This window comes from Aquarana catesbeiana, linkage group LG04, assembly GCF_042186555.1.
Source record: "Aquarana catesbeiana isolate 2022-GZ linkage group LG04, ASM4218655v1, whole genome shotgun sequence".
NCBI lineage: Eukaryota > Metazoa > Chordata > Amphibia > Anura > Ranidae > Aquarana > Aquarana catesbeiana.
This window is the reverse complement of record NC_133327.1, coordinates 556,172,503-556,658,730: the sequence shown is the minus strand read 5'-3', so window position 1 is coordinate 556,658,730 and position 486,228 is coordinate 556,172,503. Positions and strand designations below refer to the sequence as shown.

At 43.3% G+C, this 486,228-nt stretch overlaps 4 protein-coding genes across 5 annotated transcripts; 1 reads left to right on the top strand and 3 right to left on the bottom strand.

Moving 5' to 3' along the window:
• Nucleotides 1-17,253: 17,253 nt before the first annotated feature.
• GINS1 (GINS complex subunit 1) lies at nt 17,254-65,602 on the bottom strand. Its single transcript, XM_073627991.1, has 7 exons — nt 65,031-65,602; nt 61,123-61,187; nt 56,229-56,327; nt 37,912-38,002; nt 27,318-27,434; nt 26,547-26,621; nt 17,254-17,408 (listed from the first exon to the last, which is right to left on the bottom strand). The coding sequence occupies exons 1-7, from the start codon at nt 65,103-65,105 to the stop codon at nt 17,340-17,342; spliced, it is 591 nt and encodes a 196-aa protein (XP_073484092.1). The 5' UTR covers nt 65,106-65,602; the 3' UTR covers nt 17,254-17,339.
• ABHD12 (abhydrolase domain containing 12, lysophospholipase) lies at nt 65,392-284,060 on the top strand. Of its 2 annotated transcripts, none has more exons than XM_073627987.1 (13): nt 65,392-65,573; nt 186,331-186,455; nt 204,995-205,100; nt 211,683-211,802; nt 215,352-215,382; nt 219,456-219,501; nt 258,547-258,676; nt 259,455-259,492; nt 262,000-262,079; nt 266,182-266,264; nt 266,784-266,862; nt 269,853-269,980; nt 277,293-284,060. In XM_073627987.1, the coding sequence occupies exons 1-13, from the start codon at nt 65,407-65,409 to the stop codon at nt 277,324-277,326; spliced, it is 1,167 nt and encodes a 388-aa protein (XP_073484088.1). In that variant the 5' UTR covers nt 65,392-65,406; the 3' UTR covers nt 277,327-284,060. The 2 variants fall into 2 exon arrangements, with proteins under 2 accessions (XP_073484088.1, XP_073484089.1); XM_073627988.1 differs by lacking the exon at nt 65,392-65,573 and adding an exon at nt 141,591-141,921.
• A 14,743-nt stretch (nt 284,061-298,803) lies between these two features.
• Nucleotides 298,804-316,067, bottom strand: LOC141140610 (heme-binding protein 2-like). Its single transcript, XM_073627990.1, has 4 exons — nt 315,861-316,067; nt 309,874-310,003; nt 301,459-301,630; nt 298,804-299,181 (listed from the first exon to the last, which is right to left on the bottom strand). The coding sequence occupies exons 1-4, from the start codon at nt 316,011-316,013 to the stop codon at nt 299,007-299,009; spliced, it is 630 nt and encodes a 209-aa protein (XP_073484091.1). The 5' UTR covers nt 316,014-316,067; the 3' UTR covers nt 298,804-299,006.
• Nucleotides 316,068-330,000: 13,933 nt separating this feature from the next.
• Nucleotides 330,001-483,623, bottom strand: PYGB (glycogen phosphorylase B). The gene is made up of 20 exons (XM_073627986.1): nt 483,282-483,623; nt 441,035-441,136; nt 409,662-409,740; nt 401,553-401,656; nt 398,386-398,517; nt 395,852-395,963; nt 376,530-376,612; nt 376,246-376,389; nt 374,109-374,201; nt 373,584-373,730; nt 371,471-371,634; nt 366,627-366,741; nt 365,350-365,451; nt 364,980-365,127; nt 362,028-362,086; nt 361,632-361,773; nt 360,195-360,402; nt 349,205-349,339; nt 345,358-345,424; nt 330,001-331,700 (listed from the first exon to the last, which is right to left on the bottom strand). The coding sequence occupies exons 1-20, from the start codon at nt 483,522-483,524 to the stop codon at nt 331,548-331,550; spliced, it is 2,532 nt and encodes an 843-aa protein (XP_073484087.1). The 5' UTR covers nt 483,525-483,623; the 3' UTR covers nt 330,001-331,547.
• Between the last annotated feature and the right edge of the window lie 2,605 nt (nt 483,624-486,228).

The following is a 486,228-nucleotide window of genomic DNA, read 5'->3' as shown; positions in this document are numbered from 1 at the left end:
TGGGATCACCCAGATAAACGTTTTTTTCCGCCGAAAAAGTTTTCAACACTTTATCCTATGGAAGAAAAATTTATTAAAATGTGGGGAATACTGGCCATTGATGCCGCCATTTCCTCCGTAAATAATAGTCTGACTTGTCCTGTAGACAATTCTCAGATGCTCAGGGATCCTGTGGATAAAAAGATGGAATCCCTATTGAAGGATGTTTTCTCCTTAGCAGGTTCAGTGGCTCAACCTGCAGTAGCAGCGATTGGAGTCTGTCAATACTTAAGAGACCATGTTAAGCAGGTCATCAAAGTTTTACCTGAACAGCAGGCCCAGGGGTTGGCTAACCTTCCAGCGGCCTTATGTTATGTTGTTGACGCCATCAGAGATTCTATCATGCAAACCTCTCGTCTTTCACTGGGGTTGGTGCATATACGTAGAATCCTATGGTTGAAAAATTGGTCAGCCGAAGCACCATGTAAGAAGCTGCTGGCTGGGTTTCCATTTCGTGGTGAAAGGTTGTTTGGAGAAGACTTGGATAACTATATCAAGAGAATCTCTTGTGGGAAAAGCACTCTCTTACCTGTTAAGAAGAAGAGTAAGCATCCCTCTTTCAAACGGACTCTTTCCCCAGCGCCTGGGGCTTCAGCCTCCAGGCAGTCTTGACGGCCTCCTCCGTCTGGGTCAAGAAACAAGAGTCAACCCCAGGGACAAAAGAAGTCCTGGGGGAAGAAGCCTACTAGGCAAGACACTAAGACCTCTTTATGAAGGGGCGCCCCCGCTCGCTCGAGTGGGGGGAAGACTGCTACAGTTCTCAAGGCTCTGGCAGGAGGACTTCCAGGACAGATGGGTAATCTCCACGGTAACCTTAGGGTACAAGCTGGAGTTTAAAGAATTTCCCTCTCCTCGTTTCCTCAGATCAAGTGTCCCCAGAGATCTAGAGAAAAAGCAGTCTCTCCTTCTAGCGTTAGAGCGACTTTTGTCGCAGGAGGTCATTATGGTGGTTCCCACGAGGGATCAAGGATTGGGCTTCTATTCCAACCTTTTTACGGTCCAAAAACCAAATGGGGATGTCAGACCCATTCTGGATTTAAGGGATCTGAACCGATTCCTAAGGATTCAGTCCTTCCGCATGGAATCAATTCGGACAGTAGTCTCTATCCTGCAGGGAGGAGAATTTGTGGCATTGATAGACATCAGAGATGCATATCTGCATGTGCCCATTTTTACTGCTCATCAGAAGTTTCTGCACTTCGAGATAGGAGGGCGCCATTTCCAGTTTGTGGCTCTGCCTTTTGGGATAGCCACTGCACCTCGAGTGTTCACAAAGATCTTGGCTCCTCCTCTGGCCAGATTAAGGGCTCAGGGTATAGCTGTCATAGCATACCCAGACGACCTGCTCTTGATAGACCGGTCGGTAGCCTCCTTGAACGGGAACTTGAGGACCACAGTCAAGTATCTGGAACACCTAGGTTGGATCCTCAACCTAGAAAAATCTTTCCTAAAACCAGTAAGAAGACTGGAGTATTTGGGTCTGATCATAGATACAAGCCAGGAGAAAATATTTCTACCTCAGGCAAAGATCACTGCTTTAAGGGAGCTGATTCTGGCAGTCAGGACCAAAAAGGGTCCTTCTGTCCGCCTTTGTATGAGGCTGCTAGGAAAGATGGTGTCTTCATTCGAAGCAGTTCCTTATGCTCAGTTTCATTCAAGACTGCTGCAACACAGTATTCTGTCGGCCTGGAACAAGAAGGTTCAGGCATTAGACTTTCCGATGCACCTGTCTCATGCTGTGCATCAGAGCCTCAATTGGTGGCTAATACCCGAAAACCTGCAGAAGGGGAAATCCTTTCTACCGGTTACCTGGACGGTGGTAACAACAGATGCCAGTCTGTCGGGTTGGGGAGCAGTTCTGGAACAGTCTGTGGTTCAAGGGGTATGGTCCAAGACCGAGAGGACCTTACCTATCAACATTCTGGAGATCCGTGCGGTATATCTAGCCCTAAAGGCCTGGACTATTGGGCTACAGGGTTGCCCGGTCAGGATCCAGTCCGACAATGTCACAGCAGTGGCTTATGTCAATCATCAGGGAGGCACCAGGAGCCGAGCTGCTCAAAAAGAGGTCAACCAGATCTTACTCTGGGCAGAGAAGCATGTGTCATGCATATCGGCAGTTTTCATTCCAGGGATAGAGAACTGGCAGAAGGACTATTTAAGTCGCCAGCAGTTACTTCCAGGGGAATGGTCTCTGCATCCCGACGTCTTTTGGGCCATATGCCAAAGATGGGGGGTTCCAGATGTAGATCTTTTTGCATCCCGATTCAACAAAAAGATAGACAGATTTGTGGCAAGGACAAAAGATCCTCTTGCATGCGGGACGGATGCGTTGGTGATTCCGTGGCATTGGTTCTCACTGATTTATGCATTCCCACCTATTCTGCTACTGCCACGACTCCTTCGCAGGATCAGGCAGGAAAGGAAGTCAGTACTTCTGGTGGCCCCCCGCTTGGCCCAGAAGGACTTGGTATGCGGAAATAGTAAGGGTGACGGTGGGTTCCCCGTGGACCCTACCGGTACGCCCAGACCTTTTATCTCAAGATCCAGTGTTCCATCCTGCCTTACAAACGCTAAATTTGACGGTTTGGCTATTGAATCCCACGTTCTGAAGAGTCGTGGGCTTTCAGGTCCTGTGATATCTACCTTGATCAATGCAAGGAAGCCAGCTTCCAGAATGATTTATCATAGAGTCTGGAAAGCTTATGTATCCTGGTGTGAATCCAGGGGTTGGCATCCCAGAAAATATGTGATAGGTAGAATTCTTGATTTTCTACAATTGGGATTAGAGATGAAGCTGGCCTTGAATACCATCAAGGGCCAGGTCTCGGACTTATCAGTATTATTGCAACGGCCACTTGCTTCGCATTCTTTGGTCCGAAACTTTATGCAGGGGGTGATGCGTCTTAATCCTCCAGTTAAGGCGCCCCTAAACCCCTGGGACTTGAACTTGGTTCTGTCTGTGTTACAGAAACAGCCTTTTGAACCAATACGTCAGATTCCTTTGGTCTTGTTGACAAGGAAGTTAATTTTTCTGGTAGCCATCTATTCTGCTTGAAGAGTATCAGAATTAGCAGCTCTTTCCTGTAAAGAGCCTTATTTGATTGTACACAAGGATAGAGTGGTATTGCGCCCTCATCCTAGTTTTTTACTGAAGGTGGTTTCAGATTTTCATCTAAACCAAGACATTGTTCTGCCTTCCTTTTTTCCAGATCCCTGTTCTCCGGAAGAAAGATCACTACATTCTTTGGATGTAGTAAAAGCAGTCAAGGCCTATCTGGAAGCAACTGCTCAAATTCGCAAAACGGATGTTTTGTTCGTGCTGCCAGAGGGTCCCAATAGAGGACAGGCAGCGTCAAAAGCTACCATTTCTAAATGGATTTGACAATTGATTATTCAAGCTTACGGTTTGAAACAGAAGATTCCTCCGTTTCAGATCAAGGCACATTCCACAAGGGCTATTGGTGCTTCTTGGGCAGTGCATCACCAGGCCTCTATGGCTCAAATCTGCAAGGCCGCAACCTGGTCTTCAGTCCATACATTCACCAGATTTTATCAGGTGGAGGTGAGAAGGCATGAGGATATCGCCTTTGGGCGTAGTGTGCTGCAGGCAGCGGTACAGGGTCCTCAGGTCTGATTGCACCCTACTTGGTTGTGTTTCCCCCCCCCTCAGGTGGCATTGCTCTGGGACATCCCATCAGTTATTACTGAGGCTCTGTGTCCCGTGATGTTTGAGAAAGAAAATAGGATTTTTTTTTATAACAGCTTACCTGTAAAATCCTTTTCTTTCGATGGACATCACGGGACACAGAGGTCCCGCCCCTCTTCTAATACACTTATATTGCTTTGCTAGAAAACTGAGGTATCCCTGTGAGGGGAGGGATTATATAGGGGGTTGAACTTCCTGGTTAGGGTGTGCCAGTGTCCAATCACCTAGTGATACCTATATAACCCATCAGTTATTACTGAGGCTCTGTGTCCTGTGATGTCCATCGAAAGAAAAGGATTTTACAGGTAAGCTGTTAGAAAAATCCTATTTTTTTTTTTTTTTTTTTACAGGAAGCCAATGTTTAACATTTGATTGCTGCACAGATCTGGAAGAAATACACAAAGATTCAAGAATACACTTGACTGATGTATTTAGACAATATTTGCTTATCTTGGAGTTCACCTTTAAACCCTCATAGATCAGCTACCCCTGTCAGAGTACCCCAATAGATCAGTAGATTCAATCCCAGTGCCTGATCAATATATCCCTGAAGACAGGCAGGCAGGAGAAACATTTTCAGGGGGCGAGGCATACACATGACATCATTGACTGCTGCTCAGTGGGGTCCAGCGCTGCTGACAATCCAGGCCATTTGTTGAGCAGCCTTCAGTAAATTTAGTGGACCATAGCGCTTGAGTGAGAGGCGGAGCCAAGGACAATTTGTGGGAGGCAGAGCTGAGCACTCCAGTGGCTATTACTTTTATAATTTATTTTTAGAACTATAAACTAAAGTACATTTCGTGAACATATGTAAAATTACATGTTTATATTTTAGTGTAGCACAATTTTTAATAGGAGTCAGGGACTTCACATTCACACCCGAGTGATTTATGAATGCATGCAAAATCGCATGGTCTTAACACTCATTTATGAAACGTGCAGAAAAAGGGGTTTGTGCGTGAGATGCAATTCATTGTTAATGACACCTCAAATGCAGCAAAGCTTCCTCTGGCTGAGTCAGAGGTTGTGACATCATCAGTCCAACTCAGCCAATCAGAGGAAGCTTTGTATTCACTGCTAGAATACATCACTTTCTCTGAATGGCGTAGTGCCGAACAGATAGACTCTATTGTGTTCCACGTAAGAGACTGAAGGTCTCGTCTCTGTATGCTGCAGTTTATACCGCACATCCAGCGGCTTCACGTTAGTGAGGGACATAGTTTGTTTGGGCCACCTTGGCCCAAGTAAACGATGTAAAGTGTTTTAAAAGCTGAAGTTTAGCTTTAAGTGCACCATAGATCCTGCGTAATAGATGGAGCCAAGGACAAAGTGTGAGAGGCAGAGCCGAGCACTCCAGTGGCCATCTTTGTTATGGTAAAAAGACCTATTTACTTCTATCTGATGTGGACTGCTGGGAATTTAGAGCAGTAATAGACACCTTAGATCAGTGGTTCTCAACTCCTGTCCTCAGGACCCACTAACAGGCCAGGTTTATTACAAGATAACAAATGCATCACAGGTGATAGAATTTGCTGCCCAGTGATTGCAGTATTCTAGTCTGCATCTCCAAAAGGTAATATTTAAAATCTGGCCTGTTAGGCCCCATTCACACTAGCGCGTTTTTTGATGCATTTTGCATTTTGCAGAAATGCACGGGAATTTTTTAACATGGGTTCCTATGGCACATGTTCACATCAATGCTTTTTTGTATCTCTGCGTTTTTGGAAAGGGTCGGGGACTTTTTTTCATGCAAAAAGCAGCGTTTTGCATGTAATGGTTTTCAATGGACAAGCATCAAAAACGCAAGTGCACCGTTTTTGCAGCGTTTTTGATGCGTTTTTGGTGCGTTTTTGCCGTTTTTTTTTTTTTTGTAATTTTTTTTTAAGACTGTAAAAAAAAATGAAAAAAAAAAAAAAAAACGCAAAACGCAAATCGCGGCAAAAACGCGGCTCAAAAACGTGGCAAGCATGAAAAAAAAAACCTCCAAAAACGCTCAAAAGCAACATGCATAGGTGTGAATCGAGCCTTAGTGGGTCCTGAGGACAGGTGTTGAGGACCACTGCCTTAGATGGACCCGTAATGGCTTTTGGGCTGATTATACATGTATGAATGCAGATTTTGCTTTCAGTTTCAAAGCTGCTAACACAGCATTGAGGGGGCAGCGCTGAGCACCTCAGTGGCCATCTTTATTATGGTAAAGTGACCCCTTCATGTATTTTCTGAGTGTACATAATGTATGATTTTGCATTCGTTCACAAAACGCTTAGGCAAGAATGAGGCCTGCTGAGTATGCTAGCTACTGAAGATCCTAGTGTCTGTAACCCTGGAAGAGAATGGCAATTCCACTCCATAATGAGAACTTGTGCGTTCCTGCACGTCATGTTTAGGGCAGCCCATTAACTACTTGCTGTCCATAGTATATCCTCAGGTTTCAGTAGTTATACCAGGAAGATGCCTGTAGCTACAGGCATCATCCTGGTATGGATCTTTTCAGCTGGTGATTCCCTTTGTATCAGAAGTAATTAGCCCCTTGATCGCTTCTGCAGGTGACGGAAGAGGGTCCCACCCCCCTCTCGGGCTCTACCGTCCCATCGTGGAGCCTGGGAGCGATGCGGCCGGCAGTGAAAAGAGAGAGGAACTGACCTTGTTCCTCTCTCTCTGTAACCCTGGAGCAATGAGTATTTCTCTCCATAACGAGGACCGGTCACGGCCCATGCTGTCACAAGGGATGTTGTTCATCCCTTGTGATAGCAATAAAGTTAATCCAAAAAAAAAATATTAAAAAAAAAAAATGTTAAGTGCCCCCATCCCACCGTGCTTACGCGCAAATGCAAACACATACCTTACACATACGCATATGTAAACGGTGATCGCTAACCTGCTGGTATATTACTGGGCGGCCATGTTGGTCACAGTTAGGTGGTGGTTTGAACAGTCTAGGGCCAATGCAGCTGTCTGTTTGGAGGCAGCTATTGTGGGTTCCCTGAGGGAGCTAGGCAATCTGGCATATCGGGGAGTCTCCTCCAGCCCTGCCCTCCCAGGTCCCACTAAAGTTACTTTGCGGATATGGGGAGTGACCAGAAGGTGAAGGCGGTTTCTGTCTCCCAATCAGTGCTCCCCCTATTGTCCGTTATGGGGGAACCCAGCTCTCCCCCATTTTAGGACAATCCCTGACCCACAACTCTGGGCCCGCTATGACATTAAACTCCTGAAGGATATTGTTTCCGCCGGGCCCTTGTCCCCTTCCAGGACCTGGTGGGGAGACGCGGCCTTCCTGCGGGGATGATGTTTTGCTACTAACAGTTACGACACGCATTCCGTGCACAGTTGCCGACCTCGAGACTGATGTGGTCGAGGAATTACTGGCCCAGGAATCCCTGGATAAACCCCTCTCTGAGCTGTACTTGACATTACTCTGGACAGATTCACCCAAGATGGACACACTGTGGGACAAATGGAGGGCTGACATTCCGACCCTAGATAGAGAGACTTGGGAGGAATGCTTTGAAAATAGTTCCCAGCTAGTTATATCATCCAGGGATAAATTAATACAAACCAAATTCCTGCACAGGATTTACTTCACGCCTCAGCGACTGCACAGAATTTACCCACAGCGGTCCCCGAACTGCCCACGATGTCAATCTCCAGACAGCAACTCTATCCACATGTTTTGGGCCTGTCCTAGACTCTTCCGCTATTGTTGAATTTATTAATATACGTCTCCAGTTGGAGATACCCTTGACGGCAGAATTGGCACTGCTGGGTAGACAAGATGATGACCAAAGACCGAGGTACACTAAACTACTGCTTTCATTGCTGCTCTTTTATGCCAAGAAGGAAATCCTACTCAAATGGACTTCCTCCCTGCCTCCTACATTGAGGTCATGGGAGAACTCGATTAATGCCATTTTGCCAATGTACAAACTGACCTATAGGAGTAGAGGTTGTCCTCAGAAATTTATGAAGGTATAGCAGCCATGGACTGACCCCATGTGAAAATGTGTAATGCCTGTTCTTGGTCCTTGTCTTGCCTGCACGTGGTGAATTATATATGGTTGTGCTCTGTGCACCTCCCCCACCATGTGGCTGGCAGCTCCTCTTGTCCCTGCCCTGAGTAATGTATACCTACGATGTCCTATTGTTATCTTGAATGATGAGTATTGCATCTTTGTTGTTCTTCCATCTAAGTATCCACTGCAATAATTTCATGTCTTGCAATGTATTGCGTTCCATTTTTTTCAAATAAAGACCAACCTTGTTGTTTAAAAAAAAAAAAAAAAAACAGTGATCGCAAGACACATGAGGCATTGTCACAAATGTCAGAGAGCGCAATAATTCTAGCACCAGACCTCCTGTGCAACTCTAAACTGGTAACCTGTAAAAGCATTTTAAGCTTTGCCTATGGAGATTTTTAAGCACCGGCGTTAGCCACCATTCCATGGGCAGATGCAATTTTAAAGCGTGACATTTTGGGTATCTATTTACTTGGCGTAACATCTTTCGCATTATACAAAAAAATTGGGCTAACTTTATGGTTTTGTTTTTGAATTCATTAAAAAGTATTATTTCCAAAAAAAATTGCGTTTATAAAATATAGGGCCTCTGCAAAAAAAAAATTATATAATTTATTTATTGAGGGGTTCCAAGTAAGTTTCTAGCAAAAGAAAGAAAAAAAAAAAAAAAAAAAAAAAAAAGGTTGATTTTTACATGTAGGTGGGGAGCACAGTGCCAGAAATGACCCGGATATGAAGAGGTTAATTTAATTCGGCCCAATTGGGTACCATGGGGTTTTGGCGCACACAAATGTACAAGCATTAGCATGACACATGAGGCTGCATTAGGAAATGCCCTTACATGTTAGCCAATGTGTCCATGCACACATAGGCTTTTTTAGAAGAGTTTAAAAGGCAGAAAAAAAAAAACCCAGTGCATCCAGGAGCAGCGGCATTTTGCCAGAAAAAAACACTTGACGCTTGTAAACGTGTCTAAACACTCGGTGAATTTAGAGCTTGAGCATTCTTTTCCAACGGCTAGAATAAATTATTCTGACCAATGGAACAAATTAACGCTCAAATGCTTGCTGCAGGTAAGTGCGGTTAAACACTTTTACAAGCGTCAATCCTTTTTATGTCAAAATACCACTGCCAGGAAGGACGTTTATGAGAGCGAGAGTGAGGTACCGTGTGCATGAGGCCTTATACTGCCTCTCTACATCGCTGGGTCATCCTCAAACAATATACCCAATATCCAGCTGCCACCATCTTGTATACTTACATCATCCAGGGACTGCTTTCTCTTCCTTGTTTTTGTATTCATTCCCCCTGATGGCACGCATGCGGCATGGTGCGTCATCAGGGATACAGCTGCAGGAACCAGGAGGACACCCTGATGATGCCCAGCAGGTCATGTAATGCGCTGAACAGTACCCCAAGGCTTCCTGGGATGCTGATCAGTATCCCAGGAGAGTCTTACCAGTACCAATTAAGAAAAAAAAAAAAAACAGAGTTAGGTACCTGGTAAATCTTTTTCTAAGAAGTCTACCAGGACAGCATCCGAGAGATAGGCTCCTCCTCCCTAAAACAGGAAACACATTAGTCCACCATTATAAATTTCACAGTCTTACCTGTGTGCCTCAGTTATGTTAAAGCACCGAAGGAATTCCCTGTAAGCTGCAAGCTCCCCCGCTGTACCTGGTTTTTGTCATTTCAAGGGTGGGAACTAGTGCTGCCCTGGAAGACTTCTTAGAAAAAGAGTTACCAGATACCCAACTCTGTTTTCTCGAATCGTCTTCCAGGGCAGCATCCGAGAGGATGTATCAAGCAATACTTACTAGAGTGGGGTTAGAGACTGGAGCACTTTGCGACCAAATGCTTGGTCTTGGTCAGACAGCTGGTCTATCCGGTAGTGCTTTGCAAAGTACTGAAGCTCGACCATGTCGCTGCCCTGCAGATCTGCTCCGGAGTTGCCCCTGCTTTTTCTGCGGCCGAGGTTGCCCAGGCTCTAGTTGTGTGCGCTCTGATTTCACTATGTGGAGTGAGATTCTGTGCCTTATAGGTAATCTGTATGGCCATCCTTATCCATCTGCTGATGGTACTTTTTGAAGCTTGTTTCCCTGTGTTGATTCCTGCATAGGAGGACGAAGAGGGAGGTCGTTCTACGCCATTCCTTTGTTCTTTCGAGATACGTTATGAGCGTGTTCCTTACATCTAGTTTACTGTAAATGTCCCTTTTCCTACTGTCCATTGTTGTTGGAAGTGAGGGTAAGACGATGTTTTGGGTCCTGTGGAATGTAGAAGAGACCTTGGGTAGAAAGGCGGGATCTGGAGAGAGAATTATCTTGTCCAGATGTATTAGACAGTATGGTTCTATTGTTGACAGAGCTTGGATTTCACTCACTCTTCTGGCGGATACTAGGGCCAGAAGGAGCGCAGTTTTTAGCGTGAGGTTTTTGTCTGAGCTATCCTCGATAGGTTCAAACAGAGGGGAGAGAAAGCCCTTAAGTACCGTGCCCATGTCCCAGGTGGGAGTTCTGTACATTTTGGCTGGTTTAGATCTTTTAAGTGCTATGAGGAATCGTCTTATCAGTGGGTCCCCCGCTAGTCTAGTATCCATGACCGAGGAAAGTGCTGCAACTTGTACCTTCAGGGTACTAGGTGATATGTTTTTGTCTGCACCATCTTGTAGGAAGTCCAAAACTATTGAAATTATCCCACCGTTGGAGGTTGGTCTGTCTTTGTACCAAGAAACAAATTTTTTCCTTATTTTCTCATAGATAGCTCTCGTTACCAGCTTTCTGCTGTTTAAGATGGTGTTGATTACTCTGTCTGACAGGCCTTTGTTCTGGAGTTTTACCCTCTCAGTAACCAAGCCAAGAGCTTCAGGATTTTGTGGTTCGGGTGGTTGACTGGGCCTTGTGACAGTAGATCTGGGCGGTCCGTCAGTGTCAGCTGAGGTTGTATGCTGAGGTTTTTCAAGTGACTGAACCATGCTCTCTGGGGCCAGTGTGGTGCTATTAGTATCACCGTTGTTTTCTCTGCCTTGATTTTTTGGATTACCTTTGGGATTATGGCAGTTGGAGGGAATGCATAGCACAGATGCCACTTCCAGTTTTGGTTGAAAGCATCCACCCCGCTGTTGCCATCTGTAGGGTCCAGGGAGAAGAATATCGGAGATTTTGCATTTGCCCTGGAAGCGAATAGGTCTACTTCGGGTATTCCCCACTTTTGAGTGATTTGAGTGAAGGTTGTTTGGTTTAGTGACCATTCCGTTTGTTTTATCGTTTTCCGGCTCAGGAAATCTGCTAATGTATTGTCTGTTCCTTTCAGATGAATACCGGATATCGATCTTGTGTTCGCTTCTGCCCATAGTAGGATTGATTGCGTCAGCCTCATCAATTTTTGGGATTTTGTACCACCTTTTCTGTTTAGGTATGCGACGGTCATGGCGTTGTCTGATTGTACTTTTACATCTCTCCCCTGTAATGCTGGCTTGAAAGCTTTTAGCGCTTCCCCCACAGCTTTCAGCTCTCTCAAGTTTGAGGAGGCTTGTGACCATTTGGATGTCCATTTCCCTTGTGAGTACAGCCCTTCCATGTGGGCTCCCCATCCCAGGGCGCTTGCATCGGTGGTGATCCTGACAGGATTGACTTGAGCCCATCTGCGCCTCTCGATGACCCGAAGTGGGTTCAGCCACCAGTAGAGTGTTTGTTTGACTGTGGCTGGGACGAGAATGGACTTGTCTAGGGATGCTTGCCTGCCACCCCACTGGGACAGAATGTAGTTCTGTAAGGGTCGCATGTGAATTTGCGCCCAGGTAATGGCTGGAATGGAAGACGTCATCAGTCCTAGTATGGACATTCCGTGCCTGATTGTTGTGGAATGATTCTTTAGCAGGGAGGTAATTGCTTGTGTAATTTTTTCGTCCTTTTCCTTTGTTAGGAAAATTTTTGACAGTCTGGAGTCCAGCACATATCCCAAGTATACCACTCTCTGGCTTGGGATAATTTGAGATTTTTCTGCGTTTACAATCCATCCCAGGTTTTGCAGATAGGTCATGCTTGTGCGCAGATTGTTTTCTAAGATTACTGCCGAGTCCGCAAAGAACAGTAGGTCGTCTAAGTATGGTATTATTCCAATACCCTGCTGTCTCAGACCTTTTAGTGCTTCCGCCATTATTTTTGAGAATATTCTTGGTGCTGAAGAGATTCCGAAGGGGAGAGCTGTGTACTGTAGGTGCAGAGTAGCTGCTGGCCCCTGAATTGCGAACCTCAGGAACTTTTGGTGATCCTCCCTTATGGGGACATGTAGGTAGGCATCCTGTAAGTCTAGTGTTGCCACGAATGTCTCCCGCGGTAGGATGTTCCTGATCGAATAGATAGATTCCATTCTGAATCTCTTGTATTTTATCCCTCGGTTGAGAGGTTTGAGGTTTAGTATCAGCCTTAGTTTGCCTGATGGTTTTCTTTTTGCGAAGATGTGTGAGTAGAAGCCCTTTTGTTCCTCCTCTTGAGGAACGTGACGAATCACCTTCTGATCCAGCAGTTTCGGCAGGGATTCTAAAAACACTTTTGCTTGATCGCTGTCCTTTGGTAGCATGGTTGCTAGGTATTTGGTTGGGGGGCGGGTGGAGAATTCTATTGCGTAGCCGTCCGTTCTGGTGCGCAATATGAATCTGTTTTCTGTTATCTCCTCCCATTGGTGGGAGAAAGTCGCCAATCTGCCCCCCACCTGAAGGCAGTCATTGTTTTTTGTTCTTTTGGTTAGTATGCTTGAAGATGAATTCACCTTTGCCTTTCTTGTTTTGTTGACCCCAGTGCTTTTTTGCCCCTGGCTTGTTAAATTTCTTGAAATGCCGAAAGGGCGCCTTCCCTTGTTTCTTCTTGATTTGAGGGAACCCCTTATTTTTTGCTGCAGTCCTATCCAGGACTGTTTCTAGTTCAGGTCCAAATAGTAGGTCTCCAGTGAATGGGATCCCACATAATCAGTTCTTGGAAGGGGCATCCCCCCCCCCCAAGATTTCAACCACAGAGCTCTGCGGGCCGAGTTCAGTAGTGCCGTGGTCCTAGAGCAGTGTTTCTCAACTCCAGTCCTCAAGGCGCACCAACAGGTCTTCCACTATTTTGCACAGGTGATTTGATCAGTTTCACTGCCTTAGTAATTACCACAGCCGTTTCATCTGAGGGAAATCCTGAAAACATGACCTGTTGGTGCGCCTTGAGGACTGGAGTTGAGAAACACTGTCCTAGAGGATATTCTGACAGTTTCTGCTGAAGCATCTGCTAAGAAGGCTGCCGCTCTAGTTAGTGTGGGGATGGTTTTTATTAGTTCTTCCCTGGGCGTGTTGTTTTCCAGTAGTTCTTGCAGCTGGGTTAACCAGATTAGCAAGGTTTGGGCTGTGCAGGTGGAAGCAATAGCCGGATTTAGGTTTGCCGCCCCTGCTTCCCATGCCCTTTTCAGGAGGGCTTCTATTTTCTTGTCCATGGGGTCGCTTAGGGTCAAATGCCAAGTCAGATTTGTTCGTAATTTTTGCCAGAGAGGCATCCACCTTGGGGCATTTAGCCCAGGTTTTGATGTCTGCTTCCGCAAACGGGTATCTGCGTTTGATTGTGGCGGGTATAAAAAGTTTTTTCTCTGGGTCTTCCCATTCCTTTTTGACTATGTCTTTAAGGGTTTGGTGTACAGGGAACGTTCTTGGCTTCTTGGGCTGTAGCCCCTTGTACATCCTGTCATGTATAGTGAGTTCTGCGGTTTTCTGTTCTTTAATGCCTAGAGTGTCAGTGATGGCTTTAAGAAGACTGTCCGTATCCTCTGAGGGAAACAGGTTGCAGTCTGTAGTGTCATCTTCCTCCTCTGAGTCTGAACAGATACTGTCTTCCGATTCAGATTGCTCGGATTCATCTGAATCCACCTCTTGTTCTGCCTGTACCTTGTTATCCCTCGGAATGTATGTTCCGCTGGTAGATGGGATACTGGCCTGAGCGACACTTAATGGTGTTTCTAATTTTTCAATAAAAGAATTGAGCAGGTCTTTTAAAAATCCCTGTGATTCTTTGGCCACCATTTTGTCTATGCATTTCTGACACAGGGGCTTTTTCCAATCTGGGGAAAGCCTGTGGCTGCATGAGGCACATGTTTTGCCTTTCACCTTCCCTCAGGGGTCTTTGCCTAGAAGCAAGCATAGTGAACAAAAAATCCCCGCGAGACAGGTGGTCAAAGACTGCCTGTAGGTAGGCAGTCTTGTAGAGAGGTTAAGACCGAGATAATTCAAGAGTATTCTGGCTTACCTTGGAGCTGTCCTGACTTGCAGGATCTGCAGGGCAGGGCAGGGTGGGGAAGCGTCAGACATGATCAGCCACCAGAATCCTCTGCTTAGAGGGCCTTTTTAAATGCTTCCTGCATAAGCTCCGGCCCCGCCCCCCGCTGACCCCGTGCAGGTTGGTGGACACACCTGCACATGCCGCTACATTGTAGTATATTCCTCCATGATACTGGTAGGGAGGGTCGCATCAAAAATTAATTTGTATTCTTTTTTTTTTTTTTTTTTTTAATTCCTGCCCCTGGATGTCCCGCTCTATCTCCTCCTGGAGATAGGCTACGGGAAAATGGCCGCCACCCAGAAACAGAACCTCCTCCCGGCGCCATCTTGGTACACCCCCAGGCTCCATGTAGCAGCCTGTGTAGCGGCAAGGACGCCACTGCGCCGCACGGAGAGCGGGCGCCGGCCCGGATCAGTAGCCTGGCTAGGGGTAACGGCCGCGGCCACCAGGGACCTGGATGGAAGGAAAAAACTCACCTACCTGATCTGGCGGCGGTCATCTAGTGCATCTGATGTATCCCCCCTGGCGGGCCCCAGCGGAAAGCCAGTGAGGGGGGTGCTCTGTTAAGCAAGCACAGAATGGCAGGCCCTAGAGCAGCAGCCTGGGGGGATGACTGCAGACCCCTCAGTAGGGGCGAAATCTCAGGCTTGAGCAAAGTTGCTCAGTGCTGCGCCTGCTCGCCCTCCCAAGGCCCATTGGGCTGTATGGGATGCTGGCAGGGGGTCTCCTGCAACAAGCACAGAGACAAGTGACAAAATAACAAACGTTTTTGCAGCTCCTGTGGGTCCGGAGGAAACACAAAACAACTGAGGCACACAGGTAAGACTGTGAAATTTATAATGGTGGACTAATGTGTTTCCTGTTTTAGGGAGGAGGAGCCTATCTCTCGGATGCTGCCCTGGAAGACGATTCGAGAAAAAGTTTTAATGAAAGAATGTAGAAAAAATAAAAAATAAAAACAGGGGGAAAAAAAAAAAAAAGTCCAGTTGTGAAGCAGTGAAGAGGTGAAGCCGAGATTTCAGGCAGGTAAAGGCAGGTGGTAAAGTGGCCAATTCTTTTCTAAGTATAGTGTGGGCAGCTGAAAATGTAGTAGAGAGCAGTACACCCCATAGGGACCTATAATGGCCCAATAACATACCAAATAATATGCCAGAGAAGTAATTAGCTGTGCTCGGAGCAAGCCAAATGTAAAAACACAAGAACTGAGGGTATACCGTGGTGCATACCTTAAAATCGGTGGTAGGCAACCTCGGCACTCCAGCTGTGGTGAAACTACAAATCCCATCATGCCTCTGCCTCTAGGAGTCATGCCTGTGATTGTCAGGGTCTTGCAATGCCTCATGGGACTTGTAGTTTCATCACAGCTGGAGGTCTGAGGTCGTCTACCACTGCCTTAAATAATGTGGATTATGTGTTTCCTGTACTGGGTGGGAGGAACCCCTCTCTCTCGTAGCCGACCTGGAAGATGACTTAGGAAAAAGGTTTAGGCTTTAGAACCCCTTTAAAGTAGTTGTAAACCTAGTTACATCACTTGTACCTACAGGTATGCCTACACTAAGGCTTAACTGTAGGTACTGTAAATATCTACTAAACCTGCAGGGTTCAAGAGATATTTGAACAGTGTATGGGTGTCCCTCACGCTACTCTGAGTAATAGGTGGATGAGTGAAAATAATACGTGAAAAGAATCTGCAGCAAAACCGAATGGTGTACACAGCACCTAACAATGAATAAGATAAATAAAGTGATCTCGCGCAGACTAGCAAATATACAAATTCCAAAAAGTGCAATGTGCAATCAAAAGGAAGTGAAAACTTCATATACAAGTTGAAAAAACTGTGCAACAATAGGTTACAACAAGGGACATGAAAATATAGACAATTGAAGACAACTATCCACTAAATAGGCAAAAACGCAAACCCCCCCCAATACTGGGCAACAAAATCGCAACAAGGGACATGAAAATATAAACAATTGAAGACAACTATCCACTAAATAGGCAAAACCCCCCCCCCAATACTGTGCAAAGTCGCATGTGCATTACAATACATGAGGTGAGAGTTCTGGGAGAATGATTGTTCGGGAATGAATCTGTGCACGCTCTCATGAACATTCATCACCCTTATACTCTCCATAGAAGACGAGTATTATCTCTCTGTCCCTCCAAAGTGAACTATTTTATGTGCCCCATACACGCATTTTGCTGGCGTTTTTTGCACATGCGATTCATTATACTTTTTAATATTTTTCATACATTGACTTTTAGGTTTGACTTATTTCATATTTGCCATTAGTGTTATTCAATCTTGCACATGCGACTTTGTTGCACAGTATTGGGGTTTTTTTTTTTCACTTTTTGCCTATTTAGTGGATATTTGTCTTCAATTGTCTATATTTTCATGTCCCTTGTTGTAACCTATTGTTGCACAGTTACTTCAACTTATATATGAAGTTTTCACTTCCTTTTGATTGCACTTTTTGGAATTTTTATATTTGCTAGTCTGCGCAAGATCACTTTATTTAGCTTATTCAAGAGATATTTACCATATTACGCTTGCGCCGAAGACATCAGTGCATGCGCACTGAAGAAACAGCTCACTTGTGCCGTTTCTTCAGCAATCGTGCCGTGACCGGCGGCTCCCGTGCACGGGAATGACGTCATCGCAGCTCCGGCCAATCAAAGCGCTGGAGCCCACAAACCCAGAATGAACTCCGGGAGACAGGTCGCCGGTAACAGCGGTGTGCGGGGCCGCTGCAACATCTTAGATCCAAGGTATTTCATAATGAGCTAGTATGTGATGCATACTAGCTCATTATGCCTTTGTCTTACAGGTTTGTTTGTTTTTTTGGGGGGTTTACAACCACCTTAAGTACAGAAGTGGAGCCTGCATGACTGCAAGACTGAAGCAAAAAAGCTGGAGATTCCGCATTAAATGTTAATACTGATGAAGCAGACTTGAGCACGTTCTATTACAAATGTGGACAAGCACAATCCACTTTTACACAAGCAAATAGTTAATTCTGGAGTGGAATGCTATCCATGAACTTCATCAGTACATAACTTACACAATGCATTTTTTTTAGGCGAGGGAATATATTTTTTTTGACTGGTAGTATCCTATGGCAGCAACAAGTTTGAAAGGTTGTTTTGGAAAGTTGACTTTTAAAAGAAAGAAGAAAATGAACACCAATCCCAAATTGATTTTTATCAAAGTACAAATCCATATTTACAAACTATATAATACAGGACAAATTACTAGAAAAAAAATGCAAATTTCTAGGATAACACATGCTCTAGAACACCTTGTCGGATCAGCTGCTCACATTTCCATCTTGGCAGAAAATGCTGAGGGGGAGAAAAAAAAAAAAAAGGAACCATTAAATGACATGATCAAGAACCAGCATCCAACATACAGTATAGGAAAATGTACTTGACTGTATAGCTACAAAAACCATACGTGATACAGGCCATATGTAGTGTGTGTGTGTGTTCATATCTAAAGACTAAGACTAAAACTAAACTGGAATTTGACTAAAAAAAATTAACACTGGTCTGTAGTGCATGTTCATACCTCAATACCATAAATAACAACACATTACAATTTCCAAACTCATTATATACTGCTGGAGTGAAAAATCTAGAGAACTTTTAACTAATGCATTACAATTTAATTACACCCATTAGATTTTAGTCGACTAAAATGTACTGGAGATTTAGTTGACTAAATACGACAAACAATTGCAGAAGACTAAAATGCCATTTTAGTCCTAAGACTAAAACAAAATCGAAATTTGCTGCCAAAATTAACACTGGTATGACTGGATCCGACTTTGCCCTGCGACTTTAATGAACGGGGATCAGACTTTGAACCCTGAGAATACCAGGCACTGTCTGTTATGAATCTTTAGGGGGAACTCCATGCAAAATGTAAAAACAAAAAAAACAAAAACACGCACACAGCATGGGTTCCCCCTCCAAAAGCATACCAGGCCCTTTGGTCTGGGATGGTTTTTAAGGGGAACCCCCCCCCCACTCCAAAAAAAACTGCGTGGGGGTCCCCTCCAGAATCCATACCAGACCTTTTTTGAATACACAGCCCGGCAAATCAGGAAAGGGGGTGGGAACGAGCGGGCAGCCCCCTCACTCCTGAACCGTACCAGGCCGCATGCCCTCACCATGGGGGGGGGCCTGCGTCCCCCAACCCAAAGCACCTTGTCCCCATGTTGATGAAGACAAGGGACTCTTCCAGACAACCCTGGCCATTGGTTATCAGGGGGCTTATCAGATCCCCAGATCCCTCTTTCTCACTCTGTTGTTCTTCTGATGTTGACTCGACGCTCTCTTCCACTCTAATGCTGGATGCGCAGTGCGGCAGGGCCCCCCCGCCCCAAAGCACCCACCCCCCATGTTGAGGCCTGCGGCCTGGTATGGTTTGAGGGGGGGGGGGGCCTCGCTCCCACCCCCTTTTCTGACCTGCCGGCTTGCTCGGATAAGGGTCTGGGTATGGATTTTGGGGGGGACCCCCACGCAGTTTTTTGAGCGCTGGGGTTCCCCCTAAAATCCATACCAGACCAAAGGGCCTGGTATGCTCTTGGAGGGGGAACCCATGTCTTTTTTTTTTTTTTTTTTTAAATATTTGGCGTGGAGTTCCCCTTCAAAGTAGTGCAGGGAGGACTTTCAAAGTCGGACAGACTTGTGTCGGACCAGCTAAGACGGCTCCCATAGGGAAACATTGATTTTCACACGTCATGCAACATGAGCTTTCAATGTCGGAGCGTTTGTCCTACCAGTGTAAATCCGGCCTTAATCAGTACAGTTTGTGTGAAAATACAAATACACTATAACACATTACATCACTTCCAAATTTAGTAACCTATTCCTTTGACATGGAAACTAGCATAAAAAAAGGACGGACGATCATTCTTCCGATAATCTCATTGTGTGTACTAAGCTTATCTTATAGGTTACTGTTTGTCTCCCACAACTGGTATAACCAATCCTTTTTCATTTCACCGCATTTCTGAAGAGGCTGCTTTTTGCCACCACTAAAGGACGCTCCAGAGAAATAGGGACCTTAGGCTGAAAGAGCAGCCTGTTACACTGCACAATGCAAAAAAAAAAAAAAAAATGAAAAAAAAAAAAAAGGACTACACAGATTTACAGCCATTAACAGGAAATCATCTCATGAGAGACATAAAAGTAACAGACTACTGGCTCTGGGCAGTTATTTAGGTATTTGTAAAATACATTCATCCACGTCCTTATGGAAGTGATCTGGGAACCCCTTGTGCTCAGTTGTGTTTGCAGAAGTATTCTCAAACACAACCTTCAGACTCCTTCTGGTCTTTCATACACTGTATAATGCTTGGTGTCTCCAACTGTTTCTCACATTTACTAATCAAATGTAAAAGGCCTTTGATTGCGATACATATATGCTTATGGCTTCTCTTTAACCCTTTTACTAGCCAGGTCAGTAGGCCAAACTGACTGCATTCCCTTCTGCTATAAGCTCAGGATCGCTTCAGTGACCATGAACTTTTGGCAGAAGGGTACCCCAAACTCTTCAGATTAAATGAATAGCTGTGACCAGCAGCTGAGAAGCTAAATGCCCAGAGAAATTCACTAAAATTCTCATGTTTACCAATCTTACGGTTTCCTAAATGAACACCAGAGTGATCAGTACTGAAGAGACAGCACTAAAAAACAAGTTTACCATCTGTTGCATTTTTGAATGAACACACAAGAGTACTCCAATATTCAGCCTTAGTGAGTGCAGGGTTACAGAGATCGAGGACTGAAGCTTTTTGTTGCAAAACGAATTCTTCCCCAAAGCCCATTGACAATACAGTTTTAAAAAAGAAAATCAAAAACACACCCCCACACAAATTAAACACATTGTGGTAATATATGTTACATGTATTGGTATATTGCACTCCATTCACACCAGCAGGTGAACGAAAAGGGTGCATTTGCACTGCATTGTTACAGCTCATTGAAGTGCTTAATTTATCTTACAGTACATTTAACTATTTGTGGCAGTATGTTATGCGCTGCATTGCATTAAAATGTTACCTGCATCATTTTATTACAACACACAGGGCACATGCAGACTGGGGTTACCACAATACATTGGTCCAAAGCCAATCTCCAGATTTTTGGCACATGTTCTTATTTACAGTTTTGCACACCTTCAATTACCACTGCTTCGCAAAAAGGCTCAATTTAAAAATGTACAAATATTTATTCTATATAAATTTCTCCCTCTTATGTTTTTCAGGAAGATTTCTCTTCACTTCCCGACCTTTAGATTTAGGCTTCATGCACAATGGATGTTTTTATAGCTGCTTCTAGGGGTGTCTGGCATTTTTTTCCCTGCCTCAATCTTCCCAGCATGTTAGCTTATGTGTCCATGCACACACAAGTTTTTAGCAACGTTTGGCCGCAGGAAAATAAAAACCCCACTGCCAGTGCATCCAGGAGGCGCATTTAGCACTTCAGCGTTTATTTCAGTAGCCAGAATTAAAAAAAAAAAAACACTAAATGCGTGTGTGCATTTGCTTGAGGCCTTAAAGTGGATGTAAACCCGATTCATGAAATTTGAACTGAGCACATATCTGTAGGGTTTTCTTATCTCTCGTCAAATCACTGAGTCCCATGCGTTTCTTCTGTTCTGTAGCTCTGTTAACAGCATGATAACTTCTGACAAGTTATCCAAAAAGAGATAAAAGCAGCCTGAAGTTTTTGTGTCTGGGAGGTTGCTATAAATAGATTAGGAGAGAGCTTGCCTTCTCACAGCAGAGCTCTGTACATTACAGCGATACCTCGGTTTGCGAGTAACGCGGTACATGAACGTTTCGCAAGAGGTCCTGGAGTGCTGGTGGCTCCCAGCGCTTCCTGGAGAACTTGGAGACACTCCCAGCTGGGTGGGGCGGCGTAACGTGCGTCGGAGCACCTGAGGGTGTCAACAGTTCCCGAGTGTCTGAGGGTCACCAGCGCCCGTGCACCTCTGGCCAAATACAGTACTGCATACACCAGCAGTGGTTGTGAAACAAATCATCTAAGTTTCCATTATTTATTATGGGGAAACTCGTTTTGATATACGAGTGCTTTGGATTACAAGCATGCTTCTGGAACGAATTATGCTTGTAATCAAAGAGTATTACTGTACTTCCTTTCTTTGCCAATGTGGAGTTGGGGGGTGTCTGCCTTTCCTCCAATCAGCTGTCTTAGCTGTATGCCAATAATACACTCCCAGTGCTGAACAGGAAGAGAAAATCTGTAACAGGATGTGCACTTCCTAAAAGATATAAAAAGATGAAGACAGCAGATATACATGTAAAACTTATGTAGGGAGATTTGTTTCATCCCACTGTATCATCTGGGGCTGTTCACTTTACTGGGTATATGTGAAGGTCTACATCCACTTTAAAAGAGAGGATTGTCTCCCATGAGGGGTTTTCTAGGCAGCAAAAAATATTTAAAAAAATATCGTAATTGAAATTTTATTTATAACAAAGTATCAAAAATTGCTGCTTTGGACATAGTCAAAACATGAGCTATGGTACACAAATAATAACGTCACTGACATGACAGTATACAATGATCAAACACCATGGAGAAAAATGGTACACGAGTCTTGTATGTGAAATCTGACGCATTTCGACCCCAACGGGTCTTCAGAGGTTTTTGTAAACTCTGAAAATGTTAACATATATTGAAATTCTTAATTAAAAGATAAGAAAAACAGTAATAGGTATTTTCGTATATTTACCGATCACATTGTATTAAGCCATATTAAGTAGCCTCTGTGTGAAAACCCCTTGCTCGATCCCAACGTCTCTAAATGGTCGGCACAGTCAATAAAGGAGCCTGCTGCTCATGCGTGCCTTACGAGCAGTCACACTAATGGTAATCCCAAAGGTTCAAGGAGGCTGAGGAGAGGAATGAGCAATATTATGTGTAATGAATAGACAGCTCAAGGGGATAATTCAAGAATTTTCCTATGTGTTTATATATTATCTATACACTATAAGTGTGCTGGGTATCAAATATTGCAACTAGATGGTCTGAATCAGAGAGACAGGAAAGGAAGAAAAAGAAGATGGGGAAGAAAACCAAGGTGAGGAATAACTGGTGGGGAAAGGAAAAAGAAGGTATGGGTGGGATGGGAAAAAAAAAATAAAAAATAAAAAGGGGGAAGGAAAGGGGAGCTGTGGTGTAAAAGTGAGGGAAAATAAGGGAGAGAAGAAAAAAGACACAGACCAGATCTAGTAGCAGTGGATTGAATATAAGGTTAAGAAAACATGTGAAGGATGAGGGTAAATGACTGTATGAATATGAAGAGACCAGGTGAGGATGAAAAGGAAAGTGAAAATGGAAGTGAGTGCGAATGAGTGTGCAGATGGGGGAAAAAAAAAAAAAAAAAAAAAACAAAAAAAAACGGCAAGCCGTGACCGACCACACCAACAATGAACAATGAGCCTCATACAACAAAAACACCCAGGGAAACGTGAATCTGGAGAAATGTGAAAGTGGAAAAGTGCATAGGGTAGATAAATTACAATTAATTTACCTTGGTGAATGTAAGGATAATAATTCCAATTAAGGAGAAAGGAGCACCCGTGGGTGTTCCACCTTAGTGTGTGCATGGGACGATCTACAACATCAAAAATTATATCAGTGAGTGAATTATCCATAATATAAAGTATGAATTCATTGTAGTTTATCTACCCTATGCACTTTTCCACTTTTCTCCAGATTCATGTTCTCTTGGGTGTTTTTGTTGTTGTATGAGGCTCATTGTTCATTGTTGGTGTGGTCGGTTACGGCTTGTTTTTTTTTTTTTTTTTTTTTCATCTGCACACTCATTCGCACTGTCACTTCCATTTTCACTTTCCTTTTCATACTCACCTGGTCTATTCATATTCAGACAGTCATTAAACCTCATCCTTTACATTTTGTCTTAACCTTATATTCAATCCACTGCTACTAGCTCTGGTCTGTGTCTTCTTTTTCTTCTCCCCTTTTTTCCTTCCCTTATTTTCCCTCACTTTTACACCACAGCTCCCCTTTCCTTCCCCCTTTTTTTTTTCCCCCCATCCCACCCCATACCTTCTTTCCCCTTTCCCCACTAGTTATTTTCTCACCTTGGTTTTCTTCCCCATCTTCTTTTTCTTCCTTTCCTGTCTCTACCATTCAAACCATCTAGTTGCAATATTTGATACCCAGCACACTTATAGTGTATAGATAATATATAAACACATAGGAAAATTCTTTAATTATCCTCTTGAGCTGTCTATTCATTACACATAATACCTCTACCACAGGCATTGCTCATGCCTCTCCTCAGCCTCCCTGAACCTTTAGGATTACCGGTAGTGTGACTCCTCGTAAGGCACGCATGAGCAGCAGGCTCCCTTATTGACTGTGCCGACCATTTAGCTCATGTTTTGACTATGTCCAGAGCAACAATTTTTGATACTTTGTTATAAATAAAATTTCAATTACGATATTTTTTTAGTATATTTTTTGCTGCCTAGAAAACCCCTCATGGGGGACAATCCTCTTGATATTCTCATTCGGGGTGTGCAGCTATTTTTGTCTTCCCTCACATGAGTGTCTTCTATTCAATTACATCCACTTTAATGGGAGGCAGGAAAATCTTACTAATAAATGGGAAACCCCCTATTTAAGTAGCGGTCACAGGAACTAGTATTTTGTTGGAAGATTTTCCCGCAGTTCCTGGCAACTCCATTTTGGATTTCACTCCCAATGACATTGGTTATCAGGACAATTTCAGAGTAAACCTCCTTAACGGTGACAAAGACAGCAATGAAAACCTGACAGGGGTTTTAAACCCATCGCCACTCTCTTTCTAAAATGTGTATAATAAAAAAAATACCACTATAAGACTGAGTACAAGTACCGATACTTTTTTTCAAGTACTCGCCGATACCCGATACTTTTTTTTATGTCATGTGACAGTGGCACGTGTGTCACTAGTTTTTTTGTTTTTACAATTTTATTTTGTTTTTTCAATGCTTTCTTTCTTTTTTTTTTTTAAATCATTTTTTTTTTTTTTTATTGCAATTCTTTTTTTTTTTTTTTAAATTATTATTAGCCTTGTTGGGGGGCTTTGGTAAGATATCAGGGGTCTTAATAGACCCCTGACATCTCCCCTTTGAGACAGGGAAAGGGACTGAGGACACGTTTCCCAGTCCCCTTCTCAGCAGCCTCAGCTGCACTCAAAATGAATGGAGAGGAGACAGAGGCTCCTCTCCATTCATAAACTGCGGCATCGTAAACACAGGTTACGATGTTTCAGTTATGTGAATGGACAGTCAGTTATCACTGACTGTTCATTCAGGAAAGGAAGAAGCCAGATTTACTGGCTCCTACCTCCGCTCTCCATCCTGAAAGATCGAGGGGGCAAAGGAAAGGGGGGAGCGGGGCAGCAGCACAGAGGGGGGCAGAGGGGGCCAGCGGCGCAGAGGGGGACAGAGGGGGCCAGCGGCGCAGAGGGGGACAGAGGGGGCCAGCGGCGCAGAGGGGGACAGAGGGGGCCAGCGGCGCAGAGGGGGCAGAGGGGGCCAGCGGCGCAGAGGGGGCAGAGGGGGCCAGCGGCGCAGAGGGGGCAGAGGGGGCCAGCGGCGCAGAGGGGGCCAGCGGCGCAGAGGGGGCCAGGGGGGCAGAGGGGGCCAGCGGCGCAGAGGGGGCAGAGGGGGCCAGCGGCGCAGAGGGGGCAGAGGTGGCCAGCGGCGCAGAGGGGGCCAGCGGCGCAGAGGGGGCAGAGGGGGCCAGCGGCGCAGAGGGGGCAGAGGGGGCCAGCGGCGCAGAGGGGGCCAGCGGCGCAGAGGGGGCCAGCGGCGCAGAGGGGGCCAGCGGCGCAGAGGGGGCCAGCGGCGCAGAGGGGGCAGAGGGGGCCAGCGGCGCAGAGGGGGCAGAGGGGGCCAGCGGCGCAGAGGGGGCAGAGGGGGCCAGCGGCACAGAGGGGGCAGAGGGGGCCAGCGGCGCAGAGGGGGCAGAGGGGGCCAGCGGCACAGAGGGGGCCAGCGGCACAGAGGGGGCCAGCGGCACAGAGGGGGCAGAGGGGGCCAGCGGCACAGAGGGGGCAGAGGGGGCCAGCGGCACAGAGGGGGCAGAGGGGGCCAGCGGCACAGAGGGGGCAGAGGGGGCCAGCGGCACAGAGGGGGCAGAGGGGGCCAGCGGCACAGAGGGGGCAGAGGGGGCCAGCGGCACAGAGGGGGCAGAGGGGGCCAGCGGCACAGAGGGGGCAGAGGGGGCCAGCGGCACAGAGGGGGCAGAGGGGGCCAGCGGCACAGAGGGGGCAGAGGGGGCCAGGGGCAGAGGGGGCCAGCGGCACAGAGGGCCAGCGGCACAGAGGGGGCAGAGGGGGCCAGCGGCACAGAGGGGGCAGAGGGGGCCAGCGGCACAGAGGGGGCAGAGGGGGCCAGCGGCACAGAGGGGGCAGAGGGGGCCAGCGGCACAGAGGGGGCAGAGGGGGCCAGCGGCACAGAGGGGGCAGAGGGGGCCAGCGGCACAGAGGGGGCCAGCGGCACAGAGGGGGCAGAGGGGGCCAGCGGCACAGAGGGGGCAGAGGGGGCCAGCGGCACAGAGGGGGCCAGCGGCACAGAGGGGGCAGAGGGGGCCAGCGGCACAGAGGGGGCAGAGGGGGCCAGCGGCACAGAGGGGGCAGAGGGGGCCAGCGGCACAGAGGGGGCAGAGGGGGCCAGCGGCACAGAGGGGGCAGAGGGGGCCAGCGGCACAGAGGGGGCAGAGGGGGCCAGCGGCACAGAGGGGACAGCAGAACTGAGGAGAACGGAGGGGGCAGAGGAGAAGAACGGAGGGGGCAGAGGAGAAGAACGGAGGGGGCAGAGGAGAAGAACGGAGGGGGCAGAGGAGAAGAACGGAGGGGGCAGAGGAGAAGAACGGAGAACAGCAGAATGGGGGGGGGGGGTAGGCAGAGGAGGAGAACAGAGGGGGACAGCAGCACGGAGGGGGACAGCAGCAGAACAGAGGGGGACTAAAGGAGGATACAGGGACAGTCAGCGGTGATCGGTGCGGCTTTGGGGGCAGTTACAAGCACTGATCACCGCTGTGTAGATTTCACTAAAGCAGCTGATAAGGGGGGGGGGGGGGGGGGAGTGGAGAAACGACTGTCAGGCTTTATTGAAATCGGTGCTTGTAACTCCCCCTCCACTGTCTAGGTATCAGGTGAAGCATCAGAGCATTTGCCCGAGTACAAGTACTTGGGCAAATGCTCGGTATCGGTATAACCCGGTGCTTGTAACTCCCCCTCCACTGTCTAGGTATCAGGTGAAGCATCAGAGCATTTGCCCGAGTACAAGTACTTGGGCAAATGCTCGGTATCGGTATAACCCCCCCCCCCAAAAAAAAAAAAAAAACCCACACACAAAAACGGCCTTTAGGTAAACTTGAAGCAGCATTTTTATAAGTTGTCCAGCTTATTCTATGCATTCCTACCTGGCTATTTTTCTTTAGCAAAATTGTTGTGCCATCTTCAATTTCAAATTCACCATAATCTCTTAAGCAGCGCACCTAGAGAAGAGACAAATAAAGCTGAACCAAATAATTACACTGATAACTATAGGGTAATGTTATAATACACAAACAGCAGGATTGCACCAAGAGTTGATGTCCAATCAAGTCACTAACCAATGTTTGCAAGTATAAATGTATTTCTGACTCAAATGTTGTGCCAACTAGTGAACAGAAGCAGAAGAAAACCATAGCCTTTTCATTTAGCTCTATAAAATAAGTAAATACAAAACGTGTAAAATTTCTGATATTTAGGCCCATCTTTATCCTGTGATTAACCTCAGCATTGCCAAACTGGAAAACTCTCACATCAGCCAAATTACTAGCAACTCTAGTATGTTTCCATAACTTTAAAAACAAAAACAAAAAAAAGGATTTCCAATGCTCATTTGAACAGGTTTTTTTTTATAAGTGATATACACAGACAATCTTTAAAATAGAAGCCAATTTTTCCCCCCCCCCAGACAAAAGCACAGAGGTAAAAACTGCTGTTGAGTTATTACCTTTTGTACCACCGGCCTCTCCTTTTAAATTTAAAGCTCCCAAAAGCAACCCTATTGAATCAAATTGTATTGCAAAACACCGGCGCTATACAAATCCTGTACAAGAACAATAATTCCCCAACCGTGCACACACACTAGAATTACATGAATTCATTTTCTCCATCATTTCTCACAATGATTTTTATCTATGTACCTCTATGTATAGGCTTTTAGGAGGCTTCATATCTTGTGTTATGTCCAGACCTTCTTCGCCTCCCAGAGACCTCATATAGGTTGCCAGGGATTTCTTATACTGATTAAACCAGTCAGTCTATTCGAAAGGGAGAGAACAAGAGTTTTATGTGCAATAAGCTGAAGACAGTTTCCTGTTAAAGTACCACAACACACCAAGTCATTTAGCTCCCCAGATCAGTTCACCAAAAGAGTATTTACAGTGTCCTATTTCTCAGAGGGTCCAAAAAGCAGGACTGGAATAGAATGTGGTGCTGCGCTAATCCCAATGAGATAGGCGTATATTGGCTCTGTACTAGTGAGTATCTTATAGTACACCCAAATTTAATCTTTGCAACTGTAACAGAGCAGTGGAAAAATAACCTAATGTGACAGTTGTATAATTATGTGCTGATGGTGTGTATGATCAAATAATCGTAATATAGATACACGATAAGTGCTAATAAATATAGCGTGCAAAGTGATCAGTGCTTGAACATCATGGTAGCAAACATAAATATATAAGTGAATAAATATAGCATAAATAAATATAGCAGCTGGCTCAAACTATCGCCAGTCGCCAACTGGCTTAATTAAATATAAATCAACACATTCACAAGTGCATATATAACCAAAGTGTTAAAAGTGCATACAGTGAAGGTTAAATGAGGCTAAGTGCTTGAAAGTTCATTAATATGCATGCAAATCTTGCGTGCAAAGTATTATCAGGTGCAGTGCTTCGTACGGCAAAAAAACAATCAAAGTCCATAAAAGTGTAATCACTTCCGTGCTGAACATGGGTGACAATGGTGGTTAATCTTCATGCAACAACGTGCACATTGGTGGGCAGTGGCCCCTTACCTGAGGGTAATGGGGTAATCACGTTTAGCCATTTAGAGGCATGGCAGCCTTTGTAGAGACCATGGGTATAATCTGCTGTGAAGGATGGTAGAAATATGGTCCTATCCTGATCACTTCTCTTGTAGGGGCGTCTGGTCCTTTCAAGTAGTGTCCCGGGGTCACCCAGATAGATTAAGAAAGGAAGCCCACAATAGTGTAATATTGTATGGAAGCGTACCACTTTTATTACAATATAAAATTCTGTACTCACATAAAACGTATAAAACCGGGTGGAGATCCGACGAGCGGCGAGCTCGTAATGCAATAACTGTCAGAGAGTGCCTGTCCCGTCCCTACGCGTGACGTCACGATCACGTGACTTCTTCAGGGGATACAGGGAGGCACCATCGATGTCTTTAAATAACTCCCCATAGACTATAATGGGCGGCCATTTTCCCGGAGCCGCCAGGAAGTATTCCGGCGGCCATTTTGCCTGGGACTGGTGGGCGCAGCTGGGATGTCAGTCGGCCAGTCACAGTGACAGGGGCGGGCGCCTCACAGTAGCAGCCACGCCTCATCTGGCCAGCCCACATACACATCCCTTGTAACTGTCATCAGAGGGGGAAATAGGCATAAAATACCGGCCAACCAAGTGACCGATCGTCTGTGTATGGCGGTGGATATCTCATCAGCCTACACAGATCGATAATCGGGCAGGGGACATGGAGCTTCAGACATGTTTTACAATTAGGACATATTAAAACAGGTTAAGGTAGAAGATACAGATATGTAAATACATTAAATGGCTGTATTGTATGTCCATAAAAAATATATATATAGAAAAACGTATATTTTATTAAAAAATATTAAAAAATTAAAAAGATAAAAACGGAATGGGGAATTAAAATGATTGTATATATAAAATATATACAAAACCGCACGGTCTGGGACAGGCATCTAGACACACTAGAACAATATAAAAATGGATACAAACTAACATATGCATAGTCTCATCATACAAAAGCTAATACCAGGTAAAAATATAATGACTACTGGTGTTGTGTGGACGTATGTGGCAGAGAGAGGTAATCCATACATTGATACACCTAGGGATATAGAAAGAGCGGTGGGTGTGTATAGCAAATGCTTCTCTATTTGGCAGTGGTGGGATTCCCTACGTTATGTGGTCTCCACCACGCGCCTACATGCCAGCATTGAACCCTATGTGAGGCACTGGCGGGGGGGACACAAGGTTAGGACTTTGAGCCAAATGGAGTCCAGGTGGATTTTCACCATGGACACCTTCTCGCCAAGAGGCCTCAACATAGAATTTGACTTAAATTGTTTCCCGAGTAATTTTTAAATGGTAAATTTTAATTTGTCCACTTTGATGAGTTTTTTATATCCCCTCTACACACGCCGCCAGCATCCCCATACAGTGCTGGCATGTAGGCGCATGTACCTCTCTCTGCCACATACGTCCACACAACACCAGTAGTCATTATATTTTTACTTGGTATTAGCACTTTTGTATGATGAGACTATGCATATGTTAGTTTGTATCCATTTTTATATTGTTCTAGTGTGTCTAGATGCCTGTCCCAGACCGTGCGGTTTTGTATATATACAATCATTTTAATTCCCCATTCCGTTTTTATCTTTTTAATTTTTTTATATTTTTTAATAAAATATACGTTTTTCTATATATATATTTTTTTTTATGGACATACAATACAGCCATTTAATGTATTTACATATCTGTATCTTCTACCTTAACCTGTTTTAATATGTCCTAATTGTAAAACATGTCTGAAGCTCCATGTCCCCTGCCCGATTATCGATCTGTGTAGGCTGATGAGATATCCACCGCCATACACAGACGATCGGTCACTTGGTTGGCCGGTATTTTATGCTCATTTCCCCCTCTGCTGACAGTTACAAGGGATGTGTATGTGGGCTGGCCAGATGAGGCGTGGCTGCTACTGTGAGGCGCCCGCCCCTGTCACTGTGACTGGCCGACTGACATCCCAGCTGCGCCCACCAGTCCCAGGCAAAATGGCCGCCGGAATACTTCCTGGCGGCTCCGGGAAAATGGCCGCCCATTATAGTCTATGGGGAGCTATTTAAAGACATCGATAGTGCCTCCCTGCATCCCCTGAAGAAGTCACGTGACCGTGACGTCACGCGTAGGGACAGGACAGGCACTCTCTGACAGTTATTGCATTACGAGCTCGCCGCTCATCGGATCTCCACCCGGTTTTATACGTTTTATGTGAGTACAGAATTTTATATTTTAATAAAAGTGGTACGCTTCCATACAATACTACACTATTGTGGGCTTCCTTTCTTAATCTATCTGGGTGACCCCGGGACACTACTTGAAAGGACCAGACGCCCCTACAAGAGAAGTGATCAGGATAGGACCATATTTCTACCATCCTTCACAGCAGATTATACCCATGGTCTCTACAAAGGCTGCCATGCCTCTAAATGGCTAAACGTGATTACCCCATTACCCTCAGGTAAGGGGCCACTGCCCACCTATGTGCACGTTGTTGCATGAAGATTAACCACCATTGTCACCCATGTTCAGCACGGAAGTGATTACACGTTTTATGGACTTTGATTGATTGTTTTTTTGCCGTACGAAGCACTGCACCTGATAATACTTTGCACGCAAGATTTGCATGCATATTAATGAACTTTCAAGCACTTAGCCTCATTTAACCTTCACTGTATGCACTTTTAACACTTTAGTTATATATGCACTTGTGAATGTGTTGATTTATATTTAATTAAGCCAGTTGGCGACTGGCGATAGTTTGAGCCAGCTGCTATATTTATTTATGCTATATTTATTCACTTATATATTTATGTTTGCTACCATGATGTTCAAGCACTGATCACTTTGCACGCTATATTTATTAGCACTTATCGTGTATCTATATTACGATTATTTGATCATACACACCATCAGCACATAATTATACAACTGTCACATTAGGTTATTTTTCCACTGCTCTGTTACAGTTGCAAAGATTAAATTTGGGTGTACTATAAGATACTCACTAGTACAGAGCCAATATACGCCTATCTCATTGGGATTAGCGCAGCACCACATTCTATTCCATTTCTTTTTAAACCGGGGACAGGCTGTACCCCCATTCGGTGTAGGCTGCTTTTCCTTCTTTTATTGAGATTGGGTTTCCCTCCTCCTTTCTCCCTAACCCCGTTCACGATAGCGCAGGAATACCCCATAATTATTTCAAAAAGCAGGACTGCCTGTGTTGCCATGTTAGTTCTTTTTCCGGGGTTTTTTTTTTTTTTTTTTTTTTTTACAAAAAAGTCTGGATGCCAATGGCAACATCGGAATCTGTTATTTCAGGCACTTTGATAATTATGTAAAACCAACATTTCATATTCCTGATATGTGGCTGCTGTACCATGTGCTTGAATGAGAAAGTATCCTGTTCTCTTCGTATTGCTTCAGATGTGTGAAATCCCTGGTGTTCCTGCCAGTCCCTTGCTTTCCAATAAAAGCTGACCACACTAGGCATGAGAGCACAGCATGGTAAGTTATCTGGCTTTACTGCAAACTCAGCCTGCTCTCCTCCAATGATCAGACTTGTCCTTAAACACCTCCCCCCTGCACAGTCATTCACTGGGAACATCAGTGTGCTGCTTTTTCTCCTCCCCTCAGCTCGTGCCACTGAGAACAGAAGGAATGTGAACACTTATTATTATTTATAATAATAATAATTATTTAAAAATAAAACCAGTATTTATAACTTTTTCTTTAAATTTTATACACGTTTTGCCTTTCATTTCTATTTTAAACTGAATGGGTTGTTTTACAAGGTAAGAAAGCAGGAGTAGTTATGGCGCTGCCCTTATGGAGATAGAAAAGGATTTATTTCCTTATAATGAACAACAGCTCTATGTGTTACCTGGTATACATAATTCTTAGAGTATTACTTCTAAAGGTGGTTATTATAAACCTGTGTGTGCCAAAAAAAAAAAAATTAAAAAAGTGAATATTTTTATATTTAAAATCTGTGACTGGTAAATATTTTTATATTTAAAATCTGTGACTGGTGCTAGATTCTTACTAATAAAGGTGAAATTGCAACATAGGGTGCTTCAATCATTCAACAAAGTGCATTGTGCAAAATCAATAAGTGCCATAAAGTGACCAGTGCTAAATAATTCAAATTCATACAAAATTATACAAATTATCCAACATAAATAGTGACTGATGTGTTGTAACCAGTATTATTGGATAGGAAAAGTTCCGTTTGTGAGAAAAAAGTTCTTTTTGGAGTGTTTTGAGGTGTTCAATCTCTGAGGATCAAATTTCTGTAGGAAAACTTCTTATCCAGGTGCTAGTTCTTTAATTAGTGCCTTATCTGCATGCTCTGACAATGCTTGCACTCACCGGATTTTCTTTCCCCTGCAGGGGTATAGGCAGTCACAGTGTCTGCCACTGTGTAGCAATCAAGGATGTCCCCCAAACTTTACTTGCATGTTGTGGTGTGGTATTTACATGTGAAGGAAAGAAGGGATACCCATCGCGTAAAACCGTAAGAGAACTTTTATTAAAGCTTAATAAATATTTGTACCCACATTTCAAATGAAAAACCGAGCATAAGAAAAAGGTATCAAAATCCCTTTGTTAGAGGTGCTGCAAGATGTCTGTAGCCCGCCCTACCCGCATTTCGTCGTCAGACTTTTACTGGGGCGTTCATCTTGCTACACCTCCTGAGTTTAAATAGTGTGGCCCGTAATAGGTGCAATTACTAATGAATCGGCGGCCATTTTTGTAAAGGTTTTGGGGACCGAAGCCTAATGGAATTGTCCAATTAAGTTGTTATTGCGGACATTTGCTTGGGGATATTGTGGACCAAAGCCTGGGTAGCGCGCATGCGCTTTGGTGTTAATGAGAGAACGTGAGGTCCGAGCTGTCAGCAAAGGACGTCACCGTTAACGCTCGGCCGCATGCTTTCTTTTCCCACTTCCTATTGGAATCTAAGCCAGCATCCGGGTCGGTGACCCCCCCCAAGACACTAATTGTTTTTTTTTGGAAAAATTTATAAATATGCACATACTGGTCCCACTATTAACCTGTATTCTAACGGCTCAACATATACTTTCCAGAGATTAACATTTTTAATATTGCAACAAAAATGAAAAATAAAAATAAATATAATACATCAAAAAATGTGAAAATATATTATATATATATATATATATATATATATATATATATATATATATATATATATATATATATATATATATATATATATATATATAACAAAGGGGAGCTAAGGGAAAGGTGTCCTTATACCACTTTTGCATCATTGTTTATTTATGTGTGTATATTGTATCTGGTGTTTACATATTATTTTATTTTGGTGTAAAACTTTGGTTGTTAGTGCTGGTTCACACTAGACGCGGCACGACTTGCAGGTCGCCTCACCAAGGCGACCTGCACACGACTGCCGGGGCGACTTGCAAGATGACTTCTGTATAGAACTCTATGCAAGTCGCCCCCAAAGTAGTACAGGAACTTTTCTTCTAAGTCGGAGCGACTTGCGTCGTTCTGATTAGAACGGTTCCATTGTACAGAACGGGAGGCGACTTGTCAGGCGGCTAGGTCGCCTGACAAGTCGCCCCCGTGTGAACCGAGCCTTAGAGAGAGGCCCTCGGTGTGTGCCCTATGGCTAAAAACGATGATAGGTTCTACATTGAATAAGGGAAAAAGGTAATATATTACATATGATTATATATATATATATATATATATATATATATATATATATATATATATATATATATATATATATATATATATATATATATATATATATATATATATATATATATATATATATATAGTGGGGGGCTTCATATTCTATCCTGTATATGTACTCCTAAGTGGCCTTAATTTAAATTGGAGTAAGAGTTGGTTTTCTTATGGAGAAAAGAGTTGGAAAAATTTTTTTTCTTGGAAAGTCAGGATGCATGTTTCAGATCTCAAACGATAAAAGTAAAAATTGAAAAATATATAAATAAAATTAAATTGAAATTAAAAATCCTAAAAATGCTAGAATGCTAAAAATTAAGAATTGTTTGTGGTTCTAGAAATTTGTAAGGAAACAATTTAGATCCACATCTATGTTCATTCCTGCCGGTTGGAGGGTGTCCAGCAGGAAGATCCATTTGGTCTCATTTTGTGAGATTTTGATTTTTTTTGTTCTCTCCCCTCCAATGTCCTTTAATTTTATAGATCCCATAGAATACCATACATGACAGATCTTTATTGTGGTAGTCTTTAAAATGTCTTGAGACGCTGTGTTTATGATATCCATTTTTGATGTTTGTTATGTGTTCCCTGATTCTAACGTGTAACTGTCTTGTCGTCCTGCCCACGTATTGTATGTGGCACGGGCACTCCAGTACATAGGTCACATGGGTACTGTTGCAGGTTATGAGCTCTTTGATGTATTCTTTACCATTGTTTGCTGATCTGAATGTTATTTTCCTATTTTTTTTTTTTGCTGCTTTTACAGGGTAGGCATTTTCCGCACTTGAAAAAACCTTTCAGGTTTTTTATTATTTTGATCTGTTTTGGTGGATCCAGAGCGTTATGCACCAATTTGTTTCTGAATGGAGGGGCTTTTCTATAGTTGAAACTGGGCTTTTTTGGTAGTATAGAGTTTAGAATTTTATCCGATTGTAAAATAGGCCAGTGTTCCTTGATTATGGATTCTGTAATTTTATATTGTCTATTATAACCCGTTAAGAAGGCCATGCCTATATTTTTGTCCTTTTTCTTGATGTTACCAACTGGTTTTCCTTCTATTAGTGTATTTCTGTCCATTCTTCTCACCTTCTCCTTTAGGTTTATTAGCTCCTGTTGTATCCTTTTTCAACAAACCTATTGATTATAATGTCTGCTTGTTCTTCATAATCATTTCCATTGCTACAGTTTCTGTGTATCCGCATTAGTTGTCCCTTTGGAATGTTCCCAATCCATTGTGGATGATGACAGCTGCTGGTTGGCATGTACCCATTCCTGTCGGTGCTCTTAAAGAAGGTCCTAGTGTTTAGATATCCATTATTTTTGTAAATCTGTAGGTCTAGATAGTTAATACTTTGTTTGTTCCAACTACCCGAAAAGGAAATTCCGTATGCATTACAATTAATTTCATCAAAAAAGGCTTGTAATTCTTCCTCCATGCCCCTCCACACAATAACTATGTCGTCTATATATCGACTGTATAGTTTCAGGTTTTTTCTCCTTGTGCTAAAAATTTGTTCTTCCTCCCATCTGTTGAGAAATATATTTGCTAAGCTCGGGGCACACTTTGCCCCCATGGCCACTCCCTTGGTTTGGGTATAATAATCCCCTTTATGCCAAAAATGTTAATCTCTGGAAAGTATATGTTGAACCGTTAGAATACAGGTTAATAGTGGGACCAGTATGTGCATATTTATACATTTTTCCAAAAAAAAAACAAACAATTAGCAGTGTCTTACCGACCCGGATGCTGGTTTAGATTCCAATAGGAAGTGGGAAAAGAAAGAATGCGGCTGAGCGTTAACGGTGACGTCCTTTGCTGACAGCTTGGACCTCACGTTCCCTCATTAACACCAAAGCGCATGCGTGCTACCCAGGCTTCGGTCCACAATATCCCCAAGCAAATGGCCGCAATAACGACTTAATGGACGATTCCATTAGGCTTCGGTCCCCAAAACCTTTACAAAAATGGCCGCCAATTCATTAGTAATTGCACCTATTACGGGCCACACTATTTAAACTCAGGAGTGTAGCAAGATGAACGCCCCAGTAGAAGTCTGACGACGAAACGCACGTAGGGCGAGCTACGGACGTCTTGCAGCACCTCTAACAAAGGGATTTTGATACCTTTTTCTTATGCTCGGTTTTTCATTTGAAATGTGAGTACAAATATTTATTAAGCTTTAATAAAAGTTCTTACGGTTTTACGCGATGGGTATCCCTTCTTTCCTTCACATGTAAATACCACACAACAACATGCAAGTAAAGTTTGGGGGACATCCTTGATTGCTACACAGTGGGAGACACTGACTGCCTATACCCCTGCAGGGGAAAGAAAATCCAGTGAGTGCAACCACTGTCAGAGCATGCAGATAAGGCACTAATTAAAGAACCAGCACCTGGATAAGAAGTTTTCCTACAGAAATTTGATCCTCAGAGATTGAACACCTCAAAACACTCCAAAAAGAACTTTTTTCTCACAAACGGAAATTTTCCTATCCAATAATACTGGTTACAACACATCAGTCACTATTTATGTTGGATAATTTGTATAATTTTGTATGAATTTGAATGCTTTAGCACTGGTCACTTTATGGCACTTATTGATTTTGCACAATGCACTTTGTTGAATAATTGAAGCACCCTATGTTGCAATTTCACCTTTATTAGTAAGAATCTAGCACCAGTCACAGATTTGAAATATAAAAATATTTACCAGTCACAGATTTTAAATATAAAAATATTCACTTTTTTTTTTGGCACACACAGGTTTATAATAACCACCTTTAGAAGTAATACTCTAAGAATTATGTATACCAGGTAACACATAGAGCTATTGTTCATTATAAGGAAATAAATCCTTTTCTATCTCCATAAGGGCAGCGCCATAACTACTCCTGCTTGCTTACCATTTTCTAATACATTCCACTTAGGTGGCATTGTATCTTTAGATGCAGCAGCCATACCCATAGCAAAACACCTAACCATTGCACGGATTTATTCCACACATCTATCATTGTTTTACAAGGTGATCATTTACATATACGTTAAACCACTGGAACAGTAAATTTCCAAACTAGGGATGCACCGAAATTTCGGCCACCGAAACTGGCCTTTTCGGCAAAATGCAGAAAAGGAAATCACGCCCCTGGTGCAGCTCAGTACGAGGTTGTCGTTTCTGGAGCGTCCCCGTCCAGTCCAGTCCTCTCCTCCCCTTCCTCCTCCACGAGGCCGCTGAAAGCAAAACAGTGCTCTATCTATGGAGGAAAGCTGTCAGAACACAGCATTAAGGAGCAGCTTGTCGGTATGATCAGGGGGAGGAGCATTATCAGTGTGCAGGACTTGTTGTTTGACATGCTGTTAGAAACAGTGAGGTTCACAATACACAACTCAACAGGCCTGACAGAAGATATCAACTCACTTCTGCAGTTTCCTCCATCCCAGCAGGGCTGGCAATACAAGTATGTTTACTTACAGATACATCATCCAAGCCAGAGCACAGAACACATGCAACCACCATCTACACAAACCCATGTCGAGTATTCTTAGAGTAACAGCTAGACCTTTCAGCTGGGTATATCTGAACCAAAAATCCTCCGGGCCAGTAGGAAATGTCTGAATTTCACTCTGTATGTACTTGTCTTTTCACCAAAAGCTGATCCAACGATCAGCTTTTGTTGAACAGTCCTGCTGGAAAACCAGCATTTGATCATTTGTAACCAATGGCTGCAGCGCTCAGTGCATTCTGATGGGGGAGGTCGAATCCTAGGTATCAGAATACAGTAGTGCAGTAGGAGAAATCCCTGCATCCACATTGCAGTATCCCTCCGTGTTCCCATGAGATAAGCTAGTTTTGAATGTGTTCTCAGAAAACACACACACAAACCGCAGCATAGTTTATTATAGGTGTGCAAAAAAAAAAAATCCAACAAACCTCTTCTGCTGACATTTGAAACCTGAGGGCATTTGGTAGCACACTGCCATACTCCCAGCGAAGAGCTTGAATCCGAAGCAGGCGGTCATAACTGAAAAATTGAAAACCATACAACTGAATAATGCACGTTGGGGTGACAGAAATGACAGAAACCTGCATCACTCCTCCCAAATAGCAAATCTTTTCAGGCTAGCACATTAGAAACTGCATCTGTGTTTTAATATATTTAAATACTTTCATTTTAATTCAAACAAAACACACGATTTGATTGGAGAGACAGTGGTCTGGGGTACTGGGGCGTGAAGGCTACTCCATCCTACTGAAGAAGCCCAATCAGGTGGCGACACGCGTATAGGAGGGAGGGGCCCAGCCCATAGCGTCACGGTGCCACGCCGACCCAAGCAGAGTGGTGAGCCAGGTGACAAAGCAATCATAGGAGTTTTATTTTGCATTTCCTGTAAGTGTGTTTTTAATGGGGCTATCTTAATAAAAATGATTGTAGCAGAGAACACTAGATGCTTTTTGTTGCATGTGGTTTGAGTGAGAAAGTGCTGTGCATCAGGAGTGCTTTACCCCAAGAGGAAATCTTATTGAGAGTACGACAGGAGAGGCATAGGAGAGCCTGGATTACTGGCTGTGAGGAGATCTCTATCCCAGGAGGGAAAGGACACCCAAGTTAAGGTGATTTGTGAGGTGAGCGGTGAATTCACCTGGTGGTGGTTGTTCAGTGGAATACTGGATATTGAAGAGCACTGTGGTGGATTGTTTATTGAAAGACATATATCTTTTCTAAAATATTTATTACCGTAAATACTTGAGTATAGGCCAACCCGAATATAAGCCGAGACACCTAATTTTACCACAAAAAAAACTGGGAAAACTTATTGGACGCGAGTATAAGCCTAGGGTTGGAAATGCAGCCTGCCAGTGCCCATCATGTACAACCTATCAGTGCCCATGCAATGCAGCCTGCCAGTGCCCATCATGTACAGCCTATAAGTGCCTGGTAATGACATGTCACGCTGTGTGTCCGAGCTGGATCTGAATCACTGTGCAGCCGCGGTAATGATGTCCCGCCTCCTATGACACAAGGCACAATGATTCCTACCATTGGATCAGTGTGCCGGCTATCACAAGATGCGGTCTAAAAGGCGGGACATCGTTACAGCGGCTGTACGGCGATTCAGAGCTGACACAGCATGGTGGGGACTGAAAGGGGCGGATACACGTGTGGCACCCAGCGGGACGGCCCCGACCCCTTTCAGCTGCATTTTTGGGACATTTTTTTCTTAAGTGGGACATTCACTCCAGTAAAAGCCTGAGGGGGGAAGGGGGGGGGGGGTTTAGCCAAAAAAAAAAAAAAAAAAAGCTGAAAAACTTGTATATACGGCATTTCCAACAAATCTTGTTTGTGTCACACTGGACATAGTATTGGTTTTGCTCAACAGCGCTGCACTATATATAAAACACAGTATATTCATTTAGTGGGGTAGAATCACTAATAAGTGTACAGCAGCTATTGAATATTTTTTCTTTTGTTAATAGGAACATATTACTGCAGGTAGCGCTGATTGCACATATTAGTAGTATTTACACTGCTTTAAAATGTGGATAAAATATTTAATATATAGTGGGTATAGAAAACAATCACCCCCTTTAAAATAATCACATTTTGTTGTTTTGGAGCCTGAAATGAAGACAGACACAGTTTGTTTTATCCAGCTGTATTTACTCAGTGCAATTTATAACATTCAAGTGAAAGATAAAACAACACCAACATGTCATTAAAAAATAAAAAAATTCAAAAACCGAATCACTGAGCTGGAAAAAGGATCACCCCATTGTGTCAGTATTTTGTTGAACCACCTTTTGCTTTAATTACAGCCCTTAGTCTGTTGGGATATGTCTCTACTAACTTTGCACATCTAGACTTTGCAATATTTGCCAACTCCGCTTAGCAGAACTGCTCAAGTTCCGGTAAATTTGACGCTGACTGTTTATGGACTGCAGTCTTAAACCTCATTGAAAATCTGTGGAATGACTTGAAGTCTGGGCTCTGACTAGGCCATGCAAGGACAATCATCTTTTTCTCCAATAACGGTGTGGTCTTTTTGTTGTGTGCTTTGGGTCATTGTCATGTTGGAAGGTAAACCTTCTTCCCATTGACAACTTCTGGCACAGGGCAGCAGATTTTCCTCAAGAATTTGATGGTACTTTGCCCCGTCAGTCTTTCCTTCTATCCTGACAAGTACTCCTGTACCTGCTGCAGTGAAACACTCCCATAACAGGATATTACCACCTCTAAGCTTTACTGTAGAAATGATGTTATTTGGATGGGAAGCCGTGTTGGATTTCTTCCAGACATATGTTTTGGTGTGGAGGCCAGATCATTTAATTTTAGTCTCATCTGGCCACTACACATTTTTCCATGTGGCCTCAGAATCTTGAAGGTGCGTTTTGGCAAAGCTAAGTCGTGACTGCATGTGGCCTTTAAGGAGTGGCTTTTTTCTTTCAACCCTCCCATACACAACCCGCATTTTTGTAAAATATGTGATATAGTGGTCATAGGCACACAAATGGCCATGGTCATAAATTCCTGCAACTGCTTCAGAGTTGCTGTAGGCCTCTTGGTAGCGTCTCTGACAAATTTCCTCCTGGCTCTTTCATTCAGGTTGGAGAGACGTCCTGATCCAAGAAGGGTCTGTGTTTTACCAAACACCTTCCACTTTTTAATAATAGACTTCACTGTGCTTCTAGGCATTTTGATAAAGTCTTTGAAAAAAATGTTGTAGCCATCTCCTGACTTATGCCTGTCTACAACCTTATCCCGGAGATCCTGGTGACAGTGCCTTGCCACCCATAGTTTTCTTCAGTTGCACTACCAGGGACTGAAATGCTCCAGAAAAGTGCTTTACATGCTGAGTTAATCAAAAATGACCACAAGCTGATCACAGTTGAAAATCAAATGTCTGTGTGTGCCATCGATAAGGTGATTAGTTACACCTGATTGAGTTTACCAGTCATTTTTAGAAGGAGGGTGATCCTTTTTTCCATTATTTCGTTTTGTTTTTTTACATTGACATGTTGGTGTTATAGCTTTCACATGGATGTTATAAGTTGCACTGAGTAAATAAAGCTGGATAGCACAAAAACTGTGTTTCTTCATTTCAGGCTGCAAATAAACAAAATGTGATTTTAAAAAGGGGGCGATTGTTTCTATACTTAAAGTTGCCACCTCATCCCTTTAAATTACACAGGTTCTGAGGCTAATTAAATGCAGATAAGGCACCAAGTATAATTACCACCTTAACCAGCCACAGAACCTGTGTAATTAATATGTGTTCGGGTTTAAAGGGATGAGGTGGCAACCATATCTATACCCACTGTATATCTACATTCATGCCCAAACTCTGGGTGCTGCAAGAAAAGCATGACTATAAAATACAGTTCTGGTGCAAAACAAAAAACTGATTTTTAAACTGCAGTATTTATTAAGTGTAGAAAACTGACAACATATCTCAACAGAAGGCCTGAAGATGCCTTTGATACACCCATAGCAGAGTCCTCAAATCCTGATCATACTGTCAATGTAGGCCTTGATTTCAGCTCCAATTAAACCAAAGCCCTGTGCCCCACCAGAGCTAAACTGTAAACCAAGTGATTCACAGCTTAATGCAACAACCTCTTCTGGTCACTCAGGCTTTGGTATTGTGTTTTGGATTGTCAGGAGTTTAAAAAAAAAAAGGGGAGGGGGGGAGAGTATCAATCAAACCCTGTGGATCACCATGTGCACAGGAGACCTTTTAGTTTCTGCTCTTAAGCCATACTGTTCTATATATTAAATAAATGTTATGTGTACACTTTAAGGGCAGCTTCTGTTGCAATTTACAAGAAAAAAAAATAGTGTACATAAGCAATGTGTAATGGTAATGTCCATCTTGCCTTATGCTAGCCAAACACACAGATTTCCCCATCCAAACTAAACTTCGTGGACAAAGCAATCTCTGCCTGAATACCCAAACAGCAATCGCATCTGAAAGGATGCAGTCACTGTTCAGCTGATAATTTTCTACCCATCTTCTTCGATTTTTTTTAACCACTTCCATACTGGGCCATAGTAAAATGACGCTGGCAGGAACATCTCCTCCGTCTGGTGGACATCATATGACGTCCGCCGCTCCTGTGCGCCCCCAGGGGCACGCAACACGGCGATTGGGGATGAGGCAAGTTCCTCGGGACACACAGCCCACCCCCCGACGAGGGTAAAGAGCCCATAAAAATGTCTCAACCTACCACATGACCGGCTGTGTCCAATGCAGCCAATCATGTGTTGTGCACGGTCTCGCCTCTTGTGCGCACCCCGGGGGCGTGCAGCGTGGCGATCGGGGAAAAGGCATGTCCGTCGGACACAGCCCATCCCCGATCATGGTAAAGAGACAATGAAATTGGCTCTTACCACGTGACCGGCTGTGTCCAATCACAGCCAGTTACAAACGTCAACAAACGTCTGTAGTGCCATTTCCAGGTTCTCCTTCTCAGTGTGTGAGGAGGAGACCTGGAAGAAAAATGTACAGTGATGTGCCCGATTGCCCCTCAAATAAAGAGGACCCGTCACTAGTCCATCAGAGTACCCGAGTCCCTATCTGCAGCCCAGAGTACCCGTCTGCAGCCCATCAGAGTACCTACAGTGCCTTGAAAAAGTATTCATACTGCTTGAAAATTTTCCACATTTTGTCATGTTACAATCAAAAACGTAAATGTATTTTATTGGGATTTTATGTGATAGACCAACACAAAGAGGCATATAATTGTGAAGTGGAAGGAAAATTATAAATGGTTTAACAATTTCTACAGATAAATATCTGAAAAAAGTGTGGCGTGCAATCCTATGTAGAACCACTTTGTAGCTCTGGCTGTATGTTTAGGGTCGTTGTCCTGCTGGAAGGTGAACCCCCTCTCCCCAGTCTTAAGTCTTTTGCAGACTCTAACAGGTTTTCTTCTAAGATTGCCCTGTATTTGGCTCCATTCATCTTCCCATCAACTCTGATCAGCTTCCCTGTCCCTGCTGAAGAAAAACATCCCCACAACATGATGCTACCACCACCATGTGGGGATGGTGTGTTCAGGGTGATGTGCAGTGTTAGTTTTCCAGCACAGATAGCGTTTTGCCTTTAGGCTAAAAAGTTCAAATTAGGGTCTCATCTGACCAGAGCACCTTCTTCCACATGTTTGCTGTGTCCCCCACATGGTTTCTCACAAACTGCAAACAAGACTTCTTATGGCTTTCTTTTTGCCACTCTTCCATAAAGGCCAGATTTGCAGAGTGCACAACTAATAGTTGTCCTGTGGACAGATTCTCCCACCTGGGCTGTGGATCTCTGCAGCTCCTCCACAGTTACCATGGGCCTCTTGGCTTCTTCTCTGACTAACCACTTGCTTACTGGGCACTTAAACCCCCCTCCTGCCCAGACCAATTTTCAGCTTTCAATGCTGTCACACTTTAAATGACAATTGCGCGGTCATGCAATGCTATACCCAAAAGAATTTTTGAAAAAAGGAAAAGGAAGATACGTGAAGATACACGTTTCATAGTTTGTTATAAAATTTTGCAAACGGGTTTTTCTCCTCATTGATATGCGCTGATGAGGCTGCATTGCTGGGCACTGATAGGCACAGATAAGGCAGCACTGATGGGCCCTGATGGGTGGCACTGGTTGGTGACATTGATAGGCACAGATGACTCCACAGCTGCTCTCCTAGATCGGGACCGATGTCCCTCTGACAGCTGCCGGTGATCATTTTTTTCTCTCCTCACGCTATCAACGCGAGAAGAAAAAATAGCCGATTGCCGGCTCTGTTAACATCACATGATCAGCTGTTGGCTGACAGCTGATCACGTGGTAAGGGGTCGGGATCGACCCCTTACTCCGATCAGGCGAGTCTCAGACTCGCTGATCACAGAGAGCGCTGTGCACGCCCTGCAGCAGGCCACTCAAGTATGGGAGGAGGTCTATTGACGCCCTCCCGGCAAAGTAGGTCCGCCCTGTAGCAGCCATTCGGCGATAGCACGGACGGGAAGGGGTTAATGCTGTGTTTGCCTGACCTGTCAGTTTAGGTGGGCGGCCATGTCTTGGTAGGTTTGCAGTTATGCCATACTCTTTCCATTTTCTGATAATGGATTGAACAATGCTCCGTGAAATGTTCAAAGCTTGGGATGCGGTTTTTTAATAACCTAGCCCTGCTTTAAACTTCTCCACAACCTTATCCCTGACCTGTCTGGTGTGTTCCTAGGCCTTTATGATGCTGTTTGTTCACTAAGGTTCTCTAACAAACCTCTGAGGGCTTCACAGATCAGCTGTATTTATACTGAGATTAAATTACACATAGGTGGACTCTATTTACTAATTAGGAGACTTCTGAAGGCAATTGGTTCCACTAGATTTATGTTAGAGGTATCAGAGTAAAGGGGCTGAATACAAATGCACACCACACTTTTCACATATTTGTAAAAAATGTTGAAAACCATTTATCATTTTCCGTCCACTTCATAATTATGTGCCACTTTGTGTTGGTCTATCACATAAAATACCAATAAAATACATTTCCGTTTTTGATAACAATGACAACATGTGGAAAATTTCAAGGGGTAAGAATACTATTTCAAGGCACTGTATCTGCAGGCAATCAGAAATCCTGAGTACCTACTTGCAGCCCTTGCCTTAAAGATATACGCTGGGGTGTGTGCTTTTCAAAATGGTGTATTCCACTGTCCTGGTGCTCCAGGACCCTCCAAAGTGTGATAGGTAATTAGGAAATGAGATGTGTAATTCATGCTCCTGGAACACCTGATGGTGCTCACTGCATATTGGGCCTCTGTATGTGGCCAGGCTGTATAAGTCTTAAACATGTGGTATCGCCATACTCAGGAGTAGCAGAATGTATTTTGGGGTGTAATTTTTGCTATGTACATGCTACATTGACAACTTTGTGTAAGAAAAATAACCTGACAATTTTGTGGCAAAAAATAAAAAATAATTTCTTACATATTCCCAAGAATTGTGGGGAAAATTTTTTTTTACAAAAAACACTCACCATGCCTCTTACCTTGGACTGTCTACTTTCCAAAAATGGGTAATTTAGGGGGGTATTTGTACTGTCCTGACATTTCAGGGCCTCAAGAAATTAGACAGGTCGTCGGTACATAAGGTGTAATCAATTTTTAATGATTTGCACCATAGCTTGAAAACTTTCACACAGACCAAATAAAACACACTTAATATTTTTACCAAATATATGTAACAGTATAAATCGTGGCCCAAATTTATGAACAAAAATTACTTATTTGCAAAATTTTATAATGGTAACAAAAAATAAATAAAAACCAAGTTAGACTTACCGGTAACTTGTTTTCCAGACGTCTTTCAGGACAGCACCTGAGAGATAGTGACTCCTCCCACCGGACCATAGGAAACACCTTCCTTCCTCCAGAACTTTAAAAGGGAGGCACCTCCCTACTATACCTCAGTTGTAGAAGAGAACCTCCAACCCCGGATGGAACACAAACACATAGGTTAGTCACAGCATAGTATATCAAACACAATAGGGAGGGGATGTTGCTGTCTTGAAAGACTTCTGGAAAACAAGTTAACGGTAAATCTAACTTGGTTTTTCCCAAGGCGTCTTTCAGGACAGCACCTGAGAGGATAACAGAGACTTACCCCCCCCCCTTAGGGCGGGACAACAGCTTGCAGGACCTTTCTGCCAAATGCCTGATCGCTGGCAGATGTGATGTCCAGCCTGTAATGTTTTACGAATGTGTGAAAACTTGACCGCGTTGCCGCCTTGCAAATCTGTTCCAGGGTGGTACCAGCTCTCTGCCCAAGTGGCCGCCAGTGCTCTGGTTGAGTGTGCACAAACTCCTGCTGGTAGAGACAAACCTGCATGCAAATAAGCTTCTAAAATGGATAATTTCAGCCACCTCGCCAAAGAAACTTTAGAAGCCTTGCATCCTTTCCTGTTGCCCGAAAAAAGTACAAATAGTGAATCTTAATGTCTAAAGAGCCTTGTCCTTTCCAAGTAACACAACAAAGTCCTCCTGACATCCAACACGTGGAAAAAAAAAATCCTTCTCCGCTGCAGGGTTAGCGCAGAAGGTTGGAAGTACAATGTCTTGGGCACGATTCTGTACTGAAGCTACCTTCGGTAAGAATTTTGGGTCTGTCCTTAGAATAACTATCTGGAAAAATAGACAAATAAGATTCCTTAATTGAAAGAGCGTTTAGCTCACTGATCCTACACGCAGAGACAATGTGAATCAGAAACACGGTCTTAAAAGTGAGATATCTGAGAGTCGCTTCTTCCAAAGGTTCAAACGGACTCTGTTAGAGATTGCAGGACTATCGACAAATCCCATTTAGGGAAAGCCCTAAGTGGTGCTGGTTTAGATCTCGTAAGAGCTTTAAAGAATCTGATTACCAGCGGATTCGAGGCCACAGATCTTTCTAAAACTGCTAGTGCAGCAACCTGCACTTTCAGGGTACTAACCGCTAGTCCCTTGTTTGCTCTGCTTTGTAAAAATTCCAGAACAGAGACAAGGCTTCCTGGGTCCTGGGCAGAAGAACTACACCACATATTATAATCCTTCCAGACCTTAGAATAAATGTCCATTGTCACTTTTTCACTACTTGACATTAGAGTTGCAATCAACCAGTTGGAAAAACCCTTGCTTCTTAGTAGCTGCTCCTCAGATACCAGGCTGTGAGGGCCAGACTGGCCACCTCTGGATGATTTACAGGGCCTTGTAACAGTAGATCGTGCCTGAGGGGCAGATGCAAACAAGGTTTGACCGTCATTCTCAGAACGGTTGAAAACCAGGCTCTTTTTGGCCAAAGGTCGTGATTAGGATGATCGGTACCATTTACTTCGGAATTTTCCTTAATATAAACGGAATTAACTGGAATGGGGGGGGAAGGTGTAGCAAAGATGGAATTTCCATGGATACGCCAAAGCATCTGTCCCTAGTGAGCCGTCGTGAATGCTCAGGGAAAAGAATTGAGGAACCTGAGCATTCTCTTTTGAGACGAACAGATCCACCTCCAGTTGCCCCCATTTTTCGGCAATCATAGTGAAAACCTCTGTGTTCAGTGACCATTCTTCTACTTGAATGGGGTTCCTGCTCAGGAAATCCGCCACCCTGTTCAGGGTCCCTTTTAGGTGGACTGCTGATAGAGACAGCAAGTGTCCTTTTGCCCACCGAAGAATTTCCATGGCTAGTACCTGGAGTAACTTGCTCCTTGTACCCCCCTGCCTATTTATATAAGCCACTGCTGTGGCATCGTCCGTTAGTATCTGAACATGCTGACAGTGAAGATCCTGAGCAAACGCCTTTAGAGATAAGGCGATCGCCTTGAGCTCTCTCCAGTTTGAGGACCTTGTTGCCCCTTTCTTGGTCCAGCTCCCCTGAGTGAAACTCCTTCCTAGATGGGCTCCCCAACCCCAGGAGCTGGCATCGGTTGTCAGTCTTTTCTCGACCGGAAAAGCCCAGACTAAACCCTTCGATAGGATATCCTGCCTCTTCCACCACCATAGTGACCTTTTCACCTGAGATAGAATTTTTACCTCTGTTTCTAAGGATTCAAATTTGTGATCCCATGATCTCAGAAAAAAGGCCTGTAGGCACTTGAAGTGTAGCCTTGCCCACTGAACGGCCGGCATTAATGAAGTCAGAACAACCAAAGCTGACATAACCTGTCTTACCGTCAGCCGCTGGTTGGCCTGCAGAACCGACACCGTATCATGAAACCTGTCCTCCTTCTCTAAGGGAAGATAGATCTTTTGATCCACAGAATTGATTAGAAATCGAATCTCCCGAGATGGGTCTAGGGAAGATTTTTGGAGATTTAAAATCCACCCCAGAGACTCCAAGTGGCTGCGTGCTCTGCCTAAATTGCTCTGCAATTCCTCCCTCGAGGGGGTGAAAAATAGCAGATTGTCTAAATAAGGAATTACTGCGATTCCCTGAAGACGAAGTGGAGCTAAGGCTTCTGCCATCACTTTGGTGAAAATTTGGGGTGAGGATGACAGACCGAAGGGTAAGGCCCTGAACTGTAGATGATGAATCACGCCTTTCATCCTTACCGCCAACCTGAGATACCTCTGGGACTGGGGGGAGATCGGAATTTCTGACTGAGAAAATTGAGTCCATCTTGAACTTCCTGTGTTTGATGGATTCATTTAGAGGCTTTAGATTGAGAATCAATCAAAATTTTCCTGTTGGTTTTTTTACCAGGAAGACATGAGAATAGAACCCCTCCTTCCGTTCTTTTAGTGGCACTTGGATTACTACACCCTGCTGCATCAGTTCCTCTAGAGAAGACGTCATGGCCAGGGCCCTTAATGGATCTCGTGGGGTATTTGGTATCAAAAACCTTCTTGGGGGCTCTCGGCAAACTCGCGAGTGTAGCCCTGCGAGAGAGTGGTCAGAATAAAACAGACTTGAAGTTAACCCTGACCACTGCGGAAGAAACTCTTGTAGTCTTCTGCCCACTCGCAGGGACAAGTCATTGTGATTTCTCGGGCTGTGCAGGAGGACGGAAGAGAATGCCGTCTTCACCTTTTGTGCGGAACAATTTTTCCTTCTTCCCTGAAACTTGCTGTTTTGCTCCTGAGCTTTTTGAGGTCGAAAAAGCCATTTTGGGCCCTGCTTTTTCTTTTTGACCGGGAAAGACCTCTTTTTATCGGCAGTCCTGTTTAGAATATTATCTAGATCAGGGCCAAAAAGAAGGTCACATGAAAAGGGAATCTCACAAAGCTTGCTTTTTGACGCTGCGTCACCTGGCCAGGTGTTAAGCCATAGAGCTCTTCTTGCAGCATTTGCCAACGTTGCTGAATAGCTGACATTTTAATTGCTTCAGCCGAGGCTTCTGCAATATAAGCAACAGCAGAGATCAGGGTAGGAAAAGAATCTAAAATCTCTTGTTTGGGGAATCTGCCACTAGCTGGTTAATCCAAAATTCTACATTCCTTGCTACACGTTGTGGCCATTGCTGGCTTTAAATTGCTCACGATTGATTGCCATGATCTCTTGAGCAAAAGATCCATGTGTTTGTCCATTGGATCCTTCAGAACCCCCACGTCTTCAAAAGACAGGTCTGTGGATCTTGAGACCTGGGAGAAGGCCGCATCCAACCTGAGCACCTTACTCCACACTGCAGAAGGGTCCTCCTGAAAAGGAAAACCCTAGTTAGACTTACCGGTAACGGTATTTCTACGAGTCTTTCAGGACAGCACCTGGAGAGAGCGCAGCTCCACCCACTTTCCCAGGAAACACTGCAGTCAGTTTCTTTAAAGACCGGACACTTCCACCATGGCCTCAGTTGTTCATAGAGTACCTCCAGCCATGCTGAAATTAGATAAGCAGAACATAGCAATAACACATCTTATAACCTTAAAACTTAGGGCGGGTCATCGGCGCTGTCCTGAAAGACTCGTAGAAATACCGTTACCGGTAAGTCTAACTAGGGTTTTCTCCCTTCGTCTTTCAGGACAGCACCTGGAGATGATAAAAGAGTACTTACTCTAGGGTGGGACCACCGCCTGCAGGACTTTCCTGTCGAATGATTGTTCCGCTGTTGATAGCAAGTCCAACCTGTAGTGGCGGGTGAAGGTGGAGAAACTTGTCCACGTGGCCGCTTTACAGATCCGACCTGGGGAAGCCCCTGCCCTCTCTGCCCAGGACGTTGCTACTGCCGTTGTTGAATGGGCCACTACCCCCTTAGTGGGGCTCTGCCCCTGAAGCTCTATAAGCTTCACTGATGGCCATTCTTAGCCATCTACCTATGGTGTTTTTGGATGCACTGTACCCCCTACGTGGTCCAGAGAAGAGAACAAAGAGAATTTGATCTTCTAAAATCTTTAGTTATCTCTATATAGTGTAATAAACACCTTCTCACGTCCAGGGAATGGAAAGACCTCTCCTTAGCACTGGACGGGTTAGGACAAAAAGTAGGGAGAACCATCTCTTGTGCCCTATGAAATGCTGTTGACACCTTTGGCAGAAAACCCGGGTCAGTTTTTAGCACTACCCGGTCTGGAAAAATATAACAAAAGGGTTCTCTTATGGAAAGAGCTTGTAACTCGCTTACTCTCCTAGCTGAAGTTACTGCTACTAACAGGACTAGTTTTAGCGACCATAGCCTGATTGATGCTTCCTCTGGAGGTTCAAAAGGCCCTTTGATTAGACCCTGCAGAACCACAGACAGGTCCCATCTAGGAAAAAACTTAAAAGGTATTGGCCTAGCTCTGGCCAATGCCCTGAAAAATCTAATAATGAGCGGCACCTTAGATAATTGTCTCTCAAGGAAGACCGACAATGCAGCTACCTGCACCTTTAGGGTGCTAGCTGCCAACCCAATCTCCATTCCCTCATGGAGAAATTCTAATACTGGAACAATTTCTTGTGGCGAAAGCATCCTAGCTGAGCACCAGCTATTAAATCGCTTCCACGTCTTGAAATAGATGGCTCTGGTAACCTCCTTACGACTATTCAGCAGGGTAGAGACCAGCTTATCTGAAAGGCCCTTATTTTTCAACATCTGCCCCTCAGTAACCACCCTGTCAACCTGAGGTGCTGGGTATTTGGATGATGAAGGGGCCCCTGCATTAGGAGATCCTTCCGCAGTGGAAGCGCCCAACAAGGTTCCACCGCCATCCTCTGTATTGTTGCGAACCAAGCTCGTTTGGGCCAAAAAGGGGCCACTAGAATCATACTCGTGGTCTCTTTTTGTAGCTTTTTTAAGACCAAGGGAATCATCTGAAAGGGGGAAAAGGCGTAGCACAACTGGAAGTTCCACGGATGCGCTAATGCATCCAATCCCTTCGCCTCATCCTGCCTGTTTAGTGAGAAGAAGGCCTCTACTTTTGTATTCTTCTGGGATGCAAAAAGATCTATTTGGGGTACTCCCCATCTTTCTGTTAATTTTTGGAATGTTCCTGTGTTCAGACTCCATTCTGCTCCTAGTATTCTTTCTCTGCTCAGAAAGTCTGCTAGAAGGTTCAAATCTCCCTTCAGATGTATTGCTGTTATGGACTTTAGGTTGTTTTCTACCCAGGCTAGAATTTGGAGTGCCAAGGATAGCAGAGTCCTGCTCCTTGTTCCTCCCTGCCTTGATATATATGCCACCGCTGTGGCATTGTCCGATAAAACTTGAACATGATGGCCCCGAACTGTTTTCTCGAAGGCCCATAGACCTAGGAGAATAGCCCTTAGTTCTCTCCAATTGGAGGACCTTCTGGGTTCCCAGTCTGTCCAACTCCCCTGAGCCATCTGCTCGTCCGGTGGGCACCCCAACCCCAGGAACTTGCGTCTGTTGTTAGTCTTTTCTCCAAAGGAAAGCCCCAGAGTAGACCCTTGTCCAGGTTTGAGTGATTTCTCCACCACCAAAGCTTCCTCTGAACCTGCGGAGACATTTTTATTAATTTTTCCAGGGACTCCCCATAGGACCAATTCATTAAAATTGCCTGCTGGAGCTCCCTTGTATGTAGACGTGCCCATTGCACTGCTGGTATAGTCGCAGTGAGTAGCCCTAGGACCGACATAGCTGCTCTTATGGAGATTGGCATATTTGTCTGTGTCTTCTTTACCGCACCTTGAAGTTTCTCCATTTTCTCCTCGGGGAGAAAGATTCTCTCCTGGATGGAATCTATAGTATAGCCCAGGAATAGTATTGTCTGTGATGGAATCAAGTTTGATTTCTCCTTGTTTATTATCCATTCGAGACTTACCAAGTGTCTCATTGTCTTTTCCAGATCCCTCACTAATAGGTTTTGGCAAAAATTAGTAGATCATCCAGATAGGGTAGGACTGATACTCCCTCTACTCTGAGTGGGGCTAAGGCCTCTGCCAGGATCTTTGTGAAAATCCTCGGAGAGGATGACAGCCCGAAAGGGAGAGCTCTGAACTGGAGATGAAGGGTTGATTCCCCCAACTTTATTGCAAACCTTAGGTGCTTCTGAGATGCTGATGCCACTGGCACATGTAAGTATGCATCTCTCAGGTCTATGGACGCTATAAAACAGCTTGGGGTCAGGAGACTCTTTACTGAGAATATTGTGTCCATTTTGAATTTTTTGTACCTGATAGTCTTGTTGAGAATCTTCAGGTTAAGGATGAGCCTGAATTTTCCCGAAGGCTTCTTCACCAGAAATATGTGCGAATAGCACCCCTGTTCTAATTCTCCGGGGGGCACGCTCGTGATCACCTTTTGTAGCATCAATTCTCTCAAGATAGCTGTCATTGCTACGGACTTTTCTGGGTCTCGGGGAGCCTGGGTTATGTAAAAACGCACAGGTGGAGGTTGAGAAAATTCCAGCCTGTAACCCTCCATAATGGTCTTGAGGATAAACTGGCTGTTCGTTATAGTCTTCCACTGTAAAAAGAAGGTCTGTAGCCTTGCTCCCACAGTTGGATGACAGTCACTGGGTTTTTGTGTTTGTTGTCGGGGGGCGAAATGGTACTCCTGACCTGCCCCTCCCTCTTTGAGATTTCCAAGGCCTTTTATAGCCTGCCTCTTTGGTATCTGGGGTTTTCCGAAAAGCATGAAAATTCTTGTTGCCTTACGGAATCACCTTTTTCTTTATAGGGAAAGCCTTCTTCTTGTCAGCTGTTCTGTCAAGTATAGCTTCAAGCCCAGGGCCAAACACCAGATCACCTTCAAAGGGTAAACCACACAATTTTGTTTTTGAGGCAGTATCCCCTGTCCATGTCTTGACCCATAAAGCCCTGCGAGCTGAGTTTATCAGAGCTGTGGATCTGGCTGACATTCTGATTGATTCCGCTGAGGCATCTGCTATATACCCTACCGCCTTTGATAACACCGGGAGCGTATCTAGCAGATCTTTACGAGGCGTCCCTGCCTCAATATGAGCTTTCAGCTGCTCCAGCCAGTGTTCCAGATTTCTGGCTACCACCGTTGAAGCCATGGCAGGTTTCAAATTTGCTAAAGATGAATACCATGCCTTCCTTAATAAGGAGTCTGCCTTTTTATCCATGGTATCCTTAAGAATACCCATGTCCTCAAACGCCAGGTCAGTATTCCTTGATACCTGGGAAAACGTTGCATCAAGTCTTGGTTTTTTGTTCCAGATATGCGAGCTATCCTCGTCAAACGGAAATCTCCGCTTGAGGGATTTAGAAAAGAAAGGGGCTCTTTCTGGATCCTTCCACTCCCTTTTAATGGTTTCTGATAGAAACTTATGTACTGGAAAAACCCTGTGTTTTTCCTCCCCAAGGCCCTGAAACATCCTATCGTGTAAGGATAGCTGAGTTTTATCCTCTGTGGTGTTAAGGGTAGTGTGTATTGTTTTTAATAGATCATCCACCTCCTCAAGGGATAGTTTGTACCTTGAAGGAGAAGAAGCTTCATTCTCTTCTTCCGCTTCCTCGTCAGAGTTTAGTAACACGTTACATTCTTCCTCCTCTGAGTCGCTGCCCCCTCTGGATGCTGAAACAGAGGATTGAGAACGCGGCACCATACTGCTATGCGCCGTTGGGCGCCTATCCAGATAGGATCTGAAGGACTCAAAAGGTGTCCACCAGTTCCTTCCTGAAAGAGCTCAGCAATTCCCCTTGCTGAGTTGCAGGACTAGCAGGAGCTGTCTCCTCCTTAACTATGTCTGCAATACATGATTTGCATAATATTTTGGTCCAGGAATCCCTCAGTAACCCTTTACATGATGGACATTTTAACAATAGGGGAGACATGCTTGGTCTTTTCTTTAGCCTTCTGCAATATCCCAAGGGAAAAAAAGACATTTGCTGAACCATATTTCACCAAAAACAGTTTACATGCTGTATAAAAGGAACACAGAAACCCACAAGGGAAGTTAACCCCTTAACCTCTATATCTTGTTCCACAGCTGGTGAATCACCCCACAGATCCACCTTCAACAAAAGTCAATCACTTATCCTTGTATTAGTACTCAGGAAAAGTGATCTGCAGGCCCCCCCCCCTTTTTTTTTTAAGGAAGGGAATGTATATATTCTATATATACCACAACTGCCCATAGAGTAAGAACATAACAGCGACCAATGTCCCTGCTTACCTGGGCCTGGCTGATTGGTGTGGCTCCTGCTCCTGCCACCGCCGTCTGATCGTCCTCCATTGCTGACAGGACTACAGCGGCGTCTGTGCTCTTTTATTCAATTTTCCCGGGCCGCTCACCGCTGTGAGGGCCGGAAATTACATCAGCCACAGAGACCGCCCCTTCCTCCTGCGTTCCAGCGGCCGGAACCAGAAGCCTCGTCGCGCCGCTCGAGGCCCCGCCCCCTGTCGGAATGACGCGCTCGTCACCGAACCCGGAAGGCGTGGGGTACAGCAGAGCAGACGCCGTTCGCTACTCCACAGCCCTGCCGCCGGTCTGTAGGAGCGGGACCCCCGCAGCCTGGCTCTCGCCGAGCATGAAGAGGAGGGGGCGCCGGAGAATCCCCCACACGTAAGGGAGGATGCTGGGCTGTCTTCTGGAAGGAAAAAAGCAAGTTCAACCGGTATGCCCCATACTTTCACCACCTGGAGAAAGCGCAGCACACCCCTGGTTCCCTGCAGCGCTTCCACTATGGCTGAGGAAACACTTTTAATGGCGTCAGAGATGACCGAGTGAACCGGGATTGTCCGCCCCTTAGGTTCGTTTAACCCTGCATACATGCGGTCATGAAGAGATAATTCCTTACTTTCTTCACTCAAGCCAAGCATAACATGAATAGCTTTAAAGGAGCCCATCTACCTCTTCTAGGGATAGCTTAAATTTAGAGGGGGCCGCTTCAGCCTCCTCAACCCCCTCTTCTGAGCCTTTAACGGAAAGAGCAGGGGACTGTTTGAAGGGTCTTAAGGTAGAGCTTCCAACACCGGGATAGAAAGGGAACCCTGGGAGGACTCTGAAGTGGAAGGCTGACTAGCAGCTGGATTAACCAATGAGTCACCAAAAGTTTGAATCGTGACATATAGCTCTTTCTTTACAGAGGCAACCAGGTCATCACAAACAGAAGCCGATTTCTCCTTAACTAAAGAAGTGATGCAAGCACTGCATAGGGCTTTTTTCTGATTTTCTCCCATTTTGGCCCTGCAAGGAGGACATCTCATTTTTGGGTCAGAACGTTTAGCCTGTGAGAAAAGACAAAAGAGGGAAAAAAAACAGGGGACCTTTTAGTGAGACCCAGTCTCTGCTTTCAAAAAGGACCACCACCCAGGTGCACTAAGAAAAAAACAGTCAGCCTCCAGTGCCCAGACAGGCTCCTTGTCACTAGGGGGTAAGAAAAAGAAGGGAGACCAAAACCACAGGTAAGGAGAAAAAAGGCAGACTTTAACCACTGCCTAATGAACCTAAGCCTTGCTGGTGCCTGTGCCCCTACCGCTGCAGATGCCGACTCCTCTATGGCAGGTGTGCAGCTCCTCACTCGTGGCCTCACTCGCCACTTCCGCTCTTATAGTGCCTCTGCACCGGACCGGAAGCGGGCACATCTGCGCGGGAAATTACGCTTACGCCGACCCAGTGACCCACTCTGTCACTTCCGGCGCGATCGCCGGAAATATGGCGGCGGCGCACGCGCACCGCCACACTGAGACCGTGCGGGCCACCGAATATTCGGCTCTCATCGAGCACCAGGAGGGGGAAGAGGAGCCCGATTGCTGCTGATGCCTAGGTAGGACGGGAGGACAGCGGGTCTCTTTCGGAGGGAAAAAAAAAGGAAAGGAAGCCCAGTCTCTCAGGAGCACCTAAAAGATACTGACTCCCCTCTCAAAAGATGTTCCCTCTGGGCCGGAGGAAACACAAAAACTGAGGTATAGCAGGGAGGTGCCTCCCTTTAAAGTTCTGGAGGAAGAAGGTGTTTCCTATGGTCCGGTGGGAGGAGTCACTATCTCAGGTGCCTCTCTTGAAAGACGCCTTGGGAAAAAAAGTGTTTTTTTTCCCTAAAATTAAAAACCCAGTGGTGATTAAAAACCACCAAAAGAAAGCTCTATTTGTGTGTGAAAAAAGAATCAAATTTTGTTTGGGTACAGTGTTGCATGACTAAGTAATTGTCATTCAAAGTGTGAGAGGGCTGAAAGCTGAAAATTGGTCTGGGCAGGAAGGGGAGTATAAGTGCCCTGTATTGAAGTGGTTAATTGAAGGTTGTTGAGTTGTATAGTGCTGATGACCTGGCCGAAATTCAAGATGTGTATAGCAAAGCTTAAATGTCTCCTCATATCTTCTAATGTCAACTTAAAAAACAAAAAAAAAAAAAAAAAAAACCACAAACAAACACATTTCTGAATGTAACTTACAGATATGCAACAATGCAGCGTCGGTTTCGTAATAGGCAGCAATGTCTGAACTTAATGGTTGGTATTAATTCACTTCGACCTTCTGTTTTTGCTTCATTACTAGGTTGGAAAACAAATGAATGTATTATATAGATTTCAAATCCATCAACACATGCATGCTCTATGCATGAAAAGTTTTAAAATGGAATAGTTAATGAGCTAAGAACAGTTTGGGACTTTATATGAGACGCATGCACCCATGCCACTCCATCCCTATATACGAACACAAAAAGGGGGTTTTGGGACTTTAAATGCGAGCTGTATACCAAAAAGCAGTCATTGCAAAGAACGTTTACTGTACCTTATGAGGTCATATACAGCATACTCAATGACAAAGTGCATACACAAGATCGCATAAACATAAGGCATGCCAAAAAACACATATACATTGACGGCATGGTAATTGGGCATATCATGGGGTGAAGACAAGTCCTACAGAACACAGGTCACTGGAAGGGCTGGAGGGTATTTAAAAAAGTCTTAACAATTTAAAAAACATAAAATCATCTGTATGGACATCATGCATCTAGGTAGCCCGACGTGTTTCATTGGGGTATACCAACTCTCCAGGGGCGAATGCAATGGTGATCTAGAAAGAGACATAACCATATGGTATAATGTTGTAGCTAAATAAGGGTAAGTAATGGGTATAAGGGACAGAATGGGCATCCCTAAACATACCCATGTCAACTGCATAGATGTGAACAGAGGATCGGAGCTGTTTGAGATGTCTGGCATGAGAGCTGAAGTAGAGGCACGTGGACAAGCCGGGAGCGCTGTGGATTTCCCAAAGACAATGTGCAAGTAAAGGCGACAATGAGCTAACAATTCTTTGGATTCTAATCAGTAGTATATATTGAATGTATAATGGTATTGATAAGTGTGAAAAACCCATACACCAGGTCAGATGGAGGGAAAAACTAAGCATGAATGAAAGAACAGATACTCAAAAAACGAGCGAGTATGAGAAAAACAAACAAACAAACAAAAAAAAAAAAAAACAACACACAACACACACACACACAAGAAATACCCCCTGGGTGAGATGATATAGAAACCAAGCCTTGCCTTCCTTGCCATGCCCACGTGACGCTGGGCGGGACACGTATCAGCTGGGAGCATTTAACTTGCTTCATTTGGTGTCTGTGTCTCTTCCTGGAAGCACCTTACATGCAAGCAGTCACTTGTGATTTTGGTTTCCAGTTCTATGTGAACCAACAAGGTAAATCACCATAGGCTTTACCTATATTTTTAGCATTATGTCTTTCTTGGTTTCTATATCATCTCACCTAGGGGAAAAAAAAAAAAGAAAAAAAAAAAAGACACCCCTTTCTCATACTCCGAGTATCTGTTCTTTCATTCATTCTTAGTTTTTCCCTCCATCTGACCTGGTGTATGGGTTTTTCACACTTATCAATACCATTATACATTCAATATATACTACCGATTTTAATCCACAGAAGTGTTAGCTCACTGTCACCTATACTTGCACATTGTCTTTCGGGAATCCACAGTGCTCCCGGCTTGTCCACATGTCTACCTCAGCTCCCATGCCAAACATCTGGAGCAGCTCCGATCCTCTGTTCACATCTATGCAGTTGGCGTGAGTATGTAGATGGATGCACATTCTGACCCTTATACCCATTACTTACCCCTATTATTTAGCTACAACATTATACCATATGGTTATGTCTCTATATAGAGCACCATTGCATTCACCCCTGAAAAGTTGGTATACCCCAATGAAATGCGTTGGGCCTAGATGCATGATGTCCATACAGATGATTTTATGTTTTTTACATTGTTCCACTCAAGACTTTTAAATACCATCCAGCCCTTCCAGTGGCCTATGTTGTGTAGGACTTGTCCTCACCCCATGATATGCCCAACTACCATGGCGTCAATATGTATATGTGGTTTTTAGCATGCCTTGCGTTTATGCGATCTTGCGTGTGCTGTATACGACCTCATAAAAAAGGTACAGTAAACAAAATGTTCTTTGCAATGACTGCTTTTTGGTATACATCTCATTTAAAGTCCCAAAACCCCCTTTTTGAGTTAAAATAAGCTTGTTATTCAATACTTACTAGCCCCCTGATTTTCATACTCATTCTAAGGCTTTCTACTGAACTACTGACCCAAAACAAGCCTGCAGTTTAGCTTCTTTGTTTTATGTATGTTCTAGGGCAGGGGTGCTCAACCCATGGCATGTGGGCCACAGCCCTCTGATGTGGCCCACTCCTCAAACCAGGGAAGCGCATGACTGGAATCGGCAACCCTCGATCGTGATCTGGGCTTGCCGGCCCGCTATCCCAGAGCATCAGAGTGCAGTGAGCTAGAGTAGGCAGCAAAAGGGAGCAGGCAGCCGTGGCGAGAGCAGGAGCCACATACGCCAATGCTTCCTCTATAGCGCTAGCTCCTGTCCCAGGTGGATTGACCCCAAACGCACTCCCCCTCTAATCCTTTCTAGCAGCTTGGAGAGCAATGCCAGCAGCAGCTGCAAGAGGAAAAGAAGGTCAGTGTATTAAACATGACATACATTGGGCAAATTAGCACCTATAAAAGGGTTAGCTACTATTAGGCTGCTTTCACATTGATCCATGGGTACAGTATCCTGCAGGTTAACTGCACTGAGCCATAGATTTCTATTATATCCTGCAGGTTTGGTGCACTTTATAAAAGCACACCAAAGCTCCTGAGAGCAGGAGTTTTGGTGTGCTTTCAGAAAATGCACCACACTCACAAGATGTAATAAAAGTCTATGGCAAAGCACAGCTAACCTGCAGGTGCACTGCGCTGCACCCGCAGTGCGGGTAAACTGCAATCCATCAGTGTGAATGCAGCATTATAGGGGGACCAGGCAGTAAGGGCTCATTTACACTTATGATTTGGGGGGCAGTAAAACCCCATAGTTCATTGTGGCCCCTGACTGGTTATCATTTAAGTTGCCATTGCTCTTCAAAAGGTTAAAGCGCAGTTCCACCCAAAAATGGAACTTCCGCTTTTCCGGTCCCCCCACCTCCGGTGTCACATTTGACACCTTTCAGTGGGGAGCAAATACCTGTCTAATACAGGTATTTTGCTCCCACTTCCAGACATAGATACCCGAGCCACCAGTGGGCATCTACGCCACTTCCCGTCCCCTGTAATCTGGGAGACACACGGGTCCCAGAAAACAGCAGGGACCAGTGGGATAGCGTATCGCAAATCGAGCATGCACAGTAGGGAACCAGGAAGTGAAGCCACAAGGCTTCCTGATTCCCTTACCGAGGATGGCGGCAGCAGCACCAGATAGCCGAGGGATATATCGGCTTTGGGTGCCAACATCGCGGGCGCCCTGGACAGGCAAGTGTCCTTATTTTAAAAGTCAGCAGCTGCAGTATTTGTAGCTGCTGACTTTGAAAAAAAAAAAAAAGGCGGAACTCCGCTTTAAGCACCTCTGTTCTAGAGGAAAAAAAAAAAAAAAAAAAAAAAAAAAAAAAAAACACGGGTAGAGAAACTCCAATCCCACACAGTCTACAGGAATGACATTAAAAAAGCAGCTTCCTATTAAAAACCTGAACAATGTAGTACAGTGTTTGTAGCTGCTGCCTTTTAAATTTTTTTTTTTTTTCTAACCGGACCTCCTCTTTAATGTATTAGGGATGCTAGCATGCATAGGCAATTTTATTGTAAAAGTAAACTAACCCTTTAAAGCTTGGTTTTACATGCCAGACTAGCCTTAATTGACTTGCTAAAAAGGCATGTTTACAGAAATGTATAGTTGAAGATCAGAATATCCACAGAGGAGTTACTAACCGTCCTCCGCAGTCTACATCTTCATATAGACTTTCAATCAGAGAGTCTGAAAATGTAAACAGGTGCTGTGCTCACTTTTTAGGAAACCAGTATGCTCTGTGATACCAGAGTCATGTGTGCATCTTGTATTCAAGTAGGGCTGGGGGAAAAAAAATCGATTTAAATCTTGAATCGAATTGAGAGGTCAAATCGATTCAAAATTTAAGCAAATCGATTTTTTTAGATTTTTTTTTTTTTTCACCGCGCCGGTCCCGAGGCGCTGCGGGCATGAGTTTTTAGGCGAGGCCGCGGCTTCGGCCAGACGCCGCGGACTAGGCCGAAGCCGCGGCCTCGCCTAAAAACTCATGCCCGCAGCGCCTCCGGACCGGCGCTGACACCGCACCGGGCCTGAAGAGCTGCGAGCTGCGGACTAGGCCAAAGCCGTGGCCTCGCCTAAAAGCTCATGCCCGCAGCGCCTCGGGACCGGCGCAGTTTCCAAAGAAAAAAAAAAAAAAAAAACTTGATTCGAATCGTGAATCGAGTTTTAAGAGAATCGAAGATTTTTTTTTTTTTTTTTTTTAAGAAAATCTCCCAGCCCTAGATTCAATTTTACTTTGTAAAATACATTTTTTAGATTATAATACGATATAAAACATGTGTATCTTAAACAAAAGAGACAAAATGGACTCAAACCCGTGAGTTGGTCTTTTGCAGCCCCTATAAGGCACATAGTAGCCAGCATATACTACCCTCATATACAGGAATACTGCCAATTACATACAATTATATTTAAATGGATATGCTATAATACTAGGATTCAAGTGTAGGTGAAACTGCAGGTAAATATGCATAAAGGTTATAAAAAAAAAAAAAAAAAAATATAATAATAATAATACATATGAGCAAACGATTGCAAGACATATTGGCGATTTGTAGACCTATTATGCTGCACTATTTACAATCAAGCTATTTTGCACTAGACCTTGTACAATGTAATGTGATCCTCTGAAAAAAAAAAAAAAAAACACACACTACATAACGGCTTTTTATTTTCAATCATTCGTGTTTATGTACTTACACATCTGTTTGATTCTGTTCATACAAAGCTTTCATCTCTTCAAGTATCTGCCTGACTCCATCTTCCTGCAAGATACAAATATGGGTATATTGTAGTACATCATTACACATACAAATACTGAACACACACCAGAATTCATTCATTTTTACACGTTTCGCATTGAAAAAAGGGCAAAATTTGAAAAAAATGTAATTTGTAAAATAAATATGCAAGAACCAGTGCGCAAAACCACAATATGAGTGAGGGATTAATAAAACTGACGGTAAAATACCCGATGGAGAGCCGCCAACATAGATAGGTTCACTCAGTTCCCCAAAAAACAACTATAAAATAAAATTATGTGGCGCTATTCCATCAATCAGTAACAGAACAATGTATGGTGAAGTGGGCAGAGTACACTCCACCTCATGTAATATATGCCAGGAAAGAGTGAATAATAGCCTAGAAATAAATGTCACCATATAAAAGTTGATCAAAGAGAGATGCAATTCTGCGATAAGAAAAATTAAATACAAGAATATAGGCAATTAAATACAAAGTGACTCAGTGCTTAATGAAATAAAACGGTCACCCCTCAATAGGTGAAAAAATATATATAACTGTGGGTATGCAAAAATGACTTCCAAAATGCTTCCAAAATGCTCACAACCAAAATTCATACACAAGTATAAGCAATTAGATGCAAAGTGACTCAGTGCTTAGTGTAATAAAACGGTCACCCCTCATTAGGTGAAAAAATATTAACTGTGGGTGTGAAGAAAATATCTTCCCAAATTAAATGCTCGCAACCAAAATTCATATACAAGTGATAACCAGTGACTCAGAAATCATCACTGAAAATAAATAAATTCTAATGCTAATAGAAAAAAAATAAAGTCACTCTTCAACGTGAGCTGCGAATAAAAAGTGATAATGTGACATATAATGCAAAAAAAAAATCTTAAGATCAGCAAAAAACTTTATGTGCATAAAGTCACGTGCTGTGACGCAACGCGTCAGTGTAGGAGGAGTAAGGTGCCGACGCTTCTCGGGGACGGCCGAACCCGGAAGCTTCCCTCACATCTACTGTTTGCTGTTAAATTCAATGTAAGTTACTACGTTTTTTAATAAATGGGCTTTTAATACTACACCATGAGACCTTTTCTTTGTTCTTAATAACCGCTGGGACCGCTGAGAGTGCTGAGAGCTGTGGGATGAGCTGCAGAGAGACAGATCTATTGGATGTTTAAAGACACGCTGCAGGAAACACATCCTCTCCTAGAAATATCCACCCGCCCTACTAGGCCCATTGGGGGCCGCTGTTGGAGGTGAGAGGCTGGGGGAAACACCTGGGAGATGCACTAAAACGTGCATAGAAGACAAATTACCAGTCACTGCACACTTTTTTGCACTGTGTCTAAAGACTCTTTGTGGAAATCACCCATCACTACTGCACCTTTGTATGGACTATATTGCACTATTGTCACCATTTGGGACAGCATCTCTGTGGTGGGATTAGCTGTCCTTTATTGCCTATTTTTTGATCATTTTAGTATAAATTACTTAATCACTGTATTTAATACTTTATTTATTATGGCATGATTACACTATTCATTTGGTCATAATTATTTATTATTTTGCATTGTATGCACATAAAGTTTTTTGCTGATCTTAAGATTTTTTTTTGCATTATATGTCACATTATCACTTTTTATTCGCAGCTCACGTTGAAGAGTGACTTTATTTATTTTCTATTAGCATTAGAATTTATTTATTTTCAGTGATGATTTCTGAGTCACTGGTTATCACTTGTATATGAATTTTGGTTGCGAGCATTTAATTTGGGAAGATATTTTCTTCACACCCACAGTTAATATTTTTTCACCTAATGAGGGGTGACCGTTTTTTTACACTAAGCACTGAGTCACTTTGCATCTAATTGCTAATACTTGTGTATGAATTTTGGTTGTGAGCATTTTGGAAGTCATTTTTGCATACCCACAGTTATATATATTTTTTCACCTATTGAGGGGTGACCGTTTTATTTCATTAAGCACTGAGTCACTTTGTATTTAATTGCCTATATTCTTGTATTTAATTTTTCTTATCGCAGAATTGCATCTCTCTTTGATCGACTTTTATATGGTGACATTTATTTCTAGGCTATTATTCACTCTTTCCTGGCATATATTACATGAGGTGGAGTGTACTCTGCCCACTTCACCATACATTGTTCTGTTACTGATTGATGGAATAGCGCCACATAATTTTATTTTATAATTTGTAAAATAACTTTTGAATGCTTTGTACCATTGCGGACAGCTGAAGTGTAAACAAAAAAGTTGCGTTAGGTATCCGTAATTGGTATTGGTGAATACTAAAATAAAAGGTAATTTTTTTTATTTCTTTACACATTACATTTCTTAAAATTTCATAGAAGCAAAGAGTATTGTGTCTTATTTTATTGCCACCTTGTTTGATAACCCAATGTTCAGGGGTTGTAAATCTCTAAAATAAAAAAAGTTCTTCGGAATGGTGATCTTTATTCGAAGGGAGAAAAATAAAAATAGCATCTCTCATTTCATCCAGAATCGTGCGGCTCTATCACAATGTTTTGGAAATAGAGAAACATGCCAGTATTGAGGGGGTTAAAACATGACGTTTGCTAATAGAGCAGTAGGTACCTTAAATGTAAAGTTCATACACATAGGGATGGTGAAGGAGTTAATGTATAGGTCAAAGCAGGGATGAGAAATTTAGAGATTAACTAGTAAAATCAAGCATACTTCACACATAGTTAGGCACATATTTAACCCCTTGATCGCCCTAGATGTTGACCCCTTCCCAGCCAGTGTCATTAGTACAGTGACAGTGTATATTAGTGTTATCACTGTATGAATGTCACTGGCAGTTAGTTCCCCCCCAGATTACCTACCACACAGTAGCAGTCAAAGGTTCAAACTAACTACAGTCAAAAAGGTAAAATGATATATTCGTGTCCACATTCTATTTTGATTTGTAGCCTACTCCTAATAATACGAACAATCCTGAAGTTTGTAAACTTACAAGGTACTGCGGGATCTGTAGTTCTTAGAAATAAGACCCCACATCTCACCTCTAGGCTGGGAATTCTTAAATAATAAAAATAAAATAAACGATTTCAGCTTCCCAGCCAAGGCGGCGCTGTGAGTTTTAATGCAGAGGCTGGGTGGGACGTCATAACATTGCGCTCAGCCTCCAAACGATCATAAAGACTCCGGTGACCATCTGGTCCGCCGAAAATCTCTATAGTCACCATCCGGGGCCAGCGGATCCTGTCTCCAACACACCGATCGAAGCGGTGAGTCGGTGTAAGCCCCGGAGGGAGGCGGCTTCCCCTCTTGCCGCCCATAAGAACAATCAATCGGCGGAAGAACCGATATGTTCTTATGGTTTAGGGAATCGCCGGCTGAAAAAGCCGATATCTGAATGATGTCTGTAGCTACAAGTCAAGGACGTCATATGACAGCTGGCGGGCGGGAAGAGGTTAAGGGGGCAAATCTTTACGGTTCTTAAGCGGTTACCCGCTCCCTGAAAAGAAAAAAAAACAAAAAAAAGTTTGCAATACTGGCAGAGGAGGATCAGTGGGACTTCTTTTACATGAAGTTCCGCTTTGGAACAGGTGATGAGGAGGCAATATGAAACCTCCTCACCGTCTGCCAAATACCCTCTGAAGAGCAATACAACACAGATCACTCTTCGGAGGGCAACACGCGTATAAATGAGCCTCTCAATGCAGAGATTATACAACCACAGTGTATGCTGTGACTACAGATTTCCCTGTGTCTGTAATGAAGGAACACCCATGCAGGCACAGTAATTGATAGTCTTGTTGTAGTACTGGGGGGTGGGGATCGGTGCCCATCATTAGCCCGGTAATGCACACTCACATTGAAGGCCGGCAGTTGTCCCTCTGAAGCTCTCTGCAGCTCCCGGATCAGCTCGATGGCTTTCTCACAGAACATGCCGATCAGTGTATAGCTCCAGCTGTCCTTGGAATCCCGCGCCCAGCCGTTTCAGGAAGTGATGACGCTCAGGAGGCTCTCCCCTCCATTTTTACTCCTGGAACCGGCTGTACTCTACACTCCGCAGCTTCCAACGTGTGTGATAAAAATACAAGTCATATTGTTTACTAAATAGCATGCAGCGTCTATATTTTTAATATCGAGCTATTTCTAAATGTTTTCTTCGTATCTGGCCTTATCTCTTGCCCACACGTAACATGGCGGACTAGAGTTCCCTAAGAATCTGAGCACATCCAAAAAAATGATATTAGGCGACAGAAAACTTGGCGCCAACTTTCTCCTGACCAATAGGAGGCGGGCTTTCGCCCACGGACTAGCTGGTACGGCAGCCGAGGAGGACACTCTTCACACAACACTTATGTTCGCCCTGGAGGAACTGATGCGTGGCTGCTGTCCGCGGAGTCGGAGGTGGGTGGTGGGGAGGGGTCATACCCCGGTGGGTGGTGGGCTCGGGGGGAGGGGTCAGTGAAGGAGGACAGCTGGTGTTCTGTTCTGTATGAATGGACCATGCTTGGTGGTGACGTCACCCATTAACCCCTTCAAGACATGGACAATGGAGGCTATGCCTTCTTCAATGGAGACTCCTTTACTGTGAAGTGGAGGGGGCTCAGCTAGAATACAATGTGAAGATTAACTTATTGTAGCTCTGTAATCATTAATACATCATGAATTGGATTTTCTACATCCTAGCAGTGTGAGCACCAGGATTTTACCAGCCGCTTGCAGTCATGCTTTAACCCCTTGCTGCCAGCCCTTTAACGGAGGAGCCACAAGCGGGCTTTCCAATCGTGTGATTGGCTGTTGCAGTGATCACATGATGAGGCGCCTGTCCCTGATGCTAAATAGTGACTGGGAGCTATTGGTGACAGCTCGGCGAGGGTTGCCAAGCGCCAGCAAATTTACTGACAGTTTGTAAAAATCAGTGATCTTATTACAACTGCCAGTAAATATCAGGGGCTGATCATTTCATGCTGTGTTGACTTTTTACGTAGCAGATTACTTTGTTATAGGTATTGTCAGTGTTTCCATATCATGTTTATACTGTTTAAATATTCACTGTGTTAGTTTTCAATAGGAGTTCTGTAATTTCTCAGGTTGCCAGTAAAAAAATGTGCTCCGCCAGTAAATTTGCCATGTTTTGTCAGTAAAAAATGCTGTGAGAGGTTGGCAACCCTGAGCGTGGTCACTGTGGTACAAACACTGATTGAGCCTGCTCCCAGCACTGGAGCTGCACGATTTTGGCTAAAATGAGAATCACGATTTTTTTGCTTAGAATAAAGATCACGATTCTCGTGGCGTAACATTATCTTTCACATTATACACTAAAATTGGGCTGACTTTACTGTTTTGTTTTTTTCTTTTAAATTCATTAACATGTATTTTTTACCCAAAAATTGCGTTTGAAAGACTGCTGCACAAATAAAGTGTGACATAAAATATTGCAACTGCCCCAATTGTATTCCCTAGGGTCTCTGCTTAAAAAAAAAAAAATATATATATATATATATATATATATATATATATATATATATATATATATATAATGTTTGGGGGTTCCAAGTAATTTTCTAGCAAAAAATACTGATTTTAACTTTGTAACAAACAAGTGTCAGAAAAAGTTTTAGTCTTTAAGTGGCTTAAATTGACCTCATTTACAGACCGAAGTTCATCCCTTTGATCTAAGAACGAAAAGTTACAATGTTTCTAGTTCTCTACTAGTGCTGACAATGTTGTGAAAAACTTGGCAAGCTGCCCATTTTTGTTTTCTTTTGACAGCTGAGTGAGCAGAGAACTCTCTACACTTGTTACATGAATGAATCGGGAAATACTTTATAGAGATTAATAGGGGGGTTGAATCGAGATCACGATTTTTTAACGATTAATCGTGCAGCTCTACACAGCACAGATCAATATTTCATGTCTAAGGTTTACAACCACTTTAACCACTTCCGGACCACCCACTGCAGTTTTACGTCGGTACTTTGAAGAGGGATATTGTTGTTATGACAGCAGCTAGCTGCCATAACCCCGGTATCCTCTTTTTCAGCGGGCGGTCCGCTTTCAGATAAAAGTGCTTTCTGCGGCGCATTCGCCGCGAGATCACTTTTATCGGCAACGGGAGAGGGGCCCCCCTCGGAGGCGATCGGATCCTTCTCCTGGCTTGGTATGGAGACGAGTGAGGGGAAGACCACCCATCTACATATCATTGCAGGGCGGAAGCGATGTCAAAACGTCACTTCCGCCCATAGCTCTTAAAGGGGCTTTTTTTTTTTTGTAATTTCTTCAAATGACAAATTTTTATTTTATTTATTTTTTATTGCATTTTAGTGTAAATATGAGATCTGATGTCTTTTTGACCCCAGATCTCATATTTAAGAGGTCCTGTCATGCTTTTTTTTTCTATTACAAGGGATGTTTACATTCCTTGTAATAGGAATAAAAGTGACTCATTTTTTTGTGTAAAAATAAAAAATAAAAGGTAAAATAAATAAGAAAAAAACATTTTTTTTTAAAGTGCCCCGTCCTGCCAAGTTCGTGTGCAGAAGCGAACGCATATGTAAGTAGCACCTGCATATGAAAATGGTATTCAAACCACACATGTGAGGTATCGCCGCGATCAGTAGAGCGAGAACAATAATTCTAGCCCTAGACCTCCTCTGTAACTCAAAATATGCAACCTGTAGAATTTTTTAAACGTTGCCTATGGAGATTTTTAAGGGTAAAAATTTGTCACCATTCCACGCACGGGCGCAATTTTGAAGCGTGACATGTTGGATATCAATTTACTCGGCGTAACATTATCTTTCACAATATAAACAAATTGGGCTAACTTTACTGTTGTCTTAGTTTTTAATTCAAAAAAGTGTATTCTTTCCAAAAAAGTGCGCTTGTAAGACCGCTGCGCGAATACGGCGTGACAGAAAGTATTGCAACGACCGCCATTTTATTCTCTAGGGTGTTAGAAAAAAATATATATAATATTTGGGGGTTCTAAGTAATTTTCTAGCAAAAAAAAAACTGTTTTTAACTTGTAAACAACAAATCTCCGAAAGAGGCTTGGTCCTTGGTGGTTAAAACAGAAGTATAGTATATATTTTTCATACTTACCTAGGTGAATGCTGCATTTGTTCGATTTCCTTCAGATTTACCTTCAACTATCTATTGCAAGGGCCTACCTGATTGCATACAAAATGAAAGTGTTTAGGTTTGACCTCATATTATATGGTTTTGGTAAATCTAAAGGAAAAAAAAAGAAACTTGTATAGTGTATATTATTTAGACTGCTGGTGTATAGGGGTGAAGAGTCTGCAAGGAGCAGCTTGGAGGAGCCTGCAGGATCGGAGGGTCAGGTAAATAGAACTACAGTACCTGATCCCCCTCTTAAGCATAAACAAGCAGTTAACCCTTGCAGTGCAGTTTTCCCAGAGGTCAGTTTTAATGGGCGATTCATTTTTAATCTGCCTGGAGTTCCACTTTAAAATGCTTCCTATAAAATTAAATGAAAATGCTTTGCAATGCCTTGGAAAAGGAATAAGAGAACTTCTTTCATCTTTACTCTATGACCTAAAACATGGGGCCTCTAAGGAGAATATACTGTATATTTGTCATGCTGGTAACGCCCTCATTGTTTACTGTTACCTTAGGTGTGATCACAGACATGTCATGTCTCATCTGTATGATGATTCCAATTTCTGAGGGTTGCACCTAGATTGTAGCATTTATTGCTGTAAATTAAGGGTGTCCACGTTATGATACATGCAGCAATGTGTGGTCACGTGGTTTCAAAAGCAGCAATTTAACCACTTCAATACTGGGCACTTATACACCTTCCTGCCCAGACGAATTTTCAGCTTCTAGCGCTATCGCACTTTGAATGACAATTGCGCGGTCATGCAACACTGTACCCAAACTAAATTTTAATCATTTTGTTCCCACAAATAGAGCTTTCTTTTGGTGGTATTTGATCACCTCTGGGATTTTTATTTTCTGCTAAACAAATAAAAAAAAGACGGAAAATTTTGTTTCTGTTACAAAACTTTGTAAATAAGTAAGTTGTCTCCTTCACTGATGGGCACTGATGAGGTAGCACTGATTGGGCAATGATGACGGGCACTGATAGGCGGCATTGATATGCAGCACTGATGAGTACACATAGGCAGCACGGATGGGCACTGATAGGCGGCATGGATGGGCACTGATAGGTGGCACTGATGTACACTAATGGATGGTACTGATGGATGCAAATCAGTGCCAAACAGTAATGCCTGCCAATCAGTGATGCCCATTGTGGGCACTGATTGGCATCCATTGTGGACACTGATTGGCATCCCTGGTGGCCATGGGTGGCATATCTGGTAGTGTCTAGTGGTGGGCATCCCTGGTGGTCCAGTGTGGGTATCCTCGGGGGGCTGCGCTGATAATCAATCAGCACAGACCCCCCCTGTCAGAAGTGCAACCGATTGGCTCTCCTCTACTCGCGTCTGACAGATGCGAATGAGGAAAAAACGATCAATGGCTCTCCTTGTTTACATCATGATTTCTTTTTTAATAAATTTGCAAAAATGTCAACAATTCTGTGTTTTTCTGTCAATATGGGGTGCTGTGTGTACATTAATGAGGAAAAAAAATGAACTTAAATGATTTTAGCAATTGGCTGCAATATAACAAAGAGTGAAAAATTTAAAGGGGTCTGAATACTTTCCGTCCCCACTGTATGTGCAACAAGTTGTTCATGCACTACTTTGGTCTGACTTTCATGCAACTTGAGGGCCATAGATATCAATGTTAACCCTCAAAAGTTGCAAAAAAGTCATACCTGAATGTTATACAGTGCAAGAGTTGTGCAACATTTGTCCATTATCACTGGTCAAAGCCAAAGTCGTATTCAAGTTGCACCTATCCAAAGTTGCATCATAGTTGCACACCAAAGTCAGCACAACTTTGGAGTGGTACAAGTGTGAATGGAGAAAATGGATTTGAATAGGACCTGCGTGCAGTGCATCACGTTGGATCTTTCCCCAGTGCAGCAGGTAAATGAGAACAATGTCCTATATGAAAGTGTTGCGTTGCGCATTATCCCACATTTTAGTTGTGTTGTAAAATGAAGGGAGATGCAGCTCATGTGAACAAGGCTTAAAGGGGTTGTTTTTTTTCTTAAATAACAAGCATGTCATACTTACCTCCACTGTGCAGTTTGTTTTGCACAGAGTGGCCCGAACCCCCTCTTCTGGGGTCCCACAGCGGCTCTGGTGGCTCCTCCCCGCATTGAGTGTCCACGTTGGAGAAGCACTCTCCTTGGTGGACACCCGTGCGGGTGCACTCCCGAGTCCCGCATCTGTGTCCATTCACACAGAATGCAGGACTTGGCCTCACCCCCCGGCGCCGTGTCATTGGATTTGATTAACAGCAGTGGGAGCCAATGGCTGCGCTGCTGCCAATCTATCCAATCGGAACACGAGGCACCAGCTACAGATGGTGTGCTCATTCCCGGACAGAGGATGACAGCGTCCAGGTAAGTAAAACGGGGGCTCAGGGGGGCTGCAGCACTAAAAAAGGTTTTTCACCTTAATGCATAGAATGACAACATAGAATTGCATAGAATTACAACCCCTTTAAGACCACAGCTGACATCTGTATCCTATATCTGTAGTCAAAAGCTTTTTTTTTTTTTTTTTTTTTTTTTTTTTTTTTTTTTTTTTGCAGTAATGCCGGTCGGACTTTTCAGCTACAAAAGTCTGACAGCCTGTCGGACGGACTTTCGACGGACTTTCGACGGACTTTCGACGGACTTTCGACGGACTTTTGGCGGACTTTCAATGGACTTTCTAACGACTGGACTTGCCTACACACGATCACACCAAAGTCCGATGGATTCGTACGTGATGACGTACACTGTACTAAAATAAGGAAGTTGATAGCCAGTAGCCAATAGCTGCCCTAGCGTCGGTTTTTGTCCGTTGGACTAGCATACAGACGGGCGGAGTTACGACGTAAAGATTTGAAGCATGTTCCAAATCTAAAGTCCGTCAGATTTGCGACTGTAAAAGTCCGCTGAAGGTCCGGTGAAGCCCACACACGATTGGATTGTTTGCCGGATTTGGTCCGTCGGCATCCGTCAGACCAGTCCGGTCGAAAAGTCCGACCGTGTGCACGCCCCATAAGTATATCACATTGGAGAAATTTCCCTTCACTTAGGGGTATATTTCTAAAAAGAAAATTTTGTGTGAATACCTCAGCATTTGCCTAGCATCACAATATGTTTATTTTCTATGATGATTAGCTCTGTCTAGTGGCTATAATGTGGTATTTTCCTCAAACACCCTAATCAGGATAATACTGCATTACGACCTCTAGATGGAGTTGATAATCATAGGAAATAAACATATTAAAAACACATTACAGAGGTTACTTGTGATGGCTGTGTGACTGCTGAGGTATTCATACAGCTATTTGTTTTTTTTTTTAGAATAAACTTCTTAAAGTGATATAAAAAGCATTTTTTTTTTTAATTTCAAGTATGTCATACTTACCTGCTCTTTGCAGTTGGTTTTGCACAGACCAGCCCTGATTCTCCTCTTCTCTGGTCCCTTGAAGGCACTCCTGGCCTCTCCCTCATGCTGAGTGCCCCCAGAGCAAGCAGCTTGTAATGGGTGAGTGAGCCGTGACTTGGCCCCAGCCCATCTCTCTCCTCATTGGCTTAGTCCTCAGTGATTCACAGCAACGGGAGACAATGGCTCCAAGCTGCTATCTCAGCCAATAAGGAGGAAGAGTACCCAGGCTTGTCAAAGTGACTTCAGCCTGGGTTCACACACAAATCGCACCGCAAAAGCATTGGTATTTCATTGCGACTTGCATAGACTTCTATTAAATGAAGTCGCAAGCCACAATGAAATTGGCAGTGCAAATCGCACTGATGTGCAGCTTTAAAATCAAGTTAAATTACCGCGATTTCAAAGCCGCACTGGTGTGAACATGGGCTAAGGCTCCGTTCAGACTTTGGACACATAAAGTCACCTGGTAAGTTACAGCCTATTGTTTTCAATGGTACCTGTTCGAATCTATGCAACTTAAAATCACAGCAACTTTGAAAATGTTCATGCACTAGTTGCAACTTGAGTGCCAGAAAGTGTAAAGTTGCATCAAAGTCGCACTCCAAAGTCACACTGGAAATCATGCGAGTTGCACAAGTGTGAACGGAGACTTCATAATACCCGTTGATGGTCCTGTTAAAACTTGAGCTTGACTTGAGCACAAAATAATAATTACTAAGAGCATACACACTACAATAATAAACTTAAAGTAGGGTTGCACCTATACCGTTATTGGTGCCGGTACTGAGCATTTGCACAATACCTATACTTGTGAAAATACTCCAATAACTAAAACCGATACCTTTGAGGTACGATTTTAGCCCATACAAAATGAATGGGCTCAAATCACACTGCAAAGAACGGCATGCGATTTGAACAGGAATGCAGAGCGATTCCTGTCCCAAACGCATGTGGTTTCCCCCACCGCTTCTGTGTGAACCCATAGTTGCCAACATTTCCGAAAAAATTTTAGGGACACTTTTTTGCAGAAAGTTAGTGTAGGCAGAGCAGTATGTTAATGAGGGGGCGGGGCATTCATTTTGTGGATGTGGCTGATGGGTATTAAAAAAAAATTGCACCGCTGTGAAAATGGGCGTGGTTTAAATCACGTTAAATATTGGGCGTGAATTAAAGGGGGTGTGGTTAAATAGTCCGTTTACATCCACCTATCCATAGGGATGCATGGACCTTCCCCTCAGGTCCGCCTGAAAAACTGACAGGCAGATCTGATCGGATCCGCAGTGTGATGTGTCAGCAAGCAGTGACTGTGAGAAATTGGGTTTAAAACTGCACTGCCAAATTTCTCACAGTCAGGTCAGTGTTATATGGAAAAAGGAGATACCATCTTTGTCAGCTAACAGCAGTGCAGTTTTAAACCCAATTTCTTACAGTCCAGTGATTGCTGGATAAAAAAAAAAACCTTTATCGTCGGAGCCCTCCTTTATCATCAGTGCAGTCTCACCAGTGCCCATCAGTACAGCCTTATCGGAGCAGCCTCAGAGAAGGACCTACCTGGTCTTGGCCATGCCAGCTGAGCTCTGCTCACCGTCCTGTGACAGGAGGCAGACAGGAGGCAGATTTTCGTGATTTTGCCCGGGACATTGGTCTGATTTCCGGGCAAATCGGGAATGTTGCGTACAAGGGGAATGTATTTATCTGCTTTAAGCTAAATGTTTAATTTGGATTTAAGTTACATTTTTAAAAATTAAGCCTTCTAGTTTGTAAACTGTCAAAATAGTTTTAGCAGAACTAAATGCTCAGAGCAGCAAATTTAATTGCGGCGTTAGCTGATTTTAGAGCTTATGGTCTCTGGTTTCGTGGTAGCACTGGTAAGTTCAATACATCTGTGTCAGGGGGTGGGGTTGGGGGGGTCACTTTGCCATGCATGTCTCTTTAACCACTTCAGCTCCGTTCGATTTTACCCCCTTCATGATCAGGCCATTCTTTGCTATTTACCACTGCACTGCTTTAACTGGTAATTGCTCGGTCATGCAACGATGTACCCAAACAAAATTTATACCATTTTTTTTTTCACACAAATAGAGCTTTCTTTTGGTGGCATTTGATCACCACTGGGTGATATATATATCTATATATATTTATATATTTTTACTTTCTGCTAAAAAACCTGATAAAATAGAAAACAAATCAAATTTATTTATAAATGTTGGCCAAAATGTATGCTGCTTCATGTCTTTGATTTAAAAAAACTCAAAAAGGGTATATTGATACATATATATATATATATATATATATATATATATATATATATATATATATATATATGTATGTATGTATGTATGTATGTACATTCGTATACGTATATTCATTTACGTGAAAGTTATAACTGACTAACTGACATTTGTAATAATGATTTATCACTATAACCATCAGTTTTGTTAAATCATAGTTCTAATTTTACAAAAGGATAGATATTTGTGATATTAGATGTAACCACTAGATGGCAGTAGAGATTTATGGTTATTTAGTAAAAAATTACAGTAGTGTTCATACTAATTTTATTGTTTAATAATATTGTTAATTTATATAGCACCAACAGTACAGCGCTTTACAAAATCAAGGAAGACAATAGAACTACAATACATATCAAGACAAGAGGGTTAGGAGGGCCCTGCGCTTGAGAGTTTACAAAATCAAAAGCTTTGTTCACCACTAGCTGGAGGTGACTAATTAATGATAAAATATGATATCCCGGGACTTGATTGACTTGATTGACTGTTTCATATTTTAAACTGGACACTTATTGTCCAAAATACATCTGTCTAGGGGGCATCACTTACTTTTTAACCGACTATAGCCGGCTTTAAACTATTTTTGCCACAGTAAATGCCACTCCCCTAACATGCTATAAACTTTTCTCCTAAGTTGATGTTCTCTGGACAGAATTGCTAATATTTTGGTAGATAAAACTATGTATACATTTAGTGATACCCTGATCTGTATAACAGACACCTTCTGATCCCTCTGTTCCCCCGGATTCCCAAAACCAAGGGTCCTGGCTGTTCTCTGACCTACTTCCTCCCACCCTCTGTGAATTCATATTGGCCATTAGGGTCACCCTTTGCATTTGGTGACCAATAGGAAGTAGAGAGTAAGAATAGGCAGCCAATGAACAGCAGAAATGTTTGTTTTTGTTGTTTGGATCTTGGGTTTTATTGATTCTGGAGTTAGATGAAGATGATCTGAGAATGTGAGAAGGCACCTTTTTCCACCTTCACAGCTACATGAATTTTGATTAACCCACAAAATGGCTTTCATTTTCACGCTGGAAGTAATTTTTTAAGGATCTGTTGCTGCCATAGCCATAGTGCTTAAAGTGGCGATAGTTAGAAGTACCTGAATTTGTTGCTTATTTCAGTAATTTTACTGAACCTGACACAAAAGCTTGCCTGATTTAGGTGTAGGTAGTTCTAAAGGAGACTACTGCCAAGAAAGTACAGTAAAGGCACTTGATAAAATATTCTCTTCTATCACTATTATTATATACAATTTATATAGCGCCAACAGTTTACACAGTGCTTTACAATGTAGAGGGGGGACAGCACAATTACAGTACAGTTCAATACAGAAGGGACAGGAGGGCCCTGCTTGTAGAGCTTCCATTCTAAAGGGAGGGGGTGGTGGTACAAAAGGTAATAGATGCAAAGAATGATTTAATGGGGGTGGCTCAGGGACAGTTGTTAGGTGGGTGTGGGATAGGGTTCCCTGAATAAGTGAGTTTTCAGGGATCTCCTAAAGGTGGACAGGTTAGCGGCTGATCGGATATACCGGGGCATGGTGTTCCAGAGGATGGGAGAGGCTCTGGAGAAGTCCTGAAGGCGAGCATGAGAGGAGGTAACAAGGAGCTAGAGAGCAGGAGGTCCTGGGAGGAACAGAGGGGACGATTTGGGCGATATCTGCAGATGAGGTTGGTGATGTAGCCTCTGGGCGATGTTGTTTAGCGATGTTGTGATGTTGGTTAGCCTTCTATGTTGTGGTTAGCATTTTGAATTTTATACAGTGGGGTGGGGGAAGCCAGTAAAGGGATTGGCAGAGAAGGGCAGCAGTCACGGATCGATTAGTGAGGTGTATTAGTCTAGCAGCAGCATTCATAATAGACTGAAGGGGGGGATAGCCTGAGTAAGGGTAGGCCATAAGGAGAGAGTTGCAGTAGTCAATGGAGTGAATAAGTTGCTTTGTAGTGTCATTAGTCAATTAGTCAATTATCCATTTATGTGCAGATGAAATCAGCAAAAAAGGAATTTGCATTACAAATTATTGGATCATTAAAATGAGTATTCACACTTTTTATTGTGTGAATATTCTCCAAATCCTTAAAGCGGTAGTAAAAAAAAAAAAAAAAAAAAAAAAGATCCCGTTGCAGGGGAGTTATGATGCACGTGGGAGTCACGATCGTGACACAGTGCTCTGAATGGATGGCATACTTGAATGTGCCTTCCATTTAGAGTGCAGTGCATGTGCGCCGATGATGTCACCAGATGCTACAAATGGGAATATCTCCTAAACGGTAGGAGATTTTCACTGTAGCTACAGGTAAGCCTTATAGGCTTTCCTGTAGGTACAAGTGCAAAAGCAGACTTTACTACCACTTGAAATCAGCCAAAATATGTTAAACTATAAATAACCTAATAATGTTCAGGGAAGGCTGAAGATGACTGATTATCCATAAGGCTGAATTCACACTTCCTGCTGGTGATTTTGGTTGAGCGATGTGCACACAATTTTGTATGTCGCACATAGGGCAGCCTATTTACTTCATGAGCTGCCCTATGTGCAAGTGTCGCCCAAAAAGAAGCTCATGCGCCTTAAAGCGTAACTCCACTTTTGTTGAGGAAAAAAAACATTCCCCACTGGGTGATCTATATACAATGCAGGGATTTTAACAAGCTTTTGTTACTCTGAAGAAATCACTGTTTGTGCCTCTGTGCTGAGTGGGTCTAATGGGAGTGGTTTAATAATTTATCAACCAGCTAGTGCAGAATCAGGGCTCTGGGGAAAGTTGCAGGGTCTGCCTCCCTTTTAGATGTTATTTTCTATTGGGAGTACCTTACCAAAAATAAAAAATTTTTGTTGGGGGGATGCCAAAAATCTAACTTGTATCTTAGTGTAGACTTCTGGGAAAATCAGTGAGCCAATTGCACAAGCAGGAAATTATGTTTCTAGGGGGTGTTCTGTACACATTCTGTGTACAAAACACCTCCAGGTAGCCATATTGCATTGCACTTTACAGAAAATTTACAGAGCTGCAGATTGAAAAGGAAATTAAATGTTTAATAACATTCAATCACAATATGACTTGTGTCACAATTGTATACGCTATATTATTTTTTTTTTTATTTACTATTTTTTTCCCCCATTAAAGTGGAGTTACCCTTTAAGCCTTGTACACAGCGGCTGAACAAAAATAACAGGAGCTCGCTGTACTAACTATGTGATGTTAACAGCAATCTTCCTATTGAGCTATTGTCTTCTGACATGGAGATTGCCCCCCGCCAGAACACACCAGTCAGCTCTCGCAGTCATCGGCTGCAATCGCTGATTGGATGCGAATCGACTGCTGGTTTTTCAACATGCCCGATCGACAGAAGCTGAACAGGGTGCTGTACACATTGGATATGTTGGACAGCTTCTGTTGAACCAGGCAATATTTGCCCATGTGTACTAGCCTTTTTCAGGGGACAAGTTTCACGCAAGTTTTAAAGGCACGGATTGCTGCGTAATCCTGTCGGAAGACAGGCGCAGTAGAATCGCTCCTTGCATGTTGTACAGTGATTGCCATGAGTTTTCCAATCGCAAAGTGTGAATGGAGCCTAAGATTTCTATTTGCATAAGAAAATATATTATGAGTGCATATACAAAACGACTTGACCTTTCTTCAGTTTTAAAATAGGGCTGGTTCACTTCACACCATTAATCCAACAATGGACTACAGCAAAAGTAATGCATGCACTACATTTGGAAATGCACTGCAACTGCATCGCATGGTACAGAGGCACTGCGTTTGCAACCTGCTTTTGTGGGGTCATTAACATTGCACTGACACCCGCTGCAGATCAGAAGGGCAAGGTGTTTTCAATTGATCGTTGGTTTCCCACACCACGTTCTGGTGTGAACAGGCTGCACAATATGTGGCCACTGTTTCCTGTAAAATACGATAAACTGTGCATTAAGGGCTAAGTTTTGTATGCATTGGTGTGTTCCATCTCTGCTAAATATTAAACAGTCTGACTAGTCTGGTTCTGATTAAAGTGCTTTTGCATGCTCACAGGTATATTTCTTTCAAGCTTAGTGAAGCCTATAACACCACTATCTCAGTTCTGCTAAAAAAAACTCTGCAAAGTTCTGCAAATGCTGGTTTGCCTTCTGTCATGGCTGTCCTTTCAGTATTTTCTAATTTGCTGAACTGGAACCAATATGCAGCAAGTCAAAATTTCTAATCTGGGAAATGATTCATATACATACATCATTAAAGCCATTGGATCGGGACTACAGTCAACTTTTTTAAAAAGCCATAATGCAATAGTATATATCAGGCATATGCAATTAGCGGACCTCCAGCTGTTGCAGAACTACAAGTCCCATGAGGCATAGCAAGACTCTGACAGCCACAAGCATGACACCCAGAGGCAGAGGCATGACGGGACTTGTAGTTTTGCAACAGCTGGAGGTCCGCTAATTGCATATCCCTGGTATATATACTTTTGACACAACAGGTTTACCATACCTTCCAACTTTTTGAGATGGGAATGAGGGACACCTATCAGCAAAGGTATACAGGCAGAGGACACACCCCTTGCCACGCCCCCTTAAAGGAGAATTGTACAGAAAAACAAGATTGCTTAAACACACAAGTGCTTTTTTTTTACCACTGCTATTCCTTTATATTGGCTTTTGGAATTTACAAATGCAGCAATTTAAAAATCAGATTAAAGGTTTAGCACTGGGAAACACTTTTTGATAGATAAACAGTGCATTTTGTATACAACTATACAGATCAGACCAAAATGAGGGACAAATGAAGAGAAATGAGGGACAAAGGGACATTGCTCCAAATCAGGGACAGTCCCTCAAAATCAGGGACAGTTGGGAGCTATGGGTTTACTTTAAATATGAAGTGGACAAAAGACAGAAATGCATTTTATCTCTAGTTAAAAACTGAACTTTTTTTTTGCTAAACCACGAGTCAAATCCTGCACAGGCTGAATGACAGCGGATATGTTTGTTCAGAGCTAAAAATGTACTTCATTGATCAGATCATTTCTAACATCTGATCACCAATCTTATTAATTCATCTAGCTGTGACTTGTTTCAGGCATTACAGATATCTAGATTAGGGTAGATGGTGATGGGGGTAATTAAAACTGCTTATACTGAAATTCCCCTCTTTCCCCCAATATTAAAGACTTTGGGGTCTAAAGTTTAACCACTTGACAACTGGGCACTTAAACCCCCTTCCTAACCAGACCAATTTTCAGCTTTTGGTGCTCTCACATTTTGAATGACAATTACTCAGTCATGCAACACTGTATCTATATGAAATTTTTGTCCTTTTTTTCACACAAATAGAGCTTTCTTTTGGTGGTGTTTAATCACTGCTGGGTTCTTTATTTTTTGCGCCGTAAAAGAAAAAAGACCGAAACATCTGTAAAAAAATACATTTTTCTTCATTTCTGTTATAATATTTTGCAAATTAGTAATTTTTCTTCATATATTTTGGCCAAAATTTATACCGCTACATATCTTTGGTAAAAATAACCCAAATCGGTGGATATTATTTGGTCTTTTTGAAAGTTATAGAGTCCAAAAGCTATGGTGCGCATATCTGAAAATTGATCACACCTGAATTACTGACGGCCTATCTAATTTCTTGAGACCCTAACATGCCAGAAAAGTACAAATACCCCCCAAATGACCCCTTTTTGGAAAGAAGACATTCCAAGGTATTTAGAAAGATGCATGGTGAGTTTTTTGAAGTTGTCATTTTTTCCCACAATTCTTTGCAAAATCAAGGTTTTTTTTTTACTTTTTTTTTTTTCCACAAAATTGTCATATTAGCAGGGTATTTCTCACAGACCGCATATGCATACCACAAATTACACCCCAAAACACATTCTGCTATTACTCCCGAGTACAGCAATACCACATGTGTGAGACTTTTACACAGCGTGGCCACATACAGGGGCCCAACATGCAGGGGAGCACCTTCAGGCGTTCTGGAGCACCCAGGCCAATTCTGACATTTCTCTCCTACATGTAAAAATCATCATTTATTAGCTAGAAAATTACTTAGAACCCCAAAACATTATATATGTTTTTTTAGCAAAGACCCTAGAGAATACAATGGCGGTCGTTGCAACTTTTTATCTCGCACGGTATTTGCGCAGCAATTTTTTTAACTCTTTTTTTTGGAAAAAAAAATGTTTTGTGCTTTACAAAAACCAAAACAGTAAAGTTAGCCCAATGTTTTTGCATAATGTGAAAGATGAAGTTACGCCGAGTAAATAGATACCCAACATGTCACCCTTCAAAATTGCACGCGCTTGTGGAATGGCGCCAAACTTTGCTACTCAAAAATTCCCATAGGCGACGCTTTAAAATTTTTTACTGGTTACATGTTTTGAGTTACAGAGGAGGTCTAGGGCCAAAATTATTGCTCTCGCTCTACCGATCGCAGCGATACCTCACATGTGTGGTTTGAACACCGTTTTCATATGTGGGCGGGACTTACGTATGCGTTCGCTTCTGCATGCGAGCACACAGGGACAGGGGCGCTTTAAAAAATTTTTTTTTTTTTTATTGTTCATTTTACTTTATTTATTTTAGTTTGATGCTTTTTTCCAAAAAAAAAAATTTTTGACCACTTTTATTCCTATTACAAGGAATATAAACATCCTTGTAATAGGAATATGGCATGATCAATAAGACCCCACATCTCACCTGAAATTAAAAAAAAAAAAAAAAAAAGATCCTGGCTTCGATCGTAGCGGTGAGTCGGTAGAAGCACCGCAAGGCGGCGGGAAGGGGGGACGTCCCCTCTCGCCTCCCGTAAGAACGATCAAGCAGTGGAACAGCTGCTATGATCGTTCTCATGGTGTAGGGAATCGCCGGCTGAAAAAGCTGATATCTGAATGATGCCTGTAGCTGCACCCATCATTCAGATATCCCCGCACAAAGTCAAGGACGTTGTATGATGGCCGGCGGGCGGGAAGTGGTTAAAACGCTTTTTTTTTTTTTAACACAAAGTTGTCCATTTATACAATATTTCTACCACATAACATGTACATACCAAAAATGACACCCCAAAATAGATTCTCCTGCTCCTCCTGAGTACGGCGATACCCCATATGTGAGACTTCCACAGCCTGGCCACATACAGAGGCCGAGTACAGCTGAGCATGGCTCAGCATGGCAGGGTATGGCGGGGTATTGCGGAGTATGGCGGGGTATTGCGGGGTATGGCGGGGTATGGCGGAGTATGGCAGGGTATTGCGGAGTATGGCGGGGTATGGCAGAGTATGGCGGAGTATGGCGGGGTATGGCGGAGTATGGCGGGGTATGGCGGAGTATGGCGGGGTATGGCGGAGTATGGCGGGGTATGGCGGGGTATGGCGGAGTATGGCGGGGTATGGCGGAGTATGGCGGAGTATGGCGGGGTATGGCGGAGTATGGCGGGGTATGGCGGGGTATGGCGGAGTATGGCGGGGTATGGCGGGGGCATGGCAGAGTATGGCGGGGGCATTGCAGAGTATTGTGGGGGCATTGCAGAGTATTGCACAGCATTGCAGAGTATTGTGGGGGCATTGCAGAGTATTGCACAGCATTGCAGAGTATTGTGGGGGTATTGCAGAGTATTGCACAGCATTGCAGAGTATTGTGGGGGTATTGCAGAGTATTGTGGGGGTATTGCAGAGTATTGTGGGGGCATTGCAGAGTATTGCACAGCATTGCAGAGTATTGTGGGGGCATTGCAGTGTATTGCACAGCATTGCAGAGTATTGTGGGGGTATTGCAGAGTATTGCACAGCATTGCAGAGTATTGTGGGGGTATTGCAGAGTATTGTGGGGGTATTGCAGAGTATTGTGGGGGTATTGCAGAGTATTGCACAGCATTGCAGAGTATTGTGCTGGTATTGCAGAGTATTGCACAGCATTAGTAGTGAGGGATGGCTGAGCATGGATGGATGGATGTCTCTGTGCAGCGCTGTGGGCACTACACATACAGCCCACAGCGCTGCAGACATCCATCCATCCCCCTCCCCGCTCACTGTGTACCGATCAGTACACAGGAGGGGAGGAGAGGAACCGGCGTCATCAGATGACGCCGGTCTGTTTACATGTGATCGCGCCGTCATTTGACGGCGCGATCACATGGTAAACGGCCGCGATCAGCGGCCATTTACCGGGATCCGTGATGCGGCCACGGATGTGTTCGGGTGCGCGCCCCAGGGGGCGCGCGAGAGGGGAATTCTGGGAGGACGTCATAGTACGTCCACCCAGAGTTATCCAACCGCCCTGCAGCCGTCATTCGGCTATGGGCCGGTTGGTAAGTGGTTAAAGCCTGCCATGGCAATTTAGAGCTCTTTTGCACATTTTTTATTGAGCTTATTTGACCTTCTTTTGAGTTCTTTTTTAGCATAAGCGTTTTTTTTTTCACAAACTCTCCCTTCAGCTCATTTATTCTATTTTTTTGTGTGTGTGTTTTCAAGCTTCTTTGAGCTTTTTCATGCTCTTTCATGCCTTTTTTGCATGTTTTTGGGCACCTAAGCATCTTTTCTGCTCGAAGGCTCCTCTCAAAAATGCGGGTTTGGTGGGGGGTTTTCTGCCTGTAAGAGCATATGCCTGTAAACGCCTGAAAAAGCCATATGCCCCGTACACACGGTCGGACTTTGTTCGGACATTCCGACAACAAAATCCTAGGATTTTTTCCGACGGATGTTGGCTCAAACTTGTCTTGCATACACACGGTCACACAAAGTTGTCGGAAAATCCGATCGTTTTAAACGCGGTGACGTAAAACATGTACGTCGGGACTATAAACGGGGCAGTGGCCAATAGCTTTCATCTCTTTATTTATTCTGAGCATGCGTGGCACTTTGTCCGTCGGATTTGTGTACACACGATCGGAATTTCCGACAACGAAAATTTTATCTCCTGCTCTCCAACTTTGTGTGTCGGAAAATCCGATGGAAAATGTCCGATGGAGACCACACACGGTCGGAATTTCCGACAACACGCTCCGATCGGACATTTTCCATCGGAAAATCCGACTGTGTGTACGGGGCATTAGTGTGCATGGAAACATTGGCTAACATAGAGGGGAGTTTCCAGGCAGAAAAAAAATAATAGCTCAAGAAAGCTCAAAAGCCCGTAGGAGCAGCTTCTTTGAGCTGCAGTGTGCATGAGCCCTAAGGCCTCATGCACACTGCAGTTCAAAGGAACGCAAAGAAACGGCTCCTACAGGCTTTTGAGCTCTTATTTTTCTGCATAGAAACTCCCCTTCATGTTAGCCAATGTGTCCATGCACACTATGGCTTTTTCAGATGTTTTCAGGCATTTTCTCCTACAGGCAGAAAAAAACCCCCACCATACTTGCGTTTTTGAGAGGAACTAGTGCCTCAAAGAGCTCAGAGATGCTCAAACGCACAAAAACGTTTGTACCAGCTTTTTATTTTGTTTATACAGTGGTTAAGAAAATACTATCTAGGAGGGTTTGTGAAAAAAAAAATGCTTATGCTCAAAAAAGTTCAAAGAAGCTCAAAGGAGCTTGGAGAAGCTTGAAGAAGCTCAATAAAAATGTGCACAAGAGCACAACAAAGCACAAACTTCTTCAAGCTTTAATAAAAGCTCAAATGCCTGTAAAAGCAGCTTTTTTGAGCTAAAGTGTGCATGAGGCCTAAGGCCTCATGCACACAGGGCGTTATATAAAATGAGCTGCATAGCCACTACCAATGCCAGGAAAAAGCGGCTGTAAAAATGTGCTTTTAGTAGTTTTTTGCATTGGCATTAATGCACGTTTAGCAGTGCTAGCTTTTAGCAGCGTTTCTCTGCCTCTATTAAATCAATGGTTCCCTATGAGAGCCCATTGATTTGAATAGAAGTCGCACCAGAAGTCAGATCATGATGTGGCGGCTTGTGTGCTGAGGATCTTGAAGGGGGACCCTCTCCAAAATGAAACAAAAAAAGCTGGGGTGGGGTCACCCCCGGGCCCCCCCCCCCCCCGCAAAATCCATACCAGACCCTTATACAAGCACGCAGCCCAGCAGGTCAGGAAAGGGGGGGTGCCCAAGCGCCCCCATGGACCATACCAGGCCACATGCCCACAACATGGGGGGGATGAGTGCTTTGGGGCAGGGGGGGCTCTGCACCCTCCCCACCCCAAAGCACCTTGTGACGTCATCATGCCCTAGGCAGTGACATCGCAAGGGACGGGGCCTCAGGATGACGGCACTGAGTGGCCCCGTCCCATGGCTATATAAGTAATGTCACAGGGTGGCCCTAGCATTACACCAGGAGAGAGCGTTGAGACAACATCGGAGAAAGAACAGAGGGAGAAGACAGTGAAGAGTGGAGAACCGGCACTGGGAGAAAACATCGGTGGAGGGAGAAGAACTGGAGGATGAAGACATCGCCAGAGGGAAAATAAATTGGAAAGAGAAGAGACGCCGAAGCTGCTGCAATAAATTACTTTGTCAAAAACCTGTGTATTGTTTTTATTTTTTACACTTTTTTTTGGGTGAATGGGTAGGGGTACAATGTACCCCATACTCATTCACATAGGGTGGGGGGCCATGATCTGGCGGCCCCCTTGTTAAAGGGGGTTTCCAGATTCCAATAAGCCCGCCGCCCATAGACCCCAACAACCAGTGGTCAGGGTTGTCACGAAGAGGCCCTTGTCCCCATCAACAAGGGGACAAGGTGCTTTAGGGTAGGGGGCGCAGAGCACCCACCCCCCATGTTGAGGGCATGTGACCTGGTTTGGTCCAGGAGGGGGGTGGGGGGGGGGGCGCTTGCTCCCCCCCTTTCCTGACCTGCTGGGCTGTGTGCTCGAATAAGTGTCTGGTGTGGATTTGGGGGGGGCACACCCTTTTTTTGGGGCGTGGTGGGTTCCCCTTTAAATCCATGCCAGACCTGTCTTGAGGGGGACCCCACACCAGTTGTTTGTTTTTGTTTTGTTTTTTTTTTCATTTTGGCGAGGGTTCCCCTTCAAGATCCTTAGCACAAAAGCTGCACCGCAAGTCATCATGATCCGACTTCTGGTGCGACTTCTATTCAAATCAATGGGCTCTCATAGGGAACCATTGACTTTGACAGCTCTAACGCCAGTCCTCAGAACGCGCTGGCCCGGGGTTTTTTCTTTTGCAGCTTGAAAAAGCCTATGCCACTTACTTAACAGCCTGTGTTTGCATGGACACATAAAATAACATGGAGAGGCGTTTTTAAGAAAAAAAACATCTGACGCTGCTAAAGGCAGCTGTAAAAATGCCCTGTGTGCATGAGGCCTAAATGTTATTTGTGTTATTTCTTGCTGGATTTCACATTACAATTTATGAATTAACTGCATGGGATGGGACACGGGACCTTTGTAATATAAGGGTTTTGGCTTTATTTGCAAGGTTTAGGCATAGTGATTGTTTTAGTACTAGATTTCCTCTAACCAGATTATGTCCTTCTAGTTAGTTATTAGAAAGATCAGTAAGGCTTGGTTCACACATATGCATTTTTTAGTGCATTTTCAGTTTTGTAGAAACACACTACAATTCATTTAGCATGGTTTCCTATGGATGTAGTTCACATCTGTGCATTTTATAGAAAGGGCCAGGGACTTTTTTCTGGTTTTTGGTCCCATAGACGTCAATGGATCAAAGCGTGTATTGAAAAATGCAAACTGCACCTACAATATGCAAACTGCAACCTGCATAGGTGTGAATCAGGGCTAAAGCAGGAGTGGTATCCAAGAGTTTATTTATTGAAGCGCTAAATTGATGAGGTGCAATTTTCATCATTTACACCTGAACCATAATTGTGATACCTGTGCTTCTGTCAACTGAAATGTCAGCAGCACTGTCTCCTAACGAGGACAGAAAACGCTGGTGCCCAAGAGTGGCTACAATGCTGTTTGGAAAAGCTGGGTCCAGTTACTGGTGAAATGGGTGGGGCAGCCGGCTCCAAGGTTATGCAAGAGGGTGTGCTGGATTTGCCTGTAGAAAGTACGGATGTGGACCAATATAGTGGGCCTACTACTGACACCAGAGATGGAGTGGGCTTTATTGTTACCCATGCAGCAGATATGGGTGAGGGGATATGGCCAGTCAAAATAAGTCACTGTAGTGGGACCTAATGAATATGAAGTTGAGGCTGAGTAGTCCCAGCTCAGTGAGTTCAGCAAGGACTTGGTCTGATCTGCAAAAATAGCACTATTATCTTCCCCAGCACATTTCATGGTGGAGACAGGTAGTGGTTTGCATTGCAGAGGGACTTGTTTACTGAATGTTGGTGAGAACCATGACTGTTTCTATGTAAACCTGCTAGCTGTAACAGCTGGCTTCTTGAGCGATGTACTCTTGGCATTCATGTTCCAATAGTGGGTGCAGCAAAATGGGGGTGATTGTGTACCTCAGTCATTATTATTATTGTTATTATTATTATTATAATATTATTATTATTATTATCATTATACAGGATTTATATAGCGCTAACAGTTTGCACAGCTCTTTACAACATGAAGGCAAGACAGTACAGTTACAATACAATTCAATACAGGAGGAATCAGAGGGGCCCTGCTCATTAGAGCTTACAATCTAGGACGGAGTGTCAAGTGATACAAAAGGTAATAACCGTGGGTAATGAGCTGAAGAAGAAAATGAAAGTACGGTTGTTAGGTGGAAGCAGGATAGGCTTCTCCCAAAGAGAAGTTTTCAGTGATCGCCTAAAAGTGGATAGAGTTGGAGACAGTTGGACAGATTGGGGTAGGGAATTCCAAAGGATGGGAAAGGCTCAGAAGATGTCCTGGAGGCGAGTATGGGAGGAGGTGACAAGGGAACTAGAGAGCTGGAGGTCTTGGAAGGAACGAAGAGGATGATTTGGTTGGCATTTAGAGACTAGGTTAGTGATGTAGCTGGGGGGCAGAGTTGTGGATGGCTTTGTAAGTTATTGCTAGTATTTTGAATTGAATTTGTAGGGAGATTGGCAGCCAATGGAGGGCTTGGCAGAAAGGGGTAGCAGACGCTGAGTGGTTTCTAAGGTGGATGAGTCAGTCTGACAGCAGCATTCATGATGGACTGAGGGGGGATAACCTATTTAAAGGTAAGCCGATGAGGAGGGAGTTGCAGTAGTCGAGGTGAGAGATAACCAGGGAGTGAAGCATGAATTTTGTGGTCTCTTAGTTTAGGAAGGGACGTATTTGTATTCCTAATTCCTTTTTTAGTAAACTGGACCAGGCCATCAGCTCTTTTGTCTGGAAGGGCTCTGTCCCCAGAGTGGCTAGAGCCACGCTCCAACTCCCCTTATCGGAAGGAGGGCTGGCGTTACCTACCTATAAAAAATATTACTGGGCGGCGGTCTTGGTGTCGGTACGGTGGTGGTTTGCACAAGGCCAATCTAACCCTGCAGTGAACTTGGAAGCCACGATATTGGGTTCATACTCTGAACTCAGTAACCTGGTGTATAGAGGACCCAGATCCAATCTCCACATTACCTCCCCCCACGGCTTTGGTGTGGAGACAAGCTTCCCTGTCCATGCCGGGGCCTGGAGCATTCTCTCCTTACACTCCGCTGTGGGGTAAACAGTTGCGGACCGTCCCCGACCCACAGGTGTGGGCTCGATATGGGGTCAGGAGGCTGCGTGACATTATGCCTGATAGTCATCTTCTCACTTTGGCAGAGATGAAAACTAGATTTTTGCTTCCCTCCTGGATGTACTTCAGGTATTTGCAGCTTCGGCATTCTGTTAGATCGCAGTTTACTGGCCTCATCGTCCTTGAGCCCACCCAGTTCTCTTTATGATTTCCGCCAAAGACCGATTTATCCAGTTAAAATTCCTCCATAGGGCAACTGTTCATATTTTATGCTGCATACTATGCTCGGAAAACTACACTGCTTGGATGGAAAGCACCTGACCCCCCCATGGTTTCCACTTGGAAAAAGCTGATAAATGATATTCTGCCAGTATACAAAATGACGTATATGGGCCACAATTGCCCGAAAAAGTTCCACAAAATTTGGTCAGCCTGGATGGAGGCTAGACACCTTGCGCTGTAATCCCAATCCAGGATTCCCTGCCTCCGGTTATCCCTTTGCCCCCCCCCCCCGCCTACCCAATATCTGTGCTCCTTCTTCCTGTTGGCATTTTTTGCTCCCCCCTCCCAATCCCCCCCAGGTCTGGCATTGCATTATATCTGATCATCTTCTGGATGTAAATGGGTTGATGTACTTACCTTGAATATGTCTTTCTTGCCTCTATATCCTTGGATGATATACTGAAAACCTGTTTTGTGTAACATCTCCTGACATTCACATGTACACTGATGTTGTTATGTCAATAAACAACATCAGGAAGGGACGTATTTTGGAGATGTTGCAGAGGTTGAGGCGGCAACTGTTGGATAGTCATTGGATGTGAGGCCGAAAGCAGAGTTCAGAGTCCAGGATAACACCTAGCACCCTGGCATGCAGGGATAGGTGGATGGTTGTGCCATTGCTCTTGACAGAGAAGTCAGGGGAAGAGGCACGTGGGGGAGGAAATATGAGCTTGGTTTTGGACAAGTTGAGTTGGAGGAAGTGGTGCCATTCTGACAGATCTTGTCCTGGTTTTATATTCGTAGGGTGGCAAATAGACAAGTTTTTGTAACAAAAATGGAAAACCAAGTTGGGTAAAATTCCTAAAATAATTGTGTTCCTAGAGGTTGTACATATGTGCTTCTTTCCAGCAGGAAAATCATTTTTCAGGAGTTGCATCACCCAACATTGTTTACATTCTAAAAGAAAAACTGCTTTGAAATGCAATTCTTAGTGTCGGTTCACACTGGGACGACTTGGGATCCGACTTGTACGCCCTCAAGTCGCCCCAGAAAGAGATTCACATTTAAGTGAATGGGAGCGTCTTAATAGACACTACTGAAGTCGCTCCGACTTCAGAGCGTACTCCCTGTACTACTTTGATCCGACTTTGATCCGACTTCAGCCTATTGACTATCATTGAAGTCGGATCGCCGTCTCGCATGATCCGACTTCGGCATGCGACTTGTGCTCAGATGATCTTGAGGGGCAACTCCGCGCCAAATTTTAAATAAAAATCCGGCATGGGTTCCCCCTCCAAGAGCATACCAGGCCCTTGGGTCTGGTATGGACCTTGAGGGGAACTCCCTACGCCGAAAAAGCGGCGTGGGGGGTCCCCCAATCCATACCAGACCCTTATCCGAGCACGCAGCCCGGCCGGACAGGAATGGGGGTGGGGGACGAGCCAGCGCCCCCCCCCATCCTGAACCGTACCAGGCTGCATGCCCTCAACATGGGGGGGTTGGTGCCTTGGGGAAGGGGGGCACGCTGCGGCCCCCCTCACCCCAAAGCACTTGTCCCCATGTTGATGAGGACAAGGGCCTCTTCCCGACAACCCTGGCCGTTGGTTGTCGGGGTCTGTGGGCTTATCGGAATCCGGGAGCCCCCTTTAATAAGAGGGCCCCCAGATCCCGGCCCCCCACCCTATGTGAATGAGTATGGGGTACATCGAACCCCTACCCATTCACCTAGGGAAAGTGTCAATTTAAAAAAAAACACTACACAGATTTTTAAAGTAATTTATTAGACAGCTCCGGGGGTCTTCTTCCGACTTCGGGGTCTCTCCGGTTCTTCTCCGCGCTCTCCGGGTCTTCTGCCGGGCTCCTCCGCTATTTTCTGCTCTTTTGCCGCTCTTTTGCTATAGCGGAGGAGCCCGGTCTGCTGCCTTCTTCTCTTCGGGGGTCTCTCCGGTTCTTCTCCGCGCTCTCCGGATCTTCTGCCGGGCTCCTCCGCTATTTTCTGCTCTTTTGCCGCTCTTTTGCTATAGCGAAGGAGCCCGGTCTTCAATCTTCTGCCTTCTGCCCTCTTCTCCTGATGTTGACACAACGCTCTCTGGGGCTGGAATGCACTCTGAGCGCTCCGCTCTGACTTATATAGGTGGTGACCACGCCCCCTTATGCAGTCATAGTCCCAGCATGCCCAGGGATTATGACGGCATAAGGGGGCGGGGTCACCGCCTATATAAGTCAGAGCGGAGCGCACAGAGAGCATTCTAGCCGGAGAGAGCGTTGTGTCAACATCAGAAGAAGAGGAGAGGGCAGAAGACGGAAGACCGGGCTCCTCCGCTTTAGCAAAAGGAGGAAGATCCGGAGAGCGTGGAGAAGAACCGGAGAGACCCCCGAAGTCGGAAGAAGACCCCCGGAGCTGTCTAATAAAATACTTTAAAAATCTATGTAGTGTTTTTTTTTAAATTGACACTTTTTCCCTAGGTGAATGGGTAGGGGTACGATGTACCCCATACTCATGCACATAGGGTGGGGGGCTGGGATCTGGGGGTCCCCTTAATAAAGGGGGCTCCCGGATTCTGATAAGCCCTCCGCCCGCAGACCCCGACAACCAACGGCCAGGGTTGTTGGGAAGAGGCCCTTGTCCTCATCAACATGGGGACAAGGTGCTTTGGGGGGGGGCCGCAACGCGCCCCCTCCCCCAAGGCACCAACCCCCCATGTTGAGGGCATGCGGCCTGGTACGGTTCAGGAGGGGGGGGGGGCGCTCGCTCGTCCCCACTCCCATTCCTGTCCGGCCGGGCTGCGTGCTCGGATAAGGGTCTGGTATGGATTGGGGGGGACCCCCCACGCCGTTTTTTCGGCGTAGGGGGTTCCCCTCAAGGTCCATACCAGACCCAAGGGCCTGGTATGCTCCTGGAGGGGGAACCCATGCCGGTTTTTTATTTAAAATTTGGCGCAGAGTTCCCCCTAAAGATTCATACCAAACACAGTGGCGGGGATCCAAGTCGGATCCCCGTTCATTGAAAGTCGGACACATGTCGCAGGGCAAAGTCGGATCCACAAGTCGCGTTGAAGTCGCGTTGCAAAGTCGCGTTGAAGTCGTGTTGCCCCTGTGTGAATCGAGCCTTATTGTTACTGGGCACCTTTTTGCTTTAAATGTTTCTTTAACTGAAGCATAAACATAGTTTAATTATTATATTACATTTCCACTTATTTTTAGAAAGGTGTTTTTATTTTGTAATGTGTGTTGCTTGAGGAAGAGAACTTTGCCCCTTCAAATACTCAAGTGATCTTAGGTATGTGTATATGAGGTGTGTGCTTTGGGAGCAGCTTGTAACTTGTGTGACTGGGTGTTCCTTAGATACAGTAGCTTGGCTCCATTTTTTTTTTACATGTCCCTTGTTTACATCACCTTAACAACTGAGAGGACACTTCAGTGATAATAAACAGTGTTCTGAATTTGTGTACGTAAGGCAATTTGCAGTAGAATAATACAATGCTAAAAAGTAAGGATACCAATTAAAAAAAAAAAAAAAAGGAAATTAAAAAACCCATCTGCTGCAAAGTTCGATGTGTTGTGCATTCAGAGATGATATTCTGCATACCTTGGTTGTAATGAGTGGTTATTCGAGTCACTGTTGCCTTTCTATCATGTCAAACCAGTCTGCCCAATATCCTCTGATATCAACAAGGCATTTTCATCAACATATTTTCTCATTTTCAGACCACTCTTTGTAAACCCCCAGAGATGGTTGTGTTTGAAAATCCCAGTAGATCAGCAGTTTTTGAAATATTCAGACCAGCCCATCTGGCACCAACACCCATGCCACATTCAAAGTCGCCTAAATCCCCTTTCTTCCCCATTCTGATGCTATGTTTGAACTTCAGCAAGTTGCCTTCACCACGTCTAGATGCCTAAATGCATTGAGTTGCAGCCATGTGATTGGCTGATTAGCAATTTGTGTTACCAAGCAGTTGAACAGGTGTTCCATAATAGAGTGGCCGGTGAGTGTACACTCACCGGCCACTTTATTAGGTACAACTTCTTAGTACCTGGTTGGACCCCCTTTTGCCTTCAGAACTGCCTTAATGCTTCATCTCATAGATTCAACAAGGTGTTCTAAACATTCCTCAGAGATTTTGGTCCATATTGACATGATAGCATCACGCAGTTGCTGCAGATTTGTCGGCTTCACATCCATGATGCGAGTCTACTGTTTCACCACATCCCAAAGGTGCTCTATTGGATTGAGATCTGGTGACTGTGGAGGCCATTGGTGTACAGTGACCTCATTGCCATGTTCAAGAAACCAGTTTGAGATGATTTGAGCTTTGTGACATGGTGCATTATCCTGCTGGAAGTATCCATCAGAAGATGAATACACTGTTGTCATAAAGGGACGGACATGGTCAGCAACAATAGGTAGACTGTGGCATTTAAACGATGCTCAATTGGTACTAAGGGGCCCGAAGTGTGCCAAGAAAATATCCCCCACACCATTGCACCACCAGCCTTAACTGTTGATACAAGGCAGGATGGATCCTGGCTTTCAGGTTGTTTACACCAAATTCTGACCCTATCATCTGAATGTCGCAACTGAAATCGAGACCAGGCAATGTTTTTCCATCCTTCTGTTGTCCAATTTTGGTGAGCCTGTGCGAATTGTAGCCTCAGTTTCCTGTTCTTAGCTAACAGGAGTGGCACCCGGTGTGGTCTTCTGCTGCTCTAGCCCATCTGCTGCAAAGTTTGATGTGTTGTGCATTCAGAAATGATATTCTGCATACCTTGGTTGTAATGAGGGGTTATTCGAGTCACTGTTCTACTTTCTATCATGTCAGACCATCCGCGGATATCAACAAGGCATTTTCATCAACATATTTTCTCATTTTCAGACCACTCTCTGTAAACCGCAGAGATGGTCGTGTTTGAAAATCCCAGTAGATCAGCAGTTTTTGAAATACTCAGACCAGCCCGTCTGGCACCAACAACCATGCCACGTTCAAAGTCACTTAAATCCACTATATATATATATATATATATATATATATATATATATATATATATATATATATATATATATACACAGTCAGGTCCATAAATATTGGGACACAATTCTAATCTTTTTGGCTCTATACACCACCACAATGGATTTGAAATGAAATGAACAAGATGTGCTTTAACTGCAGACTTTCAGCTTTAATTTGAGGGTATTTACATCCAAATCAGGTGAATGGTGTAGGAATTACAACAGTTTGTATATGTGCCTCCCACTTTGTTAAGGGACCAAAAGTAACGGGACAGATTAACAATCAGCCATCAAGCTTTCACTTTTTAATACTTGGTTGCAAATCCTTTTCAGTCAATTACAGCCTGAAGTCTGAAACGCATAGACATCACCAGATGCTGGGTTTCATCCCTGGTGATGCTCTGCCAGGCCTCTACTGCAACTGTCTTCAGTTCCTGCTTGTTCTTGGGGCATTTTCCCTTCAGTTTTGTCTTCAGCAAGTGAAATGCATGCTCAATCAGATTCAGGTCAGGTGATTGACTTGGCCATTGCATAACATTCCACTTCTTTCCCTTAAAAAACTCTTTGGTTGCTTTCGCAGTATGCTTTGGGTCATTGTCCATCTGCACTGTGAAGCGCCGTCCAATGAGTTCTGAAACATTTTGCTGCATATGAGCAGATAATATTGCCAAAACACTTCAGAATTCATCCTGCTGCTTTTGTCAGCAGTCACATCATCAATAAATACAAGAGAACCAGTTCCATTGGCAGCCATACATGCCCACGCCATGACACTACCACCACCATGCTTCACTGATGAGGTGGTATGCTTTGGATCATGAGCAGTTCCTTTCCTTCTCCATACTCTTCTCTTCCCATCACTCTGGTACAAGTTGATCTTGGTCTAATCTGTCCATAGGATGTTGTTCCAGAACTGTGAAGGCTTTTTAAGATCTTCTTTGGCAAACTCTAATCTGGCCTTCCTGTTTTTGAGGCTCACCAATGGTTTACATCTTGTGGTGAACCCTCTGTATTCACTCTGGTGAAATTCTTCTCTTGATTGTTGACTTTGACACACATACACCTACCTCCTGGAGAGTGTTCTTGATCTGGCCAACTGTTGTAAAGGGTGTTTTCTTCACCAGGGAAAGAATTCTTCGGTCATCCACCACAGTTGATTTCCATGGTCTTCCGGGTCTTTTGATATTGCTGAGCTCACTGGTGCGTTCTTTCTTTTTAAGGATGTTCCAAACATTTGGCCACACCTAATTTTTTGCTATCTCTCTGATGGGTTTGTTTTGTTTTTTCAGCCTAATGATGGCTTGCTCACAGATAGTGACAGCTCTTTGGATCTCATATTGAGAGTTGACAGCAACAGATTCCAAATGCAAATAGCACACTTGAAATTAACTCTGGACCTTTTATCTGCTCCTTGTAAATGGGATAATGAAGGAATAACAAACACCTGGACATGGAACAGCTGAGCAGCCAATTGTCCCATTACTTTTGGTCCTTTAAAAAGTGGGAGGCACATATACAAACTGTTGTAATTCCTAGACCGTTCATCTGATTTGGATGTAAATTCCAAAAAGATTAGAATTGTGTCGATGTCCCAAAATTTATGGACCTGACTGTATGTGTATGTGTGTGTGTGTGTGTGTGTGTGTGTATATATATATATATATATATATATATATATATATATATATATATTGTGGCAGTGTGGAACCCCACCGGGGTAATGTTAACACAGAATTCTCAACCAAGCAGGTTAAGGGGCTCCAGGGTTTGCTTAATTGGGAGGAAACTGACTTTTCAGTTTCCTCATTGTTTAGAAAAGTCCACGTTGGGGCCTGGAGCCCGGAGATTTCATAGCGATCTGGGTCCAGATTTTCAGGATTGCCAACACACTAATTGGTCAGGTGTTTGCTGGTCTTTTTGTAGACACCTGGCCATGGTTCTGGGCTCCACCCTCCCGAGAAGTCCAGGCATGCAAGGGAGAAGCCAAAGAGTGCATGTGTGCACTGGGAAAGCCAGAGACCCTAAGCCTGAGGTCAGAGCAGCAAGGGGTTTCTACAGTAGCTATGGAAAGAGTGTTGGAGATAAAACAAGGCGGATTCCCATTCTGACGGGAGAATACTGAGATCTGCTGTTGCTAGTGATCAGGAACAGCGATCTCTGTGTTGTCCCAGTAGGCCCATCCCCCACGCAGTTAGATCACACCCAGGGAACACAGTTAACCCCTTGATCGCCCCCTAGTGATATCCCCTTCCCCGCCAGTGTCATTTATACATTGATCAGTGCATTTTTATTTTTTTTTAGCACTGATCACTGTAATAATGTCACTGGTCCTCTAAAAGTGTCACTGAGCCCAGGTTCACACTGAGCGGAATGAGAGGAATGAAGCCGTGCGAGTTCAGCTGAATTTGCACGGTTTCACTCCCGCACAGCAGTCCCAATTTCAGCCGTGATTTCAGAGACATTTGTGCAGGTTTCTGCACAGATGTCAATGTACATCGCAGCCCGAAATAGCAAAAAGTAGTACAGAAACTACTTTTTGAAATTGGTGCGGCACCGCAAATGCAGTGTCGAACCGATTAGGACAGTGCAGTTGCCGCTGATTTGACATGTCAAATGCTTTTTGAAACCCAGCAATGCATCATGGGAGGAAAGAGAGTCACATGCTTCCTCCATAGTCGGGTTAGCCAGGTATTTTACCTCACTTTAGGAGGCGAATGCATCCCAAGTTTTACTTCTCACTATAATGTACAACTTACGAATTTGGTCTTCTCAGTTACTTTTTCAGAATGGTAGGGACCAAAGCTTAAAGTGGATGTAAACCCGATTCATGAAATTTGACCTAGGCACATATAACTGTGGTGTTTACTTCTCTCTCCAAAGCCCTAAGTGCCGTGTCTTTCTGCTGTTTCGTTCCCCTGTTATCAGCAAGATAACTTATGATAAGTTCTCCGACACACAAAATAAAACCAGCCTGAAATTTGTGTCATGCTATAAATAGATTAGCAGAGAGCTTGTCTTGTCACAGCGCAGCTCTGCACATTCCTTCATTCCTCTGCCTATGTGGAGGGGGGGTGCCTTTCCTCCAATCAGCTGTCACACAGTGTATGCCAAGACTACACTCCTACTGCTAAATGAGGAAGTAAAAATTCTAACACGATGTTAAAATTCTAAAGAATACGGCAAGCTGAAGACAGCAAATATGCATGTAAAACGTATGTAGGGAGATTTGTTTAATCTCTGTGTATCATCTGAGGCTATTCATTTCACTGGGTATAGGAGAGGTTTTACATCCACATTACAGAGTATGAAAGCTTTCAGAAATTGTTGTTCAAAAAGTTTTCTTACCCTTTTACATTTTGACCTCTCCTTCTTACCCTCCTCTAAACTTATCTAAACTACCGTCTGCCTCAACTGCATACTAACCAGTTCTCGCAGTCCACATGTCAGGCATATGATCGTGGAATGGGACTTTTTCTAGGTACCAAAAAAAAAAAAAAAACATAAAAAGTTCTAAAAAGACATATTCTTTATTCACAAAGCTTTAAAATGTTACCATACATAAAAAAAAATGCAATCAAATACATCAATGGTTATTTGCATCATATATGCTGTATGTTCCATCAACAAAGATGTCTTCATTATCAGCTTGAAAAACCTCAAAACGTTTCAACTCATAGAGTCTTCATCAGGAAGTAAACAGTATGTTCTGAACTATAAATACACATAAGTACCAATAGCAATACCGAAGAAGATGACACTTAGAAAGCTCCTACATATGTATGTACTTACACAAAACCCAATGATGTAATGATGTTTAAGTACACTTATATGTATGGGCTTTGTATATGTAATTTTCCTGTAAGTTTCATAAGTTGAGACGGTTTTTCAGGCTGATATTGAAGACATCCTTATTGATGGAACATATAGAGTATCTCACAAAAGTGAGTACACCCCTCACATTTTTGTAAATATTTTATTATATCTTTTCATGTGACAACACTGAAGAAATGACACTTTGCTACAATGTACAGTGGGGACGGAAAGTATTCAGGCCCCCTTACATTTTTCACTTTGTTATATTGCAGCCATTTTCTAAAATCATTTAAGTTCATTTTTTTCCTCATTTATGTACACACAGCACCCCATATTGACAGAAAAACACAGAATTGTTGACATTTTTGCAGATTTATTAAAAAAGAAAAACTGAAATACCACATGGTCCTAAGTATTTAGACCCTTTGCTGTGACACTCATATATTTAACTCAGGTGCTGTCCATTTCTTCTGATCATCCTTGAGATGGTTCTACACCTTCATTTGAGTCCAGCTGTGTTTGATTATACTGATTGGACTTGATTAGGAAAGCCACACACCTGTCTATATAAGACCTTACAGCTCACAGTGCATGTCAGAGCAAATGAGAATCATGAGGTCAAAGGAACTGCCTGAAGAGCTCAGAGACAGAATTGTGGCACAGATATGGCCAAGGTTACAAGAAAAATTCTGCTGCACTTAAGGTTCCTAAGAGCACAGTGGCCTCCATAATCCTTAAATGGAAGACATTTGGGATAGCCAGAACCCTTCCTAGAGCTGGCCGTCCAGGCCAAACTGAGTTATCGGGGGAGAAGAGCCTTGGTGAGAGAGCTAAAGAAGAACCCAAAGATCACTGTGGCTGAGATCCAGAGATGCAGTTGGGAGACGGGAGAAAGTTGTAGAAAGTCAACCATCACTGCAGCCCTCCACCAGTCGGGGCTTCATGGCAGAGTGGCCCGACGGAAGCCTCTCCTCAGTGCAAGACACATGAAAGCCTGCATAGAGTTTGCTAAAAAAAACACCTGAAGGACTCCAAGATGGTGAGAAATAAGATTCTCTGGTTTGATGAGACCAAGATAGAACTTTTTGGCCTTAATTCTAAGCGGTATGTGTGGAGAAAACCAGGCACTGATCATCACCTGTCCAATACAGTCCCAACAGTGAAGCATGGTGGTGGTAGCATAATGCTGTGGGGGTGTTTTTCAACTGCAGGGACAAGACAACTGGTTGTAATCGAGGGAAAGATGAATGCGGCCAAGTACAGAGATATCCAGGACGAAACCTTCTCCAGAGTGCTCAGGACCTCAGACTGGGCCGAGGGTTTACCTTCCAACAAGACAATGACCCTAAGCACACAGCTAAAATAATGAAAGAGTGGCTTCACAACAACTCCGTAACTGTTCTTGAATGGCCCAGCCAGAGCCCTGACTTAAACCCAATTGAGCATCTCTGGAGGGACCTAAAAATGGCTGTCCACTAACAATTACCATCCAACCTGACAGAAGTAATGGCAGAGGATCCCCAAATCCAGGTGTGAAAAACTTGTTGCATCTTTCCCAAAAAGACTCATGGCTGTATTAGATCAAAAGGGTGCTTCTACTAAATACTGAGCAAAGGGTCTGAATACTTAGGACCATGTGATATTTCAATTTTTCTTTTTTAATAAATCTGCAAAAATGTCAACAATTCTGTGTTTTTCTGTCAATATGGGGTGATGTGTGTACATTAATGAGGAAAAAAATGAACTTAAATGATTTAAGCAAATGGCTGCAATATAACAAAGAATGAAAAACTTAAGGGGGTCTGAATACTTTCCGGGGGGCCGGTCCCCACTGCAAAGTAGTGAGAGTACAGCTTGTATAACAGTGTAAATTTTCTGTCCCTTCAAAATCAACAAACTCAACATACAGCCATTATTGTCTAAAAGTGAGTACACCCATAAGTGAAAATAATGTCCAAATTGGGCCCAAAGTGTCAATATTTTGTGTGGCCACCATTATTTTCCAGCACTCCCTTAACCCTCTTGGGCATGGAGTTCACCAGAGCTTCACAGGTTGCCACTGGAGTCCTCTTCCACTCCTCCATGACGACATCACGGAGCTGATGGATGTTAGAGACCTTGCGCTCCTCCACCTTCCATTTGAGGATGCCCCACAAATTCTCAATAGGGTTTAGGTCTGAAGACATGCTTGGTCAGTCCGTCACCTTTACCCTCAGCTTCTTTAGCAAGGCAGTGGTCATCTTGGAGGTGTGTTTGGGGTCGTTATGTTGGAATACCGCCCTGCGGCCCAGTCTCCGAAGGGAAGGGATGACGCTCTGCTTCAGTATGTCACAGAACATGTTGGCATTCATGGTTCCCTCAATGAACTGTAGCTTCCTAGTGTCGGCAGCACTCATGCAGCCCCAGACCATGACACTCCCACCACCATGCTTGCCTATAGACAAGACACACTTGTCTTTTGTCAGAAACCATGAATCAGACTGAGACAGAAGTACAGTTAAATCACATTTGTTTAATAATAATACAAAAAGGTAAACAGAGTAAATGTAGTCAAAACATAGCCAGAGTTCAGGAACCAGAACAGATAGTCAGACAAGCCAAAACGTCAGGGAGCCAGAGATGAGCGTAGTAGAACAGCAAGCAGGATCTGGAGCCAGGAGGAACGTCAGCCAAGCAAGTCCTTAACAGGAACACAGGAGAGCGTCTCTAGAGATGTGACCAGGTTGAAGGCAGAGATCATCTGGACTGGACGGCTTAAGTAGGCAGAACTGACGAGCAGGATATCATCAACAGGTCACTGTGGAGAGATAGGAGCTGGCAATTAGCTGACAGCTGAGGAGCCAGCTTGGAGAAGGAAGGGCTGAGCCCAGCCCTGACATTACCCCCTCCTCAATGACCCCTCCCCCTCGGAGGACTACCAGGCTTGAGGGGACAACGTCTATGGAAATCACGGAGGAGGACAGGGGCATGTACATCCGAGGATGAGACCCAAGAGCGTTCCTCCAGACCGTACCCTTTACAATGCACCAGGTACTGTATGCACCCACGGAACCTACGGGAGTCAACAATGGACTGTACTTCATACTCCTCATGGTTCTCAACCTGTAAAGGGTGAGAACGAGGCACTGAGGTGGTAAAGCAGTTGCAGACCAAAGGTTTTAATAAGGAGACATGAAATACATTTGAAATACGCATATTAGAAGGAAGGTCTAATGCGTAAGCCACTGGGTTAATCCTGCGAAGAATACGGAAAGGCTCAATAAACCAAGGTGCGAATTTCAGAGAGGGAACACAAAGTCGGAGGTTGCAAGATGACAGCCAGACCCTGTCCCCAACCTGGTAGGAAGGCTCAGGCAGACATCTGCGGTCAGCATGGAGTCTGTACCTATCATTAGTATGTCACAAAGCCTCCTGGACTTGTGTCCAAGTGGAACGAAGACCACAGAGATGCTCCTCTAGCGCAGGAATACTCTGCGGAACAAATGAGCCAGGCGACATGGAAGGTTGGAAACCATAGTTCGCCATAAATGGGGACAATCGGGAAGCAGAATTCAAGGCACTATTGTGAGCAAACTCCGCCCACGGTAAGAAGTCTGACCAGTTGTTATGATGGTCAAAAATATGGCAACGTAGGAATTGCTCCAAGGACTGATTGGCTTGTTCTGCGGCCCAATTAGACTGCGGGTGATACGCAGAGGAAAAAACTAAATTCCCAACTGTGCACAAAAGGCTCGCCAGAACCGGGACACAAACTGACTACCCCTGTCCGAGACAATCACCTTGGGTAGCCGTTAAAAATTTCCCGAGCAAAAATGGAAGCCAGTTCCTTAGAAGTGGGCAAATTCTTAAGTGGAATACAGTGGGACATTTTAGATAATCGGTCAACCCCCATAAGGATAACTGTGTTTCCCTGGGAGTTGGGTACCTCCACAATGAAATCCATAGACAGGTGGGTTCAGAGCCTCTCTCCATTGGGTATGGGTTGTAGGAATCCCCCTGGAAGGTGTCATGGAGTCTTACTCTGAGCACAAACGGAACAGGCAGCTACGAAGGTGGTTACATCAGCACGTAGACTAGGCCACCAGAATTGTTGGGAAATGGCCCAAAAGAGTTGATTCTTCCCAGGGTGACCAGCAGTCTTGGGAGAATGGCAAGTCTGGAGCATGGCAGTACAGAAACTCTCTGGGTCAAAGCAGCAGTCACAAGGTTTGTCAGGAGGAGCATGGACCTGAGCAGCAAGAATTTTGTCACCCAAAGGAGAAGTGAGACTGGTGCGAACCGTAGCCAGAATATGATCACGAGGAATCACAGGAACCGGAACCGACTCCATCTTGGAAGTGGAGGAAAATTGTCGTGACAGAGCGTCAGCCCTTACATTCTTAGTACCGGGTAAGAATGAGACAATGTAATTGAAACTAGTCAAGAAAAGAACCCATCGCGCCCTTCTGGAAGAGATGTGTTTAGCCTCAGACAAGAATGTGAGATTCTTATGGTCAGTAAGAATGAGAACAAGCACAGTGGTGCCTTCGAGGAGATGTCTCCATTATTTCAGGCCAAAAATGATTGCTAACAGCTCTTTGTCACCAATCTCGTAATTGCACATTAGAAGGTGACAATTTCTTAGAAAAGTAGCCACAAGGATGCATAGCGCTCTCAAAGGTAGGACGTTGAGACAGAAGGGAGCCAACTCCAGTCTCAGAAGCATCAACCTCAAGGTATAAAAGGTAACGTAGGATCAGCATGTGCCAACACAGGAGCAGAAACAAAGGCAGCCTTGAGACTCTCATAGGCCTTAATAGACTCCGGAGACCAGCTCTGTGGGTTACTGTCCTTTCTGGTCATATCAGTCAGGGGCATGACCAGAGATGAGAAGTTATGAATAAACTGCCGATAATAGTTGGCAAAGCCAAGAAAACACTGCAGAGGACGTAAACCCACAGTTCGGGCCACTGTAGGACTGCTGAAAGTTTCTCTGGGTCCATCGAAAAACCAGCAGTGGAAATTACATAACCCAGGAATTTAACCTGTTTACGATGGAATTCGCATTTCTCCAATTTACAATAGAGATTGTTCTCTCTTAGTTTCTGAAGCACACAACAGACATCTGTGTGAGGGCTCTCCAGGGACTTGGGAAAACATGAGGATTACCTCATATGGAAACCACCACACATAACTGCAACAAATCTCGGAAGACATTGTTAATAAATTCCTGGAAAGCTGCCGGTGCATTACAAAAGCCAAAAGACATTAAGAGGTACTCATAATGGCCTGTTCTTGTATTAAAATTTTCCACTCGTCGCCCTCCTTAATTCTCACGAGATTGTATGCCCCTCTCAAATCAAGCTTCGGGAAAACTGTTGCTCCCTTGAGGCGGTCAAATAACTCCGTAATCAACGGAATCGGATAGGCATTCTTAATCGTGCACCGATTGAGACCCCTATAATCAATACAAGGTCTCAGTTCACCACTCTTCACAAAGAAGAAACCAGCACCAGCAAAAGACGAAGATTTGCAGGTGAAACCTCGAGAAAGTGCGTCTGCAACATACTCCTCCATAGCCTTATCCTGCAAAAACCCAGCCACAAGGGGGTATAGCACCAGCTTGAAGGGTCAATTGCGCAATCATACGACCGGTGTGGAGGTAAACTACTGGCTTGAACTTTGTCAAAGACATTGCTAAGATCGCGGTACTTCTCTGGCAGGGAGGAGAGTGAAGAGGTGCACTGGACCTTGGCTACCTTCTGGAAGCATGTCTTACTGCATTGTAGCAACCAGGAGAGAACCTCAGCACGGAGCCAATCAATAGAGGGGTTGTGCCTCTGTAACTAAGGATAACCAATAACCAGTGGAAACTTAGGTGAGGAAATAACTTGGAATTGGATTATCACATTGTGAAGAGCCCCTACGGCCATGGACAACGGAACAGTCTCGTGAGTCACATGGGCAGGCTGTAATGGTCTTCCGTCAAGAGCCTCAATAGCAAGTAGAGTGTCATGCAGCTGCATTGAAATCGAGTGCTTCAATACAAAGGCAGCATCAATGAACAGGCCTGCAGCCCCAGAGTCCATTAGAGCCTGTATCTTGACGGACGACCCAGCCCAAGAAAGGGTGACCGAAACCAGGAACTTATCCTTTTGGATAACTGGGGACAAAACAACGTCATCTAAGGTCTGTCAGTGACAGGACCTCAAGGTTCGGGCGTTCCCTGGACTGGTAGGACAAGACTTCAAAAAGTGACCTGCCTGGCCACAATAAAGTGTAATGTCCTTATCCCTCCACTGGAGGCTCCGACATCTGTCCTGTAATGTCTTTATCACTCCACTGGAGGCTCCGACATTTCTCCTGTAATGTCTTTATCTCTCCACTGGAGGCTCCGACATTTCTCCTGCAATATTCTTATCTTTCCACTGGGAGCTCTGATATCTGCACAAACTCCGTTGCAGATTGATGACGTCACAACGACATCACCCGGCTCCTCCTCTTGTCCCTACTTAAACAGCCGACACCATTTGCTTGACGTTCGTGCTAAGAACCTGATGCCAGGTAAAGATCTCCAACAGAAGACTGCCGTCATCTCTCTCTATTGGGCTGGTCAGAGCCCCGACTTTAATCTCTCTTTTGGGCCGGTCAGAGCCCCGACTATCATCTCTCTTTTGGGCCGGTCAGAGCCCCGACTATCATCTCTCTTTTGGGCCTGTCAGAGCCCCGACTATCATGTCTCTTTTGGGCCGGTCAGAGCCCTGACTACCATCTCTCTCTTTTGGGATGGACAGAGCCCCGACTACCATCTCTCTTTCGGGCCGGACAGAGCCCCAGCTACCATCTCTCTTTTGGGCCGATCAGAGCCCCAACTATCATCTCACTTTTGGGCCGGATAGAGTCCCGTCTTCCACCTCACTTTTGGGCCAGACAGAGCCGCTCCAACTTCCACTTGTTGGGCCGGACAGAGCCCCTTCCTCTCTAGTAGTCAGAGACTCTCCTGCCCTACCCACAGTCTACTTACTTTGCCCAAAGAAAAGCTTACCTGCTGCTTTCCACATAGGAGACCAGTACATCTCTCAAGAAGCCACTGGGTGACCCCCATCTCCAGGAATCCACTCACTGCAAGTATCTTTACGTTTCCTATAAACTTTATCCCTGTGTAGTGCTACTAAGCTTAAGTTGCCTCTGAAGCTCCCCGTCGTAGCTGTGTATTACCACTCTAAATAAAACTGATTGTATTTCCAAACTTATCTGAGTGTTCCTACCTGATAGCTGTTAAGGTTAAAGTCAACTGTTAAGAATATAGTATTCATAGACTTCCGGAGCTGTGATCCTCACAGTCCAACATAGTTCATTGCCTGAAGCATTACAGATTTCCTCTAAAAAAATAACAGGCTGTACATACCGACTCCTCTACACCATTGAATTCTTCGACTTACTTACGACGTACCCCTAGCTGGGCATCCTGGCATCACCAGGACCCTCGATCTCCTTTGCCGCCACTTCTGGTGGCCGAAAATGGAGGAGTCAGTAAGGCAGTATGTGTCCTCCTGCGAGACTTGTGCCCGCTGTAAACACGAATCTCGACCCCTTTTGGTCTCCTCACAAGTTTCCCTATACCCGAAAAACCATGGCAGGCCATTTCACTTGACTTTATTGTTGAGTTACCCCGCTCAGGCGGTTACAACACAATCCTAGTCGCAGTCGACTACCTTACCAAAATGGCTCACTTCATGCCTCTTACCAAACTCCAAAGAGATGGCCGAGATCTTGACACAACATGTTTTCAAACTCCACGGAATCCCTTCCGGAATTTTGTCAGATCGAGGATCACAGTTCATCTCCAGATTCTGGAAAGCTCTCTGTCTTAAATTCCAGATTGACCATCGATTATCAACTGCCTACCATCCTCAAACGAATGGATAAACTGAAAGGGTAAATCGCTGTCTAGAACAATATATCCGTTGCTACTGCACTTACCTACAAAATGATTGGCATGAGTTACTTCCCCTAGCAGAGTTTGCATACAACAACAATACCAGTACTACCACACGTTGTTCACCTTTTTATGCTAACTATGGTTTCCATCCCTCAGCAGATACCTACCAACAACCCTGCGGCTGAAGATTTTATCAACACCTTAAAGAACCTCTCCTCACCTACGCGATAACATCACTAGAGCCCAAAGCAGACAAAAGGCCTACTACCATCTTCACAGGAGAACTCCACCCTCATACAAGATCGGAGATTTAGTATGGCTATCCACCAAACACCTTAACCTGCAGACGCCTTCACGCAAATTTAGTGGATTATTCATTGGTCCTTTTCCCATCCACTCAGTGATTAACCAGGCAGCAGTGAGGCTAAACCTACCGTCGTCCCTACGTATTCATCCAACCTTCCACGTCTCCCTGATAAAACCCTACCATCCCAACATCTTCCCTGGCCGAGTTCCAATGCCTCTTCCGCCGGTTGAGGTTAACGACCAGGTGGAACACGAAATCGCTCAGATCCTGGACTCCTGGCTATATAGAAACCGCTTACAGTATTTGATCCATTGGAAGAACTACAGTCCACAGGATGACTCCTGGGAACCCGCCTCCGAGGTTCATGCCCCACGGCTTGTCCGCCTCTCCATTCTCACAATCCTGACAGGCCTGCTCCCTTGGCCCCCAGGAGGTGGGTCCTGTAATGTCCCTATCCCTCCACTGGAGGCTCCGACATTTCTCCTGTAATGTCTTTATCCCTCCACTGGAGGCTCCGACATTTCTCCTTTAATGTCTTTATCCCTCCACTGGAGTCTCTGACATTTCTCCTGCAATATTCTTATCGTTCCACTGGGAGCTCTGATATCTCCACAAACTCCGTCACAGATTGATGACGCCTCTTGTCCCTACTTAAACAGCCGACACCATTTGCTTGACGTTCATGCTAAGAACCTGATGCCAGGTAAAGATCTCCAACAGAAGACTGCCGTCATCTCTCTCTATTGGGCCGGTCAGAGCCCCGACTATCATCTCTCTTTTGGGCCGATCAGAGCCCCTACTATCGTCTCTCTTTTGGGCCAGTCAGAGCCCTGACTATCATCTCTCTTTTGGGCCGGTCAGAGCCCCATCTTCCACCTCACTTTTGGGCCGGACAGAGCCCCTCCAACTTCCACTTGCTGGCCCGGACAGAGCCCCTTCCTCTCTAGTAGTCAGAGACTCTCCTCTGCCCTACCCACAGTCTACTTACTTTGCCTGAAGAAAAGCTTACCTGTTCCTTTCCACATAGGAGACCAGTATATTTCTCAAGAAGCCACTGGGTGAGCCCATCTCCAGGAATCCACTCATTGCAAGTATCTTTACGTTTCCTATAAACGTTATCCCTGTGTAGTGTTACTAAGCTTAAGTTGCCTCTGAAGCTCCCCGTCGTGGCTGTGTATTACCACTCTAAATAAAACCGATTGTATTTCCAAACTTATCTGAGTCTTCCTACCTGATAGCTGTTAAGGTTAAAGTTAACTGTAAAGAATATAGTATTCATAGACTTCCGAAGCTTTGATCCACACATTCCAACATAGTTCACTACCTGAAGCATTACATAAAGGCACAATCTCTCCCTCCTCCTATGGGTTCTCTCATCCGCAGAGAGATGTGTGAAGCCCAAGTGTATGGGTTTATCTTCACTGACTGACTCGGTACCAGGAGGCATGGGAGGTGAGGGAGGCAAGGGTGGGACTGCAAAGTTCGGAGACAAATGTACAGGAGGCTTCTGCAAGCGCTCCTTAAAAGTGAGTCTTTCTCTGAGTCTGGAGTCAATGAGGATGGCAAACGTGATCAACCTCTCCAACTCAGTGGGTATATCTGCTATCTCATCCTTGATGGTATCCAAGAGACCATGAGAAAAACACGAGGGCCTCATTGTTCCAAGCAACCTCTGCTGCAAGAGTACGGAATTCAATGGCGTAATCAGCAACAGTTCTTGTACTCTGTTTGATGGACATGAGGCACTTGGCAGCAGAAGCGGAGCGTGCGGGAACGTCAAATACCCTTTTAAAAGAGGTCACAAACTTAGGGTAACGCAAGACAACAGGTTTTTGCGTCTCCCATAGAGGGTTTGCCCAGGCCAAGGCTCTCTCAGAAAGCAAAGATATCACGAAACCTACTTTGTTTCTGTCCGTGAGAAACGCCTGGGGCAGCATCTCAAAGTATATCTCAACCTGGTTGTGAAACCCTCGGCCTAGGCCATCTTTATGTAGAGCAACAATTCTTTTTTTCAGATCCTCTGAGAGTTCTTTGCCATGAGGTGCCATGTTGAACTTCCAGTGACCAGTATGAGAGAGTGAGAGTGATAACACCAAATTTAACACACCTGCTTCCCATTCACCCCTGGGACCTTGCAACAGTAACGAGTCATATGACACCCGGGAGAGAAAATGGCTAATTGGGCCAAATTTGCACATTTTCACTTAGGGGTGTACTCACTTTTGTTGCCAGCGGTTTAGAAATGAATGGCTGTGTGTTGAGTTATTTTAAAGGAACAGCAAATTTACACTATTAAACAAGCTCTACACTCACTACTTTACATTGTAGCAAAGTGTCACTTCTTCAGTGTTGTCACATGAAAAGATATAATAAAATATTTACACAAATGTGAGGGGTGTACTCACTTTTGTGAGAAACTGTACAGTATATGATGTGCACTATATTACCAAAAGTATTGGGCCTTAACATGCACATGAACTTTAATGGCATCCCAGTCTTGGTCCGTAGGGTTCAATATTGAGTTGGCTCACCCTTCGCGGTTATAACAGCTTCCACTCTTCTGGGAAGGCTGTCCATTAGGTTTAGGAGTGTGTCTATGGGAATGTTTGACCATTCTTCCAAAAGTGCATTTGTGAGATCAGGCACTGATGTGGACGAGAAGGCCTGGCTTTCGGTCTCTGCTCTAATTCATCCCAAAGGTGCCAAAGGTGTTCTATCGGGTTGAGGTCAGGACCTTGTGCAGGCCTTAGTTCCCTTCACTGGAACTAAGGGGTCAGGCCCAACCCCTGAAAAACAACCCTGCACCTTAATCCCCCCTCCACCAAATGATTTAGACGAGTGCACAAAGCAAGGCCTACAAAGACATGGATGAGCGAGTTTGGGGTGGAGGAACTTGACTGGCCTGCACAGAGTCCTGACCTCAACCCGATCAAACACCTTTGAGATGAATAATGCCCTGTACACATGATCGGACATTGATCGGACATTCTGCCAACAAAATCCATCAGATCTTTTCCGACGGATGTTGGCTCAAACTTGTCTTGCATACACATGGTCGCACAAAGTTGTCGGAAAATCCAATTGTTCTGAACGCAGTGACGTAAAACACTTACGTCGGGACTATAAATGGGGCAATAGCCAATAGCTTTCGTCTCTTAATTTATTCTGAGCATGCGTGGCACTTTGTGCGCCGGATTTCTCTACACACGATCAGAATTTAAAGGATTGGATTTTGTCGGAAAATTTTATATCCTGCTCTCAAACTTTGTGTGTCGGAAATTCCGACGGAGCCCACACTCAATCAAAATTTCCGACAACACAATCCGATCGCACTTTCTCCTATCTAAAACAGGGCATTAGTGCGGAGACTGCGAGCCAGGCCTTTACTCTAATTCAAACATTCCCATAAACACTCGTAAACTTTGTGGACAGCCTTTCCCAGAACAGTTGAAGCTGTTATAGCTGCAAAGGGTAGGCCAACTCCATATTGAACCCTATGGACTAAGACTGAGATGCCATTAAAGTTCATGTGCGTGTAAAGGCAGGCGTCCCAGTACTTTTGGTAATCTAGTGTACATCAAGGGTAGGCAACTTTCGAGGGATGGAGATCTACTTGCATAGTATTCACCCCTCCCCCCTCAAAAAGATGGCAAGACCGACCCCCCCTTAATTTTGATGAAAAAAAAAAAGTAGTACAAGAGAGTGTAGGGTTTAAGAGTGAGTTATGCAGAGAATGCAAGGATTGGGAGTGCGTTGCGCTTAGAATGCAGGGATCAAGAGTGGGCTGCGCTCAGAATGCAGGGATCAGGAGTATGTTGGGCTCAGAATGCAGAGATCAGGAGTGTATTAGGCAGGGTTGAAGGGGGGGGGGGGGGGGTGGAGGGTAATGTGAAGGGTGGTAGAGGACACAGCTATGGAGGAGACCCTGCCCATAACAGTGTCCTCTGCCCCCTTCACATCACCTCCCCCCACACACACACAGTGGTGTCTTCTGCCCCCCCCCCTTTCCCCTATAGCAGTAATCTCTGCCTCGCATATCATAGTCTCCTTCCTGTTTCCACAGCGGAGAACGGGAGGTAGCACAGTTCTGGACAGAGGGGCAAGCTGGTGATTGGTTGCTTAGGACCAACCTTTGTCCTAGCAACCAATCACCTGCCGTTAAACATAAAAAGTTCATTTGGCCGGCTCCTCTCCTGACCTCCGTCCTGAGCTGCGCTTCCTCCCAGTCTCCGCTGTTAACTGATTACAGCGGCGGGGGAGGCTGGGGGTGGGAGGGACAGAGAAAGAAGCTGGACACAGAAGGCACGGCGGAGGCTTGAGACTGAAAGGGAGAAAGGACCGGCACATTGAAGACGGGGTTCGGCGGTGCAGGAACCTGTTCGCGGTCTACCTGTCACCTGCCTGCGGTCGATTTGGGTAGAGCTTTCTTACCCCCAAGCCCTTCGGGAGAATAGGGAAAAAGACAGTAGTGATCTCACTGCAAATCTCATAAAACTAGAAGCCAGAGGCAGCAGTGCCTAAGATGCCATTAAAGTTCATGTGCGTGTAAAGGCAGGCGTCCCAATACTTTTGGTAATCTAGTGTACATCAAGGGTAGGCAACTTTTGAGGGATGGAGATCTACTTGCATAGTATTCCCCCCCCCCTCAAAAAGATGGCAAGACCGACCCCCCCCCCCCCCCTTAATTTTGATGAAAAAAAAAAAAGTAGTACAAGAGAGTGCAGGGTTTAAGAGTGAGTTATGCAGAGAATGCAAGGATTGGGAGTGCGTTGCCCTTAGAATGCAGGGATCAAGAGTGGGCTGCGCTCAGAATGCAGGGATCAGGAATATGTTGGGCTCAGAATGCAGAGATCAGGAGTGTATTAGGCAGGGTTGAAGGGGGGGGGGGGTGGAGGGTGATGTGAAGGGTGGTAGAGGACACAGCTATGGAGGTGACCCTGCCCATAACAGTGTCCTCTGCCCCCTTCACATCACCTCCCCCCACACACACACAGTGGTGTCTTCTGCCCCCCCCTTTCCCCTATAGCAGTAATCTCTGCCTCGCATAGCATAGTCTCCTTCCTGTTTCCACAGCGGAGAACGGGAGGTAGCACAGTTCTGGACAGAGGGGCAAGCTGGTGATTGGTTGCTTAGGACCAACCTTTGTCCTAGCAACCAATCACCTGCCGTTAAACATAAAAAGTTCATTTGGCCGGCTCCTCTCCTGACCTCCGTCCTGAGCTGTGCTTCCTCCCAGTCTCCGCTGTTAACTGATTACAGCGGCGGGGGAGGCTGGGGGTGGGAGGGACAGAGAAAGAAGCTGGACACAGAAGGCACGGCGGAGGCTTGAGACTGAAAGGGAGAAAGGACCGGCACATAGAAGACGGGGTTCGGCGGTGCAGGAACCTGCCTGCGGTCTACCTGTCACCTGCCTGCGGTCGGTTTGGGTAGAGCTTTCTCAGGGCCGGTACAAGGGGGGGGCGGAAGGGGCGGATGCCCTGGGCGGAACTATTTACTGGAGGAAAGGGGGCGCATGTGAAGTGCTGGCTGTGTGCTTCTAAAATTGTCAGGACGCACCAGCCGCTAATACCTACACCTGTAAATATGTGCCGAGTGCGCTCCTGCACCCGGCACAAGCCTAGAACAGATCAGCGCTTCACTTATTTACTCACCTGTCAGTGGAGATACTCCCCCTGACAGGCACTTGGTATTCCCTGCCCAGCGTCAGACACTGAGAGGCTGGCCGGAGGCGGGATGGGAGCAGTGGCGTGGCGTGGCGTGGCGTTGCTATGGGGATGGGGGTGGGGGCGACCACACCTGGGTGACGCCATAAAGAAAGCTGGCAGTTTTAGTGGGTGCTGTCAAGCCCCCCTCCCTCCACCCCCCATCAGTGAAGCTCTGATAGTGGCGGCGTGACAGGGGAGAGGCGAGCTGCGGGATGTCAGAATGTTTCCCCCACTTGCCCCCCCCCCTTTCTCCTGTCAGCAGTGCGGGAGGACTCCCGGAGGAGAGATAGCGGCTCTCTCATTAGGTTCGCCGCCCAGCTTCCTGCCGCTCTTTTCCCCTCCCCATTGGCCACAACACAGGGCCAATCACAGCGACCCATTGCTCTCCACAGGGAAGAGACTACAGCTCCCAGCATGCACTCTGCTGGGGGAAAAAAAGAGAGAGAGAGCCCGGAACCTAGAAACAAGCTGGGGGAATGAGTGCTATACTTTAACTGCTCCAAAAGACAGAAACAGAGAGAAAGGAGTGTACCTGGGGAAGCCAAATAGAGAGCCATGCTGCTAACCAGCACCACCTGAGAGAGCCACGCTGCCAACCAGCGCCACCAGAGAGAGCCACGCTGCCAACCAGCGCCACCAGAGAGAGCCACGCTGCCAACCAGCACCACCAGAGAGAGCCACGCTGCCAACCAGCGCCACCAGAGAGAGCCACGCTGCCAACCAGCGCCACCAGAGAGAGCCACGCTGCTAACCAGCACCACCAGAGAGAGCCACGCTGCCAACCAGCGCCACCAGAGAGAGCCACGCTGCCAAGCAGCGCCACCAGAGAGAGCCACGCTGCCAACCAGCGCCACCAGAGAGAGCCACGCTGCTAACCAGTGCCACCAGAGAGAGCCACGCTGCTAACCAGCGCCACCAGAGAGAGCCACGCTGCTAACCAGCGCCACCAGAGAGAGCCACGCTGCTAACCAGCGCCACCAGAGAGAGCCACGCTGCCAACCAGCGCCACCAGAGAGAGCCACGCTGCCAACCAGCGCCACCAGAGAGAGCCACGCTGCCAACCAGCCACCAGAGAGAGCCACGCTGCCAACCAGCACCACCAGAGAGAGCCACGCTGCTAACCAGCTCCACCAGAGAGCCACACTGCTAACCAGAGCCACACTGCTAACCAGAACCACCAGAGAGAGTCATGCTGCTAACCAGAACCACCAGAGAGAGCCACACTGAGCCACTACCAGGGTACAGACATGCTACACTACTGACCAGAGTCGCCCCTGGGCAACACAGAGTGAGCAAACATCTATCTGGAGGGATCACTGCGGCAGTTTCCCTGGGTCTGGTAAGAGGGCCTGTCGGCCATTATCCTTTACTGATCCTAGGGACTGAGCCATTAGGAACTGCCTAACCTACTATCCTCTAGCCCTAATACTGCCTCTGCAGGCTAGAGGACAGCAGGTTAAGCAATTACTGACTGCCACAATGAGCTCCAATGCTGTGCTGCGGGCTCGAAAATATTGTGTGTTTGTGTTTGGGGGGGGGGGGGCGCAGTTTGCCATCTTCGCCCTGGGCACCAAATGACCTTGTCCCGGCACTGAGCTTTCTTAACCGCAAGCCCTTCGGGAGAATAGGGAAAAAGACAGTAGTGATCTCACTGCAAATCTCATAAAACTAGAAGCCAGAGGCAGCAGTGCCTAAGATGATCTCACCCTGCAGATATAACTATGTCCAGGAAGGGTTATTTTGCAAGAAAAAGGGTACATTTTTTTTACATTGCCCTGTAAGAACATTTATAAAGGACCACTTTATAAAATTAGATGCCTGAGGCCAGGGTCTGCCAAACTGGCCATTATACCCTATAATCCAGTGTGTACAGACCCTGCCTCTACAGGTCGTCAATTCTTGTTGTGAAGTACTGAGGACCAGAGATGATAAACTATCCATCAACTCAGGGCATTAGCCTCAAATTTATACTACACAAAAGTAACACGTTGTTTTTATTTTCCTTTGAATGATAGAGTGATGCTGTAATATTCACTTTTCTTTTCTCGCCCTCCCGTCTGTTGCAACGGAGACCTTTAAATTGTTGTGAAATTTAAAACTGTAATCACAGCTTTAAATAGAAATATTGTTCTCATTAGAATTCATATTCTGTTCACCCCTTACTTTGTGGAAATTATTTAAAAATGCTTCCAACTTTAAGATCCTATCTTGTTTATCATCAAAGCTGAAAATGTGTTCTTGTTAGACCAGCTTGACCTCTTCTCTGCATTTTATGCATTCTACTGCATATCTACAGACTGCTAATATTGTTTTCTGTGAGAGAATCTGTGAGGTTTTCATTGACTTCTAGAGTACACAGTGCCTAGATTACTATATAGTAGTATGGTACATTACTACCCATTTTCATGCTTTCTTTGCCTGTGAGGGGTCATGCCTGAGAATGACATTATTTTCATTGAGATTCTGCCCTGTGCTGCCAGAGAAGTGACACCTTGGCAATTGATGTATTCAGTTTCAAAGCTCTGAAACCAGCATGAAGCAGACTATTCATAACCCCCTTAATCTGCATATATGCAGATAGGACTTTACACTGATAAATAGTGGGAATGGAAGCCTGAGTGATGTCCTTTAAACCTGAACAAGTCCTCTTCAAATTGGCCACAAGCATGAATGATAAATTGCTCTGACTGCCTGGAGGTTTGGGATGAGAAGTATGGACAGGCACTTTTAAGTTGCCATATCTTGTGGAAAGGGGGTTAGTAGCATCTCCAGAATTATCCAGTGCAGACTCCTGCTACCCTCAGTTGAGGGTTTCTGATGATGTCTACTAGAACCAATGGGATTCTATCTGTGTACCTTTTCAGAGTAGAAGTAAATTGGTTGCATCTTTGCACTATCCATATTTACCATGTGACGAGAACATGCATAAGCAGGGATTTCCTCCAGTAATAACTGCATGTCAGATTGGTCAATAGATCCAGAGATACGGTATTACCAGTCAAATTTGCTTCAAAATCCTGTCCGATTCTATGAAGCTGGTCATACATGCATCAAGTTTTATCCGATTCCTGCTGAATTGGGTAAAATTTGTTTCATGGGTGGTGGTCCTTTTGACACCACCCAATTAGACAATCATTTTTTTTTTTCAATCAACTTCTGTTAAAGGATAAGGTTTGAAAATTCTCAACTGAACAGTGCCTGCATCCAATAACTGTTCTGTAACCCATGGCTGTTAGGATAGAAGAGCTGGCACTCCAGACTCATCAGCGTGGATGGGAGAATCAGGTGATTTCTTTTGGGGCTGAACAAGAAATCTTATTGTGTATGGTCAGGTTAAGAGTTTAGCTTGCTTTTACATCCAAAGCTTCCTGTCTGTTCAGTTAGTCTGCTGAATACATTAAAGTTTAAACCATCAATACAGAGGCTTGGCATTAGGTGGGGTCAAACTCAGCTTTTACAAGAAAAGTTGACATATGCATATGACTTCAGCTGCTCAAATCTGTGAATCTAATGATCGCTTTGACTTATTCAGTTTTCAAGGAAGATATTCTCAGTTCACTTTTAGTTGCCTTTTGTGATGGGTATTCTCTAAATGTGACAATTGGTTTGACCTGTCCATAGGCTGAAATAATCTTTATGGTGATTACACTAAGCGTGTCACACTTGTAAATCAGTCTAATAACTGTGGCTTCCTTTATATTTATGTGACAATCCAACCATAATATTAACATAGTAAAAGTTTTAGAATGTGACTTGCTTAAATGGGAGTATGCAGTTTACCTTATTTAACATTCCTGTGTGTGTGTGCGTGCGTGTATGCATGATCATTTTAAAACTATTTAGGACTTCAGGGCCCCATCAGCCCTATATGCATGACAATACATTTTTTTATGTGCATTTAATTTCAGATGACCTCAAAGTTTGTTTCTTGTTTTACTTCTGGTCAAAAAAAGCACAAAAAAGTGAATGATTACTGGAAGAACTTCATATTCAGTTTTTTTTTTTTTAATATCATACTGATGTAAAAGTGCAATGGGGAAAAACCTATCTAAAAAATTGTTAAAGTATTTTATATGTTAAATTATGATGAACAGGTACTACTCAACATTGTATATTATACCCTAAAAAAAAAAAAATCTGAATGCCTTATTTGAACAATAGGATGTTTAGTTGTTTGTTTATTTATCAAGTCCAAGAAATTGCACTACTATTAGGGGTGCACCGAATGGAAATTTTGGTACCGAAAATGAAGGATGCATTTGGCTGAAAACCGAAACCGATACCGAAAATTAAGTTTTTTTAAAAAAATTTATAATTTTATATATAATTGTATTATTTTCAACTTTTTAATTTATATCATCAATTTAAATAAATATAAATTTATTGTTGGCCATTATTGGCACCTTTCAGTGGAAGAAAGATCAAGTAAATTGCAGTCTGCAGTCTCTAACCATCTCTTGTTTCATGTCTTCAGTCTCTAACCATCTTTTGTATCATGTCCTCAGTTTCTAACCATCTCTTGTATCATGTCCTCAGTCTCCTACTTAAACTTAAACACATTGCTAATAGTATTAGCAAAATTTCCATTCGGTGCACCTCTAGCAGATATGATACAGGTGATGGTCAGAGATTCCAGACATAGTACAGGAGACGGTCAGACTGCAGACATGATACAAGAGATGGTCAGAGACTGCAGACATACTACAGGAGATGATCAGAGACTGCAGACATGATACAAGAGATCAATGCAGCCTCACCAGTGTCCATCAAATGCAGCCTCACCAGTGCCCGTCATATGCAGCCTACCAGTGCCTTTCATATGCAGCCTTACCAGTGCCTGTCATATGCAGCCTACCTGTGCCCAGCAGCCTCACCAGTGCCTGTCATATGCAGCATACCTGTGTCCAGCAGCTTCACCAGTGCCTGTCATATGCAGCCTACCTGTGCCCAGCAGCCTCACCAGTGCCTGTCATATGCAGCCTACCTGTGCCCAGCAGCCTCACCAGTGCCTGTCATATGCAGCCTACCTGTGCCCAGCAGCCTCACCAGTGCCCGTCATATGCAGCCTGCCTGTGCCTAGCAGCCTTACCACTGCCCACCATATGCAGCCTGCCTGTGCCCAGCAGTCTCACCCATGCCCATCATATGCAGCGTAACCAGTGCCCGTTATATGCATCCTAACCAGTGCCCGTCATATGCAGCCTCACCAATGCCCATCATATGCAGTCTACCAGTGCCCGTCATATGCAGCCTCACCAGTGCCCATCATATGCAGCCTCACCAGTGCCCGTTATATGCAGCCTAACCAGTGCCCATCATATGCAGCCTGCCTGTGCCCGGATCAGAGTGGCGATCTCCATGTATCATGGAGCTGGATTTTAATTGCTCAGGCCGCAGTAACAATGTCCTGCCTCCTGTGATCATGGCACACTGATCCAATGTCCCGGCATTGGATCAGTGTGCCGTCTATCACAGGAGGTGGCACATTGTTACTACAGCCCGGACAATTCAGCTCCGTGACACAAAGAGATCGTTGTGAGGAGAGGAAGAGGGAGTGATGGACTGGGCACACCAGGGTGACACTCCCGCAATGCGCGGCACCCGGGGCAGACCCCACCCCTTTTCGGTATCGACTTTTTTTTCGGACGATAATTTTTGGCAGCCGAAATTTCGGTGCACCTCTACTTACTATATCATTTTGTTTTTTTTTTTAAGTGTATGTTACTCTTTTACCACCCTTTTTGATCAAAATCCTTTAACTGTATTGTACCTTTTCTCGATGGTTTTACCTCAGAGGAAAACCTAAATTCATGGGAGGTCAGTGGTAAAACCATCCCTTTCATTAGTGGTTGGTTGTAAAAATGCCCCCCATACAGGCAGCTAAAAGATCTGTGGTGTCATGTCGCTACCTCTGCCAAGTGGAGTTGAACCAGGAACTATGCAAACACCATCTGATGGGAGGTCAATCAGCCACAGTTCAAATCCCTAGCAAGCACTGGAAGAACTGTAAGGTTCCACAGAGCCCTGGTTGAGAATGGCTGTGATAATGACTACTTGTTTAATTTTCCTTCTTATTGCAAATGCATATTTAGATTATAAATGTTTGCATTGGTGTCATCCTTTAGGGCCAGTTCACCCCGGGTGGTTGGGGCTAAGCTGTCAGCTTTTTCCAGCACATCCTTAAAGTGGATGTAAACCTAATTTCATGAAATTTGAGCTGGGCACATATCTGCAGTGTTTTCTTATCTCTCTTTAAAGAACTATGTCCCGTGGCTTTCTCCTGCTCCTTTCTTCTGTTATCAGCATGATAACTTCTGACAAATTCTCTGTCAACTGAGAAAAAAGCAGCCCTAGATTTGTGTTGGGGAGGATGCTATAAATGGATTAGCAGAAAGCTGAACTATTTAACGAACGGCTCTGAAAGTCTCTACCTAATGAGGAGAGGGGGGGTGTGTCTTTCCTCCAATCAGCTGTCTTGGCTGTATGCCCAGGCTTCACTGCAGTGCTAAACAAGAAAAGAAAATCTCCTAACAGGATCTGAACATTCTAAAGAATATATAAAGCTGAAGACAGCAGATATACAGTGGGGACGGAAGGTATTCAGACCCCCTTAAATTTTTCACTCTTTGTTATATTGCAGCCATTTGCTAAAATCATTTAAGTTCATTTTTTAATAATTCCTCATTAATGTACACACAGCACCCCATATTGACAGAAAAACACAGAATTGTTGACATTTTTGCAGATTTATTAAAAAAGAAAAACTGAAATATCACATGGTCCTAAGTATTCAGACCCTTTGCTGTGACACTCATATATTTAACTCAGGTGCTGTCCATTTCTTCTGATATCCTTGAGATGGTTCTACACCTTCATTTGAGTCCAGCTGTGTTTGATTATACTGATTGGACTTGATTAGGAAAGCCACACACCTATCTATATAAGACCTTACAGCTCACAGTGCATGTCAGAGCAAATGAGAATCATGAGGTCAAAGGAACTGGCTGAAGAGCTCAGAGACAGAATTGTGGCAAGGCACAGATCTGGCCAGGGTTACAAAAAAATTTCTGCTACACTTAAGGTTCCTAAGAGCACAGTGGCCTCCATAATCCTTAAATGGAAGACGTTTGGAAGACCAAAACCCTTCCTAGAGCTGGCTGTCCAGCCAAAATGAGCTATGGGGGGAGAAGAGCCTTGGTGAGAAAGGTAAAGAAGAACCCAAAGATCACTGTGGCTGAGCTCCAGAGATGCAGTCGGGAGATGGGAGAAAGTTGTAGAAAGTCAACCATCACTGCAGCCCTCCACCAGTCGAGGTTTTATGGCAGAGTGCCCCGACGGAAGCCCCTCCTCAGTGCAAGACACATGAAAGCCCGCATGGAATTTGCTAAAAAAACACCTGAAGGACTCCAAATTGGTGAGAAATAAGATTCTTTGGTCTGATGAGACCAAGATAGAACTTTTTGGCCTTAATTCTAAGCGGTATGTGTGGAGAAAACCAGGCACTGCTCATCACCTGTCCAATACAGCCCCAACAGCGAAGCATGGTGGTGGCACCATCATGCTGTGGGGGTGTTTTTCAGCTGCAGGGACAGGACTGGTTGCAATCGAGGGAAAGATGAATGCGGCCAAGTACAGGGATATCCTGGACGAATACCTTCTCCAGAGTGCTCAGGAACTCAGACTGGGCCGAATGTTTACCTTCCAACAAGACAATGACCCTAAGCACACAGCTAAAATAATGAAGGAGTGGCTTCACAACAACTCCATGACTGTTCTTGAATGGCCCAGCCAGAGCCCTGATTTAAACCAAATTGAGCATCTCTGGAGAGACCTAAAAATGGCTGTCCACCAACGTTTACCATCCAACCTGACAGAACTGGAGAGGATCTGCAAGGAGGAATGGCAGAGGATCCCCAAATCCAGGTGTCAAAAACTTGTTGCATTTTTCCCAAAAAGACTCATGGCTGTATTAGATCAGAAGGGTGCTTCTACTAAATACTGAGCAAAGGTTCCGAATACTTAGGACCATGTGATATTTCAGTTTTTCTTTTTTAATAAATCTGCAAAAATGTCAACAATTCTGTGTTTTTCTGTCAATATGGGGTGCTGTGTGTACATTAATGAGGAAAAAATGAACTTAAATGATTTTAGCAAATGGCTGCAATATAACTAAGAGTGAAAAATGTAAGGGGGTCTGAATACTTTCCATCCCCACTGTACATGTAAAACTTATGTAGGGAGATTTGTTTCATCTCTGTGTATCCTCTGAGCCTGTTCACTAGAGGTCGGCCGATATATCGGCCGATATTTGGCTTTTTTTACTTAATCGGCATCGGCATTGTCGATTATAACTTCAGCGGAACTTGCAAATGACTTCTGTAATAGAAGTCAATGCAAGTTTCCTGGAGTTATCTGTGGAGAGGATTCTCTCCTCCCTGGGAAGCCTGCCAAGTCTGATAAGAAGATACATTGTATCTTTTCAAGTTCTTTTATCAATGAGCTGAACTTGTGTGTAGAAGTTCTCAGTTTAACCATTTAAAGACTCAATCTTTTCTGATACTTGTTGCTTACAAGTAAAAATCTTGTATTTTCTGCTAGAAAATCACTTAGAACCCCCAAACATTATATATATATATTTTTTTTAGCAGAGACCCTAGGTAATAAAATAGCGGTTGTTGCAATATTTTATGTCACACGGTATTTGCGCAGCGGTCTTTCAAACGCAATTTTTTTTTAAAAAATTAATGAAATAAAAAAAAAAAAAAAATAAGCAGTAAAGTAAGCCCATTTTTTTTCGTCCAAAAGTTTTGATTACCTGTTTTTGTGTATTTAATATTTAAGATATAGTTATTTTTTTTTTTAATCTAAATTATACATACAAGTGAACTGATTGGAGGTTTGTTTTGTTTAATAAATGTTTAAATGTAAAAAAATTTCTGTATCACTTATTACTTATTAGGTTGCTTTCACACTGGAGCGGGCATGCGTTGACGGTAAAACGCTGTTAGTTTTAGCGGCGCTTTACTGTCATTTTAGCGGCGCTATTCAGCTGCTAGCGGGGCGCTTATAACCCAGCTAGCGGCCGTGCAGCACGGCCATGAAGCGCTGCTGCCGAAACGCTTTGCAGGCGCTTTGGCAGCGGTGCGCATTCATTTCAATGGGCAGGAGTGGTGGTATACACCGCTCCAAAGATGCTGCTTGCAGGACTTTTTTTTAACATCCTACCATCGCATTGCCTCAGTGTGAAAGCACTCGGCTTTCACACTGAGACTGCAGGGGAGCCGTTTTACAGGCACTTTATAGGCGCTATTTTTAGCCCAAAAGCGCCTGAAAAACGCCCCAGTGTGAAAGGGGTCTAACTGTTAGATTTTATGAGATGAAGGGAAAAAAAAAGAAAAAAAAGAAAAGAAAAAAAATCGGCCTAATATATCGGCCCCAAAAAATCGGCATCATATATCGGCCATCGGCCACCGCGATTTCTAAATATCGGCATCGGCCAGAGAAAAACCCATATCGGTCGACCTCTACTGTTCACTTTAATGGGTATAGGAGAGGGTTTACATCCACTTTTAATGTATACATAAGGAAAAATGCTTAGTTTCCAATGGTGTCAGTTCACACCACAGTGTGGCTCTGGTGTGTGCTAAAAAGAAGTACTGCATGCAGTACTTTTATTCAGCGCAGTGGGTTGACACCAACCACAGTGTCTCAATACCACTGAGGTGAAAAACTGTCTAGAAATGTCAATTGCGACCTTTCAATAAAGTTCTGTAAAAAAAAAAAAAAAAGTAAATCCTGTGATGCATCAGGATCAGCGCTTTGGCATCTCCCAACGCATACCAGCGGCTATGCATTCAGCGCAGCATGCTGGAGTTAATGGATCCCTACGAAATGTTGAAAGTGTAAATCTACATATATGTGTTAATGGTTTTAGAAGGAAAGATGCAAACTAATTGGGAAAAAATTATTGTGTTTTTACTAATTAAACAATTTCAACAAGCACATATTTACATCTAAAAACCTTATTTATGTTATATGACACTGAGAACAATACATCAACATATCAACTACACTCAAAAGTTTTTGTAATTTTTTAAAGAGGTCTTTTAAAGATTTATTATCCTTACACATCAAAGGAATGTACAGTCTTATTAGAATTACTTTTATCTGAACAGCGTCTGATCATTTGCAATTGTATTTGAAAAAAGTTATAATGGTGTTTTTTCTTTTCTTAAGATCTTTGGCTTTAGAAACCAAATTTTTTTTTATGTGTGAAACGCTTATGTAAAGCTTATATACATTTATATACAATTGTTATGTAATTTGTATATTATTTTGGTATTTATTATTGCTATGTGTAATGATTTTTGGATAATGTTAGAAAAAGTGGTGTAATTTGCATGTTGGTAGCTTGACTTTCTGTTATCTTTTCAATCAGTGTTATTTATTCTATGTAGTATTTTAATATGATGGTATGGTTGATTATAGTACAGTATTAGTTTAGTTTTATGTGGTATTAATTGCTGTTACAGTGGAACCACGGATCGCGAGTAACGCGGTTTACAAGCATTTTGCAATACGAGCTATTTTTTTTTTTTTCAAATCCTGACTCGCTTTGTGAGTGTTTTCTCGCAAGACGAGCAGGATTCAAGCCGCTGGGGCGTGCAATACTGCATTTGGCCAGAGGTGCGGGGGCTCCGGTGACGCTCGGACACACTCGGTTACCGAGTGTTTTCGAGTGTCTCCGGCGTCCTCTACACCTCTGGCTATATGCGGAACTGCATAGACCAGCAGTGGCTGTGGAATGAATTATGTGAGTTTCCATTATTTCCTATGGGAAAACTCGCTTTGATATATGAGTGCTTTGGATTACAGGCATGCTTCTGGAACGAATTATGCTCATAATCCAAGGTATTACTGTATTGGTAATTTTATTATTGTGCCTTGTTATTGTAATCTTTGTGCTGTCTTGTTAAATGTAATTGTATGTTAGTAATTTCCTTTTGGGATTAATAAAGTATTCTGAAGCTGAATCCAAAATAAAACTTAAGTTGGGTACACATTAGGGTTGTCCCGATACCGATACCATTATCGGTATCGACACCGAGCATTTGCCCAAGTACTCGGGCAAATGCTCCCGATGCTTCCCCCGATACCTTGAGAGTCAGCAGTGATCGGCGCGTGGGGGGGTTACAAGCTCCCCCCCCCCGCTTTCAGCTGCTTTAGTGAAATCTATACAGCGGTGATCGGTGCTTGTAACTCCCCCACACGCGATCACCGCTGACTGTCACCACATCCTCCATGTCCCCCTCCGTTCCGCTGTCCCCCTCCGTTCAGCAGTCCCCCTCCGCTGTCCCTCTCCGTTACGCTGTCCCTCTCCATTCAGCTGTCCCCCTCCGTTCAGCTGTCCCCCTCCGCTGTCCCTCTCCGTTCAGCTGTCCTCCTCCGTTCAGCTGTCCTCCTCCGTTCAGCTGCCCCTCTCCGTTCTGCTGTCCCTCTCCGTTCTGCTGTCCCTTTCCGTTCTGCTTTCCCTCTCCGTTCCGCTGTCCCTCTCCGCTGTCCCCCTCCGTTGTGCTGTCCCCCTCCGTTGTGCTGTCCCCCTCCGTTCAGCCTTCCCCCTCCGCTGTCCCTCTCCGTTCAGCTGTTCTCCTCCGTTCAGCTGTCCCTCTCCATTCTGCTGTCCCTCTCCATTCTGCTGTCCCTCTCCGCTGTCCCCCTCTGTTGTGCTGTCCCCCTCTGTTGTGCTGTCCCTGTCCCTTGTGCTGTCCCCCTCCATTGTGCTGTCCCTCTCCATGTCCTCCTCCTTCCTTTGTGTATGGACAGAGTCAGCTGACTCTGTCCATTCACATAATTGAAACATTGTAATCTCCTGTGATTACGATGTCTCAGTTTATGAATGGCGAGGAGCCGCTGTCTTCTCTCCATTCATTTTAAGTGCAGCTGAGGCTGCAGAGAAAGGGACTGGGGAATCTCTATCCTCGGTCTCTTTCTCTGTCTCAAGGGGGAGATATCAGGGGTCTGTTAAGACCCCTGATATCGTACCAAAGCCCCCAACTGGGCTGATTAAATAAAAAAAAACACAAAGTATTGCAATAAATAATAAAAAAAAAAATTATTGTAAAAAATAATAAAAATTTAAATGAAAAAAACACACAGACAGCGTCCACCCCCTCCCCCCTAAAAAAAAAAAAAAGAAAAAAAAGAAAGCACTGTAAAAAAAAAACACTGCCACGTGACATTAAAAATAAAAGTGTCAGTAATCGGTATCGGCGAGTACTTGAAAAAAAGTATTGGTGCTTGTACTTGGTCTTAAAAAAGTGGTATCGGGACATCCCTAGTACACGCTATAAGAGAATCGAGCGAACAATCGTCCGATTCTTTTTCCTCGTGGTTTCACAGCAAGTCGGAACCGATGAATGGAAAGTTGTACGAAAATTCTCGTATGAGAGGCTTTTTTATTTTGTTTATTGTTTCTGATCATGCGCAGTCTTTCTTTTCTGATTTTACTTGTACCAAAACGGTACACGTTAAACGAAAACCGTTCGTTCTGTTCCCATACGAGAGAGATTTTGAAGTTTGTCTTTTTGAGAATTTTCGTACGAAAAGTTTGAATCGGCTGTCAAGTTGTACATGCTATTCGAAAATCGTACGAAATTTCCTCGGACTAAAATGTTCGCCCAATTATCTTATAGTGTGTAGCCTTTAGTTTGAGGGCTTAGACCCGGGTTTCTTTACCAGGGGTTCCCATGGAATATGCCCTGATCCCACCTAATATGCCACCTAATATGCCCTGCTTGCACGTAATGTGCCGTGCTCCCATATAATATGCCTTGTTCCCCACACATGTGTGCCCTCCTGAACCCCTCTACCTGACCCCGCTACCCCAAGTTGGACCCAGAATTGAGCATCTGTGCAGAAAAAGCAGGCACAAGTTTCACATTAAATAGGAACGTTTTAATACTGATTCCATTATTTAACCACTTGACCTCTGGAAGACTTGCCTTCCTTCATGACCAGGCCATTTTTTGCGATACGGCAGTTACTTTGACTGAAAATTGTGCAGTGGTGCAACACTGTAGCCAAATAAAGTGTATGTCTTTTGGTGGTATTTGATCACCACTGCGGTTTTTTTTTATTTTTTGTGCTATAAACAAAAAAAAACAGTAACAAAAAAACAATATTTTTTACTTTCTGTTATCAAAACATATCCAATAAAACTTTAAAAAATCAAATTTCTTCATAAATTTAGGCCAATATGTATTCCGATACATATTTGTGGTAAACAAAAGCCCAATCAGCATATATTGATTGGTTTATGCGAACATTATAGTGCCTATAAATTATGGGATATATTTATGGAATTTTTATACTAGTAATGGCTTTATTTTCTATCCTCTCATCTCTTGCCATGCTTATAAGCATCTGTCATCTAGGCATTTCCACAATTTGATATGTTATCCAATTTTTAGTAGTGTTTGATATTTTTTCAAGTAGATGGACCTTTCTGAAAAGCATAGACAAAGATTCAAAATAATAGAGCAGCAGAGAAATCCAGATGAAACAGCATTGTCAATCTGAGGAGAGGGTTATGTTGGACACACTAGCAGATTTAGATAGACTTCACGATTAAATTTAAAGCTGAAATCTAAATAACACTTTCTAAGCAGTTACAGCAAGAATTTTATTTTTTTATTTTATTTTTTTCTCATTTGGAATACAGAATTTACCTAAATTAATACAAGCTGAGCATTGTAAGCACACCTTTTACTGGTAAATGGTTTGTCTCAACCCTCTAACTGACACTTTTTGTGGACAGTTTAGTCTATTAACCACTTCAATACTGGGCACTTTCACCCCTTTCCTGCCTAGGCCATTTTTCAGGTTCCAGCGCAGTCGCACTTTGAATGACAATTGCATAGTAATGCAACGCTGTACCCAAATTTAAGTTTTTTTTTGTTTTTTTTTGAGGCAGATAGAGCTTTTTTTTGTGGTATTTAATCACCACTTGTGAAAAAAGACCAACAAAAAGATAAAAAAAAGCTTTTCTTAGAAAATTTTGTAAATAAGTAATTTTTCTCCTTCACTGATGTGCGCTGATGAAGCTGCACTGATGGGCACTCATGAGGAGGCTCTGAAAGGCAGCACTGATGGGCAGCACTGATTGACATCACTGATGGGCACTGATTGGCATGCCAGGTGGGCACTGACTGGCATCACTGCTGGGCACTGTTGGGGCTGCACTGATCATCAGGGCACTGATGATCAATGCCCTGATTATCTGCGCAGGTCTACCCCCCCGTGAGGAAATGCCACTGATCGGCAGATAACAGACATTTCCTTCTTTATGTTTGATCTGCTTATGTTTGATCTGCATACTAGCACATTATGCCTTTAACTTGCAGGTACAAAATAAAAATTTAAAAGAAATCTAATTTCTTCATAAATTTAGGTCAATATGTATTTTGCTACATATTTTTGGTAAAAAAAAATATATATTGATTGGTTTACACAAACATTATAGTGCCTATTAACTATGGGATATATTTATGCAATTTTTATACTAGTAATGGCTTTATTTTCTACTTTACAACCGCTTTAAGGGACTGGCCAATTAAATGTTTCCAATGCAGTGGTTCTTTTAGAATAGATCTAGTCAGTAGGAAATGCATTAGTGTATTCTAGTTAGGGCTCGTTCACTGCAGGTCCGAGTTTTCCTGGTGTGCCATTCATTTTTATTGGGATACACTGTGTCCTAAAGTGACGTGTATGAGTGCGGGTGCCCTTGCAGCCATGTGTCCCAATAGAAATTAATGAGACAAAGGTATGGGGAAGCAACCAAACACCTGTGCCGAGGAAAACACGAACCTACACAGGAAAGCGCCCCATGTGAACGAGCCCTTAATGTCCATGAAAAGGTTCTATTTTTTTTTTTTTCTTTCTCAGCGTGCCAAACAGGCGTTTTTAAAGAAGTTGCCATGAATCATACAAAATACACAGGAAGTGTAAATCATTCCTTGTTTTAATGGTAAAAGTTGAAAAGCTGGACTGCTCCTTCAACCTCATTAAACAGTGCTAGGGAAAGGGAGGTGAGGAACCGAGCAGGCCTTTCACATTACTTCTGAGCTTCTGTAGTTAGGGCAATAAACTGTCAATTTAAGGGATGTGGGCAGAGCTAGGCATGGCTTTTTACTGATAGAGCTGTCAATGGTGCCGGCATCTAAGCAGCTACTAGCTTTGCACCGATACTGGTATCCATGCCGATACTAAGCATCTTGTACTCGTGCAATTACTATTTTGTGAGGTGCAAATTTGAGTCCATACCAAATGAATGGGCTTAAATCGCACTGCAAAGAATTTCATGTGATTTACATAGTTACATAGTTAGTCTGGTTGAAAAAAGACACAAGTCCATCCAGTTCAAACGTAAAAATAAATAAATAAAAAATAATATCAAACAGTCCCATATACCCAATCCTATACCCACAGTTGATCCAGAAGAAGGCAAAAAGGATTTGAAAAGGAATGTGGTGCGATTCCTGTCCGAATCACATGTGGTTTCCGACACCACTGCTGTGTGAACCCAGGCTTGTCATAGTGACTTCAACCTGGGCTCACACAACAGAATGTGATTCAGATAGGAATCATATCGCATTGCTGCTCAAATCACATGTGATTCTTTGCAGTGTGATTTGAGCCCATTTATTTTGTATGGGCTCAAATCGCAAAAAAAATTGGTATTGGTAATTGGTATCGGTGAGTACTTGAGTATCGGTACACGTACACGCTCTGAAAAAAATGGTATTGGTGCATCCCTAGCAGTTTCAGCAGCAGCAAGGTTACTAATGCTTCAGTGATTGACACCTAATCAAAAGAAGTGCTTTCCAGTTGTTCTACCAGCAGGAACAATAGGTATTTACATAAAGATCTGGGGTTAAAGTGTGCACTAGTAATCCCAATCAAACTGTTGATGTCTAAAACCTTTAAGAATAGAATACTGTATAGTCTTGCCTTACAAATTAACTTTTGTGTGTAAAAAAAATAACCATTCATATGAATGTAGTCACCTGCTAGAGAATTTTTTTCTTTCTGGGGAGATTTCTCGTCCCTTCCTGTTTTGAGGATGCAACAAGAAGAAAGAGCAAATATCCCCAAAGTGAGGGGAATTCCTATCATAGACAAGATTTCTAATCTATGTCTTTATGATATTGGCCACCAGGATAGATTGAGGGGTGAATCCCCCCAGTGGGGACACAAACCGTAATAAAAACTTGACAGAGGATCTAAAGCTGGCCATAGATGGAGCGATTTTGAATGGAGTGAAAAAAAAACCCACTTGATTCCCCCATCAACACTGACTGTATCCAGCGGAACCAGTGTTCTGCTGGTGGAGGGGGCAGCAGGGGAAGCTGAACCGTCTATGGCTGGCTTAACGCTTTACCAACACTATTATTGTGTATCTTTTATCTGGAACAGGTAACGGCACACTCCCTGTACACAAAATTTCTTGTCTTCATTCACTGATTTTAATGGTTTCTAGAGACTGCTTGTTTTTTTGTTTCAGATCAATTTATAACTAGCATAGGAAAGGTGCAGAGGGGCAGGGAAATACTGTACACTGAACAATATAAACCTTCTTCAGTACTCGGGCTGTAGTGGCAGGAATCGGCTGTACTGCTGCATAGTACTCTGACATCCCTTTTTTTTTTTTTTTTTTTTGCTTGAACTTTGTCATTGATGGGGAAGTATGAGAAATAGCCTAATGATTCATAAACATGGCTTTACAGCATGCAGAGCCTACCTAATCACTCTCCTGAGACCTGCAGCAGCCATGTACAGCTGCCCTTTGAGATTAATGAGAAGATGCGGTTATCTGTGGTTATGTGCAGGGGGTTGTATAAAGCACACGCAAGGATGTATACTTAGAATGCACACTGTAGGCATTCGGAGCAAACGTTAGTCTGGGTGCTTTGTGCAACCCCCATGTGCATGCACTGCGTACAGCCGCATCTTCTAGTTCAACTCAGTGGGTGGCTGTATGTGACAGCTGCGGGTCTGGGCATTGATTATAGCTTTGCATGCTGTACAGCCCCTGTATGGTTATGTGCATGAAGCCTACAAGGCTTACATTTTGACCAATTCTCATTGAATCACCCGCAATTCCCTGTGAGTCCCTATCTGCACCCCCTGGATTTGGGATCTCACAGTGGCTGGTCATGTTTACACCTTCTAAAGCCGGCCATAGATGGATCAAATCTCAGCCGGTTAACCAGGGACCGACCCTGATTCGATCCATCTATGGGCAGGCTGATTGTATCCAAGTCAATCCATCGATTGATTTGGGTACAACCAGCTTTTCGGATTTGTAGCATATGATTATTGCCAGGCGGCTATACTGTAGCTGCTAGTAGTAATCGCTGTGTTCTTCCGGCAGGCACAACTCTCCGTACCCCCCTGCTGGGAGAACACAATAGATCTACGAGAGAATTTCCCCTATCAACACTGACTGTGTTGATAGGGGAATCAAGCTACAGGTTGCAGGAAAAAAAATCGCTTAAAGGGTTTGTAAAGGTAAGTGTTTTTTCACCTTAATGCATCGTATGGATTAAGGTGAAAAAACACCTAGCAGTGACCAGCCCCCAGCCCCCCCCCCCCCCCTCCATTTTACTTACCTGAACCCTCAAACTTGTCCCACGGGGACGTGCCGTCTCTTGGCTAGGGGTTCTCGGCTGTAGATTGGATAGACTGATAGCAGCACAGCCATTGGCTCCTGCTGCTGTCAATCAAATCCAATGACGCGGCCACCGGGGGCGGGGCTGAGTCCTGCATTCGGTGTCCATGGATGCCGAATGCTGGACTCAGGAGCGTGCTCGCAAGGTAGAGCGCTTGTCCCAGGGGATTATCTAATGTGGGGAGGAGCCGAGAGAGCCGCTGAGGGATCCCAGAAGAGCAGGTTCGGGGCCACTCTGTGCAAAACGAGCTGCACAGTGGAGGTAAGTATGACATGTTTGTTATTTAAAAAAAAAAGAAAAAAGGTACCTTTAGTATCACTTTAATCTATGGCCTGCTTTAAGGAGGAAATCCAAATTTATACAGACTAGTCATGTGGCCAGCATTAGTCCAAACCAGAGGTTTCTCTGGTAGAGATAAATATTTTATAGGTTCTTTTAGCATATTTGATTGCAGTTGAGGTTTGTTTTATTTCTGGGTTTACACTTGGCATTTTGAAGCTTTTTATCAGCGTCCAACTAAAAAAAAATGCTTATATGTCTACTCCACAGCAGGCAATCTTCCATGCATTTTGTTCTCCCGGTTTTGGGCAACTGGATAATGTAAATTGTAATGGAAATGGATCTAAAGCCCCACACTGCAGGTCGAAAGGTAAAGTCATTCAATATTGGATGTCTTAGAACAGCACAACATGATATCTAATGTTATTTTTATTTTAAAGGTACTGTATCATACTTTGCAAGGCTTTTCTTCCAAAAGGCACTTTAATATAAGTAAACAGGTTCTGTTTTTACCAAGATAAATAGTTTGTCAGTTAACAAGGAATTATATAACTAATGAATGTGTTACCTACCAGCAGACTTAAGTAGAGGATGTGAGGATGTGAGGATATGCAGTAGTTTTGCATTTTGTTACAAGTTGTAACACAAAACTAGCGGATGACCACACACTACAGACAGGTTTGATATTTTGTTTCGTCTGGATGATACACTCCACAGGATCACTTAGTTCTAATTAAGTTCCTAATTCAATTCAACTTCAAATAAGAAAAAATGCTCACATTCTTATCATTTGCATGAATTATGTGCCCGCTGTACAAATTTATAATGTGTTGTATAAATATAACCTAATTCTCATTTAATATATTGATTTTTCCTGTTTTTTTTTTTTTTTAATTTAGGCTCCATTCACACCTGAGCATATTGATTTACTGGCATTTTCTGGGCATTTTTTTTTAAGCAATTTTGCTGCTTTTTACAAGCTTAAAAACGTTTTAAAAGCATACTACAAGAATTTTACAGCTTCAGACGTTTTTGTTTAGCCAATAGAAAGCACTAGGGGCAGGAGAGGGAGAGAAAATTAGGGGAGGAGAGCTGCTGTTTGAGCAGAAAACGAGTGACAAGTGGCTTGTAAAATGCTCAAGTCAGGCATTTCTATTGAAGTCTATGGGGCCAAAAACACTTGGAATTTGCCAAAAAGAAGCTTTTGTACTTTTTTGGGCTTTAGGCGTTTTGTTTCAGGCAACAGAACACTTGTATGTGAACAGGGACCATTGAAATGAATGGGATTTGGCTTGTTGAGCGTTCTAGAGCTACAAGCTTCAAGCAGAAAATCATTCAGGTGTGAACAGGGCCTTAGAGTAAACTTGTCATGAAAGAAATAAAAAAAATTGCCATTGCTGCCTTTCTGAAAATGTGGGTTGCATTACTGTTATCCTGACCATTTGGTTCCTTTGGTTGGAGTTCCTAATCAAAATAAGCATGCAGATCAAGGGAAAACACACACTACATAAAAAGACACATCTAATGCCGCGTACACACGAGCGTCATTTCTGACAGAAAGAGTCCGATGGGAGCTCTTCATCGTATATTCCGACCATGTATATGCCCCATCGGACTTTTTCTGTCAAAAATTCAGACGCACTTAGATAGAGAACATGTTCTATATTTTTCCGACAAAACAAATTACTATCGGAAAAACCGCTCGTCTGTATGCTGTTCTGACGCGCCAAGAACGACGCATGCTCTGAAGCAATTACGAGATGGAAGCTATTGGCTACTGGCTGTTGAACTTCCGTTTTCTAGTCCCGTCGTACGTGTTGTACGTCACCGCGTTCTGGACAGTTGGAATTTGGTGTGACCGTGTGTATGCAAGACAGCTTGAGTGGAATTCCGTCGGAACTCCGTCGTAAAAACCTTCAGAGTTTATTCCGACGGCAAAACCGGTCGTGTGTACAGGGCATTAGCGAACACCAGTGCCGATCCTGACTTCCCTGGGGCCCTAAGCAAAATTCTGCTAAGGGACCCTCTACCTGACCCTTGATGCCGTGAGCTATGTAAACCATTTGCCATTGCCACAGTCACACCTGACACTTCAGTGCTCCCAATACAATCCTCCCTCCTTCAGGGTCCCCAGAGAGCCCCCCCTTACACCATGGTCCCCAGAGAGCCCCCCCCTTACACCAGGGTCCCCAGAGCCCCCCCCCTTACACCAGGGTCCCCAGAGAGCCCCCCTTACACCAGGGTCCCCAGAGAGACCCCCTTACACCAGGGTCCCCAGAGTGCCCCCCCTTAAACCAGGGTCCCCAGAAAGCCCCTCCTTACACAGGGTCCCCAGAGAGCCCCTCCTTACACAGGGTCCCCAGAGAGCCCCCCCTCTTACATTAATGTCCCCAGAGGGCCCCCTCTTACATTAGTGTCCCCAGAGGGCCCCCTCTTACATCAGTGTCCCCAGAGGGCCCCCTCTTACATCAGTGTCCCCAGAGGGCCCCCTCTTACATCAGTGTCCCCAGAGGGCCCCTGTCCTTACATTAGTGTCCCCGGAGGCCCCCTCTTACATCAGTGTCCCTAGAGGGCCCCTTCCTTACATTAGTGTCCCCAGAAAGCCCCCCCCCTCTTACATCAGGATCCCCAAACAGCTGACTCCCCCCCCCCCTTGCAGAGGTTCCCCTGGGCTGGTGGAGGTGGGAGGCGGAGATCGGCAGCTCTATGGTGTCCACAGGCAGGGGGATCTCCCTGGGGCTAGTAGTTCTATTTCCGAATATATACAGCGGAGAGGGGAGGGGCCTCTGACCCGGGCATTAGCAACAGTGTTCAAGCAGAGTGAAAGTGAAACTGATACCTGCCTGGGTCAGAGGCCCCTCCCTTCTCCTCTCCACTGTATACACTGGCACTCAAGAGAGTACTACAAGCCCCAGGGAGATCCCGCCGCCCACACAGACACCATAGAGCTACCGATCGCCACCTTCCACCTCCTCCCACCTCTCCCCACTGCACTCTAAACAGCCAGCCAAAGGTGCAGGGGGGGATGCTCGGTCTTGGGGGGGCCCCCCCACAGCGGTATAACGGAGGGGCCCAGTCGCAAATGCGACTGCAGCGACCCCCTAAAGTTCCGCCACTGGATGTTGTAAACATTAATTGACGCGCTATGACACAAGATGGAGTCGGTGCCTCGTGCAATTTGCGGGGCCCTACGCAGCTTGTGTAGTGAGCGTATAGGGCAGATTGGCCCTGGCGAACACAATCTACGGGGATATGGCAAATGATTATCTATACAAACACACACGTACACCAACACAGGTTGAACTAGATGGACTGTTGTCTTTATTCAACCTTACCTATGTAACACACTTAAACCTCGTGCACACAATGAGAATATCGAATGAATGGTCATCCGTTTTTTTGTTGCATGCTAATCAAAAACTAATAGATTACTAAAGCTACAAAAATTCTGGTTGGAGAGAATACAACTTCGGAAGTGATTTATTGTAATGCATTCTTTAATTTCAGAGCAGGTGCGGTCTTGGTCACTCCATTTATTTCCTACAAATACTACACTAATTACACCAAATTGTTCATTCTGTTATTTAAAAGAAAAATGTTTGCTTGTTCCTTCAGATATTTTCATATGAACTGTTGTGATTGGCTCTTGAAAGCTGTGTACCGACGAATAGAATTATCAGACGATCACTCCGGATGCATTTTGGTCTGATTTTCTCATTGCGCTTACTAGGCATTAAAATACACATTTTAAGTGAAATGTGTGGATAGGCCCTTAGGCTTCATTCACACGAGGCGGATCCGCTGCCACGGAGTCTGCCTCTGTCCGCCAGCTCAGTGGGAGATCTCTCCGTTGATCTCCGCTGAGCCGGCGGATGACAGGTCCCTCTCTGCTCACTGAGCGGAGAGGGGCTTGTCGACCGCCGCTGGTTGCTATGGAGAGATCTCACCCAATCCGATCCGCCAGGGACGAATGCGAACGTAGGGCCATCCGTCTGATTTTAGCGGTTCAGACCGGGTCGGATGTCAGCGGACATGTCACCGCTGACATTCCTCGCTCCATAGGCTAACATGGAGCACCCGTTCAGGTCCGCCGACAGTGTTAAAGGGGCTTTACCAAGACACACTGTAGTGGTACAGGCTTTATGCCCTTTGTGTGAGATTTCATATAGACCCCTTTCACACTGGAGGCGTTTTGCAGGCGCTTTCGTGTTAAAAATAGCGCCTGTAAAGCACCTGAAAAATGCCTCATCTGCAGTCCCAGTGTGAAATCCGTGTGCTTTCACACTGGGGCGCTGCGCTGGCAGGATCTTAGAAAAAGTCCTGCAAGCAGCATCTTTGGGGTGCTTTAGGAGCGGTGTATACATCGCTCCTAAAGCATCCCTGCCCATTGAAATCAATTGTTAGCGCCTGCCTGCAAAGTGGCCCAGCAGCTATGCTTTGCAGGTGAATTTAACCCTTTATTTGGCCGCTAGTGGGGAGTTAAAAGCTCCCCACTAGCGGCCGAAAAGTGCCTTTAAAACAACGGTAAGCGCCGCTAAAACTACCACTTTACCAGTGTGAAAGGGCTCATAAAGTACTCCCACCACACATTTATTTTCCTTTTTTCCAGGGGACAATGTACATGTAGCATTTGTCCTGTTTTGATTGGTGCTGTATATTCAGCGCTAGTGTGCACACATCCCCAACACTGTCCGACCATGCTGCTCTGTAGGAGAAGAATAATTGGATAGCACTAAATGATGAACAGCAATGCTTAGTAAAGAGTAATGCAGGGGTAGGGTGAATGTCAGCGATCTCCTCTGTTTACGGACCTGAACCATAGTGCAGTGTGGGGCAGTTTCAGGGATTCATCTGCTACACTGACGAGTGTGAATGTCAGCACACTCTCTGAACAGGTGGCGGTGGCAACTGAGTTCAACAATAGGAACGCGTGCAAATTGGGCTTTTGGCAGGGGAGAAGCTGACATGCAGAAATAAAGGAATTATCTGCACGATCATTCAAGAAGCAAACATGGGTCTTTCTGATTGAATCTGTGGATCAGCATTTCATTTTTTGAAGCTAATGAGACGACTTCTTTTAAGTGAACCTGTACTTTATCGGGCAAAGTGAGAGGCTTGCTGAAAGAGGGTAACTAAACTTTCCCTGCCCTTGTTCCCCAATCATCATAAACCATCATCCATTGTACTTTTGGCTAAGGGAGAACATGTGACTCTTTCCCTGCCTTTTAATACAGAGGCCTATTCAGGTATTTACTTTTTGGTAAAACTTTTATTGTAGTTTTGAAAATCTTGTTTTCCTCAGTATAGGCAAAGTACTGATACGTTTTTTGTTCAGATAACGTGTACAAGGCAGGCCATACAGGGTGCACATTTCTTTCCCGGGTTGCAGGAAAGACAGTGTTGACAGGGGAGTCCCTCCTGCCGAGTCATTGTCTTCTACCAGTAAGGCAGTGGGGGAAGCAGTCCATACCAGAAAAAGGCAGTGATTATTGCTAGCGGCTATAGCAGCCGCTAGCGATAATCACAAGTAAAATCCGGCAGGCTGGTTTACCCAAGTTAACCAGTTCCTGAACGGCTCACGCAGATATACTGCGGCAGAATGGCTCCCCTGGGTGAAACACATACTAAGAAAAACAATATGTCTTCTCTCCTAGTCCCTACCATCCCCACACAGAACACACTGAGGGAACACACAGTTAACCCCTTGATCGCCCCCCTAGTGTTAACCCCTTCCCTGCCAGTGACATTTACACAGTAATCCGTGCATATTTATAGCACTGATCTCTGTATAATTGTTAATGGTCCCACAAAAGTGTCAAAGGTGCGCAAACCAATCAATATACGCTTATTGCGATTTTTTTTATTTTTTTTTATTTTACCAAAAATATGTAAAAGAATATATTGGCCTGATGAATAAATTAGTTTAAAAAAAATTGGGGATATTTATTATAGCAAAAAGAAAAAATATTTTTTTCAAAATTGTCGCTATTTTTTTGTTTATAGGGCAAACAATAAAAACTGCAGAGGTGATAAAATACCACCAAAAGAAAGCTCTATTTGTGGAAAAAAAGGATGCAAATTTCATTTGGGTACAGCGTCAAACGATCGCGCAATTGTCAGTTAAAGGGACGCAGTGCCAAATTGTAAAAAGTGCTCTGGTCAGGAAGAGGGTAAAATCTTCCAGGGTTGAAGCGGTTAATCAATCAACTTGGTACATTCAACCTGCCCATACACGATTCAAACCGTTTATGGCCAACATAAGTTTGAATAATTTGAAAGAATGTATTGGCCAAGTGGGCACATTGGGGGGAGATTTACTAAAACTGGTGCACTCAGAATCAGATGCAGCTGTGCATGGTAGCCAGTCAGCTTCTAACTTTAGTTTCTTCAATTAAGCTTTGGCAATAAATCCTGGAAGCTGATTGGTTTCTTTACAGAGCTGCACCAGATTTTGCACACTCCAGCTTTAGTAAACCCCCCCCCCCCTATTATTTTCCTGCAGCCACCACCACCAGTTTATTGCTAGTGTAAAACTACTCCTATAGGTTTAGGTGCATCATAACCATTTTTCCAGAAATTTGGTATCTATTATACCTGAGCTTCTGGCAATGTTTCCCTTTTTTTAAAGGGTTTGCTTTTTTATTATTATTATTACACAGGATTTACATGAGTTTGTGCAGCGCTTTACAATATGAAAGGAGACAATACAGCAACAATTCAATTCAATGCAAGAGGGTTAGGAGGGCCTTGCTCCTGCGAGCTTACAATCTAATAGGGGCTGGTGTAACAAAAGGTAGTAACTGTGAGGGATGAACTGATGAGGGAAATAGAAGATTTGGTTGTTAGCTGAAGGCAGGATAGGCCTCCCTGATGAGATGAGTTTTCAGGAATCGTCTAAAAGTGGACAGAGTAGGAGATTACCCGACAGATTGGGGTAGTGAGTTCCAGAGAATGAGAGAGGCTCTGAAGAAGTTCTGGAGATGAGCATGGGAGGAGTACTTCATATTCCCATCGCACATGTTCCTGGATAAGCTCTCAAAATGTGGGTGCTGCAGCAACAACCAGCTGGATACTGGTTCAAGTCACAAAGTAGATATTTGCCAGCACACCATGGGTCAACACAAAATAGCGTCCAAACGGATAGTTTATTGCATGATGACAACACAAGGAGAGTGCAACGTTTCAGAGTTACACAGGACCCCTTTGTCAGGCATGTGATGGTAGATGTCATGCCCCACTATGTATGGGCACGATTAAACGAAAAGACCCTCAGAGTTCACATGCCTGATGAAGGGGTCCTGCATGAGTCCGAAACGTTGCACTGTCCTTGTGTTGTGATCATGCAATAAACTATCCGTTTGGACGCTACTTTGTGTCGATCCATGGTGTGCTGGCAGATATCTACTTTGAGCATGGGAGGAGGAGACAAGGGAGCTAGAGAGCAGGAGGTCTTGGGAGGAGCTGAGAGGGCGGTTTGGGTGATATTTGGAGACAAGATTGGTGATGTAGCTCAGGGCAGAGTTGTAAATGGCTTTGCATGTTATTGTTTTGAATTTTATTTGTTGGGCAATGGGAAGCCAGTGGAGGGATTGGCAGGGAGGGGTGGCAGACACTGAATGGTAAGGTGGATGAGTCTGGCAGCAGCATTCATGATGGACTGAAGAGGGGATAGCTTGCGGAGATGTAGGCCAATGAGGAATGCGTTACAATAGTCAAGGTGAGATATAGCAAGGGAATGAAAAAGTTGCTTAGTGTTTTCACCTAGCACCCTGGAATGAGAGGAGGGACTGAAGGTTGTATTATTGATCTTGATGGAGAAGTCAGGGGAGGGGTATGGGCCAGAGGAAAAATGATGAGCTCAGTTTTAGAAAGATTGAGTTTGAGGAAGTGGTGTGACATCCATGCTGATATGTCAGTTAATAAGTTAATGCGAGAGGAGACTGAAGGATGAGGTGAGAAGCGGAGAGATAGGTTTGTGTGTTGTCCTCATAAAGTAAACTGTTGGCGCTATATAAATCCTGTATAATAATAAAGATGGTACTGAAAGCCATGGGAGCTTATTAATTGACCAAGGGAGGAGGTGTAAATGGAGAAGGGGGGGGGTCAGAGGACAGAACCTTGGGGTACCCCTACAGAAAGAGTAAGTGGAGAGGAGGAAACAGAGTTATAGGTAACACTGAAGGAGCGCTTTAATAGGTAGGAGGAGAACCAGGAGAGAGCAAAGTCTTGAAGGCCAAGCATGGAGTTTTTTGAGGAGGAGCGGATGGTCAACAGTATCAAAGGCTGCAGAGAGGTCTAGTAGTACGAGTATGGAGTAGTGGCCATTGGTTTTAGCAGCTAGTAGATCATTAGTGAGTTTCAAGCAGTGAGTTAGTGAGTCTTAAAGCAAAACTCAAGCCAAAAGCAACAAGATCAAATCAAATAGCCAGTTGAAAATTAACAAACCAGTTTTTGCTACAATATTCACCTTTAAAGTGGCAGTAAACCATGGTAAAAAAAAAAAAAAAAAAACACCCTGCAAGACAAAGGCATAATGAGCTAGTATGCATAGCATACTAGCTCATTACGAATTACTTACCTTAGATCGAAGCCCCCGCAGCTGTCCTCGTCTCCCCCTCCGGCCGGCGACATCTCTCCCGCGGGGTTACTTCCGGGTATCGCGGCTCCGGCGATGTGATTGGCCGGAGCCGTGACGACGTCACTCCCACGCATGTACATGGGAGCCACCGGTAATGGCACACAGACTCAAGCAACGGCACATACGTGCCATTGCTTCAGTTTGCCCCAGTGCACATGTGCCAATGTCATCGGCACATGAAGGGGACAGGGGATATCTCCTAAATCGTTCAGGTTTAGGAGATATCCAGGGTAGCTACAGGTAAGCCTTATTATAGGCTTACCTGTAGCATAAAGTTGTTGTAAAGGGTTTACAACCACTTTAATTCAGAGATTTACCCCGCAGTACTTTTTTCTGCCACCAAATATCATCGGTCTGATGGCCAGCGTCATTCAATTCAATTCCTCTGAGCCCAGGTCACCTTGGACCCACTCCTAGTTTGTGACTTGACAGAGAAAGGTGAAGCAACACAGTGATTACCTCAGCTCTTGTCACTCTGCTTTGGCCTCCTATCAGCAAATTTCTTGTCACATAATGGCTCCTTGTACTTTCTTCCCCTCAAACTCCAGCCCTCCTGTACAGGGACTGCAATTAGGCTGATACCAGATGAAATTCAGGTACTTTAAAGCTGCTTGCTTTACAAAATAGAATGAGGGCCGTTCACGCCATGCACAGCTCAACATAGGGCCAAGGTAATGACAACCTGATACTCCAGTCTGCATTGATGTGCGCTGAGTGAAAATGGAACACACTGCATTTAAACATAATGCAACGCAAAACAATGCGTCATCCATTAAGGAAAACAAAATCATGGATTTTGGCATCTGCTGTGAAGGAACATCTACCTAATGTACTAATGATTATGGAGCCAGTCTTTTATATCTGCCTAGAGTTCAGCATTGATGTTGCTTGATTTTTCATTATAGAAAATGTGACATATCTCTTATTTCACTCTCCATAGGGACATTCTCCCTCTGTACTTAATTCCTGGAAAAGTCATGCTGACACAAAATCAGTCAATGTGTGTTCTATTTTGAATTCTCTTAGTAATTATAAGTGTGATTTATATTTGTATCAGTGTGATATATGTACTGTGTTAGGGTGCCATTAGCCAAATAAATAATTGCTATAGATTGGTGTATGAGTGTTATCTATTTAAAGTGGAGCCAAATTTACTTTTACTTCAAGAGTCCCTCGCTAGCACTGGCATCTTTTGCTGGGTGGCGGTCTTCGGCTGTCCTAATTGGTGGACCCGGTATGAACATTCCTGCACATGTACAGGAGTCAGTCATTTTGGCAAACAGGGTTTGTGCTGCAGATGTGAGCTGAGCATGCGCAGTTCAGCTTACGTGCCGGAGCAGACAGGTAGATGTCAGATATCAGTGTCAGATACAGACACCGCATGTATCTTCTGCAATAAATAGCCTGCCTGCTCGTAGTTTTTGATTGCAGAACTTTAGTTCTACTTTAATGGTAAAATCTGGCATATTGTGATGGAATTGAATAAATAGTAACTGATTTGTTAAAGAATATCTAAACCCAAGAGGACAAAGTACTATATTGTAGCCTACCAGTCCTTAGATGTGGTGACCACATTAGTTTTCTATTTTTTCAGGCTGCAAGTACAGAAAAATACCTTTCCAGGTCTCCAGTGTCCTCATTTCTTCTGTGTACAAAACTGATATTATATCCTGTAAAAAACCACACTAGAGCTTTACCAAATAATAAGGCAAATGTAAGTTAGTGCAATACCATAATTCATAGTATAATAAATATTGAAAACCCTAGGGGCAGGGCTAAAGTAGCATGAGTGAATCATACACGCAGTGTAATATTTAAAGAAAAATGCACAAATCAATGTGCATCATAATGTGTGCAAATCAAATCTGAGTCCATATTAGATTAGAAAAATATACAAAGAGTCTAAAATTGAAGTAAAAACTGTTCAACGATACAAAACTGATATGTCAAATAATGTTATCAGGCTTCCCAATCCTCCTCTTTGAACAACAGAACACCTCCTCCCTTTGTTAAGCCGGCCATAGACAGTTTGAATCTTGGCCGGTTCAGCAGGGACCATGTATGGGCAGGCTGAATGTACAATGATCAATCAACTTGGGTACAACCAACCTTTTACATGAGATTATTGCTAGCAAAATCTCTGCCCTGGGATAGAACCAAGGGAGGCATTCCCCCATCAACATTGACTGTGTTAATGGGGGAATCAAGCATTTTTTTTTCTTTCTGTGGTTACAGGAAATTAAAATTGCTCTGTCTATGGCTGGTCCTAGGACAGTGATGATGAACCCTGGCACCCCAGATGTTTTGGAACTACATTTCCCATGATTCTCATGTACTCTGTAGTGTAGTTGAGCATCATGGGAAATGTAGTTCTAAAATATCTGGGGTGCCAAGGTTCATCACCACTGTCCTAGGGCCACGAGGGGGGTGTTTGTAGTCTTGTCCTAGGGTGGTCATCTTAGAAAAGGTAGTGAGTTACTGCCAGGATCATCAGGGAAAGGTGAAGGGGGAAAAAAGTAAAAAAATTAAAACTAATGGAGGCCATAGACTAGACCAGCTGTTGCCAACTAGTGGTCCGTGAGAAAAATTTGGTGGTCCCAGGGGGTTCTGCTACAAATGAACATTGTGGCAGATGTATACCACCCAGTGTTGTTTCCAGTGTTGTTCTCAATGCACGCCAGCGTGCATTGATACCCGATGCCTCCTCTGTAGTTCTGGCTCCTGTGAACTCAGAGGGAGGTTCCGGGAGTAGTGCAGAGAGTGGGAGGTGAAGATAGAGGGGACTTCCAATGGCAGCGCTAATCAGACTGTGGGAGGGAGCATGGAGCTCCAGCACATGGCTGGATATGGAGGTGAGATCCAATGATGAGTCTGTGTAAGGCAGCAGTGTGATGCAGAGTGCGGGGGGGGGGGGGGGGGGCAAAGAACTGGAGCCTTATGTGTATAAGGCATGTAATATTCACACTGGTGATCTGTGGGATTCAAAGGTGTGAGTTTAGCGGTCTGTGAGGTCCGAAAGGTTGGCGACCACTGAACTGGATGACAAATTGTTTGTACTCACATTCCAAAAATGGTAGTGCTCATGATACTAAAATTATGTGCCACATTTTGAATGCAAAATCATTCAATGGATAGAAATGAATTATTGGCTGGTTCGTTCACATAAAAAGGAAGTGATGAAATCCTGCATATGCATATTTAAAATCGTAATAAAAAATTTTACAGTGCAATAAAAAGCTTTAAAATTTTGTTTGTTTGATAAAAATTTTCCAAACTTTTCATTTGATTTTTTTAAGTTGAAAACGAGTATTGGTTTTCTCCCACTAATTATTCCAAAACTGAATGAACGTTACAATCATAAGAATTTTGTAGGATTTTTTGTCTAATGTATGGTCACCATAAGGTGCCATTACCACCATGTCAGAGGACTGTACACGGCCCTGTGGGGCTTCATTTTTGGGTTGAGGAGTCATGTGTGTGTATAGACAATGACAGGCTGACAGATGCCATGATTGTATGGATGGAATTGTACATCCATCCCATACACATCAAACTAGTGGGATACACAGGTAATGCGTGTACAGCCGCCGCGATGGTCGCCATGTCCAGCGATGGCCGCCATGTTTCCGCCATGTTTCTGCGATGGTCGCCATGTCCCAGCGATGGTCGCCATGCCCCGCGATGGTCGCCATGTTTCCGCCATGTTTCTGCGATGGTCGCCATGTCCCAGCGATGGCCGCCATGTCCCGCGATGGCCGCCATGTCCCGCGATGGCCGCCATGTCCCCGCGATGGCCGCCATGTCCCCGCGATGGCCGCCATGCCCCGCGATGGTTGCCATGTCCCCGCGATGGTCGCCATGTCCCCGCGATGGTCGCCATGCGCCGCGATGGTCGCCATGTCAAGCGATGGTCGCCATGTCCCCGCGATGGTTGCCATGCCCCCGCGATGGTCGCCATGCCCCCGCGATGGTCGCCATGTCCCACGATGGTCGCCATGTCCCACGATGGTCGCCATGCCCCGCGATGGTCACCATGTCCCGCGATGGTCACCATGTCCCGCAATGGTCACCATGTCCAGGCCTCTGGCTGTCCGCACACTGGTGACTCTGGACACAGATATTCCTATTGGTGTATGGCCATGTAAATGAGGCCCAATCACCCAGCACAGGTAAGCTGCAATATACTGTAGATGTGAGTTGTGGGTGATAGCACAGAGCTCCGCCTGCAGTGTGTGTTTGCCCCGGGCACACCGGTACATACAGATGTGGGCACACTGGCCGGCATGGTGTGTGTTGGTATTCGGTGACAGGCAGAGCCCGGGGACACTGTGCACTAGTTACCAGGCAGCTTCTGCCTGTGATTGGCTGTGCGGAGGTCACAGTGGAGGAGGGGGCGGGCCCGGTGTGTGGAGCTCAGCTGTGCTGCCGCTGAGGGGAGGGAGGTGGGACAATAACAGCAGTAGAGAGAGCGGAGTGTAGAGAGCAGTGTGTCCGCTCCCCCCTTCCTTCACTCACTCATGAGCACAGCCCGGCTCTCATAGACCCGCCGCACTCTGCCCATTACACACTGCCCAGGGATGAGAAAGAGAGCCGAGTCTGGGGCCCGGGAACATGACAGCTACGGTGCCGCTCCGCTGGACAGGGAGTGCCGCCTGAAGAACCTGAGAATACCGGGGACAAGGGGGCCGGACTGCGACACCACCAAGGGGATGAAGAGGTTCGGCAGGTGAGGAGGGCTGTGTACACCGGGAGAGGAACACATGGATGGGGGTGTCACCTCTGGGTACTGCATACACCGCACTGCACTGACAGTACATGGAGGAGGACTGACACTGTACACTGACAGTACATGGAGGAGGACTGACACTGTACACTGACAGTACATGGAGGAGGACTGACACTGTACACTGACAGTACATGGAGGAGGACTGACACTGTACACTGACAGTGCATGGAGGAGGACTGACACTGTACACTGACAGTACATGGAGGAGGACTGACACTGTACACTGACAGTGCATGGAGGAGGACTGACACTGTACACTGACAGTGCATGGAGGAGGACTGACACTGTACACTGACAGTGCATGGAGGAGGACTGACACTGTACACTGACAGTACATGGAGGAGGACTGACACTGACAGTACATGGAGGAGGACTGACACTGTACACTGACAGTACATGGAGGAGGACTGACACTGACAGTACATGGAGGAGGACTGACACTGTACACTGACAGTACATGGAGGAGGACTGACACTGTACACTGACAGTACATGGAGGAGGACTGACACTGACAGTACATGGAGGAGGACTGACACTGTACACTGACAGTACATGGAGGAGGACTGACACTGACAGTGCATGGAGGAGGACTGACACTGTACACTGACAGTACATGGAGGAGGACTGACACTGACAGTACATGGAGGAGGACTGACACTGTACACTGACAGTACATGGAGGAGGACTGACACTGACAGTGCATGGAGGAGGACTGACACTGTACACTGACAGTACATGGAGGAGGACTGACACTGACAGTACATGGAGGAGGACTGACACTGTACACTGACAGTACATGGAGGAGGACTGACACTGACAGTGCATGGAGGAGGACTGACACTGCACACTGACAGTGCATGGAGGAGGACTGACACTGTACACTGACAGTGCATGGAGGAGGACTGACACTGTACACTGACAGTGCATGGAGGAGGACTGACACTGTACACTGACAGTACATGGAGGAGGACTGACACTGTACACTGACAGTGCATGGAGGAGGACTGACACTGTACACTGACAGTGCATGGAGGAGGACTGACACTGTACACTGACAGTGCATGGAGGAGGACTGACACTGTACACTGACAGTGCATGGAGGAGGACTGACACTGTACACTGACAGTGCATGGAGGAGGACTGACACTGTACACTGACAGTGCATGGAGGAGGACTGACACTGTACACTGACAGTGCATGGAGGAGGACTGACACTGACAGTACATGGAGGAGGACTGACACTGTACACTGACAGTACATGGAGGAGGACTGACACTGACAGTGCATGGAGGAGGACTGACACTGTACACTGACAGTACATGGAGGAGGACTGACACTGTACACTGACAGTACATGGAGGAGGACTGACACTGTACACTGACAGTACATGGAGGGGGACTGACACTGTACACTGACAGTACATGGAGGGGGACTGACACTGTACACTGACAGTACATGGAGGAGGACTGACACTGAACACTGACAGTACATGGAGGAGGACTGACACTGTACACTGACAGTGCATGGAGGAGGACTGACACTGTACACTGACAGTGCATGGAGGAGGACTGACACTGTACACTGACAGTACATGGAGGAGGACTGACACTGTACACTGACAGTACATGGAGGAGGACTGACACTGTACACTGACAGTACATGGAGGGGGACTGACACTGTACACTGACAGTACATGGAGGGGGACTGACACTGTACACTGACAGTACATGGAGGGGGACTGACACTGAACACTGACAGTGCATGGAGGGGGACTGACACTGTGTACACTGACAGTACATGGAGGAGGACTGACACTGTACACTGACAGTGCATGGAGGGGGACTGACACTGTGTACACTGACAGTGCATGGAGGAGGACTGACACTGTGTACACTGACAGTGCATGGAGGAGGACTGACACTGTGTACACTGACAGTGCATGGAGGAGGACTGACACTGTGTACACTGACAGTGCATGGAGGAGGACTGACACTGTGTACACTGACAGTGCATGGAGGAGGCTGACACTGTGTACACTGACAGTGCAAGGAGGAGGACTGACACTGTGTGTGTACTGACAGTGCATGGAGGAGGACTGATACTGAGGACTTTACATTGCATTGAGGAGAACTGACACTGCATGGAATAGGACTGACACTCACTAGACTGACACTGCATGAAGGAGGACTGATACTGTGTACAATGACACTGCATGGAGGAGAACTAACAGTGTGCCCTTTACACTGCAGGACACAGTGACTGTCCGTACATCTTCATACAGACTGAGTGCTGACAGACTGAGTGGACTGACACTGTGACTTCCATCACTTGGAGGATTACTGACATTGTGCTCTGCACTGCATGGAGGGGGTGATCTGTGCTTCTTATATGGCTGTTGCACTGACTCTGGTGGGCTCAGGGTGCCCAGAAAGGTTTTTCCACTAATCACTTGTCCCAAAATTCATCTTTTTGACTCCAGCAGGGTGATTATTTGGGTTATAGTCCTGTGAGCATTACAGTCACTGACTTTTCCGTGCAGCCCCTTTGGTGATGTCAGGGGCTGTACTTGAAGCCCCCTATTTTTTTTAAATGAGGTTGTCACTTACTGAGTTACAGGCTGGGTTGCAGTGCTGTGCTGAATAAACCTTCAGAGTCCCACTCTTCATGATCCAACCACAGATGAAGACAAGACACATTGAGTTTGATTTACTAAAGGAAAATATTCTGTGCACTGCAAGTGCATTTTAAGTGCAATTGCTCTAGATCTGAGGGGAAGCTCTGCTGTTTTCTATCATCCAATCATGTACAAACAAAAATGCAGTTTTTTATTTTCCTTGCATGTGATTGGGTATTCGTTGCAAAGTGAAGCTTCACCTAATTTATTAAAGGGGTTGTAAAGGTTCGTGTTTTTTAACCTTCATGCCCCGTTTTTTTACCTTAACGGTCGTAATTTCCGACAGAAAAAGTCCGATGGGAGCTTTTCATCGTATAATCCAACCGTTTGTATGCCCCATCTGACTTTTTACGTCGAAAATTCAGACGTACTTAGATAGAGAACATGTTCTAAATTTTTCCGACGGAACAATTTCCTATTGGGAAAACCGCTCGTCTGTATGCTGTTCCGACGCACCAAAAATGACGCGTGTTCTGAACCAAGTACGAGACGTCGTACGTGTTGTCCCGTCATACGTGTGGTACATCACCACGTTCTTGACGGTCTGAATTCGGTGTGACCGTGTGTATGCAAGAAAGCTTGAGCGGAATTCCGTTGGAAAAACCTTCAGAGTTTATTCCGACGGCAAAACTGGTCGTGTGTACAGGGCATAATACATCCAATGCATTAAAGTGAAAAAACACCTGGCAATGACGCCCCCCCCAGCCCCCCCCGTTTACCTACCTGAGCCCGTTCACCTGCAGTGCACGTCCCCCGGTGTCCTCTTCTCCACGGAATCTGGCCGTTGATTGGATAGATAGGTGAGATTGATAGCAGCGCAGCCATTGGCTCGCGCTGCTGTTGGTCACATCCAGTGACGCGGCCCGGCGGGTGGCGGGACCGAATCATACACGCTGTGTCTATGAACGCAGCGTGTATGACAGGGAGCACGCCAGCAAGCTAACCCCCTCGGGATAGAGCTTCCCAGAAATAGGTTAGCTATTGCAGGGAGGAGCCGAGACAGTCGCCGAGGGACCTCAGAACAGGAGGATCGGGGCCACTCTGTGCAAAACGAACTGCACAGTGGAGGTAAGTATGACATGTTTGTATTTTAAAAAAAAAAAAAACATACAACCCCTTTAAGCTCTGGAGCAACTGCACTGGCAGTGCACCGTATATTTGTCTTTAGTAAATCAACCCTATTGCAGAAACAGGAATCGGAGTGACCAAACCTCTAGCTTGTTGTCTATTTACAGTAACAATAAATGGAAAAATTGGACAAAAACTGAAGTCACTAGGAGGGAGCTGAGATGGTTCAACCTTTTATCCTCTTTCAGTACAGTCACTGTTCCCTCCACTAAAAACAAAAAAAAAAACTTGTGAAACAGATTATTATATGACCTGTAAAAGCAATGAAAACGTTATAGGTATTTATAATGGATGTCCACTTATATAGTTTTCAAGCATGTGATGAATTATCTCAGTGCCCTAATTTGTCATAAAAAAAAGAGAATGACCCATGGAGTATTTTTCTCCCTTTCCTTCCCTCACCTATTCAAAATATGACCATAATCTCACCAGGTCACTGCACCTCCCATCAGTCTGTGTGAACATTGTTAGTTCATTCCTCGTAGTTCTAACATTCTAGCTTTAATTTAATCAAGGGAGTGTGCCGTATGTGCGTATTTGTGTGTATATGCGTAAAAATACTGACCACAAAGTATTAGCAGCTTCGTCAGCTTTTTATTGCTTTTTCCTTCACTTCCCATCTGGTAAAACGGTGTCATCAGAACAGGAAAAAAGAGCTCCGGATAGCGGTGGAACCTGGCAGGGGTTCTTACCTTTCCTCACTCCGTCACAAACTAGAAAGAAATATGGGTTATAACGACACTGGAACCCAGGAGTGCAGACAATTGGGAGACAGGCGAGCGCTTCGTATTGACATATTACTACATCATTTCAACTTAATTTGAACTTAAGGCAGCCATATATGGATCGAAATGTGGGCGGTTCAGCAGGGGCCGCCGAATTTTGATCCATGTATAGGCAGGCTGGTTGTATGTAGTGTTAAATTTGAGGTCAAATTGCGATTTCATTTTAGTCATAGTCTTTTGACTAAAATGCCATTTTAGTTGACTAAAATCTAATGGGTTTAGTTAACCACTTCAGCCCCGGAAGATTTTACCCCCTTCCTGACCAGAGCACTTTTTGCGATTCGGCACTGCGTCGCTTTAACTGACAATTGTGTGGTCGTGCGACGTTGCACCCAAACAAAATTGACGTCCTTTTTTCCCCACAAATAGAGCTTTCTTTTGGTGGTATTTGATCGCCTCTGCGGTTTTTATTTTTTTGCGCTATAAACAAAAAAAAGAGCGACAATTTTGAAAAAAACGCAATATTTTTTACTTTTTGCTATAATAAATATCCCCCAAAAATATATAAAAAAACATTTTTTTTCCTCAGTTTAGGCCGATATGTTTTCTCCTACATATTTTTGGTTAAAAAAAAAACGCAATAAGCGTATATTGATTGGTTTTTGCAAAAGTTGTAGCGTCTACAAAATAGGGGATAGTTTTATGGTTTTTTTATTATTAATTTTTTTTTTTTACTAGTAATGACGGCGATCTGCGATTTTTATCGGGACTGTGACATTATGGCGGACACGTCAGACAATTTTTACATATTTTTTGGACCATTGGCATTTTTACAGCGATCAATGCTATAAAATTGCATTGATTACTTAAAAATGTCACTGGCAGTGAAGGGGTTAACCACTAGGGGGCAATGAAGGGGTTAAGTGTGTCCTCGTGTGTGTTCTAACTGAAGGGGGATGGGACTGTACAGGGGAGATGACAGATCGTTTGTTCATACTCTGTATGAACAGCGATCTGTCTGTTCTCCCCTCAGAGAACCGGAAACTGTGTGTTTACACTCACAGATCCCGGTTCTCGGTGTGCCCCGAGAGATTGCGGGAGCCCGGTGGTGATCGCGACCGCCGGGCACTCGCATCGGCCCCGTGGGTGAGCATGCGCGCCTCCGCCCCCTAATGGCCGTCTATGTTACCGATGTAACATGATGGCAATTCGCGCAGCCGAGTCATGTTGCCGCAGTACAACTGCAGCAGCTAGTCGGCAAGCGGTTAAATTGTAATGCAATATTTAAGTGTCTCTCTAGAATTGCCTAACTCTTCATTAACTCCTTGAGTATAAATGTAATTACATGTTATTATTTATGGTATTAAGGTTTGAACATGGACTACAGACAAAGATTTAGCTGTTGTGATATACAATATAACATCTTTATAAATAAAACCAAGTTTTATAAACAAACAAAAATATTGCCTTTTAACTTTAAAATAATAAAAAAAAAAAAAACATGTAAACTATTGGCTGTAATGTCATTTCACATATTACTTGAATATATTACCAACATTAACCGCTTGAGGACCGCCCACCGTAGATATACTGCGGCAAGGCAGCCGCTCTGTGCAGGATCACTTACCTAGTACGTGATCCACACGCTGGGGTAGAGAGCACCTCCACTGCCCCGGCTGTGCTGCGATTGGCTGCAGCACCAACCAGTCAGCGGCTGCTGGCCACTGACTGGTTGCCGGCACCTGACGATCAGCTGTGGACATTACCGAAGAGAGCCTCTGTGTAGGTAAACAAACAAAGGGCTCTCTTCTGACAGCAGCCATGTGCTGTTTTTTTCTTCCTGCCCCCCCCCCCCCCCATCCCCAACCTCCCAACCTGGAAGTGCTGGATTACGTACTAGGTATGTGATCAGCGCAGGAGAGCCGCCTTGCCGCCGTATATATACAGTATACGGATGGCAAGCAGTTCAATATTAAGAAGAAAAAAAATAAGAAACCTTTTTCTTCATTTTTTTTTTTTTTTTTTTTTTTTCCAGCAGCTTAGTAGACACCCCCTACTTATTCTTATGTGGTAGTAAAGTGTTCATTTTGACATCAAATTTCAATTTAGCTTTAGTCAGTCTTTTGACTAAAATGTCATTTTAGTTGTATTCGTATTTTAATCATCCAAATTGTTTTAGTCTACTAAAATAGTGTTTATTTCAGCGACAAAAATATTTTCGTCAAAATTAGCACTGGTTGTATGGAAGTCAATCTACCGATCGTCTTCTGTACAATCTGAGTTTTGTCCCGAACGATCAGTGCCGCTGGCTAGAGCCAGCGGCACTGATTAGTGGATTCTGACAGCTCGGAAGGCTCCCCACCATCAGAATACGAAAGCTTAGCGGGAGTGATTCCCCCATCCATATAGTGTGTGGATGAGTGAATTGGGTCCTTTTTTTTTCATTCAACCAGTGAATAATGTGTGAAATTGGGCTGCCTTACAGTATGATCTGGACAACGTTTATGTAATACATAAGGCACCATGTATACATTACTTACCCGGGGGCTGGATGCGGCCCATTGCTTGCCTTTATCTGGCCCTTGGGGCACTTTTCCTTCCACTGATACAAGACACTATTCTTCCCACTGACACCAACAATAGGGCAATATTTCTGCTACTGACATCAAGAATGGGGCACTATTTCTCCCATTGATGCCAATGATGGTGCACTGTTCCTCAAACTGACACCAATGATGGGGCACTATTAATCCCACTGACACCAATGATGGGGCACTATTAATCCCACTGACACCAATGATGGGGCACTATTAATCCCACTGACACCAATGATGGGGCACTGTTCCTCAAACTGACACCAATGATGGGGCACTATTAATCCCACTGACACCAATGATGGGGCACTATTAATCCCACTGACACCAATGATGGGGCACTGTTCCTCAAACTGACACCAATGATGGGGCACTATTAATCCCACTGACACCAATGATGGGGCACTGTTCCTCAAACTGACACTAATGATGGGGCACTATTATCCCACTGACACCAATGATTGGGCACGTTTCCTCCCCCTAATTCCAAAGATGCATTGTTTACTCCCATTGACGCCAGGACAATATCTACTCCCAATGACCACAGTCTGGCCCCCCTAAAGTCTGGAAGACAACAAACTGGCCCTTTGTTTAGAAAAGTTTGGAGACCCCAGCTCTATAAAATTGGGAGTATTATATGAGTGTACAACATATACATTTATCCCTTTCACATGTCCACAAATGAACCTGCTAAAGCATGCCTATACAAATTGTCCATTAGTTGAGTACTATTCCTCTATTTCTTTTCTTACCTATATGTGTCTGTAATGGTGAGTCTGCAGGCGCATTGCTATATCACTCTGAGCATATATAGACATGTTTGTGTTTTATAGAAATACCTGGCACATAATAGACCTACATATCTAGTTTTATGCCTTGATGGCATACTCCTTTCCTAAAGCAGCCTTCCTCAACCTCTTAGATAATGAGAAAATATCTACAGCTGAGCTCACTGTATATAAGTGTGACGATTGTTGTGGAGAATGCTCCTTACATGTGTGATCAGTGAGAAGACACTTCCTCTTACAGATCGCTGTAAAAATCATTGGTGTCAGTGGGAACTTATCTGAGAGGCAGAAGTTGGTCATTGCTCATAGAAGCCTTAGCAACCTCTGGAGCTACTTGGGGTTCCACAGAACCCTGGGTGAGAGGTTGTCCTAAAATATATTCTGTAGATGACAGGGCATCACATGCTGTCTGAGCTGAAGTGGTGTGATAAAAAAAGCTGAAGCTGCAAAGTGTGTTATATCCAGTGACACTACTGTAGTCATCACAAATAAAGCTTGGTTTTTCATCCCAAATTCTGTAAAGGGATTCTAGCATCATGTAGCTGAAAGCGGAACTTCACTCTCTAAATCAACATTCATTATTTTTAATCCTTATGCTGCTAGCATTAGTAAATAGAAATAAATAGATAGGAAAGTATATCATTATTATTACTATACAGGATTTATATAGCGTCAACAGTTTGCGCAGCGCTTTACAACATGAGGGCAGACAGTACACTTACAATACAAATCAATACAGGAGGGATCTAGAAGGGAGGGTCAAATATAGTATATCATATATACTTGTTTTAAACTTTTTTTTTTTTCCTTAAGTTGCTTCCTGGTTTTTATGCCTAGGCAAATGATGTCACACATCCCAGGAGTGTTCAGGAGGGGAGGAGGGGCTTTCTCAGCTAAAATCACCCTCCTGCCTGCATGTCTGAGGTAAGGGCAGATGGATTCCAGGAAGTAAATGCTACATAAATCGTCTGCCCTTACTCAAGATGGTCACAGCTAGAAATACCGGGGGGGGGTGGATGGTGCGCTAGTTGCATCTTGGCCCTATACACCTCTATGGGGAACAAAGCAGGTGGTATCACCTGTAAAATACATATTTGCCTCTTTTTTTTTCTTTTTGCTGCAGCACTCTATGTGGGGCTGACCAGCAACCATTGCCTAGTTTTGATAGATGGCTGAGGCTAATTAAAAACGCACATCATCCAGTGTTTTTTGCTACTTGACAGCACCCATGTGAAAGGGGCCTTACACTTACAGCATATATTACAACCATGTATGAAGTCATGTGACTAGAGCGCTCAGTTACTGGCTGAATCAGTTCTCTAGTGCCTGGCAGTGAAGGATGAGGATGATGGCTTTGTGAACACAGGTCACTGTTAAATCACAGTTATTTTATCCATGTATCTTTTTTCCTTCATCACAAATTTTTTGAGTATGGTTAAAGCTGGGTTCACATCGGTGAGCTGCAGTTTGGGCGCAACGCAATTGTATGCGTGTTTTACACATGGTTTTAGGTATGATCCCATTGACTGTGTGTTTTCTGAAAGTGCATCAAAGATGCAGCATACAGGACCTGATGCGGTTTCATGAAAACCCGCGGTTTAATAGATGTCAGTGGGATTGCACCTAAAACCACATGTAAAATGTGCATACAATTGTTCTGTGCCCAACTCACAGCTCAGCGGTGTGAACCCAGTCTAGGGCAGGTCATATCTCTTTTAAGTACAATGTACCACACTCAAACTCAATAAATCTTGATTGTACATGGTTTTTATTTAATAAGACTTTGCTTGCTTTGCAATGCGTTCCTTAGAGTCGGTTACTGCCATAGAAACACAGTCCGGATGTGTTTCTGCATCCACTTTTTTGATGCATTCCGGTGCATTTGTGATACGTTTTTACTGTGTTTCAGTACAGAAAAAAATGCTGCATGTTTTTCTTTTCTTTTTTTTCTTTTTTTTTTTTTTTTTTTTTTTTTTTTTTGGGAACTGGAACGCACTGTTGTAAATTTTGCCAATGGGAACCATATAACCTACTATTCATGCATTTTTGATCCAGAAAATAAAATGCACTGGACTGCAATTGGTGTGAACTGGCCTTTAATTATTTTCAAAATGGTTTTTGAATTTGCTCAGTAAACAATAAAGAGATTTTTTGCTCAATTTTAGATGTAGCTCTTCCTCCCTTTCATTGACTTTACATATAATGGTTTATAGTAGTGCTTTATAGAAGGTTAAGTGTTTTTCATTTGTGAATATGCAGCCTCAAAGCCCAATTCTAGTTAAAAAAAAAAATTCCCCCATGCAGTGGGGCTGTGCCGGTACTGCATGGGTTAACTGCTCATTTTGCTTAGTGGTGAACACTGAGCCTATACTCCCCCCCGATCCTTCAATCCTCCTGAAAATGGCACTCCCCGATGTCCAGCAGTGGACTGTTGATGATGCTAGGAACAGTCCAACCCACAGGACCGACAGAAATGTGCAGTTAACCCTTGCAGTACAGGCACAGCCCCACTGCATGAGAAAAATTTACATTTTCCCGGAGTTCAGCTTTAAATAATTGTGCAGACTAAACAAATTTGTATTAATCCCTTATTTAAATATATTTTCTTTGTGTGCATCTAACTATTCACTTTGAGTTTTGTGTCAGAGGTCACCTAAAGTCTCACCATTGCTGGTCTGTCATTAGGCTGACCTCACCCACTGACTCCCAATTTCTGCAAGTGTGCATAACCGCATCACATGACTCAGTCCTTTAGCTAAATACATTCCTCCATTACTATACTCCACATGCTGACAGTGTGTGAGGTCAGGCATTTGACAGAGAAGCAAGGGTCAGACTTTACTTCTGAGCCCCTGATTTAGGAGAAGGTTGGGGTTGATTTAAAAACAAACATACATACTCCCCTCCATGCATTAGTAAGTGTGCACCTGTGACCGAAAAGAAGTATAGCCAAAAAAGGTTTGTACATGCTTTTCTTTTAGTGCATTCTATGTATTAGGATAAAAAAAAACCTTCTGTGTGCAGCAGCCCCCCCTAAATACTTAGCTGAGCCCCATCTCAATCCAGCAATGTTGCACAAGGACTCCTCTCCTCATTGGCTGAGACAGCAGCGGGGTGCCATTGGCTCCTGCTGCTGTCAACCAAAGTCAGTGAGCCAGCCTCAGGGAGAGGGTGAGTATTCCTGTTGAAAACTTCTTTCTTAATCATACATTATCCACTTGCTGCCAAATCACATACCAAGTATGTCATTTGACTTTAAGTACTTGTACCGGGGTGAGGTTATATATTATCATATGGCGTCCAGCAAGATAAGCTGCTAGGGCGCGCAGCGTAGCAATCGGTGATGTGTCAGTCTGACACACCGCATCTCCGATCCTGGTAAAGAGCCTCTCACGTAGGTTCTTTGCCATGTGATCAGCTGTGTCCAATCACAGCTGTTAACAGGAAGAGCTGTTTATCAGCTTTTCCTCTACTTGCACTGACAGGCGTGAATAGAGCAGAGACGATCGGCTGCTCTTCTGATGGGGGGGTGGCGGGGGTCTGCGCAGATAATCAGCGCATTGATTATCAGTGCAGACCCATCGAAGATGCCCACTGGAGACCACCAGGTGAGCCCACCAGGATGCCAATCAGTGTCCATTATGATGGCACTCTGTGCCCATCAGTAATTGCCTGTCAGTACCTCCTGATCAGTGCTGCCTATCAGTACCACCCATCAGTGCCACCTATCAGTACCCACCAGTGCCACCTATGAGTGCCCATCAGTGCTGCATATAAGTGCTGCCTCATCAGTGCCTGTCAACGCAGCCTCATCAGTGAAGGAGAAAACTCACTTATTTCGAGAGTTTTGTAACAGAAACGAAGAAAACTTTTTTTTTCAAAATTTTCGGTCTTTTTTTTATTTGGAGCGCAAAAAATAAAAACCTCAATGGTGATCAAATACCACTAAATAAAAAGAAAGCTCTATTTGTGGGAAAAAAATTATAAAAATTTTGTTTGGGTACAGTGTTGCATGACCGCGCTATTGTCATTCAAAATGCGACCGGGCTGAAGCTGAAAATTGGACTGGGCAGAAAGGGGGTGAAAGTGCCCTGTACTGAAGTGGTTAATGTGCCTTTTGGCACTGGACTCTCTGCTCAGTGCTCACCTAGGTATCTATCATGCAATGCATTTAGTTAGCCACATTACAGTGCATTACAAATTAATTGCTACACTCACTGGTGGAAGCCTTTTCCTAAAGACCCCGTGGGGGTACGCCTGCCAGAGGGGGGAAGTCCGTCTGGTAATGTACTTGATGGCCTACATGACTATTGTTGCCCATCCAGACCACCACTGATGAGTAGTGGGGCTTGTCCCTGCCTTACTAGGAGCCCGCACCCTTCTGATTGTATTCCCTCTCTCTCTTTGGGGGTTATGCTGTGTGCTGCAGTGCTTTAATGTGTGATGCAAAGACCCCATTAGACCACCACAACACAATTTCAACTTTGTCACATACACAGTTGGAGGGCTGTGACGCCCTCTTTGGCACTGCCATACTTTTGTTGCGCACTTTGTGTAGGTTATGACACACTCAATTTTTGGCACCCCAACAATTTTCAAGTTTGTTGCCGACACCTTTTAAGAGCTTTAACATTCTTTTGGGTGGTAGCCCCACTCTTTACAAGTGCTACCACACATGCTATGGTGTGTGCACAATTCCAGGCTCCCCACCGGGTCCAGAATTTTTTTGCTGCAGCTTTACAGACATTAACCCTTCATGCTGCAGCAGCGATTTTGACAGTTTCCATGTAGGTAATCCCGTACTCTGTATTATAGAATGGGAGATCATAAGTGCAAGGATAGCAGGCTTGGCAAGCTCGCGATTCACTAACAGTGCTAGGGGGTCTTGCAGTGTCCCCTTCAAAGGACCTGTCACTGATAGCTGAGCTCACTGTCCCCTGCTAGAGTTACAGCACTCCTCTGAGTTTTCTATAACCCCTTCTCGGGTTATTGCTTCCTTAATATTATCCAGGGAAGACTTCTCACCTATTAGGTCTGAGTTTATTGACAAAATTGCAGCCATAATAGCTGACTCAGAGTGCAAGCATGCTTTCACACCCTCTTCTCCAGAGTCCACCTCAGTCCTTCATGAGGCTGCAATTGTTTCTGTATGGTCAGTGGAGAATGCAGAGGATTGTACCTTATTATTTGAGGAAAGGGTACATGAGAAGTTTTAACCCTCCTGGCCCCCTCCCTCTTGCCGAGTGCCCCCACAGCACGCAGCTTGCTGTGGGGGCACCAGAGCCGAGCCGCAGCTCTGTGTGTCCATATAGACATGGAGCCACGGTTCGGTCCTGCCCCCTCTATCTCCTGATTGGCCAACTGACTTTGACAGCAGCGAGACCCAATGGTGCCGCTGCTGTGTCTCAGCAAATCAGGAGGGAGCATCCCAGACGGCCGAGGCACCCGTGCGACATCGCTGAATAGAGATGGGCTCAGGTAAGTATTGGGTGGGCTGAGGGGGGCTGCTGCCGGTTTTTTATACTAATTCATAGAATGTATTAAGATAAAAAACCTTCTGCCTTTACAACCACTTTAACCACTTGCTGCCCGCCCACCATCAAATGACGGCGGAGTGTGCGGCTCTCATTCTGGGTCGACGTCATATGACGGCGCCCAGTTTAGCTGTGATCGCGGGAAAGAGTCGTGGCCACGGCTCTTTGCCCATGTGATTGGCTGTGTCCAATCACAGCCGATCACATGTAAACAAGGAAGTGTGAGGTGAGGAGAGCCGAACAGCGGCATCTCCTCAGGGAAGATTTGTAAAGGTAATCAGGGCACTGATCATCAGTGTCCTGATTACAATGCAGCCCCAGCAGTGCCCATTAGTGATGCCACTCTGTGCCCATCAGTGACACCAGTCTGTGCCCATCGGTTATGCCAATCAGTGCTACATATCCGTGCCCATCAGTGCTGCATATTGGTGCCTCCTCATCAGTGCCGCCCCATCAGTGCAGCCTCATCAGCGCACAACAGTGAAGGAGAAAAATTACTTATTTACAAACGTTTCTGACAGAAACTAAGAAAAACAGTTTTTTCTTTTCTTCAGAATTTTCGGTATTTTTTCGTTTTTTTAGCAACAAATAAAAAAACCCAGTCGTGATTAAATAAAAAAACCCAGTCGTGATTAAATAAAAAAACCCAGTCGTGATCAAATAAAAAAACCCAGTCGTGATTAAATACCACCAAAATAAATTGCTGTTTGTGTGAGCTCATTTGGGTACAGTGTTGCATGACCGCGCAATTGTCATTCAAAGTACGACAGCACTAAAAGCTGAAAAATAGCCTGGGCAGGAAGGGGCTAAAAGTATATAAAGTTTGTTGAAAAAAAAAAAGATTGGCGCATCAACACTACAGTAGTCGCGCTGCATCCCAGTGTAACGCAGCAGCTGGTGTCAAAACACCCTTAAACTTGAAGTTTAGGTGGAAATTTTTTTTTCTCAACCTGCAGCGGGGATGGTATTTACCATAAATGAAGAAAGTCCCATGTGCTGCTGGCTGCTGTGTTATGCCGCGTACACACGGTCGGATTTTCCGACAGGAAATGTTCGATGGGAGCTTGTTGTCGGAAATTCCGACCATGTGTAGGCTCCATCGGACATTTTCTGTCGGAATTTCCAACAAAAAAAATTTGAGATCTGGATCTCAAATTTTCCGACAACAAAATCCGTTGTCGTAAATTCCGATCGTGTGTACACAATTTCAACTCACAAAGCTCCACGCATGCTCGGAATCAAGCAGAAGAGCCGCACTGGCTATTGAACTTAATTTTTCAAAGCTCCTCGTACGTGTTGTACGTCACCGCGTTCTTGGCGATTGGAATTTCTGTCAAGATTTGTGTGACCGTGTGTATGCAAGACAAGTTTGAGCCAACATCCGTCGGAAAAAAACATGGATTTTTTTGTCAGAATGTGCGATCCTGTGTACGCGTCATAGATTGAAATCCTCTGCCCCTTGAATACCCCTGTAGTGGTGAGCTTCTGGTGCTTAATGGGTTAATATGAGTGGCTGCATCTGTGACAGGCACTCCTCAAGCCTATCTTGTCCACCCCGATGCTTGATTCATAGAAGCCATACTATCAGCTTTCACAATATGATAAGAACTGTATGAATGGAGGAGGTGGACATTTCATTCACCCCCCTGACCTCCATTCATACAATCCCCCTATCATACATGGTACTGCACCACTCATGCTACCACAATGCAAACATCTGATCTTGGCCCTAAACCTAACCACTATTGTGGTAATAAAACCTGATCCAAACTTATAGTAGAATCTACTTCATGGCTTGTACATTTGGGTGCTGTTTTTCTACACTTGATTAATGCTGAAATGCGGCACTGCATCTGGGAAAACACAACTGCAGTTTCTTCCTAATAAAAGGCATTGAAGCTCTCTAAGGCTCGATTCACATCCATGCATGTTGCTTTTCAGCCTTTCTGCAGTGTTTTCTGCGTTTTTGTAACCGCATTTTTTTCCATTTGCATTTTTTAAATTCACTGTATATAGCTGGTTGCTAAGGAGCGGGTCGGGAAGCTGTCCGCCGCGTCCTTGGCAACGGATGAGTCATCAGCTGTCAGTGGGCTTCCCCGCTGACAGCTGAATGTAAAAAAAAAATTCATGACAAAAATGACGTGGGGTCCCCCAAAATCCATACCAGGCCTTTATCTGAGCATGAAGCCGGGCATGTCAGGAAAGGGAGGGGACGAGCGAGCGCCCCCCTCCCTGAACCATACCAGACCGCATGCCCTCAACATGGGGGGGGTGGGTGCTTTGGGGTAGGGGGGGCTCTGCGCCCCCCCACCCCAAAGCACCTTGCCCCCCTGTTGATGGGGACAAGGGCCCCTTCCCGACAACTCCCGCCCCCGCCCCCCCCCCCCTTCATGAATGGGATTTGGGTACATCCTACCCATTCACCAAAAAAGCAGCGAAATGTAAAAATAAAAACAAGAACCAGCCCTTTATTAAAAAAATAGCTCTGTCTTCTCCCTGCTGCCGTCTTCTTCCAGGGGCAGGAGAAGACGCCGTTGGGAGAAGACAAAGCTATATTTTTTTTAAAACCGACACCCATTCACCTGGGGAGGCCCGGGATCTGGGGGCCCCCCTGTTAAAGGCGGCTTCCAGATTCCGATAAGCCCCCCCCCCGCAGACCCCGACAACCACCGGCCAGGGTTGTCGGGAAGAGATCCTTGTCCCCATCAACATAGGGGCAAGGTGATCATGTTGAGGGCATGTGGTCTGGTATGGTTGAGGGGGGTGGGGCACTCCTCATTCCCCTCCCTCTCCTGACCTGCGGGGCTGCATGCTCGGATAAGGGTCTGGTATGGATGTTGGGGGTGGGGGGCGCAGAGCAAAGCACCCACCCCCAATGTTGAGGGCATGTTGTCTGGTATGGTTCAGGAGGGGGGGTGCAAAGCAAAGCACCCACCCCTATGTTGAGGGCATGCGGTCTGCTGTGGTTCAGGAGGGGGGGGGGGGGGCGTTCGCTCGTCCCCTCTCTTTCCTGACCTGCTGGGCTGCATACTCGGATAAGGGTCTGGTATGGATGTTGCAGGGGGACTTTTTTTTATTTTAAATTTTTTTTTTTTTTTTTTTTCATTTTGGCGTGGGGATGTCCTCTCCAAATCCATACCAGACTGAAGGGCCTGGTGTGGACTGGGGGGGGGGGGTTTGGACCCCACGTAGTTTTTTTGTGAATTTTTTTAGCTGGCAATTAAGGACGCGGCGGCCGACTTTCTAACCCACTCCTTAGCAACCAGCTATATACAGTGAATGTAAAAATTTTTAAAAAGATGCAAATCGCAGCAAAAACGCAGTACTTGCGTTTTGGATGCAGTCCATTAAAGTCTATTACATGCAAAACTCTGCATTTTGCGGGGAAAAAATCCCTGACCCTTTCCAAAAACGCAGAGGCACAAAAATGCATTGATGTGAACGTGTTTCATAGGAACCCATGTTAATTCCCTGCATTTCTGCAAAAAGCATCAAAAAGAACGCATTTTGTGTGAATCAAGCCTAAGGTGCAGTTCATGTTTCTTGAGATGTTGTATGAAGTATAAAGGTAGAAGGGTGTTTGTAATTGTAGTTGCCATGCAGTAATGTTTACAATCCAGCCCATCTTCTGAAAAAAGGGACAGAACTGATCTAGAAAACTGATAAATACATGTGATGTTAACAAATATAGTTTCTGTGTTGCTAAAGCCAGTGATACCAACAAAGCCTGTGTTGGATAGATTGTAATTATAACGTGTGCAGGATTTCCTGGAGTAGTGAAGCGTACAAATCAAAGACCTGTCAGTCAAAACCCTTTTCATTGGGAGTCTTTCTAGCAGTTTGCCTGTTAGGGGCTTGTTGGATATACAGCTTGTTTTTGCAAGACAGTCCTCAGACAACAGGGTAGTCCAGTCACTGCTTAGAGCCCTTGCACACTGGGGCGGGGGGCGGCGTCGGCGGTAAAACGCCGCTATTATTAGCGGCGTTTTACCGTCGGTATGCGGCCGAGAAAGGGTTAAATACCACCGCAAAGCGCCTCTGCAGAGGCGCTTTGCCGGCGGTATAGCCGCGCCGTCCCATTGATTTCAATGGGCAGGAGCGGTAAGGGAGCGGTATACACACCGCTCCTTCACCGCTCCGAAGATGCTGCTAGCAGGACTTTTTTTACCGTCCTGCCAGCGCATCGCTCCAGTGTGCAAGCCCTCGGGGCTTTCACACTGGAATGAAAGCAGCGGCACTTTCGGGGCGGTTTGCAGGCGCTATTATTAGTGCAATAGCACCTGCAAACTGCCCCAGTGTGCAAGGGCTCTTATATTTCTTGTACTTCTTGGAGTTTTACACAAGGTCCTTTCTAATGACCTATTGACGGTGCAATACATTCTTTTGCACGCCCAAGCCTAGCTGAGGTCATTCTTATTGTTTTGTGATCAGTGTTTAAAGTGGTTGTAAACCCTTACAACACACTTTTTGCTACAGGTAAAACTATAATAAGGCTTACCTGTAGCTACCCAGGATAAACCGTGCAGGTTTAGGAGATATCCCTGTATTTGCATGTGCCGACGTAATAGGCACATGCACACTGAAGCAATTGCATGTATGTGCCGTTGCTTCAGTTAGAATGTGCCGTTACCGGCGGCTCCCGCACACATATGCACGGGAGTCACGTCATCGCGGCTCCGGCCCCAATCACAGCGCCGGAGCCTGCGATACCCGGAAGTAACTCGATGTCGGCCACCGGAGCGGTGTACGAGGGCGGCTGCGGGGGCTTTGATCTCAGGTAGGTAATTCATAATGAGCTAGTATGCTATGCATACTAGCTCATTATGCCTTTGTCTTGCAGGCTTTTTTTTTGTTTTTTGTTTCTTGGGTTTACATCCACTTTAATCATTAAAGAATAAGTTTAGTTTTAAAACCATTAATTATTATTTAATAGTTATTTTAATTTACCCAGGGATATCAAAGACTTTGCAAATATTACCTTTTACTTCCAAGTTTTCTTTCCATGTACTCTGCAGGCCTCATGCACACTGGACATTTTTGCAGCAGCTCCTAGGTGCGTCAGGTGTTTTTTCCTGACTCTAAAGTCCCCTGCATGTTCTCCTATGAGGGTTATTTACTAAAACTGAAGAGTGCAAAATCTGGTGCAGCTCTGCATAGAAACCAGTCGGCTTCCAGGTTTATTATCAAAGCTTAATTGAACAAGTTAGAAGCTGATTGGCTACCATGCACAGCTGCACCAGATTCTGAGTGCACCAGGTTTAGTAAATCTCCCCGTATGTGTCCATGCGCACATAGGGGTTGATTTACTAAAGGCAAATAGACTGTGATCTTTGCCAGAGCAGTTGCTGCAGAGCTTGGTAAATGAGCAGAAGCTCTGCTGACTTCCATCATCCAACCATGTGCAAGCAAAAATGCAGTTTTTTTTTTTCCTTCCACATAATTGGGTATTCTTTGCAAAGCGAGCCGTTACCTCATTTACTAAGCTCTGGAATTGCTCTTGCAGAGTGAAACTGCGTAGTTTGAATTTAGTAACTCAACCCCATAGGCTTTTAGCAACGTTTAGTGGCAGAGGCTTTTAGAGGCAGGAAAAATAAAAACCACTGCCAGTGCGTCCAGGTGTAGCAGAGTTTGGGCAGAGAAAATGGTTTCACGCTTGTGAACACATCTAAACATGTGTTAACTTTTGACATGTCTAGCTCTTGAGCATGAATTAATTTCAATGGGCAGAATAAATTATTCTGGCCAAGGAAATTAATTTACGCCCAAGCGATTGATGCCTGTTAATGCGCCTAAACACCTGTAAAGTCAGGCATTTTTTCTGCCAAAAGGTTTATAGGAGAGTTTGCAAAACGTCCTGTTTGCATGAGGCTGAAGGCTGCCAACCTAGACTCAGCCCTGTAAACATTGCTTTGTTTACATTCAGTGTGTCTAAAGTCTTCCCTGATCATTGTAGAGAACAGCAACAACTATGGTTTCTTTTTCAATTATGATTTCTCTACTGCATTATACAGATGCATCAGTGCAGAAACAGATCACAAATTAAGCACAAATCACTTCTTGTCTAGACCTCTGTTCCATCTGATTCTAGACATCCAACTCTAGAAAGCAGAATGCTGATCTAAAGGCATTCCTGTTTCATAGTTGCCAAGATTGTAAAAAAAAAAAAAGCGGGACACTTTTGTGGCGGTAGGCGGAGCCATACAATAATTAGGGAGCGGGGCATTCAATTGTAGGCGTGGCTTAGGAAAAATATATAAGTGCAAAAAAAATGGGTGTGGTTAACGTGACATAGTGGGCTCGGCTCAAGAGGGTGTGGTTAGAGTCTGAGATGAATGAGGGATGTAGAGGGGGAAGGGGGAGAGGGAAATGACGGGACAGCAGCCCCAGATCCTACACAATAAAAATATGTGTATTCTAGTAAGTTTAACAATCAGCAGATAAAGATACTCCAAACACCTGATGTTAGCACTTCAATCATCCCGGCACCATGGTTGTTATGGTGTCAGGATGATTGAAGTGCATTATTTCTATTATTACATTGTTATATGAAATCATTCAACTCACCATAATGCAGAATAAGTGGGATCCCTGAGCGTGTCACTAGCCACGTCGCCTGCCACCAGCCGTCCGTCCTTGCGTCAGATGTCCCAGCAGAGTCCGTCCTTGCATCAAGGGTCCCAGCAGAGTCTGTCCTTGCATCAGGTGCCCCCAGCGGAGCCCCCCTTACAACAGATGTCCCCAGCGGAGCCCCCCCCTCACACCAGGAGTCCCCAGCGGAGCCCCCCCTCACACCAGGAGTCCCCGGCGGAGCCCCCCCTCACACCAGGAGTCCCCGGCGGAGCCCCCCCTCACACCAGGAGTCCCCGGCGGAGCCCCCCCTCACACCAGGAGTCCCCGGCGGAGCCCCCCCTCACACCAGGAGTCCCCGGCGGAGCCCCCCCTCACACCAGGAGTCCCCGGCGGAGCCCCCCCTCACACCAGGAGTCCCCGGCGGAGCCCCCCCTCACACCAGGAGTCCCCGGCGGAGCCCCCCCTCACACCAGGAGTCCCCGGCGGAGCCCCCCCCTCACACCAGGTGTCCCCGGCGGAGCCCCCCCCTCACACCAGGTGTCCCCGGCGGAGCCCCCCCCTCACACCAGGTGTCCCCGGCGGAGCCCCCCCCTCACACCAGGTGTCCCCGGCGGAGCCCCCCCCTCACACCAGGTGTCCCCGGCGGAGCCCCCCCCTCACACCAGGTGTCCCCGGCGGAGCCCCCCCCTCACACCAGGTGTCCCCGGCGGAGCCCCCCCCCTCACACCAGGTGTCCCCGGCGGAGCCCCCCTCGCATCAGGTGTCCCCAGCAGAGCCCCCCTCGCATCAGGTGTCCCCAGCGGAGCCCCCCTTGCATCAGGTGTCCCCAGTGGAGCCCCCCTTACATCAGATACCGACAGCGGTGCGCCCCCCCCACCTCAGAGGTGTCCTAGTGTAGTAGTGTCCGCCGGTGTCCTATCGAATTTTGTCCCCCATCGGATAGTGTCCGCCCTCTACTGCGCAAGCGCAGCTGGCCCATCAGATACTGTCCGCTCTCTACTGCGCAAGCGCAGCGGGACACTCCGTAAATATCCGAAAATGAACAGCTGAGCTGTGCGCATGCGCACTTGATAACATTTCATGTCACATGCCCCCGCACGCTCCTGAGGCTCTTACAACTTTCTAAGGGGCGGTGTGATGGGCGGTGATAAGGGCAGATACTTTTCTACTTTACCCCCGCCCCTTTCCATAACAGACTGGCAGGGGGGCGGGGCGAGGCGGAGGGTGGGCGGCGACGCAGGAGCTCCGTCTAGCCCCCCCCCCAGCCGTGTTTCTGAACTTCTTTAAAATGGCGGCCGGCGGAGACAATGTCTCCGCCGGCCGCGGACCTCTAGCGGCAGCGGCGAAAATCGTGAAGAACCGGATTTCTCGGGACATTTACCGGGACACCACAAATTCGGGAATAGCGTCTAAGTCCCGGGAATGTCCCGGGAAATCCGGGACAGTTGGCAACTATGCTGTTTCTTTCTATAGAGTAATTCTTGTTTGAGACGCTGCTGTGCACACTGTGTAGTGCAGACTGCTGACAGCCTGAATGTAGGCAAAGTAATGTCTGTGTTTTCAAAATTAGAGTTATCCTTTGTCCCCTTTCTAAAAGTAACATGTCAGGCATTTTGCTACAGCAGCTTTTTCACATCATTATTAAAGAAGGGTGATCTCTGCTTATGGTTTCATAGTAGGTAAGGTTGAATAAAGACAACAGTCCATCCTGTTCAACCTGTGTAGGTTCACATGTATCAGTGTTTATAATTATTTACCATATGCCTGTATGTTGTGTTCTTTAGGATGCACATCCAAGAGTCTCTTAAAAATATCCACACTCCCTGCAGCCACCAGCAATTGTGGAAGAATTCTACATCCTCTTTGTCCTGACAGTGAAAACCCCCCTATGCAGCTTAACCTCCCTGGCGGTATGATTATTTCAGATTTTAGGTGCTGAAAGCGGTACCATTATTTTGCACAGAAATTTGGCGTTTTATATTGTAGGCCTGTAATTCTTAGGAATAGTTCACTTAAATCTGTCCAAACCAGAGTCTAGTAGACATCCCGGGTATGATAAAGTTTGAAAAACTAAATAAAAAATTATAATATAATAAACGCTGTCATTACTTTCAGTGTTTGGTGACGGATTTCCCCACAAATCACTATCGCTCAATTCTGCGAGTGATTCTAATTTATTATTGCTGTTTTCTAGCTGGTCTAAAGCCACTTTTGATGTAAAGAGACAGTTTTGGTTGCTATGGACAATCTCCAGTTTCCAGGCAGAAAGAACAGTTTTTATAATAAAAAACTGCATGCAGGACACTGGACAGACCACTAGGGACAAAGGGGATGTGTAATTATTTGATACAGTACTGTAATCTGTAAGATTACAGTATACTGTATCTGTACTGTGTGTTTCACTTTTTGAATTTGCCGCCGAACTCCGTCCCCGTGCGTCGCAACGCTCGCAGGGAACGGAGCTCGGCACTGTGAATCGAGCGAGACACAACGGCTCGCCGATCACAGCGAGGAGACATCGCAGGATCCAGGGGACAAGGTAAGTAAACTCTTCCTGGATCCTGCGATGCGATCCCGAGTCTGGCTCGCTGATACCACTTTTGGTATTAAAAATCCACCCCGAGCCAAACTCGGGAATACCGCCAGGGGGGTTAAGGTTAAACCGCTTCTCCAATCTCATGTATGTGGCTTTGTGTCCTCTTGCACCCCTTGCTTGTTTTTGATTCTCCCAAGCTCAAAATACTTTGATGTTCATTAGGTATGGCTTCTTATCACATTTGAATTTCGGGCATGTGCTTGTCATTGATCCAAGTTGTATATACCCTTAATAGGGCTAATGTCTAGTACACACGATAAGAATATCGGACAAATGATCATTGTCCGGTTTTTTGCATGCTAATCTCATGTCAAAAACCAATAGTTTACTAAAGTTACAAAAGTTCTTGTATGACAGAATACAAGATAAATAAATAAATCACGTGCTGCGCTATCCCCTTAATGATCTGCTGAACCTGCATCAAAAACCTAAAAAACAAAATTGTTATCTAAAGTGATGTGCCTATAAAATCAAATCCAAGAATATAATAATATATAAGCGACTAAAGTCGTCATTCAGCTTTCAACATCATATAGCATGAATATACACACATTTCATAAAATATAAATATTAATACAAAAGTGATCCATAAAGTGCTCAAGTGCGTCTAAGTCCGTGATACCCTGACCAACCAGGATCAGTTTTCAGTGTCCTTATTACAGCAATAATAAACGTGACTTGATAGGTGACTGTGAATATAGCGATCTGCAGCAGTGACTACACTCGGGTGCTCCCCACCCCAAGGTAATGACCTCAGAGCGTGTGACCTTGCAAGTAAGTTTGGTCAATACACGCTTCTGAATCATCAAAACGGATTCCAGGTCAGGTTGCGGGCGGGTGGTGAGAGATGATGTCCAAACACTGCTCAAAGATGTAGCCTCCTCACTCACTATCAAAAAGAAACTCCATAGTGTGATACCGTTTTAAAAGATTTTGTTTACTGCATACAAAACAAAGACCGGCTGCGTGGAGGAAGATTGTGCCAAGGCCGGGGGGGGGGGGGGGGTAGGGGGGCGATTTTTCACAGGCAATTTGTCGGGGCAATGGCTGGTGTTGGCGCTTCATTCATCCCGGCACCTTGGTTATGGTGTCACATGGTGGCACCTTGGTTAGGGTGATTGAAGCGCATTATTAATATTGTTACATGGTAATATACTATGAAATTGTTCAACTCACCATAAGGCAGAATCAGTGGGAGCCCTGGGCGTGTCGCCTGCCACCAGATGCAGCTTGTCACTTGCCATGTCGCCTGCTACCAGATGTGGATTGTCACTTGCCACGTCACCTGCCAGTGTCCACCACATGTGTATTGTCACTTGCCACGTCACCTGCCAGTGCCACCACATGTGTATTGCCACTGCATTAGTGGCAGCACTGATCCAATTAGTTTAGTACAGAGGCCAGTTCTGTGCAGTGGCCAGTTCTGGGTGAGGGAAGGAGAGTGAGATGCGGGCTGGTGGTGAGAGATGATGTCATGTCTGCTCTTTGCAGCACCTCCGACATTGAAGAGGCTGGGCTGTGAGGGCGGAAGAGCGGTGATGCGCGGCGGGCAGAGAGAGATGATGTCATCTCTCAACGCCCACTTGTCTGCCTGCCCATCTAACCACAATCTAAAGCCTATGGACAGCCTAAGGCCTCATATACACTGCTGCTCCTAAACTGACATTTTGTGGGCTTTTGGTATTTTTTGCCTAAGCCCCTGAACGCGCCTCAATAAAAGCCTATGACTTTGATTTACTAAAACTGGAGAGTCCGAAATCTGGTGCAGCTCTGCATAGAAACCAGTCAGCTTCCAGTTTTTTTTTGTCAAAGTTTAACTCACAATTGCGCGGTCGTGCAATGTTGTACCCAAACAAAATGTATGTCTCCCCCCCCCCCCCCCCACAAATAGAGCTTTCTTTTGGTGGTATTTGATCACCTCTGTGGTTTTTATTTTTTGCACTATAAACAAAAAATAGTGACAATTTTGAAAAAAACACTATTTTGTACTTTTTGCTATAATAAATATAAAAAAAAAAAAAATGAATTTCTTCATTAGTTTAGGCCGACATGTATTCTTCTACATATTTTTGGTAAAAAAAAATCGCAATAAGCATATATTGATTGGATTGCGCAAAAGTTATAGCATCTACAAAATAGGGGATAGGTTTATGGCATTTTTTTACTATTATATTATAATTATTGTTTATTTTTTTTACTAGTAATGGCGGTGATCTGTGATTTTTATCCGGACTGCAACATTGCGACTAACACATCGGACATTTTTGACACTTTTTTAGGATCAGTGACATTTATACAACGATCAGAGCTTAAAAATAGCCACTGATTACTGTATAAATGTCACTGGCAGGGAAGGGGTTAACACTAGGGGGCAATCGATTGGTTAACTGTATTCCCTATGTGTGTTTCTAACTGTGGGGGGAATGTGGCTGACTAGAGAAGGAGACTGATCGTTGTTCCTACTTAGTAGGAACACATGATCTGTCTCTTCTCCCCTGACAGAACTGGCATTTTTGTGTTTACACACACACAGATCCTGGTTCTCGCTCTGTCACGAGCGATCACGGGTGCCCGGCGGTCATGCTACGGTGTCTTAAAGAGCCAATGTACAGCTACGATGGCTCGCTGGTCGGAAAGTGGTTAAGGCTACTTTCACACTGGGGCGGGGGCGGCGTTAGTTTTTTGGCTAGCGGAGCTTTTCGGCTGCCAGCGGGGTGCTTTTAACCCCCCCCTAGCGACCAAATAAAGGGTTCAAAGTGCCGCTGCTGAAGCGCTTTGCAGGCGCTTCTGCAGCGGTGGCCATTGATTTCAATGGCAGGGGCGGTGGAGAAGCGATGTATACAGAAAGATGCTGCTTGCCGGACTTTTTCTAACATCCTGCAAGTGCAGCGCTGGGGCTGCAGGGGAGGTGTTTTTCAGGCGCTTTACAGGTGCTATTTTTAGCCCTTTAGCGCCTGAAAAACGCCTCAGTGTGAAACTAGCCTAAAGAAAACCCTCGTGGTTTTTCACCTTAATGCATTCTATGCATTAAGGTGAAAAACCTTCTGTGCTGCAGCTGCCCCCCAGAGCCCCCCTTTTTCTTACCTGAGCCTGATCAAGTCAGCGACAGGGATGAGCACAGCAGCTCCAGCCGCTGTCTCGGGTCCTCCATTGGATAGATTGATATGCGTCAATGGACACAGCAGCAAGACTTGGGAGCGTGCCTGCACAAGTGCCCCCATGGAATGCGGCTCTCCTTGGGGAAACACTCAATGTGGAGGAGGAGCCAGGAGCGCCACTGGGGGACCCCAGAAAAGGAGGATCGGGGCTGCTCTGTGCAGAACCCCTTGCACAGAGCAGGTAAGTATGACATGTTTTTTATTAAAAAAAAAAAAAAAAACCTTTACATTCACTTTAATTGAGCAAACTGTAGTTAGAAGCTGATTGGCTACCATGCACAGCTGCAACAGATTTTGCACTCTCCATTTTTAGTAAATCAACCCCTATGTGTCCATGCATGCATAGGGGCTAATAATGTTCTAAAACCGGAGAGTGTAAATTATGGTGCAGCTTTGCATAGAAACGAATCTGCTTCCAGGTTTTTTGGGGGTTTTTTTTGTCAAACATTAATTAAACAAGCTAAAGTTAGAAGCTGTTTGGCTACCATGCACAGCTGCACCAGGTTTTTCACTCTCCAGTTTTAGTAAATAAAGCCCAAAGGCTTTTAGAGGGGTTTAGGGAGCATCAGCGTTTAAGGGCAGTCTGAGCTCCTTCTGAAGAATTGCATTCAGGATTGGAGCTGTTGGACATTAAAAAAAACATGTCTAAAGTTTGAAGTTTATTCATGTCATTGGTCAGAATAAATTTAAAAATCTGGCAAGTTAAATAAATAAATGGCCAAATGTGCCTAAATGCATTTGAAAAAGAAAAATGTGGCTTAAATATTTTTTTAACATGGATTCTCACCTGTAAGGGGAAACAGCGTTTACAATAATCCGGTGTGCATGAGGCCTTTATCGTCACATGGTTGACACGGCTTTGTTTAATAACTTTATACACGTTCTGTTTAGCACAAGTTAAACATAATACTGTGAAGTATGTGCTTATTTTCAACAAAAAATAATTATTTCTACAGTGATCACAGCAAGCCTGCCCAAATGTAAATTCAATGCAAGCGCATTCTATTCATCAGTGCACAAAGCAGCAATTATTTCAAGCTCTGCACTATAAACTTGCAAGGTCATCTCTGCTGACCTTGCAAGTTTATCTCCATTCAGCCAGGAGGAGGGAAGAGGTGAGGTCTGCAGGCAGTTACTGTTGGTGCTGGGTATTTCAGGGAAGAATAGATAGCAATCAGGACAGGATGGTTTTCTAAGGCAGGTCATACATTATGCAGTTTTCTTTACTTCAACCATGAGTTGAAAGAATGAAAATTGTTAAGATTCCCCCATCGTCTGGCAAAGTCGCACGACTTTCAGGTTGCTATAGTGTGAACCGAGCCTAAATGTTCCTGTGTATTGTTTTTTCCACTTTTGAGTCTTTTGACTTTGTACTGAAGTTTGACATTATCTAAATGTGTTAAGTTGTTTTATTTATCTTACCACCACTTTGGTAAAAATGTCTTGAAAGAAAATTCTGGCTGCCAGCTGTGTTCTTTATCACTCTGTGTATATTTGCATTTCCTAGAGTCATAAAGTAAGTGATTAGTGATTAGTTTGGCTGTCAGTCATACAGGCTAAAACATAGTTATTTGTAGAACTAAAGGCAAAAACTTTTTTTTACCATTTTGGACAGCGTAAGGGAGGGTTATAAACCCGGTCCTTTCTTCCTTTTTTCTTTTTTTTTATTGCCATATGTGTCCCATTGGGATGATTTTTTTTCTTTACTTCCTGTCCTATAAACAAAGAATAGAGGAAATCCCTCCAAAGTGAGGGAATCCCTAGTAGTCACCAGAACTAGTGTCTCAATCGAAAGATTTCCCCTCTAACCCTGTTCTGGGGTCAACCTAAAATTTGGGATCATCTTTGACTTTCACTTTTGATGATAATGGTAAACAGGACAAATAGAGAGGGTGGTCGCTGGTTCGAATCCCAACTATGACACTACCTGCCTGGAGTTTGCATGTTCTCCCTGTGTCTGCGTGGGTTTCCTCCGGGTACTCCGGTTTCCCCCCACACTCCAAACACATGCTGGTAGGCTAATTGGATCCTGTCTAAATTGTCCCTAATATGTATGAATGCGTGTTAGGGACCTTAGATTGTAAGCTCCTTGAGGGTAGGGACTGATGTGAATGTACAATGTATATGTAAACCGCTGCGTAAATTGACGGCGCTATATAAGTACCTGAAATAAATAAATAATCTCCCTAATGAGGGGCACAGACAGCAATAAAAACCTGCTAAGTGTTCTTATATCGCTACACTGTATCCCAAATTAAAAAAAAAGTTTTGCCTTTTAGTTATAATTTATTACCATTCTTCAGTGTATACATCATGTTGTGGCTTTGCGTTTTCTATTGGCAAATGCTTTCTTTTCAAAGATAGTAACTAAGTAAGTGAACAGTGAAACTTCACACACAGATACACAGTTGAAAAAAATAAATGTTCCTCAACAGTCGCACTTTGGGAGGCCTATAAGGCAGTGCTGCGCCGTCATATCATACAACTTGCTTCCAAATGTATGTATTCAGAAGCCAAGGCAATTGGAGCACCAGCTTGACCAGGCTTCGGCCCTATTTAAGCGTTCACCCACTCTCTCCAACCGTAGGGCCTTGGAGCAGACTCGCACTAAGCTTGACCTCAGTCTTATGGATTGTGTGGAACAGACTCTCCGCTGCACCCGCCAGAAGTGGTGCGCTAAAGGGAACAAGCCCGACACAATGTTGGCTAATCGACTAAAAACATTTTCATCCAAACATTTCCCAGTTACTCTTCGCACTAGACATGCATTCCTAACTATGATTCCTTTTTGGATTCTTGAGGAATTTAAGCACCGCCTAGCCTCGTTGTATGCTGCATCTACACAAGTAGATACTGCAGCAATTAATGACTTTCTCTCAAGTCTTTCCTTAGCCACATTGACTCAGGCTCAACAGGACCTTATGGGCAGAGATATTGCTGTCTCTGAGGATTTGAGCTGTATCAAAGATCTTACGATATTTTTAATTTACCACATTGGGCCTCCTTGGATCTTTTTGAGGTTTATCCAGTACCGCTGGCCCCTCTACCATGGCTCCCTCCGACTTCTTTACCTAAGTCCTTGAACCCGATTCTGGCCTCTACTCTTAAACTTTGGGACTCTGTTAACCTCCCTGGCGGTATGATTATTTCAGATTTTTGAGTCTCAAAGCGGTACAATTATTTTGCATAGAAATTTGGCGTTTTATATTGTAGGTCTGTAATTCTTAGCAGTAACACACTTAGATCTGTTCACCAAGAGTCTAGTAGATATCCCGGGTATGATGAAGTTTGAAACACAAAATCATAAATTATAATATAATAAATAAATATAAATAATTAAAAAAAATAATAATCTAATAATAATAAAATAAATTTCCCCACAATTCACTATCGCTCAATTCTGCAAGTGTTCTAATTTACTATCGCTGTTTTCTAGCTGGTCTAAAGCCACTTTTGATGTAAAGGGCCACTTTTTGGTTGCTATGGACAATCTCAAGTTTCCAGGCAGAAAGAACAGTATATATAATATAAAACTGCATGCAGGGCATGGGCCAAAGCACTGGGGACAAAAGGCATGTGAAATGATTTCATACAGTACTGTAATCTGTAAGCTCTATTGCCAGCGAGGGGCCCGGTCTCTCTGGCAATAGAGCATGCTGGGACTGTGTCGTTTTAGGGGGCGTGGTCATCACCCGATGACCACGCCCCCTTATGCCGTCACAGTCCCAGCATGCCCAGAGACTGTGACGGCATAAGGGGGCGGGGTCACCGCCTATATAAGTCAGAGCAGAGCGCACAGAGAGCATTCCAGCCGGGGAGAGCGTCGTGTCAACATCGGAAGAAGAGGTGAAGAGAAGAAGCGGCGAGACAGCGGCGACAAGACAGCGGCAGCAGACCGGGCCCCTCGCTGGCAATAGAGCTGGAAGAAGATAGCGGCGGGGCCCGGGAGAAGAGGCGGAACACCGGGAGAAGTCGGAAGAAGATACCGGAGCTGCCCAATAAATTAATTTTGAAACCTGTGTACTGTGGTTTTTTTTATTGACACTTCCCTAGGTGAATGGGTAGGGGTACCATGTACCCCATACTCATTCACATAGGGGGGGGGGCCGGGATCTGGGGGCCCCCTTTATTAAAGGGGGCTCCTGGATTCCGATAAGCCCTCCGCCCGCAGACCCCGACAACCAATGGCCAAGGTTGTCGGGAAGAGGCCCTTGTCCTCATCAACATGGGGACAAGGTGCTTTGGGGTGGGGGGCCGCAGCGGGCCCCCTCCCCCAAGGCACCAACCCCCCATGTTGAGGGCATGCGGCCTGGTACGGTTCAGGAGGGGGGGGGGGGGGGCGCTCGCTCGTCCCCACCCCCATTCCTGTCCGGCCGGGCTGCGTGCTCGGATAAGGGTCTGGTATGGATTGGGGGGGACCCCCACGCCGTTTTTATCGGCGTAGGGGGTTCCCCTCAAGGTCCATACCAGACCCAAGGGCCTGGTATGCTCTTGGAGGGGGAACCCATGCCGGTTTTTTATTTAAAATTTGGCGCGGAGTTCCCCCTCAAGAACATCTGAGCACAAGTCGCGTGCCGAAGTCGGATCATGCAAGACGGTGATCCGACTTCAATGATAGTCAATAGGCTGAAGTAGGATCAAAGTCGGACCAAAGTAGTACAGGGAGCATTTCTAAAGTCGGAACGACTTGTGTCGGACCAGTTAGGACGGCTCCCATAGGGAAACATTAAATTTCACACGTCATGCGACATGAGCTCCCAATGTCGGAGCGTTTGTCGGACCAGTGTGAACCCAGCCTGAATGTGAGTTGGGGACCTTAGATTGTAAGCTCCTAGAGGGCAGGGGCCGATGTGAATGTACAATATATGTAAAGCCCTGCATAAATTGACAGTGCTATACAAGTGCCTGTAATAAATAATAATAAAACAGAAATAAATGCCACTATATATTTTTTTATTTTTATTAAATGATCCCTTGGAGCTTTATACCATAATGTGCTAGTATGCACATAATAGTACATTATAGCAGACTTGCTGGTACTTATCAAACAATGATCTAAAGTGCTTCTGTCAGCACTCTCCGCTGTCCTGGGGGCTTCCATCCTCTCCCAATCTTCCTCTTGGGTTCGGTCTATTAGGCCACTTGAATAGCCAAACACTATCATTTTATATATTACCGTTAATAAAAAATAACCTTCCCTTTTTATTCTGAAGTTATTATTTTCGTTAAAGAGGTTGTAAACCTTTGGAGAAAAAAAAAACCCCTGCAAGACAAAGGCATAATGAGCCAGTAAGGCCCCTATCACACTGGGGCGGTGGGGGCGTCGGCGGTACAACAGCGCTATTTTTAGCGCTGCTGTACCGTCGTTCTTGCAGCGGTATTCGGCCGCTATATGTCCCATTGCTTTCAATGGGCAGGAGCGGTGAAGGAGCGGTGAATACACCGCTCCTTCACCGCTCCAAAAAAGCGGTTTGCAGGACTTTTTTCACCGCCCTGCCTGCGCACCGCTTCAGTGTGAAAGCCCTCGGGCTTTCACACTGAACAAAACTGAACAAACAGCGGAGGCTGTTTAGGGGCGGTTTGCAGGCGGTATTTTTAGCGCAATACCGCCTGCAAACCGCCTCAGTGTGAAAGGGGTCTAAGCGTTGCATAGTAGCTCATTATGAAATACTTGCCTCAGAACGATGCCCTGAATTAGCGTCGGCACTCCAAGTACACGGCCAACATCTTCCACCAGTGTTATTTTCGGGCTTGTGGCTCTGATTGGCTGGAACCTCGATGACGTCACTCCCGCGCATGTGCGCGGAAGCCGCTGGTCACGGCACGGCTACTGAAGAAACGGCACCAGCGACCCGTTTCTCCAGTGTGCATGCGCCGATTACTTCGGTAGAGCATATACTGAATATCTCCTAAACTGTGCAAGCCTTGTTATAGGCTTACCTGTAGGTAAAAGTGGTGTAGCAGAGTTTATAGCCACTTTAAAATGTCATATTCTTCCAGTCCTAGCAATAGAATGCTTTGTAAATGTTTTCTCTGCTCTTTATTACAGTCCTTGGATGGGACTTCCCTTTGCAGTGAGACTTTTATATTTAGCAATTAACTAGAAACAAACCCACAGAGGATGCAGGGTTCCTTTTAAATCCACTTTAACTGTACTGTTGGGGTTATTTACGAAAGGCAAATCCACTTTGCACTACAAGTGCAAACTAAAAGTGCACTTGGAATTGCACTGAAAGTGCACTTGGAAGTAAAGTCGCTGTAGATCTGAGGGGGACATGCAAGGAAAATAAAAAACAGCATTTTAGCTTGCACATGATTGGATGATAAAATCAGCAGAGCTTCCCCTCATTTCAGATCTACCCCGCAGATTTACAGCGACTGCACTTTCAGTGCAATTTCAAGTGCACTTTACACTTGTAGTTTGCACTTGTAGCGCAAAGTGGAGTTGCCTTTAGTAAATAACCCCCTGTGTTTCTTCCTATTTATTGTGCTGAAGAATGCAAACAACTTTTTCCTGTGCTCTGGTCAAATTTTTCAACATGACTGCCAAATGCAAGGTTCTAAATGGAGGAACCAGGTGATCAATGAAAATGTAATGTATAATAAAAAAAAAAAAAAAAAAAAAAGCTTTACATTTCTGCAAAATGAAAAATAAAATGCACTGTAGTCCTGTAGTGCTTTTTGGTTCCGGGTTGCCTAATGCTTGGTAAATGACAAATTGAAAATGTAGCCAGCCTATTAGTCTTGCTATAACTCCTGTGACCAAAATATAGCATAAGTAAAGCACAAGTAAATCCTGTCTACTTTTCATTTATCTTCTTGCCAAGTTAATCTGCATGTCTGTTTTCCTCAGCCAAGCCAATAGAACACCTCATATCTGCTTTCCTCACTGATTACTCATTTGTCTAGCAGAGGCAGGAGTAATTGACATCTACAACAGGTTCTGCTGTTTACAGCCTTGTTATGAACATTGTTTGAAGTGTTTTCTGATAACAAATAACCACGTAGCACACAAGTCCGAATTACTTTAAGGCTCCATGCACACTGAAGCTCATAAACGGCCGTTTTTGGGAGTTTGGGCGCTTTTTTTAACAGCCCATAAACTCCCCTCTGTTATCCTATGTGTCCATGCACACATGGACGTTTTTGGATGTTTATCAGCGGTGGAGTTTATGGGCTGTTTTCTGAACGCCATTAAATCGCATTCAGGAGTAGTTTTTCTGACCACAAAAAAAAACGCCAAACGCTAATAAACGTCGCTGAACGTTCAAAAACGTGGCTCACCAGCGTTTTTTAACATTTTTGATCCAATGAAAAAATAAATAAATAGATTTGTAAAAAAAAAAAAATCACTAAAAAACACTAACAAACACTATTGCAAAAACGTTAAACATTGAAAGACTCACTGCAAAGCTACTGCTAAAGTTATTTTAACGTCCAGTGTGCATGGAGCCTTAGACCTCATATACAGTCAGGTCCATAAATTTTGGGACGTTGACACAGTTCTAATCTTTTTGGCTCTATACACCACCACAATGGATTTGAAATGAAACGAACAAGATGTGCTTTAACTGCAGACTTTCAGCTTTAATTTGAGGGTATTTACATCCAAATCAGGTGAACGGTGTAGGAATTACAACAGTTTGTATATGTGCCTCCCACTTTTTAAGGGACCAAAAGTAATGGGACAGATTAACAATCATCCATCAAACTTTCACTTTTTAATACTTGGTTGCAAATCCTTTGCAGTCAATTACAGCCTGAAGTCTGGAACGCATAGACATCACCAGACGCTGGGTTCCTGGTGATGCTCTGCCAGGCCTCTATTGCAACTGTCTTCAGTTCCTGCTTGTTCTTGGGGCATTTTCCCTTCAGTTTTGTCTTCAGCAAGTGAAATGCATGCTCAATCGGATTCAGGTCAGGTGATTTACTTGGCCATTGCATAACATTCCACTTCTTTCCCTTAAAAAACTCTTTGGTTGCTTTCGCAGTATGCTTCGGGTTATTGTCCATCTGCACTGTGAAGCGCCGTCCAATGAGTTCTGAAGCATTTTGCTGAATGATAATATTGCCTGAAACACTTCAGAATTCATCCTGCTGCTTTTGTCAGCAGTCACATCATCAATAAATACAAGAGAACCAGTTCCATTGGCAGCCATACATGCCCACGCCATGACACTACCACCACTATGCTTCACTGATGAGGTGGTATGCTTTGGATCATGAGCAGTTCCTTTCCTTCTCCATACTCTTCTCTTCCCATAACTCTGGTAAAAGTTGATCTTGGTCTCATCTGTCCATAGGATGTTGTTCCAGAACTGTGAAGGCTTTTTTAGATGATGTTTGGCAAACTCTAATCTGGCCTTCCTGTTTTTGAGGCTCAGCATGGGTTTACATCTTGTGGTGAACCCTCTGTATTCACTCTGGTGAAGTCTTCTCTTTATTGTTGACTTTGACACACATACACCTACCTCCTGGAGAGTGTTCTTGATCTGGCCAACTGTTGTGAGGGGTGTTTTCTTCACCAGGGAAAGAATTCTTCGGTCATCCACCACAGTTGTTTTCCGTGGTCTTCCGGGTCTTTTGGTGTTGCTGAGCTCACCGGTGCGTTCTTTCTTTTTAAGGATGTTCCAAACAGTTCATTTGGCCACACCTAATGTTTTTGCTATCTGATGGGTTTGTTTTATTTTTTCAGCCTAATGATGGCTTGCTTCACTGATACTGACAGCTCTTTGGATCTCATATTGAGAGTTGACAGCAACAGATTCCAAATGCAAATAGCACACTTGAAATGAACTCTGGCCCTTTAATCTGCTCTATTTTAAATGGGATAATGAGGGAATAACACACACCTGGCCATGGAACAGCTGAGCAGCCAATTGTCCCATTACTTTTGGTCCCTTAAAAAGTGGGAGGCACATATACAAACTGTTGTAATTCCTACACCGTTCACCTGATTTGGATGTAAATACCCTCAAATTAAAGCTGAAAGTCTGCAGTTAAAGGACATCTTGTTCATTTCATTTCAAATCCATTGTGGTGGTGTGTAGAGCCAAAAAGATTAGAATTGTGTTGATGTCCCAATATTTATGGACCTGACTGTATATCGTACGTTTTGCAAATTCTCCTAGACTCCTTTCCTCCTGGCAGCAGCATTTTGGAAGAACTGGTCTAACATGTTTAGGCGTGTCAAGCGCTTGGGCATTAGTTATATTGGCCAGCAGTAGTGGCTGGTGCTCAAAATTTTTGGGGGCCGCAAACAAACTGAAAAATACTGAAGCCCCCCCCCCCATTGGTTGCCTCACTGTGCCCATCAAATGCAGCCACTTGTGCCCATCATATGCAGCCACTTGTGCCCATCATATGCAGCCACTTGTGCCCATCATATGCGGCCACTTGTGCCCATCATATGCGGCCACTTGTGCCCATCATATGCAGCCACTTGTGCCCATCATATGCAGCCACTTGTGCCCATCAAATGCAGCCAATTGTGCCCACCAAATGTGCAGCCAGTCGCGTCCCCCGGCTCGGCTGTCACTTCACGAAACCCCCCCCCCACGGCCGGTCTGGTGGCACTTACCGAGTGACGGGGCTTCCTCCTCCTCTTCTGTAGTGGCGGGAAGTGGTGGCTGCGGCTCCTGTGTCCGCTCAGCTCAGGCTTCCTCTGCCATGTCTCCTCTTCCACCAAAGTGTTAGGCTTTGGCCAGTCGGGAGACAGATCTCACTGACCTGACTGCTGATTGGGAGGGAGGAACGTTAGTGTGAAAATAGCGAAAATTCATTCGCTATGCCACACAACAGGGTGGGATCGGGACGCAGTGCTCTGCCCCCCGAGCCCACCCTATTTTGAAGTCTATTAGAGCCTCTGGCTCTAATCACGTGCTTCAAAATACACACGCCCCGCCTATACCCGCCATAGTATTTCATATATCCGGCATCCTGAAAGGGCGTGGCCCTTGCATGGGCCACCACTGTTGGCCAAAAAAAGAAATGTTCTTTTGGGGCAATAGGGAAGAAAATTTTATATAAGCTTTATCATTTCCTTCTTTGGTGGCCAAGTAGGGGGCTCTAACTTCATTTTCATCAACTGCTTTTTTTAAGAAAATCTGGAAATGATCAAAGCTTAAGACTAATTGAAAATATGCCACCAAAATAGGGGCCCATTGACACTATATCCCGAACACATCGACAAGGTAAGTTTCCTTAGTTCAGTTCACACCACTGTGCTGTGGTGGTATACCTGGGGAAAAAGTAGAACATGTTATACTTTTTTTTTTTTTTTTTTACAGCATGTTGCAACACACTACATCGCAATGCACTGCAATGGATACAGATGACAGAAATGTCATTTTGTGACATTTCAATAAAGTTATAACAAAAAAAAAAGTTGTGTGATGCTTCATTATGATGCATCTCACCACTCCTTCACAGTGCACACCAGTGGCTACATGCCAATTCATGCCACTGGTGTGAATGGGTCCTACTCCTTGCAGGGGTTGACTGCACTGGGGTTTATTTACTAAAGCTGGAGAGTAGGGCTGCAACTAACGATTATTTTCATAATCGATTAGTTGGCCGATTTATTGTTTCGATTGATCGGATAAAATCATATAAAATTAAAAGTATAAAAAATTTAAATTATAAAAATAACCTGAAATACTATTCTGTAGATTTTCAGACAGGCCTGTAATATTATAATGCATGACAGAGTCCCTTGTCATGTACAGGTATCTTGTCGTGTCTATTCCTCCCAGGAACACCACTGATGGTCTACTATTCCTCCTGGGAACACCAATGATGGGGCACTATTCCTCCTGGGAACACCAATGATGGGGCACTATTCCTCCTGGGAACACCAATGATGGGGCACTATTCCTCCTAGGAACACCAATGATGGGGCACTATTCCTCCCAGGAACACCAATGATGGGAGACTATTCCTCCCAGTAACACCAATGATGGGATACTATTCCTCCTGGGAACACCAATGATGGGGTACTATTCCTCCCAGGTACACCAATGATGGGGGGAACTACTATTCCTCCCAGGAATACCAATGATGGGGCACTATTCCTCCCGGGAACACCAATGATGGGGCACTATTCCTCCTGGAAACACCAATGATTGGGCACTATCCCCCCCCAGCAACACCAATGGGGCACTATTCCCCCCCCCCCTCCCAGGAAAACCAATGATGGGGCACTATTCCACCCACCTACCCCCCGGAACACCAATGATGGGGCACTATCCCCCCCCCCCCAGAAATACTTATAATCAAGGGGCACTTGTCAACTTGTCATCACAATGTACTACTACTGAGTATTGTGTAAAGCCGCTACCTTATATCTCAGCGCTCATGGCTGCTTCTAACCTCTCTCTCTATCCGGGAGCTGACGTCAGCGAGGAGGAGAGAGACGGACGTGCCTGGTCATATAAGCACCGCTGTATTCTCATGAGAATACCGCGGCACCGCCACCTTGTACACAGGATTCACTGGGATGGAGGAGGGACTAGCATTATAGATTATTATCGATTTTATTGATTCATCGTTGCAGCCCTACTGGAGAGTGCTCACTTCTGCATAGAACCCAATCAGCTTCCAGGTTTTATTGCCAAAGCTTAATTGAACTATCTGAGGTTAGAAGCTGATTGGTTTCTATGTAGAAGTGAGTCTAATTTAGCACTCTCCAGCTTTAGTAAATAAACCCCACAGATCACCCCCATATAGTGTGATAGTTGAATTATTTGGCAGTTCTAGGAACTCATAGCTCACTGCAGATTGAACTGGATAGATAACTTTAGTATGTACAGCCCAATTTTTCATTAGTAGGAAATGGATAATAGAACATCTGTCTAGTGTTGTCTTTGGCCCCGCTAGATAGATTAACCTCTCTGTTTGTCTTGAGCACTGTTGTCAGTGGGGCTGAAAGTGACCGAAATTGTACCATTTTTGAAAACAGTGAAACAGTAATTGAGAAAATCTTCATTGGTTATACTTGTTCTGTTTACGTCTGTGTGGGAGGATTGAAGAAAAATAAAATTAGTTGGGTCTCAGTTGTGGTCTTGGAGCAAATGAATTGCCCTAATGCAGTATTCATTAACCCATAAAACCAGCGGGGTCTGGTCAAACTCTCGTGATTGGTGGACACAGGGTTTGAAAAGGGATGGTTAAATGAGTTGGCCTATTTTCCAACAGATTAAATTCTACAACTTGCTTTATATTAGAAACAAAGCGGATAAGCTTATACGGCTTTATCCATGAACTACATTGCTTATCAACAAGGGTTGTCTTAACTTAAAATGTGTCTAAACTTTATCATTCACATTGGATGTGGGCGGCACACTGGTGTAGTGGATAGCACTTTTGCCTAGCAGTAAAAAGGGTCACTGGTTCGAATCCCAGCCATGACACTACCTGCCTGGAGTTTGCATGTTCTCCCTGTGCCTGTGTGGGTTTCCTCCGGGTACTCCGGTTTCCTCCCACCCTCCAAAGACATGCTGGGAGGTTAATTGGATCCTGTCCAAATTGTCCCCAGTATGTGTATATGTGAATGTGAGTCAGGGACTTTAGAGTGTAAGCTCCTTGAGGGTAGGGACTGATGTGAATGTACAATGTATATGTAAAGCGCTGCGGAAATTGATGGCGATATACAAGTACCTGTAATAAATGTTATCATTTAATCTGTTATTTATGTTACATGAGCAAGTAATCAGAATAAAATCTGAGCTTTTTCTAGTAAAGGAAAAACAAGTTTGCTAATATAGTTTGTTTTATACAACGATTATTTGTCACATGGGTTACTCGTATGTTGGTAAAGTAGTGTAAGGTTGATGGAATGAGTGATAATGGTATTGGGGGCTATGAATATCTGAAGCATCAGTTGAAGATTTAGCAGCAACCATCTCAGAAACCATTTACATGTTCTTCCTCTCCCCCTTATAAGAGAGAATTATCCTTTTACAGAATTTTGCATGTGCCGACAATAAAAGAAGAATCGCACATGGAGCGAATGCTCCAATATGCTTGGGAGTCATTAAAGTGGACCTGTAGTCTAGAAGTAAACACTCACAACCCAAAATGTAGCCTCACAAGTTAGCCAAGAATGCATCAGGCTGTGCAAAAAGAATGTGAAAATAAATTCAGATCCCCGCAGACCCTGTTCTCAGACAGTATTGCCAACATTTTAGATACACCTTGGAAGATTGTCCCTGGGCTTCTTGCCACTAAGATGTCCTTCATTGTCTTTGGTTCCTTGCCCCTTTTCCATCCAGCCTTCCTGCTCCACAGAAAAGTCGTTCATAAAACTTTGCATAACCTGGTTCTGTCCTACTTAAGCCCAAACCAAACCCCCCCATGGGCAAATAAAACATTTTGCCTTGTCGGAAGAGGCACCATAAGGATTCATTGCTCGTTTTTTGCCTAGGGGGTTGAAAATGATTTACTTATCTGATCCTCCGTTCCTTACCGCAACTAGGCCGCTTCACCCCCATGCTCCATAAGTCATGGGTCCTGACGTCGTCAAGACCAGAGCAGGTTTCATTGCCCTGCTCTGGACATGAGGCCACTGAGCGGCAGTTCACCATCACCACATTGTGGGGGAGTGCTGTCCTCCGGGGGACGGAGGATTGGGTAAGCAAAACTGTTTTTCTCTTCTACCCTAGACAAAATGAGCAATAAACCCTTGCAGTGCGGATACAGCCCAACTGCAAGGGATATTTATTCAGTTGGCCTTAAAACTTTACCTAAGCCTTAGGCTTAAAAAGGTATGATTGTGGAGGGAGCTGGAGACTTGATCTGTAGCTACTGAATGGCTACTGATCCAGTGATTTCTATGATTAATGCTTTCATTGCCGTAGCCATACTGTAACAGCTTTTGCTTTGATTTAAAAGCCAAAGCAAAGTACTAGAAAGAATACAAACGACTGGAATTTTTTTTAGGATGGGCATTTTCTGGCATGTTATTCAGCCTTCTCATTGACTTGCATCAGTGCAAACACAACCAGGGGCCTAAAAAAAGTTAAATTTCATTTTGACATAAAGCTGGTGCTCTCGCTAGCGCTTGCACACAAGGGCTCTTTCACACTGAACGCAGTGGGATGCAGTTGGCTGCATTTTGAACTGCACTCCAACTGCATAGACAGCCCAAAATCAAGGTAATCCTATACAGTAGACATAGTTCACATCATTGCAGGGCAGTTCAGCGCAGTTAAAAAAAAAAAAAAAAAAAAAAAAAGTATTAACCCCCCCCCCAGAGTATTTGACCAACCAAAACTCTCTAGAGACGCACCAACGAAAACATTTAAATGATCACAATATCATTGTAGTCAGGACTTACGTCTCTTTCATGACCCAGGTTAGTCCTGATGATATTGGTCTCACGGGTTCAGCACCCATTTACCTGGCCCAGCACGGGTGCCTCTCTACTAATTTATCATTATGTTGGTTATGCATTGGTTGGCAAGATATGATTAAATTTGTATAACACTGTTCTATTCACCATGACCCATGCGACACTGACTCACCCGCGTTTCTCTTCTGTACAAAAGGGTCATGGTTGCACTTTTTGTATTTGATGTATACCTGTCTTGCATGTTCTCAATTTTTGAAATTTTCAATAAAATCTTTTATGAAAAAAAAAAAAAAGTAGTAAAGCATACTGCATTTTTCCGCACAGCAAATGCAGGGGATGCCAAGCCCAAAAAAAGTATAGAAAGATGCACTGCAAACTGTGCTAAACGCAGCGCAAAATGCATTCAAGTGCACGTCAAGCATGCTTCAAACGCACTTAAAATGCATGTAAACATGTAGTCAAAAACACGCAGTTATGTTCAGTTTCTGGTATGAATAAGCTTTAAGGCCTCATGCACACTGCAGCCAAAGAGCCATTTTACAGGTGTGTGACTTTTTTTTCTGCCCTTAAATAAACAACACTCTGGGGGTTATTTACTAAAGGAAAATCCACTTTGCACTGCAAGTGCACTTGGAAGTAAAGTCGCTGTCGATCCGAGGGGGACATGCAAGGGAGATAAAAAACAGAATTTTAGCTTGCACATGATTGTATGATAAAATCAGCAGAGCTTCCCCTCATTTCAGATCTACCCCTCAGATGTAGAGCGACTGCAATTTCAAGTGGAATTGCAGTGCAAAGTGGATTTTCCTTTAGTAAATAACCCCCAGAGTGTTGTTTATTTAAGGGCAGAAAAAAAAAGTCACACACCTGTAAAATGGCTCTTTGGCTGCAGTGTGCATAAGGCCTTAAAGCTTATTCATACCAGAAACTGAACATAACTGCGTGTTTTTGACTACATGTTTACATGCGTTTGAAGCCTTTCGTAAAAAAAAACCCCACTGTGTTACCCCTGAGGTTGATTTACTAAAGGCAAATATACTGTGCGCTTCAAGTTCATTTGTTCTAGATCTGAGGGGAAGTTCTGAAATGAGGGGGAGCTCTGCTTGTTTCTATCAATCCGTTGCCATTTTATTTTTATTTTTTTTCCTTGTGATTAACCACTTACCTACAGGGCGTTTTCACCCCCTTCCTGCCCAAGCCATTTTTCAGCTTTCAATGCTGTCACACTTTGACAATTGTGCAGTCATGCTACACTGTAACTGTGAAATTGTTATCATTTTTTTCACACAAATAGAGCTTCCTTTTGGTGGTATTTAATCACTGCTGGGATTTTTATTTTTTACTTAAAAAAAACGAAAATTTTTGGAAAAAAAAAAGTTTTTCTTAGTTTCTGTCAGTACATTTTGTAGCAGCACTTATGGGCACTGATTGGGTGGCACTGATGAGGAGGCACTAATATTCTGCAATTATGGGCACTGCTATGTGGCACTGAGCACCGGTGGGCATTGATGGGTGGCATTGATGGGATTTACTGATGGGCAGCACTAAATGGAGCTTTATTTTGGTGGTATTTGATCACTTCTGTGGTTTTTTTTGTTTTTTTTTTTGCGCTTGTAAACAAAAAAAACAACAATTTTGAAAAAAACAATATTTTTTACTTTGTGCTATAACACATATCCAAAAATATGTATAAAAAAACAAATGTATTCATCAGTTTAGGCCAATATGTATTCTGCTACATATTTTTGTTAAAAAAAATCCCAATAAGCGCATATTGATTGGTTTGCGCAAAAGTTATAGTGTCTACAAAATAGGGGATAGATTTATGGCATTTTTGTCATTATTACTTTTTTTACTAGTAATGTCCGTTTTTAGTGGGACTGCAACATTGCGGCGGACAGATTGGGCACTTTTGACACTTTTTTGGGACCAGTGACATTATTACAGTGATCAGAGCTAAAAATAGCCACTGATTACTGTATAAATGACACTGGCAGGGAAGGGGTTAACACTAGGGTGGCGATCAAGAGTTTACTGTTTTCTAGGGAGGTGTTTCTAACTGTGGGGGGAGTGTACTGACAGGGAGTACAGAGAGATCGCAGTTCCTGATTATTAGGAACAGAAGATCACACTGTACTCCCCTGACAGAACAGGGATCTACTTTGTTTACACTGGCAGAACCCCGTTCTGCCTCTCTGTGGAGCGATCGCGGGTGGCTGGCGGACATTGCGGCCACCGGCCACACGCATCGGCTCCGGCGACGTGGCCCTGGCACGCCTGCTATTGCACGAAGTGTCGTACCGGTACAGCGATTCGCGCAATAGAGCCGCCCTGCCACAATATATCTGCGGCGGCTGGTCGGCTAGTAGTTAAGCCAAAGGATCAGAAATAACATTTTGTAATGTGTAAGGGGATATGGAAAAGTACATCTGCATTTTATAAACTATCCTTGTGGACAAATTAAAGTGGTTGTAAACCTCCGAATTGAATTATGAACAAAGCATATCTCTCTATAGTGTGTACTTGTCTCAATCCAGAGCACTAAGTGTCATATTTGTCTGCTGCTTCGTTCCTCTGCTATCAGCATTAATCATTTCTGACAATGTTAGCTGACACCAAGAAAAAAAAATAGGTGACAGGGGAGGGATTTCCAGCTGATTGACAGCTTCAGCTCTGTTCCTGTGTGCTGTGTTGAGGGGGTGTGTCCCTTCCTTTCAATCAGCTCTCAGAGCTCTGCTCACTGAGCTTTGCAGAGTGTAACTTCAGCTCTCCGCCCCCTTTTTTCTGAACTTTCAGACAAGCTTAATTCAGCACTTTAAATGGATGTAGAGAAGACTGCAGATAGACATTTGTAGGATTTGTTTGATCTCTGTGTATCACCTGAGGCAGGTCACTTCACTGGGTATATGAGAGGGCTTACAACCACTTTAAGTTTACAAAATCTAGCTCACTAGTATACCCATGCAATACAGCTTCCTCTGTACAAATATTATCCTTACTCTTGTTTTGTATAGTTTCTCTATACAAATAAGAAAACTGTTCCGATCAGTCAGTGTTGTTATGGATCTTACAGTCTCGTGGTAGAGGTATTCTAAATTAATGTGATTTATAACTATGATGGCATTTCTGCCTAGGCTAATATTCTTTACAAGTGTCATGTGGTTGGTATGGCCTACTTCTGAGGTGACAAGTGATATCACACAATCATGTATTTGTAATGGCCGGTGTCACATCCACATTCATTGTGGAGCACTGTCAGCATACTGTGTCACCTTCACATAGTCTGTGGGAATTTATAGACTAGATGCTTAAAAAAAAAAAAAAAAAAGTATAAATCTTTCTTATGGCACGAGGAAGCATGACAGCAGTCTGTCTTTTATAAAATCACTAGAAATATTGGGTTTGTATGAATTACACGTTTAAATATAAATAAATTCAGACCTGTATTACCAGTGTACATGTCTGAGCTTTGATCGTGGAAGAGAGTATTTTGATACAAAAAGCTGACTTTCTTTCCAGTAATCACACTGAAGGATTTGACAGCCAATGAAAAAGGTTGATACACTGGAGCAAAAAACATGACACTTGCCCACAGCATCAAGTCAGGTTTAATATTTTAAATGTATCAGGGAATCTGGTTGCTTTGGGCTACAGCTCCATGTTGGCACTAGTTTCCTTTTTGTTCTAGTTTATATGCAGTAAATCCTATACAGCAGGATGTAATTAGTTACACAGAAAATGTTATTAGAATGGATTTTATGCTAACTTCTGTAAAGGTTTGGTAAATTCATTGTTGCTTGCTTTTGAAATTAAAACTATCCTTTATTTTCACGCAGTAGTCCTTTTATGATGATATTGTAAAGTTTGCTGATTTTTTTTTTATTATTAATTGGTTTATCGTATTAACTTGCAGTGTTTATATTTTCTTGATCATTTTTCACATACTGATTCAGCGGTTCTCCCCAAGTGAATTGAATGTGCAGGAGACAGTGCAGTCAGCATGCTGGCTGAATGTTTACTGTGACATAGTGTAAGTCCCATAGTGGGTATATTGTATTAAATTAAATTCTACACATTAAACTAGATTTATAAAAAAACAACACCATAAATTCCACCCAGTTAAAGTTAAAAAATAAGTAGAAAGCAACTTTAGCATCTGATTGTGAACAGTTAGTAGTTCATTTTAATCATGCTGTTTTTTTTTTTTTTTGTTTTTTTACCTTTCTTTTAAGGCGCTATGGCTTGTGGTCCCGGTTACGAATGTTTCTTATTGCACTAGTTGGCTTCTATATAGCCATTCCATTCCTTGTAAAGATATGTCCTGCAATACAAACTCAGCTGGTCTTTTTAAATTTAGGTAAGTTATTGTGATGTTTTTGTGATTAATTGCTGGAATTGGTTATTATAGTAGCTTCAGTATACTAAAATATGCACATTAAGGACCTATTGAACACTAAAAACCACGTTATACATTCCACAGTCTGCTAAGAGCTAAAATGTAAGTTCCTTAAGCAGGCCTTAGATGTTACGATTTTCTTTCCTTTCACCATGGGTGGAAGGATGGAAAATTATTCTATTCCCCCTTCAGCACAGTCAGTGTTTATGGGGGAATGCCTCCCGCTGCGCTGTTCTGCCAGTGGGGAGCCTTCCTGGCTAGCAGAATACAATGGTTACTGCTAGTGGCTATAACTGCTGGCAGTAACTTATGTCAAAAAATCTGATGGATCAACTTGGGTACGATCAGCCTGCCCATACATGGATCAAAATTCAGACTGTCCCTGCTAAACCGGCCAAATTTTGATCCATGTATGGCTGGCTTTACTTTGATTAGTGGTGAAATGGCTCCCCAGCAGCATTCCAAAATCCAAGCAGAAGGCTGCAGAGAAGGACTGTGGCTTTTTTACAGACTGCAGTATATGATGTTGCTTTCCTTAATTTTCAGTTGGGCTTTAAATGAAATTGTGTATACATATTCATACAGTCAAACTGTAGTAGGAGGGGGTGTGGCCTGCAGCTGTATGTGAGAGGACGCTATTCAGAGCTACCGCAGTCCATCCTTGTTCGATCCTTCCCTCTCCATCTCACCCACTCTGTACCGACCCCCACTGCTGGCTGCCGACTCCCAGGCACACCCGGACCTATCACCGCCTTGCCCAGAGCTGATGATGACCTGCAGGGGGAAAAAGAAGCCGCGATTGCGGCGGCCCTGGAGATCCAAGATGGCACAGCGCGCCCCACGAGGCGCGGACAAAAAGAAGGATACTGGGGGTAAATGCAATAAAACCACCAAGCACCAGGGGAGGGAGCAGCCCAGGGACATGTTGTTCTACACACAGAAGCTGTCAGGTGCAGCCTGTACCCCTGTGTGATCCTGAACTTGCTGACCAGGAGGAGCCTGGTGCTCTGCATGACACTGTGCCCTTGGACACTTTTCTAGGATGGAAAAGGACCTGGGGGTCCTAGTAGAAGATAGGCTCAGCAATGGCATGTAATGCCAAGCTGCTGCTAACAAAGCAAACAGAATATTAGCATGCATTAAAAAGGGGATAAATTCCAGAGATAAAACGATAATTCTCCCGCTCTACAAGACTCTAGTCCAGCCGCACCTAGAGTATGCTGTCCAGTTCTGGGCACCAGTCCTCAGTAAAGATATACTGGAAATGGGGCGAGTACAAAGAAGGGCAACAAAGCTAATAAAGGGTCTGGAGGATATTAGTTATGAGGAAAGGTTGCGAGCACTGAACTTATTCTCTCTGGAGAAGAGACACTTGAGAAGGGATATGATTTCAATATACAAATACCGTACTGGTGACCCCACAATAGGGATAAAACTTTTTCGCAGAAGGAAGTTTAACAAGACTCGTGGCCACTCATTAAAATTAGAAGAAAAGAGGTTTAACCTTAAACTAAGTAGAGGGTTCTTTACTGTAAGAGCGGCAAGGATGTGGAATTCCCTCTCTAAAAGATTAGAGAGAGAACTACAGCAGTGGAAGGCCAGGTCAGTGAACTGGAGGATCAGTTACGCCCCCCCCCCCCCCCCCCCAGCCAGAGATGCCAGAATGGCCACCCAACAAGTTATACAGGTTAACAACAGAGCTGACGACATTGAGAATCGCCCCGTTCGGATCAAGAAGGTTGAGGGTCATGACCCCACTGAATTTGTGGAGCAATGGCTACAAAACATATTTAGCAAGAAGGCCTTCACTCCCCTCTTTGCAGTGGAACGAGCGCATGTGCACACCTCCTCATCCCCTCCCTCCTGGATAGCCCTCCATGCTTGCCCGCTTGTTAAATTACAAGGATCGTGAAATTATCCTGCGCCTAGCCTGTGAGAAGGGTACGGTCCAATACAATGGAACCAGGGTCTCCTTCTTCCCTAACTTCTCTGCAGAGGTCCAACGCAGAAGATCTAAATTCGCTGTTGTGAAAAAGAGGCTGCAGTGCCTTCAACTAAAATATGCTGTGCTCCACCCAGCTAGGCTAAGGGTCACAGCGGGAGGCCAAGCTTACTTCTTCGAAACCGCTCCGGACATGGCCTCTTGGCTCAATCGGGATGCACAGGATCCCCGACACAGGCGACCCGATGATGACCGAGATTGACCTTGTGGTGACACCTCCTCAGGTTGGTACAGTACTTTTATGCCAGATCCAAGGCATCGTCTTTCTCAGTGAGGGACAGTACCTCCCTTCTATACCCAGTGAAAAGGAATCTACTTGTTAGAGCCCATTCACACAGGGGCAACACGACTTCCAGCACGACTTTGGGAGGCAACTTGGACACGACTTGAGTATGAATCACAGCACGACTTGGGGCAACTTACAACACAACTTGAAGTCGCCTCCAGGACAGGGAACTTTACAAGTGGCCAATCAGAGCTTATCAGCTGTGTGTGAGAAGGAGGGGGCTGGCTGTTTAGTGGAGGAAATTACTTTCTGTTTCCTTTCTGCTTCCTGTAAAGTTGCCTCAGTATGAACAGTGATCAGACTTGGAGGCAACTTCCATTGAAATCAATGGGTACAAGTTGCCTTCAAGTCGGATTGAAGTAGTACAGGAACCTTTTCTGAAGTCGGAGCGACTGCAGTAGTGTGCATTAAGACAGATCCATTCACTTACATTGATTTATTCATGTAGCGCGACTTGAGGCGACTAGGGGCGACTTGGGGCGACTTGAAGTCGGATCCAAAGTTGCCCCTGTGTGAATGGGCTCTACTCTTATTTTGTGAGTGGTCTGAGATCAGCTGTGTGTGTGTGTGCACTCTCTCAGACAGCGCTTTGTGAACTATCTACACTACAGCCACAGTTAAGATGGCCTTTGTTTCTGTGCTCAGTTGGCACATGACTATTCTCCTACCTGCAGTTCTCCTTGCTCACTCTTCTGGCTATAATAACTATGGCTCTGTTACTACCTTTGTGCCCTGTTTATATGGATATGTTTTGTGCGCCATTGCGCAATCATGATACAAGTTGGTTACTACCAGGTACACTAATTAAACTCCTCATTTGACTCATTTTTTTCTGCAGTGTTGCTCTACGCCACCTTCCATTTGCCACCTATCCCTGATGGGGCTGGTCCACCATGGCCCGGCTCGCACGGTGGGCCACCTCTCTACTGACCTCTTAAAATGGCAAATGTAGCAGCCACCCATTTGGTCTCAGAATGCTAATTTGTAGTCCTGTGAGCCTCCAGGTAATTGACCAAATCTGGTCTCCAAAATAGTATATCTTTGCAAATGATCAGCTGCTAACGTTACGCATGTCTCATAACCATGCAAAATAGTTCAACCAAATTGTACACACGCTGCGCTTATCAAAATAAAAAAATTTCCACTAAAATATTAATAAAGTGATATTGTGCCTAACATATACAAAATCTATTAATAACTATTAATACTATACTATACATTAATGTGCAATAAATTTCAATGAATAAATAAATAGGTAAAAGTGCTCCAATAAGCCTGTGTATTGCAAATATTCCACAAAGCTTGTGCAATTTTCAAACATTAATAGATAATTCAACACAAACATCCATGCAATTTAGTGTTGCATCCAAGCATATCAGTACTGCATCTATGCAATATAGTGTTAGTGCAAGGTTCGAACAATAAAAAGTTAAAAAAATACAAAAAAAACGCATCCATGCGATTTGGTGCTACATCCATGTGATTCTATTCAATTCAGTGCTGTGTTGCTGTGCAATGATTAAATTACCAGTCCGATTTAGTGTTGCATCCATGCATTTCAGTGCTGCATCTATGCAATATGGTGTTAGTGCAATGTTCAAACAATAAAAAGTTAAAAATACAAAAAAAACGCATCCATGCGATTTGGTGTTGCATCCATGTGATTCTATGCAATTCAGTGCTGTGTTGCTGTGCAATGATCAAATTAACAGTCCACAGATCTTCCACAATCCATTCATGTGTTATGGTGAACACAAACTAAAGTGCTGTGCGCTCATACAAGTGCTCCCCCCCAGGTGATAGTCCCTCACCTTAGGGCGTGCGACCTTGAAATTAAGCTTGGTCAGAATGCGCCTTAGAACCTCTCTGGGTTCGATGTTATATGCAGGGTCCTGGATAGATTTGCACTGGTACGTCTGTTCCTCACAGCAGTCCCGTTTCTACAGTAACAAGGCGCTTCAGGACGCCACACTAAAACAGCAGAGATGAACGGGCAACAGCAGCCGGTATGGGGTGGCGTGCTAATCTGTCCCAACAGGTTGTATGTATAACGTTCTGTCCTGTCCCCTTCCCCTACGCGTGTTCGATACAAGGGGTATTTCGAATCACCCCCTGATGAAGATACGAAATACCCCTTGTATCGAACACGCGTAGGGGAAGGGGACAGGACGGAACGTTATACATACAACCTGTTGGGACAGATTAGCACGCCACCCCATACCGGCTGCTGTTGCCCGTTCATCTCTGCTGTTTTAGTGTGGCGCCCTGAAGCGCCTTGTTACTGTACAAACGGGACTGCTGTGAGGAACAGACGTACCAGTGCAAATCTGTCCAGGACCCTGCATATAACATCGAACCCAGAGAGGTTCTAAGGCGCATTCTGACCAAGCTTAATTGCAAGGTCGCACGCCCTAAGGTGAGGGACTATCACCTGGGGGGGAGCACTGGTATGAGCGCACAGCACTTTAGTTTGTGTTCACCATAACACATGAATGGATTGTGGAAGATCTGTGGACTGTTAATTTGATCATTGCACAGCAACACAGCACTGAATTGCATAGAATCACATGGATGCAACACCAAATCGCATGGATGTGTTTTTTTTGTATTTTTAACTTTTTATTGTTTGAACATTGCACTAACACCATATTGCATAGATGCAGCACTGAAATGCATGGATGCAACACTAAATCGGACTGTTAATGTAATCATTGCACAGCAACACAGCACTGAATTGAATAGAATCACATGGATGTAGCACCAAATCGCATGGATGCGTTTTTTTGTATTTTTTTAACTTTTTATTGTTCGAACCTTGCACTAACACTATATTGCATAGATGCAGTACTGATATGCTTGGATGCAACACTAAATTGCATGGATGTTTGTGTTGAATTATCTATTAATGTTTGAAAATTGCACAAGCTTTGTGGAATATTTGCAATACACAGGCTTATTGGAGCACTTTTACCTATTTATTTATTCATTGAAATTTATTGCACTTTAACGTATAGTATAGTATTAATAGTTATTAATAGATTTTGTATATGTTAGGCACAATATCACTTTATTAATATTTTAGTGGAAATTTTTTTATTTTTTATTTTGATAAGCGCAGCGTGTGTACAATTTGGTTCACCCATTTGGTCTCCTGGAACGTTAGTGCATTTCAACGGGTCATTGACTCCCCTATGACTCCCCTCTTCCTACATCCAAAAGTTTCACCCAGCTATTATAGGCCTCCAGGAGTTTGCATTACCCCTAGGTTGGTAAGGCGTACCACTCCACTTATTCTGTTTACTCTCGTGGGGTGAGTATATTGGTGCACAAAGTCCTGGTATACCAGGAGCTGGACTCAATGGTGGACTCCTTAGGTCGCTTTGTTTTTCTACACTGTAAATTGTATACCTTAACGCTAGTTCTGACTTATGTTTATATCCCTCCTCCATTCTCCAGGGAAATCTTGTAAATACTACTGTTGTATTTGTCCGACAAACCTAACTTACCTGTTTTGATTATGGGGGATTTTAATTGTTATCTAGATCCCCAATTAGATAGGCAACCTCCAATTTCCACTGCTTCTCAGGTGAGGAGCACTACCCTCAGTTGCCTTTTGGTGGAGGTGGGCTGGCTAGACATCTGGCGTCTTCGAAACCCTAATACCAAACAGTTCTCCTGTTTGACGCACGGATCGCTCTCACGCATAGACCTCTGCCTGGGCATGACGCACATTACCAATCACGCTTCTAACGTGGAGTGCTTAAACCAGGAGGTATCGGACCACTCCCCCCTAACAATATGGCTGAACACCAGGCCCCCCTCCACTATGTGCAGGGCTCCATGGAGGCTGAATGCCTTCTGGCTTCAACTGTTTTGCTCCCACGATCGCGTAAACCAGCAAATTGACCGATTTTTTTTTTTTTTTTTTCTTTTTCACGGTGTGACGATGTTCTTCTGAGATGGGAAACTTTTAAGGCATGCCTTAGAGGCACTTTTATAGCCGAGATTACTGGGGTCAAACATAACTCCTCAATCCTTCTTAAACAGGTGGAAGGCCAGGTTCAACAATTGGAGTTGGCATATGTGTTGGATCCATCTGATTGCGTGAGGGAGGCGTGGATGTCGGCCCAAGATTCTTTAGAGCGCCTGAGAACCTCTACCACGGAACGGAAATGTTTTTTCACAAAAATGGCGTTTTATGAAGAGGGGAGAAGATAAGATGCCTGTTGGCAAAAACATCCCTTGTGACAGCAAAAAAAGTGATCAAAAAAACATTTTTTTTTAAACCTAATTTATTAATATAAAAATAAAATAAATAAGAAAAAAACATTTTTAAAGCGCCCCCGTCGTCGCGAGCTCGCGCAGCAAAGAAAACGCATACGGAAGTTGCACCCGCATATGTAAACGGTGTTCAAATTACACATGTGAGGGATCGCCGCGATTGTCAGAGCGAGAGCAATAATTCTAGTACTAGACCTCCTCTGTAACTCTAACCTGGTAACCGAAAAAAAAATTTAAAGCATCGCCTATGGAGATTTTTAGGTACCGTAGTTTGTCGCTATTCCAAGAGTGTGTACAGTTCTAAAGCGTGACATGTTTGGTATCCATTTACTCGGCGTAACATCATCTTTCACATTATACAAAAAAATTGGGCTAACTTTACTGTTTGTTTTTTTAAAATTCATGAAAGTGTCCCTTTTCCCAAAAAAGTTGCGTTTAAAACACCGCTGCATAAATAAGGCGTGACATAAAATATTGCAACAATTGCCATTTTATTCTCTAGATTCTCTGCTAAAAAAAAATATATATATATAATGTTTGGGGGCTCTAAGTAACTTTCTAGCAAAAAATACGGATTTTAACTTTTAACTAAACACCAAATGTCAAAAATAGGCTTAGTCATGAAAGGGTTAATTAAAATGATTCTTATGCCCCAACTTTTATATACCCTTCATAACTCTCCTGTGGTGGTCCCCTTGAAATTGTTTTGTGTAATTAATTCCCTTTTCAGACTGCTACATTGGGGAGCCCGCGCACCCCCCCAGAATTAGGCTGGAGCAGTTGCAACGTCCTAAGGATGGAGGAGGCCTTGCCCTCCCAAATCCTTGGATTTATTATATTGCCGCTCAACTCCAACATCTCATAGGCTTCATGCCCTCTACCCCCTGTGAGTTCTTCTGGCTGTGTCTAGTTGGGACTGGTGCACCTGGAGGGATTGGAGGCCCAGGCATTCCAGCAATCCAATAAACAAAAGCCTACCTATACATTACTTCAGAAAGTCTGGAATAAATTGAAGCAACTGCAGAGTGCGACAGATCTACACAGCATACAGTCCGCTCTTTGGAAATCATACCTATGCTGAACTAGCCTAGATGGCGTGCCTGGGGGATAACTCTGCTCTCCCAGGTATTCCATCGTGGGAGGCTGCTACCTTTAAGGACCTTCAGCGTAGGTTCGCTCTACCAGATTGCATGTTTTACTATTATTTACAACTATCACATGCAGTTAAGACACAGGGAGATTTAACGGATTGGTCGCTCTCATTCACCCCCATATTCCATTGACTGCAGTCTGCGACCGAAATGAAAGGCTTTATAACCCAGTGTTATCACATGCTCTTAATGGAATATTTGAGTGCCTACCCCACCAGGGCAATATCGCAGTTGGAGGAGGATGTAGGAACCTTAACAGGGGATCAGTGGGAAGAAGCTTTTCAGTCAACCACTATATGCTCCCTCAATGTCTCACAGAAGGTGTTGCAACTGTATATCTATCTTACTCAGAGTGCATTATACCCCAGTGAAACTTCACAAAATGGGAAGACTTTTCGACCCATTGTGTAGTAGATGCAGGTGAACATCTGGGGACCTTATTCATCTCCTGTGGCGATGCCCTAAGCTACATTGCTATTGTAGTTAAGTCCTTTCTGCTATTGATAGAGTACTCCATTCCCCTTAAACCCTATTCTTTGTCTACTTGGAATCCTTGAAAAGGTGATACCCGAGAAAGTGACCAAAGTGGCTTTCTCTATGGCCCTATTTCAGGCCAGGAAGATTATTCTGCTGGGCTGGAAGTCCACAACTCCCCCTTTGGTAAAACAAATTTGAAAAACTTTGGTCTCCATAAATTAATGTCCCTGGGCTGGCACCTAGGGAGCTAGTCCTGATGAGGCTCCTGCAGTGTCCCAGGGGCTGAATGTAGTCAGAGAGTATCCTAGAAACATGGCAGTGGTGAAATAATAGGACATATAGTTTGTATACAGGGTATATACATCTAATACCCAATACCTGCCCTTCTGGATACGTGGCTGGGGAAGGTGTTTAAAAGGGGGTGCTATGTTTAACCATGTAAGCTGAAATTGCAACCCGCTAATGTACCTGATTTGCCTGAATTGTGAGTTGTTTACGGATATGTTCATTGATGTCATGATATGAAAAAGTTATCTTATCTTGTCTTTTAACATCTCTGTACCTGGTAACATCTAAATAAATACCTCTTTCATTAAAAAAAAAAACTGTAGTAAGAACACAAAATGAGACCAAATACATCTATAGCGTGTCCTGCTTGTGCGGCTGCTTGAATATCTTTATATACATCATAAAAAACTTGCTTTATCTATATTGTTCCCTTGTGGCTATACAGGGTGCCATCCAATGGGAATGAGGCATATCAGCAGCTGAGTTTTACCTTACAACATAAATAATACATATTTACAATAAATGCCTCTGGTTTTAAGCTGGAATACCTGTCCTCTTGCCCCCTCCTTTCTCCTCCTCTCTGCTTTGTAAAAAATACACTGCTGGCTTTCGACCTAAACCTTTGCCATAGAAAATTTAGAGCTGGAAGCTTAATGCATACATTCTGGGTCATGTTTGTAAGAGTGCTGATTCATACGATTCTTCTCCACGTGCAGCATTCTGCAGCAGCGACAATGCAGTAGGGAATAAAGGTGGGGCGTAGCATGAATTCCACTCAGCTTGGTAGGATATGTACTCCAATTATATGGTCTGTAAATTTTGACATATTTAGGTAGTCTTCTTCTGTGTTAAATACACGCATGCTGAAAATCTGTGTATTGAAAGCTGTGTTTGAAGAACAAGGTCATACATACATAAGGCTTGTTTATTTTCTGTGTCCTGCTTTGCTCTCCTGGAGGGAAGGGAGCTTTAGAAGAGATTATCCTTCGGGTTCCCTACTGCTTAACAAGCTTCCATGGTGGTCAGGCAACCTTTTCAAAGAGATGCGGCCATTTCAGTGGCAGACACAATGTCAATGAGCACAATTTTTATTAATTAGAGATAATTATACAGCACTGTCAATGTCAACAGCGCTTTAAGTACCATATTTATCAGCGTATAACACGCACCCCAATTTAAGAGGGAAGTTTCAGGGAAAAAAACATTTTTTTTACATAATCCACTTTGAAGCAAAATAATAGTCAGTGAGCATCAATGCATCCTGATTTAGTGCCCATCTGTTGCCCCAATGCAGCCTGATCTGTGCCCATCTGCAGCTTCATTGCAGCCTAATCTGTGCCCATCTGCAGCTTCAGTGCAGCCTGATCTGTGCCCATCTGCAGCCTGATCTGTGCCCATCTCCCTCATCAATGCAGCTCACCATCTCTCATAGGAAATCACTGAGCTGTCATCTCCTGTTTACTCGTCTCTCAGTCGGCAGTCACATACACAGTCGCGCCTCCACCATCGGCATTGGGCTAGCTCCTGTGATAGACAGAACACTGGTCCAATGCCAGTGGTGGAGGCGAGATTGTGTGTGTGATGTGAGAGCCGAGTGGAGAAGAGATGATGGCTCGGTGAATTCCGGTGGCACTCGTCCCCCACCGAGGTACGCTGATGGCGTATAACACGCACCTGCGATTTTCCCCCTATTTTCAGGGGAAAAAAGTGTGTTTTATATGCTGATAAATACGGTATATTGCACGTTCAAATCAGTTCCTACCCTTAAGGAGCTTACAATCTAAGATCCCTAACTCACATTCATACATACACATGCTAGGGCCAATGTGTGTGTCTGTGTGGGAGGAAACCCATTCTTTTCTTTGGGTTACAACTTTGCCTAGGATACTATGGAACCTGACAAACTCTGATTTCTACAGTAAGATTAGGGACATATCAGTAAATTTGCCATTTTGCTATAATTACCATGCATCATCTTTATTTGATTTTGCCATGTCTGTATGTGGAAACCTGCCAGGACAGACTTATGGCCAGTGATATTTACACAAATATCTATATATTCTATTCTAGTGATGCCACCATAGTAAATGTCCCTACGGGTTTCTCAATTTCCTGGTGGTTGCACATACTTCTGTACCTTTACATTATGTACATTTCTTGATTGTAGCAATTTACTTGTAATACTTCTCTTCCCTGCGTAACAAGTGAGGTGCCCCCATTGCTTTGGGTCAACTGTCAGTGTGGTCACAACTGATATCAGGCCCAAGTGGAAAAGAGAGGAATAAAGTGATACTAAAGTCTCTTAAAAAAAAAAAAAATAAATAAACATGTTCTACTTATCTGCTTTGTGCAGTGGTTTTGCACAGAGCAGCCCAGATCCTCCTTTTCTCTGTTCCCTCGCCGGCGCTCATGGCCCCTTCCTCCTGCCACGTCCCCCCACAGCAAACATCTTGCTATGGGAGCAACCGAGCCACTGCTCTGTGTGTCCATTCAGACACTGAGCCTTGGCTCTGCCCACCCCTCTCTCCTTATTAGCTCACTGACTTTGATTGACAGCGGAAGCCATTCAGGAGGGAGAGTCCTGCACAGCCGAGACTCTCATGCAACATCACTGGATCGAGATAGGGCTCAGGTAAGTATTAGCGGGTCTGCAGCACACAGAAGGTTTTTATCTTAAAGCGGAGCTCCACCAAAAATAGGAACCTCCGCTTGTTCGCACCCTCACCCCTCCACTGCCACATTTGGCACTTTTTGGGGGCAGAGTAGGGAGCAGGTACCTGGTTTTGACAGGTACCTGCTCCCACCTTCTGGTAAGATCGCTGCATGTCGATGCATGTCCGCCCCCCCCCCACACACACACACACACACACACACACACACACACTACCTTCTGGGACCTGTGTGTGTCCCAGAAGACGACGGGATCATTCAGAAAGCGCAGCATGACTCACGCATGCGCAGTAGTTAACCTCCCGTGAAGCCTGAAGGCTTCACTGCTGGTTTCCCTTACTTGCAATGCCGGCGCCTGCACTCAAACCCAATGGACAAATTGGCTTGGGGTGCCAACAACGTGGGATCCCTGGACAGGTAAGTATCCTTATATTAAAAGTTAGTAGCTACAGTATCTGTAGCTGCTGATATTATTATTTTTTTATTTTTTTTTACAGGCACTTTGTTTTACTGCAGATAAAGATTAAAAAACCTTCTGACTTTAGAACAACTTTAACTGTGGAGTTTTTGTTGCAACACATGTTGAAGAACATGAAGTAATATTTTTAGTCCCTCAGTATCTTGCTTTTTCCTTTTTTTTTTTTTTTGTCAGCCTGCATGTTCCTTAAGCTGGCCATAAACTAGTAACATTTCATTTGAAATGTTTCATTTCCCGCTTTTTCTCCTGCATCCTGCGTTGCACTGACCACGTCTGATGAGCAGTTCACTGTGTATCACAGGATCAGAACTTTTATCTTATGCATTTCTCTCACTATTGTTAATCTTTTGGATATGGCTGTTATGATGTTCTAGCACACAGCAGAACAAAAGGGTGTGGTGACCGTAGTAAAACAGACCTTAAACCACACCTAGGAAAGTCCTGGAATTGTATAATTTTTTTTATTGACCTCGAAAACTAATTTAGTCAAATTACAATTTATGCTAGTTAATATGCCTCTGTTTTATTTCCACCTTCTATTAAAGCATATATAAAGCATATATATGGTCAAAAATTATATATTCATTTCCACATTGTATTTCAATTCATTCTAGTTTACTCCTATTAGGCCGGGTTCACACTGGTCCGACACGACAGTCGTACCACTTTGGATCCAACTTTGCCCTGCGACTTGAAGTTCAACATGCGTCCGACTTCACTGAACAGGGATCCGACTTTGGTCTCCGACAATACCAGGCACTGTGTCTGGTATAAATCTTTAGGGGGAACTCCACGCAAAATGTTAAAACTATCATGGGTTCTCCCTCCAAGAGCATACCAGGCCCTTCGGTCTGGTATGGATTTTAAGGGGAACCCCCGCACCAAAAAAAACGGTGTGGGGGTCCCCACCAGAATCCATACCAGACCCTTATCCGAGCACACAGCCCGGCAGGTCAGGAAAGGGGGTGGGGACAAGTGAGCGCCCCTCCTGAACCGTACCAGGCCGCATGCCCTCTACATGAGGGGGTGGGTGCTTTGGGGTGGAGGGGGCCTGCGCCCCCTACCAAAAAGCACCTTGACAACCCTGGATGTTGGTTGTTGGGGTCTGCGGGAGGGGAGCTTATCGGAATCTGGATGCTCCCTTTCACAAGGGAGCCCCAAGTCTTGGCTTCCCACCCTATGTGAATGAGTATGTATACATTGTACCCCTACCCATTCACCTGGAAAAAAAAGTGTCATAAATAAAACACATTACACATATTTTTAAAGTAATATATTAAGGCAGCTCCGTCGTCTCGTCCGGCTCTTCTGGCGACGTCTTCTGCCTCCTCCGCTGATGTCTTCTGCCTCTGCTGGTTCTTCTTCCCTCTCTGGTTCTTTTCTCTCTGTCCACTGTCTACTGTCTCTGCTGGGTCTTCTCCGATATCTTCTCGCTCTTTTGCTGGGTCTTCTCCACTATATTTTCCCTCTGTTCTTCTTCCGATGTTGACTCAACGCTCTCTCCCGCTTTAACGCTGGGTGCGCGGTGTGCCATTACTTATATTGGAGAAGAGCTGGAGAGGGCTAGAAGACATTGGAGGAGAGCGGAGAAGACCCGGAGAGGGGAGAAGACCCGGAGAGGGGAGAAAAACCAGCAGAGGCAGAAGATATCAGCAGAGAGGGGAGAAGAACCAGCAGAGACAGAAGACATCGCCAGAAGAGCCGGAGAAGAAATCGGAAGAGACAACGAAGCTGCCTTAATAAATTACTTTATAAATATGTGTAATGTGTTTTATTTTTGACACTTTTTTCAGGTGAATGGGTAGGGGTACAATGTACTCATTCACATAGGGTGGGGGGCCGTGATGTGGGGATCCCCTTATTAAAGGGGGATTCCAGATTCCGATAAGCCCCCCGCCAACAGACCCCAACGGCCAGGGTTGTCGGGAAGAGGCCCTTGTCCTCATCAACATGGGGACAAGGTGCTTTGGGGTGGGGGGCGCAGGGCCCACCCTGCCCCGAAGCACCCACCCCCCCATGTTGAGGGCATGCGACCTGGTACGGTTCAGTGGGGGGGGCCTCGCTCGCCCCCCACCCCCTTTCCTGACCTGCCGGGCTGTGTGCTCGGATAAGGGTCTGGTATAGACCAAAGGACCTGGTATGGCCTTGTGCTCTTCGAGGGGGAACCCATGCTGTTTGTTTTTTTTTTTAATTTGGCATGGAGTTCCCCTTCAAGATCCGTAGAGCAAAAGTCGCATGCCAAAATTGGATCAGTTAAGACGGCGATCCGACTTCAGTGATATTCAATGGGCTGAAGTGGGATTAAAGTCTGACCAAAGTAGTGCAGGGAGCATTTTCAAAGTCGGACCGACTTGTGTCGGACCGTTAAGACGGGTCCCATAGGGAAACATTGATTTTCACAAGTCATGTGCTCCCAATGTCGGAACGTTTGTCGTACCGGTGTGAACCCGGCCTTAGTCTGAATGATCCTGACGTTTGTAAACGTAGTTTGTGAAGATTCCCATATATTTACTTCTTAGAATTCTATGACATGCATTCACTATACCCTGTGAGTAGGCACTGCTGTGTCACAGAATTCATGGAGCCTGCCTTTTGAGCTACAGGGGTGCTGAGGACAGGAGTTTTAGGAGGCAAAGTCAGTACAAGAATCAGTTTGCAGGCAGCCAGGTACCATGGGATATGCAGTGCTTAGAAATGGAAAGTAAACCGCAGAGGAGAAGCTGCAAAGCATGCAGGGAATCTAGGAAGTTGTGGAAAGAAATGGCCAGCAGACAGGTAGCACTCACAACGTAAAAGGAGATTTTTCAAGTAATCTTATATTAGATTGTCAAAAATAACTATTGTCTGTATTGCTATTACAGTGCTGATGGTAAAAAATAAAAGTGTATGCTGTGACCATAGATCTCTTTAATGTTTTATGATAGCTCCCAACTGTCCCTGATTTCGAGGGACTGTCCCTGATTTGGAACAAAGTCCCTCTGTCCCTCTTTCCTGCTCATTTCTCCCTCATTTTGGTCTGATCTATATAGCTCTTTATATAATGCACTACTTATCTTCTAAAAAGCATTTCCCTGTGCTAAACCTTTCATCCAATTTCTAAATGGCTGCATCTGTAAACCCCAAAAGCCAATATTATATATATATATATATATATATATATATATATATATATATACACATTTATACACTGTGTGTGTGTGTGTGTGTGTGTGTGTGTGTGTGTGTGTGTGTGTGTGTGTGTGTGTGTGTATATATATATATAGTAAAAAAGTGCTTGTGGGTTTAACCAATTATTATAATTTTTTTTGTTGTACAATTCTCCTTTAACCACCCTGGTGGTATGATTATGTCAGATTTTTGTGTCTTAAAGCGGTACATTGTTTTGCATAGAAATTTGGCGTTTTATATTGTAGGCCTGTAATAACACACTTAAGTCTGTCCAAACAAGAGTCTAGTAGTCATCCCGGGTATGAAAAAAGTTTGAAACACAAAATCATAAATTATAATATAATAAATAACTATAAATAATTATAAAAAATTATATAATAATAAAATGAATTTCCCCACGATTCACTATCGCTCAATTTTGCAACTGTTCTAATTTACTATCACTGTTTTCTAGCTGGTCTAAAACCACTTTTGATGTAAAGGGACACTTTTTGGTTGCCATGGACAATCTCTCTTCCAGGCAGAAAGAACAGTATATATATTATAAAACTGCAAGCAGGACACGGGACAAAAGGGATGTGAAATGATTTGATACAGTAATGTAATCTGTAAGATTACAGTATACTGTATGTGTTATGTTTTGTGTACCTTTTGAATTTGCCGCCGGGCTCCACCCCCCCCATGCGTTGCAACGCTTGCAGGGAACAGAGCCGAGGACACAGCCCACAGACACAGCGGTGGGGACATCACAGGATCCTGGTGACAAGGTAAGTAAGCTGTACCAGGATCCCAAGATGCAATCCCGAGTGTGGCTCGGGGTTACCACTATTGGTACTGAATATTAACCCTGAGCCACACTCGGGATTTTTGCCAGGGAGGTGAAGGGGGGCATGTCCTATGCCTACATACTTTTGCTAATAGGTGTCCCTCATGTCCATCCTAAAAAGTTGGGAGGTATGGTCTTATCTACCTCTTGTGTGCAGGCCCTACCTACACATCTCATGTTATGGTTAAAGTGGATCTCCAGCCCAAATGTACCATAGTTCTAGTTTTAGACTAAGTGTGAAAGGGTTAGAAACCTATTTCTCTTGGTGTTCCTACTTGAAAGATTTTTCCTCACTTCCTGTCCTGGGGACGAAACAAAAATGTAGAAGAAATCTCCCAGAAGTATTAGAATCCACTTTTCACAATAGTTTTATGTAAAGATTTATTTTATTGATGTTTCTTGAATAAATAACTGGTTTACGTTGACTTTAGTATGTTCCTGGGATTCCACATTAAAGTGGATGTAAACCCGAATTTTTTTTTTTTTTTTTTTGATGTCGAAATGTAGAGTATAAGATTTCCTATCATTTGAGCCCAGTCTTACCACAAAGAGTTAATCCAGCTGTGAGCAATCCACTTTTATTGTTCAGTGAGATAAAACTTGACAAACAGAGAAAAACTTTGTCAAATCCTCCCCCTTGCTGTGAGTGACAGGTGATTTACATATCTCGTGCACTAGCCTAAGCCATGCATTATTTTTTAATTCCCTCCCCCACTCCTTTCTTTAGCAGCTCTGCAAGGATTGGCTGTTCCACACCTCAGCATGATTTGGCATGCTGAAGTCATGTGGTTACTTTCCTGTCTTTTCACTGGGTGTTAGAGATCATAGTAGAAGTTCAGTATAAGAAATACTAATGACATCACTAATCCACCCACTGAGCTCCAGACAACAGACCCACCCACAGAATCTGCAGTATTTCTTATCTCATAACAGACAGAGGGGAGACATTTGACAGGTAAAGACACATGCAGGAGGCATGTATATCCTTATAGATAACCCCTATGGCAGTAGTTTAGAAAGGATGACACTGGGTTTACATCCACTTTAAAGTGATTGTAAAACAACCCATTCAGTTTAAAATAGTAATGAAAGGCAAAACATTTGTGTATACATAAAAAAAAAGGTATTTATGTTTTTTTTATTTCCCTTTTTTATAAGTGATCACATGCGCTCTGTTCTTAGCCACATAAGAGCTGGGGGGAGGAGAAGCAACAGTACACTGATCTTCCCAGGGAATGGCTAGGGGTGTGCCAGCACAGCTAGAGAACTGACCACAGTGTGTTCTCATGCTTAGTGTGGTCAGTTTTTAATAGGAAAGCAGAGGGACTGGCAGGATCACCAGGGATTTCACACAAAGGAAGCACTACAAAGAGAACAGGATACTTTTTCACACAAGTAGATGGTACAGCAGGCACATATCAGGAACAAGTTTTGGGGTAACAAACACTTTACCCACTTAAGGACCGGAAGGATTTTCCCCCTTAATGACCAGGCCATTTTTGCAATACGGCACTGCGTCGCTTTAACTGTCAATTGCGTGGTCGTGCGACACTGTACTCAAACAAAATTGACGTCCTTTTTTTCCCACAAATTGAGCTTTCTTTTGGTGGTATTTGATAACCTCTGCGTTTTTTTTATTTTTTGCACAAATCCCCCAAAAAATATAAAAAAACTAATTTATTTATCAGTTTAGGCCGATATATATTCTTCTACATATTTTTGGTAAAAAAAAATCTCAATAGGTGTATATTGATTGGTTTGCGCAAAAAGTTATCATGTCTACAAATGATGGGATAGATTTAGGGACTTTTATTTTTTTAATTTGTTTCTACTGGTTATGGCAGCGATCTGCGATTTTTAGCGGGACTGCGGCATTGCGGAGGACAAATCTGACCCCAAATGACACTTTTTGAAGACCAGTGACATTATTACTTTGATCAGTGCTATAAAAATGCACTAATTAATGTAAAATGACAGTGGCAGGGAAGGGGTTAACACTAGGCGGCGCTCAAGGGGTTAACTGTGTTCCCTATGTGTGTTCCTCTAACTGTAGGGGGGTGGGCTGCCTGGGACATGACAGAGATCACTGGGAACAGTGGATCTGTCATGTCTCCTGTCAAAATGGTGATCCGCCTTGTTTACAAATGCAGATCCCCGTTCTGTCTCTGCATAACGATCGTGGCCAGCCAGTGGACATCGAGTCCGTCAGACCCGCGGGCACGCTTCTGTGGCTCACAGCGGCTGCAATCTCACATGCACGGACCGATGTACAGGTACGTTGGTTCGCGCAGGAGAGCCGACCTGCCGCAGTAACTGTACGTGAGCTGGCTGGCAAGTGGTTAATTAATGACCTAATTTAGGTAGATCTTCTTGATTTCTAAATGTGCAAGAGCTTACCTTTGATCCTTTTTTATATAGTGTTCTAGAGTTTCAGAAGACATTATTTGTGATCAAAACTTTAACTGGTGTTTAACCCGCAGTGTTTTTTTCAACATCTTCAGTTGAAAAATCGAGGGAACCAGACAGAAAATTGTCAGTCGAACAGCAAGCTGCATCCATTCAGATGAATTGTCTGTTGAGGTATTTTGAAGGTCAGCAGAGCTGGCTGTCAAAATACAATAGACGCAGTGGGAGATTTTTCCATCCATGCTGTATAGCTTCAGGTTAAAAAAAAAAATTCTATGGCCTACTTTGGTGAGTGGAAACTTGCACTACAAAGTGTAAAGTGTTTATGTTGCCCATGGCAACCAATCTTGCTTTACCCTTAGACATTTTTTCAGCGTATGATGTCTATTAGCTGTCTGTTGCACAAAAATTGGTTGTGTAGAATGACTTTCCTGTACGGTTACAGTCATGTCATCCTTGTCTTTCAGTGAGGTTTCCATATTTTATTGACCTGAAAAGGCCTCATGATCAAGGGTTAAACCACACCTGCAATTTTTACTTGGAACCAGAAGAAGATGAAGCTATTGGTGTCTGGTAAGTTGTGTCTTTATTATCTCTTTGATCTGTATGCTGTCCAGTGTAGGACATGGCTTCCACACATGGGAAGAGGTGAAGCCACAGAAGAAATGGCAGCCCCTGCAGTGGTAGAACATACATAGTGATATACATTACAGGAGCTTTATGTTCATTGTTTAGTACATCTAGCTGCACTTGCAGATACATTTTTTCTTGTGTTGTATTCCAGAAGATAAATCTTAGCTGTACTTGGCATTCTTATTATTTGAGGAATGCAAAATTCAAAAACATTTTCCGACGGCTAAAAGAGGCACACAATTTTCCATTCAAAATGAGGGTTCCTTAAAATATATCTAAAGGCAAAACTTTTTAGTTTTTATTGCTGTCTGTGTCCCCATTAGGGAGATTTACCCACTGTATTTGTCATGATTACCGTTATCAGAAAAGTAAAAGAAAATCCCAAATTTTGGGTTGTTACCGGATGCAGTGTTAATTTTGGCAGCAAATTTAGTTTTAGTCTAAAGCCTCGTACACACGATCAGATCTTGCGCAGACAAAACCTCGGACGTTTGTCTGAAGGCGTGTGCCTGGATGAATACAAACGGCAAGGAATTGTCGGGCAACAAACACAAACATAGTGACATACTACGTGGTTTTTCAGCTCTTTAGCACCACCCTTTGAGCTCCTTCTGCTAATGTCGTGTTAGTAGAAGTTTAGTGAGTGTTGATTTGCACTTTTCATTTTGCGCTTTTCGGTTAGTTTCTGAGCGGCCGTTCGTCAACCAGACATGCAGAATCGGAGTAGATAGCGTGTTATTTATTATTGGCCTTGGAGTTATTGCTTTGACCCAAGTGCAGTCCAGGAACAGGAGGAGGTGGATTTCTTGGACCAAAAATTGGTTGCTTTATTAATTGTCATATGCCTTTGCTGCAGGAGCTCCAGGAGAATAATTCAGATGATTTTCGGAATTATCTCCGGATGACGGACCCCTGCTTTCACCAACTCTTGGCATTGTTGACCCCCTATATTAAGAAGCAGGACACATGCATGAAGCTTTTATTTTATTTTTTGGTTGAATAATGATTTGATTTGTTATATATTCTATATTTTTGGATACATAGTATGCACTTTTTGGTTAAGTTCTATTGGCAGATAGCATGTCTAATTTTCTTTTTGTTCTTTTTTTTAATGCACAATAAAAAAATTGTGGAGAATAATACTTGTCTATGTGTTTTACTCCAAATGACATTTTGGGAGTAGGCAGTTACATTTAAAAAAATACAATATAAAATTGACAAGGGACACCAACATAGTTGTATCTTTGATCCTAAAAACTACGGGATAATGGTGTTGTGGTAATGTGCCCAAAAAAAAAAAGCATAATAATATTATTCTTGATATCACTAGAAAATAAAAGCCTTTAAAAATACGTTTGGCACCAGAACTCCATCAGAATCACCAGCAAAGCAGCTTCATTATTATCCCATTAAAGAAGAAGAGAATGCACGCTGCATTTCGAGATTTCATAATTTGCCGTGTCACGAATGTCAGTTCTTCATTACGAACGCTAATTTACAAGACCGATCACTTCTGGCTCATCCTTGTTTCCAAGCATTCGTGTTTGTACTTTGGACTTTTGTCCGGCAGACTTGTGTACACACGCTCAGACAATCCGACTACAGACATTTGTCCGCGGAAAATTTTAAAGCCTGATATCCAACATTTGTCCACGGAAAATCCAACATCAATTGTCGATGGAGCGTACAAACGGTTGAATTTTCCGCCAACAGCCTGTCATCACACATTTCCCGTCGGAAAATCCGATCATGTTTACGCAGCTTTATGCCGCGTACACACGGTCGGACTTTTCGTCTACAAAAGTCCGACAGCCTGTCCGACAGACTTCCGACGTACCTTCGGCGGACTTGCGGCAGACTTTCTTACGAACGGACTTGCCTACACACGACCACACAAAAGTCCGACGGATTCGTACGTGATGACGTACACCGGACTAAAATAAGGAAGTTCATAGCCAGTAGCCAATAGCTGCCCTAGCATGGGTTTTTGTCCGTCGGACTAGCACACAGACAAGCGGATTTCGGGGTCCGTCGTACTTACGACGTAAAGATTTGAAGCATGTTTCAAATCTAAAGTCCGTCGGATTTGAGGCTAAAAAAGTCCGTTGAAAGTCCGGAGAAGCCCACACACGATCGGATTACCAGCCAGCTTTAGTCCGTCAGCGTCCGTTGGACTTTTGTAGACGAAAAGTCCGACCGTGTGTACGCGGCATTAGTCTTAGGACTAAAATGGCATTTTAGATTTAGTCCCATTCTAGTCTTCTGCAATTATTTTAGTTTTAGTCGTATTTAGTCGACTAAATCTCCAGTAGATTTTAGTCGATTAAAATGTCCTACGTTTTAGTTGACTAAAGTCTCCAGTGCATTTAGTTGACTAAAACTCATTTTAGTCATCTAAAATCCAGTGGGTATAATTAAATTGTAATGCATTAGTTAACATTTCTCTACAATTTTCAAATTCATTATATACTGCTGGAGTGAAAAATCTAATATGTTATTATTTATGGTATTGAGGTATGAACATGCACTACAGACCAGTGTTAATTTTGACTAAAATGCCATTTTAGTTTTAGTCGTATTTTAGTCATCTCAGTTGTTTTCGTTTTAGTCGACTAAATTAACACTGGCCAGATGAGGGGAATTCTCCCAATGGGCACACTAGTTCTGGTGACTCTGGTGACACACATGGATTCCTTTAGTTTGGAGGGTTTTTCTCTCACCTCCTGTTTTGGCAATGGGACACGAAGTGAAGGGAAATCTCCCCTTTTTAACAGTGTACCAAAGGAAATCCGGATATGTCCTCAGAAATGTTTTTTTCAATTATTTAGGTAGGCAAATTAGTTATAAAGTTATAGTCAAGCTAATGGAAGCTGATAACTTTGGCCTGGGCATCTAGGCTTTAAAGTGTATCTAGAATCAAAACCAAAAATGTAATATATTGCAGCATATTAGTTCTAGTGAGGTGGCTGCATTTGTTTCCTTTTTCCAAGCTTCTTATGCTTTTTTTCACCTGGTAATCCTGCAAATACGACTTTAGTTCTAGGGTGGCTGCTTCAAACGCTCACTGTATCTATGGAGGCAGTCATGGTCTTCACCCTTTCACAAACAGTCAATATCTCTTCATCTCTGATACATGGAGGGCAAGGCAATTGGTAGATTACAGAAGATAGATAGAAATGAAGATATTCTTTTGTGCATCTCAAAGAAGGTGAAAGGGACACAGCATTTCTGGCTAGATATACAGGTATTTTCTGTACTTGATGAAAACTTTTCTGAAAACAAATGCAGCCATCACATTGAAGGACTGTAAGCTGCAATATATTACATTTATGTTCTTGGGTTTAAAAGTATGTTTTGTTTTTTTTAAATGTGTATGCTTGCCTAGGTGGATGCAGCATTGGTCAAATGCTGTATATGTCCCCTGCATCTTCTAAGACTGAGAACTGAGCGATCAAACACTGCTGATCACTCAGTTCTTGGTCTTCAGTGAGCAGAAAGCTGGTGACTTTCAGTCATTGGCACCCTGCTCTGCCCCTCCAATGCTCACTGGAGCACTGAGCTAAGAGGCTGGGCCAGCTGCTGGTCCAGGCACCTGGGTGACTTTACATTCGGGATCAATCTAGAGCCTGGATCAGTTGAGTGACCTCCGCCAGCAGCAGGCTTTTGCCCGCTGTCGGCTGAAAGTGGTTCACAGGAGTGCAGAATGAACTGCACTCCTGTGATCCCCAGGAGAAGTATAGCCATAATCACTTTGGCTATACTTCTCCTTTTAATAGGATTAAGTCCCTCAAGGTAATTCTATAAAACACATACACCTTAGCGTAGGGATCGATCAATTATCGGAAAGACCGATTATTGAGGGCTGATGTAAGCATTTTTCGAAAACATCGGTATCAGTTATAAACTAGACCGATATTACCGATATTGGTCTCTGCAGGCTGCGGCCATCTTTTGGGGGCCCAGAAGCTTGCAGATCCAGTGCGCAAGGTGCACGCACACATTGTCATTACGCGCACTGGGCCTAGCGTTCTGAGTCTGACAGGCCTCCCTCGCCTCGACACTCGGACAGACATGCCAGCAGCCAGCCACCTACCCACAGTGAAGTGCCAGGCCACTGAGGCTGGCAAGCCAGCCATCAGCCACCCACCCACAGCAATATGCCAGGCCAGCCAGCAGACACCCACCCACAGCAAGGTGCCAGCCAGCAGCCACCCACAGCAGGGTGCCAGCCAGCTGCCACCAACCCACAGCAAGGTGCCAGCCAGCAGCCACCCACAGCAAGATGCCAGCCAGCAAGCCACCCACAGCAGGGTGCCAGCCAGCAAGCTTATCCACAGCAGGGTATCAGGCCAGCCAGCAAGCCCACCCAGAGCAGGGTGCCAGCCACAAAGCCCACCCAGAGCAGGGTGCCAGCCACAAAGCCCACCTAGAGCAGGGTGCCAGCAGCAAGCCACCCACAGCAGGGTGCTAGCCACAGCAGGGTGCCCTGAAGCCCACCCAGAGCAGGGTATCAGGCCAGCCAGCAAGCCCACCCACAGCAGGGTGCCAGCCATGAAGCCCACCCAGAGCAGGATGCCAGCCACAAAGCCCACCCAGAGCAGGGTGCCAGCAGCAAGCCACCCACAGCAGGGTGCCAGGCCAGCCAGCAAGCTAGCCAAAGCAGGGTGCCAGCCAGCAAGCCAGCCACAGCAGGGTGCCTGTCATTTTTAACCTTATACTTTCAAATTGCAATGCTGATGGATGCAGAGAGAAAAAGTAAAGTATGGTCTGGGACTGTTTCTCATTTCAACCATCTCCAGGAAAAGCAGCAGTGTGCAACACATGCACAAAAAATGTGAGCATGGGATCAACAACTGCAAAAAACAAAAATATGTCAAATCTTTGGGCCCATCTAAGAGTTCATCATGGTAAATTATATAATGAAGCACAGCGAAAACAATCTGAATCACAAAGCGAAATACCACAATTCCACCAAACAACAATAAAAAATATGTTTCAGAAAATATCTAAGTGGCTAAATTTGGATGGAAGATGCCAACAGCTGGACAAAGCAATCACAGAGATGATGGTTACGGATAACCAGCCATTTACAATGGTGTTTGACTCTGGATTTCAGCGGTTGATGTCCATAGCTGACCCAAGGTACCCACTGAAGAATGAAAAGTATTATTGAACCGAAATGCTGGGAAAGATTCACCAAAAGGTAGTTGAGAAATAAAGGCTATGCTGCAACCAGAGAATGCTGGCAACTCGCTCTCATTTACGACTGACTGCTGGTCAGGGCCAACAGAGTAACCTATGAGTCTTACATGCCACTTCATTGACAGCAGATGGACAAAAAGGCAATTGGTGTTGAATACAAAGGTGATACAAGGATCCCACACTGGGGAGTACATTTAGAGAAATGTTTCTAGGCATACTTCAAGACTGGGGAATAAACAAAGACCGAGTGATGCTTGTGCTTCGTGACAGCGGCGCAAACATTGTGAAAGGAATGAGGCTTGCTGAAGTGTCCGACCTCACAGTATTCGACATTAGGAGATAACACGCTGATAAAATGAGGTTATGTCATTGTAATGCACTGGGATTTTGAAGAGATTGTGACCTTCATTCTACTTGTTAGTATAACCCCTGGAAATATCATGGTTACTGCATAGCTTGTTGGTTTTGTCCTCAAAAATTGGTAGTATGCATGTTTAGCAGTTGTTACAGAAGGCTTTCATTTTTGACTTATAGCTTTTTATAAGCGTTTTTGCATGTACGTGCTTGTGACATGTTGGTAAATTATTTTTTTGAGCACCAATTTTTCCATTTCCTTTGGAGAAAAGGATGAGTTCAAAGCATCCACCTCTGGACTATGTTGAGGAGCAGATTTCAAGTCCTGGCTCCCTTCCAGTACTGACTGGAGACTGGCTGGTATTTATAGCTGTAGCTGTCGGTGACAAAACTGCCTACCACCTAACATGCCTTAATTAGCGCAATTTTTTTTTTTTTTCATTTCATTTATTAACAAGCAAAATAGATGATATATATCGGTCTCCAATTCATTGTCTAGAATAGTTAGACTGGCTAAGCTAATAGATTTCTTTTGTTGGAATTTTGGAAAAAATATGTTTCACAAAATGGTCACTTGTTTTACTGATGATTCCTTTAAATAGACTGCCTAATGCACTAAAATGCACCAAAATGCACCAAAAAAGGGAGCATGGACTATTTTTGGCAAGGTGCATTGAGATGCCATTTAGAATAAAAGGCATTGCATGTAACATGTAGTGTTATTGGGCCCTCAACTAAACACATGAACTGATTTTTAAAATCAACTAGAGGTTAAGTGTCTGATATCACATAAAGAGCTCTGGTTAACAATGGATGGAACAAAACAACATTCATCTTCATTCATTATTTATTGTAATCATTACGAGCAATTTGTCCCGATATACAGACTGCTTTCCTTCTCATGGAATTTATGAACATATGGCATCCTATTTTTGGAATGACTCTACTGATCTCTTGTTGTTACAGGCACACCGTTCCTGCAGTGCTGTGGAAAGATGCTCAGGGAAAGGACCTGGCGTGGTACGAGGAAGTGATGTCTACAAACTATCCTGTCATTCTTTACTTACATGGGAATGCAGGCACAAGGTGAGCACTTATTGTTTGAAAAATTTGAAATAAGGTAGACAGTAACCAGTTCTGACATATGGCAAGACGGGAACAATGGGGCAGATGAGATACATTTTCTCTAAGATCACACCATGATTGCTGTATGGCAATAGAAAACCTGTACCTGACCATCTCTCAGTTGGGATTTATGTAAAAAAATAATTCCATGTACAACAGTAGATTTATTAAATATTTTTTGCCAGATTTTTACAGTTGGCAACCCTACATTTGGAGATGCAAAGAGCTTCAAGGCCTTTGCTAAAAGACTGGCAGCCTGACTTGCAGTTATTGTGCCTTATATTCTTTTGATAACTTTACTTAAAAGAGAAGTATGGGCAAAGCTTTCTGTTCTAGGAAACAGGAGTGCACTTATTTCTTATTTCTGCTAAAGTCTGCTGTCGACTGATGTCACAGAGCTAGTCCAATAATGTCGGGATCCATCCAGATCCCTGACCGGCAGCTGGCTCAGCCTCTCAGTCCACTGCTGAGAGCCTGAGCCAGCCGCTCCCACCCTCTTTACAGCCCGGCGCTTCAGTAAGCACAAGACGGGCATAGCAGAGAGCCGGTGACTGACATTCACCGCTCTCTGCTTAGTGAAGAATGAGACCTGAGCAATCAGCGTTAATGTGATTGCTTAGTAGTTGGTCTTAGAGCTGGAGTGGGCAGCTGCAGCATTGGATTGATGCTGCAGCCATCTAGGTGAGTATGTACAGTATGTTTATTTTTTCAATCCACACTTCTCCTTTATTCTCCCTAAAAGTGACAAAGGCACTTGAGCCTGCTTTTGAAGGGTTTTCTGAAAGGGTTACTGGACTTATTGAACTTTGAGCCCTCAGAGGGCTGAACATTGACTTGGGGGGGGGGGGGGGGGTTGCACATCCGGAACCTTCTGGGAGATTAAAAACAGTTTGAGTTTGTGGACAGCATTGTAGTGAGGATTGTTCTGTTGCAATCAGTATAGGTAAGAAAGTCTTGTTAAGAATCACATTTGGCATTTGTGCCAGTGGATCATTTGCAAAAACTCTACTGTAACTTAATCTGAAAGACCTGGTTCAGGACTTGGACATAGAACACTAGGATTGCTTTGTTGTGGAAACATGAACTTTTTATACAAAAATAAGTGAAACTTTTTTTATTGAAATTTCCTTTTTTAGCTATCCATTAACAGATCCATGCAAATCCAGAAAATGAAAATGAAAGCCTAACTCCAGCCAAAAAATGTGTTCCTAATGAAAGGGGCAGAGTAAATCAAGGTAGAACTCCCAATGATGACAAAGCGATATAAAGCTGAAAAAGTAATATACATATTCCCACATTTTAACCAGAAAAGTTTAGTCTAGCTTTGGGCTTTAAGGAAATCTAAATTTTTAAGGGAACACTATTGTTCAGCAATGACACCTTAGCATGGCACTGTTAAGATTTGATGCAGAAGCTTCAGAAGTACAGGAAGGCAAGTAGACATTGTTGGGTTAAGGGGTGAAGATCAAAGTTTAAGGTCGGGTTTAGGGTATTAAATTATATAGGTTAAGTGTTAGGACACAGATTAAGAGTCAGAGTTGAAGGGGTTGTAAACGCTTGTGTTTTTCACCTTAATGCATCCTATGATTTAAGGTAAAAAAACACCTGGCAGTGACTGGGCCGCCCGCCCCAAACCCCCCCCCCCCCCCCCCCCGTTTTACTTACCTAAGCCCCGGAATTTCACTCTTCCTCTGCCTGGCGTTCTCGGCTCTTGATTGGTTAGATTGATAGCAGCTCAGCTCATTGGCTCCCGCTGCTTTCAATCAAATCCATTAACGTGGGGGGTGGAGCCGAGTCCGCTATTCGTCTCTATGGACGTGGAATGCTGGACTCGGGAGCGTGCCCGAAAGGTAACTCCCCGGGAGAGCGCTTCTCCTAGGGGGTTACCTGATGCGGGGAGGAGCTGCCGAGTGACCCGAGAAGACGCTGTTCGGGGCCACAATGTGCAAAACGAACTGCACAGTGGAGGTAAGTATGATATGTTTGTTATTTTAAAAAAATTAAAATTCGAACCTTTACAATCACTTTAAGGTATTAAGAGTCGGGGTGCATATTTGAGGTTAAAGTTTAGTGTTGGGGTATATGAATATTGGAAGGTTCATTTAACCACTTGAGGTCCGGGCCATAGCCGAATGACGGCTACAGCGCGGACCTCAATCTCCGGGAGGACGTCATATGACGTCCTCCCCTATGCACGCGCACCGCGCGCACCCTGCAGGGCGCACGGTGTGCGCGCTGTGATCACCGAGTCACGGAGACTCGGATGATCACAGATCCGAGTAAGGGGCCGGCCCCGGCCCCTTACCATGTGATCAGCTGTCAGCCAATGACAGCTGGTCACATGATGTAAACAAAAGCTCGGTGATCGGTTTCCTTTTCTCCTCACGCTGACAGCGTGAGGAGGAAAAAAAAGCCGATCACCGGCTTATGTCAAAGGGACATCGGTCCCGAAGAGGAAGGAGGCACAGATGCCTCATCTGTGCCTCCAAGTGCCATCTGCCAGTGCCCACAGTGCCACCTATTAAAGCCCACAAGTGCCACCTATCAATGCCCACAAGTGCCACCTATTAGTGCCACCTGGCAGTGCTGCCATCAATCAGAGCCCAATCAGTGCCCAACACTGCCACCCATCAGTGCCCATAACCGCCACCCATCAGTGCCCATCACTGCCACCTATCGGTGCCCATCAGTGCCGCCTCATCAGCGTACATCAACGAAGGAGAAAAATTAACTGTTTGCAAAAATTGATAACAAAATATAAAAAAAATATAATTTTTTTTTTTTTAAATTCTGTCTTTTTCAATTTTTTTAACAAAAAATAAAAACCGCAGAGGTGATCAAATACCATCAAAAGAAAGCTCTATTTGTGGGAAAAAAATGATAAAAATTTCATTTGGGTACAGTGTTGTATGACCGCGCAATTGTCATTCAAAGTGCAACAGCGCTGAAAGCTGAAAATTGGTCTGGACAGGAGGGGGGTTTAAGTGCCCAGTAAGCAAGTGGTTAAACTGAGCTGTAGGAATCTTTAAATGCCATCAATAAAAATATGTAATAATGCCCTTACCATGCAAATGAGCAGTTTTGCATTACTCCGCATCCTCCTAAAGTATCTGGCCACCTCTTCACTGCTTCACACTTATAGTGCAGTTTGTGTAGGTTCAGATGAGGAAAGGGATCCTAATTTTTTACAGGCGCAGACCTTTTTATTCTACTCTTCTATTTCCGTTCTAAAGAAGAGGAACATCCATCCAAGAGAGATTGAATTTCAGAGGTTTATTTGTGCACAGGGTTTGTTATTTGATCATAACTACAGAGGGTGGAGTGGAGTTCTTAAAGCAGGACTAAAGGCAAAATGTTCTTCCTAGAGTTTGGGCCCTAAATATTCTTTCTTTTTTTTTCTTTCATGGGTCTTCCTGTAGATTTTTTTATTTTATTTTTTTTTGAAATATCAAAACACAAGTATATTCCCTCCTTTACTATTAAGTTAACCTCTACTTTCTTCTCAAACAGAGGAGGTGATCACAGAGTACAACTATACAAGGTAAAATTTTATTTTTCTTTCATAGTATAATTTTTGTTAAAAAGACGTATTTCCAGCTGCTAGGTTTATGTCTATCTCTACCAATGGACAACTTTAAAGGATAACTGCTGTTTAAAAAAAACCTGTTATTCTTTTGACCCCTGACCTATAATACACTCTCTACTTTCTACCCCAAATGTATACTTACCTGAATCAAACACCCACGGGAATCTTTGTTGCCTGCTGGCATAATCTTCTTCTTTCCCCTGCTTGCACCTGCTTATTGTTTTGTAAATGTTTTTTACTCACATAAATAAGGTAGGTAGATTCAGTCACCAGATACTGAACATTTTCTTGTGCAACTGGATGCAGTAATGCTGAAAAACACCATTTCATACTTTTAAATCGGCAAATTATTTTTGGGTGTTTTTATTTGTTGTGTGCATTTTTTTTTTCATTTGTTACGTAGTGAGGGTAACTTACAGAACAGCAATTTTTTTTTTTTTTTTTTCCAAGCGCAGATTTGTTCAGGATATGCAAAACTGCATGATACATAGAGTAGTTTTTTTTGTGTGTTTATCATCAATCTCGATGAGTCTGCTTAAGTCCCCTTTCACACTTATACGACTTGTCCCACGATTTTGTACTGCAAAATTGTATGACAGTTCTCCATGATTTTCAATGACTACCATTCGTATTGGCACAACTTTAAGTCGTGCTGACTTCAAAGTAGTCCCTGCACTACTCTGGTCCAACTTCAATGCGAGTTGATGTCCATAGACCTCAATGTTAAACCCTCAAGTAGCATGCAAATCGTACCTGAATAATATAGATACGATTTCAGTACGACTTTGTAAGCACAAGTTGAGAATGGTTCATGCCAAAGTTGTGACAAGGTCGTACAAAGTAGTACTGCTCTCAAATCGCGGCAAAATTGCCCAAATTTGCAGCCATAAAATCGCGCAATTTTGAAGTCGCACAAGTGTGAAAGGGGCCTAAAGTGAAATTCCAGCTTAACCCTAACTACTCTTAAAAATGTTCCTTCCCCATCCAAACACTTATGCTTAATAACCTTTTTAAGAAAAGATGTGTATATGTTTGTGTGTGTGTGTATGTATATATATATATATATATATATATATATATATATATATTCTCTTTCTATATATAGATAGAGATATATATATATCAGTCCCCTCCGGTCAGGTCACATGATCTCCCCTGTATCACCCAGCATGGTTAGAGAGAAGAGGAGATTGGCGGGACCTGGTGAACGCCGCTCTCCCCCTCTATAAGCTGATGTACATGGGTCGTAACTGCCCCCAAAAAATTTCATAAAATATGGTCGGCCTGGGTCGAGGCCAGAGGCCTCACTGTGTAGAAATGGATACAAATACAAATCCACCACTCTCTCATTGGCCCAAGTGGGGGGTTTTTTCTTCCCCGGGTTTCCTGGTCCCCCACACTCAAGATGACATTGCGGTTGTTGTCCCCCCCCCTTCTTCCTTTCTTCCCCTTGGGATCTCCCTGATCTCCCCCCCGTCTTATTTTGTCCCCCCCGATCCCTGCTCCCTTCACCAAGTGTATTCTCTGCTCCTATGACCCGGGACTATTAGTTATAATGGCTAGACTATGTCTTTATATATACCTTGTCTATATGCTCATGTTATAAAGTACCAAATGATGGAATTCAATATTAAAGTGGAATATTCTCATAAATAATACTGAAATGGCATAATATATGAACGTACTATGACGTTTCCCTATACTCTATGATATGAATGTCTTGAATACTTATTCTGCCTAATGTACACTACTGTATATTGTAACGCTTGATATGCATACATGTAACTGAATATTTCAATAAAAATTCCTTCAAAAAAAAAAAGAGAGAGAAGAGGAGAGAGCACTCTGACCAGTAAAGTCTAGTCTGGTGAATTCACTGATAGGCTTAAATGGCCCATCTGTTGTTGCCGCTTCCTCCTCGCTGCAACCACCGCTGGCTGACACAGGGGAGGTGAAAACTATGAGCAGACTGGAGCAGCCTTAAAATAGTTAATTATATGCATCTTTCTTACACAAGATAGTAAGTGCAGGTGTCAGGAGGGAGGAGGGGACAATTTTAAGATTAGCTAGGGTTAAGCTGGCGATCCACTTTAATTTATGTAAACATACAAAAATGTGGCATGCCCTATATTTTAACAAATACTATGCTGCTGAATATACTGTATATAATTACTAGCCATATATGAATCTTTGGGTTTTCTACTTGATATACATTTTGTGCTGTAAATGCATGCATTTTACTGGAGGAAAAAGGACATGTGTGAATGGGTAATTATGTAAAGGGCTTAGAAAGGTAGACATGTATGATAAAACATTTGCAATATTTGCAGTGCCATTCTGTATGCACACATGCATGTGAGATGATTTCTCTAGTTTTAGAGCAGAAGCCAGTCTTTGTAATTGTAAGTATAATTACAATTGTAAATGTAACCTTATGTAAGCTGGAGAATGCAAGTGAAAGAAAATCTACATTATATCTTAACAAAAATTACAAGTGTGTCCTATGACCCTTCTAACCCTGTTTTTTCATTGTGTAATGTAAGCTACCATTTAGTAAAAATACTAAGAGTTTTCTATACTAACTGGCAAATGGCAGTAATCCACAGCAACCAGGCAATCTGCATTATGTAAAGTTGCAGAGGTTCTGTCTGTTGCAACAGTTTGAGAGTATTAAGCACAGGCAACAGAGCTGCAGTTCTGTCTGAAAATTAACACAACAGAGTGTCAAATTATGATCACTGACAAGTAAAGTGAATAACATGGATTATCTCATTACAATGGCATCTGAAAGTGGGTGGAATATATTAGGCAGCAAGTGAACATGTTGTCCCTAAAGATGTGTTGAAAGCAGAAAAAATGGGCAAGAGTAAGGATTTGAGCAACTTTGACAAGGGCCAAATTGTAACGACTAGATGACTGTCAGAGCATCTCCAAAACTGCAGCTCTCTTGTGGGACGTTCCCAGTCTACACTGGTCAGGACCTACCTAGAGTGGTCCAAACAAGGAAAATTGGTGAACTGGCAACAGGGTCATGGGCAGCCAAAGTTTGATACACATGGGGAGCAAAGGCTGGTCCGTGTAGTCCAATCCAATAGAAGAGCTACTATAGCTCATAATTCTGAAAAATGTAATGCTGGTTTAAAACACAGCATCACAGACCAATCAGGGTGTCCATGCTGACCAGTGTTCACAGCCAAAAGTGCCTACAATGGTCTCATGAGCATTCAGAACTGGAACACAGGAGCATTAGAAGAATGTGGCCTGGTCTGTTGAATTCAAGAATGGTTTTAGTAACACAACAACATGTTCGAGGTGTTGACTTGGCCTCCAAATCTCAATGCAACTTAGCATCTGTGCGATCCCTGAAGGGCTCACCTTACAACTATGATTACATAAAGAGTCTGCTACTGATGTCTTGGTTGCAGATACCACAGCATACCTGCAGAGGTTTGGCAGAGTCCATGCTTTGACAGATTATGGTGGGTGGTCATAATGGTAAGGCTGATGAGTGTACATCAGCAAAGTGTTTTTGCAGCAAGGACAAAAATCTCTGAAAGCTGCTGCATAGTAAACCGTCTACTTCTACCATCTACCGTCTCAGCTGTCATTGTTTACTATGAAAGGGCTCTTGGTATCCATCTTGAAAGAATTTTAGTACTTGCAGCAAAAACCTCTGACATGGAGGTGGAAGCACCGTGGGCAGCCTAGAAGTCTCCAGAGGCAGTTTTCTGGCAGAATTCTGACACTGATATCTTTGCTAAGGAGTTTAAAATTGCTGTAGCAGACAGTACTTCTGTAAGTACATGTACGGGTAATTCAAACTGCCAGCCTGTGTTTAGTTGTCAGGGAAGAAGGTCGTGACTGAGTCTCTGCGTAAAAAACACAGGGGGTTTAGCTATGTGAAAAAAATGAAAACTACACTAGCATGCATTATCTCTTTAAACGTAAATTATCTGCTGCATATATTTAGGTCAAATTTGTATTTATTTTGATGGGGAATTGTACTTAATCTTGTGTCCTCCTACTAGGTCCTCAGCTCAATGGGTTTTCATGTCATTTCATTCGACTACAGAGGTAAGTGACTATTCTGGAATATCTGTCTAGATGACTTTCCATTATTGGTACTGGCCAGTACCATCTAGTGCCCGCGCCAAGGGGCTGAGCAAGAGATTTAAAGTTGTAATTAAAATAGCAATGTCTTGTGATCTGAAACTGCAGAGTTGAAATCATGTGTTTCCTCTTTATTTGTCAAGTAGCTTATTTTCCACTTGCTGCGTTTAATGAAGACAATAAAACACTTTCTCCTGTTTACACATTCATTTTAAAGCGGTTATTTGAGGCCATGTGCTGCTAATGTTAGTGAAGTAGGTGCTTGGAAATAATTGCAATGATCTAATAATGAACCTCTAGCTGAGATATCCACCCACCAGTTTTTTTATGCTCTTGCCATAGCCAAATAAAGTATTGTATTTGAATGTAACAATAATAAATTCATTTTTTAAGGCCAATCTTTATGGTGCCTGTGACATTGTGACATTGAAACCCTCTCCAAGATAGCAGAGCAGGTTAATCAATTGAAGTATCCGTACAAGGGAGGACAGCTGGCACCTCGCTCTGGGTTGCTCTGTATTGGTTCCTGTCCCTGGTAGTGAGTGTTGGCAGTCTTGTCAGTTATTTGACCTTGATCAGGTTAGAACTGATAAAAAGAAAGATGATGCTGAATGTACTGGAGTAATTTGTAACTATCCAATTCAGTGTTATCAACACTTTTTATATCCCTGACAATGCAAGTTTTGGGCAGTTGTTTTTATCATCAGTGGCAATCTCTCACTTATGTATTCTATGAGGCTTGGAGTTGGCTGTATTTCAAGCTTGTCATGTTTTTTGGGTAAATTACTTTTGTTCAAGTTTTAAATAAAAGATATTTACAGTGCAAACAATATAGCTGAGAAAAACTAGATACCGTATTTATCAGTGTATAAGACGCACAGACGTATAACACGCACCCTAATTTTAGGAGGGAAGTTTAAGGAAAAAAGCTTACATTTTAAATACAGAACTTTGAAGCAAAATTAGGGTCACAGCTCATAAATGCACCCTGCTCAGTGCCCATCTGCAGCCTCTAAATTGACCATCAATGCACCCTGCTCAGTGTCCATCTGCAGTCATTAAATTGCCCAATAATGCAGCCTGTTCAGTGCCCATCTGCAGTCATTAAATTACCCAACAATGCAGCCTGTTCAGTGCCCATCTGCAGCCTATAAATTGACGACCAATGCAGCCTGTTCAGTGCCCATCTGCAGCCTATAAATTGATGACCAATGCAGCCTGTTCAGTGCCCATCTGCAGCCTATAAATTGCCCAACAATGCAGCCTGTTCAATCCCATCTGCAGCCTATAAATTGCTCAACAATGCACCCTGCTCAGTGCCCATCTGCAGCCATTAAATTGCCCAACAATGCACCCTGCTCAGTGCTCATCTGCAGCCATTAAATTACCCAACAATGCAGCCTGTTCAGTGCCCATCTGCAGCCATTAAATTACCCAACAACGCAGCCTGCTTAGTGCCCATCTGCAGCTATTAAATTGCCCAACAATGCACCCTGCTCAGTGCCCATCTGCAGCCATTAAATTGCCCAACAATGCAGCCTGTTCAGTTCCCATCTGCAGTCATTAAATTACCAAACAATGCAGCCTGTTCAGTGCCATCTGCAGCCATTAAATTGCCCTACAATGCAGCCTGTTCAGTGCCCATCTGCAGCCATTAAATTACCCAACAATGCAGCCTGTTCAGTGCCCATCTGCAGCCTATAAATTGACCAACAATGCAGCCTTTTCAGTGCCCATCTGCAGCCTCACCTTTCCCATCATTACAGCCTCACCAGTGTTGGATTATCCCTGCTGTCTCAGAGGGAAGAGGAGGAGGAGCGATCGCCACTAAATTACACAGAGCCGCGATCTCCTGTGTACCCGGCACTCCGTCACTCTCACAGCCACACCTCCTGGCCCTGCTAATATGATAGACAGAACAGTGGCCCAATGCGGGGCCAGGAGGCGTGGCTGTGAGTGACGAAGCACCGGGTACACAGGAGATCGCGGCTCTATGTAATTCAGCGGCGCACGCTTCTCTTCCCTCAGAGACAGCAGGGATCGGTGTATAACACGCACCCACGATTTTCCCCTGATTTTAAGGGGAAAAAAGTGTGTGTTATACACCAACAAATACGGTAATTTATTTCCCATATTGTGCCAACAGATTGTGCAGTGCTTCAGAGACAGTACATCAAATCGTTCATATCAGCTTATATCTGTACCATTCTAAAGCAGAGTATACATGCATAGTTTTTTTTCGTTCAACCAGCAGGTTTTGTCAAAAAAAAAAAAAAAAAGCAAAATTGGACTGATTCCCACATTCATACAAGTGATATAAAGTAGATGCAGGGATCTCCCCTGCTGCACTATTGTATTCTGGCAGTGGGAAGCCTATCAGAATCTGTCGAACAGGGAGGAGTACAGGGACCGAAAGTCAGCCAGTTCAGCAGGAAGAATACGTGTATACTTGGCTTAAAGCTACCAGGTTTTCAAAATGAAATCCAGGGACACCCTACTAACCATGACCCTTTTTTGACCACACTCCCGGAACCATGCCCCTATTTGTAGTCATACCCGTAAAATCACCAAGAATGGTTGTGAGGTACCTGAGGCACTTTTGGGCATTCTGAGGAAAGCAATCATGCGTAGCATGCTGTAGAGAATGCGGTGTGTGGGAGGAGCTTTAAATGGGTTAGGTTAAATAAAACCTGAACCTATGCTGCTCTGGATCAAGAGTGCATGCCAAAGCATGCAGGGGTAAGTAATACACAGAGGAAAAAGGAGTAAACAACGCAAAGAGTGCAGGGGTCAGGAGTAAGGAATGCACTGGGTGCAGGGGTCAGGAGTAAAGAATGCACTGGATGCATGGGGTCAGGAGCAAGGAATGCAAAGGGGTGCAGGGTTTAGGAGTAAGGTACGCATCGAGTGCAGAAGTCAGCATTAAGGAGCGTACTGAGTGCAGGGGTCAGAAGTAAGGAACGCACCAAGTACAATAGGATTATGGAAAACACGCCAAGTGCAGGGTTCGGAGTAAGCAACAAGTCAAGTGCAGGGTCGGGGGGGTAAGCAACACTCCAAGTGCAGGGGTTAGAGTAGGTAACGCACCGAGTGCAGGGTTTGGGAGTAAATTAAGTAAATGAAACGCACAGATTGCCTCCTAAGCAAAAATGACCCTCCTCCCAATTTTCCTCTTCCTGTCTGAACTGTACATAGCAATTCTGCAGGTGAGTGTCCTGGGTCCCTGGAAGCCACAAATACCTATGTGTTTTCATTGGTATGCAAATTCTGTAGCTGTTTCCACCTGCCACCCATCAGACCTGTAGCACAGAGCCGTGGGAAATGATAGAAAAAACATGGGTCCTTGTGTCAGGACCCAGACCACTTACTAAGAGCATAGCAGATGCAATGTAATACAGTGACTAGACCTGGAGCCATGGCCATCATTAGGCTGTGTGGGTCCGAATAATTTCTATCTGACACTGTGACAGCTGTCAGTGAGCGTCCAATGCAAATTTGCAGATTCAGTAGCAGCAGAAAATATATATGAGAGATACAGCAGCTTAGGAGAAGACAAGGCAACCTCTACGATTAAGCCCAGAAAAGGGCAGAACGCATCTGAGGAGTTCTCTACAGGTGGAGTACAGAAGCTGAAGCCATCTTCTACCCATTTCATTTACATACATGCAAAAGGTCATCGGTGTCTGTGTGCAGACGGCCACCATTTTTGTTGAAAAAAACAAGGCAGGACATAATGGAAACCGTTTCAGCATCCACAGCACAAGATGCAGAATATAATCACAGCCAGCACGGGGGAGCGGTGTGATGTATTTTACATCTGGTGAGTGGGCCCAAAGTTTCTCCTTCTCTTCTGGAGTTGTCTACTCCTGATCCAGAAAAGTTTGCCAGAGGCCACTAACTGGGAACATTCCTGGGGTTTTTGTTGGTAACAGACGCCTGAAAACGGTTACTGTCCCCAACAAATTGCAGCATTATACCACATTCATACACACAGTAGAGCCAACTACCCTCACATTATGTTTTTCCATTGTGGAGAAAACCCACACAGACAACATACAGACTCTATGTAGACCGTGGCCCAGGGATATTTGAATGCGGGGCCCAGAGCCTAAAGGCATACATTTTGGCCACTTAGTTGCCACCCTAGAAGACTAAGAAAATCAAGTCATGTGTGCGCTAACGGTAAATTTTCATGTACCATTACCTTAAATAAATCAAAACACTTGTGAATGTAATGTGAGACATAGTACACCTAAGCTGGCCATACACGTACAGAATTTTGTCCGAGACTGGTAGTTTTCGGAATGATTGTTCGACATTTGTGCCGTTGGTGAACTCCACTTTACAGTCGATTTCGACTGTTCAAGCAAAGCGAAAAATACTCCACCGCTCAGGTAGGTCTAGGCTGATAGACCGATGAAGAGATTCAGATCCTCCAAAGGAAAAGAGCCCCAGGTGCTGGCTAATGCTGAGACGAGTAGAAATGGACGACGTAATCTGGATGGCTGCACACCGGACAAGATAACAAGTGCCTTCATTGATAAAAACTGGATCATGGAATATACAAGACACTGTAACAGGAACGTACAGAAAGCAGCTGACGCGTTTCACACTTATGACAAGTGCTTACTCATAGCTATGAGTAAGCACTTGTCATAAATGTGAAACGCGTCAGCTGCTTTGTATATGTTGTTAATGTTCTTGACTATATCATGGAAACAATTTTATTCTATCAGTTAGCAGACAAGTCGCTATCGAGCAACGAATAGTCATTGGCACTGCAAACAGCTGAAATTCTATACGTGTATGGCCAGCTTTAGTTCTAGAACTTTTTTTTTTTTTTTTTGGAGGTATCAGTTAACATAATTCAGAAAAATCAGGTACCTAATGTAATTTATATAAGGGATGGGGGATGCAGGAGGATAAGCAAAGCATAGAAGAGGAAAAAGCAGAAAAAAATGATTGAGCAGTCTTGGGTTCTTATATCTGGCTATGTTAATGTGAAGGATAAGATATAGAAGGGGCTAAGAAAAGATGAAAGCAGTATTAAAACCAAAAGCAAAGAAAAGGAATAAGCTATTGTGCTCACTGGAACCCAATCGTCATTTAACGGGGCACCTAAGAAGAGCCAGAAGAGTGGTAGGGGACACCAGATAAAGTGGATGCAGTGCCTCCCAAATTAGGTCTTGAGATTGTAATACACATATAAAAAAAAAGAGGGCGCATCCATCTAGGTGTAGCGATTTATTTAAAAAAAAAAAAAGTATAAAAATGCATTAACTAGATCAAAGTGTCATAGCTTGTCACCCATATAGACCTCCATAGTATCACTGTGAGGCTGCTGAGCTCAGCAGGCATGTGGCTAGTTGAAGCAGAGGTGCACAGTTCTTGATAGAAGTGTGGCTGTCAGGATTCAGGCTGAAACATTAGCAACAACAGCTTTCAGAAGTGGCAAGATGGTTGAGAGGAAGTGGAGGGGATGTGGCTACATTTTTCAGGGCACTCATAAGTGCCCCTTTCAAACCATAGGAAAGAAAGTGCAGAGCTGGGTGACGTTGCCCGAAATCAGAAGTGACGTGGGTGCTGCGAGCCCCGCTGTGATCATTACAAGCTGTTTGTTTTTCACCTTGATGTAAGTGTAATCAATTTAATAAATGTCTGCTGCTTTTAACTTACTACACCAGTGGTCATCAACAGGCCAGGTTTGCAAGATAACTGAAATACATCACAGGTGATATCATTTGCTGCTCAGTGATTGCAGTATTCTAGTCTTCATCTCCCCAAGGTAATACATAAAACCTGGCCTGTTAGTGGGCCCTGAGGACAGGGTTGATGACCACTGCACTACATTATGAGGATACCTTGTGTTACATGAGTTTACCTGCAGTGTCGGGACTGCAGATTTAAAGAGCCTGTGACATCTAGGATCACTATGGAGTAGGGGGAGGAGTGCAGAGGAGCCTGGTTTTTCTTCTTTTTTTTTCTTTTTTTTACCGCAAGGTGGGGAAAGCGTGGTTTGACCTGAGACTGACAGGTCAAACGTGGAGCACAACTTTGAACAGTGGTAAGAGTCACTGATATCACTACTTGCCTACCAGGCCAATAATGACATTTCTCTCCTACATGTAAAAGCCATCATTTTTTTGCTAGAAAATTACATAGAACCCCCAAACATTATATATGTTTTTTTTTTAGCAAAGACCCTAGAGCAGTGTTTCTCAACTCCAGTCCTCAAGGCGCACCAACAGGTCATGTTTTCAGGATTTCCCTCAGATGAAACAGCTGTGGTAATTACTAAGGCAATGAAACTGATCAAATCACCTGTGCAAAATAGTGGAAATCCTGAAAACATGACCTGTTGGTGCGCCTTGAGGACTGGAGTTGAGAAACACTGCCCTAGAGAATACAATGGCGGTCATTGCAACTTTTTATCTCGCACGTTATTTGCGCAGTTATTTTTCGAATGCTTTTTTTGGAAAAAAAACAGTTTTGTGCTTAAAAAAAAACAAAACAGTAAAGTTAGCCCAATGTTTTTGCATAATGTGAAAGATAATATTACGCTGAGTAAATAGATAACTAACATGTCACGCTTCAAAATTGCACACGCTCGTGGAATGGGGCCAATCTTCGCTACTTAAAAATCCCCTTAGGCGACGCTTTAAAATTTTTTACTGGTGACATGATTTGAGTTATGGAGGAGGTCTAGGACCAAAATTATTGCTCTCGCTCTAACGTTCGCGGCGATACCTCACATGTGTGGTTGGAACACAGTTTTCATATGTGGGCGGGACTTACGTATGCGTTCGCTTCTGCGTGCAAGCTCATGGGGCACTTTAAAATTTTTTTTTTTTATTGTTTTACTTTATTTATTTTAGCTTGACAATTTTTTTTTTTTATCACTTTTATTTCTATTATAAGGAATGTAAACATCCCTTGTAATAGGAATAAGCATGACAGGTGCTCTTTACAGTGAGATATGGGGTCAATAAGACCCCACATCTCACCTCTAGGCTGGGAAGCCTGAAATAAAAAAAAAAAAAAAAAAAAAAGATCACGATTCCCAGCCGAAGCGGCGACGCTTTTTGAATACAGAGGCCAGGTGTAACCTCATAACATCGCGCCCGGCCTCCGAATGATCATAGAGACTCCGGCGACCATCCGGTCCGCCAGAAATCTCTATTCTGAACATCTGGGGCTGGCGGATCCTGTGACCGACTCACCGATCGTAGCGGTGAGTCGGTAGAAGCACCGGAGGGTGGCGGGAGGGGGGGGACATCCACTCTCGCCTCCCGTAAGAACGATCAAGCAGCGGAACAGCCACTATGATCATTCTTATGTGCACAGATTCGCCGGCTCTAAAAGACGATATCTGAATGATGCCTGTAGCTACAGGCATCACTCAGATATCCCCGCTCAAAGCCGAGGACGTCATTTGGCGTACGGCGGGCAGAAAGTGTTTAAGAATTGGCACAAAGTGTGGATAACACCAATATATGAACTATATCACTGATTATATGGAAAAAGAACATTTGAAGAGTGATTGTTTATGTTTGTATTGAAGTGATTACTATAATATTATTATATATATATATATATATATATATATATATATATATATATATATATATACATATACACACACACACACACACACACACACACACACACACACACACACACGTGATACTCAAAAAATTTGAATATTGTGCAAAAGTTCATTTATTTCACTAATGCAACTTAAAAGGTGAAACTAATATATGAGATAAACGCATTACATGCAAAGCAAGATAGTTCAAGCCGTGATTTGTCATAATTGTTATGATTATGGCATTACAGCAATGAAAACTCCAAATCCACAATCTCAGAAAATTAGAATATTATATGCAATCAATAAAACAAGGATTGTACATAGAACAATATCGGACCTCTGAAAAGTATAAGCATGCATATGTACTCAGTACTTGGTTTGGGCCCCTTTTGCAGCAATTACTGCCTCAATGCGGCGTGGCATGGAAGCTATCAGCCTGTGGCACTGCTGAGGTGTTATGGAAGACCAGACCTTCCTCAATACTCTGGGTCCTTGGTTTCCAAATGAGATGCAAAATTTGCTCTCATCAGAAAAGGACTTTGGCCCACTGAGCAACAGACCAGGTCTGTTTTTCTTTAGCCCAGGTAAGACGCTTCTGACGTAGTTTGTTGTTCAGGAGTGGCTTGACAAGAGGAATACGACATTTGAAGCCCATGTACAGGATCCATCTGTGTGTGGTGGCTCTTGATGCACTGACTCCAGCCTCAGTCCACTCCTTGTGAAAGTCTCCCAACACTTTTGAATGGCCTTTTCCTGACAATCCTCTCTAAGCTGCGGTCATCCCTGCTCATTGTGCACCTTTTTCTTCCACACGTTTCCCTTCCACATAACTTTCTATTAATGTGCTTTGATACAGCACTTTGGGAACATCCAACTTCTTTTGCAATTACCCTTTGAGGCTTTCCATCCTTTATAGAGGGTGTCAATGATGGTTTTCTGCACAACTGTCAGGTCAGCAGTCTTTCCCATGATTGTGATTCCTACTGAACCAGACTGAGAGACCATTTAAAGGCTCAGGAACCCTTTGCAGCTGTTATGGCTTAATTACAAAACCTGGGGAATGCCCAGGAAAAAACTCCAAGCCCACTTACCACCAGCTCGCAGACAACCAATTAACCTGTCTAACAGTACGCGTTAAAAACAGGGGTTTAGTCCGCACGCATTTACAAACGCATGCGTAAACCACAGAGCCACGGCACGGCACCCTGGGAGCCCACCCCCTTCTTAAAGGTCCTGTATCTGTATCAGTCCACCTGCCCTCACTTAACCATCAGAATGCATGTGCCTCCACTGTGGGGACACCCAAATTTTAAGTGTTAGGACCACAGATTACAGGGTGCCGTGACGTGGCTCTGTGGCTTATGCATGCGTTTGTAAATGCGTGCGGACTGAACCCCTGTTTTTAACGCGTACTGTTAGACAGGTTAATTGGTTGTCTGCGAGCTGGTGGTAAGTAGGCTTGGAGTTTTTTCCTGGGCATTCCCCAGGTTTTGTTGTTATCTGTTTGTGGCCTTCCAATGCCTCTTACTGTGATAGCCAGCTATAAGTGAGGGTGGTGGCAATGTTTTTGTAATCACGTTATGGCTTAATTAGCTGATTAGTGTAGGATACTTTGAGCCTAGAATATTGCACCTTTTCACAATATTCTAATTTTCTGAGATTGTGGATTTGGGGTTTTCATGAGCTGTAAGCCATAATCATCACAATTATGACAAATCACACTTGAACTATCTTGCTTTGCATGTAATGAATCTATCTCATATATTAGTTTCGCCTTTTAAGTTGCATTAGTGAAATAAATGAACATTTGCACGATATTCTAATTTTTCAAGTATCACCATTGGAAAGAGACACAAAGAAGGATTGAATGTTTACTTTAGGCACTTTATGTAAAAAGATGGGTATTTATCTATATCACTGGAGGATTTAAATAGATGTACATTAAGTCCTCATGCACACGGACGTTTTTACAGCTGCTTTTTTGAGCTTTTTTTGCAGCTTAAAAAGGCCTGTCTATGTTAGTCTATGGCTTCATGCCCACCTAGGCGTTTTTGAGCTGCAAGTGGCATAGGCGTTTTTAAGCTGTAAAAAAAACCCAGGACCAGTGGGTTCTGAGAGACGTTTTTCAGCTGTAAAAATGCTCTAACGCTGAAAAACGCTCAAAAACGTCATTCACCAACGTTTTTTAGCGTTTTTGATCCATTGAAAAAAAAATTTGAAAAAAAAAAAAACGCTCAAAAACGCTAACGCGGAAAAACGCTCAAAAACGCTAAAAAACGCTATTACAAAAACGCTGAAAAAAGCTGAAAAAAGCTGAAAAAAGTCACTGCTAAAATACTGGCGTTTTCATAACGTTTTTTTAACAGCCTGTGTGCATGAGGGCTTAAAGGGGGAGGCGCAGCAGAATTTATCTATTTGTTTTGACTGTAAGGATTGTGGGAACACAATTTTGTTGTTTGCAGCCACCCAATAGTTTTATGGTGGATATTTTACACATACCGGTAGTACAAAGTAGCGCGGGATAACACATACCCATTGATGACTTTTGGTTTTGGGTTTAATACTGCTTTAAAAGAATATTAAGACAACATATAATTTTTGATTTTCATTAGAAGGGAAAAGATAAACTAGAGGAAGGTGTCAATATATATTTTTAAATCAGGAAGAATCCAAACTCTGGTGAGTATAGAACAAAATGCAACGAAAAGCCCACATTATGCAGAACTGTCTACAACCGTTTCCCCAATTTCTAGAGTGCAGCTGAGATATCAGCACATTTTGCCTTAGCCTTTAAATCTGATTAAAAAAAAAAAAAAAAACGTATTGAAAGGAATCGGTAGGCTACCATGCCTCTGACACTTCCTTCTGAATGTTGATTTTATTGGCTTCAGTACTTTCTCAGTGGCTGGCGTGGGACAAGTATACAGATCACTAGTTCTGACTTAGCTCTGACTATACTCATTGCATGCAGATTTCAGGCCAGTAGCTTAGAAGGTCCTGAAGCTAGGGAAAGCCAGGTATTTTCAGAAAGAGGTCGGCAACAGCAGCCTCCATATCTCTTTCAGTACAGGTTCCCTTTAACCACTTGAGTCCTAGGTGCTGTTTTATTATTCTTATTATACAGGATTTATATAGCGCCAGCAGTTTGCGCAGCACTTTACAACATGAGGGCAGACAGTACACTTACCATACAAATCAATACAGGAGGGATCAGAGGGCCCTGCTCGTTAGAGCTTATAATCTAGAAATATTATGACACTGAGAATCAGCAGCTCAGGAGGGTGCAGGCACAGGTTCAGGCTGAAACTGCTAGCTGTAACCATCAGCTTGTGGGTTTCTGATCTTGCTACACAATGCTCCATGAGAAAGTTTATAGCAAATGATTGTAAACACTATGGAGACATTTATCAATCCTGTCGCAAAGCAGTGCTAAACAAATACATTGTTTGGCCCCCATGTGCTTGTATGCATGCCTGAAAACATTGGGGCATGCTCCTAATGAGACGACAGATGGTGTCCTGGGGTTTTTCCTCCCAGATTTGGACCAGGGCATCACTGAGCTCCTGAGCAGACTGAGGTGCAACCTGGTGGCGCCGGATGGACCAAAACATAATGTCTCAGAAGTGTCCTAGGTCAGGCGAGCGTGGGGGCCATTCATTGGTATCAAATTCTTCATCCTACAGGAACTGGCTGCATACTCTTGCCACATAAGGCTGGGCATTGTCGTGCACCAGGAGGAACCCAGGACCCACTGCACCAGCGTAGGGCCTGACAATGGGTGCAAAGATTTTATCAGGGATACCTAATGGCAGTCAGGGTGCCATTGTCTAGCCTGTAGAGGTCTGTGCATCCCTCCATGGATATGCCTCCCCAGACCATCACTGATCCACTACCAAACCGGTCATGCTGAACGATGTTACAGGCAGCATAATGTTCTCCATAGCTTCTCCAGACCCTTTTACATCTCACATGTGCTCAGGGTGAACCTGCTCTCATCTGTGAAAAGCACAGGGCACCACTGACTGACCTACCAATTCTGGTGTTCAATGGAAAATGCCAATCGAGCTCCACGGCAATGGGCAGTGAGCACAGGGCACACTAGAGGACCCAGGCCACCCTCATGAAGCCTGTTTCTGATTGTTTGGTCAGAGACATTCACACCAGTGGCCTGCTGGAGGTCATTTTGTTGGACTTTGGCAGTGCTCATCCTGTTCCTCCTTGCACAAAGGAGCAGATACTGGTCCTACTGATGGGTTAAGGACCTTCCACAGCCCTGTCCAGCTCTCCTAGGGTAACTCCTAGAGTAACTGCCTGTCTCCTGGAATCTCCTCCATGCTCTTGAGACTGTGCTGGGAGACACAGCAAACCTTATGGCAATGGCACGCATTGACTACCTGTGCAACCTCTACAGGGTCCAAGTATCGCCAGTAGTGACACTGACCCTAGCCAAATGCAAAACTAGTGAAAAACAGTCAGAAAAGATGGGTAGGGAAAAAAATGTCAGTGGCCTCCACCTGTAAAACTATTCCTGTTTTGGAGGTTGTTTCATTGTTGCCCACCTGTTGCTAATTTCATTAACACCAAAGCAGCTGAAATTGATTAACAACCCCTTCTGCTACTTAAAGCGGTAGTAAACCCGCACCTTTTTTTTTTTTTTAAAACTAAAAAACCTGCAAGGCAAAAGCATAATGAGCTAGTATGCAGCGCATACTAGCTCATTAAGAAATACCTTAGATCGAGGCGCCGGTACCTGACCCAATCCACGCCGAGGGAGCTGACATGCCTTGGCGTGTCTTCCAGGTATCGTGGCTCCGGCGCTGTGAGTGGCTGAAGCCACGATACGTCACTCCCGCGCATGCGTGCGGGAGTCTTTTTCCCGGCAAGGTCTGGCAGTTCTGCCGGACCTTCAGCCCCAGCTTAACAGCGCATGTGCCGCATGACATCAGCGGCTGCATGAAAAGTGAATATCTCCTAAACCGTACAGGTTTAGGAGATATTAATTTTACCTACAGGTAAACCTTATAGGCTTACCTGTAGGTAAAAGTTAAAAAAAAGACTATACAATCACTTTAACTTACCAGATCAATATCCCAGGAGTTTAATTGACTTGATGCTATACTCTGATTAAAAATTGTTCCTTTAATTTTTTTGAGCAGTTTATATTACAAGGTTACAGTCGGAGGTGCAAATTCCTCCTTTTGGCTGCTCTAAAATCTCCCTTGTGGCTGAATGAAACTTGACTCCAACCAATTCTTAATTATGCGTCTGTTTAGACGTTTAGTAATAAATTAAACTAAAATAAAGTCAATTAAACTCCTTTTTTTTTAACTTTGCAAACGGGTGTGCATGGCTGCCACGCAAAATATACGTAAAGGTCTGTAAACCTGTCACAGGGACTATGCTGAAGTAGACACAGCCTGATTTGGGACTAATCCTGGAAAGTATTCACAGCGCTTCATTTTTTCCACATTTTATGTTACAGCCTTATTCTAAAATTAATTAAATTCATTATGTTCCTCAAAATTCTACAAACAAATACCCCATAATGACAACGTGAAAGAAGTTTGTTTGAACTCTTTGCAAATTTATTAAAAATTAAAAAACGAAAAAAATCACATGTACATAAGTATTCACACACAGCCTTTGCCATGACACCCAAAATTGAGCTCAGGTGCATCCTGTTTTCACTGATAATCCTTGAGATGTTTCTACAACTTGATTGGAGTCCACCTGTGGTAAATTCAGTTAATTGGAGAAGATTTGGAAAGGCACACACCTGTCTCTATACAAGGTTGCACAGTCAACAGTGCATGTCAGAGCACAAACCAAGCCATGATGTCCAAGGAATTGCCTGTAGACCTCCAAGACAGGATTGTATCGAGGCACAGATCTGGGGAAGGGTACAGAAAATTTCTGCAACATTGAAGGTCCCAATGAGCACAGTGGCCTCCATCATCTGTAAATGGAGAGTTCGGAACCACCAGGACTCTCCTTAGAGCGGGCCCCAAGGCCAAATTGAGGGATTGGGGGAGAAGGGTCTTAGTCAGGGAGGTGACCAAGAACCTGATGGTCACTCTGACAGAGCTCCAGCGTTTCTCTGTGGAGAGAGGAGAACTTTCCAGAAGAACAACCATCTCTGCAGCACTCCAACAATTAGGCTTGTATGCTAGAGTGGCTGGACGGAAGCCACTCCTCAGTAAAAACACACATGACAGCTCACCTGAAGTTTGCTAAAAGGCACCTGGAGGACTCTCAGACCATGAAAAACAAAGTTTGAACTCCTTGGTCTATAACATAATAAAATGTGGAAAAAGTGAAGCGCTGTGAATACTTTCTGGATGCACTGTATGTTGCTAATTGTCTTGATAAACCTCCCCAGTGCTTTCACATTGTGTTTACACTGGAAATGATGTCACAAGGAACAGTGCATCCTTCCAGTATAAACGCTCGAGTAGAGCTGTTGTAGTTCTGTACAGCATCTCCCTGCAGTAGTAGATCACGATTAGAAGTTATCTGTTGCTGCAAAGCTGCATTGGGGGTGGGGGCGGGCAAAATCAGGCCTCAGCTAATGATATTCAGACCCCCCTCTAAGAAAAAAGTGTAAACATATAACAAAGGTAAAAAAATAGAGAAGAAAAGGCTCTGGAACTCAAGTAGTTAAACCGGCAAACGGAAATTGTCTGCAACTAGCAACAGCTTCTACATTAGTCCCTGTATATCTGCATCTAAGTGTTATTTATATTATAGATTGTGTTTCACTTCTGCTTCCTTATTTTGTCATTTATTTTACACTGATTTGTTGTTCTATGTTAGGCTCGATTCATCTATACATGTTGCTTTTGAACGTTTCTGCAGTGCTTTTTGCCGTGCTTTCTGTGTTTTTGTAACTGCGTTTTTACCGCGATTTTGCTGCAATTTGCGTTTGTGTCTTTTTTTCTTTTTTTTTTATACATTCACTGTATATAGCTGATTGCGTTGGGTCCCCCCCAACATCCATACCAGACCCTTATTCGAGCATGCAGCCCAGCAGGTCAGGAAAGGGAGGGGACAAGCGAGCGCCCCCCCCCCCTCTGAACCATACCAGACCGCATACCCTCAACATGGGGGGGTGGGTGCTCTGCGCCCCACACCCCAAAGCACCTTGCCCCCCATGTTGATGGGGACAAAGGCTTCTTCCCGACAACCCTGGCCGTTGGTTGGCGGGGTCTGTGGGCGGGGGGCTTATTGGAATCTGGAAGCCCCTTCAATAAGGCCCTAGATCCCCCCCCCCCCCATGTGAATGGGTATCTGGTACCCATTCAACAAAAAAGCAGTGAAATGTAAAAAAAAAAAAAAAAAAACATGAGCCGGTCCTTTATTTAAAAAAAACCTCTCTCTTCTCCCCAAGCCGTCTTCTCTGACGTCACGCGGGGCGGCTCTCCATGTGGCATCATCGAATGGCCACGCCCCATGGCTACGTAAGAGATGTCAGACAGCGGGGGACGTCACAACGGAGGAAGACAGCATCAGGACAAGAGCAGACTTTTTTGCTTTTAGTGGGTAACCGGCAGCGAGGAAGAAGACAGTGGCACGGGAGAAGAGAGCTCTTGTACTCAATGTACCCGATACCCATTCACATAGGGGGGGTAGGATCTGGGGGCCCCCTTGTTAAAGGGGGCTTCCAGATTCCGATAAGCCCCCCGCCCGCAGACTCCGACAACCACAGGCCAGGGTTGTCTGGAAGAGGCCCCCCCAAAATCCATGCAAGACCCTTATCTGAGCGTGCAGCCCAGCAGGTCAGGTAAAAATCACAGGAAAAATGCAGTAGTTGCGTTTTGGATGCGGGTCTATTGAAGTCTTTTACATGCAAAATGCTGCATTTTGCAGGAAAAAAAAAGTCCCCAACCCTTTCCAAAAACGCAGAGGCACAAAAATGCATTGATGTGAACGTGTTCCATAGGAACCCATGTTAAAAAATCCCCTGCTTTTCTGCAAAAAGCATCAAAAACGTGTGAATGGAGCCTAAATGTTTTTTTGACATTTTATTTTTAGAAGGATGTGCTAAGTTGTATTTCCAAATTGTGATTCTGTTCAGTGCTTTGTAGTCTGGAGATAACAGTAGCAACAGTGGTCAGCAGCTAGAACCACAATGAAGGGAGCACAAGAGGAGCAGGAGGTTAAATTATTAAAATATATTTTTTATGAGAATGTGGTGACCCCTTCTACTTTTCGTAAGCAGCCTTTGGAACAGAAAACAAAAAAGCAAGCTGATAAGCAGATTCTGCAGGTATAACTGTTGCATATGTAAGGAGAAATTTGAGATCAGATAGACGTGCCCACAACTGACAGAGTGCTGTGCAGGAGAATGATTAAAGCACAAATACAAATCACAATTGAGGTGATCCTAATGCCGCGTACACACGATCGGACTTTCTGGCATACTTGGTCTGGCACACTTTCCGACGGACTTTGTCCGCCAGGTGCGCCGGACTTTAAAACGGAGGGACTTGCCCACACACAACCGGACTTTCCGGCGGGCTAGGTCCGCCCGTCTTTCCGACGGACTTTCGCCGGAGTTACGGCGGACTTTCAGAATGAACGGACTTGCCCACACATGGACAAGTCCGTTCATTTTGAACGTGACTCAGGTACGATGGGACTAGAAAAGGAAGTCAATCTTGCCCCTTTTATCAGCGAGATTGACACCTTGCGAGCCCCATCACGGGTCATACCAGGCCCTTAGGTCTGGTATGGTTTATAAAGGGAAGCCCCTACGCCGAAAAAACGGCGTGGGGTCCCCCTTAAGATCCATACCAGATCCGAGCATGCAGCCCGGCCGGTCAGGAAAGGGGGTGGGGACGAGCGAGCGCCCCCCCCCCCTCCTGAACCGTACCAGGCCGCATGCCCTCAACATGGGGGGTGGGTGCTTTGGGGGGGGGCGCCCTGCGGGGCCCCCCCCACCCCAAAGCACCTTGTCCCCATGTTGATGAGGACAAGGGCCTCTTCCCGACAACCCTGGCCGTTGGTTGGCTTATCGGAATCCGGGAGCCCCCTATAATAAGAGGGCCCCCAGATCCCGGCCCCCCACCCTATGTGAATGAGTATGGGGTACATGGTACCCCTACCCATTCACCTAGGGAAAAAGTGTCAATAATAAAACACACTACACAGGTTTTTAAAATAATTTATTAAACAGCTCCAGGGGGGGGGTCTTCTTTCGGCTTCGGGGGTCCCTCCGGATCCTCTTTTCCCGGCGTCCGGTTGGTTCTTCTCCGCTCTCTCCGGCCTCTTCTCCCGGTGTTCCAGTTGTTCGGCCGGCTCCTCCGCTGTCTTCAGGCCGCTCTTTTGCCAGCGGAGGTCCGGACTTCTGGGCTTCTTGTCTTCTTCCCTCTTCTCTTCTCCAGATGTTGACACGACGCTCTCTCCGGCTGGACTGCTCTCTGAGCGCTCCGTTGTGACTAATATAGGCGGAGACCCCGCCCCCTTATGAGGTCACAGTCCCTGGGCATGCTGGGACTGTGACGTCTTAGGGGGCGTGGTCAACATCACCCGGAAGAACCAACCGGATGCCGGGAGAAGAGGACCCGGAGGGACCCCCGAAGCCGGAAGAATACCCCCGAAGCCGGAGGAAGACCCCCATACCAGATCCGAGCATGCATACATTCACATAGGGTGGGGGGGCCGGGATCTGGGGGCCCTCTTATTATAGGGGGCTCCCAGATTCCGATAAGCCCCCCGCCCGCAGACCCCGACAACCAACGGCCAGGGTTGTCGGGAAGAGGCCCTTGTCCTCATCAACATGGGGACAAGGTGCTTTGGGGTGGGGGGGCCCCGCAGGGCGCCCCCTCCCCCAAAGCACCCACCCCCCATGTTGAGGGCATGCGGCCTGGTACGGTTCAGGGGGGGAGGGGGCTCGCTCGTCCCCACCCCCTTTCCTGACCGGCCGGGCTGCGTGCTCGGATCGGGGTCTGGTATGGATTTTAGGGGGGACCCCACGCCGTAGGGGGTTCCCTTTAAAATCCATACCAGACCTAAGGGCCTGGTATGCCCCGCGCTCGCCACAATAGGAGAATTTGTTTTTCCTATTGCAGCGAGCGCGAAATGCAATACCCTGCCCTTGCGTCGTATCTGCTCCGTTGGACCAGCATACAGATGAGCGGGCTTTCCGTCGGACCAGCACACAGACGAGCGGACTTTCCGTCAGAAACTGAGTCCGACGGAAAGATTTAAAACATGTTTCAAATCTAGATCCGGCGGACTTTTGGGAAAAAAGAGCATACACACGGTCGGATTGTCCGGCGGACTCTGGTCCGCCGGACCAAGTATGCCAGAAAGTCCGCTCGTGTGTACGCGGCATTACACATCTGACTGCCCTCTATGAACAGCTTTTAGTCCTTCATACATTCTTCAAAGTAGAAGTATTAGAAGAACTTTTTTTCAATTTGGATAGAGAAAGGGAGGGTTATAACCCCTATCAGATTTAGTTTCACTATCTGTGTCCCATTGCAGAGATTTTCCTTCACTTCCTGTCTCATTTTTCTTTTACTTTTATTTTCAATGATAATGGTAAGACGGACAGCAATAAAAACTGACAGGGGGTCTTATCTTTCTCCACTCCATCCAAAACTAAAAAAAAGTTTTGCTATTAGTTACACTTTAAGCTGTGCTGTATTTTTTTCTGTAATTTCTCTTTTTTAGTAAAGAAATGTTACTGTATTACATATGAAACTTTTTAGGAACACCCCATGAACATTTGGCTAAAGCAACTGCCATTCTCCATGTAGCCTCTTCACAAAATAATGGAAAATTGTATCAAATAATTACCATAATTTTCCTTTCTTGATGCCAATACATGGCAGCATACATATAATATAGCTCCACCCCTATATCCACCCACAGGACCTGTTTAGCTCTATAAAAGTCTGACTGAGAGCTACTTCCTCCATTCTCTATATAAAGCACAAAGATCAGAGGGAGGGTTCATATGCTGCCATGTATTGGCGTCAAGAAAGGAAAATTGCAGTAATTATTTGATACAATTTTCTAATTTCCTGACGCCAACATGGCAGCATACATGATAATAGTAATAGCAGTGATCTGCAATTTTTTTTTTTTTTCGTGACTGCAACATTATGGCAGACACATCGGACACTTTTGACACATTTTTGGGACCATTCACATTTATACAACGATCAATGCTATAAAATTGCATTGATTACTGTATAAATGTGACAGGCAAGGAAGGGGTTAACCACTAGGGGGACACGAGGGGTTAAATGTGTTTCCTAGGGGAGTGATTCTAACTGTAGGGAGTGGGGACTCACAAGGGGAGGAGACCGATCGGTGTTCCTCTGTACTGGGAACACAGATCGGTCTCCTCTCACCTGACAGGACTTGGATCTGTGTGTTTACACACACAGATCCACGGTCCTGTTCGGTTAACGGGCAATAGCGGGTGCCCGGCAGCAATCGCACCCGCTGGGTACACGCACCAGGCCCCGAGCAATGCCGCGGGCGCGCGCGCCCCCTAGACGGCCGGGAAGCCCAGGACGTCATATGACGGCCACACAGGATGGGAGATCCCATCTCAGGCCGTCATTTGACTATAGGCGGGTAGTGAAGGAGTTAAATAGAGCACCTGAGAGAGAGACTCAGTCCTCCCCAGCATCTGTTCTAATCAAAAAAGGGCTAGTGCAATTAGGAGGGAAGCAAATGCCCATCCACACAAGAGGACACTTTTAAGCTGGCTACACATCATGCAATCCTCTGCAGATTTTCTCCCTCAGATTTACCAAAACCACATAATACAAGGTCAAACCTTAAGAGCCTTAATTTGTATGCAGTCAGGCAGGCCCTGCACTACATGGTCCCAGCAAATCCAAAAGGAAATCAGATAACAAAAGCTGCACAGTGTGTATGGGGTCTTTAGAGACATGAGAGCAAGAAAAAGAAAAAAAGTTTTATAGAGATTGACAGACCTGGAAAGAGTTCCATAGGAGAGAAGACATCATGCAGTCCCAGCTGCTGGATCGGGGCTCCAAAGCAGGCATGCCACAAGAGGATTGTCGTCTCTGATTAGAGAACACCTCGACCCCAAAAGACCACCAGAAGGGGTTTGGTGCGTTTAGCAGCCTAATATGTGGGACTGCGTGCTGGGAGAGGCTTGAACCCAGACAGACCTTGACTTAGTCGCCAGGTAAGAGCTTATCCTAAGTGTAACGGTCTGTAGGTGTTGATCTTTGAGGACAAAAAGGAGAATGGGGGAGGTAGCTCTGTCAGACTAATGCATCGTTTCCACTGAACAGATCGGTTCGGTACGGTGCGCTATTTTGGGTGTTTCCATTATGAAAGCGGCCCATACAAACGAACCGTACCGCTCCGTTCAGGGTCCTGCTTCAGATGTGGGGCCATAAAAAATGGAACGGTTCGGTTAGGGCGGAGTTACGATACATTCCACTGATTGGCTGACAGAAAACCCTCTGCTGTGCTATGCTGAGGCAAACCCTGTATGGCCCCTTGTGGTCCCACTTGCAGTGGAAACGCTCACCAGAATAGACCGAACCATTCTAGGCCATTCAAACTGTACCGACCCGAACCGATTATTGAGCTAAACAGGTCCTGTTGGTGGATATAGGGGCAGAGCTATATCTTATATATGCTGCCATATTGGTGTCAGGAAATTATGATAAAGTGTTGCTAAAACACAATGCAACTAACAATGTCCTATTCTGTATGTTTTTGGTCCTTAAGAAAAGGTTTAGAAAAGTGTAGAATCCTTGGAAATAGTCTAGCTACACTTTTGAAACAAATCTACCCCCTGAAAATACAAATGTATTGTCCTAAGGTTTTGATGTATATGGGTATATTGGGGTTTAGAACATAACCAACTACTTTCTTTTATAATCTAAAAGAATGCTAATGCTAGTGATGACTTATGACTGGAGGCTGTAAAGTGCATAGTCACCAGCTTAATAGTTTGATTACATATGTTTGTGTTGTCATTGCCAACCTTTCTGTAAAGTTCCCCATTGCAGTGCTGATGTAGTAAGAAATCAGTCTCAACAGAGAATGTGAACCCAGTGACTACAGAAGGAATGAAAACAAACTAGGTACAAATAATAGACCCTTTCTGACATCTGACTATAGGACTGTCAAGGCACACCTATAATACAAATGCTAGAGTAGAAATTCTAGTAAAATAGCAATACAACACTCCATTCTAAAAATAACTTTGGGGTGCTGTATCACTGTACAGTGCATTATATTTATTTGCTTTTATGTTGTGTTGTTAACTGGATAGGTTTAAAAGGAATGTATAGCCTTGTATATGACTTTTTTTTTTTAATCCTATATCTGCCTACACATCTTTTAAAACAAGAAAGTAAAATTGGGTTTTAGTTTCTCCATTAGTTTCTGCCTGATATAGAGGTTTGTTTGTTCAAAATAATATTATAGAAGGTTAAATAATTAGGAGGGAGGAGTGATAAATAATGGTGCTGTTTTTCAAACAAATTGCATCCCTTGGGATTAAAATAAGGAATAAGTTTGGATGTTGGACTTCTACATGATGGCTGCTGCATTGGAAGGGTTCTGTAGTAATGGCGGGAGGGTTTAAAACAACACCTTGGTGTTTGTCTTCCTATTCCTTTCTGCTCAGAAGTGTGAACTCCCTCTCCCCTCCGCCTTAGAGGCCACAGGACTGACTGCCTAATCATCTCAACTTTTTTCCAGTCTAGGCACCCTTTAAAGTGGTTGTAAACCCTTACACACCACTTTTACCTACAGGCAAGCCTATAATAAAGCTTACCTGTAGGTACTGGAAATATCTCCTAAACCTGCACAGTTTAGGAGATATTTACCATATACACTTGCGCCGACATCATCGGCTAATGCGCACTGAAGAAAGGGCACGATCGTGCTGTTTCTAAAGGGCCGGTGCCATGACCGTCGGCTCCCACGCGCATGCGCTGGAGTGACGTCACGCGACTCGGGCCAGTCACAGAGGCCCCGGAAGGAAGAGGGGTGAAGATGGACGCGGCCACCAGCAGGGACATTGTGGGCTTTGTTTGCAGGTAAGTGGCACATAATGGGCTAGTATGCAATGCATACTAGCCTATTATTCTTTTTCTTTGCAGGGAACAAAAGAGGAAGAGGTTTACTTCCTCTTTAATGTTATGCACAACCCCAGGGCACACCAGTCTAAGGCCTTGTTGACCTCAAGGGCACAGGGGAGGAGAAATCAAGTCTTCTGAACTGGGAGAAAGCCACAGGGAATTTACCCCAAACCGTATCTCCCCATCGGCAGATGTTGAGGCAGGTGAGGGGACGTTAAGGACACTGCACAGATTCCTGGTATGTTCCTTCGCAACTGATGACATTGGTTGGTAAGATGTGGATGGGCACTGGGGAGGAGCAGAGATCATGTCCCCTCTCTGCATGTAAACGCAAAAATGACATGGGGGGAAGCAGAGACAGAAGAAAAAGTAGCAGAGTTGCTGGGTGGCAGGGGTGGGGGTCTTCTGGCTGGCAGAAAGGAGCAGTCTCTTTGGCATTGGAGTGTAGTGTCATCGATGCTGGGAGGCAGGGGTGATCAAAGTTAGGGGTGTTGGGGGGGGGGGGGAGTAACAGCATTATGCAGTGCCAGGATGCAGGGTGCCAGAGGTTCCAGGTTCTTCATAGGCCTAAATGCAAAAGCTATCTACTTGTAAGCCTACAAGGAGGCTTCTCCAACTGAGCACCACCTGACATGGTGCAAACTCCTGGGCTGCATCGCCTGCTTATCTAGAGTAAGTGCAAGTGGATTAGTTAGCATTAAGGCCTCATGCACAGTGGACATATTTACAGCTGCTGTTTTTGGCTTCAGGTGTTTTTTTCTGTGGCCAGTAAACTCCCTAGCATGTTATCCTAAGTGTCCATGCGCTTTTATCAGTTTTTTTTGGCTGGGAAAAAAACCCAGAGCTGTAAAAACGCTCTAACGCTGAAAAAAGCTCAAAGACGCAAGAAAAATGCAGCTATTCAGCGTTTATGGGCGTTTTTGAGTCATAAGCTTTAGTGGGAGCAGGGCCGTTTTTAAGGCAGGGCAAAAGGGGCAGCTGCCCTGGGCCCTGTCATTGTTTTGGGGCCCAAAGCAGCTGCCTCATACTTACCAGCTATTCTGGTTTAAATTCCCTCGTCCCTTGAGGTTTTAGTCCTGTGCTGTGTCCCAATATCTCAGTGTGAAGTGCTGCTACTAATGCTCCCCAGCTCTGCCCTATTGTTGTGTACATATGAATCACCGGCAGACCCTGTGTTTACATGTAAATTACCATCATTCATATGTAAATAGGGGCGGCCGGCGGCATTGATATGTTTATCATGCCCCCCCAGAGGTTATATCCACAGTAATCTCTAGCAACCAATCAACAAGCAGAAATCATGTGCTGTAACATCTAGCAACTAATCAGTGAGCCGTAATGTGTGCTGTAACCTCTATCAACCAGTCAGTGAGCGGTAATGATACACTGTAACCTCTGGCAACCAATCGCAATAGCTGCCTGATCTGATTCAGTAAACTGATTTTGAGTCTAGCTGCTAAATTTATTGTATGTCTCAGAGCAGGTGGAGAGCAAAACTGCATGGGGGGGCCCCCAAGAAAAGTTTTGCCCAGGGTCCAATCAATATTAAAGACGGCCCTGAGTGGGAGTATAGTTTTGCTAAAAAAAAAAAGCTAAAAACTGCAAAAGCTGAAAAATGCTACTGCAAAAAATGCTGCAAAACTCATTCTACAGCTTTCTACTGCTAATTTTTTTTATAACCTCCAGTGTGCATAAGACCTTAGTGACAGAGCTGCTGATCACTGTCACCCTAGGGGTAGTGTAGGGTTTTTAACATTGTATTTCTTCTATGCATGCACAAAGTGTCACCACGCCTATGAGTTGACTAATTTAAAAAAAATGTGCACTCCCTATGCAGCAAATATCTTATTACTGCAGTTTAAGAGATATGTGGAAAAAAATTAATCTCTACAGTTAAAGTGGTTGTAAAGTCAGAAGGTTTTTATCTTAATGCATTTTTTGTGCATTAAGATAAAAAAACCTTCAGTGTGCAGAAGCCCCCCTAATACTTACCTCAGTCCATCTCGATCCAACGATGTTGCACGAGAGACTCAGCTGCCCGGGACTCTCCCTCCTGATTGGCTGAGACAGCAGCGCAGGGCCATTGGCTCCTGAGAAAGATGTGAAGCAGTATAAGGACTCACTGGTACCACACTTGATAAATGCAGCTAAAAGACTTATCCCCAAGAAATGATAAGAAGAGAAAAGTCCATTAATATGGGAATGGATTGACTCTGTAGAGGAAACCTTTAATATGGAATGTCTGAGAGTAAACTTAGAAGACAATAATAAAGGGTTTAGAGCAAAGTGGGAGTGTTGGAAAGAGTTTAAAAGATCATGGAGCTATGCTGAGGCATTAAGAATATAGATCTATAATGGAGTTTGATGACCCAAAGTAAGGGCGAGCACGCAGAGGTGTGGGAGGGAGGGGGGCGGGAGGTTGTTGACTAGGTGCTAGAGCTTGTGTTAAGGGATTAGATACTTTTTTTTTTTTTTTTGAGTAAGAATTGTCATATGAACCTTTTTAAGTGCATTGGATAAAGCTACTATCATGTGACAAAGAGTTGGAACAATAATGAACTATAATGGTGACTTAAGTTTCCCAAAAGAGTTCGCTGAAGTGGCAAAAAAAAAATTAATCTCTACAGTTAAAGTGGTTGTAAAGTCAGAAGGTTTTTATCTTAATGCATTTTTTGTGCATTAAGATAAAAAAACCTTCAGTGTGCAGCAGCCCCCCTAATACTTACATGAGCCCATCTCGATCTAGCGATGTTGCACGAGAGACTCCGCTGCCCAGGACTCTCCCTCCTGATTGGCTGAGACAGCAGTGCGGAGCCATTGGCTCCTGCTGCTCTCAAAGTCAGTGGGCCAATAAGGAGAGAGGAGGGCAGGGCTGAGCCGCGGCTCGGTGTCTGAATGAACACACAGAGCAGCGGCTTGGCTCGGGTGCCCCCATAGCAAGCTACTTGCTGTGGGGGCATTCGGCAGGAGGGAGGGGTCAGGAGAGCTGGCAAGGAACCCGAGAAGAGGAGGATCTGGGCTGCTCTGTGCAAAACCACTACACAGAGCAGGTAAGTATGACATGTTTGTTATTTTTAAATTAAAAAACTGAGACTTTAGTATCGCTAAGGAGAGCACAGTGACTAATCTGCCCCGCATTTCTTTCTAATCTACAAATCTCTTTAACCACTTGCCAACCTGCCGCCACAGTTATACTGCGGCAGGGCGGCTCTATTGCGTGAATCGCCGTACCGGTTTGGCACTTCGTGCAATAGATACAGTGGCCGCTGGCCACCCGCAATTGCTCCACAGAAATGCAGAACAGGGATCTGCCAATGTAAACAAAGCAGATCCCTGTTCTGTCAGGGGAGTACAGTGTGATCTTCTGTTCCTAGTGATTAGGAACAGCGATCTCTCAGTACTCCCAGTCAGTCCACTCCCCACACAGTTAGAAACACCTCCCTAGGACACAGTTAACCCCTTGATCGCCCCCTAGTGTTAACCCCTTCCCTGCCAGTGTAATTTATATAGTAATCAGTGCATTTGTTTGTATAGCACTGATCACTTTATAAATGTCACTGGTCCCAAAAAAGCGTCCGATCAGTCCACCGCAATGTCGCAGTCCCACTAAAAATCGATTGCCGGCATTCATAGTAAAAAAAAAAATATATGTAATAAAAATGCCATAAATCTATCCCCTATTTTATAGACGCTATAACTTTTGCGCAAACCAATCAATATACGCTTATTGGGATTTTTTTTATTACCAAAAATATGTAGAAGAATACATATTGGCCTAAACTTATTACAGAAAAAAGTTTATAGCGCAAAAAATAAAAACCGCAGAGGTGATCAAATACCACCAAAAGAAAGCTCTATTTGTGGGAAAAAAAGACATCAATTTTGTTTGGGTACAACGTCGCATGTCCGTGCAGTTGTCAGATAAAATGACGCAGTGCCGTATCGCAAAAACTGGCCTGGTCATTATGGGGGTAAATCCTTCCAGGGCTGAAGTGGTTAAAGCAATAACAAAAATATATAAGAACAAGGATGTAAAAATTACTCTAAATACCGCAAAATCCCTAAAGTGGTTGTAAATTTCAGACATTAAATACGAACAAAACATATCCCTTTAAAGTGTGTACTTGTCTCAATTAAGAGCACTAAGTGTAATTTCTGTCTGCTACTTCATTCCTCTAATGTATAAAAAACCAAAGGTTAACGCTGCGCTAGAAACCTAGTAATTGATTGGTAGCTATAAAGGATTAACCCTTACAGACTAAAGCAAATTAATAAAAAAGTAGACAAAAAATCAGAGATTTTACCCTAAATTACCAAAAGCAGCCAGCATCAAAAAGTCAGACACAAACTTCAGATGTTAATAATAAAAAATAATGCAGCGCTAAGGGTAACCAAAAAATGAAAAAAATTTTTTGTTTGTGAACAAAAAATTATTATAAAAAATTTGTGAACTATAATGTCATAAATGATACCACAAAAAACATACCATAAGATTATTATGACCACTGAAGGATTGTGCAAAGGATTGTGCATTCAAGTGATATTATCAAAACAAACCAAAAAGTGATCATATAAAAAGTCCCATCACAAATGGTGCAATTTTAAATATATGTAAAGTTCATAAGCATAAAAAAAGATAATCCAAAGTCCGTGATGAAAAGATCCAATCTCCCAAGAGGTGAATACACCTAAGTGAATATGAGGCTCCTTACCGACTCAGAAGACCACAACGGTCTGACCAGGCATATGGGAGATTAAAGGTTTCCCTCAAATCAGCAGCACCTCCTCTTTGCTAAGAAGAGACCTCGCCTTCTTAGCAAAGAGGAGGTGCTGCTGATTTGTCGGGGTATCGTATCGTGACGAAACGCGTAGGGTGTGGCCTATGACACTGACGTCACTACGCTGTTCCTCTCTGCCGAGCTGGATGGGAAGTGTGTGCACAGTGGGAAGCTTGCGGAGACGCCGTTACATTGCGATTGCCTTTACACTTGCCTATTGGATTTGTTTGTAAGTGCATTTTTTATCCATTAAATTTTTATTGGTTGGAACGATTACACTATGGGAGCTTTTTTTGTCTTTATTCCCGGAGCCATACAGCTTTAGCCGCAGATCCAGTTGCTGGTATAGGTTGTTGGGAAACCTTTAATCTCCCATATGCCTGGTCAGACCGTTGTGGTCTTCTGAGTCGGTAAGGAGCCTCATATTCACTTAGGTGTATTCACCTCTTGGGAGATTGGATCTTTTCATCACGGACTTTGGATTATCTTTTTTTATGCTTATGAACTTTACATATATTTAAAATTGCACCATTTGTGATGGGACTTTTTATATGATCACTTTTTGGTTTGTTTTGATAATATCACTTGAATGCACAATCCTTTGCACAATCCTTCAGTGGTCATAATAATCTTATGGTATGTTTTTTGTGGTATCATTTATGACATTATAGTTCACAAATTTTTATAATAATTTTTTGTTCACAAACAAAAAATTTTTTTCATTTTTTGGTTACCCTTAGCGCTGCATTATTTTTTATTACTTCATTCCTCTGCTGTCTGCATGAGTCACTTCTGACAAGTTTTCCTGACACCAAAAGAAAAAGTTGACAGGGGAGGGGGAGCTCCAGCACACACAGCCTATGATTGACAACAACAGCACTGTTCCGGTGAGCTGTGTGGAGGGGATTGTGTCTCTTTCCTCCAACCAGCTCTCGGAGCTTTGCTCACTGAGCTCCGCAGAGTGTAATTTAGGCTCTCTGCACCCTTTTTCTGACAACTCACACAAGCTTTATAAATTCTGAACTTTGATCGGCTGTAAAGAAGAGAAGTCTGCAGATAAACAGGTACAACTTATGTAGGAGGATTTGTTTTATCTCTGTATCACCTGAGGCCAGTCACTTCATTGAGTATATGAGAAGGTTTACAACCACGTATGCACTCACTGAAACTACACTATACTGTTCCTTTATTATAGAGCAGTCTTGTTGATGGGTAATATAGTAAGAGATGCCAGTGACAACAGATTTTGGTAGGGGCTTATGTGGGAAAAATTGTGTATGCCCCATTCAACTGGCAGTGTGCCATCTGCTAAATGTCCTGTTTCTACATTTGGCTGACATTTTTATTATGTTCTAGCATCTTTCTCTGCAGCCTGCCTTTCTACCATGCCATATCATCGCACTCATTTGTTCCCAGCATCAGCTAGTTTTTACTGACATTAGTGGTGTAGGACAGTGTTTCTCAAATCCAGTCCCCAAGGCGCCCCAACAGGTCATGTTTTCAGGATTTACCTCAGATGAAACAGCAGTGGTAATTACTAAGGCAGTGAAACTGATCAAGTCACCTGTGAATAATAATGGAAAGCCTGAAAACATGACCTGTCGGGGTGCCTTGAGTACTGGAGTTGAGAAACATTGGTGTAGGATAAGGGAATTGTGTGTTTTTTCACTGGAGCCAACAAAGTGCTGTAGTGCTCCCTTGCAGCATCTGAAGTGATGAGCTGTGTAGGAGGGCCACTGACCCTCATCTTTTTTCAAGTGAAGAACACTTAAAGCTGTGCACGTTTAGGAGATATTTACACTACCTAGAAGTAAGCTTTATTATAGGCTTACCTATAGATAACAAAAACAAATATTGTAGCTCTCAAATGTAAGTAGATGTGAACATTAATTCCGTAGTGAAAAAATGAAATCAAATGTCAAGTATAACATATTAGACCATCTTAAATAGACCATATAAAATGGGTGATAAAAATTAAGTCCATAAGTGATGAATCAAAAATTGAAGTGATAATCTTGGTGAATACTTGATCGTGAAGTGCACACAGAAGAAAAGTAAGGTTGGCACGCTTACCGGACAAGGTGGTCCCACGTACTGTATAGCACGTGGATCAAGCAGGCTTTATTGAGGAAAATCCTTAAAGAAACTCATCCATACGAGGCAGTGGTTGGAGGATAGATTTCAGTAGGAAACAGATAATCCTTCCTCAAACGATAAACTCCATGGTGAAACAGCAGGTATATCTCAAGTGTAAAGTTATTCCATGACATCAAACATGTAAGATAAATAAAATCCGCTTAGTGTAACACTATATAGTATTTTTATTTAAAAAAAGAGGGGTTCACACTTACACGAGATCGAATAAAAACAAGCTTGTCTCTTAAAAAGTATAGAGCGATTGCCATGAACATCATCCATCGTGTTTCGTCCCACCGGATATCATCTGGGGTGTGAGGATCGTGGGCAATCACTGTAATATATATCGAAAAGCTCACCAATGAGGAATTTCCATCCAAACTAGTGATAAGGGACACCTGAAATTACTTCCTTGTCATCCCAAAATGGCGCCAGCGAGCATTCCACTCCTTCTGTGTGCACTTCACGATCAAGTATTTACCAAGATTATCGCTTCAATTTTTGATTCATTACTTATGGACTTCCTTTTTATCACCCATTTTATATGGTCTATTTAAGATTGACTAATATGTTATACTTGACATTTGATATTTGATTTATTTTTTTCACTATGGAATTAATGTTCACATCTACTTATCTTTGAGCCCTACACTATTTGTTTTGGTTTTGTATACACTTGTGTCTAGTGAGAGTATTGGCAGCCCGTTTAGTTCTCTGTGCGCAATTTTCTTTTATATATTACCTATAGATACAATTTAAAGATGGAAGTTTACTTAATATTCAATATTACACTCTATTATTACACTCTGTGTTACCTGATTACTGTATTGTTTACTTTACATTTACATCTCCCTTCTTGTGTATGCCTGTTTAGCTGAACATGTTCAAGTCTCTGGATGTATTGATTGATTGGAAAAAAAAAGCACTGTGCTATTCCAGATTCCAGCTATGCGTCTTCCCAAACCATTGAGAATATGTATTCCTTTGTTAGTGGAGATTTAAAGCTCTGTGTCTGGGCTGTTAGCATCCGCTTGCTCTTGTACAGCCTGTGAAATTTCATAGTGTGTGCTAAGGCTATAGAGTTAGAGAGAATTTTCTTTGAAATAAAGACCCTAGTGTGGGTGTGCTGCATTAGCATCATAATACTGGGAGTATCAAGAGAGCTATTATTCTGGCAGAGCTGTGCAGTACACATTCCCTCTTATTAGTTCTACAAGGTCTCTCTGATGTATAGCTTTCCTCACTGATGCTGCAGAGACTCTATTTATAAAGTGCTTCCTTGGGAAGGCCCATTGCTCAGCCGTTCTCTTAGTTCCTGTCTACCTCGCTGTCCTTCAGAGGAAGCTTTTTCTGCAGAGTAGCAGAATGTCTTTTTTTTTTTTTTGTCTTTGACACATGCAAGTTGGCATTAAAGGACAAGAGAGCACTCACCATTGACTTTTCAGTGCTTCCATACCTGCTGTATTCCAGCCATGACGTTCATCAGTTACCATAACCTCCCCCATTTTGCTGTGGCCATTACTAGGACCTGTGACTTATGTACACATGCTAAAGTCCAGGTTTCCTCACAGAATTGTCAGTTTTGTAGTGTATTCAGATGATGATGAGTGACACTAAACAATCTCCTTTTTTTTCCGAAGAATAATCCATACACATCCACTACACAATGACCCTGGAATCTATTTTTTATTCAATTGTTTCTTATTGTGTTTTCTTGCCTCTTTGTAAGCTCCTCCATGAGTTATTGAACCTCTTATATTCCCCTTCACGTCCTTTCATTTGGAATGAGCAGTGCACGTTAGTTGCGGTCATTTGCACCACTCTATGCGTATTACAAATCCTATAGTCTATCTCAGGAACAAGCAAGAGAGGATGGCTACGTTCCTATATACAGCGGGACCATGGAGAGAGAATGTAGCCACCCTCTAACAATAAGTCAGCTTACAACAGCAAGAAAAAAAGGGATTTAGAGCTGGCTAAGAACAATAGAAGATGTTTTTTGAATTAGAATAAATCTTGTACTTAAATATATTTTTTTTAAACCAGAGTTTAGTGTCCTCTTTAAAGAGGAAGTAAACCTTGCACAGTTCAGGAGATATTTACTGTATACTGTGCCGATTACGTAATCGGCTCATGTGCTCTGAAGGAACGGCGGCTGGTGCCGTCTCTTCAGAACCCTGTGCCGTGACCGGCGGCTCCCGCGTGCATGCACGGGAGTGATGTCACGTGGCTCCGACCAGCCACACAGTCGGAGACCGTGGACCTGGAAGGAAGACTGGTGAAGATGTTTACGGCCTGCAGTGGGAACAACGAGGGCTTCGTTTGCAGGTAAGTGTCACATAATGTGTTAGTATGCGATGCATACTAGTACATTATGCCTTTACTTTGCAAGTAAAAAAGAAACAGCAGAGTTTACTTCCTCTTTAAGGTTAACATGGCAAATTAGGCCATAAAAACCATATTCGGTCTACAAATCCTCTTAAGGCAATCCAGTTGTATATCTAGGGCTGTGTTACAATTAGTTAAGACTAGATTATTGCCCTCAGATGGTAACTGAGCTACCAATAAATATAAATTTAAGGATACCATATCATCCATCATAATCTGTCTGTACTTCCACTACCTCGGCCTCTAGGGTTTTGGTAAGCAAAATGGATGCTCCTTGGAAATATGTAAAGCAACGTTGTAGGTATGGACGAACTAGGATTTTGCCCAGACCTCTCGTACTGAAAGCACTTGGTCTCCTTTGCCTGCACACTGTCCTCTCCACAACATGCACATTAGAAGCTGCAGATGACCTCTCAAGCTCACTTCAAGTTTCAAGCGTCATCAAGCCCTCCTGATCTGTACTGTCCCTGACCCATCTCCTACAACCATTTTCCTATTCTGCCCTCAGTTTATCTGCCCCCAGTCACTGTACTGCTGTTCTAGTGTTATATAAAAGAACATCCCCAGCATCGTTGTCTCGGGGTATTAGCTATTTAAACAAAGTACATAGGAAGGCCTAATGGGATAAGGAACATAGAGATGCTTGTGAAGGATATGTAGGAGGGAAGAAAATGGAAGCCCACCACATAGAGAGGACTAGTATAGACACTTACAAAATTCCAGGAGCTATGGTTCAGGGCCAGAGCTTAAGCAGTTCTCAGTTGTCTCAGTGTCCTGCAGCACCACGATTTTAGGGAGGGGCCTTCTCTCCCAGGCAGGTAGAAGCCTCGGGGGTGGTCAGGGCAAAGGTTTTTTCACCTCAGGAGGCACTTTTTTAAATCCAGGAAAAAAGGCCTGTTGTCACTGGTTCTTAAAAGAGAAATATGAATCCTGGCATTCTTATAGTTTAGGCTTTCTTTCTTACCCACAACTCTTAGAATGGCAAATTTGTTGTGAGAGTCTGGGATCTTTGCTATTAAAAAATACAAAGGTTGGTGCTTGTGGGGTGGGGGCCTGGATGAGGTTCTGTGAGCTCTTGCAGTAGTAAATGACACATTAATCTCCATATCAGAAGATCTGTCAAGTTAGGTGTGAGCTCCCAATCTAAAGGGGGTCTCTGCCTTCCACAGTTCTGGTTGTACAACTTATTGCCTAGGACCAACCATATGATAATGGGACTCTAATTTGTGCCTCAAAATGGTAAATCACACACACACACACACACAAATTAGCCAAGCTTTATTCCACCATATTAAAAATGCCACCTATGTGATTATTTTAAAACCAGTATACAAAACTTATCATTACAGAGGTCATTACATTAGACAGTTATCATATGACAAGCATAGAAGCCAGTTGATCACAAGGTTGATGCGTTACGTGGGATTCCCAGCTTCCTCGGGACCAAAATTACCTCAATTGATTAAGACAGACGTCTGAAAGGTATACATACAAAAAAGACATTTCCCAAAAACAATCATGAGACATACAAAAATGCTCAAAATTAATAAAAATATATTCTATCCATCTTGGGGAAAGTGGCAAGGCAGGAAAACGGACAATAAAAAAAATAAATAACTCAGTATGTTGGATATAGATATAAGTGTATATTGCTGTTGTTATTACCTTCAATTTTTAAACAAGAATTTTTCCAAACTGCAAACCAGGGGACCCCCCCCGTACCTACACAGTGGGCTATAGCTCTGAATTGGAAATCTTATCCAATTTTCTGCACCGATAGAATGGACACCATAATGTTGGAGAGAATTTTTCAAACTCTTTCTGATATAATGCTCCTTTTCAGATAAATGAGACATATGGTCTTCTAATAGACATTTGTTTTAGACTGATTCTGTATATGACAATTATTAAGGCTTATCATCTTGAAAATGTTGAGATGCATTTCATTGTTTTCCTTTTTTGTTTTACTTGTCTTCTGGCTTTTGATGTTGGTATCATCACAAGCTACATGTACATGAGGTTTGTAAAATATATTTATGATGTAAATTCTTTGATACTGTTTTTTCTATATAGCTATACTATTTCTTTTGTGTGTTGCTACTGAAATAAACAGTTTGTAATTAATGAAGAAGTCCAGGTGTGGCGCCGTCAGACTTCTCCAGAAAGCCAATAAAGCACAGATTATTCCATCTAGATCCAGGTCCCAGTCTCTCCCAGTTTGACTCTATACAAAGAGAATTTAATTTTAGCAGTGAAGACGTTAGCAGAAAGTAGGACGATTGCATCCTCCACAAAGCTAATGCACTCCTCAGTTAGGGTTGCCTGCTCACTGAAGGCCCGTGTACACATTACGAAAATCAGATGGGAAAATTCGTAAGACGAGCTGTCTGCGGATTTTCGGATGGTTAGTACGGTGCTTTCGACAGCCGATTTCACTTTTTCAGCAGACAAAATGGGATGTGCAGACTATAAAATCTTTGTCGGATGTGAACTCAATGTCTGATTTTCGGATGGTAAGTACAGAAATCATCACACAAAAGTCGAAAGTACTAACACGCATGATCAGAATCAAGGAACGACCCAGAAGAGTCCGGTCTTGTAAACTACCGTTCGTAATCTAGAATTAACATTCGTGTCGCAGCAATTGATGAAATGACGAAATGCAGCGCACAATTCTCATCTTCTTTAATGGGATAATTAAGCTGCTTTGCTGGTGATACTGATGTAGTTATGCCAAATGTATTTTAAAAAGCATATGTTTTGTAGTGATATAAATAATAATATTATTATGTTGTTTGATTTTTGTGGAAGTTACCACAACACCATTATCCCCGAGTTTTTAAGATCAAAGATACAACTATGTTGGTGCCCCTTGTTAATTTTCCATTGTGTTGTTTTTAATGTAACTGCCTACTCCCAAACTGTCATTTGAAGAAAAACACATAGCCAAGTATTATTCCACACAATTTTTTTATTGTGCGGAAAAAAAAAAACAGAAATTAAATTAGAGATGCTATCTGCCATCCAAATAAAAATAACTTAATAAAAAAGTGTGAATCAACACTCACCAAACTTCTACTAACATGAAATTAGCAGAAGGGGCCCAAAGGTTGGCGCTTGAGAAATGAACTTCCTCTTTATAGTCTCATAGTATGTCACTACGTTCGTGTTTGTCAAAGGACAATTTGTGGATAGTTGGTATGCTAGACAAAATCCTGCACACGCGCTTTTGACAAAAATCAGACACTTGGTCAACAATCAAACCGTTTTTCCAAGTTTTTAGGGGCCGCACGTCCTCTTTCATTAACCACTTCCCGCCCTATAGCGGATTGACATCCGGGAAGTGGTTCTGTTGTCCTGACTGGACGTCATATGACGTCCAGCAGGATAACATGCCGCAGCGCGCCCCCGGGGGCACGCATCGCGGCGATCGGTGGAGCGGTGTGTCAGCCTGACACACCGCTCCACCGATCTTGGTAAAGAGCCTCCGGCGGAGGCTCTTTACCATGTGATCAGCCGTGTCCAATCACTGCTGATCACGCTGTCAATGGGAAGAGCTGTTGATCGGCTTTTCTTCACTCGCGTCTGACAGACGCGAGTAGAGGAGAGCCGATCGGCGGCTCTCCTGGCAGGGGGGGTCTGCACTGATTGTTATCAGCGCAGCCCCCTCTCAGATCACCACACTGGACCACCAGGGATCGCCACTAGGACCACCAGGGAAGGGGCAACATGGATGGTCAGGTATGTACCCCATGGCCATCCACATGTGCCCAATCTGTGCCAATCAGTGCCCACAAATGGGCACTGATTGGCACCATTATGTCACTGATCTGCCCAGCAATGCCCAGATCTGCCCAGCAATGTTTTATCAGTGCCACCTGTCATTGCCCATCGGTGCCACCTGTCATTGCCCATTGGTGCCACCTGTCAGTGCCCATCTGTGCCCATCAGTGCCTACCTATCAGTGCCCATCAGTGCCACCCATAAGTACCCATCAGTGCCACCCATATGTACCAATCAATGCCACCTACAAGTGCCTATCAGTGCCGCCTATGAGTGCCCATCTGTGCCACCTATGAGTGCCGGATACCAGTGCCACCTATCAGTTCCCATCAGTGCCGCCTATCAGTGCCCATCATCAGTGCCCGTTAGTGCCACCTCATCGGTGCCACCTCATCGGTGCCCATCAGTGCAGCCATATCAGTGCCCATAATTGAAGGAGAAAACGTACTTATTTACAAAAAATTTTAACAGAAACAAAGAAAAACTTCTTTTTTTATTTGTTGCGCAAAAAATAAAAACCGCAGAGGTGATCAAATACCACCAAAAGAAAGCTCTATTTGTGGGAACAAAATGATAAAAAATTTGTTTGGGTACAGTGTAGCATGACCGCGCAATTGTCATTCAAATTGCGACAGCACTGAAAGGTGAAAATTGGCCTGGGCGGGAAGGTGTCTAAGTGCCTGGTATTGAAGTGGTTAAAGAGAACTCAATATGCATTGCATTCCAGGTTATTTGCTACTCTGTTGGGCATTAGGCAGTCCCTGTAGACTCATCTCTTAAGGGAAGCTTATCCCACTTCCATCTAAAAACTGCACTTCTACTTCTTTTCATCAGCTCATCCCTCAAACTTATAACCATTTGTTTCCTTTGCCTCTCCCTGTTAGATTGTAAATTCTCACAAGCAGTGCCCTCCTAATCCTCTTGTATTGAATTATATTGTAGCTATACTGTCTCCTGTTATTTTGTAAAGCACTGCAAACTGTTGGCATTATATTAATCGTGGAGTATAATAACAGAGGTGACAAGTTGGGGTCCTGATATTTAGACAGCATGGTAGGTATTCTTATGGCCAAATACTGAGAGGTAGCTACTAATTTCATTTGACTAGCACACTTAGGTAGATCTTGGAGGATGGGGTCTACAGGGGGCCTGTGAATTTGTCTCAGTATATGGTAAATCCTGAGTGGGTATTCAGTTGCCAAGGAGGTAGTATCTCCTAAGAATAGTAGTGCATCATCTGCATATGAGGATATTTCCTCTGTATCATTCCTTAGGAAACCATCAATATTTGGGTCGGTGAGACTGATGGATCTATAGCAATGACAAAAAGCAGGGGTAACAGTGAGCACCATTGCCTTGTACCTCTTTTTAATGGTTGTGAAAGAAGTTTATTCATGCTGATGTAGTGGCTATTGGATTTGAGTACAGAATTTGAATCAATTTAATAAATTCATGTCCCAAACCAAAAATTTTCCAGAAATATTGCCACCCCACTCTATCAAATGCCTTAGCAGCATCTAATGAGAGAGTGTTGTCTGTAGGTTTAGGTATAGTTGTCAAATATTGATAGTTATTGGTCTGTTCTGGATAAGCCTGGTTGGTCGATTTGGATTATGTTATGAATTGTTTTAGAGAGTACTGTGGCAGTAATCTTAGAGTCTAAGGTTAATAGTGAAATCAGCCAATAGGATTCTGGTATCCAGGGGTCTTGGTTTTGGTAGAACTATTATTATAACCTAATTCATCAAGGTAGGTAATATATCACCAAACTTTTTGTCGCTTTCAGATGGCAAGCCATCATTCCCTGGCGCTTTATTACTCAAAAAATTTGTCACTGCCTCATGAAGCTCGTTTACGATGATTGGAGCATTTAACATGGCTTCTTCTAAGCCAAGAAGAGTGGCTCAATGTAATTGTATTGCATCTTGAGTATATGAGACTTTAGCGTCTTAGAGATTCAAACTATGTGTTAAATTCCCACAAGATGAAGTGAGATTTTGTTCTAAACCAAAATTTATGCCTTTAATGCAGGTAGATGCTGTGTGTGCTTTTGCTATCGTGGCCAACATATGCCCCATGTTTTCATACTCATAGTATTTTTGGGAGTGAGGAATCTTCTGTCTTCGTTTTGGAGACATTTTATATACCGGTTGAGAATTCGCCCACAGTCTATGAGTTTCTGGATTGTGAGGTTTTTTTTTTTACACATATACCTCTTAGAAATGCTTTCAATTCATCCCAGACAACATAACTGGTTGCCAAATATCTGTTAACATCAAGAAATACCAGTCCACAGAAACTGTTTTCCATGCCTGCCCCCAAATTTCCATGCCAAATTGTGGCATAAAAAGGGTTTTGAACCGCTATAACCTTATCCTCCTGTATTAAATTTGTCCAGTTTTCAGAAGGTGACAAAGATCATGTAGTCATCCTGGCTAACTACTCCTAAAAAGGGTGTCAGAGACCCGTATTACAGTAATACTTGCAGGGTCCTCTGCATTACAGCTCAAGCTCATTGTGGTCTAACCAGGCTGCAAGAACCAATAAAATGTATTTTGCTTCTTGCAACTACTCTCAGCCTTCCTGGGTACGGTATGGTTTAGGGAATTCAGTTTTTACAAGCATCTTTTAACATACAGGTATTTGGTGCAATGCTTCTGGATTTGAATCAATAAATCTAGAAAGAGGAAGACTTTGGATCCCTGTTCTCTAGTTGTTTATTATTTCTAGCCAATTTTAAGGCAATTTCCTTATCCCTGTAATTGGACAATTCACGTGTAGTTGTAATGTAAATACATTATTTAAATGGTTTAAGAGGGCCCCCTGGTGGTGGAGGACAGAATGGTGCTAAAAATGAGGGCATCCTTCCCCAAAAGTAGGCTTAATTTAGACTTTAACGTGCATTTTTTTTTACTGCCTCCCCCCAAGCTGCAAAGGCTGCCTTATGGGGTATACACGTGGGGGTGCACCCATGTGTAGCAAAAATGATCACTTCTTTTGCATTTGGTGGGCAGTACAGCCTACCAAACACCACTTATTCAGTGCTATAAATGCAGTTGTGGTATGACGGTGCAGGCTTTTTTCGGAACCTCACCACCTGTCAAATGCCCTCTGAAAAGCAGTCCAACGCAGATCACTTCTCAAAGTGCAATGCTAGTGTAAAAAGACAAATGGTGTTCTATGACATTTGTGTCAGATTTATCTTCTGCTTGTTTTGGCATTCCAATGATATGGAGATTATTTCTACATAAATCATTTTCCATATCCTCCACTCTAAATTTATGATTAGTAGGTTTAAATTAAGTAGATTGCAGACTGCATTTGGGTAGAGCCACCTCATCTTCCTATGTTCGCATGCTGCTCTCTAGGGTTGTGATAAAGTTCTGCATTTTTTGCATGTTATGCCTAATAGGTTTAAGTTGGTATGTAGGACCTGTTACTGGTCTGTAGGACCTGTTAGTAAAGTATTACATGTATTTACTGCCGTTAATATATCCCACAAGGGGGTTCTGGTTCCTCCTCATTATCTGCTGGTTAAACAGCAGTTATAGGCATTGAGTGAATACTGACAGTTCCATGGGAAGTCTTTGCAGTGGAGTGTACCCCATTAATTTCTGGCTAGGATCTGTCTACATTTCCACTGCAAGGTAGTGGTCTGAGTGCAGAAGGCATTTTAGTAGTTGCTCTTTTGCGTACAAATGTATCCAGTTTTGCTGCTAGTGCTTGTCTTCAGTGGGATGCTGAGGTTGTGGTCCTCTGTCCGCCCACATGGCCGCATCATCAGAGTTCTGTGTATGAATGAACTACAAGTTTGACGTCCTTTGCGGCTGTCGGTTTGTAATTTTCAATTAACTACCACGGCGCAGTTGAGCGTTGAGTCTTCCTGTCAGTGTGAAACTGCCTGCCTGTACGATGTACGGCCAGATACCTCACACTGGCAGTCTGCAGGAGACTTACTTGCATGGCATCAGTGATTTGCTGATCACTGGTGCAATGCTTTCCAGGCTCCTTAAAAAATATATATATAGTAAATGCACATTTTTTTACCTGAAAATAAATGTACCTTTGTTTTTTTTTGTTTTTTTGAAGTGAACTTATCCTTTGATTTATAGCGCAAGATGGTAACATTTACATAGTTTAATCGTTGTTTTCTGTCTGCTTTAGTTGAATAGCCCTGGTATCAGTGTATATGTAGTGTGTTATCATTTGACCATCACTGATTTTGTTGTCTCTTATTTTTCAGGATGGGGTGACTCAGCTGGTTCTCCATCAGAGACCGGTATGACCTATGATGCCCTTCATGTCTTTGACTGGATCAAGGCCAGAAGTGGGGACAATCCTGTCTACATCTGGGGACACTCTTTGGGAACAGGGTAAATATAATACCTGTGCTTAGTTTATCTGGAAAAACTCATCCATACATCGACAGTAGGCAGCACCACCAGTATTGCATCTAAGAAATAGTTTAACAGACACACTCTTGGTTTTTCTTCCTTTTTGTCAAACAAAGAAGTAATTTGTAAAAATAATTGTTGTCACACCATTATTTACTTATGACTTAGCTTAACCAAGGAATAAGGTCTAGCTTGTATGATTGCAGTTCACATTACATTAAACCCATATAGAATGTAATGTCCATCCTTGGCTTCCTGTCACATTGCAGGTTACATTGGGGGTTATTTACGAAAGGCACTTGGAAGTGCAGTCGCTCTAAATCTAAGGGGTAGATCTGAAATGAGTGGAAGCTTTGCTGATTTTATCATCCAATCATGTGCAAGCTAAAATGCTGTTTTTTATTTTCCTTGCATGTCCCCCTTGGATCTACAGCGATTTTACTTCCAAGTGCACTTGCAGTGCAAAGTGGAGTTTCCTTTAGTAAATAACCCCCAATGTGTTGTACTGCTAAACATTAAACTCTGCTTTTATGTGCATATCTGTAGAGAACAAAGGCAGGAAGAATGACCTTCATGTTGCCTTAGATTGAATGTCAAACCATGAGTCAAGTTAGACTCTTGGACTTCAATATATTATTGCAACTATGGCCTGATGAAATTTAGTTGTGTATTTTGTCTCCCTTCTGCTATATCTCCATTATGGTCCAAATATTGCAATGGTGTGAATTTTTCACTTACTCTGTTTTGTGGTTTGCAGTGTTGCCACAAACTTGGTGAGGAGGTTGTGTGAAAGAGGTAAGCATTCTATTTAATAACACGTTTTCCTCATTTCCCAGCCTTGCTATATGCACATTATTCAGTCTACTACTCTGCTAGGAAAACAGACTTAAAATGTTTAGGAACTTTTAATGTTTGTTCATATTTCTGTTGCAACTGCATGTACTGTAGATTATTTCCTCACATCAAGTGATTTCGATAAATCAGCAACTAGCAACTTTGGAAGTGTTTTTTTACACCAGTAAAAGCCAATTATGCTCACATTCTAATTTATTGGACTGGACACCTGAGTCAGTTTTACACAGTACCTCCTATCTCCGGGTTTTGTTTAATATTGCATGTTCGTGGTATATTCTGCTGTAAGGGACTACTTAATACAGTCATGGCGGAAATTGTTGGCACCCCAGAAATTTTTCCAGAAAAGCAAGTATTTCTCACAGAAAAGTATTGCAGTAACACATGTTTTGCTATGCACATGTTTATTCCCTTTGTGTGTATTGGAACAAAACAAAAAAAGGGAGGGTAAAAAAGCAAATTGGACATAATGTCACACAAAACTCCAAAAATGGGCTGGTCAAAATTCTTGGCACCCTTTCAAAATTGTGGATAAATAAGATTGTTTCAAGGATGTGATGCTTCTTTAAACTCACCTGGGGCAAGTAACAGGTGTGGGCAATATAAAAATCACACCTGAAAGCAGATAAAAAGGAGAGAAGTTCACTTATGGGGCGTACACACGGTCGGACTTTTCGTCTACAAAAGTCCGACAGCCTGTCCGACAGACTTCCGGCGGACTTTCGGCGGACTTGCAGCAGACTTTCTAACGAACGGACTTGCCTACACACGACCACACAAAAGTCCGACGGATTCGTACGTGATGACGTACACCGGACTAAAATAAGGAAGTTCATAGCCAGTAGCCAATAGCTGCCCTAGCGTGGGTTTTTGTCCGTCGGACTAGCACACAGACGAGCGGATTTCGGGGTCCGTCGTAGTTACGACGTAAAGATTTGAAGCATGTTTCAAATCTAAAGTCTGTCGGATTTGAGGCTGAAAAAGTCTGCTGAAAGTCCGGAGAAGCCCACACACTATCGGATTACCAGCCAGCTTTAGTCCGTCGGCGTCCGTTGGACTTTTGTAGACGAAAAGTCCGACCGTGTGTACGCCCCATTAGTCTTTGCATTGTGTGTCGGTGTGTGTCACACTAAGCGTGGACAACAGAAAGAGGAGAAGAGAACTGTCTGAGGACTTGAGAACCAAAATTGTGGAAAAATATCAACAATCTCAAGGTTACAAGTCCATCTCCAGAGATCTAGATTTGCCTTTGTCCACAGTGCGCAACATTATCAAGAAGTTTGCAACCCATGGCACTGTAGCTAATCTCTCTGGGCGTGGACGGAAGAGAAAAATTGATGAAAGGTTGCAAAGCAGGATAGTCCAGATGGTGGATAAGCAGTCCCAAACAAGTTCCAAAGAAATTCAAGCTGTCCTGCAGGCTCAGGGAGCATCAGTGTCAGCCTGAACTATCTGTCGACATTTACATGAAATGAAACGCTATGGCAGGAGACCCAGAAGGACCCCACTGCTGACACAGAGACATAAAAAAGCAAGACTACAGTTTGCCAAAATGTACTTGAGTAAGCCAAAATTCTTCTGGGAAAATGTCTTGTGGACAGATGAGACCAAGATAGAGCTTTTTGGTAAAGCACATCATTCTACTGTTTACCGAAAACGGAATGAGCCTACAGAGAGGACAACACAGTACCTACAGTGAAAGAAGTCAATGATGTTTTGGGGTTGTTTTGCTGCGTCTTGCACTGGGTGCCTTGAATGTGTGCAAGGCATCATGAAATCTGAGGATTACCAAAGGATTCTGGGTCGCACTGTAGAGCCCAGTGTCAGAAAGCTGAGTTTGCGTCCGAGATCTTGGGTCTTCCAGCAGGACAATGACCCCAAACATACGACAAAAAGCACCCAGAAATGAATGGCAACAAAGCGCTGGAGAGTTCTAAAGTGGCCAGCAATGAGTCCAGATCTAAATCCGATTGAACCCCTGTGGAGAGATCTTAAAATTGCTGTTGGGTAAATAAGAGAGACCTGGAGCAGTTTGCAAAGGTAGAGTGGTCCAAAATTCTGGGTGAGAGGTGTAAGAAGCTTATTGATGGTTATAGGAAGCGACTGATTTCAGTTATTTTTTCCAAAGGGTGTGCAACCAAATATTAAGTTAAGGGTGCCAAGAATTTTGACCAGCCCATTTTTGGAGTTTTGTGTGACATTATGTCCAATTTGCTTTTTTCCCTCCCTTTTTTTGTTTTGTTCCAATACACACAAAGGGAATAAACATGTGTATAGCAAAACATGTGTTACTACAATACTTTTCTGTGAGAAATACTTGATTTTCGTGAAAAATTTCTGGGGTGCCAACAATTTTGGCCATGACTGTATGATGGAAATGTATTAATAAAACACACTAATGATATTGAAAACTTCTTCTGATTGTAACTTTGCTTTGTAATAATTTGTAGAAACACCTCCTGATGCCCTGGTCCTGGAATCGCCTTTTACAAACATTCGAGAAGAGGCAAAAAGTCATCCTTTTTCTGTGGTAAGCAACAAACCTGGGCTTGATGCTAGTGAAAGTTAAAATTAGGCTGTCCTGAAATTTTAAAGGCTTCAAGGAATGACTGATCAATTTTCAAATATGTATACCATAGTTTGTGGACGCTATAGCTTTCCTACAGTCTAAATGTACATTGGGATTTTTTTTTTTTTACCAAAGACTTGTAGCAGAATACATTTTGGCCTAAATTTATGACAAAATTTAATTGTATTGGATATGCTTTTTTGACAGAAATTAGAAAATATCTTCAAAATTGTTTGCCTTTTTTCATTTATATCGCAAAAAATAAAAAACACAGTGGGGATCAAACGCCATCAAAAGAAAGCTCTATTTGTGTGAAAAAAAGGATAAAAATTTCATGTGCGTATATGCGTATTGCATGACTGCGCAATTGCCAATTAAACTAGCGCAGTGCTGAATAGCAAAAAATGCCTTGGTCATGAAGGGGGGTATAACCTTCCGCAGCTTGAAGTGATATTAAAGTTTTGTTTTTTGTTTAAAAATAACAAACTTGTTATACTTATCTGCTCTGTGCAGTGATTTTCCACAGAGCAGCCCAGATCCTACTCTTCTCGGGTCCTTCGCCAGCCCTCCTGGTCCCTCCCTCCTGCCGAGTGCCCCCACAGCAAGTAGCTGTCTATTCAGACACAGAGCCGTTGCTCGGCCCCGCCCTCTCCCCTCATTGGCTCACTGACTTTAATTGACAGCAGGGGGAGCCAATGGCACCAGCTGCTGTGTCTCAGCCAACCAGGAGGGAGAGTTCGGACAGCCGAGGCTCTCGTGCAACATCGCTGGATCGAGATGAAGCTCAGGTAAGTAGTAGAGGAGGCTGAGGGGGGCTTCTGCAGCCAGGTTTTTTATCTTATTGCATAGAATGCATTAAGTTAAAAAAAAACTTCTGCCTTTTAGAACCACTTTAAGTGGTTAATGGTTGTGTTCAAAGACATAATGAATTAGAATTGGTTGTGTGTTATCAGCTTAAAACAGGCCTTTACCCATATCAACTTGATAAAAAATAATGTTCTCTATCAAGGAACATATTGTCAGGTCCATAAATATTGGGACATCAACACGATTCTAATCTTTTTGGCTCTATACACCACCACAATGGATTTGAAATGAAACAAACAAGATGTGCTTTAACTGCAGACTTTAAGCTTTAATTTGAGGGTATTTACATCCAAATCAGATGAACGGTGTAGGAATTACAACAGTTTGTATATGTGCCTCCCACTTTTTAAGGGACCAAAAGTAATGGGACAGATTAACACTCATCCATCAAACTTTCACTTTTTAATACTTGGTTGCAAATCCTTTGCAGTCAATTACAGCCTGCAGTCTGGAACGTATAGACATCACCAGACGCTGGGTTTCATCCCTGGCGATGCTCTGCCAGGCCTCTACTGCAACTGTCTTCATATTCCACTTCTTTCCTTTAAAAATTCTTTGGTTGCTTTCGCAGTATGCTTCGGGTCATTGTCCATCTGCACTGTGAAGCGCTGTCCAATGAGTTCTGAAGCATTTTGCTGAATATGAGCAGATATTATTGCCTGAAACACTTCAGAATTCATCCTGCTGCTTTTGTCAGCAGTCACATCATCAATAAATGTAAGAGAACTAGTTCCATTGGCAGCGATACATGCCCACGCCATGACACTACCACCACCATGCTTCACTGATGAGGTGGTATGCTTTGGATCAGGAGCAGTTCCTTTCCTTCTCCATACTCTTCTCTTCCCATCACTCTGGTACAAGTTGATCTTGGTCTCATCTGTCCATAGGATGTTGTTCCAGAACTGTGAAGGCTTTTTTAGATGTTGTTTGGCAAGCTCTAATCTGGCCTTCCTGTTTTTGAGGCTCACCAATGGTTTACATCTTGTGGTGTACCCTCTGTATTCACTCTGGTGAAGTCTTCTCTTGATTGTTAACTTTGACACACATACACCTACCCCCTGGAGAGTGTTCTTGATCTGGCCAACTGTTGTGCAGGGTGTTTTCTTCACCAGGGAAAGAATTCTTCGGTCATCCACCACAGTTGTTTTCTGTGGTCTTCCGGGTCTTTTGGTGTTGCTGAGCTCACCGGTGCGTTCTTTCTTTCTAAGGATGTTCCAAACAGTTGATTTGGCCACCCCTAATGTTTTTGCTTACTCTCTGATGGGTTTGTTTTATTTTTTTTTTTGCTTCACTGATAGTGTCATCTCTTTGGATCTCATATTGAGAGTTGACAACAACAGATTCCAAAGGCAAATAGCACACTTGAAATGAACTCTGGACCTTTTATCTGCTCCTTGCAAATGGGATAATGAGGGAATAACACACACCTGGCCATGGAACAGCTGAGCAGCCAATTGTCCCATTACTTTTGGTCCCTTAAAAAGTGGGAGGCACATATACAAACTGTTGTAATTCCTACACCGTTCATCTGATTTGGATGTAAATACCCTCAAATTAAAGCTGAAAGTCTGCAGTTAAAGCACATCTTGTTCGTTTATTTCAAATCCATTGTGGTGGTGTATAGAGCCAAAAAGATTAGACTTGTGTTGATGTCCCAATATTTGTGGACCTGACTGTACATTCCATATTTAATAATTACGCTACCAAAATTAGTGTCTGCTGTAAATTGCCTTCAGCATTGTTATTTTTTTCTTCTTGCTGGAAGCTGCTATTTTGCTGAAGCCCAGAGCCCCTGAACAGCAGTAAATCATAAAGCGGAAATAAACCCATCAATTTAATGGTTTCAGAAAACAAGTAACATTCCTGGAATGTTGGGATTGCTAACCGTCACATTTGCTTGTGTCCTCAACCAAACTGTCAAACCATCAAATGGTTGGTGTCAAAACTGTTCGCATGTGCAGCACCATGGCAGTTGCATATCAAAGAAAAGCAGCTTCCTTGGCTGTAAAGGCTTGGAGGGTTCAATTCTTCTTTAAGGTTGTCAACAGATCAGCCTCTACAAACTCCACGGTACCTAAAAATAGAGCGCAACTGAGCATGTGCAAAGCAGGGTAAGACAGTGTATTACTGGATTTTAAACAGTATAAGCACTTATTTTTAATCTTTTACATGGCTGTACCCGCAAAAGGGGCCATCCTGAAGTGATCCAGCAGGGCTTAATTTTCTGACTAAAGTTGCACTTTAATGCACATTGGGGTTGATTTACGAAAGGCATATATACTGTGCACTGCAAGTGCACTTGCTCCAGAGCTTAGTAAGTGAAGTAAAGCTTCGCTTTGCAAAAAATACTCAATCACATGCAAGGAAAATTAAAAAAAAAAAAATGCATTTGTTTCCAGCAAATGATTGGATGATAGAAATCGGCAGAGCTTCCTCTCATTTCAGAGCTACCCCCCAGATCTAGAGCAACTGCACTTGCAGTACACAGTATATTTGCCTTTAGTAAATCAACCTTGTGTTTCACTATTGTTGTAACTTAGATGAGGATCAGATCACATTTTATGGCAAATTACTGTAGTAAACCAGTTAATCCCAAGGGATTCACATACTTTTTCTTTACATTGCAATTCCCATAATCTTGAAGGTCGCTTTTGTGATTGGGCCATTTAACTTGTGTGCAATGTCATTTTTGATTCCTCATAGATAAAGTATATACAAAAACACTATACCCTTTTTATTAATTAATTTTAAGTCAGGTAAATTAATTTAATGAGCTGGGAAGTGTCTCGTCCCCTCCTCTTTTCATCCCCCTGCTTGTTCAAATGGGACATATGGCGCAGTCAACTTAGCTTAAGGGCACACTGCTTGTGCTCTGCAGAAAACCCATAATGCTCTGTTTTGTCATGATTGCCTCCTGTATTTAAAGTTTGTATATTAAATATTTTATACACATAAAAAGAACAAACTAGCATTTGTTTTTATATACTAAACTATAAAACTGAAATAATAAAATGTTAATTATCAAAAAAAAAAAAAAAATGTTTAAAAATTTACAAATGTAAAAATTATGAAATGAAATTGACTCAAACAAGAAGAGAATCATTAGTACAGGAAAATAGAATGTTGATCTGTGACTATGAAATTCTACGTCAGTTCATATAGTCTGCTAAGATTCTTCATGATGCTGTTCTAGGTGTACAGATATTTCCCAGGTTTTGATTGGTTTTTCCTTGATCCCATCACAGCAAGTGGCATCAAGTTTGCCAACGATGAAAAGTAAGTATGTAATATCTGTCTATGTCCTTAACTTGGCCTTGATGGTACATTTTTTTATAAGCAGGTATAATTGCAATGGACATTTTTCAAGAAACTAATATTTTTCTATTTCCAACAATGTAAGACTTACTGTGCAGTACTTTACCACCTGTCATTTAAGACCCTTGCAAACCTTCTGATCCTTGGTTTTAGAATAAACCTCAGCAGATCCCTATCCTCACCCAACCTGAACACTTGCTTTTTATTGCACTGCATGCTAAGAGCAGCTGAGACAAGCATAGACAGCCTTCCCAAGCAATATTTTGTTACATAAAGTCACTTGTAGTAATAATTGTATTGTGTACTCCCAAGATAGTTTAACTATTGTTTTGAAGTTTTTTGTGTGTACTGATCAAGAAAGCCAACCTATTTATACAAATATTTACTACTAAATAATTTGCTGATGACACCCGCATATGGTGGCTTAGATAAATTTGGAGCTTTCTACACTAAAGCATTCATATAATCCTTTTTTTCCAGTGTCAAATACATATCATGCCCACTGCTGATACTCCATGCAGAGGATGACCCTGTGATCCCATTCCATCTAGGAAGAAAGGTAACGATAGTCTGATATTTTGTTACTTAAAACTGAGATACAACAGCAAACGCATTAACACCAGACATAGAAATGTGTGTATGTGTGTGTGTGTGTGTTTGTGTGTGTGTGTGTGTGTGTATATATATATATATATATATATATATATATATATATATATATATATATATATATATATATAGGCTAAGTTCACCTTTAGGTAAAAAAAATAAATGCACATATTTTTGCCACAAAAAAATGTGCATTTAATATTTTTCTTCCTACAGAAGCCAGCAAAACTTTGCACCCATGACCGGTGGATTGCGGGTGCAATATCAGGCTCCTGCACACTCTCCTCCAAGCTTTCTGCCCATACCTCTGTATGGGCTTTCAGTTAGATAGCTGAAGGAAGTATGAAGATCTACAAGCGGAGTCCCATACAGTTGATCTGATCCTAAATGTGACTTCGGCTGTGAGGTAGAAAAACCACCATCTGCTATCACACGGGGGAAGGGAGGGATTACAGGGGGGCGAGGGTGGATGTGCTGGAACATGTTACATGTTGCACCCTAAATACAGGTGTGACATATAACATGTTCTAAAGCTGAACTTTAAAACTTGGCTGTCATAAGAGAAACATCTTTCTGAAACTGGTAGTTGCCTTTTGTTGGGTTTTAAAGCTGAACGCCAGAATTTCAGCAACTTTCTACAATGTGCTGGCTACTATGGGTTAAAGGGGTTGTAAACCCTCATATTTTATATTAAAAAAAAAAAATAACAAACATGTCATACTTACCTCCACTGTACAGTTCGTTTTGCACAGTGTGGCCCTGATCATTGTCTTCTGGGGTCCCCGAACGGCGCTCGCGGCTCCGCCCCTGCATCGGTAAACCCCCTAGGAAAAGCGCTCTCCCTGGGGTTTACTGTGCGGGTGCGCTCCCGAGTCCAACATTTGCGTCCATAGACACAGAATGCTGGACTCGGCCCCATCCTCCGGCGCCCGCGTCATTGGATTTGATTGACAGCAGCGGGAGCCAATGGCTGCGTTGCTGTCAATCTATCCAATCAAGAGCCGAGAACCCCGGCCAGAGAGGTAGAGCGCGTAGGATAGATAAATTAAGTGATGCGCTAAGTAATGATTAATTAATTAACCAATTAATATCACACTGTGTGTTATACGTGCAAAATAATTTACAAATATGTGAATAAATTATGTATATAAATCTCTACATAAAACCTTAGAAAATAAGACCTTAGAAAATAAATAATATATTCCGAACCCACATACAAGGTTCCCTAAATATTGAACAAACATGACCTACTTACAATAATTAATATCACAACCCGTGCTCTTGTGAAAATATGTGATTAAATATAAACTATAAAATATAAATGTGATTAGTCCACTGATTAGAGACACAGGAATACCTCCTCTTCACTTCAAACCAGGGCTTTGTGAGTCATGCTTGGATGGATTAGCGGTGGATTTAAATTATTCCGTTCAGCCGCCGGCATAGATCGGTTGATCCTTTAGCTTTTAGCGGTCCTCCCCAGTATGAAACACAAGATTGGGAAAAAATACCATTGCGCAGAGATAAACCAAGGTACATATAAAAACGAGCCAGGTAATCTCACTCACATGATCCCTTTTATACCGATCGCATTAGAACAAATGGTCAGCTACATTCAGCTCCGTGCTGCTGCCTGTTCATTCACCTCCAGAGTACACACTACTGAGAGCGTCACAGGCTCCTCCTCCCCATGCGTATCGTCACTAGGCACGTGACTTTTTCAAGGGGCAAACAGTATGCATTAAGGTGCGCGTAGGATGCATTAAGGTGAAAAAACACGAGGGTTTACAACCCTTTTAAGCCCAACAAGGTGAATGCCAAATCATGGACTTATCTCTTTTATTTACAACTGACAATTTTACGGAGCGGTGTGAGTACAGCTATCACTATACTCCCAATGCTCTGACAGAAAAAAAGATGCTGCTTTTTCACACAGCAGCATCTCTGCCTTTTCAGTCTCTCCACTATCCATTTACAGAAGGCTTTGAATTTTGTGAATGGGTTCACAAAACACAAAGTGCTCTATTATTGGGCAGGAAGAGGAGAGGGATGAGCAAAGCTGCTGCATTTGATTCTGCTGGAGCAGAGACCAGAAGGATTAAAGATTATTCCAAAAGTCAGCTTTAATACTAAGTCAAAGTTAGAATGTAATAAAACCAAGCCATTTCCAGTCTTCTTTAGATGAGACGGCATATTAAGCGTAAATATAGTCATTTATAAAAGTGTATCTAGGGTCATGATTGAAAATCATACATTCATCTCCCACTAGTTAATTTTGTACTTCTACTTTGCAAAGAATCCCACTTGTTTACTTCCTTGAATTCTGTTACAACCAATCACCATACCCTGTGAGTAGGCACTGCTGTGTCACAGGATTCAATGAGCCCGCCTTCTAAACTACAGAGGTGCATAACAGAAAACACAAACAACCCTTTGACCATGTGTATTTAACCCACCTGTCGCTCTCTGAGTGATTCATACTGTATAGTCAGCACAAGTAGAAATGAAGTTCAAAACTAGGTCTGGTCCAACAAAATATATAGAACACCAAACCTCATGATTTCCAGCAGGCAGCTGTACGATATCTCAATTTGCAACTTATTCTAGGGAAGGTCATTACAGATAAGGCTATGTTTAAACCAGTTGTGCCAAATGTTATGATATTTCTGGGGGCAGCTTCAGTGAACATAAATGGGTGGCTGGTATGGGAAGGTGGCACGAATTTCAGAGATCCATTGGGCCTTTGTTGGAAGCAAACGAAGGCAAGTTTTTATGGGGACTAAAAACACCAACATAAATTAATAGAGCTGATCGTTCATTTCCTTCTATTCTCCCAAGTGGTCTCTCTCATACTATTGATGGATCAGTGAAAAGACCTGTTACGTGCAATGTGTTATGCTTGTAGCTTTTTTAATGATTTTAAATTTGTTATTTCTTCAGCTTTACAACATTGCTGCCCCAGCAAAGAGTTTACGTGATTACAAAGTGCAATTTGTCCCTTTCCACAAAGACCTTGCATACAGGCACAAATACATATATAAGAGTCCGGAATTACGACAGATACTAAGGTAAGCAGGATACATGCAACTTAGGACAGATATATACTGCCTGATATAGGGAAACAGTGCAGCAGACCTGAGCATCATTTCCAGCCATTGAGCTTGTAGAATACAGCCCTGGCCAAAAGGTTTGAGAATGAAACAAATATGAATCTTTACAAACTCTGCCAGCTCAGTTTTTATTATGGCAATTTGCATATACTCCAGAATGGTATGAAGAGTGATTAGATGAATTGCACTTGATTGAAAGTCCCTCTTTGCCATGAAAATGAACTTAATCCCCAAAAATACATATCCACTGCATTTCAGCCCTGCTACAAAAGGACCAACTGACATTTTGTCAGTGATTCTCTCATTAACACAGGTGTCAGTGTTGATGAGGACAAGGCTGGAAACTCAGTAATACTGTTTGAGTTAGTATAACAGACTGTAAGCTTTAAAAGGAGAGTGGTGCTTGAAATCATTGTTCTTCCTCTGTTAACCATGGTTACCTGCAATGAAACATGTGCAGTCATCATTGCTTTGCATAAAGAGGGATTCACAGGCAAGGATATTGCTGCTACTAAGATTGTATCTAAATCCACCATTTATCGTATCATCAAGAACTTCAAGGAGAGAGGTTCAGTTGTTGTGAAGGAGGCTTCAGAGTGCCCAAGAAGGTCCAGCAAGCGCCAGGACCGTCTCCTACAGTTAATTCAGCTGTGGAATCGGGGCACCACCAGTGCAGAGCATGCTCAGGAATGGCAGCAGGCCACTGTGAGTGCATCTACACTCACAGTGAGGCGAAGCCTTTTGGAGGATGGCCTTGTGTCAAGAAGTTGATTGACAGCATGCCAGGGCGAATTGCAGAGATCTTGAAAAAGAAGGGTCAACACTGCAAATATTGAAAATAGAGAGTTTAGAGTGATCATTTCCCAACGTTAATCAACACTAAGGTCCCTTTGTAATAACAAGGAAGAAAAAAACCCTATCGGGAAATGTATGGGACTTTCTGGGTGCTAGTCATAGATTCATCAACAACAGTTGTAATTAAAAAAAAAATATTTTATTTTTACACATTTACATGAAAGAAAGAAGGTACATACATTTCTTCCATACAAAAAATACCACACTTTGTTCTACATGTTTCACCTTACGGCTTCTTCAGGAACATGCGTGGATATTCTTGTCTAATAAATAAATATACAAAGATTATAGATACATATTTTAATATTCTTAGAGAAAAATATTTTCAACAAATTTATTCTAAATAGCGCTAAACAACATATAGCTGTACCTGGATAATTGCGGAAACCTTTGAATATATAGCTCTGAATTCACTTGTGGAATAGTCAGAGTGTGTTCAGAATGAAGTGACGTCAGAGCGAATCATCAGGCACAAATGCATACCCCCATCATTCACCTCCAACCCAGCTGAGGTCTCCAAAGTGGGGAATATTGATCTTGCTACTATATAGTCATTTCCTAAAGTCTAATTTACCTATGAATAATGATAATAAATTGATATAATATTTAAATAGTAAAAATATATTACTTTATGTTAAAAACTTCTACTAATGTGACATCCACTCATATTTTGGGTTTACTACATAATATTTGGTACTGCTACATGTCATATTTGTCTATATAGTTACCTCCTTAAAAGACAGAAGTTGTTAGGTTCTAAAAGTGACAAAGCTTAAGGATCATATTGAAGCCGTTGTTGATCGTAAGTTATAATTGCAAGCAGCAACACATTTATCATCATCCCATAGTTTGATTTTTATTTAATTTTTGTCATATTCCTTTTCTCTTCCCCTTTTTTTTGCAGAGCCGTCATTGGGCACAGCGCCTGTGCATTTTGCCTCCTTGCCAGCAGTGGTCTCCTTAAAGGATGCCCAGGGTCACACACCCTCAAGCATGGTCTGTATCTAGCCTGTGCTGAACCCCTGTGGAGACAGGAGTGTTATGTGTGTCCGAATCAGCGGTGACGTCTACGCCGGAGGTGGGCGCGGTTACAAGTGACGGTGTCTCTTGCTTCTATGGCGATTGACAACCAACACTTCTCGTTGCCATAGCGACTGGGATGCGCACATACGGCTGGGATGATTACGTCTGTTCCCCGACGTTGCGTGTGTCCATCAGTTCCCGGCCAGCCTGTGGAGGCGGTACCAGCCCCTCCACATGTGACACCACCCACATACGTCTGGTGCAGCATCGGAAGCGGCCTGACGTCACGCGTCGCTCCGCTTCTGACGCACTAGTGGGGCATATAAATAGACCCACGTGGCAGTACACAGTCCTCGGGGTCTTCTAGGAGCCATCTTATCCTTCAAACTGCAGACACGTAACAAAATGCTTTTTTTTCGTTGGAACATACAGAATCTTTTGTGGTTACATTTTTGGAACAATATTCATGGGGAATAATGTTTGTATTCTCTTAATGTCTGTTTGTTGGCAGAACTTACGATTAAGCACGGCTTCAATATGATCCTTAAGCTTCGGCACATTTAGAACCTAACAACTTCTGTCTTTTAAGGAGGTAACTATATAGACAAATATGACATGTAGCAGTACCAAATATTATGTAAACCCAAAATATGAGTGGATGTCACATTATATTTAATTTTCCTTATTACCATTTGTTGATCAGACCGGCAAACGTGAGTGCCGATTCTCAAGACACAATTTAAATATCTGCAGTAGTTATCATCCAGGATTGTGGCTCCTAGATTTACTATTTACATCAAATCTGCTATGTAAGCACAATCTTTCCTTTTTTACCTTTATGGTAGAAGTTGTTAACATAAAGTGATATATTTTTACTATTTAAATATTATATCAATTTATTATCATTATTCATAGGTAAATTAGACTTTAGGAAATGACCATATAGTAGAAAGATCAATATTCCCCACTTTGGAGACCCCAGCTGGGTTGGAGGTGAATGATGGGGTGTGCATTTGTGCCTGATGATTCGCTCTGACATCACTTCATTCTGAACATACTCTGACTATTCCACAAGTGAATTCAGAGCCATATATTCAAAGGTTTCCGCAACTATCTAGGTACAGCTATATGTTGTTTAGCGCTATTTAGAATAATTTTTTTGAAAGTGTTTTTCTCTAAGAATATTAAAATATGTATCTATAATCTTTGTATATTTATTTATCGGACAAGAATATCCATGCATGTTCCTGAGGAAGCCGTAAGGCGAAACGTATTTTTTGTATGGAAGAAATGTATCACTGTATACCTTCTTTCTTTCATGTAAATGTGTAAAAATAAAATATTTTGTTTTAATTACAACTGTTGATGAATCTATGAATAGCACCAAACTCCCATACATTCCCCGATAGGGTTTTCTTCTTTTTCTTCTTTTTTTCTTTTTTCTGCAAATATTGACTCTGACTCTTTGCATAAACTAAAAGTAATTGTCAATAACAGCCTTTGACACTTATGAAATGCTTGTAAATATACTTCAACAGACTGTAAAATGTAATATTTGTGTCATTTCATGTCATTCATGTCATTTAAACATTTGGCCAGGTCTGTACTTTCGGTTTTCAAGCATGTTGGTCACTGAATGTTCCCTTTTCTCTGTAGTCCTTCACAGAGCATGTACTGCTTCCATATGTCAGCAGATTTGGTCTAAATGTGGAGTGCATTTTAAGTATGGATGGGCTGTTCCCCACTCACCTATATTTTTGATGATAGAACTGCATGTCTATGGCCTCTACTCTATATCAGTTTGTTTTTCAGCAGAGGTTCTCCCATCATTACATTACAGCTCTGCAGTGTGTTAGTGCCTGCACACAATGTCCCCTTTGTATGGTAGCTAGCTGTGATATTACTCTGTTTAATATGTATGGGGAAATGGCTCACTTCGATTTCCAGTTGCATTCAGAGAAATTTCCAGGCTTTAGTCTGGTAAATTTACATGCCTTTCCCCGACTTCACTTTTACCTATGTTTTCTATGTATAATTGCAAAATTCTCACTAACTAGGCTTATACATTGATGATGCAATTTACCAAACCGGCATGTTCAGTGTACTATTCAGATTGCTATGATTCACATTAGAATTTATCATTCACTAATCTGATTAAGAAATGTAAATTGCAGCAACCATTACAAGTTTCTTTTTTTAGCACTGCTTCACTGAAGAATCCAAGCAAACTATTTAAACTCCAGGATAAGCAAATATTGTCTAAATACAGGCAGCATGTGGATTCTTACCTGCATATTGGTGTTCTTTGTGCATTTCCTCAACATCTGTTCAGTAATCCCGTGTGAAACTTTGCCTCTATGTGGGAGGTTCCTGTAATAAAGACCAGTCATTGCTGTTATCACTCATTGTACAGGGTGACTGTTGCCACTTTGCATTTACATACTGTACGAGAGGGAAAGGGGACATTCCCTCCCCTCCATCCCAGTCTTACCTGTAAAAGGATTTTACAGTTGGGGGGAAAAAAATCCTATTATTATTATTTTTTTTTTAATCGTACATAACACGAGAAGTATTCTGGAACATTGGGTTAAGCTGCTGCCTTGCACACTTACAAACAAGCCTATATAGACAGACCAGTATAACCCCTCCCACTTCCTGCAAGCTTCTGATTTTGCTAGTGTTCTTTAAAGAATTGAAGTCTTATTTCTGCTCTCAGAAAAGCAAACCATTTCTTTTTTGTTTTTTTATCTCAAAATCTTTTTCTACTAGCAAGATTCTTCAGCAGCTGCAAAGCCACTGAGGTTATTTGTTTGCATCTAATATTCTTGTCAGCTTCTCCCTGGCTTTGCCCTTTGAGACCATACCCAGACCCCATCAGAGAAATGATTGTCCAGCCTGTAATGTTGCTCCCTGGGCACGGGACATAAATTGGGCAATGCTTTGAGTTGGCCACAGTGTGCTCTACAGGTCTAAGGCTGTGGTGCACCCACATAGTGGAACCCAGTCTCTGAAGACCCCTTAGTGAGTCAGTCCTCTAGGTGTTAAGATGTAGGCTGCTGGCTACGACTTGCTCAATAGCAAGCTGGTGGTGGAAGAAGTCCAGTCCGCTTTTGAATTTGGTGTAATTTTCATTTTGTTGGGCTCTGCAACCACACAAAGTCAGCAGAGCCTCCTTTTGGAGTCTCTCCATCACTACAACAGCATAGTGTTCCTCTAGGACTTTGTTCATGCCTACAGGGATGAGCCACAGAAGGTTTAACCTTTCTCGCTGTGTTGCGCCTGTTGTGAGTACCCCTAGTGTGAATTCCTCACATACAGTGGTGGATCATAAGCACAAGGAGAGTGGGCTGGTGGGCCCTGAAGGCTTTTGACTAATTTTTTTGACTAATAGCACAGGGTGTGTGCAGTGTTTTCCCTAGGAGTCCCTACTCTCCAAGTCTGGACCACTGTCCCCAAACTGGGTTGCTACCCCAGGAGTGGCTCCCTCCACTCAAGGGAAGAGTATTCTGCTACAATGTCTAAATTTATGGGAAAACTTTCAGGCTCTTTGGAGGCCTTGGACCTCAGGGGCTGCGAGCACGCCTTCTCATCCTCTCCCCCAAAGTCCATCTGTGATCTTCCTCCAGCTACATAGAAGACGGTAAATGAGGGTGGGAAGATAGATCAGTTGCTGAAGCTGGCCATAAATCTAATCCCAGACTCCAAAAATGTGATGGACTGTCTCGGTACTAATAACAAACAAAATGAATAGTATAAAAAGACAATTTATTACAGAAAAATTACATACAAGGTACATTAAAACAACAATTAAGAAAAAATTGTATTTCAAAAAGCATAAATACTCAGGGTACTCCCAAAAAGTATCTGCTATTGAAGCAATTCTCGAAATTGATTTGGTTCTCTACTAGTTTCGAGGGTGACCGCTTCTTCAGGAGAACTAATCTATAAAATAGATAATGAAATAAGGCACAGATCGAATACAACATATTCAAAATGGCACACAGTAAGGTTCAGCAGGTTATACAAAGTAATTGGATGATAATCATCAAATTGCTCACCAGGGTGCAGGGATGGCCTATATGTGAAACCACTAGCCCGAACTAGAGGCTCCCCCCCACGTGGACAAGGGGGATGAATGCCGGTATGAGTCTGAATGAAAAAATGATAAATAATGATCATACACCAAAATGATAAAAAAGTCACAGTCCACTGCAGAAAAAAGGGAGGAAAGGACAGAGAAGTAAAAAGGGGAGGTTGGAAAGGAAGATGTTTCTCTTTCCCTTCCCCCTACTCCCCTTTCCATTTTCCCTCCTTAGTCTTCTTCCCATCTTACCATCTGGTATTCATTTTTCAATGGTTTTGGCATCGAATGGCAATGTTTCAGGACAGTGTAGGGACTCTTCCTAAGGCATGAGACACTAGCAGTACAGACATCTAAAGAGATCATCCACCGGTCATCTATGTTTTTGGAATTTGGCTGCCTGGTACTCGAGTCTGTAGATGATTGGTTTGTGCAAACTGGCCCCAGATCAAAACAGGAGAAAAAACTTTATACGTTTTCAAACAAAATGTTATCACCTGCAATGTTTGCCATGCTTTACTTATTTGGCAGGTAGTGTCATGGTTAGTATTTGAACTAATGGCTCTATGTGTTGCCAGGGAGAGGTGCTAACCACTTAGCCACCATGCTCCCCTCATTCTGGGAATACATTTTACACAGACCCACTTTGGCACAATCCAATCCTATTCTTGCTTGCTTCAAAAACTAAGGCTTTCTGGGAGTGGGAGAGATTATACTGGGCTGTCCTTACAGCTCTTGTTTTCCATTGTCCAATCTCCTGAAGGCAGCAGCATAACCCAAGGAACCAGAATATTTTTCCTGTGTCCTGTACTCCAAAAAAAAGGATTTTACAGGTAAGACAAAAATACTGTTTTTCAGCAAAGCGCCTTGATTGCCTTACACATAACTTGGGTATTACAAACCAGTAGATTTTAACCAAACCAAAATTGTAAGTAGTTGGTGTATCATAGATCACGGATATTAAAAACGTTCTCTTTGACATCTTTTTGACACCCCATGTAGCGGGGTTTACGGTACATTATAAAACACATCTGGCTCTCTAGGGACCCCAAATAAATTCATATGAGGTTGTCACGGCTGTGTGCCTACTGTAATATAAGGAAACCAAAAGGATAACTGTAAACAACTTTCAGGGTAAATGCCCAAAACATACAATTCTAGTTTGATTAAATAAATGTGCATTAAAGCACATGACAATTGTTAACTCATTATGTGACTTTCATTACCAAGATTTTTCACTGTAACATTTCTTATGTTTTCATTAACAAGAGTCAGAAAACATAAGTCACCATGTCTTTCTCTTCTTTACAGGGATTTCCTTGGCAGTGCCCAGGAGCAGCAATAGACCAACTACATGCAGACAGCCTGGATATTTGTATGTGGTTTGGGGGCAGCAATATGATTCCAGTGTATCAATGAAAAAGCAGGAGTTTGAGAGCTACCGTGCTAGTGCTTGCTCCCGTTTTCCCATTAGATATAATCCATTCCATTGTCCCTAGGGTACAACTACCAAACAAGGGTGTGACCCCCCCTATGTATGTTTTGTACATTTTGCCTGCGTCTCTCAGACTATTATGGGACATTTTGTGTTTTTAAAGCAGCTAATGCAGAACCTGAAAAGCCAACAGACAGCACCAGAAGAGCAATCTGACTGTAAGTGAGATGTCTGTTACATTTATGTCCCCACTTTGGCAGGACTTGGATAAAGTTACTGATGGTAATCAAAATTCTTAAATGATAACTGAAAGAGCTGCTTTTTTATACTGCGGGAATAAAGTCCAGTTGATATTATCAACGCAATAATTTTAAAGGTTATGCACGTTAGCATTTACACTGTCGTTCTGTTGGCAGACAAGTACTTTCTGCTTTACCAGATAGTCCATAGATGTGTGTGATTGTGTGGAAGGTGAGGGTAATCATTTTATACAAGGGATGGTGAGGGTATTAATGTTCTGCATCCTTTGTGAAAGAATATGATAGATGCAGGACCTTAAATAGTCAGCTGTGTACATAGGATGAGCTGTTCGCACTGAGATTGTGGAGCTTTTGTTTTATTAGAGACAATGCTTTAGTTTATCATAAACCCATAGTGTGACCTTTTATTACTTGGATTAAATCGAAGACCTGTAACTTCAGCTGACAGCTTTGTATATTATAAATTCTGTGGATTAGAGCCATGGTTGGCTAAAGCCCATCAGCACACATAAGAGCTGCCTAACCAGAAAAGGTTTCTTTTTTTTTAGCTTCCATTGTATGACATATTTATATTTATAGAAAGAACCCAATTCCCGAGTCTTTCTTTAAAGCACTCCTCGCTGCACTGATATAGAGCTGTTACTAATGAACACATCATACATATCATCATTTTTTTTTCTTTTTGACATATTGGTATGAGATTTGTTATATGAAATGCCTGAGAAATACATTAACTCTCTATTGAGCATTGGGCTTCACAAATTCACTCCTGCTATATCCACAATTCTTCTGAGCTTTTTTTAGTCTCATCAGCAGAGCTTCTTCCACTGGCATTGCATATTCATTAACTGACTTGGAAGAAAGGACCATTTTAACTTATTGCAAATAATGGCACCATGTAAAATATGTGACAGAAACAGCCCTGGTGGTCATTAAGTATCTAAAACTAAATACCTAAGAAGGTAAATCTACAACAGTGCCTCTGCTTGTGTTCTGCTTCTCCTTTTCTGTCCAAACAGTGCTTGGCTCAGGTGTGATACATCAGGGCATTTTGGATTGGACCACAGTGATGTCTACTTGGGATGATCAGCTAGATGTTTAGGAAACGCTTTGAACGAGAGGACAGTTGATTATCAAACAATGAGTACATTTTCACCAAATTTCTGGGTGGCAGATTGCTGTGTTGATTAATCTGAATTGCCACATTAATACCGTAAGAGTTCTAAAATAACAAAACGGAATTTCCCTTGGTGTTATAGGCATTTTGACTACAAAAGTCCATCTCCCCCACAATAGATACTGAGCAATAAACTGAGTGTGGATCAGGAAAATGTACTTCTGCAACAGACACACTGCTAAAAGGTACATGTGGAAAAGTTTGCACTACTAATTACATAAGTTTGTCTATATTTTCCTAAGAATTTACTTGAAATAACTTGTGGCATCAAGAAGGATCTTATATATTCAGAAATCAGAACATATGTATATCTTTTCTGTTTAACATGCTAGTTATTTTAATTTTGTGCTACAATCTGAATGTTAAAACCTTGTGGTTTTAAAATAAACATAAATTAATTCATCTGGAATATCTACTAGATTTTCCTTTGTTACGGTATGTCCCTTTTATAAGTTAGTGATTGTGTATGCAGATACATAGCTGTATTGAGATGTAGTTTGGCTTCCTAGCATGATTTATGTTCCTATGTGAATCAATGTGTTTAGAATGGTCCCCATTCACTTCTATGCACACGCAGGACAAGTTAGTGCTACTGATGGGCACGGAGAGGCATTCAAAAAGTAGTAGTTCACAAGCTGTGTTTCAGTGCTGACCTGCACTGCCTGTGATTATTAACAAGTTTCTTTCCCCATAGAGGTTAATGGGACCATTTCACACTGTCTAATTTATCCGAGCATAAACAATGGTCAGGACAAGGTAGAGTAAAACCCAGCAGTAGAGAGTGATGAAGACACTTCCATCTCAATATATAGTGCATCAAGCTTCTCATATATAGAATCATCTCTAATAAGGATGTTTTAGGCTAGGTTCACACTTAAAATGGATGTGGCTCGCAGCAGGGGTCCGGTGGGTCCTTTTTCTCCATTTAAGGGACGAATTGGGCACTAATTTTTGCCTGAATTCGGACCTGAAACGGAGGCAAAGACTCACAGGATCCCTGTGCAATTCGCTCTGCAGCCACCCCAGAGATGTGTGAACCAGCTCCATTGAGAGCCGGTCACAATCTCCTGTCATGCAAATTGGATGTGCAGAAACCAACATTCAAATCGCAGTGTGAACCCAGCCTAAATGTTAGACTCTGAGCAAGTAAAAAAAAAAAATCATGTTTGCTTTCTTCTTCTCAACACGTCATTAATATTGCAAGCATTTATATTGTTAAAAAAATTCTTCTAGAGATCCAGAAGAACAGCTGTAGGAGTGGTCCCCAACATAAAAAAGCCATTAGGTTGAAAACAGAGCTGTTATGCAGCGTACACACGGTCAGGCTTTTCGACCGGACTTGTCTGACGGACCAAGTCCGGCGGACAATCCGATCGTGTGTGGGCTTCACCGGACTTTTCCAGTCGCAAATCTGACGGACTTTAGATTTGGAACATGCTTCAAATCTTTACGTCGTAACTCCGCCGGACCCAGAAATCCACTCGTCTGTTGGCTAGTCCGATGGACAAAAACCAACGCTAGGGCAGCTATTGGCTACTGGCTATCAACTTCCTTATTTTAGTCCGGTGTACGTCATCACGTATGAATCTGTCGGACTTTGGTGTAATCGTGTGTAGGCAAGTCCGTTCGTTAAAAAGTTTGTCAAAAGTCTGCTGGAAGGTCTGTCGGACAAGTCCGGTCGAAAAGTCCGCCCGTGTGTACGCGGCCTTACAGATCATTTCTTAATCTAAAAATGCCTGATTATTAAAGACTGAGGGTTAAAGATAGCAAATAGCCTTTATTTTACCTTGTCCAACTTTGAATTCAGTAACTTTTGAATACATGCCTGCTGAACCAATAAACATTATTTTACCTTTTATATATTATTTTAATTACCAATACATATTTCATTGTTTGTTGTGATGTAAAGCTTGCATTTTTTTTTGCACAGAAACACATTACGTGCAAAATCCATTTTTTTCAATGGTGCCTGTTTAGACACCCGCCCTGTATAGCGGTGCATTGAAAAAAAAAAAGTCCTGCATAGTTTTTAAAATGCCAATGCACTTAAAGGCACTATTGAAATTGATGGATGCACATAAAATGCATGTCACACTGCATTGTGACAAGTCTTTTACCTGACAAAATGCACACGAATCTGCATGTAAATGTACATTGTTATGCAATAATGTGCATGCATATGTGTGACAATGTTTGCATACGTACATTTTTAATGATCTGATAAAATGTATGTTGCAAAACCTTTATGTTGGATGTGTTTGGAGAGAATTCGGTCCACTTCCAAAGTTGCTTTTAGCTTATTTGGGATTGGATTTCTATCTCCTCAAATGTCTGTCACGGGCTAGGAACAGTACAAAAGTTTCCCAGCACACACTCACTAGCTAGTCATTAGCACAACAAACCTTACTAAACTTTTTTTTATGTAACATCTCAGGCTAAAAATAGATGGTTTTTGTTGCAAACACTTGCAAATAAATGTGAAGCCACTCTGTTATGTCAAACCTCTAATAAATGTGGTCCCTGACTCTAACTTTCTAAGTTTTCAACTATGGGCAATATATATAGCAATACATAAATTGAGACCAGGTTTACCATGAGGCAACCACTTTGTACAGAATCCCATCAGCAGCCTAGCATTGGTTATATGAGATTCATTCACTGTCTCCCCAGTATTCTGTTTCCTTTCAACTTTGTACTGGAAATTGAGGGGCATCCTGGGATAGAGATAGAGAAGATAGGGTGAATATTGGTTGTGGCTTGAAGGAGCATGGTTAGAGTCTAAACCTACATACAGTGTACTTTGTACGTCGTCTGCAGTGCTTGTAACTTAAAACATACTCCAGAATTACTGTACTGTGAATAAATCTGGCCACAGATGGGTAGAATTTTGAACAAAAATTCCTAGGAAAAGAAGGTTCTAAGAAAGTTTGTTTGTCTTTCTAATCATTAGTGGTTCAAATCGATGTTTTTGACCGCAGTTATGGGAAAACGTGAAGGAGCAGGACATAAAATTTTTCAAGTTTCTAACAGTGCATGTCATTTTCGTGCGATAAAGCCCATTCACTCCAAAATGTAATCTTAAAGGCAAATGAAATCTTTAGAACAACAAACAAATGTTCTGAGAATTTTTATACAAATTTTCCTAAGAATTCCTAAAATTTGTATTCAAAATTCTATGCACTGTTTTCTCTGTGGCCAGCTTAAGAGTCTCACTTACATAAACCTAAAGGATCGATAAAAAAAAAAAAAAATCCTGCCACATGTGTACACATTGATCCAGAGTGACAGATTAGAGCACTATATACAATCGGGCTGAGGAACACTGTTGCCAATTAAAAAGGTTTGGCATGAATTGTGTAAAGTTGTACTGCCTCCCACCTTTGCCATCTCTCCTTTCTGTGCCTCTTGCCTCAGTCGTTGCCCCACCCCACCATCAGGGCTGCAGTCTCCTTTGTTTAGTCTGCAGCCGCGCTTCCATTAATCAAGTAATCAGCAGCTGGTCAGCCTTTAGTCAGTGTACTCCATTAGACTACTTTCACACTGGGGCGGGCGTCGGTGGTTAAGTGGCGCTATTTTTAGCGCCGCTTTACCATCGTTTTAGCAGCGCTATTTGGCCACTAGAGGGGCAGTTTTAACACCCACAAAGCGCTGCTGCAGCGCTGCAAAGATGCGGATTGCAGGACATTTTTTTACCATCCTGCAAGTGCACTGCTCCAATGTGAAAGCCCTCGGGTTTTCACACTGGAGAGACAGGAAAGGCTCTTTACAGGCACTATATGCAGGCGCTATTTTTAACGCTGTAGCGCCTGTAAAGCGCCTCAGTGTGAAAGTAGCCTTACTCTAAAACCCCATACACACTATTAGATTTTCTGCTGATTTTTGTCTTCAGATTTACCAAAAACCAAAATGTAGTGCAAGGGCCTGCTTGATTGCATACAAATTGAAACTCCTAAGATTTGACCTTATATATGGTTTTGGTAAATCTGAAGACAAAAATCTGCAGAAAACCTAATAGTGTGTATGGGGCTTTAGTATCGGTCCACACTGGGACGACTTGTCGTGTTCCCTTCAGTGCAATGGAACCGTTTGACGCAACTTAGAAAAAGGTTCCTGCACTATTGGGGGTGACTTCAGAGCAGCTTGCTATTAAAGAAGTCATTTGCAAGCCGGGCTGAACTCGCGCTGTGCGGGGCGGCTTCAGAGTCGGGCGACTTTGAAGCCGCCCCAGTGTGAACCAAACCTAATTTTTAACCATTCAGATGTTCTGGAACTGCAGCCAATCAGGAGAGAGCTGGTTGGCTGCATTTTCAGAATTTTTGAAGTAACAATGACATAGAACATGTACTAAACAACTGACTGGCTGCTGATTAATTCATGTTGTGATTTCTCCTACCTACACCTCCTGTGCATAATAGAGACAGTAAGTAGGGGAGCTTTGCAGGACAATGTTCAAATCTGCAGGACTATGGGATTTAGAACTGTTGAGAGTAATGAGGCAGTTCCATCCAAATCCACTATTTAAAGTGGTAATAAAAAATTTAAAATAATGCAGTTTACCAATCCTTAGATGTGGTGGCTAATCTAATCCACCACTATAATGAAAGAAGTTGGTCTGGATCAATAAACAAGCATGTATATGTGCACGCACAAGCTTTAATCACATACTTGTTTTGAGTGGGTGAAAAAGGTTTTAAAAGAGGGTAAGTTGTCATGACTTACTACAAGCACTGTTTGTAGATACTGTTATTAAAGCTAAACTTCAGCAAAACCTGTTCTTATAAGTTCTTGTTACTGCTTGTGATCCTGTTAGGAAGATTTGAGGAAGATGCAGGTGCTGATAAAACCCTGACAGAAGTTTGAAAACTGGGTTGGACTTTAAACATAAATGTATTGTAGGACAAAATTGGTTGTATACCAAACTGATCCTACAGTTTTACACTGCATGTTTAGGTTTACACTTGTGGTTTTACACCCACCCTTCCCTTTAGACCTCATGCACACTGGAAGTTTTACTAACTCTTCTAGACACCTTTTCTCCTGGCAGGAGAGTTTTAGCAGGAAAAAACATGCTTGTAAACTCGTGCAATGCACTAAGACATGTCAAGCGCTTGGGCATTAATCAATTTAATTGGGTAGAATAATAATTTATTCTGCTCATTGAAATGAATTATTGCTTAAGTGCTAAACGTGCCTAGTGCTTAGGAGTGTTTACATGTGTTTAGGTGCGTCAAGAGTTTTTACTGCTAAAACTCTGCTGCTCAACTTCCTTTAAACTCCTCTAGATGCCTATGTGTGTGCATGGACAGCATAGGCTAACATGCAGGGGCGTTTACAGGTAGGAAAAAAAACGCCATACGCCTGTAGGAGCAGCTGAAAAAAACATCCAGTGTGCATAAGGCCTTAAGCTGTAAAAGCAGCAAGATAAGGGCATACGCATGCTGCAGCAAAAATAGCTGTTCTAATCCACCACCACGATGAAAGAAGTTGGTCTGGATCAATGTACAAGCAATAGGGCACTGCAGTTCTCTGTTAAATCCACTGGGTGGTGGAAGAATGCCTAAGGAGAGAGAGCACACATCCACCCTGGTGTTATACATCTATTTGGAGCAACAAAATTAAAACCTTTATCCAATACATTAACATTTTGCAGGTAAAAATGAAGCCTTTGAAGACCCTCCTGGATGATCACTGTAAAATCAGGTTATGGGACACCTTTAGGAAGCCTGCTGACAGCCTGAGACTATACCAGGGCCATTGTAGCTGAGCACCGACATGCTCTGGTGCTTAGCTATGGCGGCCCTGGTATAGACTCAAGCTTACAGCAGGCCTCCTAGAGGTGTCCCATATCTGGATCTTACAGCGATAACCCAGGAGATTCTTCAAGGTTTTATTATTGTTGCTCCAAATAAACTGTATTACACTAGTGCAGATGTGCGCTCGCTCTTCTTTGTGTTGTGACAGCAGAAAATACTGCTGCCAACATCAAGTGATTAGGGCTGCACCGCAACTGCCGTGTAATGCACACGGTTGTTGTGCAGTGGGGTGGCATTTACAGGTTGAAAACACTGCCTGTCAAAGGCGTCCAAAAAGTGATTTACTAAAGTTCAATTTTCGGGGGGGACAGCAAGCACTATCACTAGTGTGAACCTAGCCTTTACATTCCTTTCAAGCACAAACTCCCATGGAATTCATGTATCCATACCTCTTAATCTTTTCCATTGATAGATTTTGTTTTGTGCATACTAATTGTATATTCTTTACCTCTTGATTATTTAGTAACTGGTTTAATTCTTTGGTTCACTGATGACAGTTTATACAGTAAAACCTTGGATTGTGAGCATAATTAGTTCCGTAAACATGATTGTAATCCAAAGCACTTGTATATCAAAGCAAATTTCCCCATAAGAAATAATGGAAACTCAGATGATTCAATCCACAACCATTTATTCATAAGTCCTTCAGTTTATAGTCCATATAAAAAGATTATAGCAATGTAATGTGTAACCATAAAATGTCCATTTACAAATGGCAGCCTCCACAAGAGGATAAAAAAGAGAAGAGAGGTGCCTCTAAGTGTAGCAATATGATTACATTTAATGAAGGTACAACATTTAGCAACTCAGATAGTTGATGATTAACGACTTCAGCCCCGGAAGGTTTTACCCACTTCCTGACCAGGCCATTTTTTGCGATATGGCGCTGCGTTGTTTTAACTGAAAATTGCGTGGTTGTGCAATACTGTACCAAAATAAAATTTCATGTCCTTTTTTTTTCCCGCAAATAGAGCTTTCTTTTGGTGGTATTTGATCACCTCTTCAGTTTTTATTTTTTGCGCTATAAACAAAAAAAGAGCAGCAACTTTGAATAAAAAACAATATTCCTTACTTTCTGCGATAAAACATTCCCAATAAAAAAAATTAAAAAATCAAATTTCTTCATCAGTTTACGTCAATATATATTCTGCTACATATTTTTGTTAACAAAAATCCCAATAAGCGTTTATTGATTGGTTTGCGCAAAAGTTATCGCGTCTACAAAGTATGGGTTTATGGCATTTTTTTTTTACTAGTAATAGCAGCGGTCGGCAATTCTTTTAGCGGGACTGCGACATTGTGGTGGACAAATCTGACCCTAAGTGACACTTTTTGGGAACCAGTGACACCAATACAGTGATCAGTGCTAAAAGAATGCACTGATCCCTGTATAAATTACACTGGCAGGGAAGGAGTTCACACTAGGGGGCGATCAAGCGGTTAAGTGTGTCCTAGGGAGGGGCTTTCTAACTGTGGAGGGGGGAGTGTTACACTGGAGAAAAACAGAGCTTAGCTGAAACAGAAGATCTCTCTTTTCTTCACTGACAGGTCAACGGTGTGCTTTGTTTACATAGGCACACTGCTGCTCCGTGTCTCCTGTGAACGATCAGCAGGTCGCGGCCGCCGGACCTGCTGATTGGCTCCCGCTGTGTCCAATCACAGCCCGAGCAGTGCTCTGCCGGCGTGCGCCCCCTTCACCGTGTGCAGCCCTGCCGCAGTATGTGTATGGTGGATGGTCCGGAAGCAGTTAAAAGAGGCACATCTAAATATGCAGGCATTCGGGGTAAAGCTGTCCACATAGACCATCCTCCGCACCGCTGGCTCTCACCGCTGTCAGTCTGTAATCATGACTGGGAAGACTACCCTGCAGTAGAGCGTTCTGAAAGTGAGGCTTGAAGCGCACGTGGAGCGCAGCGTAGAAGGGATGATGTTGATGGCGGTGTGGAGGACGGTCTATGTGGACAGTTTTACCCCAGATTTCTGCATACTTGTATGTGCCTGTTTTAATTATCAACCATGTGAGTTGCTAAATGTTGTATCTTTGTTAAATGTAACCATATTGCTACACTTAGAGGCACCTCTCTTCTCTTTTATACTCAGTTGTGACATGACACTACTTGTATATAAAGACATTGCTTGTTTATCAAGTCAAAATGTATTAAAACATTTTGCTTGTCTTGCAAAACGCTCTCAAACCAAGTTACTCTCAAACCAAGGTTTTAGGCTGGGTTCACACCTATGCGAAATGGATGCGGTGCAATTCGCATGACATTTTAAAATACATTCATTTGAATGAGGCTAGTACACATATGTGCATTGCATTCGCACTCCGCCTTGCCCAAAAAACGTGTGCATTTTCTGGGCATTGCGGTGCGAATTGCAAGCACATTATCTTCTATGGGAACGCATCTGATTCACAGATGCATTCCGTTGTGAACGGAATAAAATCCTAATGTAAACCTGACCTGATCCTGATCAAAAACTGACGTGAAACGCTACTACTACTACTTACTCAATTAGCTGTGATAACAGAGCTTCAATTCGCACCGCACATGTGTGAACCCAGCCTTACTGTAGTTTTAAAGTGGCTTGGACCAGAAATATGTCAAACTGGATTTTCTACATTTGTATTAGCTGCTCACTGAAGGTAAAGGGATTCTGTTCTGCTGCAATACATTCTTGTGGGAAAGCTCAAACAAAAACAGCAATTGACTGACACATGGACTGTGCATGCAGTATTTCCAAAGCAATTCTTTAAAAAAAAATAGGTTTAATATCCCTAAATTAGAACATGAGTCAGTAAAGTGTTGTTTCCTACAGTCTTCCATCATGGGTGATTTGCTTCACAACAAATATCCTTCAAAAAAAATATGGCATTATAAAGATCCAAACTGTACAGACATTCCAGAACTCTTTTATTTTTTATTGTTGTGATTCCATTGTTGATTTCTGTAATTGAACATGGATTTGTGGAGGCAGCTGTGAGGCAGCACTGTTTGGGGCTGCATAATATAGAAACTAAATAAAGTTATTGCGGAAACAAATTTGATGTTGTCTTCTTTATTTATGTACCTCATAAATATCTAACTAGCAATACATGTCTTTTATTATTAGTATGGATACTGTATGTGACAGGTTAAGTTAAGATTATTTTATGTGAAAAGGACACTATTAAAACTGAAGAGAAAAAAATTTAAAAGTGGTTAGGAACTAATGTATATGATCCATGGCTTGTCTTCCTATCTATTGCAATGACACATGTATAAACTGTTATGTTCATGTTATGTTTTATTTTCTCAGCTGCTGGTCATGCAATTGTCCACCACAGCCATGCCACCGCAAAGTAAAAGGAAGAGTGTAAGACCTCGTACATACAGTTCGACTGTTGTACGACTGAGCATCTGATTTTTGTCAAAAGCACGTGTGCAGGATTTTGTCTAGCATACTAACTAACGTAGTGACGTACTATGAGAGTATAAAGAGGAAGTTCATTTCTTAAGCGCCACCCTTTGGACCCCTTCTGCTAATTTCATGTTAATAGAAGTTTGGTAAACGTTGATTGGCGATTTTCAGATCGTACAAAACAAATGCCTTTTAAAATACGTTTGGCATAACTACATCAGTATCACCAGCAGGTTTGTTATTATCCCATTAAAGAAGATGAGAATTGTGCGCTGCATTTCGACATTTCATCAATTGCCGCGTCACAAATATTAATTCTAGATTACGAGCGGTAGTTTACAAGACCAAGCTCTTCTGGGTCGTTCCTTGATTCTGATCATGCGTGTTTGTACTTTTGACTTTTGTGTGACATTTTCTGTTCTGACCATCTGAAAATCAGACGTTGAGCTCACATCCGACAAAAATTTTATAGTCTGCACATCCAGCTTTTGTCTGACGAAAAAGTCAAATCCGCTGTCGAAAGCACCGTACTAACGATCCTAAAATCCGCAGATAGCTCGTCTTACGAATTTTCCCTTCTGATTTTCATATCGTGTGTACGAGGCCTCAGTGTTAAAAGGGTGGAGCTCTGCATCACAGGGACTTCATGCCACCCAACATTTTATATAGCTAAGTGGTTAGCACTAGGGTCATCCATTTCAATCCCAACCACCTCACTACCTGCCTGGAGTTTGCATGTTCTCCCTGTGCCTGCATGGGTTTTCTCCCACACTAAAACGCTGCTTAAATTGACCGCGTTATATAAGTAAATACAAATATAATACTGCGCATGTGAAAAGATAATTCAGTGTAAAAAAAAGCAGCACCACAAATGTGAGATATTACCACAGGAAACAAAATAAAGGTGTGTTGCGCTACAGTGATTGATATTAAAAATACTGAAAAAAAAATGATAAATAAACAGTCCAGAAAAATCAGTCTCTCAAATGGACCATATGGTCAAATGGCAAACTCCATTATTCAAATGTGGATAAGGTTATCCAATCCCTTCACCAAGTGAACACGCCACCACCACAATAGGTTGGACTCTTACCAGAGAGCCTGGACCCTTTATTACGAAGGGTTAAACAGGCTTGATGAATATGTCCCAGGAGGGGTTATCAGCAGGGGATGTACAAAGGAACCACGTCAAGAACAGCTCCAGAGCATCCAGGGGACTCCACCCAAACGGCGATCGTGTAGTCAGATCCACATAAAACGCTGGATAGTGTAAAACCTCTTAAGGATTGCATTTAATATGAAGTATTGCACTTACACATATTCATAGTAAAAACAGTATTGCAAGGTAAAAAAGGAATGCGGCCGCCGCAGAACATCCAAACATGTAAATTGCGCAATAACAGGAACATACAGCACAGCCCAGGAATTAAAGCTTGGTATTTGTAAAAAATACAGTATGAGATTGCAATGTTTGTCACCTTGTGGCCTTTTTTAAGTCACTGCCACTGACCCTAAAGCCCAAGTGCAGTCAAAAAAAAAAAAAACAATCAGCACAAGGGACATTACTTACATTCAGTAGGGTTTGTCCCTTCTGCTGATGTCTCTTCTCTTAGCTGGAATCCACCTCCATTGATGCCCCCCAACCCCTGTTGCTGTAATCTTTTGGTGCTGCTGGGGCAATAGCACTAATGGCCCGTACACACGATCCGAATATCGTACGACCGTTTTTGCTTAATAGTCGCAAATAGAAATTGAATAGGTAGATAAAGTCACAAACATTCTCTTACGACAGAAAAAAAAATCTGAAGTGATGTCATGCATTGTAATGTATTTGTATACTGACTAAACGAAAATCGTGCGATCTGAAATCGTACGAGGAAAATTTTCGCGCATGTGCGAACGAATAATATCGGATCAACTGTCGTGATCAGATGTTGAAAGTAGTGTACACACGATCCGAAAATCGCACGATTCTTCCTCGGACGACCGTTTTCATCCGATATTCGGATCGTGTGTACGGGCCATAAGGGAGCAGTGTCTGACTATGTCTGTTCTCTCCGCCCAGGATCGCCATTCATAGACACCTGTACTACAGCTTCTATGAATGAAACATGATCTATGGAGGGGGCAGACCTTTCAGTCATCCACCCATCCTCCATGCATAGATCGTTTTTCATTCATAGAGGCTAAAGTACGGCATATATGAAAGGTGGAGCTAGGAGGAAAGAGTGGGCATAGTCTAGCTGCTTTATTTGTGTTTAATAGTTTAATTAGCTGTTTAATAAGTTATGTGAATTGCAGCATCTCACGCGCATTTATTAAAGCAGTAGAGAATGTTCAATTTGCAGAAGTGCATAGGTTAAATTATGTTAATTTTATTCAACCAGTCATGTGTGAGTAAAAAGTTTTCCCTTGCACGTGATTGAGTGTTCAAATTGAACACAGCTTCACCTCATTCACAAAGTGAACATTCATTTTGCAAATGAAACATGCTCTCTACTCCTTCAGTAAGGCTACATTCACACCGGCGACTTAAGCTGGTACAAATTGCAGCAGCAGAAATCTTCATTATTTCAGCTGCGGCTGCTGCCGTTCCCTATAATGACAGGTCGGCAGCGTCCACAGCTGTCCACCACAGCCATCGATTACCTGCAATGATCGCTACTGGATGCACACAAGGTGCACACAGCAGAGATCACCGCAGGTAATTGCTGGCTCTGCAGAGAGCTGCGAATGGGTGCAGCTGCAGCCAGCCTGTCATTATAATGAATGGGGCTGGTGGCTGCATCTATTAGCTCACAGCATCCAGCCTCTCACAGCCTCCGCAGGAATCAGAAGACACTTGCCACTGCAATTCGCATTGGCCTAAATCGCCAGTGTGAATAGTCAATCACAGAGCTCCTAGGCTGTGAATATTCTTTAGTTCTGCAGATCATATACTTGCTATATGCACAGCACCATCTAGTGGCTGAGCAGAGATGTAAATCTCTTGGTGAAGAAGTATCATGCCTCATTTTTTTTGTGTCTCAGAACTGCCTGCAGACAGGTGCAAGAAAAGCATAAAAACCCATACTGGGTGCTGAATGTTTGAATTTTCCTGAATTTCAAGAACTCTTAAGGCCTTGTAGTTTTTTTTACACTGATGAGTTTATTTCTCGATGATTACAGTGAAATTCTTTGAAGGAACAGATTGGTGATAAAAACTGCCCCATACAATTTCTTTTTTAACAGGCAATGGAAACATTTACTAGTAGTGTAATTTTTACACTCAAATTTCTGACATGAACATGATTGGAATCTAACCTATCAATGTTCTGCAGGCCAAGTTCATAATATAGCATATTGCAGAAAAGCAGATACAACTCATAATTCAAACACATTTCCTTTATTTTAGCTTTTAAACGGTGATGTGTATATAAAAAAAATAAATTGCAGTGCATAAGATTCCCACAGTACCTGTTTTTGGCCACAAGATGCCCTCGGTTTTCTGAATTAATCGGTGTGTAAGCTGTATGCACCCTTTTGGTCCGTTTAAAGCTGAACTCCGGGAAAAGAAAATATTTGGACACACGATGATTCCCCATATGGACAGATGCTGTTTACTGTAGAAATCCTAGCTGCCTTGATGAATGCTACACACAGCACTCTTCTTCTGCTACTTGTGTGGATGAGAGCAGTTGTTGCGACAGTGAAAAAGTCTTGCATTCTTTTCACAGAATAAAAGGTGTTCTGTGAGTTGACAATGAGAGGAGTGGATGAACAACGTAATCTCCCCTTGTCCATTCACAGAACACCTTATAATTTGTGCAAAGAGTGCAAGGTTTTTGTGTTTTTGGATGAGGGAAAAAGGAGGACGAATGACAGGATCCCATCACTGGCACAACTGCCACTCTGATCCCCGCAGGGGTGGAAGAAGAGCACTGTGCGTAAGATCTGGTATCAAATCTGCTAGGATCTTCATAGTAAACTGTGGCCACCATGTGTTGTGAAAGCATTTTGTTATATGTCTGAAGTGCAACAATAAAACCTTTCTGATCACGTCAATAATTCAGAGCTGTCCCATGTCCAGTGCTCACTTGTGTTATCTCAAGGAGAGTAATTAACCCTCTCTGTTTTTAACTTGGACCTACAGAATGATTAGCCCTTATTTTAAAGTAATTGTAAAGACTCGTTTTTTTTCTTTAAAAATAACAAACATGTTATACTTACCTCCTCTGTGCAGTTGATTTTGCACAGAGCAGCCCAGATCCTCCTCTTCTCGGGTCCCTCTTTGCTGTTCCTGGCTCCTCCTATCGAGTGACCCTCAGCCAGCAGCCTGCTACAGGGGACACCCGAGCCGAGTCAGAGCTCTCTGTATCCATTCAGACACGGACCCCCGACCTGGTCCCAACCCCTCTCTCCCCTGATTGGCTGATTGATTTTGATTGACAGCTGTGGGAGCCACTGGCACCGCTGCTGTGTCTCAGCCAATTAGGAGGAGTCTCTGGGACAGCTAAGACACTCGTGGACTTTGCTGGAGAGAGATAGGAGCTCAGGTAAGTAATAAGGGGGTGCTGGGGACACTGCTACACAGAAGGTTTTTTTTTTATCTTAATGCAAATGCATAAAAAACTTTCTGCCTTTACAACTCCTTTAAGGACATGGGGGAGTAGGTGGGTCTGAGTTTAGCAAAAAAAAACAAAATGGGCAGGGTTGACAACACAGAAATGTTGCTTGTTGCCAGTCGACAACCGTGCATTTCTGGAAGATCAGCAAGTATTTTTCTATAATTGCAGGGTCTTTAACCCTTTCTCTGCCAGAGACAGTTTTATGTTTTTTTTTTTTTTTTTTTTTTTAGTAAAATGCACATTGTAGGCCTGAGGGTTAGTTAAAAAACCTAAACCTTATATATTTTCTGAAAGCAGAGATGCTGGAGAACAAAATATTTGTAGTTCCAAATTTTATACATTTTTATATTTTTACAATATCAGCTCAGTGGTTTATCAAATACATACTTTGTTTAAAAAAAGTACACTAAAGTTAATTGTAGTGCACACAGAGGAGATATATTTCCCAATTTTTGTTAAAATACAAATGTAGCGCTACTCCCGTAGGAGTCACAAGAATACTGTCAAGGTCTTCCCCACTAGTGTTGCCCTGACGCCAGGCACACAGGCTCATCCACACATAAAGACCAGTCCAGGGGTGTTGTTTTTGTTTTATTTTTTTGGAGAACTGGGATACTCCAAAAACAGGAACTATGTACAACTTGAGAACTAAGTATTCTTTCTTGCAACAAACCGCTTTGAGGTAGTAGTAGTTAACTTCAAACTCCTTTCTTAGAGACACAAGAGCAAAGTCCCTCTTACAGAGGATTAGATGTACTAAGCTCTTCAGAACACCAGCCGGTGTTCCCTTCAAATAGAACCACAGCTGACTCTCTAGCACAAGAGGGGTGGCAGCAGCAGCCCAAAGGTCTCTAAGATCTCTCAGCACTCTGTACTCACAATATGTCCAGGGACAGCTGGTTGCCTCCTTCAAACTTCCAAGCAACACTTTCCTCCAGTGACAACAGACTAGATCTTCAGCAGACAGCCCCTCAGTCAGCTCTCAGTAGCTTCAGCATTCAGGCCCTCAGGTCACTGACCTGAGGCCTCACGAACAGCAAGCATATGGCTGTGTTGCTCTGGAGGGCCGCAGCCCTCCAGGCTGGACTGATCCTCTGCAGGAAAGGACCACTACTAAGGCTTTCCTGGCCTGGAAAATTACTTATGGTGTCCCAGTGCTGTCCACTTATGTCCTACTGCTGAAGAGACTAGTCTGAGAAGTACCTGCAAAGGGAAGAATGTGTCCTCACATTCTTTTTCAGTGTTCTGGAGTATCTCACAGCTTCCCTAAATCCTATCCAAGTTAATCTGCAATAAACTTTAAAACTTTAAAAAGGCAACCCCTAGACTTGCAGCCAAGTAGAGGTAACATCAGCTGTGTGTGAGTAGCTGTGTGGGTGACTTTCTGACAGCAGGGCTTTATTTCTGTACCTCATTTGGGAGTATGCTCCGTCATAAGCCCCCTGCACTGTAACCCTGACAGTTCCAATAACAATAGCAATAATCAGGAGCCGGTAGGAAGGGCTCCTGGTCACATGATCACTGTGACAGCCAATTACAGTGATCAGATTATTGGGAAGCCCTACACACTATTCAGTGGCCACGCTTAAGCTACACAAGTAGCTAAAGAGTGAATTGTGTAGCGGCAACTTAGTACATAAACCATGCATTCCTGGACAAAAGCTGAAATTGTATGCTCATGCAAAACTCTTTTTCGTATAGAGGAAGAAATCTGCCTCTAAAAGCCTACAGTTGTGGCCAAATGTAGGTCTCATAATAGATTTTTTTTTTATACCTAGCAGTGTCTAGAGATGAAAAATCAGCTCCTAAATCTTTGAGATAGATACCAGACTTTATCATCAAATAGGCATATAAAGAAGGGGAATTGTAGTCCAGCTGGCCTATGCTGATTCCCGGGCTGCCGCCCAGCTGGACTATGCCGAATCCCGGGCTGCTGCCCAGCTGGACTATGCTGATGCTTGGGCTGCCGCCTAGCCGGACTCTGTTGACTGGGTTAAACTCCCACCTGCTGATGTGTCTGATTCTTCTGTAGTTCCAGTGTTAGGTGGCCTAAATGGGTTGTCTGTGTGGGTTAAGATCCTTAATTTTGCTCATCCTAAATTCTTTTTGCAGCCAGCTGATCCTGTTTTGCCAAGGCCAGGAGGTCCAGATCTCCACTCTGAACATGAGAACTGTATCGGCTATTACAGCCCTGGTAGTAAAGGTCCTATGGGAAAGGACAGTGTTTCATATGAACTTATCCTGACCCATGGGTCATCTCTGCGATCCCTGGCGCATTTGGGGACCCTAGTGGGGTAACCTATGCCCTGGGTAGACCTAAGTGGCAGGAAAAGTACACAGCAGTCTCTAGCAACAGAGAGATGGTCCAGTTGTGATGGGACACCCTGGCATCAGGGCACCTCCATGGACCAGGGATTCTAGCACTAAACATTCAGGTATCTTTCAGTGTGCCAACATTGGGACACAGGCTGCGTTTAAGAATTGTAAGCCTTCGATGTTGTACCTCAAGGATCTGACCAGCAGAAAACCCAGCCAGTTTTGGGACGGTGGGGTTCTAAGCCAAACTTCAGACCTGGGTAGTGGGGTACCCAGTCGGCCTGCAGGCCCCAGTGGTGGGGCCCTATGCAGCATCCAGAGGCTGCTCCTTAAGGGGGGGATATGTTAAGATTGAGTTCACCTGCTGGTGGCACTGTACTGCTCTGGGCTGTTTGCTGCAAGCAGTTCCAGTGTCCACTAGCAGGTGTCTCTGAGAAGACAGCAGGCTGTAATAATCAGCCACACATGCATTCATCCATTAGGTGGCTATTTAAGGCTGCTCCTCCCTTTCCCTGGTGTGTCACTATTCTGTTCGCCACCTTGTTGCCAGAGATCCTGTTCCAGCCTGCACCCCTCTGCCTTGCTCCGGCTCCCTGCTTAGTACCCAGGTTGTTGTCCTCTACCTTGCATCCCTGCATTCCCTTGTTAGTACCTTGTATATAGTTTTTAGTAAAGTTTAGTTCTTTAGCTTTTTGTCAGTGGGGTTTGGTTCTGTTTGCTTATTGCTGGGTTCACTGTTAATAAATCTCACTTTTAAGGATATATACTTTGGTCACAGTTTCTATGTGTAGCTACATGTCCGGTCTCCTTTCTGCAGAAACCTGACAGGTATTTTTTATTTCAATTTCTGTCTAAACTCTGTCCTCAAATTCTTTATTTCCATCATATCCCTAAAATTCATAAAACATTAATAACGCACCTGGTCACCATATAGCTGCTATGGGTAGTTTAACCAATCCACCATCACAATATATCGATCTGTTTTTGCGACCCCTGGTTCATCATTTACCAATTTTTCACATACTCTAGATCAGGGTTTCTCAACCAGGGTTCCATGTAGCACTAGGATTCCTCCAGCAATTGCTAGGGGTTCCTTGAGCAATTTCTGCCTCTCTGAGTTCCTACTGACACCCTTGATCATTTTAGCTATCTGTAAGGGGGCAATTCTTCCCAATCACCACAAGTGTAAGGAGCATTCTTCCCACTGACCATTACACTACTGTATCATGAGTTGTAGATATAGTAATCTTTTAGCAGGGGTTCCTTGAGACTGCAAAGTTATTTCTGGGGTTGCTCTAGACCAGTGATGGGGAACCTTGGTACCTCAGATGTTTTGGAACTGTACATTTCCCATGATGCTAGACTGCAGAGTGTATGAGCATCATGGGAAATGTAGTTCCAAAACATCTGGGGTGCCAAGGTTCACCATCACTGCTCTAGATATTCTGTCCAATTATCCATGGGAAATACCACTTGTATCTCTTTAAAAGTAAGCATGCCATATATAACCCAAAACAATGACAATAGTACTGATTGAATGCCCCATACCTATGTCAGTCAGATCCGCATGTGAATAGACTGGTGCAAGACAGATAGGATCAGCTTGTCAGTCTCTAGTATACTTCAACAAAATGGTGGTCATCTGCACACAGACATGACTCCCTGTTGCATAAATGTGAATGAGATCTGTAAAAGTTGGCTTCAGCTACCTGTTCTCTATCTGTAGAGAACCCATCAAATGTGTTTTGCCCCTTTTAGGGATTTCTACAATTAAGGCCCAAAACGTGTCTGAGGAGTTCTCTACTGGTGGAGAATAGGAGTTGAAGCCAACTTTTACCCACCTAGTTCGCATTTATGCAACAGGAAGTTGGAGTTTGTGTGCAGACGACCACCATTTTTTCTGAAGCTCTTTATATACATGCATTTCTCATCACCTGTGGCTACAAGCAGTGGAATCTTTTTATACATAAATATTCCAATCTTAATGCCTCACAGGCTAACGTTCTGGAATTAATTGAGTTTGCTTTAACTCACAATTATTTTCTGTGTACAAATTTGAAGCACAGACAAGTGGGCAGGGTTTGCCTCTAGATATGCAATTTTGTTTATGGGTTATTGGGATGATTTGCACACTTTACACAACAACTATGGAACAAGCCTGGCTGTCTACATTCTCTATATATTTTGGTTCTCTGGAAATACTCTGCTGCTCTCTTTGCAGATTTTGTCACATATTGTCAGTGATGGGAGTAAGTCACAAGCAAGTCTCAAGTCTTAAACTTCAAGTCACAAGCAAGTCCCAAGTTACTGTGGTGAAAAGTCAAGTCGAGTCCCTGCTAGAAGTCAAGCAAGTCAAGTCATTTATTTTGGTCAAGTCACAAATTAAGTCAAAATACTGATCTACCCTGAAGCCGGGACTCGAGGGGAGCGGCTTTTGCCTAGGCCAAGACACAGCACTGGTGGTCCAAGTCATTGCAAGTCAAATAGCCCAAGTCAAAGTCAAAGTCAAGTCGCAAGTCATTAGTAACAAGTCAAAGTCAAGTCGAGTCATTTATTTAATTTTGTCAAGCAAGTCACAAGTCCTCAAACAGGTGACTCGAGTCAAGTCATGTGACTCGAGTCCCCCACCTCTGCATATTGTAACAACTTTGGCATACATTGCAGACCCTGGTCAGTTGGGGTTTCTTGAATTGCTACTTTTCCATGAAGATCAGGGTCATATAAATACAAAAAAACCCACCTTAATTCCTACCTTCATGTTAGAAGTGGTTATCGTTGTTAATCGGTATATGGCATTCCTTTTAGTCAGTTTTGTAGATTCCTTAAGAACTGTTCAAGCGATCAGGATTACATTGCACAAGGCCAATTTAACAAAGACAAGTTTAGAGATAAGGTATTGCGTACTTGGTGAAAACTGGAACATTGTGGACGCTTTGCCTCTGTCCAGGAGCTTCCTGTAATAAAGACTGATCACTGCGGCTCCATCTCCTTGTGCACGGTGACTGGTTTTGTCTTCGCCCCTTACTATAGGCAGTCTGTAGTGGCTGGAGCTACGGGTCCTCTGACGTCGCTGTCTGCACGGGCTACTTATAGCACAGGGATGAGGTCACTGCAAAATTTTACAAACTAATATCTGGGTTTGATGCACATACAATAGATTTATATCCTTTGTGGCTAATATTTAATATATTTTTGAATTAACGTGGTTCTAGAGGCCCAAGGTTTTTTTTTTTTTACCTTCATGCATGAAGGTTAAATAAAATAAACCCCCCCCCCCCCTGTGCAGCTGCCCACCCTCTGATACCTGAGCCCCATCGCGATCCAGGAATGTGCATGTGAGCCTCAGCTCTCTGGGGACTCACTCCTCATTGGCTGAGGCATCAGCAGGAGCCATTGGCTCCCACTGTCTATTTTGACAGCATGCGGGGCCAAGCTGCAGCTCTGTGGGTGAATGGACATGCAGAGCAGTGGCTTTGGAGAGAGCCTGTTTGGGTGCCCCCAATAGCAAGCTGCTTGCTCTGGGGGTATTCAGCGGGGGGGGGGGCAGGAGCACCAGCAGAGGACCAGAGAGGATCGGGGCTGCTGTGTGCAAAACCAATGCACAGAGCAGGGAAGTATGACATGCTTGTTATGTTTTTTTTTTAAGTCTTTAATATCACAAATAAACACATTTGTGCCTTGAATTCTCAAGTGGAGAAATTATAGGCATCTTAAAAAAGTCTAAATTTGCAAAATTATCAAGTGTGGTACAGTTTCACAGGCGATTGAGCCACCTTCTGCCATGTTATTTCTTATTAATGATGGCCAGTTCATAAACAGCTGCGTTTATTGTGAAGAGAATAATCAAAAACACAATTCTATTTTTTTTTTTAACAAACTGATGTTTAATTTACAAAATCGGTTAGTTACAAAAAAATATAGCAATACAAAAATCAGCTACAGAAAAAGTCAGAAAAAGAATATTCTCAAAAAAACTGATTTTAGATGAATAAAGCTTTAAGGGCTGCAATCTTGTTTACTTTGCTACGAACCACACTTCATTGTGACGGTCGTAGACTGTAAAAGGATCATTATAGCCAGAACGAAGATAGAATGAGTCATTAAACTCCAAACCAAGGGCTCGCAGCTCTTCTGCCAAGACTTCTGCTTCCTTGGAATAAGCAGAATCCAATGCATAGCCTCCAAAACTCCTGAAAGCAAGAGAAAAATGTTACAATGGGATAGAGATTGTTTTACAATAGGATCACTATAAAAAAAAAAATAAGTTTTATTAAAGCCTAAGACCCTTTTCACATCGAGCCGCCTATAGTGTCGGCAGTAAAACGCTGATGTTTTTAGCGGCGTTTTACCGTCAGATTTGTGGCGCATTTCGGCCGCTAGCAGGGCGCTTTTACCCCCCCGCTAGCGGCTGAGAAAGGGTTAAAACCGCCGTGGTGGCGTTTTGCCGGTGGTATCCCAGCGCTGCCCCATTGATTTCAATGGGGAGCAGCGGTGGAGGAGCGGTAAACACACCGCTCCTTCACCGCTCCAAAGAAGCTGCTGGCAGGACTTTTCCTGGCGTCCTGCCAGCGCACCGCTCCGGTGTGAAAGCCCTCGGGCTTTCACACTGGTAACAATGGAGCAGCTGTGTGAGGGCGGATTGCAGGCGCTATTTTTAACGCTATAGCGCCTGCAAAACGCCCTCGGTGTGAAAGGGGTCTTAGTTGTGGAAAGGGAGGCAGTAAATACTAAACTCAGAGTTGTCTGTGTCCTCATCATACTTAGGCTTAATGTACACGGGACGATTTAAAACTACTCCTGAGCGATTTAAATTGACAGATAGTAACCAATGTTTAAAAATGTCTGTTTTGCCGCGTTTACATGCCACATTTGGAAGCTTCTCCACCTCAAATAGTCAAAATGTATCTCCATTAAAAACGCCTGTAAACGAAACTCGGCTAAACGAGTTAGGCCTCATGGACACTGCTGCTAAACGGACGTTTAGAGCAGTTGGCCATTTTTTGCTCCTGAACTCTCCTCTGTTATCTTATCAGTACATATACACAGGGTCGTTTACAGTTGTTTCTATTTTTTTTTTTTTTTTTTTTGGAAAGCAAAAAAGAAAAAGAGTTCAGACGCATTTCAAGCGCCAAACGCTTCTAAATGCGGCTAAACGTGGACCTTCTAGTCATCTCAGGAATACAGAATGTTTAGCCTTTATTCTGTAATTAGTACTAGGGACAGGTTCATCCAGTACTCAGGGCAAGGATGCGAAGTGCATAGGTCTAGCACCCTAAGCCCATTCCCCTCCCCCCCCCCTTGCTCTGGTTCCACATAGTTGGCAGTGTAGTGTGCACTGCACATGCATGGCCAATTATAGATGGATAGTAGTTGCGCATGCACTTTTTTATGTCAGCTGAAGGTGAATGGGGTGATGAGAGTGGGCTTGTTGGAGCACAGTATGACAGCAGTAGTTGTCAGAGCAGACAAAGCTGCTGGTTGCCAGCCACTGATTTAGAGTGCCCCATCCTACCACTGCACCTAGGGCAGCCGCCCCTCCTGCCCACCACTTGTCCCAGTCCTGGTTGTAATAATCTGAGAGTGAGTGGCTGGAGTAGTTTGAAGTGGGGTTCCACTCAAATTTTTAACTTAATCTTACCCCCTTCAGTTAATTGCATAGATGTTCAAATGCCGCACGAAAAATTTTTTTATCGCTGTAATTACCTTTATATTGTAATTTATTTTGGCACTTCCTGTCTCTCCTCCCATGGGAGTAGGCGTGTTTATTGCCTTTCCCAGGTGCCGCACTGTCTCCTGGGAGCTTAGTGTCAGGCTTCCCAAGATTCAGTGGGGAAACAATGATCATGCATGTGAACAAGCTGTGAATGAACAGCATTCACCGCATCCAGGAAATCAATGCTTGTGGGCTTCACATGCCCACAAGCAAGATGGAAACAGCCAGCATCATATTTTTTAAGTTATTCTTCAGTACTAAAACAGGGGTGGAAATATTACACCCAAACTGAGTATTATTTTGGGGTTAGCAATTTGTCTCAATGACCTAAAAAAAAAAAAAAATAAAAGATTGGTCGCCAGACTCCCGCTTTAAGGACACTGAGCAGGGCTGACACCAGTTAGTCTACAAAACATGCTGTGTGTGGTCAGCCCACAACAAGTTCTTGAGCTAGGTGCAGTTGTGGCAGATCAGCAGGTATTTTTTCCCCTCATACTTGCAGGTTCTTTAAAAGGGATAAACATGCTGCAGAAATGTGCATGTATCACAGCAGTGTGTTGCATAGATTCTAATTTTTCTGCCTTGTCATATGCTTCAAGGAAGTGTGAATTTAGATTTACATTAAACACAAAAATCAAACATTTGTTTCACATTTCCAGGGCAGTGTCCACAGCTCAGAGCTACTATCCCACCCTCAGGCAGTATAAAGTCCTCCATACAGACACCATTCTCAGGCTTAAAACAGGTCACTTACCTAACATAGACTGACTTTGCAGGTGAGTCGCTCAGATAAACGTCCGGGTCTGTTGGTTGTGGAGGATCCTGTACTTCATGTGGCACAAAGAAAGACATTGTGGAATTACCAGCTGGGGGCTGGTTCCGTGGCTTATATATCACCACAGGCACAGTCATGTTAATCTTCATCTCTAAAGAAACAGAGGGCAGAATGAATTTATGTTCAATACAGCATATGAAGATTTAAAATGGTTCTATATGTAGCGCCACAAGAATTGGAAACATAGAAAAAGGCAGTAGTTCATCAAGTTCGGCAAATTTTTTTTGCCTTTTTTTTTTTTGTTAACTTCTTTGACTATATTTGTCCAGATCTTCCCAACTTCAGCCCCACAGCCAGGCACACAACAGGCTCATTAACTTTCTCCAAAGACCAGTCTAGGGGATGATTTTGTGTTTTTTATTTTTGGAGACTTTTGATAGGGGATGAGGGAAGTGGTGGGCTACTCCAAAAATAAGAACCATGGGCAACTGAAGACTTAAAGTGGAATTCCAGTCAAAAATCATTTTTACCCCTGCTTAGTAGGTTTAAAAACGAATACTTTGGTATTCTGCATTTTCTTCATTGCTGACTGTCTAGATTAGAAACAAACAGTGTAACCTAGACAATCAGCAATCTCCTGAGGTTTGTTGACAACAGTATGCCTATACCGCCAAATGTGGCTGCCAACAGGTACCTCCTGAAACCATTGGCTTCTATGCAAACATTGGAGCATAGCAAGTAGACCCACCCCCGAGCTGCCCGGACATCAGAACCATCCACAAGGGAATGTGCTGCAGCTACTTGTAGCATCTTGTTTACTTGCAGGAGATTTGTAAGCCCTGGTTCACACTACTCTTCACCAGTGTAAAGCAACACACATTCCAGCCGCTATGCTGTGTAAACAGAAGCAGTTTCCCTCTGCATTCTACTATGAAAATGACGCCACCAGCTGGCTTGCAGGCATTACTTCCTGTAATGTGCATTTCCCCCTTAGTTCACAAAAATGAACCCAGGAGGTGCAAGGAACAGAATAATCTGGAGCCAAAAACCGGAGTTAGACTTACCGGTAACTCTTTTTCTAGGAGTCTTGCAGGACAGCCTCTGAGACATAGGGCTCCTCCCTCTGGGACAGGAAACACATTCACCCAAATGGTTAAAAGGAGGTACTCCAGGCCTTCCCCTTCAGTTTCCACAAGAACTGCCAGAAGGTTCTGAAAGACATAACACACTGGCATAACATTAGTATATCCCTTTTGCACCAGCTATAAAACTCTGGGTGGGAAAGCAGGCTGTCCTGGAATACTCCTAGAAAAAGCGTTACCGGTAAGTCTAACTCCGGTTTTCTCTTATCGTCTTCCAGGACAACCTCTGAGATGATAAGCAAGAAACTTACTCTGTTAGGGCGGGACCACTGCCTGGAGGACCTTTTGCCCAAATGCCTGTTCTTTATCAGCAACCAAGTCCAAGCGGTAATGCTTTGCAAACGTGGAGTAGCTGGACCACGTTGCAGCTCTGCAGATCTCCTTCGGAGTGGCACCGACTTTCTCTGCCCACGAAGTATGCCTCTAAAACTGCCCAACCTGTATGCCTCTAAAACTATCATCCTTATCCATCTGGCGAAGGTGGATTTTGATGCTTTAAATCCTTTGCGTGATCCCGCAAAATTCAAACAAAGATTCTGTCTTCTTGAAGTCTTTGCTGATATCTAAATAAACTAAAAGGCTACGCCTGACGTCAACTAACCTGAATTCTCTTTCCTCATCGACTTCTGAGGAGGAGTAAAATGTTGGCAGGATAATGTCCTGAGTTCTATGAAAAGTAGAAGAAACTTTGGGGAGGAAACTAGGATCTGTTTTAAGCACAACCCTATCCTTCAAAATTAACAAAAATGGCTCTCTAATTTAGAGCGCCTGCAACTCACTCACTCTTCTGGCTGAGGTGATTGCAATCAAAAAAGCTGTCTCTAGAACCACCCACTTAACATCAGATTTTTCCAGAGGTTCGAAAGGACTCTTTGTAAGTGCGCTGAGGACCAAGGATAGATCCCAGGAGGGACAGGCTCTGACCTTAACTGGCCTGGGCCTGGAGAGAGCCTTAAAGAAATGCTTTACAAAACGATCCTGCTGCAGGGAGATCTGAAGGAAAACGCTCAAGGCGGCAGCCTGTACCTTCAGGGTACTAAAAAAAAGGCCTAATTCCACTCCTGCCTGGTAAAAGTCCAACACTGCTGGAATTCCTGGTTCCACCTGTCCCTGCTCCGCTAACCAGGAATTGAACCTCTTCCAGACCTTCCTGTAGATAGCTCTTGTTACTGGTTTACGGCATTCTAAGAGAGTCTTGATGACTCTTTCTGAAAACCCTTGAACCCTTAACAGCTGTTCCTCAGATACCATGCTGTAAGTCTGAGGGTCTCTGAGGATGTCAGATAGGACCCTGTGTAACCAGATCCTCCCTCATCGGAAGAAGAATCGGAGGATATATGGCCAACCTCTTTAGGACTGCAAACCAGGCCTTCCTTGGCCAAAACGGGGCTATCAAAATGAGATCCATTTCCTGGGTCAGAATTTTTTGGAGGGCCGCCGCAACTAACCTTACTGGGGGGAAGGCATAGCAAAGGTTGAAGTGCCATGCATTGGCGAAGGCATCCATCCCTCTGGCTCGATCCAGCGAGTGCAGGGAGAAGAACTGGGCAACTTTCTTGTTGCTTTCTGAGGCGAACAGATCCACCTCTGGTATGCCCCAGGTCTTCACAACCTGCTCTAACACTTCCTGGTTGAGCGACCATTCGTCCTGTTTTACTTGCTGACGACTGAGAAAGTCCGCCAGAGAATTCAGAGTCCCCTTTAAATGTACTGCTGTCAGAGAAGCCAGGTTTGATTCGGCCCAAGCGAAAATTTCGCCTGCTATCATCTGCAGTGCAGGGCTCCTGGTCCCCCCTGCTTGTTTATGTATGCGACAACGGCCGCATTGTCTGACCTTACTTGAAGGTGCCGTCCCCTTATTCTTTGCTGGAAGGCCTTTAGCGCCCTCTGCACTGCCAGTAGCTCCGTCTGATTCGAGGTCCGTCTGGCTTCCACCTGAGACCAAGATCTTTGAGCCAGATCCTTTTCCAGGTGTGCACCAAAGCCGAAAGAGCTGGCGTCTGTTGTTACCACCAGAGCTGTTGTTCTGAAATACAACAGCCCCCTGTTCAGCTTGTGATTGGCTCACCACCACCATAGTGTCCTTTTGACTTTTGTGGATATAGGCATAGGTTGATCCCAACCCTGCTGGCTGCCATCCCAGCACTGCAGAAGGAGAGCCTGTAACGGATGCTGATGAAACCTTGCCCAAAACAGGATGTCATTAACCCCATCACTCTCATGACATCTCTGACATGGGCATCCTGATTGGTCTGGAGCTGCACTACTGCTAGACCCACTTTCTCTATCTTCTCTGATGGGAGAAAGACCTTCCTCTCTATTGAAGAAATCCTGTATCCCAGGTACTGTACTTCCTGGGTTGGGATCAGCTGGGACTTGTCCCGATTGATCAACCAACCAAGAGAACGCAGGAAAAGTTGTGCCTCTTGTAGGTTCTCTTCTAGCTGCTGATAAGACTGGGTGACAAACAGAAGTTTGTCCAAATAGGGAATTACTGTAATGGCCCTGACGCGCAGTGGAGCTAGGGCCTCTGCCAGGACCTTCGTGAAAATCCTCGGAAAGGATGCTAGTCCAAATGGTAGTGCCCTGAATTGGAAGTGGAGAACTTCCAAATTCACCCTGACTGCTAGTCTGAGGAATTTCTGGAAATCCCGATGTATTGGCACATGCAAATATGTGTCCCTGAGGTCGATCGTCTGCATATAACAATCGGGAAACAAGAGATTTGTTACCATAAAGATAGACTCCATCCTGAAATGCTTGTATCTGATAAACTTGTTCAGGGGGCGGAGATTGAGAATCAACCTGAACTTGCCTGACGGCTTTCGGACTACGAACACATGGGAGTATACCCCCTGGCTGTGTTCCGCATGTGGTACCTGGCTGATAACCTGTTGATCCAACAGCTCTCCCAACAGCAAACTCAGAGCTCCTGCTTTTTCCCGGTCTCTGGGTAACAGGTAACGGTAGCTAAAAAGGTGGGTGGAAGAACGGCATTGAACGCCAACTTGTGGCCGTTTTCTATTATCTTTATTATAAACGGGCTTGAAGTTGCATTGGTCCATTGCGGGAGGAAGTCCCCCAACCTTCCTCCTACCGGAACACAGGAGTTACTGGGGCTTTGGGGTGGTCTGAGGAGGATTAAATAATATTCCTCCTCTACCACGTCCCTTGTGACCTGTCCAGTGTTTTTTAGGACGACCCTCTCTCTCCTGTTGGGTCTGCTGCCTGAAACCTCGTAAAAGACATCTACCCTCAGGTTTCTTCTTTTTCTCTGGGAAAGCCTTCTTCTTGTCCTGGGTACATTCCAAGGCCTCCTGAAGCCCAGGTCCAAAAAGGCGATTGCCTGAGAAAGGCAATCCACAAAGCTTGAGTTTTAGAGCTGCATCTCCTGACCAAGCTTTCAACCATACGGCCCTTCTTGCTGCATTTACCAAAGCTGAAGCTTTACAGATTCCGCAGAAGCATCAGCTAAGAACCCAACTGCGTTAAATAATAAAGGAAAATGTGGATTTGAATGTGGATGCAATTTCGTCTTTCACAGACGTAAGGATTTTATGACACTCTGTCATAGAATCATCCTAAGTTAAACTGCTGACGTTATCAGGGCAAAGTGGTTTCTCCCAATTGGAGCCTAGCTTTGACCCACAAACAGCACATTTTCTCCTGGGGAGCTGCATCTGGGACTTGTCCTGTGCTTTACCCGGAAAGCAGAAAGAAATACAGAAACACCCATGAGAGCCTGCCCCCGACCCTCACCACCACTGTGCTTAGATCAGAGGGAAGGAGAGAAGTGCCCAGCCCCTCACCTGTGGTTCCCCACCCAGGGAAGGACTTTGGTCACAAGGACCCTACCCCCTCCCAGAGTAAGCCATGGTCTGCCCTCACCACGCTTACCTGAGAGGTGCCGAAGAACCGGTGTCGACCACCTGGGATGCTGCAGTACCCTCCATGGCTCCTCGGTGTTGGTCACAGCCTCTGTTGGATCTACACTGGCTCCGGACGCCCAAAAAAAAAAAAAAAAAAAAAAAAAACACCACACGCCGCGCCTGGAGGCCGGAACCTCGTCTCACAGCACCCCCTGATGATGCGGCTCCGTCGGAAGCCGCGTCACTTCCGTACGTTGGAGCGCAGAAGCTCCTCCAACACACGCACGTGCTCTCCTACACCCGGAAGAGCTGGGTAGCATGCACCCCCACGATGGACGCTGTCCACCCACCGACCGAGCCACAGGAGGACAGAGGATAGGGGTGTGCGGCGAAATGGAGGCAGGATCCCGCCACAATCTTCAGGGGCCCAACTCTCCTGAGTTTTTAGACAGCAATGTGCTAGCAGCCCTCTCTTCTCTGCTTAGAGGGGCGCTTGGGCAGAGGAGGAGGTACGCCAGAGGCTCATCCAGGACAGTCCTGGGACATAGAGCTCCCTAGGTTCCTCACATGCTTCCTTCCTGTCTGGCAGAAAACACAAAACTGAAGGGGAAGGCCTGGAGGACCTCCTTTTAACCATTTGGGTGAATGTGTTTTCTGTCCCGAGGGAGGAGCCCTATGTCTCAGAGGCTGTCCTGGAAGACGATAAGAGGTCATGTGACAGGTGGAAAAGGGTTACAAGGATGCACATTTTTATTTTTTTTAATAATGCGGATTAATGGTGGATTAAGGTTGATTGGTGCTTTTTGATGGTATTGCCTTTCCTTCCACTTTAATCTTCCTGTAGCTTAAAGTGGATGTAAACCCGATTCATGAAATTTGAACTGGGCACATATCATATTTTGCTATCTCTTCAAAGCCCTGTGTTTCGTAGCTTTGTCCTGCTCCGTTCCTCTGCTATCAGCCTGAGAACTTTGACAAGCTCTCCAAGACCCAGAGATAGAAGTGTGTGTCAGCAGCCAGCTAAACTATACACAGACAAGCTCTGCATGTGTGGGGAGGGGGTGTGCCTTTCCCCCAATCAGCTTTCTCACAGTCTCTAGCAATGATCTCCTCTTACAGGGGAACCATGAAGTGAAAATTCAGAACGTGCACTTTCTAAACAGTATATCAAGGTGAAGACAGAAGATGTACATGTTAAAAAAACAACAAAAAAAAAACACTTATGTAGGGAGATTTGTTTTATCTGAGACTGTTCACTTCACTGGTTTACATCCGCTTTAAGTAGTAATAGTAGAGCAAAGCCTCTTTAAGTAGCACAATATGTGGACAAAGCTCCTAATGACACCAGCCGGTATCCCCTTTAATAGACCCACAGCTGACCATAACTAGGCACCAGAGGGATAGCTAGAGCACAAGGTCCCCAAGATCCTTTCCATGTCTGTACTCATAAGGCTCAAGAACAGATAGATGCCTCCTTCCAAGCAATGCCCTCCAGTGATACCAGGCCGATCCCCTCAGTCAACTTCTTCCAAGCACCCGGGTCTCTGCATTTCTCCCCTCGGGTCACCCATCTGAGGCCTCCACATGGCAGCGTGCCCCCTTTAGGCTGAACTCCTCCACTCTGGGACAAGACCCAGAGCTCTGTCTGCTCCAAGAATAAAATACAGTCTCCTAGCCCACCTTAAGAGCTTGACTATCTGGGATGGGCCGGGGTTGTATCAATATTCATGCTGCTATCTGCATAGCTCCACACCTATCACCCAGAAACTTCTCAAGCTGCCTGGATACATAGAGAGCTATCCAGCAGACTAGCAGCAGCAGAGCACACAGATCAGGCCTGACTAAACAATTGCAACTCACTAAGTACAGTGAGTAAAACTATGCTTTTTCCTCAACCAAATTTACAGCCACACCGACTACAGTGTGGCAGCTAAATATACCTGTCAAAAAACACACATTAGCATGTGTCTAACTTTCCTAGCACCTACCTAGGAGGGTGCTACATATAGAACTCCATCTTGGATCTGCAGCCCATACATATGGGGGTACAGGCTGCTCAACCGCCAGTGGCAATGCTAAACCAAGGACACCCAGAAAAGTCCAAGCAGGTTTGTCCTGCACTTTTTTCAGCAAATCAGTTCAATGCAGGAGGGCTTAGTACAGCAAATCCATGGCATAAAACAAAACATCTACCCATCCGATCCACCAACTGAACTTATGTCAGATGCTGACATTGGGTTCTCCACAGTCAACACTCAGCCATTTCACCTAACAGCAGGCTCCCACAGCAGAATGGGTGAGAGAGAACCCTGAGGATCAGTTAGCCAACACGCAACATGTGGACATGTGGTGGGGCTGGAGGGATGGGGATAGTCTACCCAAAACTCCACAAAGCATCTGGAATCTACAATAGGAGGTAGCTGCTGATTTTTAATAAAAGGACACTTACCTCTCCAGGGATCCAAGGCAGCCCTCACCCGCACTAGTTCTTCACTAGCCTTTGGGTTCCCAGAACCGGCATAACTGGGCAGCCGGCTGTGCCGCTTGTGGCTTCACATCCCGCAGCCACTGCACGAATGGCCCCTCAGTCTTTTGGTACCTGTGAAGTGTCCCAGAATACTGTGGAGCAGTGGGAGACGTCTGCTTGGATTGCTTTTGCGATCCAAGCAGAAGTGGGAGTGGTTACCTGTCAAACTAGGTACCTGTTCCACCCTCAAAAAAAACGATAAGAAATCCCCCCCACCACCAACACACACACACACGACATGCCAAATGTGGCAGGGGAGGAGTGCCTAAATCAGAACATCCCCTTTGGGGCCCCTTACTATGCGTAGGTGAGAAAACTAGGCTACACATACATCAGCCACAACTCTGCCAGACAGTGCTCCACAACATGAATATAAAGCTGAATGGCAGGTAGATAAAGGCAAATTCATGCAGTTCTGTATTCATTAAAGCGCATCTTACTAACAATTTTCTCTTATTTGCTCCCTATTGGTCTGTTAAAGGTATTTAAATAAAAAGGCAAATTTTTATATATATTATATATATATATTTAGAGTGGTCACCAGAACAGTAATGGGGGGGATTCATGGATTCATCTGCTGGGACAATAGTTTTGGTGACAACCCAACCAAGGATTCCCTCACTTTGGAGTCCATGTTCATCTGCTATTCTGAGTTATACTTCTTCCCTCATGGTCCTTGATGAGGCCCCCCTCTGTGACCCATCCAATTGCTCTAATGAGCTTCCTTAATTCCAGTCAATTTACACTTCGCCTGTGAATGGCACATTTGAAAAAATAATGCCTACGCCTCAACTTTATGGTATGGTCTAAAAGGTTTCTTTATTACAGTTCATTAGAAAAGTAAAAAGTATCAAACCTTCGGCATTTGACCCGGTGATGTACTTGTACAAGCGCCTGAAGCTTTTCACCATTCCCAGGCCAAAGAAATCATTTTCAAGTGGAGTTCTTACCCATCGAGTGGCTTCATAGTCACGATGCTCAAATTTCTGAAATGAAAGAAAGCTAAATGAATGAGTTAATGGTTTAATACTGCACATACTTAACATTTGTGTTCTCCACTAGACACTATATAGGATAGTGATATACAAATCACAAGTCGCTCAAGAAGATACACGGCCATGCAATGAAGTTGGATTTTTTTGCTCCCCTGCCACAACAGTCAACTACTGGAATTGCAAAAATATCCACTACTTTCCAGGTAGAAAGGAGCATGGCCCAGGGCTGGCACATGATGGGGAGACAGTCTTCATACAGTACAAAAGCAGAGAAAAATTCATAACAAAGGCTGTTTTAAAGCCCACAAAGACTTGTAGATACAAGATATAAGCACACATATTTGGGTTGAGTTACTAAAACTGGAGAGTGCAAAATCTGATGTAGCTCTGCACAGAAACCAATCAGCTTCCAGGTTTCCAAGCTGAAGTTGGCAGATTGGCTGCCATGCACAACTGCACCAGATTTTGTACTCAGTTTTAGTAAGTCAACCCCATTGAGTCTGGGGAAACCAAAAGACTAGAACACAAATTACTAGTCTCCATGGCCACTTTATAATAATTGCATACAGCCATTTGTAGTTCTATACAGAATAGAATATGGGATTTCTACAGACATAGCTAGTAATTACAAGATATTAAACCTATTTCAGAAGCCAGGACACAGTGGGGAGGAGCATTAATAGAACATACATGTACAGACACAGGACAGAAGGGAGCAAGGATGCCAGGACATAGTTGGAAGGGAGAGGAGTAGAGCATTCATGTACACAGGGAAAGAGGGAGAAAAGAGCATGGAGAATAGGAGTCTATGGAAAGGGACATAAATGGAGTGTACATGTATCGAACACTGGGCAAGAGGAAGACATGGACCATAGGGACCAGTACACATGTGAAGGGACATGAATAGAGTGTAAATGTAAATGCACAGGACAAGTGAGAAAGATGGCATGGAGACCAGGACAAAAGCAAGAAGGGAGTACATGTACAGTAATAGGGCTAGCGGAAGAAAGAGCATGGAGACCAGAACACAGCGAGAAGGGACATGTAAAGACACAAAGCAAGTATGAGAAAACGAGTACAGACTAGGACACAATAGAAAGGGGCATGAGTAGAGTGTACATATACAGATACAGGGCAAAAAGGGATAAAGTGACCGAAAAAAAAAAAAAAAACCCCGGTATACTATAAAGAGTGTGCGTTTACAGACAAAGGGCAGGAGAGGAAATGGAAGCATAGGGCATGTTTAGAAGAGCATAGTTGCCAACTGTCACGGATTGCTCAGGTCATTCACAGCTTTTAAAGCCATGTCCCAAAACATCTTTGTCCCGGGCTCTGTCTCAGAAATCAAAACAGTTCCCGGTCAGTCAAACAGCCTGTGAGTTCTGTCACACTGGATTGCCTGTGGCATACTTGCAAACAGTCCAGATTTTCCCGGGACAATCCTGATTTTGGGGCCCTCGTCCCAATCGGAGCTCGTCCTGATTAATTTCCCAGGATTTTGCCTTTGTCCTGGGAAAAATCGTGAATGTAGTAAGGAGGGCTCTGTTGCTGGGGGACACAGATTTGTAAGGAGGGCTCTGCTGCTGGGGGACACCAGATGTAAAGGAGGGCTCCGCTGCTGGGGGACACCAGATGTAAAGGAGGGCTCCGCTGCTGGGGGACACCAGATGTAAAGGAGGGCTCCGCTGCCGGGGGACACCAGATGTAAAGGAGGGCTCCGCTGCCGGGGGACACCAGATGTAAAGGAGGGCTCCGCTGCCGGGGGACACCAGATGTAAAGGAGGGGCTCCGCTGCCGGGGGACACCAGATGTAAAGGAGGGGCTCCGCTGCTGGGGACACCAGATGTAAAGGAGGGGCTCTGCTTCTGGGGGCAGCTGATGTAAGGACAGACTCTGCTGGGGGCACCTGATGGCATCTGGTGGCAGGCGACACGCTCAGGGGTCCTACTGATTCTGGATTATGGTGAGTTGAATGATTTCATTCTATATTACAATGCAATTATAGTAATAATGCGCTTCAATCACCCTGACACCACAACAACCATGGTGCTGGGATGATTGAAGCGCTAACACCAGGTGTTTGGAGTATCTTTATCTGCTGATTTGTTAAACTCTGGAATACACATTTCTATTGTGGTGTGGGATCTGGGCCTGCTGTCCTTCCATCCCTCTTTCCTTCCTTCTCTCTCCTTCCCTCCCTCTTTTCTCCTTTCTTTCTCCATCTTTCATTCATCTCAGACTCTAACCACACCCCCATTTGAACCATGGCCTTATAAGCCACGCCCACTATTTCACGTAAACACGCCCATTTTTCAGCGAACGCCGCATTTTCTTTTTTGCTATGTCACGCCTACAAATGCATGGTCCGCCCCCTAATTATAATAAGACTCCACCTACAGCCTAAAAAGTGTCCCTATAATTTTTTTTACAACTATGCTGTGGGTGGCCAGTGGCTCATGCACTGACGCTTGGGTGTCCGCACACATTGTTGAGCAGGAAGCCGAAGAGACAAACATACGGGGACACATCCCTCCCCAGAAGCTCTGTCCAGGTGCTCTCATTGGACTCCGGCATCCCCGAGGTGGAGCCCGAGAGGCTTTGCAGTGTAAGTGAGAGGGGGAGCGGCTGATCTTGGAGATGATCGCCTAAGCCCGCCCCCCCCCCCCCCCAATTCTCTCTTCGGATGCAATATGAGCAAAAGACGTATATTCTGTGGCTGTGGGATCTCTTAATCTGCAGGTGATTAGCACAACTGCGGTGCTATTATAGAAGTACAAGTTTGCAACGGGCATATGCTGTATTTCTTTCATGTAGCACAAGTCGTGGCTGAGAAATTGGGTTTAAATGAAAAAGGAGATACCATCTTTGTCAGCCAACAGCACTTTTTTACTCGTCTGATCTCAGAGGCCAAGCAGGGTGGCTATCTGCTTTTACATGTAGGAATGTTCTGACTCTGAAATTGGACAGCGCACTTTTAAACCCAAATTCAGTTTTAAACTGCCACAACTGTTGCATGATAGATCAAACTGCATCGCGCAAAGCTCGTCACCCAAAAGGAGCAGAAGCTTCTTTTGGGCAACAAGCTTTATGCAATGCAGTTTGCCGTAATTGCAGCATAATTTATCAAGTGACACTTGCGGCAGAACAGCGGCACATTTAGGGGCCATTAAAAATAAATGCCCGAACATGCTTGGTGCGATGTCATTTTTGCAGAGCATTTTGGGATCGCGGGCAGAATTGTGGCGATTCTGCCCGAGATAAAAAAAAATACTGTGAACGGGCCTGAGGCACCTTTCATACAGCAGGTCCAATCAGGTCTGTCTGTTTTTGAGGCAGACCTGATCAGACCCTCCATTGATCCCTATGGACAGGCAGATGTAAACAGACTTGTGTCTATTTGCACCCACCTACCTCTAGTCCAATTGGGTTGACGGTTCCACTTAGGTGGATCAAAAGACAGTAAGGTGTAAATAGACAGCAGAGTCCGTTTACACCCAGCCACCCATAGTGCAGAGTGGGCTTTGACTGTGTCCGCTCTGCAGAAACTGAGTGGACACAGCCCTGCCATCCTCCTACTCTGCTCCAATCAGCAGGCATCTGTGAGCTGATCCCCTGCTAATTGGAATCCTCTGCACTGCTAACACCTACAGACCTCTGGACACCGGTACATGGATGAATAGGAGGGTATATAAGAGGTATATGAATAAATAGGATGGTAAAGAAGAGGTACATGGGTTCAGTTTAACACCATAGATCTGAAAGTAGATACATAAATTTACATCTGCACTTTGAGTTTTAAGCTACCTCATTTCCCAGATAGAAATTTTGAAGATTGACTCCGTTTTACCTTTCTTATGACTACATTGCACAAGTAAAACACCCCTCCCTAGCATGTTATTTATTTTTATTTTTTTAATGGTGGCATTATCTGATGGTTCTCATTTTGGTCCACTATGTCGATCCAGCCACTCTATGTGATGTCCCTAAAAACTTTGAAGTGTTGTACACTCTATTCCATAGTTGCAATGTACAGACACAGAGCAAGAGGAAGACCATATTCACCTTATTCAAAGTCCCAGGGTGAAATGTATGTATGTATGTATTTGGGGATGGAGGTAATGTTGGGGTGACACCAGACCTTGTATAATTTATGTTACACAGATACAGGGCAAGAAGAAGGTGGGAACATAAAGACCGGGACACAGTGGTAAGGGCAATAAAAAGGGTGTAAATGTAAAGAAATGGAGCATGTGGGAAGGGACATGAATATTAGGCATGAGCAGGGCTTTTTTTCAGCTGGAACTTGGTGGAACTCAGTTCCACTACCTTTGGCTCAGACCCTCTGCTCCCTGCCCACCACTATCATTTGTAAACACAGAAATCCGGCTTCTGTGTTTACATGTGATAGCTTGTCTCCCAACGGCTCCCACAGATCTGATCTCCTGAGAGTCTCTTAATGACTGCCCAGAGTGCAGTGCGGATGCCAACACCCGCACTGGATGATCTTCCTGCAAGTGAGAGAGGTGGAGCCACCTACAGTGTGCAAGGCGGTACTGGAGCCGGATGGGTGCTTCAGTTTAATACAGCAACAAAAATAAGATGTGGGTGGAGGTCGCATGCAGAAGTCAGAGCTAAAGAGGGGTGAGATGTGAATGGGGGATGCAGAGGTAAGCAGCTGTGGAAGAAGGCTAAACTCTGCCCTATGTACGTAGCACACTCCTGAACTCTGCAATATGTGGGGGGGAGGGTTTAGGGGGTCCTGGTTGAGTTCCTGCACCTATTTTCTGAGAAAAAACAGCCCTACGAGTATGGACACAGAGCAAAAAAAAAAAAAAGTGAGAAAAAGAGAGGGTACAGAAACGAGGACACAATGGGATGGGACATGAATAGGAGTGTACATGTAGAGATACAGGGAAAGAAGAATATGAGAGCATAGAGACCAGCACATAGAGGTAAGGAACATGATTAGAGTGTAAATGTAAAGACACAGAGCAAGTGGGAAAGGGAGCATGGAGACCAGGACACAACAGGAAGGGAAATGAATAGTGTGTTCATATACAGGGCAAGAAGAAGGTGGGAACATAGTGATCAGGACGCAAAGAGTGTACATATACAGGCAGAAGGCATACCCCCCAAATTTTTGATAAGGGAACGAGGGACACCCATTAGCAAATGTATGTAGGCATAGGACACACACCCTGCCACACCCCCTTAAAGGAGAATTATACAAAAAAAAAAAAAAAAAAAATATTAGTGATTACACATGCATTTTTTTTTTTTTTTAACTACTATTATTCCTTTATACTGGTTTTGAAATGTACAAATGTAGCCATTAAGATATTGGATGAAAAGGTTTAGCACAGGGGAAACACACATACATACATACACACACACACACACACACACACACACACACACCTATATAGATCAGACCAAAATGAGGGACAAATGAGGAGGAAAGAGGGACATTGCTCCAAATTAGGGACAGTTCCTCAAAATCAGGGACAGCTATGTGAAGGGAGAAAAGGGAGTGAAGGCACAGTGGGAATAGGCATGGAGGAAAGCAATGGGCAGGTAGAAGGGGGAAAAGAAGGATGCATCTACATATAAAAGGAGAAACATAGCACTAGATTGTACGCTATCACAAGTTGGAAGGGCTTGTAACCCCCATTGTCTTGATAATAATAAAATACATTGAAAAGAAAGGAAATAAAAAAAACAAATCAAACAAAAAAAAACCCCATACAGTAGACATAGAAGTTGATGCAGTGTTTGCTATTGTGCAGATCTGTTCACCCTACCCAATATATTTGATTAAAAAAAAAAAAAAACACCCTTTCTTACTTACATCATATTGTTTCACCAGTCGGTATATGGGGCAATCTAACTGGCCACAAAATTTTGGTTTCTGGTACACATCTGGGACGTCAGGTTCTTGTTCAGTTGCTTGTGAAGTCCCAAGCACAAGAAGCAGACTGAGCAGCTGATACTTGATCTCCATGTCTGTCCTCTGGTTCTCAGATGTCTGAACATGCTGGGCTCCTCTTATATAGAGAGAGGAGGAGAGGGGGGTGTCAGGGAACATGAGGCTTGCTGTAGAATATGACTCAGATGAAAGTTGTGTAACCTCCCAAAAAAAATGTTAAGTAACAGACTGACATAGTCCTCACGTGCGCTGCAGTCTGGGAAAGTGTGAGCTGTTTTATAACTTGTTATGTTTACAGTATGTATACTCTATACAGTAACAAATTACTCCCTTCACAACCTATACTGGTTACCTTAGAGGTAATGGTTAGTGGCCACTTTCTTTTTTATCTTTCTTTTTAAATGTTTGCCAGTTTAAAATCTGATCATTTATATCATGTTTATTTGTATAACATTTTTATTTTAAAAATGATTTCCTAAAATAGGGTTTTAATTTTTACCTTTTCACACTGAGTGCTCCGCCGAAGAGGTAAGTATTAAACGCCTTCTTTTCCAGGCCCCATTTTTTACCATTCCTTTTATATGAGGACTGGGTTGCTTAGGACCCCTTTCACACTGGGGCGATTTGCAGGCGCTACATCGCTAAAAATAGCACCTGCAAAGCGCCCTGAAAGAGCCGCTGCTGTGTCACCAGTGAGAAAGACCCGAGGGCTTTCACACTGGAGCGGTGCGCTGGCAGGACACTAAAAAAAAGTCCTGCTAGCAGCATCTTTGGAGCGGTGTATACACCGCTCCAGCCCATTGAAATCAATTGGGCAGCACGGCTATACCGCCGGCATAGCGCTGCTGCAGCAGCGCTTTGCTGTGGTTTTAACCCTTTCTCGGCCGCTAGTGGCCGAATACCGCCACTAAAACGACCGTAAAGCGGCGCTAAAAATAGCTCTGTTTTACCGACGGCGCCCGCACCGCCCCAGTGTTAAAGGGGCCTAAAAGAGCTATTCCAAGCAGCTGAAAGAATTTAGTGAGTGAATACTACAATTTACCTTAACAGTTTCAGCCCCGGAAGATTTTACCCTCTTCCTGACCAGAGCACTTTTTGCGATTCGGCACTGCGTCGCTTTAACTAACAATTGCGTGGTCGTGCGACGTTGCACCCAAACAAAATTGATGTCCTTTTTTCCCCCACAAATAGAGCTTTCTTTTGGTGGTATTTGATCTCCTCTGCGGTTTTTATTTTTTGTGCTATAAACAAAAAAAGAGCGACAATTTCGAAAAAAAAAAACGCATTTATTTTTTGCTATAATAAATATCCCCCAAAAATATATAAAAAAACAATTTTTTTCCTCAGTTTAGGCTGATACGTATTCTTCTACATATTTTTGCTAAAAAAAAAATCGCAATTAGCGTATATTGATTGGTTTGAGCAAAAGTTATAGCGTCTACAAAATAGGGCATAGTTTTATGGCATTTTTATTATATATATATATATATATATATATATATATATATATATATATGTTTTTTTATTAGTAATGACGGCAATCTGCGATTTTTATCATGACTGCGACATTATAGCGGACACATCGGACACTATTTTTGGACCATTGTCATTTATACAGCGATCAGTGCTATAAAAATGCACTGATTACTGTGTAAATTATACTGGCAGGGAAGGGGTTAAACACTAGGGGGCGGGTTAAGTGTGTCCTAGAGAGTGATTCTAACTGTGGGGGGGATGGGCTTCCACTCACATGACAGCGATCACTGCTCCCTATCACAAGGAGCAGTGATATCTGTCATGACACAAGGCAGAACGGGGGAAATGCCTTGTTTACATAGGCATGTCCCCATTCTGAGGCTCCGTGACACGATCGCCAGGAGACCGGCGGACATTGAGTCCACGGGTCCCGTGGGCATGGTCATGCTGTACGCAGCGGGCGCGCGCGCCCGCTTGCCCCGCCAATTAAAGGGGATGTACAGGTACGCCCATTTGCCCACCGCTGCCAACGTATATCAGCATGCAGCGGTCGGCAAGTGGTTAAAGCAACATTGAGCCCTCGTTCACATTGTCATGTGATTTGACATGTTACATCCTATTGCCAGCAATCGCACTGTTCAAATCGGCGCAATGCCGCATCGATTCGAAAAAGTAGTTCCTGTCCTACTTTTGGGATTTTCGGGTGCGACTTGCAAAGACCTCTGTGCATGAACTCGCACAGTCTTATAGGGTTACCACCTCATCCCTTTAAAACTGAACACACATTAATTACACATGTTAATTCTGTGACTGATTAAGGTGGTAAATAATTCACTTAGTGCCTTACCTGCATTAAATTAGCTCCAGAACCTGTGTAATTAATATATGTTTGGTTTTAAAGGGATGAGGTGGTAACCCTACACACAGATGTCTTCCAAGTTGCACTGACATGCGGCTTTGAAACCTAAAAACAAAAATGGAATATATTGCAGCTTACCAATCCTTCAATGTGGTGGTTGCATGCATTTGTGTGCCCCAAAATACATGGTGACAAAGTAGCATGCGTTATTTTTGTTTAAAGAGTCATGGACTTATTCAACACATCTTTCACATGCAATCAAAACACGATGTGCAGGAACAAACACATGCTCTGTCTCAGCTGCATAGGTGTGAACAGAGCCTTCAGCTTCCTTCACACGAGCATACTTAAGGATAAGGCCCCTTTCACACTTGTGCGACTTTTCCTGCGACTTTGGACATCAGAGTCACATGACAAGTCATACCCCATGATTCCCAATCATAACCATTCATATCTGTGCAACTTCAAGTCGTCCCTTTACTACTTTGGTCCAACTTTTATGTGAGTTGAGGTCCATACATAGACCTCAAGTTTACACAGGCATGCTCTGAAATCATGTCAAAATTGCGTGACTTTTTCAAGTAGCGGCAGCATGAAAGGGGCCTAGGTAAAAAAATAATAAATTCACATTATTTTTTTTGCAGGTAAAAAAATATGCATTTATTATTTATTTATTTTTATTTTTTGGAGCCTGCAGTGTAAAGCATTGCACCAGCGATCAGCAGACAGCAGCTGCAGCATTGGGAACATGTTACCTGTTCCACCCTAAAAACAGGTGGAACATATAACATGTTCCCAAAGGTGACCTTATCCTTTAAGTGTACACCTGTGTGAGGGCTGTGTTTTACCAGCACAGGATGAATGGGTGTTTTGTGCATCCTCATACAGGCAGTCTCATTTATGTCAATCAGGACTCAGTGGCTATGTCTGTGCAGCCTCTGTGTCCCCATGAAGGGCATACTCCTAAACATGCTCATGTGACTGAGGCCTAAGGGCTCTTACATATGAAGCTCCACTCTGCAGGGGTCCGTGAGTGGGTCCCCTGCTGAATTGGTGCTGAACAGGATGAATGCCAGTTTTTTTTACATCCGTGCCTGTTCACATTGTGTCCAGCAGACACATGATAGCTCAATGGGCGACCAGATGTAAACAGACTTGTGTCTGTTTACATCCGGCTACCTCCAATTTGTCATTTTTAGGTCCCCAAAAACAGACCTGGGTGGACTCAGGTTGGTGGGTGTAAACGGACACAAGCCTGTTTATAGAGCAGCATGGAGCTTCTTTCGACTGGCTTGTTGGAAGGATTATCATTGGTCAGTGCTGCAGCCAGGTGCCTGCATTGCTGATCAGTGTATTCTGACAGTGGAGTAGTCCCAGATTTCAGAATTCAATAACACTTAGAGGAGGATTCCTCTGTCAATTCCTCAAAGAAAAAAAAACTGAGCCACCATGTATTGCCAGACAAAAATGTAGTAAATTGCAGCTTACCAATCTATTAGATGTGGTGGCTGCATTTTTTTTTTAGGCTTAATTCCCTCTGTTTCCACCTTATGATGTGGCCAGTAACACACCTCCTGTATTGTTGCCTCCACTCTGGATGAAGGAGCACAGGAGCACCTTTGCACAGCAGTATTGTTAATCAGGGAGGAGGGGAGTGTTAGGTGCACTAGCAGATTTAGGTGAGATGCAGCATGGTGATTCACACAGGCAGTTGTAATACAACTTGTAATGAAGAAATGCAGCAACAGTTCACAATAAGCCTGGAGGGACAGCCTCCCAGCCCGGTACACTCACAGTTCAGTGGTGTGACAGGAGTAGATTCCATTATAGCATCTGTTGAAAGGGGACCAAGTGTGGTCTGGCCATCTAGTCCCAATCAGGAGAGTGTCCAGAAGAGATGAGGCTTTACGCTTACCCTCCTCGTCAGGAACCTTTCACTACTGTCCCTGACAGATGGGGTACCTGTCCCTACTCTGTCCACTCGCCAAAGCGTGCCAAAACCTGGGAGCCAGGGCCTTAAATAGGCTGTGCCTGACCCAAGATGGCTGTTTGAGTCACATGGAGCGGCAGCATCCAATGATAGCTTCCCCAGTAACCCAGGAAACCATAGAAGAACTTTGTTCCTCCTGAATTCCACTCCAGCAACAGTGCACCACCTGCTGTGGAGAAAATAGACTGAACTTGCCTACACACTAACAAACTAAAGCTGAACTCCAGCTATTATTTATAAGCAGTTACAGTAACAGGTTTTTCTTCTTTTGAGATTAAAAATAAACGCTGATTGTTGTAAGCATCCATATCAGTGGTAAATGGTTTGTCTCAACTCTGTAAGTGCATCTACAGGACAGCTTGTTCTTTTGAAAAACAACAGGCCTACTCTTGCTGTGTTACAGTCTTCTTTCCTCTTCTCTTCGGCATCTAACCATCTGGAATAGTTGAGGATTCATCTGACCCCCCAATATTCGGATTTGTACATAGCAACTATATCCCTACCATTCGCAATCTAAAGACCCTAATGTCTACTCTGTCTCATATCCCCAGCTCCTGGTTAGGCAAAATCAATTCAGTTAAAATGATGATCCTGCCTAAACTTGTATACCTCTTTCGTACCTGCTTGTCCCAGTTGCTTCATTTGCCCTAATATCCTTCCAGAATTAGGTGATGTCCTTTGTCTGGTACTCTGACAGGCCACATATTTTGAGGTCCACTATGTACATCCACAAGATGCCAGGGGGGCTCCAACTTCCTTAAGTATTACCAAGCAGCTCAGATTGATCCATGGATTGCCCTGTACACAGCAAAAGCAGCTCCCATATGTGTACCAACAGGGTTTCACTTCAGCCCCTTCACTTATAGAAAGGGAAAATGTAATTCAGTGGAAAAAGCTTCCAAGCACCCCCCACTGCATTATTCAGATATACCCAACTTTGCCACTGTATGCACTTCCCTCATATGTGAAAAAATCCCCCCCCCTCCCCATCTGACTGTCTTTAAACACATTTGCCGTCACACGCCAGTAGTGGCCAAACTGACTTCTATACTTTACTTGCATCTTAACCGTCTTTCTTCTCCTGCTAGGCACACCTACATGGTAAGGTAGGAGGTAGATCAAAAACCTCACAAAACGAAGGAAGAATGGTCCCACACTTGGTCCACCACCGCAACTTGCACTATTAATGTCACAACTCTTGAGTCAGCTTATAAGGTCTTAACCAGGTGGTACATGGTACCTACCAGACTTGCTCACATGTAGTGGACCTGGACCTGCCCAATGTTAGGTAGTTTGGTCCAAAGTGTTTGCCCTGCTCTACAAATTATTTGGGGTTCATCTATCCAGAGATCCATAGGTTTGCTCTCCTACATTTAAAATCTCCAAATCTCACTAAAAATCAAGTCAAACGGGCTTACTATACTACTCCTAGTCTCCAAATTAACAATCACTAAAGATTGGAAGAAGCAGTTCACTTGTTTCTCCAAAGTCGAAACCAGGCTAGATGGCTTTTATATCAACGGACATCTGACTAGCACCCTTACTAACAAGATTTAACAAGATCTGGAACCCTTGGATCACCTGTCGCTACCCTCACCTTATTTCGTGACATTTGACCCTCTTTGCCCTTTTTTTTTAATGTTTCTATGCTGCAAGAGGACCCCCGCACCTGGTCCCCCACCTTCTTCCCCCTCTCTCTCTCTCTCTCTTCTCTAGTATGGGCTTTACTCTTTCTTTCCTGCCTCCATTCTTTGTCCTATTTTCTCTGTCTTCTCTTCTTCTCTAATCTGTCCACGCATGTGATATAACATATCAAATCAGTACAAAGGATCTTGATGCTATATCTTTCGAACTGGTCCAGGGTGCGCTCTAGAAACGACATAACATCTTTACCTTTTGTTCCATTGTAATTATTGGACATATGTTTGACATAATATTTATCACCGAATTCACTTGTTCTTTTACGTACCTACAACGCAGATTGTTTAATCTGTACAATTTGTTTAAATCAATAAATAAAGTGAAATAGAAAATCAATTGATTCCCCAATTCATACTAGAGTTCTTCTAAGGATTATTTGCAAAGATGATTTTTCATTGAACGTGTTCATAAAGTTAATATGTAAATATCTATATATTTTAATATATATATTAAAATGAGGAACCAAATCTAAAAATGTGCTCGAACAATACAGCAAAAAGTGAGGAGTTTACGATGTGCTGAACCCAGAACCTGTAAGTAGCTGGGATTTAGACACTAGGAGCAGGCCTTTTTATATGTGAGTGCAGTACATTTCAATACTTAATAAAGCAATTTTTATATTTACTACACTATGTGAAATATTTATTTTTGCTTTTATGTATGATGTTTTATTCACTGGAGCTGGTGATGTTTTAGTCTTAACTGAGAGTGGAACATACACTACTGTGCATCCCTTTCTTTTCCCGCTTGAGTTATGCAGAGTGGTCATACGGGGCCTTTGAGACACATCGGCATTTTGATTTTGAGACACTTTTTCTAGTTAGCTTAGTAGTCCGTTTCTTCACATGGAATGCACAGTGTCAGGTTTCCATTCGGAAAAAAGTCCTTCTTGTCGAGGTGGTGGTGCACGACATTCTGGGTGAGGTTGGGAAGATCCAGGGTCTTGAGAAGGACAGGGGGCGGCCGGGGACCTGGACAAAGGCGTGGAGGAATGTCAGGTCTCCGTAGCTGCTTTTTGTCAGTCTTTGGGTGTGCGGCTTTCTATCTGTCCTTTCACATCCCCTAGATTTTTATATAAGATTGTATTTTTGGAAAAAGGCTGCATGCATGGGTTACATGTGTAACGGTTTCTTAGCCTGAGGGTGTTTTAGGTGGAGGTTATGGCTTTGTTTAGGTTGTTATATTTAGTTTTCTTTATGTTTTTGCTATGCTGATGTAAGCTATTTTTGTTTATATATATATATATATATATATATATATATATATTTATTTTGTATATATGTAAATATGTTTTTATTATGTTTGTAAGATTTTTAGTAAACAAAAATTTACACTACTGTGCAAAAGTTTTAGGCATGTGTAAAAGAAAAAAAAATACTGTAAATTAAAGAAGTTGTAAAGGCACAAGGTTTTTTTATCTTAATGCAGCCTTCTGTGTGCAGCAGCCACCCCAACCCCCCTCATACTTACCTGAGCCCCATCTCTATTTAGCGATGTCCATGAGTGACTCGGCCATCTGGGACTCTCCCTCCTGATTGGCTGGTACACAGCAGCGTCGCCATTGGCTCCCGCTGCTATCAATCAAAGTTAGTTAGCCAGCTGCTTACTGTGGGGGTACTCGACAGTAGGGAGGGGCCAGGAGAGCTCAAGAGGGACACAAAAAGAGGAGGATCTGGGCTGCTCTGTGCAAATAACCCTTCTATTTCTATTGCAGTGTAACAGTTTCAGAGGGGGGGTAGGGTTTTTCAGGCATTCACGGGGGCAGCTGGTGCTCTTTTGCAGTGCAGTCTTATATTCCAGTCCCCCTAGCAATCACAGAACCCCTTGCAGTCATGCCCCCCGCCCCTTTTGCTCTAATCAAAGATCCCCTTTTTATTTCCTGCCTCCCCTGCACAGTCCTACCTTAGGCAGGGCAGAAGCAGGATTCAATCCTGTGTGTCCTCTCCAGGGTCTCCCGCCCCACAGACGATGTCATCCTATCAGCAGAGCAGAGAGAGGGAGGAGCTGCAGATCTGGATCATATAAACAAGCGGGTGATTATCCACTTTTTATTATGAAAAGACTCCTGCTCTCTGTGCAGATCTCCAGCTCCTCCCTCAACTTGCTTTTCTAATAGGATGACATCGTTGGCAGAGCAGAGAGAGGTGACAGGCATGGCCACATAGCGTGAGGTGAGCAGCGACCGCAGTCTGTGTTACGCCACACAGCAGGACTGTGGTCTGGACAGGGCTATTCTTTAACAGGCCATGGACCAGTACCGGTCTACAGCCTGGTGGTTGAGGACCCATGCATTAGCCAGCTCTTGTTATGCGGCCCTATATGTGTCCTATGGCCAGTCTGGGCCTGCTGATCATGCATTGATGCTATCAATTCTGTGCTTTCCACTACAGCAATCTGCTACCCATGGTTACATTTGTTTTTCAGTTTAAATAGACTGTTGAAGGGAATGAAAATGTGGCAGCCCTCTTCTTGGGAGTACTGAGGAATGTGCCCCTAAGTAGTGTATCAGGCTAACATTTCCATCTCAGGGTTTGGTCCTTTGTGTATGGTGGGGTGAAAAATAAGTTGGGCACCAGTCACTTTAGTCTTTTAACCTTTTAGTGGTAAACTCAATTATAAAAGAACGGTTGTAGGGGAGCAGGATACCCAAAAATAGCACAAAAATTGGTACAGACAGTCTGGTATTAGCAGTAGGCAATTTAATAGCAGCCTTTTATTATTTACTGAACCTGTGATAGCAGCTGAGCAGATATATCACCCTATAGAGCAGCCACGGTCTTTTGGTTGCCATGAATCATTCTCTAATAAATTTGGTCCTTGACCTTTTGATGGCAACCACATGTATCTTGATTGATAGGGGGTGAATCCTATCAGACTGGACTCTTGCCTGCAACTGGGGCTTTACTGCAGTGACACAGGCTTGGGCTTACACAGGCAGGCATCAGCTGCACCTCAATATACGCCAAGATCCTCCATGACAGGTTGAACTGAACACGCTTATACTCCCGAGGCAAATCCGTAAGGTGTCCTACAGCAAGCTCTGACTGCTGCTCTGTACTAGTAAGGAAGCCAGAGCCTAATGCACATTATTTTGATTGGACTGTCAGGCATGCAGGGCAACCAGAGCTGGCCAGAAGGACCCCAAGCAGGTTGGGAGTCTTCAACTTCTTAATGTTAGCCAGCCAGGGAAGACACAATTCCAGAGCATGTGTTACTATGACCCAGTACCTGCCTCTAATTCCCTGCATCTTATAGAAGCCTTGGCAAATAAAACTATGCATGTGATGAAAAATACATACAGTAAGTAGTATCTTCAGTGGAAACAGTATTGCAAAACAATCAATGGATTGCCTTAAAGCAATGCATTTTAATGTGGGGCATACAATAAACTATTGTGCCTGCTGGAACCTGAATCACTATGTCACTATTGTCTCTTCAGAACTGCAGGGACACACCAGTGGTATAGCATACCTCCCAACTTTTTGAGATGGAAACGAGGGACACCTATTAGCAAAAGTATGTAGCCATAGGGCACACCTCCTGCCACGTCCCCTTAAAGGAGAATTATACAAAAAAATGAGAAGATAAACCTACAAGTGCTTTTTTTTACTATTCCTTTCTACAGGCTTTTGAAATGTACAAATGCAGCGATTTAGAAATTGGATGAAAGGTTTAGCACTGGGAAACACTTTTTGAAAGATAAAAAGTGACTTTTATATACAACTATATGGATTAGACCAAAATGAGGGACAAATGAGGAGGAAAGAGGGACAGGGGGCTTTGTTCCAATTCAGGGACAGTATTGGAACTATGATGTAGTGACTGAAGGAGGAACCACAGCAGGGAAAGACAGACAACCAACACTTCCTAAAGAGCTGCAGACATCCCAAGTCTCCTACATCTCAGCTGCGGCTCCCTGACACCCGCATGATATCCCGGCTGCAGGGCCAATCCACTGAAGTTTTGCTGCTGATGCCTGCTATTACACCTACTGACCTCTGGGAGCACCGAGCTGGGCTGTGGGCTTGGCTTGGATTGAGGTAGGCTCTGGCTGACAGTGCTCAGTCTCGCTGCTCCGCCTCTGCACCTCTCCAGAGTCCAAACATGTTTTTACTTGTCCAGTTAGAGCCAGCTGCAGCTTCCAGGACAGGAGACAGCAGCATTGAAAGCAGAGTGGGAGGTGGCCTGCCCACCGACCTGTCCGTTCCATTTACATTGGCTCCACCCCCTTACAGTGCTTCCTGTCTTTGGTTGCTGCTTGGGGAAGGAGACAGATGCTGTTAGGTGTCACCAGCCGAGGGGCTCCGTGACGGCAGTACAGCCACCCATCTGGTTCGATTTTATATGCTTTATACTCCTACACTGGGAAACAGTGCTACCCTTGTAATATTCTTTTATTCAATAAATTTCTATTTTTCGTATGGAGAGCACTATGTCCTGTTATTTTGTTTTTAACATGATATATACCTGCCGATGAGATTGACTTTTGGACACTGCAAGTGGACCTTCATCTTCTTAATAATCCTGTGGAAGGGAAAGCTTGGGTGACCTTTCTGTTAGCGCAGAAGGTCCACTCGATAAGGTGAGCGGCCTAGACTCCTGGTGGTGGAACACAGTGGTGTTGATACACGAATGCTAAGTTTATCTTATCACTGCACCCTTTCTTACCATCTGAGGAATTTCTTTTCTGCAAGTGGGCAGTCATTCATCTCCTCGGATTAAGATATAATTTGGGACTTTGCCTCATATGTTATATATTTTCATGTGTATTTGTTTTACATGTTCTACTAAGCGCTGCACTGCTATATTTTGTTAGGTGTCACCGGCCTGCCTGTACCTCGTGAAGTGTTCCAGACTTCCACTCCAGGTATGCAACTGGCTGTGTGACTGTCCCATGTGAGTGGCTGTGTGACTTAATTTGATTATCCTTTAGTTGTGTTAAATTGATGGTGGTGGGGGAGATGCTAATAATAGTCAACATTTTAACAATATTTTACAAAACAGTATCTTGTTAAGTTTTAGAAATTATTTTTAATATTATTATATAAGATTTATATAGCGCCAACAGTTTGTGCAGCGCTTTACAACATGAGGGAAGACTGTACAGTTACAATACAATTCAATAAATCTGAAAGTGTTTCTTTATACATTGGATTATTTTAATTAAAAATGTGGTAAGATATTTAGAAAGAGTATTTCCGACTTAATGCAGGGGCCCTAAAGGGTGTGTATTTCATACCCCCGAACTCCCTTCTGTTCTCCTATTAAATGGCAGTCAACACAGTCACAATGAGCTTGTTGTGAACTTGCCAGGACAGAAAAGAAGCAAAACTTTCCTTCAGTATGTCAGCAGAATCGTAGACAAGCTCGAACACAAGCAAGAATGTCACCTCTTCTGTGTACTTTGAAAAGCAACAGGCAGCACAAACGTGACTGAAATCTGTAGTGTTCTAGTTTGCATCAAACCCCATGAAAAGATTTACTTGCAGAAATAGGGGAATCAAACTGAATCTTCAGCTCCTCAAATTAAAGAGGTGAATGTGTATACTGTATTTGCATATTCCCATGGATTAGGTATCTTCTCTCATTTGTAAAGATTTTAGTGTTTGCAAGTGATATCTTTTGTGAAAAGCTTTAAAATGACCAACAAGTTGCGAAATTCCTTTGAAAAGAAGCGGTCAAAGGTTTGCAAAGGCACATAGAGTCCATGTACTCCATTTGCAAAAAGGCTGTACGTTGGTTCTGGGGATAAGTGCAATTCTCAGACTCCTCTAATGCCCAGAGAAAAAGTGTAAACCCCTCAGGCTTCCCTAATACTTAGAAAAACAAAGAAATGAGGGAATACCTAGTGCTTCACCTTCTGACACCACTGAATGGTTAAAAATGTTTTAACCACTTCAATACTGGGCACTTTCACCCCCTTCCTGGCCAGGCCAATTTTAAGCTTTCAGTGCTGTCACACTTTGAATGACACTTGCGCGGTCACGCAACACTATACCCAAACCAAATTTTTTGCATTTTTTTTTTAGGCAGCTTTTTAAGGTGGTATTTAATAACAACAGTTTTTTTTTAACTTTTTGCTAAACAAATGAAAAAAAAACAGAAGAATTTTGAAAAAAAAAAAAAGAAGGTTTTAGTTTGTTACAAAAATTTGTAAATAAATAATTTTTCTCCTTCACTAATGTGAGCTTATAGGCTACACTGATGGGCAGCACTGATTGGCATCACTGGTGGGCATTGGCAGGCATCACTAATGGGGCTGCACTGATAATCAATGCACGAATTATCAGCGAAACCCCCGTCAGGAGAGACGCTTATCAGCTCTTCTCTACTCTCGCCCTGTCAATGCAAGTAGAGGAATGCAGACAACCGACACTTCCTTTATACACTGTGATCACCTATGCCCGACACTAAAGCATCCTGTATGGCCCGACTACTTCTTGCTTGCTGATGCTATGCTTGTCGATTACATTTCATTGTGCAAGCCAACCAGTCTGACTAGACCAACAGAATCTCTATCTGGCTTATTCTAAACTTCAGCAGTCCTTAGCATGGATGGTAATGTATAAAGACAATCACTAGAGTAAATATTTACAGGGTATATTTGCATGTAATTACCCTTCTACTTGCTCCCCTTGCTACCCAGATCCACCAGCATCCATCCTAAAATTCCTGTGTAAGTTTTGTCTTGCTGTGCAGGGTCAGTGCTAGGGCCAGCCAGTTACCAGCCCCTAAGGCACCAAATGCTGCATTGTGGGGAGGCAAGGGAAGTGTTACATGTTCCCTCATACACATTGATATTTACTGTGCACTATTAGAATCAGGCTTCCAGTAAAATGAGAAGTGGAAGTGGATGGAGGGTAAGTACATGCTACCTAAGCTCCACAAAGAAAATTATAGTTAGCCTAGTTTGGGAAAAATACCTAGTGAAAATGTACCTTAGTTTTCTGCATTTTTTACAGAATAAACTGTAATTATAATGGAAAACAATTGTTTGTTTTGGTTGTAACTAAGACTTGCATGGTGAGGATTGTGTTTAAATACTGTATTTTGCACTTTTCAATACAAGATACAGTATATTCCTTTCTATATTAGTGTTCAGGATGGTAGATATTGCTGTGCCATGCAGTACTGAGGCCCTGAGTTTCCTTTCCATCAGGGTCCACTTTTCTGTTGAATTTGTATATTCCCCTCCTGTCTTTTCTTCAGTGTGCTCTCCATATCCCAATTAAAAAAAAAGGTTTTATAATTAACTGGCTTGACTTATGTGTAAGACAAGGGTCAGATTCCCCATTGGGCACATAGGCAGCAAGAATGAGCTAAGGTCGGGCCAAACCCATCCCTGTTGTCCCAGTTAGTGGTGGCCATGGAATTTCTCACCTCACAGCTGCACAGAACAAAGGAGTGAGGATGCGGGTGACATAATTGACCTAATATGACCACATGACAATATTTTATCATAGACAATCTCCAGTTATGGCCATGTGGCCATATTCAGTCAATGTCAGCAGCATCTCAGCCCCTTTGTTATGTGCCACTGCAGTGTGCAGCTTCTAGCAAAAGAAGCTCAGCATTAGCAATCCACATTGCTCTTATAGCAGGTGTACTTTAACTATGACAACCAAAGTATAGGATTTGTGTCACTAACATTACTATTAGACCTTATAAATAAAAATTGGAAAATATACTGTAAAATGTAAAAGGTATGCTACACTGCAGCCAATCAGACCCCTGCCTTTGGGTTATGTTGCTTGCTCTGAGCTTTTTCTTTCATACTCAAAACCTTTTACATTACTAAACAGGGTATGATGGAGCTCTATCCATTTTATTTTTGGGTGGATAAGATTTAGAATACTCATTTGGCTCTTTTTGTTGCGTCTCCACCACTAGAAAAATGTATTTCCTTTCTTCATGCCACCAGTGATGGGACACAACAGAGCACAGGTTCAACCCCTTCCCCATCGTGTTTTCTTTGCAACCTGTGTCCTCGTTGGGGAATGGCATGCTCTTTAACTATAAAAAAACATTCAATAGTCTGAGAGAGTAGATACTAGTTTTATTAAAGGAAGAAGACTCACAAACATGAAAGTGGAGTTAACGTGCAAATCTGTAGTTAGAAATACAGTACTTTGAAATCGCGCACACACACACAAATGCTAAAACAACTGCATTTTTGCAAAGACAAACACATGATTTACAAAGTTTCACACCAAGCTTGCTCGATGTCCCATTCACCAGGTTGTGCGGAGAGCAAGGATATGACAGCCACACTCCTACAGATGGTCCACTGCAGCGTTGGGAAAGGGTTTGCTCTGTGCCACTGTGTTGCAGCTGCTAAACTGCTTTTATTACAGTACTTCATACTCTAAATGGGCCTTTTCTAATGGCTTATTTCATACTCTATGCACCATTCTACTCCTGGAGGTACAGTACTTTAGTCCTTACCATTTAAGGTCACATATCTACTCTGCATAGGGATAATGTCCTTCATTATTAAGCCTTGTATATCCAAACTATCCCCATTTCCACTTATGTTTTTCTGACAAGTAGGCCTATTCAGTAAGACAGTGCAAAAGAGTAGTGATGATGTGCAACAGTGTAGTAAACACTAGCAACAAATCCAAAATGATCTATAATTGAACTACAGCGGACTGCAATGTGATTGCGCCTATGGGTCACTGTTTTCTGCACAATGCCTCTATTCTCTGCATTGCCTCACTGAAAAAAAGTCCAGAGGTGTTCAAAATCTAAAACCTGAATAAAAAATAAAATAAACTATTAATACTATGGGGTTGATTTACTAAAGGCAAATCCACTTTGCACTACAAGTGCACTTGGAAGTGCAGTCGCTTTAGATCTGAGGGGAAGATCTGAAATGAGGGGAAGCTCTGCTGATTTTATCATCCAATCGAGTACAAGCAAAAATGCTGTTTTTTATTTTCCTTGCATGTCCCCCTCAAATCTACAGCGACTGCACTTCAAGGTGCACTTATAGTGCAAAGTAGATTTTCCTTTAGTAAATAAACCCCTATATGACTTAAAACAATATGATACAACAGTACTACATGAGTCAATGTGAAATGCAGAACAAGAAGCATCTCACGTGTGCTTCCTATTTGTTCATACAGGATAAAAAGAAACAATTTAAAAACAGTGTATATAATGAGCACAAATACTAGCTAAGGTTCATTAATATTCAGTGGATTAAAAGTGGTTCAATCCTGTATGACTTAACATGAAAATGTTTTGTGTTCTCTATGAAAGAAACAGCAGTGACTGCCCTTGCTTCCTCAGTTACATATTTTGGTAGCACTGCCTATGACTTATAGATGACCTTAGTATTGTCTTGCCAATGTCAGGGCTCTGGCCTAATTATATAGCCAGGCTTGGAATAAAGATCAAATCCTAACATTGTGAGCAGCTAAACTGCAGAGAGTCAGTGTTGGATAATACAATCAGGATGTTTTCCCAATGACAAGGCTATGCTCTGATGGGAAAAGCAATCACAACTGGTGAACAAACACTAATCCTGAGCCAACCAAACTACCAGCAGAGAACAGTGAGCACATGCACCTCCATATATCTATTCCCTGGGTATGTTGGGTGGAGGAATCTTCACAGCGGAGGGCTCGACTCCCCAGATTTCAGTGGCGTATTCACTAATTGTCCTGTCACTGGAGAACTTGCCAGAGCAAGCAATATTCTTGATGACTTTCTTGGTCCATTCCCTGAGGTTCTGCAAAAGAGAGACATCAACATGTTTCAGAAGGCAACATACAGTACATACATATACATACACATAAATAGAAATAAATAGTCTATAACAGGGCTAAAAAAATGTCAAGTCCTGAGCTACTAGCCAGGCCTTAAAGTGGTTTTAAACCCTTACAGACCACTTTTACCTACAGGTAAGCCTAGATTAAGGCTTACCTGTAGGTGCAAGAAATATCTCCTAAACCTACACAAGCACCGATGTCTACGGCACATGCACCGTAGACAGCGGCGCACTGAGCGTGCCATTTCTAACGGCGATCGTGCCGTTAGTGGCGGTTCCCGCGCGCATGCGCAGGAGTGACGTCATCGCGGCTCCGGCCAATCACAGCGCCAGAGCCGCGATACCCGGAAGGAAGATGGACGCTTCGTGGAAGAGGGGACAGCAGTGACATCGCAGGCTCCTGTGTCAGGTAAGTAACACATAATGGGCTACTACATTATGCTTTACCTATGCAGGGAAACAAAAAGGAAGTAAAACCCGTCAGGGTTTACTTCCTCTTTAAGAGTTTCTCGCCTCCAGTTGCCCCACCTGACCCCTACCCTGCCCCTAAACATGCCCACATAAATTATCTCATGAATTGACACATAAATGTTTTATGCAGAATTAAGTTACAAAAATAAAATATTAACAACTTTATCAGTGCCCATCAGTGCAGCCTCACCTGTGCCCAACAATGCAGCCTACCTGTGTCCATCAATGCAGCCTACATGTGCAGGGGAAGAGAGGAGAGGAAAAGGATTGCCGGCCAGATCATAAGAGCGCAGAGGAACATCGCTGTAACAGCTTTTATTTGAATTGCAGAGTGTTTCCGCTGCTCGCCGTCACATACAGTCCGCCTCCTGACCCGGGTACTTTGATATACGTCACCTATTGGTATTGGACGGGAGATCTTTTAAAGAACTCGGGCCAGGAGGCGGGGCTGTGTGTTATAGCGAGTGTGAGGAACACTCTGCAATTCTAATGAAAGCTGTTACAGCAATGTTCCTCAGCGCTCTTATGATCCGGCCGCCTGCTCTCCTCTCTCTTCCCCGGGACGATCACTGGGCGAACAGTTCCCATTCAACCCTGATCACCCCCCCACACTCTGAGGCAGCCCACGCTCACCAGCTCTCATTTTCCACTCGCAAAATGCGAGTAAGAGAGTGGATAATTTGAGGGCTGGTCTATAATTTTAATGATAGGTTTATTTTAACAGTGAGAGACAGAACAACAAAAATATCCAGAAAAACGAATTTCAAAAAAGTGATTTGCATTTTAACGAGCAAAATAAGTATTTGATCCCCTATAAATCAGCAATATTACTGGCTCCCAGGTGATTTCTATACATATAACAAGCTGAGATTAGGAGCACTCTCTTAATGTATAAAAGACACCTGTTCACAGAAGCAATCAGAGTCCAATCTCTCCACCATGGCCAAGACCAAAGAGCTGTCCAAGGATATCAGGGACAAGATTGTAGACCTACACAATGCTGGAAGGGTCTACAAGACCATCACTGCTTGGTGAGAGGGTGACAACCATTGGTGCGATTATTCACAAATGGAAGAAACAAAATAACTGTCAATCTCCCTGCAAGGTCTCACCTTGTGGAGTTTCAATGATCATGAGAACAGTGAAGAATCAGCCCAGAACTACACGGGAGAATCTTGTCAATGATCTCAAGGCATCTGGGACCATAGTCACCAGAAAATATAGAAAATATAGTTGGCAACACACTACATGGTGAAGGACTGAAATCCTGCGTGCCCGCAAGGTCCCCCTGCTCAAGAAAGCACACGTACTGGCCCGTCTGAAGTTTGCAAATGAACGTCTGAATGATTAGGAGGTGAACTGGGTGAAAGTGTTGTGGGCAGATGAGACCAAAATCGAGCTCTTTGGCATCAACTCAACTCGTCGTGTTTGGAGGAGGAAAAATGCTGCATATGACCCCAAGAACACCATCCCCACCGTCAAACATGGAGGTGGAAACATTATGCACCCGTTTTTCTACTAAGGGGACAGGACAACTTCACCGCATCAAAGGGACGATGGACGGGGCCATGTACCGTCAAATCTTGGGTGAGAACCTCTTTCCCTCAGCCAGGGCATTAAAAATGGGTTGTGGATGGGTATTCCAGCCTGACAATGACCAAAAAAAAAAAACACAGCCAAGGCAACAAAGGAGTGGCTCAAGAAGAAGCACATTAAAAGGTCCTGGCGTGGCCTGGCCAGTCTCCAGACCTTAATCCCATAGAAAATCTGTGGAGGGAACCGAAAGTTTGAGTTACTAAACGTCAGCCTCGAAACCTTAAGACTTAGAGAGGATGCAAAGAGGGGTGGGACAAAATCCCTCTTAAGATGTGTGCAAACCTTGAAGAAACCAGACTGCTGTCGACTATGTATAATAAGCTTGCACGACTGGACACGTCTAGAGTCTCACAATTGATGTCTACCTGGCAGCGTGACATTCCTGACCTGACTGATGAGGACTGGGAAGAAGGGGTGCAGCAATACCTAACTCTGACCATCTCCTCCAGGGATAGGTTTACCCAATTAAAATTTCTCCATCGGGCTTATTACTCCCCGTCGCGTCTTGCTAAAATTTACGCGAATAGAACAGCCACCTGTCCTAGGTGTGATGCGGATAATGCTGATTTCTTCCATACGGTGTGGACATGTCCAAGGATAGTGGGTTTTTGTAAGATAGTTCTGGATGATATTAATTCGGTGGGCAAAGTCAGGGTCCCCTACAGTCCTATCCCCCTCTTGTTGGGCATATGTGACTCTCTTGAGGCCCCCAAAAGAAAAAAAATATTCGTTTTTTACACAGCAATGTATGCCAGAAAGGCGATTCTCCTTAACTGGAACCAGCCTCAACCACCCACTAAACAACTATGGCTTGCTCTTATCAATGCAGCCCTGCCCCTATATAAGCTTACATATATGGGGAGAAATTGTCCGAAGAAATTCGATAGGATATGGGCGGGTTGGGTGGAGGCCAAACACCTGACCATTGCATAAATATATTAAATACCTTACCTTAGCCCATTGGCTACCCATTGCTCCGGACATGGCCTGGCCGATACACACCAATATATAACTAGGGTTGGGGGACCCCTGTCGGGCTCCTCCCCCCCCCCCCCCCCCCCCTCAAGGGTCTTATAAAGTATCTATGATTTGGAGATTTAATAGTATACTTTCGCCACTATGTGTGACATTGAACTGTATTATTTTCACTGTACTTATTGACTTGACATGGTATAGATGATCATTGTACATTATCTGTCTTGAACTAATGTAACTTGCTTTTATTTCTGTTTGTTCAGAACAAATAAATAAACTTTATGTTAAAAAAAAAAAAAAAAAAAAGATGTGTGCAAACCTGGTGGCCAACTACAAGAAACGTCTGACCTCTGATTGCCAAAAAGGGTTTTGCCATCAAGTACTAAGTCATATTTTGCGAAGGCGTCAAATAATTATTTCACTCATTAAAATGCAAATCAATTTATAACTCTTTTTAAATGCATTTTTCTGGATATTTTTGTTGTTATTCTGTCTCTCACTGTTAAAATATAGACTGATTTCTTTGTCAGTGGGCAAACGTACACAATTGGCAGGGGATGAAATAATTGTTTCCCTCAATGTACATGCATAAACACAGCAGGTAAAAGAAGTATTGAACACGTCACCATTTTTCTAGGTAAATATATTTCTAAAGGTGCTATTGACATAAAATTTTCACCACATATATCGGTAACAGCCCATGCAATCCATACATACAAAAGAAACCAAAAAACAAATAAGTACAGAAATGTAGTAATGAGTAATAAAATAGAATGACACAGGGAAAGAGTATTGAACATGCTAACTGAAATCTATTTAATACTTTGTACAAAATCCTTTGTTGGTAATGACAGCTTCAAGACGCCTCCTTTATGGAGAAACTAGTCGCATGCATTGCTCAGGTGTGATTTTGGCCCATTCTTCCACACAGTCTTCAAATCTTGAAGGTTCTGTGGGCCTCTTCTATGACCTCTGATCTTTAGTTCTTTCCATAGATTTTCGATTGGATTCAAGTCAGGTGATTGGCTGGGCCATTCTAGCAGCTTTATTTTCTTTCTTTGAAATCAAGTTTTCTTGGCTTTGTGTTTGGGATCATTGCCTTGCTGAAATGTCCACCCTCATCATCCTGGTAGATGGCAGCAGATTTTTATCAAGAATGTCTTGATATGTTTTTCCATTAATCCTTCATTTAATGATATGAAGTTTGCCAGAACCGTTATGCTGAAAAACAGCCACACACCATGATGTTCCCCATCTCTAAAACTTCACAGTTGGTATGGTGTTTTTGGGGTGATGTGCAGTGTCATTTGACCTCCAAACATGGTGTGTATTATGGCACCCAAAGAAGTTCAATTGTGGTCTCATCTGACCAGACTATATTCTCCTAGTATTTCACAGTTTTGTCTAAATGTTGTGCAGCAAACTTTAAACAAGCTTCAACATGCTTTTTCTTCAGCAATGGAGTCTTGCATGGTGAGTGTGCATACAGACCATGGCGGTTGAGTGCACTACTTATTGTTTTCGTTGAAACAATTGTACCTAATAATTCCAGGTCTTTCTGAAGCTCTCCATAAGTGGTCCTTGGCTCTTGGACAACTCTTCTGATAATTATTTTCACTCCTCTGTTCGAAATCTTGCGAGGAGCACCTGGTCGTGGCTGGTTTATGGTGAAGTTCTTTCCACTACCAGATTATGGCCCCAACAGTGCTCACTGGAACATTCAGGCCTCATGTACACTGCTGCTGATAAACAGACGTTTAGGAGCAGTTGGGCATTTCAAATGCAAAATGCTTGTAAACTCGTGTAAAAGCTGTAACCTGAGTTTAGGCACATTTTCATTTATAAGCATTCTTAAAAGAGGAACATGTGAGATATGGGAAAACACAATTTTCACCACATGCTGTTGCCTGGGGGGGGGGGGACAGAGAGAGAGACAGGCAGAGAAAAAGACAGGCACACAGAGAGCGAGGGGCAGGCAAAGAGAAAGAGAGAGAGAAAGATAGGCACAAAGAGAGGCATAAAGAGAGGGAGAGAGGCACAAGGAGAGAGAGAGAAAGACAGAGAGAAATAGAAAGGGGCACAGAGAGAGGGGGGGGAAACGAGAGAGACACAGGCACGGAGAGAGAGAAAGAGAGAGAGAGAGAGAGAGAGAGAGAGAGGCACAAAATGAGAGACACAGGCATGGAGAGAGAGAGAGGCACACAGAGAGAAGGAGAGTGAGGCACGTAGAATGGGACAGAGAGGGGGAGAGAGAGAGAGGCACAAAATGAGAGACACAGGCATGGAGAGAGAGGGGCACACGGAGAGTGGGACAGAGAGGGGGAGAGAGAGAGAGGCGCAGAAAGAGAGGGAGGGGGAGAGAGGCACCGAGAGAGGGGGGAACAGAGAGTGGCACAGAGAGAGAGACACACACAGAGAGGCACAGGCACGGAGAGAGAGAGAGAAGGGAACAGAGAGAGAGGGGGGGGGGAGAGAGGCACAAAGAGAGAGAGGGGGCACAGAGAGAGGGAGACAGGAACAGAGAGAGAGAGGCACAGAGAGAAAGAGAGGTACAGAGAGAGGGAGATAGAGAGAGGCACAGAGAGAGAGATAGAGGCAGGCACAGAGAGAGAGGGGGCATGGAGAGAGAGAGAGGAACAGAGAGAGAGAGGGGGGCAGAGAGAGAGACAGGAACACAGAGAGAGACAGGAACACAGAGAGAAAGAGACAGGAACAGAGAGAGCGAGGCACAGAGAGAGGGGGCATACAGAGAGGGAGGGAGAGAGATAAAGACAGGAACACAGAGGGAGAGGCAGAGAGAGACAAAGAGGAACACACAAAGAGAGAGAGAAGCAGGAACAGAGAGAGAGGGGGGAACACAGAGAAAGAGAGACAGGAACAGAGAGAGAGAGAGGGGGGCACAGAGAGAGGGGGGCACAGAGAGAGGCAGAGAGAGAGAGATTGAGACAGGGAGGGGGCAGAGAGAGAGACAGGAACAGAGAGAGGGGGAGAGAGAGAGACAGGGACAGAGGGAGAGAGGGGAGAGGACAAGAGAGAGAGGCATAGAGAGGGAGAGAGAGGCGGACAGAGAGAGAGAGAGGAACAGAGGGAGAGAGAGAGGGGGGAGAAGAGAGAGGGCACAGAGAGGGAGAGAATGGGGGGCAGAGGGAGATAGAGGGGGCAGAGAGAGGGGTACAGAGAGAGAGAGGGGCACAGCGAGAGAGAGAGGGGGTACAGCGAGAGTGAGGGGGCACAGCGAGAGAGAGGGGGCACAGTGAGAGAGGGGGCAGAGAGAGAGGGGGGCAGAGAGAGACACACACAGGAGCACACAAAGAAAGAGATAGGAACAGAGAGAGAGAGAGAGACAGGAACACAAAGAGAGCAAGAGAGGCACAGAGAGAGAGAGTGAGAGAGTCACAAAGAGAGAGAGAGGAGGCACAGAGAGAGAGATTGAGAGAGGGAGGGAGGCAGAGGGATTGAGAGAGGGAGGGGGCAGAGAAAGAGAGAGGCACACAGAGAGCGAGGTACAGAGAGAGAGAGAGAGAGGGCACATAGAGAGACAGACAGGAACACACAAAGAGAGAGAGGGGGACAGAGCGAGAAAGAGAGAGAGACAGGAACAGAGAGAGAGAGGGAGGAACAGAGAGAGAGAGAGGAACAGAGAGAGAGAGGGAGGAAGAGAGAGAGAGGGAGGAAGAGAGAGAGAGAGAGGAACACACAGAGAGAGAGAGGAACACACAGAGAGAGAGAGGAACACACAGAGAGAGAGAGGAACACACAGAGAGAGAGAGGAACACAGAGAGAGAGAGAGAGAGAGAGAGAGAGAGAGAGAGAGAGAGAGAGGAACACAGAGAGAGAGAGAGAGAGAGAGAGAGGAACACAGAGAGAGAGAGAGAGAGAGAGGAACACAGAAGAGAGAGAGAGAGAGAGAGAGAGAGAGAGAGGAACACAGAGAGAGAGAGAGAGAGAGAGAGAGAGAGGAACACACAGAGAGACACAGGGACGGAGAGAGAGAGAGACAGGAACAGAGAGAGAGAGAAGGGGGCAGAGAGAGAGAAAGAGAGAGAGAGAGAGGGGAACACAGAGAGACAGGAATACAGAGAGAGAGAGACAGAAAAAAGAGAGAGAGAGAGACAGGAACAGAGAGAGAAAGGGGCAGAGAGAGAGAGGCACACAGAGAGAGAGGCACACACAGAGGCGGGGCACAGAGAGAGAGAGAGAGAGAGAGAGAGAGAGACACCGGAACAGAGAGAGAGGGGGGGAGATAGGGGGCGGGGGAGGGAGAGAGAGGGGGGGGCAGAGAGAGAGAAGGAGAGAGAGAGGAAAACAGAGAGAGAGGGGGCAGAGAGAGAGAGGAACAGAGAGAGAGGGGGAGAGAGAGAGGGGCACACAGAGAGAGTGGCACGCACAGAGTGAGAGAGGGGGCACAGAGAGAGAGGGGGCACAGAGAGAGAGAGGGGGGGCAGAGAGAGACACACACACACACAGACAGGAGCACACAAAGAGAGAGATAGGAACAGAGAGAGAGAGGGGGCAGAGAGAGAGACAGGAACAGAGAGAGAGAGCGAGAGAGGCAGAGAGAGAGGCACAGAGAGAAAGAGAGCGCGAGAGAGGCAGAGAGAGAGGCACAGAGAGAAAGAGAGAGTGATAGAGGCACAGAAAGAAAGAGAGAGGCAGAGAGAAAGAGAGCGAGAGAGGCACAGAGAGAGCGAGAGAGGCAGAGAGAGAGGCACAGAGAGAGAGGCACAGAGAGAGAGAGCGAGAGAGGCACAGAGAGAGAGAGCAAGAGAGGGAGGGGGCAGAGAGAGAGAGAGAGGAACAGAGAGAGAGAGGCATGGAGAGAGAGAGGGGGCACAGAAAGAGAGGGGGCAAAGAGAGACAGACAGGAAAACACAAAGAGAGAGGGGGGACAGAGAGAGAGAGGAACACAGAGAATGAGAGAGAGACAGGAACAGAGAGAGAGACAGACAGGAACAGAGAGAGAGAGACAGGAACACAGAGAGAGAGGCACAGAGAGAGAGTGGGGGCAGAGAGAGAGGGGCACAGAGAGAGAGAGGGGCACAGAGAGAGAGAGGGGCACAGAGAGAGAGAGGGGGGCAGAGAGAGAGAGGGGGGCAGAGAGAGAGAGGGGGGCAGAGAGAGAGAGAGGGGGCACAGAGAGAGGGGGCACAGAGAGAGAGAGAGAGAGGGGGAACACAGAAAGAGTGAAAGAAAGAGAGTGAGACTGGAACAGAGAGAGAGAGAGAGAAGGGGGAGGAAGAGAGAGGGGGCGGGGGAGGGAGAGAGGGGGGGGCAGAGAGAGAGAGAGGGGAGAGAGATAGGAAAACAGAGAGAGAGGGGGCAGAGGGAGAGAGGAACAGAGAGAGAGGGAGAGAGAGAGAGAGAAGGGGGCAGAAAAAGAGACAGGAATACAGAGAGAGAGAGAGAGAGAGAGAGAGACAGGAAAACAGAGAAAGAGAGAGAGAGAGGAGAGAGAGAGAGAGAGAGAGAGAGAGAGAGAGAGAGAGAGAGAGAAAGAAAAACAGAGAGAGAGAGAGGGGGCAGAAAGAGGCAGAGAGAGACAGAGGGGCAGAGAGAGAGAGAGAGAGGGGGGCAGAGAGAGGGGCACAGAGAGAGAGAGGAACCTCTCTCTGTTGGATGGAATCCTGCCAGAGATGATTAAACATGGCTCCCCAGATGTCCACGCCGCACTATGCAAAATGTTCAATCAGGTCCTGAGCGCTGGTTACTACCCTACAGTATGGAACCAAGGCCTCATAACACCCATCCATAAGAGTGGAGACCAGTATGATCCAGCCAACTACAGGGGGATATGTGTCAGCAGCACACTAGGGAAACTATTCAACAGTATCCTCAAACGGATCCTCAACTTCCTGACACAACACAATGTCCCTCAGCAGAAGTCAGGCAGGGATCATGCCAAACCATCGCACCACAGACCACATTTACACCCTGCACAGCCTCATCAAGAACCATGTGCACAATACACAACATGGAAAGATATTCGCCTGCTTTGTGGACTTTAAGAAGGCATTTGACTCCATGTGGCACCCAGGCCTGTTCCCCAAACTATTAGAGAGTGGAATAGGAGGGAAAACATATGAGGTTATCAAGAGTTCATACACTGAGAACAGCTGCAGTGTAAAGGTGAATGGGAAAAGAACCAAACACTTCCGGCAGGTCCGAGGAGTCAGACAGGGCTACAGCCTAAGTCCAACCCTCTTCAACATATACATCAATGAACTGGCTGGAGCTCTAGAATCCTCCCCAGCACCAGGACTGACTCTACATAACACTGAGGTGAAGTTCTTGCTGTATGCGGATGACCTCCTACTTCTGTCACCAACAGAGAAAGGCCTACAAGACAGCCCGGAAGTGCTGGAGTAATACAGTGCCACATGGGCACTATTAATCAACTCAAATAAAACAAAAATCATGGTGTTTCAAATGAAAAATACTAAACAAACAAAGAGCCCTTCCTTTACATTAAACAACTGCACTGTTGATGAAACTAACAGCTACACATACCTCGGCTTAGAGATTAACAAATCAGGAAGTTTCAAGCCAGCCATAGAGGCACTAAAAGACAAGGCATGCAGAGCCTTCTATGCCATCAGGAGACAGCTGTACCACCTAAAACCACCAGTGAGGGTCTGGCTCAGAATATTTGATAGCGTCATCACCCCAATTGTTCTTTATAAGAATGAAGTTTGGGGTCCTGTCACCTACCCAGACTAATCCAAATGGGACCCCAGCCCAACAAAAATATCCCATCTGGAATTCTGCAAGCACCTCCTCCAAGTCCATCGGAGCACCTCCAACAGTGCTTGCCGGTTTGAGTTAGGCAGATTTCCCTTACTTTTCGCAGTACTGAAGAGGGCTCTATCATACTGGGACCACCTACAAAACAGCAGTCTCAACTCATACCACCATAAAGCCTTACTGAACAGTAAAGACCAGTCCAAGCCGTGTGGCCTGCAACAACTCATCAACACCTTGTCTATCCCAAACTCTCAACAATGCGGCCTGACAAAATCTGAAATAAAAAACATAATTAATGACTCCAAAGAAAAACATGTTGGAGAATGGAGAAATGAGCTAACAAACTTAAAAAAATAACTGTTTACCAGTCATTGCAGAGAGACTACAAACTGGTCCCGTACCTGGAGGTGCTACAAGACCCCAAAGACAGACAGACCCTGAGCCTGTACAGACTGAGTGCCCACAGCCTGGAAATCCAATTAGGATGGCACAGACAGACCTACAAGCCCAGGGAGAGTAGACTGTGCCAGCAATGTAACCAGGGGGTCCTGGTGGATGAGGACCACTTCCTGCTACACTGCCCAAAGTACTCATCAGTGAGGGACACTCACTTCCAGAGACTATCAACTCTCATCCCAGACTTCAATTCTTTAGGAGAGAAGAGGAAACTCCAATTTCTACTGGGAGAAGAGGAGCCAACGGTAAAAATTGCTGCCCACAGCGTGTCACCGAATGAGAGGGACATGAAAGACTGAGGTCTTAAAAATACTTTACATGGACTTATGCCCATTCCCCTCTATATTACCCCCCCCCCCACCTTCTTTTTCTTATAGAAACTCAACCGCTTTGGCAATGCTAACATGTATGTGGTCCTGCCAATAAAGCTTATTTGAATTGAATTGAAACAGAGAGAGAGGAACAGAGAGAGAGAGACAGGGAGGGAGAGAGAGAGAGAGAGCGAGAGAGAGATTCCTGCATTGTGGACATTTGGGAGGGTCTCCTGAGGTTACCTTTAAAAAATGCTTCCAACCTCTGATGACTGCTGCTAAACTCAGTTTGTAGAAGCTGTTAAGGCTCGGTTCACACTGGGGCGACTTGGGATCCGACTTGTACGCCCTCAAGTCGCCCCAAGTCGCCCCAGAAATAGTTTTGATGGGAGTTAACGCTAGTGTCTTAATAGACACTACTGAAGTCGCTCCGACTTCAGAGCGTACTCCCTGTATTATTTTGATCCGACTTGGTAGGCGACCTGTACCATAGAAATCAATGGAAGTCGCCTCCAAGTCGGATCTCTCTGTAAAGTCAAGCGACTTTGCAGGGAAAACCCCTCCCTCCCCCCCTCCCTCCCAGAGAGCTGATTGGCCACAGGCGAAGTCGCCTGTCATGGAGGCGACTTCAAGTCGCCTCGTAATTTGCCGAAGTCGCGTCGGAGTTGCGTCGAAGTCGCGTCGAGGTCGCGTCGAAGCCGCCGTGCAAAGTCGCGCTAAAGTCGTGTTGCCCATGTGTGAACCGACCCTTAATGGATGTTTTTCACTGTCGTTTATCAGCTGTCAGTTTCCAACTGCCCTGTGTACATGAGGCCTCAGAAGATTAGAAATCCTGTAACCAATATCATCAGTATGTTTTGCAACAAGGTTGCGAAGCTTGAGAGAGAGTGCTTTGCTTTTACCCATCATGAGATGTTTCTTGTGTGACATCTTGGTAATGAGACATCTTTTTATAGGCCATCAGTTGAGACTGAACCAGCTGATGTTAATTTGCACTGACTAGGGGCAGGATTGCTTTATAATTACTGATAGATTTCAGCTGGCGTCTTGGCTTTCCATGCCTTTTTGCACCTCCCTTTCTTCATATGTTCAATACTATTTTCCCTGTGTCATTCCATTTCATTACACATAACTTAATTTCTGAACTTATTTATTTTGGTTTCTTTGTATGTATGGATTGCATGTGTTGTTACCGACCACCTTAAGGCCTCATTCACATGAGGCGGATCGGCTGCCACGGAGTCCGCCAGCTCAGCGGGAGATCTTTCCGTTGATCTCTGCTGAGCCGGCGGATGACAGGTCCCTCTCTGCTCACTGAGCGGGGAGGGGCTTGTCGAGCACCACTGGTTGCTATGGAGAGATTGGACGAAAACGGACAGCATGTCCGTTTTCGTCAGATCTCACCCAATCCGATAGGGACGGATGCGAATGTAGGACCATCTGTCTGATTTTGGCGGATCGGACCGGGTCGGATGTCAGTGGACATGTCACCGCTGACATCTGTCGCTCCATAGCCTTACATAGAGTGCTCGTTCAGGTCCGCCGACAAAACTGACAGGCAGACCTGAACGGTCCATTCGCGTGAAAGGGGCCTTAGAAATATATTTACCTGGAAAAATGGTGATGTGCTCAATACTTATTTTACCCGCGGTATATACACTATATTGTCAAATGTATTGGGATGTCTGCCTTTATAAGCACATGAAATTTAATGGCGTCTTAGTGCGTAGGGTCCAATATTGAGTTGGCTCATCGTTTGCAGCTATAACAGCTTTAACTCTTCTGGGAAGGTTGTCCACAAGGTTTAGGAGTGTGTCTATGGGAAAGCTTGACCATTCTTCCAGAACTGAAATTTGTGAGGTCAGGCACTGATGTTGGACGAGAAGGCCTGGCTCGCAGGTTCTACTGGGTTGAGGTCAGGACTCTGTGCAGGTCAGTCACGTTCCTCCATCCCAAACTCTCATCCATGTCTTTATGGACCTTGCTTTGTGCACTGGTCAAAATCATTTGGTGGAGGGGGATTGCGGTGTGGGGTTGTTTTGCAGGGGTTGGACTTGGCCCCTTAGTTCCAGTGAAGGGAACTCTTAAAGTGGTTGTAAACCCCATTCATGAAATTTGACCCAAGCACATTTGTAGTGTTTACTTATCTCTCTGCAAAGCTCTAAGTCCCGTGTTTTTCTGTTGCTCCGTTCCTCTGTTATCAGCAGTCACTTCTGACAAGTTCTCAGACACTAAATAACAGCAGCTGAAAATGTGTGTCGGTGAGGGAGCTTAGAGGTACATAAGCAGAGAGATTGTTTATTCATAATACAGCACTCATGTTCCTTTGTTCCTCTGCCTATGTGGAGTGGGGGTGTGTTCCATTTTCTTCAATCAACTCTCACACAGTGTAAGCCCAGACTCCACACCCGCCCCCCTGTGCTGCTGAAACAGGAAGAAAATTTTTTAACATGATCTGCACTTTCCAAAGAGTGTAGAAAGGGAAACACAGCGACTATACAAGTAAAACAATGTAGGGAGATTTGTTTCATCCCTGTGTATCATCTGAGGCTGTTCACTTCACTGGGCATAGGAGAGGGTTTACAACTACTTTAAGGCAACAGCATACCAAGACAATTTGGTGTGACAAATATGCAAAAAAAAAAATCAGGAAGGGGGCAAATACTTTTTCACAGCATTGTATATCCATAAGGTGAGGACAACTTTCAGCAAATCTACAGGCAAGCTCTATAGGCACAATGTCTAATGCACCCGAAAGTCTTTTTTGATTAAAAATGTACTTGGCAACATTTTTTTTCAGTAGGTCGCAAGTCCAGCATGCAGAATATAACACATGTTCATAGTCAATTTGAACCGCATACAAGGGCCAATTAACCCACCAGCATGTCTTTAGAAAGTCGCAAAAAAAACAAGGAACTTGGGAGGAAACCGATGCAAAGTCCATGCAAATAGTGTCCTGAATGAGCTTTGAATCAAAGACTCTGGTGCTGCAAGGCAAAACAGCTAACCACTAAGCCACTGTGCTGCCTGCAAATAAACATGGGTGTAATTAAAAGCTGATGTCTTACCATATATAATTGGTCCACTTTCCCTTGGCATTTAATGTAAGCTTCATAATCTGCAAACACCTTAAACCTATAAAAAGCAGAATGCATACAGTAAACATACTTTATAAAAATGTTATAAATAACTTACATTTAGGATAGCGACCCCAGACCTGGTAGGACCACCATTCTATATACACCTTTTAATATTTATTGCTTTTGCAAAGCTGATCGATGGTTGTGAGCGATTACATGCATTTCTCAAGCAGGAAAATAAGGGTACGTGCCAGGGGGAGAGGGCTCCTCCTTCTCTCCCCTTTCCCTCTCATTTTTCATGTCTTTTATCTTGGGTTTTTATGTTATGTTTTGGACCCACGTGTTTATCTAGACCATGCTACCTGGTGGAAATTGGTCACTTCACTATTACTACGTTCACTTTTTTATAATGGTTGATGCCCCCTCTCCTTTCCTGTAATGGAGAGGTGGCCCATAATGGCGTGACGCCTTTCTCCTGCTTGTCTGTGGGCTAGATACTTTTAAATATTTATATTATACTGTATATTAAAAGAGGAATTTCAACGAGGTTCCAAAAAATAATAAATCAGCAGCTACAAAAACTGTAGCTGTTGACTTTTAATTAGACACTGACCCATCCTGGGATGCAGCGGTGTCCTCACCTGGGCCGATTCCTAACCGGTCTTTGGGTCATTGGAGCTGGCATGTTAAGTGTGGAAAGCTAGCTTGGACACACTTGACACACTGTGCATGTGCGAGCCGTGCTGCACCCTGTGAATGGTCCCGCAGCCTCCTGAATATGGCAGAGGAGGAAGAGTGTAACTTCCCCTTTTGGGTGAAGTTCCACCTTGTGCTTTCCAAGGGAATATAGGCATTTACAAGAGTAAGGTATTAAATAGGAGGAGATCATACAGTTAAACCATGAAGGAAGAGACCATCAGGCTGGACCCTTTACTCTGACCAGAAGAGGATGTCATTTTGACCATAAAAAAGTATGTATTAAACATTAAAACAGTCTAACAATTGAATTTTCAGGTCTTAGGTTTGTTAGCAGAGTATAGAAAGTATTATGGTGATGGCATGTGTACTGTATCTATAAACAAGATTTACTATTCTCTCTGTGCAGCTTCTTTAGCCTATTTTAAGTTTGTATTTGGCACCTTTATATAAATAACTCAAGATATCTCTTGAACACCTTATTAGTATAAATGCTTATACAGTACTTCCCTGGAAAGCACTTTATGTATAAAAATAAATATTTAACAATCCATCACATGGTGTTAAACCAACTGGCACGCTATTGATGGGATCCGTGCTCTTGAGTTCCTGGGTCTGCACACCTGCTGCGGCCATTATGTACGGTCCCCAATTTTGCTGTAGAATGTGGTTATGTATTAACCGCTTGCCGACTGCCCTATAGCAGTTTTACCGCTGCAGGATCACGTATATATAGACGTGATCCCACACTTCTGGGTAGGAGGCGCGAATGCGCACCGGCGGCTCGTTCCCACTGTAATTACACACAGAAGAAGCCGATCGGCAGGTACCGAAGACCTAATGTCCGCCGCCACCAGCTGATTGTCAGGCAGAGACACAGAACTGCAATCTGCCTATGTAAACAAGGGATGGAGTTTGCGTCCCTGCAAAGCAGTAAAGCACCCCACACAGTATAGTAAAACACTGGTTAGGCACACAGTTAACCTTTTGATCGCCTCTGACGTTAACCCTTTCCCAGCCAGCATCATTAGTACGGTGACAATGCATAATTTTTGAACTGATCACTGTATTAGTGTCACTGGTCACTGTCAAAAGAGTCAGTTAGTATCAGAATGTCCACCGCAATATTGCAGTCCAGCTATAAGTTGCTGACTGCCGCCATTACTAGTAAAAAATAAATAAATAAAAATTCCATAAAAATATCCAATAGTTTTTAGACACTAACTTTTGCACAATCCAATCAATATACACTTATTTTAATTTTTTTTTTTTTTAATTTTACCAAAAATATGTAGCAGAATACATATTGGCCTAAATTTATGAAGATTTTTTTTTTATTAGATATGTTTTATAGCAGAAAGTAAAAACTATTTTTTTTCAAAATGGTCACCCTTTTTTTTTGTTCCTAGCGCAAAAAGAAAAAAAGAAAAAACGCAGAATAAATCAAATACCACCAAAAGAAAGCTCTATTTGTGGGGAAAAAAAGGACATTAATTTTATTTGTGTACAGTTTCGCAGGCCGCGCAATTGTCAGTTAAAGTAACGCTGCTCTATCGTACTAAATGGCCTGGTCATTAAGGGGGTTAAATCTTCTGGAGGTCAAGTGGTTAAAGAATGTAACAGAAGAAGCTGAAACACATGAAAATATGATCACAATTCCCAAGTGCAGAGACGTCCAGACTCTGAAGATGTCATGTTCCTACATTTTATTTGTGTTGTCTACTCCAACAACACAATCTCCCTCCCATAATTCCCAATTTTATTTCCAATTCCGTTCCCATCCACCTGGGGTTTCGGGACCTTTTTGTGTTTCAGCTTCTCCTGTTGTATTCTCCATAATAGAAAATCAAATTAAAATGTATGTAAACACCAACAATAAGTCTATCCCATTTGGTTCCTGTTAGTTTTTTTTTTTTTTTTTTTTTTTAAATATACCATTGAATGTGTTTTGTTAAATCTGCTTTGATAAAATTGTCATAAATCTGGTCAGCTGTTAACTTCTTATGCTCTGTGACTGAATTGGCGGCTTATCAATTACATTTTGATGATGTTCACTGAGGACTACAGAACCATGTCACTCTATGTTATGGACAATAGAAGGGGTGCAGGGTTCCATAGTCCTGTCTTGTTTCTGCAACCTTTAAAACCTTGTAGTGCCGCTCCAGGCCTGAGGTATGATGCGATTCCCCACTGGAACTCAGAAAAAAGGGGTGCTGATGTTTCACTCATTCAAAAGTGCCAGTATAGAAAGTGTAGGACGCCGCTCACTGGTGCATGTTGATGTGTGTGATGGCCTCAGCTGACGCTGCTCCACAGGTCACGCCCACTGACATGTTTTGCCCCGCCCACCGGGGCTTATGCAATTTTCTTGTTCAATTTCCTTTAGATTTACCTTCAACTATGTAGTGCAAGGGCCTGCCTGATTGCATACAAATTGAAAATGTTTAGGTTTGAGCTCATATTAAATGACTTTGGTAAATCTAAAGGAAAATTGTACAAGATAATTGTATAATGTATGGCTAACCTAAGCCCCAGTGGGCGGGGCAAAATGCGTCTGAGGGCTTGGCCTATGGAGCAGCGTTGCCTGAGGCCATCACACACATCCACATGCATCAGGCTGGGTGAGCAGCGTTCCTGCACTTTCTATACCGGTTTTGTTACTGTTGTGCCGATACAGAAGGGTGAGTGAGTGTTGTCATCCTAGGACAGGAAGTGTGTTACTGGCAGAATTACCAGCTAAAAATAAAGTAAAAAAAAAACTGATAAGAAAACTAAATATAGTCATTAAATCTAAATACTGGTATGTTGCAAAGTATGTAATTTTTTTTCATTTTTATGTTTACATTTGCTTTAAAATCCAACGGGCAGAGAGGGATCTCATCATAATGATCTGATCATGTGTGCAACACTCAGGAGCTCAAGTGCTGAGATCTCATCAATCATGTCACTGACAATTATTATAAATACCTGAGTAGTTTAACGCCCAGACATGTACGAAATACTAAAATATCTATTTTTAATCTGCTGACTCACATTAACTTTTTTTAAATGAATAAATGTAATTAATGCTATTTTATCTCCTTGGAGTTCAGCTTTAAACATAACTGAAATATACCTATTTGATCCCTAATCTGCTTACCTGTCATGATTCATTAACATATTGACGATATCCTTGAAAAGATCTGGTTCTGTTGGAGAAAAGCGGCCATCTCTGATCTGATTGATCGCTTCCCGAAGCTCTGGGATTTTATCATAGTACTCTTTTGCATTGTATCTAAACAGAATAAAATGAAATAAGTAAAATATCACTGATAACGTTTTGAATGTTTTTTCATTTTATTCAAATGCATATTCAACAGATCTCATTTTCATGCAGACTACAAAAAGAGGGCTGACACTTAGGCTGTATTCACACCTTAGCGTTTTCAGCTTGTGAAACACCCTAAAAACACCCAACAAGCAAAATCCCATTCATTTCAATGGCACCTGTTCACATCTGAGCGTTCTGTCACCTGAAGAAAAACGCCTGAAAAACACCTAAGGCCCCTTTCACACTTGTGCGACTTATCCTACGATTGGGACTGCAAAGTCGCATGACAAGTCGTACCCCATGATTTCCAATGAGTACAATTCATATCCATGCGACTTGAAGTCACGCCGACTTCAAAGTAGTCCCTGCACTACTTTGGTCTGACTTTGATGCGAGTTGAGGTCCATAGACCTCAAGTCTCCCTCAAATCGCGGCAAAATCGTGGCTGCAAAATCGCGGTAAAATCTCGCGTCTTTGAAGTCGCAGTCTTGTGAAAGGGGCCTAAGGCCTCATGCACACTGGATGTTTTTACAGCTGTTTTTGGCTTTAAGTATTTTTTTCTGCAGCCAGTAAACTCCCCAGCATGTTATCTTATGTGTCCATGCACACATAGACGTTTATCATCAGTTTTTTGGCAGGGGTGTTTTTCAGCCTGGAAAAAAAAAACAGAACTAGTGGGTTTTAAAGGGGGTTTTTCAGTTGTAAAAACACCAACACTGATAAAAGCTTAAAAATGCTGAAAAACGCGGCTATTCTGCATTGATCAGCATTTTTGAGCCATAAGCTTTTGTGGGAGTATAGTATTGCAAAAAATACAAAATAAAAAAAAAGGCGAAAAATGCTACAGCTAAAAAACGCTGAAAAACGATACTGCAAAAACACTGCAAAACTTATTCTACAGCCAATTCTACTGGCATTTTTAGAACGTCCGGTGTGCATAAGGTCTAACAATTACTACTAGCAGAATTTGAGGTGCACACTTCCTGAGCTTAAAACAAAGCAATTTCTGGGGCCCCTCTGAACATTTCCAGATGGTGGTGTTCTGCACACAAACAGTGCACAGAATGACCCTATTTGTCATACATACAAGAATTCATACTGGAATTATTTGTCAGTTTAAGAAAATCAGAAAACTATTGATTGAAAAAAACTTTAACCGTTCCGGACCAGCCGCCGCAGTTATACTGCAGCAGGTTGGCTCCCCTGGGCGAGGCATCGTAGCTGTACGTAGCTGTAATCAGCATTAGGGTACTTAGTAGTAGGCCCAGATAGGTCTAGGGATCCCCCCCTAATAAGGGTTTAACCCCTTGATCACCCCCCCAGTTAACCCTTTCACCCCCTGTCAGTGTGTAGTTAGCCAGTTACTGTCACCGTCAGGTTTTTATAGCGTCAGGGTACCCGCCATATACAGTATTGCTGAATAAAGTTTTAACCCCCTGATTGCCGGGCGGGTGACATCAGTTAGGTTTTAGCGTCAGTTAGAGTCTGCGTCAGCCCCAGGAAGCGAAAGATTAGTGCCAGTAGCGCTAATACCCACACACCATACACCTTCCTTAGTAGTATAGTGTCTGAACGGATCAATATATTTGATCTGATCATCTCTATACTAGCAAGTGCATATAAAGTGTAGCGCTAATTATATCAGATGATCAAATAGTTGTAATATTGCATACACCAAAAACAGAAGGGGAGAAAAAATGGACATATATCTCTAACGTTACACAACAGTATGTATTGAAATCTCTGATGGTCTTCAAATATCTGTTGAGCATAAAGAAAAGTTCCTAGTCCAATATTTTGAATAAAGTGATTCTGTTCACCACGTGAGTAGCTAGTATAAAGAAACATGAATGTGATGGGCCCTCCACATAGAAGCAGTGCAGGCTTACCAAAAGGGTTGGACTCATACGAACGTATGTTCAATGAGTCAACAATCCGAATCACATCCAGAACTCTAAAGGGACTCTTCTAAATGGTGGCTCGTCTCGGAAGGATAGCCCATAAGGAATATGAGACGAGCCACCATTTAGAAGAGTCCCTTTAGAGTTCTGGATGTGATTCGGATTCCATCGCTATCTGGTCTAAAGATCCTCCTTTATTGCCTGTTGGTAATACAAGCCTTGTTGACTCATTGAACATACGTTCGTATGAGTCCAACCCTTTTGGTAAGCCTGCACTGCTTCTATGTGGAGGGCCCATCACATTCACGTTTCTTTATTCTAGCTACTCACTTGGTGAACAGAATCACTTTATTCAAAATATTGGACTATGAACTTTTCTTTATGCTCAACAGATATTTGAAGACCATCAGAGATTTCAATACATACTGTTGTGTAACGTTAGAGATATATGTCCATTTTTTCTCCCCTTCTGTTTTTGGTGTATGCAATATTACAACTATTTGCTCATCTGATATAATTAGCGCTACACTTTATATGCACTTGCTATCTTTAACAAATATCCTTTTTTGTTGTGTGAGCTGCTATTGGGTTGAGTAAGTGCAGAGTTTTACTGTTTTATCATCTCTATACTAGCGTCCCCAGTAGTTTAGGGTTCCCAAAAATGCAGCATTAGCGGGATCAGCCCAGATACCTGCTAGCACCTGCGTTTAGCCCCTCTGCCCAGCCCAGCCCACCCAAGTGCAGTATCAATTGATCACTGTCACTTACAAAACACAACTGCAGCATTCGCAGAGTGAGGCCTGATCCCTGTAAACGCTAACAGTTTTTTGGTAGCGTTTGAAGCAGTCGCTGACAATCAGGTGCTCTTTTTTCCTGTGAGTTTCACTAGTTGTACCAGTAAATTTAGAGGCCACAATGTCCAAATCGAAGGTACACTAGTGAAGAGGCCTACACGTTTCTGAGCATGACAGATCACAGAAAAGAGGAAGTCACCCATCTGTCAGATTCAGGCTCAGAATACAAACCCATAGACAGCAGCGGCACCCTGACAGATAGCTCTGATGACAGAGTAGTGGTCCCTGCCAAGGTCAGGCGTACCAGACCCCGTTCTTCTTCTGTTGCTGAGGTGCAAGAACCGCAGGGATCTCGTATGGAGCAGAGAGCCAGTACTAGTGCCGCTTATCCTTCTGGTGAACTGGCAAGTACCAGCGGCCTAGTATACCCTGGTCGTAACACTTGGTGAAGTGGCGAGTCCCAAAAGTGCAGTTCAAGTTGGTGCGGTGGCTAGCACAAGTAGTGTCCCGGAGCCACCAAGAAGAAGACAAAAACGGGACCGTCGAGCCCATAGTGCCCTTCCCGCTGCATTTGCCAATCCGAATTGGGAGCCCACCACTTCTGCAGCGCCCATACATCCCCCATTCACTGTCCAACCTGGAATTCAGGTGGAAACAGTTGATTTTATGTCACTTGATTTTTATTCGCTGTTTTTCACGGAAGATCTCTATAGATCTATTGTGGACCAAAGCAATTTGTATGCTGGTCAATTCATCGTCACTAATCCCCAGTTGGCCTTTGCCAGAGATTGGAAACCTATTACGGTTTCCGAATTTAAGATCTTCCTGGGCCTATCCCTCCTCATGGGCATAACTAAACAAAATGAGTTGCGGTCATATAGGTCAACTGACCCAATTCATCATATGCCCGTGTTCTCTGCTTGCATGACCAGGACACAATATGAGCAGATCTTGCAGTTCATGCATTTTAATGACAATGAACTCTGTCGTCCTCGGGGTGACCCTGGATTTGATCGGCTCTACAAAATTCGGCCCCTCATAAACCACTTCAACCAACAGTTTGCAGCCTTGTTTACTCACGATCAAATTGTCTGTGTTGACGAGTTCCTGATTAAATTTTCTGGCCGCTTGCCTATCAAGATGTATAAGCTCTGTGACAGGGCCACGGGCTATACATGTAGTTTTATGGTTTACGTGGGAAGAGATAGTCACGTTGAGCTGGAGAACTGCCCAGACTACATGGGGAGCGCTGGTAAGATTGTGTGCGACTTGGACTCACCCTTATTCGGAAAGGGGTACCACTTGTACGTGGACAATTATTACACAAGCATGCCACCTTTTAGTCACCTATTTGATTGTGGAATTGGCGCATGTGGCGCTGTGCGATCTAATCCCTGGGGCTTTCCCCCAACGGCTTGTAGAGTCCCGACTTAGACAGGAAGGAGGGGGGGGGAGCCTGCTTGAGATGTAATAATTTTCTCGCAGTGAAGCGGAGGGATAATCGGAATATTTTCGTTCTGTCCTCCCTTCACACAGATACAACAGTCGAAATTCCAACGGCGACTACTGTTGTGGAGAAACCCCTCTGTGTCCACATATACAGCCTTAACATGGGAGGGGTGGACCCCAACGACAAGATGTTGTCGCAATACCTAATTGCCCTTAAGGCCAGACACTGGTACATAAAAGTGTCTGTATATTTATTCCAATTGGCTCTGCTGAACACTTAGGAAGAGATCATCACAGCCCTTCTGTTTCCAGACAGTGCTGTGCCCCAACTTCACAATGTAAAAACAGTGAGCCGGCTGCATGGGACGCATTTTTCATATGTCCTCCCTGGTACCCTTGCCCAAAGAACACCCCAAAGAAGATGTCCTGTCTGCAGAAAATGCAGACTTAGGCATGACACACACTTTTATTGTCCCTCCTATCCTGACCAAAATGGTCTCTGCATCGGTGAGCGTTTCAAATGCTACCACACACTAGTGGAGTATTAGCATAGGGTACAGCACTACACAGTCCTAGGGCACACTTACACAGGGTCTTGAAAAATGAGATAGCCATCACATTTTTAGAGACCCTAATCTGGAATGTTTACAGTTACAGTTTACAATTTATATAAAAGTGCAAAAAAATAAATAAAAAAACACCAAAAAAATCCAAAAAGAGTTGTTGTTTTATTTTTCTTCTCTCTCTATTGATCTCTCTCTTATGTTCACGCTCTATTATTCGCTCTCTATTGTTCTATATCTATTGTTCTCTATCTATTGTTACTGTATTTTAGAACTGTAATGTTTTATTTTTACTGTGTTTTATTGTATTTGCTTTGCAGGTATGGTATGTCTTACTGATATACTGTAATGTTACTTTGTTTTATTGTTAACCATTATTTGCTTAGCAGGTACGCCATTCAGCTGCAGCATGGGTTTATTTATTATGACAGCAATAGCGTTTTCTCCCACAATACGTAAACCCGCGACTCCAGCATTGTAGGAAGAGATTTCACCGCCACAGGTAAAAAAAAAAAAAAAAAAGAGCATATATGCCGAAGCATGGGGGCAGGGGTGGAGGGGTGGAGGGGCAATTTGCTCCTAACATTAGGGGCGGATTGCCCCTATGCTTTGGCATATATTTTTTAGGCACAGATTGCGATAAAAAAAATAAGTTGTTTTATTGAGTTAATGTTTTAATTGTTACCATTGTTTGCTTTTTAGTTACGCCATTTAGCTGCAGCACTGATTTATCTGGACATCAACAGCGTTTGCTCTCATGATTCATAAATCAGCGACTCCATCGCTGTAGGAGGTGATTTCACCACCACAGTTAAAAAATAAATGGGGCATGTATGCCCATCATTAGAAGTGGGTGGATGAAGGGAGGTATTCTAATGGTGGGCATACCCACCGATCAAGCTCTTTTTTGTTCAGCCCAAAGGCTGCATGAAAAAAAAAAGAACATTACAATATATGCCCAACAAGGACCAGCAACGTACTGGTATGTTGTTGGACTTTGAGTGGTTGTACCAGAATGATGCCTGCAGGTTTAGGTATCATCTTGGTATCATTCTTTTCAGCCAGCGGTCGGCTTTCATGTAAAAGTAATCCTAGCAACTAATTAGCCTCTAGACTGCTTTTACAAGCAGTGGGAGGGAACAACACCTCCCGCCATCTTCCATGGTTTTCTCTGGCTCTCTTGTCCCACCAGGGAACCTGAGAATGCAGCCGGTGGTTCCGCCAGCTGACCATAGAGCTGATAAGGAGACCAAAACAGCTCCAATCATCTCTATGGCCTAAGAAACCGGAAGCTACAAGCATTTCATGAATTGGGTTTGGCCGGATATAAACAGCGCCATTGGGAAATTGGGAAAGCATTTTATCACACCGATCTTGGTGTGATCAGATGCTTTGAGGGCAGAGGAGTGATCTAGGGTGTAATAGACCCCAATAAAAAAAAAAAAAGTACCATTTGCTATCATAGGTGATATTTACATTCCCTGAGATAACAAAGAAAATGATTTTTAAAAAAATTAAAAGGAACAGTTAAAAAGAAAAAAAAAAAAAAAGCACCCCTGTCCCCCTGTGCTCACGCGCAAGCGTCGGTCTTGTGTCGTATGTAAACAGCAAGTGCACTATCATCACGAACATCAGATCGAGGGCAGTCATTTTAGCAGTAGACCTCCTCTGTAAATCTAAAGTGGTAACCTGTAAAGACTGTTGAAAATGTAGTTTGTCGCCGCTGCACGTTTGTGCACAATTTTAAAGCATGTTGTGTTTGGCATCTATGTACTCGGCATAAGATCATCTTTTTTTTTTTTTTTTTTCACCAAACATTTGGGCAATATAGTGTGTTTTAGTGCATTAAAATTAAAAAAAGTGTTTTTTCTTTCCAAAGAAATTGCATTTAAAAAATCGCTGCGCAAATACTGTGTGAAAAAAAATAGCAACACCCACCATTTTACTTTGTGGGGCCTTTGCTTTAAAAAAATATATATAATGTTTGGGGGTTCAAAGTAATTTTCTAGCAAAAAAAATATTTTTTTATGTAAACAAAAAGTGTCAGAAAGGGCTTAGAAGTTAGAAGAGTGGGTGATGTGGGACATAAACTTCTAATGTTGTGCATAAAAATACCAGAACAGTTCAAACACCCCCCCCCCCCCCCCAAATGCCCCCATTTTGGAAAGTAGACACCCCAAGCTATTTGCTGATAGGCATGTTGAGTCCATGGAATTTGGGCATGGGCATCTTTAATGCATCTTTTAGGGCGTGCCCCCCAAATATCTTGTTTGACTATTGTATGGATTCTGACCAAATCCTTTTGGGTGAGGAGCACCCCACTCCCTCATTAAGTACCTCTCATTAGTGTCCATAGACGAGTGTATTGCTCTCATGGATCAGAGAAGCAGGATCTCCCAATCTATGGATAGTGTAGGACCCACTAATCATGGGGTACTTTGTCGCAGTAAGTGGGCCTAGCACCATATAGCAATATGGTATGACCAAATCCCCATATTTTTTTATAATGTATTTTTTGAAAATGTTTAGGTGTTTTAAATTAGCCTTGCTGGAGGTAAATGTCTTTTTTGCATGTGTGCGCTGTAATATTTTGTTCTTTCATTTTGGAAAGTAGACACCCTAAGCTATTTGCTGATAGGCATGTTGAGTCCATGGAATATTTTTTTTTTTTTTCACACAAAGTTGTCACTAAATTATATATTGCTCAAACATGCCATGAGCATATGTGAAATTACACCCCAAAATACATTATGCTGCTTCTCCTGAGTACGGGGATCCCACATGTGTGAGACTTTTTGGGAGCCTAGCCGCGTACAGGACCCCAAAAACAAATCACCGCCTTCAGGCTTTCTAAGGACGTAAAATGGTAATTTTACTCCTCACTACCTATCACAGTTACGGAGGCCCTGAAATGTCAAGATAGCACAAACCCCCCCCAAATAAACCCATTTTGGAAAGTAGACATCCCAAGGTATTTTCTAAGAGGCATGGTGAGTATTTTGCAGCTCTCATTTGTTTTTGAAAATGAATAAAGAAAAGGAAAATTTATTTATTTATTTTTTTTTCAATTTTCAAAACTTTGTAAAAAAAAGCGAGATCTGCAAAATACTCAACATTTGGGTGTTCTCTTTCCAAAATGGGGTCATTTGGGGGGTTTTGTGCTATCTTGGCATTTCATGGCCTCCGAAACTTATAGGTAGTGAGGAGTGAAATAAAAAATGTATGCCCTTATAAAGCCTGAAGCGCCGATTGGTTTTCGGGGTCCTGTATGCGGTTAGACTGCCAAAACGTCCCACGCATGTGGTATCCCATACTTAGAAGCAGCAGAATGTATTTTGGGGTGTAATTTCACATATAACCATGCCATGTTTGAACAATATATCATTTAGTAACAACTTGTGTAAAAAAAAAAAAAATTTGTCATTTTCCCGAAACTTGTGGCAAAATATAAAATATTCCATGGACTCAACATGCCTCTCAGCAAATAGTTTGGGGTGTCTATTTTCCAAAAAGGGGTAATTTGGGGGGTTTTGTGCTATCTGGGCATTTTATGGCCTTCGAAACTGATAGGTAGTGAGGAGTGAAATCAAAAATTTACGCCCTTAGAAATCCTGAAGGCGGTGATTGGTTTTCGGGGTCCCGTACGCGGCTAGGCTCCCAAAAAGTCCCACACATGTGGTATCCCCATACTCAGGAGAAGCAGCAGAATGTATTTTGGGGTGCAATTCCACATATAACCATGGCATGTGTGAGCAATATATCATTTAGTGACAACTTTGTGTTATTTTTTTTTGTCATTCTTCAAACACTTGTGACAAAAAAATAAAATATTCAATGGGCTCAACATGCCTCTCAGCAATTTCCTTGGGGTGTCTACTTTCCAAATTGGGGTAATTTAGGTGGTGGTGGGGGCGGTTGTACTTCCCTGCCATTTTAGCACCTCAAAAAAATGAGATAGGCAGTCAAAATAAAAGCTGCATAAATTCCAGAAAATGTATCCTAGTTTGTAGATGCTATAACTTTTGCGCAAACCAATATACGCTTATTGGCATTTTTTTACCAAAGACATGTGGCTGAATACATTTTGGCCTAAATGTATGACTAAGATTGAGTTTATTGGATTTTTTTTTTTTATAACAAGACAAAAAATAAAATTTTTTTCAAAATTTTTGGTCTTTTCCGTTTAAAAATAAAAATCGCAGAGGCAATCAAATACCATCAAAAGAAAGCTCTATTTGTGGGAAAAAAAGGACGAAAATTTTGTTTGGGTACAGCATTGCATGACTGCGCAATTACCAGTTAAAGCAGCACAGTGCCAAACTGTAAAAAGGGCTCTGGTCATTAAGGGGCCAATTCTTCTTGGGCTGAAGTGGTTAAATAACATTACATTAAATGTTACTAAGATAGTAAAGATATAAGTTATATCAATGTTCCTAAAAGTCAAACTAATGCTTCTATTTGTGTTTATACACTCACTGGCCACTTTATTAGGTACACCTGTTCAATTGCTTGGTAACACAAATTGCTAATCAGCCAATCACATAGCAGCAACTCAATGCATTTAGGCATTCAGACATGTTGAAGACAGCGTGCTGAAGTTTAAACCAAGCATCAGAATGGGGAAGAAAGGGGATTTGGGTGACTTTGAACGTGGCATGGTTGCTGGTGCCAGACAGGCTGGTCTGAGTATTTCAAAAACTGCTGATCTACTGGGATTTTCATGTACAATCATCTCTAGGATTTACAGAGAATTGTCTGAAAAAGAGAACATATCCAATGAGTGGGAGTTGTGTGGACGAAAATGCCTTGTTGATGTCTGAGGATAATGAGCAGACTGGTTCCAGATGATAGAAAGGCAACAGTAACTCAAATACCCACTAATTTCAACCAAGGTACACAGAATACCATCTCTGAATGCACACAGCGAACATTGAAGCAGATGGGCTACAGCAGCACAAGACCACACCGGGTGCCTTTTCTGTCAGCTAAGAACAGGAAACAGGCTACAATTCGTACAGGCTCACCAAAATTGGACAATAGAAGATTGGAAAAACATTGCCTGATCTGATGAGTCTCGATTTCAACTGCGACACTTAGATGGTAGGGACAGAAATTGGAGTAAACAACATGAAAGCATAGATCCATCCTGCCATCCATCAACGGTTCAGGCTGGTGGTGGTGGTGAAATGGCATGGGAGATATTTTCTAGGCACACTTTGGGCCCCTTAGTACCAATTGAGCATTGTTTAAACTCCACGGTCTACTTGAGCATTGTTGCTGACCATGTCCATCCCTTATGATGGCTCCTTCCAGCAGGATAATGCACCATGTCACAAAGCTCAAATCATTCCACCACTGGTTTCTCCACAGTCACCAGATCTCAATCCAATAGAACACCTTCGGGATGTGATGGAACGGGACATTCGCATCATTGATGTGCAGCCGACAAATCTGCAACAACTGCGTGATGCGATCATGTCAATATGGATCAAAATGTGAGGATTGTTTCCAATACCTTGTTGAATCTATGCCATGAAGAATTAAGGCCGTTCTGAAGGCAAAAAGGGTTCCAACCTGGTACTAGCAAGGTGTACCTAATAAAAGTGTCCGGTGAGTGTATGTCAGGTATTGAAAAAGGTATATAATCTACAATCTATAAATATAGTCATAGTTGAGCTCCATTGGCATTATAGAAACTCAACACTGCCAGCACATAAAACAAATTAAATGATAGCGCTTTATTCTTCAGATTACCCAAATAACCAACATTATTTATAATAGGAAGAAAACAGTTATATTTCAAAAGGCAAGCTCCATAAGTACTCTTCTACTCTACTTTTCAGGGGGCAGCCAAAAATAATTGAAAGAATATTCTATTCAGTCCTTGCAATGAGTGGCTTGGAAGGTTCTCCAATACATCCAGAGCCTCCAAATGAAGAAAATACTGTAGCAATGTTTTGGAATAAAATAAAGATCATAGCTTGTCTGTTACTAGTGTTGATACTGCATTGGTGTGTTTCTGGTGGATCGGTGAGCAGAATCATTTTGGAAAGTGGCCCACAAATGGCTGCCAAAGAAAGCAAAACATTTCTAGTTGTAACACAATACAAACCCTTTCTTGTCAAGTGCTTCCACATCCTCCACTCTCATGCCAAAGATAAACAGATTGTCCTCTCCGGCCTCTTCTGCCATCTCAACATTGGCACCATCCATTGTTCCAATGGTCAGAGCACCGTTCAACATAAACTTCATATTACCGGTGCCAGAGGCCTCCGTGCCTGCTGTGGAGATCTGCTGAGACAGGTCAGAAGCTGGGATCACTGGAAGACAAAACAAAACAAGACTCAGTATTCTCTACTTAGCTGACAATTAAAGTGCTTATTATTCTTTTATATCTCGAAGTTCATCCAATAATCTTCAGCGAGAACCCAAAGGTACTATATGCTTCAAGTACTATATTCCAAGCAAACAGTTCAGCCAATTTTGTGATCTAGGTGCCCTTGCCAAACAGCACAGCAATGTTTCTGACCTCCAATTTAATTAAATGACAAGGTCTCCCCAAAACCCCTGCCTGGTCCCCTAACCTATTTGAAGCTAAACCTTCCCACCCAGGTGCCTACTTCCAATGGTGGTGGTCTCCTGTACCGTGTACAGCATCACTGCAGAAAACTTGTTCACTGCACAGCAACTTCTTATTGACTTGATTGGAGCCTTAAAGCAATAATACTGGTACAGCATATTCAAGCCTATAGAAAGTTGCTTTACAGAAACTTGAGACAAGATTTCTTCAACAACCTTGTATACAGAGGGAATCCACCACTGTCAGACAGCAATACAGCCTGGTCAATAACCCAGTCTGATGAATGGACAATGTATAAGCAGCACACTAATTAGGTAATCTTTATGCTGATATTAAAGGTTAGCTTTTTTGCTATAAAAATAACAAACGCGTTTTACTTACCTGTTCTGTGCAATGGTTTTGCACAGAGCAGCCCCGATCCTCCTCTTCTTGGGTCCCTTGCCAGTGCTTCTGGCTCCTCCCTCCCCCCAGCTGACTGCCCCATAGCAAGCCACTTGCTATGGGGGCACTCGTGCTTGCTCATTCCCCCAAAGCCATAAGACACACAGAACGAGGCTCTACCCTGCCCCCTCCTCACTGGCTTTGATTGACTGCAGCAGGAGCCAATGGCTCCCACTACTGTATCTGAGCCAATGAGGAAGGAGAGAGCGCCTTCTCTCTTGTGCACATCGCCAAATCGAGACCGGGCTCAGGAATATTTTAAGGGGGGCTGCATGCAGAAGGTTTTTGCCTTACTGCATAGGGTGAAAAAAAAAAAAAAAAACCTTCTGCCTTAACAACCACTTTAAATATGTTCACAGTATTAGACTGACAGCACTGTACAAAAAATGATTAAAACATAACCCAATTAAAGGGTGTGTTTATATTTGTCTGGAGTTCCTAAAATGGGTGAGAAAGAATAACTATTTTTACTCCACATAGCAAGCAATGTGATCCTCCCCCTTACTCTTCAAAAATGCAATGACTAACCTTTCTCTGCCATTGATACACGGTAGTTCTCCAGGTATATAACCTTAAGTCTGTCCCCAACTATAGGATCATTGTTGACAATGTTTCCGACAGAGGTGATTAATTTGATGATCAATTTTGCCATGTAGTAGCCAGGAGCTGCCTGCAGAACAAGAGATGAGTATTAATGCCTACTCACTGGTTAACAATTATTGATAGCAAGAACAATAACGTGTTCTTAGCGGTTAGGGTGAGAATAACAGGTTTGGAAAAAAAAAAAAAGCAAACCTATCAGATCAGATATATTTAAAACATTGAACCCTATTAGCCCTAGGGCAACTGTTGCATGTTTGCACTTGTTCACTCTTTGCAAGTTGCTTGCAATTGTATAATAAGTAAATCAATTGCATACTGTACCTTTCCTCCAATCATGACTGTTCTTGGCACATATACTTTGGATGGATCTTTCTTGATTCCTAAAAAATAAACAGCATGTACATAAGCGTTCAGCTCTTCAACTCTGAAATAAATACCATTACTCCACCATAGTCCCATCTGTCACTCACTGTCAGCCAGTGACCTGTGTCTTGGCAGAATACAGGTTTTCATTAGGAATGATCTAGTCAACATCAAGGCGGTCAAGCATTATTTTCCCCCTTTCTATGTGCTGGGCTTGGTTGGCGATCTAGCTCCCACAGGAACTGAACAGACACTGCTGGGGCTTCTCTTTTTTTTTCGTTTTTTACAAACGATTTTTATTGTTGTAAAAAGGTCATAGTTTGGTACAAATGTATAACAGAAACAAAGATACATCCAATATATATCAAGTATGAGCTTAATATGAGGTAAATGGTATGTATAACAAAGAACATTGCAATACAACATAAAAACAATAGTGTTGATATCTAAGAATTCGTTTTTCCTATGAGGTTGCATAAGTTACAACATAGTTTTGATCTAAGCAAATATTTATTATTAGGCTACATTAGGTAATAGTTAGGGTTGTGGTATATCCCAAGGGGACCATTTTTTTTGAAAATGTGCAAGGTGTCAAAGAGAATATGATAAATTCGTTCTGATAGTTTTATTTGTTCCATTCTGCTCAATACCTGGGACCAAGGGACTGTTGGTGAATGCCAGTTAAACGCTATCATCCAATGGATTGAGTTGAACAGTGTGTGAATTAAACAAATATGCTGTAAGGGTATATTTGGTATAGGTGCAAACAAACATATATTGGGAGTGAGGGAAATTTTTTTGCCTATGATATGTTCAATCTTAGCTGCTGCTTGCAACCATATGGGATTCAAAATTTTGCAGCTCCAGAAGGTATGCAAGATGGTGCCTTGATCTGAGCATCCCATAAAACAGGTGGGGGATACAGACGGATAAACTTAGTTTATTTTGAAGGGAGTCGGGTACCATCTGGTGTGTATTTTTATGGCTGTTTTTATCGCCGAGATTGGGCGAGTACATTTCAGTAGGTTTTGGATCATAGTGGTCCATTCTGGTAGCGTAAAAGATTGGTCCAAGTCATTTTCCCATTACAGCATTGGTTTTGATTTTTCTGAGAGAGAAATTTCATTTAAACAGCTGTAAATACGAGAGATCAAGCCCTTATCTCTTGGTGAGGAAATGCAGATTTGTTCTAAAGGGTATAAGGGGTATGCAAAGTTAGAGAGAAGTATTTTTGGTAGAATGTTTAATGGGGTAATTCTGATGGGGTAATAAGTATAATGGGGTAATTCTGAAATTGGGAGATTATATAGTTCACACAACTCTGAAAAAGTGCAAAATTTGTTATTTAGTGATAGAGATTTCAGAGTAGTGAGGTTGCACAATTTCAACAAACTGAACGTGTCCCTATTTCTAAAGGCTGGAGGGAAACGGTGCCATAACTGATATGAGCCCTGTCACCTATTGCCATAGGGCCATAGGGGTTGCCCTAAAAACTTTGACAAGATATGGTCCAAGTGGCTTCAGGATGACTCCACAGCTCGATTGTAGGATGTTTTTAATTGAGCAATGCTGTTCCATGATTCATGTTGATTAGGGTGTAGAGAGGGGGGGGGGGTTGTGGGGCCTTTTCGGTCTCTGCCTGAGACATTATCTCATCTTTACTGCCTTCTTATGGTATTAGCGTGGGACACACACACACACACACACACACACACACACACACACAAAAGAATAGAGGTAGCTATTGTCACGGTCTTTTGTATTTTGTACAAACAACAAAGACTCCTGAGGTCTGCCAAGTTTTTGCCCTTGCATGGGCATTTTTCTGTACCACTTTTTAAAATTTGATGAAGAAGTTAATAAAAAAAAAAAAAAAATTCAAGAATTTAATACATTAATACATTCGTGAGAATATAATCAAATTAGACACATAATCCTTTGAGGAAAAGGGTGTACCAGGAGAAAACTTACACTGGAAAACGCGTGCAGAGGCTTGTTTAGGTTTGTAAATGAAATATAAAAGTTGATGGAAGAAATGTGTGATTTTACATGCAAGAGCATTTTCAAGTCTTATGTGGGGATATAGGTATATAGACCTTTTAATTGTATCTAGAAGGAACAATCACATCTAATAAAACTATTAAGGCATTGCTAACTTTTAGGCGTAAAAATGTTGAGTGTTGGCCGTCCTCTAGATACAATGAATGGCTCTTGTACTACCGAGTTACATACTTTGCAAGTCCTACAGCATACACCCTTTACCAACATAGGGGTTTGCTAAAACTGGTGCACTCAGAATCCGGTCCAGCTGTATATGGTAGCCAATCAGCTTCTAACTTAAGCTTGTTCGATTAAGCTTTGACAATAAGCCCCTGTTCACATTGGTGCAATTGGACAGGTCAAATCGCATGTCAAATTGGAGCCCATTGCCGGAAATAAGAGCACCCCAATTGATGCAACGCCGACTTTGCGGCGCTGCGCTGATTTCCAAAAGTAGTTCCTGCACTACTTTTGGCGACTTTGGGGGGCGATTTCAATAGACATCTCTGCATGAACTTGCACAGATGTCTTTCAAGTCCTAGAAGTCAGACTGAAATACGGCTTCGAAATTGTGCGAGTTCAGATTTCAAAGCCGTGTTTAGTGTAAATGAGGGCTAAAACCTGGAAGCTGATTGGTTTCTATGCAGACTTGCACCAGATTGTGCACTCTCCAGTTTTAGTAAATCAACCCCATAGTTAGGTTAAGAAACATTTTCATTGAGGCTCATTCAAGAACCATACTACAGGTAACCTGTACTGAGGAAATATCTATGTACTGTATGCTCTTACTAGCATTTCTAGGATAATCAGTAACAGGTTAAACGGGTTCTTTTTGTTCAGATAATCGATATGTGTGGGCTTGATACTCACGATTGTACAAAGTGATGACATGTAAACAGTTCAGAAGCTGCCTCTTGTATTCGTGGATTCTCTTCACTTGTACATCAAACAACGAAGATGGATTAATTTTAACCTTGTATTCCTTCTCCAAATAAGCTGAAAATTTCAGCTTGTTCTCCTAACATAAAAAACAACAGATGTTAAAGGTTAGCTATAAGATATGATAACCTAAAAATAAAACATCATGTCTTTTAGATTCATGAACGCCAATTACATCACATTGTACTGGGCTAGTTTGTCATGAGTTTCCACAGATTTGGTTAACACAACATTTTTAGGATGTTCTGAATACACATTCAGCGATCTTCGTTGTGGTCTGCAAAGATGTGCACTAAATTACCTGCTTGACTTTAGCAATATCATGCACAAAGCTCTCGTCATCCACAAAATCCAACAGTTTCTTCAGTTGGCTCAGGTCAGTTACAAAATCTTCCCCAATTTTCTGCAGAGAGAAATAGGAATAATTAAGGTTCTGATGGTTGAAGAAAGGACCTATGTTCCCTGATTCAGACTTATTGAACACGCTTGTGTCTCCAGTTCTTAGTACTGATGCTTTGCTACATCAGGCCTTGAGTATGGCAATGCCTACATATTACTACTAAAAATGTTTTAAAAGAGTCTGAGACATGTAATTTTCATGGATTAGCAAGCCTGTGAATGCCTCAGCCAATGAGTGTCATTGTATGATGCCTTTGCATGAACAGCCATTATTCTTATGCCCTGTACACACGGTCGGACATTGATCGACATTCCATGGATTTTTTCCGACGGATGTTGGCTCAAACTTGTCTTGCATACACACGGTCACACAAGGTTGTCGGAAAATCTGATTGTTCTAAAGGCGGTGACGTAAAACGTGTACGTTGGGACTATAAACGGGGCAGTAGCCAATAGCTTTCGTCTCTTAATTTATTCTGAGCATGCGTGGCACTTTGTGCGTCGGATTTGTGTACACACGATCAGAATTTCCGACAACGGATTTTTTTGTCGGAAAATTTTATAGCAAGCTCTCAAACTTTGTGTGTCGGAAATTCCAATGGAAAATGTGTGATGTAGCCTACACACAGTCGGAATTGCTGACAACAAGGTCCTATCACACATGGCTGGGAGACCTTGCTGCTGGAGTATCCAAGACATACTAAAAGCTAAAAGCTGATGCAGCCCTCCAGGCTTCACCTACGACTAAAAGACCATTTTGGGCTTGAATTAGTTGATACTAAAACACTATAATAGCGCTCTCAGCATTTTAAACACAAGCGCTGGTGGAACTAATGGCCTTTACCAAATGTACCAGGTTCCTATCCAGCAAGTGTGTAATTCAACACCCTAATTTCTACATGGACTATGCCTGCATATATATAGGCTAGGATTACTCATTACTAACAAAACATATCTATTCAGTGGAGTGAGACATGTAATTATAACAGAAAATCACCAAAAAATAAGGAAAATGTTACATGTTTAGTTTGGGGGTTATCAATTTTGGACACTGTGGACATTTAATAGTGATAAGGGAAAATGGTCAAAGAAAAAAATGGTTGGACAGGTCTCATTCACCCCATCCTTTCCTTAGCATATTCTAGCGGCGTTTTAAAATGAGGTAAAATGGCATTTTACCTCTGCGATTATATCAGCCAGGCCTGGATTGCACAGCATTAACCACCTCCTTGGAGTAATGCCATTTGTCTTGTTCTGGAATTTTGGTGGATCCATGTCATAGAAGTCTTTAAAGCTGAAACATAAAAATATTATTGCAACACAGACATATAAGGACTAGGTGCTGGTATACTGAACAGGCAGCTAAACCATTTCCACAGAAAGAAACATTTACTGAGCACTGTAAAGTTATTTTCCTGTGACTCATGAGCACAGACAACCAGAGAAGAAAATTACTTCTAAGCATTTTGAGAAAATGAATTGTCATTTTCAGCTTGGCCTTCTATATTCCTAGGCCCTAAATACACTCAAATCTAAACCCTTCCAGGCATGCCCACCCAGAAATGTATTTGGTACAGATAAGAGACCACTGTTTGGATGGTTCAGTCTCCAGCGATTTATGAGCTAGTATCTGTACGCAGCCCCGTATATTACTAACATCATTTTTAGCAATTAGCTGAAAAATGCTTCAAAACAAATATTTGGCTTGTTTCTGGTGTGTGCCAGTTATAGGTTTACATTAAATGTTATTCCAACCAAAACATTAAACATTTATAAAAGAGTGAGGAAGAGTTAAGCCTCGTACACACGGTCGAATTGTTGGCCTACAAAACCGTGGACTTTTGTCCGAAGGGCGTTGGCCCAAACTTGTCCTGCATACACACGGCACACAAATACGAACGTAGTGACATACTACGTTGTTTTTCAGCTCTTTAGCGCCACCCTTTGGGCTCCTTCTGCAAATTTCATGTTAGTAGAAGTCTGGTGAGTGTTGATTCGCGCTTTTCATTTCGTACTTTTCAGTTAGTTTCTGAATGGCCGCTTGTTAACCAGCCATGTTGCGGAATCAGAGAAGAGAACGTGTTTTTTATTATTGACCTTGGAGTTATTGACCCAAGTCCAGTCCAGGAACAGGAGGAGGAGCAGTTCTTGGACCAAAAATTGGTTGCTTTATTATGACCAATTATGTCATATGCCCTTGCTGCGGGAGCTCCAGGAGAATAATCCAATTATCTCCGGATGACGGACCCCTGCTTTCACCAACTCTTGGCATTATTGACCCCCTATATTAAGAAGCAGGACACATGCATGAGGCTTTTATTTTATTTTTTGGTTGAATAATAATGATTTGATATATTTTCTATATTTTTGGATGCATAGAATTCACTTTTTGGTTAAGTTCTATTGGCAGATAGCATGTCTAATTTTATTTGTTTTCTTTTTTAATGCACAATAAAAAAATTGTGGAGAATAATACTTAGCTATGTGTTTTACTTCAAATGACAGTTTGGGAGTAGACAGTTACATTTGTAAAAAAATACAATGTAAAATTGACAAGGGACACCAACATAGTTATATCTTTGATCTTAAAAACTACGGGATAATGGTGTTGTGGTAACTCGCCCAAATAAAAATTTTAAAAAAGCATAATAATATTATTCTTTATATCACTAGAAAAGAAAAGCATTTGAAAATTAGTTTTTCAATAACTCCATCAGTATCACCAGAAAAAGCAGCTTTATTATTATCCCATTAAAGAAGAAGAGAATGTGCGCTGCATTTCAAGATTTCATAATTTGCCACGTCACGAATGTTAATTCTTCATTACGAACGCTAGTTTACAAGACCGACCGCTTCTGGCTCGTCCTTGTTTCCAAGCATGCGTGTTTGTACTTTGGACTTTTGTCCGACTGACTTGTGTACACATGCTCGGAAAATCCGACAACAGACATTTGTCCACGGAAAATTTTAAAAGCTGCTATCCAACATTTGTACACAGGAAATCCGACAAAAATTGACCGATGGAGCGTACAAAACGGTTGGATTTTCCGCCAACAGCCTGTCATCACACATTTCCCGTCGGAAAATCTGATTGTGTGTACGAGGGTTTTGAGCCCACGTCAGGTTCTTATTGCTATGGTTAGGCCATTTTCACACTGAGACGTTGACAGCAAAGCGCCGCTAGTTTTAGCGGCGCTTTTAACCCCGGCTAGCGGCCGAAAAAGGGTTAAAAGCACCCGCAAAGCGCCGCTGCCAAAGCGATTTGCAGGCGCTTCGGCAGCGGTGCCCATTGATTTCAATGGCAGGGGCAGTTTAGGAGCGGTGTATACACCGCTCCCGCACTGCCCCAAAGATGCTGCTTGCAGGACTTTTTATCCCGTCCCGCAAGCGCACCGCCACAGTGTGAAAGCACACAATATAGTATACAGGTCCATGTGAGAGAGAGGAAAAAAGTCTCACATAAAACAGCCATAACACCAGCAGCCATTTTTCTCCACCTTACCCCTTTGTCGAGCAAACAGTACAAGAAATACATGCTTCTACAGCGGTTAAATGCAGCCAAGGTCTGTATTCCTAGTACGCGAAAAAGCACTTTACCTCCCACACTTTGAGCCAGTGGTTTGCCAGAGTAAATGATATTGAAGAAATAAATGATACTGAAGAAATAAAGGGTCTTACAGCGACAATTAGAAGCGAATAAGAATTGCTTTTATTGGAATGATTTTAAAATACTCCTCCAATTACAACCAATGGCTTTGAGCAACTTCACTTCCCTCAGGTGGTCAGGAGTCCGCCAGCTCCTCTATGTTGTTATATCAGATCTGAGGCAGAGAGTCCAGTGGGAGGATATTCCTTACCTTGACCCTACTTGTTTGTTGAAAATACCAGTTCTTCTATCCCCCCTCCCCTTCGCCCCACACTCCCTCTCCACCCCGTTACCCCTTACCTCTCTCATGGGATAAGCTAACCCCCCCCCCCCAATCTGCAGACCCTTTCCTCCGTGAAGATTCACCTTTTACTTTCCCCTCCCTAATCCCTTTTTTTCTTTTACTCTTGATAACTTCCTCAGATGTACGCTTCCCCATTTCCAATTTAAAAAATGTGGGTGTCATCACAACATCTGAATCACGATCGTATACATCTATTAATCAGTGACATTTCTCTGTATGTGTGACGCACCATGTGATGTACATGACAGGAAGCAATTTTTTTTTCTGAAGTCCATTGACTATACTATGTCCATTTGATAACCCAAAATGACTTGCACAACATCATGATATATGTGATGCAGCCCATTCTTAAATAAAGAATGTTATAAAAAAAAAAAAGCCATAACAAATGAGGACCTAGAAATGTCAAAAATTACATGCCAACATATAGAAAAGCAAAGTTAAATCAGCAATTGCAACATCCCATGCAGGGAGGTTGCATGTTGCCATGTGGTACCCTCATTCCCCGAAAATAAGACCTAGCATGATTGTCGGTGATGGCTGCAATATGAGCCTTACCCCCCAAATAAGCCCTACCCTGTTTCCCTGAAAATAAGCCCTACCCTGAAAATAAGACCTACAAGGACTTTAACTAGGGCTTATTTGGGGGGTAGGGCTTATATTGCAACCATCACTGACAGTCACGCTAGGTCTTATTTTCGGGGAAACAGGGAAGTAGCAAATGACCAGTTGCTATAAAACCAGAGGAAGGAGAAGATGAAGATACCTCTAACATGCAATATAACAAGTAGAAAATGGAACAGGGTAAAGAAAAGCACAAGGCACAATGTTAGGATGGCGGATCATTGTAGAAAGTCAAGCTTTTACTACTATACAAGTACATGTTCCCACTGATGAAATCCCCCTCTCACTTCCTATTGAAACAAAATGGACAAATCCTTCCTAAGGGGACATAGGCAGTAGTAAAACTGTGGTTGAGGTTTTAAGACTTTCCAAAGTAATGTGTCTGGAGTTCCACTTTAAGATCTTAAACAGGGTAGCAATTATGTCAGTCAATGAGAAATCATCAATAATTAGTAGGATTTCTAATTGGATGGTATGTGGTATGAGTTACCAAAGAGCATACATTTTAGCCTTCTAATTACACGAGAACCTCAATTCTCAAGCTTTGTTTTTACCATGCCTGCTAAGTCACATAACCATATCAAGAAAAAACATAGGTTGCATTATGTTTACAAGCCAGTTTTTACCATAACTAGCAAGACTAGTTAATGATCATCTGATACCCAAGTGCGTTTGTATCTAAACACAACAGCCTGTTCTAGTAACAAAAAAGCAACAAAATTAAAGAATAAGTTCACTTTTTAGAGAAATAAAATAAATGCACATTTTTTTGCAGGTAAAATCTGGTGCATAGCACCAGATCGCTGGTGCCATGTGATTCTCTAGCAGATCTGCCAGTGTATCTGTTTTCCCGTAGATCCCATAAGGTCAAGCAGATACAATCTGACAGGAATAGATAGTAAACTAACACGGCGCTCCACTGAAAACTACATTTATTGAAACCTACAAGCTGACAGCTGCAAAGGCTGCCGGACCTTGTCGTTTTCCATACACAGGACACTGTGAATGAGTGACGCTGCTGGGCAGAGCCTCGCTGGGCCAGGTTTTTTTAAAATTGCTAGCAGTCAGATCAGGGAATCGGGGAGGTGCGGGGGCCAGTCCTTTCATAACATGTTACACCCTGAATATGGGTGTAACATGTTACGAAAAGTAAACTTAACAAATGTAGTTCTTAAAGGTTAACAGTTATTCCTTCTTCTTCATTTACTGTAGTTGTATGGGAGTTCTTGCAATTCTTTTTGTGGTTGATGGTTTTCAAAAAATAGGCACTTGTGTTCCATATGTCTTCTATATAGGCTCCTAAAGCCACACACCCCGATTTATGTATATATAACATCCTCTGAGATATACCATAGAATGTTTTTTGAACACCCTGATTAAAAGAGATCCTGTGACAATAGATATTAGGCAATCTAAATACAGGAATGGCCTAATTTGTCAAAAACTTACACTGAATTCTTCACTATGTCTGAGTGGATCCTTGCCACACCGTTGACAGCATGAGCGCCAATCACACACAGGTGAGCCATGTTTATTCTCTTACAATCTCCTTCTTCAATGACTGACATCCTCCTCAGCCGATCCATATCGCCAGGAAACATGGCTGCCACTTCCTGAAAATTGGCATAGGACTCATCAGTAAAATACACAGGCCCAGTGTTGTATGCCAAAATTATGCTTAACCCATTCATATGCTCTAAGCATATGCAGAGAAAGGCAGAACAAAAATCCATTAAACCTCCAATAGTGTGTAGTATACTGCAATTACAAATGATGTCTTATTTCTGCCTGCAATACTCTCTAAATAAATATTATAGTGGGGACGGAAAGTATTCAGACCCCCTTAAATTTTTCACTCTTTGTTATATTGCAGCCATTTGCTAAAATCATTTAAGTTAATTTTTTTTCCTCATTAATGTACACACAGCACCCCATATTGACAGAAAAACACAGAATTGTTGACATTTTTGCAGATTTATTAAAAAAGAAAAACTGAAATATCACATGGTCCTAAGTATTCATACCCTTTGCTGTGACATTCATATATTTAACTCAGGTGCTGTCCATTTCTTCTGATCATCCTTGAGATGGTTCTACACCTTCATTTGAGTCCAGCTGTGTTTGATTATACTGATTGGACTTGATTAGGAAAGCCACACACCTGTCTATATAAGACCTTACAGCTCACAGTGCATGTCAGAGCAAATGAGAATCATGAGGTCAAAGGAACTGCCTGAAGAGCTCAGAGACAGAATGATGGCAAGGCACAGATTTGGCCAAGGTTACAAAAAAAATTCTGCTGCACTTAAGGTTCCTAGGTTCCTAAGAGCACAGTGGAATCCATAGTCCTTAAATGGAAGACATTTAAGACAACCAGAACCATTCCATCCGGCCAAACTGAGCTATTGGGGGAGAGGAGCCTTGGTGAGAGAGGCAAAGAATAACCCAAAGATCACTGTGACTGAGCTCCAGAGATGCAGTCGGGAGATCGGAGAAAGTTGTAGAAAGTCAACCATCACTGCAGCCCTCCACCAGTCGGGGCTTTATGGCAGAGTGGCCCGACGGAAGCCTCTCCTCAGTGCAAGACACATGAAAGCCCGCATGGAGTTTGCTAAAAAAAAAAAAATCACCTGAAGGACTCCAAGATGGTGAGAAATAAGATTCTCTGGTCTGATGAGACCAAGATAGAACTTTTTGGCCTTAATTCTAAGCGGTATGTGTGGAGAAAACCAGGCACTGCTCATCACCTGTCCAATACAGTCCCAACAGTGAAGCATGGTGGTGGCAGCATCATGCTGTGGGGGTGTTTTTCAGCTGCAGGGACAGGACGACTGGTTGCAATAGAGGAAAAGATGAATGCGGCCAAGTACAGGAATATCCTGGACGAAAACCTTCTCCAGAGTGCTCAGGACCTCAGACTGGGCCAAAGGTTTACCTTCCAACAAGACAATGACCCTAAGCACACAGCTAAAATAACGAAGGAGTGGCTTCACAACAACTCCATGACTGTTCTTGAATGGCCCAGCCAGAGCCCTGACTTAAACCCAATTTAGCATCTCTGGAGAGACCTAAAAATGGCTGTCCACCAACGTTTACCATCCAACCTGACAGAACTGGAGAATGGGAATGGCAGAGGATCCCCAAATCCAGGTGTCAAAAACTTGTTGCATCTTTCCCAAAAAGACTCATGGCTGTATTAGATCAGAAGGGTGCTTCTACTAAATACTGAGCAAAGGGTCTGAATACTTAGGACAATGTGATACTTCAGTTTTTCTTTTTTAATAAATCTGCAAAATTGTCAACAATTCTGTGTTTTTCTGTCAACATGGGGTGCTGTGTGTACATGAATGAGGAAAAAAACGAACTTAAATGATTTTAGCAAATGGCTGCACTATAACAAAGAGTGAAAAATTTAAGGGGGTCTGAATACTTTTCCGTCCCCATTGTATAAATATTGTGACTTCAATAACTCCAGGTGAGCCGTAATTTGATTACTTCATCATAAATTGAGAATATATTATATATATATATATATATATATATCACAAAAGTGTTGTCTTACATCCAAGTGTTTCTGGTTAATTTCATAGATGATATCCAGATGGCGAGGCAGCAGTTTCTCAAACAAATGAACTGGCCAGCGTTCCAAAGCTTCGGGCAGTACGGTGTGATTGGTGTATGCACAGGTCTTCTTTGTAATGACCCAGGCCTACGGAGAAGAACACAGATTATTATCACAGGCCAGAGAATATACTGTGTCAGACAACTATGGCTTAAAGTGGTTTTAAAGGCTCAATGTTTTTTACCTTCATTCATTCTATGTGCTGCAAACCCTGTGAACTCTGGGAGGAATGAGGAACAACCAAGGAGATACCCACAATCTCAGTCATGTAAAATGGTAAAGCTATCCACTAAGCTCTTGTGCTGTTCAATCATTTAGCTAACAACTTTTGCCTAGGTTTCAGTGAATCACAAAAGTGACGTGACAGAACTATAAATCCCGTAGTAGGCAAGACAGAAGACATATGTATATTTTAACTATACATTCAATGGTTTGCCTATGGTTGTCTAGGATATTTGATCTCACCTTGTCCCACTCCATTCCCTCCAAGTCTACAAGAATCCTCATGAGCTCAGGAATGGCAAGAGCTGGATGGGTGTCATTTAGCTGAATGGCAACCTGTAAATGACATGCTGCATTAGAAAGGCAATAGTACTGGAAACCTTATGAACATGCGATTTTTCTTCCTCTTACTTAGGAATTATTTTGTTTTATGAAATATCATGCTAGTACATCAACCCCCCCCCCCCAGGCAGAATACTACTGTCCAAAGGTGCCCCTGTGATTATTCATCCAGAGCAGTGTCCGTATAATACAGAAGGTGTGCTACTGGCCAGATCACCAGAAGAAAGCCAAGGGGTAAAAAAAAGGAGCCTAAAAAAAGAAAACAAATGCAGCCACCACATCTAATGATTGATAAGTTTCAGTATATTACATTTTTTGTTTTGGGTTTAATACTGCTTAAATACTTCCTAAGTCTCTGTCCTCGACTAAGTATGCAGATAAGAACACCTGACTTTCCAATCTGCATATCTGTTTAGGGTCAACAACCCATAGTACTGAAGTTGTAAGGTGTTTAAAATGCAATATTATTCATCATATTGTTCCTGAAATATCACCAAGTGTGAATTTCACATATTAATCATTTTTATGAAACAAGAAACTGCATTAACATTGTAATTGATATAATAAGATGCCTAATGTAGAAATCAGACAGACCCACAATTTTAAAAAATGGCAGCTGGTTATGAAACACAGCACCGTGGCAAACTAAACTCAATTCAGTTAGCGCTTACTTTAAAATCATCTGTACTAGCTCAGTGGTGCAGAATGACCATTATTGAGCACTGATATTAGACAACGTTGTCAGGTTTATGGCTCTTATGGTGGCCATATTGGTTTCAGTCTTTCATCCAATTAATGTGCAATTTAATCAAAACTACTATATTGGCAAATAATCGAATAGCCATAATTTCCCTTCATATTGATTCAGACTCCTTTTCAATTGATTTCAATCAAACTCAGCCGGTTGACCAGTGAGGAATATTATTGATTGTTTTGCATCAATCGGCAACAAACCGGTACCATTTTCATAAATATAATAGCATTTTGAGCTTTCAGATTATGAGATTACATGGTGGAAACATAGATGAGATCGATAAGCTACTATTGGCTACTGGACTGAAATCCATTTCCTTGCGTGTGTAATACCACCCAGTGAGCAGGCGGATGACAGGTCGCACAGCCCGCTGATCTCTATGGGGAGGTTGGATGGAAGTGGACTGCATGTCCGTTTCCATCCAATTGTCATCGGATTCAATGCGCCGGACGGATGGTGAATGTATCCCCATCTGTCTGTTTTTAGCGGACTAGATCGGATCAGATGCCGGCTAGTGACAGCGGACATGTCCGCTGACATCCACTGTCCCATAAAGAACAATGAGCGGTCCGATCAGGTCCACCTGAAAAACGGCAGGCGGACCCCGATCAGTCTGCTGGTGTGTAAGGGGCCTAAAGGTACATGTCGAGGGGCATTCTTGTCAAACGCTGCGTCTTCCTTTGAACACAGCTTTTCAAATGAAAAATGCAGCATTTGACAAGAAAAGGCTTAATTTGACCTGCAGTGCAAATGCACCTCAGTAGCACATCCCGCGTCCACAGAAAGCGACAATGCAAAGCAGGTCAAACACAATCACCGAACTGTCGTTTGTACTGCTGCTTTAAAATCAATGGTGTTTTCCTGACCTGTGCTTGACTTGCGCAGGTCGTACTTGGGTAACCAATACCATTCATGTTTCTCTCTTATCAACGGCCATAAATAAACTCCAGTTAATCTTTACTTGTTAGTGTAGTCACTAACAGTGTGCCAGAAGGCTAAAATTGAATCTCATAAATCACACACAGTGGTTAGTCTAGTATTAAGTCCCCTTTATTACATAATGATTCACAAATATCTGGCTTGCGTCAATGTCCTGGGACTATAAGCCATTACAAAATCTAGTTCAGTACAACAGTGGGCTCTGATTTTACACCAAGCTTTTATATATTTAGTCTCCATAGCTCCTTACAGAGGACAGTTTATAGCAGTCCCTGGTCCGGAAGCAGCTCATTATCTCATGTCTTTACACACATTGTAATAACCCTTCTATAACACAGACTTTACCTTATCTGGAAAAGTGTCAAAGCAAGTTCTCACTGGATCGCGGCATCCAAACTTGGAAGACTTGAATCTCCTGATGATGTCTTGGAGCGTAGCCGCTACCACAAAGTACTCTTGCTTCAGCCGCAGCTCCTTGCCTTCAAAGAACTGCAAGAACACGTTACAGAAAATGACATTTCAGACTTTATTTAGTTCACAGTAGCTGAATTTCAAGGAGAATCAAACTAAAACTGGATGTTATGGGTCTGTCAGAGATTACTTGTACTATACTAAAAAAAAAAACTTACATTATCATTGGGGTAGAGAACTCGGGAGATATTTTCAGCCAGATTTCTGTCCAACACAGCCTCAATGTAGTCACCAACATTAACTGTAAAACATATGAGCAAAGGGATCTTATTTATAAAGTCAGTATGCGGTCACGTTAATTCAGTTTTCAAAATGTTTTATTATGGCACTACTACAAGCCAATTTTTTTCTTAAATATCCCCAAAAGGGTTTAAATAAAAAAGGCAGCTCTGGCTTCAATCCAGAGCAGTCCTATGTAGTACCTCTTTTTGCCACAAGATGTCCCCGGTCTTCAATGCTGAATGACCGACACTCAGCATTATTCAACCTTAAAGACTGAGGAAAGATTGTGAGTGCAGGGCATTATGATGTCAGCCTTTGAGGATCCAGTACATCATGCAACCAGCCAGTAGACAAAATGGTAAATGAAAAAAGAAAAGAAGTATAACATAGTGCTTATGTATCCTCCAAGGAAAGAAAGGAAGTTGCGCTTCAAACTATGCAAGAACACAAATTCGACACAGCAAAGAAAACGGTTTGTTGCGATTATAAATATGAAAAAAATAAAAAAATAAACAAGGGTCTCCAAGCTGGATTGCTTTTCAGAGGGCATTTGACAGGCAGTGAGGAGGCATTATTGTCCTTTCCACACTGCCCGTTTCACCCCTAAAAGTCGAGTCCAGTTGCGGCGTGGGCCCAGATCACCTGAGTAGGTTGTGTTCAGTGAGCAGTACTGCCCCGTCCGCTGCTTCTGCAGCTTAAGGGGGAGTGGTTGGGGGGCAGTAAAAACGCAGCTCATCTGCATGCTTTTACCACACCCCAACCACAAGAATAAACAAGCCCTAAGATTGTAAACATAAACGTTATGCTATTCCCCATTGCCAATGAAGTCTTTGCTGGAGACATCTGATGCATGTTCTGCAGCAATACAGTCACATGTTTTATACATCAGATCTAAAATCCTATCAACATTATTAAAATGATATATCATTAACCTTACTACAGCACATGCATGTAAACCTAAAGTAAGAGTGTGTGAGCTGGATCAATGCCAGCAGAGATCGCGACTCCTATCACTAGTTAACTATACCTTGGTAGGGTGAAAGTTCGTTTTTCTGAGCTGAACACCAAAGATCAGTTCAACAAGGGAAACGGCTAATATGCTTAGTGACAGTAAAGCTCCATATCAGGGACTCTGCAAATGGCATTGCTGAAATATGACCAAATGACGTTGGCTGAGCTGGAAGTAGGAGGGGGTGGTTTCTGGGGGATGCTGTATGAGTCAGTCTGATGATTATACAGACATGGACAATTTTGTTGGTACCCCTCCATGGAAATTTTTCTCTGAAATAGTGGTTCTAAAGCCCCAGAAGAGAAGGTTTGGGGCTGCTTTGTGCAATACCATTGCACAGAGCAGATGAGTATAAAATGTTTATTATTTGAAATTTAGCAACACTTTAAAATTAACAAAACGTAATTGCCATCCACTACTGTTTATTCCATATTTAATAAAATTCAGACTTTGCTCTTATTTTTGACTCAACAGAATATTTAAAATAAAATTTAATAAAAAATGGTATGGACAAAAACAATGGGACCCCTCACCTTATATTTAGTTGCACGACCTTTAGAAGAAATCTCTGTAAACAATCAATTTCTGTAACTCTCAACAAGACTTCTGCATTTTCCAAAGGACAGTTTGGCCCACTCTTCCTTAGACTGCATGTTGCAGTTCTATCTATAGATGTTCAAAAGAGACTGAGATTGGGGCTCAGAGAAGACCACATTTGAACAGTCCAATGATTTGATTTGTTGTTGGCCAGTCTTGTTTGCTTTTATCATTGGGTTTGCGGTTATTACCCTTTTGGAAGACCCAACCTATGACTGAGGCAGAGCTTTCTGACATTGGGCAATATGTTTTACTCCAGAATTCCTTGATACTCTTGAGATTTTATTTTGGCCTTCACAGGTTCAAGTTAACACGTGCAAAACGCAGCAAGACAGTCCTAAAACGTGAACAAACCTCCTCCAAGTTATTCTGGTTTTTAAAAAAATCTAAGAAGGTATTCTTAACTGAAAAAGTACCTTCTTATTGCTCCCAGCCTCCCCAAATCTCCATATTACTTTTTTTTTTTTCTGCTGTGGTCCAATGTCCGTTTGTCCGTTTTTTTCATCCATCTGTTGACAGATGAAAAGCTAACATCAATGCATCTCTATGGAAAAACAGATGTAAACGGATGATCATCTGTTTGCCTCCGTTTACATCCGCCAACACCTTTTTTTTTTTAAACAGATCTAAGACCTGTTTTTGTTTAGTTAAAAAATGGAACGGACAAAAAAAAAACTGATGTAAAAGGACTAACTGTCCGTTTTTGCATGAAGAAACATGAAAAATGGCTCTGGGTCTCAAGTGGTTAAGAACTCCTAGCTAGCGGATATAAAAAACTGATGTAAAAATAGATGTAAAATGTATCCGTTGTTTCTTTTAAAAAACGTGACTGCACTTATGAAGCGAACGGTCCGCATGTGTGAAAGAGGATTTAGAGCAGGGGTCCCAAACTGGCGGCCCTCCAGCTGTTGCAAAATTACAAGTCCCATGAGGCATTGCAAGGCTGACAGTTACAAGCATGACTCCCACAGGCAGAGGCATGATGGGACTTGTAGTTTCGAAACAGCTGGAGGGCTGCTAGTTTGAGACCCCTGCTTTAGAGGGTGGCTATGTTTATTCGCCATGGTCCCACTTTATGTAGGAACATAGTCAACCTCTCTTGCTTGCACCTGAGATGGACTAGAGATTATGGGATTTGTAGTGTGCATAGAGCAGTGTACATGACCACAACTAACATATGCTGCTTGTTCCAAATTAACTGAAGTGAGTTGGAATGATGAGAGATGCGAGAGCTCATGGAGGACGTTACACGAACGCAGAAAAACTGTCAGAAATCATTTCATTAAAAGTACATTATAGGATAATTAAAGAGTATGTTAACCAAACATTTCATATTCCTGATGTGTGCCTGCTTTATCATGTACTTGTATGAAAAAGTATCCTGTTGTCTTGGTATTGTTTCCTTTGTGTGAAATCCCTGGTGTTCCTGCTAGTCCCCTTGCTTTCCTATTAAAAACTGAGCACACTAAGCAGGAAAGAACACCATCAGTTTTCTAGCTGTGGTGGGAACTCAGCCTACTCTCCTCCAATGATCAGACTTGTCCTGACAAAGACAACACACCCCCCCCCCCAAAGTGTTGCTGCCTCCAGAGGCGGTGTTTAGATGCCTCTTAATGCAGCAAATTATCTGCACCCATGGGCCATGTGAATGAAACCTCTTAAAGTAGAGTTCCAGCTTTTCTGACTCCACTGTCAGTTTGTGTGTAACTTACCTCCTATAGCTATATACACCAGGTTTCTGTGTCTGTGATGTCACTCCTCCTCCTGGTTGAAGTTCAAAGTCCTCTGACTTTCAGCTTCTTTCCAACTGCAGTGCTGATACTACATTTCCCATGATCCTTTGAGCCTCTGTAACTTCAGGACGGGCTATGGGAGTCACTTGTACCAGTTCTGGGAGTTGATTAGGTGGGTCTTTAAGTTACTGTGGGTGTTTCTGGGTCTTCATGTGGGTGGTGAAAAGGTATAAATGTGTCATACCTCCTCCTGTGTCATTCCTGTCTTGAAGCATGCCAAAGAAGAATAGTTTACTGGAAGACTACAGAGGAAGGGCTATGGGAGGTTATTATGAAGGTGTCTCCTTCATATGTAAATTAACCACTTCACAGAGAGCAAGGCTCTGGTGGGGTGGGATCTGAGGGTTGGGACTCTCCCTGTTCACACTGGTCAGCATATTTATCTGGGCAGGATTGAATTCTAATGGTGATCCATTCAATTCTGCTCAGCAGCAGCACACCTAGCTTTCAGAACAGGCTGTGTATGTTTGTGTATGAAGGGGTTTCCTTCTTGAATAATGCTGTGATCTGTAAGGCGGGACTTGGGAGGTTTGGACTCTTCCGGTATGTGTGACTGGGCGGGATTGAATGGCAATTAGGATGTTTTCAATCCTACCCACCATCAGCGCTGTGAAGGAAGTTCCATCATTTGCAGAGTCTTAAAGACTACAAAGGGGAGTGTTACAGACTCTAGTGGTTGCGGAAGGGACAGAGTCTATCAGAAGGATATACAGAGTGTCACATGACACAAAGCCACAACTAAACCCAGAATATCAGGGCATCTGCAGTAGGGCTGCAACTAACGATTATTTTCATAATCGATTAGTTGGCCGATTATTGTTTAGATTAATAACCTTAAAAAAAGTGTGGTGTATAGTTTAGTTAATATGTAAAGTTTAAATTTATTATTAAATATCTACATGCAGTGGTAAATATAAATAACTAACTTTATAGGTAGGGAGCAAAATCTCTAATCCACTCTGAGAATAACTGACAGAAGAGATATACTGTATATACTATTAGAGGAGATATACTATATATACTATTAGAGGTTGAATCTGGTAAATATCATCAGACTCAGAGATCACATTTTGATCCGTGTGGCCAGCATTAAGCTCGGGTCACACCTAGCTTTTGATCTGTTTCTGCAGTGCTTTTTGCTGCTCGCTTTGATTTTTACGCACGCAATTTTGCTGCAATTTGTGGTTTTGCATTTTTTAGGCTTTTTTTGGCAAATTTGATGTTGGGCAGATTAAAAAACACAAATTACTGCAAAAACGCAATACATGCTTTTCTGCATCTTCTCCATTGAAGTTTATTGAGCCAAAAAAGCTCAGTTTTGCGTTGAAAAAAGTCCTTGACCCTTTCCAAATATGAAGCGGCTGAAAAAAGCATAGATGTGATTGTGTCCTATAGGAAACCATGTTAAATGAACTGAAGTGCGTTTCTGCAAAAAGCACCAAAAAACGCATAGGTGTGAACGAGGCCTAATGCCGTGTACACACGGGCGGACTTTTCGACGGTCTATCCGACGGACTTTCGAACCAACGGACTTACCTACACACGATCACACCAAAGTCCAACGGATTTGTACATGATGATGTACGACCGGACTAAAATAAGGAAGTTGATAGCCAGTAGCCAATAGCTGCCCTAGCGTCCGTTTTCATCCGTCGGACTAGCATACAGACGAGCTGATTTTTTGACCAGACTCGAGACCGTAGGAAAGATTTGAAACATGTTCCACATCTAAAGTCCGTCTGATTTTCGACCGAAAAAGTCTGCTGCAGGTCCGATGAAGCCCACACACGGTCGGATTGTCTGACGGATTCGTCCCGTCGGACCAGTCCGGTCGAAAAGTCCACCCGCGTGTACACGGCATAAGACGTTTAGTAGCAGCAGCATGTCTTTTTTTGTATCACCTGTCATAATGGGGTTAAAAAAACTAAAATTAGCCCTTTATAGTACAAAAAGAGCAGATAATCGCTACTATAAGGGGTTCATTTATACTGTGAAACAGTAAAAGTAAATATAGTTATATATATATCTATATATATATAGATATATATATATATCTATATATATATATAGATATAGATATATCTATAGCTATATCTATATATATATATAGATATAGATATATATATAGAGATATATATATATCTATATCTATATCAAGTTATAAAACGCTGTGCTATCAAAATGATAAATATGAATATATAATTAAAGTGGTATTGTGCTCTCTCGTGACATGTATAAAATGTCCAAAATACTATACATTAATGTGCAATAAACTTCAATAAATAAATGAATTAACAAGAGTGCTTCAATAAGCCTGTGAAAAATATATATAAAGATAATCGTTCCCAACAGATGGTGTGTGTGTGGCGTTCCGTCCTGTCCCCTTCCCCTACGCGTGTCGATACAAGGGGTATTTCGTATCTTCATCAGGGGGTGATTGGGTGAGTACGCCACCCCATTACTGGCCGCCGTCACCCGATCGTTACCGCTGTTTTAGAGTGGCGCACTGTAAGCGCCTTGACATTGTGAGTACCCACTGTGGGTTTTGAATTTATTTATTGTGATTTTAAATAAAGGTAATACATTCTGCACCATGAAGTTCTCTTTATATTGATATACCAAGGTATAAACTGGACTGCTGTGAGGAACAGAGGCACAAGTGTAACCTATCCAGGATCCAGCATACAATACCGAACCCATAGAGGTTCTAAGGCGCATTTTGACCAAGCTTAATCGCAAGGTCACACGCCCTAAGGTGAGGGGCTATCACCTGGGGGGGAGCACTTATATGAGCACACAGCACTTTAGTTTGTGTTCAATGAAACACATGGATGGATTTTGGAATGTTTATGGACTGTTAATTTGATCATAGCACTAAGCTACACAGCACCAAATCGCACAGATGCAACACTGAATTACATTGATGTAGCATTGAATCGCATGGATGATATTTCTTTGGAATTTTTTATCTAATATTGTTTGAACATTGCACTATCACTGAATTACAGAGATACAGCACTGCATTGCATGGATGCAACACTGAATCGCATGGATGATTTTTTTCTTGAAATATTTATTTATTATTTGTTTGAATATTGCACAAATATTTTGGAATTTTTATATATATTTTTCACAGGCTTATTGAAGCACTCTTATTAATTCATTTATTTATTGAAGTTTATTGCACATTAATGTATAGTATTTTGGACATTTTATACATGTCACGAGAGAGCACAATACCACTTTATTAATTATATATTCATATTTATTATTTTGATAGCGCAGCGTTTTATAACTTGATTTGATTATCTTGCTTGGTATATAAGACATGCTGATCATTTGTAAGATACACTACTTTGGAGACCTGATTTGGTCAACCACCTGGAGGCTCACAGGACTATTAATTAGCATCTCGAGTATATATATATATATATATATATATATATATATATATATATATATATATATATATATATATATATATATATATATATATATATATATAAATAATAATAAATACACCCAGAAGTAGGATATATAGACATTGTAACTAGGAGTCTGACATGAAGCTATATATGAAGGGTGGAAGGGAGATATAAATCTTTTATAATAAAGTAGTACTAAAAGCTGAGACTTTTTTTTTCTTTTCATGGATATAATCATTTTAAATATAATGCACAATACTGGTAAAAGTTTACTTTAAATTGTAATCCCTTCTATCACCTCCAGTTTATCAGCCTCCACCTTCTCTGGGTTCAGATGCTGATCTTCCCTGCACAAATCTTTAAAGTCTTGATGTTTTCTTAGTTAAAACCAACAAACATGTTATACTTAACTGTTCTGTGTAATGGTTTTGCACAGAGCAGCCCAGATCCTCCTCTTCTAGGGTCCCCCACCTACATTGCTGACTCCTCCTGTCTTCAGAGTGCCCCTATAGCAAGGTTAAAAAAACTTTTGCCTTTAGAACCACTCACTTCCTGCCCAGGACTACATGTCCTCACACATTTACAAGTTTTCAGGCACGTATGGACAGTGTACTGAGCTGTAGGTGTGCCGCACTGTATTTCCTGATATGTAAACAAGTAATGCATTCTGTATGCAGGCCAACTAATCGGCCGGCTGATTAATCGATTATGAAAATAGTAATCGATTATTTTCATAATCGATTCGCTGTTTCGGCCCTAATCTGCAGACAAGAGAGCAACATGGTTCAGAGGTATAATCTATGCTGGGATTGAACATTTCATTCAGTTCTAGTGAAAAGAAATTCAGATTTAAAGATTTTAGCTCTAAAGATTACATGTCTGAGATGTCCCTAGTGGTGTGCCTTTGTAATGTAGATTAAAGTTATACTGAAATTATAAAAGGAAATTTGTAAATTCTGTATATATTTGTATTCTATTTTGCATGTTTTCCTTTGTATTGCACACTGCACTCATTGTGCACATGCATTAATAATGTTTTCATTACATGTTTGCATTCTTTCGAGTCCTGTTTAGAATTAGCCTACCTATGCTACGCTCCTTTGGAAAGATGCAGAGTATCTTTTGTGTCTGTTACCTACTGCAGTAGTTATGATTAATTTGGAACCACTAATTAATATGAGGATAGGAGTTGCCCATCTATGAATTATCCAGAACAAAGTCTCGTTTTTTTTTTTTTTTAAGTTAAAAATAACAAACATGTTATACTTACCTGCCCTGTGTAATGGTTTTGCACAGAGCAGCCCGGATCCTCCTCTTCTCGGGTCCCTCTTTGGCACTCCTGGCCCCTCCCTCCTGTTAAGTGCCCCCACAGCAATCAGCTTGCTATGGGGGCACCTGAGCCGAGCCAGAGCTCCCTGTGTCCATTCAGACACGGAGCTGCAGCCCGGCCCGGCCCGGGCCCACCCCCCTTTCTCTCTTCATGGGCTGACAGTTTGAATGACAGCAGTGGGAGCCAATGGTGCCACGCTGCTGTCTCAGCCAATGAGGAGAGGTGTCCCGGACAGCCGAGACACTCCAACGTTGCTGGATCTAGAGAGACCTCAGGTAAGTATTAGGGGGCTGCAAAAGGCTTTTTATATTAATGCATAGAATGCATTAAAGGGGTTGTGATTTTTCACCTTAATGCATTCCTATGCATTAAGGTGAAAAACCTTCTGTAGTGCAGCATCCCCCCAGAGCCCCCCTTTTACTTACCTGAGCCCGATCTTTCCAGCAACAAGAACAAGCCCAGCAGCTCCAGCCGCTGTCTTGGGTCCTCATTGGACAGATTGATAGCACCAGCAGCCATTGGCTCCCGCTGCTGTCAATCAAATCCAGTGACACACGAGCCGGGGCAGAGTCCTGCTCTCTGTCAATGGGGGGGGGGGGGTTTCCGAGGGCACTCGATGCACGGAGGAGCCAGGAGCGCCACTGGGGTACCCCAGAAGAGGAGGATCGGTGCCACTCTGTGCAAAACCTTTGCACAGAGGAGGTAAGTATAACATTTTTTTTTTTTTTAAATAACAAACAAACCTTAACAAAAAAAAAACCTTCTGCCTTTACAATCACTTTAAATAGATGATACTTTTACAGAGGATACAGAGGTAATGCTTATAGTGCGAAAAGAGCAGGTAAACATTGGTAGTCTTTGCTGTTTTATATTTAACACTTGTTTGCATCTCAGTGTCTATAATTACAAACACGTATATCTTAAAAGACACATAGGAATATCGTTAAATTTAATGAGCTGCTTCTCATGAAACTAAACTCACATGACCTTTCCCATGCTCTAAATAATTAATTAACCTTATGGTATATTCCAAAGCATGGCAAGTAATGTCCTTGTCAAAGCTCAACCTTAAATAGCAATGGTCTGGAATTGACATATTTGCCTTATATAGTCGCTCAAGAATTGTGGAGATAATCATAAGAGCTGCTCACTGTTCTAATCCTTCAAATGTTCCCTGCCTCCTCTCCTAGTAAAAGGTGTTGACAGAAGCCTTTGTGTACATGGCTGTGACAAGCCAGCTGCAGTAAATGTACAGCAACCGCAGAGGGAGCCGACCAAAATAGAAAGCTGCTGACAGTAACCAACTTTCACTTAGATATATATATATCTATATATACAGTGGGGCAAAAAAGTATTTAATCAGCCACCAATTGTGCAAGTTCTCCCACTTAAAAAGATGAGAGAGGCCTGTAATTGTCATCATAGGTATAGCTCAACTATGAGAGACAAAATGTGGAAACAAATCCAGGCAATCACATTGTCAAATTTTTGAAAGAATTTATTTGCAAATTATGGTGGAAAATAAATATTTGGTCAATATCAAAAGTTCATCTCAATACTTTGTTATATATCCTTTGTTGGCAATGACAGAGGTCAAACGTTTTCTGTAAGTCTTCACAAGGTTGTCACACACTGTTGCTGGTATGTTGGCCCATTCCTCCATGCAGATCTCCTCTAGAGCAGTGATGTTTTGGGGCTTTTGCTGGGCAACATGGACTTTCAACTCCCTCCAAAGGTTTTCTATAAGGGTTGAGATCTGGAGACTGGCTAGGCCACTCCAGGACCTTGAAAAGCTTCTTACGAAGCCACTCCTTTGTTGTCCGGGCGGTGTGTTTGGGATCATTGTCATGCTGAAATATCCAGCCACGTTTCATCTTTAATGCCCTTGCTGATGGGAGGAGGTTTGCACTCAAAATCTCACAATACATGGCCCCATTCATTCATTCATGTTTTCAGTCATCCTGTTCCCTTTGCAGAGAAACAGCCCAAAGCATGATGTTACCACCCCCATGCTTCACAGTAGGTATGGTGTTCTTTGGTTGCAACTCAGCATTCTCTCTCCTCCAAACACGATGAGTTGTGTTTCTACCAAACAGTTCTACTTTGGTTTCATCTGACCATATGACATTCTCCCAATCATTCTGGATCATCCAAATGCTCTCTAGCAAACCTCAGACGGGCCCGGACATGTACTGGCTTAAGTAGGGGGACACGTCTGGCACTGCGGGATCTGAGTCCCTGGCGGCGTAGTGTGTTACTGATGGTAGCCTTTGTTACGTTGGTCCCAGCTCTCTGCAGGTCATTCACTAGGTCCCCCCCGTGTGGTTCTGGGATTTTTGCTCACTGTTCCTGTGATCATTTTGACCCCACGGGGTGAGATCTTGCGTGGAGCCCCAGATAGAGGGAGATTATCAGTGGTCTTGTATGTCTTCCATTTTCTAATTATTGCTCCCACAGTTGATTTCTTCACACCAAGCTGCTTGCCTATTGCAGATTCAGTCTTCCCAGCCTGGTGCAGGTCTACAATTTTGTTTCTGATGTCCTTCGACAGCTCTTTGGTCTGCACCATAGTGGAATTTGGAGTGTGATTGTTTGAGGTTGTGGACAGGTGTCTTTTATACTGATAACAAGTTCAAACAGGTGCCATTAATACAGGCAATGAGTGGAGGACAGAGGAGCCTCTTAAAGAAGAAGATACAGCTCTGTGAGAGCCAGAAATCTTGCTTGTTTGTAGGTGACCAAATACTTATTTTCCACCATAATTTGCAGATAAATTATTTAAAAAATCAGACAATGTGATTGTCTGGATTTGTTTCCACATTTTGTCTCTCATAGTTGAGGTATACCTATGATGACAATTACAGGCCTCTCTCATCTTTTTAAGTGAGAGAACTTGCACAATTGGTGGCTGACTAAATACTTTCTTGCCCCACTGTATATATATTTTTTTGTTTTTTAGCAGAAACCGCAGAGAATAAAATGGAGGTTGTTGCAATACAGGCATATCCCACTTTTGTCAGGGGCTGTAGTGGGGGTGTCAGGGGCTGTAGTGGGAGTGTCAGGGGCTGTAGTGGGGGGTCAGGGACTGTAGTGGGGGGTCAGGGACTGTAGTGGGGGGTCAGGGACTGTGTTTCCAAGTAGCAGGGAATCTGAACTATCCCTGCACGGATTACTCAGCTGCAGCTTTAGCTTGAGAGTCACTTTACATACACGCACAGGTATGTCCTTACTCGTGAGTGTATATAAAGTGAGTGTACTTAAAGTGGGGTATGCCTGTATTTTATGTCACATTGTGGTCTTTCAAAAGCAATTTTTGGTGGAAAAACACACATTAATGAATTTAAAAAAAAACTAAACGGTACAGTTAGCCCAATTTTTTTGTATAATGTGAAATACCTTACTCCGAGAATCATGATCTTTATTTTAAAGGGGTTTTAAATCCTCTGCGTTTTTCACTTTAATGCATTCTATGCATTAAGGTGAAAAGCCGAGTCCCCCCTTATACTACCTGAGCCTCGTAATTCCGGTGACGGGAACGAGCACACCAGCTCCGGCCGGTGTCTCGTGTCCTGACTGGATAGATTGATAGCAGTGCAGCCATTGGCCCCCGCTGGTGTCAATCAAATCCAATGACGCAGGCATCGGGAGGCGGAGCAGAGTCCTGTTGTCTGTGTCAACAGATGCAGCAGCAGGACATAGGAGCACGCCCGCACGGGTGTCCCATAGGAGAGCAATTCTCCGACGGTACACTGGAGAAGAGGAGGATCGGGGCCATTCTGTGCATAACCAACTGCACAGCGAAGGTAAGTATGACATGTTTGTTTTCGTTTTTATTTTTTAAAAACCTTTATAACCCTTTTAAGCAAAAAAAATGTTATTCTCATTTTATCCAGAATCATGCAGCTCTAATATATAGGCAGCACAATGGCTTAGCACTTCTGCCTCAAAGCACCAGGGTCCTTGGTTTGAATTCCAATCAGGATACTACTTGCATAAAGTTTGCAAGTTCTTCCTATACTTGCGTGGGTTTGTTTCTGTAGGGACCTTAGATTATAAGCTCCTTGTGGGCAGAAAATTATGTGAATGTACAGTCAGGTCCATAAATATTGGGACATCGACACAATTCTAATACACCACCACAATGGTTTTGAAATTAAACAAATAGGATGTACTTTAACTGCAGACTTTCAGCTTTAATTTGAGGGTATTTACATAAAAATCGGGTGAACAGTGTAGGAATTACAACAGTTTATAAATGCACCTCCCACTTTTTAAAGGAACCAAAAGTAATGGGACAGATTAACAATCATCCATCAAACTTTCACTTTTTAATACTTGATTGCAAATCCTTTGCAGTCAATTACAGCCTGAAGTCTGGAATGCATAGACATCACCAGACGCTGGGTTTCATCCCTGGTGATGCTGTGCCAGGCCTCTACTGCAACTGTCTTCAGTTCCTGCTTGTTCTTGGGGCATTTTCCCTTCAGTTTTGTCTTCAGCAAGTGAAATGCATGCTCAATCAGATTCAGTTCAGGTGATTGACTTGGCCATTGCATAACATTCCACTTCTTTCCCTTAAAAAAACGCTTTGGTTGCTTTCACAGTATGCTTTGGGTCATTGTCCATCTGCACTGTGAAGCGCCGTCCAATGAGTTCTGAAGCATTTTGCTGAATATAAGCAGATAATATTGCCCGAAAACTTCAGAATTCATCCTGCTGCTTTTGTCAGCAGTCACATCATTAATAAATACAAGAGATCCAGTTCCATTGGCAGCCATACATGCCCACGCCATGACACTACCACCACGATGCTTCACCAATGAGGTGGTATGCTTTGGATCATGAACAGTTCCTTTCCTTCTCCATACTCTTCTCTTCCCATCACTCTGGTACAAGTTGATCTTAGTCTCATCTGTCCATAGGATGTTGTTCCAGAACTGTGAAGGCTTTTTTAGATATTGTTTGGCAAACTCTAATCTGGCCTTCCTGTTTTTTAGGATCACCAATGGTTTACATCTTGTGGTGAACCTCCTGTATTCACTCTGGTGAAGTCTTCTCTTGATTGTTGACTTTGACACACAAACACCTACCTCCTGGAGAGTGTTCTTGATCTGGCCAACTGTTGTGAAGGGTGTTTTCTTCACCAGGGAAAGAATTCTTCGGTCATCCATCACAGTTGTTTTCTGTGGTCTTCCGGGTCTTTTGGTGTTGCTGAGCTCACCGGTGCGTTCTTTCTTTTTAAGGATGTTCCAAACAGTTGATTTGGCCACACCTAATGTTTTTGCTACCTCTCTGATGGGTTTGTTTTGTTTTTTCAGCCTAATGATGGCTTGCTTCAACTGATAGTGACAGCTCTTTGGATCTCATATTGAGAGTTGACAGCAACAGATACCAAATGCAAATAGCACACTTGAAATGAACTCTGGACCTTTTATCTCCTCCTTGTAAATGGGATAATGAGGGAATAACACACACCTGGCCATGGAAAAAAAGTGGGAGGCACATATACAAACTGTTGTAATTCCTACACCGTTCACCTCATTTGGATGCAAATACCCTCAAATTAAAGCTGAAAGTCTGCAGTTAAAGCACATCTTGTTTGTTTCATTTCAAATCCATTTTGGTGGTGTATAGAGCCAAAAAGATTAGAATTGTGTCAATGTCCCAATATTTATGGACCTGACTGTACAATATATGTAAAGTGCTATGTAAATTGGTGGATATATAAATACCTGTATTAAAAGGAGAAGTATAGTCAAAGCTTTTTTGGCTGTACTTCTCCTATTGATCATAGGAGTTAAGATAGTTCTGCACTCTTGTGACTCATTTTGAGCCTACAGCAGGCTAAAGCAGACATCAAAGACCCGGTTCAGGTTCTGAAAATATCCAACCATATGGTCAGTATCCACCCAGATGCCTGGACCAGCAGCTGGCTCAGCCTCTTAGCAAGTAACAGAGAGCCCGAGCCAGTCCCTCCCCCTCTACAATCCAACACTCCGGTGAGCACTGGAGGGGCAGAGCAGAGAGAGCAGAGACGGTCAATCGCTGTCTCTGCAGACTGAAGATCGAGAGCTGAGCGATCAGCGGTGTTTGATCGCTCAGTTCTTGGTCTTAGAGGCGGCGAGGGACAGATGCAGCTGGGATCAGTACTGCAGCCATCTAAGTAAGCATAATTGTTTATTTTTTTTATAATCCAATACTTCTCTTTTAAATAAAATAAAGTAGGCAATGGTTAGGACATGTCAGATTTTTATTCCTTTCTGTATCCCCTCTGTACTCGATGTAACTCCTATAAACTCAAGTGCGATTGGTTGATAGGGGCTCCAGCACTGCCCATTGTGTTCAAACACAATAAAATTGTTTGTGGTTTATTTGTGCTGAGTGCACAATCTGTTATTATGTGCAAATAATTTACTTGGGAAAGCAGAGAAAACTGACATCACTTTCCAGGATCCTTTCCAGTATAAAGGTCAACTGCACCATGAACAATTAGAAAGTGCCACCAGAGAGCACATTCTGGATGTCAGCTATCAATGGCACTATTATGACTGCTGTTATTTTTGGACTTGCCCAGGAAAACAGTCTTCAGCTTAAAAAATTGCTATACAAGCCTTTGTAAAGCATATACAATTAAGATGCTTTCATTTTAGCCGATAAGTCTGCTATAGTTTGCAAGGTCAGAAGAAGAGAGAACATTGGGCCCTGTAGCCAGCAAATGCAGTTTCATAAATTTGTAGTTTAATCATGTAAAGACCAGCACAAAAATTGCAGTTTGGAATGTATGACCTGCTGTACGTAGCGTCAACAATAAATCTTTGTTACTGTTCTCTTCTAATGGGAAACCTGACAAGCTGCTCAATCAATGAGTTATTAAAGCGTATTTGAAAACAGAGCAACAGGGTGGGACTTTGCATGAGACGCTAGGTGGGTAGAGCCAGGCGTCTCCATCCCCGATAATTGGAATGAAAAAAGAAAACGGAAAAGCGGGACTTTAAATGAAACACGCACTCCAGGAGATAACAACTTAAAAACCATGAATGTGGCAAGTGTCCAAAAAACGACGGAACCAAGACATGTTGCATGGAAGTATCACATAACCTCATTTGGCGCTCCATAGTTTATTTATTAATATATGGATTGTAACAAAAAGTAGAAATAATAATAACATGATTCATAATATTATTAAAAAATCCTTATTCATAACGAGACAGGTTTTAAATTGTACATAAGGTATAGCATATATACAGTTAATGACATGGTTAGTTCATATTGTACATACTTTAAAAAACAAATAGATAAAAAACACGTCTCTATAATAATTCATTATAAGCAAGGTAAACAAGTAAAATCCAATTATAAATCTGTGTAGGGGAGGGGAAAGGACGAGAAAAGGGGGGGTACAGCCCGATTCTCAAAACTACTTACAGGTAGTCCTATGAGTTTGGGCATGGGGAGCTGGGGGCCGACCGAAGAAACTTCTTCGGTCGGCCCCCAGCTCCCTATGCCCAAACTCATAGGACTACCTGTAAGTAGTTTTGAGAATCGGGCTATACCCCCCCTTTTCTCGTCCTTTCCCCTCCCCTACACAGATCTACTATATAGGCTTTTTTAATTAATATATATGCTTTTTTAATATCTATAGACCCCCACTGCATACCTGCTCCTGAAGAGTGGCGGTAGCCACGAAACGCGTTGAGCCAATAGATGCCCCCATGTCTACACTACATTACTATTACTTTACTACCGTATCTATACCAATTGGCCTGTACCAACTAATTTTAGCTACAATTATTTACTATGGAGACACACTTCAGTGAATCTGGCTATCTACAGTACGTACCAATATGAGCCAATCATGTTGTTCTATTATGGAAGCGTGAGCCAATGGTCGCCCCCATATGTTTACAATTGCAATATTAATTTATCCTACACATTAATTGGATTTTACTTGTTTACCTTGCTTATAATGAATTATTATAGAGACGTGTTTTTTATCTATTTGTTTTTTAAAGTATGTACAATATGAACTAACCATGTCATTAACTGTATATATGCTATACCTTATGTACAATTTAAAACCTGTCTCGTTATGAATAAGGATTTTTTAATAATATTATGAATCATGTTATTATTATTTCTACTTTTTGTTACAATCCATATATTAATAAATAAACTATGGAGCGCCAAATGAGGTTATGTGATACTTCCATGCAACATGTCTTGGTTCCGTCGTTTTTTGGACACTTGCCACATTCATGGTTTTTAAGTTGTTATCTCCTGGAGTGCGTGTTTCATTTAAAGTCCCGCTTTTCCGTTTTCTTTTTTCATTCGAGTTATTAAAGCGGTTGTAAACCGCTGCACTTTTTTTGCCTTACCTGCAAAGCAAAGGCAAAATGTGCTAGTATGCATCGCATACTAGCACATTATGTAAAGCTTGCCTCAAAATGAAGCCTTCCAGCGATGCGATGTCATACCTGGTCTTCCTTCCGGATTCGCGGCTCCGGTTCTGTGACTGTCTGGAGCCGCAATGATGTCACTCCCGCGCATGCGAGCAGGAGCCGCCAGTCACAGCATACCACTCTAAAGAAACAGCATGGGCGGCCATTCCTTCAGATCGCATGCACCAGTGACGTACAGTAAATATCTCCTAAATGGTACAGGTTTAGGAGATATATATACAATATCTATAGGTAAGCCTTAATATAGGCTTACCCATAGGTAAAACTTGAAGATGGAAGTTTACTTCCTCTTTAAGGGCCATGTCACATAAGTAATCTGATGCCGACAACTCACCTGCTATAGGGCCTCTTATGCTAGGTACTTATGGGTCGAAAAAATGGTCAGTTCGGCAGTTATCAGCCGACTTTCAGCCCGTGTGCACAGCTCCTCGACCGGCTTCTGTTGAACGAGCATGCTGGAAAGCCGGAAGTCAATTGGAATCCGATCAGCACTTGCAGCCAATGGCTACGAGAGCTGACCGGTGTGTTCTGCTGGAAATGGGGGTCTCGTTCCCCTACCAGAACACAATAGCATAGCAGGGAGTTCGCTATTCTACCATTGCATAGTTAGTACAGTGAGCTCCTGAGTCTTTTCTGTTCAGTCCACTGACTTTAGCGGAAAAAAAACACAACTGCCTGTATATACCAGGCTTTAGAGGCCACAAACCTGTTTTCAACCTTGCTGCCCTCAGCAGCAGCAGCATGCCAGGCCAGAAGGGGACCAATTTGAAGGGACTCTCATTATATTATGTATATGGGCAGCACAGTGGTGTAGTAGGTAGCACTCTCGCCTAGCAGTAAAAAGGGTCGCTTGTTCGAATCTCAACCATGACACCACCTGCCTGGAGTTTGCATGTGCTCCCTGTGCCTGCGTGGGTTTCCTCCGGGTACTCCCGTTTCCTCCCACCCTCCAAAGACATGCTGGTAGGTTAATTGGCTTATGTCTAAATTGGCCCTAGTATATGAATGTGAGTTAGGGACCTTAGATTGTAAGCTCCTTGAGGGTAGGAACCAATGTGAATGTACAATGTATATGTAAAGTGCTGCGTAAAATGCGCTATATAAGTACCTTAAATAAAAATAATATTATATATTCTGTTGGACTTGTCATCGGATCCATTATATGCTATACTCTGAAATTGAACCAAGGTTTCCTGGAACTTGCTTGAAGGTTATAGTCCCATTATATTATACTATATATTGTACTACTTGTACTATTCCATACAGGTAGGTGGAAGGTTCTCCTGGGCGAGTCTGCTATTGCAGATGTGTCATCCGCAGCAGAATCTCTTATGCAACATGGCCTTTAAAACAAACATACACAACAAATTCCACAGAAATCTATTTTGCCAATTTACAAGGGAAACTAAACCTTCAGCTACATCAAAATAAAAGCATACATTTAAAAATATGTACAATGTGCAGGCCTCGCATAAGTATGAACACTAGGATATACAGTACAATATATACAAATTTGTAGATTAGATTATAGGCAGAACCTACTTGTATCCCCCCTCCCAGCTCTCTAGGAAGGTCCTGCAAATCAGAGAAGCTGTAGAAGCCCCCATGGATACAAAGCAATCCACTTTTACAGCACACTATGAAGCTTAAGGAGATTCAGCCTATACTCATTGGTCTACAACCCTCCTCCCCTCCAAAAAACATTGTTTGACTCTGATGATCGGCAGGTCAGACCCAAGCCCTGTCATGGGGGAGAGGTCACATGCGCTCTCAAACCTGTAAACCCTGCTCCCTTAGGGCAATGTAGTGATGACTCTTACGGAGCAGGAAGGAGGAGGACAAAAAGTGTGGATTTGTGGTGTATATTGGGGGGGGGGGGTTACCTTGGTGAAGGATGGGCTATCAAGGAACACCATCCCAGGAACATGTGTTGAGCAGATCTCTTCACACACAACAGTAAATTACTGAATGCTTCACCCGAGTAGGTGCAACAGTGTGAAGATCCACACCAGAAAGAGCCCTATCAAGATAGGTTTAGTAATATGTAGATTCATAAGTTCAATATACTGGCATTAAACTATAAGGGCAATTTTCAGTTCAACTGTATCCAGAAAAAGTCTATCTACCTCTACGGATAAACCAAAAGGTCTGTATAGAAAGCGTCATGGAACCCCAGAGCTGTAATGAGGAATTGTTAGCAATCAACAGTAAAGATTCTGCGACTGATCATGGAAAATTTTCAGATAATCAAGAACGGCCAATATAGTTTAGCCATCATATTAAGCAGAGATTAAAAGCAGGTTGTGGGGGGGCTCCCTTCAGACCTGTCTCTGCTCTTCAGATCTCAGAGCCCTCACCCTCTTAGACCTTCTACAGAGCACTGCATGCTTGACTGGCATGCAGAAGGGGAGTAAAATTGTCTTCTTTACACAGGGTGGCATTGTCACTGGCATTGGATTGACCTGTATTCAAATTTTTTTGGACTTTGCTGACCACTTGTTAATCCCTCCTCCACCAACCTGGTCCTTCCTGCCTGCATACACCCAGCACGGGTCATATGTGCTTAGCCTCTGTGTACTATCTGCACTACTACGGTAGGTTGTTACAGGGGTGATAAAAGCACAAAAAATACATTTAAGTCTTACACTCTTTCAGGTTGAACTCATTTGGTGCCTTTGCTGACCAAAGCCTCATGGTGTTCACAGTGTTGTTTTTATATCCAGGAACAGGAGTGTCATAAGGCATCGCAAGCACTACCTACAGAGGAACAGAAGACCATCCGCTCATCAGATAAACGTATATTACTACTATGTAAATCTAAACATTCTGAACAAAATAACATACAAACAGAAAATAGCATGTCTTATTAATATTACAGGTGGCAAAGATTTCAGAAAGCTCTACTTATTATTAAAAAAAGCTTGCAGGAATAATCTGTTTAAGCTGATAACGTATACCCAAAGGCATTTTCTTTTAGTTTTGGATAGAGGGGAGATGGTTTAGAATACCTGTAAGGTCTTCAGTGCTGTCTGTGCCCCAGTTAGGGAGATTCACCCTGTCTATTTGAGAAAAAGTAGTGCATGCACAACTTTTAAAAATGCGCTGCACCAAAATCGCATGGTACCATGCCTACAAACGCACTGCATTTGGGGTGCTGTTAACAATACACTGGCACCCACAGCAGATCACAAGTTGGGTGCGTTCCAGCGTGGTGCAGGAAATGCTCACGGAATGTGCCTTTCCCGCACTGCATTCTGGTGTGAATCAGCTACACCCCAACATACCGAGTGGAACAAATGTTTTATGTACACATGTCGCTATCGGGGTTGGCAGCCCTTACAAATGTACAACCCGATGGTACAGGCCCCCCCAAACCAAGTTTTTACTTACTGTATAGAAACAGCCAGTGCTTTTTTTTCCTGGCGGAACGTTCTGGCACCTCCACCAGACACAGTGAGGGAGAAGCACTCTCTGTAAACTATTTATTTAGCAGGGTGGCTGCACCCTTCCAACTGCAGCCCGAGAGAGGAGAATGATATCACTCCACCTCTCCCTGCAGACATGATGCTGATTTAGGTGCCAATCGCAACTCAGCCATGTGACTGGGCTGCGCTGCGTGTAGCCTGCCTGACTGCTGACTATGGACTGGAGACAAGTTGTTTGTCAATCAATTTACCAAAAATGTAATGTCTATGTTGCTGGATGTGGGCCTATGCTGTGGCTGTCTCTTTACTGGATCGGGATCTCCCTTTGCTAGATCGGGATCTCCCTTTGCTAGATCGGGATCTCCCTTTACTAGATCGGGATCTCCCTTTGCTAGATCGGGATCTCCCTTTGCTAGATCGGGATCTCCCTTTGCTAGATCGGGATCTCCCTTTGCTAGATCGGGATCTCCCTTTGCTGAAACGGGATCTCCCTTTGCTGAAACGGGATCTCCCTTTGCTGAAACGGGATCTCCCTTTGCTGAAACGGGATCTCACTTTGCTGAATCGGGATCTCACTTTGCTGAATCGGGATCTCACTTTGCTGAATCGGGATCTCACTTTGCTGAATCGGGATCTCACCTTTGCTGAATCGGGGTCTCACCTTTGCTGAATCGGGGTCTCACCTTTGCTGAATCGGGGTCTCACTTTGCTGAATCGGGATCTCACTTTGCTGAATCGGGATCTCACTTTGCTGAATCGGGATCTCACTTTGCTGAATCGGGATCTCACTTTGCTAAATATATGGGGATGTCTCTGCTGGACTAGGCCGTCTATTTGCTGAATATATGGGGCTGTTGGATTCGGGGGGCGGGCCCTGGGAGGGGGGGATGTGGCCCTTCTAAAGCTATATGAGGGGCCCCAAATTTTCTGATGGCTGCCATAAAAAGCTTGATTCCAGCCCCTATTTGACGCTTGGGCCATTTAGGGCTACTTTACAGTAGATCCTTTACAGACAAGGAAGCTGCCATCTTAGCCTCTGTCTGATCTGTAGTTGCCATGGTGTTGCACATGTGATTACAGTTCAGTTGAAAAAAAAAAAAAAAAACTGTGACAGTTATTTTCGGGATGTCCTGAATGTAACTGTTTGATCGATGGATTTAGTTCTGTTTTAAGAAGCAATAATGATTACTCATTGCTAAAAAAGATTTCCGAATTATTCTGCAGCTTTAGGCTCGGTTCACACAGGGACGACTTGTCAGGCGACCTACTCGCCTGACAAGTCGCCTCCCGTTCTGTGCTATGGAACCGTTCTAAGGGGAGCGACGCAAGTCGCTCCGACTTAGAAAAAGGTTCCTGTACGACTTTGGGGGCGACTTGGGGCGACTTGCATAGACTTCTATACAGAAGTCGTTTTGCAAGTCGCCCGGGCAGTCGTGTGCAGGTCGCCTCGGTGAGGCGACCAGCAAGTCGTGCCGCCTCTGGTGTGAACCGAGGCTTAGGATGCCTGCAGACAACAAGGAAGTGTTTTGCCTTCTGAATGATCTTTCATACAAAAAAAATATTCCTTAAGCAGTAATGATTTTATTTGCAAGCCAATTGTTTAAATAAAATACACATGCAAATGTGCTAAAAAATATTAAACCAATTCTTCCATATAAATAATATAACTAAGGTAAAGCCACATATAATAAAATCAATGAAGTTAGACAGACAGTCATTTGATGGTCTTTGTTCTAGTATGCACAGATACAAACCTGTGTATCCACCCATTTAGGACCCTCAGCAGTGCGCTCCACTCTGCCATAGAAATGTACAGGAAGCATGAACTCAGGACGAGCCTTCTCCCAGGGGTTCCCATACCGAAGCCAGTCATCAGCCTCCTCCACCTGTGGCAACAGAGAGGGAATAGTTTGGTTGTTATTGTAAATGTTGGCCATATGAGTGACTCGGTGATGTGTTGGGTCACTATTTCATTGTATGTCTTGCAAAAAATAATAGAAAAAATAATTTTTTTGAACATAGTAAATGTGTATAAAACGACTTATTGATTTTTTAGGGAGGGTTTTTTCTTTTAATTCTTTATAAACGTAACCTCTCTGGCAATAATCTCTAATGCACCAAGAAGATTCACCTGCAGTGAATGTCACAATTACTCTATAAATATGCCCCAAGGAGTTATAGGTAATTAAGAAAGCATTCTGTTACTGCTAAACTTGGAATGGGCATCTAGGATTTAATAAGTATAAAAAGGTTAATAAAAGCAATGCAACATCATACAAATTGTTGGCAAAATAAATGGTAAACCAATAAACAGTGATAGTCAGGAAATATCAGTGGTTTCACATCTTTATTATCAGATTATTGTTTGTAATAAATATAACAAAGTGAGTTTACACTGAATGCACAGATAATCAAAGACTTCTTAAAAGTGACCCCATGAACACCAAAACAGTAGCTACAGCCAATATCGCTGCTCCGTAAGATTCTTAGAAAATTCAATTGTGGTCTTGCGCAAGTCATTATAAAAAGGGGAAAACTATGTTTTTAGATATTCGTGTAAGGCTACATTTGCGCAGACAACTAGCCCCAGTGTGAATGACAACGGCATGAATCTTTTGGTTCCTGCAGCTGTTTTTGTCACCCCTGAGCAGCTAGCTGCGGCCACCAAGCTCAGTACACTTCACTGACAGGTTGGCAGCAGCTATCAGTGGCTGTCCGCTCATAGGTGGCAAAACCAGCTGCAGAAATCAGCAGATTCCTGCCACTGTCATTTGCGAATGTAGCCTAAGAGTTCGACTTGCTACAAATAATGTTAGCAATGTGTGTTAGTGGTTAAAAAAAAAAAAATCTATATATAGCTTGTAATTATACATGTACATGAAGGCAACCATACATTTTAATTACATACACTATACTTAACATACAAGGCTGTGCTTCCTACTTTACAGTGCTACACAGTGGTTGGGGCTTAAGTGCTCCTTCTCTCAATGCAAATCTAGTCGAGTCAGTCGACAGAAAAAAATGCACCCTTGTGCAGCTGATATCTATAATGGTTGTTAACTCTTTCAGTCAGCAAGAGCCAGCCCTTTATAGCTCTTAACACCAGAGGTGTTACATGGGCTTCCCAGTCACACAATTGTCTGTTGCAGTGATCACGAGCTCAACCCACCAGCTCACAATTGTAAACAGTGACCAGGAGCAGTCAGTGCCAGGGCGGGAGTGTACATGTTCCCAGCACAGAGCAGTGATGCCAGCTAAACCTATGTTGCAAGTCAGCGTTAAAGCGCATTGCTGTGCTGCCACACATATGCATATAGCTGCTGGTAAGGGAGGGAGCGCGAATAAGTCAAATATCGAACACTTTTCATTGCTTGATCCACTTATGTAAGAGAAGGTGTTTGAAAATGTGAAAGTCACGACAAAAATACTGTAAAGTAGAAATGTGGCCAGTCTATAAATATTTCATAAACATTAAGCCAACTCAAACTCGCAATGACCCCTATAGCCAAAACCACGTGGAGCAATTCATCTTCAAAATTCACAACAGAAGCGGTAAAGTCACCTATGTAGGGTCTCAGCACTTTTCTCTCTTCCTATGTACCGCTTACTATAGGCTTGGTTCACATCTTTGTGGCTCTGCGAGATGTGTGTGCATGTTTGTGTGGGTGCGTGAACGGGCAGCAGTGCCTGCATTTTATGTTGGATAAAGGTCCCTGCCCCATTTTTAAACTGTAGCTGGAGGGAAATCACATGGTGCTTTTGCATGCCTTAAAGATGAAAGGGTTGACAGGCTGCCAACTCATTGCTGGCGGAGGGGGAGCTGAAGTGAAAAGAGAAAGTGAGAGTAAAACTGTGAAGCGTCCATTGCAAACTTTGATGCATAATTACTTTATGGAGCCTGCTGCTACAAAGGTCAGTGAGGGTTGGTTTTAAAATGCATTTACTGCTTTAAAAAAAAAAAAGTAAGTAAGGGTTGCCACCTGACCTGTATTTTTACTGGCTTGGATGGTAAAAATGTTTTTTGTTGCCAATAATATTAGTAGGATAGGAACCATAGGCTGGCATTTTTTTCTAAAAAAAAGGTGGCGAACTCAACTGCCAGTCAAGATCTAGGATGGGCTAAAGTAAGCAGCAGTTGGAAGCTGCACCCAGTAATACATGTGTTTAGGGCTGTATGGTCAGGTATTCCGTGTGGATTTGCCTGGATTTGACACACATAGGCTAAACACTCAAGTGTGCATGAGGCCTAAGGAGTGGCCATTTACATAGAGAGTTGGATTTGTCTAGACCTGAATATCATGGCCCAAATTGAAGGGAAATCCCAACTTTGACAATTGTCACCAGAACATGTCCCCAGTAAAAGTCCACTGACCTAGTGAAAACTGTAAAATGTTAGATTTTCTATCACCTTCTGCCCTGATTACACAGATCACCAGGAAAGAAAGTGAGAAAGAAAGGGTAAAAAAAGATGGTGGTAAAAGCCCGACGGAGGTTTAAACCCTTCTCCAATTAAACTATAAACAGTAGTTTAAGGCTGGGTTCACACCTCGGACGGATGCGGCTCGCAGCAGGGGTCCGGTGCGTCCCTGTTCTCTGTTTCAGGGACAAATCAGGGCCAAATTGTTGCTTGAATTCGGCCCTGAAACGAAGCCAAAGATGCACAGGACTCCTGTGCAAGCCGCTCCGCAGCCGCAATGGAGAGCCGGTCACAATCTCCTGTCATGGGAATTGGGGAAACCCGCATCCAAGTCGCATAGGTGGGAACCCAGCCTAACTGTAGTTCAACTTTAACATACAAAAATTGTTACCAGGAGCAGGGTCACATATGAGAGATGAAAGGTTATTTCTTTTAAATCACATAATATGCATAGTATTACTATTTAAAAAAAAAAATTAAGTACAGCTAAATTAATTTAATTACCTGCCATCCATTGAGAATCCTTTGATTGAATATCCCAAATTCATATCGGATTCCATAGCCGTAGGCAGCCAGACCCAGAGTAGCCATTGAGTCAAGGAAACAAGCTAGAATGCAAGGAAACACAACAGCTGTTATTTCTATTTAATTAAAGGGTCAGCCTACCTGAAACGTCCCATGACTATTCATATATTTGTCAGAGATTCAACCGGTGAGATATCTATGCTTAAATTATTGGATCTGCTTGCTGCGGCCATTATAAATGGCGTATCCAGGACATACAAAACGCCAGGAGAGGACTCAGTCAACCATACTCCACCTATAATACAAAACCCCAGGGGATGATTCGGTCAACCATACCCCACCTATAATACAAAACCCCAGGGGATGATTCAGTCAACCATACTCCACCTATAATACAAAACCCCAGGGGATGATTCGGTCAACCATACCCCACCTATAATACAAAACCCCAGAGGATGATTCAGTCAACCATACTCCACCTATAATACAAAACCCCAGGGGATGATTCAGTCAACCATACCCCACCTATAATACAAAACCCCAGGGGATGATTCAGTCAACCATACCCCAGCTATAATACAAAACCCCATTGGATGATTCAGTCAACCATACCCCACCTATAATACAAAACCCCAGGGGATGATTCAGTCAACCATACTCCACCTATAATTAAACTATCTCTTCTGGATGGACTGAACCTTTAAGATTACATTGATACTATACATTGGGTAAAAGCCACATTGCAGTGTATAATAACTTCCCTAAACTACAAACCTTGCTAAAAGGCATAAATTGGGATAAAATATTAGGAACAAAGAATACGGAGGAGAGATGGGTTTGCTTTAAGAGCATATTATATAAGGGCATTAGCCAATGTATCCCATTGGGTAATAAATTTAAAAGAGCGAACAAACATCCTGGATGGCTTAACTCCAATGTAAAAATGCATATAAAAGCAAAGGATAAGGCCTTCAAAAAATACAAGGTTGAGGGATCATCCTCAGCATTCAGAATTTATAAAGAATGCAATAAGAAATGTAAGGGTGCAATTAGGATGGCTAAGATAGAACATGAAAGACACATAGCGGAGGAGAGCAAAAAAAATCCCAAGAAATTCTTTAAGTATGTAAACGGTAAAAAAGGGAGGACAGACCATATTGGCCCCATAAAGAATGAAGAAGGACATCTGGTTACAAAGGATGGGGAGATGGCAAAGGTATTGAATTTATTCTTCTCCTCACTCTTCATGAGTGAATCGGGGGGCTTCAGTAACCAAAACTGCAGTGTTTATCCTCATGACACAACACAGGAAGCACCTACATGGTTAACAGAGGACGGAATTAAAATTAGACTTGAGAAACTTAACATTAATAAATCACCGGGACCAGATGGCTTGCATCCGAGGGTACTTAGGGAACTCAGTCAGGTGATTGCCAGACCGTTGTTCCTAATTTTTACGGACAGTCTATTGACTGGAATGGTACCAGCTGATTGGAGAAAAGCCAATGTAGCACCAATATTTAAAAAGGGCCCAAAAAACATCCCTGGGAATTACAGACCAGTTAGCCTAACATCAATAGTATGTAAACTCTTGGAGGGGATGATAAGGGACTATATACAAGATTTTAGTAATAAGAATGATATCATTAGCAGTAATCAGCATGGATTCATGAAGAATCGTTCTTGCCAAACCAATCTATTAACCTTCTATGAGGAGGTGAGTTGCCATCTAGATAAAGGAAGGCCCGTAGACGTGGTGTATCTGGATTTTGCAAAAGCATTTGACACAGTTCCCCATAAACGTTTACTGTACAAAATAAGGTGCGTTGGCATGGACCATAGGGTGAGTACATGGATTGAAAACTGGCTACAAGGGCGTGTTCAGAGGGTGGTGATAAATGGGGAGTACTCAGAATGGTCAGGGGGGGGTAGTGGGGTTCCCCAGGGTTCTGTGCTGGGACCAATCCTATTTAATTTGTTCATAAACGACCTGGAGGATGGGATAAACAGTTCAATCTCTGTATTTGCAGACGATACTAAGCTAAGCAGGGCAATACCTTCTCCGCAGGATGTGGAAATCTTGCAAAAAGACCTGAACAAATTAATGGGGTGGGCGACTACATGGCAAATGAGGTTCAATGTAGAAAAATGTAAAATAATGCATTTGGGTGGCAAAAATATGAATGCAATCTATACACTGGGGGGAGAACCTCTGGGGGAATCTAGGATGGAAAAGGACCTGGGGGTCCTAGTAGATGATAGGCTCAGCAATGGCATGCAATGCCAAGCTGCTGCTAATAAAGCAAACAGAATATTGGCATGCATTAAAAGGGGGATCAAATGCAGAGATAAAACGATAATTCTCCCGCTCTACAAGACTCTGGTCCGGCCGCACCTGGAGTATGTTGTCCAGTTCTGGGCACCAGTCCTCAGGAGGGACGTACTGGAAATGGAGCGAGTACAAAGAAGGGCAACAAAGCTAATAAAGGGTCTGGAGGATCTTAGTTATGAGGAAAGGTTGTGAGCACTGAACTTTTTCTCTCTGGAGAAGAGACGCTTGAGAGGGGATATGATTTCAATTTACAAATACTGTACTGGTGACCCCACAATAGGGATAAAACTTTTTTGCAGAAGAGAGTTTAATAAGACTCGTGGCCACTCATTACAATTAGAAGAAAAGAGGTTTAACCTTAAACTACGTAGAGGGTTCTTTACTGTAAGAGTGGCAAGGATGTGGAATTCCCTTCCACAGGCGGTGGTCTCAGCGGGGAGCATTGATAGCTTCAAGAAACTATTAGATAATCACCTGAATGACCGCAATATACAGGGATATGTAATGTAATACTGACACATAATCACACACATAGGTTGGACTTGATGGACTTGTGTCTTTTTTCAACCTCACCTACTATGTAACTATGTAACACATTTTTGTGAATAATGGCAACTGTAAATCTGCACTGAAAGCTACTGTAAGAGCTACTACATAATTACTGGCACACACTGGAAAATGTCTGACCATACTGGTGCATCGGAAATTTCCAGCCATGCAAGTTTGTTAAAAGAGCAGTGGCCATGATCTGTGTTGGCAAACAAGCTGTTTACTGTCCCCTGAATTCTCATGAATATTAATATTTGCTGAACTGCTGGCAGCTTCAAGAGAAAATAAGAGCATAATGAAACTGTACAGCTGTGAGACACACAGGCTGAAAAGGGGCCCCTTCCGACATTTGTCACTGTTGCTCTACATATATGCGGGCTGTTTTCCTCGATGGGCCACCTACACAAAAGCACATGCTGCACAGACAGTATGTCCACTCTGAGCTGTAACACACAGTCAGGGTAATGTGGACTTGGGAATGCTGTTCCAATTCAGACTCAGGATCAATGTGTCCTTGTGTATAGGTGATCAGCAGATGGAAAATAGAAATTTCTATTTGGTATAAAAAAAAAAGCCATTATAATGTAACAGAGTGCCTTGTATAATCACTTTCTGGGCTTCATGATCATCTCTATGGCATTAGAGTTGGAAGTCTAGAAATGCTTATGGGACAAAACCTCCATCACTGAGAAAAACAGAACTAGTCGCTGGGAAGCAGCTTGAAACAGTGCCAAGCTGGCACAGTAACAAAGTGCCCTTCAGCAAATGCAAAAGTAAAGCAATAAAGAGAATTAAGATACATGAACTCTAATTATGCAGTTTGGTGAATGCTTCCAGTTTCATACAAAATATATTCAATATATAAGTGGACATCTACCCGCCATCAGACCGCCACTACTTCATGACATGACATTGTATGGAGCTGGAAGTGGTGACACAGATATATCAAATGCTGCGTTTATGCTTTATGCCAAATAAAGGAGGTCAAACGAGAATATGTCTGCATATGTACAGTTCCAAAGGGGCTAAATAAAAATAACATTTATGCAAATGTGATAAAAAGAAAAAATGAACACAGCTAAAGAATCTATAACAGCCAGTCATTGTTTAAATTGTTGTAAACTCTGTTACACCACTTGTACCTACAGGTAAGCCTAGAATAAGGCTTACCTGTAGGTACTGTAAATATTTCTTAAACCTGCACGGTTTAGGAGATATTTACCATATACGCATTCGCCGACGTCATCGCCGCATGCACACTGAAGAAACGGCTCGATCGTTCCAAAACAAGAGGTATGGGGAGAGAAACGTTCCAATGAGATAACTTTCCCATAGATGACTTTTTAAGCGGAGATTCTGCCTTACTTGGGAGATTTCCTTTAACTTCCAGTTGCATATTTGCAACAGGAAGAGAAGAGAAATTCCCCAAATGGTACACAGACAGCAAGCTAAATAAAAAAAAAAACTAATCTTTAAAAAAAAAAAAAAAAAAAGGAAGGTTTAGCCATAAATACACTTTAAGGACTGCTATAGTGTTTAACAATGAAATGCTTGATTGTGTATGAAGCAATGCTATGGAGATTATGATTAAGCGAATTTGATTAGTGAAACGCGTCAAGCTCTGCTGTGACTGTATCGATGTTATCCACATGGATTTGAATTTACAATAAAGCTGCATTTTATTCCTCTATACCTTGGAGTGCGGTCAAACTCTTTATGTTTCTTTGGCTATGGTGATCATATAGCTCCACTTTGTCAAAACACCTCTACATATGCTAAAAAAAAATTCCTAATGTGCACGTATATACAATCCCAATTCCAAAAAAGTTGGGACGCTGTGTAAAATCTACATAAAAACTGAATGCAATTATTTGCAAACCTCATAAACTCATATTTTACTCACAGTAGAAAATAGAAAAAATAACAAAAATTTTAAAAAGGAGAAAATAGACCAATTTTAAAGCGGAGTTCCGCCGGAAAAAAAATTTAAAAGTCAGCAGCTACAAATACTGCAGCTGCTAAATTTTAACTGCTTGAGGACCAGCTGCCGCAGTTTTACTGCAGGCAGGTTGGCTCCGCTGCGCGAAATCACATTATTATACGTGATCTTGCGAGGCCTGGATAGGGTGCCCGCCGGGAGCTCCGTGAGTCCGACCGCAGGACACCCGCGATCGTCTCACAGTGAGGAAGAACAGGGAAATGCTAATGTAAACAAGCATTTTCCTGTTCTGCCTAGTGACAGGACACTGATCACAGCTCTTTGTAATGGAGCGGTGATCAGTGTTGTGTCACACATAGCCCCTCCCCCTCAAAGTTAGAACACATCCCTAGGACACACTTAACCCCTGCAGTGCCCCCTCCTGGTTAACCCCTTCACTGCCAGTCACATTTCCACAGTAATCAGTGCATTTTTAATCGCACTTATCGCTGTATAAATGTGAATGGTCCCAAATAGCACCAAAAGTGTCCGATGTGTCCGCCATAATGTCAGTCACGATAAAAATCGTTGATCACTGCCATTACTAGTAAAAAAAAAAATATTAATAAAAATGCCATAAATCTATCCCCTATTTTGCAGACGCTATAACTTTTGTGCAAACCAATCAATATACGCTTATTGAGATTTTTTTTACCAATAATATGTAGAAGAATACGATCGGATTAAACTGAGGAAAAAAAATGTTTTTTTTATATATTTTTTTGGGGGATATTTATTATAGTAAAAAGTAAAAAATAATGCGTTTTTTTCAAAATTGTCACTCTTTTTTTGTTTATAGCGCAAAAAATAAAAACCACAGAGGTGATCAAATACCACCAAAAGAAAGCTCTATTTGTGGGGAAAAAGGACGTCAATTTTGTTTGGGAGACACGTCGCACGACCGCGCAATTGTCAGTTAAATTGACGCAGTGCCGAAAAAAGTGCTCTGGTCTTTGGCCAGCCAAATGCTCCAGGGCTGAGGTGGTTAAAATAAGGACACTTACCTGTGCAGGGCGCCTGCAATGTCCTCACCCGAAGCCGACCCGTCCCTCGGCTCCAGGTGCAGGCATCTTCAGTAAGGGAATCAGAAAGTGAAGCCTTGCGTCTTTGCAGCCCGGTTCCCTACTGCACATGCACGAGTTGCGCTGCGCATTCAGGATTGTTTCTGCTGTCTTCTGGGACCTGTGTGTCTCCCAGAAGACAGCGGGGGGGGGGGGGACAGAGGAGGGGCCAGACATGGCATAGTTTGCCGCAGATTCTGCAGCGCTCTTTTGCCGGAAGTGGGAGCAAGTACCTGTATTAGACAGGTATCTGCTCCCCCCTCCCCCCTGAAAGGTTCCAAATGTGACACCGGAGGGGGTGATTAACCGGATCAGCGGAAGTTCCATTTCTGGGTGGAACTCCTCTTTAAAAAAAATATGGTAATTTTTAAAATTATGGCAGCAACGGGTCTCAAGAAGGAAAATATTGGAACAGGACAACAAAAAAGCTGGCAAAGTAAGCGGTACTAACAAGGAAGAGTTGGAAAAATTTTTTGATACTAATTAGGTTAATTGGCAACAGGTCAGTAACATATTGGGTATAAAAAGAGCATCTTAGAGAGTCAGAGTCTCAAACATAAAGATTGTCAGAGATTCACCAATCTGTAAAAAGCATTGAACAGTTTTAGAATAATGTTCCTCAATGTAAAATTAAAAAAAAAAAAAAAAAAAAAAAAAAAAAAAAAAACTTTAACCACTTGCTTACTGGGCACTTAAACCCCCTTCCTACGCAGACCAATTATCAGCTTTCAGCGCTGTCACTCTTTGAATGACAATTGCGCGGTCATGCTACAGTTTACCCAAATGAAATTTTTATCATTTTTTTCACACAGATAGAGCTTTCTTTTGGTGGTATTTAATTGCTGCTGGGTTTTTTATTTTTTTGCTAAATAAAACAAAAAGGGCATCAAAATTTTGAAAAAAACAAAAAACAAAACTGTTTCATAGTTTGTTATAAAATTTTGAAAACAGGTAATTTTTCCCCTTCACTGATGTGCGCTGATGATGCTGTGCTGATGGGCACTGATAGGCACTGATAAGGCGGAACTAATGGGCACTGATAGGTGGCACTGAAGGGCACTGATAAGCGACACTGATAGGTGGCACTGATGGGCACTGGTAAGTGACACTGATAGGCAGCACTGATCTGTGGCACTAATTATTAGACACTGATGGGCATTGATTGGCAACACTGGTGGGCATTGATGGATGGCACTGTGGGCGCTGGTAGGTGGCACTGGTGGGTACTGGCAGGTGGCACTGGTGGGTGGCACAGTGGGCACTGGCAGGTGACACTGGTGGGCACAGCAGCGGCTTTCTGAGTGAGGGAACGATGTCCCTCTGACAGAAGCCAGTGATCGGCTTTTTTTTATACCGGTTACCGAGCTTCTGTTTACATCAGTGATCAGTCTTCATTGGCTGACAGCTGATCACATGGTAAGGGTCCGGGATCGACCCCTTACTCGGATCTGTGATCAGCCAAATCTCATAAACTCAGTAATCACAGAGCGCACCGCTCGTGACCTGCAGGGTCGCGCAGACTGCGCTTGCTCGGGAGGATGTCCATGGACTCCCTCCCGGCAATTAAGGCCCGCGCTGCAGCCGTCTTTCAGCTATAGCGCGGATGGCAAGTAGTTAAATATATGATCATCTGCAGTGCATAATATCCTTAAACGATTCTGAGAATCAGGAGGAATCTCTGTGTACAAGGAACAAGGATGAAACACAATCTTGGATGCTCATGATCTTCGGGCCCACAGATAGCAGTGCATTAAAACCAGGTATGATTCTGTGATCGACATCGCTGCATGGGCTCAGGAATACTTCAAAAAATCACTGCCTGTGAATACAGTTTACCATGCCATACAAAAATACAAACTAAAGCTCTATCATGTAAAGAATCACTGTGTTCTACCGGCAGGGACAGCTCCCCCCAGAGTAACACAATAGCTCAGCAGGAGGGATTCCCCCATCAACACCGACTGTTTTGATGGGGGAATAGGACGATTTTCTTTCCTGCCATGCATCATCTATATCCTGCTTTAGTCAATAGCTATCAGCATTGTAGTCTACTATTTGAACTGGTCCCCAACTCAGGATGTTGATACGAAAGGGCTAGGCTGTTCATTTCAAGTGCTGTATGCTAATGAGCACCCCAAGTAGGGTCTTTGGATTATAAAAAGGTATACCTGCCAAGCGTCCCAGTCCGCCATTGCCGAGACCTGCATCTTCTTCAATCTCCTCCAGCTCCTCCATATCCAGGCCCAGCTGTAATGAAACAAGTGTGACGTCAAACTTTATCTTAAAAACAATTCACAATATTCAATCTGACAACAGGGCTTTGTTTGCCATCTGAACACTGCTAGTTAGTAAGATGCATACCCAATACCTGTAACTTGTAGAGGTTGTCATGGGTGTGGAAACTAAATATCATTCAGATATTTCCTTACAAGTGCTAAACATGCCCTATAGACAGAGATTTTCTAGATATATTTGGTGAATAAACCAGGCAACTTTTATTGAAATTGTATGGTTGGAACGCAGCAATGACACATTATCTGTATATCTTGGAGAATCAATCATGAAAAACTGGAGTATGGATTTAACATTAAAATGTAGAAGAAAATCAATGCAGAACACCAGGCCGTCAGCAAATTCTATATCTGAACTGCATAAATATGATTGGCTTTGTCTTCCAAACTATTTGTATTCCTGGTCACCCATTCTTCTGATCCAGGCATTCATACAGTCCTGTACAATAAAGCCCTGGACCTCCCTTCAAATAAAACTGTTAGAGGAAATACAGGTTTTAGAACTCCAGCATCGCCGTTGGGAGGGAATTGATGCATTTGAGGCGGTAGATCACGGACATTCTTCATTACAAGGCGAAGGCAGTTATACAATCAGGTAGAAAGGCAACATACGAATTGGGAGACAAATGCAGTAAATTGTTGGCTGGGAAACTTAAAGAAAGAAGTACGACAACATATATACCTCAAATAAAAGGGGGAAATGGACAGTTAATATCATTGCCAAGGGATATAGCTCTGAGGTTTGGAGAGTATTATTCCTCTCTATATAACCTGGCTCCAACACCCTCACCTCTTCCCATAGTGGAGGAATATCTTTCCTCAGCACAGCTCCCTCGGATATCATCATTAGCCCGTCATAACTTGGAGACCGAAGAACTATATACTGCATTAAAAATGGTCAAATCCGGGAAAGCTCCAGGACCTGATGGATTTTCCATACAGTACAATAAGAGTTTTATTGCGATATTGGGTATCCATATGACAAAGGTATTTAATGCTCTGGACCGGACTGTAACTGCAGTTAAGCAATTCCACCAGGTTAAGGGCACAACCTAGCCCATGACTGGACAATGAAGAAGCAGGAGCACACTGATGAGGTCATCTCTCCTCATCTTCTCCCCTCCTGTAAGCATGCTCACTTTGACTGAAACCACTGTAAATAACAATACAGTATGATCCCCAAACTGCAATAACTCCAGCATGTGATTGCAACAGGATAAGCACAGCAAGACACACAGCCTCTCTGTTCACTCTTTTAAACCTATAACACTATGCAATGCAATGGCGACCTGAGTTTCTCAGATTACCGCCTCTTCTAGTTTGAGTGCTGCAGTAGAGGAGATTAAAGGATGCCAACATTTAGAATCACAGGAAAAATAGATTTGAGGCATTGGACACAGACAGTAGAAACAAACTTCACATCACCCAGATTGCTTGTATTCAGCAGCTTTCTATAACCACTTAAGGACCAGCCTCGTTTTGGATTTTAGGTGTTTACATGTTTAAAACAGTTTTTTTTGCAAGAAAATTACTTAGAACCCCCAAACATTATATATTGTTTTTTTCTAACATCCTAGAGAATAAAATGGCGGTCATTGCAATACTTTTTTTTTGCACCGTATTTGAGCAGCGGTCTTATAAGCGCACTTTTTTTGGAAAAAATTCACTTTTTTGAATAAAAAAATAAGACAACAGTAAAGTTAGCCCAATTTTTTTATATACTGTGAAATATGATGTTACACCAAGTAAATTGATACCCAACATGTCACGCTTCAAAATTGCGCCCGCTCGTGGAATAGCGTCAAACTTTTACCCTTAAAAATCTCCATAGGTGACGTTTAAAAAATTCTACAGGTTGCATGTTTTGTGTTACAGAGGAGGTCTAGGGCTAGAATTAATGCTCTCGCTCTACCGGTCGCGGCGATACCTCACATGTGTGGTTTGACTACCGTTTTCATATGCGGGCGCTACTCACGTATGCGTTCGCTTCGGCGCGCGAGCTCGGCGGGACAGGGCGCTTTAAAAAAAAATTTTTTTTTTTTTTATTATTTATTTTACTTTATTTTATTTTTTCACTGTTTTAAAAAAAAAATTTGCATCACTTTTATTCCTATTACAAGGAATGTAAACATCCCTTGTAAAAGAAAAAAGCATGACAGGTCCTCTTAAATATGAGATCTGGGGTTCAAAAAGTCCTCAGATATTTAGAGTAAATGCAAATGCAAAAAAAAAAAAAAAAAAAAAAAAAATTCGTTTAAAAAAAATGACACAAAAAAATGTGCGCTCCGGCCGTCCTATGGTATAGAGACGGGTGGGCGCCATCTTAGCCTCACTCGTCTTTATACTGAGGAACAGAAAGGACCCGATCGCCTCCGCCGCTACCGACGGCTCCGGTAAGCGGCGGAGGGCGCGGGAGAGCTGCGGGAGGGGGGTGGCACCTCTCCCGCCAGCAATAACGGTGATCTCGCGGCGAACCTGCCGCAGAGACCACCATTATCGTGTACAGGATCGCCGGCCCTAAAGATGGATACCTCGGTTGTGGCAGCAGCTGCTACCGTTACAGAGATATCCATCTTTAAAGTGATGACGTATATATACAGTGGCCGGTCCTTCCACCCCCAGATTTAGGAGTTACCTAACATGAGAAATCCACCTGTAGTTGAGCCAAAAAGAATGCCAAACAAAGTTTAGGAGTCCAAAGAGTTTATTGATTCCACAATGACAGAAAGGAAAAAAAGAGTTCCCCCTTTATTAGTTATTTAATAGTGTGTCAAAAGGACCGAGAACAGAAAGATCCTGGGAATGTGAATCCAAATCTGGAGATTGTTATGCGAGTGGTTGTGCTTACTACAGCGGTGGAGCAGTATGGACACTAGTGATGTCCATTATAATTTAATTAGAGGATTTGATGCTGATGAAGGGTGATTTTTGATGAAGGATGTTGGATGCTATTTTTGTATTCCTCCCCAGCGGAGCTTCACCCAAAAAGGGGAAGGTCCACTTGCTTGCATCCTCCCCCTCTCCCCTGTCATATTTGGCATTTTTTTGGGGGGGGTACCTGCTCCCACTTCTGCTCAGATGTGCTGTGGCACATCTGACCAGCAGTTCGCCCCCCCCCCCCCCCCCCCCCCCACATCACAGGTCCCAGAAGACAGCAGGAACATTCACAGATTGCAGCACGGCTTACACATGCGCAGTAGGAAACTGTCCGTTAAGATGCTGGTACCTGCACCCAAAGCCAATTGAAGAATCGGCTCAGGTGAGGACATCCCTGGATCCCTGGACAGGCAAGTGTCCTTATAATAAAAGTCAGCAGCTACAGTATTTGAAGCTGCTGACTTTACATTTTTTTGGGACGAGCCTGGAACTCTTCTTTAGGACTCTTGTTTGGTGCTCTCGCACTCAACTACAAATGAACACAACGAATGAGATTATTTGCCAGTCTCATGTAAAATATAAAAAAAAAAGTGTTAATTTGGGTAAAGCGGGGAAAGGTTAGACCTTTTGATGTGAAGATTCAGCCCTCTGTTTCTTCTGATGACCACTGTTGTCACCGGGGCAAGAAGGGAGGGGAAAACCCCCCAGTAGGGACCCCGGTTCCCATGAGAACTCTCTAAGTCTAGCATTCCATAAACTTTGGAGAGATTGTCTCTCATTTCTTGTTGTATCACCAAATTCATAATAGGTATATTCTGAATAGGTTACAAGACCATATGCAAAAAGATTGGCAAATAAAATGACAGATACACACACAGTATCTCACAAAAGTGAGTACACCTCACATTTTTGTGAATATTTTATTATATCTTTTCATGTAACACTGAAAAAATGACACTTTGCTACAATGTAAAGTAGTGAGTGTACAGCTTGTATAACAGTGTAAATTTGCTGTCCGTTCAAAATAACTCAACACACAGCCATTCATGTCTAAACCGCTTGTAACAAAAGTGAGTACACCCCTAAGTGAAAAGGTCTAAATTGGGCCCAATTCACTATTTTCCCTCCCTGGTGTCATGTGACTCATTAGTGTTAAAAGGCCTCAGGTGTGAATGGGGAGCAGGTGTGTTAAATTTGATGTTATCGCTCTCACTCTCTCATACTGGTCACTGGAAGTTCAACATGGCACCTCATCGCAAAGAACGCTCTGAGGATCTGAAAAAAAGAATTGTTGCTCTAAATAAACAGCAAAACTACAAGTCCTATCATGCCTCTGGGTGTCATTCTTGTGGCTGTCAGAGTCTTTCTATGCCTCCAGGGACTTCTGTAACAGCTGGAGGTCCACTAATTGCATATCCTTGGCCTAGGTTATAAGAAGATTGCCAAGACCCTGAAACTGAGCTGCAGCACGATCGCCAAGACCATACAGCGGTTTAACAGGGCAGGTTCTACTCAGAACAGGCCTCGCCATGGTTGACCAAAGAAGTTGAGTGCATGTGCTCAGCGTCATACCCAGAGGTTCTCTTTAGGAAATAGATGTATGAGTGCTGCCAGCATTGCTGCAGAGGTAGAAGGGGTGGGGGATCAGCCTGTCAGTGCTCAGACCATGCGCCGCACACTGCATCAAATTGGTCTGCATGGCTGTCGTCCCAGAAGGAAGCTTCTTCTAACGATAATGCACAAGAAAGCCTGCAAACAGTTTGCTGAAGACAAGCAGACTAAGGACATGGATTACTGGAACCATGCCCTGTGGTCTGATGAGACCAAGATAAACTTATTTGGTTCAAATGGTGTCAAGCGTGTGCGGCGGCAACCAGGTGAGGAGTACAAAGGCAAGTGTGTCTTGCCTACAGTCAAACATGGTGGTGGGAGTGTCATGTTCTGGGGCTGCATAAGTGTTGCCAGCACTGGGGAGCTACAGTTCATTGAGGGGACCATGAATGCCAACATGTACCGTCACATACTGAAGCAGAGCATGATCCCCTCCCTTTGGAGACTGGGCCGCAGGGCAGTATTCCAACATGATAACGACCCCAAACACACCTCCAAGATAACCACTGCCTTGCTAAAGAAGCTGAGGGTAAAGGTGATGGCCAAGCATGTCTCCAGACCTAAACCCTATTGAGTATCTGTGGGGCATCCTCAAATGGAAGGTGGAGAAGCGCAAGGTCTGTAACATCCACCAGCTCCGTGATGTCGTCATGGAGGAGTGGAAGGGTACTCCAGTGGCAACCTGTGAAGCTCTGGTGAACTCCATGCCCAAGAGGGTTTAGGCAGTGCTGGAAAATAATGGTGGCCACACAAAATATTGACACTTTATGCCCAATCTGGACATTTTCACTTAAGGGTGTACTCACTTTTGTTGACAGCGGTTTAGACATTAATGGCTATGTGTTGAGTATTTTTGACAGCAAATGTACACTGTTATACAAGCTGTATACTCAATACTTTACATTGTAGCAAAGTATAATTTCTTCAGTGTTGTCACATGAAAAGATATAATAAAATATTTACAAAAATCTGAGGGGTGTACTCACTTTTGTGAGATAAAGTCAGGTCCAAAAATTTTGGGACATCGACACAATTCTAATCTTTTTGGCTCTATACACCACCACAATGGATTTGAAATGAAATGAACGAGATGTGCTTTAACTGCAGACTTTCAGCTTTAATTTGAGGGTATTTACATCCAAATCAGGTGAACGGTGTAGGGATTGCAACAGTTTGTATATGTGCCTCCCACTTTTTAAGGGACCAAAAGTAATGGGACAATTGGCTGCTCAGCTGTTCCATGGCCAGATGTGCGTTATTCCCTCATTATCCCATTTACAAGGAGCAGATAAAAAGTCCAGAGTTCATTTTAAGTGTGCTATTTGCATTTGAAATCTGTTGCTGTCAACTCTCAATATGAGATCCAAAGAGCTGTCACTATCAGTGAAGAAAGCCATCATTAGGCTGAAAAAACAAAACAAACCCATTAGAGAGATAGCAAAAACATTAGGTGTGGCCAAATCAACTGTTGGGAACATCCTTAAAAAGAAAGAATGCACCGGTGAGCTCAGCAACATCAAAAGACCCAGAAGACCACAGAAAACAACTGTGGTGGATGACCGAAGAATTCTTTCCCTGGTGAAGAAAACACCCTTCACAACAGTTGGCCAGATCAAGAACACTCTCCAGGAGGTAGGTGTATGTGGAAGGCCAGATTGGAGTTTGCCAAACAACATTTAAAAAAGCCTTCACAGTTCTGGAACAACATCCTATGGACAGATGAGACCAAGATCAACTTGTACCAGAGTGATGGGAAGAGAAGAGTATGGAGAAGGAAAGGAACTGTTCATGATCCAAAGCATACCACCTCATCAGTGAAGCATGGTGGTGGTAGTGTCATGGCGTGGGCATGTGTGGCTGCCAATGGAACTGGTTCTCTTGTATTTATTGATGTGACTGCTGACAAAAGCAGCAGGATGAATTCTGAAGTGTTTCCGGCAATATTATTTGCTCCACGAATAGCTCCACTAAAACGGTGGTAAAGCGCCGCTACAAATAGCGGCGCTTTGCCACCGACGCCCCATGTGAAAGCAGCTGAATAGTTTAAAAAAAATATAACTTCCTTTAATCACGAAAACAAAAACAACTTTCTACTGGGATTCACAAATAATGACTTTGTCCTGTGAATTCAGAAGTATGGGGGATGGGAGCCACAGATACAACCCCGGGAGACTGCAGCTGCATACTTGAAAACAGAATATTTGTAGTTTTGTGTTGCGTTTCCTGTTTTATTTTTTTCCTAAAGTTGAACTCTAAGCAGATACGAAGGCAATATCAAGGAATGCAAATATACAATAAATTCAGGAGCCGATTAAGGCCACCTTTACATGGGTGATAATGTACATACATGAGTGACTGGAAAGCCAGAAAGACACAGCCAGGCCGTGGACTCTTCCCGCTGGAATTGGGCACATTTTTTCCCCTCATCAGTAGAAATACAGTTATCTCAAACAAGAATATTTATTTACACATTGTCACACTAATTTAAAGCTGAACTCTAAATATGAATTTTATTGCATATTTACATTGGTCCAGTTTGGCATGTAAGTGTACATATCTCATACCTGAGGGGCTGTTGGAGAAGCCAAACATCATGATAGTAGTTGGCGCTGCAACAGTGCATTTTTTCAGTGAATACAAGATGATCTTTGACTGGACAAGATGGAAACTGCAACATCACCGCCCCACATCTCCACTTCTTCCATTAAGAGTGCACCTCATAATCGCTAAAAATACAAGGAATTCTGTGAATGGCAGCTGATATTGATTGCCCTTGTTTTTAGGGTGGCAGTAAAAAAAAAAGAAAAAAAGTGCTCTGTCAGTAAATTTCCCATGTTTTGTCAGTAAAAAAATGCAATAGGAGGTGGGCAACCCTGGCAGCTACAGGATTTGTAGCTGCTGACTTTTTTTCTTAATTTTTTTTTTCCTCGAGTGGCAAACCGCTTTAACCACTTGCTGACCGCCTTCCGCATATATACTGCGGCAAGGTGGCTGGCTGCACAATGTCGCAGTCCAGCCAAAAATCGCTGATACCTCCCATTAATAGTAAAAGCAATAATAAATAAAAGTCCCTAAATCTTTCCCCTATTTTGTAGATGCTAAAACTTTTGCGCAAACCAATTAAGTGACAGGTACAATTTGCACTTAAAAGCTTTCAGAAGGCCAAGTTTGGCAGTTTTGAATGCTGTAATTTTTTTTTTTTTTTTTTTTTAAATCTTTGCGCCTTTAAGTTTTCGGTAACCAGAAGTGATGTCATGATGATGTCAGTGATGTGAAACCTTATCACACATAGGTGAGTAGGTACACAGTGAAAGGGATCACCAATAGAAAGACCCATTTATGGCTGAGAAGACCCGTAATAAATGTTCATGGTCAAACAATAAATAGCAGTCTTCTAGTCCTTTAGATAAACAATTTATATAAATCCAGTATCCCAAAACGACAGACCGGCTTACTACCACCGAAAGAAATGAAGGCTTACCAGATGTGATGGACCCGGTAGGGCATACGCCAAACTGGGTCAGATAAGGCTTGGGTGGTAGAAAGCTGTGGATATCTGTGGTGTTGCAGACTGCTTGGTTCCTCCAACGAGTGTCCGGGTCCTGGAAGATGTGTGAAACTCAAGGGATATGGATGGTTCTGTAAGCCCCAGGGGGGAGGGGGTGAGGTATTCCGTGAGTGGTTCCCTCAAACCAATCGTTCATTGGGTGTAGATATTGAATGAAGAAGAAAGAAAAAAGGGGCACATAGTGTAAATCCGCATAAAAAAGTTTAATAAAAGCTGTAAGGAAATACACTCACGTATAAGTCCACAGGATAATGCAGCGCTGAGAAAAAGTGGCGACAATGGGGTCCTGCCCGACGCGTTTCGTCCTAAAAAGGCGTCATCTGGGAAGGCTTTCTTCTTCATTCAATATCTACACCCAATGAACGATTGGTTTGAGGGAACCACTCACGGAATACCTCACCCCCTCCCCCCTGGGGCTTACAGAACCATCCATATCCCTTGAGTTTCACACATCTTCCAGGACCCGGACACTCGTTGGAGGAACCAAGCAGTCTGCAACACCACAGATATCCACAGCTTTCTACCACCCAAGCCTTATCTGACCCAGTTTGGCGTATGCCCTACCGGGTCCATCACATCTGGTAAGCCTTCATTTCTTTCGGTGGTAGTAAGCCGGTCTGTCGTTTTGGGATACTGGATTTATATAAATTGTTTATCTAAAGGACTAGAAGACTGCTATTTATTGTTTGACCATGAACATTTATTACGGGTCTTCTCAGCCATAAATGGGTCTTTCTATTGGTGATCCCTTTCACTGTGTACCTACTCACCTATGTGTGATAAGGTTTTAGCGCTACACTCTGTCGTTTTTTGCACATATACTTTGTTGGTTGTGTTAGCTGCTTTTTCTTTTCTTATGAGCAGCGCAGGATTATTTTTGTATATATTCCTCATCAAAGCCCCACTGAAGCCTCATCAAAGCCCCACCGAAGCCTCATCAAAGCCCCACCGAAGCCTCATCAAAGCCCCACTGAAGCCTCATCAAAGCCCCACCGAAGCCTCATCAAAGCCCCACCGAAGCCTCATCAAAGCCTCATCTAAGCCTCATCAAAGCCCCACCGAAGCCTCATCAAAGCCCCACCGAAGCCTCATCAAAGCCCCACCGAAGCCTCATCAAAGCCCCACCGAAGCCTCATCAAAGCCCCACCGAAGCCTCATCAAAGCCCCACCGAAGCCTCATCAAAGCCCCACCGTAGCCTCATCAAAGCCCCACCGTAGCCTCATCAAAGCCCCACCGAAGCCTCATCGAAGCACCAAGCAAAAGCAAGGTGTAAACACGACTGTAAGCGAACCATTTTAGTTAGTGACAGGAGCTTTGACTGTCGTTCAGAGAGCTTTAACAAAGCGTGTCCGATGCCATGTTTTGAAGCACGTGTAAACTAGCCCTTACATTCACGGCATGATTCGGGAATGTAACTGTTTTTTTTAAAACTGTTAAATCTATGGGTTTACTTCTGCTTTCAAGGGTCCCCACCTAGAAGGTCTAGAGATCAGCCACTAGAAGTTTCTGCTTTCCAACAAGGACATAAATGCAGCAAAAATAAATCAATCATACGACTGCTAAGGGGCCCAAAAAACACAGGAATATCCCTGTCTAACTGCTCACTGATTTAATAACGTAGGAATAGAATTTGGGAAATTTAAAATACAAGCTTATATACATTTCTGAAAGCAATTGGTATTCTGTCTTACTAGAGGACTTTCCTTTGTGATAGAGCATAGAGAAGCATGGCGGTCACAATGATTTTGCTATGAAGCCTCAACGGATGTTGTTATAGTGCTGCTTTCACAACAATGATGTTCAAAGCAGCTGGTCAGATTTTAAATATTTAAAAGTAATGTCTAAGAACAGACAATGCAAGGCGCCTAATATTATCTTTTATAGGCCTAAAATCCTCCTCGGTGCGCCTCTTTAAAACTAATATTTGTGGGGCCTCTCTAACACTAAGGCCCTGGAAAATTCCATCCCACAGAGCTTCAGGCTCCATGCACTGGGCTTAAAAAAACGTATTTTCTCTTGGGAGTAAAAAACGCTCATATAGAGCATTTTCTGTACAAAGTTTAGATGAGTTTTGCATTATTTCTGCCTCCAAGCTCCAATCAGAAACGCGAACCAGAAGAGGTTTTTTTTTTGCCTCTAAACGTTAAACTCAAAATATGCCTCTTAACGTTCTAATGTGCATGGACACATAGGATAACATTGAGCTGCTTCTACAGGCAGAACACAAAACCCTGTTTTTTTAAGCCAGTGTGCATGGAGCCTCAATGGCAAATAAAGGTGCTCTCAATGGTCAAGGCAAGTTATCACCATTTAGTCCTGAAGTCAAACCTCTAGTAAAGCAAGTCATATATGGATTGAATTTTCTCCAATTCCTGCGAAATTGGCAGAAATTTGTTCAGTGGGTGGCCCTATCGGCACCACCTGGCTTGACAATAGTAGATTTTTCAAGTCAATTTTTGCCAAAGGAGCTGGGTGGAAAATTCTTGGTTGGACAGTACCTGTATCCAATTAGATGCATGCGTTGTTAGGGTATTCTGACAGGCGCAGGTGCCAGAATTTCAAAATTTGTCCACCCACCTTGTTTAGTGTGAATCGGGCACGTCAAGTGGAAGGAAGATTTTTGGACTAGGAAAGATGATAGCGGGCATCCTGTAGTGCCTACTCTTAGGCAAGGCTTTTGTGTGTTTTCAGTGGCTGGCAGGTTAGTTCTAATGTGGTAGTCCAATCAAACATGATATTTATCTCATAGATGTATTCCTGTATCAACCAAAGGTTCTTATAAGGACATCTCCTGGAGAGAGCTTTCAGTCCCCCCCCTCCATCCCCATGTCATGGGGTCTTATTCATATAGTTACATAGTTACATAGTAGGTGAGGTCGAAAAAAGACACAAGTCCATCAAGTCCAACCTATGTGTGTGATTATATGTCAGTATTACCTTGTATATCCCTGTATGTTGTGGTCGTTTAGGTGCTTATCTAATAGTTTCTTGAAACTATCGATGCCCCCTGCTGAGACCCCGCCTGTGGAAGGGAATTCCACATCCTTGCCGCTCTTACAGTAAAGAACCCTCTACGAAGTTTAAAGTTAAACCTCTTTTCTTCTAATTTTAATGAGTGGACATGAGTCTTGTTAAACTCCCTTACGCAAAAAAGTTTTATCCCTATTGTGGGGTCACCAGTATGGTATTTGTAAATTGAAAAAAATATCCCCTCAAGTGTCTCTTCTCCAGAGAGAATAAGTTCAGTGCTCGCAACCTTTCTTCATAACTAATATCCTCCAGACCCTTTATTAGCTTTGTTGCCCTTCTTTGTACTCGCTCCATTTCCAGTACATCCTTCCTGAGGACTGGTGCCCAGAACTGGACAGCATACTCCAGGTGCGGCCGGACCAGAGTCTTGTAGAGCTGGAGAATTATCGTTTTATCTCTGGAATTAATCCCCTTTTTAATGCATGCCAATATTCTGTTTTCTTTGTTAGCAGCAGCTTGACATTGCATGCCATTGCTGAGCCTATCATCTACTAGGACCCCAGGTCCTTTTCCATCCTAGATTCCCCCAGAGGTTCACCCCCTAGTGAGTAGATTGCATTCATATTTTTGCCACCCAAATGCATTATTTTACATTTTTCTACATTGAACCTCATTTGCCATGTAGTTGCCTGCCCCATTAATTTGTTCAGATCTTTTTGCAAGGTTTCTACATCCTGCGGAGAAGTTATTGCCCTGTTTAGCTTAGTATCGCCAGCAACATTCGTTCCCCTTACGACATTCTCCATAATGCAGAATAACTGAAAATCAATTACATTACAGGAACACCTGCATCACAAACCGTAAGCAGCTTTGTGGTAAGGGATTTAAATAGCAGCTTTTCAATACAAAATCATTAGAAAATAACTTGAAGGACACTGCTGACTGTTCTTGGACAGCTAAGGGCAATGATCATCAAATTCCAAGTGTATTTTGAGAAAGGAGAAAGGTGACCTGGAGGTAATGTGAGCCATACAATGAACAATGGCGGGACTGTGAACGTGCGGCTTAGTGCGAGATCACACAGGAAAGAAGAGCGCAGCGGACTGACAGATCCCAGAAGCTGTCTCCACACTCGCCCGCTCACACATTATTAATAACGCAACCGGTTTTGTTTTGGAAACTTTCTTCCCGTTAACACTTTATATGCCGGGAAAAACCTAGCAGAAATGAAAAAAAAAATTAAGAAAAGGTATCTGCAGCACAGCAAAGCTATATTAAGGATACTTTGCTTAAAAGAGATGGGTGATGATGTACAAACAACAAATTTGGGGTTTACACTGCATTATCCAAAGAGAACCAAATTAAGAATAAAAAAAGGCTGCATATAAAATTACCCCAAAGGGCCCGTTCACACTGATCAGTTTTTCTTCCATTTTTTGCCTTACCAGAAGCGGAAGAAAAATGCATGACCATTAAATCCTATGGAACTCTTTTTACCAGTTACAGGTCAGTTGCATTTTTGAAAATCCTGCATTCTGCATTTTGGTGCGGTAAAAATTACGCACCAGAAACAAACCTCCTCATTGAAATCAATGGAAAAACTAAACAAAAACTGCATCAAAAATGTACCAGAAACACAACAAAAACACATTTTTTTTACCGCGTTTTTGCAATACAGCAGTGCTAAATAATTACAATGCTGCTCATACACTATAACTCAATACAGGCTGTGGTGTCTCTGTGCTCCTTTGGGATTCAGCTATATTGTATATTATATATAATATATACAGTATATTATATATTCTGGGCAACTCAGTGGAGAGCTGAAACAAAAAAAAAAACAAAAAACAAGAGAAAAAGTGGACAAAAATACTACTGCTGAGTAGTGATGGGTCGGGCGTGTTCAGGTAGAACCTGCCAGAAAGCCATCACTGCACACTGCCAATCATAGGCAGTGAGGCATTTCCCGACCGGCAACTGCACATATACACGCTGCCTAGGATTGGCGGTGTGCAGTTCCGGCTTCCTGGTAGGTTTGATCTGAACACGCCCAAGCCCATATGTCTGTCCATGAAGTCACCTCTTCACCAATCTGCTTTTTTATGTTTTCACATTTTGCCTTTGTACCAAGTTGTAATAGGTTGCACTATACAGTCAAGGGGCCTCCGTATTTTTGAGATCACTGTGTAGCCTTAACAATCAAAGTTTACTTTAAGTACCATACCTGTAGGCTCATCACTACTTATCTACAGCCTGGCTGAGAAAACTATTAATAGGAGAGATCTGCACCATCCTGACTATGATCTGGGACACCCCATATGTTGGGTATGATCCCAGCACCATTGGAAGGAGAGTTCTCCCTCTTTCAATTCTCATGCCTCCACCCATCACAGCAGTGCTAAGCTCAGCCGCTGCGGCAACAGGGGGAGCACTGTAAATCCAAAGGTCTGGAAAAGGGGAGAGGACTCTTACCAATGACGCTAGAAGCACAACCAACATATGGGGTGTCCCAGATCACAGACAGGATGGTGCAGATCTTTCCCATTAGCAGTTTTTCAGCTGCGGGTAGGTCATAATGGGCATGCAGGGATGGCACTTAAATTAACATCAAAAATTGTAAGCTACACATTGTTTTTCAAAGTACTGGGGCCCCTTGACTGCTTACGGAGTTGTATTACAAAAGGCAAACAACCTTTAAGCAAAGAAAAAATTAAAAAAATGAACTGAAAATACAAGCAAATTCAACTTGCTCAAACTGGCAGGAAGATTACAATTGTTTAGAAAGCTATTCTGCTCGACTCTAAATGTTTATATTCATTTTATTATTTGCTTGTCTGTATAGGTCTTATGCATAGTTTTCTATAACTTGTCTGTATAGGTCTTATGCATAGTTTTCTATAACATAATGATAGAAAAGTTACATGTTTAGTAATGTAATGCATGTATTGGTAGACATATTCTGCAAATATTCAATCATGTCCAACCTAATACTATGTCCAAAACATCTAAGAGAGATGCCCTCTTAGAGAACACCCCATCTGTGTGTTGCTTTTCCTTTACTGTCCTTTCAAAGAGTGGACTTGAAGCTGTATTGCATAAAGTAAATCTGTCACTTTGCCCATTCAGGGAACCACCACCCCATGCACTGATACTTTTCATCACTGTGCTCCTATGCTTATACCAAAGAAGGGAAGTCCTATAAGCATTGGGGCCAAGGCCTGGTTGTAGCCCAAGCTGAGGCTGTCATACACCTATCCACAAGGTTATCCAGAGATGTGTGGCTTATAGGACTTTCCTTCTTTTAAATTTGATATTTGGAACCAGGACAAGCTCCATCCTTGCCTGCACTCCTAGCGGTTTGCCATAGAAGAGGACCCAGGGGAGTATTGAACAGCACCTGCCATCTCGCTTTTGGGCCTATTATAGCACTACACTTTTGGGTAAGGGAGAACATGAGACCTTCTCCCCTCACTCCTAGGATGCATTGCTTGGGCCTGCTTAAACAGTCACCAGGCCTAAACACTGTCACATGGGGAAGCAGAGAAGTTAACCAACCCTGAGTAAGCTCCAACACAAAGCTTACATAAAATTCAAGGCTCCAGTAGGCCAACAGAGAAGCTTGGGAGGGCAGGGCTGGTAAGTGTGACCTGGATGGAGAACCTGTCACTTTGCCACAAATGGGCATGTTCTCTTTACCTGTAAGAGAGAAAAAGGGAGGTCACAATCCTAGCTGTTTTTTTTCTAGTAGGGTCAATGGATCAGAAGACTGGCTAAACACAATTACACATACTGTGGCATGAAAACATTTCCCATATATGAATTTAGCCCTTTGCCTGCAGTTCATCTTTTTATTGACTCACCGCATAATCCATAAACAAAAACTGTGCTCCACTCTGTCCGCAGGGATCATCTATTACTGCACTGTATATTACCGCTCTTAGGCCCCTTTCACACGGCAGGCCCGCTTGGATCCGCCTGTCCATTTTTCAGGCGTATCCGAGCGGGCCATCTATTGACTCCTATGGGGAGACTGATGTCAGCAGAGATGTGTCCGCTGACACCCATCTGCCATCCGATCAGCTAAAATCAGACGCAAGGTGATACGGATCGAATGAGATCTGATGAAAAAGGATACGCTGTCCGTTTTTGTCCGATCTCTGCATAGGAATCAGCGGCGATCTGACAGGTCCCACCCCGCTCAGTGAGTAGAAACGGATCCCGTCATCCGCCGGCTCAGCGGGGATCAACAAATCAATCCCTGCTGAGCAAACGGTGTCCGTGAAAACGGACATTCATGCGTGAAAGAGCCCTTACATTCATCAGAGCAAGTGGTTAGTGATAGAGATGAAAGCATAACTCTTGTGAAAAGAGTCAATGCTTGCATATATCAGTAACAACGCTCTTTAGACTGCTCTGCTACATGATTCAGCGAAAAAAAATCATTTGAAGGCTGATGGAGCAGGTTATGAAAGTACGCACCTAAACACAGATAAATGCACCATGTGAATGGCATCATTGAGAAATCATAACATGCATTTATGTTTTTAGAAATGTCCTCTAAAACACATGTAAACGTAGGTTTGACATTGCCAGTGTGAATGAGGCCTTGGTGCTTGGGTGGGTGGAGACTAGAGAGGATGCACTGCTTTGTCAATTGTAATACCCCAGTCACGCTTTTTCACAGCGTTTTTCAGTCTGTTTCCCTGTGCCTAATTATGCTCAGCATGCAGAATCCCATTCTTGTTAAATTGTCACTGTTCAAACTTGTACGTTCAGTCGCTTTATTATGCAAGTAAAAAAAAGCATATTCAGGTCTTTTTCACCATAGATTTCAATGGGTGTGCCTGCAAAGCATGTGTTTGAGCACCTTCTTTGCACATTTTGGCATCTGAAAAGCTCCTCTCCTCTGCTAAAACTGCGATCCTCCCTTTCAAATAGTGTCGCCAAGTGACACTAAACTCTGGTTAAAAAAAAAAAAATTAAAAAGTATGTATTCGTATATGTACCTCTATTGCCTCCTCCAAGTTTTCAAATTCCTTTTAAAGGCTGCAACTAACGATTATTTTCATAATCGATTAATTGGCCGATAATTTTTTTCGATTAATCGGAAAAAAATCATTAAAAAAAAACATAATATGCCATTTTTTCGTTTATTTAAAATAATAATGAAAAAAAACTGAGTGATACACAGGTGATATACAGGTATCCTGTCATGATGGGGTTTATAGTACAAGAAACCTCCCCAGGAACACCAATGATGGGGCACTACTATTCTCCCTTTCAGGAACACCAATGATGGGGCACTATCTCCCCCTAGAAACACCAATGATGGGCGCTATTCCTCCCCCCCCCCCCCAGGAATACCAATGATGGAGCACTACTATTCCCCCTTCTTAGAAAACAAATGATGGGGCACTATACCCCCCCCAAGGAACACCATTGATGGGGCACTATTCCTCCCAGGAACACCAATGATGGGGCACTATCCCCCCCCCCGGAACACCAATGATGGGGCACTATTCCTCCTGAGAACACCAATGATGGGGCAATATTCCTCCCAGGAACACCAATGATGGGGTACTATTCCCCCCCCAGCAACACCAGTGGGGGAACTACCCCCCCAGAAACACCAATGGGACACTATTCCCCCCCCCCCCCCAGGAAAACCAATGATGGGGCACTATTACACCCCCCCACCCCTTCAGAAATGGTCAAGTCAAGTATTGTTGTATACAGCCGCTACCTTATATCACGGCGCTCACGGCTGCTTCTTGCCTCTCTCTCTATTCCCTCGAGGCAGCAGCGGGTGGGGCTGAGCTGACGTCAGTGAGGAGAGAGACGGACGTGCCTGGTCACACGAGCGCCGCTGTATTCTCATGAGAATACAGCGGCGTCGCAGCCGTCTTGTACACAGATACAGGATTAACTGGGATTGATGCGGGACTGGCAGGGAGGAAGGTGACCTTAGACCAACTAATCGATAATGAAAATCATTGACGATTTTCATTATCGATTATTCGTTGCAGCCCTATTCCTTTTATTTGCTGCTGTGATCCAATTTCCTGTTAGATGGTGACTACGTTCATACTCTATGGTCCAACTACTATACGTAGGAACAAAGTCACCCTCGACTGCTCACTCCTGAGATGACCTAGGGACTATGGGATTAGATTGTAAGATCCCGGGAGTAGGGTCCTCCTAACCCTCTTGTAGTGAATTGTATTGTTGGTGTATTGTCTCCCTTTATATTGTAAAGCGATGCGCAAACTGTTGGCGCTATATAAATCCTGTATAATAATAATAACAATAATAATAGTAAACCTCCGCACTCCTCCCAAGGCAGGTTTCTGTTACCACTGCCAGCAAAGTTAGAGTTAAAGTTGTCAGGTCCTTTAACACAAGCAGAGAGAACCAAAAAGTTATAAAATTGCCATAAAACAATAACCAACTTCTGGCCGACCTGCTTGAAAACTGTTCACAGCTTCAGAACAAGAAAATTGGCATCAGAAAGCGATTTCCTTCCTGGCTGTGCTGACTACAAAGACTGTAAGAGAACACCAAACAAACAATTGTACAGGCTGCATTTATTTAACACAATGAATGTGGCCCTGCGGGTTTGCATTGCATTTCATTTGTTACTAGGCTGGGCCGCGCTAACTAATCTGGTGGGTCTGAAACATGAGCTCTGTGTATACATTTCACAAAACCTGTTTATTTTTTTTACATTAAAGTGGAACTATAGGCAAGACTTTTTTTTTTTCATTTTGAAAAGAGTAAGGGAGGGTTATAACCCCTGACAGATTTTTATTGGCCATCTGTCTCCCATTGTTGAGATTTTCCTTTACTTCCTTTCCCATAGCCAAAACAGGAAGTAAGAGGAAATCCCTGCAAAGGGAATCCCTTAGGTAACCCAGAACTAGTGTCCCCACTGGAAAATTACCCCTCAATTACATTTCTAGGGACAACCCAAAATTTAGAATTTTCTTTTACTTTGACTTTCAATGATAATGGTAAACAGGACAAATAAAGAGGATGAATCTGCTTAACTGAGGGACAGACAGCAATAAAAACCTAATTGTTGTTTGATGTTCTAATCCCTCTCCACTATCCAAAACTTTAAAAGAAAATAAGTTTTGCCTTCAGGTACACTTTAAGCCACGTGCTGATGGTAGAACCAGTCCTTAGCTTATCCTTAGAGCTAAAATGTTGTAGTTTACCACAGCATGTGCTTTCCTGTGTCCCTAATCAGCCATATTGCCTCACTGGTGACAAGCCAATCATATACATGCTACTTACTTTAAATTTAAAGCATACCTCCAGATTAGTACTTTTTCTAGTTTTGGATAGCAGGTGGAAGGGTCAGAAATCAGGATCGGCTTCAGCCAGAAAGTCTCCGCCAAGGGACCACACCAACTGATGCGTTTCGCCCACCCTACCATAAAAGCCCTGGCAGGTGGGGCGAAACACGACAGTCGCGTAGCCTTTTGACGGAGACTTGCAGGCTAAAGTCGATCTTGATTCCTATGCTAGGATGGACTAGTCAGGAGAGCAGCATCTCTTTTACTGGGTGTATGCATCGCTCTGGATGGACATTTCGGCAGCCTGCACCTGCTTAATCAGTGGATCTCAGGAGTGCAATTTTTGGCTTTGAGCTGCGATTCAAGTCCAACTTGACATCTAAAGTTTCATCTCTTTCCCACTCCACAAAACTGTTCCTGTTATACAGACTGCCCCATTGTCACGGTAGTAAGTGAGAGTAGCCAATAATAATAATAATGTGATCATTACAGATTTTAACCCTTTCACACCCTCTCCAAACCTGAACAAAACTGTTTGTGTGGATGAATGAATTTTTTAGAAAAAGATAAAAAAAAAAATAAAAAAAACTATGGACAGCTTAACCCAAATTAGGTGGATGGAGGAATGCTCACCACAGGGACATTGTATTCCGACAGCGGTATTCAGAATACACTGATAAATGGCTGTATGTGCTGATCGACAAAAGTTTTCCACCATGCCCGTTGAACAGGGAGGGCCACACAGATTGAAATTTGTCTGGTACCCGCTTAACTGTTTGACTTTCAATCAGTCTATGGCTACCTTTTGAGTTCCACTTTGCACCAGTCAAGAATCACATTTGTTATATTTTGTATCTCCACTGTTCAATTGTTACAAAACAGTACATTCTTTCCTTCTGACGGCTGTGTTAGACTAGGTTCAGTGTGGGGCTTTTGGCTGCTATACCAGAAAAGTGGAGGTAAGGGCTCGTTCACACTTATGCAAAGATCGGCGGTTTTCTGAAGTAGAACACTGGTATCCACAAGGGCACACAGAAAACAATTGTTTCCTATGTGCTCTGTTCACAACGGAACACAGGCCGCAGCTGCACTGAATCACAGTGTGGAAAATACAACATGTCTTCATTTTTACGCACTGCTCAGCACCTCTCTGTCAGAACTTGCTGCACTGCTAAGCAGAAAGCACAGGGTGCATACATAATCAACAATTATGGCTGCACCCATGTGTATATGATTACTTACAGCACAGACTTTTTTTTTAGAACATTAGGGCTAGTTTACACTTGCTTCAAAACAAGGCTTCGGACACGCTTTGTTAAAGCTCTCTGAATGCCAGTCAAAGCTCCTGTCACTAAATAAAATGGTTAGATTACAGTCCTGTTTCCACCTTGCTTTTGCTTGGTGCTTCGATGAGGCTTTGGTGGAGCTTCAATGAGGCTTTGGTGGAGCTTCAATGAGGCTTTGGTGGAGCTTCAATGAGGCTTTGGTGGAGCTTCAATGAGGCTTTGGTGGAGCTTCAATGAGGCTTTGGTGGAGCTTCAATGAGGCTTTGGTGGAGCTTCAATGAGGCTTTGGTGGAGCTTCATTGAGGCTTTGGTGGAGCTTCATTGAGGCTTTGGTGGAGCTTCAATGGGAGGCTTTGGTGGAGCTTCAATGGAGGCTTTGGTGGAGCTTCGATGGAGGCTTTGGTGGAGCTTCGATGAGGCTTTGGTGGAGCTTCGATGAGGCTTTGGTGGAGCTTCGATGAGGCTTTGGTGAGGCTTCGATGAAGCTTTGGTGAGGCTTCGAGCAAGCTTTGTCATAGACTTCTATGGAGGCTTTGAAGATGCTTTGAAGTACAACTAAAGCGACATGGGGTATAATTTTTGAAGTGAAGCCGAAGCAAAGCAAAAGCAGGTGTAAACAGGACTGTAAGCTAACCATTTTATTTAATGACAGGAGCTTTGACTGGCGTTTAACAAAGTGTGCCCGAAGCCTTGTTTTGAAGCAGGTGTAAACTAGCCCTATATGTGTGTTGAAGCCAAAGCAAGTGTAAATGAGTCCTAACAGAAGTTGATAGTTTGCGTACCGAGGGAAATATTTATGTGGCACTCTCCTTAGAAGGGTTTGGTCACACTAGTCCACATGTTTTACCATGTAGGCAGCAATCAATTTGAGGTCCAGCAGGAGACCACGCAATGGACATCTCAGCACATTCCATGGTTTATTTTCCTTTTTTTAACTTTATTTGAAATTTCACTTGATGACACTTTATTCAGGTTTCTGCACATCCGTGCTGTGACATGTGACAACATCCACTACACTTCATCCTTCAATACTTGGGTCACAGAGGTGGATTTACTAAAGGCGTAGAGACTGTTCACTTTGCAAGGGAATTTTCCCAGAGCTCAAAGCGGAGTTCCCAAAAATACATCTAGGTCTTAAACAAAAGACCAGGAGCAGCCCATCCATTAAGGGCGCACAAGTGCCACCGCCACCCCCTATTCATGTGTCCGGTCCCTTTCAGGATGCCGGGCGCATGAATTACAGCGGTGGGAGTGTTTTTTTTAAGCCTTAGGCTTCAAAAAAGGGTGGGCCCGGACGCAGAGCATTGCGCTCGGAGCCCACCCAGGTGTGTTAGAATAGCAAATTAATATTTTCTGCCCCCCCCCAAAAGATTACCACCAGCTGCCAATGCAAAAGACCAAACCCCCCAAGTTTTTGGGTATATCCTGTGGTTGCAGGAAAGAAAAGCATATCATCTATGGCCTGCCTTAGTGATTGAGGTAAAATGTCTAATTGCGAAGAAAACCCAATCACATGCAAGGAAAAAAATATATATTTTTTGCTTGCACTGAATGTATATTTGCCTTTAATAAGTTAACCCCACTGACTCTACATGTGTGCAGATTTGCAGTCAGGACTTCATTTGCTGCATGCTTGTTCTATTTCAGGGACTCAAATATTAAAGCCAAAGACAGCCAGGCTACATGCATTTTCAAAAGGTCAGTCTACATATTTTCTCCATACAGGTCTCTTTGCATGTAACTCTAAACATCAATAGATTCCCTATTTATGAATTATTTAGTTACTGAATTCCTATTTCTAAATGTTAAACCTGCCAAATACAATGCAGAAATAGAAGCTGCACAGTTCCCAAGTAAATGGTATATTGATAAAGGATGACGACGTCTTCTAAACAAAAAAGTGACTCATCTTTCTTTGGAAATCAATAAAAAAAAAAAAAACAATAGAAGCGCAGCCAAGTTTGGTATTTTTACAGCTTTCTAATGAATAATTTACAAAGCTGGCATCTCTTCTTGAAAGGCTATTAAAGCATCGCCTCCTTGGCAGGAGAAGAAATGCACTGCGGCTAGAGGCATTGATTTAAAGAGAGAAGTGTTTTTTTTTTTTTTAGGGATGAACAGTCTCAAAAGAGGTTTTTAGAAAATCTGAAAGGCTAATACTTAAAGTGCAACTTCACTCTCCCCATCAACATTGATTTATTTTTAATCCTCATGCCGCTAACATTAGCAAATATATAGGAAAGAATATCATATTGTTTTAAACTTTTTTTTAATTTCTTCAGTTACTTCTTGGTTTCTTACCTGGGCAAATGATGTCATCCGCAAATGATGTCATCCCAGGAGTCTTCAGGAGAGGAGGAGGAGGAGGAGGAGGAGGAGGAAGGGTTTTCTCAGCTAAGCACACTCTCCTGCATGCATGCTTGAGCTAAGGGCAGATGGATTCCAGGAAGTAAACGCTGCATGAATCATCTGCCCTTAACTCACGAATAATACGCTAAGGGGGAGCTTTAAAGTGATTTCTTAACAAAATAAAGCATGGAGACGTGGATGGATGGGGGAGGTTGCTTTGACTATTACAAATTAGATAAATAATGTTCTTGGTTTGTGGAGCTCAGATGCAGTGAAGATTCGCTCTAAAACATTACATCTATATCAGTGTTGCTCAAACTTGCGGCGCACCTATACCATCATATACGAGGAGTGCATTTTTTATGCACTACTGTTAAAATTTCACTGCACAACAAATATAACCTCAAGGTATATCATGGTACAGTAGATCCCTTTCAATACACGAGTAACATGCAGTGCATGGTAGCACAATGCTCTGTTCACGTACAATTGATCGCTACAAAATGCTAGTACATTTTACTTTGTAGCCTACTCCATGGGGAACCATTTGTTCTATTTGTTTAGCGATCACTGGCAATTAAGGCCTCATGCACACGGGATGTTTTGCCATCTCTTCTAGATGCCTTTCCTCCTGACAGCAGCGTTTTGGTAGAAAAAAACGCTTGAGGCTTGTAAACTTGTGTAACGCATTTTGACGCGTCAAGCCCTTGGGCATGAATTCATTTCTATGGGAAGAATAATAATTTATTCTGGCCATTGAAATGAACTAAACACTCAAGTGCTAAAAGTGCGTACATTAACACACATTTAGATGTGTTTACAGATGTCACGTATTTTTCCTGCCAAAACACTGCTGCTTTTGGACACGCAAGGCAGTGGGGTTTTTTTCCTGCCTCTAAAAGCCGGACACACAGGCGAACATGGTGGGGTGCTTAGAGGCAGAAAAAAGTGCCAGATGCACCTAACAGCCACATTAACAATGTCCAGTGTGCATGAGGCCTTACTAGCAATTTTAGTGGCAGCATTGACCTACTAAAAAAGAGCCAATCAGCTGACTGCTAGTAAACAGCCAAGGTTTAAGCTTCTTTGTTGCATTTTCATTGGTCCAGCTTGGAGCAATCTAATTATGTATGTGCCATACCTGGCTGATCCCTGTGGAAATCACTGTGGTAGACACCCTTACTACAGTAATTGCTGCCAAGTTCAGGGTTCCGTGCCGAGCAGCTGCACTGCTGCTTAGTGAACAAAGGGGGTTGCTCGCTCAACATGGGTGCCATTCAGAAAAGACTTTGCATCTTCTCAATCAATTCAAAGCAATCTTTGATTGGACAAGGTGAGAGATATCATGATGCCACTGCCCTGCCTATCCATCCTATCCAATCAGAGAACACTTTTTATTCATTTGGGAAAATACAAAGTGTTGTGTGAATGCCACCTGTGCCATGCAAGCGACCCCTGTATTCACTAAGCTACAAGGCAGCCGTTCGGCACGGGACCTGGAAGTTGGTGGTTATCACTATAGTAATGGCGTCTACTATAGGGATTTCCATCTTCCACGGGGATCTACCAGTTATGGCACGTGCGCACTCAAATTTGGCCAAGGTGAACCAATCAACTATGCAAAAATATTTCAACCTAAAACTTCAGCTTTAAATGGTTTGTAAAGGTTCAGCTTTTTTTTTATGTCATACTTCCCTGCTCTTTGCAGTGACTTTTCAATGAGCAGCCCCGATCCTCCTCTTCTCAGGTCCCACGCCAGCGCTCTTGGCTCCTCCCTCCTGAGTGCCCCCATAGCAAGCTTTAGGGCCAGTCGTGCCTGCGTGCTCGCTCCCGAGCCAACTTTGTGACACACAGAGCATGGGCTAATGAGATCCATTTCAGGAGAATCTCTTTTTTTAGCATAAAACAGGAGATAGTATACAAACAGTTTTAAATGATGGTAAAAAAATATTCAAAATTTATTACACATTGATAATATATAGCAACATGAACATGGGAATATATGCAACAAACACAAATATTGGGAGAAGAAATGGAAACCAGCTGCAAGGAAAAGCCCAGAGGTTTGTCAGATGGAACGGACGTTCTGTCTGTGTGACCATCTGACAAAGCTCTGGGCTTTTCCTTGCAGCTGGTTTCCATTTCTGCTCCCAATATCTGTGTTTGCTGCATATATCCCCATGTTCATGTTGCTATATATTATCAATGTGTAATAAATTTTGAATATTTTTTTACCAAACTGCTGGCCCTGTTTAAAGTCCCAATCTGAGGAATTCATGTTTTGACTCTGTATCAGTCTGTGGTCCACAATCAGTTTAAGCAATTAGTTGCAGTAGAGGGTCTCTCTAAGTTTTAAATGATGGGAGCACTGCGCATCATCATGAACCCCCAATAGTGCCAATTCAGGTGTAACTTCAGCCTAATGCGATGTACACACAAGCGGTTTTTCCGTTGGAATAAACTCTGAAGGTTTCTCCGAAGGAATTCCGTCGGAATTCCACTCAAGCTGTCTTGCATACACACGGTCACACCAAAGTCAGACCGTCAAGAATGCGGTGACGTACAGCACGTACGATGGGACTAGACAAAGGAAGTTCAATAGCCAGTAGCCAATGGCTTCGGTCTCGTACTTGCTTCAGAGCATGCGTCGTTTTTGGTACATTGGAACAGCATACAGACGAGCGGTTTTCCCGATAGGAATTGGTTCCGTTGGAAAAATTTAGAACATGTTCTCTTTCTAGGTCCGTCAAGTCCAATGGGGCAAACACCCAATCGGAATATACGATGAAAAGCTCCAGTCGGACTTTTTCTGTTGGAAATACCGCTCGTGTGTACACGGCATTAGATATATTTCGCTGAAATCCTATGCCCAAAACAATGTTACAACTGGGCATTCCTGGAACATATGGAAGAACGTCCCCACCTGTGTCCCACACTTAGGCCATAAGGGATCCCGATCTGGGAAAATACGATGCAGTTTCTGGGAAGTGTACTAAATTCTATGCAGAAATTTTACCTGAATAAGCTTATCCCTAGAGGAGATGACTAACTTAGGACCGTGCTCTAAACAGTCATCCCGATCCTCTCTGTCCAGTGATGATATGTTCCTCTGCCACACCTCCCACAGCCCATCCATCTTAGGGGAGTCAGTGTCCAGAAGTGCAGCATATAAGGTTGATAAAGGCTTGTCTAAATCCCCGGGGGGACACAAGTTCCTCAATAGGATCAGCCTGGAGGAGTGATGGCTGGGGAAACGGTGCTCTAGCGGCATGTAACAACTGTAGGTCGCAAAACCGCATCCATCGGGGTAACTGAAATTTGTGAAATAGGTCATTAATCGGAAGTAAGACACCCTGAGACATAACGTTCCCCAGGGTGACGACACCACGTTTGGCCCAGACCTGAGGATCTGGCAGGGTGCGGAAATGTGGCAAACTGGGATTACCCCAAAGTGGGTGGGCCAGAGACCACTGGTTGGGATGCACAAACCTCCGTCTAGCAGCCACCCACACCCTCCAAGTAGCCCGCGTTGGGCCAGGGACCTCCATGTACGCCCTCAGGCCCCTATATACAAAATTCCGTAGATCAGTCAGGGAGCCTGAGCGAACTGCCTCCAAACAGGTGGCCGCATTTGACCTAGAGCCCATAAACCACTACTGGACTGTCACCAGCATTGTAGTTGGGCGGGGCCAATTCTCCCAGGCGGGCCGGAAGCCACAGGGTAGATCGTGCCAGTCGAGGGACCCCGCCATGCCAGAGAAAGGACCCCACCCATTGTTCGATTTCTTTAAACAGTGAAACCGGGATCCATATCGGACAGTTTCGGACGAAGTAGTTAAATTTAGGCAACACCATTTTAAGGAGGTTAATCCATCCCAATAGACTAAGGGGGAGGTTAGCCCAGGAGGCACATTTGGCTTTCAAGGTCATCATCAGAGAGAGAAGATTCCTCTCCAAATAGTTAGGATTTTTAGTCACTTAGTAGTAAAAAATTAGGGGCCCATTGAACCTTCAGTTGAAATCAGCTAAATACATTCCAAGTTTGTCAAAACAAAAATGTGTTCAATATTGCACAGTTCTTTTTCTTTATTTTTATGCGGTCACAGCAAGTGTAGAAAATCTTGTCCTCTTGCCAGCAGCTTCAGACCCTTGTGCTTTGTGAGGATGCAGCGATCCCATTGCAGAGCCAGATTCAGACCTATAACCAGCAAAGCTCATACTTCCTGCTGGCTGGAGGGCTTTGGCCTGGACTCAGCAAGGGGCAGATGGGACCTCTGTAAAGAGACTACGGCTTTCACACAAAGCGCAAGGGTCCCATTCTGCAGCTGCTGGCAGGGGACATGCTTTTCTATTCTAGACTGTAGCTGCTTTAAAAGGAGAAGTCCAGCCTGAGCTCATTTGGCTGGGCTTCTCCTATGTGTCACAGGAGTGCAATTCATTTTGCACTCCTGTGACCTGTTTTCAGCACACAGTGGTCTGAAGTCCAATCTCTGCTGACGTCGCCAAGATCAGTGCAGGCACCGCGTCATCCCAACCCTGTAAGTTTGGATCCGCCAGGTGCCTGGACTGATCGGGGTCTCAGCCTCTCAGCTCCCTGCTGAGGCGGCTGCTCCCTGTCCCGCCACAGCTCAGCACTCCAGTGAGCGTGGAGGAGCAGAGCAGGAGAGCTGCTGATTGACAGGCAGCAGCTCTCTGCTCGGGGAGGTGAGAGAATCGAGCCATCGGTGGTGTTCGGTGGCTCAGTTCTCAGTAAAAGGGCGGCGGGGGGACAGATAATGCTGTATCCACCTAGGAAAGTAGGATTATGGGATAATAAAAAAAATCCCATACTTCTCTTTTAAAAGAAAAAAAACACAGCTTTTGTTTTGACGCACCTAGAATGTATTTAGTTTATAAATCACCAGTAAAGTCCAAGACTTAAACCTAGTACACACTATAATTTTTTTTTCTGTTTCACCCAGCAGAACATACAGCAATCCCCCCCCCTGCTGAGCTGTTGTGTTCCGACAGGGTTTTTTTTTAACCGGCTGGTGTTGTCCAACATTCGGGGCGTGTGTACTAGGCTTTACCTAAACATACAATCAGCTGTTGGCATACATTTCCCTGTGTGCACAAGGTTTTCAAGATTACGGTTTTTTATGCCAACATTTTAAAGGATTTGATACTGTAAGGATAGACTAAGACCTGGTACACACTAGTAGCACAGAACTGCATGAGGGAAATCTCAGTTTTCAATGGTGCCTGTTCTAATCAATGCGACTCAGAACGGTGTGATTTTGGAAAAAGTTCCTGCACTACTTTGGTGCAACTTGGCCCCATAGACTATGCAACGTTGTATCAAAGTTGTACCATATAATTGCACTGTAAATTGTATAAAAGTTGCATCTCAGTAGCGTGAACCAAGCTCAATTAAAACTGTACTATTTTTTATAAATGTCCCATTAGACATGGAACACTAGTTATGTGATCATTGTTTCAAATGGAAAAGTCTACCTTTAATTGCTGCCCTCAGGGAACTGTTGACGTATTTGTCTACAGGACACTCCCGCAGACATAGAATTCAATGCGTCAATAATTTTCCTATTTACTTGTGCAGTGAAGTTACCATAGGGCTCTTCCTTATTGGAATTCACAATGTAATATCACTCCGACAGTAACACAATTGCACAATCTCTCTAGACAAAAGCCAATTAATCTACCTTTATTTTTGGACAATGGGAAGAAATTAGAGCACCCGGGAAAACTCACCAGATATACACACTGTGCAGATAGAATTGTTGTTGGAACCACACCCAGGACATCAGTCTGCAAAGCTATGGCAATAAATAGTAAAGCTGGACATACATGTATCAAAATGCGACTGCTCGACTTCTGTACAATGTCCTGTCAGATTTTTCTTGTTCGATCAGCACTGGAAGCTAAAGCCAGCAATACTGATCTGTATTCTGACGGGTGGAAGTCTCCCCACTGTCAGAATACAATGTCAAAGTCAGTGGTGGCATTTTTTTTGAAGCCTATTAGAGCCTCTGGCTGTAATCACGTGCTTCTAAAAAAAAAACCCTATTGAAATCCATGCGTTCAACGCTCAACATGTTGATTAGGGGGCTGGACACATGGATTAGGGGTCGCCACTGGTCAAAGAGGAGAGGATTCCCTCATCTACATTAAATGTGTGGATGAGGGAATGGGGTCAGTGTTTTTGTTCAACCTGCTGATTGAAGAAAAAAAGACTCATTCATGATCTGCCTAAGGCCAGGCATACACAAAGTGAATTCCTCCTGCCGGGCCATTGTCTTCTCGGTGGAAGCTGTCCCCGCTGGCAGAAGACAATGATTATCGCTAAAGGCTATAGCAGATATCAGCGACAATTGCAAGATAACCCGGCAAGCTGGTTTTACTCAAGTTGATCAACTTGGTACATTCAAAATGCTCATTAAAGGTTTGAGTATGGCTGACCTAAGCCTGCCACCCTCTGGGATAAAACAAAACGTAAACAAGTCCAACTAGAAATGGACACCTAAAGAGCCTGTACAATTTAAAAAAAAATCCTGATAACTTTTTTATCTGACAATGTCTTCATTGCCAAAAAAAGGCAGTTCAGCTTAAAAACAATCAATGTGTAAGTTGTGCCAAATAGGCAGGCAGATGGCAAAGGACTAGTCACCAGTATTGCCTGCGGCCTCAATGCTGTATAGGCATATAGGCATAGGAATAAGCAATGATCATTGCCTATTCCTGACTTACCATGCCATGTTCTGCACTGTCTGTGTGGAGGTGACATCTAAGTAAAGGCAGGGCTTTCCTTCCTCAGGTAAAAGCCTCCAGAAAGGAGAACAGTGAGCAGCACAGAAGTGACAATACCAAATCTCACTCCAAATCTCCTGAGACTAGCAGTCAGAGGCAGCAATGCTTTAGATCTCACTGCAGATGGGACACATACGAGTGCCTAGGCACAATCACACAACAGGAAGTACAGTGTATTTTTTTTTTTTTTTTTTTAGGTGGAATTTCAGACAAAAAAAGGTCACTTTTTTAGGGTCCTGCTTAGGCACATGCAACTAATATAAATGTTCCCTATAACTCTTTCTGAGTTCAGGTCCACTTTAGGGTCCAGTAACCTCTAGTAATCGACATAAGCATTCATGAGTCTTTATAGTTTTTGTTTAAACTTATGCCTGGTACACACAATGAGGTTATTGGACCAATGATTGTCAGCTTTTTTTTTTTTTGCATGCTAGTCTCATATAAAAAAATGAAGGAGGTACGACAGAATAAAAATTTGGAAGTGATGTAATGTGTTGTGTATTTGTATTGTATTTTTGAACAATTGTACTGATTAAAGCGAAAATTGTATGATCTGGTATCGTACGAGAAAAAATTTTGTGTCTGTCCCATCAGATAATATTGCATAAATTGTCATGATCGGCTCTGGAAAGCTGTGTACTAGCGATTGGATAATCGTACGATCGCTTCGAAAGCTGTATTTTTCATACAATTTTCTGATCGCATGTACAGGCCACTAGACTAAACTGTAGAATATAGTTGTGATTGAACCAGGTACAGAATGGGATTTCCACTTGAAATTCATTTGCATGCAGTGAAAAGTTTTGCACACATTTACGGCCAGGGTTCAAATGGAGTCTGCAGATGGCCCATCCCGGACAACTGGAAGCATTTCACCTATTAATAGGAACTGCCTTTTCAGGAATTCTGTCAGTTCTGCTTATCCAGCTAACAAAGTCAACAGACCTTGCTGTGTACATAGCCTGCTAACCTGAATTTCACCTTTTTACTTTCCTCACTCCGGTCATGTCCTGCCAAATCAGATTTTTCACGTGAACCTGACCTGCCCCAACATTTCTAAAGTAAAAACAATACCCTGCTCCTGAACTTCTTATTATCTTTATGTTTTTAATTAATTGATAGAAGTTAAAGCGAATCATCACCCTCTAAACAAAAGTTTCCTCCTCTCCACCCTTCCGCTAGACAAATAGCGTTTTTTTTTTTTTTTTTTTATTTACCTACCTTTTTATTTAATGTAAATCACTCAGGCCCACCCCCATGCACATCCTGAGATATGCACATCACATATCCCAGGAGGCATTGTCCTTCACTCACAATGGAAGAGGGGCGGCGGCCCTACTGCACATCATCAGGAGGCCCGCCGGCTGAACCTGAAGGAGCCGGAAGCCTCCCAATGACATCACAAAGAACACGATGGCATGGGGCCGAGCAGTGGGAGGATCTTGGACAACGCCAGATTCGCTAAGTGGGTGAGTATCTGAACTTTGCAGAACACACCACCCGATAAGCAGGGGTTAAAAAAAAAAAAAGGGATATGCTTTCTTCATATTTCATGTATGAGGTTTACAACCACTTTAAAGCAGAGTTCCACCTAAAAGTGGAACTTCTGCTCGTTGTACTCCTTCCCCCCACAGGTGCCACATTTGGCACCTTTCGGGGGGGGGGGGTCGGGTTAGGGGCAGGATATCTGTCTTTCACGGGTATCCTGTTACCACTTCTGGGAGCCTCAGCCGCGGGTATCAAAAGTCACCGCCCGCGCTCCCTCCTCCTTCCCCGGCCACTGGGCCAGTAGGATAGAGGAGAGGGGCCTTGCGCATGCGCAGTAGGGTTCCCTGCGTGTACTGGGTTCCCTTACTCGCAATGGAGGCGGCAGCACCCGACAGCTGATGGAAACATTACCTAGGGTGCCAACATCGCTGGACTCCAGGACAGGTAAGTGTCCGATTATTAAAAGTCAGCAGCTGCAGTATGTGCAGCTGCTAGCTTTTAATTTTTGCAGCGGCTGGCGGACCTCCGCTTTAAGGAGCAAATATTTTGTTCCTGATGGATAGGGTCGTGGTAAAGGACCTGCTTGCAGCACTGGCAAGGGCCTGTGTTAGTGTTCAAACTGATCCCTGTGCCCCCACAGATGGTCTAGGAAACACAACATTGATGGTCAGGGAAACAGTCATTGGGGACATCACACGGTACTTCCCGGGTCAGAAACAAGAAGGGGAGGAGAGTGGATGCGTGTCCACTCTCCTTCCTCCCCTCTACCCAGTGGCACCCGCTATGCCAGTCCTGGGCCCGCAGATGGGCACGTTAGGTGTGTGGAGCATTTGGGCGGCAGCCCGGGCACCAGGACGCCATTTCTTGTCGCCATGGCGCCTGGGGTTCGTCGAGCCCTGTAGTAGGCGATGTTTCTCACCACTACTCACCCAAAAGTAAAATAAGAGCTCTTTAAAATAAAAAGCACATTCCATGTTATATCAGCTTGTATAGCATACCTGATATATCGCTTCATCGCAGGCGTGCTGGAGACCTAAATTCAGCATGGTGTTCTGTAAGGTGCGTCCCATGTAGAATTCCAGAGAGAGGTAATAAATACGCTGCAGGAGAAAAAAAAAAAAAAAGAAAGACAGTCAGAAAAAAACATCCATTTAGGGATTGTGTCAGTTAAAATTGAAAGTGTGTGTCACTTTCTCATCCTGCGAACCAGTAAACCCATTACATACAGAAAACATGTCAGAGTCCTTCTACGGTGCAAAACCTTTTTAGGTCGGGTTAAGAGTAGGGCATTGTTAAAACCTCGGTCAGTTTTAGGTCCTTTGTTGTGTACCATTGGGGAGATTTCCCTTTCACTTCCTGCGCTGGAAATACAACAGGAAATCTCTACAAAGTGGGGGGAAATCCCCTCCTAACAGTCATTACCGTAATGTGCGCTCTCATTGGAATATTTCCTCTCACTTCAAGTTCTGGTGACAACGGAAGCATTTTTGATTTTCCATAAATTTCCGTCTCTTGACAATGTTCATCAGCATTAACAGAAACAAAGAATCTCCCCGGCGGCCACACAGACAGCAAACAAAACTGAAATGGCGCCTAATTCGATCTACTCTATGAAAAAATTAAAAAAAATTGGCTATACATCAACTGTAAAAACTATACATGAACAGTGCCTTCAGTTAACAGGATTATGTAACTAGGCAGTGCGGAGAACACTAATGTGCAAAGTGCAATATGTAAAAGCTGCCAACTATAATTCATCTCATTATAAATGAAGAGCAGACTAAATAAGGAGGGCTGCTAGCTGGTTACAATGAGTTACTACTGTACTGCTATAAGACATTGCTGTTTTATATATGCCTGGATATGATAATTTAATAAAAGACATGTGTTTATGGAACTCTAATAATTCTCTGAAAAGGCCTTGTGGGATTTGGGGTTTGATATAAAATTAAAAATTCCCTAGGCTCCGTTAACGTGACATAGTCATTAAAGAATACGCAAACCCAACATTTCATATTCCTTATCTGTGACTGCTGCACCGTGTATTTGTATTAAAAAAGTATCCTGTTCTCTTTGTATCGCTTCCTTTGTGTGAAATCCCTGGTGGGCCTGCCAGCCCCTCTGCTTTCCAATTAAAAACTGACCACACTAGGCAGGAGAACACACTGGTGGTGAGTTCTCTAGCTGTGCTGGGAACTCAGCCTGCTCTCCTCCAACGATCAGGCTTGACTGATACGCCAGACCCCTGCACAGCCTTCCACTAGGAAGCTCAGTGTGCTTCTGTGTCTTCTTCCCCAACTCTTCTGCAGCTGAGCACAGAGGGAATGTGATCACTAAAAAAGGGGGGTATTTAGAATTTTTTTTTATATCTATACACAAAGATTTTACCTTTCATTTTCTATCTATCTATCTGATTAATAACTCATAATCTAATGATTCATGGTCAAGGTCAACAAGAGCCCAGGGCGAAAATGCCAAACTGTGCCCCACTCCCCAAGATGCATGAGCATTATGTGTCAGCAAAAATCCCCCCCCCCCCCCAAATAAAATCGAGCACTAATCTGCATGCTTACCCCCTATGCATAAATTCCTCCAATACAAATCTGCCCCCCTGCTGAAATCCCCCTCCCAGCACAAATCCTCTACCCCTCAAATTTATCCTCTGAGTACACCCCTCCCCCCCATTCCAAATCCCTCCTCCTGGCACAAATCCATCCCCAAATTTTCCCTCCTAGTACAATTCTCCTACCCTCTTCACCATATCACCTTATCTAGCACAACCCCCCCCCCTCAATTCCCCCCTCCTATAATAAATCCTCTTCCCCCATCCCCACACAAATCCCCTAAATCACCACTCCTAGCAATTCTTACCCACTGCTTCCCCCACAAATTTATGAATACATTTGATTTATTTTATTGGATATGTTTTATAGCAGAAAGTAAATTTTTTTTTTTTTCAAAATGTTTTTTTTTTCTCCATTTATATCAGTGGCGGTACGTCCATAAGGGACTCAGGGGGGGGGGGGGGTGCCCCATAATCTCTATGCGCCCGGCTCCTAATCTCCATGCAGGGCACGGGACACAGAGTTCTATGGGTTTTTTTTCTTTTGTGAAGCACAATTGGAGCCAAAGGCTAGGCTTCCTGTCCTGATTGACTGGGAGGAGAAGCAGGAGGACAAAAAAATGTTGATGTGTGCTCTGCGGCGCCCCGAGCCCATCCACTTGTGACAATAGTGAATCAACATTCGCTATTGTCTTCCTGCCGCTCCACCCAGCCAATCAAGACAGGAAGCGGGTCCTGAGACCAGACTGGCCAGAAGGAGAAGCTGGAGAAGCCACCCGGGACCTGGATGGGGTTAGTGGGGGGGGGCTGCGGGGCTTGCGGGCGGGGCTGGCGAGCAGGGCTGGGTGGTTTGTTTGACCCCCCCCCCAAAAAAAAATGGAGCACCAGCCGCCACTGGTTTATATAATTAAAAAAAAAAAAAAACCCAGTGGTGATTAAATACCACCAAAAGAAAGCTCTGTTTGTATGGAAAAAAAAAAAATGATACAAGTTTTTTTTTTCGGCGCAATTACCAGTTAAAGTAGCGCAGTGCTGAATAGCAAAAAATGATCTGATCACGAAGGGGGTAAAACCTTCCAAAAGTCCAGTGGTTAAAGTGATATTAAAAAGGCAAGCTTTTTTTTTTTGTTTTGTTTTTTAAATAACAAACATGTCATACTTACCTGCTCAGTGCAGTGGATTTGCACAGAGCAGCCCAAATCCTCCTCTTCTTAGGTCCCCCGCCAGGACTCCTGGCCCCTCCCCAGCTTGCTGTGGGGGCACCCAAGCAGGCTCGCTCCCTTGAGCCTTTATAACCACTTTAAATTTTAAATGCCTCAGTTTGAGACAGATGTACTTTATAACAACCCAATCGGGGTCCTTTTTGGGTTTTCTGTGATAAAAAAAATAAAAAAAGTGACATAAAATACTTTTCCTAAAAAAGAAAAAATAATAGTACAGGACTTACAAGCCATGAAGCAAGGAGGGGATTTCTTTTAACATGGTACATCAACATTTCCTTTTTAATCCTGCTCACATCATGCTTCATTGTTGAATTCTCTAAGTCGTGTCTATTTTTAGGTAATATTTATGTAAGACTATTTTACTACAGCACCAACAGAGCTAAACCCTGCTTTCTGTCAGCTCACTGACCTGAATTTCTTTTTCCAGCAGATATTGACCCTGAAATCATGTTGCTTCCTGCTCTTTATAATGGATCTGAATATTTAGACAATGTATTTAAACAATAAAGATAATGGGGTTATGAAACAGCAAGGTTTGCTATAAGTGGGTCTTGAAGCTGACCTCCCCCCTTTCACTCAAAACCACATTAGCATGCAGCTCTGTATGCTGGTATGAAGTCATGCCCCGGGTGGTGATGTCACAAGGGGGCGTGGCCTCCGGGTGACATAATCCGATTGCCACGCCCCATCGTTATTTAAGAAATGCAGGACATCGGCGCTGACAGATCAGCGGGATGCAGCATTGGAGGAGGGTCGTCGGCGGGAGCGGCGGCAGAGGAAGAAGCACACCGGACAAAGAAGACAGAAGAAAGAGCGGAAGAAAAAGCAGGGGGAGAAGGAGAAGACCGGAAAGATGAACATGCGGGAGAAGATGGAGGAAGACCGGAGGAAGAAGATTTTTAAACAAAGACTTGTCAAAAACTGTCTACTGTATTTTTTAACACTACTTTTTTTTTAGTGAATGGGTAGGGGTACAATGTACCCTATACTCATTCACATGGGGGGGCTAGATCTGGGGGCCCCCTTGTTAAGGGGGCTTCCAGATTCCGATAAGCCCACCGTCCGCAAACCCTGACAACCACCGGGCAAGAGTTGTCGGGAAGATGCCCTTGTCCCCATCAACATGGGGGCAAGGTGCTTTGGGGTGGGGGGCGCACAGCCCCCCCTGCCCCAAAGCACCCATCCCCCCCATGTTGAGGGCATGCGGCCTGGTATGGTTCAGGAGGGGGGGCGCTCGCTCATCTCCTCCCTTTCCTGACCTGCCAGGCTGCATACTTGGATAAGGGACTGGTATGGATTTTGGGGGGACCCGATGCCATTTTTTTTTTTAATTTTGGCATGGGGGTCCCCTCCGAATCCATACTAGGACCAAGTGCCTAGAATGGACTTGGGAGGGACCCCACACTGTTTTTTCTCTTGATTTTTTTTAGCCGGCAATTCTTTTTTTTTTTTTCAGCAGGAAGCACGCTGACAACTGATAACTCATCGGTTGTTAAGGACGCGGCGGCTGGTTTCCCAGCCCCCTCCTTAGCAACCAGCTATATACAATGTAAAAAAAAAAAAAAAAACGCAAATCGTGGTAAAAACGTGCGTCCAAAAACGTGGCAAGCACCGCAAAAAGCACTGCAAAAGTAACATGCTTAGACGTGAAACGAGCCTTAGTGAAAATGACCACCATGAATAGAATGGGGTGAAAAAGAAAAATAAGGTTGCAAAAGTTGTACAGTGGTGACGTGTGTGGAGTGAGTGCACTTTACAGCACTGGAGTTCTGGGCACAGTTTATGTCTAAATACCAGACACGTTATTGAAATACATCACGCAAAGAGACAGAGAATGGATTAAGGAGACAGATGAGACGATTATTAGATAGATCGTCTTTTCTTTGCATTAATTTTTTTGTGTGGTTTTTGCACATATATTTTTAATTACAAGTCTATTATTGCTTCACAAGGCAGCAGAGCTTGGTTCACTGTATATAAATGCATGTGATATATAGTAAGATATTGGACAGCACACCACCATCTCTATTATGATTAAAGAATAATAAAAAAACATGCAATTATCTATAAGTAGTTGTTTGCAGATTGTCATTACAGGCTCTCCTCGTTTAACGAACCAGGTCCCGTTCCAATGACCAGGTCGTTAAACTAATTGGTTGTTAAACGAGGAGCCACAAGTAATCAATATTTTAATCATTCTTAACTACTGTACTGTATTGTGAAAAAAGGTCTAAAAAACACAAAACTCCAGTTCAATAACGTTGTTTTAATTTACACAAACAAAAATTCTGTACTGTACTGTACAATACAATGATGTACAGCGCGCCGTTCGGGTGGGGAGACCTGGTCATAAGTCCGAACGGTCGTTAAACAGGTAAGTTGTTAAAACGAGGAGTATCAGTTTTAAACTTTTCTAAAAGGTGCCTTTCTTGTAATTTTTAAGAGAAGGATGAGGTTTCTCGTTAAGGGGGTCGGTCCACCTATAACTGAATTTGGTAGGATGCCAGTGACCTACACTTGAGTTTAAGAGCTAAAGTAGAATTCTGGGATATACCTAATCAAACTTTAAGTGGTTCTAAAGCCTTAAAAGCAGAGTTCCACCCAGAAATGGAACTTCCGCAGATCTGATTCCTCCCCACCTCCAGTGCCACGCTTGGAGCGGATACCTGTCAAAACCAGGTCTCCAATCCCACTTCCGGGGGGAAAGGTCGCCGCAATCCTGTGCGGCGATCTACGCAATGTCCGCCCCCCCCCGCTGCCTTCTGGGAGACACACAGGTTCAAGAAGACAGCAGGGACCTTTTAGAAAGCACAGAGCGACTCGCATATGCGCAGTAGGAAACAGGCTGTAAAGCCACAAGGCTTCACTTCCTGTTTCCCTTAGTAAGGATGCCGGCACCTGCAACTAGAGTAGATGGATGGGTCGGCTTCGGGTGCCGACATCGCAGGCTCCCTGGACAAGTAAGCGTCCTTATATTAAGTCAGCAGCTACAGTATTTGTAGCTGCTGCATTTTCATTGTTTTTCACCTAGTCCACTTTAAGGTTTAGAACTCCGCTTTAAGGTTTTTCACCTTAATGCATACTATGCATTAAGGTGAAAAGCCTCCTGTGCTGTAGCTTGACCCCACCCACCCCCCTTTTTCTTACCTGATCCCAATCCGATCTAGCGATGTGCATGAGCTCCCACCCCTCTCTCACACCCTCATTGGGCAGATTGATAGCTGTCAAACAAATGCTGTGACACAAGAGCGGGGGCGGGGCCGAGTCCAGCTGTTTTTGTCAATGGACGCAGCAGAGGGACTCAGGAGGGAGCATGCACAGGTGCCCCCATGGAAAGCGGCTTTCTGTAGGGGTGCCCGCCAAAAAAGGAGGGGCCTGTAGAAGAAGAAAAAAACAAAAAACAAAACAAAGCTTTAATACCACATTAAAAATTCTCCCTCCCCCTCCTAACACCTATGCTGTCTAGCCTGTGTAAGAAAGATCTATATACTTACCTTTCTTCAGGCTGTTCCAGTCCAGCCATGTGATCTGACTCCCCTGTTTTAGCCAGGGTCTGTTGCAGGAGTGAGGAGGGATTGCCGAAAACTGATAGGCCATAGTAAGACTATGGGTGAAGTAACCTCTCCCAGGCATTGCCAGCCATTCTTGAGCGCTCCGGTGCGACCGGACCAGAGCGGCCTGAAAATAGGCAAGTATACATTTTTTTCTTATACAGGTTAGTTAGAATAGATGTTATGAGGTGGAAGTGGACATTTTTAAAGGAGAACTATAGGCCAGACCTCCTTTTTCCACCATTTTGGATAGAGCAAGGGAGGTTTAAAACCTCTGATGATTTTTTTTTCGCCACCTGTGTCCCATTGGAGAGATTTCCCTTTACTTCCTGTCCCATAGCCAAACAGGAACTGAGAGGAAATCACGGCAAATTAAGGGAATTCCTTGGGGACCCCCAGGTCACCAGAGCTAATGTCTCCATTGGAAGATTTTCCCTTTATTACCTTTCTGGGGACAACCCAAAATTTGGGATTTTATTTTACTTTTAGTGATAATGGTAAACAAGACAAATACAGGGTGTGAATCTCCTTAACGGGGACTCAGACAGCCATAAAAACAGAAAGGGGTTCTAGCCTCTCCACTCTATCCAAAACTAAAATCCTTACCTTTAGTTATACTTCAAGATTAGATATATTCCGGAATTCTACTTCAAAGGTTAGAGCTTTTTCCAGCTTTTACTACTCTTTGTCCCTATTTGGGAGATTATCCTCATTTCCTTTTGGCTTGACAACATGCCAATATAAGACATATTGAGAAAACCCCAAGAGGGACACAGCTGTAAAAATATGTTTTATACATTTCAGAGCCGGAGAAGGTTAAAACCTCAGTCGGAATTTTAACCTTGCCTGCCTCCCTACTGATGATTTTTCCTTGGGTTTGGATGACAAGAAATGAGGCAAACTCTCATCAAAGGTATCGGACACAAATAAAAACCCCAGGACAGAACAAAAAGCCAACATTCCAATACAACTTCAGTAATGTAAATGAGGTCATAGACGCAAAAAAATACAGAGCAATACACGATCGCAACAACGTCCCAGAGAAACAATGTCCTCCATTCTCAAGGTAACCTTAAGAATAAGAAAGAACACGGTTACCCTGAGAAGTCCGTGAGATCATGTATCCCTCTGAACGCTCAAGTCACCTTGACAATTTCTTAGTATGATCATGTATCCTTCTGTATGCTGAAGTTTTTTTTTTATTATTGCATTCTTGACCGCACTAAATTACTGAAGTTTTTTGGTGCGTTGGTTTTGGTCACTGTATCACCATTGGCTGAGCACCCGCCTGAAGGCCTGAAGGTGTTTAAAGCTTCTGGATAGAATTTGTTGCAACCAATAAAAACTTTAGAGAGGTTTTTATCTTTCACTTTATCCAATAAAGAAGTTTGGGATGGAGTGATAGTTTAAATCTCAGTCAATATTTGAAATGTATTTTATATAATGGAAAAGGCAGAAAGAGGGGCGATACCTTTAGGGGGTGACATGACAAAATTTAACAGAACAATACTACAGTTTACAAACCAAGTGAAGATTAGGAGTCCATCTAAAAAAAAGAAAGCTTCACCACCTGCAGTATGTGCTTTAACCACTTAAGGTGTTACCAAACCAAGTAATATGAAAAGAGCCCCCCCACCCCCAGTGCCCACAGCATATAAATCTCCTTTTTATATTAAAATACTGCCACTATATACCTTTTTGGATGATCTGTTTTCTATGGTTACATGATAAACTGCACAGTTTCTGCAATGCTGAGAGTTCAGGTAGGAGGAGATTTCCACTATAGCCTGTATATACGCCCACATGTGTGATGCCAATATCATGTGACCTGGCTAGCTCTGAGAACAAGTAAATGCTCTCTCCAGCATGAAAGACACTGAGCATGTGCAGGTTGGCTACTCTGCCTGTGTTAGCTGGCCTTCCAGACAGTGCAGGAGGGAAGGATCTGTGCACACAGGATAAAACAGCCTTTTTACACAATGCAGAGGATTAACCCCTTAAGTTCCACAGTGAGTGTAACAAGCATGCTATTCTGCATATACAGACTGATTTTACTGTTGTGAGTTTAGTAACACTTTAAGGACCGGAAGGATTTGCCCCCTTAATGACCAAGCCATTTTATGCCATACGGCACTGTGTCGCTGACAATTGCGCGGTCATGCGACACTGTACCCAAAAATAGAGCTTTCTTTTGATCACCTCTGTGATTTTTATTTTTTGCGCTATAGAGACAAAAAAAAAAAAAATATTTTTTTATTTTTGCCATAATAAATATCTCAAACTTAAAAAAAAAAAAAAAAAAAAAAAAAAAAAAAACCATACAAAAAACAGAAACACCCCCCCCCCCAAAAAAAAAAACAAACAAAACAAATTTCTTCATCGGTTTAGACCAATATTCTTCTATGTATTTTTGGTAAAAAAAAAAAATCGTATATTGATTGGTTTGCGCAAAAGTTATAGCGTCTAAAAAATAGGCGATAAATTTATGGCATTTTGATTATTTATTTTTTACTAGTAAGGGTGGCAATCTGCGATTTTTAGCAGGACTGTGACATTGCGGACAGATCGGACACTTTTGACACTTTTTTGGGACCAGTCACATTTATACAGTGATCAGAGCTAAAAATAGCCACTGATTACTGTATAAATGTCAATGGCAGGGAAGGGGTTAACACTAGAGGGAGATCAAGGGGTTAAGTGTTCCCTAGGGAGGTATTTCTAACTGTGGAGGGAGTGTACTGACTGGAGGGGAGAGAGAGAGAGAGAGAGAGAGAGAGAGAGAGAGAGAGAGAGAGAGAGAGAGAGAGAGAGAGAGAGAGAGAGAGAGAGAGAGAGAGAGAGAGAGAGAGAGAGAGAGAGAGAGAGAGAGAGAGAGAGAGAGAGAGAGAGAGAGAGAGAGAGAGATCGCTGTTCCCGATCACTAGGGACAGATGACCTCTCTCTACTCCCCTGTCAGAACGGACATGACCAGAACAGACATGAAATACGAACAAAGCATATCCGTCTATAGTGTGCATTTGTCTTAATTAAGAACACTTACAGCCCCTTCACACTGTTAGCTGGCCGCATTTTAGTGGCGCTTTTCAGCCTCTAGCGGGACGCTTTTAACCCCCGATAGCGGCCAAAGAAAGGGTTAAATGCGCCCGAAAAGCACCGCTGCCAAATCGCTTTGCAGGCGCTTTGGCAGCGGTGCCCATTCATTTCAATGTGCAGGGGTGGTGGAGGAGTGGTGTGTATACACCACTCCTAAACCGCCCCAAAGATGCTGCTTGTAGGACTTTTTCTAACGTCCTACAAGTGCACCGCTCCAGTGTGAAAGCACTCAGGCTTTCACACTGGGGCTGCAGAGGAGGCATTTTTCAGGCGCTATTTTTAGCCCTTTAGCGCCTGAAAAACGCCTCCAGTGTGACGGGTCTAAGTGTCATTGCTGTCTGCTGCCTCGTTCCTCTGCTATCAGCATAAATCACTTCTCACAATTTTTCCTTACACCAAGAGAAAAATGGTGACAGGGGAGGGACTTCCAGTTGATTGACAGCCTGAGCTCTGTTCCTGTGTGAAGGGGGGGTGTGGTCCCTTTCCTCCAATCAGTTCTCAGAGCTCACCTCACTGAGTAACTTTAGCTCTCTGCCCCCAGCTTAAAAATGTGGCACTTTGAACGGATGTAGAGAAGAGAAGACTGCAGATAGACAGGTACAACCTATGTAGGAGGATTTGTTTCGTCTCTGTATATCACCCAAGGATAGTGGTGAGAAGGGTTTACACCGTACAACCACTTTAAAAAAAAAGTGTGTTATTTACATGATCTGCACACTAATACTGCAGTTGCAAATGAAATTGGATCAAATAAATTAATGGCAGTTGTTTGTGGTATTTTAATTAGTATATAAAATGTATGTAAATGTTCTTTCCCATTGGCATATTGATTAGCGTCGTGTCCTTACAATGCTGAAGTGCTGGATTTAATAATCACTGGGGCACTATGGGTTTTCTTCTGGAGGCTCATCTTTTGATCACATTGTTAAAACATAGTGATAGCGTATGGCCAAGTGATGATAAATAACCTAAGTCTGTCTGTATGACTATGGTAGCTACATTATATTGCAGACTGCTCTGGCGGCAAGAACTTGTGAGAATAGTTCTAAAAGTAAAGGTATCCATTAGGGGTGCAACGGATCAAAAAACTCATGGTTCGGATCGTTCCTCGGATCAGGAGTCACGGTTCGGATCATTTTCGGATCAACAAAAAAAAAATCTCCACCACTATCCACAATCTCCCTATTGGCAGGGTATTGGCAGGGCATTGCAGAGTATTGGCACTGCTGCCATCCGATCTCTCCCCTCCACTGTACAGATCAGTACACAGAGGGGAGAGAGGAACCGGCGTCATGACATGACGCCAGTTTGTTACAAGTGATCGCTCCGTCATTTGACGGAGCGATCACGTGCTAAACGGCCGCCGGGTGTACCAAGATGGCCGCCGCTCCGGAGCTAGGCCGAAGCCACGGCCTTTCCTATGGCCGAGGCCACAGAGCGCTCCGCGGATCACGGGTGTCCCATACGGATCAACCTCCGCGGATCGGATCAACCTCCGCGGATCGGATCACGGATCGATGATGATCCGTTGCACCCCTAGTAGCCATACATGTAAATTTTCTATTGTTTAGCCCACGAGCTGAACAAGAGAAAATAAACAGATTCCCCATGGCATGAAGAAACCTCCACTGCCGGCTATTGTATTCAGGTGGTACCTGTGACTGGCTCAAGACAATGGCGCTGTTGAATAGTGATTGCAACCAATATGAGGCAATGCCTTTGCAACGTGTCATTTTTCATTCAGCCCAGTTTTTTTTTTTTTTAATATTGATTTTTGTCTAAACCGGGTGGCCCTTATAGGTTTGAATTTTTGCCGATTCAGCAGGAATTGGCTACAACTCAAACTTTCTATTGCCAGCTTAATATGCAAGTAACAATTAAATTAGTTTTGCTATTATCCCCCTGTTCACAAAGCTTAGCTACAGCTGTCATCTTGGTCTAACATCCCCACAGAAGTTACAATAATCCCTTTATCTCCTTAGAGGACACATTAATGCAGAGGTGAGAAATTCTCTTAAAACACAAGACGTTTATGAAATAAGTGTAAGGCCTAACAGAAGTTATTATGTGATATTACAATGCTGCATCATGGTTTGAATCTAGTAGGGCAATTAAAGAGACAGTTGTCACCCCATAACAGTAAGGCCAGCCATACATCGTGCAAATTTCTCTCCTGCAACCACAGGTTGTGCATGATTCCCCCCATCAACACGTAATGGGGGTTATTTACAAAAGGCAAATCCACTTTGCACTACAAGTACAAACTACAAGTGCAAAGTGCACCTGAAATTACACTGAAAGTGCACTTGGAAATGTAGTCGCTGTAAATCTGAAGGATAAATCTGAAATGAGGGGAAGCTCTGCTGCTTTTATTATCCAATCATGTGCAAGCTAAAATGCTGTTTTTTATTTTCCTTGCATGTCCCACTCGGATCTACAGCGACTGCACTTCCAAGTGCACTTTCAGTGCAATTTCAAGTGCACTTTGCTCTTGTAGTTTGCACTTGTAGTGCAAAGTGGATTTGCCTTTAGTAAATAACCCCCATAGTGTTGACAGGGGAATCCCTCCAACTGTCTTCTCCCGGTGGGGGGTAAGGGGACAGGGTTCGGGGGAAGCCGTCCCTGCTGGAAGAAGACAGCGATTATTGGTAGCGGCTATAGCAGTCGCTAGTGATAATTGCAAGAGAATCCGGCTGGCTGGTTGTAACAAAGACCATCAACTTGGTCCATTCAGCCCGCCCATTAATAGTTCAAACCGTGTATGGCTGCCCTAAAGCAGGCTGCAGGCATACATTTACCAACTTTATTTCCATCAACCTATGGTTGAAGGAAAGAAGATTGCTCAATTCCCCCACCAACGCATTGAGCTATAGTATTCTGACAGCGGGAGGTATTCTAGCCATCAGAATACAATGTCCACTGCTTGTGGCTATATGTATGTACAGCAGGAACTAGGAGGGGGTGTTGGTTGACCTTTTTGTGTTTTCAGAAAAGGTAAACTAATCAAACACTGGGGAACATTGATCTATTCCAGGGATAAATCTTGCAAAGGTCTGTCACAGAACTTTGCAAAACCGTTGCAGTTGGCTGCTCGGGATTTCAGGTTCAAAGATCACAAATACAAAAAAAAAAAAAAAAAAAAACGCTTGCGTAGTAAGAGGCAGCCCCATTTGTGTCTTAGTGAGGTTAATTTGCTTGATAAATGTGTGACAATATCTCTTTAATAAAATTAAAAACAAATTTTGATGTTAAATTACCATCTTGAAGCTTATAAGCGATTTTAGCGATTGGGTTTAGACCTACTTTATGTACCGTTATAACTGATAATTACTCTTTGTTCAGGCATTGGTCTAATATACTATATCTACAGATACTGAGATTTGTCATTACGTGAGCTATGCAGCCAAATTTAGTGCTGTAAATTCTATACATTAACCACTTAAAAGTGACATTAAAAGGTTAATTTTTAAAAAACAAACAAGTCATACTTACCTGCTCTGTGCACAGAGCAATCCTGATCTTCCCCTTTTCAGGTTCCCCAACGGCGCTTCTGACTCCTCCTCTTCAGCCAGTGCCCCCAATAGCAAGCCACTTGTTCTGGGACCACTGGTGTGTGCTTACTCCTCAGCCCAGTTCTATGCGTCCATAAGACACACAGAGCCGTGGCTTGGCCCCGCCCCCGCTCTCTCCTCATGAGATCACTGACTGTGACTGACAGTAGCAGGAGGCAATGGCTCATCCAATGAGGAATTAGAGACCCGGCAATGGCAACGATCAGTGACTGACTTATAGGGGGACTGTGACAGTGTAGCAGGCAATCTGACAGTAACTGACTATCTGCCATTGACATCTCCAGTGACATTATTACAGTGGTCACTGCTAATAATATACACTGTCACTGTACTAATGACACAGGCTGGGAAGTAGTTAATATCAGGAGCGATCAAGGGGTAACCCGTATGCAAAACAATGTGTAATGTATGTTGCTTTCTACTAACAGATCGATGCGTTTCTTTTCCCTGCAAAACAAAATGATCATTTCCTCTGTATAGAGCCCTGTGTCGATTGTCAACACAGAGTTCTGAGCTGCGATTGGACACAGCCGATCAGCAGGTCCCAGGCATTAATCAAATCTGCTGACAAACTCACAAACTCCCTACAGGGGGGTAGGTGGGTTGGGTGCGTGTGCCTGAAATCCAGAAACAGGCAGCAACGTACGGGTACGTCACTGTAGGAGCCGTCCTGTCGAAATGTATGTACTGTGGCGGGTCGGCAAGCGCAACCTGCCATGAGAGAAACATCAATGTTACTAGAGCTGCACAATTAATCGTCAAGAATCATTATCGTGATTAATCGTCAAGAATCGTTATCGCGATCTTGACTAAAGTGTTTCACAATTCTTTCTATGCAAAAAATTCTCTCTGCTCTTCTGAAGCCACAGCAGTCAAAAGAAAGGAAGAGAAAAACCGGGCAGTCTGCCAAGAAACAAAACATTCTTTATCAGTTGAACTTAAGTATAAACATTGTAACAGTTTGTCAATGGAATAGACTTCCTGTGTAAGTGAAAAAAGTTTAACCACTTAAACACTAAACCTTTTTCTGACATTTGTTGGTTTCAAGTTAAAATCGTTTTTTTTCTTTGCTAGAAAATTACTTAGAACCCCCAAACTTATATATATTTTTAGTAGACACCCTAGAGAATAAAATGGTGGTTGTTACAATATTTTATGTCATGCTGTATTTGCGCAGCGGTCTTTCAAATGCAATTTTTTTGGAAAAAATTACTTTAATGAATTAAAAAAAAAAAAAAAAAAAATCTAACCAGTAAAGTTAGCCCATTTTTTTTTTGTATAATGTGAAAGATTTTACATCTCAAGAATCGTGAGAGAATCGTGAACTTTTTATTCTAAGAAAAAAAAAATTGTGATTCTCATTTTGGCCAGAATCGTGCAGCTCTAAGGCTGGATTCACACCTTTGCATTTTTAGTGCTTTTTGCATATTTGCACTACAGAACGTGTTCCATAGGAAACCATGTTAAATGGACTGTACTGCAAATCTGCAAAATGCAAAAAGCACCAAAATTGAGTAGGTGTAAATCCAGCCTAAATGTTACTACTGCTGACCTCTTCTGAAAATGCTTGTTGACTGGCTGTTGTTTTATTACTTTGAGTGAATACCTTTAACAAATATGGAAATAGGAACTTCTGACATTTCTCTGACATTCCTGGTCTGCATACATATCATGGGTCAGCATGATGGCCGGGCAATTCATTTCCTCAGTACCTGGACACCAAAGGCTCCTATTATTTCTAAATAACACCAAAAATGTTGATCCAGGGAATATCTGATTGTCTTAAAAGTGCCGGGACAAGGTCATCTAGTGCCCAGGGCGAAGATGCCAAAAATGACGCCACACCCCCCTCGAAATGTATAAAAATTATGTGTCAGCAAAAAAAAAAAATCCTCCCTGCTCTCCAAAAATATTCAAGCCCTAATCGCCACACTTACTCCAAACAAATTCCCTTTGCAAGACAAAATTTTCCCCAAACAAAAATGCCTCCTCTTCCAGTAAAAATCTCCCCTCCCAGCTAAAATCCCCCAATGATCCCTACTAGCACAAATCCGCCCCTCCCCACACCCCACCCCCTTAGTACAAATCCTCTACCCCTCAAAAATTCCCCTCCTAGCACAAATCCCCCCCCAATCATCCCTACTAGCACAAATTCACCCCCCCCCCCTTTACTAACATAAATCCACCCTCCTAGTACAAATCACCCTTCAAGTCACCCCCCTAGTAAAATCCTCCAAATCCCCAAACTGCACCCAGGGCACCCGCCCTTCCTGCCCACCTGCCCTTGTCCCGGACCTGCTTAGGAGATCAGGAAGGATTTGGAGTTGGAGCCAACTGCTTGAAAGGGTTTCTTTGCCTTCCTCTGGATCAACTGTGGATTTAGGATTTACATATGCATGGTTTTAGATATAGTTAATATTTTTTCTATTGAATGAACTCAATAGATTTGTGTCTTTTTTCAACTTAAAGCAGAACTTCAGTCATTTTTTCAACTTTCCATTTATTAAATCTTATGCCCTTGTTGTTTTAACTTTGGATAGTAAAATATATATTTTTTTCTGCTAGTAAATACCTTCAACAGCCCACTTCCTGTTTCTTGTCTGGTCATTAGCCTAGGCTTAGGACATCATACACAGCTCTCACTCTCATGAGAGTTTGCCAGGAAGGGAGGGGGGATGAGTCATAAGAGGGCCAATGAGAGCTGCAGAGCTGGAGGTGTGTGTCTGAATTCAGGAAGTGAATAGGCAGCAGCTTCAGCTGCCCACAGTTAAAACGGTTGCAGCCAGACTCAGTGGAGGGAGATTTCTGCAGCATATTTGGTAAGTACAGAATCACAGTATATGTAAATTAATATACAAAGTGGCTGGAGGGAAGCTTCAGAATGGAAAAGAAGTTTTTATTACAAATTATGTGAGCAGTCTACAGTTCCTCTTTAACTATGTAACCATTGGCACCCCCCATACATCTGTCATTAGGGCCTGTTCACAACAAAATGCAATAAAAAAAGGCACCGAAAATGCCCAAGTTTGCAGTGAATTGTGTTTTTGTATGGCTTACAATGCTCCTCTTCAAACTTCACAAGATACAGGAAGTACAGACATTGGGTACTCATAGCAGTCTAACCTCAATTTTTTTTTTTTTGCTTTAAAAAAGGTGTCAGGTTGTGTTGCATTTACATGAGCTCATGCTGGTTTTGTTCTGAAAAATGTAGCCAGCTCTACTTTTATTTATTTTTTTTAACACATTACTGCAAATCGAATGGTGTTAAAGCAAAAATAAAGTCCCACTGTTACTGCAAAAGCAGGCAGGCTCTTTATTGCAGAAGAAACATGCAATAAACTAAACCAACTCTCTGCAGTCACCGGCATTTAAAACGCTCAGCTCAGCTTACAGCGCCGGACCGATCCCTGTGTGACGGGTTCACATGCTCCTGCACATGCGCAAGGGTGACATCATTCTACGCCAGCGAGGGATGAGGCCATTGGAGAAAAGGAATGTATTGCTCCCTTTATACACTCATTACAAACCTTTCATACATCTATGCATTTGTAATGCATTTTTTTGGACACATCCATCCTAACTGTTTTACTTAAAGAGTAACTCCACTTTTGTTACGAAAAAAAAAAAAAACATTCCCTCTGGGTGATCTATGTACATTGCAGGGATTTTTTTTAACTTTGTTACACATTCCTACCTTTTGTTATTCTGAAGAAACCGTTGTTTGTGTCCATGTGGAAAGTGAAAGGGAGTGGTTTCATAATTCTCAATCAGCTGCTGCACTTACAGGGTTCTAATGGGGAAAGTGGCAGGGTCTGCATCCCTTTAGACGTAATTTCCTATTGGGAGTATGTATCTAAGCAAAAACAACATTTTTGTTGCTTGCAGGAAGATGGCTAAAATCTGATCTGCATCTTAGTGCAGACTTCTGGGAAAATCAGTAAGCCAATCACACAAGCAGGAAATTGCATATCTAGGGGGGAGGGCGTTCTGTATACCATCTGTGTACAGAACACCTCCAGGTTGTGTTTGCATTTTACAGAAAATGAAAGCACTGCAGACTGAAAGCATAAAAAAGTAATTTTTAATAACATTCAATTAGAATATGAATTGTGTAGCAATTGTATATGCTATATTAAAGCGTAACTCCACTTTTGTTGAGAAAAAAAAAAAAAAATTCTCCTCTGGGTGATCTATGTACATTGCAAGGATTATAACAACCTTTGTTGCAGATTCCTACCTTTTGTTATTCTGAAGAAATCCCTGTGTGTTTGTCTGTGCCTCTGTCAGAGTGGGTCTAATGGGAGTGGTTTCATAATTATCAGACAGCTGTGGCAGCTGCAGGGCACCAATGAGGAAATCTGCTGGGCCTTCATCCCTTTAGACGTGTTCTTACTGGAAATATCTCACCAAAAATGAAATTTTTGTTGCAGGGGATACCTGAAATCTGACTTGTATCTTAGGCAGACTTCTGGGAAAAATGGTGAGCCAATCACACAAGCAGGAAATGATGTTTGTGGGGAGTGGTCAGTACACACACACTCTGTACAGAACAACTCCATGTAGCCATATTACATATATAGAAATTTACAGTGGCTGCAGTTTAAAAAGGCAAGGTAATTTTTTTTATAACATTCAATTGCAATATGACTTGTATCGCAATTGTACACGCTATATTATTTTTTCTTTATTTTCTATTTTTTTTCCCTTGAAAGTGGAGTTACCCTTTAATTCCTTTTATTAGCTATTTTTTCCCTTGAAAGTGGAGTTACCCTTTAAAAGCAATGTCTTTGTAAGATGAGTGGCGTTGAGTACTCAACGGATTAGTAAAAAAATCAAGCGGAGGAATTTCCAGACAGGTAGAGCGTTCCATCTTGTATATAGTTGTGATGTACAAGCAATCATTTATATTTTAGACTTTTTCACTGTCAGAAGGCCAGGAGTGCCAGTGAAAATGCAGAATCATCCTGGCATCTCTGCAGCCTGGAAGCAATCCAGTTATATATTCATAAGACATTTCGGTTGCCAGCCTTTACAGCAGCAATCTAAGTCGGCAATACCGTGTTATAGTCACATTGCAAACGCTCATTTTAGATTGTCACAAAAGAAAAGTCACACACACTCCCTTCCTTCAGGCTGTTAATAGCTGCCAACTCATTTTCTGAACAGTGTCCATACCATGAAAGATAGATGAGTGGAGCATAAAGCCCGGCCGCTTCAGTAAGGTCAGTCTGCCAAGGTCACTTTGTTATTCTGCAGCGTCTCCCATCGCGAAAAACATAAGAACCAGTAATCCAATAAAGAACTTAGCACTAACAGTGAAACACGTATGGATTCCGTCATTTGCTGAAATCATTTTATATACAAGTTCTCAACTCAACAGCTTAGTCATATCATGTTTCACGGTAACATTCCTTTCCTTCCCACCCCCAAAAAGCCCCCCTATGTACCTGAATTGCAGGGGCTTTTCCTGTAGGGATCTTTGAATTGAAGAATACAGGTCTCATACATAGGCATGCGCATGGGGCGTGTCGGGTGTGCATCACCCCCTGTGGTGCGGATTCCCCTTGATGCCCCATGTCCCCCCCCCCCCCCCCACACACACACACACACACACACACACACACACACACACACGTCACTTACCATGCCTTTCCTTTTTTGAATGAACACAGTGAGCGATCAGAGCCGATCACTCCCTGTGTTCAGTCGTAACTGAAACACAGTAAACCATATTTACTACGCTTCAGATTGTGAATGAACCGGAAGCCGCTCAGCACAGAGCACTTCCTATTCATTCACTGTCCAGTGTAGCTGAGGCTGCAAAGAAAAGCGACTGTGGAATCTGTCATCAGTTTCTTTCTCGGTCTCAAAAGTGAGACATCAAGAGGGTCAATGAATACTAAGCTTCCTCCGATTGGCTGTGTCAGAAGTTGTGACATCATCAGCCCACCTCTGACCCAATCAGATTTTTGCAATGTATTCATTGCTAGAATACATTGCATGCTCTGAGCGACAGAGCGCTGCTGCGCTACTGCTACTATTAGACGGATTGCCAGAAGTTAAAGGCTTTTATATTGTGGTTCCTTTCACATGCTTGTGAGTAGTTTTTATTCTTTCCTTTAATAAACATATCAAAGGATAATGCACAAGGCTGGTGCGCCCTCTTTTTTCTATTCCCTTTTCTGATTGCTAGGATACCCCTATCCTGGAGGGCAGCAAGGCCTGAGACATTATCCACCCTGAACTTTAGATCACCTGATCAACACACTTGTGCGCAAGAGTATTTGTTTGTTTGCACAGAGCAGCCCTGTGTCAGAAACCATGAATCAGACTGAGACAGATGTACAGTTAAATCACACTTGTATTATAATAATAATAATAAAAAGGTAAGAGTTCAGGAACCGGAACGGATAGTCAGACAAGCCAAAACATCAGGGAGCCAGAGATGAGCAAGCAGGATCTGGAGCCAGAAGGAATGCCAGCCAAGCAAGTTTTTAACAACAGGAGAGCGTCTCTAGAGATGTGACCAAGGCGAAGGCAGAGATCATCTGGACTGGACGGCTTAAGTAGGCAGGACTGACGAGCAGGATATCATCAACGGGTGAGTCACTGCGGAGAGATAGGAGCTGGCAATTAGCCAACAGCTGAGCTTTGAGAAGGAAGGGCTGAGCCCAGCCCTGACACCTTGATCCTCCCCTTCTGGGGAGCCCGGAGGCACTCATGGCTCCTCCCCTTCTCTCCCACAGAGAGCCGCTTTCCCTGGGGGCACCCGTGAGGGTGCGCTCACAAGTCCCGTTACTGTGTCCATTGACACAGCCCCCCACGTCACTGGATTTGATTGACAGCAGCGGGAGCCAATGTCTCCTGCTATCTATCCAATAAAAACGGAGACAGCGGCTGGAGCTGCTGGGCTTGTGCACATCACTGAAACGGATCGGCTCAGGTAAGAAAAAGGGGTAATCTGGGGGGCAGCTGCAGCACAGAAGGTTTTTCATCTTAATGCATAGAATGCAATAAGGTGAAAAACTGAGACTTTACAATCTCTTTCATTTGCTTAGATTTTGCCTTCCAATGGTCATTATTTTCCTCTTCATCAACATGCTAATGACAATTTTAATAAAAACTTTTGGTTTTCATTACCTTATTTTCAAACCAATGACATGATCACTGGGCTTCATTACTCCTCTCAAGAGTCCTCAGCCCTGATGCAAGAAGTGAGCTGACTCTTGGGAGGAATTATGCAAATAGCTGTTCCTAGCCAGTTTACGTTTCTATGCAGACCACCCTAGGTAATGCCCATATGTGATACTGAGCCTTCACGATTGAAAGAACTGAAATCCAATGAAGGAGGGGAGGAAAGTAACAGTTGATGTCCTTTAGCCAGGAAATGAGGCAGGCTCTGACTTGCTGCAGCTTCAGCACACTGCAAGAAGCTCACAGTGTGCAATCAAATCAGAGTAAGTTATTTCAGTACAAGAGAGGCGCTTGTACAACTGAGTATGACTGAAAGCAAGACCTTGTTTACACAGGCATACTCATCAGAACTCCCGTTCAGAGGGTGGTATTTATGTGCCTGGGAGGCATAGGTGGTCCGTGCAGCCAGCCTGTTTAAGTCAATGACAAACAGACGGCTGCATGGATCTTCATGGATTTCTGCAGACATCCCTTGGTGCACATCTGTGCAGGACCAATGCACAGCTCAGAAGGCAGACAGACTGCGTTCTGAGCCATGCATTAGTCCCACACTGATGTACAGCCAGAGATCCACGTGGAGATCAGTGCAGCACTCCGCCTGTCATTGGATTTGAACAAGTTGCTGCACGGACCACCTATGCCCCCCAGGCACATAATGCCACCCTCTGCACGAGTGTACTGATCGGTACTCCCATGTGAAAGAGGCCTAAGGCTGGAGTTCAGCTCTAAATGAAAAAAAAAGTGCAGTTTTAAATGCAACACATGAAGGCAAGTGAAAAACTCTTGATAACAGATGTGGCAGTGCACATGTGCTTAGTGAGAATGCTGACAGGAGGAAAGAGCAGCGCAATCTGAATGCTGACTCAGTGTGCTGCTGCTCTTTCACGGTCCAATCAATAGGCTTGGAAAGTATCCTCGACCAAACTATGCTGCTGTCAGTAACCATGAAATCAGGCCAAGACAGAAGTACAGTTAAATACACTTGTTTAATAATAAAAGTAAAAAGAACAAACGTAGTCAAAACATAGCCAAAGTTCAGTAACCGGAATGGATAGTCAGCCAAGCCAGAAGTCAGGGATTAATGTAGTGGAACAGCAAGCAGGATCTGGAGCCAGAAGGGATGTCAGCAAAGCAAGCCTTGAACAGGATCGCAAGAGATAGTTTTTGTGATGTTGACCAAAGCAAAGGCAGAGATCCTCTGGACTGGACAGCCTAAGTAGGCAGGACTGACTAGCAGGATATCATCAACAGCTGAGTAACTGTGGAGAGATAGGAGCTGGCAATTAGCCAACAGCTGAGCGGCCAGCTCAGAGAAGGAAGGGCTGAGCTCAGCCCTGACAGCTGCTGCCAGAATACAGGACAAGCGCTTGATTGTGCTGGCATGTAGGGGGTTGGGAGCACAAGATTGACTGAGCAGAATTACGTATTCATGGGCAGGTAAAATGGAATATAGATAGATAGTTCAACTGCTTGCTTGGACTACAGCTTTAACCCTTTTTTTTGCTGGAGCGATTCTTTGCACACATTAAAATCTGCATTTTTGGCAGCAAAATTATATAAAATCCACAAAATAGTATGCATTTTCTGAAAGCAGAGACCTTGTAAAATAAAAAGATGGTAATTGCAATTTTATTTTATTCCACAACATATTTGCCCACAAACACAATATAATTTTCAATTTGTTGTAAAATAAAAAAATAAATAAAAAAATGGATGAGGTTGTGGCGATCAGATTAGATACTAAATATATCAGGCCTCAAAAATATGCATGCCCAAGTGGCGCCAAAAAAACGACAGTATCCAAAATGATCAATAGGCAACACTTTAAATGCCTTTACAGTCCATCACTTTAGATTCACCTTTAAATGAGGCTCTAGAATTATTTCTCCCACTCTGGCATGCAGAGAAATACTCAGTGGGATAAGGCAAATAGACTGCGCACTTTACAAGTGCAGTTGCATTCATGTTTCTTAGTAAATGTAATGTCGTAAAGCTTCACTTTGTAAATACCCAATCAGGTGCAAGGGAAAAAAAAAAAAATAAATAAAAAAAAGGATTTTTGCTTGCACATGGTTAGATGATGATGGAAATCAGCAGAACTTTATTACATTGACCGAGCTCTGGGGAAAACGTTTGCAAATGTAATGAATGTAAATCCACCCCAATGTTTTGCGCATGTATCATATACATGCACACCCTACTTGTGGGGTGCTTTTACATTTTTATTTTTAAATGTATATTATATTTAGATTTTTTTAACTTTATTGCTATCGCAAGGGGGCCAACAAGACCTGAAAGTCCTGTAAAAGTGATCAGGAGGCTCTACAGCCACCCAGATCACTTTTGGTAATAGTTGGGAGCCCATTGAACAAAATAGATACAAGTTCTTGGCTGCTGCCATGGGCTGATTTTAACCCTTTCAAAGCCATGACACATTGGACGCATAATTGGCAGCAAAAGGGTTAAGGTATGTGTGGAAGTCCAATCACTAAATCTCATAAAAGTTTTAACATGATGCTGTAATTTCTAAAGTCATTTTCTTTATATTTCAAATCTGCAGATTTTATTAAACTAACACCTGGGCATCTTGTCATAAGGTCCTTGTTGAAGCATTTTCTGCTATAGGGTGACAACTCTCTGACCTTGTCTGCCAACTGTGCTCCTTCAATGTCAACCCGTCACATAAAGCTTCTGATGGGGACTATAAGTAGCTGTTACAACACACATTGCATAGCCATAGACATTACAGATAGGTCACTATCAGGAAGCCCACACTAAGAAATGCAATTCAGCCATCAGCCAAAGTGCAGGCATGTAGACAGAAGTCTTGTCCTGGTGTATTCTATCTCTGGCAATGATGTTAAAAGTGATTTTTTTTTTTTTTAATAAAAAAGAGGTTTATACTTATTTGCTGTGTGCAATAATATTGCACAGATCAGTCCCTAACCCCTTCTTTGGAGGTCCCCTTCTGTCTGTATCTGCTTCTTGTGGGTACCCCCATAGCAACTCATGTGCAATGGGGCACCCACACAGGCACACTCCAGAGGCAGGCTGTGTGCATCCATAGACACACACAGCCTGGCTCAGCCCCACCACCTGCTCCTGTCTAACACTCCTGTTTCTGATTGAGTCTCCTGTGAGACCAGAAAGAGGGGAGAACTGCAGCCGGGCTCAGAGCTGGATCGATCAGTGGAGACAGGGAAATGTTTAGGGGGCGAATTGGAGGTAGAAAAGGAAATGCATTAAGATAAAAAAATAAAAGTTTGGACTTTAGAACCACTTTAATGATAAAGGTTTCAAATCCTGCATGTTATACATACATAGTAGCTACCAATGTCTTCATACTGATTGGGACTCACATCATGTATATTTTTATATAGATGATTTTTATATGTTTTTGTTAATGTCCTTTTCACAACGTATATGTATTTATGTATTGAATAAAATTTATTATATTACTATATTGAATATTATCCCTTTGGTTTGCTGTGCCTTAAAGTCCGACCGGGGGTTTCCTTGCTAAACCCCTTCTTTTCTTTTGATAACCTAATAATATGGATGTGGCAATAGGAGTGTTTCTTTTGGTTTTTTGTTCATACTGATTGTCAAGTAAATATAATGCGATTGGTTGCAGCCATAAATTAACCCATAGGGGAATGGAAGCAACCAGAAGTGACAAGCGCAGTGCCTTCCGCTAATCATTCTGTAGAAAATCACTTGAGACCATCATGAAAAGCAGGTTGCTTAGTCTAATGTAAACCAGAGAAATCTATATGTCTTGGGGATCGATACAATCTTCCTCCCTAAGGGCCCATTGCACTACATTGGTGAGCACACATTATGCAGCGTGTTAACGTCCGCTGTATAAAGCCAGACCATTTATTTGAAGGGACTACCAGAGGCACCGAAATGCAGTTTTTCTGGCAGCGCACATTAGTATAATGCCATGTGTTGCGCAGTGATGCCACACATGTCTGTTGGCAAGATAACGTAAACATTCATTACCACAACACAATGGAAAGAAATCCACATATACTGTATTTATTGGCGTATAACACTCACTTTTTTATTACATACAGTGAGAATCTCTTGTTTACTTTGCAGCCTCTGTAATAGGAAGTCAATAAATGGCAATGGAGAGGCTGCTGCATTTATGGCAATGGTGAGGCTGCTGCATTGTTGGCAATGGTGAGGCTGTATTGATGTGGACTAATAAGGCTGCATTGATGGCACTTGTGAGGCTGCAGGCTGGCATTAATCAGGCTGCATTGATGCCAATGGTGAGGCTGCAGATGGGCACTGACCCTTATTTTGCTTCAAAGTTCCTTATTTAAAATTTAAGTTTTTTCCTGAAACTTCCCTCTTAAAATGAATGTGCGTGTTATACGCCTGTGCGTGTTATATGCTGATAAATACGGTAATTTTATGAAAATCAAATCTTGAAAACTGGGGCATAAATGAAAAGTTTATTCATAAAATTACTGGAGGATTTTTTTAAAGCCAATTAAGCATGTTCTTTTCAGCCTTGGTGACCCCTTTTTCCTTCATTTCTTTGTATTAAAAGTATAAAAAAAAATAATTATGAGAGGGGCCTTCATCAATAAATTTACAGCAATAAAAGCCTGAGAGCGGTTCTAATTCTTCCCCAATCTATTAAAGGCAGTTACATCTATCAGTGGTCATCCAATGGCTGCAGACGCTGAGCATATTTGTACACATTATAACAAGTGCTCCTGAGGACCCGTCAGCTTATTTTTGCTTTAATTAAAAAAAACAGACACAAATAATTTCCATCGGTTTTCTAAACTGCACTTAAAAATGTAACAAAGATTATATGGAGTAGCAAATCTTAATAGACCCTCTTACGTTCAGAGGTGGGAGGAGGACCTGGGACGAACTTTAGAAGACACGGACTGGTCTAACATATGGCTCACATCTAAGTCATCTTCACCCAACATCTTAGCACTGGAGACAAATTATAAAGTCCTAACTCGCTGGTACCTTGTACCCGCTAGAGTGGCAAAATATTCACCTAATACCTCAGCTCTTTGTTTTCGAGGATGCCCAGAAATAGGCACATATTTACACATATGGTGGACGTGCCCAGTAATCCAAACCTTCTGGAAGGAAGTCTTCGTGATTGCATCTAAAATATTTTAAAAAAATAATACAACCAGATCCATATTTAACTTTACTTAATCTAAAACCGGAATGGTTAACACTCTCTCAATTCAAACTTATGATCCAACTAATAACGGCTGCAAAACAAACAGTGGCCAAGGCATGGAAATCTCCTACATTGGTACTAGCAGAAACAATTCACAGAATGAATAATGCAATGTCCCATGCTAAGATGGTAGCCATCGATCAAAATCAAATTCCAAAGTTTGAAAAACTTTGGCATCCTTGGATAAAACAACAGTTCCTGTCAAACTTCAATGACTCTGTCCTGTTGCCATGGTAGCAGATTAAATGACTTACAGAGACACCCATTCTAAGGCTTCAAAGAGAACTAAAAAGAATAATAAACTGACGAGCGGGACAACCTTGTGGACCATACCTCTACCTTTCAACCCTTTTTCTTCTTTTTCTTTCCTTTTCTCCACCTTACGATTAAAGCTCATTATCAGAATTTATTTGACCTATATACACTCTACTTGTAAACAATATGTATAGTAGGTATAAATCATTTAAATACCTACAAAAGTAACTAAGGAAATGATATATATCTTTAATTTAGGTTTACATAAACCCAATGTTTAATATTTGAAATTTCATGATATTTACCTATATAAACCCTACTGTAAAACAATGAGCTTACTTTATAGATCCTTGTAAACTTACTTTTTGTATCTTTATAACATTGTATACTCAATAAACTTCTTTTGACAAGGAAAAAAAATGTAACAAAGATTTTGACTGGTTTATCAGGTATACAGTATTAATTGTCTTTGCTGTCCCCAGCTGTCAATAACGGACACACTCAAGTAATCTTCAAGCAAGTCTTGGTGCATTCTTGCAGGTTTTAAAGAGGACAAATGTCACTCTGAAGGAGCAAAGCTGTTTACAGCTAATTCCGTTAAGGGCCCATTTATACCCTATATACATTAGGCAGCATAGCCCAACGCATAGAGAAGGCAGTTTGTCTTCTATTTTGTTTCAGTTCAGTGTACTGAAAAAAAGAAAAAAAAAAAAAAGAAGGAAGAAGAGTAGGCCAGGATGCAATTTTAAAGTGATACTAAAGTCTCAGTTTTTTTTCTATAAAAATAACAAACAGGTTAAATGAAACAATCAGTAAGGAGAGTCCCATGCAACATTGCTGGATCAAGATGGATCTAAGTAAGTATTAAGGGGGGTTGCGGGGGGGCTGCTGCACACAGAAGGGTTTTTTTTCAATCTTAATACATAGAATGCACCAAGATATAAAAAAAATATATATATATATATATATATATATATATATATATATATATATATATACACCTTCAGACACGGAGCCTGCCTAGGCCCCGCCCCCTGTCTTCGTTGGCTGACTGAGTCTGATTGACAGCAGCGGGAGCCAATGGCACCGCTGCGGTGTCTCAGCCATACAGGAGGGAGAGTCCCGGACGACCGAGGAGTTTGTGGACATCGCTGGATAGAGAGGGGGTTCAGGCAAGTATTAGCGGGGGCTGCTGCAGAAAGAATTAAAAAACCTTCTGCCTTTACATCCACTTTAATGAAAGGAATGCCAAGGTCAGAACTTTTTTTTGGTTAGCGTAGATAAAGATTACAACACCTGTCAGTTTTTATTGCCGTCTGTGCCCCTGTTAGGGAAATTCGCCCTCTCCATCTGTCCCGTTTACCATTATCATTGAAAGGGAAACTAAAAGAAAATGCCAAATTTTGGCTTGTCCCCTGAAAAGTAAGAGGGGAAATCTTCCAATGGTGACCTGGGGGACCCCAAGAAATTCCCTTATTTTGCAGGGATTTTCTCTCACTTCCTGTTGAGACAGGACAGGAAGTAATAGCAAAATCTCCCCAATGGGACACAGATGGCAAAAATAAAAAACCTAAAATAAACCTTACAGGGTTAGAACCCTCCCTTCTATCCAAAAATGAAAAAGAAAGAAAAAAAAGGGGGGGGAGAAGGTTTTGCCTATGGTTCTACTTTAAGGCAAAAAATATTTAGGCTTTAGAACCACATTAAAGCCCCGTACACACAATGAGAATATTGGGCACACGTTCGCCCCTTTTTTTGCATGCTAGTCGCAGAACAAAAATGAAGAGGTTACTAAACTTATGAAAATTCTCGTATGACAGAGTACAACTTTGGAAGCGATGTCATGTGTTGTATTGTAATGTATTATTTTGTTTTCGAGCATGCGTGGTCTTGCTTTTCCGATTTTTTTTTTTTTAGACGCATACTGTACTGATTAAACCAAAGTCGTACATTTTGGTATCTTAGGAGAAATATTTTTGTATTTGTCCCTTCGGATAATTTCGGATGAACTGTTGTGATTGGCTCTCAAATGCTGTGTACTAATGATCAGATTATCGTACGATCGCTTAGAAAACTGTATTTTTCATCTGATTTTCTGATCGTGTGTACTAGACTTAAAGTGATTGTAAATCACCTTGTAAGACAACCCATTCAGTTTAAGGCCTCATGCACACTGAATGGTATAAAAAAGCCAATAAGGTTAGCTGTAGAAAGCTGTAGAGTGAGTTTTTCAGCGTTTTTGTAGCAGCGTTTTTCAGCTGTAGCATTTTTTAGCAAGACTATACTCCCATAAAAGCTTATGGCTCAAAAACGCTGTTAAACGCTGAATAGCCACGTTTTTAAGCTGCTTTTAGCTTCTTTCAGAGTTAGAGCATTTTTAGAGGCTGAAAAACTCCTCTCAAAACCCACTAGTTCTGTTATTTTCCAGCCAGAAAACGCATCTGCCAATAACAGCCTGTGTGTGCATGGATACATAGGATAACATGCTGGGGAGTTTATGGACTGCAGAAAAAAACATCTGAAGCCAAAAACAGCAGCTGTAAAAATGTCCAGAGTGCATGAGGCCTAAAATAGAAATGAAAGGCAAAACATTTGTGTATAGATATATAAAAAAAAAAAACACCCACAACACATTATAAATAACTTTATTCCCCTTTTTTTTTCATAAGTGATCACATTCCCTCTGTTCTCATCACAGGGGTCTTCAAACTGCGGCCCCCCAGTTTAAGGATGAGCTCCGGCATGTTCGCAAGCTGCACATGCCGAGCCCGCCAGGAAGTCGGCACTGCACAGCGCTAATCACAGGCAGCGAGACATTTCCCAATCTCTGCAGCCACACATCGGGAAATGTCTCACTGCCTGCGATTAGCGCTGTGCAGTGCCGACTTCCTGGCGGGCTCGGCATGTGCAGCTTGCGAACATGCCGGAGCTCATCCTTACTCCAGTTGTTCAGGAACTTCAATTCCCATCATGCCTAATAATGTCTGTGAATGTCAGAGTTTTACAATGCCTCATGGGAAGTGTAGTTCTGCAACAGCTGGTGGGCCGTAGTTTGAGGATCCCTGAGCTGGAGGGAGGAGAAACAGCAAAATACAGAGCTTCTCAGTGAATGGCTGTGCAGCAGGGGCGTGTCAGTACAAGTTTGATCATTGAAGGAGAGTACACGGAGTTTCCAGCATAGCTGGAGAACTGACCATGGTGTGCTCTCCTGCTTAGTGTGGTCATTTTTATTAGGAAAGCAAGGAGGACTGGGAGGAACACCAGGAATTTTACTTAAAGGAAGCAATACAAAGAGAACAGGATACTTTCTCATACAAGCGTATGGTACAGCAGGTACATATGAAGTGTTGGGCTAACAAACACTTTAAGGGTGGCATTCTGACCACCAATTTATGGTGGGCATTCTTTCTACTGACCCCCAACACCAGGGGCATTTTCCCCTATTGAACCCCAATGAACTGATTTTAGTAAAGATTCCCTGAGAAATGAAAAAATATTTTAGGGGTTACCTATGGGATAAAAAGGGTTGAGAATGGCTGCTCTAGAGCAACTTTGATTGCAAGTAGCCTCCACCTTGCACTTTACATCCCCCACCTTGATTTTATTGTTACTGTAATCAGCTCTGATTAACTGAACGGTGCCAGCACGGGACAGAATTGTGTCTAATGAGCTTAAAGACAAAAGCAAGTGAGCCATTGCATTCTTGTCACTGTGGGTAAAAATACTCTGCACACAGCTGACTCATCTCACAAGCAATTGACAATGTCAGCAGGCAGTCTGCAGGTATGAAATGCACACAGTGACACCAGGATAGCGACTTCACAGGATGCTGCTTGTGAATGAACAGCTGTCGGCATCCATTATTACTCTACCCTTACAGTGACCTAGGAAAAGGTTGTTCAGAGTTTGAAAGGGAAAAACAGAGACAATACTTGGATGTCTCTATCCTTCATCAGTAAATCTAGATATACATAAAACATGCTGACACCTTGTACATTAAAAACAGCTTCCACATCCTACGCAAATTACATGAAATCACTTTGAATTTTATTACTTCAATTTAATGTCCTGGATAGCCTGTCCCCTTCTCAGCTCTGCGCTTTCTCCTGTCGACCACTATGCAACTACCGTGTCCTGTAGGCTAGGAGATTCCATACGTGGCTCAAGTCTAAGATTTAGTCTGTGGGTGCACCTATTGGTGCCACCAAATTTGCAAAATGTTGATGATAAAAAAAAAAAAAAAAATCAAAAATGAAATGCAGAAGCAACGCAAAAAAAATGCATGCAAGATACAGCGATTAAAGGATAGGTTCACATTTCGACACAAAAATAATAATTGCACATTTTTTTTGCAGCTAAAAAAAAAATGTGCATTTATTATTTTTTGTTTTGGGAGCCTGGAAAGCATTGCACTAGCGATCAGTAGATCACTGATGCCATGCAAGTCTCCTGCAGATCTGTCAATGTATCGGCTTGCTCGTACCCTGTATGAGGAAGCCGATTCATTGAGTCTCCCTGCCAGAATGTACTACCATGGTGCTCACAGCTGTCACAATGCCCCACCAATCACAACCGGCCAAGGCATTCCCAGCCCCGCAGTTACATGTATACACGACCCACCTGGTGGGATATCTCAGGTGGACTTGCACCTAGGCCTGGTTCACACCTATGCAGGGTGTTATTGATGTAGCTTTCCAGTGCATTCTGCATTATTAAAATGCATTTTTTTATGCGTTTTGCTTTTTTGGGAATGGTCTGTTGCCATGAGGGAGAAACCAGCAAAAATGCATTAAAAAAATGCATTTTTGATGCATTTTTACTGCATTAAGTCTATGGAAACACAAATGCAAGCTGTTGCGGTAAAAAAGTCCCTGACCCTTTCAAAAAAAAAAAAAAAAACACCCCACTGGTGGAACACACAGATGTGAACGTGACTCATAGGAAACCATGCTAAATACACTGTAGTGCGTTTCTGCAAAACTGAAAATGCACAGGTGTGAACCAGGCTTAAAGTAATACTAAAGTCTCAGTTTTTTTTCATACAAGTCATACTTACCTGCTCTGTACAGTGGTTTTGCAGAGCAGCCCAGATCCTCCTCTTCTTGGGTCTCTCACCAGCTCTCCTGGCCCCTCCCTCCTGCCCCCACAGCAAGCAGCTTGCCGTGGGGGCACCCGAGCCGAGCCGCTGCTCTGTGTGTCCATTCAGACAGGGAGCCGCAGTTCAGCCCCGCCTCCTCTCTCTCCTTATTGACTTACTGACCTTGATTGATAGCAGTGGGAGCCAATGAAGAGGGAGAGTCCTGGGCAGCCGAGACTCCCCTGTAACATTGCTGAATCGAGATGGGCTCAGGTAAACCTGGATACACTACAGTTTTGGGGGTTTTTTTGTGCAACCCAGCGGTCTGAGCCACTGTACTAACCATGCAAGGTTAGTTTGTCAATCTCTGCCGCTGAGCTGTTGTGTTCTGAGTCTGACAGGTGGACGGCCAGAACACTCTGATCAGCGCTCTCTGCCATTGGCTGAGGGTGCTGATTGGAAGTCGGTTGGCTGCTGGTTTCCCAACATGCACGTCCGGCAGAAGCTTCTGTCAAATAGATCGACAAACACACACGAGCCAAATGTCTTCCTTTTTTTTTTTTAACCGGACGTTGTCTCGACATTCCGCCCGTGTGTGAGGGCATGACTGTTTTTAAAAGCAGGGCAAATCATTGTTGTGGGGCCCAAAACAGCTGCCTCATACTTGCCAACTATCCCTGTTTAACCCTTTCATGACAAAGCCTATTTTTGAAATTTGGTGTTTACAAGTTAAAGTTATCCGTATTTTTTGCTAGAAAATTACTTAGAACCCCCAAACATTATATATATTTTTTTAGCAGAGAATCTAGAGAATAAAATGGCGATTGTTGCAATATTTTTTATCACACGGTATTTGTGCAGCAGTGTTTTAAACGCAAATTTTTGGAAAAGTGACACTTTCATGAATTTTAAAAAATCCAAACAGTAAAGTTACCCCAATTTTTTTGTATAATGTGAAAGATGATGTTACGCCGAGTAAATAGATACCGAACATGTCACCCTTTATAATTGCACGCACTCGTGGAATGGCGACGAACTACGGTACCTTTGAATTTCCATAGGCGACGCTTTAAAAAATTTTTACGGTTACCAGGTTTGAGCTACAGAGGAGGTCTAGGGCTAGAATTATTGCTCTCGCTCTGACGATCACGGCGATACCTCACATGTGTGGTTTGAACACCGTTTACATATGCGGGTGCGACTTCCGTATGCGTTTTCTTCGCTGCGCGAGCTCGCGGGGACAGGGGCACTTTAAAAATTTTTTTTTTTTTTATTTAATTCATTTATTTTTGTACTTTATAAATTGTGTTTAAAATTTTTTTTTTTTTTTTTACTTTTATTGCTGTCACAAGCAATGTAAACATCCCTTGTGACAGTAATATGTGGTGACAGGTACTCTTTATGGAGGGATGGGGGGGGTCTAAAAGACCCCCCATCCCTCCTTTACACTTCAAAGTATTCAGATCGCCGAAAACGGCGATTCTGAATACTGTGTACTTTTTTAAATTCGGCGTCATTGGCAGCCGAGTAAACGGGAAGTGACGTCATGACGTCGCTTCCGCGTTTACAACAAGAGGGCTGGAACGAAGCCGCTCGCAGCTTCGTTCCAGCCCACCCCCAGCCACCGAAGGCAGCCGAACGGACACCGGGCCTCCCGATCGCACGGGAGGCCCGGTAACAGCGGCGGGAGGCGGCGGAAGGGGGGGGGGATGTCCCCTCCCGCTCCTCCGGTATAACAGCCGAGCGGCTTTTAGCCGCATCGGTTGTTATACACAGGTAGCCGATCGCCCGCTGTGAACAACGGTACCGGAATGATGCCTGCAGCTGCGGGCATCATCCTGGTATAACCCCGGAAAGCCGAGTACGCATATCTGCGTACGGTCGGCGGGAAGGGGTTAAATTCCCTTGTCCCTTGAAGTTTTAGTCATGTGCTGTGTGCCAATATCTCAGTGTGAAGTTCTGTTACTAATGCTGCTCAGCTCGGTCCTATTGCTGCGTATAGATGACTCACCTGCAGACTCTGTGTTTACATGTAAATAGCCAGCATTAATATGTAAATAGAGGCAACATTGATATGTAAATAGCCATGGACCGACTGCATTGATCTGTAAATATAGGCGACATTCATATGTATATCATGCCCCCCTGAGGTCATTTTCACCATCACTTCTGCTGAATGCTGCCCACTGGGGAGGTAAAGGGGCATGCTGGAAAGTCTTGCCTACAACTGTGGTCATTAAGCCTAACATCAGCCTGTTCTGCAAAGGTGTCAGGGAAATGGCCGAAGGAGGACTGGCAATTCCGCCCAAGACAATCATGGCCGCCACAGTGCAACTGATGTGGGCAGTACTTCCGGGTCTATTTAAGCCTGCTGTTGGAGCTGCCTCTTGCTGGATTATCGTCAGCTTCCCAGTGTTTCCTGTGCCTCTGTGATCCTGTTACCGACCCGGCTTGTTTGACTTCTGCTTCTGATCCGCTCCTGATTAACCTCTTGCTTGCACCACCAACTATGCTCCTGTCTGCTCCTTCGTCTGTACTTTGTCTCTGGAATTTCTGGACTGATATCTCGTGTATGACCCCTGGCTTGTCTTCAGTTCCTGCTACCGGTTGGCTTCTGCCCGGCACCCCACGCTCAATGGCTCTGTGGGTCATCCCAGCAACTACCAGTGCACTCCAAGTGACCGACTCATCACCAACAACACCTGGCAAACCATGCACCTTTGGGCATTGCTCACTCTGCATCACTCCCAGGGGAACACTGCACTTAGCTGCAAGGGGCGCCCTCTGAACAATCACCCCCCCCCCCCCCTCTGAACCTGACAAAAGATAAGCAAATTGAAAGTGGAACGCTTTTTCAAAATAACATGGTGCCACAGCATCCTGAATTTTGGTGCATGTGAATACGCACATCTCAGCAGATGCGTGAGGTTGTCGTTAACAATTAATGGCACTGCTGTGTATCTGCTAAAGGGCTGCATGTTTCTGTGGTGTCAGGAAAGTGATTTTGCATGCGTTCCCGACACACACAAATGTGAATGTCTCAGTTACATTGGTGGTCAGTGTAAATCTTCTCATTACATTGGGGCTTGGTGTACAATCCTTTCATTCACACTAGTGTTAAGTGTGAAGGTCCCCCTTACATTGGTGGTCAGTGTAAATCCCTCTTTATATTGGTGGTTAATGTGAATTAGTGGTTAGTGTAAATCCCCATTACATTAGTGGTCAGTGTAGAAACTCCTCTTTATATTGGTAATCAGTAAAAAAAAAAAATCCAAACTTGCATTTGTGGTCAGTTTCAAATCCTCCCTTACATTGGTGGTCCATGTAGAAGCCCCCTTTAAATTGGTGGTGAGTGTAAATCCCTCCTTACATTGGTGGCCAGTGTAAAAATCACCTTAATTGGTTGTTGATGTAAAATTCCCCATTACATTGGTTGTCGGTGTAAATTCTTCATTACATTGGTGATCAGTATACATTTTTCTTCACATTGGTGGTAAGTGCAGAATTGCCCTTACACTGGTGGTCAGTGCAAATCCCCCCTAACATTGGTGTTCATTGGAGGTCATTGTATATTCCTCCTAACACTGGTGGTTGGTGTAAATGCTCCTATTACATTGGTGTCAGTGTAGAAATCCCTCTTTATATTGATGGGTGGTGTAAAATCCCCTGTTACATGGTGGTCAGTGCAAATCCCCCCTCACGTTGGTGGTCAGTGTAAACCCCCCTCACGTTGGTGGTCAGTGTAAATCCTCCCTCACGTTGGCGGTCATTGAAAATTCCCCATTACATTGGTGGTCAGTGTAGAATCCCCCACTACAGTACTTGCCAAAGATTTCCAGCTTTGCTCTACACGATTCAGAATTTGCCACAGTGTACTGCCTGCTGACTAATCCCATCAACCCCCAGCATTGCCACTGATCATAACCCCCCTCCCCAAGCATTGCCACTGATCCCAGGAGTCCTAGGATCCCTAGGAGTTTTCTGTCTATTGATGGGACCCCTCACCTTCCCAGTCCATGGTGTGCAGGCAGTGAGGAGATAATGTGCTATAACCTTTGGCAACCAGCCAGTGAGCAGTAATAATGTGCACTAACCTCATGCAACCGATCATTGAGCGGTAAGGATATGCAGTAACCTCTAGCAACCAATCAGTGAGCAGTAATAATGTGCAGTAACCTCTAGCATGAGAGGTAAGGATGTCCAGTAACCTCTAGCAACCAGTGAGCAGTATTGATGTACAGTAATCTCTAGAAACCAAACAAGCAGAAGTCATGTGCTGTAACCTCTAGCAAATAATCAGTGAGCCATAATGTGTGCTGTAACCTCTAGCAGCCAGTCAGTGAGTGGTAAGGTTACATTGTAAACTTTAGCAACCAATCACATTCGCTGCCTGATCTGATTCAGTAAACTGATTTTGAGTCTAACTGCTATTTATTGTATGTCTCAGAGCAGGTGGAGAGCGAAATTGCATGGAGGTGGGGGGGCCCAAGAAAATGTTTGCCCAGGGTCCAATCAATATTAAAGAGGGCCCTGTGTACAGGGCTTAAGCATTAGAGGTACTGCTGCACACAAAGTTTTTTATCTTAATGCATAGAATGCATTAAGATAAAAAACCACTAACGTTACAACCACTTGAAGGTCTGAACATGCCCAAGCTCATCCCTAATCCTAGATGTCTAGACTCCATGGTTGAGTTTCTAAATCTTTAAATAGCAGCTCATAACCTCCTCCGTTTTTTTTGTTTTTTTTAATTACTACATTGTTGCGAATATCTATATTAGTTTGTAATATATATATATGAAAATGAGAGCACAAAACATATACAGAAGCTGCTTTACCTATCAAAGAAGATGGTAATTTGTTCAGGCAGTTCTGAGACCTACCAGATAAAGCTAGGCCGTTGACCTGACTTTCCTCTGCTTTTGTTAAACCAGCGTTTCTCAACCTTTTTTCAGTCGCAGCACCCTTTATTAAAAATATGCAAAATCCCAAGGCAGCCCATTACAAAAGAATAAATAAAAAGAAATATATTACTTCTCTATGGGAGACCTGAGACTGCGATGATGATGTACACAACTGCCTTGATGAAAAAACCTTCACACCATAAATCCCTCTCACATCAATGTCCTCCCTATACATTAGAGCCCCCCTCATCACACCAGAGTACCTGCATGATAGTCTATGCTAATCACATAGTCCGCCCAGTCCACACCATTTTGACTCTAGCAGCACAGCAGAAGGTGTAGCAGGTCTGAAGGATGTGGGCTTCCATCCTCTCTTGAATGCTGGTGGAGGCCCTGCATGCAGGCTGCTCTGGATCAGCGTCATGCGTTGCCATGGCACAGGCAAGCTAGTCACCAACACAATACCAATGAATGGACCCAATGCATCAAAGCCCTACAGCATAATTTGCTGTTATAGTGCTGGTTGTCAGCCAGCCCACACCATGGTACCTTATGAGTGATCCAAGGCAAACTAGGTCCTATGCTCGTGGCAACCTGGAGGAACCCAAATGGCACCCCAGTTGTGAAACACTGAGTTAATACAGACAGGTCACATCCCTGGTTCCCAGCATGAGCCTAGACACTAAAAGGAGCAGCAGATAACAGATGAGCGCATCCCTCTGCTCTCTCCTTCTAAGAGCTTGATCTGTTTCAGCAAAATGTGCACTGCAGAACACTTTATAGGTCCATAAATTACCTCCCCCTCTCCCAATCCAAGTGCTGGAATTACAAGAGGCCGACACCAAACTATATAGAAGTACAGCTGCATTTAAAAATATATTTAGTGATAGTTTTAATGAATACATAACTACCTTACATGGTGTTTTATTGAAATCTGCCTGAAGTACAGTTGTAGGTTTCATATCTCCTTCAAGCAAACCGGAAACACATGCCTAGAGAATTCTCAGACATAATTATTACAGGGATACTTATGTGCTGCAGTGTGCATGTACTGAAAAACACTATGGAAAATATTCATCATAAAGAAATGATACCACCAACTGAATGAACCCAATGCAAATTGTAATTACACACAATTTTCAAGGGAAGCGGTATAATAAACTCAATAAAACGAAAGGCCTAAAATTATTTTTGGAGGTGAAGGTCAGTCAATTGATTTACCGTTTTTCTGTACAGAGGTGTAATATATCACTGTGCTACCCATCTGTTCCCCACAGAGAACGTGACACATGCGACACATTCTCCTTCCCCAGTGACCTCTGTGAAATGTATTTCTTACATAGCAAAACTCAGAATATTTATTTATTTATTTATTTCAGGTACTTATATAGCGCCGTCAATTTACGCAGCGCTTTACATATACATTGTACATTCACATCAGTCCCTACCCTCAAGGAGCTTACAATCTAAGGTCCCTAACTCACATTCATACATACTAGGGACAATTTAGACAGGATCCAATTAACCTACCAGCATGTCTTTGGAGTGTGGGAGGAAACCGGAGTACCCGGAGGAAACCCACGCAGGCACAGGGAGAACATGCAAACTCCAGGCAGGTAGTGTCGTGGTTGGGATTCGAACCAGCGACCCTTCTTACTGCTAGGCGAGAGTGCTACCACTACACCACTGTGCCGCCCGAATAAAGTTATTATGGCCTATCTTTTGTTATGCTTAAGAAATAGCTGTTTGTCTGTCTCCATGTGGAAAGTCAATGTGAATAGGAGTGTATTTTTCATTAGTGATCAGCTGCCTCACTTGCAGGGTTCTAATGAGGAAAGTGTCAGCATCTGAATCTTTTTAAATGTGATTTCCCTTTGGCAATATCTTACCAAAACTGAAATGTTTGTTGCAGAGGATTCCCAAGATCTGATTTGTATCTTAGTAGAGACTTCTGGGAAAATCAGTGAGCCAATCACATAAGCAGGAAATTACATTTCTGGGGGACGGTCTGTACACCATCTGTGTACATAACGCCTCCAGGTAGCCATATTGCATTGAATTTTACAGAAAATTACAGAGCTGCAAACTGAAAAAGCAAATTGGAAAAGAAAAGTCGTTTTTAATAATGTTATATAACCTGTGTTGCAATTGTATATGCCATATTATTTTTGTTTTATTTGCAATACTTTTTCCCACAAAAGTCGAGTTACCCTTTAGCCTAGATTCACATTGCTGCGGTTTAGAAAAATTTCAACCCGGCAATGCAGTCTGACTTAAGGGGCGATTTGACAGACATCTGTGCGGGTTCCTGCACAGATGTCTATACAAATCGCCCTGAGGTCACCAAAAGTAGTACAGGAACTACTTTGGGAATCGATTCGGACGGTGCCATTGCTGGCAATAGCCACCGATTTGGCATGCGATTTGTCAAATCGCACCAATGTGAACCTGGGCTAAATATCAGATATTTTCTTGCAATCAGGCTTGCTCAAGACAACACAAGAAGAATCAACATACAAAGAAAGACAGCCATATACAGTCCAATCCCACCCTGATCTGACTGCCCAACGCAATTCTTTGGGAGTCTTATGGAGTGACTGGGAAGCCTGATGCTCTCATTTTAGGTCCCTGAAATGTATGAATAGGGTTGTGCCTGTTTTCTCTCATCGGGAGAAGTCTCCATGCCCATAGTTCCTAAAATCAAATCTGCTCATCTATGGCTGGACTAACCCAAACTAGCCAATAGGACCTTAGCTTCCTGTAATCTGATTAGTTACAGGTAGTTCTGATCAGTTTCCTAAGGCAGGCCATACACTGTTCCAATCTCGGTCGGCTCAGCAGGAACCGTGTATGGGCAGGCTGAGTGTTCTAAGTTGATCGAGTGATCAACTTGGGTACAACCAGCCTGCCGAGTCTTACCTGTGATTTGATATGCCGCCGCCACTTGTGCTGATGGGAGAATTAAGTAAATTTCTTTCCTGCAACCCGTGTAGCGCCCCCGTCCACAGAAGCGAACGCAGACATACGTCACGCCTACATATGTAAACGGCGTTCAAACCACACATGTGAGGTATCGCCGCGAACGTTAGAGCATGAGTTACAATCCTAGCCCAAGACCTCCTCTGTAACTCTACACAGGTAACCTGTACATTTTTTTACAGCATCGCCTATGGAGATTTTTAAGTACCAAAGTTTTGGCGCCATTCCACGAGTGTGCGCAATTTTAAACGTGACATGTTAGGTATACATTTACTCGGCGTAACATCATCTTTCACATTATACAAAAAAAATTGGGCTAACTTTATGGTTTAGTTTTTTTTCATTCATAAAACTTTTTTTTTTCCAAAAAAAAAAACGCATTTGAAAATTTGCTGCGCAAATACCGTGTAACATAAAAAGTTGCAACGCCCGGCATTTTATTCCCTAGGGTCTCTGCTAAAAAAAAACAAAACATATATAATGTTTGGGGTTCTGAATAAGTTTCTAGAAACAAAATGATGATTTTTTAATGTAGGAGCGAAGTGTCAGAATTGGCCCGGATGGGAAGTGGTTAATTACAATGACATCAGCTGATTAACAGGAGATTCCAGAATGGGCTGGACACAAGCTCACTAATGATGTTGCCATCAATACACATCAGATATAGTAGAAGAGGGAACTAATCCTGCAAATTAGAATAAGGTCATTGCCTGTAGGCAGAGGGTGCTGGCTTTGCCCCTGCTGAAGGGCAATTTTCAGCAGGTCAGGATTTGCAAGGTACACTGGGATGGGCAGATTTTTGGTATCCAGAGGTCATTTGTTCACTCCACAGATGGGGTGGAGTGAATTACCATTGACCCATTAAAGGGACATACAAGGACAAATATTTGAGCTGTCAGCTGTCACTTGATTTGTAAAGCAGCAGCTGCCATCCTGATCCCGACTTCAATACTGGCTAAAAGAATGGCTTGGAACAAACATGCAAAATGGTAGTTTAGGTTTTACTGGCTGCATGCTTCTTAAGGGGTCAGTGACTTAACGCTAGTAAAGCCAAGATGCATGTTCTGCAATATCCAATTAGCTCTCATGCTGGGAAATCTAAATGTGATCTATTCATCCATCTCTCCGCATACTTGTCAAAATGAAAGGCCCTATAGCAGTGCGTTTTTGTAAAAATTACTTCTTAAAGTGGAACTCCGGGAAGACAAAGTCCTCCCTTTCAGTTGGGCTGCACTGCTCTTTAACTGCTAGGTGTCCAGGACCAGGTACAGCAGTTTTACTTCCCTGAACCTCTATGCTGCTAGACCAGTCCCCATAGCCTCTCGCCTGTGCTCCAATGTCCTCTGATGTCATCGAGACTGATGACAGTCCAAGGAACAGTCCACTGCTGAAGTATAGGCAAGTACTGCCTGCTGGGGGAGTGGAGAATAAGCGAAGTAAAAGAATTTTTCCCATACCCTCAAAGGAAACAAACAATTAAACCTTGCAGTTTGGGCGCAGCCTCACTGCAAGGGAGGACTTTTAGTTTTCCTGGAGTTCAGCTTTAAGAAGTAATTTTTACAATGTATTATACAATATATTATATTTATGTATGTGGATCACAGGAGTGTACTTACTTTTGCTCTCCTATGACCCAGAGTCAGCTAATAGCAGGCTACTGCCCACTATCAGCTGACAGGGCAGAGCTGCTCCAGGCTCTAGCCTAGAAGGATCCTGACAATATTGTCAGGATCCACCCAGCTGCCTGATTGACAGCTGGCTCCACCTTTAAGCACGTGGCTGAGAGCAGAAACTGACAGTCACCGCTTTCTGTTCTGAGCAGACTGAGAGCTGAGTGGTCATGTGATCGCACAGTTCTCAGTCTTAGATCCAATGTATAGCAGCTGCAGCATAGAGGCAAGTATGATTTTTATTTATTTTTTACTTCCCCTTAAATTCATCATGGTAAAGAACAGGGGTCTCCAAACTTTCTAAAGAAGGGCCAGTTTACTGCCCTTCACACTTTATAGGGGCCGGACCGTGCCCCACCTTTGGTGACATTGGGACGAACCGTGCCCCACCTTTGGTGACATTGGGAGGAACTGTCACCCATCTTTGGTGACATTGGGCTGGACCGTGCCCCACCTTTGGTGACATTGGGACGAACCGTGCCCCACCTTTGGTGACACTGAGACGAACCGTCACCCATCTTTGGTGACATTGAGACGAACCGCGCTCCACCTTTGGTGACATTGGGACGAACTGCGCCCCACCTTTGGTGACATTGGGACGAACCGCGCCTCACCTTTGGTGACATTGGGACGAACCGCGCCCCACCTTTGGTGACATTGGGCAGGAACTGTCACCCATAGTTGGTGACATTGGGCAGGAACTGTGCCCCACCTTTGGTGACATTGGGAGGAACTGTGCCCCACCTTTGGTGACATTGGGAGGAACTGTCACCCATCATTGGTGTCATTGGGAGGAGCTGTCACCCATCGTTGGTGTCATTGGGAGGAGCTGTCACCCATCATTGGATTGGTGTCAGTGGATGAAAAAGTGCCCCAAGGGGCAGATAGAAGCAAGCAAAGGGCCGCATATGGCCACAGTTTGGAGACCACTGGTATAGAACGCACGTGTTCTGGTTCACCATTCTAAAAGAATGTCAGTACTGAGGCGTAGAGGCCCATAAAGGTCAATGGCGGTGCACCAAAATGCATAGAACGTGCTGTGTTGGCAACAGGTATTAACAAGGATTGGTCATGGGCTATCCACTCCAAATTCTGAATTTAAACAAAATGTTTTAATTACACCTCTACACACACTCAAAGATCTAAACGTGTCCTAAACTGAATTCAAGGTCACAAGAAGAAGGGATGCCGAGGATGTATGTAAGCACAGCTATTCCCACAGGCCTCGCCATTCTACAAATAGCACTATTGATCTCCCATCCCCCCTGCCCTGGATGTATCAATATCTAAAGATTTACAACAGATGATAAATCAACACAGCTATACATTTGTAAAAAAAAAATTAAAAAAAAAAAATGCATACTATTTTAAAATTCTACAGATCTTTGTATGAATGAATGAAACTGATGGAAATAAAAATGATACATTTGTATTCGTATGTAAAAAAAGAGGACCTGTATAGAGACAGACAAAACAGAGCCAGCATCACTGCAGAACTGTCAGGCAAACAACTCCCTCCGCAGCCATGACTGCAGTGCTGACCCATCCATCCCTCCTCTGCAGGGAAATATGGACCAGCACCGGATCAGATCTCATAGTATACCCTCCTGGACTGATGACAGCTGTTGTGTGAGAGGCAGGGGGTGCCCAGCATACATTTATTGATGATCTCCCAGCATACATTGTTATTGATGATCTCCCAGCATACATTGTTATTGATGATCTCCCAGCATACATTGTTATTGATGATCTCCTAGCAGCTGCACCTCCCTCATACAAGAATCAGATCCAAGGACACGATGGTCTGTAGGTGGATCCTCTGGTATGAGAAGTGGGGGGGGGGGGGGGTGCTGCAATGATTCAGGCAAGATGGATGATGGGTGTCACTGAGCATGCATTGTACCAAGTACCTACCTCCCTCCCCCACGATCACTTACCTTGGGGTCCTTCTCGTAGTAGTACTGCTGCGTCCTGATCCATCTGCCCACCAGGTGGTCCCGCACAGTGTGTGCCAGGGCGAAGTAGTAGTCTCTGGGGGTGGACACGTTCCGATCCTTCACTAAGGTGAAGTGTAGATGTCTATTGAAGCTTTTCCTGACCTCAGACACATCGCCCAGCCCGGCGATGCCCCTTACACTGATCTGCTTTCTCTTATCGGAGTCGGACAGGGGGGCGGCCATGGTTCTTCTATGGGGGGTGAGCGATCTGCTGGCAGCCGCTTGTCAGGATAGAATGCTGCTAGATGCTGGATCCGGAGAGCTACAGGACTCCGCCTGACGTCATGGTCATGTGACCCCCGGGTGGGCGGAGACAGGGAGGCTGTCTGGGGAGGGGTGCTCTCCGCTGTCCTGGCTGAGCTTGGTGTGCCAGGTGCTGGGAGTTGGGGGGCACACAGCTCCATAGAGGGCAAGGAGCGATGGAATGTGCTCACCGAAAATGGAAACGAAAATCTAGAAAGGTTAAAGCAGAACTAAAGCCTGGACAGAGTAATGGAGGGTTATTTTTGCCATCTGTGTCTCATTGGGGAGGTTTTCCTTCACTTCCTCGCCTATAGCCACAACAGGAAGTGTGAGAAAATCCCTGCAAAGTGAAGGAATCCCTGGGTGTCACTAGAAATGAGCCCAGAGGTCAGACTTGGATCTGAGCTAGGGTTGCCACTTTTTCTTCAAGTCAAACTTGAACACTTTAGCGGCACACAGCAATTTTTTTATACATCTATTTTGCTAATAAATAACATTTCTAATCATATGAAGTTAATAACAAGAGTCCCCCTTTACATCAGGGTCCACAGAGTTCACCTTTTACATCTGAACTTGCAGAGTTCCCATTCACTGTATGGGGGAACTCTGCAGACTCTGATGTAAGGGAGAACTCTGTGGACTCTAACAAAAGGGTAAGGGACTTATGGATCAGTACATTCACTCCGCGAGAGTATGCAGAGTGCGTGGAGTGGTAAGCCTTGCCCACACAGGAATATTGTAAAAAAAGTCACCGTGTCTTTTGTGAGGTGGGTTTCCTGTAGGCCTATTATAGCCGGATGGAATTTCTTGAGACAAGCGCTAATCATCGTTCCACGATGCTATTAAAGTGGTAGCCATATTAAACACAGTAGGTTAGCACAGCGCTGGTGTGCAAAGTTCCAGATCACACGCCTGAGCACGATAGTGTCACAATCTGCCCGGTAATCTGTCATTTTCTCCAGGCAAATGGTTAAATACTGAAAAATTGTCAGGTGCAGGTCGAAAAAACATTGAAGTGTTGGTTTCAAAACAAAGCGCAAGTGCTCAACTAGAGTGGGTATAGGAAATAGCACATACCCTGGCCGAGCAGCCGTCACCCTCTTGGATGGGGTGGGAGCAACACGCCTTAGTGAGTTTTCTGATGTAAGGGGCTCCCTTCCTCCATCCCTCTCGCTTTCATTCTTCCTTTCTCTCTCCATTCATCCCCCTTTTGTTCTCTCTCTCTCTCTCTCTCTCTCTTTCTCTCTCCCCCCTCTCTCTCTCTCTTTCCCCCTTTCTCTCTCCCCTCTCTCCCTCTCCTTTCTCTCTCTCTCTCCCCCCCTCTCTCTCTCTCTCTCTCTCCTATTCCCCCCTCTCTCTCTCTCTCCTATTCCCCCCTCTCTCTCTCCTCTTTCCCCTCTCTCTCTCTCTCTCTCTCTCTCTCTCTCTCTCTCTCCCCCTCCTATTCCCCCCTCTCTCTCTCTCCTATTTCACTCCCCCCCCTCTTTCTCTCCTATTTCCCTCTCTCTCTCTCTCTCCTATTTCCCCCTCTCTCTCTCTCTCTCTCTCTCTCTCTCTCTATCTCTCTCTCCTATTTCCTCTCTCTCTCTCTCTCTCTCTCTCTCTCTCTCTCTCTCCTCTTTCCCCCCCTCTCTCTCTCGCTCACCCCCTCTTTTTCTTTCTCTCACTCTCACCCCCTCTCTTTTTTTTCTTTCTTTCTTACCTTCCTTATACAGTTAACTTTTATCGCTTTAATTATTTTTCCCATTATTGGCCTGAGTGGGGCCTCATATCTAAGTTTTACCTAAGGCCTCATAAAGCCTCCTCTGGCGCTGGACTATGGATTTCAATGTGTGTTTTTTTTTTTGAAGGACATGAGGCTCTAATTGGCTTCAAAAAAAGGATGGGCTCAGGGCGCCCTGCTTCTCCTACCGGCCAATCAGGAAGCGGGTCTTGATGCCCGATTGCCTGGGAGTCCTCTCAGGACCCACTTCCTGTTCGGCCGGGTGGAGAAGCAACGCCTGTTTGGCCGGGGGAGAAGCAACGGCCCGGCTCTTCCCTCGGCAAGCTGGAGCAAGGAGCAGCAGGTGGAGGGGCGGAGAGGCAGCAACAGCCTCTTTAAGCTTCCAGGAGCCCTACCCCGGATCCAGCACCACCTCATTATCGGCTGCCTAAGGGAAGGCCGTAAGGTAAGGTAAGGACTGATGGACGCCTTCCTGTCCGTCTTCCGCGGGAGGGGGGCTGTAGTGCGAGGGAGGGGGCCACGTTTGTTTGCTAAATTTACTTACCTAAGTCCCCTCTCCAGGTCCCTCACCACCGCTGGTTCCAGGTTCAGGGGACCGGGGATACAGGGCTGCGATGGAGCCCAAAATCACTAGTCTCCAATGGCCCACCTCCACCTGCGTTTATATATTTTTTTTTTTGCCTGGTTGTGGAATTTAAATACAGCATTATGGCCACTAGATGGTGCTTGCAATCATAGGAAATAATGATATTACACAAAATACATGCAGTTTCGTTGTGGTGCGAATATTCGTGACAAGTTTTTTTTTTTTTTTCACATAGACCCCTTAGAAATGTAAATTCAACATCAGGAAACTGAAATAATTATGTTCAGAGATGATACTGTACATATCACCCAACATAAACCCACATAAACAAATAC

Coding starts and splice junctions, on each gene's coding strand:
- GINS1 (XM_073627991.1), bottom strand. CDS start 65,105: ATGTTCTGTGAGAAAGCCATCGAGCTGATCCGGGAGCTGCAGAGAGCT. Junction 38,003..56,228: donor CGCTGCATTGTTGCATATCT/GTAAGTTACATT, acceptor TCAATTTTTCAG/TTATGACCGCCTGCTTCGGA. Junction 27,435..37,911: donor TTCAAATGTCAGCAGAAGAG/GTTTGTTGGATT, acceptor CCTTTCGAATAG/ACTGACTGGTTTAATCAGTA.
- PYGB (XM_073627986.1), bottom strand. CDS start 483,524: ATGGCCGCCCCCCTGTCCGACTCCGATAAGAGAAAGCAGATCAGTGTA. Junction 374,202..376,245: donor TTGACACTTTTCCAGATAAG/GTAAAGTCTGTG, acceptor TGTCATTTACAG/GTTGCCATTCAGCTAAATGA. Junction 373,731..374,108: donor AGGGAATGGAGTGGGACAAG/GTGAGATCAAAT, acceptor TCTTCTCCGTAG/GCCTGGGTCATTACAAAGAA.
- ABHD12 (XM_073627987.1), top strand. CDS start 65,407: ATGATATTAGGCGACAGAAAACTTGGCGCCAACTTTCTCCTGACCAAT. Junction 205,101..211,682: donor GATGAAGCTATTGGTGTCTG/GTAAGTTGTGTC, acceptor TTGTTGTTACAG/GCACACCGTTCCTGCAGTGC. Junction 266,863..269,852: donor CATTCCATCTAGGAAGAAAG/GTAACGATAGTC, acceptor TTATTTCTTCAG/CTTTACAACATTGCTGCCCC.
- LOC141140610 (XM_073627990.1), bottom strand. CDS start 316,013: ATGGAGATCAAGTATCAGCTGCTCAGTCTGCTTCTTGTGCTTGGGACT. Junction 310,004..315,860: donor GACTGGTGAAACAATATGAT/GTAAGTAAGAAA, acceptor CTTTCATTTCAG/AAATTTGAGCATCGTGACTA. Junction 301,631..309,873: donor CACCGGGTCAAATGCCGAAG/GTTTGATACTTT, acceptor CTGTTTCTTTAG/AGATGAAGATTAACATGACT.